The sequence below is a fragment of the Symphalangus syndactylus genome, chromosome 6, assembly GCF_028878055.3.
Source record: "Symphalangus syndactylus isolate Jambi chromosome 6, NHGRI_mSymSyn1-v2.1_pri, whole genome shotgun sequence".
Lineage (NCBI taxonomy): Eukaryota > Metazoa > Chordata > Mammalia > Primates > Hylobatidae > Symphalangus > Symphalangus syndactylus.
Genome location: NC_072428.2, coordinates 27889882 through 28466597, shown reverse-complemented (window position 1 = coordinate 28466597; position 576716 = coordinate 27889882). Strand labels below are relative to the sequence as shown.

Below are 576716 nucleotides of genomic sequence, written 5' to 3'. Positions count from 1 at the left end.
GGTGGCAGAAGAGGAAATGAGAGTGATTCAAAGCACCAGAAGTGTTTGACAAGCAGTTGCTGTCTTTGAAGATGAGGAGGGTGTGTGCAAGGGCCAGAGAGGGGTTTCTAGGAGTTGACAGCAATCTCAGTGAGCAACAAACAAGGAAAACGGTGTCCTTAGTCCTATACACACATGAGAAACAATTCAACCAGCAACCTGAATGCACCTAGAAGCTGTTGTTTCCCAGAGCCTCCAGATAGAGCCCAACCAGGCTGACACCTTGATCTTGACCTCAAGAGATTCTAAACAGAGAACTCAACTGAGCCCATCGAGACTACTGACCTACAGAACTGTGAGATAATAAATGTGTGTTGTTGTAAGCTGTGAAATTTGTGGAAATTTGTGGAAATTTGTTAGACAGCAATAGAAAACTAATAGGACTCAATTGATTATTGCTTTCTGAATAGACCATTTTGCTAAATAGACCAAATTGATTCCAGAAGTCCTTGTTCCGTATCTGTGCTTCTGCTCTTTGAATTCACCCTTTGCACTGGTTGTAGAACTTTATTAGTTCCTTTCTAAAGTGATGAGTTAATAAAATCTTTGGTACATGTTCATTTTATATTTATATTATAGTAGGCTTTATCTTTTCTTAAAGTTAGTCTTTAACACTGGAATGAACATTTTTTTTCCATTTGTGTTATCCTCTGTGTGCCTGTTATTCATTTAGCCTCAAATTTTTTTTTCTTTCTAAAACTCCATTCAATATGTATGTCATATCAAGTAGCTTATCAACCATATTTTCCCCACAAGACATCTCTCCCAGAGCCCTCAATTCTGCTACTGCAGTTGGGAACGAATATCCTCTAAGGCTGCTACAGAGATGTCATCCTGAAACTTCTCTTATCACTACTCTGAATTTCCTTCATTTCTTTTTTTCTTATCCCATTTTTTGGATTCTTTGATTATACTCTCATTCTGCAGGACAGCATCCTTCAGTAGCTTCCTGAAAAAGGACATATGGGAGGTCAACTTTTTGAAATCTTACATGTCTAAATAGATTTTTCTTCCAGTTTTACTTGAGTATAATTATATGTTGTAAATAATTTTCTCTTGGAATTTTGAAGACATCGCATATTTGTATTTTAGCTTTTACTCCCCTAGAGAAGTCTTATGCTATCCTAAACCCAACTCTTTGTATGTGGCTTGTTCCCATTGTCTCACTCTCACCACTTCTGAAGATTTTAGAATCTTATTTTTAGTCTGCAATGTAAAGGAATTTCATAAGGATGTGCCTTGGTGTGTGTCCTTTTAAATTCAGAGTATTGACCAACAGATGGATCCTTTCCATACATAAGCTCAGGCTTTATACTTGACCCTCAGTGGCAAGCAATGTAACTGGCCACTCTCTTCCTGAAACACTCCTGTATTTGGCTTGGCTAATGTCTCACTCTTCTAGTTTTCCTCCCAGCTCTCTGCCGACTCCAGTCTCCTTCAATACTAGTATTCTAAATGATGATTCTGAGCTCTCTGGTTTGTTTTGTATTAGAAGTATTTTCCTAAGCTTTAATTACCATCAATATGCCTTAAATGGCTTTAAATACCATCAATATGGCCTTTCCTCTCAAGGCTTTAAATACCATCTATATGCCAACTATGCTCAAACACATCTCTAGCAAACTTCTCAGCTCCAGATAATATATGCAATAACCTACTTGACACCTCACCTTTCAAACTTAACAGGTCTCAAACTAAACCTTGATCTTTCATTTTAGTTCAGTGACCCCCCTTTTTAGCACCCAGTTGTAGGATCCAAAGTTAAGAATCATCTTTAGCTCCTCTCTTCCCCTTATTGTCATATGTGAGCCCATCTAATCCTGCCACTTCTACCTGTAGTACATCTCTTGAATCCACCTTTTTCTCTCAATCTCCACGGTCACTTATCATCACTGCTTTCCTGGTATATACAATATCCTCCCAATTAATCTCTTCACATTTTTTTCTCCAACTCACCTCTTCTCAAAACAATAGTTTGAGTGATCAAGTTTTAAGATGCAAATCTAATCACTTTAGTTTTCTGGTGAAAACTCCTCAGTAGTTTCAGAATGCATCTAGAATAAAATCCGATATTCTTAAGGGACGTAGAGGCCCAAATGACCTGCCTGGTGCCTCCCTCTCCTTTCCCCTGCACTGCTCTCCCTGTTCTCCTTTCACTCAGTCACAGTGGTTTTGGTCAGTGTGTTAAATGTGCCAGGCTTTTTCCAGCTCAGGTCCTTTCCCTGGAATGTTTCCATCTCTTTTTTCATATGGCTCTTACCGCTTAGGATCCAGCATAAAGTCACCTTCCAGAAAGGATTTTTCTGATCACCACAGTATAAACAAGGGCCCGTGTTCAATCCTTCACTCTTTTTCTTTTGTAATACCTACCAGAATTTTGTAGCATTTGTGTAATGTATTTGTTTCCTATTTTACTCTTCCACTAGACTGTAGCTTCCACAAAGGCAAGAACTGTGTCTGTTTGGTTTACCACTATCCCCAGAACCTAGCATGGAGACTCATCTACTGAAGGAATGATTATTCACTTGGAATTTTAGTGACCTGATTCCAGGTCTGGCTCCTCCACTTTACTAATAGTACAAATTTGGGCGACTTACCTTTCACATCCTTAGTTTGCCTGACTGTAAAATGAGGATGACAGCATGTATTTTATATGGCTGTTGTGAGAAATTAAAGGAGAATTTCATGAGAGGAAGTTTGCACAGTGCCTGGCATGTATTAAGTGCTCAGTGATTTTAAATAGTAATAGTGATAGTGAAAGCCCATAATTTGAGATCCAAGAGTGAGAGAAGTGGGATAAAAAGTCAAATAAAGAATCTTGATAATTTCAACATCAAGTGACATAGACCTCTATTTATGTTTGTAATGACAATCTTATATACTTGGCTATCCCACCATCTGTGTTCTACAAGTGGATGAATATAGAAGATATTGTTGTCTACTCAAAAATTCATTTCTTCTCTTTTTCTCTTACTGATAGAACATCTCCTCCCTCTTTCCCCACCCAGAGATCCATTCCCTCCTCCACAAGTCATATGCCTCAATGGCAGTTGCCCCCACTCCCAGCTCAACTGGATTCAGACTAGTCAAACCAGTCATGGGGTGTCCCACTTCCCCCAGCAGCGATTGATTTTGTAGTGGACACAAAACTTAGTTCCTGTCAAAGAGATGAGCAAGGAGCTCTGCTGGGGGTTGGTATGGGGCTTGGGAAAATATTTTTCATTTTAAGAAGCATGAGAAGAAACCATTCCTCTCCTGCCTCTGGATCCTGGCCATGGCATCTGAAACTACACAAGTATCTTGTGACTAAACGGGGAATCAGCCCTAGAAAGAAGCTGTTGCAGAGCAGCAAACTGGGAGGAGGAAAGGTCTTTGACAACATAGTGGAACTGCTGTTGTACCATGCCTAAGACTCATCTCCTGCTCCTGGCTGTAGGAGGCAATTTCCTCTAATATTTAGGTCTAAGTCAGGGCATAATGTTACATGTAGCCCAAAGCATCACAATTAGGACCTGGGGAAGGGCATTAGCTCTTTATCGAACACTGTGTGGTCTGAGGGCCACAGGACCTCTGACTGCCCTTCTAACTTTGAGATAACATAATGACATTTAGTCATTTATTAGACAAAAGTTACTCAAAGGGATGAAGAGGAGGGAGTTTGAAAACACTTGCCAGTAAACAGAACTCCACATTTCAGTTTTTGTAAGTGGTTGGGGTGATGTAAACTCACCACTCCCAGCTGCAGGACTGTGCCACAATGGCTTCAGTGAATAGGCTCTTGTTTCCACAACATTATTCTTCCACAGCCTTGCCAGATGGAAAACATCATGTGTTTTTCCTCTGGAGATAGGGGATCAATTCATTTTCCAAGTGTATCAAAAGAACATTCATTGCTCTCTTTGACCCTGTTTTAGATAATTTCTTCTATTTACCCCAGAATTCAGAGACACTAAAAGGGAAGTAGTAGGTTTCTCAGGCCCCCCCGAAAAGGAAACAGGCAAAGGTCTGATTGACCCATCAGGCCAGAGGGCACTGGTATTAGGGGAGCTCTGAAGATTTTGTGGTCCAACAGGCATGGCACTCACGCAGTTTCTTGCTGTATACCTGGGCCTGTATTAGACCTGAGGAATATTGGAGAAAAGTTAGTGGCATTGCATTTTATGTCAAGCTAGTTTCCAAAGTTAACACCTAAGGCAAAATTGCATGTGGTCAAAAGTGTTCTCAAAAGAATCCTTAAATAATAGATGTAAAACAATGCACATAGTTTGCTGTGGACAATCCTGCGTATGTATGTATATGTCTTTATAAATGTATAATGTATTTGGTAATGTGCAGTAGCATGTAATAAAGACAGCCGTGAATGAAAAATATATATCTTGGTTAGAATAAAAATTACCAAGGCAAGGTGCCCACACTATGAAAGGCCAGAGGGAACTGAGACTACAAAGGGAACAGCAGTTTCATGTCTCCCATCTGGGGCTCAAAGGGCTATTCCTTTCTTAAATGAAGCCCATATAGTTAAGCTTATATGCAATTTCTTCATTGAAGGGTTATGGTTTAAAGTCTCTTTAGTTTCTTAAAGAGTAGAAACTAAGAGAGAGACCAGAGGGCTGGGATGGATTTACATATCCAACACCAGGAGGCTGTGTGTGTTTGTGCTAGAGATTCACACACCTGCCCAGGTGTTCCAGTGCAAGGAAGTTGGTGATTGTATCACAGAAAAATCAATAGGTGAATTGTAAAATTATTAATTGAATAATCTGCTGCCAAATCAGATCTGAAATGTACTGGGAAATACCGAAGGCTTAAGAAAAAGTCATTCCTTCAATGCCTTCTTTCTTTCCTCTTTCTCTGCCCGCTTCAGAGAGTTATTATAAAAATTTGATCTTTGCAAATATTTGTTGCGAATTTCACAGTATAGTAATTTTGTATTGTTTTAAGAGGCAGGGAGAACTGGTTCTTAGGTCATGGAATCATCTACATAGGTGGTGAAGAGTTGTGAATATAAGCTTTGCACATGGCCCCTGAAAGAGCCTGGAGATTGCCTGGGTTTGGGGTGAAGGTGGCTAAAAATCTGTTGCAGTCAGAAGCCCCAGATTTTCATGGATCAGGGTAATGAATGCTGGAACTCTTATAAAAGGCATTATAGGTGGAGGAGAGGAGCCTAAATTTGATGGAGAGCCCAGTATTGCTAAGGAATTTACCTTGGATGGACCCAATCAAAGTGAAGAAAGGGGCCCTACTTGCTCAATGCCTCTAATTTCTGAGCTCTAACTAATGATCAAGAAAATGTATTAAGAAGTTCTAGACTAGACTCCTTCCTCTCCTTACTCCACTGAAATTCTGATAGGATTAGGAGAGAGAAGAAACTTAGAGTCTATTGTCTTTCATGCATTTCTGACATTCAAACAGGGCAGTAGATCATATGTCATTTAGCACCATTTTTCAGTTTTTGGACTCGTGTTTCTTTTCTGTCTCCAATTTGTTCAAGAAGAATTAGAGGGCAAAGTTTATCAAATGGACTTCTCTGGGGCTTCCTCCAACCTTCTGCCTCACCTAGCACCATATGGGCGACTCAAGAGCCTCTAGCGCAGGTCCCCACACATCTTCTCTTGCTTCCTGCTGTCTATTCACCAGCTGCCAGAGCCCTCTTTACAAAACATGTACCACAGCGCTGCCCAGCAGAACCATAATGCGAGGCACGTGTGTAAGTTTAAGTGTTCTAACAGTTACATTAGTAAAAGTAAAAAGAAATGTGGGAAATTCATTTTAATAATATCTTTTCTACAACCCATTAATATATCCACAATATTATCACTGCAATATGTAATCAATACAAAAATTAATGAGATTTTTGCATTCTGTTTTTTTATACGGTCTTTGAAATCCAGTATGTATCTACACTTACAACACACCTCAATGAGGTCTAGGCACATTTCAAGTGTTTGATAGCCACATGTGTCCAGTGGCTACCATAATGGACAGTACAGATGCAACTGACGGTCCTTGCTCAAAACCCCTTGTTTCCCGTTGCGGGATCTTCCTAATCTAGTGTGTATTTTTTATGCATGTAAGTTCCATGAAGCCAGGGCTTTGGGGGTATATCTCCAGCATCTAAAATAGTAGTTCACATGTATTAGTGACACAACAAATATTTGCTGAAACAGCTAATTATTGAATGGCGGTGCATTTTATCTAGGAATGAAAGAACGTAGAACATGGTCTAGAAAGATATACACCAAAATTACAACCATGATTACTTGGAATGATGGGTTGGAGGGAGTGATCATAAGAAATTTCATTTGTATGTGTTATGTTTTCGCTTTTCACATACGTTTTCATCTTTATATGTGTTTCGATATTACTTGTATAATGAAAAATAAAAATATTTTAAATATAAAAAAGAAGATAGTGACTATTTATAAACAGAAAAACTGGTGGCAAAGATCAGGAAGAATTAAAAGAGAAAAGAACCAGGCTATGATGTTAGTTTCTGATTGCTGCTCTAACAAATTACTACAAACTTAGTGGCTTACAAAAACAAAATTTATCTTACAGTTCTGAAGATTGGAAATCTGAAATGGGTCTCAAAGGCCTAAAATCAAGATGGCAGCAGAGCTACGGTCTTTCTGGAGGCTCTAAGTGAAAATCCATTTTATCTTTTTTTTTTTTTTTTTTTTTTTTGCCTTTTCTGGCTTCTAGAGACTGCCCACATGCCTTGGCTCATAGTTTCCATCCACCTTCACAGCCAGCAATCACATCACACCGACGTATGCTTCTGTCATCATGTCTCCTTCTCTGACTCTTACCTCCCTCTTTCACATATAAGGACCCTCATGATTGCATCCAGCCTGCTTGGATAATCCAAGATCGCTGCCTCATCTTAAGAACCCTAGCTTGATTACATCTACAAAGTCTCTTTGCCCTGTAAGGTCACATATTCACAAGTTCTGGAGATCAGGATGTGGACATATTTGGGGGTTACTATTCTGCCTACGATGGTCACCTTATCATATTCAATTGACTGGCTGCCTGTGACATGGAGTTAAGTGTGTGCTTTGGAATCCCCTGTCTGTGAGTCACTAAATGAAGCCCTTGCAGCTACTCCTGGTCATGGAACCCTGGCCCACTCTCCAAATTGATTATTTTCGGAAATCAGAAGAGACTGATCTTGGAATTCCTGCAATTTTTACCTGTTATTTATCCTCTTTTTGTGAAAAGTGGTTGTTTCCTGAACTTGTGGTGTGACCCATCTTGAAGACAGCCCCCAGTGATTCCCATCTCCTGGAATTCATGTCCTACATAATCTTCTCCCCTTGACGGGAGGATAAATTTATCCACTTCCTTCTAATGAGTAGAATATGGCAGAAGCCATGGATGTTATCCCCAATATTTGCTTATAAAAGACTGTGGCTTCAGTTTTGGGTGTCTTCTCTTTCTCTCTCTCTCTCTTGCTCTGACAGAAGTCAGCTTCTAAGTTGTGAGCTGCCCTATGGAGAGTCTCTTGAACCAAGGAAATAATATTGCTGGTGAACAGCTGGGGAGCACCCTAGGCCTGCCAACAGTCAGGTGAGTGAGCTTAGAAGTAGATCACATCCCAAAGCAACTGTGAGATGACTGCAGCCCTGGTTGACCCACTGACTGTAGGCTTGTGAGACCCTGAACCAGGGACACCCAGCCAAGCTGTGCAAATAGCTGCAGGATAATAGAGGCTGCAAGATAAGGGAAGAAAAAAATGTGTTTTTTAAGCCCTTAGGTTTTGGGATAATTTGTTACACAGCAATAGATAACCAATACAGATTTCTTCCTTTCTTCCTACCTACCTTCTTTCCTTTTCCTTTCTTTCTGTCCTTCCTTTTTCTTTCTTCCCTTCCTTCCTTCCTTCCTTTTCCTTCTCCTTCCTTCCTTCCTTCCTTCCTTCCTTCCTTCTTTCCTTCCTTCCCTTCTTCCTTCCTTCCTTCCTTGCTTCCCTTTCTTTTCCTTCTCCTTCCTTCCTTCTTTCCTTCCTTCCTTCCCTTCTTCCTTCCTTCCTTCCTTCCTTCCTTCCGTCCTTCCTTCCTTCCTTGCTTTCCTTTCCTTCCTTCCCTCCCTCCCTCTTTCTTCCTTCCTTCCTTCTTTCTCCCTTCCTTCCTTCTTTCTCCCTCCCTCCCCCATCTTTCTTCCTTCCTTCCTTCTTCCTCCCTCCCTCCCTCCCTCCTTCCTCCCTTCCTTCTCTTCCCCTCCTCTCTCCTCCCCTTCCTTCCTTCCTTCCTTCCTTCCTTCCTTCCTTCCTTCCTTCCTTCCTTTCTTCCCTCCTTCTTCATCTAGCCTGATCAGATCAGACTAGATTATCTGGCCTGAAAAAGGCCAAATAATAAATATTTCAGGCTTTGCAGGACACATATAATCTCAGTCTCATACTGTTTTTTTCCCACTCCCCCTCTTCGGTCTCATATTCTTTAATATTGTTTGCCAACCCAAGGAACCCTGGTATTCTGTTTCGGAAGCAGTTTCATCAAGTCTGCCTCCTTCAGTAACTCTTCTGCTCAAACCCTTTCATGGCTTCCCAGATCTTTAGGAATAAAAGAAAAAGTGCTGATGATAGTCTGCAAAGTCCTGCACATTTACTGTGCACATCCTTCTACCACGTGGCTGCTCACCCTCCTCTAGCCTCACTGGCCTTCTTGATGGACCCCATATGGGTAGCCCACTCCAGCCTCAAGATATTTAAGTTTTTTAAAAGAAAAAAAACAGACAGGGTACTGTTCTGTTGACAAGGCTGGAGTGCAGTGCCATGATCATGGTTCACTGCAGCCTCAACCTCCCAGGTTCAAGAAATTCTCAAGCCTCAGCCTCCCAAAGTGCTGATATTACACAGGTGAGCCACCATACCCAGCCAAGATGTTTATGCCTGATGTTCCCTTTGCCTGCAATGCTTTTCCTCCAGAAATCCATATGGCTTATTTCTTCACCTCCTGTCTTTCCTGACCATCCTGTTTAAAACTGCATTCTTACTTGCCAAAAACCTCGTACTGCTTCTCCTCTTTCTTTTCTTATCTTATATATTAAATATATTTGTGTTGTTTATTATCTACCTTCCACTATTAGATTTTACACTTCATGAGGCCAGGATATTTTTGTTGATCTGTTTTTCTCACTGCTGTAGGCCCAGTACTTATAAAAGTACATAGAACTTAGTAGATAATAAGTGTTTGTTGAGTGAATGATATTTTGAAAAGAGCACTAGTCTGAGTTTGAGGAGTCCTAGCTTCTTATTTGACTATGTCAAGAAAAACCTATGTGGCTTTAAGCAAGTATAAACTATTAAGGAGAAATGATAATAAATAGATGTTATAATTGACTGAGCACTAATTTCATGTCAGGTATTGTGCTAAGTAATTCAGAAGCATACCTCATTTAATCCTCACAGCAGGTACTATTACTGGCTTTCTTTTATGGATGAGGTTTATTGAGGCTGAATTTCATCATCTGCAAAATGAAAAGGTTGTGGCCAAATAATTCCAAGCTCTCTTTCCCCCTCATAAGTTCTAAGATAATGATGTCTTTCTATTTGAAAAGACTCATTTGTTTACCTATAACTCAAAGAAAGCAAGTGAAGTCTCAAAGCTCCATCATACATTTGAACCTCAATCCTACTTTCAGATAAACTACCTTTTACTTCTTTTCATTCTCATCTCAGTGTGCCGGATCTGTGGGAGGAGTCTACGGAAATGAACGATCCTGTAGTATACACCTTCCACTTGAAAATAACTTCAAACACTAATACACAAGGTATGAGGTTAAATTCTTGCATTTTAAAGGAAAATCCATGATCAATTATTTTATGGTACCTGAAAATGTTAAATATTCATTATTGGTTTTCTATTAGTAACGGAATTCAGAGCTGTTGTCATTGAATGTTCTTTTCCCATAGCCTAATAGTCTTTCTATAACAACTTGTCTCAGGAAAATTGGATTATGGAAAAGCTTTATGAGACTCCATACTTAGATCTCAAATCACACACCTGAGGGCTGGAAAGGACCAGAGTGATAACCTGAGGCAACCCTGTGATTCTGCAGAACAGGGGAACGAAGGCTCAGAGAAGGTAAGCCATTTACGGAAGCACACACACCTAAGTGGCAGAGTTGGAAACTTGAACACTGATTTATTTAATGCCAAAACCAATGTCTTTTCCATTTTATCACGATTCTTCACTGTGACCTTGAAGGCAGGTTCCTTCTTAAGATTTTATTTGAAGCAGTTTTTTTTCTCTCTCTCCTACCATAACAAACATGGCAGAAGACACTCATATGCACAGTACATTCTCATGGTGCACTCAGAGTTTGATGAAAAACAATACTTTGCATGAAAGTAAACAAATAGTAGCATAGGGCATTTGCATTACCATAATTGGTAATTGGCATGATTATGCAAAAGAATATAAGAAACAGATTAAGTGAGTTGTAAGCACTTCTCTGAGTTTGAGACATAATAATGAAAATGAGCCTGAGAATAATAGCTTTGACTAAATACTTATTATGTGGCAGGCGTTATGGTAGGTGTTTTAAGCTAAGACCCAGATGCAGGAAAGTACATATAGTGGTTTCCTGGATTCAAATCCTGTCTGGCATTTGCTAGGTGTTAAACTTGGACAAATTATTTAAACCATTGTTCTCTATTTAGTCTCAACTACAAAATAAGGGTAACTATAGCACCTACTTCACAAGATTATTTTAAGGATTAAGCAAGTACAACACTTATTGAGGTTTTACCACTTGCTAGGCTCTGTTCTGAGCCCTCAGCAAGCATTAGCTCCCATTATCCCATTTAATCTTCACTGAAATCTATCGGGAGACAGCTCTATGAATCCAGAGATGTTTGTTTTGTTCACTGTAACAGGCACAATTATGCAAAAAGTTATAAGCAGCAGTGCCTGGCACATAGTAGAAGCTTAATAAATATTTATTCAATAAATTAATCTCATGAGTTGTATACTCTTTTTTTTTTTTTTTTTTTTTTGAGACAGAGTCTCACTCTGTCACCTAGGCTGGAATGCAGTGGCACGATCTTGGCTCACTGCAAGCTCCGCCTCCCGGGTTCACGCTATTCTCCTGCCTCAGCCTCCAGAGTAGCTGGGACCACAGGTGCCTGCCACCACGCCCGGCTAATTTTTTGTATTTTTAGTAGAGAACGGGGTTTCACTGTGTTAGCCAGGATGGTCTCAATCTCCTGACCTCGTGATCCACCTGCCTCAGCCTCCCAAAGTGCTGGGATTACAGGCGTGAGCCACCACACCCAGCCGAGTTGTGTACCCTTTTAATCTTCATTTGGTAAATGAGGAAATCGAGACTTAGTCCTTTTCCTAGGATCGCATGGCTAGGACATGTGATATGATGCCATATTAAAATGTGTGATGGATATGTTTATTACCTTGATTGTGGCAATGGTATTACAGGTGTATCAGTATCTCCAAACTCACCAAATTGTATACAGTAAGCACACACAGATTTTTGGTTAAAAACAGTGTGATAAGGAATGAAATCAAAATGCAATATGTAAGCATGAGGCACTAGGGATGACCCTAAATTTGTCCTAATTAATTTATTTAATTATTTCCAATGTGGCTACTCTTACTATTTTAAGCATAAATTACTAGAGACATATCTGATACCTGATTGGGATTGGAATACATCAGTGTGCTGGAATAAACCTGGAGGCAATGCAGAGCTACCAAGGCATTAGGTGTGGGGTGATGCATGCAAAGGCATTCAAGGAAGATGAGTGTGGCATGAAAGATTGGAGGGCCAGGGGCTGGTGCAGGGTGGGCTGTACAGCAATGGAATATGTTGGAAAAGCACAGAAACTACCTTAGAGTTGCCCCAAACCATTAGGTAATTCTGTGAGCCCCACCTCCCACCACCGGATCTCACTCACCAGGACACAATGAGTAGGAGGTAACCTAATCAGGGCTGGTAAGTTCCAAGTGGCCTTCAAGTACCCCCCAGCCCAGGTAAGAAAGGCTAGATGGAGGATCTGCCTGACCCTGGGGATACTGATAGGGTCCTTTACAGGGGAAGAGAAAAATTTGATCTGGGATTTACCTGTGACTGTCAGAAGGGATGGTGTGCACTCATGAATAATCCAGAGGGAATTCAGAACCTCAGAGTGTCTGCTCCCCTTCAGTAGGCTGGCTTAGCTGACAGTGGAGCCAGGCTGGTGGTATGACCTGTGGGGTCAATTGACCTCGAGGCACCTTTTCCTGCTTCTCTTTCTCTGTGGTTCAGCCCCACCACAGCAAACACACTGGGAAAGACTGGAGTTGGGGTGCAGGGTGGGTAAGAGGGAGTAGTTTGGAGAGAGAGAAAGAACGAAGGGGAAACCCACTGGACACAGGTATTGCTTGGCCTGAGGACAAGCTGCAGGCTGGTAAGCAAGTCAGGACCAATCATATATCAGCCTCAGTCTCCACTGGGGACAGCAAAATCAGTGTGGCCTCAATGCACGCCTAGAGCTTCCACCAGTGGGAACCAAGTGCAAGTCTGGAAGAAAGGGTGTGAAGAAAGACATGTTGTGAACGAGAAGGATAAGGCTGGCACAGAGGGTAGGTGTCCTTGACTATTACTGGCCTCAGTGTTTGCAATTGTACAGGAAAGGCTATGACTACATCTACAGATGTACTGAGGGAATAAATGAAAAAAAGGAAAAGATTCCTGAATTGGTGGTAGTGTTGGGTGTGCTCTAGCCTACAGAAGGCACTATTATGTAACAAAAAGAGCTGACCCAGAGAGACCTGGGTTCAAATCCCATCTCAGCCAGTTTCCAGTTATGTCACCTATTCGGGCCTTAATTGCATCATCTGTCAAATAAGGATGCTAATAAAATATGATAGCTGATGTTCTGGCACACTGACAGATGCCAGAAACGTAATATATTAGCTAGTATGATGGATAAAAGTTGTGTGCATAGATTGTCTTTGCAGATTTGAGTCCTAACTCTGTGACTAAATAGTTAAGCAAACCTGGAAAAACTAACTCTTCTGAGCTCTAGTTTTCTTGTTTGTCAAATGGAGATAGTAGCAGTACCTGACTTGGATAGTAAAGGCCCAATAAATATTCGTTGAATGAATGAGGGTGGTTGAAAGGATTCCAGATGATAATGTATATAAAAAGGTAAGCCTAATGCTTGGCACATAATAATCATTCAAAAATATTAGCTATTATTATCAGATAACAGGAGTGAGTGAATGGAATAACATGTAAATTAACAGTGCATTAGCTGTTGCTTACTCAGTGTTAGATTTCCTCCACCTTCCTTCCTTTTCCAGCCCTGGGAATTACTCTTCAAAACCGTCTTGTCTAGCCTTGACCTCCATCCAGAAATCTCCACAGCTTAAAATTAGTCAAAATTGTAAGTCAATGTAAAATCAATTTGTCCAATGAATATGAGAAAAAGGGAACTGAGACTGGCACAGTGCCCTAGATGGTAGTGGATTCTTTCCCGAATCTGCATGGCTTCCTTCCTGCAGTGCCACACTGCTCATTGCACCTGGCCATCTAATATACCAGCTATTACGGGAAATCCAGCCTCATGTCCAGGGATCCCAGCCTCCTATGAGAAGATTAAGAGCAGGTACCTGGGTAAACTGATGAACTAATTTTGTGAAGAGATGGCTCACCCTATTCAAAGCCAGTATTTTTTTCTAGATTTTTTTTTCTATTGATTCCTATGGTTACATCCATTTGGCCAACTTATCAGAAATCCTTCTTCCTCCTTTCTGGGTACTCAGCTCCTGTCCATTGAAAGCCTCAGTGAGATCTTACATACCAATTTACTCACTGTTCAGGTGCATCAAGTTACTCAGCAGAACCCTCTTAAGCCCAGGGCACAGCAGCTCAGGTTAAATCAGTAATTTGCAGTGCACAAAACACTCTCACATACTTGGAACTCCACCTCTATCTCTGGCTCCTGGAAGAGGGGCTGGCGTGTCATGGGCACTCCACACACAGTTGCTGAGTGAATGACTGTGTCACGTGATTCCCACTGCTGCTCTGAGACTTTGGTGGGGCAGGTGTTTTTCTGGTCATCCACATCTATAACAAAAAGTGAAGGAGGCTCAGAGGCATAAGTATCTCGAGTCAGGGAGCTGAAAGGCAGCAAAGCTAAGAAGCAGACCTTCATCTTAGTCTCTAAATCCATCATCTTTCTAAAAACCCCTGCTTAACTCCATGTTTATTTTCCCACTATGTTTGAAGCCCCTCAGTGGCAGTCTGTCTGAGAAGCCCCTGTGTGGAGACAGATGCTTTCTCCAAGTGGAACTCACACTCTGATGTTCTTCATAGTGGCTTCTTGACTCAAGGTGTGGGTTTTGCTTATTTCAGGCTCCATCCCTGCCTCAGCTTCAGATACCAACCTGATCTTTAATTTGGCAATATGGAAGCCTGCCGAGCTCTACTCCTGGCTTCCAGTTCCAGCACCTTCTCTTACCCATGTCTGACTGTGTTAGGAATACCAATCCTTCAGTCAACCCTAGACCCAGTGCTATAGTGTAATTTCTTCATAAAGTCTGCTATAGTCAGCCCTTTGGATTTTATATACATATATCATATGATATATATGCTATATATGATATATATGTATATATGATATATATATGCTATATATGATATATATGTATATATGATATATATATGCTATATATGATATATATGTATATATGATATATATATGCTATATATGATATATATGTATATATGATATATATATGCTATATATGATATATATGCACTATATATGATATATATGCTATATATGATATATATGATATATATGTGATACATATGTGATATATATGATATATATGTGATACATATGTGATATATATGATATATATGTGATATATATGTGATATATATCACACATATATATTATATATATGTGATATATATATCACGTATATATATTATATATACGTGATATATATATCACGTATATATGTGATATATATGTGGTATATATATATCATGTATATATATGATATATACGTGATATGTATATCACGTATATATATGTGATATATATGTGATATATATATATCATGTATATATATATATATAGCATAGGATTTGACAGTGGTTGTCCAAAGTTGGGGTAAGAGAGGATTTCAGTTTCTACTTTATGTGTTTGTGAAATAAAAAAATTTTTTGACAAAGGTTATTACTTTTATAATTAGCAAAAAAAAAGATAATTTCATAGAGATTTTTACAAAAAGATTTTTATCATCAGCTTAGTGACACATACTGAAAATGCCTCAGCAGACAACCAGAATTCACAAATTGTCCTGAATTGTTTCACCCCATTCATTTGTTCACTTCTTGCTTTGCTCACTGAGTGGTTCCTTCAAGTTAGCAAGCTCTAGTTTTGATCTCTCAGCTTGTTTATTTTCATTCTTCTCCCTTTGCTTATACCTTCTTGAGGCCCTAGAACTCCCTTTCTTATCAATGGGCCAATGATCTTTGAAGGTGAACTTCATCAAGTAGGGAAGATCCAGGCATTTAGGCCCCAAAGGAAAGACAGTTGGTATATAAAGCTCCCTGCTCTGACTCCATAGGAATTCATATTCTTGCTACACCCTTAGGCATTAGGTTAAATACCTAACAGTTCTCTCGTTGGTTTTTGGTATTTGCCTTATTTTTCCAACTGCATTTTAAATTCCTCAAAGGCAGACATCTTAAGTAATAGTTTTCTTTATCTTACCTAGAAGGAGCTAAATATGTTTTCTATGCCCTGGACCCAGATTCTCTCCCTGGTAAAGGGCGTTTCCCAACAGTATTTTGCAAAAGACATTTCCCAGAACTCTTACTTGCTGAGAATCTCTATCACAGGTTTATATGATAAGTGATTAGGCTCAAACTATTTATTATGGTTTACAAAGTCCTTCATAATTGAGTACAAAACTATGTCACCAAGTTCATCTTGCATCCTGTTTGCTTCTCCTACACATGCAGCCCAGTTTCCAGTCATAATTAATTTCTTCACCATTCCACAAATAAAGCATCACCATCATTAGTAATCATCATTATTCATTATGCTTTTATATGTTGATGACTTTGCCTGTTGTGTATAGAATGCCTTTCCTTCCCCTACCCAACCTGACAAGCTCTTCTGCTGCCTCCAAGACCCATTTCAGATGACTTCTCTTCCAGAAAAATCCTTCCCTAGTTCCTGAGACCAAGCTAGTCTGTCCCTCCTATGTGCTCCCACAAAGCTTTGTTTAACACTAGTCACCTCAACGATATGATACTCTCTCTCTGACTACCTCAAGGTAAGACTTGGGTCTTATTCCTTTTGGGGCATCCCTAGCAGCACCTTTTGTAATATCTGACAGAGTTGGCATTCAATAAATATGTGTTGAATGAATGCATGGGAGAAAGAAGTGTTCTCCAGGTAGTTACCATGATGGATTTGAATGCAGAGCGATGGTGAACAATGAAAGAAAGGAGGGGGGGTCATTTTACTGGAAGTCAAAGGGATTAGCTCTTGCATCATGCAGTGCAGCTGACCGCTCCCAGAAGGGAGACGTCCAAATGTAAGATGCAGTGCAGAACATTAAATATTGAAAGCAAAAGTTAAATATTAAATTTTAATATGCAACATTAATGCCAATAAACAAAACCAGCCAGAGAGGGACACAATTAGGACCAGGCCGTGGCCGAAAAGGAAAGAGTCATGGCTCAGGCTGAAAGCTGACCATGGCCTGGACTTTCCCAGCAGGGCTCATCGGTAATGGTCACACCCATCAAATTTCCCGGGAGGAGAAGTCGAAGGGGGGGAAAAAGAAACCTTTTATAACCCACAGCCGTAAAACTCAAGTCATTCCTACAAAACAAAACACAGTAAAGTGTTTTAGGACCGCCAAGGCCTCAGAACTCATGGTACAGTGGAACAAAAATAGAGGCAGCAGAGAGGAAAATATGAGGTTGCTGAACCCTTGGGGCAGGAATCCTATCTTTGCTTGCACTGTGTGGGACTGGGCTTGTGTGCAGCCAAGTTGGGCAGAAAGAAACAACAACAAGAGTCATAAAAGGAACAAAAATAATGGGCTGCTCCTGTTGATGCCAATGGGTGTTTTGCCTGAATGGAAAACAACCCTGGGAACAGAATATTGAAACTAGTGCTCAAGATCTACACTCATTAGGGCCTAAAGCTTACTCCACCTGGGGATTCAGCAGCACTGTGTCTACTGTGACCGTTCAGGGCCAGGGGCCTTGTACGATTCAAGCTAGGCCTGAAAGCTCATAAATTGTGTGTTTTCCATCAAAAAGCTAGTCACTTTGGTTGGTAAAACTGTTGATATGGTTTGGCTGTGTTCCCACCCAAATCTCATCTTATCATGGGAGGGACCCTGGAGGAGGTAACTGAATCATGGGGGTGGGTGTTTCCTGTGCTGTTCTCATGATAGTGAATAAGTCACGAGATCTGATGGTTTTATAAAGGGGAGTTTCCCTTGCACAAGTTCTGTCTTGTCTGTTGCCATGTAAGATGTGTCTTTTGACTTCCACCATGATTGTGAGGCCTCCCCAGCCATGTGGAACTGTGAGTACATTAAACCTCTTTTTCTTTACAAATTACTCAGTCTCAGGTATGTCTTTATCAGCAATGTGAAAACTGACCAATACAACTGTCATTAGGCAAGGCACTGGGTTAGACATCAGAAAGGTTTGGGTAACTTATTCCTGCACCTGTATTCAAATCTTGCTTGATCATCTTAGTTTATGACAAGTTCTTATTCTAAAAATGAAAGCTAGACCACAGGACCAGATCAGATTATTTCAGGAAAACTGCAGTGAGGTATTAGGAATCAAAATCCATGACCATGGAAAGGAAATAATTTCAGGGCATTGGCCTTCAGGGTCAGGATGACACAGAAGACTATTTGTCTTGCTTTAAGCTTCAGAGAAGAGGGGAGAAGTGAAGAATTCTGAGAGTAAGATCCCCATCATAGCAAAGGTCTCACATAACCAGTCCCTAGGTTACAGGAAATTTAAGAGGTCACTGGATGCAAAGCCCCTACCCCAGGCCATGCTGTCACCTAAGCTGGGAAAGACACAAAAGTGTGCAGGACATCAAGACAGAGGAAGTGCTTCAACAAACAAGTCTCCCATTCCCTGAGAACTCTTAAAATTTCCAGGGGAAATATGGATGTGATGATAAAGGAACGAGGGTAATTTAGCTGGAAGGATAATCTTCACAAGAAATTAGCAAGCATAAGGGGGAAAATGAGCATGGATTGGTGGTTTAATTTTAACCATATGGAAGGATTAACTGATCGGTACTATCAAGTAACCGTATCAAGTGAAAGTCAATCAGGAGACAGCTTGGGGGAAAATTAGGTTTTCTTGAAGGAAACAAGGTATGAAAGTGGATGCTGGAGCCAAGAATCACAGAGTCCATATTACGTGATGTTTTCTTTCTTCAAGTTCTCTTTGTTTTTTATGATATATTTTGGTTACTTTTCCTTCTTTCACATCTATTTGAGCATTTTTATCTGGACTGTTGCCTCTTTCTCCCCACTTTTGTCCAGCTCAACACAGTTACATGATGCTGACGAAGGTTAGCCTTAGAAGTTAGGGTAGCCTGCTGAGTTTCAGAAGAGAAAGATAAATTTTAATACGGGTAAACGTTGCTATTCTTGATGTATACAACCTCACCTGTGTCTACACCTGGGGTGAATATAATTGGCTCCTCTGGTAGAATATTGCCTCTCATACAAATAATATTGAGTGCATTTTACAGGAAAAAAATAGAAGTTATAGTTTGCTATTAGCAATACCAAATTATTCTTAATGCCTCACAAAATACAGAGAAAAGATTAATGAGCCAGACGGTCAGGAATAGAGCCCAGCTTTCGCACTGACTCACTGGATGACTCTGAGCTGAGTTACTCAACATTACTGAGCTTCAGTTTCCATGCCTGGAATATTCAGGATGAGACCAGATAAGTTGTTTTCAGACTATAACCCAAGGTTCCCTGATGGTTCAGGGAGAGGGGAGGCAGAGTCCACCACAAAAGCAAAGGCAAATTTGAACATTAGCTGCTTCAGCCACAGTAGCTTCATTTCAATAACATTATTTATATATTGGACTTTTGCACAATGGTTTATGTTTAAAAATGGATTCATGCTTTAAAAAAATTGGAAGCTCATTGGACTATAACAGATGATCACTGACACTTAACAATGCTGCCCCTTTCTGCCTCCTTTTACATAATTCGAGAATCTGCCTTTCTGAATATGAAGGAATTCTAGGGATCACTTAGGTAACTTCCTTTCTTTGACATGTAAGGAAACTGAGGACCAGAAGCAGAAGAGACCCGCCCAGGACCTCATGCCAAGTTGGTGACTGAGCAAGTTTAGTCTTTTGACTATTACAGGTCAATTTCTTCCTCTACCAAATCAGTGATGGTGAAACAGTATATTAGTTTGTTAGGGCTGCCATAACTGATACCATAGACTGGGTGGCTTAAACAACAAAAGTTTGTGTCCTTACAGTTTTAGAGGCTAGAAGTACAAGATCAAGGTGCTGGCAGGGTTGGTTTCATTCTGAGATTTCTCTCTTTGGCTTGTCATCTCCTCTTCACCACCCTTTTTTCCCCCCATGGTCTTTCCTCTGTGAGTGTCTGTACTCTAATTGCCTCTTCTTCTAAGGACACCAGTTATATTTGATTAGGGCCCATCCATAAAAGCCCATTTAATCTTAATTACCTCTTTAGAGGCCCTATCTCCAAATACAGCCTCATTCTGAAGAAACTGTGGGTTAGGACTTTAACACACAAATTTTGGGGGCGTGACGGGAACACACAATCACAATCCAGCCCTTAATACCTGGCGATTGTAGAGACCATCTAGAGAGTTCTTTTTTTTCTTTGTTTTAATACATTTGAAATAGCAACATATGCACTTGTTCAAAAGAAGTGCAAGCAGTTCAGAATGGTATACAGTGAATAATCACACTAGCTTTCCAGTTTCTTTTACCTGGAACAACTACTGTTACTATCTCTTGTGCATCTTTCCAGAAATAGTTTAAGTATATTTAAACCTATAGTATATGAATGTCTCCCTAGTAAATACTGAAGAGATCTAAAACAAAAACTTTCCTCTGGCTTAATTCCAGATTAATTAAATTAGAATCTTAGAGTGGGGGGGGCGGGCCAAGTGTCTGCAATGATAGGGTAGATTTGGAAAACTGCTCTAGACCGTGGCTACTCAGAGACTGGGATCTGAGACCCGGCAGCCTCTGCAGCACCTAGGAGGTTGTTAGAAATGCAGAATCTCAGCCCCCACCCCAGAACTACTGATTGGAATCTGCACTTTAATAAGATGTTCGCTTAGGTAATTTGAATGTAGACAAAGTTTGAGAAGCTAGGGAACTTACCTTTTTACTGGAATTTCCGCTGGGCCTTCTAATCAGTGGGGGATTACATGGAGCAGGCCGAGCCACAGGAGAGGAGAATGTGCTGATGCCTCCATGGGCAGAAGACAGGCTTGCATGGTAGCCTGTCTCTTGGGCCAGCAAATCATCTGATTTCATGTCCCCCACGAAGAAGGGAAAGGGACAACCTCAAGAACTGCCTTGCCATACCTTTCTTTTGCAAATTCTCAAGCCCCAGTTTGGGACGGCAGTGCCTGAAAAGCCTACTTCAGGTGATCCCAGTTCTGCAATTAGACAATCTTTTGATGGGGAACAAATGTGTCCACTGTGAGCTGGAGAATGGCTCCGGTAAACCAAAGCAAACACACTGCAGAATTGGCAGCCCGGCATTCCTCTGGCCTGGTGCAATAAATTGCTGAGGCCATCATCCATGGCAAATAACCCAGCTAGGCTGCCTGGCGGGCCCGGGAGGGAGGGAACAAGGAAGGGAGGTGTCATCCAGTCAATTAGCCACAGAAACAGCATTCCTTCCTGGAGGGTGGATTTTCCACTTTTCAGCACCACTAACTCAAATGTCAAACAAGTTGTAACTGCCATGAAGAATAGGCCCTAGCTACAGTACCTGCTTTCTGTAAGAGAGAAAACAACCTGCCCCTTTCAGCTTTACGTTTTGGAGTTCCAGGATTTGGAATGGGGTCAGGTGGACTGCTTGTTAGCAACTTTTCTACTCCCTCCCAGCTCCTACAATCAGTACTGCTAAAGGAAACCACTCCTTGGTCTCCTAGAGCTGGTTGCAAAGCCAAAGCTAGAGAAGGGGGAGGAAACAACCGTCTGGGGTGGCTGTGGCTAGATGTCAGCCTCGGTTAAATTAGAGGATGTTTCCAGCATCTGTAAATTCACCTAAAAAAGAGTTAATGAGGCCTTGGATTCCACCCAACCCTGGAATGAACCAATATGCCCTTCACAATCCTGTTACGCCAGGTGTTCGCCTCAAAGAGGCATTTATGGGAGACACCAGTTTTGGCAATTCCCTTTGGCAACAGCAGCCAAGCTATGAGAACTGACCACCTGGGGGAATGTTAGGTGCCAAGAGCTTCTGTGGCTTGTCCAAGACCACTTGGCATGAAGACTGCTAGGATCACAAATCCCTGAACCTGAGCCCCAGAAGGCAGGCACTGCAGTTTGTGGACTGTCTTCATGGTGTGTCTGGCTGGCTCTTTGGAGTGGAAGGCATGTAGGAAAGTCTCAATGCTAGGCAATGGGGATGATGTTTGGGAGTGGATTCCACCAAACCCTGGAGCTGCTAGGGCACATCTGGCCCAACCTAGAACTTTAAGGCAGGTGGACATCTCCATCAGGGAGGAGACAGCTTTCCAAAGTGGTTCTCATTTTTCTTCATTACTTGGTATGGGGGTGAGGGAGGTGGTAGTGAACATTTGATCTCCACTTATGGGGACTATGTAGACATAGACAAACTTTGATGCTCAGGGACTAAGAGGGCATGTTAATTAAGGCAGCAAGGGGTAGGAGGAAATGTTGAGTGAGCAAAAGCTGATTCCTTTGGGTGGCTCTGATGGTAGAGGCTGAATTCTAAGAGGAGTGAGCAGGGCTGGAAACAAGAGAAAGCAAACAGTCAAAAATCTGGTGGAAGATGGGCACATTGGCTCATGCCTGTAATTCCAGCACTTTGGGAAGCTGAGGCAGGCAGATCACTTGAGGTCAGGAGTTTGAGACCATCCTGGCCAACATGGCAAAACCCTGTCTCTACTAAAAATATAAAAATTAGCCTGGCGTGGTGGCATGTGCCTGTAATCCAAGCTACTTGGGAGACTGAGGCAGGAGAATCACTTGAGCCTAGGAGGTGGAGGTTGTAGTGATCATGCCTCTGCACTCCAGCATGGGCGACAGAGTGAGACTCTGTCTCAAAAAAAAAAAAAAAAAAAAAAAATCAAGTGGAATAGGAACAGAATGTGGAGTGAGACCAAGAGCAAAAACTGAGCCTGGGGGCTCCTAACTGGTTTTTCCTGGCTTCCTGATTAGAGCATGACACCGTTAACACATCATTAGCTTAATTCAAAGAAATGAAATAGGGGGTAAACATAGGCACAATATGCACAAAATGCAAATGCCTCATTCCCTAAACTGTGTACATAAAGCTGTGGTTATTCAGGTCCCTCTCTGGCCATGATGCACCAATAATAGTTTCATGCTCAGGTATGTGGACGACAGCTTGTCAAACCCTAGTCTAAAATATGTTCTTGATTTCTTGGAGAGCAACGGGGCATTCATAAACTGTGGCCTCCACTGATGGTTTGTCTCCTGTTTTTTGCCACCTGGGCAATCAATAAAATTAATAGCTAACACTAATATAATGCTTACTGTGTTATGGGTACTGTTCAAAGTACCATAGAGGCATTTACTCATTTAATCATTACAGCAATACTATGAGGTAGGTGCTAATATTATGCTGTTTTGCAGATGAGATAACTGAGGTACAGAGAGGTTAAGGAACTTTCTCAAGGTCATATGATTAGTGAGTGGCAGAGAATGGTAGAAATCCCATGATCTGTCTCCAGAACAGTGCGTTTAACCTCTACACCGAATTGTGTCTTGACCTCATTGTTCTACTGTTACAGCTTAATCCAGTTATTTTCCTCTAGATTGGCCTGAAGGATTGGCAAAAACACCTACACAGTAGATTCTTTATAAAAACCCTTCATATATTTGGAGGAAGCATTTGAGCTAAGCCTAGGCCATCTCTGCCAGGGTTTCTGTGGAGCTCACGGGCAGGCTTTCAGAAGTACTTTGTCCAAGAAACTTCAAAACAGAGCTCTCCAGTAGATCCATAACCAAATGAGGGAGACAAGGCAAATGCTTCAAGGAATTTTTGCTGCTTTCAAAAAACATTAAATGGGATGCATTTCATAAATCACACAGACTTTTAAAAATCCTTTTGTCTCTCTTCCTTAATTTATTCATACCCCCAAACCGTTCTAGTGCTTCTCTCTTCCCCTGTTCATACTCTCCTCAACACCCATGCCATCCTCCTCCCAGAAGTGGCATCTGAAAATAAACCTCCTATGGCTATTAAAGGATTAGGCAGCTTTGGGTCCTCTGTTCCTTGCACAAACCCCGTAGAAGACACAGTACCTTCCAGGAAGTTTGGTTCTTTTCTTGCTTTGACTATTTCTTTATGAGGAATACTCCTGGAAAATTTCTAGAAAACAAAATTCTTGCTTGTTACATGAATAAATATCATATGTCAGGATCTCCAACATGGCAGTCCCAGTGCTAAGTCCTTCAAGTTTGCTATAGTCATGTGCCATATAATAAGGTTTCAGTCAACAATGGGCTGCATACAAGGCAGTGGTTCCATAAATTCACAATACTGTATTCTTTTCTATGCTTAGATATGTTTAGATGCACAGATACAATTGTGTTACGGTTGCCTATAGTATTCAGTACAGGAAAAGCTGTACAGGTTTGTAGTCTATGAACAATAGGCTATACCATATAACCTGGGTGTGTAGTATGCTATACCATAAGGATTGTGTGAGTACACTCTATGATGTTCACACAGCAATAAAATTACCTAAAGATAAATGTCTCAGAACATATCCCCTTTGTTAAGTGATGCATGGCAGTATTTAATTGTATCTTTACAATAGCCCTCCTAGAAATGTATTACTGATATACTAATTTTACAGATGAGAAATTTTAGGCTCAGAGAGATTAAATCTCAGAAAGATTATGCCTAAGATCATATGGCTAATAAGTGTGAAAGTCAGACCCAGGTTTCAAATGCTCGTGTTTCTTCAGGAGTGATCTGCAGAGTTCAATGATTCGAACTAATCAGGGGTGCTTGATACAACGCAAATTCATGGTCCACCCTAGACCAAGTTATTATGAGGAGTGGTGCTGAGGAATCTTAGTAAACATTAAAATGCACAAACCTCTGTTTGTTTGTACAAATGAACTTTTTTCCTCTGTGCTTAGACTCAACACAGCACAATTATGTGACAAAATGTGTAGGGTTTTTTTACCCACATCAGCAATTCTCCAATTTCTGTGGACACCAACAGGGTGTCCTGCAACTGAATTCTGACACTATGTACCTGAAGATGCCATACGATTCCACAAGTTAAGGGGTCAGTCCCACAAGATTGCCCCTGCTTCAGATGCCAGTCGTAAGTCCACATTGTCACCTGTACTTCTGACTGATGGACTATAAATTAGAGGTTCACACGATCTCCTTCTCAGGTTTGATCCTTTGCTAGAATGGTTCTCAGAACTCAGAGAAACACTTTTCATACGTTACTTATTTATCATAAAAGAACATAAGTCAGGAACAACCAGATGGAAGAGAGGCACAGGGAAAGATATGGGAGAAGAGACGTGTAGCTTCCATGTGCCACTTCCCAGAACCTCCACCTTCTACTAACACAGAAGCTCTCTGAAACCTGTCCTTGTGGGTTTTAATCAAAGTTCCATTATGTAGGCATGATTGGTTAAATCATTGGCCACTGGTGATTAACTCAACTCCTCTCTTCTCCTTGGAGGATGAGAGGTGGGGCTGAGTTCCAAGCTTCTAATCATGGCTTGGCCTTTCTGGTGATCAGCCCTCATCCAGGAGCACTCCTAGTGTGGCCTCATTAGAGCAAAAGCTGTTCCTGTCACCCAGGAAATTCCAAGGGATTTAGGAGGTCTGGGTCAGAAGCTCCTATCACTCAGGAAATTCCAAGGGATTTAGGAGCTTTGGGTCAAGAACCAAGGTCTAAGACCAAATATTAGAATAAAAGACACTCCCAGCAACCCTATTTACAAGGGTTTTAGAAGCTTTGTGCCAGGATCTGCGGATGAAGACATATATATTTCTTATTACATCAAATATCACAACCTCTTGTCATACTTTCTTACCTTATTGCTACAGCTTTTCCCTCCCCAACACCTTCCCTCCCCAGTCAGGCTTCTCCAGCCACAGGACCTGCCGAGTCTCAAACTAGCCTCTTTCCTGCAGGTGCATTCCCAGGACTTTTACTCCCCTCTCCTTCCCCACAGAATAAGGACTAGCAGCAAGCATTTGCTTCCTTCTGGGCCTGGATTGGTATTTTCCATTTGCAAAACACTTTTTCTCCTCCCTAAACCCTCTGAGTTCTCTGAATAGGGTGTCTATTCTATTCAAAATCAGAAAACAAACAACGCTCCCATCTACAAGGATCCAGGGAGGGAGGGACTCCAGCCGTCTGTGGCTGCTAGAGGGAGGGATTCAGGCCTTGACCCAGTTCTCTGGAGAAAATGACACCTGGAAAAGAGCAGGTGTCCGCATCGGAGAAAGAGTTTTGGCTGGGAATGAGTGATCCAGGTTCTACTCCTTGCTCTGCTGCTGACTTCCAGCAAGTCCCTGGCCTCTATGTGGTCCATCTGCACCATAAGGGATTCACCAACAACAGTATGAAGCCTCCTGCCCCTCTTCAAGATCCTGTGATCCTAGAAATGTTGGATGTTAGACCATCTGGGAGGCATCCCAGACAAGCTATGGTTGGGGCAGGAGGGTACATTTTGTCTCACACTCTAGGTCAGCCTGGACAGTTTTGTTCTCTTCTCTGACTTTAAACTGCAGCACAATGGGCACTTCTACTTAAACAAGGTTGCGGCTGGATGTGGTCAATGGTAAAAAGGTCACTTAGACATTTGTTAAATGAAATTTCCTAAATGTCTCCTATTTTCCAGGTACTATGCTAGGTACCTAGCAAAGATGACACTTGTGAAGTATTTATCACATGCCTAGTGAGTGTTTCACATGCATCACCTCATTTAATCCTTAAAACAATCCTACAAAGTAGATATAATTATTACCCCCATATTATAGGTAAAGAAATGAATGTTCAGAAAAGGTGGACTAGGGTTGCATCCAGACTGCAGAACTCGTGCTCTTCAGCAGTACACTGCATCATCTGCTCTTGTCCAAGGCATGGGCTGCCAGCAGGGCCTTCTTTCCAAGGTCTGGCTGGGCTCCTGGTATCCCTGCCTCACTTGCCTGTATAGATTTCTGCATCCACCTGCTGCCCCATTGCTGCCTTCTCCACCCTACCTCTTGGCTGACTCCTTTTCCCAGCTGCCAGACCACAGTCCAGACCCTGGCCTTCTGTCTGGATGAGGACCACAGCCTGCTTGCTGGCTTGCTGGGACCCAGCCTGCTCTATCCAGTGCACACCCTCTGATTCATTTCCAAGAGGTCCAGGGAAACCAGGTCAACCCAGCTCAGGACCAGAGCCAGGGCCACCTCTTTGGCCCCCACAGCTCATGTTACACCAAGTGCAAGCTTGGCCTTCCAGACCCACCACAGCCTGGACCTTGAGTGCCCACCTCAGCTTGGCCCTCACCTCTTAGAACACTCCTGAAGGGAGAGCAAGTCTGTGGGGCCTGACACGCCTTACACAATCTGTGTTTCACAATAATACTTCTTTTGTCCTCATTTTATAGACTTGGAAATGGAGGTTAGACTTTCCCCAAATCAGGCAGCTGGTAAACATTTGGAATTTGAATGCAAATGATGCGGCTTCCATCCCATGCCCTGTACGGGCATTTTCCTAACTCTGGTTATCTCTTTGCTATTTTCATGATTTTTTTTTTGCAATAGTCTCATTATGTTAGCCTTATAATTTAGTATTTTTCTTTCAAACAACGCACTTTTAATACTTTTTACTTTAATATATCTTGCCTCATCCTGAATTACAAACTATAAGATAATCACAGGTTTGATATACCAGTTGATTTTTCTAATATACGTTCAAATCGATTTTTCATACATTTATGCAGGTGCTAGTGCTGCCCTCAGCTTTTCTCGTCGTTATTCACAGATATAATTCTAATGACGGGGATGATGATAGACAGCCTGGGGTATTGGAAAGACCTGAAACCAGAGGAAGGAAAAGCTGGCTTCTTAGCCTGTGTAGCTACAAAGCCATCTGACTTTGGGAGAGGAGGCTCCCAGCTACCACTGAAAAATGAGATCCCTGGATAAGCGTGGTCTCTGGAGGCTCTTTCAACTCTGCCACCCTGGGTCCTCCTTCCCTCCAGAGCATGTGGTCAGCAACCAGCAGCAGGAAAGTTCCCCAATTTTCCAGGGCTACTGTTGGGATTTGGCATATCATATATATAAAGTACCCAGCACAATGCCTGGCACAGCATAGGTGCTGGGGAGATACCAGCCTTCTTTTCCCACCAGAGCTGCTGCAGCTCAGACGTCCCTCCCTGAGGGAGCCCAGGCTGGAGTGGTTAGGGGGTAGTAGGAAAAAGATAGTAATTTCTTTCCCCGTTCCTACCCCTCTGTGCTAAACCCCCTCCCCACCTGCCAGGAACAAGGAGGGAAAAGAAACCAGAGAGGAGAGGCTGGTGCAGCTGGAGCCGGGGAGGGCTGTAAAATAATCAGAGGGCAGCCGGCAGGTATCACTTTGCAATGATTGCTCTGGGAGGTTGTGTGGAAGTGAGGGACTGAGTCGCAATCATGAAACATTAGCACGTTGACACGCGTGGCCCCAGCAGAGCAGGGCTCTCTGGTTACAAGAGAGCTTGACCTCTGCCCTGGCCCCTCAAAGCTGGGCAACTGAGGACATTCCAGCCGCCAGGTCTGAGGCCAGGCTATGTGGGGAGGTCCCGTTGCCTTAGAGGAACTCTAAACCCCTTGCTCACCTATGACCCATTATGCTGGAGAGACTTCTGGGTGGACCTCCCTGCTGCATAGACATCAGTACTCCTGTCGGATGCTGGGTAGGTGGTCTGCTGATGTTGAGGCAGCTGAAAGCCTGTTTCAGACACAGTCCCTTTTGCCTGTGGCTTGCAGCCAAGCTGCCTGGAGTTCTACCTCTGAAAGGCTGTGTGACTTTATAAAGTCACTTCCTTTCTCTGAGTCTCAGCTTCTTTGTTCATAAATGGGGATACAGATATCAAGCTGTCAAGGTTAATATAAGGGTTAAATCAAGTATTGTGCATAATGAATCCAGAGCAAAATCTGTAGATAAGATCAGGGGTGAGCAAAAGACTACCAAAATACTAGGAGAAATAGAGGTTGTATTTGGTTTCTGTCTCTGCTAAGGAGAGCTGGGGCAGTGTCTCAGATTCAGTGTTGATGCCTATGGGAGGGTATGGAATGAACTTCTCACTCACCCCAGCAATGTCTGTGTTTGCAAATGAAACGCCCTGCCCTCTTGGATGTGTATGTAAATCAGAGGGCTGATAAACACAGTATAGGGGCTTATCTGTGATCTCCTAAGCAGACCAGTGAAAGACAAGGATTTTCAGAGCTCAGAAAACAGCATGGGTAGCTTGCCCCAGTCTCATCTTTTTTTATTTTTTTTAATTTTTTTATTTATTTATTTTTTTATTATACTTTAGGGTTTTAGGGTACATGTGCACAATGTGCAGGTTTGTTACATATGTATCCATGTGCCATGTTGCTGTGCTGCACCCATTAACTCGTCATTTAGCATTAGGTGTATCTCCTAATGCTGTCCCTCCCCCCTCCCCCAACCCCACAACAGTCCCCGGAGTGTGATGTTCCCCTTCCTGTGTCCATGAGTTCTCATTGTTCAATTCCCACCTATGAGTGAGAACATGCGGTGTTTGATTTTTTGTCCTTGCGATAGTTTACTGAGAATGATGGTTTCCAGTTTCATCCATGTCCCTACAAAGGACACGAACTCATCATTTTTTATGTCTGCATAGTATTCCATGGTGTATATGTGCCACATTTTCTTAATCCAGTCTATCGTTGTTGGACATTTGGGTTGGTTCCAACTCTTTGCTATTGTGAATAGTGCCGCAATAAACATACGTGTGCATGTGTCTTTATAGCAGCATGATTTATTTTTTTGGTGCCTTTAGTGCACTGATATCTGCATGTCTTCTCTCCAAGGCTTGGCCTTCACAAAACTTCCCACAATGACCCCCAGTGATCCTAACCTCCTGGTATTCACACTTTTGTGTAGTCTTTTCCCACACTGAATCAGGGATGATATGTATGAGCAATAGATTATTACAAGGGAAGAGGGTCTGACTTTTAAGTCTAGGCTATAAAAGACATCATCACTTCCATCTTCATCTCTTGGATAATTTGTTGTGGGGGAAGTCACTGGCCACATTGTAAGAATAAAGCACACTGTTGAGAGGACTTTGTGGAGAGAAGCTAAGAATTTCTGCCAAGAGCCAGCACTAACTTGCCAGCTATGTGAGTAAGCCATGTTGAAAGTAAATTATCTAGCCCCAGTCAAGCCTTCAGATGACTGCAGCCCACATCTTGACTGCAACTTCATAACAGTCCTTGAGCCAGAATTGTCCACCCAAGCCACTCTCAAATTCCTAGCCCATAGAAACTATGAGAGATAATAAATGTTTACTGTAGTTTTAAACCACTAAGCCTTGGAATCATTTGTTATACAGCAATAGATAACTAATATAGAATATCTCTAGAAAATTCCACGTATATATTCCTATGTTAGTGGAAAGCACTTGGTGTTGAAGGGGTTACATTTAGAGAATCAGAAAAGCAGCCAAAAAGTGACTTTAGAAACATTTAATACTGTGTTCCCAACCCTGGATCACAGATATTTATTGGAATCTTTTTGGGAACTTGTGAAATACATATTGCTGGGTCCTACCCAGGGAAATTTGGATTCATGAGGTCTGGAACCTGATAATTTACATGTTTTAAGTTCTCTAGTAGCTACTGATGAATAGACAGTTTTGAATCTACAAAAACATTTTCATGTTACAGATCAGACAATGCTGAGAAGGGAAGTGGCCCTTTAAGGCACAAAGCAAGGTGGGGACAAAGGAAAGATGCACTCAAGAGTCCTGGCACTGAGTTTTTAAGGCTCTTGTCCCAAGGTCCCAGATTTATTAGTGGAGTTCAGATGTGAAAACAGGAGGGCAGCTGGGGACTGATTTGTCTCAGGTGTGGAGACACAGTGCTGCCCGTTTCCTCTAAGGATGTGTTGGGTGGGCGGCAACAGGCAGGCAGACAGGCTCCACTGCCTCTGTGGATGGGCTAATCACACCGTCTCTGTACAAATGCAGGTAATAGCATCATAATGAGCCCACTGTGCTTTTAAGGTTGCACTGAACACGGTATTTGAGTGAAGATGGCTGTTGGGTTTAGGATGGACTTCCATCTGCCATACCAGCCAAATGCCTCAACAGCAACTGGGATTGCTGTGACTGTGTTTACCGATGTGTGTGCATGTGAGGGTGTGCATCTGAAATAATGAATACATGAGTGCAAGTGTCTACCTGTGGCCCCAAATGCATGGTTGTGTGCCTATGAAATACGTGAACACACACATCTGTTATGTGATCATTGCTACCATCACATCCTGTACTATAGAAAACACGCAGATTTGCAGAGGCAGGAAGCATCTTTGATACTGTGCAAGCTTCTTGTCCATTCTTGGCGTTACGCATGGTGATTTACAAAGCCAACATCTCATATTTGATCTGAGCGAGACCTGACATGGAGCCATCAACCTGGTGACTTGGTAAATATTTTGTGTTCCAGTCACAATGGGCACTGAGAGCTCTGTGAAGATCAAAGGCTTGCCGTCTGCCATGGTATTTGTAAGAAGAAAGGATACAGCCAAGTAGGTGTGAGGGTATTTGTAGAAACAATATCAGAGCAGGGTGTGGGGGACAGAGAATCACCTGCCAAGACTAGCTGCCTTCCCATTGCTCTCATCCCTCCAGCTTTGGGCTTTGAGTCTCTCTCTGTTGGGACTATTTCCAGCTGAAGTAGGGAGGGGTGATTTTAAAAAGCTCTGCGCAGTGTTTGGCGACTTGGCTACTCATCAGTCTGACTTTAATGTCCTAGTCTAACAACTAATTGCTGGTGATTCCAGCAACTTATCATCTCTCTCGTTCTTCCCGAGGCTTTTGATATATATATGTTTCGATGAGAGTTGTTTGTCATATTCTCTTACAGAAATTTGTTAATGTGCCTGACTCTCCTGCCTCTTAGTCCTGGAGCTGTCTGAGGGCAATAACTCTATCTTGTTTACTGCTGCATTCTCAGTCCCTAGCCCCATACCTGGAATACAAGTGATGGCTAGTCAGCAGGTTAAATCGGTTCTGAATTAGGGCCTTACTCCTATAACCAAACCTTTCCTGGAAGCCTAGAGCTTTAATACCCAGATTCCTACCTTCTGGGGTCACCCTGCCCCCTTTGCTGGTGTCCCTGCTTAGTGACCTATCTGGGACAACAGGTTTTTCTGCTGGGTGCCAGACAGTGCCCTCCCTGACTCCTACCAGTTTCAGCAGAGGGTGAGGTCCTGCCTCTGCTTCCCAGCCTATGCCATAAAGCAAACACAGAGAGCACATGTTGAGTACCACCTAGGATCTGCACAGTGTGAGGGGCAAGGACACTGAACCTGCTGCCTGGTCTGAGGCCCCAGCCCTAGAGATGCCTACACTAAATCTCAATAGTCATATCGTATTGTTACCCACTAATGCTTCAGGTGTCTATGCAGCTGCACGCTCCTCTTCCATAAAGGATAATAATAACAGTTATTTGAATTGTAAAGCTATTGTGTATCTAGTGCCAAGGATTTTGCATATTTTGTTTCATTCTCACAGTGAAGGTTCCTCCATCTCCCATTTTGCAGATGAAGAAACTGAGGCTCAGAGGGGTTAAATAAAAACTTGTTCAAGGTCACATAGTTTCTGAAGTCAAGATCAATGAAGGTAGCACAGTGGGGTGAAAAGGACATAGACTATGGGCTCAGGAGCACCTAGATTACAGCCTGGTCACTAATTTGCTGATTATTTAAACTAGACAATGAATGTACTCTCGGAGCCTTGTCTGTAGAATAAGGAAAACAATAGCTACCTCTCTCATTGTGATCACAACCCAGTGAGCTGTGTCTTTAAAATGTCTAGCACAGAGTTTAACACTTAGTAGGCACTCAATAAATACTTGCTGCTGTGTCTCCTCTTTTGGGCCCCTTCTAGTTCTATCTTGAGTTCAGGAACCCTGGCAAAGAGGAAACACGTTGATGTAATTTCTTATCAAAACTGTCAGAGCTGCTTTCCTCTTGTCACCTCTTTATTTCATTGTCTCTAATGGAATAAAATGAGAAAGCCGGTATTCACCACTCTTCTAAAAATTTTTCTCATGACAGTAAATAATGTGTGCCCCTCCCCCACTTAATATTAGATCATTGTGAACGTGACAAGAGAGAGCCTTATAGAGAAGCAATTATCTCGAGCAAATGAATCCCACACAGATTCAAAGGGAAAGATTACAATGAGAACAGAGATGTGCATTATTAGAAAATTAAAGTGGAAATCAAATAAGGATTAGGAACCCCGAGTCTCAAATGTTTAATTGTCATAATTGCCTAATTAAAAATGGTTTTTAAAGCACTCCTCCCCCTCGACCACGAGTGCTAGAAAGGCTCCATTGCCAGGAAGACAATTGCAGCACTTACACTTATCATAACATGAAGGCTGACCCCTGGCAAACCTTTTCGCTGAAAGAAAAGTTATGTTGCGTCTTCATTCATGCCTTCATTTAGCAAATATAAAATGAGTGTCTGCTACTGTACACTATTTCCTAGGCAGCCTTGGGGGCTACACCCTGAAGGTAAATGAGTGAGTGAGGTCTCCAGAGCCAAGTTGAACTGACTTGCATTACCCCAAAGATGGTTTATGGTTTACAAACCAACAGGGAGCCAGAGCCAGGAGCCTGTGTGTGAAGCTGGGTTGTGGGCAGGAGGTAGGTTGGATTGCAAGGACTAGGAGGGGCACAAACTGAGATGAGTCATGTAGCAGAGAAAGCTGTAAGAATAAAACAGGTAATAGGGGAGGAGAGGGGAGGCAGTTAGATATGAAAGCATTGATGCAGATGTCCCTCAGGGCATATGATATTTGTTCAGAATAATCTATCTTTTCATGCTAGACTGAGAGCCTTTGGAGAGCAAGAATTGTGTCCATCTGATTTGCTGTTTCCTCGATGCCTAGCACATAGTAAGAGCTTTTTAAAAATGTGTTGTTTAACTGAATTAAAAGGATGACATTCCTTTGAGATAGATTTTGATGTACTTTAGAAGGACAGGGGTCTTGAAAGATTTGAGACAAGAGGAACACCTACTATGGCCTGCACAGAGTAGATGCTCATTAAAAATGCATTGAGTGAATGAATGCATGAATGAATGAATGTTGAGCACTGTTCTACACATTGGAATAGAAAGATGATTAATGCATGGCTCTTGCCCTTGAATAGCTCCTAGATAAATGAGGGACAAAGATTTGTGACCAGTTAATGAGAATCCAACCTAATCTGAGATGAGTCATGTCATTTATCAAGCATGGGAGCTGGCATCTCATTTTCATTAATCTAGGGACTGCTGCCAGGATCATTTTTATGGGTTTAGAGACTTATTTCCTCAATTTGGATGTAAGTTTTTTGAGAACAGAGACCTGTATAGTAGCAGGCTCTCACTTTGTGTTTGCTGGATGAAGGCATGAAGGAAAAGCAATGTAATGTTCCTGTGGAAAAGTATTCCTGGGGTTGCTTTCATAATATGGTAAGTACTGTAATTGTCTTCCCAAATAAATCCCATACTTTGCATTCAAGTTTGTCCCCTTGCTTAATAAGTACTTTTTTTCTGACATTCCAGACAACTCTAAAAATTCAGCTGGAATAAATCTACTGCAAATGCTATGCCAGATACGAAGGAGAGAAAGAAAGAAGCATATGACTTACTGTCTGCCCTCAACAACTTAAACTCTAGTTGAGGGAATAAGGCCTAGACCCACCAAAAAGATCTCATGCAGGAAGAGAAAATGAAATAACAGGTCTCATGTTTGATAGAATCGGAATCTGCCTCCCTGCAAGAGCTTTTGATTGCTTTGCCATTTCCATTCTTAAGTACTGTTGCCCTGCTAAATGAGCTGGTTGGGCTAAAAATACCAATTTATTGGGATGGACCTACATTCCCATCACTCTGGATTAAAAATAAAAAGTTCTGGGGTCTAGGGCTGTCTCAAAGAACCCCAGGCAGTAAAAGTGACAAGTCATATGAGATGTGTGTGTGACTGATGGTATATACAAGATATCAGAGGGGGGTCCAGGAATGATTCACTTGAAAGGCAGTATGTGAATTGTGTCTTGAAAAATGGATAGAATTCCATATGGAGAAAGTGTGAGCCATAGGGAAAATTGAGGAACTATGCTGATATTTGACATGAATATCTTATTTTTAGTTCATCCTCATAACAATCTAATAAGTACTGCTGCATACCCTTTTTGCATTTGAGAAAATTGAGGTTGAATGAGGTTGAATCATTTGCCCACAGACAGCCTGTTCCAAAGTGGTCAAGCCAGGCTAAGAAGCTCTTTGCATGACTTTGAGGTTCACTCTCTCCCCACCTGGTTCCATGCAGAGGAGCTGAGGGTGATAGAATTGGAAAGGAAGCTTGAATTCACTGAAATCAATGAGCTAGAGCATTCACAAAAATAGGATTGAAACTCTTTTCTAATTTACTAGCCCCTGCATTTGCTTTCATTTGACTGAGTTGTATAGTTATTTTTGCCTTCACTTTGAAAGTAAAATCTCTGCAGGTTTTGGAGGCAGTCAAATGACTGACAACTTCGGTTACAGTCAAACTCCAGATCAACTATTTCCAATTTCTGGTTTCTGAAAGAAAACAACAAACGAACACATTTCTTTGAGGCAAGATTAAGAAAAAGTGGTAGAAATCAGGTGAACTTGGAGAAGGGAGAAAGGGACCACAGAAAAATAAATATGATAAACATTACTTTGATTTTCAATATCCATATTAATCAGTCACAGATAATTTCTGTCTACCAGAGTTCTGTAAAAACTGGGAGCAGGTGGTCTCTGACATTTTCTTAAGAGGCACTCAAGTGATGCATATCACAAAGAATTACTCCAAGTGCCCCAAAAGAAAGACTCAGAGTGGAAATAGAAATAAAGCTCAAAAGAAGCAGCCATGATATTTTCCAGAGTAGATACAGAGATGCTTAATAATTTACTTCATTGCAGGATCCAACGTAACACTTGAAAGCTTCAATAAATAAGCATAATGGGCTCCCTTTAAAAATGTATTGGTTGGCAATTTATTTACCATGTATATGCACCTTATAGTATGTGACATGCTGCCCTTCCTCTCTTTGAGGAAAAGGGCTCCATAGGAGGCTTTAATTAGTGCTGGCAGCTAAAAACCATAAACTCTTTCCTCTCCATGCTTCATTTATCTGGTTCTGCATGGTCTTCTATATCTATATATTCTTCTCTCCTTTCTTTTTTCTCTCTGTCTCTATTTCTTTTTCTTCTTCTTTTCTTCTTTCCTTCTCCTTCCTTCTTTCTTTTCTCCTTTTTCATTCATCCTTCAACAAGTGTCAACAAATCTGGCCCCGCGAGCTCCCAATTTACAAGGGTTAATACATATGTGACACTTATGACATCGTGTTGCTGGTATTATAAATGATGTGTGTAGGAGGTACCTATATGAGGGTTAGGTAAAATTCAAGGCATACAACTGATATGTAAGTGAAAATTAGTATAAACTTTCTGGAAAGCAATTTGAAAATATAACTAAAGCTTTAACAGTGTGGACCCATTAACCCAGTGATTCTACTTTGGGAAATCTATCCTAAATGATGGGGGGAAAATAAATTCCTGAATGTGGAGAAAGCTTTATGCAAAAAGACTTTATCATGACATTATTTATTACAACCCCCCCTTCCAACTGGAAAACAACCTAAATTGCTTAAAAAATAATGGTGCCTCTACTCAATCAGGTCAATTCTACCTAAGGTAGGAGTTGGAAAAGGCTCCAGAAATACTTCCTGGAAAAGTTGCCAAGTAACCAAAGTCTTGGGCCAATAAACAAATGGTTATTCCAGAAATAGAGCTGACAAATAATTTTGATCAACTGCTAAGTGACATGCAGTATACTAGGTGTTTTGACATACTTGTATTTTTACTTTCCTTTAAGGAACACCTACTATGTGGCAGTCGACTAGATTTTTAATTTGTGCTTTCACATATATAATCTTACTTAAGCCTCCTCCAAATTTCAAAATGTTAGTAAGATTAGTACTGGTATCTTTATTTTAAATGTCAAGAAAATGAAGCTCAGACAAGAGAAGTGATTCATCTGAGGTCAAACAAATAAGTCATAGTCCTGGGATTTAAGCACAGGTCTCTGTGTTCAGTGTTTAGTGCTTTCTCCATGATACCTTGGCTGGCTTGTAGGGAATTTATATATTGATACATCAATAAAGTATGAAAAATTCATAGCCATTGATACATATAGAAATGAAGACAGTGCTTGTTCATAGGCCACTGTGCGTTTATTTCCCATTCTGGAAAAAGCTCCACATCATCAGTGAGCAGTGCTCTTCTTTGGGAAGCCCAAATTAAGATAGTAGTTACTTAAGTCATGAAATCATGACAATGATTTATTGCTTACTGTGGTTAGTCTAAAAAGCTGGTCAGGACCATAATGTACCTATAATCTTAATTGAATTAGATGTGTTGGCTGTTTACACCACAGGTAGGCTCAGTATGAAGGAGTCACATTTAGTACAACATCCCAGCCTCTGGATGCCACTTGGCCTAATCAGATGCTTTTATCCAAAAGAAATGACTACAATGCTATATCACATGGTCGTTTCCAAAGTATGTCTACATACATATTGATTCTTACAATAACTATAAAGATCAAGCTGGCTTTGTTAGCCCCAACCTGGCTTTATTAGCCTCACTTGACAGAGGAGGAAATTGACGTGGTGAATGGGAATGTGATGGAAGTACTGTAAATGGGTACATCCATGCTGGAAGGTGCTATGATTTGAATGTGTCCCACCAAAGTTCATGTGTTGAAAACTTAATCTCCAATGCAACAGTGTTGGGACTGAGACCTTTAGGAAGTGATTAGGTTATGAAGGCTCTGCCCTAATAAACGGGTTAGTGCTGTTATTGAGGGAGTAGAAGGAAGTGGGTCCCTTATTGGTAAAAGGATAAGCTCAGCCAACTCCCTCCCTCTTTCCTTCTTTCTCTCATGCACACATACACGTGCTATTCTTTATAAATTACCCAGAATGATGCATTCTGTTATAGCAGCACACAATGAACTAAGACAGAAAGTAATTTGAGCACACATATATAGCAACCTAAAAATATGCATACTCTTTCGCCCAGTAATTCCACTTTGGAGAAATTGTCCTAAGGAGAGAATAAAAAAATATACAAATAGCTATGTGCCCACAGATATTTATAGCAATATTATTTCAAATAACAATAACTGTAAACTACAACATGTCCAAGACAAGGGCAAAGATTAAATAAATTATGGTACGCTTACTCCATACCCTGTTACAGAGCAAATAAAATGGTCTTTTAGCAAAAGATTTTTAATAAGAGGGGTACATTATCACATAAAATGTCAAATAAAAAATAAATTATGTATACATCAGTAGTGTGGTCACACCACATAAAATTACTGAAATGAAAGGGTCCAAAGTGTTAATAGTGATTGCCTCAAGGCATGTGATATTGACTTATTATTAATAATAATGATGATAATTTTGAAAGTAGCATCTGAAATAATTACAAAATGTCAGATACTGTTCTAAGCAGTTTGAATGTATTCATTCATCTAACATAACACCTCCATAAGACAGGGACTGCTGCTGCAGAGGATGCTAAGACACAGAGAGGTTAAGTAATTGTCCACAGTCACACAGTTAGTAAATGCCAGCCAGAGCTGGGCTGCAAACCCAGGCTTTCTGGTCTCTGACTCTACATTCGCCCACAATACCCTGCTGCCTCTTTCTGTCACGGCTAACAAGCACAGAGTGCTTACCAGGTGTTATGAAGACATATTTGTGCCCACTACACTCCTAAGCACCCCCATCAAAATTCATATGCTGAAATCCTAACACCAAATGTGATGGGATTAGGAGGTAGGGCCCTTGAGAGGTCATTAGGTCATGAGGGTGGAGCCCTGATAATAGGATGAATACCCTACTAGAAGAGACAGGAGAGAGCTTGCTTCCTCTCTCTCCCTCTTTGCCATGTGAGATTACAACCAGAAGACGGATGTCTACAAACAGGAGGCGAGCCCTCATCAGACACCAGATCTACCTGACTCCAGAACTGTGAAAAATAAATATTTGTTGTTTAAGCTACCAATCTTGTATCTTGTTATAGCAGCCTCAATTGACTAAGAGACTAGGTTTCCAGTTCTTACCTGCATCATTTCATTTTATTCTTCCATTAACTATGAGGAATATACTGTAATTATTCCTATTGTACAGGAAAAGAAGCTGGCATTTACTTGCTCAAGGTCCCACAACCCTGATCCAGGCAGGCTGCCTCCAGAGTCCTTGTATTTGACGGCTACAGTAAACTGCCTATTTCTTCTTATTATTTATTTCTATTCTTTCCTGAACTTTCTGCAATGAAGATGTTTTTCACTATGATTTAAATTAGCTGTCATCTAACTATGGCCTGCCAGCTAAGTCCAACCTGCCACCTACTTCTGCAAATAAAGTTTGATTAGAACACACCAAATGCCTACTTGTTTACATGTTAATTAGCTGCTCTAGCTACAAGGGCAGAGTTGAATAGCTGAGACAAAAGTCATATGGCCCATTAACTCTAAAAGATTTACTATCTAGCCCTTTATAGAATAAGTTTGCTGACCCTTGATTTAATTGATCACTGAACTTGTTAGGGTAATGAGGGAACTAGAATCCTGGTCTTCCTACTGTCAATTGCTTGGAGGGAATAGGTGGGAAAGGAAATGAGGAAGGATGATTCTAAGTACATTTGTACGTATGATACAGTTACACTCCAAATCCGCAGCTAGCCTTCTCTCTGACCATGTCAGAGTAGCAAAATCGAGAACAAACTGTATGACTAGCACTTTTATTTCACCTCTAAACTTCCTATCAAAGCCTGGACAATCATAAAAGTGGCAACAAATGAATCTAGGATCCTTTGTAAATTGCCAACTTTAAAAACACTTTGAAAGATTTGGGTGTGGCCACGGGATAAAAAATTTGACCAAACAAGTGAGAATTAAGAATGTTTATAAGGAGCATTCCAGTCATTTCAGAAATTTCTCATCTAAACAGAAATGCAGTAAATGGACAGACGCACCCTTCAGAGCCAGAAAAGTCTTTCTGCCAAAGTTCAGCCTTGGGGCCATTGCAGTTTTGGAGAGGGGAGCGATAAAATTTAACATGCCCTGAAGTTGAAGCAAGGTGTCCTAAGGTCTAAAGAACAGACTAAACAGCCTCAGTACAGTACTGAAAAACTGGAACCAAGTCAGGTTCTGTGCTAGATCAGTATCTGCCTCCTCAGGCTGGAGATGTTCTCATAACCACAGAAAGAAGTTTAAGAAGATCTAGAGGAGAGAGAGAGAGAGAAACACATCTTTTGAATACTACTGTATATTTTGCATATTATGCTATATTGTTCTCATGCATTATGTCCTCACAACATACATTGGTGCTATTTCTAATTTATAGGTGAGAAAATTGAGGCTTACAGAGACCAAAGGACTTGCTCAAGGTTACACCCCTAATAATAACAATAAGAAAGACTTACTGAGTACTGCACAGTGTAGTGGTTTAGAATCAACTCGAACCAAGACCTCAGGGTTTATATCTCAACTCTGTCATTTACCTTGAGTAAATCACTTAACATCTCCATGGTTCATTTTATTTACCTGGAAAGTAGAGATGACAATTGCACCCACATCGTACAGTAGACATGAGAAGCAAATGAGTTAATTTGTACAGTGCTTACAACACTGTCTGGCACATAGTGAGTACAATATCAGTGTTTAAGTCAAAACTATATGCTAGCCGGGCCTGGTAGCCCATGCTTGCAATCTCAGCACTTTGGGAGGCCGAGGCAGGTGGATCACGAGGTCAAGAGTTCGAGACCAGCCTGGCCAACATGGTGAAACCCCATCTCTACTAAAAATACAAAAATTAGCTGGGCGTGGTGGCAGACGCCAGTAATCCCAGCTACTCGGGAGGCTGAGGCAGGAGAATTGCTTGAACCCAGGAGGTAGAGGTTGCAGTGAGCTGAGATCATACCACTGCACTCCAGCCTGGGTGACAGAGCAAGACTCCATCTGAGAAAAAAATGAGCAAACAAAAAACTATGTGCTAGGCAGGGTCCTATATGTGCATTATTCACTTCATCCTAGCAATAACCCTGTAAGATAAGTATTTCCTCCATTTTACAAATGAAAACCTTTCATTTTGTAAATGAAGGCCCCAAACAAACAGGCAATTATATTAAGTGGTAGTGCCAAGGGTCAGATGCAAATAGCTTAACTCCAAAGCTGACACTCTTAACCATGTCGCAGGTAATGCCTCTACACCTAGTGAGTAATCGAAGTCTGTCTGTTTCTAATGCTCATGATCTAGGTGTTTCATGAGATTGTATTAGTCCATTCTCACGCTGTTAATAAAGACATAACCAAGACTGGGTAATTCATAAAGGAAAGAGGTTTAATTGACTCCCAGTTCAGCATGGCTGGGGAGGCCTCAGGAAACTGACATTCATGGTGGAAGGGGAAGTAAACACATGGTGGCAGGAAGGAGAATGAGAACTGAGTAAAGAGGGAAGCCTCATATAAAACCATCAGATCTCATGAGAACTCACTATCATGAGAACAGTGTGAGAGAAACCACCCCCATGATTCAATTATCTCCACCTGGTCCTGCCCTTGACACATGGCGATTATTACAATTCAAGGTGAGATCTGAGTGGGGACACAGAGCCAAACAATACTCTGAACAATAGAGTTCAGAGTATTTTCCTTATGTGATGCTTAAATCCCTATCAATTACCCCTCAAAAACAGCTCCCTGGTGGCTCAGAGGCTAGAAGTTGGCCTGATTGGGGGTACAGGGGAGTAGAGGGCTGTGAAGGAAGGACTATGGGATAAGGGTGAAACCTGCCCAGGCCTGCAGCTGACTTTATTCTGGGCTTGCCTGTTTCATGTATTCAGTTTGGATCTGCACATGTGTCTCTGAGGGAGATGGGCTTGTTGTCTTTGGGAGACATGGAACTATGCCTTGAAATAAATGGTGCTTGCAGTGTGACTCCTTTCTACTCCTGTGCTATATCTAAATGATGAGACAGGGTTTGTTGCAAATAAATCATTTTTTGTTGTTGTTGTTGGAAAAAAAATCAGAGATGGTGCCCACTTTGGTGCTATAGCTCTGTCTGAGCACATGTTCCATCAGAAAACTCAAAATGGTCCACAAGTCTCAGATCCAGCTCACTCGCCTATGTCCTGTCTGGACTTGTCCTATGTCTGGATGCCTGGACCTGAATCAAAGGGCTTCATCTTTGTCATTACTCTGAGGCATTCATTTCTATAATAACAGTGAGAGAACTCAGTCATGATAGTTTGCAGCTGAGCCTTTTAATATCTTCAGCATGCCCTGAGATGAGGCTAGTCTAGGAAGAAAACCTGAGCAGAAGAGTCTGTAGTAAAGAGGAGAAGACATGGCAGTTGGAATCTAAAGATGAGGTTTAATACTTGTGTATTAGTCTTCTAGGGCTGCCATAACAGGGTTCCATAGACTGGATGGCTTAAACAGCAGGAATTGACCTCCTTATAGTTCTTGATGCTAGAAGCCCAAGATCAAGATCAAGATATTTGCAGGGTTCGTTTCTTCTGAGGACTCTTTCCTTGGCCTTTAGCTGAGTGGCTTCTCCCTCTGTCTTCATGTGGTCTTCTGCCTGTGCACGTCTATGTCTAAATTTCTTCTTGCTATAAGAACACCAGTCATATTGGATTAGGGTCCATGCTAATGACCTAATTTTACTTTAATTACTTATTTAAAGTCCCTGTATCCAAATACGCCACATTCTCTAAAGTTCTGAGGTTAGGACTTCAACATGAATTATGGCGGGGGGTGGGGGCACAATTCACCTCCTAACTTTTTTAGTTAGGCTCCATCACTTTTTAGTTGTATGACTTTAGACAATACATATAACTGCTCCAGTATTTATTTTCCCTCGATCTGTAAAATTGAACAAGAGTAAGACCTACTTCAAAGGATTATTGTCAAATGTAAAGGAGGCGAAACTACTACACTACATTTGAACTGCAAATTTATTTTGCCTCTCAAGACTACAACAGAAACAGGGATGATGACATCCCTTGGAATCCTTGTCTTATTTTGGGCATCATACTTTTATGTTAGAACATTGACAACTTGGAGTAACCAATTTGGGGGGAAATAGAATGATGAAGGGTCTGGAGTAGAGATGATTGAAAGAACAGTAAATACCTTGAGTAAGTCAAGATACTTACCTTGAAGAAGAAAAGATGGGGAGGGAAAATCGAGAAAACTGTCTTAAAAATTTGTTTACTATTGGCCGGGCGCGGTGGCTCACGCTTGTAATCCCAGCACTTTGGGAGGCCGAGGCGGGCGGATCAGGAGGTCAGGAGATAGAGACCACAGTGAAACCCCGTCTCTACTAAAAATACAAAAAATTAGCCGGGCGTGGTGGCAGGCGCCTGTAGTCCCAGCTACTCGGAGAGGCTGAGGCAGGAGAATGGCGTGAACCTGGGAGGCGGAGCTTGCAGTGAGCCGAGACTGCGCCACTGCACTCCAGCCTGGGCGACAGAGCGAGACTCCGTCTCAAAAAAAAAACAAAAAAAAACAAAAATTTGTTTACTATTATGATGAAAGGGGGATGGAGTTAGTCTGTTTGGTTTCAGAGAGAAGAGCCAATGATACAAATTTATAGGACAGGAGATTTAGACCCAATAACAAGGAGTTTCTAGCAGTCAAAGCATCCAAATTGGAGGTACCAAGTTTCCTATCTCAGAAGATGTAAGGCCCAGAGGCTTTTTTGAGCATCTGCTTTGCTAAACACAGTGATAAGCAATTTAACTTTGAGTCAGGTGGAGAGGACAGATCCTGCCTTAAGTGGGAGATTGGAATAGCTGGCCTCTGAAATCTCTTCTGTTTTGAAAAGGTTGCTCTCCTATAAATTATATTGTCTATGAGGATAGGTTGAAACTCACACAAGCATATTTAACTAATGGAGGCACCCTACAAGGAAACAAAGATTCTTGTAAAACTTATTACAGAAAGTATAAGTGTCACATGAAGGACAGGGACTGGAGACCAAAGAGTTTTCAAGGATAGAAGTAATTTCTCTCTCTTTCTTATTGTGTACAGCTTTCAAATGGCTCCCTTAGACTCAGAATACAATTCACCTTCTAGATCCAGCACACTCAACTAATCAATCAGAACTTCTGACTTTCAACTCCAAAGAGACTCAGCTTCAGTTTGGTACACACCCTTAGAACAATGAGCTATGGCAATGACAGGCTGGGATGGAGGGATTACATGGTTCAGAGAGCTGTAGCAACCCACGCTTATAGGACTGAGCCAAAGCTTTTAGAGCATAAATGTGGGCTGGGTAGCTGCACTAAACATATTTGGCATCAGGATTTCTCAGATACCTAGATAGAGATTTTTTTTTTTTTTTTTTTTTTTTTTGCCTCTTCAGAGATTCTGATTTAGTAGGTACTGAGTAGAGTTTGGGAATCTATATCTTTGAACAGTTCTCATGGATGATCCTAGTATGAACCATCATACTATATTATGATTCTGCACTTCATGTTGCTAACTTCCCCATATCTTAGTCAAAATGTACCTTCTATTTCATAGGAATGTATTTGTACCTCTCATATGACATGTGGAAAATTATTCTTACTAGAATTTTGTCTTATATTTCCAACTTAGTTATGTAGTCCTGGAGGGCATAGATTATTTTTTCCTCATATTGCCAAGTCCTCCAGCATTTAACACAGTGCCAGCACAGTGTTGACTTCTCATAGAATCAATATGGTTCTGAGAACCTACAGAAGGCTACATTAATAGGATGTTTTCCACCTTCTCAACCTAGGCAGGGAAACCCACTCAGAAAATGCCTAATTGCTCTGTGATTCGACATAGCTGGGTAGTCAGGCTGGGATGAGGGTGATTAATTACAAGCGGCATGCTGTGCTGCCCCAGAGGCTGGTAGCCTATGTTACACAGTCAATTAGCTACCAGACACAATCATCTAAGTTGTTATTTATTACTGGTATGTCTGAGCCATGAATCCTGTGAGGCAGAGAACAAGTGAGGGGATCTGTCACTGTGGGCCTCCAGGCAGAAAAAGCAGGACTATGGAGGAGGACCAACAGCTCCTGAGCCAGGCAGCTGGAGAGGTTCCAAGTCCTCCCACCTACAGTTCAATACCCAAGGTGAGGAGGAGCTAAGCAGATTTAGTTGACCAGAATGTGCAAGGCACCGGAGAAGCCCCAGGGATAGATAATACAGAAATGAAAAGTCTACAGGCTGATGGGTAAAAAAGAGGCATACACTTGAGAAACGGCATACACAGTAGAAGTTCAAGTAGATGTACCTGACTACAGTAGATGGGCTGTAGATGAGGAATCAAAAAACAGATCATGAGTGGTGTAGATCATCATTGTTGGAAGAGCAAAGGACATTACTCTGGACAAGTGTGAACTGGAAGGGGGTGGAATTTCAGCCAGACCGTGAGGATAAAGGGAAGGGAATTGCAGGAAAGAAGGAAAAAGAAAGCTTGAACAGCACAGGCGCCTCCTCTCAGACATTGTATCAGACACTGTGAAAGACAGTAATACGTAGGGGAAACTGTGTGGACATTGGGGCTAGATTAAACCTGACTTTGAAAATCCTGATTCTGCCACTTACCTTGGGCTAATTTCTTAGCCCATCTGGGGCTGTTTCCTAATCTGTGAAAGTGGGGAAAAGATATTCATCCCAATGTGTGGTTTCAAGAATGAATTGAGATAATCATGTATGTGGAATACTTGGCAGGTAGTCAGAAAGTGGTAGCTCCTGTCAGAATTTTTGCTGTCCAAAACAGACCCACAAAACTGTCTTATCCATTCTGCAGATGAGAAAAACTGAGGCTTAAATAAATGATATCATTTACCCAAAAGGACAAGCTGGAAGCGTATGAGTCCCATATCAAATTTTTGGAGCTTTGCCAAAATGGTAGGTGAAGAATGTTTCCTTCAGCGTAGCCATAATTTGTATTTTTTCTTATTGTGAGTGAAGTTGAACATTCTTTCACATGTTTAAAGCCATTTGTATATCCTTTTTCTGTGAACTGTTTATGAACTTTGTTCTTTTTCCATTGAGATGTTGGCTTTCTTTTTATTGATTTATAAGAACTTTTTATGTGTTAGAGAAATTAGCCCTTGGTTATATATGTTGAAAAATATTTTTCCCAATTTGTTCTTTGCCTTTTATCTTAATTATGGTATTTTTGCCATATAGAATTTTAAATGCAATCAAAATTAATTGTTTTAGGCTTTCAAATTTTAAAAATTATAGTTAGTAATCTTTTTCTGATCTGAAGTTATAAAATAATTCTCTCAACATTTTTTTAGTACTTTTGTTTACATTTTTTTTTTTTTGTTTTAGATGAAGTCTCACTCTTGTGCCCCAGGCTGCAGTGCAATGGCGCAATCTAGGCTCACTGCAACCTCCGCCTCCCACGCTCAAGCGATTCTCCTGCCTCAGCCTCCCATGTAGCTGGGATTACAGGTGCCTGCCACCATGCCCGGCTAGTTTTTGTATTTTTAGTAGAGACAGGGTTTCACCATATTGGCCAGGCTGGTCTCGAACTCCTGACCTCAGGTGATCTGCCCACCTTGGCCTCCCAAAGTGCTGCCTACATTTTTACATTTAAGTAGTTGATTATTTTGAAATTTATACTAGGGCAAGGTGTGGTTTATACATCCTTTTTTCCCCCCAGATAATCACTCTGTTGTACTAGTAACAATTATTGGGTAATTCATCTTGTTTCCAATGATTTGAGATACCACCAATTTAATTATTTATTAAGTTCCTATGCATATTTAGGTCTATTTTAAAACTTTTAATTATTATGTGGATCATTTTCCATTCATCAGTAGTATACTGCTTTAATTATTAAAGCTTTATAGTATGCTTTAGTATCTGATAGGTCTTATTCTCTTGTCATTCTTCTTTTTCTGACTTTTCCTGGATATACATTTTTGTTTATTTTTCCAAATGAATTTTAAAACTAGCTTATCTATTTCAAAAAATATATAGTTGATATATTTATGGGATTATTTTTTATCTTATGTATTACCTACTGAGAACTGACATCTTTTTGAGGTTTTAGCTTCCCTTCCCACAATAAAAGATACTTTTTCCATTTGTTTAAATTTTTTTTGAATCCCTCAAGAGTTTTAAACTTTTTATCTTGTAGATCTCATATATTTCTTGTTAAATTCATTTCTAGATATTTCATCTTTTGTTGCTATTATAAATGGGATATTTTCCGCTACAATATAAAATGTTTTTTGAAGGAAGTCTTTTGGGACTAATGATCTGTGGGACCACTTTGGGAAATTCTGCTTGACTTTGTGCATCCCCTGTACTACAAATAATGTGTGTCCTAGGAGGGGAAATGACATTTCCACAGAGCAGTCAGAGATCCTATAAGAAAGGGAAGAAGAAGGCTCCCCTTTTGCCTTTGGAAGAATTGGGTCATTTCGATCCCATTCTGCAATGTATAGAAGCACTCATAGAATATTCAAACTGGAAGATTGCTAAAAGATAAAGCTATTAAATCCTCTGGTGCAGAGGATGAGAAAATAGATGACCAGAGAGAGAAAGTGACCTACCAAGGTTGGGCAGAGTCTAGGTTCTGGCTTATATTGATGGATGTCCAGGGCTTCCCTCAGCAGAGCTTCCTAGGCAGCAGCAATAGGCAACACCCTCCTATTCTGTCCCAAATTTCCACTTTGTCACATGCCAGATACTATGTCAACTACAGCATATACACTGGTCCTTTCGACACTCCACATTCCCATCCTCTGACCCTCCATGATCTTGGCTAACCTGCCTTACTACACCAGCAGAACCTGTATTTCTTTTTTAGACCCTGACAAATGTTAGGTCAATTTGTCAGTGCATTTGTAGTCAAAATTTTGTTGTCTAGATGTGTATGAACCATGGCCTAGGTGCAATAGGAACCTGAAATGAGCTTATCTCCCCAGAGGGCTTCAGAAAATTAGGAGTTGCTGCTCTAATTGAATAGGAACAGGATCCAGATCTCCACCTTATTCTGCCTCATGTTTAATCCCCTAGCCCTTCCCATCTCACATAATAGAAGTTTAACAGTGGAATTGCTTTAAGCCTGACTTAGAACTACTGATAATTCTTCAATTCTTCTCAGATTTTCATGATGATCTCCATCCCCTCTCTACTCCCCATATCTTGGTTAATCAGTAGTTTACCACAGTTTACCATAAAGGTTATCTAGTGATAATAGTCACACCGACAAGCATTTTTTCCATATGACCTGGTGGAAGAGGCATTGATTTGGGGAGTCAAGTGTCCTGGTCTAAAGTTTTGCTCTGATGTTTACTAGTTGCATGACCTGAAGACAGTCACCTAAACTCTCAGGGCTGTTTCCTCTTCTATAAAATGAGGATATAATATTAGCTTAGAAAATATGAAAATCCCATTTTTGCAGGTCAAAGATAATCTAATATCAGCAACTTCTATGGTTCAACCTAATGGTGCCTGCCCTATTCACTATGTATAGAATTGTGAGGAGTAAAGGAAAGAGTGAGCATGAGGGATGTCTTTGAGATGCTTCAAATATTTTACATATGTAATGGATTATCATTTTTCTCTTTCCCAGGGTACTTGTCATTTAAAATTAGGCACTTAACAATTCAAAGAAAATGATCCATAATGGTAGAATTTCAAATCAACTTAAATATTCACATACATTACATGGTAAACCGAATAAGGGCCTCTGAAATGTGTCGATATCCTGATCCACAGAACCTGTGAATGTTACTTTATATGGCAAAAAGGACTTGTCCATATTAGGGATAATCTTGGACTATCTGGATGGGCTTGATGTAATCACAGCTGACCTTATAAGAGAGATGCAAGGGAGTCAGAGTAATAGGAGACTATGATGTGATGATGGAAGCAGGGACTGGACTGATGCACTTTGAAGATCAAGGAAGGGACCACAAGCTAAGGAACACAGGCAGCCTCTAGACACCTAAAAATGCAAAGAAATGGATACTCCTCTAGAATCTCCAGAAGGAACTAGCCCTGCCAACACACTGATTTTAGCCCTGTAAAATTCATTTCTGACTTCTGGCCTCCAGAATTATAAAGGAGTAAATTTTTGTTACATTAAGCCACTATGTTTGTGGTTAATCATTACAGCAGCCATAGGAAACTAATATGCCCTATGACCTAGCCATTTAACTCCTAGGTACATAACTAAGATAAACTGTTTCAGATCCATGCCAAGAGACATAGGGTAACATTCACAGACGCACTGGCCACAATAGCAATAATGAAGAAAACTCAAAATCCATCACTGAGAGAGTGAATGAATGAACTCTAATAAAATATTACTTGGCAGTCAAAATATATGAACTATAGTAATATGAAAAAAATTGGATGAATCTTAGCAATATATTTTTATGTTTATTTTTGTTTTGTTTATTTGAAACCATCTCCAACTTACAGAAAAGTTGCAAGTACAGTACAAATGCCTTTTTTTTCTGACTCATTTGAGAATAAGTTGCCAATCTGCTGCTCCATCACCCATGAATACTTTAGGATAGATTTTCTACCTACAAGGGCATTCTCTTACATAACCACAATACAACCATCAAAATCAGGAAATTGTGTTAATATTCAACCACTACGTAACTCTCAAACTTCATTTAAGTTTTGTCAGTTGTTCCAAAAATACCTTTCAGAGCATAAGAGTCTGGTTCAGAATTGTACTTTGCATTTGCTTGTCATGTCCTTTTAGTCTCCTTCATCTGGAGCAGTTCTTCAATTTTTCTTTGACTTTCATGACCTTTACAGTTTTTGGAGATTACACAAGAGTTATTTCATAGACTGTCCCTCAGTGTGGGACTTTGGTCTGATGAGTCTCATGATTAGATTGAAGCTATGTATTTTTGCCAAAGATATCCCAGAAGCAATGCTGTGTTCTTTTCACTGCATCCTATGAATCACATGATTTTGATTTGTCCCATTACTGATGAGGTTCACTTTGATCCCTCGATTAAAATGGTGTCTGCCAGTCTTCTCTACTGTGAAGTTCCCTTTTCCCCTTTAGCAATATGATTTTAAATAAAAATAGTAAGTCCAGACATTATAACCCTTTTATAAAGTTAAAAATAACTAATTTTTAAAAAATGCTTATGAGGAATATATATAGATGAGATAAAACCACATAGAAAAGCAAAGGAATGACAAACACAGAATTCAGGTTGGCAAATACATCACAGGGAAGGAAGTGCGAAGAAGGAAGAAGGAATACATGAGTATGTGCAAGTTATTCCAAAGTTCCCGGTGTCTGTGTTGGGTGGCGAATTCATATATTGTTTAAAAATCGACAAGGTGAAAAAGAAAAGAAGGCCATGCTTGGACCAATGCAAGAGTGACTTGAGAACCATGGATTATGATTAATTCTATGTACTTAGGGTCAAATTTCAAAAAACTGAACAGATTGTTTGATAGGTTGGTAGTGTAGAGATACCAGAGAGTGAAAGAGAAGAACTTCTAAAATCACTCCAATAACCACTGTCCCCAGCCCCAACCACAGTGATAGAGTTTATGCTTCTAAGAAGGTCACCAGTATTCCATACTTTTCTACTTTCTGGGTCATGGCTAACTGGTATGAGCCCAGAGAATGACTGTACAGAGTCAACAAAGCTACTAACGCTTAGAATATTTTCATAATAAAATATAGGAAAATTTATCTCCTTCCTGGAGCAATTTTGTATCCTCAGAACATTTGCATTTTTCCAACTTCATTTCCCTCTTGCAAGAACACATGTGAACTTCCCATCCCTCTACATCTTCCTGTCCCTGGCTCTTGCTTGTATGGATTTAGCGCAGTTGACAGAGACAGGTCTTTATTGGAAAAAGTCCTGGGTTCTAATCCCAGTTGCATCTATAGTTGCTGAATGACCCAAGGCAAATTATTTTCCTTCCATGGGAATCAATTTATTCAGCTGGTATTATACACCCTCTTCTTTGCCCCATACATTCTGACTTAGTAGATCTGGGTACAGCCTAGGCAGGTACATTTTTAAAAAGCTCCTCAAGCAGGAATCACTGTGCTTGTTGACCTCTATATCTCATTCACACGCCAAGGTTCTTACTGTAATGCTTTAATGCTTTTGTTTTTCCGGGAGTTTCACTCTGTGGCTAATACTCATTGGGCTGGGTCTTTCTCTGGGAAATGGCCATACCCCACAGAGATAGGAAGCCAAATTTCTGCCCTGCAAATCTCACCCTTAGTTGTAGCCAATTTGTCTTGGAGTTGTTACCTGACTCAAAATAGGTCAATTATAGCCACTTTCCTGGAAATTTGGAAGAGGGATAAAGAAATTCCAGTCTCACTCTAGTCATTCCCATGAGTCTCAAGGGAGATTTCTGCATTGTAACACTGAGTAACAGAGAAAAGTTTCAGAAAAAAGTTGATGTACTGAAAGGAGATGGGAGATGAGAAGTGCATGCTGAGTTCTCCATTGTTTTTGATTTATTGGTTCCATTCCCTATAGATACCTGACTTTCTTCCTACCTTTGGATACATGAGATAATGAGATAATAAAGTCTTCTTTATTTTGCTTAAGTTGCCTCCTTAGAGATAATTTGCATAGTGCATGGTCTCTCCTGCTCGGCTTTCATCCTGGACAGGAAGAATTTCATTTAGCCTAATGGACTATACAGACTTAATAGCTATAGTTAGAAAACAAACAGCTGACCTGGGGCATGAGGGCAGGGAAATCAGAGGGATGTAAAAGTAAGCTAAAATCCTTAGCTTGTGAGGGGGAGATCGAAATGTATTAATTCTACATATTAGAAACATATATTTGAGTAGGTATGGTAAAATATTCAAGATAACCACTACAAAGATGGACATAAAATGTATACTTTTCGGCCGGGCGCGGTGGCTCGCGCTTGTAATCCCAGCACTTTGGGAGGCCGAGGCGGGCGGATCACGAGGTCAGGAGATCGAGGCCATCCTGGCTAACACAGTGAAACCCCGTCTCTACTAAAAAAAATACAAAAAATTAGCTGGGCGTGGTGGCGGGCGCCTGTAGTCCCAGCTACTCAGAGAGGCTGAGGCAGGAGAATGGCGTGAACCCGGGAGGCGGAGCTTGCAGTGAGCCGAGATTGCGCCACTGCACTCCAGCCTGGGCGACAGAGCGAGACTCCGTCTCAAAAAAAAAAAAAAAAAAAAAAAGTATACTTTTCAAATAAGTATAGTAAAACAAAATGAAAAGAGAGAGTTTTAGACCTTTTGATAGTATATAGCTCCCCATTAGAGAAACACAAACCGAAATAGGAAGACTCCTTCAATGAAAAGAGCAATGATATTAAATCAATCACAAGATTGACATGTTTGCCCTACCGAATTTACAAGCAAAAAAACAAACAAATGAAAATGTTAATGTCTGATATTACCTAGAGTATGGAGAAATAAACGCCTGGTGTGAATATATATTGTTACAATATTTCTAGAAGGGAAATTTGACAACATTTGCCAAAAGCCATGATTTATATAATGTACTTTAACTTTTAACCTCAAAATTCCACTTTTAGGAATGTATCCTAAGGAAATAATTAAGAATATAATTCTAAGTATTTATTCTAGCATGAGTAATATTAAAATAATCAAAATGTTCCAAATTATAATATTGTTACAGTAAATCATGCTACTTTCATACTTCAGAATTGTATGTAGTCATTATCCATTATAATGTAAGTTAGCATTTTATTGGCATCAAAAGCAAAGACATTCACAATGGTGTAAGAAATAGCAAGATGCAAAGCAAGTGTACTGAGTTGTTATAAATTAACATATATCTCTATATACACAGAAAAAAAATGCTGGGAAGGGTTCAGACCATGGTATTAAGTGATACGTTTTTGTTTCAGTAATAAGCTTTGCATTAGTTCGTTCTCACACTGCTATGAAGAAATACCCAACACTGGGTAATTTATAAAGAAAAGAGATTTAATTGACTCACAGTTCCACATGGCTGGGGAGGCCTCAGGAAAATTATAATCATGGCAGAAGGCACCTTTTCACAGGATGACAGGAGAGAGAATGAGGGCCAAGCGAAGGGGGAAGCACCTTAGAAAACCATCAGATCTCATGAGAACTCACTCACTGTCATGAGAACAACACAGGGGAAACTGTCCCCATGATTCAGTTATCTCCACCTGGTCCTGCCCTTGACATGTGGGGATTATTATAATTCAAAGGTAAGATTTGGGTGGGAACATAGGGCCAAGCCATATCAAGCTTGATGTTCATTTTCTTCTTTTTGATTGTGTTTCACAGTGGCACCTTTTATGATAATAATACCTTTTTCAATAGTTTAGACTTAGAGTTGACCCAGAGCTTTCATACTCATGATGCCATTTGAGCTGTGTAACACTGCAGGGAGTTCAAGAGGGAAAATACTATCACCATCTACTCTTACTCACAAGAAAATGGACAGAGTTAGTAAGGAGCAAAATTGGCATTAATCACCAGGTCTTCTTCCTCTAGGGCCAATACTCTTCCCACTGCCCCATGAGAGAATAGCAAAATAGTATGCCTAAACACTCAACAGGTTAAGCAAATTGAAACATCAATACATATGACGCATTAAATACATATGAGTCCGTGGACACAATAGGAAAGAATGCTAATTAAGAACAAAAGAAAACCACAAGGCATATACATAGGATTTGTAGCTGTATAAAAAAAGTATGGATACACGCACACACACATTTATGTTGGGGAGGTCACAGTCATCCTGGAAATATGCTTATAGGAATACTAAGAGAGTTTGGCATTTTGTGTGTAAAATTTTGGAAATACATTACTTTCAAAGTGGGCAGTGTAGGTAGAACTAAGGTTTGCCAAACACACAGGCAAGTCAGAGGATAAGAAATCAGATAAAATTAAATACAAGGAAGGGCAAGGGATTGGAATGAAGCATGAGGGCAGGGTGGCCAATTGTTCTGGTTCTCCCTGGACAGAGCAGTTTTCTGGAACCAGGGATTTCAGTGCTAAAACTGGGAAAGTCCTGAGCAAAATGGGACAAGTTGGTCCCCCTACCATGCAGGAGAAGTGGGAAGAGGTTGAGGCAGGGTTCAAAAATTCAGAAAGCCAGCAAAAACAGAGTGAGCAGGACAGAAACCTGAAAAAAGAGCCTGTGTTCTTCTTTTAACCTTATTTGTGGAGGCAAAGATTTGCTGGCTGCTGCTAGAGAGAGAGAGCACTGTTTCATAACTGGATTCCAGACTTAATTTACAGTAGAGCTCAGCAGTTGAAAGCTGTTGAATTGGGCATCTGATGACCTGGGTTTACAATTTGGCTCGCCGCTGTCTGGCTAAGTGACCTGGGGCAAGTTCCCTGACCTCTTTACTTAAATGTCCTCATCTTTAAAGTGGAAATAATCATAATCCCACCATATAAAGTTATAATGAGTATTGAATGAGATAATGCTTGTATGTATAATGCCTGACACATATCAGCTCCCAAAATGTTAACTGTTGTTACTAATACAATCACTCCTAACCTGGAAGCAACAATAGGCTCAATGGGGTCTGTGGTCATTTGCATTTACTACCTAGGCACTAAAATCATTCCTTATTAATCAATGGTCTTCTAATTTATGCAACCAACAAACTATATGAAAAAAAGCTTAACATCACCGATCACTAGAGAAATGCAAATCAAAACCACAATAATGAGATAACATCTCACACCAGTCAGATGGTGATTATTAAAGAAAACAAGAAACAACAGATGCTGGTGAGGCTGCAGAGAAATAGAAAGACTTTTACACTGTTGGTGGGAATCTAAATTAGTTCAACCATTGTGGAAGACAGTATGGCGATTCCTTAAAGATCTAGAACTGGAAATACCACTGACCCAGCAATCCCATTACTGGGTATATACCCATAGGAATATAAATTATTCTATCATAAAGTTAAAATGCATGTGTATGTTCATTGCAGCACTATATGCAATGGCAAAGATATGGAATCAACCCAAATGCCCATCAATGATAGACTGGATAAAGAAAATGTGGTACATATACACCATGGAATACTATATAACCATCAAAAGGAACAAGATCATGACCTTTGCAGGGATGTGGATGGAGCTGGAAGCCATTATCCTCAGCAAACTAACATAAGAACAGAAAACCAAACACTGCATGTTCTCACTTATAAGTGGGAACTGAACAATGTGAACACATAAACACAGGGAGGGGAACAACACTGACACTGGGGCCTGTCGTAGGGTCTGGGGGGGCGTGGCATCAGGAAAAATAGCTAATGCATGCTGTGCTTAATACCTAGGTGATGGGTTGACAGGTGCAGCAAACCACCATGGCACACACTTACCTATGTAACAAACCTGCACATCCTGCACCCCGTGTACACATGTACACGTACACATAATGTATCCCAGAACTTAAGAGAATGAAAAAATAAAATGAAATCAAGTTGTAAAAAATATGTGAATCAAAAAAGAGAAAAGAAAATTGTCTTCTAATTTCCAGTTCTTATCCCAACTACTTCTGATCCTGCTCACAATTTACACCCACCTGTCTATCTTGCTACCTCCTCCATACCAGGGTCTTTCTCCACACTTCATCCCTTAAAACAGTTTGCAAGTTTCATTCCCTTTGAAGATACTATTCTATCCCTTTCCCTTGAAAGAATCCACCGTCTCCAGGGAATACATTTCTATATTGTTAGCAAGGACCTTCTAAAGACAGAATATTTCAAATGAGAGGCACCAGGGGGTTTGCAAATGATGCTTTCTAGGCCCTTCCACTCATACTCCATACCTTTCCACTTTTACCCTGCGATGACTAGGAAGAAGGCTGGTCATGCTTACGCTGCCTGAGACTTGGTCTTCAGGGGGCCTGAGAGATAGAACAGGTAACCAATTGGACAAGTGCTTGGCAAGTATAACTAGGAGTGGAGGGATGGGCCTAGAAGTAGGAAAAGGGAGCAAATTTCTGAGTTCATCTCTGGGAACCTCAATCCACAGCAGGTTTTTTATTTTTGGAATGTCCCAATCTCAGTTTTCAATGTTATATTACCTGTGGAAACAGATAAGCAAGCAATAAATAGCCCTGTGGATTTTGTTGTAGAAGTCAGATTGCCTTTGGGGTTACATGGGGGCATTTCCAGAGAATTTCCCATGAACATTGCTCAGGCAAATACTGACAACTGGGAAATGCTAAAGCTGGATAATGCAAGTAGAAAACAAGACAAAATCCTCCTGGTCTTACATGGTGTTGAAACAAATTCCATCAAGCATTATTATAAAGGGAACTTTCCCTGCTAAGTCTCAGTCCTCGCTCTTAGAGTCAAATAGCAATATCTAAATTTCCAAAGAGCTTTCATTCAATCATTTGTTCAGACATTCATTAAGGTGTTGGGTTGGCACTGGGGTACTTAGGGATCATTGAAACACTGTCCTTTCCCTGGAGGAGCTCACAGTCTAATGTGGGAGAGAGATAAGTAAACAGGTCATTATTATTAAAACTATGCACTAAAGGTCTGGTAACATTGAAGAAGGGGTGGCTGTGATAGGCCTAGGGAAATGGATTGAGGTTTTTAAGGAAAGTTTTTCAGGGAGGAGATTGTTGAACCAAACTTCAAATTGGAGCGTGTTAGTGAAGAGTAGGGGATGCTGTAAGAGGAGATGTCTTTAATAGAGACCCAGGGCATTGCCGACAAACCATGCATAAATTATACATGGGGAAGATAAGGGTAGAGAGATTGGGGTGGAACATGTAGAGTTATGTAAGGCAAGCAAAGGACTGTGTACTTTATTCTTTAGACCATAGATAGTCATTGAAGAGTTTCATACAGAAAAGATTTATCTTGGGAAGCTTGCTCTGGCAACACTGTGGAGGATGAATTTTATGGAGGTAAAACTGGAGTTAATATCAGTTAGGAGGCTCTTGCAGTAGTCAAAAATACCGAAAGCCTAAACTATGGCAATGTCAGTAGACATGAAAGAGCAGTGTCATTTGAAAATATATAATAATAATATTAATAATAATCATGACAGCAAACAATTTCATAGTACTCACTATAAGCTAGGCACTGTTCTAATGTTCACAACAAACCTTTGAGGGAGGTGCTATTATTTTCATTTTACAGGTAATGAAATTAAAACCAATGAGGTTAAGAAACTTGCCCAAGGTCATTTCCTTTTGAGGTGGATTATCCCAGGTGACCTAGGGCCAGGAGGTGGGAATATGATTGTACCTGCAGTTAAAGCTTCATTATCTTGGCATGAATTAACCATGTGAAAGCCCAATACAGTTCTTTGAATAAGATGATCAGTTAAGGTGTATAAGACAGAGTTCACTCAGGGAAACACAGTCTGGTGCAGACTGTTTCTAAGGACCTGGTGCAAGTGGCCATTTGGAGCTTGCAGGAAAATCCTACAAGCAGGTCTGGCTGCTTAAGTGGGACCACAAAGTGGGAGCTCACAGGGAAGTGTCTGTGGAAACTGCTGCTTCTGGGGTAGCTGTTGGCTCTGCATAGCTGCTGCCTCTGTGGGTCTGCTGGTGGACCTGAGGCAGTTGTTGGTCAGCAGGGCTAGCAGTCATGAAGATGAGCTAGACACAAAGCAGAGGCAAGCAAGAACAACTTAGCACTCCTGCATCTGTTCCTTTGTCACCATGTCTAACTGTGATGACCTTCTGAAAACAATGTCTTCTGTTTCATCTCCGCCCTCCAAATTTCACACCAGTTCCTCTACTGGCAAACAATGACCTAGCCATACAGGGAAGAGTGTCCTGAGAAACATGCCTTCCAGCCTTAGCCAAGTTGACAAAACACACCGCCCATCATGGACTGGGAGGGAAAGTAGAGCTTTGCTCTAGCAGAGGCCCCTTGAGGATGCTGCAATGTGCAACACTGTAGCATTGTGGTAATGACTAAAGGAGGCATAAAGGGGCGCTACATAAGACATGTGTGGAAGGATTAGCCCATGACAGGAGAATGGATTCTAAATTCTTAGAAGAAGGGGAGGTGGCAAGGATGCATGTGACCATTGACACCTTCGTAGGTGGAAGGGAGGGGGGAAGTTATACAGCCTTCTGGAGGGGAAGAGAACTAAATGAATGAGGAATGGAGCAACCAGTAAGTAAAATGAAGTCCTTGAAATTATCTGTGAGGCCAGAAAAGAGAATGGTGTGGCAGTAAGAGGGATCCTGTAACTCAAATCATGTGACTACAGACTGAGTAATTGAATAAAGACTGAGAGTTTGGTTGCTAAGAGCAACATGGACAAGGAAAAGCACAGTTTTTACTGATCTGGAAAAAAAGCTTTTGCAACACAAGGTGTGATTCAGTGCAGGGAAGGAATTGAATTTTTATCACTTCTGTGTCCACCACAGTGCTCTATTTGTATTTGATGAATGGAAGTGAAAAAGTGGCAACAAGGAACTCTGAGAAAGGGGACCAGCGTGGAGAGCTTCTGATGGACAGCTCACTTGAGTTTATAACAACAATTAGATCAATATTTAGAGCAGAGTGTCTCAACCTCAGCATGACTGACATTTTAGACTAGATAATTTTCAGTAGCAGGAAGCTCTTCTGAGCACTGCAGAATATTTAGCAGCATCTCTAGTCTTTACCCATTAGAAGCTAGTAGCAGTCCCCTAATTTTAACAACCAAAAATGTCTACAGACATTGCTAAATGTCCCCTGGAGAGCAAAATCACCCCTAGTCGAGAACTAGTGATTTGAGAGAGGTAGCCAACATATTACCATTTGTTAAACTAAACTTCCATGGTTCTAGAAGAGACTTGGGGTGAAGATTAAAGGGGTTTTTCTGAAAATAGGAAACAACCTAAATATTCAAGGGAATATTGATCAAATCAATCATGGCACATTTAAATAATAAAATATTATGTAGCCATTAAAAATTATTCTATAAAACTATATTAACATGAAAATATGCTCCAGAATAATTGAAAAAAAAGCATGTACACGTATCTATGTGTATATATTTGGACTTGGCAAAAAAGCATGAGAGGATGTACACCAAAATGTTCGCAGTAAAAATCTTGGAGGTGAGGGGAGTGTGGGAAGAATGACAGACTTTTCTTTTAGCCATCTTTCATTTCTGTATTTTCTACAAGCATACATGATTTTTTTAAAAGGTGGATATGCTGGGAGAGAGATTTGCTACTTCTAGGTCAAAAGGATGGGGTTGGTTTATTTATGCTTGTTTGTTTTTGGTCCTGAAGTTATATGCCAAAGAGGTGCCATAATTTGACCTTTGCTGCAGCTCCCTGAGAAACTTAGTGTGTGGGTTTTTCTGGCAAAATTGAATAAAGCTTGTTTAAAGGCTGGAGAATGGGTAAATTGGGCTGTGCTTGTAAACATCTTCTTCTATCAAGGAGGAGTTGGGATAAGGGACCCATCCAGAAGAAGAAGCTGGGAGAAAAGGTACTCGGGACACGGCTTGGAAGACCCCTTCCCACTGATGACCCAATAAAGAAAAATATAGCCTCAGGCTTCTCTTTTGGAACATTCACTCTTGGCGTAAATTTGCTGGAAGCCTCTTCTGAGTAACAGCCTCTTATTGGGTTGCATGCATATCTTAAATTACCCACTGGCTCCAGCAAACAGCTCTTTCCCTTCCCCACAGGCCATAACCCTGAAGTGGCAAAGCCTCAGGCTTCAGTGAGTCAGCCCCAGTAGGGCCAGAGAAGAACAAAATGACGGGAGGGCAGCTGCTCTGGGGGATACTGGGCACCCAAAGCCAGTCAGACTATGAGCAGATAGGGAGCATGTACCTCTTTTGCAGGACCTTTTGTTTGAGGGGCTCAGGATGGGGGCCAGAGGGAAGGTAAAGGAAATGAAGAACCCTCTCAAAAGCAACAGAAGTGATTTCTTCTTGTGTATTTATAAAGACAAGTTTTTTTAAAGTGAGATTTGTTTGACAGTGAGTCATCCCCAACATTTGATGGATATGATTCAGATGACCTTCCCTGACAGCATATTCTGAAAATACGGGCTAAAGTTTCCTGATTGTTCAGAAACCTTCAAAGAGTTCTAAAAGGCAGCATCATCAACTTGATTTTTTAATCATCCATATTTTTGGTCTTGTTAATAGGTTCAAAGCAAATAATAATAACCCCTGGCTCTTCTGGGAGCAATGGATGCTTATCTAGGACCAGCAATTAAGTTGCCATCAGGCACAGAGCCTAGAACCAAAGTGAAATTCAAGAACCCCAAGTTCTAAAACCCATCTTTCAATAATGAACAGGAGACCTGACCTTGAGGAAGGCACCTTACCAAACTGGATTTTTGTTTACTTAGATTTGGCATGAGGATAGAATTATTCTAGACAGTGTTAAGGTCCCAACCAGCCTTCCTTGACAGCCCAGTACTCAACAAGGCTAAGTATCTACCCTCTGTGCAACCTTAGCATTTTGTGTTTATCCCTTTAATGACACTTATCACCAAATCTCCTCATGGCCTCACTGGTCTATAAGCCCTTCAAATACTATAGGCAGAATCACTGCCTTATTCAGCACTGTATTCCTAGAACCTGGAACATTGTCTGCACATAGCAAGTAGTCAATAGACATTTGTTGAAAGCAAGCATGAGTTATCTTAGAGTATTCCCATTCCAGTTTTCAGTCTCATTTCTCCACTATTATTTCCTCTGCTTTCTCCTTTGGTCTAGAATAAAAATTCCTACCTGAGCTTTGAGTAACCTTCAAGCCATTTTGGGTAACCAACTACTTAGACACCTTTTTGTCTCTGAATGAGACCAAAATGAGTCTATTGTTGTGGCTATGGGAATGTGCCTCTCAAATATCCAACTATGAGAGTGTAATCAACTGAGGGCCTAAACTGCTGAGCTCTGAAGTTCATTGCCCTGTTTGCTCCAAGGCACTCCTCCCAGTGACTACTTCCAGTCAGTGACTGAGTCTACCAGGGATACTAGGGCAGACCTGTTCCTAGGAGACATGGATCATCTGATGAGCAACCTTGGCTTGAGGATTCTCTAATGGCCTTGCTGAATTCTCCTTGGAACTTAGAACTAGTCTAAGATGCATCCAACCTTCCTTCCTTCTTCCTTCCTTCCTTCCTTCCTTCCTTCCTTCCTTCCTTCCTTCCTTCCTTCCTTCTTCCCACCCTCCCTCTTTCCTTCACTCGGGGTCAGATTTACAGCCAATGTAATCCACTGGCTCCCTTTTAACATCTATTTCATAGGCATTTCCCTGAACATATTTTATCTACTTTTATCTTCTCTTCACATCCGCTTTTTGGAGGACGTGGGCTGACACAACCACTTTCTATGAGAATATCCTCTACACCCACTGAATGGGCCCTCAAGTGTCTTGTTTGTCTTTCACTCTACTCTTAACAATTTGGACTAGGGTAAATTCATCACATTTTATCTCCAAGGAATTTGAAACTAGGAGTCATAAGTAATAAGTTAGTCTATGGGCATGGCTCTAACTGAGGAAAACAAATGGTAGCCATAGGCAGCCATGTTCTGACCATGATGTATTTGGAGATGCAGAGAAAGCCAGTCTGGAAAGAAAGGAAGAAAGAAAGAAAGAAAGAAAGAAAGAAAGAAAGAAAGAAAGAAAGAAAGAAAGAAAGAAAGAAAGAGAAAGAAAGAAAGAGAGAGAGAGAGAAATAAAGAAAGAGAAAAGAAGAAAGAAAGAAAGAAAGAAAGAAAGAAAGAAAGAAAGAAAGAGACATAAACTGCAGAGACCTAAAGATAGTACTCCCTGAGCACCTGATAACATTACTGTCCTTTGTTCTAGGTACCCAGATGTCTGGCTGTCCTTAGCTTCTGCAAGATACTTTAGAACCTATCCAATACATTCTATTTTGGGCTTAAGCTATTTTGGATTGAATTCTGTTGCTTGCAATCAGAAGGATCTAGACTGAGAGTCAGCTCTCAGACCTAATGAAGCTTTAGCCACCAAATAAGCCAAATGTTAATATATAATGACAAAAGATAGCTAGTAACTCTCCTTAAGAAGAAGCCATGTGTCCTGTCATGATGGTGATCATATAAGTTACCATACATAAATTATATAAAATTATATATGATCTCACTTACAGATCATATATAAATTATCTAAATTGCAACATTTTTGAGAGTAAAGAGGGGTGCTATTCATAATTGCGCTAAAACTACCAGCTTGATCCAAGACTGTGCTGGATAACCCAGGGCCATTTATAGTCACACTACCTCCATAAGAAAAGTCAGTCGGCAGAGGAATTAAGGAGGCTGGACACAGTTGTAGTGAAACCCCTTATAGTATCTTATTGAAATTGCAGTTTTCTCTAAAAAAAAAAAAAAAGAAGTGTTTTTTGTATCTTCAATGTGCAGAAGAGAAATCTGAGATCTAGAAAGCAATGACAAGCCCAAGACCACTCCTCTGATAAGTAGAAGAGCTGGGCTCAAATCCAAGTCTCTGGTCTCCTACTCTAGTGCTCTTTCCTGCATGAAATATCCCTCAGAAGTATGGATTCTCTTTCAGTGTGATCTCAGGGCTCTTCTGCCTGTCTGAAACCCCAGGGCCACTCAGAGTAAATATTCTTAATGAGAGTACAGCAGTACCCTCTTATCCATGGGGGATTCTTCCAAGACTTCCAGTGGATGCCAGAAACCACTATACTACCAAACCGTATATACTATGTTTTCTTCCTATACATCCTACCTATTATACAGTTTAATTTGTAAATTAGGGACACTAAAAGCTTAACAGTAATTACTATTAACATACCATAATAAAAGTTACATGAATGTGGTCTCTCTTTTTTCAAATATTTCATTGCATGTAATATTTTTGGAACGTGGTCGACCACAAGTAACTGAAACCATGTAAAGCAAAACCACAGACAACGGGGACTACTGTATACTCCGAAAACATTTGTTGGGAGTGTCCTTGTGCCACATAGATTTTATTTTTCCAAAGTTGGTTGCAGTTGTATCTTCCATTCCACATACTGTTCTAAAATGCATTCTTTTCACTCTTCCATTAAGAGATAGAGTATACTTCCACTGAAAGAAACAAAGTAAAAATCCAAGGATACTTGGCACACCATCCTTAACTTGGTCCCCTACTTACCTGCCTCATCCCCTAAGCTTTCTGCTGTGATGTGGCAAAACCTCATAGCTTCTGTGCCTCACTGACAGGTGGCCTGTTTTACTGCCCCACGCTATGCTCATGTTGTGGTCTCCCCCTGAATCCCATTCTTACCTATTTAATCTTACTCATCCTTGGTGTTGTTTGAAACTCAATGTTCTCCTCTTGATGAGGTCTCCCTAAATGCTTTACATTTGTCTGTCTAAGCAGGTAACACATTTTATAGAAGTTTCCTGTTATTGTGTCTAACTTCCCAAGGAGGATTTACGCCTCTGGGTATTAGGACAGCTTTATCTATCTATCATCTGGTTATTCATTCATTTATTTATCATCTTATTTCTTTAGGAATTCTCAGCATTAGGCCAGACACTGATCAAGAAATGTTTGATAGAGTAAAACCAAGGAGAGTCAATGAAAATAAATGGAAGGCTTTCAATCAATTTCTTCCCTTTTAACCAGCCCCTCTTGCCAACAACTACTCATCTACCAACAGCAATCAAAATGACAACAACAACAAAACCAAACCTTCCTTCTAAATGTTACAAATGCATAATGCATACAATCTTCACGGCCTTATGAGGTGGATATTATCATCTTGATTTCACAGATGAGGAAACTGAGCCAAAGCAAGATGAAATAATTTATTCAAGCACCCATGGTTTGTAAGGGGCAGAGTTAGGATCGGAACCTACACATTCTGGTTCTGAAAGCTGGGCTCTGACCTCCCTTTCAGCACTGCCTCCCTGAAACTCATCATCATGCCTTGAAATCCCTGGGAGGGCTCGGGGTTAACCTCTCCTGGCTCTGCTCCACCGTGCTCTGTCTGGGGCAAGTTGCTAGTAACTGCTGCATTCCCATAGGGAGATGAGGTTAATGAAAGAGGAAGAAAGGCAGATAAATAATTTACCACCTGAGCACTGAGAGGAGATTTCTTGGATTAAGAGTCAGGAAACTCAAAAGACATGATTTAGACAATAAGGTAATAAATGATACAATTATTATCCAATTGGCTATAGGCTTATTCCGGCTCAGGAGTCTTTGGTTCACCTGATGTGGCTCCTGCTTCTGTCCTTCCAACATAATCTCTCTGCAAACAGAGGCAGATTTCCTCCCCTGCCCCCCACCTCTATCAAAATGAGTTTGCTTGTAAAGCCTGAACTCTATTTTTTTTTAAGTTATTAAAGGCATATGTTGATATGCCTTTGTGGGATTGGGAAGGGAGTGGGGAAAAGAGAGCAATGAAAAGAGATGTTAGGTGGGGCACTCACCTCAGTGAGATTCCTGGGGAAATGTAGTTAAGCCAGCAACAGGTTTGTTGAGGACATCAGATAACTGGTCACTCAAATTCCAAAACAAAACAGAAACCCCATTTTTCTTACTCTCTGGAATAGGACTTACGATTTTCTCTTCACATGGTCTGTTGGGGACATGGTATTGAGTGGGGAGTGGGACTGTGGGCTCTGGGTCCAGATGGTCTGGCTGTACTGCTGTACTGTACAGAATTCTGGCTGTACTGCTCCCTGGCTGTGGGAGCTAGGATAGGTTTCTTAATCTCCCTGTACTTCAGTTTCCTCATCTTTAAGGTAGGGGTAATAATAGCACCTCCTTCAGGTTGTTGTGACGAAAATGTTTGTAAAACACTTAGAACAGTGCCTGGCATATTGGGAGTACTTGGTAAATACTAACTGCAAAACATGAGTCTCAGCAAAATGTATGAGATCCAGAGCTCATCCCACCTCTGATGAGGACTGCAGTGCCAAGATTCTGCAGGTTATTTTTTCCTGCTATCAGAGGTTACATGGCAGAGAGAAGGGTCTCACATGATGGGTTAGAAGTCAGGGTGAAAGCACTGTTAAACCTAAAAAGTCCTCATTTTCATCATTTGGAAATGTATCTAGTCATTCCATCTGTATATGTAATAGTTCATTTACTGAACACAGGTAGTTATTTACATTCTTCCTCTCAGATCCTGTGCTAGCAGCTAAGGGTAGAGAAATGAGAAAGAAAGGTCCATGTTGAAATCATTACATTTTAGGAAAGAAAACAGACATGTAGAATTAACATGAATATAATGAGTTCCCAAGAATATCTGGGTTCAAATCCTGGCTCCAACTATTGAGGAGTTGAGTAACCTTAGGTTTGTAACTTCTCTACACCTCAGATTTTTTTTCTTTAAAATACAAATAATACCCAGATACAGGGGTTTACACCTATAATCCTAGCACTTTAGGAGGCTGAGGTGGGCAGATTGCTTAAGCCCAGGAGTTCAATACCAGCCTGGGCAATATGACAAAACCCTATCTCCACAAAAATTACAAAATAAAAAAATTACTCAGGCGTGGTGGCACATGCCTGTAGTCCCAGCTACTCAAGAGGCTGAGGTAGCAGGATTGTTTGAGCCTGGGAGGCAGAGGTTGCAGTGAGTCAAGATCGCATCATCTCATTCCAGCCTTGGCAACAGAGTGAGACCCTGTCTCAAAAAAAAAAAAAAAAAAAAAAATTGCAAATAATAACAACAACATCTACTTCATAAGGTTTTGATAAAGCATAAATGAGAAAATTCACATAAGATGCTTAATACAGAGCTTGATGCATAATATACACTCAATTATAGCTTAAAAGAAAAGTGCTATAATAGATAAATGAAAAGTGATGTAAAGTAAAGTGATAGAAAACATGACAGCTTTAAAAGAAACAGTGGTATGAACAAAGAGCTATGGGAGCAAAAGGGGTGGGAAGGCATCCCACTGTGAGGTGGGGGAAAAGAATCTGAGTAGCAAAGGCTGCAGAGAGGAAGGGATATTGGAACTGGTTTTAAAAATGGTTAGGAGTCAACCAGGAGAGAAAGGAGGGGCATTCCAAGGAGAGAAAACAGCAGAAGCGAAGGCACAGAGGAAAGAAAGGAGATGGCATGTTCAAATAAGGGAAATTCAGTGAGGCAGCAAGGGAGAGAGGGAAGGGTACATCAGGCCAGGGCATAAGGGAAGCATTTCTTGACAAAATACGAGTTTGGACTTTATCCTGCAGGACAACTTTTCCCAAGACCTGTTCTATAAAGCACTCACCGTGGAAGATGTGAGGCGCCACTTCATGAACAAAACCAGCACACCAGTAAATTTGGGAAGTGCTGGGTTGAGCTAAGGTGAGCTCTTTACTTGCAGACTCTTGCACACCTTTAACATACTAAGGGGTATCTCCCCATGAGAAGGAGAAGAGTATAGAACATTTCCTGGAAAAGTTTGTCCCACAACCTCGATGGTGAGTTCTGACAAATCCTGTCAAGCAAATGCTACTACAGGTAAGAGAGTAGAGGTTGCATGTTCAGAGCCCCATTTAAGAGATTCATTAAACAATGTGAAGAATGGGGGTTTGAAGGATGGATTGGAGGTGTCAAGACTGAAGGTAGGAGACCAGAATAGCAGAATAGAGGCCAGTGCAGTGGTGCTTTTGACAGACGCTGAGTGTCCAGGGCACTGCCAGTAGGAAGAGGGGAGGTGGCTTAGAGCAGCAGATAATAGCAGGGACTCTGCAGCCACACCTTCTGGGTTTGAACCCAAACCCTAGGTTTGCTCCCTACTAGTTAATGACCTTGGAGAAATGGCTTCACCTCTCCATGCCTCAGTCTCCTCCTCTGTACAATGAGAGTAATGTGCTCATGGGAGACATTATTTATAAAGCGCTTAGAATAGTGCCTGGAACATATTAACACCGCAAGAGCATTTGGTTAATTAAATGGAGATGATAGAGTAGAATTCCCAGAAGGATTTTGTTGGAGCAAGTAAGAAAGGAGACCATGTACTGTACAAAGCATGTCTCTGCTCTCTTGTGTCATGCTGGTTTCTTTGATCTTTCGTATGATTCCCTTTCCCCCTATTCCTTCCTTGTTTTGTTGACAGACCAGAGCAGTCATATTGCTTGACAAAGAAGCAAACTGGGGCTTTATATGAGCATTTAACTTGTAGGAATGCAAATAAAACAAAATAAGATAATTTAAAAATAATGAGTACGTGTTATATTAAAATTATATATTAATATAAAATATGAAACATAAAATGGCATACATATAAAAATGTAAGTAGTGTGAGCCATCAATTGTACCCACCATTGCACTCAGGGAGCTATAATGTTGATGTTGGGGGAGGGTAGGGATGGCGGTCTCCATTCCTGTATGCTGCTGAGAGAGACAGCAACTTGACAAGCTGCAAAGTTTAAAGGTAAATACTTTTCTTATGACACATTGGTCTGGTGCTCGATTGGAGAAATAGAGGTCTGGTTCTGGGAGATGCTCTGGCTGTGTTAGTGGAGGCAACTTTATAAAGATTTTCAAAGGTGATTCTGATTATGCGTTATTTTTGTGTAATGCACTTAAGAACATCACTGCCATATAAGCTGCAACTCTCTTAGAAGGTAGGACTGAGATTATGACCTGGGTCTTCCTGACTCTAAAGTCCTTGCTTTTTCTGCCACGTAGACCCTTGTAGACAAGTGCTTGTGATTCATCGGCCCATTACTTGAACACCTCTTTATTCGATGTCTGCAATATGCCAGGAACATTGCAAGATGCTGTGGATAAAGTGGAGAACAACTTAGGCACAGTTTCTGTTATCATGGAGCTTCCAGCCTCTGGAGAAGGTGTTGAACAGAGATGAACTGATGCAGGGCAGGATGGGGAGACAGACTCGCCCACTCATGTGGCACTTACAGCATTCTCTAATCCACTCAGTAAACCAGGACCTAAGTTAGGATCCTAGGTGTCATAGTCAAGTCAAATAAAAACCAGGGCTAAATTTTGGAATGTGGCAGCTCAGCACAGTTTAGCCGTTTTCCTCTACCCTGGTTGCCCATTAGTGTCACCTAGGAGTGTATATGCTCGTTCCTGATAAACGTAATTTAAAAATCTCTGTTTAAGCTAAAGACTAAGAGACTTAGAGTTGAACCAAAGACCGGGAAGATGCTCTACCTCCTCACACATCTGCCCATAAACTAGAACAACAACAACAAAAAGCCCTACATTTTAGAGCTGGAGCTGTGTATGGAATGGGACTTTGGCACACTAGCAATGGAAGTGGACTGTCAGGGGTGGAATTCTAGCTCTGCTACTTGCTAGCTATGTGGCCTTGGATGAGTCATTTAACCTCCTAAGGCCTCAGTTTTCAGTTAAGAGGATTAAATAAGTGAATAGATTTAAACCTCTTAAAAGAGAAAATAATATATAACAAGCACTTAACATGTGTTAACTCTTACTGTTTTTCTCATTATGAGAAAATTTCTCAGATCAACACAAAGCTTTGAGGAGTGGTCCTTAAACTCTCTTTCTCTGGGCTCATGGTGTGTCTATTCTTCTGGGTTTCTTTTGGGTCTCCTGTTGTTCTTGGTTTCTAAATTATCACATTCTGTATGCCAATGTCTCTTTTAATTCATGCCTTACTTGTTATTTGGCTTTGGGTATTAATGTAAATGCAAAATGGCTTCAAATTCTTTTCTACTCATCCTATTGAGAGGTAGAATCTGATTTCTGTTCTTTTGACTCTGGGCTAAGCTTAGCCTTTTGCTCGAGCAAAAGAATATAGTAGTGTCTTACTTAGTGTCTTTGCTTAGCATCTTGCTTGAGCAAAAATAGACAGTAGAAATAATGTCCTAAAATGGAGACGTGAGCTGATAAGAAGCCTTGGAGTTTCTGCCTGGGCATTGAGGATGCACTCTGGGGAAGCCAATTTCCTTGAAAGAAGTCTAACCACGCTGAGGCCATGATGCTAGAAAAAGCACATGGAGGGACCACATGGCGAGGTCTTGAGACTGCACGAGGAAAGATTGGCCTGGCAGCTCCCAAACACTCCCGCTCTCGGCCATTCTCTCAAACTGATAGTCCAGGCATCAAGTAGAGCAGGATGAGTCATCCCTGCCCAGCCTGGCCTCAACTGCAGATTCATGAGTAAGAGAAAGTAGTAAGATTGAGGGTAGTTCGTTTGGTAGCAATAGATAATGGAACAAGAATGCATAAACTCAGTCCAGGAAAGGCTTATTGGTAGAGTAGAGTCATATATCAAACAGCACATGTATGTCATCATGAAAAAATGGTATATATTCCATGAATCTGGGTAAAGCTGGCTTCAGCAATTCAGCTGTCTGCCTATATGTTGCTGATCTAACCAAAGCTGAACCTCAATATTTCTCCCATTGCTGTAAAGGTGCTTTTGTGTTTGCTAAAGCTAAAAACATATTCTGGAAGAGGGATGCTGAGTATAACTGGGAGGCAGAGCTGATTCACAAAGCTGAGGCTGAAAAAGGAAATGATTCATATGTGAAGGATGCAAAATTCCATTCAATAAAACTTTACTGAGCATCTATGATGTACAGCCTAGGTACTGGAGATGCACAGGTGAAATTCCCATGGGTGCATGGGTGGAGGGGTGGGACCAGTAATTCCCTTCCATTCTGTTAAGAGCTATCCCAGAGGTTAAGTCTAGAGTTCAGTGGAGTGCAAGAGAGCATATATTCACCTCTACCTCAAAAGCTCAGGAACGAATTCATGGGGGAGGTGGTGCTAACGTTAAGTATTGAAGAATGAATAGGAGTTTACCAGGAAGCCATAGGAGAGGCAGCTACAGCACAGTAATTAAATACATGCAATTTGGGAGTACCCAATTTCTGGCTCTATCACCATTGACTTTATAGACTAGGATAAGTTACTTAACCTCTTTGAGCCTCAGTTTCATTTTTTATAATAATATTAACAATTGTAACTTATAAGAGTTGTTCTGAGGGTCAAAAACATTAAAACATGTAAAGCAATAATAAAAATAGAGTCCAGTATATTGCAAACATGCAGTCAATGTTGGCTCTTACACAGAAAATAACATGTGCAAAGGTATAAGGGCAAGAAACAGCATGATGAATGACTAGCAGTTCACAGTGACTAGCACAAGGAGTTGATGGGGACACAGGGATGTAGTAAGCTGGCAAGGAGTTAGAGAGGTCAGCAGGGACCAGATTATGAAAAACCTTATATGCAATGTGTGGATTCTACTTTCCAGGGTAGTTATACTTCACCATGATGAATTCCTAGGAGGAAATAGCAGAGTCACTGCTTGGGCAATGTATTAGTCTGTTTTCACATGGCTATAAAGAAATTCCTGAGACTGGGTAATTTATGAAGAAAAGGGGTTTATTTGATTCCCAGTTCTGCAGGCTGTACAGGAAGCATGACTGGGATGCCTCAGGATACTTACAATCATGGCGGAAGGACTAAGGGGAACCAAGCACCTTCACAAAGCAGAGCGGGAGAGAGAGAGCCAAGTGGGAGGTGCTACACATTTTTTGTTTGTTTGTTTGAGAAGGAGTCTCACTCTGTCGCCCAGGCTGGAGTGCAATGGCACAATCACAGCTCACTAAAACCTCTAACTCCCGAGTTCAAGCAATTCTCCTACCTCAGCCTCCCTAGTAGCTGGGATTACAGGCACCTGCCACCACACCTGGCTAATTTGTTTGTATTTTTAGTAGAGATGGGGTTTCACCATGTTGGGCAGGCTGGTCTTGAAATCCTGACCCTAGGTGATCTGCCCACCTCAGCCTCCTAAACTGCTGGGATTACAGGCATGATCCACCATGCCCAGCCAGGTGCTACACACTTTCAAACAACCAGATCTCATGAGAATTCTATCATGAGACAGCACTAGGATGATGGTGCTGGTGCTAAACCATTAGAAACTGCCCCCATGATCTAATCACCTCTCACCAGCACCCCCTCCAACACTCAACATGAGATTTCTGTGGGGACACAGCGCCAAATCATATCAGGCGGTATATTTTTTTCAAAGCATTTTTGATATCATAAATTCCCATTGTTTTGATAATGCACACTGGCAAACATAAAGATAAGCAAATTCTTCTTGATGCGTGTTCTCTGTCTTCAGGGAACTGATGATCTGCCATTTCAGAAAGAGGAGAGAGGAGACCCCCCTATGGAGCATATTCAAACTGTGGCAGGCTTGAGATTTTAAAAAGCAGGTCATATGAGGAGCTGGGTATTACGATAAAAGACTAAGAACTCTGTTTTGGGAAATAGGAAGTCACTGAAGGGTTGCAATCAGATGAGAATAAGGATTAGCCTTGCATTTCAGAAGCATCACTTTTGTGGCAGTTTGAAGGGAGCATAGGAATGGCAGAGGACGCTGGTCAGTGCTGGAAGAAAATAGATGAATAGATGAATGCTACAATGACCCAGGCAAGGGATTATTTGGGCCTTATTTAAAGAAGTGGTAATGGAGATGCAAAGGAGGGGGCACAGCATTTATGGCAGAATAGGTGGATAAAGTAGGCAATAAGAGCTTCCAAGTAGCTAAATACTCTTGGATTCTTAAGTTCCTGGCAGGGCCCTTTGTTCCTCACTGCAAGTGTCTCCCTGTCTTGTCTCTCAGACCAGACTGAACAGATTGATTCTTTGAACTCAGATTTCTTGAGTGAGTACCTACAATGTGGCAGGCCCTGTGCAAGGCAATAAAAGTGAAGATTGTGATTATTCTCTCCTAGAATCATCTTATTGTATATAGTCAAAAGACTACACATAATCTTGACCCACTAACTTGTGGGTTTTTTCAGCTGAGAGCCAAAACCACAGGAAGGTCATTTCTTAAAACCCATAATCAGGTGGATTTCCCCTAGCTGGTTTTGCAACCAGGTGCACACCTCATTTCTGAATCCTGCCTGACTTGAGAACACTGCCTTTGCTGTAAAGCAGAGATGTGATTGGGGAGGAGGACGGCCAAAACCATTCTGTCTTCATACCCAAATCCTCAGGGATTAGACTCATCATCATATTATGACTTGGAGCCTTCTGACAGGAAAAGCCAAGACATAAATCCCCTCCATTGTAAAACCATGAGAGAAGAAAGCCAGCCTACATTTGGAACCTCATTCACAAAATCTCTCTGATGTCCAGGAGCTTCACTCAGCATCTTGATGCCTGTGGTTCCCCACCTATAAAACCATGGGTACAGCCTGCTCGCTGTGGCTTCTCTTCCCAGGGGAGGAGAAAGATGCCTCCACCATCTCTAGTGCTGAGCTCATTAGGAGAGGGTGCTTCTTGGATACATGTCTTCTGGTGAAATGCTTGTTTCAAAATTTTTACTTTTACAAAGATGAAGATGACGATATAATTAAACATTATGTCTTTTGTCTACACAGGCCAAGGGTAACAAGGAGGTTGGGCAGAAAGTGCAAAAGGAAAACACAGTAATAACACTGAGTGTCTCTTCATGAAAAAGGAGGCTCGGGGTCTGAGTTCCTGGCAGGGCCTGGGAATCTGAGCTAGGCAAGGATTTGGGATGGGAGAGGTGGATCCAGGGGAAACATCATTGGCTTGTTTCCTCTTCCACTTCATGGAACTGAATGGCTATCTAAGGAGAGACATCTTATGGACAAACCAAAATCAATATACTACCAGACTGTCCTTACCATGGGTCATTTGGGTAGGAATATAATGAGTGGGAGATTCTACATGCTGACCACAGGAGGCAGAGTAGGAGACTGGTTAGGAATAAGAGAATTTGAAGAGAGAATGGGAAGCTCAGATACACTTTCTGACCTAAAGAACATGGTGACAAAGGCTTTGATCATGTCTAGTAAAGCAGATATAGAAGTACTGACTTGATTTGCAAAGATGCCAGGACTTAATTCTAGTTGCCCCACCTGGCTGGGTAATCAAGGAACTGGAGATCAGGATTTATCTTCCCATTTCACAGATCACAAAACTGAGGCTCAGGAAGCTTAAATAAATCACCCAAGTTCACACATCTAGTGAATAACAGAGCCAGGATTAAATTCAGGACATGTGACTCTAGATATAATGTCCTTTCCATTACACCAAATGTTTTACAAATGTCTGAAGAGAAAGGAGAATGGTGAGCTCCCAGATTAAAAGACAAATGTGAACCAACTGAACAAACCAGAGTGACAGTAAATGGAAAGGGGCTAGAGCCAGGCAGGCAGTAAAGATGTAGAGGAGGATTACAGAAAGGCATACAGATGTAGGAGTTTGGGTAAGGGGTCTGGATTCAGAGGCAAAGATTCACCTCAGAGAGAAGTCCCAGGACCACCAGGTGAGCGAGCACTTGCTTGTCAGCCAGGGAATTCAGGTTGTTCTCTGAAAGGCACTTACCACCTTGGTTTCTTAAGGGAAATATGCAGGAAGGGCTATGTAATTTGAGGATCCCAGTGCAAAATGAAAGGGCCTCTTGTCCAAGAAGCAGGAAAAAAGGCATTGTTAAATATATTAAACTGGCTAGGTATGGTGGCTCACACTTGTAATCCCAGCACTTTGGGGGGCCAAGGCAAGCTGATTGCTTGAGCCCAGGAGTATGAGACCAGCCTGGGCAACAAGGCAAACCACATCTCTACAAAAAAAAAAAAAAAAAAAAAAAAAAAAAAATACAAAAATAGCTGGGTGTGGTGGCATGTTCCTGTAGTCCCATCTACTAGGGAGGCTGAGGCAGGAGGATCACTTGAGCCCGGGAGGCAGAGGTTGCAGTGAGCCGAGATCGAACCACTGCACTTCAGCCTGCGTGAAAGAGAGAGACCCTACCCAAAAAAAAAAAGCATCACACAATGTACTCAACTGTAACTCTTTTTTCTGTCTTATGTTCTCCCTCTCAGTCTGTCATGGTATTTTTTATTTGCTATTTAACGTTGTGCTCCTCCAAGCATGGAAATTCCCACCAAGTGGGTGCAGATACAGGCATCTCACTGTGCCTCCCTATGTTTTTTTCTCTGTCAGGAATCCTAGCAGGTCATTTATTTAAGTATGCTTCCTAGCAAGCTGCACTGGGACTCTAGGATTTGTGGTGGGAATGAGGGGGAAGGTGTCTTCTGTATCCTTGCTGTGTCTCAGAATGGACTGATTTTTCTCTGCTTTCCAACAGCTATTGGGAAGCATCGAACATCCCCACATACACATGCATGTTTGCTAATGCTGTTTCACAGTTACTAGAGGATTAATATCACTGGCTGAGAAATCTTAATTGGTCTTAAATAGCATATTTCAGAGTTCAGAGAGGATTTTGTTAATGATTTCATTCTAAACGTAGAGTTCACTATTGCTTAACCTTTGCTGTAAAGATAATTGCTCAGCCCAAACTATTCTTCTAAGAGGGTGAATTTATCTGTACCCATTTCTGAAGAGACTATCAATAAAAGAGAGATTTCCTTTATACTGCTATGCCCCATTTTTTTTTTCTCAGATGCATTCCCTCTTCCCTCCATGGGAATGTTGTCACAGGAAATCAACTCATTGGGTTTCTCATTTGACATCTGAAATGATTTTTATCTTTATATTATTTCTCTTGAAGAAGAAACACCTTTTTGAAAGGTTCTATTTATGCCATGAAATATAAGTGTAACCTTTTTAGTTCCTTTTCTGAAAAAAAAGGTTCAAGCAGGTGTAACTTCAGCAGTGTCAGCCTTAAACATTTGAGAAAGCTGCAGTTCAGAAAGGTGTATTCTCCAAATCTTCTTACAATAGGGTAATCATAGAAAGACTACTCTTAAACTCTCAAAATCTAAATAATACAGTACCCAAATTCTTGACACAAATAAACAAGTAAAGATTTTTTTATCACTTGATAATTTTTTTGAAAGTTTGCCGTTCGAGCAACTATCTTCTCACCCATCTCTCCCCCAAACCCAGCCTCCCCACTCTTATCTGTTCAATTTTTAAATTTAAGCTATGATCCACAGCATGGAGGCAAGGTTTTTTTTGCTTGTTTGTTTGAGACAGGGTCTCTTTCTGTCTCTCAGGCTGGACTGGAGTGGCATAATCATGGTCTCTCCAGCCTCAACTTCCTGGGATCAAGCCTGGCAGGCTCACTCCTGCCTCAGCCTCCCAAGTTACTATGACCATAGGTGCATGCCACCATACCTGGCTAATTTTTTAAATTTTTTGTAGAGAAGGAGTCTCACTATGTTTCCCAGGCTGGCCTCAAATTCCTGAGCTCAAGTGATCCTCCCACCTTGGCTTCCCAAATTGCTGGGATTACAGGTGTGAGCCACCATGACTGGTCTGAAACAGTTTTTTGACCAATAATTCTTTGAGACTCCTGTGACATCCCAGTCAGGCCTCACCAATATTATAGCCTCTATAAATTCATTACATACAAATAAATTTGGGGTTGTATACGTGTCATGAACTGAATTGTGTCCCCTCAAAATCCATGTTGAAGTCCTTACCCTAGTACCTCAAAATGTGACTGTATTTGGAGATAGGGCCTTTATAGGTATAATTAGGATAAAATGAGGTCATTAGGGTGGGCCCTAATTCAATATGCCTATTGTCCTTATAATAAGAGGCAATTAGGATGCAGATACACAGGGAAGAATATAAAACAATTCTTGCAACCCAAAAAGTTCTTTCATGTCCCTTTGCCATCAGTCTCTACTCCCTATTTACAAGCAAAAACTGACCTGCTTTCTGTTACAAGAGATTAATTTTGCTAGTTCTAAAGTTGCATATGAGTAGCATCGTACAATATGCTCTCCTTTGTGCTAAATTTCTGTTGTTCAACATAATTTTTTTATTTTCTATCTTTTGTAGAGATGGGGTTTCACCATGTTGCCCAGGCTGGTCTTGAATCCTGGGCTCAAGTGATCCACCTGCCTTGGCTTCTCAAAGTGCTGGGATTACAGGTGTGAGCCACTGTGCTTGGCCAGCAAAATGTTTTTGAGAGTAATCCATGTTATGCATATATGATTTGTTCCTTTTTATTACTAAATTGCATTCCATTATTTAAATAATCACAATTTGTTTATTCATTTGCCTGTTGATGGACATTTAGTTTATTTCCAGTTTTTGTCTATAAGTAAAGCTGTTATGATCATTAGTGTAAAAGTCTTTGTATGGATATCTGTTTTTATTTCTCTTGGGTAAATACCTAGGAGTAGAATTGCTGGGTTGTATGGTAAGTGTATTCTTAATTTGTTAAAAAAGAAGAAAGAAAAAACCTACCAAACTTTTTTCCAAGTATTTTACTTATGCACGAATTTTTATGTTCTTAAATCATGAACTTACCATTTTACTTTTCCACCAATAATGAATGAGAGTTCAAGTTGTTCTATATCCTTGCTAACCCTAATATTATGGGTTTTTAGATATTTTAGCCATTCAGATGGGTATATAGTAGTCTCTCACTGTGGTTTGAATTTCAGTGTTCCCTGATGACTAATGATGTTAAGCATCTTCTCATGTGCTTACTGAACATTTGTGTATATTCCTTGGAGAAATGTCTGGTCAAATATTTTGCTCATTTTTAATTGGGTTATTTATCATTGAGTTATCAGTATTCTTTATATATTAGGAATATAAGTCTCTTGTCTGATATATGTATTAACTTTTTTTTCTCATCATTGGCTTCTCTTTTCCTCTTGTTGATTTTGGATTTTTGGATAAGCAGAAGATTTTACCTTTAATGATGTGCATATTTATTAATTTTTCCATTCACAATTATTGATTTTTGCATTCTAAGAAATTTCAAAGTTGAAAACATTTCCTCCTATATTTTATTCTAAAAGTTTCATAGTTTTAGTTTTTACATTTAAGTCTGTGATTAATTTGAAGTTATTTTCTGTGTATGGTGTGAGGTAAGAGTCCTCACACCATTGGGTTTTCTTTGCATGTGCATGTGGCTATTCAATTGTTTCACCATCATTAGTCATAAAAACTTTTCCCACTGAAAAGTCCCTTGGCACTTTGTCAACAATTTATTGACCATATTTATGTTGTTCTATTTCTGAATTGCTGTTGTTCCATTGTTATATAAAAAAAAGTTTATTTCCATAGCATTCTTAAGTAAAAGCAATATGACATATTCTAGATGATTTCCATGATCACGGAGTACTTACAACAGAATACTACCATGTATTTTCAACCACGTATTTTAAATGTCCATGTTCACTTTATATCTATGTTACAGTGTATTCAAAAGAACAGTATATGTTAAGAATAAGAATACTGGATTCAGGTCATCTGGTTTGGAATTCCAAGTCGGCAATTTACTGTATGTGTGACTTTGGGCAAATTTCTTTGTCTTTCTATGCCTCCATTTCCTCATATGTAAAATGAAGAAATTAAAATATTTATAGGCATGTTAGGAGGATTAAATAAATTAATATATTGAAACAATGCTTAGCTCATAATAAGTAAACATATAAATGTTTGGTAGTGTCATTAAATAGTACTAATTTAATTATAGCCAGCTAGTAACAAAGGCTTGCAGACTTAATATGTACATTAATCATTATGTACCATATGAAGGCTAAACACCACCACAGCACATCATACAAAGGATTAGTAGTACTTGTAATAGCAAAAAGTGGTGACAGAATGAAGTAATTATATGGCAGATAGTACCGTAAGCATACACCACAACATAAAGAGTGGCCGTTTAGTTTCAGCAAAATAATTTGTCATATTAATGTTAGTGTTGACTTACATTTTACTACATTTATAGTTTGCTTATATTTAAACAAATTGTGTTTCTATTTATACATCATTGAGAAGTAGAAGCATATGGAGTTTATGTTTAGTTTCATATTGTACATATTTAAATAACATGCTACAAAAAGTAATTTGTCAACACTGGAAGTTCATGAGATAATTTTTCCCTTTAAAGTCGGTCCATACATTTTTCAAAATTTGAGCCATATGATATAGTGAGGCCACTTCTTTTCCTAATGAAGCACAATCTCTAGTGGTAATTCTAAATGGGCAAAACACAAAACAGGCCATTTATACCAAAGACCAGTGTTATTAGTCTGCTTTCGCACTGCTATAAAGAAATACCTGAGACTGGGTAATTTATAAAGAAAAAAGGTTTAATTGACTCACAGTTCCACAGGCTATCCAAGAAATGTGATGGTGGCATCTGCTTGGCTTCTGCGGACATCTCAGGAAACTTACAATCATGGTGGAAGGCAAAGGGAAGCCAGCACTTCACATGGCTGGAGCAGGAGGAAGAGAGAGGGGGAGGAGTTGCCACACACTTTTAAACAACCAGATTTCACTCATTATTGCAACGACAGCACCAAGGGGAAATGGTGTTAAACCATGGGAAACCACCCCACTGATCCAATCACCCCGCATCAGGGCCCATCTCCAGGTTGGGAATTACATTTCAACATGAGATGTGGGTCCACACACAGATCCAAACCATCAGGGAGGCTCAGTCACCATATTTAAAATCCAAAGTATGAAATTGGGAGAAGGTACATTTTGAAAAGTCTAAGTACCTACGATAAAAGAAAAGTGAGGGCTGGGCATGGTGGCTCATGCTTGTAATCCCAGCACTTTGGGAGGCCGAGGCAGGAGGATCATGAGGTCACGAGATCGAGACCATCCTGGCCAACATGGTGAAACCCTGTCTCTACTAAGAATACAAAAAATACAAAAAATAGTTGGGCGTGGTGGCATGTGACTGTAGTCCCAGCTACTCAGGAGGCTGAGGCAGGAGAATCGCTTGAACCCAGGAAGCAGAGGTTGCAGCGAGCCGAGATCGCACCACTGCATTCCAGACTTGGCGACAGAGTGAGACTCCATCCAAAAAAAAAAAAAGAAAAGTAAGGAGGGAGATGTAGATGAGGTAATGCAGAACTAACAAATGTTTGAATGCTTTCAAGTGCCAGGCACTACCTTCTGCATAAGATTTCTGCAACTTTCAGATGAGGAAAATGTGGTTCAAGGAAGTTAATAACTTGCTTAGGGTTGTACAGTTAGAAAGTAGCAGAGCCGGGGCCCCCACAAGGTTGCCTGGCTCCAGAGCTGATCATTTTGTAGTACAGCTTCATTTCTGAAAGCCACAGGTGATTTCTGAGATGAAGATCTATGATTGGAACTCCTGCCCAGACATTCCAGAATGGAAGTCTTTTTGGACTGAGAAGACCAGAAAGGCCCTTCTGAGCATTCCTCGGCTTCCAATGCAAAGAGGGAAGAAGCCCGCAAGCCGGATTACTATTATGGTTAATTTGATGTCAACTAGACTGGGCCATTTGTTCCCCAGATAGTTTGTCAAACATTATTTGTGGGTGCATCTGTGAAGGTGTTTCCAGAAGAGATTAATATTTGAAGAGATGAACTGTGTAGGTCAGATTGCCCTCCCCAGTGTGAATGGCCATCAGGCATCCAATCCACTGAGGGACTGAATAGGATAAAAAGATGGAGGAAGGTTGAATTAACTTTGACTGCTGGAGCTAGGACATCGATCTTCTCCTGCCCTCTATACTCCTGGTTCTTAGGCCTTCAGATTCAGTCTGGAATCCACACTATTGATTCTGTGGCTCTCAGGCGTATGAACTATATCACTGGCTGCCCTGGGTTTCCAGCTTGCACACAATGGATCATGAAACTTCTGTCTCCTTTATCACATGAGCCAATACCTTATAATAAATAAATACACAAATCTCTCTCTCTAGAGAGAGAGATATATATATCTTTATATATTACATGTATATATATGTGTGTGTGTGTCTGTGTGTATATATATATATGTGTATATATATATAATTGGTACTGTGTCTCTGGAGAACCCTGACTAATACAGTTACCTTCTGGCAAAAGCAGCTAGAGAGGGCTGGCTTTCAGTATCCTAACAGCTCCAGATGCAGTTTTAAGCTGGAAGAGCAATTCCACCAGAAGCTTCTTTCTTTTCTTAACCCAATTACATTAGGGAAGAACCACTGGCCATTTATTTTCATAAGTGGGTTCATGACCTCAAATAATTATAGATCCAAATATGCCTGGGAAATGTAGGCTTTCCCTTCCTCGGTTTACATATAATTTTCTGCTAAAGAAGTAGAGATGACCACGTCTTAGTGTTGAGAGAATCATTTTCTCCCAGAATACAGAGGATGTTAGAAAGAAAGCACAGTGCCTCCTTCTCCCTCCACCCAATGTTTCACATTTTTCTTGTTCTTCTCTACAAGAAAGCTACACGCTAAACTTCTCATCCTCAAATGTTCACATGGTAAGTAAGAGGGACACCCCCAGGCCCTCACTTTTCAAAAAGCCCAGTTCCCAAATACAGAGTCCACTTTTGCAAAAATGCTGTCTAGTCTCTTCTCTTTTGCTGCTGCAGCATTCCCTAGGGGCTCTCAGACACTTGAGAGCCTGGTTCCTCCAAGTCTAGGCTCTTCCAGCCTTCCCCTACTATGCAGGGTAAGGGGCACTAACGTCTCTACCAGTGGCTTCACCCCATTGTTAAGGTTGGATGTGGTTTTTGTGGAGCACAGTTAATATAAATATTTCAAAATATTGATAGTTTAGGCAAGTTTTCTTCAGTTTTGCAACTCATTTTAGCTTTTGTCATGTAAATTGTTATAATTGTCAAATTTAGAAAAAATTTTATCAAATTGTTAAATTTGGAAGGTTTTTCCACAGACCAGCTCCTGGCTCTATACATTCCAAACCTTTTTTCTCCACCACTCCCCACATATTGCTGATGCTGAGTGCCACAGGAAACATTTATGTCACGATATGGCCTCAGGCCTTATGTCTTCATTTTACCACACCAGATGAGTCAGCACAGAAGGCAATAGGGTTATTCCTGGAAGCTATCTCTAGACCAGGATAGCTAACTGTAACTCAGCCATATAGGGAAGTGACTGTAAACCACATGAAGATCCACCATCAATCTCAAGTTCATTGTGCCCCCAGTTCAACTTGCCCTTAAGGTCTCTGGAATGCCTGTGGCTGTACCATTTGGGAATTCAGTCCTGTAGGTCTTTGCCTTGCCTTACTCAGCTTCTATTCAAGATGGAGTTGCTCTGGTTTAAACACCTCTGACAGTCCTGTGTGATATTGGGTTGAGACTCCTCAAACCAGCTGTTCTATATAATTGTTTGTTGGGGGCTGGGGGATGTTTAGAAAATACTGATTCCTGAGACTTACAACTGGATAATCCAATTTAGTAGTCATTAGGTGGAACCCAGAATGGATCTCATTCATTGTCTAAATCCCAGAATATCACCTGGTACTTAGTATAACATGCATTAAGTATTTGTTGAAAAAATTAATAAATGAATACATAAAATGAATGCTTCCTTTCTCTAATAAGTTGGAAATTATTTAAAGACCTGTTCAGTGCCCTGTCCATTTTTATAATCACTAAAATACTTTCTATAGTACATTCATTTAAAAAAAATGTATTGAAGGTCTATTATGTGCCAGGCATCTAAGTTCTACAGTAGCAAACAAATCTAATATGGTAGTAAATAAAAAATTCTAATGAGGAAATAAGCAATAACTAGTTTTTACATATATGTATTTATATTAATACATGATGTTACACAGCAATAGCTCCTTAAATATAGTGGGCACATGTGTGGCTTTTGTATGAATTACAAGAAGAGCCCCATCTCCCAGAAGGATCTTCTCCCTGAAGGATCTTCTACCTAAACTTATAATTGTGGTGTAACAACATGGTCTGTGGAATGGCTTCACTGGAGGCCTTAGAACAGTCCCTGAATTTTGTGCCCCTCCATAGTGACTAAAATGCCTTTATAAAACTTTAAATCAGAAGACCATGCTGGCAAGCCTTAGAACCCAGAAGCTGTCTTGGAAAATACTCTCTATCTCAAATTAAGCAGTAAGAGCCTTTACCGAGGCCGTCTTTAGAAACAGGATCTCCTCAGGCCCATTTATAGCTCTGAGCCATTCTACTTCCTACTAAGGGAACTTCTAGGGAGAGGGCCACCCCTTTCAGCCAAATACTCGTGGTCAAAGCACGGTCATTCGGGTCATTCGCTCCCCAGGAATGTTTCCCTCTCCCCTTCTTTGGCTCTGCTTTAGCATACAAATACTGCTCCAGCATCTCTGCTTTCTGTGGCGCCAGGAAGACTGAGTCCCGTGAGGGCAGGTGTGGTAGGATGAGCACTGCAGGCTTCGCGAGGACGGCCAGGGCCCATTAACCTCCTATTCAAGCTCATTGTTTTACAAGTGATCATCGCCACCTCACTGCCCAGTCAGAAGCAAGTAGCAGCTTTACAGCCTACTTAAAGAAAATGGCTCAGCACTTAGGCATTTTCTGGTGCCACAGGGTTCAAAGTGAAATTAATTTCCATTACCGCCTATAATAAATCACCTCACCCAACACATGTATGAAATTCCATTCAGTAGACTCAAGTCATTCTGGGGCCACACAGAAGAGCATGCACACTTCAGCTTGCACGTAATTTCTCTGCTTGGATAGAGCTGATGGGGCCCTGCAAACAATTAGGTTCCAAGAGAGCTGATGGGATGTGAAGCAGTCCTAAAACACACAGATAGGAGCCCTGCCTGAGGATCCTGGGTTTAGTTAGAGGAGAAGGGGGAGTTCTTTCTTTCTTGGAACACTTTTTGGTGGCCCTTTCCCTCTCTCTTTGGGGACTTATCACAGTCATAGATACACAGACGCTTGTGGTAGGGACAGTAGAAGCCCCTCTGATGTCAGAATCTGGATCTGGTTGGAAACTCTTGGAGGTCTTTTGTGGAGAATGTGTGTGGCTAGTCATTCTGAGTCTCAATCATTTTATGAAAGAAGCTGCGGAATGATCGTAAGTGCCTCATACAGCCAGAGAATGAAGAAAGTAAATAGCAAGGTACGGTGTCACTGAGACAAATCCACAGAAGCCGGAAGGATGGTGAATGACTCACATTCAGCGAATCATGCCTGAGGAATTTAAACTACAGAGGCCCAGAATCTTTGAGCTGGAAGAGATCTTACAGCGTGTTAAGTCCAATCCCCATGGGCTAGAGATGGGAAATGAGGAAAACAGAGACATTAGATTATAATAGTAATCGCTACTGTTTATTAGGCCCCCATTCTCTGCCTTCAAGGTACTAATCTGTAACATTTGTATTGATTAAGCCCCATGGCAATTCTAGGAAATTGTCTTTTTTATGTTTTTAAACAGTTTTATATTTACAGAGAAATTGAGAAGATAGTGCAGAAAGTTTCCATATACTCCATAACCAGTTTCTCTTATTATTAATAGTTCACATTGGTGTGGTACATTTATTATAATATATGAACCACTATTGTTACCTTATTATTAACTAAAGTTCATGCTTCATTCCAATGATTTCCTTAGCTTTTACCTAACATCCTTTTTCTATCCCAGGATCTCATCCAGGTTGCCACATTACATTTAGTTGTCATGTTTACCTAAACTCTTCTGTGACGGTTTCTCAGACTTTCCTTGTTTTTGATAACCTTGACAGTTTTGAAGAGCTCCAATTAGGTATTTTTTTAGAATGCCACTTTATTGGAATTTGTCTGATCTTCTTCTCCATGATTGGACCGGGGTTATAGGTTTTTGGAAGGTGAGGTAGGTATTTTTATTCTCCTTTGCAAATAGAAAACAAACACTTAGTGAAATAAGGGGAATTAAGTCATGTCACTAATATAAGTAATGAAGTCAGGTTTGGAACCCAAGTATTTCTGAATCTAGAGATCAAGTTCTTAACCATCACATTGCTTTCCTGTAGCCCTATTAGTTGAAATCCCAATGAGGACTTAAATCTGAAACCCAACTTGGTGTTCTTTCACAGAGATGGATGTTTGCAGCAATAGGTAGGTAGGTAAGTAGGTAGATAGGTAAGTAGATGGATAGATTGATGATAGACTCTTTATAAATGTCTCACGATGACATGTGTAACACAGTCTTACCATAAACACTCAAGCACCATAGACATATATGAAATGATAGTGCCTTGTAAGCACTCTACAATAATTGCTACTGTTAGGTGTAGAGCCGTCCAATTTTTCTGTGCTTATGTCATGCATAATTTTTGTTGGCATGCATAATTATGCCAACATAATTTTTAATGGAAGTGTATTACACATAATGTTCTGCAAGGTTTTTTTCTTAATACTATATCACAAAATTTTATGAACTATACATTTGAGTTTGACTTCGAACTTTCTGTGTACTCTTAATTAACTGATTCCTTATAAATGGACATCAGTTCTCTCAATTTGCTGCTGGTGCTCTTTCCCTTAACATGGTGGACCTAAAAAATCAGCAATCGTGAGTATCATTTGGGAAGTGCATTAAACTACTGGCTAGGTGCAGTGGCTCATGCCTGTAATCCCAACACTTTGGGAGGCCGAGCCAGGGGGATCACCTGAGGTCAGGAGTTAGAAACAAGCCTGACCAACATGGCGAAACCCCGTCTCTATTAAACACACACATACAAAAAAAAATTAGCTGGGCATGGTGGCAGGGGCCTGTAATCCCAGCTATCTGGGAGGCTGAGGCACGAGAATCACTTGAACCCAGGAGGTGGAGGTTGCAGTGAGCCGAGATCACGCCACTGCAATCCAGCCTGGGTGACAGAGCAAGACTCTGTCTCAAAAGCAAACAAACAACAACAACAACAACAAAACCCAAAACATTCTTAGCTACCAAGCATTTTAGAATTTGACTGATCTATAGATTCTTATTGAAAAGGTTTGTCAGAATTTAGATTTTTTTTTTTATGAACACATTTTTTTTTTCTCTAGGGGAGTAGAGATGGAAGTGATTTTGAGACCATACTAATTTGGAAACAAAGTCTGGTCTTCCTCTTTGTATCTTGCCAGCATAAGTCCTTCCTTCATTTGGATAAAAGTAATCCATTCTGACATACAAACTTCAGAAACTCCAACTGGCTCCAGGGAAACACATTTGCATATGTGACTTTGACAAATAAATGCTCGGAATGGACTTGCTTTACTGACAAAACAGGTATTACAGTATATGCTGGGAGCAAATTAGGATGGGTCTCATTTGTACCCTCCAACAGTCTGAGGGATAAGCAGATCAGGTATCTTGTACCATTTTATGAATGAAGAAAGTGCTTGAGTCTTAGAGGGGCTTGTGAAGATCACACTAGCTTGAGGGATCAACTCACAGCAACCAGGCCAGTGCTGCCGAGACTTTCACTTATTGCAGAAGGCATTTTCCCCATGGTGGGAAGTCCATCCATTGGTAGCTTCAACCTTCCATCTTGAAGTATTGTGGCTTAGGTGGAGGGATTTTCTTCTACCCAATTTTAGTATAAAAAACATCCCAGGGAATGGATTCTGATTGGCCCACATTTGATACATACCAAAATCTAGACCTACCTCTATAGCCAAAGGGGTGGGAACTGCAACTGGTCAGACTAGGGTCATGTGCCTAACCATGAAGTCCCATCAGAATTACAGGTAGAAGAGAGGAAGATGCAGCTCCCTAAAGCAAAAAGATGGGGACTGGACACAGTTACTAGAAGAAAAGGAAGAGCACTGGCCAGACAAAAACAGCCCATGTTCACCACAGGCTCTCTTTACATAACAATTTGCATTTGTAGAACTGTATCATTATGAAAATACTGTTACACATAATTTCCTCAATATAAAGATCCATTGGTAATTAGCAATACCTGTTAACTTTAAAACAAAAATATGTTAAAGTCCTTTAGGAAGTTTGCTTTTTAAAGAATATGCCATAATTCCAAATATTCCTTGGTCAAATGAACATAGCATGCTGATTGTCCACTTGGAGATATATACTGCAGATCAGTGTATTCATATTAAAGGCTACGAGAAATTCCTGAAGCAAAGAACCCTGTTTAGCTTATTTTTCCAACCATTTCCCAAAGTAATTTTACGATGAAATTGTCTTATGTTCTCCTTGGCTATAACTATCCATTCACTTGGAACTAGAGTCCTACAAAACTCATCGGAGGAAATGCTATACCATTCAATTCATCAGCAGATTATTTTTTATTAGCAATTAGTAGTAAACTTCAGCCAAGTCAAATGACTTCAACTTTTAACAGGCACAGTCTCAATTAGTAGGGTTTTGTACAGAAAATAGGAGTCCACAACTAGCTCCACTATGTCAGAGCATTCCAAGCATATCAGACAGAGTGATTCCTTTCTATAAACAATATTTCATATATTTCCTTTATCATCCTAAAATGAAGGTCATAGATAATGTAGGCTATCTACCCATAAAATTTCAAAAAAGATTCGTATTATACCTTAACTGTAACAGAAATAAAAGTAAAATAATTTAAAATAACATCTATCTCAATATGTAAACGCTTAGCTACCACTACACCAGAACATCTACTGAAGTAATCAGACAGTTGCACTTATAACTTATACATTAAATCTCTAGGAATGTGACAGCAACAAATGCAGACCGATAAGAAGGTGGGGTATTGATAACTCAAATACCCTGAAGGGTGTTGCTATCAATGATGTGATTTTTCTTAAAGGGTGAACTACTCTTGGTAAAGTTCTACACAGGATAAAGAAGTCTTTTTTATTCACATGGTAGTTGCCTTGCTGGAAAATTCAGTGTACACCCTATGTTAATATGTAAAATTCAGCTCAATTTTAAACTCAATAACTCTAAGTAGATTGTTTGATTGATTTACCTATATGATGGCTTAGTGGGACATTCAAAAGTCCTACAAGACAGGGAACAATTCTTCATAAGTGGCTCACATATTAAAATTCACTTTGAATCCCTGTTCCCAGCCCACAGTAAATGCCAGCAGTGCCTCCTGCAGTAATTTGACAACCAAAACATCCCGACAAATTTCCAAAATGCCCTCATGGTACAGAATTGCCTCCTTTGAGAACCACTATGATATAAATTATGTTTTGTCTTGCAGTTAAATTTTGTATTGTAATGAAAGTCATTAGATATGAACAAGAAAACTGGAAATAGAAAATTCATTGTCCCAACAATAATGTTTCCAAATATTTCCTGAGAAGGAAAATAAATGGGGGAGTATTTAGGCCATTTTTTTTCTACTTGGAAAACAAGTTGGTATATGGTTGAATTTCGTGCCCCATGGAAAAGGTTAGCTCTTTGTTTTTCCATACAAAATCCTGGTCCCAACAGTGAGAGAAGCATGCAAAGAACAGGGCAGGAGTCACTGGATATTGCTTGGTTCCAGCTCACCAGGCCCTATGTGAAGCACATTGCACTTCTTATCTCTATAAAAGGACTTTGTTAGGAAGACATAATTTCCTCTTTTATAGTGAGGTTAAAGAGGTTACTAGATCTGATAAGTCTTCCTGATGCCAATCCCTGTGCTATTTTTCTTTCTCAAAGTATGGTCAGGGGAGATGGGAGGGCGATTGAAAGCAGTATAACACCAAGGTTATGCCCAGAGTTCAAATTGTGATTCTATCTTAGCACTGTGTGACATCAAACAAGTTACTTAATCTCTCTGTGCCTCAGTTTACTCACCTGTAAAATGAAGGTAATAGTATCCATTCTCAGAGTATTATTATGGGCATTAAATAGGTTAAGACACTTAAAAGTGTGCCTACTATATAGTAAGGCCTCGTGATTATTAGCTGTAATAATAATTAGCATTTCTTTTTCAGCTGCCTTAGGCAGATTTGAAATTTCTTCACCTGGATCCAAGTTCATCTGTCAAGGTCCACCTCTCCTGCTTTGTTTGGGATACTGCCCATTACCACACCTCATAACATAGCATGACCGGGGCATTTCACAGTTTTGATGCATGCTCCGTCTCACCCATCCCCCAACCCTACACCAGTTCTTCATTTTTAAAATGGGTGCTGGGTGCGGTGACTCATGCCTATAATCCCAGCACTTTGGGAGGCCAAGGTAGGAGGATCAGTTGAGGTCAGGAGTTTGAGACCAGCCTGGCCAACATGGTGAAACTCTGTCTCTACTAAAAATACAAAAAATTACCCAGGCATGGTGGCAGGTGCCTGTAATCCCAGCTACTTGGGAGGCCGGGGCAGCAGAATCGCTTGAACCTGGGAGGCGGAGGTTGCAGTAAGCCGAGATTGCACCACTGCACTCCTGCCTGGGAGACAGAGTGAAACTCTGTCTCAAAAAAATAAAAAAAAAAAAAGAAAAAATAATAAAATGGATGCTGGTTCTAGGGGAGGACACAGTGCAGACAAAAAATTCCTGGCTCTGCCTCTAAACTTACTTGTGGACTTGAACAAGTCACCTCAATTCTCCAGGCCTCTGCTAGTGCATTGGTAAAGCCCTGCGACTTCTAAGATCCCTTCAGGCATCATTCTTTTCTCTATCCCATCCCCACCTCCACCAGGGAAAATTCAGGAACTAAAGGAAGGAGACTTGCCTTGTTAGAAGCCTTTCTGGGTGCTCTTTCATGCAGCTTCCAGTATTACAGCCTCAGTTACTCTCAGAAGTCAGTGTTTGTCATCCTATTAACTTGTCCTCCAGCCAGGAAAATGAGTACTGCAAATACAGAGATGCACCTGCTCAAAGTAAAAACAGTCAAGCTGAACTGTTTGAAGCATTCAATGATTATCTTTTTTATTTGTGTAGTACTCTGCTTTTTAACATTCATATAGGTAACCTGTCAATCATTACAGCCATCTTATGAAGAACAAATATTGGAGATCATCATATTGATTTTGCAAATGAGAAAACTGAGGTACAGGGATATTATGTGGCATGCACGTAATCCCCAAGTCTCTGTTGAGACCCAGATCTGCTGACTCCTGGCCAGACGCTCTTTGTACCAGTGATAGTAAGCACATAGAAAGTACCACATGGAAATATATTTCATTCATACCATAGCATTCAATCTTCCCAATGGCCTTAGGAAGTGGGCATTATCACCCTATTTTATAAACAAACTCAGAGCCCTAGTAGACTTAAAATCACCTCAGGGTAGGGACCCATTACATTTGCCAGTGAACTCTCCCAAAGTTACCTAGGTTAAAAGTGGGAGAGTTGGGTCCAAAGCCAGATCATTTCTCTGTTCAACACGTACTTACAGAAACCCGTGAGCTGAGACTTGAAGGTTCTACCTATTTATGCAAAGCAACTACCCGCGCATTGGGCTCTGAGAAGAGGACAGCCTGCAGAAGAAGAGGAAGAACTGGTTTCACTGATCACCTCCCATGTTCCGGGGCATTAGTTCCATTATTGCATAAACTCTGTCAGAATTGATCCCCCTGAAGCTACTTCAGTAATGGATTCATTTAATTTTCATCCTTTAATTTATGCATTTAATGAGAGGACTAATACTCTTCCTTCTTGTCAAGATGTGGGGTTAGGAAAACAAATAAGGAACTTTTGGGAAAATCAACATTAACATCTCACAGCTGAATTTTAAGGTCCAGGCTGCACTGAAGAAAGTGCCTAAAGATGCACCTCAGTTCAGACTGAATGCCACTAAATTCAACAAACCTTTACACAATGCTATCTCTTGGTCAAGTACTGCATTAAACACTGACAGCACAAAAATGAGTTAAGAACATACCCGCCCTCAGTCTAATAGGGAAAATGGGCATGAAGAAATGCAAGTGCTAGAGGCTCTGGAGTCACACAGCCTGAATGGAATCTGCTCTGACCTTTGCTGTATGACCTTGGGCAAATGTCTTAACCTCTCTGTGCCTTAGTTGCTTAATCTATAAAGTGGAAGAGATGATATTAGTTTTGACCTTATGTGTTATTGTTGCAAGGATTCAATAATAAATGCAAAGTATCTAGAACAATCTCTAACACATGGTGAGAACAATCTTTAACACATGGTAAGAGCTACCATGAAACCATTACAAGGCAGGGTGAGAAGTACAGTAATAGACAAATCCAAGGCATGGAGGAGGGAATGGTGAATTCTTTCCAGGGCGATGAAGGTCAGGGAAGGCTTCCTGGGTTTAGCAGTATGACTAGGATTTTCCCCGGGATGTGGCAGAATGAGAGCAGATGTTACTATTGTTACAACTACAAAAAAACCCACTACCATCTATTGGGCACCTACTGTTTGCAGGCTCTGTGTTTGTGCTTAATGTGGACTATCTCACTCTTTATGTATTTATATTTTTATGGTAGAGATGGGGTCTTGCTATGTTTCCCAGGCTGGTCCCAAGCTCCTGGGCTCAAGTAATCCTCGGGCATCAGCCTCCCAAACTGCTGGGATTACAGGTATGAGCCACCTTGCCTGGCCTGTGGGCTGTCTCATTTAATTCTCTCAATAGTAATTCCATTAAGTTGGCACTGTTACTGTTAGTCCCATTGGACATATAAGAAGTAGAAACCCAGAGAAGTTAAATAACTCACGTAAAGCCACACAGCCGTAGAAGCCTACAGAAGTGGGGCTTGAATGCATGATGTTTGATGTCAGATAAATATTTTAAATCATCAAGCTATATGCGACTGGTTCTCTGACCCACCCACAATTATTGAAGGCATCTTTTATCACTTTAGAGTTTGGCCCTCTTGAACCTGACACCTAGTCATGTACAGAGCCTGTCCATCAGCCTGTCTCTACTTGTTCAGCTTGTCTCATTGGCTGACAACTACTGTGCTGGGCAGTAGCAGGGCTAGTGGGGACATCTATTGAAAGGGAGAGGTTTCAGAGGACAAGAAAGGAAAACTGAAAGAGGGCTGACTGGGGAGCCTGCCAACTTGTCTCCCATCCCTGCTACTGGCACCACCCTCCCTCCATCCTTTCTCTGAGCAACCCTGTGACGCCTGATGAAATTAAACCTGCCCCAACAGAAGCAAACTATGGATGTCTGGTTCCCTGGCACTTTTAGTCTAATTGCTGCCCAATGAATACAATAGCTCCCTGACTATCTTTTCAGCAACATGGGCTTCTGAAGCCATTCAGAAAGGGCTGAACTCCAATAACACTCACCCTACTGTCTGCGGGCTGAAATCTAATATCGGCCGGATGGTCCTAGTTTACAACTTAGTTTTCATCTCCACAGGGTCCCTTAGTCTCAGGTTTACTGACCAGTTGCTAGACAGGAGCAATCTGTGACATCTCCCTAACCCCTCTTCTGTTTCTCACATCCCACTCAGGATAGGATCACAGGATTACTTTTCAGGCTGAGAACAGAAGCTGCAAACTTCAGCTGAAACACATTTTGTTAAGCCACCACCTACTGAACGTGGAGAGGCAACTGGCTCAATTTGTTCTGTGTTTGAGTTTGCAGACCATGTGGAGGCTTTGGCTAATTAATCAGGCCTGCTAATACAGTTGGCCAGAGTGGATCCAACGTGGAAAGTGCCCCCATAAAACATGCCTTAGCCATAGGTCAGGCAAAGAGTCAAGAGAAAACCAGTTCCCGATAATTAAATATTAGGTACCTCAGCCTTTTGCTTATCTATTGCAGGGAACCAAAACAGACCACCCCAACACTTAATGATTTAAAACAACAACTATTTTATTATCTCTCACACTTGTATGTCTACTAGGTTCAGCAAGGCAGTTCATCTGCTGTCTTGTTTGGGGCTGCTCATGCTGTTGAAATCAAAAGGTGGCACAAACTGAAATCATCTGGAATATCCAAGATAACTGATTTCCATGCTGGCTACCTTGGCAGGGACAGCTGGAAGACTGAGCTTAGCTGGGACTCTAAATCAGGTAGGCCTATCCCTTCCCACATGGAGTATCTATATGATCTCTTCAATAGGGTAGCTGGACTTCTTATGTGGTGGTCCAGGGCTCCTGAAAGTAGAAGCTATCAGTTCTTAAGGTGTTGGTTCAGAATTGGCACAGTGTCATTTCTGCATTCTACTGATTAAAGTCATAGGGCTAACCCATATTCAGGGAGAGGACTACACAGAATGTGAATCCTACACAAGGGTGTGGATTGGGTTATGCGTCCCCACTATAAACAAGCAAATGACCACATTCCCTTATGTAAGTATACTTTCATCTTACATAGCTACCATTTGTTGAGTGCTTGCCACAGGCAAGGCACTATGCTAAGTGGGTTGTATCATTGTCTCTTTTCTCCCTACAAAAACTGAGAGAGCTGGGCATTCATACCCCTATGTTACAAATGAACAAACTAAGGCTCAGAGAGTATGAGTAAATTCTCCTAAGTTATTGAGCAAGTAAGTAGTAGAGCTAGGATTAAATCCAAGATTAGTGTTCCTGCAAAAATTTGTTTGCTTTTTATATACATAGACATAAATCACAGCATCATCCCTTCTTGCCATTCTAGTACAGTAAGAAGCCAGCCACAGTTGGCCCAGCTGAGGCTGTTGGTGTTTTGCCTAAGAATCCGAAGGTGTTGAGAGTAAATGTGGCTGCATACTCAGAAGTTCTTTGCTCCAGGCTTGTCAGGCATCACACTCCAGGGGTCCTGCCAGCTTCAGCTTGTGTGCTTTAGATGAACTCAGGCCCTACACAGAAGGCTTTTGGTTCTAGCCAGCTCATTTTTGCTACTGGGTGCCTGGACCTATGAATTCAGCTTTCTGGTGAGGTCTGGACCATTCATTGCTTAGCATTCTGTCTCAGTTTTTGATCTCTCTCATCTTTGCCTGGATCCCTAATCCCTACTATTGGCCCTCCCAGAATCTGATAACCTTTGCCATGCCTGGGCTACTGCTCGCCCTTCCCTGCTTTACCTGACCTTGATTAACTTGATCCATGTCCATCTAACCAGACTCCTGTTTCTGTTCTAGCTTGAGCTGATCATTCATTCATTTCTTCAGTCAGTCACAATACCTGTTTACTGAGGGCTTTTCAGCTCTCAAGGTCTATTCCAGGCACCAGGGCTGTGAGAGTGACCAAAATTGGCATGTTTCCTGCCCTCAGGACCTTAAACTCAAGACTGGGTAACAATTAATAAACAAGTGATAAAATTTAGACTGTTTGTGATAAATAAATAATTAGGGATGTGCAAGGAGAGAACACCAAGTGCAAAGGAAAAGAGTTTGACATGTGAACAGCCAGGTCATGGGGCTTTAGAGGTGTGAAGATCATGATGAAAATGTTTCACTACACAGAACACTCAGGGAAAGCCAAGACCCACTAGACAGAGTTGGGGACCCTTCCTATGTGGCTTCATTTTCTGTAGATTCCACTTAATTGCTCTTATCAAATCTGATGTGATGCTTCCTCTTTGTCTCCCTTATTAAACTGTGGATTATTTCCTTTCTATATACAAAGTGTCCATCACAGTATCTGTTTAGTACGTATTTGTCGACTTAATGAAGAAAGGAAGGAAAGAGAAGAAAGGAAAGGACACATTTCAGGTAATTAACCTGTCCCAATCCTTCCATTTATCATCTCTGGTTTTATAAACCAAGCTTTATCAAATGAGCCATCTCATTTGTGCATCTCCTCGAGGTTATTAATGATGCTGTCCCTCAGATGAGCTGGCAGCTAATTTCTCCACTTTGTTTTTGCTCCTTTTGCTTCTTGAGAAGATGCTGAGATTTTGCCAAATGATACAGGCTAGGACATAATCTTTATTCTTCCTAAATCTTCAAATGAGGAGGACTTTCCTGCAAAGTCCATGCTCTGCCTATTACTTCTGGAGCCTGTCTATGGTCATTCACCTCTTTCTAAACAGTAGTAGATATCAATCTTCCCCTCTAGGTCTTTCCTTCAGTACTGGGATTGCCGTTTTTATTTTCCTAAAGCTAGAGGTGGCTTGGAGAGGAGAGAAGAAGAATCCAATTCTGGTCGATTTGGTTTTGGTTAATAGGATGTGTGAAGAATGAGTTCAAGTAAAGGATCAAAGTGAAGTTTTGCATTATCTATGAATTTTAAAGAATTGCGACTCCTTTGTAAGCTCAAACCTCAGAGCTGTTTAGGGAAAACTATAAAAGTCAACTTGACAAATACTTATTAAGCATATTTTGTCCCAACTACTGAGAATATGATGGTGAATATGACAGACATAACACACACCTGGTCAGTAAATAGGTCGTAAATATAAAGAACTGGAAAAGTCCACAATGCTGTGGAGGGACATAGGATGAGCACATAGCCCTGTGACTCAGTCAGAGTAGGCCAGACTATGCTATGTTAAAAAATGATCCCCAAACATCAGTGGCTTAAAACAACGAAGGCTTGTTTCTCCCCATGCTAGAGGCCCACTGCAGGTTGTCAGGGAACCCACACTAATGGAGTAACCAGCAATTATAGAGGTAATATAGCTTAGGGGGGTCTAAAATTACCAGTGAAATGCCATAGCCTGGAAGTGACACATGTCACTTCTGGTCACAACTCATTGGTTAAATTGGTTGGAGCCCCACCTCACCAGGAGGGGATCAGGATGGTCAGTCCTCCTAAGGACCCAGGAAATGATGTCTAAGCTGAGACCTGATATAGGAGGCCTCAGCTCCTATGAGTAGAAATGAGATAGAAAAGAAATTATGAGTGTCAGGCAGGTTAAAGAGCAGAAACATACACTGGGAGGGTAAAAGAGAATATTCTTTTGAGGATGAATGGTTGAATGGGGAAGAAAACAAGGATCTTTTGTCATCACTGAGGGATTTAAAACATCATAGACATTCCTCATTTGAAACAGTCATTCAACAAACCAGTTGATAGTAAGTTGTGCTTTGATTCATTCACTCATTCATGTCATATATATGCCCTTTCTAGTTATATTTTAACCCGAGGACTTTTAGTTGCCTTTCCAACATTCCTTCAGTCATTTAATCGTTGTCACTGTATGGATAGATGGCTATGAATATGCTTTCTTAGCAATTTCTCCAATTCTCACTTGGTGACTTTATTAAGAGCTCCAGGAAGTAGTTTTTTAACAGAAGAATTTTAGTGCATCCAATCATTCTTTTTTTTCCTGAAATCTTTACTGAGCACTCACTGTATACAAGAGCTAGTGAACAAAACAAAGTTCTTGCCCACATGGAGCTGGCAATCTAACGAAGGAGACAGATTGAATCAAGTAGTGTTAAGTGCCAGGGATAAAAATAAAGTAGGATATGCAGCATATGGACTGTAAGAATGGCTAGAGAAGGCCTCTATCATAATAAGTCTTTTTAAAAATGAAGGAATATGTCTGGAATAAGAAAGGCCAAAGGAAAAAACAAGAGTAGAAAGTCTTGAGGCAGAGTCTTCCTTGGAATGTTCACAGAACCGTAGGGAGGAAAACATAGCAAGAGAGGTATAATTAATGAAGAAAGAAGGAGATGCCTAATAGCCCATTTATGCCTAGTGTCCCATTATTGGACCATGAAGCATGTAGGAGTTACTTATATACTACTGCTCAAGGTCATTGCCAAGGTCTCATTGCAAAAATTCAAAAAACTGCAACCTCAGGCATAAATGAACTAAGAGATGAGAGAAGGGGACAGATGATGCCTCCTTCCGCTCTAAGGATTTTCCTTTAAATCGAAGGGAAGTGGAAAGCTGGTAGAAGATTTTGAGCAAAGAGTGACATGATCTGATTTAGATTTTTGAAGGATGACTCTGGTCACTCTGTTGAGAATAGAGTCAGGAGTACTCAAGAACGAAAGCAAAGAGTTACCTTTGGAGGCCATCCTAGGTGAGAAGTAATCACATTTGGCCTAGTATAGTAGCAGTGGTAGTGATGAGTGGGCAGATTCTGGTTACATTCTGAAGCAAAAGCTGAGAGAATTTGCTATGGAATTTAATATGGGTGTGAGGGAAAGAATAGAGTCAAATATGACTCCGAGTTTTCCAACATGAACAAATGGAAGAGCAGAGTTGTCATTTATTGAAATGGGAAAAGTGAAGAGTCCAATTATTGACATGTTGAGTTCAAAATACCTGTTACATATTTAAGTCAAAATGTTAGGTCGGTTGTTGGATATACAAGTATAGATTTCAGGGGAGGGAACAGGTTGGAAATTTGTATGTAGTTAAAGGGAATTATCTAACCCACAAGGTGAACTAGCATCACACTTAGGTGTTTATAATGATGTTCACCAAAAACTACAAAAAGAGTTTATGGGAAGGAAATAGAATGCTGTATGGAAAGACTTTTCTTTAGTAGACCCTCATTAAATATGCTACCAATGCTGTTTATCTGGGAAGCAACTAGTTAGAAAATACATTTGCTATGGAATGCTAGCCCCCAGAAGAAATGAGATAGTGCCTATTTAAACATCCTTAGGGTATCAGATGCTAAGGTGTAGTAACTTGCAATCAATACCTGTAATTTGATGAGTAGGTAACCATATCCATCTAGCTGAATCCAATCACTGTTTTCATCATAGACTAGACTAAAAACAGCAGTAAGTTTTTAATTTATCAATAAATTCAGGTGAAACACAGAATTTAATCTTTGGTAACCCTTAAAACATAACAACATAAAAGACAGAGTTTGAGAGCCCAGAAAGAAGAGTGGCCCAACCATCAAGCTAGACACATCCCCAGGGCTAGAGCCAACAGAGACACTGGCATTTTTACACATTGCACAGTGCTCAGCTCTCCTCTCCTGGGGAGCCATGGCTCCCAGATCTAAGGCCTAAGTCTCTGCCTCCTGGATGGTACATCCACAAGCACCTCTTGTAGGGAGGAAGAGCCCCATTCCCCAGAAAACCATGGAGGGCCTTCTACCTAAGGCCTCACAATTGTGTTGTAACAATGAGGTCTGTGGAAGGCTTCACTGGAGGCGTTGGAATGATCCCTGAATTTTGTGCCCTTCAATAGCGATAAGAGTCCAAGATAAAACTTTGGAGACAATTTCAGAAAAACCCAATATCTTTGAACACTATTCTCTAGCTCCTTAAACTCCCCAAAAGAGGACAAAAAATTAACATGTATTTCTGGGAAATAGCAGTGGTTCGCAGAGATGTCTTGATTTCTCAATATATTTTTAATAGTTTTTTATTCATTGACTATAAAGCTATCCATACATAGTGTCAATTTTGAGCTAGAAGCTGGAGATAGGGTAGAACACAAGACAAAGTCCATGTGCTTGGAAGCTTACATCCTATTGGGAAAAATATAGATTCACTCTATTTTTCCCTCAGCTCTTGGCTAGAAAAAAAAATTGAGGTGAACATCCAAAGTAAATATTCTATTGGCTCTAAAGAATAATAGTAAAACAATATAGAATGAGCCTAAATGAATTTCCAGACTCTAGAACCTAGAAAGACTTTTTACCCTAGAAGTATCAGTCAATTACACCAACCCACTATGTCTGTGGGAGAAGTCATTCAAATACTAAAATCTTAGCCTCCTTCTGAAAAACTAATCTTGTCTGAACTCAAGGAAGTTTTGGATCTATTATTTTCTCCCTCTAGCATTTGATCCAGGCACTGTGCTGAATGCTTTCCAGCATACTATTTGGTTCAGTCCTTATAACAATCCTGTTGGGTAGATATTTGTATCCTATTATACAGAAGACAAGCAGAAGGGCTAATGACTTCTTCAAGATGGGAAAATCATAATTGGAGAATTAAAAACTCTAACACTAAGAGATGGGTTCTACCTAAAAATTTTGTACATGAGAAAACTTTCCATGGCTAATAGATAATGAATCTCAAAACTGAGAAATGCATGGTACATAATTCGAAACCCAAGATTATTACCACATCAACTACCTCCCCAGCACATCTGGTATCAACAACTTATGGACCCTCTACACTGGGTATTCCACATTTGTCCTTCCAGAGCCACTCTCTACCCTTCTCTACCCTGCTTGTGCTCAGAGATGCTGACGTTCATGAACTGTATCATCAGGCTGCCCTGTACACTGACTTCCAGTTGGATTTGGCCAATAGAAATACCCACAGGAGACTAGGCGAGGTAGGATGGAAGAGAGCAGAGTGAGGTCAGAGTAATCATTTCCCCAGTTCATATCCTATCAGATCATGGCTTAGCAGTGGCTGTGTTTCTTTACCAAAGCCATGGATGGCTCTTATCAGATGGCTGTCTCCTGGAGTTACTGCTTTTTCCGGGTTCCATTAACTACCCAATTCCTGGTTCTTTGGACCTACAGGTGGTAACGACTCTAAATCCTCAGGCTGTTAATAGAAGCAAGGTGCTTCCTCATCTCTTGTTGATTTTCCTTAATCTTGCCCACACCTTTGTAATAATCCTTTCACTAAGCCCTCCTGAAATATCCTCATTTGAGTGGCCATCTGTTTTGTATTGGGAAACTGATTGCTACAGCTTGGGAAATGGAACCTAAGAACTTGGTAGGCAAAGTTATTTCTTTCTTTTGTTAATTTAAAACAAAATTAACTTATGTGGCACAGACCAATCCTAAATGGATCCCTTCATATGCTCAGTGCAAAATATCTCTTTATCTGTGTTCTTTTTTATCTATGAAGATTCTCTTCCAGCATTGTCAGGAGGACAACGTTATTTTATTCATTCAAGGTACTTTCACTTAAGTTTGATATTTCTTTATCTAAACCTTCATCTAAAAGTTTGAAAAGTTCAATAAACTCTGAGACCAGACATTAACATCTTAATATTAAACTTTAATGTAATCACTTTTGATGTTACTAATGATGCCTGGTTGCTCTGTTTTAGAATACAATAAGCATCATTTTGACTTTATTTTAGAATGACAGAACACATTGAAGTCACGTATTATTATTTCAGAAAAGGCTACCAGAAAAAGAGACACAGATATAAGTTAGTAAGATGGAATCTTTTATCACTCATCTCCCTAGTCAACCCTCTAAAAATTGGTCTGCTCAGGAAGCCAATTAAAGCCTCCTACAGTCTCCTTCATTGGGCAGAATAATAATGGTTTAAAAAAGCAATTCAGCTGGCAAAAGGAAATGCATCCTCCAGAAGTAATACACCAACATTTCTCTGTATTACAAGGGTACAAGCCAAATCCAGCATCAGTCTCTAAGATGTCTATAGGGTCTTCCCTGACTACACTCTTCTCACTGCCCCTAGTTCAACTGCTTCTTAATGGGTTACTCTGCCTCTAATATTACTCTTCTCCCATCCAGTCTTCATGCTTCAGCTGGAAAGTTCTCCCTGTAAAATGAGTTCGATTATGTTTCCTCCCTATGTCAAACCTTTGGATGGCATCCTATGGTCTACAGAATAAAGCAAACTCCTGAGAAAAGCAAATCAAGCTTGCCTACCTTTATAGCTGTCCCTACTCTCTTCCATCACCCCAGGATGTATGCTTTTAACACCTTGAGTGCTCCATCCAACCCTTTCCTGGATGCAGCCTGCTCTATCTCTCTTGCAGCACCTTGCCCATGCTGTCCCACTCGGATAATGTATTAGTCTGTTCTTGCATTGCTATAAAGAAATATGGGACACTGGGTAATTTATAAAGAGGCTTAATTGGCTCACAGTTCTGCAGGCTATACAGGAAACATAGCAGTTTCTGCTTCTGGGGAAGCCTCAGGAAACTTACAATCATGGTGGAAGGGGAAAGGAAAGCAGGCACGTCTTACGTGGCTAGAACAGGAGCAAGAAAGAGAGAGTGGGGAGGTGCCATACACTTTTAAACAATAAGATCTCATGAGAACTCTATCATGAGAACAGCACCAAAGGGGGAAATCTGCCCCCATGATCCAATCACCTCCCATCACGCCCCACCTCCAACATTGAGGATTACAATTCAACATGACATTTGAATGGGGACTCAAATCCAAACCATATCAGCAGGTTCATTCCCATAGCCCATGGTAAGCCTGAGTACCTTCTCATGCTCAAGAGACCAAGTTAACTTGCTAAATCTCTTTTTCTCCTTTGTTCACTATCCTATCCTCTCAGAAACAGAAGGAAAATACTAATTACTAGTTCTCTTTTGTAATGTCATGCCCTTCTGAGTCAATGACTTCTAATTATATATTTAGAAAGAAAATGACATTTATTGAGCACCTACTATTGCACTATGTGCATTATTCACATGCATAGTTTCCTCTAATCCTCACAATAATATTATATAGAAAAGAAGTATTATCTCATTTTGTTGATAAGGAAATTGTGCCTGAAAACAAAGAACTGTTGCTGAAGGCTGTGCAGCTAGTTGGTGGGAAGTCCAAAACTTGAATTTATGTTCTCTGATTCAAAATCTATGCTTTTTTCATTATAATCACCATTTTCTCATATTAAAAATAGATTCATCAGATTTTTAAGACTCCTTATTTGTATAGCACATTACAGATTATAAAGTACTTTTACAGCATTATCTTACTTGATCACCAATAAACCTGTGAGGTAGTTAATGCAGGGAGAGGGTCCTCACTTTATAGACTGGAGGGTCAAACAGAGAAATGATTCTCCCAAGGTTACTGATATGGTTAGGCTTTGTGTCCCCACCAAAATCTCATCTTGAATTATAATCCCCATAATCCCCAAGGGTAAAGAGAGAGACCAGGTGGAGGTAATTGGATTATTACCTCCAATAATGTGGAGGTAAACAGCATGGTTTCCTCCATGCTGTTTTCATGATAATGAGTGAGTTCTCATGAGATCTGATGGTTTTATAAGTGGCTCTTCCCCCTTTGCTCAGCGCTTCTCCTTCCTGCTGCCTTGTGAAGAAGGTGCCTTGCTTCCTCTTCACCTTCTGCCATGATTATAAGTTTCCTGAGGTCTCCCCAACCATGTGGAACTGTGAGTCAATTAAACCTCTTTCCTTTATAAATTACCCAGTCTCAGGCAGTTCTTTATAGCAGTATGAAAATGGACTAATACGGTCACTGAACCAAAAACGAGGCACCAGGAATGGAACACCTGTCTCCCAAGCCAGTGCTCTTTCTTTACAACACCACTGACTATCACCTAGATATTGCATTTTCTTCCTGGTGGAAAAGAGGAATTGGATCTTCAAAACAATTTGACTCTCTACAGAGACTCCAAACGAACCTCACACATGCCTTGCTCTTTGGCCCTACCTTAGCTACTGAGGACTCAACCTCTGATCCGATTGGTCAGCTCAGCTAAGTTCCAAAACTGAGGTTACATGGAGGCAGGCCAGCAGTCAACTCTGACCTCAGATGTGGAATTTTGTTTGTGGGTTTTGCCCTACACTGCATTTTAAATATATAGATTTAATTTCTAATTTTTAAAAATTAGCTGTCTAGCATCTCTTAAAAAAAAATAGAGCCAATACTGCTACAGTCCCTGGATCTGATGATGAGATGAGACACTCTCCATTTCCTTCTTTTATGTTCCTGCTGGTTCTGTAGGCTTCTGAGTTTCCAGTCTGGGTGTCACCACTGAAGACTTCCCATTGACTGTGATATGGTTAAGAGAGCTTGCAGGAGCACCATCCACAAACTTGCCTCTTCCCTGCTTTTCTTTTTTAAAATTTAGCTCAAGGCTTTCCCTTCCTGGTATGAATCCTTTCCCTCAAGTATTGAAGAGCATCCTCTACAAAGACCAAGTCTTTCCTCCTTCTGATAATGGGCATCATTTACTCCTGCTCGTGTCCCTTTATGAAACCTCATTTTATCTCTGCCCTAAGTGCTCCAAGAAAAAGAGCATTTGTGAGTGGGAAAGAATTGCTCATTACAAGGGCCGAGAACTTGCTTTTGTCTACTAGTCTTCTGCTATTGCCTGGTTTCCAGATAACACTGATGAGACAGTAGTATAATGCAAGTGACACTAATATTGCATATTAATCCCTCTGGGCCTCAGTTTCTTATCTTCAATATGAGGGTGGTAGATCCTTTGCTCTCTAACGGCCCTTCCAGATCTAACATTCTCTGAAGCTGTGGGGGAACCATCTTTAAATGCAAGTGTTGGCATAACAATGTTTTACTTCTCAAGTTATATTTAAAAATGTGTCCTAATTTTCAGGTAGGAGAACAATCCACTGCACTTTCACAGTGTTTTTGCTGCCCATAGAGCCAGGGTAATTTTTGGGTATATGTGAGGCCCTGTAGATTGGTAGAAGTAGCCCTAGCCAGGAGACCTGGCTGTGCCACTTACCTGCTGTATAATCCTGGCCAGATCCCTTTTTCTTTCTGGGCCTTAGTTTCTTTATTATAAATTGAAGGCAATGGCTCAAAGTCAATAACTCTGTAATTATGGATGCAAGAAGAACACATTTGATAAGTTTTTGTAGCAGGAGTAATGGAAAAAATACTGGACAGAAAGTTGGAAACCTAGGTGCTATTAACAGTTCTGCTACTCATTAGCTTTGTGACTTTAGGGAGTCACAAACACACTCTCCATGCCATTGTCCCTATTAGCATTTGTCACTTCTGTGCTGTTTGTTTTCATGTTTGTTTTTAATCTGGCCAGCATCATTCATTTTCTTTTTTTTTTTTTTTTTTTTTTTTGAGACGGAGTCTCGCTCTGTCGCCCAGGCTGGAGTGCAGTGGCGCGATCTCGGCTCACTGCAAGCTCTGCCTCCTGGGTTCACGCCATTCTCCTGCCTCAGCCTCTCCGAGTAGCTGGGACTACAGGCGCCCGCCACCACGCCCGGCTAATTTTTTTTTTGTATTTTTAGTAGAGACGGGGTTTCACAGTGGTCTCGATCTCCTGACCTCGTGATCCGCCCGCCTCGGCCTCCCAAAGTACTGGGATTACAAGCGTGAGCCACCGCGCCCGGCCCATTCATTTTCATAAGCCCTAGGATTCTGTAGGCATGTGGGTTTGTTATCCGTCACCCAAGATTTTCATTCATTCAACTTATATCTTTTGAGCATCTGTGGGGGTACCAGGACTTTTCTAATAGTTGGTGGTATGGACAGAGAAGAGTGATGGTTCAGGAAAGCTAACTTTCTGCTGAAGTCTATGATTCTGTCTATAGCATGTACAACACTAAGTCTGGGTGCTGACACACCTGATTTTCTTCATCCCTCATTACCTTCCCCTTCAACACTTTATCGTCATCCTTTCCTCTGGCTTCCCCCCAGTGTCCCCAGCACCCTTATGTCCTTTTAGCTGTGCCCCATGCCCCAACTCACACCAGTCCTTATTTAGTTTCCACCCCACCCCTGCAGGCAGCTAATGAAAGACAACATGATAGCAAATATATATATATATATATATATTTTTTTTTTTTTTTTGGAGATAGTCTCACTCTGTCCCCCAGGCTGCAGTACAGTGGTGTGATCTCGGTTCACTGAAACCGCCACCTCCCGGGTTCAAGTGATTCTCATGCCTCAGCCTCCCTCAAGCAGCTGGGATTATAGGCGCCTGCCACCACCGCCGGATAATTTGTGTTTTCTCAGTAGAGACGGGGTTTTGCCATGTTGGCCAGGCTGGTCTCAAACTCCTGACCTCAGGTGATCTGCCCACCTCAGTCTCCCAAAGTGCTGGGATTACAGGCGTGAGCCACTGTGCCCAGCTGGTAGTAAATATTAAAGTAAATATGCACTGATGCACAATCCTTCATCCCAAAGGAATTATGTGAGGAAGGGCTCTGGGCTCAAGAGAAGTGGATTCAAATTGCTGTGGAGCCACTCATTGGCTTTAGGACTTTGGTCTACCTGCTTAACCTTTGGAAGCCTCAGCTTCCTCATCTATAAAATGGGGATAAATGTAGTACCCACTCAATAAGGGTGGTATAAGATAGAGGGTTCTGGCCAGGCACGGTGGCTCACATCTGTAATTCCAACACGTTGGGAGCCTGTGGCAGGAGGATCACTTGAGGCCAGGAGTTTGAGACCAGCCTGGACAACATAGCGAGACTCTTGTCTCTACAAAAAGTTTTAATATCACAAAGTAAATTTCAAAAAAGATAGAGGGTTCAATGAGATAATTTATGTCAACAGTCAGCACAGTGCCTGGCCTGGTAGATTTTAAATGCTCAACACGTGTTTGCTATTATGACCAGTATGAAGCCCAGAATATGCCATTTGTAGTCAGGCTGAGACCAGAGGTGTTCTGGGAGAGGAAGGACCATCCCACATCCAAATCCAAGCTAATGAGCTTATATAAATACCAGCATATTCAAGGCCTGGGTTCAAAGCCACCCTCAATGAGACTGCTCAGGGTGAGAGAATCTGCTGCAAGATTGGAATTCCACCCCCTTGTTGCTCAGCGTAAGAAATAAAACCTTTGCCAGTTCCAGCAACAACACAGCATTCCCTCTGCACATGGTTTTGACTTCCAGTGCCAAAACACAAGACTCTTTACAAAGCCCTTGTTTTTCTGCAAACGTGTTTGTCACGAGCCTTGTTTTGCAGATAATGGATTTACAAAGAGGTCTGTTCTTCTTTTCTGGCACCTTGAAAGGATAAAAATTCCTGAATGGGAAGAAGGATCAAGTGCCTGCTTTGCATGTATGGTGTCTCTTTGACTACATACTGTGCCACAGTGTTGGAGGCTAGGTTTCATAATTACACAGTGCAACACACAATTACCAACAATTAGGTTAATTATATAAATACACTATGATTATCCAAAAGATAACGTTAAGTAGCACACAAAGAGGATGGCACGGCCCTGAGGTAAACCTGAGGGAGTGGAGGAGGGGAATGGGAGGGAGATCAAGGCAGTTTTGTGGGATCACAGCACCACCCTAAGAGGAAAGGCACCAGCTTCCCCACCTGGCTCCCCTCCTTCCTGCACAGGAGCAAGTTCTCTTCACAGCCTCAGTAGGGCAGTCTTTCTTCAGGTGGCCCCCAAATATTCCCTTTACCAACTCTGCCTGTTAACACAACAAATTATAAAGGGCAGTTGGGTTGGATCCCATGTCAGGCCAACACTGCAGCCACACCACTGACATTTAAGGAAAGCTGCATTCTATATTTCCATATATTACTGATGGGCTTGTCATTCTAAGATGGTCAGGCCAGAGCAATTAAGCAAAGGTTTACACTGGCATACAAATTATGGCTGACTGACAGAGGGCCAACTCCAGAACCTCTGGCCTGCTCAGAATATTGGCTGCCAACCTCATGCTTTGATAAACGCATGTTGAGCTCTGGAGGAAAAGTGGCAACTTCACAAATATACACAAATAACATTTGGGGATAGTGTTCCTGCTATACGTTTCCTGGACTTTCCTGGACCAGGGTTCTCAATAAAAAAACAAACTATTAACAGTACTTTCCTTTAGAAAGTGGTTTGGGAAAAGGGGCAGGGGCTGTGGGAGAACAAAAAGGGACAAGTTGCTTTTTATTCTATATTCTTTGATCTTTAAATTTCAACCACATGCATTATTATCTTTGTAATTTGAAAAGAAATGCATGTTTAAAAAAGATGTTATTTTAAAAATCCAAAGATAAATTGGGGAGAAGAGATGACAAACATTCATTAAACCCATATTATATTCTAGGCACTGTGTTATTACTTTATAAACATTATCTCATTTAATTCTTACAAAACCCCTAAGTGGTAGGTCATACTGCCCTTGTCTTAAAGATGAGAAAACTGGGCTCAGAGCTGTGATAACCTGCCCAAAGCCAAACAGCTAGTACAGTTGGAAGGGAACATTTGAATTCAAGTCTGTCAATCTCAACATGAATATTCTTTCTTTATATTATATTGTTACCTGCTGCCACAGATAAACACTCAGGGTCTCACTTCCCTCATCTGCAAAAAGAGAGGTTTAGTCTGCATCATCTCTAATGTTCTTGATAACCTAGAATTCCATGAGTGAAAATTCACACCATGGAATAAAGATTCTTTACTTTCGGAGGAATACAATCAAATTTCCTTTAAGTATAGTGCTCCCCTAGCTCACATAAGTGCTTATTATTTCCAGATCATTAACTGTTTGACATAGAGATTTGGCTGAGAAACTTGAAGCTCAAGTGTTGGAGGCCTCTGCCAATTGAAAATCAGTCAAATGTGGATAATGGCTTCTGTTACTATAATGCAAGTCTACAGGAAAATGTGATTCAATTTATAAAAATTCTATCAAATGCAGCTTTTCAGGAATTCATCTGTTGAGTACAACAAGGTACGTCTGTGCTGTATTATCCAAATAAGTTCCACCTGGCAGGTAGATGACTGTAAGGCTTTAAAAGGAAAAAAAATGACAGGAGTTTTTACAAAGTCCTACCATCTCTGCTCACTCAATTTTAACTTTATTTAATCTGTTACACTCTCATTTGTGGATAAAGCAGAGTCATTAAATTTGCCCAAGCAACGGATATGCACTTTCGTTAACAGACAGAAGTAGTCACACGAGAAAAGCTTTTCAAATGTTATTCTACAGTACGGAAAATTGGCAAGGGGTGGGGATGGGGGTGAATAGGAAAAAAGCAAGCACCCAGCTGGCTTTCCTTATGAAGAAATGCATAAAATGGTGATGGAAGCTGTGTAATGTGAACCCCCAGAGGCTTGCTCTAGCGTCTGCAAAAATCGAGGGTTCTAAGAATACCAAAAGAAAACGAGCTGTTGAGAAAACTTGCAATTACTTTGGGGCATTAAGAAGATCAAGGCAGGTTATTTGGATGTCTGGGAAAGTTGGATTTAAATAATAAACTTTCTAAGTTGATATGATTTTAACACACAGGATTCTTATTATAGTCAGTATTCTGCCTGAGGTGACAACATTTTAACTTTCAACAGGAGATCTCCTTCCCCTCTCCACATACCCTGCTCATTGTTCCTCTTAGTCTCTGTGGCTTCACCCAAGACAATGTTATCCATTCTTATTTGGGCCTTTGTAAACCACAATAACTCCAGACTAAGAAGTTAGTTTCAAGAGCCAGACATCTATTTCATTATGAATATCTGTCTAGACATTAAAGGGGTCACTCAACACTGCCTTCCATGATCCTGTGAGTTCCACGACAATAGTAGACCAACACAAGAGAGACAGAATACATATACCCCATACAACTCCCCCTGCCCTGACTAATCGTAAAAGATTTTATTTCCCAAAGAAGCAAACTAGGAAATAGGGAAGCTTCTCAGTTGGTAGAAGAAATAGTGCTGCGCGTAAAGACTGGTTTTATTTACTGAGTTTGTGGCTGTCCCTTCTCAAAGCAAGGGTGCTTTCCTGCTTTTCAGGGAAGTCCAGCATGTTCAGCTTAATTAGCACTTGGATTCATTATCGAACCAAAAGGATCAAGAGAAAGGTGTCCATTGATTGTTTTTGTCCACCATTGGAAATCTTGTGCAGAATCGTTATCTATAATCAACAGGTGAAGTGTGAAAATACAACTTTCTAGGAATCATGTTAACTCATAATAGCTCCCCCTAGACATCCCTTCTGCAAAATGGTGATATTGAATGTAGACTTTTAGTGGTGATAAGCCCATAATGAGTTGGGGCAGGGGATCAGGTACTTCGCTGCAAGTCAGAGGCTTTTGCAAGAAAATTCTCCGTCAACATTGTCATCCGAAATCCCCAGAACAACCTCTTAATTTACACATTCTCAGAAACAATCTCCTTAAAGCACATTCTTCCCATTCCCCGCCCCACCTCCACGAAGACTGAGGTCCCAACACTAGCACTCAGACTAAATTTTGCATGTGATATTAATGAAATAAGAATTGGAAACATATATAAAATATTCAAATTAACATCGTTCCCTTCAAAGTTAGATTGGGAAGCCACGTGCTGTTTCTACTGAAGTTTCCTTTGTTCCTAGCCTTCTCCTACCTTTTTGGGAAAAGCTTTCATAGTCGCTGGAATCACACAGAAAAATCATTCCAAACACCTCAGAATTCTCTTTTTTTTAACCCAAAAAATGACAGTTCCTTAGGTTGTACTCTTTAGATGAGATTTGGTACCTGAACATTTTTTAAATTTACAAATGTCAAATCTATTACTGAAGGATTATTTGCAGCTATTAGGCCATTCCAAAGAATATAACATAGACATTGAGGTAATTCCAAAGTTTTGAACAAGATATTTTTGGATTAAGTATGCTGTCTACAGAGGTGGCTACTCCGCTCATTGGTATGCATACATTCAGGTCACATTGCACAACTACAAAGTCCTGGTCTCATTGTATTCTATGTAAATAGCTCCTCCTGGAATTTTGTAATGCTGAGCCTCTTTGTATAGCCTACTCTGTTTGGGACAAAGTAGTCCTATCACTGAAGAGTCATTCTCCAAGTCTTAAGCAAGCATCGTTTTCACCAGTCCAAGTCAGAATATCAGACCCTTTAGGCTTACAATTTTTTTTCTCTTTAAGTACATTTTCTTCCTATGGAATCACTGACTGATGGCCTTGTTTTATTGCTAATTATTCTTTGTCATACTTATGAGTCTTTCAAAGAAATAAGAACTACCTTTTGGAGATGGTTAGGTTTTGTATATTTTTATATCACATTGTAATTTTTATAGGAAAAAAAGGCAAGGTTAGAAACATTTTTATCTGGAAGTTAGTGAAATGGTCTAGGTTAATGTTAGTCAAAAGTCTTAGAATTTAATCCTCAGATGTAGCTGAGAATTTTACTGCTGGTATAATTTTCCTTTAATCTTTTCATAAACTAAAAAAGACACATGAATAGAGATACTGGAAAAAAATAATAGAAATTTCTTAAAAATCCAGGAATAGAAATTGTTCGTTGGCTTTTCTTAAGTGGTTAGGTTTATAGGTCACATTAATCAATATTTTGTTTCATAGCAGATGTGGAGGAAGTGAAAAGTTTGGATTCCAAAAGAACCCAAGAATATGAAAAAGTATCACATTTCACCTGCATGGAAAAGAATGGAGCAGGAAAAAGGTTTATGTATATTTCAAAGCAATAATGATGAAAAAACACAACTGAAGTCATCAAAATCACTGTTGAGAAACCAGATTTGAATAATGCTTCAAGTTTTCTTAATTAAGTTTCAGCATCACAAAGTTATGAGTAATGAATACACATCTTAGTATGTAAGTGTGATCTAGCATCCCACTTGGTGGGGGAGCACCTTTAAAATCACATATGTAAGTGCATATCTGTACATATCTGTGCACAAAGGCATGCCTTTCATCTCTCCCCTCCACCCCCTGCATCTCTTTCTTTTTCTCATACAAAGCACAAAGCTTAGCCTCTTATATATTTTGCAGAAAACCTTTTGTACCTTTTGTTCATTCAACAAATATTTACTGAACGCTCTCTGAGGGCTGACCTCTCCACTAGGTACAGTGAGAAATATAAAGAAGAGTTTGGCAATGGGAGCAAAGAAACCCAAAATGAGGAAAACTACTAAAAATGTAAGAATGGTCTTGAAAAAATAATTTAGGGAGGGAAAACACTTGCTCCTCTGGCATCCGTTCAACCCAGGTATACTTATTAATGCCTATTGTGGACAAGATGTGTGCCAGGCAAGACAGAGCCTTCTGTTTTTACCAAACTTGGATAAGTCTTTTTTTATGATAATGGGGACAAAAAGTCCCAGGTAGATCTGAGAGGCATTTGGAAGAAAGAAGTAAGTCACAACCCCTGATGATGGCTCAGTAGTGTCACGGGTATAAAAAAAAGGGGGGTGGGCGGTGGTCTTAGTCTTTGGAGTTAAACTGCCTGGGTAAGCACTAACATTGATCAATTTAACAGAATTAACCTCATTTGGTGCTGTGTGTTACCTGAGGGGAGGAGAGTGACAAGACAAAGAGAAGGAGAAGTCTCTTTTTCTGGCATCAGTTTCCAAAAGGCTAAATTCTTTAAAAAAAAAAAAAATTGAGATGTAATTCACATACCATAAAATTCATTTTTTAAAAAAGTGTATGATTCAGTAGTTTTTAGTGTATTTACAAGCCTGTGCAACCAACATCATTATTTATTTATTTATTCATTCTTTTTTTTGAGGAGAAGAAGAAAAGAGGAAAAAAGGTTTTGATTGAATATATCTTTTAAGGTTTTATGACAACCTTCTTTCCAAGCCCTCCTAAACTATTCTTCACTTGCATTCACAAAATCGCACAGCTGCATGCTTGGAGCCATGTCTGCCTATTTCCAGCGGGGTTGACTGTGTAACACAATTACAGATATCCTACTAATAATTTGAATCAGTTGTTTACCAGTGCAGTTATTTTAAGGCTGGCTTGTGACTGCTGCTGGCAGGTTGGTGAGCAGAGGAAAACAGGAAATGAACTAAATCATTTATTAACATTGAAAATAACATATTGAAAGGTGTTGGGTCCTGGGGTAAATAGCACTTGGCTCCTGCAAATGAGGGAATGGGGATTTTCCAAATAAAGGGCTTACCTGAAAGAATTTTCCAAATTTTGATGTCATGGAAAAACACTAATTTCGAACTAATTTTAACAATTGTCGAACGTGTCCTCTAGAAGACATGTACTTACTAAGAACTATAACATGAACACCTTCATTCAAAATTACTGCAGTACTCATGCCTTGAGTATATCCTGAAAATAAAAGAGAAAGAAAATAAAAAATATTTATTCTCTTTCATGCACTAACCATATGCCTCCATATTGTGCATCTACCATATGCCAACCCCAGTCATAGATATTTTTACAAACAGCATGTTATCTACATGTCACAACAAACCTCTGAGTTAGAATCACCACTACACAAATGGGGAAAAATAGAGGCTTGGAGAAGCCAAGTAACTTGACTGAGGTCTCACAGCTTACAGATAATGGAGCTTGTGCCTGATACCAGGGTCCATGTCTTTCCATCAAACTGCATGGTTGCCCTCACTCAGTGTACTCATTCCAATAAGGGGGTTTATGTTAGCAAGAAGAGCATTTTGGGATTAAAATTTTTTTTCTAATTAAATAACAAATCATTTTAATTCAGTCTGATAAGTTATGTATTAATCAATCATATTTTTCTTGGAATATATATTGGTATAGAGCATTGTTGAAGACAGAAAAATATATTGCTTGGGCATGACCTGCTGCCCTGACATTTCCTTTATCCTGGGACTGTACCCTGCTGTGGGAATAAGCACTGAGTGACTCAGGAAGTCAGTTGGTAGAAAGCAAGGTGAGTCTGGGAAGTTGTGATTAAAAGGGCTACAGGTTTTATTATACAGAAATAATCACACAATGATGAAAAAATTATGAGTAAGAATGTCCAGGGAAGTATAATTTTTAGTGACAAAAATTTGGCAATATTTAAATGTCCAATGCAGGTGACTGGATAAATAAAGCTTGTTTGTACAATGCCAACAGTTTCAGTGCTTAGAAATAGTGGTGAGTTGAAGGGCGAGTGATACCTGGGGGTTCATCATAGTATCCTGTTTTGCATTTGTATCCTGTATTTGGAATTTCCCTTTATTAAGGGAAATTAATAAGATGTTTTAATTTAATTTAATTTAAGGCTGTTTTAAATGATGATATATGTATATTGATGATCTTAGAAATATTTTTTGTGATATCTTATTATGTGGAAAAAGCAGATTATTAAATGTCGCAGGATTTTCTATTGTCTGCATCCTGTTTTCCACCCCTTTCAAGTACATGGGAGGATTATACTTCCCTGCCACCTTCAAGTTGGTCAGGGCCATATGACCTCTTCTGGTTGATGGATGTAGGCAGAAGTGACGTGTGTCATTTTCGGGCTGAAGCACTTAATTCCAGCATGAGACTCTCCAGCCCTCTCTGTCCTCTACCTCTGTAACCTATGACATTCCAAGCAATACAGCTTTTGTCCCTGAGTGAGGACAACATCAGACAGAGCTCCCTGATGAAGTAGAATGGACATATAATTTGAACAAGAAATAAACCTTTGATATTTAGAGCCATAAGATGTTTGCAGCACATCTTGACTGGTAAACAAAATATGTAATTTCCAAGAACTCTCAGCTTGCCTCCTCTTCATTGTCAGGTCATCATGCAAATCTTGCTTTATGAGTAAAGGCTCCTCTGATGGCTCCCATTTGAAATTGCAATCCCCTAGCACTCTCTGTCCTCCTTCCCTAGTTTATTCTCTATAGCACCTACCTCCATTTCTCATACCATACACATTTAAGAAATAAGTTCTACATAATATGAATAAATATAAAACATATAAATATATGATATAGATATTGATATAAATATGGGTATTCTGTTTATTGTTTGGCTCTTTCATTAGACTAGAAGCATCAAGAAGGAACTACCAATGCAAAGGCCCAGGAGCTAGTGTGCTGAATGTACAAGGAACAGCAAGGAGTTAGTTATTCAGCAGCTGGAGCACATAAGTGAGTGGAAATCAGAGGTAATGAGATGAAGTCAGAGGTAATGAGACCAGACCATGCAGGACTTTTTAGGCCTCTGCTAGAACTTCTTATCTCTGAGTGAGATGGGAAGCCTTGGGAGAATTTGAAAAGGGGTGGGAGAGGGTATGAATTTATTTGACTTAGGGTTTTAAAAAAAATCACTCTGGATTTTCTATTAAAAAAAAAACAGGCTGATAGGGATGCAGGGGTGAAAGCAGTGAGGTCATGAAAAGCTATTCCAGTAATCCAGGCAAAAGATAATAGTGGCTGGGACCAATAGAGGTGGTGAGAAGTGGGTAGGTTTTGGGTTGATTTCTGGGTAGAGTCAATGGGATTTGCTGGATCAGACACCTTTCTTCAAGAGAATAAAGAACCAAGGGTAACTCCTAAGGTTTTTAAGCCTAAGGAACTGGAAGGAAAAGACTGCTAAGACATCAAGATAGAAAAGACTGCAGGTGGAACGGATGGTTCCATCAAACCCTAGGAAGTTGCCCTCATCCTCATGGCCAAATATAATTCGCCACACCTTCTAATTCTGCATTCCTGCATGTAGGAAGAGCAGGGAGGGAAAGGAAGTGAAAGACATTCCTTTGTGTTTTAAGGGCACACTTCCAATGTTGCTCATGTCTTCCTTTCACTTTTTTTTGGCTAAAACTTCGATACCTGGCTTCAAGGGTGGTTAAGCAATGTAGTCTTCATCTGGATAGTCATGAACCCAGCTAAAAGTTGAGTGTTCTATTATCAAGAGAGAAAGGGAGAACACGTACTAAGAGACTACCTACACTCTCTGCCCCATCCACTGGGTATGTTGCTTCCCCAGCCAGCATCCAAATACGAGTCTTCTGAATCTTACTCCAGTGTTCTTTCTCTCACAAAGATCTTCTTCCAAATGGTCTCCAATTGTTTAATCAGTAAAGAATTTATCACAAATCCTATCTCACTAATGCCAGATGGAAAACTAGCTCAAGTAAGAGACGTAAGTCAGCTTCCCATTCCCTTATCCAACAAACATTACCTGAATATCTACCATGGTCAAGACCATATAATAGGAACTGTGGGAAAAACAAAAATTAGCAAGATGTAATCCATGTCATCAGAGCTCTCATAAAATAAAGTTGCAGAGGAAGAGAGAACAGACGTTTATACAATGAACTCTAATCAAAGGCAGAATTAAATTAGAGCAATAATAAGATATAAGCAAAATATTATAAGAGTTAGGGGTACTAGGTAGACTGTAGACATCAGGGGAGTTATTACAATGGGCTAAAGAATGAGAAAGATTTCAGTAGACCCACAAAGGCTAGGAAGGGCATTGCAGTCAAAAACACAGATGTAGAGGAGAAAATGCATGTTGAATTTAAGGAATAATGAGATGTTCAGTGGGCTGAGACATCACCCAGTATACACGGAGGGATGTAACATGATATGAGGTTGGAATGATGGGTTGGAGTCAGATGGTGACAGCCTGAAATCCCTCATGAAGGTGTTTATACTTCATTTTGCAGGTGTTGAGGGGCCATTTAGGGTTTTTGAATTAGGGAATGACTAGATCTGACTCTGGTTTTTTGCGCAGAAAAAAAAAACAAAAAACAAAACTACTCTTGCTGTGTGGTGGATTAGGTGAGGAGAAACTGCTTAGAGAAAAATTATTCCCCTACCTACCTTTGGGAATGTCTGCCCCGGAGCCTGTCAACTCCTCACTTTTCTAATAAATGGGTCCTCTCCTGAGCTTCCCAAAATGTCCTGGACTTCCTGGAATTTGATGACCTTCACTGTGCCAATATGAATCATTCTCCAGATTTATACTGAGCTGAGAACGTGGAGACAGAAAAGCATCCCATTCAATGCCTGGGGAATTATGGGATCTAAAGGTATGTGTCATAATGCTTGGGCGAAGTTGTGGTCCTGAGCAGCTTTTCTACTGAAACTCATTTAAAAAGTCAGAGCCTGTGGGATTTGACAGATCATCTAGTCCAGTTATAAATACTGGGTCCCACAGAGGTGAAATTATTGCCCAAGACACAAAAATTCAGGGCCAGTGCCTAATATCATGGACTGCATCATCCAGTGTTTATTCACTAACCCAAATCACAGAAGATCCTCCTCACTCAGTAGAGTCTCATATCCACACTAGTTTGGGCCCAGCTCTTGGACTAGAGTGGGCCATGAAAAAATGAACAAGTATTGTTTTTAATAGCTACCCCCAAATTCAATCAAAGCTTGCATTTTTCAAGCCTAATGACATTTGATAATCATTAGCACATTTCCTGTCAAATTACAGAATCATAGTCTCATAAAGACTTTAAATGTCATCTAGTCCAATTATACAGTGTTCAGAATTCTATAACTTGACTTTGTGAGAGGTATAAGCATTTGAGTTAATTGTTGTCTTAGGCCAAAGAATAATACAATGTATTAGTTACATAATTTATTCACTCATCAAAGGTGGAGGGGGAGGTATCAAAATAGACCCAACCCTCAAGATGCTTGCAGTCCAGTAAAATACCTGTATATTTCCTTAATTCTTTCCTCTATTGCCCTCAATATCCTTATTATTGATTTAGCCTGCTTGGCAATTTTAGCACTTTGTCCTGAATTCGTTCAACAGCCTGAATTTGACTGTAGGAGGAAGTAAAAAGAACGCTATATGCGGTATGGAAATATCTCTCAGCTGCGTTTTCTCCACCCCACGGCATGCAGCCCACCTAGTGCAGGCATCTGCTGAAGCCCAAATTGTCATTCTGCTGGCTGTGTTTGCTGGGAAGACTTCCCCCATCCAGGACCAGTAATCATTGACAGGCAATATGGAGACCCTTGACGGGGGCTGGAAATAAACTGCCTTGGTGAAAAACAAACCAAACCTTAGCCATAAATTACTCTGACAATAGCAAGTGGAGAAAACCTGGTTCACATAAAGATCTGTTTGCCCCATGTTAGAGTGTCCCATCTTCCTGGGGCTAAACCCCTGGAGTGAGTCAACCACTCTTACCACGGGCAGACTTTCTGCTCTTTGAGTGCCTTTTCACTCTTCAAGTACATATTGGCTGAGACAGTGTGTACACTCCAAAGATAGAGCAAGCACTTTAATAATAGTAATAAGCTTGAGCAAAACACTTTTCTGTTTACAAAGTTCTTTCTCATTTATATATGTTCTCACTGTGGGGAGTAGGAAATAACTTGCAGTTGAGGACAGGATGTGATCGAGGTGTCTCTACTTCTCATCCACCATGTGATACCAAATTCCACTTTCACGAAGTTTTAGATCATTTGTCACTTGCTGCACAAAACAGTTGTGCAAAGCTGGTCAACTTAGAGAAATCCAAGCATCTTAATATCTGTAGCTCCAGGGCCGTGCTATCCAGTGCAATAGCCACTAGCCATCTGTGCCTGCTGAGCACTTGAAATGGGGCCAGGGTGAATTGAGAGGTGCTTGGAGGTATAAAATACATACCAGATTTTGAAGATTTAGCATGAAAAAAATTTAAATAATATATCCTTAATAGTTTTATATTGATTATTTTTCATATTGAAAAAAATAGTTTAGACATATTGAATTGAATAAAATATATTATTAAAATTAACCAAGTGTGATGTTTCATGCCTGTAATCCCAATGCTTTGGGAGGCTGAGGTGGGAGGATTGCTTGAGGCTAGGTGGAAAAGACCAGCATAGACAACATAGTTAGACCCTGTCTCTACAAACAGCTAAAAAATTAGCTGAGTGTGATAATGCGCACCTATGATCCTAGCTACTTAGGAGGCTGAGGCAGGCAGATGGCTTGAGCCTAGGAGTTCAAGGCTGCAGTGAGCTATCATCATGCCAATGCATTCCAGCCTGGGTCACAGAGTGAGACCCTGTTTCAAAATAAATAAATAAGGCTAATTTTACTGTTTCTTTTTACATTTTGAAATGTGACTACTAGACAACTTAAAGTTACATATGTGGCTTGCATGTATAGTATTGCTATTGAGAGGCACTTCTCTAAAGACCTGTCTGGAAGTGAGCTAGTTCTAGCCTCCTTAATTCCTCTTTAATTGTTAAAAAGACATGATTCTCCGCAGGATGATGGTATTAGAATTGCTTTAAAAGGATCTAGGAAACAGATGGGCCTTGTCCAAATGAAGGCTTGACTGTTCTCGTTCCCTAGACTGGGAATGAACTCCAAGGCTCCAAGGGACAAAGGAGTAGACCCTTTTCCAGGGAAAGAGTCCCCTGTGAATGTCTCTGCCTTGAAAAAAAAAAAAAGCCATACATGAGATATTAAAGGCTCCTCATACCGTCAAAGAAAAAGAAAATATGGCAGCCACATATGACCACAAGACTAAAATCTGAGTGAGCGAGGAAGTCAGCCAGCTCTGTGATAACCAGGACATCCAGGAATTGATCTCTGGTCCAAGTTACCAGCCTAAGAAACATGCAACTGGGAAAACTAGGAAAAAGCCTTCCTCCGGACATCTTTATGTTACCACAAGTCTCTTGGGCCAGCTCAGATGAGATCATTCATAAGCAGTCCTTGGCACTAGACCTTGTTTAATTCCATGGCTCCGTAGGTCTTCTTTCATAAACTGCTCTTTCTGTGTCTACCCATTCCCCAGTCAGAAGCCTTTAACACCTAACCCGGATCAAGTCCTCTACTCAGACCCTTCCTGCGGCTACCTGTTAGCCTCAAAGTAAAGGCCAAAGCTCTACACTGGCCCACAGACCCCACGTCACCTCCCTGACCTTGTGTCCTACTCCTCTCCTATGGCTCTTAACTCCTGGCTGCACCTCAGCCCTGGCTTTTCCCTCTGATGAGAACCTTCTCTCATATATCTACATGGCTAACTGCTTCATTTCCTTTAAACTTTGTTTAAATTTCACTTTCTTAGCAAGGCTTCCCTGAACACCTATTTAAAATTGCAACCTGACTCCACTGCACTTCCAATCTCCTTTACCTTCCTGTGTTTTTTTTCTTTTTCCATAGCACTTGTCATCTATAAGTGATACACTATAAAACTTACTTATTCATCTAATTGTTTGCTATTTCCCTTCACTAGAATATAAGTATCACAAGCGCAGTCTGTCTTTATCCATTTTGTTTATTGACATATCCTAAGAATCCAGAGCAGTGGGAGGTTCTCAACAAATTTTTTTTCTTTTTTTTTGAGATGGAGTCTTGCTCTTGTTGTCCAGGCTGGAGTGCAATGGTGCAATCTCGGCTCACTGCAACCCCCACCTCCGGGATTCAAGTGATTCTCCTGCCTCAGCCTGCCGAGTAGGTGGGATTACAGGCGTGTGCCACCATGCGTGGCTAATTTTTGTATTTTTAGTAGAGACAAGGTTTCACCATGCTAGTCAGGCTGGTCTTGAACTCCTGACCTCAAGTGATCCTCCCATCTTGGCCTCCCAAAGGGATTACAGGTGTGAGCCATGATGCCTGGCCTATTTTTTTTAATAAATGAAGGAAGTTCTATAATGTCTATCATCATTTTTAGTCATGTTATTACTTTCCCAGGAAAACATATATCACCTGGTGCTAGGAACACCCCAGTAGCATCACACATTATCTCTACGGCATGCACACTTTTCTCAGTCTCATTCAGCCAAGGCTGTTTCTATGCCTTCTTTCACAAATCTTCTAGATACTTGCTGCTATGGTTTGAATGTTTTTGTCTCTCCAAAATTCATATTGAAACTGAGTTTCCAGTGCAATGGGAATAAGAGGTGGGGCCTTTAGGAGATGATTAAGTCATGAGAGTTCTGCCCTCATGAATGGGATTAGTGCCTTACAAAAGGCATGAAAGTGGCTTTTTGCCACTTCTGCCATGTGAGGACACAACATTCATCCTCTCTGCAGGACGCAAAAACAAGACGCTATCTTGGAAGAAGAGAGCAAGCCCTTACCAGACACCAAGTCTAGCAGTGCCTTGATCTTAGACTTCTCAGCCTCCAGAACTGAGAGATATAAATTTGTATTATACATAAATGACCCAGTCTAAGATATTTTGTTGTAGCAGCAGAAATGGATGAAGATGCTTGCCAACCAAAGTTAGTAATATGTAAACCTATGGCAAATGCTACAAATAGTTTATGAGGGGACGCTCTACAAGTCTCAGAAGTACAGCTCTTCTACTATGGAATATTTAGTTATAAACCTGCAGGTAATGGAGAATCATTGTAAGCTCTTTAGTAAGACAGCAGTGTGATAAAAGTGATGCTTTAACTATTCTTTTCAATTCTTCAAGGCAATTTTCTCAGAATCAATTTAGGTAGTCATAAAACAAACCAGTTGGTTTACATTATCTCAGATGTTGCAGGAATGACTTCAATGAACTACAGTTTGTAATTCATTGTAAACATGAAGCACTTTTGCAAAGACCTTTACAAGGATCATCTATCTGAATAGCCTCTTCATGTCTTTCACAACATTTAAAACTTCTTTGTCTGGTCATTAATGAACTATAAAATAGCCTACATGATTTTTCCTACCTTAAAAAAATAGTAATTCTTTTTCTTCTGCAAATGAAAGATTTAGCATTTTTTTTTTAATCAGGGGATGGCAACAATACAATCTATTTATTTTATGCTTTAAGTGTCAGAAAAACTTAATTCAGTGCCCTATCATGGTATTGAACATACTACCTATATCTTGTAACATTCATTCTGCTGCTTCATTTGTGGGTTCTGTCTCCTTTTCGTTACTAACTTAGTGGCCTCACAAAGTTTTAAAAGTGCATGGGGTTTAGATAATATTTTTTGGCAAAATTCTCAATCTTAATCGCAGGATGTTTTGTATTCTGCCCCCAGAGCATCTTTTGGGGTTTAGGTTGGCTAAATCCTTATTCGTACTTGGTTCCGGGGCTGCTTTTAAACCAGCTAAATGAACTCATTCTTGAAACTCATCTCACACTTTTCAGCTTCTGTGCCTTTATGCATGCTCTTCCCCCAACTGGAAACATTCTCTAACTCCTCTGCACTCATTCATATACCAAGCACCATTTTTTTTGAGAAAAAAAAGAAAAAAGAGCTAAGCTTCTTATTGTAAAATAATTTTAGATTTATAGAACATTTACAAAGATTATTCTTATATATCCTGTGCTCAGCTTCCCTCTAACATTAATATCTTACATAACATCTTACATTAATCAAAACTAAGAAAACAGAATAGAGAGCCCAAAATTAGATCCCTAGTTATAGGGAAATTTGTTATGCCCTATGTCAGTAATTCTAAGAAGCACCTTTGTTTTACCTTTGAAATATAAATCCATCTATAATTTTTTTAAAAAACTGAGAAAATAGCAACAGATCAATACCATCAACTAAACCACTTTATTAATATTTCTCCAGTTTTTCTACTAATGTCCTGTTCCAGAATATCAGAATGTATCAATAACCATGTGTCCCCAGTCTCCCAGTCTCCCAGTCTGGACAGTCTCTTGGTCTTTTCTTGTCTCTCACAACTTTGACCCTTTTGAAAAGTAGTGGTCAGGTATTTTGTACAATGTACTTCAATCTAGAAGTACCATGACTGATGTTCTCATGTTTAGAATGAAGTTGTGGATTGAGGGGGATGAATGCCACCCAGGCAAATGCCTTTCTCTTAGTGTCATTCAGCATGATATCAATATGACTCCTTGCTGGTGATGTTAACCTTGATCTCTTGGTTAAGACGGTGTCTGTCAGTTTGTTACTGTGTTTTTTCTTCCCCATACTGTGTTCAGAGAAGCATGACACTAAGCCTAGCTTATACTCAAGGGAAGGAACATTAATTTCTACCACCTGGAGGGAGGAGTATCAAAGGATTTGTGGACATATGTTAAAACAACACAGTAATTAATAAATATTGGGGAGAAGATCCTTTGAGGCTACCAAGCATTATTTTAACTGTAAATCAAGTCCTTCTTCCTCCAGGCAGATATTCTAACAATAAAGATTTCCATCCTCTGATTTTCTCACACACAGTTTGTGTAATATATCCGCAAATCTCTATCTTTGTTCATTCATCATGATCTACCTGGCAATCCATTCCCTTTTACATCATACTTGAATGACTACACCCAGAATTTTTAGGTAAATGCTTCCCCTCACTAATCAGGACACATCAAACCTGACTGTTAACCTCTCATTTCACAATTAATCATGTATATCCTGTGTGTGCATGCGTGCGTGCACGCGCTTGTGTGTGTGTATAGTTATTCAAATCTTGCATTCTATTTAGGTGTAAGAGTTGTCATGGATGTCGGAGTCAGCTAGACTTGCCTTTGAAACTCAGACCTGTTAATATAGCTATGAGATATATTAAACAAGTCATTTTTGTATTTTCAAACCTAGATTTATTATACCTACAGATCGAGACTATTGTGAGGATTAAGTTAATTGATAGAGGCAAAGCTCCAGGATGAGCACCCAGCACGCAGAGGGAGCGTATTAACTGTGGTTTCTTTACCGTGACCAACCACACTTATATTCACAAACCTTGATCTGTCAGTGTTTTCATTATCTCCTGGAGCTATTGGTTTCCACTCTACAGTTTGTGGGGGCCTTAAGTGGTACTTGAGGAAAACAGATGGATGGGTCCCCAGGCCCATCTATCTTTGCATCTTTCATAATAGTCTGCTTTGATCTATTCTATATATTATTTTTAGCATAAGATTTTAGTTTGAAAAATGAGGTCTAAAACTTAATTTTTAAGAAATCTACACTATACATTTCTTAAGGTGAGAGAAAATTTCTTATGCTTTTTTGTCATTCCCCAGTGCAGACCATAAAATTGTATATGAAATTGATGTCCAATAAATGTCCAACTAGTGATGGCACTAAAAGCTCCTTGTAGCTCTTAGTCTCGCAGCAGAATCTGAGGCATTTTTTCCACCTATTATGGTTATTCCAAATGACACCCGACTTGCCCCCTACACACGACTTGCCCCATCTACTCTTCTTATAAAGAAACCAATGCTATAAATTGCTTTCTCATAGACCCAATAAATATGGGGCTTTTTGGAATGGATTAAAATATGTTATTGACTTTCTGAGTATATTCTAATGGCAGAGAAGTTGCTCTTGAAATCTTTTGGAAGTTTAGTAAGGTTCATAACGATTCTTGTATTTCTCTGCAGAGTTGGAGATTATATTTACACACACACATGCAAGTGCAGTGAGAAACATTCAAAAGTTTAAATACCAAATTTTAGTAGTATTTTTCCGTGGTAGAATTATGCATGCTTCTTATTTTTTCCTTTTTGTATATCTGCATTTCGTAAGCTTTTTTGTTATAAAATTTAATCAAATGTATTTTACTGAGAAGCTACATGCAAAAAAAGGAGAGAGACAGAGAAAAACAAGGTGGGAGAGAGGAAAAGAGCAAGCGAGCAAGAGAGAGAGAGAGAGGAAGAGAGAATGAAAAGGAGTAAATATTGAAATCTGCATTCAAATTTCTTAATAGATTTTCTCTGCAGTCATTCTTGAATTGTTCTTACCTGAAGAGCTTTGTGCTTCCATTTTCTGGTGACAATGCCATCTGTGGCTTCTCTGTATCTGTGGTAGAAACGCATGGTAAGTCAATGTCCATAGTGTGCCTCAAGGATTACAAAAGCCATTATCCAAAAGCAGTTATGTTCTTAATGAACACTCCCCTGAAAAGGAGCAAACCTGAAGCCTGAGGCTATTGCATATTCTTATTTTTTTAGATATTGTCATTTTTAAGACAATAGAGTCATAGAACTCTTGCACAGAGATTCAGAAAAGATAATATCTGTTCTACTCTACACCCCTAAGACACCTGAAGTTCAGAGAGGGGATGTGATTTACCCAGAATGATCCACCTCTTCCTATGAGAGCTCCTTCTCCACCTTTTCTTGGCTTCCTTGCTCAATGGCAACAGCTCTGTATTCTCAGTTTTCTCGTTAGTCAGTTTTTAGAAGCTGTATTTGTACTACATTATCCAGATAAATAGGACCAAAAGCAAAAATACCTTGGAAACAAAGCTGCATCTCATTTCTACTGCCATAGCTACTTTGCTTAATGACCTAAATACACCATCACTAGGTCAGGGTATTGTTTATTCAGGGAAGAGAGTGTTATTGAAAAGAAGTGAGCACCATCCACGCAGGGAAACATCGCTCTTAACACACTACCAGCGGAGATGTCAGGGGATGGGGAGAAAGGGAGTAGTAGAGTGTCGGATAGCAAGTTAGGAGGAAACAAGAGACTTTTCGTATTTAAGACACAGAAAGAAAAATTTGCAGTCTCCAACCTGCTTGGTTCACCCAGGCTATCAAGAGCAGGCCAAAGCCAAGGGGTCACCCGTTAGGCTTTGCCCTTTTGAAATAAATCCCAACTGCATTGCTTTAACAGTCCAGGCCTGGGCTGCCAGACTTACACTGATTATTTTAACTGAAGCTTGTTGGTTTCCTACAGTTGCTATAACAAATTACCATGAACTGGATGGCTTAAGACAATGGAAATTTATTCTCTCACAGTTTTGATGGTTAGGAGTCCAAAATCCAGGTTTGGGGAGGGTTGATTTCTTCTGAGGGCACTGAGAAAGAACCTGTTCCATGCCCCTCTCCCAGCTTCTGGCTGTTGCCAGCAATCCTTGGTATTCTTTGGCTTGTAGATGGATCATGCCAACCTCTGTCTCTGTCATCACATGGGTCTCCTCACGTCTGTCTGTCTGTGTCTCTCCTCTTCTTCTTTGTTTTGTTTTGTTTTGAGACACTCTGTCGCCCAGGCTGGAGTGCAGTGGCGCGATCTCTGCCCACCGCAACCTCTGCCTCCTGGGTTCAAGCGATTCTCCTACCTCAGCCTCCCGAGTAGCTGGGATTACAGGCGCGCACCACTGCACCCGGCTAATTTTTTGTATTTTTAGTACAGACAGTGTTTCACCATGTTGGCCAGGCTTGTCTTGAACTTCTGACCTCAGGTAGTCTGCCCGCCTTGGCCTCCCAAAGTGCTAGGATTACAGGCATGAGACGCTGCACCCAGTCCTCTTCTTATAATAAGGACACCATTCATATTGGATTAAGGTCCCACCCTACCCCAGTATCACCTCATATTAATACTTATATTTGCAATTACCCTATTTTCCAACAAGGTTACCTCCTGAGGTCCTGAAGGTTAGGACTTCAACATATTTTCTTGGGGGACAAAATTCAGCCCATCACAGGGAGCAATGGGCTTAACTGAGCCATGGGCTTGCTTCCTTAATTGAGAAGAGGGTTGTGTCCAGTTGGAATGATCAAATGCGGCACTTTTGACATTGATTTGTGAGTCAGTGCTCCATGAGAAATAAGGAAAGGGCAGTAAAGGGAATGCTCAGGGCATTTAAGAGAAGGTAAGGATAAATCCATACTGGCTGAGCTGTGAGTCTGGGCAAAGCTAATGGTGGGAGCAGGTGAGCCACCTCCAGCAGTAGTTCCTGAGGCTCAGACACACCTCAAGAGGAGAGTTCATTGCTGGAAGACCAAGTAGGCCCATGGAATGGAGGAACTTACGTTCATCTGTGGAAGTATTTAAATGGTTGGGATCAGCTGCCCTCAAGATTGATAAATCTAGCCTATGCCTGCCTGTTTGCCATTATCTTTTGAGAATTCTTGCAAATATATATGAAAGCCACCATGCTACCCTTCTTCCATGACTCATTAGAGCAAGGGTTACAAGTGAAAAGACCTACAGGAACCAGGAAATAAGAGAAATGAGTGAAGTGGGCTGGGTATAGAATTCTGCAAGTCCATAGATTTTTAGTAATTTAATTGGTACTGGACCTCAGTGCTAGGGAGGATTAAAGGAGTGTTAGAGATTGTATCAAACTGAAGAGCATATGCCCCGTCTGCAGAAAGAGCTAGAACTGCCATGGGTAACTGTGCACAATTGCAATTACCGTATTTCCCAAGCAACTGTGCACGAGGGCTTTGGCTATGGAGTCAAAAAAGCAAGTGAAATTCAGCTTGCTATCTTCTCACCAAACTGTGACCCCACTGGCCTCCCTCAGCCCAGTGGGGCATCTTTTCTATAATTTGTGCAAAAGTGCAGTGTAGGCAGAGGGCAGCCCTGGCTCCAGTTCATTGTTCACAGTCTAGAATGTAGGCTCTGTATTTCTAGATGTTTGGATTTTTGAAAAGAAACTGGAAATATGCATCTTCATGTGTGATCTCCTAATTTTTAAGTGTTGGCACAAATGTTGAAACCCCCTGCACGGGCCAGTGAATCCATGCCATCAGGCTCTGTACTGCCACTATGTGAGTCTTTTGTGGTAGGAAAAGTGGGGGGGGGGGGGTGGTGGCATAACGCCAATATACAACCTTGTTGTTAGACGGCTACAGGTGAGGGTATTGATAACCCTTGCCTCCTAGAGAATTTCAGGATTAGTTACAGGAGCCCAGGGCCCAGTCAGCCCTAGCCTGACCTATCAAAGCAACCCCTTTTGAACATCTTCTGAGTGTGAATTTCTAGTGTGAATGTCTGTGAATTACTAGCTATATCACCTTGGGCAGCAAGTCATTTGACTTTTCTAAATATTTGTTTTGTTTCAGCATCAAAGAAAACTCTTTTGGAAACTTCTTACCATGATTAAATAAGATAAATCTATGAAGCGCCAGGCATGGCTGTATATCCAATACAGCATTCGCTATTATTTTCAAGACTTGGCTTTGAGTGCACACTGGTACCTTCTTCACAAGGATGGGCTGCAGCTGCACTCTTATTCTTTTCCCAGTCAGATTATCCCCTTGAGAAACAAAGCCTAACAGTCCTACCAATGATCATTGCAACATTCACCGGTGGGGAACAGTAACCTTCATCATCACCTACTATTTACAAGCATGACATAAATAGTTATATTAAATAACATGAAGGGAACGTGAAGATGATCTGCATCAATTTCCTCATTTGCCAGATGAGAAAACAAAGCCTCACAGAGAAAAAATACTCATCCATTGACACACAGCTAAATATTAACAGAACATGAAATGCAGTTTATATTTGTATTTTTGTTTTAACTTTGAGCTTGAAAGAAGTTTGTGCTTTTAACTGAAACTTTAAATATTGTAGATATTATTTCAAGCAACACTAATAAATGTGTTCTTAATTGATTTGACAGTGAAATACAAATTTTCCAATCTGAAATAAAATGTAAACATAAAAATATGTGGCCCAAACCCCATCCCTCATTCTCTACCCCATCTTTGAAGGAAATGGATTGTATTGGAAACATCTTGCATTGGGATGTAATAAAAGTTTATATTTAGCTTTTTTAAGTGGAGGGTTTGCTTTGATCTCTTTTGGGGGGAACCTGGGAACAATGTGCTTGTACCTTCCATATGGACATGTTGTGAGGATTAAATGATCGGTGCCTGGTACCTCATTAGTCCTCATTCCATGGTAGCTTTGATTCTCTTTCTTATTCCTGCACACTGTGCCTTATGCCCCATTCCTGGCCAGAAAAGGTATTATGGATGCTATACTTACACACTATGCTATGAGCATTTTGGGGCCAAATCAGTGTCTTTTATTTTGTTTAGATTTGGAAGCCAGTACAAGACATCACCATGAACACACTAAGTAAAAGTTTATTAAATTTAATTGATTTATTATGCTACATTCCACTGTAAGAATTCAGATTGTACTCAGAGCACAAATTCATTTACACATTTGTTTGTTCGTATGTTTATATCCCTACCACATGCTACAAAGGATTAAGACTACTCACACCAATAATATAAATATTAATCTCAAGAAACTCAAGTTCTTGTTGCTTAAATAAAAGGCCAGAATAAAACACTAGCATGTAATTTATGAAATAACTGCCTCCTTGCACTCTGAGGACTGGTATACTTACTGGGCTTCTCTCAGATGACAGCTCACACACTCTATGATGGTTTAAAAGAAGGACTCATGGCCTGGAATCAGGGGACCCAGATCAGGAACTTTGAGCAAGCCAAAGTTCATCAGGTCTACTTTGACACAACCAGGGTGATTCTTCACCAAATCTTCTCTAAGGTGCTTGGAAGAGCAGAGATTTCAGTGGTGGCTTGTTTTAAATGTTGCTCCGGTTCTCTTCTAGATAAAATAAATCTCATGACCAGCCCCTATTGGACCAGCCAGTGGGGAATGCTCCCATGCTGGCTCCATCATCCAGAGCAATGAGGATTCTTGTCAGCAGGTCTTTTCTCATAAAGAGATTTCAGACGGGAACCACTGCAGTGAAGCCAGGTGGAGGCATGAAGATGGGTGTGGCAAATGGCTCTGTGGGTGCCATAAGGGACAGGTACCACCTCTGATGCTAATAACCTATAAGCTCCTTCAGAAACACAGACACAACCACTGAACTGGCTGATTTACCCTAAATTGATCAAAATTAAGTTTCCTGTCACAAAGGGGAAGGAAGAGCCCTACATACACATTAACTTCAGCTATAGGGAAGGTGAGCTTTTGTGCTCCTGAGCCTGTGGACTGAAATTTATACAAAGTGCATACAATTAGGTAGGTTTAATTTTTTTTTCTGATTTGTATAGACATAAGTTCATTATAAAAATTTTGTCCATCTTCAAAAAACCAAATACTGCATGTTCTCACTCATAGGTGGGAATTGAACAATGAGAACACACAGACACAGGAAGGGGAACATCACACACCCAGGCCTGTTGTGGGGTGGGGGGAGGGGGAAGGGATAGCATTAGGAAATATACCTAATGTTAAATGACGAGTTACTGGGTGCCGCACACCAACATGGCACATGTATACGTATGTAACGAACCTGCACATTGTGCATATGTACCATAAAACTTAAAGTATAATAAAAAAAAATTTGTCCATCTTAATTGTAACACCTGTTTAGTGAAAAAACAATCTTTACCTTTATGTAGAACTGTATAATTTCAATTGTGTGTGTGTGTGTTTACTGTCTCATTTAGTCCTAATGATAACTTAGTACGATACGAATCTAGCCTTATATTATAGATGAGAAAACTAAGGCTTATACAGCATATGAAAATTATCTGGGATCACCAGCTACAAATGGGTGGAGCCAGAATTAGAACTCCTGTCTTCCAACTCTAGGGCTGCTGCCTTTTTCTTTTCTCCAGCTCAGTTATCTTCCTTATTATAGCTCTTTGTAAAATCACCTCTTGTCTCTTTTGCAGGGCAGATGATTTCTTTCTTAGTACAAATAAGAAAATAGATAGGAAAGGGCCTTGGGACCAGTGAAGGGAATCCCAAACATTACCATCTCTTTTGCACTGATACTCCCCAGATTTGAAGTTACGATTTTTTTCTTCTCTTAAGCAACTGATACCTGCCAGTTCTTTAGGATTTAGTCCCATAATATTATCCCACTCCACTTTTTACTTATTTACTCCAGGCTCTTTGCCCATTTCTCCCTCCTCAAGAGCCCATTGACTAAAGGATATCAGGTAACAAGATTGATGAGAAGTCCAGAGGCCACATCTGGGTCAATGAGCAGAGATCAGCAGATACCATTTCCCCTATAAAGGAATTTTAAACACATTCGTGACTCCAGTCTAAGTGGAAGAAACCTCATGTTTATCACTGGGACTCAGAATTCATTCATTTATTTATTTATCATGTGGTTATCATGTATTGAATGTCTACTTAGTGCTAGAAACCATTTTGGCACAGGGCATTTAAAAAGGAATAGGGCTTTAATCCCGTATTTACTGAGTTCTCTTTCAGTGGGAAAAAGTAAATCAAAAGATAATTACATCTATAGGTGCAATAATAGAACCTGACCATCTGTGCCAAGGCCTGCAATTTATGTCAACTATTGCCATTATTATTGTAATCATAAGCATCATCAGTTGCATGGGTAGAGAGTTAGTATTGTCCTGAACAGATGGAAAAGTCTTCAGCAGCAACACACGTTTGAACTGGGCCTTGAATTTTGTCAGGTAGTTGACAGCATATTGTATGATTTGCTTTTCTTGGTGGCAAATGACAAGTTAGGGGTCAAGTGTTGCTTTCTCCAGATTTTTTTTTAAGTATGGTTAGTTAGAACCCATTCTCCTGCTTTTGGAAGCAATGGCTATTAAATATGGAAGCAATTATCAAAACACCTGCAAAGAAATTTCCACTGATCATTTAAAGATTTATATAATAAAATGATAAACGCCAAACATATTTTAATGTCAGGACCTTAATTTTAATGGCATAGACTAAGTAAAGCTGCTCAAAAGTCCAGCGCAGAATAACTAATCCTATTTAAAAACAATCAATCTTATTTGAGTGATGTTAAATGAAAGATCAGATATTTTAAGTTAGGGAACAACAGGAAGCTATAGCCAGGCAAAATAAGTAAAATGAACTTCTATAGAGATCATCTTTACATTATCACAATTTCAGAGTGTACCATCTTCTGTCTTTTGAATACATACTAAGAGTCAAGTGCACACATAAACCATGATCTATCTGTTGTCATCACCTACAAGCTTATCTCACAGTCTTTATTACCTCCACACACCTGAAGACTGTTTATAGTCTCTCATAATCCTGTAATCCTGTAAGACTTAACTCCTGACATTTGGCAACTGTTTACACAGAACAGTGTTACTCCAACTCTCTGGCATGCCTACGGTATGGCAGTTGAATGGCCCAACACCTGAGGTCACTGGCTATGCATTTTAATTTTTATAAGAGACTCTGGCCTTTATCATTCTCACAGATAGAACTAAAAATGGATGAGCCTTCAAAGAGTCACCCAAAATTCCAGGTCCCAGGCACATACCAGAGTTTAACATTAAATTGACTGCAATCTAGTTCCCGCCAAAAACTTAGCTGAGAAAAATGGTATTCATGCAAGAAGTATAAGGGGCATAGTCTCCTTATCCCTCTAGGATCCATACATAAAATTACAAAAATAGCATTCATAAATGTGCCTATAAATGTCTTTGACAACTCAGCTCCATTTTCCCTCCTCGAGTCTATCCCATTTAATGAAGAGGCTGCAAGACTGAAAACTACATTTGTCAGAAACCTTGCTAGCAGAGGACTTGCTAGCAGATTGTACCAAAGCACTAGTTTGCAAAGTTAAAAGGAGGGGAAAATAGTGGAAGGTATATTATTGTTTATCTGGCACTGGCAGATAATAGAGTCAGTGGGTTTTAAGACTCATGAAATGTTGTGTGGCTTCCAGGCATTTTGCTGTTAAGTGTTCACCTTGGTGTTGAAAACACTGTCAGAAATTTCCTATAATCCTTGCATTATCCTGGGACCCTGAACGCTAGAGGCAACAGGGGTTAAAGGCGTGTGTTGTTCCTTCTTCTGGGAATGTTCTGCATTCACACACACACATGGTTCACAGATTCATTTCATTCATGCTTCTGCTCAAATATCACTTTCTGATCACTCTTTAATAAAGTGCACTCTTTCATGTCACTTGATCCCCCACACCCTTTCCTATTCTTCTTCCTTGTACATATTCACTTTTTATTTTTTCACATGTGGTTTATTTACTCATTGATCTTCTATTGGAATGTCAGCTCCAAAAAGCATGAACTTTGTTTTGTTCACTGTGTTATTCTTGGAAGAGTGCCTACAACATTAAAGGTACGCAGTAAATGCTGGTTGAATGAATGAATGTCGAATACATGCACATATAATGAAGTATAGTTACGTGTTACTTAACAATGGAGATACGTGCTGAAAAATGCTTCATTAGGCAATTTTGTCATGGTGCGAACACCATAGCGTGTACTTACACAAACCTAGTTGGTACAGCCTACTACACAGTCTAGGCTATATGATATAGCTTACTGCTCCTAGGCTACAAATCTCAACAGCATGTTACTGTACTGAATACTATGCACAGTTGTAACATATTGGTGAGTATTTGTGTATCTAAACATAGCAAACTTAGAAAAGGGACAGTAAAATTACAGTATTATAATCTTATGAGACTACTGTCATAATGCTGTCTGTTGTTGACCAAAAAGTTTTTATGCAGCACATAACTATAGTTAGTAATAGGTAACCTCTATGAGCCATCCTGTATGCTAGTACTATACTAAGTACTGACATACATCATCCCATCCAATTCTCCCAATAACTCTGTGGTAAAGGAGGCAATGAGGATTATCTCTCAGCATTTCATTCTCCTTGAGGCAGTGTTTCTATATTGGTTCAGGGGTAGAAGTGACAGAATCAAAGGGAAGCCCAGAATCTTTGTTTGATGGCTGGAGGAGAGACTTCTCTCTTCTGGATAAGAAGCAGAAAGCATGTGATACAGGATACTCCAGAAGCCATTTCACTACCACAAGCTGGATCAGTGTAAGGGTGAAATTAATAAGATTTCAAAGAAGGCAAAAGACAGAGAAATAACTTGGGCCTATGGTGACATCACTGAGCTGCTGCACCAAGCCTTGCCTGAAGCTCATCCTACTTCTTTCACTTATAAAAACCAATAAATTCCCTTTATTTAATCCAGCTTGAAGGATTTTGTTGTTGTTACTTGCAACTGAAAGCAACTTAACCAATCCAGGTAGATACTATTTAGTAACTGTGTGATCTAAAGCAAGTCATTGAACCTCTCTCTGCTTCTGTTCCCTCATTTGTAGAGTGAGGATAATAATACAACTTAGCTCTGGATTTGTTGTGGAGATTAAAAAATAATGTAGGTAAAAGCACCAAGCATAGTACCCAACACATAGCAAGACATTAGTACATGTGGGCTAACATTACATTAAGAAACTTCACAACAAAAGGAAGAATGGAGGACTGTAATTGCTTTAGGTGAGACATCTGACCATATTTACTCCCATGGCAACTTTTAGATGCCTCTGTTACCATGCATATGTATTTTGATATTTTGTTTAGCTGTCAACCTCCTGTGAGCTTCTAGAATCTAGAAGGCAAGACCATGTCTTAATGTTCTTTGCATTTGTCCCAGTGTCCAGCATTGTGTAAAGCATATGGCAGGTATTTCACTGAAGTTTCTTGAACTAAAGAATTAACTTGTAGAAAGCCTGAGAAGGAGAAGAATAAAGAGTTAAGTGTTGGAAAAAGCATAACTAATGGACTAAGTTTCAGGGGCAGGCAGAAGGAGAGGTGACCAGAGCCCAGGTGGAGAGATTAGCCTCAGAAAAGAGGAAGGTTAATAATAAGTGGGATCCAATCTCTGCCCCCAAATGACTGTCATCACATTTCTTTTAGAGCTATGCACACAGCCAGGCACTAAATATTTCCCAGCGACTATGACTACAGCAAGCCTTGCTAAAAACATTTGTAACAGAAAAAATATCACAGTGAAATTTCCTTCTCAGGGGCTGGGGCCAGTGAATTCATGTTTATGTTACAGATTAAATTGAAAATGACTTTTTAAAGAGATAATCGTGATATGTCTTTAATATTAATCTTCACTGCATCATCCAGTATTGTGAGAATGGAACAGCTTCAACAGAGAAGCGACAGAAGTTTCATAAGCTCCCAAGTTACATGAATAAAAATTGTAATAAATATCTTGACACTGCCTAGTACTATTTTTAGAAATATTTCATTTTTTTTATTTACCATTAGGTGTGTTGGGGGGAACAGAGCATGTATTGTTACTCTTCTGGATTAATCATGGATCAAACCATTTGTAGTAAACGAAGTTCAGCAATACCATTGTTTCTGAATTAAGTAGCAGCAATAATGTTCCTGACACAGGGTTGTCCCTGGGGATACAGAGATAATTGAGGCATGACTCTGCCCTCATAAAAATTACACTTTTTCTTAACTCACATCCAGCTATTGATATAGCTGTTTCAAGCTATATCAGGTTTAAGGAGGAAGGAGGCAAATAAAAGATGGTAAGGTAGACTTGAGGATTCTGCTTTTTTTTTTTTTTTTTTTTTCTACAGTAGCAAGGCTTCTACTGGGGCTAATCAAGATTGAGCCCAATCTTTCATATGCCTAGCTAACATTTTCCACTTTTGTGATTATCCAGTGCTCCCATGTAACCTTCCCAGGCTGCACTGGTGGACATATGCTCCCCTTCTTGGAGATTTAAAATGTTATATAAGTGAAAAGCACAACAGAAACACCTGTAAACCACTTCTGAGCAAGTCTAAGGGGGCCAGGTGTGCAGACTGGTCCACAAGTTGTCTCAGCACCTTTATTTTTGTGCATTGGAAGGTCTGTTTCTAATTTGGACTCTGCAGGAAGTGGTTTGTATTGCCACAGGTAATTTAGATGTTCTTTTCAACTTTTCCTGCAACTGCACCCTTCTTCCTTTCTACTCTCCTACCCCACAATTGCCAAAGCTCATGAAGAGAAGAATGCTTTCATTAAAGAGAGAAAGCAGCAGCATGATGCATGGCCAGCACTTTGCAGAGCGAGATAGAAGAAATCAAGGTTTTGTAGGCTACACATCAGTGGATAAAGCCCTAGAAATTAAGGATGTACCATATGTACAAAACTTTTGGGCAAATGCATCAGCAAAGCTTTAGACACAGTAGAAAGGTCCTAAAAGAAACAGCAGACACCCCAGCATCCGTGCCACACATGTGACTAGAGTAAGACATTCTTAAGGAAGACACAGGCTGTCTCAGATAAGGGGTTGGTTATCATCACTTCCCTAATGATAGTGGAGTACATTTATTCAATTTTGACTATATATCAGGTGCTATGTTAGTGCATTATGTACTCAATCCATACTTACTCCAACTTGATCCAAGACAACCCTTTAAAATCACTACAGTTACTATCTTAATTATATGAATAAAGATAATGAGACTCTCTATAGCGAAGATACAGAAACAACCTAAGTGTCCATCAGTGGATAACTGGATAAAGAAATTGTGAGATATGTGTATATACACACACATACACACACACACATATATATACACAATTCAGTCTTTAAAAAGAATAAAATCATGTCTTTTGCAGCCACATGGATGAAACTGGAGGTCACTATCTTAAATGAAATAAGCCAGATAAAGTCAAATATCACATGTTCTCACTCATAAGTGAGTGCTAAAAATGTGTACACATGGACATAGAGAATGGAATTATGAACAGCGGAGACTCAGAAGAGGGCAGGGAAAGGCAGTGGATAATGAGAAAATACAGGGTGGAGGAAGGTAGTGGATAATGAGAAATTGCTTGATGGGTACAATGTATGTTACTCAGATGATGGATACCCAAGAAACCCTGACTTGACCACTATGCAATCTGTACTTGTAACACAATTTCACTTGTACCCTGTAAATTTATTCAAATTAAAAACAAATAGACTAAAAAAAAGACAAATAGACTCAAAAAAGTAACTGCCTAAGATTATCTGGCCAGAACTCAAAGGTAACTCTCTAACTGAGTTTGCTTGTGACCTCTATATTCAACTACTGTTTTATCAGGGAGGAACTGGAAACTAATAGAAAAATTCATCATTGACCCTTTATGATCAGTGTTGTGTATACAGCTTGTAGTTGCAAGTTGCATATAATGTTTTTATTCCCTAGCATGCATTTATTCATTCATTTAAATTTCTTTCTTTCATAAAATATAACTGTAAAATAATACCTGAAATACTCCTGGAGATAAAAGACAAACAAAAATTTCAAGAAGTACCTGGAATACATACAAATTGGAACATTGCTTATTTGTGAAAGAATCAACTAGATATTCCAGAACTGAAAATGCAAGAATAAAAAGTAAGGACTTATAGGATGAATTTAGCAGCAGTAAAATGATAAAAAAATTTGGGGAGAAAGATACTTAAATATATAGAAGGTTTAGCATGCATTTAATTGGAGTCCCAGAAGGAGAAAAGGGAAAGGGCAGAGGTTATAAATTCTTTAATTGATGTTGAGTTGCATATTTATTTTTCATACTTTACCTTTTCTAAATAAAGATGTATCTTATAGTTGATAGCATATCACTTTTACTGAAGATGGGCATCAGTTATCAATGATCATTCTTGTGCATGTTTGAATATCAAAAGGATAACCATGAAAATTTCCAGAATGGGAGGTCAGTTATTTGGAATAAAATCTCAAGGACAATAATGGAGCACTCTCTTCACTTCCCTAGGAAACAAATGTTTGTGGGGAAGGAATGAAGGAGATCAATCAGAACTGTTTAACAATGTTCTCAAGGAGGTCAGTAGTAGGCTAGATTTACATAATTTCAAAGCCAGATTGAGAGCCTATCACTATGGCTTTTTGTTCCTTTATGGAATCTTTGAGAAAATGCCATACACAGCCAGTAGGCAAAATGTGATTAGATTCTTAGTGGGAAAAAGTGTTAGGAATATCTATGTTGGTAATTGTTTTGCATATATTTTCCTTGTTGGGTATTGTGATGATGAATTTTATGTATCAACTTGGCTGGGCCACAGTGCCCACATATCAGGTCAAGTATTATTCTGTATGTTTCCATGGATGTATTTTTGGATGAGTCTTACATTTATTTATATCAGTAGACTCTGAGTAAACAAGTGCCCTCCATAATGTGGGTGGGCCTCATCCAATCCATTGAAGGCCTGAATGTAACAAAAGGCTGACCTCACCTAAGCAGGTGGGAATTATCCAGCAGACTGACTTTAGACTTCATGTGCAATATTGGTTCTTCTTGATTTCCCAACAGACTGCCTTTGGACTCGAACTGAAACTCTTTCCAGGGTTTCCAGCCTGCTAGCCTCCCCCATCAGATTTTGGACCGACTAAGCTTTCACAATCAGATGAGTCAATTCCTCAAAATAAATATATTTATTTCTGTATACACATCCTATTGGTTCTGTTTCTCTGGAGAACCCCAATGTATATAGATCTAAACAATGACATATAACACAATTTTGTCTTAGAAAAAGAGTTTCTGCAACAAGAATAAGATCCAAATTCTTAAGTGACAATGGTGTATGTTAGAGTTTATTTAATCAGCCATGAGTCTCTTCTATTTTTTTCTTGGATACGTGAATTAATCATGCAAGTTATAATTGACAAGTGTTATGAACATGATGAAATAAGGTATTTAAAGAGATAATGATTGAAAAGTTCCCTGATAAAAGATCTCAATCTACAGATTTCAGATGTCCATTGAGTTTCAAGCATGATTTAAAAAGAAAGGGGAAAGAAAAGAAAGAAATCCACATCCAAATATAATGGAAGTGTAGAAATAGAAAGCCAAAAACAAAGGGAAAAAATATTAAAGACATTATCTTCAATGGAGTAACAGTAATACTGACCCTGACTCCTCCTAATTAAAATCAGTGGAATGGATGTCATTAAGGCGCTAAAAGAAAACACTTGCCAACCTAGAATTTTATAGCCAATCAATATTCATCAAACAAAGACAGTGCCAGCATGGTGGCTCAGGCATATAATCCCAACACTTTGGGAGGCCAAGGTGGGAGATTCACCTGAGCCTAGGAGTTTGAGACCAGCCTGGACAACATAGTAAGCCCTCATCTCTACAAAAAAAATTTTTTTAATTAGGTGGGTGTGGGTAGTCCCAGCTACTAGGGAGGCTGAAGGGGAAGGATTGCTTGAGCCCAAGAGGTCAAGGCTGCAGTGAGCCGTGATTGTGCCACTGCACCCCAGCCTGGGCTACAGCGTAAGACCCTGTCTCAAAAAAATAAAATAATAAAATAAATAAAATAAAATAAAGCTGGGATAAGATAGTCTCCAGTAAATAAGTACTCATAAAATCCACAAGACAAACTGCTCTAAAGGGGATTTTTCAGGCCAAAAGAAAAGAGTACTTAGTGGCATCCAGAAGACACAGGAGGAATGGAAAGCAACCAAAATGCGAAATGATGGGAATAAAGCTACATCAACATTGTATAAAGATAACAATTTGTTTAATGTTAAAATGTAGAGCAAACATATATACACAAAAACATGTAAGTCAAGAGAAGGTAAATGAAGTGAAAGTGTGTAAAGGCCTTTGTATTGTCTGGGAGGAGGTAAAATTGCCAAGTGCCATTAGATTTTGGTAAGTCAATTGTGCATATTATAATTTCTAGTGTAATTACTCACAGTAAAAGAAAGTATGCATTCAAACTAATAAAGAAAAATGTAACCAAAAAATTCAAAAGAATTTGACCAAGGGAGAAAAGGAAATATAATAACATAAATATAATAAAAACAAGACAAATAGAAAGCAAATATTAAACTACCTGAACTTGTTGCTTTGTAAGAAAAAAATGGTCATACATTGCCAGTTTTATCTAACTCAACCTGTAGTAAGTAGATGTATCCCTAAATCTATGAGGAATAATAATACAGGTATCAGACTTCACATTGGCAACATTGGATGAGCCAGTGAAGCAATATCTTCAGAGTTCTGGGTAGAAAGAATGCTAAATTTGGAATTATTTAATCAGCCAAGCTACTAAGAGCCAAGTTGAGATATTTTTGGACAAAGAAGAACTTAATTGTCCAAAATTGTCTTATTTTCAGACAAATAAGAACTTAAGAAGTCTATGTCTACACACCCTCTATTGAAAAATTACCCAAGGAGATATAGTACCAAATAAAAAGCAAATCCAGGTACAGACTTGCTTTGTTTTATGACACTTCGCTTTATTGAGCTTCACAGATTGTATGCTTTTTACAAATTGAAGACCTGTGGCAAGCCTACGTTGAACAAGTCCATTTTTCCAACAGCATATGCCCACTTCGTGTCTCTGTGTCACATGTTGGTAATTCTCGCTATATTTCAAAATTTTTCATCATTATTATATTTGTTATAATGATCTGTGATCAGTGATCTTTCATGTTACTACTGCAATTGTTTTGGGGCACAATGAATCTCACCCATATAAGATGGGGAACTTAATTCATAAATATTTGTGTCCTAACTGCTCTACTGACCAGCTGTTTCCTGATCTCTCTCCTTCTCCTCAGGCCTCTCAATTCCCTGAGACACAACATTATTGAAATTAGGTCAATTAATAACCCTACAATTGCCTAATTTTTAAAGTGTTCAAGTGAAAGGAAGAGTTGCACATCTCTCACTTTAAATCAAAAGCTAGAAATGATGAAGTTTACCAAGAAGACATGTTGAAAGCTGAGATAGGCTTCGTGTGCCAAATAGCCATGTTGTGAATGTAAGAACAGTTATTGAAGAAAATTAAAAATGCTACTGCAGTGAACACATGAATCATAAAAAAAGCAAAACAACCTTACTGCTGACATAGAGAAAGTTTTAGTGGTTTGGATAGAAGATCAAACCAGCCACAACATTCCCTTAAGCAAAAGCCTAATCCAGAGCAAGTCCCTAGATTTCTTCAATTCTGTGAAGGCTGGGAGATAAGTGAGCAAGCTGCAGAAGAAAAGTTTGAAGGTAGCAGAGATTGGTTCACAAGGTTTAACAGAAGACTTCTCCAGAACATGTAAGTGCCAGGTGAAGCAGCAAGTGCTGATGGAGAAGCTACAGCAAGTTATGCAGAAGATATAGTTAAGATCATTAATAAAAGTGGCTATACCAAACAACAGATTTTCAGTGGTGACAAAACAGCCTTCTACTGGAAGAAGATGCCAGCTTTCACAGCTAGAGAGAAATCAATGCCTGGTTCCAAAGTTTCAAAGGACAGGCTGACTCTCCCATTAGGGGCTAATGCAGCTGGTGAGTTTTAAGCTCATTCACCATTCCAAAAATCTGTGGGCTCTTAAGAATTATGCTAAGTCTACTCTGCCTGTGCTCTATAGACGAAATAACAAAGCCTAGATGAGAGTGTACCTGTTTATAGCATAGTTTACTGAGTATTTTAAGCCCACTGTTGTGACCTACTGCTCAGAAAGATTCCTTTCAAAATACTACTGCTCATTGACAATGCACCTCATCACCCAAGATTGCTAATGGAGATGTACAAAGGGATTAATGTCGTTTTCATGTCTGTTTACACAACATTCAGTCTGCAGGCCATGAATCACGGAGTAATTTCAACTATCAAGTCTTCTTATGTAAGAAATACATTTTGTAAGGCTATCGCTGCCATAAATGGTGATTCATCTGATGGATCTGGGCAAAGTAAATTGGAAAAACTTTGGAAAGGATTTAGCATTCTAGATGCCACTGAGAACATTGGTAATTTTGGAGAGGAGGTAAAAATATCAATCAACATTAATAGGAGTTTGAAGGAAGTTGCTTCCAACCTTCATGGGTGACCATGAAGGGTTCAAGACTTCAGTGAAGAAAGTAATTGCAGATATGGTGGACATGCAAGAGAATTAAAATTAGAAGTGGAGCCTGAAGACGTGATGAATTGTTGCAATCTCATGATTAAACTTGAACAAATTGAGTTGCTTCTTATGGATAAACAAAAAAAGTGGTTTCTTGAGAAAGTTCACCATCTATTCCTTGTAAAGATATTGTTAACATTGTTGAAATGATAACAAGGAATTTAGAATATGATATAAACATAGCTGATAGAGCAGCAGCAGAGTTTGAGAGGATTGCCTCAAATTTTGAAACATCTACAGTGGGTAAAATGGAATCAAATAGCATCACATGCTGCAGAGAAATCTTCCATGAAAGAAAGAGTCAATTGATGTGACAAATTTCATTGCTGTCTTATTTTAAGAAATTGCTACAGCCACTCCAGCCTTCAGCAACTACCATCCTAAACAGTCAGCAGCCATCAACATCGAGGCAAGACCCTTCACCAGCAAGAAGACTATAACTCGCTGAAGTTTCAGATAATTGTTAGCATTTTTAGCAATAGTGCATTTTAAAATTAAGGCATGCCCACTGATTTTTAGACATAATGCTACTGTACTCTTAATAGACTAATAGGATAGTATAAACACAACTTTTATATGCACTGGGAAACAAAAAAGTCCATATGATGGCTTTAATGCTATATTTGCTTTATTGCAGTGGTCTGGAACTGAACCCAAAATATCTTGGACATATGCCTGTAATAGAGTAATATAACATACAGTAAACAGTGGCAGCTGGTTATAAACTGAAGAGTAAAAAATGATATAAAAAGAAATTTAGAAACACGGCTTGGAAGATTCCTATCAAATGGCAAAGTTTTAATGTAGAGCATTGTTTCTCAATCAGGGACTATATTGTTTCCTGGAAAAATTTGATAATGTCTGATAACACCTTTGGTTTTTACAACTGGAGTGGAGATTGCTACTGACATCTAGTGAGTAGAGGCCTGGAATGCTGCTAAACATCCTACAGTGCATAGGACAGCCCTCCATAGCAAACAACAGTGGGGCCCAAAATGTTAATAGTGTCAAGATTGTGCAACTCTGATGTAAAGTACACATTTCCTTCATCTCAGACCAAACCATATTACTTAATTCTATATCAATGACTTGTACAAAATAATAATAATAATACTGACAGTCTTCAGTAGAATTATGTAAAAGAATAGAACACTTATTACATAATAATGTAATTAAGAGAAATGGATGGTGAAGGGAGGAAAAAAATGAAAGGATGCGCACATTCCAAGTCACCTGGGAATCTTGCTAACATACAGATTTGATTCAGGAGATCTGGAATTAAGTCTGAGATTTTTGGATATCTTGCAAGCTTTCAGGTTTTTTTCCTTCCTTAAAACTTTTATTATTTTACTATTAGTCTTGGTGTTTTGAGATTTTACCAGGGAAGCCTCCACAACACCAACTTATTGATCACTTATTTTATGTTTTCTATCATTATTTTATTTGAAAATAATAATCATTAAACATGTGCCATTGGAGCTCCCTTTGCCAATTTTAAATTACTAGCAAGGAAGAAATAACACTTAAATAAGTCTACTTTGCTTCCTTATAATTGTTTTCCTTTCCCTTTAAAGACAAGTGAGAGCATTTTGATTGCTTTGTATTTTAATTTTAATTTTATATTTATCTCTCCTCTAGTCAGAATACCTTTAAGGCCAGAGTTTTGCTCATATGGTTGTGTTGATATAAGACATTCATTCATTTATTAATTTTGTAACGGTTAGTGCTCACATAATAGGTGCCATATTCTATTAAGGGCTGGAAACCTAGTGGTAAATAAGTCATGCAGTCTGGTTGCAGGACTTTTGGGAAGGCATTTGCTTTCATGAGAAAATAAAAGATATAGCACTTCCTTTTTCTTGCTGCCTTAAACAAAGGAAATGACCATAAAGACTTAGAGAATTGCAGAGAAAATATCCCTGAGTATCACTGAACTGTTGAGCAAATGTTAGCAATTGCCTATCTCTAGATTTCTAGTAATGTGAGCATGTCTTCACTTCTTAAGTTATTATATTTGAGTATGCTTTTCCTTGCAGCTGAAGGCATTTCTGACCAATACAAGAAATGCAAACATTAGGGAACCGGGTCATTCCCAACGACATTATCAAGCCCTTGTAAGAAAGTGTCAAAAGGCAAAATTACAACAAATTTAATTTAAATACTTCTATTGGCTTTATTTGTGATTCTAGAATTGGATAACATTTCATTTCGTAAAATAGAGTAAGTGTTCCAATGGGCTGAGCAGAAGAGTTTAGCATTACAGACAGAGAGGGGCTGAAGTAAGCAGAAACAAAGAACAAAGAGTGTATTAGTTACTTTTAGACAGAAGAATAGAAAAATAACTCATTAAATAACATCATGTTACTTTACACTACCTTTTTTGTGAATAAGGATTAAAGCAGAAGAAACTTCATTATTATGCTGATTAAAGATTTTAAACTGGTCTGTTTGGGAAATTGTTATTTCTCTCTTCTAATTATTAAGTCACATATCAAGTTAGTTCAGGTTTGGTGAAGTGGTACTTCAGCATAGCTGAGTCCATTTTTATTTTTAATCTGGTTTGGTGGGGCCTAGTACAGGAGCCGAGTCCAAAACAATGACCTCCTGTAATTTTTATATAATAAATCATTGATAGTACTGCATGGCAGATTTTATGTTGGGTATAAGTGTTAAATTGGGGGCAAGATATGTAATTTTTATTGCTTTCAAGAACAAAACTATAACCAATGGACCAAAGTCTCCGTGAGCCAGATTTGGATTTAATAGAAATCATAACTCTGTAACAATTATAATATTTCAGTAATGGAGTGTTTTACCTTCCAAAGACATTAGTTTCCTATCCATTAAAATTTTCAGAAAGAGGCAGGAATACCATAGAAGAGATTCCAGCACTACATGGAAGGTTAAGTGAGATGGAAAGAAACTCATAGTGTTTCTTTAACTGTAAGGTTCTAATATCAATTTTCAACAATTAGGGTCTGTGATACTGTGATAAGATATATATATTTGGTGCCTGTACCTATTTTTGTTACAGAGCCCCTAAAGCCCTTGGAATTTCTAAGTGATAAGAGAAGGGTGAATGGAGCATCATTTGTTATTCATAACAAGCTATTTTGAACCACACCTGGGTTATGTTAATGAGGTGATTCTGGAAAGCCCCTAGATAATCATAGGATGAAGGCTGGTTGCCAAGGGACCCAACCATGTAATTGAAGGGAAGGTAGAGAGCCTAGAGATTGACTTAAGCACCAATGGCCAACGATTTAATTAATCATGCCTACATAATGAAGCTTCCATAAAAACTCAAGAGAATGAAGTTTGGAGAGCTTCCATGTTGGTGAACAGGGTGGTTGTGCTGGGAGGGTGGTATACCTGAAGAGTACCTCAGAGCTCCACTTGCCTTCCCCATACCTCCTCTTGTTTGGTTGTTTCTGAGTTGTATCCTTTAAGACAAACACATTGTGAAAGTTATCAGATTAAAAATGGATTCATGTGTATTAAAAAAAATCCGAAAATTAGAGCCAGGGAAGGCTATGAAAAGAGGGTTCGTATACATAAATGCCTGATGATAAAAACTATCACAAATGATTGCAAAAACCACAACCTTGCATAAAGGCCATCACAACCTTACACAAAAACTACTTCTGCAAGGACGTGTTTCTAGCAACTGGCTGTCTAACTTCAGACTGGTATCACTCTTTTTATTGATCTTTAGAGCCAAGGATAATTATCTTAATTACCTCAAAACCACTGTGTAATCTTGCTCATTTTTTCTTTAAAATCCTTTGCCTTTTTTACTTCCCTGAATATGCACATGGTTTACTATGGCACACGTATTCTCATCGCAATGCCGTATTCCCAAATAAATATCATTTTCTTTCAGAGAGCCTCTCTCTGGTTTTTTAGGTTGACATAAATGGTATCAGAAGTGGGATCTGAAGAAAGATTATTATCAAAAGGAATTGTTAATATTTGGAACTGATATGCAGTACTCATTTGAGCCCTTTCAGCTCCCTGCTTCCACAACTCACCTATTCTGCCATTGTGAGTCTTCTGTCAGGCCAAGCTTCCCTCTTTTTGTCAGAAGTGCCTTTGTTGTTGTTGTTGTTGTTGTTATTGTTGTTATAAGCCAACTGAAATGAAGAACCTTGCATTCTTTCTGGGATAATAAAATACTTTTTATCTTTCCTGGCAAGTCCTTTAGGGTATAAGGACAAGCGTTATTCTGGTTTGAGCACTCTGGATTCACATAATTTACATTCTATCTTTGAGGAGTGTCTTTCCTAGTGAATTTACTTTTAGTTCTTTCTGTGTGCCTAATTTAGTATTTTGCTTTTATTTTGGGTTGGTTATGTGTATCTGTAAATAATTTGTTTTTTTCCCTTACTTATTTCAAAATTTCTGAAAGCAAAAATAAATACTCTAAATGATGGGTGCAGGATGGCTAATTAAAAGTCACTGCCACGGCCACTACATTCTAAAACACTGGTCCAAAAGTATTTATAAAATTATCTTTGCTTTCAAGAGATTAACGAGAAATAGAATGGAATTCTCAAACATTAAGGCATGCCAAGGGTTTGTGGGACTTTAGCTGACTACATATTATGGCCTGTTCTCATGCACATTTTTAAACTGATGGGCAAATTACATCAAGAAAAACTCAAGGCTCGACTGGTCATTATTCAGACTCTCTAAAAATCTCCTGCAATTACAGAATTAATGTGTAGAGCCTTCCTAGCTCTCTCTATCCCTCTATTTTATTTTTCTGCCTACTTTGCTAACTTTTCTACTAGTGTTGAAATAAAACTCTCTGCTTATGGCTTCTCAGTCAAGACTTTTAAACAGTCTTAAAGGGCTTTCAAATTAATGTCTTACAAATTAAAACAGCTCTATTGTAAACAACAATCTAGACATCTTTCTAAAATGTAAATTTAAGTAAACCTGTTAGTCAGGTTTGCCTAACAATTGCTTAGGATGACAGAACAGCTAATTGAAGGATTGATACTATAAAAGAAAATAACTAGATAAGTGCTTATAGAAGTTAAGATCACAGATGATCAAACAGGCCAAAACCTTGAGCTCACAGCAATAATATAAGTTATCTCTATCTATCATAAAAATTGCTTTGTCTGCCACACAGGAGCCAAAAATAAAACCAACCAAACAAAAAAATGACCCTGTTAAAATACTTCTCCACCTGCATTGATTAGTCAAGCAAATCCAACTAGCCAACAAAAAATAGATTTGTTACTAAAAGTTACGGCTCTTTAGAGATTTTATTTTCCTTATACAATTCAGCCAGTCCTAGCTAAAATGTAAATATTGAAAACTGAAACCTCCACTCATTTGAAACTGAAAAAAAAGGTCTTTCAAAACCAAACCACAGTGGAAAGTGCTTTACCCAGTTTTGGTCCATATCCTTCATTAGATTACCTATTGGGGTAAATAAAGGTTAGCCATGTGATATGGTTTGGCTGTGTCCCCACCCAAATCTCATCTTGAATTGTAGTTCCCACAATTCCCACATGTGGGAGGGACCTGGTGGGAAATAATTGAATCTTGGGAGTGGGTCTTTACTGTGAGTGCTGTTCTCATGATAGTGAGGTTTTATAAGGGGGAATTTCCATACACGAGCTCTCCCTTCGCCTGCTGCCATCCATGTAAGACATGACTTGCTCCTCCTTGCCTTCTGCCATGATTGTGAGGTCTCCCCAGCCATATGGAACTGTAAGTCCATTAAACTTCTCTTTTTCTTCCCAGTCTTGGGTATGTCTTTATCAGCAATGTGAAAATAGATTAATGCAGTCAATTGGTACCTAGGGTAGGGTGCTGCTGTAGATACCCAAAAATGTGGAAGCAACTTTGGAGCTGGGTAACATGCAGGGGTTGGAACAGTTTGGAGGGCTCAGAAGAAGATAAGAAAATGTGGGAAAGTTTGGAACTTCCTAGAGACTTGTTGAATGGTTTTGACCAAAATGCTAATAATAAGGACAATGAAATCCCGGCTGAGGTGGCCTCAAATGGAGATGAGGAACTCATTGGGAACTGGAGTAGAGGTGACTCTTGCTATGTTTAGCAAAGAGACTGGTGGGATTTTGCCCCAGCCCTAGAGATTTGTGGAACTTTGAACTGGAGGGAGATGATTTAAGGTATCTGGTGGAAGAAATTTCTAAGAAGCAAGACATTCAAAATGTGACTTGGGTGCTGTTAAAAGCATGCAGTTTTAAAAGGGAAACAGCATAAAATTTCAGAAAACTTGCAACCTGACAATGAGCTAGAAAAGAAAAACCCATCTTCTGAGGAGAAATTCAAGCTGGCTGCAGAAATCTGCATAAATAACAAAGAGTCAAGTGTTAATCACCAAGACAATGGGGAAAATGTCTCCAGGGCATGTCAGAGACCTTTGCAACAGCCCCTCCCATCATAGTCCCAGAAGCCTAAAAGAAAAAAATGGGTTCGTGGGCCAGGCCCAGTACCCCTCTGCTCTGTGCAGCCTAGGGACTTGGTTCCCTGCATCCCAGCTGCTCCAGCCATGGCTAAAAGGGGCCAAGAAACAGCTTGGATTGTTGCTTCAGAGGGTGCATGTCCCAAGCCTGGGCAGCTTCCACGTGGTGTTGAGCCTGTGGGTGCATGGAAGTCAAGAATTCAGGTTTGGGAACCTCCACCTAGATTTCAGAGGATATACGGAAAAGCCTGGATGCCCAGACAGAAGTTTTCTGCAGGGGTGGGGCCCTCATGGAGAACCTCTGCTAGGGCAGTACAAAAGAGAATTGTGGAGTTGGAGCCCCCACACAGAGTCCTTACTGGGAGCTGTGAGAAGAGGGCCACCATCCCCAAGACCCCAGAATGGTAGATCCACCGACAGCTTGCACTGTTCACCTGGAAAAGCAACAGACATTCAATGCCAGCTCATGAAAGCAGCCAGGTGGGGAGGCTGTACCCTGAAAAGCCACAAGGGCAGAGCCACCCGAGACCATGGGAACCAACTGCTTGCATCAGTGTGACCTGGATGCAAGACATGGAGTCAAACGAGATTGCTTTGGAGCTTTAAGATTTGACTGCCCTGCTTCATTTTGGACTTGCATGGGGCCTGCAGCCCCTTTCTTGGGCCAATTTCTCCATTTGGAATGGCTGTATTTACCCAATGCCTATACCCCCTTGTATTTAGGAAGTAACTAACTTGCTTTTAATTTTATAGGCTCATAGGCAGAAGGGACTTGCCTTGTCTCAGATGAGACATTGTACTGTGGACTTTTGAGTTACTGCTGAAATGAGTTAAGACTTTGGGGGACTGTTGGGAAGGCGTGATTGGTTTTGAAATATAAGGATATGAGATTTGGGAGGTGCTAGGGGTAGAATGATATGGTTTGGCTGTGTCCCCACCCAAATCTCATCTTGAATTGTAGCTCTCATAATTCCCACATGTTGTGGGAAGGACCTGGTGTAAGGTAATTGAATCTTGGGGGTGGGTCCTTTCCATGCTGTTGTCATGATAGTGAATAAGTCTCATGAGATCTGATGGTTATATAGGGGGAGTTTTCCTGCACAAGCTCTCCTTTTGCCTGCCACCATCCATGTAAGACATGACTTGTTCCTCCTTGCCTTCCTTTTCAGCCATGTGGAACTGAGAGTCCATTAAACCTCTTTTTCTTCCCAGTCTTGTGCATGTCTTTATCAGCAGCTTGAAAATGGAATGTTAACAGAAATATAATTTGTATCTAAATGTCTTTTATAAACAGGTGAGTTAGTATGTTTTACTGTGTCAAGACTGATATCCTAAATAAAAGCAATACTATTTTTGGGTGTGTACATGTGTTTAGGTATATTTATGCACATGTACATGTATTAAGCTGTATGTTGTGACTACATGGTAAAAACTGTTACAGTCAACCAGAAATCCCTTAAGAAATTCTATTCAGATTGGCTTACATGCATTAGTGCTTATATAAACTATACAGTCATCAACCCAAATGGCTTTTTGTTCACATGACTTGAGTAAATCTTTAAAAAGCTGGTTTTTATATTGTTGGTAAAATAAAAATAAATGTCTTCAAAATAGCATACATTTTTGCCTGGGTTTACTCATCAGACAATTATATATTTGTCTCTTTTTAGGTGTCAAGGTTTGATACAAAGGTTATAAAACTATAAATTTAGTCTAACACTAAATGATCTTTGATTGTATAATTATTTGATGACTAAGGCTAATTTAATATTGTTGGTTTTTAACAAGAACAGGTATATCTTCTGAGTTACCAGAAAATATCCATATATTTTTTACTTAGGTAAACACCTGATATTCACAGGGTATAAAAATGGTTAAGAGGAAAATAACTTGAAATGTTGACTAACTTTGTCTAATATCTTAGGTTTCATAAGTAATCTAGTTACAATACTTAAAAATAAAGTAGGTAAATGTAAATGCAGTAACTATTTATAAATAAACTTTTCATGTAGTTTAAAACCTTAAATTATGTTATGTTTTATTGAGTGAAGGATTAAATATCTGGGTAATTTCCAAATAAGATAAAAACTAAAATATATTACTGATAATAATGTTTGTTCTTTACTCCTTAAAATTTTATAAAAAGACTAAATACATCACATTATTTGGTGTATTTATACATATAACAATTATGTTATGAGAAAACAGATTTCTAAAAGCTGTAAAATGGTTTTCATTTATCAGATACTGATATGTGACAGTTCAAAATTGCTTGCTAAAAATTAAGTTGCTGAGAGTTATAACTAATTATTATATATATAATTCTGTATATAAAGTGCACCAAACATAAGATGTTTTTACTGACAGAAAAATTATAAGAAAGGCATAAAAATGTATTCTTCATTGAGAAAAAATAATTTCATCTAATTCAGAGGTTATCTAAAGGTTGTTTAAAAATATAGATTTATGAAGGAAATAAATAAAGGTTGAAAGGAAAAAATAGGAGAAAAATATGTGAAGAAAGTTACAGGCATGAAAATGTATTTTTGGTAAGGAAGGTTAAAAAAAGAAATAATTTTGAATGAGAAAGAATCTTGTGTGATAAATTTTTGTCCTTAAGTAAATGATGATTTAAGAAAGAGGAAGACAGGACAAACAGAAAGTCTAAACATGTCAAAGGTTTGAGCAAGTCATAATAAGGTTCATGAAGAATACTTTGGATAAAATGGATTTTGTGTGGGACCAAGTTGACTATAATTAGCACTCGTAACCTTGGACACACTCTTCCTGTGTCTGATTAAATTCAAGTATCTTTTTCATCAGTTTTGACTTCTGGTTTATCCAAATAGGCTTCCCAAAAGAAGAAGCAATCATATAAAAGGAGTTTCTTTTTTTTTTTTTTTTTTAACTTTTCTTGGTAAATGGACTAAAAAATAACTTACGTTTTATCAGGATAATTTCCTGTGTTATATTTATTAGGTTTTTGATTACTTAGAAATAGTGAACTTTGAAAGGCTCAAGGTTTCTACATCCATGTACCTTTCTGTACTGCTTTTGAAGTCTTTCAATTATTATTCTGGTTAAATGAATGACTATTATTTCATAGTGATGTGTACTCTCACTTTAGTCAAATATTTTGAATGTTTTGATGTATTTGACAGCCTTCCCCAAGATAAACATTCTAAATTAAGTATTTTTGACCAAGGATTAACTTTGAGATTATCCACTTGGGCTCCTGTAGAGCATCAAAGAATGTATCTCTCATCTTGTAGACATATTAAATTATTAGGCTTATTTGGTAAATTGTATGGGAAGCATTGTCAAATGATAAGTGATGCTGAATCTTTTTTCAGTTACATTTATGGGTATGTCCTAAAAATTATATAAAACTTTCAGTAATCAACTATGTCATCAGTCTTATTCTGGATATGATGTTTTATGCCACAAAAAATAATTAATTTTTTTTGTCAATTACTGAGTATAATGAATTTACATCAGATTTTCAACCATGGCTATTCTAAATTTTTGTCATCTACAGTTATTGCTTTAAATTCTTCTCTAAAGGCATTTGCAATTAAATTCCTGGAAGAGACTCTGAAAAGTATTCTAAAATACAGTTTTCTACTAATTTTAAGATCAGTGGACTAAATTAAGTTTTTTCAAAACTCTAATGAAGAAACTGATGGGTTCATAAAACTTCTAATCATGCTCAAGCAGAATAAAAAATAATTACATGAGAGTGAATAACTGATAATGTTTTATGTCATTTAATTGAAACATTGCTGGTCCTTACTTAAACACTTTGTTTCTCATATTTATGAAAAGTATACTTTTTAAAATAAAGATAGAAACATTTGATTTATATGCCTACTTGATTACTCTAAAATTTGAAAACTATTCCTGTGTATTCCTAGGTCAACATGGTTATTTGTATGTCTAATAATAATCTGCTCTCTCTTTATGGCAGGATACAACTGGTTATATTACCAAGGCTTTGCATAAAATACTATATTTGAGCATGTGTATAGAACACCTGGCTTCAAAGGTTCCCAGCCTTACAGTGAGTAAATAAAAATTGTCACTTCTGTGTAGGCTCAGGAACTTTAAGACTGTAGCTAAAATTTAAAATCTGCCTTAGTTTGGATTCCTAACCTCAAGAAGTTTTAAAATCTGACATTCCTATGTGATCTATGTAGAGAGAAAAAGTTATGTTTTTAAAGAAAAGCTATAATACACCTTTTATTTGATTGCAACTCTATATATTGTTTTCAAGTGTTTTTATCTACCTATAAACGAGACTAGATCCTTAAGCCTTCTATATTCCTCCAATAATACTTTTTCCCTGAAGTTACTCAAAATGGAAACTGCTCTGTTCATAAAGCCCTGCAAGCTAATACTAGATGAATTTTAACAAACAAGTCTTGTGTCTGATGTATGGGCCACACAAAAAGTTCACCAAACTGTCTGATGTCATACCAGAGACATTTAAACTACAAGTCAGGATGAGAAATTCATGTTTTCATGCTGTAGACAACTTTTTCCAAGACACCAAAACAAGACTATATATTGTAATAAAACCGTTACCCTTCTCAATGTCTACCTTTTCTACTTGGCAGGGTAACAGTCGTTTGATTTGTTCAATTGGTTGCCTTTAAGCAGAGGTTTTTGGCTCAAAAACATTATGCAAACTGAGATTGAGATATTACTATTAATTTTACTTTGTATTTTCCCTTTTTAGACTTTATATTTGTTACTAGTTAAATTTTTGCAGAAGTACAACCCTTAACAAAATAATGCTGGGTCAGCACTTTGAAATTGATAGCAAAAGACAATGAAACAGGTAAAATTGAACTTATTAATGGACTCTAGGTAGACTTAGCCTCAGGACTACTCCCTTCAAAACTTTCATGTTGCTCAAATGTGGCTAAAAGGGTTTTGAAACTGAATCCAAGCTATCAATCACTCCCTCCGATGAGGGACTAGACTAACAAACTGCGATAGGTCCATCCTGGCCCCAAGGGACAATAAAAACCCAACTACAGATGATTGATCAGTGATGCTTTTGAAGAACGATATAGATCAAAAGGCGGAAATGTGAACATTGTCAGATCAAAATGGAATCACTTGTGTTAAAAAAAAAATCCTGACAAATAGAGCCAGGAAGGTTATAAAGTAAGGGTTTTTATGGATAAATGCTTGATAACCAAAACTATCACCAAGGACTGCCAAAACTGCAAACTTGCAGAAAGGCCATCAAAATCTATTTTTTTAATACTTCAGTGAGGATATCTGCCCAACAACTGCATATCTAATTTCTGACTAGCATCACCTTTCTTATTGCTCCTTGTAGTCAAGGATAATTATCTCAAAACAATTATACAATTCTCTTCAATTGTTTTTAAACTTTTGTCTTCATCTACCTCCTTGAATATGTACATAGTTTATTATAACACACATATTCCCATTGCAATGCTTTGTTTCTGAATGTGTATCATTTTCCTTTAGAGATCTTTTGTTTGTTATTTAGATTGAAGATGTAAACATAATTAAAGTGTTTCTCTGAGTCCTATAAGTCTTGATAGCAAATTACCAAAACCAAAGAGGGGTCTTGGGAACCTCAATTTGTAGCCAAGTTGGACAGATGTATGGATAACCTGGGGATCTTTACTTGCAATTGTTATATGAAGTGGGAAGTAGTCTTGTGGGACTAAGCCCGTAACCTGTGGGATGCGCACTAACCTCAGGTAGTCAATGTGATAATTGAATTGTAGGATACTCAGTTGGTGCCCAGCGAGTTGGAGAATTGGTTAGTAAGAGCAAAACATCCACACATATGGTGTCAGAGTAAAGTTTTGAGAGTGTAGTGAAGTGTTGAGTATTTAGAATAGAGATAAACAAGGAGTTCTCCTTGGAGAGGAGAAAATAGTTTCCTTTAAAGGGCCAAAATCAAAAAGGCTTTAAATAAAAAAACTTCTTTAAAACTGTTAAATCCCAATTAAAATGACCAGAACACCCAATTCCTCAATTCTAATTGAGATTATTCAGGCCAGTTAGAGCTAATAGTAATTCCATGCAATTCCCATTCATAAAAATATTAATAAAACCTTTAATTTACATATAAAGTACGATTATTATTTTCTTTCTTTTATGGGCTTACTACAAAACCTAGATTTTTAAATATATTGACAGGGTAAATTTACACAGGACTAATAAAAGCTGCCTACTGGATGTGTTACATGAGTTTTAATTTAGCAAAGGAAAGAAATTCTTTACTTTTAGCTAAAAATACTATCTAAACAATTACAGTTATAAGTCCAGGTAATTATTTCATAATGTTGACATTACATTAAAGTCCAATATGTTAAGATGTGATTTTTAAAAATTTTGACAAAAATTATAATTTAAAACAAAACAAAACAACTCAACGTTTAGGCCTACAATGAGAGGCTTGCCAAGAATGGCAGAACCACATATCCCTCCACCCGCACAAAGGGGAAATAGCATATACCTCTCAAATTATATGACTCTCTCACTACCTGAGAGATATGGAACATATATCACTCACTACCTGAGAGATATAGAACATATGATCTAGGCCACTCTGGAGGAGTTAGAACATATTTTAAACGATAATTATAAGAAATAAGTCACTTTTAAAATTACTGTGGAAACAATATAAATTCACCATGCTATTTGTACAGCATTCGAATTGTTTTCCCCTAGATTAAGCAATTTGCTTCTCTCTGAAAAATGCCATGTGAACCATATTAGGGTCTCCCATTGCATTTCTTGAACACAGGCAAATATAGGACCAGGTACTGTGTTAGGTGCTGGCATATAAGGGTAAACAAATGCAATGTGATCCCGGATTTCATAGACCCTATTAGTGTTGTTGCCATGAACATCACACAACAAAAATGCAATGGAATATGACATTGCTGGTTTATTCTTTATAAGGGAAATACTTTCTTTACGGTTTTTCACATCCTAAGTAGAGACAGGTTCACTCTCAAGAAATGCAAGCTTACCTATAAATAAGTCAATGGTTTCTGCCCAAAATTTATGGTTATATAAACCTATTGGACTATTGGTTCTGATTTTAGTTAAGTAAAATAAACATAGATGACATTTCCAAACTCTTTGTATGTAAGTTAATTTTATAATACAAAATATAAGTTTTCAAAGTCTGTGATTGTCTCTTGAATATTTACAATGGGTGTTTTTCTACTCAGCTTTTTGTTTTCTTCTAAGGTACATGTAGTTTCATCTTTGCATCAATGACTTCTTTTCATTTGAAATTTTTACCATTATGAATATTTCTTAATGTACAACTGTGGAGAGGCTAACTGACCCTTTCAAAAATAGACATGTTTTCGTATAAAAGGTCCATTTTGCTACAGGTGGGTAACTAAAGCAGCAACTGGCTTCAGCAATGTAACAGTCTGAAGACTTAATTTTTCAGGAACAGGTTTTCTCTCTTTCCCCAACCCTACCACTTTTCTTTCTAATGCCACTTCCAACCGAAAAATATTTTAAATCCAAGCCACTTACATTGCTGAGTCATGCTAAGTTGTGCAATATTATGTTACATTCCATCTGGCATTAGTTAATATGATAGGATGTAGAATATTTAATTTTCATTTAAATATGTGTTTTAGGTATAGATATGTTTCAAGATGCTTCCTATAATTCAGAATTTATCTTGCAAATGTCTTTTACAGATAGCCTTTATTATGGCCACTAAGACTAAACATAAATAACATTCATTGTATTAAATGTGCTTTTCCCATCCGAATGTTACAAATGATTGGCATTCAACAGAAGAACTTGTTAAGTATATAAAATTTTGTACCCGCTAGTATCTGGAATGTGCCATGAAGCAAGTTCTGTTTACAGACAAAGTCTGTAAGATATCCAAATACCACTGTGATATGTTTACAGTTTATAAGAGAATTAAATATCAAGTCCTTTTGGGTGTGCATTTCTAAATGAGCATTAAATGAATTGAAGGAAGAAACTAGAAAATTTTAATATCTGGCACATGTGAAATGAATGAATAATTGCATTCATCTCTTCTTCACAGCTTATTTTTGGTTGCTAAGGGACTCTCTAATGGTCATTAAGGTCATGACAGGGGATTAGTTTACTTTTATAAATGGATTTCATCTGGAAATGTCATTTCTTTGCAATCGACTATATCATCTCGGGTCTATGAGCAATGATGCTGAATTACAGACAGATGGAGAATTTTGAAAAGAGTTCCAACTAATTCTGACAGCCATCACTTCCCACCCCCCTCGGTTAAAAATTAACTTCCAATAGTGGGAAAAAGATGATGAAACCTACCCAATATCTACAAAAGATGTTAAATATCACGAATTTTTATCCATAATTTCTTTTTTTGGGAGGCAGAATGAGTCTATCTGAAGGGAGATATGAAGATTACTAAATAAAATCAAATTTCTGTACATAATACTGCCTGCCAAATTAAACTTATAAGCATGAGGAAGCAGCCTCCACAGAAAAATAATTGTTATAGGAGTCAAAACGTATTGTGTTAGTTACAAAGAAGTGCTAAAGTTCACCTGTACAGAGTTTATTTAGTTCCATTAGTTCTCAAGGCTTGTCCTTTAAATCTTCACATCATGAAAGGAAAGACAGCAATGGAACATTTCTTCAAGATCATCAAAGTACTTGAAGTATTTAAGGGAGTACCTTTGGCTGGCTGGGTACTACAAAGAGCCAGTCAGGGTTGTTCACTGCTTTAAAACAGACAAGATAACCAAAAGGGAAGACTCTCTCATTATAGGCATTGAAAGCAATATATAGGATCATGAACTTTTAGCCTTTAGCAGTGTAAGCACCAAATTGCTTGAATGATTTGTACTCTAGAGGGCAAGTATAAGAGGGCCTTTATCAAATTAATGGCCAACACGTGTATTTAGTGGAGTTAAACACTGATATTTAAAAAGTCCATGTGAAGGATGGCCAAGATACATAGGCTTGTGTTACTGTAATTACCAATAGATGGCCTATCTTTTCCTACCATGTATATCTCTTTTTGATACCTTCCATTTCCTCCTGGCTTTGCTGCTCATGTGCCAGTGATGGCCAGGCAGGGAAATGCAAGCCTTATTGATACCAACTTTTTGGCTGTTTATTCAATTAAAAAAAAAAAAGCTTAGTAGAAAAAGAGGGAAGATTGGTTATAAGGGAAAATTGGTAGATTTTTATAAGACATATGAGTAAACAACAGTAATGTAAAAAATGTATGTTATAGTAGTGTAAAAATGTAAAAATATGGTAGCATTAATTGTGATAATAAAGATAGTTTGGGCTAGGATGAAAACTTGAGGACAGGTATTTAGTTGGAGGAGTCAGTGGAATTGAATAATGTAGTTAAGGATCATCTGTGCATAGGAAATAATTTAATTGAGAAACTCAGAAAATAATGTTCTAATTTTGAGATATACCTGTCTATACCTGTATCTATCAAGGAGGAGGGGCAGGCGAGAGAGTGAATATGAACAGATTAGACCTCAAGCCATCATCACCCTAATATATAAATAATGTGATATATGTATATCACATTATTTATTTATTTATTCAATTTTATTCCTATATATTTGTAAGAAAGAATTTCAGTAACACAAAGGATAAACACTTGATGTGACAGATACATTTACCCTGATGTGATTATTATGCATTGTATGCCTGTATCTAAATATCTCAGGTATCCCATAAATATATATACCTACCATGTATCCACTAATATTAAAAATAAAAAATTTAAAACAGAATTTTCATGTAACTTTTTTTCCTTTTATTATTATTATTATACTTTTAGGTTTTAGGGTACATGTGCACAATGTGCAGGTTTGTTACATATGTATACATGTGCCATGTTGTTGTGCTGCACCCGTTAACTCGTAATTTAGCATTAGGTATATCTCCTAAAGCTGTCCCTCCCCCCTCCCCCCACCCCACAACATTCGCCGGAGTGTGATGTACCCCTTCCTGTGTCCATGTGTTCTCATTGTTCAATTCCCACCTATGAGTGAGAACATGCGGTGTTTGGTTTTTTGTCCTTGAGATAGTTTACTGAGAATGATGGTTTCCAGTTTCATCCATGTCCCTACAAAGGACATGAACTCATCATTTTTTATGGCTGCATAGTATTCCATGGTGTATATGTGCCACATCTTCTTAATCCAGTCTATCGTTGTTGGACATTTGGGTTGGTTCCAACTCTTTGCTATTGTGAATAGTGCCGCAATAAACATACGTGTGCATGTGTCTTTATAGCAGCATGATTTATAGTCCTTTGGGTATATACCCAGTAATGGGATGGCTGGGTCAAATGGTATTTCTAGTTCTAGATCCCTGAGGAATCCCCACACTGACTTCCACAAGAGTTGAACTAGTTTACAGTCCCACCAACAGTATAAAAGTGTTCCTATTTCTCCACATCCTCTCCAGCACCTGTTGTTTCCTGACTTTTTAATGATGGCCATTCTAACTGGTGTGAGATGGTATCTCATTGTGGTTTTGATTTGCATTTCTCTGATGGCCAGTGATGATGAGCATTATTTCATGTGTTTTTTGGCTGCACAAATGTCTTCTTTTGAGAAGTGTCTGTTCATGTCCTTCACCCACTTGTTGATGGGGTTGTTTTTTTCTTTTAAATTTGTTTGAGTTCATTGTAGATTCTGGATATTAGCCCTTTGTCAGATGAGTAGGTTGCAAAAATTTTCTCCCATTTTGTAGGTTGCCTGTTCAGTCTGATGGTAGTTTCTTTTGCTGTGCAGAAGCTCTTTAGTTTAATTAGATCCCATTTGTCAATTTTGGCTTTTGTTGCCATTGCTTTTGGTGTTTTAGACATGAAGTCCTTGCCCATGCCTATGTCCTGAATGGTATTGCCTAGGTTTTCTTCTAGGGTTTTATGGTTTTAGGTCTAACATGTAAGTCTTTAATACATCTTGAATTAATTTTTGTATAAGGCGTAAGGAAGGGATCCAGTTTCAGCTTTCTAAATATGGCTAGCCAGTTTTCCCAGCACCATTTATTAAATAGGGAATCCTTATCCCATTGCTTGTTTTTGTCAGGTTTGTCAAAGATCAGATAGTTGTAAATATGCGGCATTATTTCTGAGGGCTCTGTCCTGTTCCATTGATGTATGTCTCTGTTTTGATACCAGTACCATGCTGTTTTGGTTACTGTAGCCTTGTAGTATAGTTTGAAGTCAGGTAGTGTGATGGCTCCAGCTTTGTTCTTTTGGCTTAGGATTGACTTGGCAATGCGGGCTCTTTTTTGGTTCCATATGAGCTTTAAAGTAGTTTGTTCCAATTCTGTGAAGAAAGTCATTGGTAGCTTGATGGGGATGGCATTGAATCTATAAATTACCTTGGGCAGTATGGCCATTTTCACGATATTGATTCTTCCAACCCATGAGCATGGAATGTTCTTCCATTTGTTTGTATCCTCTTTTATTTCATTGAGCAGTGGTTTGTAGTTCTCCTTGAAGAGGTCCTTCACATCCCTTGTAAGTTGGATTCCTAGGTATTTTATTCTCTTTGAAGCAATTGTGAATGGGAGTTCACTCATGATTTGGCTCTCTGTTTGTCTGTTATTGGTATATAAGAATGCTTGTGATTTTTGCACATTGATTTTGTATCCTGAGACTTTGCTGAAGTTGCTTATCAGCTTAAGGAGGTTTTGGGCTGAGACAACGGGGTTTTCTAGATATACAATCATGTCATCTGCAAACAGGGACAATTTGACTTCCTCTTTTCCTAATTGAATACCCTTTATTTCCTTCCCTGCCTGATTGCCCTGGCCAGAACTTCCAACAGTATGTTGAATAGGAGTGGTGAGAGAGGGCATCCCTGTCTTGTGCCAGTTTTCAAAGGGAATGCTTCCAGTTTTTGCCCATTCAGTATGATATTGGCTGTGGGTTTGTCATAGATAGCTCTTATTATTTTGAGATATGTCCCATCAATACCTAATTTATTGAGAGTTTTCAGCACGAAGGGCTGTTGAATTTTGTCAAAAGCTGTTTCTGCATCTATTGAGATAATCATGTGGTTTTTGTCTTTGGTTCTGTTTATATGCTGGATTACATTTATTGATGTGTATGTTGAACCAGCCTTGCATCCCAGGGATGAAGCCCACTTGATCATGGTGGATAAGCTTTTTGATATGCTGCTGGATTTGGTTTGCCAGTATTTTATTGAGGATTTTTGCATCAATGTTCATCAAGGATATTGGTCTGAAATTCTCTTTTTTGGTTGTGTCTCTGCCAGGCTTTGGTATCAGGATGATGCTGGCCTCATTAAATGAGTTAGGGAGGATTCCCTCTTTTTCTATTGATTGGAATAGTTTCAGAAGGAATGGTACCAGTTCCTCCTTGTACCTCTGGTAGAATTCAGCTGTGAATCCATCTGGTCCTGGACTTTTTTTGGTTGGTAAGGTATTGATTATTGCCACAATTTCAGAGCCTGTTATTGGTCTATTCAGAGATTCAACTTCTTCCTGGTTTAGTCTTGGGAGGGTGTATGTGTCGAGGAATTTATCCATTTCTTCTAGATTTTCTAGTTTATTTGCATAGAGGTGTTTGTAGTATTCTCTGATGGTAGTTTGTATTTCTGTGGGATTGGTGGTGATATCCCCTTTATCATTTTTTATTGTGTCTATTTGATTCTTCTCTCTTTTCTTCTTTATTAGTCTTGTTATCAGTCTATCAATTTTGTAGATCTTTTCAAAAAACCAGCTCCTGGATGCATTAATTTTTTGAAGGGTTTTTTGTGTCTCTATTTCCTTCAGTTCTGCTCTGATTTTAGTTATTTCTTGCCTTCTGCTAGCTTTTGAATGTGTTTGCTCTTGCTTTTCTAGTTCTTTTAATTGTGATGTTAGGGTGTCAATGTTGGATCTTTGCTGCTTTCTCTTGTGGGCATTTAGTGCTATAAATTTCCCTCTACACACTGCTTTGAATGTGTCCCAGAGATTCTGGTATGTTGTGTCTTTGTTCTCATTGGTTTCAAAGAACATCTTTATTTCTGCCTTCAATTCGTTATGTACCCAGTAGTAATTCAGGAGCAGGCTGTTCAGTTTCCATGTAGTTGAGCGGTTTTGAGTGAGTTTCTTAATCCTGAGTTCTAGTTTGATTGCACTGTGGTCTGAGAGACAGTTTGTTATAATTTCTGTTCTTTTACATTTGCTGAGGAGAGCTTTACTTCCAACTATGTGGTCAATTTTGGAATAGGTGTGGTCTGGTGCTGAAAAAAATGTATATTCTGTTGATTTGGGGTGGAGAGTTCTGTAGACGTCTATTAGGTCTGCTTGTTGCAGAGCTGAGTTCAATTCCTGGGTATCGTTGTTAACTTTCTGTCTCGTTGATCTGTCTAATGTTGAGAGTGTGGTGTTAAAGTCTGCCATTATTATTGTGTGGGAGTCTAAGTCTCTTTGTAGGTCTCTGAGGAGTTGCTTTATGAATCTGGGTGCTCCTGTATTGGGTGCTCATATATTTAGGATAGTTAGCTCTTCTTGTTTGATTGATCCCTTTACCATTATGTAATGGCCTTCTTTGTCTCTTTTTATCTTTGTTGGTTTAAAGTCTATTTTATCAGAGACTAGGATTGGAACCCCTGCCTTTTTTTGTTTTCCGTTTGCTTGGTAGATCTTCCTCCATCCCTTTATTTTGAGTCTATGTGTGTCTCTGCATGTGAGATGGGTTTCCTGAATACAGCACACTGATGGGTCTTGACTCTTTATCCAATTTGCCAGTCTGTGTCTTTTAATTGGCACATTTAGCCCATTTGCATTTAAAGTTAATATTGTTATATGTGAATTTGATCCTGTCATTATGATGTTAGTTGGTTATTTTGCTCGTTATTTGATGCAGTTTCTTCCTAGCCTCGATGGCCTTTACAATTTGGCATGTTTTTGCAGTGGCTGGTACCAGTTGTTCCTTTCCATATTTAGTGCTTCCTTCAGGAGCTCTTTTAGGGCAGGCCTGGTGGTGACAAAGTCTCTCAGCATTTGCTTGTCTGTAAAGTATTTTATTTCTCCTTCACTTATGAAGCTTGGTTTGGCTGGATATGAAATTCTGGGTTGAAAATTCTTTTCTTTGAGAATGTTGAATATTGGCCCCCACTCTCTTCTGGCTTGTAGAGTTTCTGCCGAAAGGTCTGCTGTTAGTCTGATGGGCTTCCCTTTGTGGGTAACTTGACCTTTCTCTCTGGCCGCCCTGAACATTTTTTCCTTCATTTCAACTTTAGTGAATCTGACAATTATGTGTCTTGGGGTTGCTCTTCTCGAGGAGTATCTTTGTGGCATTCTCTGTATTTCCTGAATATGAATTTTGGCCTGCCTTGCTAGATTGGGGAAGTTCTCCTGGTTAATACATTGCAGAGTGTTTTCCAACTTGGTTCCATTCTCCCCGCCACTTTCAGGTACACCAATCAGATGTAGGTTTGGTCTTTTCACATAGTCCCATATTTCTTGGAGGCTTTGTTCATTTCTTTTTATTCTTGTTTCTCTAAACTTTCCTTCTCACTTCATTTCATTCATTTCATCTTCCATCACTGATACCCTTTCTTCCAGTTGATCGCATCGGCTACTGAGGCTTTTGTATTCTTCACATAGTTCTCGAAACTTGGCTTTCAGCTCCATCAGCTCCTTTAAGCACTTCTCTGCATTGGTCATTTTAGTTATACATTCGTCTAATTTTTTTTCAAAGTTTTTAACTTCTTTGCCATTGGTTTGAATTTCCTCCTGTAGCTCGGAGTAGTTTGATCGTCTGAAGCCTTCTTCTCTCAACTTGTCAAAGTCATTCTCTGTCCAGCTTTGTTCCGTTGCTGGTGAGGAACTGCGTTCCTTTGGAGGAGGAGAGGCGCTGTGCTTTTTAGAGTTTCCAGTTTTTCTGCTCTGTTTTCTCCCCATCTTCGTAGCTTTTTCTACTTTTGGTCTTTGATGATGATGATGTACAGATGGGTTTTTGGTGTGGGTGTCCTTTCTTTTTTTTTTTTTTTTTTTTTGAGATGGAGTCTTGCTCTGTCGCCCAGGCTGGAGTGCAGTGGCACAGTCTCGGCTCACTGCAAGCTCCGCCTCCCAGGTTCACGCCATTCTCCTGCCTCAGCCTCTCCGAGTAGCTGGGACTACAGGTGCCCGCCACCACGCCTGGCTAATTTTTTGTATTTTTAGTACAGATGGGGTTTCACTGTGGTCTCCATCTCCTGACCTCATGATCTGTCCGCCTCGGCCTCCCAAAGTGCTGGGATTACAAGCGTGAGCCACCACGCCCGGCCTGTCCTGTCTGTTTGTTAGTTTTCCTTCTAACAGACAGGACCCTCAGCTGCAGCTCTGTTGGAGTTTGCTAGAGGTCCACTCCAGACCCGGTTTGCCTGGGTGTCAGGGGCGGTGGCTGCAGAACAGCGGATTTTTGTGAACCACAATTTCAGCTGTCAGATCATTCCTCTGGAAGTTTTGTCTCAGAGGAGTACCCGGCTGAGTGAGGTGTCAGTCTGTCCCTACTGGGGGATGCTTCCCAGTTAGGCTGCTCGGGGGTCAGGGACCCACTTGAGGAGGCAGTCTACCCGTTCTCAGATCTCCAGCTGCATGCTGGGAGAACCACTACTCTCTTCAAAGCTGTCAGGCAGGGACATTTTAAGTCTGCAGAGGTTACTGCTGACTTTTTGTTTGTCTGTGCCCTGCCCCCAGAGGTGGAGCCTACAGAGGCAGGCAGGCCTCCTTGAGCTGTGGTGGGCTCCACCCAGTTCCAGCTTCCTGGCTGCTTTGTTTACCTAATCAAGCCTGGGCAACGGGGGGTGCCCCTTCCCCAGCCTCGCTGCCACCTTGCAGTTTGATCTCAGACTGCTGTGCTAGCAACCAGCGAGACTCCGTGGGCGTAGGACCCTCCGAGCCAGGTGCGGGACACAATCTCCTGGTGTGCCGTTTTCCAAGCCCGTTGGAAAAGCGCAGTATTAGGGTGGGAGTGACCCGATTTTCCAGGTGCCGTCTGTCACCCCTTTGACTAGGAAAGGGAACTCCCTGACCCCTTGCGCTTCCCGAGTGAGACAATGCCTCGCCCTGCTTCAACTTGGCTCGCCCACGGCGCGCTAAACGGACTGTCCTGCACCCACTGCTTAGCACTCCCTAGTGAGATGAACCCGGTACCTCAGATGGAAATGCAGAAATCACCCGTCTTCTGCGTCGCTCACACTGGGAGCTGTAGACCGGAGCTGTTCCTATTCGGCCATCTTGGCTCCACCCACCATCTATCACATTTATATATATATATATATCACATTTACTTTTTGTACTCTATTGTGTATACATATATATTGTAAGTCCTTGTCCTTTACACATTCCATAAACAATGAAATACAAAAATCCATAAAATAATAACATTCTTACAAAGCCATAAAAAATAATGAAATTATGTCTTTTGTAGCAACATGGATAAAACTGTAGGCCATTATCTTAAATGAAACGACTCAGAAACAGGAAGTCAAATACTGCAAGTTCTCCCTTATAAGTGGGAGCTAAATAATGTGTACACATGGGTATAGAGTGAGAAAGTATAAATAATGAAGACTCAGAGGGTGGAATGGGGGAGAGGAATGAGGGGCGAAAAATTACTTAATGGGCACAGTGTACATTATTTGGGTGATGGTAACGCTAAAAGCCCAGACATTACTATTGCACAGTATGTTTATGTAACAAAACTATAGTTGTGTCCCTTAAATTTATACAAATAAAAAAATTTAAATGTGGCATATCTTTGAAAGGTCATATAGAATAGGTAAGCGTTTTATGTTGGGAGGTTTGGAAAAAACGAATCTGTCACATCTCTTTTCTGGATTCAAAACCAACTGAGAAATAGACATAAATAAGATCTGGGATGGGCGTACTAACAAAATATAGGGCTTTCTACTACTTCTTCCCCAAGTTTAGATCTTGGTTCTTATCAAGCCAGACCCATGAAGAAACATGACCTACCCAATGTGCTTTGAACACAAATGAGCAAAAATGGAAATGCTAAGAGAAGGACAGTGGGGCTCTTGGTGTACCTACACTGGCTGTTTACTGTATGGAAGTAAAAATTGGGAGAACAAAGGCCATGAGAAGGCAAAAAGAGATTTGAGAAAATGGAGCAAGAGGGTTGGCTACACATGAAATAGAGTAGTAATGCTCTATACTTTAACTCAACCCAATAGAGCAATGTGGAACGATGGATGATGGTATTTTACAGTCCCAGATTATATAAGTCATTTCTTTTTTGGGAAGAGTGAATAACAAAGTAAAGAAAGAAGATTCTTTATTTCTTCTCAGAGAAAGGGAGGAAATGTTACTTTCTATTTCATGGGTAAATGAAAGAATATATAATGATGAAGAAAATTTTTATTCCTTACTCTGCTTTGTCATTTTTCTGATTGAATTATTTAAAACTTTTGGTTGCAATGGACAGAAAATAAAAGTGGCTCAAAACACAAAACTTGTACATGAATGTTTATAGCAATTTAATTTGTAATAGCCCCAAAATGGAAACAATCAAAATGTCCTAGAGTAGGTAAATGGTTAAACAAATTGTGGTATATTCGCACCATAGAATATTGTTAAGCAATAAAATGGAATGAACTATTAATATATGCATCAACTTGGATGAATCTAAAGGACATTAAGGTGATTGAAAAATAAAGCCAATTTCAAACGGTCATATACTATATTATTCCACTTATATAACATTCTCAAAATGACAACATTATAGAGATGGAGAACAGATTAGTGATTGCCAAAGGTAAGAATGGATAGGTTTGACTACAAAAGAGCAACAGGAAGGAGAACTTCGTGGTGATGGAATAATTCTGCATCTCAATTTTGGTGGTGGTTACATGAATATACACACGTGATGAAATGGCATAGAACGATTCACACATATTGCACTAATGTCAATTTCCTGGATTTGATATTATACTACAGTTACTTAAGAACAATTGGGAAAAACTAGGTAAAGTGTGTACAGGACGTCTCTGTACTATTTTTGCAACTTTGTTTGAATCTGTAATTAGCATAGAGTTAAAAATTTGGCTCAAGTGAAAAAGGGAATTACTTGGTTTATGGAATTTGGCAGTGCAGGGGTTGAATCTAGGTAGCTTCACACAAACCTGGATTCAGGAGCTCACACAATGTCATCTGGAGCTTTTTCTCTTTTTCCTTTTCTAGGTTCTGCTCACTTTTCTGTGTTGACTTAATTCTGTAGACAGCTTTCTCCATGAAGCTGTGGAAGACGCCAGAGATTAAGGCTTACGTGATTCTTATACCTTGTAACCTGGGACACAAAGTCTCTTACAATCTTAGGGAAGACTAAATTTTGGATCAGTCCTCTTGGAACCAATCACTGTTGTCAGGAAGACCTTTGATGATTATTACACTGATGGACCTTAATGTGCTGGGGAAAAACAGGTGTGTTTGCATGTGTGTGAGTGGAGTGTGTATCTACATGTGTGTGTGCACACAGAGATAGCTCCATTGGGACCTCACTGAGGAAAGGAGTGGCTTCCCAAAGAAGTGAGATGTTTTAATCAAATTCAGGTTAAGTGGACCTGGCAAAATAGCAGATGTCTACTATACTACTCAAATATCAAAGTGTAGATATGAAAAAATACTTGATACTCTAACTTGTAAAACATTTAAATATTACTATAATACAACAAAGAATGTTTACAGGTTTAAATGTTACTTACTTTTGGAAAGAAAAGGCTAGAAAGACTGAACAAAATTTAGTAATTAACCAAAAGCCTAAAAGAAACATAGTTCCAGGATGAGTGGCAAAATGAATCTCAACATTGCACTCTAAGTGAAGATGGTAACAAAAAATCAGAAATTCACCATACTCTTTAAATTATGTAGAAAATTAAGGTTTTATATGTAAAATAATTAGTAGTTGAAACAGGTTAAAGTTTTAGAAAAAAAGTACAGGCTCTCTAACATTGATCTAATAATTAAAAATACCCACATATGCATTCAAACTTAGAAAATACCTTTTATATAGGCCCAAAGCCCACTGTGATGATTATTAAGCTCAGTGGTAGATGGGGACGTTTTACTGAGTTGGGGTCATTTTAGGTAATACTCTGTAGCACAAGATGGTAAAGAGGTTGTTGGTTGCCAGGGATGTACATTGAGTGAGAAGATTCTCTTCAAAGCGTAGGAGCAGAGCTAACTGAAGACTAATAAAATAGTTTGATCTCTCAGACTTAATTTGAATAGATTAATATTTTTAACTTGATATGAAGAATTCAGGGGAACAGAGCACTTGGGAAAAAATAACATTTTGAAGTAGCATTTTGTATTGATTAAGAACTGTGTTGGAAGTTAAGAATCTACATTAACAATTGTTATTGGGAAGAACAGGAGGGGCTAAAAATTTTTAAAAAGACTTACAATGATTCTGAAATAACCACACTGAAGGAGATAATGGGAAAGGGATGTGTGCCAAGGATGGTGATATTAGAAAGGATTTCCAGCATTTCATATTTGAGAAGTGGCTTGCAGAGGGGGAGATTATTCTGCAGGGATGAGAAATAAGGCTGAAGACATAGTATTTGTGTCCAAGGTCCTGATCATAGAACCATTTTCCTCTCATGTCTCTACTCTTCTTAATTATACAGGTACTTTTCACCTTCCATCTAGTTAAAATATAAGAATGCATATATATATATATATATATATATTTAAATTATGACTTCTGAAAAAAATTGTCTTATCTCTCACTTGGGCACACACATATAGATACTCCCCTACTTTTAATGGGGTTATGTCCTGATAAACCCATTGTAAATTCAAAGTCTCATTAAGTCGAACTGTGTGGCTGACTGGGAGCTACGGCTTGCTGCTGCTGCCCAGCATTGTGAGAGAAACTGTACAACTATTCTGTTTTTCACTTTTAGTACAGTGTTAAATACATTACATGAGATATTCAGTGCTTTATTATAAAATAGCCTTTGTGTCAGATGATTTTGCTCAACTGTAGGCTAATATAAGTATTCTGAGCATGTTTAAGGTAGGCTGGGTTAAGCTATGTTTGGTAAGTTAGATACATTAAACGCATTTTTGACTCACAGTATTTTCAGCTTATTATGTGTTTATCAGGACATAACCCGAGGAACATCTGTATGTACATATAAATGACAGAAATACTTCAGAACTAAACTTCCCCAACAGGTCTTAACTTGAGGGACTAATCCCTATAGTGGCTGTTATGTAGAACTTGCCATTTGCAAGGATTGAGTGATTTGTTAAGATGAGGTTCACTCAGATAAGTATGGACTACCTATCAATTACTACCTTTTGGGGGAAGTCATAGGAGGTGATAAGCTTAGTGCTCTGCATATACATTTCAAAAACAATTGCCCTGTGCTAATTCCTGAAACATATGTTTATACTTTGTCTTAACGTCCCAGTTGTGCCTTTAGACTTTGAAAATGGAGTCTTAACACAAAAAAATTCAGGATGTAAACCAGTGATTTTGTAACATATCTTACCTTGAGTGGTTAACAACTTATGAGTAAGTTGTGAATATGCAAAAAGCAATATATGTGTGAAATTTTGATTGTAAAAGAAACAACATTTTTGAAAAATCAGTCCATAGGATTTGTGAATGCCTTCAGTGATACTAATGACTTTTCTAGATGTACTAATAACAATACTTTATTTTTGTTTAAATTTTTTTATTTTCTGAGATGGAATCTTGCTCTGTTGCCCAGGCTGGAGTACAGTGGCTCAATCTCTGCTCATTGCAACCTCTGCCTCCTGGGTACAAGCGATTCTCCTGCCTTAGCCGCCGGAGTAGCTGGGATTACATGTGCCTGCCACCACGCCTGGCTAATTTTTATATTTTTAGTAGAGACGAAGTTTCACCATGTTGGCCAGGCTGGTCTTGAACTCCTGACCTAAAGTGAACCACCTGCTTTGGCCTCCCAAAGTGCTGGGATTACAGGTGTGAGCCATTGCGCCCAGCCCATTTTTGTTTTTAATATAAACAAGGTGAGCTAGATATAATTTGTTTATAATTATAAAATGCATTGAATCAATCTCAAATCTGGATATAATTTACTGAACTTCACCCACAAATTAAAGCTAATTACCAGTCACAAGTGAACAGGTGACTCAAATTTGTTTTGTGTAGGAGAGATGCTTTTTGTATAGCCATCCATACGCAGTGTTGGCCACACTGTAGATAGAGGTATTTTATATCAACTTTAGTTCAAGAATCCCAATTCTGCTACTGTGCAGCTGTGGAATTTTTGGCAAATTACTGAATTTTCCAAGCATCTTCTCCTTTTTCAATTAGAAAACTAAATATGTTATCTAGACGTCATCATCTGAAATCCTCATGGCTAGGTGTTTTATAATTCAGTATTTTTTTTTGTTTTAGAAATGCAATACAGTGCCTATACTGTATTTATAAATAACACCCTCACCCCAGTGGGGTCTGGGCTAATACTCTATAACTGAACGTTAACATTTCTGCAGCAAAGCCTCTGAATGTTTGTACTAAGTAGGGTAAAGGCAATTAATAGGCTCATATTAGCAGAAGTCAGGTTCTGCAGACAAAAATTATACAAAACCTGATTTTCAAAATCTGTGGAGTTTTGGAATTGAATAAGAAGTTGTAGATCTGTAACGTTTACTTTTTTAAAAAATGTATTTAATTGATAAATAAAACATACATATTTAACATGTTCAACATGAAATGTAACATCTACTTTAAAAGTTTGAGGAACAAGTGAAAAATGCATTTAAAACATTTATCATAAGAGCTCAAAAAAGTATGACTATTATTATGTGTTCATTCACAAATGTGGACTGAGGGCCCCTTTACAAATAAGGGGACACTTTATAAGACTTGTGGTTGGAAGTTGTTCTCAGAGTAAGGTCAGACTATCCTATCTGATTCCAGAATTTGCAACTTCATTAACATCAAAGCTCTTGTTGAGCAGTTACTGTAGATATTTCCAAGTTATTTAAATATGAGTCAAAGCATAATATAAAACAAAATGCAGTTGTTATAAATATGAATCCCTCTTCAGCTTAACAATTATATATACATATACATGTGTATATATGTATAGTCAGTTCTGCTATATATATACAGCATGTATATGTATATAGCATGTTTTCTGTAGATGCTTATATATGTATACATGTATACATATAAATGTAGTTTTGTGTATGTATACATGTATACATATAAATGTACAGTTTTGCTGTATATATGTGTGTATAAATATATATCATATATAATATATATATACATTTTATATATATAATATATATTATATATTTTATATATATATATATATATATATATATATATATATATATAGTTAGTTAGTTCTGCTGTAACTATTTTGAAAGTACAAATTTGCTCCTATGGCACTGGTACATTATGGAACCATTTGAGCCTAATGTGAGTTTTGTACCTGGTTAAACAAGCTTTCATCTGGATGAAACATTAGGTGAACAGAAAGCTGCACTCAGTGGTATCAAGCTACATCAGAATATTCAAAATGAATATGCCTCATGACAGTGGGCCACAGCCATCCACATCTGGCATTATAAATTCCTGTCTGAATTCACATCACCCTCCTTCCATCATTTCCTAGTAACTCACAAGCTACAATCCTTTCACATCAACTTCCAAGCAAACTTTCCTTCTCAAGGCAAAGTGCCATATTTATCATAGTACTCATACATTTCTTAACCACTTAACATGTGTAAAATCAGGCCACTGTTTTTATTAGGCTCCTATCTTTCTTGTAATGTGTCAGTGACTAACCTTTTGAGTGTTGTGCTACTAACCCCATTTTTCCCCATAAACCTTGTGGTTTCATTGCACAACTTTGCACAGCACTTTGCGTTTTATGAACACATATGCCATGTTATAGCAGTGCTGTTGTTCATGATACTTGGTGTCTTGGCATGTAAGCAAAGTCAAGTATAACATCCAGGAACGCAAGAACATATTCTTCAACCAATTTTAAAAGGTTTGAAAGCATAATATAATCTTATTTTTAGAAATGTTACTCTGCAAAAAACAAAATTTGTTTTACTTAGGTTTTAATAAAAGTGAATGAGAAAGATTGGTAGAATTAGCATTAATATATTGAAAGTGATTATTTCAATATGGTAAATAAAATGACTCTCTTGAATATATTCCATTAAATCTCTACCATCATAACGTTCTAATTTCTGTCAATCTTATAGCCATTATTAATTTAGAACATTGTTATTCCAAGTATGTTCTTAGGGATAGCACTAGTTCTTTAATGAAAGGATTTTTTTTAATATAAAGAAATACCACTTTTTTTAGATTCATAAGCAAGTATGCAGTGACTAAATGATGCTTTAAAATACTCCACCAAAGGAAAAAAATAAGAAAAAGAATACTCTGGACAAAATTTGATAATTGGATTGTTATAATAATGAGGGTTCATTATAGTATTCTCACACAATTTTTAAAAACTTCAGCGTTTTAAAGTAATTTGAAAATTACTGGGTTAAGTAAAACAAGATTATTGGTTATGAAACCTCAGGGGCTTATATTGTCAATGTGCACAATCAATCTCCCAGTATGCTGCATTTTCCACTCTTCTTTGACCCGGGAATCCGGGTCCTTGGCAGGGAATCCCAGGTAAGCTATGTTCTGTGGAACATGCTTAACACACCATAATGTAGAAATAACAGTGACTATTCCAAAGTATTCTCAGAAATGCTGAACAGTGTAGCTCAAAAGAGACCGTTATCTACGTTTCTCTCAATATATTTACTATATAAAAATTGTTATCATAGCAGTATTATGAAATTCACACTAAAAATTTTACAGATATGTCCATGATGGTTTTAAATGTGAATAAAAATGAAAAGTGCAAAACAATTTAACAAGTATGATCCTATTTTCATAAAAAATCCAAGAATATAGGAATATATATAAAAATATATAAATACATTATTTGTTTTATATATATATATATAAAAAACAAAAGTAAATATCTAGTCATGGCACTTAAACTATTAGGTTGGCGCAAAAGTAATTGCGGTTTTTGCCATTACTTTCAATGGCAAAAACCGCAATTACTTTTGTGCCAACCTAATATTAACAGTGGTTACACCTGGGAAAGATATTAGTAGGAGGTGAGGAGGAAGCACATTTCCTTCGTACCGTTCTGTATCATTTTTTAGAACAACACTTTTTTAAAAGTAAAAATTAGTTATTTTAGTTAAAATAGATCTATGATGTTACCAATACAAAGATAAAGGTTTGAGGTGATGGATATGCTAAAATCCTGACTTGATCATTGCACATTGTATACATATATCAATATATCACATGTACCTCATATATGTACAATTATTATGTACCAGTTAAAAGAACATATATTAATTTATTAAGAATCAATTAAAAATTAAACTGTGGTATTAGAAGTTAGGATAGCTGTTACCATTGAGGGAGGTGATGACTGTGAGAAGTTGTAAGAGAGTCTTCCGAGGTTCGGATAATTTTCTATTTCATCATTTGAGTGCTGGTTACATGGGCATGTTCACTTTGAAAATTCAGTTATATATTCACTTATGATTGATCTATTTTTTACATAAGGCTCACTTAAAAATGTTTTCACAGTGACTTATCAAATAGCATTCTTGTTTTAGTTTAAATGCACATAGTTAATTGCTTTCTTTTTCCAGACTCATTATGGTTTATTCCCCCTAACTTCCCTTTAATATAGTTATATGACAAAAGCCCCTTTTATTTTTATAGAAGGCCAAATCTCTACCTGATAAAAATGGTATATAAGAAAATCGCGCTCATACCTTTTAGTATAAGGAGGACCATGAGGTCTAGTCACTTATTAATCAGGGTAGCCACTCATCACTATCTGGTAAAAAGGTTTCTTTTACCTAAAATTGAAAGGAATAGAGAGGTGAAAGTGATTGTTAAACAGGCAACACAACCAAAAACCAAATGTCGAAGGTACCAAAAAAAATGTGTTTATGATGGTTTTCTGTATGACAGATCCTGAATATGCTCTATAAATATGGAATCACCAGTGCCAGAGCTGAAAAGGACCTCAAAGATTATTCTCACACTCTCTCACAGATTTTAAGTGGAAAAACTTGATTAGCTGAAAGGCTTAAAATATTTCAGCTTGCTTGCTTTGGTGTGAAGGGTCCTGTGCTGCATAAAATTAAAAGTGCATTTGGCCAAATATGTTACATTCAGCAAACAAACAGGACAGGCAAGGCAAGTAAACAGTGTGTAATTAAGTTGCAGCTCCATGTACTTCCTATAGCAGCAAGAATGACTGAAACATCTTTTCCCATTATCATTATGAGGCCTGTGGATTATTTTCAGACTTGGCTCTGGCGCCACAAATCTTGCTCTTATCTGAAATAGAAATCTACAAAATTCACATTTTCTATAAAATAATAGTTTAGAACAGGGGTTCCCAACCGCGGTCTGTTAGGAACCAGGCCACAGAGCAGGAGGTGAGTGGTAGGTGGCCGCTCCCATTGCTGGCATTACCACCTGAGCTCTGCCACGTATCAGATCAGCAGTGGCATTAGATTCTCACAGAAGTGTAACCACTATTGTGAACTGTGCATGTGAGGGATCTAAGTTGTGCACTCCCTATGAGAATGTAATGCCTGATGATCTGAGACTGTCTCCTATTACCCCAAGATGGGACCGTCTAGTTGCAAGAAGACAAGCTCAGGGCTCCCAATGATTCTACATTATGGTGAGTTATATAATTATTTAATTATATATGTAATAGATAATGTAATAATTATAGAAATAAAATGCACAATAAATGCAATGTGCTTGAATCATCCTGAAACCACCTCCCACTCTCAGTCTGTGGTTTTGTCTTCCACAAAACTGGTCCCTGGTGCCAAAAAGGTTGGGGACCACTGGTTTAGAGTACGTAGGATGTAGTAAAGACAAGAAAACGAAACACTTTAAAATCTACATCTTTAATATATCCAGTAGCAAGGAACAATATTTTATTTGTGATGACTACTCAAATAATATTTACAATGATTTTATGGGCACATATATTTACACTTGTACATTAAAGTATTTTTGAAAAGGAAAGTCATACATATGATTAAAATAATGTATCGAAACATAATAGAGAACCAAATACATCTTGGGCCATAATTTTACCACTTCTAAATTCTTATTTTTAAAAAATAATAAAGATAATTTAACTCACTACCATTTACTAAAATGTCCTAGTCAACTTGTTGTGGCATAGTAAAACTAAGCTGCCACCATGGTAACTTACACTCAGGGATTTTAAAAGGCAACAAATATTTAAAAAACTTAAAAGACAACCTTTTCTTTTGAAATTTTATTTTTTTAGAATACAAAAGAAGAAAACAAAGAGTTTCATTTTTCTGCTTGCTGAAAGTACTTGGGTAAACTTAGCTTTAAGATGAGTCTTCTTTCAAAGATTTTAAATATATTTTTGAAAGGGTACTGATAAACTTTGAAAGCAGATTTGATCAACTTCATTTTGCTTGGTTTTGAAGTGATTTATCTTATATTTCCTTTTGAAATATTTCTTCCAAATTTTCTAACCATGCTTGGATTTATTTTACAGATGTTTCTTTTATGTTCTAGAGAAGAAATAAAAAGATGCATAAATATGGCATAAGTATCATTCAAAAAGTTTTCATCATTCAACTTATAAAAATTATAACCATAGAAAGAAAAATTTACTCTTGAAATTCGTAGTTGTTAGTTAACATAATTTAAAATATAACAAAAAAGAGACATTAATACCTTTGGTTTAAAAGTTGTTCAAATTCATACTGCAAAGTAAAGTTTCAGTGAGTGCGTGCACACACACATACAGACGTCGGGTGAAGTCGTTGAATTAATTGCTATGTTCACTTTGTTTCTTTCTGACTAATAAAAGACCATTTCTACAAGCATTTCTTCATTTTCTTTGTTGTATCACCATTTTTTTCTCATTCCTTGGATTATATTTCCCCAGGGATTTAAACTTCCATATTTTTCCAATTTTAAAATTATCTTTTGCATCTAGTACTTCCTAAAGGGCTGATCTTAATCCTATAGCTCTTTTTTCTTTTACTGCCACCTCGCAAGTATGTTCTATTTATGCCCATTCTTCTGGTTCTTCATTAGCTTTCACCGTCATTTTCTACTCAACAAAGTGTGGTCACAACAGGGTGCCATTGACTTTTTTCAGGATCAGTTTAATTGCTTATCCACTTTCTTGACCACATTAGGTTTTAGTTTTAGAGGGACATATTCGCTTAACACTATCTCTTATTTCTCTAACTGCTCAGTTAACAGGAGTTGCCTTTTTCCCTACTGATGGTCCTATGTTTCTTTATTTGTACATTGTTAGTTAGAAAACTGGTTTAATACATTCTAAGGAAGGCAGTCTCAATTCTCTTTTTTCTGATGTGCATTTGGGCATTTTTCACTTGAACATTATAATGTATATAAAATATCTTTCCTTACAAACTAATACCTCTTTGGCAAGCATTGTGGTTTAGTATCATCTCCCACTTTTTTCCCCATAGTAGATATTTTTACTCACATCTCTTTATACGTGAAATATTTGATGCTTTTGTATCTTCAGATAATAAGCATATTAGAAAAACCCAATTTCTATGATTTCAGAGTTTTTTTTTTTTCTTTTTTTTTTTTTTTTTTGAGACAGAGTTTTGCTCAGTCGCCCAGGCTGGAGTGCAGTGGCGCGATCTTGGCTCACTGCAAGCTCCGCCTCCCGGGTTCACACCATTCTCCTGCCTCAGCCTCCCGAGTAGCTGGGACTACAGGCACCTGCCACCACGCTCGGCTAATTTTTTGTAATTTTTTTAGTAGAGATGGGGTTTCACCATGTTAGCCAGGATGGTCTTGATCTCCTGACATCGTGATCCGCCCACCTCGGCCTCCCAAAGTGCTGGGATTACAGGCGTGAGCCATCATGCCTGGCCAATTTGAGAGTTTTTATAAATTTATTATTTGGCTATAGAATTATGATTCTTGAAGAACTTTTTCAGAAGATCAATGGGGCAGTACACATCTACACTAACTACAGATACACATTTTTAAGCATTATTAAATACAACATGTCAAACCAAATAATGAAGGTAAATTTTGTACTTTACTACCTTACTGTCTGATGTTTCAATTTGCTGTCTGATGCTTCAATTTCCATTGAACTTAAGGTAAACACTGGCTACTACAGGAAGCAAGCATTTGCCAATATAGGTTGACAATGAGGAATTTTATATTACTCTAATCAAAGGGCATTCACAGAAAAAAGCTAACAATAGCTTTCATGTTATCCTTAGAAACATTATATCACGAGACACCTTTAAATTGCATCTGCTATAATTATCAGTTCCTATAGAGAACAATCAAACTGTGTCTTACTGTTCTCTGTATTCATCACAGGACATGGTAAATGCCTAGTAAATAAATAGTTTCTGAATGAAGTCTTAGGAACTGTAGTATCAGAGAGACAGAGGTCTAGATGTTGGGGCCTGGAAACTGGCTGGCATGATATACCACTAGTTTAACTGAAGTGGTTTTGTTACCATGAACTCATGTCACTCCCATATGTGGTTGATGGAATGTAGTATCTTTCATACTGATGGGAAAGATCCATCAGTATCTTTTCCAACTTGCCAGTGGGAGTTACAATATGATTGTAACTAGATACAGACTGGAATCTGTGTAGTAGTTACACATTGAGTTAGAGGCCAAATTATTCAAAATATTACGCTAAGAGAAAAATTTAAAGTGGGTATAGTTTATCTGTAAAATATACTTAATTAGTAACATTAAGTAATATATTTAGCCAATTATTTCAATTATTATGAGACAGTAGGGATAACTACACATGATCTTAGCCAAAAGGCCGAGAAGCGATGACAGTAGGGATAACTAAAAGGGTGTAGAATGTAGAGTTTTAAGATCTGCTTCTTGAGTTTTGGCTCTACCAATATAATATCTGTGTGATCTTGGGTAAATGCTTTTGTGTTTTAAAGTTTCCTTATCTATAACATGTGGATAATCATACTTGTTCTACCACATAGTAAAGGTGATGAATAAAGGGAGATTCTTATGAAAACACAATAAAAAATGTAAAGTACTATATGTGTGTTACATAGTCACACAATTAAATATCAAATTAAAAGCTGAGACATACCCATTGTTGGTTTGTTTTCTTGTAAGTGCTTATCACTTGAATTATCTTGTCGAACACGTTTGGCAAATCCTGAATTTACGTCTGCAGTTAATGAACTGTTTGATGTAGAACTTGAGGGGAAAAGTTTTTAATTTAGTTAAGCATTTTTTTTATACCTCAAAGTTCTAATACATATTCTACATGCAACAGTGATTAAAGAAATAAAACACAAAAATATTAAGTTGTGAAATCTCACAGAAGTGGAGGTACTAAATACGTTTTTGGCCCACAGAGAAATTTAACTGTGTGTGATTTTAAATTGGATATTTTATATTTTCATTCAAATTGAATGTTATGATTGTAGGTGTATGTTACAATTCTGTAGCAGAAGATTCCAGGGTGCTTTGCTGGCAGATAAGCAAGCACTATTATTCAAAATGCAGAGATCAGTAGCACATAGGCACAAGAGGTTAAAAAAAACAAAAAACAAACTAAGCTCATGTTACAAATTTGGACCAAGAACCCTAATCTGAAAGGTATAAACAAGTGAGATTGTTTGAAAAACCTTGTTTTAAAATGAAAGCCGGGTAACAATAAAAATCTCCAATTATTACAATCACAGAAACTGAAATAAAAAGAATGACCTGTTTTCATTTGCTTTAGCTTCAAAAAATTTAATCAGTCTTACACTGCTGATGGTTCAAATTTCTTACTCAATTTGAGTTGACATATTAGTAAACACCTATTATGGCCTTGTGTTACAGGATATACAAATAAATAAGGCACAAAAATCCCTGTCCTAAAAACTTATAGACATACAGTGGAGATGAGAAAAAAATAAGATAAATACATAAAATAATATAACGTAAAGTAAAAATATAGTGCCAAGGTTTTCATAATACAAGGAGCTATAGATTCTTGAGTGTAGAGTAAGAAAGAATAATGGAAAATTTTGTGGATGCAATTAATTTGATCTGGGCCCTGAAAAACAGCAATCCTTCCTAGTCCTAAAGAGGATCAATTTTTAACAGGTAGGACTGGGGATTGGGTAGAAAAAGAACATCCTTCCATGCTGATTCAAACGACCTAAGTTTAGGGAAATTCTGGCTAATAAAGATACTATATAGTAATCCCCCTTATCGACGGTGGGGGGATATCTTCTAAGATCGCCAGTGGATGCCTGCAACCGACGATAGTATCAAACCGCATATATACTATGTATTCTCCTACACATACCTATGATAAAGTTTAAATTATAAATTAGGCACAGTAAGAGATTAACAATAATAATAAAATAGAGCAATTATAATTATAATTATTATAAGGTTATGTGAATGTGGTCTCTCTCTCTCTTAAAATATCTTATTGTACTGCAATCGCCTATTTTTGAACCGCAGTTGACCATGGGTAACTGAAACCACAGAAAGCAAAACTTGAATAAGGGGTGACTACTCAGTGGAAGTAATGAAAAAGACACAGTTTAAGAAGATAAAATCACAAACTTGTATGCACAAATAATATATCAACTACAGTAGTCCCCACTTCTTAAATGGTGATAAATTACTATGATTCTGTTTTGAATATTAAACACACTTTTGTATATATCAGCTGTCCAAGACAGAAATTCTTTTTTGATCATTTGGTGATTTTATTTTTTCAAATATAAAGATCAATGTTATTAGTTACTTTTGATAAAACATTGTTTTTTCTTAAATTTATCCCAAAGTTGTCTTTATTATTTCATAGTATAATTATTCACTATGGCTAGTTCCAGGAGCCTACTTTTTACTCATAGCATGTTCTTTCTTGAAAATTGGGCTTTTGAATAAAGCTACTTGATTAGAACTCATATTTCTAGAAATCAAATCCAATCCTAATAAATTACGTATTTATATAAAAGTAAAATATACCCAAACATTTTTACGATTTAGTTAAATAGTCCACTGATGAAATGTTTAACATTTATGTCGTAGGTCATAAACTACAAAGACTTAAAACTGATATGAGTGCAAGTTCAAATTATGTTAAAGGCTATACTGAGAAATCCAAAGACACTTCCAGTTGTGTGCAAAATATATTCCTATAACTATAAATAAAGTTAAGAATTAACATTTTGCTCCCTTATATAGGTAGAAGGTTTCTACCCTTATACTATTTTAACTGAAATAATTTCTAGTTGAAATAATTAGACATCTTTCAAAACAAAATAAAAATGTATGACAAGTATGAAACTGCTTTGGGGTGCTCAGAAGATTGTGGACAAACAAAAAACCAATCAACCAAATAAATACAAAACAAACGATCCAAAACTCTGATTAATATAATTGAGAAGTAAAAGATAACATTATGTATGTATTATATTTAAATGTTTGATAGGCTAATGAATTTCGTAAAATAGTCTGCTACAGAAATATTAAATAAATTGTTAAGATTAAAAATCTAATATTCTCAATTATTTAAACAAATCTGTTGGGTAGGTTTTGGAATATCCAGTGCTTTCGAACTCTAATGCTATTTTATGCAATATAAATGAAATACATATATAGAGAGCTTCCCCTTCTTTATTTTTAAAACTATATTAGAATATATACACAACTAAATATATATATAAAGCTGCTAAATGGAAAATACCACAGTTTATTACTCTGAAGCTCATGTAACTTTAATTGGGGAAAAGGAAGATTAAAAAAAGTAATCATGTACATTTCTAGCATTAATCTCTTTTAACCTTAGTTAATGGCAGGATCTAATTACTGGTACCAGAGGGAATGTAATAGAACAATTAATAGGCTATAAGAAATCAAGTTACTTTCTTTACACGTCCTTTAATATTATTTCACAATATTAGTTGTTCATGTGGAAGCCCTTTAACTTATCTAAAATCACTCCAAATACACAATTCACATACCTGGACATTTCCCGAAAAACCATTTGATTTTATAATAGCTGAGTGCACATTTAAAAATTATTCTTATCTATAAACATTTGCGACATCTTGGTAAACACAACATACTACCAGTGAAGGACAAGAAAACTCACTAAAATTAATTAATGGAACAAATGACAAAACTGACACTATGCAAATTAGTGATAAAAGTAGACGAAACATGATTGTGGTTAGCTAGGCTCACTCATAAAGTGACTGATTTCTGTATATAAACCAGAATAATTGTACAAATCAAATTTGTACCTTAGCAAATACAAAATTTTAAATGTCATAGATGAGACATTTAGGAAAAATCCATAAATTTTAAATTTACACATTCCAAGTCTCTGTTATACTTTGTTTAGGAGGGACAAAGACAGATATTAAATTCTCTTATGAGAAGATACTCTACGTAGCACAAATAAGTAGGCTACTTGTACATTCGTTTCCTTTACTTAAATGACAACAGGCTCCTGGTGGAAAATACATTTAAAAAGAGTCATTTTAAGGTCTTCTATAAACTTTTCTCTCCATAATCACAAAGCAAAGAAAAAGAGGTAGAGGAAGTCAGATCCATTTTATATTTATTCAGTATATTTGTCATTGCATTCAATTTATAGGATATAAAGAATGTATCATGAACTTCTAGTCATATAACTCAATATATTAAAGATTTTTCCCTGGCTCACACAGTGAAACCCCATCTCTACTAAAAACACAAAAAATTTGCCAGGCGAGGTGGCGGGGGCCTGTAGTCCCAGCTACTTGGGAGGCTGAGGCAGGAGAATGGTGTGAATGCCGTGGGGTGGAGCCCACAGTGAGCCGAGATCGCGCCACTGCACTCCAGCCTGGGCAACAGCCAGACTCCGTATCCAAAAAAAAAAAAAAAAAAAAAAAAGATTTTTCCTTATCTTTAGTTTTTAGTTGTTTTACTACTATATACCTAGGTATGTTTCTCTTTATATTAACCCTGCTTTTGGTTTGCAGTGCTTCTCAAATCCATGGTTTAATGTCTTTTGTTAGTTTTGAATAAATATTAGCCATCATCTCAAATATTATTTTTTCCTATTCTTTCTCTCATTCCCTTCTGAGACACAAAACACATGTATTCTAGACTTTTAAAAATTGTGTCTCATGTCTGTTTCACTTCTTCCCATATTTTTATCATACTGCACATCAGTTTGGATACTTTCCTACCAGTCTATCTTTCAGAAAAAATTCCAAAACCTGAACAGATGAATAATAAGTAACAAAATCAAAGTCGTAATAAAGTCTCCCAGCAAGGAAAGCTTGGAATTTGATGGCTTCACTGCTGATTTTTACCAAACATTTAAAAAAGAACCAACACCAATCTTACCAAAATATTCTGAAAAACAGAGTTGGAAGGAATACTTCCAAAATCATTGTATGAGGCCAGTATTACTCTGATACCAAAACCAGAAAAGGACACATCAAAATAAGAAAACTCCAGGCCAATATCCCTGATGAACACATGCACAAATCCTTAACAAAATACTAGCAAACTGAATCCAATAACAAACCTGAAAGATCATTCATCACGGCCAAGTGGGATTTATCCCAGGGATGCAAGATGGTTCAACATATGCAAATTAACCAATGTGATACATCATATCAACAGAATGAAGAACAAAAACCATATGATCATTTCAGTTGATGCTGAAAAAGCATTTGATGAAATTCAACATCCCTTTATGATAAAAACTCTCACCAAGCAGACTTAATAGACATCTACAGAACTCTCCACCCAAAATCAACAGAATATACATTCTTTTCAGCACCACACTGCACTTATTCCAAAACTGACCACAGAGTTGGAAGTAAAGCACTCCTCAGCAAATGTAAAAGAACAGAAATTAGAACAAACTGTCTCTCAGAACACAGTGCAATCAAACTAGAACTCAGGATTAAGAAACTCACTCAAAACCACTCAACTACGTGGAAACTGAACCTGCTCCTGAATGACTACTGGGTATAAAACGAAATGAAGGGAGAAATAAAGATGTTCTTTGAAACCAATGAGAACAAAGACACAACATACCAGAATCTCTGGGACACATTCAAAGCAGTGTGTAGAGGGAAATTTATAGCACTAAATGCCCACAAGAGAAAGCAGGAAAGATCTAAAATTGACACCCTAACATCCCAGTTAAAAGATCTAGAGAAGCAAGAGCAAACACATTCAAAAGCTAGCAGAAGGCAAGAAATAACTAAGATCAGAGCAGAACTGAAGGAGATAGAGACACAAAAAACCCTTCAAAAAAATCAATGAATCCAGGAGCTGGTTTTTTGAAAAGATCAACAAAATTGATAGACTGCTAGCAAGACTAATAAAGAGAAAAAGAGAGAAGAATCAAATAGATGCAATAAAAAAACATAAAGGGAATATCACCACCAATCCCACAGAAATACAAACTACCATCAGAGAATACTATAAACACCTCTACGCAAATAAACTAGAAAATCTAGAAGAAATGGATAAATTCCTGGACACATACACCCTCCCAAGACTAAACCAGGAAGAAGTTGAATCTCTGAATAGACCAATAACAGGCTCTGAAATTGAGGCAATAATTAATAGCCTACCAACCAAAAAAATTCCACGACCAGACGGATTCACAGCCAAATTCTACCAGAGGTACAAAGAGGAGCTGGTACCATTCCTTCTGAAACTATTCCAATCGATAGAAAAAGAGGGAATCCTCCCTAACTCATTTTATGAGGCCAGCATCTTCCTGATACCAAAGCCTGGCAGAGACACAACAAAAAAAGAGAATTTTAGACCAATATCCCTGAAGAACATTGATGCAAAAATCCTCAATAAAATACTGGCAAACCGAATCCAGCAGCATATCAAAAAGCTTATCCACCATGATCAAGTGGGCTTCATCCCTGGGATGCAAGGCTGGTTCAACATAATACAAACCAATAAACGTAATCCAGCATATAAACAGAACCAAAGACAAAAACCACATGATTATCTCAATAGACACAGACAAGGCCTTTCACAAAATTCAACAGCCCTTCATGCTAAAAACTCTCAATAAATTAGGTATTGATGGGACATATCTCAAAATAATAAGAGCTATTTATGACAAACCCACAACCAATATCATACTGAATGGGCAAAAACTGGAAGCATTCCCTTTGAAAACTGGCACAAGACAGGGATGCCCTCTCTCACCACTCCTATTCAACATAGTGTTGGAAGTTCTGGCCAGGGCAATCAGGCAGGAGAAAGAAATAAGGAGTATTCAATTAGGAAAAGAGGAAGTCAAATTGTTCCCGTTTGCAGATGACATGATTGTGTATTTAGAAAACCCCATCCTCTCGGCCCAAAATCTCCTGAAGCTGATAAGCAACTTCAGCAAAGTCTCAGGATACAAAATCAATGTGCAAAAATCACAAGCATTCTTATACACCAATAACAGACAAACAGAGAGCCAAATCATGAGTGAACTCCCATTCACAATTGCTTCAAAGAGAATAAAATACCTAGGAATCCAACTTACAAGGGATGTGAGGGACCTCTTCAAGGAGAACTACAAACCACTGCTCAACGAAATAAAAAAGGACACAAATGGAAGAACATTCCATGCTCATGGGTAGGAAGAGTCAATGTCGTGAAAATGGCCATACTGCCCAAGGTAATTTATAGATTCAATGCCATCCCCATCAAGCTACCAATGACTTTCTTCACAGAATTGGAAAAAACTACTTTAAAGTACATATGGAACCAAAAAAGAGCCCGCATTGCCAATACAATCCTAAGGCAAAAGAACAAAGCTGGAGGCATCACGCTACCTGACTTCAAACTATACTACAAGGCTACAGTAACCAAAACAGCATGGTACTGGTACCAAAACAGAGATATAGACCAATGGAACAGAACAGAGCCCTCAGAAATAATACCACACATCTACAACCATCTGATCTTTGACAAACCTGACAAAAACAAGCAATGGGGAAAGGATTCCCTATTTAATAAATGGTGTTGGGAAAACTGGCTAGCCATATGTGGAAAGCTGAAACTGGATCCCTTCCTTATACCTTATACAAAAATTAATTCAGGATCGATTAAAGACTTAAATGTTAGACCTAAAACCATAAAAACCCCAGAAGAAAACCTAGGCAATACCATTCAGTACATAGGCATGGGTAAGGACTTCATGTCTAAGACACCAAAAGCAATGGCAACAAAAGCCAAAATTGACAAATGGGATCTGATTAAACTAAAGAGCTTCTGCACAGCAAAAGTAACTACCATCAGAGTGGACAGGCAATCTACTGAATGGGAGAAAATTTTTGCAATCTACTCATCTGACAAAGGGCTAATATCCAGAATCCACAAAGAACTCAAACAAATTTAAAAGAAAAAAACAAACTATCCCATCAAAAAGTGGGTGAACGATATGAACAGACACTTCTCAAAAGAAGATATTTATGCAGCCAAAAGACACATGAAAAAATGCTCATCATCACTGGCCATCAGAGAAATGTAAATCAAAACCACAATGAGATACCATCTCACACCAGTTAGAATGGCGATCATTAAAAAATCAGGAAAGAACAGGTGCTGGAGAGGATGTGGAGAAATAGGAACACTTTTACACTGTTGGTGGGACTGTAAACTAGTTCAACCATTGTGGAAGACAGTGTGGCAATTCCTCAAGGATCTAGAACTAGAAATACCATTTGACCCAGCCATCTCATTACTGGGTATACACCCAAAGTATTATAAATCATGCTGCTATAAAGACACATGCACACGTATGTTTATTGCAGCACTATTCACAATAGCAAAGACTTGGAACCAACCCAAATGTCCATCAATGATAGACTGGATTAAGAAGATGTGGCACATATACACCATGGAATACTATGCAGCCATAAAAAAGGATGAGTTCATGTCCTTCGTAGGGACAGGATGAAGCTGGAAACCATCATTCTCAGCAAACTATCGCAAGGACAAAAAACCAAACACCGCATGTTCTCACTCATAGTGGGAGCTGAACAAGGAGAACACATGTATACAGGAAGGGGAACATCACACACCAGGGCCTGTCATGGGGTGGGGGGAGCAGGGAGGGAAAGCATTAGGAGATATACCCAATGTAAATGACGAGTTAATGGGTGCAGCATACCAACATGGCACATGTATACATATGTAACAAACCTGCACGTTGTGCACATGTACCTTAGAACTTAAAGCATAAAAAAAAAAAACTCTGAAAAAACTGGGTATAGAAGGAACATATCTCAACACAATAAAAGCCATACATGACAGACACACAGATACTATCCTGAATGCAGAAAATCTGAAATCCTTTTCTCTAAGTTGTGGAACATGACAAGGATGCCCACTTTCACCAGTATTTATTATTTAACATAGTACTGGAAGTCCTAAGTAGAGCAATCAGACAAGAGAAAGAAAAGAAAGAACACCAAATTGGAAAGGAAGAAGTCAAATTATCCTTGTTTGCACATGACATGATCTTATCATATATTGGGAAAAACCTAGACTCCACCAAAAAACTATGAGAACCCAGAAACAAATTCAGTAGAGTTCCAGAATACAAAATCAATATATAAAAATCAGTAGCATATCTATATACAGTGAAATAATTTGAAAAAAAAAGTAATCCCCTTTACAAAAGCTAAAAATAAAATAAGTAGGAGTTAACCAAAGAAGTAAAAGAGCTCCATGATGAAAACTATAAAACATTGATGTAAGAAATTAAAGAGGACACAAAAAAATAGAAAGATATTCCATGTTCATGGATTGGAAGAATCAATATTGTTAAAATGTCGATGCCACTCAGAGTGGTCCACAGAATCAATGCAATCCCTATCAAAATACCAATGACATTCTTCACAGAAATAGAAAAGACAATCCTAAAATTTATATGGAACCACAGAAGACCCAGAATAGCCAAAGCTATCCTGAGCAAAAAGATCAAAACTGGAGGAATCACATTACCTGACTTCAAATTACACTACAGAGCTACGGTAACCAAAACAGCACAGGACTGGCATAAAACCAGACACACAGACCAGTGGAACAGAATAGAGAGCCCCAAAATAAATCCATACATTTACAATAAACTCATTTTTGACAAAGTTGCCAAGAACATTCATTGGGGAAAAGATAGTCCCTTCAATAAACAGTGCTGGAAAAACTGTTTATCCATATACAGAAGAATGAAGCTAGATCCTTATCTCTTGCAATATACAGAAATCAAATCAAAATGGATAAAAATTTAAATCTAAGACCTCAAACTATGAAACTGCTAAAAGAAAACATTGGGGAAACTCTCCAGGACACTGGACTGGACAAAGATTCCTTGAGTAATACCCCACACAGGGAACCAAAGCAAAAATGGATAAATGGGATCACATCAAGTTAAAAAGCGTCTGTAAAGCAAAGGAAACAATAAAGTGAAGAGACAACCCACAGAATTAGAGAAAATATCTGCAAACTATCTATCTGACAAGGGATTAATAACCATAATACATAAGGAGCTCAAACAATTCTAGGAAAAAATCTAATGATCTGATTTTTAAAATGGACAAAATAATAGACAGTTCTCAAAAGAAGACATAAATGGCAAAGAAACATATGAAAAGGTACTCAACATCACTGATTATCAGAAAGATGTGAATCAAAACTACAATGAGATATCATCTCACCCCCGTTAATATGGCTTTTTTGCCAAAAGACAGGCAACAACAAACACTGGGAAGGATATGGAGAAAAGGGAACACTTGTATACTGTTCATGTGGATGTAAATTAATACAACCACTATAAAGAAAAGTTTGAAGAGTCCTCAAAAAACTAAAAATAGTTCTACCATACGATCCAGCAATGCCCCTGCTAGATACATGCCAAAATGAAAGGAAATCAGTATATTGAAGAGATATCTGCACTACCATGTTTATTGCAACACTACTCACAATAGCCAAGATTTGGAAGAAACCTAAGTGCCAATCAACAGATGAATAAAGAAAATATGGTACGTATATACAATGGAGTACCATTCAGCCATGAAATAAGAATGAGACCCTGTCATTTGCAACAGCATGGATGGAACTGATGGTAACTATGTTAAATGAAATAAGGCAGGTACAGAAAGATAAACTTGACATGTTCTCACTTATTTTGGGGAGCTAAAAAACAAACTGAACTCGTGGAGATAGAGAGTACAATGATGGTTACCAGAGGCTGGGAAGGGTTTTTCGGGAGATTGGGGAGGATGGTTAATGGGGGGATGCTTAATCTAAATCTAATGAATAAGATCTAGTATTTGATAGCACAACAGGGTAACTACAGTCAACAATAATGTATTGCACATTTAAAAAGTAACTAAGAGTATAATTAGATTGTTTATAACACAAAGGATAAATGGATGGATACTCCATTTACACTGATGTGATTATTACACATTGTATGCTTGTAACAAAATATCCCATGTGCCCCATAATATATACACCTACTACATACCCACAAAAATAAAAAATAAAAAACAAATCTATCTTTCAGTTCACTAATACTCTCTTCTGCAGTACCTAATCTGCTGAAGTGATTTATTGAGTTCTTCATCTCAGTAATTCTATATTTTCAGTTCTAGAATATCCATTTGATTAATTTTAATAGAATCCGGTTCTTTGGGGAAGTATCTATTTGTTGAAATTATTACAGTTAAAATTTCTAAATTCCTATTTGATAATCCCAATATCTGCCTCACATATGAATCACTGCTCCTATGATTTTTTTTTTCTCTTAATTTTTAGTCATTTGGTCCTGTCTCCTGGCATACTTTGTAATTTTTGTTTAAGTGCCAAACATTGAAGCAGAGCAAAGATAAATCACCTTGATCCAATCAAGAATTAAGTTGGTCTAAGGTCTGTTTCAGACTTTCAAGAACTGGCCTATTACTAGGTTGCCCTACTCCTAGTGAAACACCCTTCAGGGATCTCAAATAAAATCCTGATGTGTTTAACAGGGCCTTTTCTTCATGGTGGTCCCTGAACTCCAATTTTTCTGTGAAAGCCTCATAAGAACATCAAAACTCTGCTTAATACTTTAGCCTCTTAGCAGCTACTTTCAGCTTGGTGTCTTAGCCTCTCATTCCACAAAGCTGAGAACTTGGCGAATACCTTGAGGACAAAAACTGTACAGAATAATTGTGTTTCCCTAGCTCAGAGTAAGACAGCTAATAGCTCTAAGTTTCCATTTTCTGTTTGGCCTCTATGCCTTATGCCATAAATTGGCAAATGCTAAATAAAAAACAGAGGCAGAGAAAGTCTGGCTGTCTATAGCATGTTTCTCTTTTCTCTGGGATCTCAGGCTCTCAATCCTGGCTATCATGGTTGTTCTACATTGCCTTCATGCAGCTGTTGGTTCTATTTTATGCACTTTTTACAACTGTTCTTGATGGGTAGCTTGGTCTGATACAAGCTACACTGTCTTAGGCAGAAATAAAAGTCTCTTCACTCATTATAAATTAGTCATATATCATAATCCATTAAAATAACATAATTCTATGATGTAAAAAATTTGGTAATGTTTAAAAAGGATAATGAAATAAGTAGAAATAACGAAATAAGTAAAAATTGTCACCCCAGAAAAGTTAAAATTAAGTAGTTTTTGACAGAAAACTTTTCAATTTATTTTTAAAAGTCTGAAATATGAAATATTTTATATACATATCAAGTGAAATACTTGAGTTTTTCAAGATCTCCCTTTGATAATATAAATCCAGTACCCCATTCAGAGCAATTTATCCTAAGTATGCTTAAACATGAATTGAGAGTCTAATTACAAAAAAAAAAAGAAGCAAGAGAATATAACATAAAGATTATCTTATATAACTATAGAACCAAACCAGTTTATGTTTAATCATACCTTGTTAATTTCCGTTTCCTTTTGGCAGCAGTAGTCATTGCCATGTAGGATGGCACCATGCTTGGTACAGGCAGAGAATGCTTAGTTGAGAACGAAGAAGGGTCAAGCCTGTATATTAAATAGTGACAAATAAAAAATAATAATTTTGATTTAAACTATGAAGAGAAAAGGAAGCAAATGTGTCCATAATTAGAAAACCATTTGCTATTAATATATAAAGAAAAACATTCTGCTATACTGTAAAGATTCCGTTGCTTGCCCTGGGGTATTCTTTTCTCTTTATAAAATAGGTAAAGTTGCTATCGAGAAATTTCTGCATTCCCAATAGCATAGAACAGTGAAGGTATTTTTCTTTCCATATTTAGATTGGGTATGATTATGCAGATAAAGTGAGAAGGATATGTTTGCTTGGATGACACACATTCAACCATATTTTAGGGGTATGACCATTTCAGAGTAAGTTGAGGTTTGCTAAACATCAATAGAAAGTGTGAAATTTCCTTCAGTGAAAATATTAATGAATAATAAACATGATAAGCCCCCAACAATAGCTTGTATAATCCAACTTCAGAGTAAGAAGAACGAACTAAATATATCTCAAGGTCTCTCCTAGACTAAAGAGGGTCAACTGACTTAAGATATCAAATTTAAGACTTTAAAATATTTTGTTAGTGAATTAATATTCAGAGAGAAAGATAATTAAAATTTAATGAAAGTAAAACAGACTGTTTTATAATCAAAACAGCACATTTGGTTTATGAAATAAACCTCAACTAATAGTTGAAAGTCTATGTTTAAAAAAAAAGAATTGGCAAATATTATTTTTTTGTACCGTTGTAAAATGTCTTTGTTATCATTTGGTAGTGATTCTTGTTCGGCTAATTTACACTTCAAGCTCTTGATGTCTTCACATATAGTAAATGTAGAGTCCAAGTCCTCCTGTCCACATTCTTTCCCTCTGTTACGAGGGATAGCTACTTCACACAACATTTTCAGAGAATTATCACTGCTTATGTTTGAGCTGATAGTCTGAAAACTTGTAGTAAATGATGATGGTTTCATTAAGGTTACTGTAGACGGATTTTGAAAAGCTTTTCTACAGTCTTCTGGTGTATACACAATAGGCTGAAGTTCTTTGCTAAGAGAATCATTGAGCTGCACACTTTGAGATGGTGGAGACTTTAGAGTATGCTGTCCTTTCAAGGGAGTTGGCATTAGTTTTCTCCGAGTTCTTTTTTGTGTAGGAATCTTAACCAGATTAGATCCACTTGAAGATGAGCCTATTCAAAAAAATAAAAAAAGACACTCGATAATGTTTCCTAGGTTTTTAAATAACCCTCATTACTTTTAAAACTAACAAACCCTAATAATAAGGTATTGTTATGCCAATTGATAAAAATTTGAAAAATATAAGTTAGAAAGGAATATATCATGGTTTACTGCTGAAAACTTTAAATAAAGACAAACTCATTATAAAGAAATTCTATAACAGAAAATGAATACATTGCTAATATCAATATTAATTCGTAGGTATAGCTCTCTTGAGATATTGGGTAATTAGGAAACAAATTACCAATCAATGCCAACAAAATTCACAATTTCTAGCTTTCATGTTTGATTTGGGTTTAAGATGAAAACAGTATTAAACTTTTATAGGCACAGAGGTTAACACTTGTTCCACTGTAAAATATTACCAGTTTATTACTTTTGTTTTGTCTTGTTTTTTAGATTTGCGGGTACATGTACAGGTTTGTTATATGAGTATACTGGGTGATGCTAGGGTTTGAGTGTCAGTGACCAGTTTATTACTAATTGAGTGGAAGTCTAGTCTAAATGAACAAGAACGGCAATAACCAGTAAAATTCTGGGTGAATGAAAGCATTGTTTCTGTTACAGCGTCAGGTATACAGAGTTGACCCTTGGTAGCTGCAGATTCCGCATCTCTGGATTCAACCAACCAGAGACTGAAAATATTCACAAAACAAACAAACAAACCAAAACAATTAAAAAAATATACAGTATAACAACCATTTAATGGCATCTGTATTGTATTAGGTATTATAAGTAATCTAGAGATGATTTAAAGTACACAGAAGGATACATGTAGGCTGTATACTATGCCATTTTATGTAAGGGACTTGAGTATCCATGGATTTTGGTATCTGGGAGGGTTCCTGGAATCAACTTGCCTGTCCACAGGATATTGAGAGAAAACTGTAGTCAATTACGCATTCTAGTTAACTGATTTGTCTCCTGTATCATACATAACTCATAGGTTTGCAAAAATGAGATTTAATACTAAAGATAAATGAAATAATTCAAAGAGTTCAGAGTACTTTCACCCTCATCACTCTGGAGAAGTCAGTCTCCCAAATGTCAAGAGGTCACCAAGTCGGATGATCTTTCTCAGCCTTATCTGGTAACTCCTGTAGCTTTTCAAAATTATATCTGTACTATTCTAACATCTGTGTTATTCTCTTCTTCCATCCAGTAAATGTACACATTTCCCTAAGGAGCTGTACTTGACCCTCTAGTTGTCTTGTTCTATACAGTTTCTCATATTTCTAATTATCCTTTTACCATTACCTTCTCTGTCACCTGGGTTCCAAATTACTAGTTTTTTATTTTACCCTTTCCCTTGCATTTTCCAATCTCTACCAATTCTGTCTTTTTTATGCTTATAGTTAAAACATAATTCTGTTCATGTCATCCTTCTGATTAAAGACTTTTTAGTAATCTTTAAATAGAAACAAAATATGCTGATATTTTTAGTTGGGGAATTCTTGGTCCTTAGTCCAAAATTAAGAAACAAATTGTTTCATTAGAACTTATTACCACAATACTAAATTTAGTATTTAATGTTTAACATTTAAAAACACAAACATCTGGTAAACACCTTTTATTAATGCCCCAAATAATGACATATGTAACAATACACTTGACCAACTTCAGTGTGATTATCTTATATTTTTCAATTAACTTTTTTCTACTCTACGTACTTCATTCTGGTGAACTTCATGGTGTCTGACATGAAATACCTTTGCTTGGAGTGTACTGTCAATGGAAGAAACTATTATGCGTATTTCCATTCATGCTGTCTAATCATGAAGTAAAATTCCCAGTTGATATTTACTTTACTATATAATACTAACTTAAAGAACACTGAAAGCAGAATAAGTGTTACGCATTTCAATAAAGCAATTCAAACTTACAACCAAGTTAGAAAATACACTTAAACAATCAACAACAATACAAGCACTATTCTTATTATATTAGTTGACAATATGCTCTGCTATGGCTAGGTTGACAATTACCCTCTAGGAAATAAAATTCAAAAACAGAACAAAAATATGATCCCTGTTCTACTAAGGAATTTTACTTTTCTGAGAACTAGATAAATGAGATCCAGATCTTAAAATAATTTTCCACTCCCTTTAACATGACATTTGTCAAATTTTCCATTACCAGATATTTTTATACTAATGCTGCAGTGTAAAGACAGTTACTTTTCTCCACTGTGCTGCTACCACCAATTTGGTGGCTATTAATAGCTGGAAGATTAACTTCTTTTCCCATGAGAGGCAGCAGGGGTATAGAGGATAGAAAACTACATGGAGGGTAGAGGACTGAATTGGGAGTCAGGAGACTTGGATTCTGTTTCTGGCTCCACCAACAGCTCACCAAGTGACCTTGGGCAACTCACTTAAGCAGTGTGGGCATTAATATCCCCTAGAAAAAAGAAGGTATTACCTTTTTATATATGAATAAGATTATATGATAAGCGTTCAAAGAAAGGCTCTAGAAATACAAATATGTTTCAACTGTTAATAGGGAAAGTTGTAATTTACTTTCCAATCATCAAAAACTAACTGTTATCTCTAAAACAATATATTTCAAACAATGCTTCACTTTCAGTTTATCAGATATCCAGTTTATCAAGGCTGATGATTAATATAAACCACAGGTATTATTGAAACAGGTATATATGTTATTTGCAAATGCAGACCTTATAATAACATTTCAAACTTTAAAATACAATGGAACATGAAATCTCAAGGGACAAGAATTATAGAGTCATTATTTTTTTAAATATATACTTAGAAGGTATAATCTCTGGGAGTGGCAATTGGGCAAATTCCCATCATGGTGGACCACACTTTCCCTACTGCTAGTAAAGAGTGATAAAAATCACAGTCTTCTGGTAGAACACTGAAGAAATATCCACGTGTCCTCTAGGATAATCTAAGCATACACCCAACATCAAATTTAGTATGATCAGACTGACTAACAATTTGTCAGTAAAAGGTATAATGGTGTTACAATAATATATATTTAGCTATAATCCTGCTCTCCTGGCAGAGTATGATAAGCTGAAGGAATAGCATGGAGATGTGGTAGTTAATGTGGATTTACATACAATTGTTTTACTAGGCCTGGAAGAAGAGATGCTACAGACACACAACATGTATATGATGTAAATCTAAAGAGCTCTTTTCATTCTCTCAATTATTAAGTTCAGATAAAATAAAAGGGCAGAAGGCAGATGGTCAATTCAGAACTACTTAGGCTGATTAGTTGCTTAGAAAGCTTCAGGAGCTATCCAGAGCAAAAACAAAATTTAAAGGTTTAAATAAAAATTTAAGTCAATCTTCTGTAACTATAAACATAAAAGGATAACGACCCCACTTAATGAAAACTAAAAGAATTAACAACTAAATTTTACTCTGAATACAATTTTTAGAATATATAAATACAATTACATAATAAATAATTATTATCCTTTAGCTAAGTTAGGTAATAAAGAACTTTATGTGGGTATGGCAACTGGAGTGTTGAGTTGGGGGACCAGAAAGTTTAATAGGCTATAAGAACTGTTAGATATGTTAGGTCTATGTCTATAAAGGAGATCTGCTGTACTTTTCCATTAGAGGAAAAGGGTGTACAGTAAATTTCCAGAAGAGCAGGCATGGGACAGTTGTAGTTTCCCCTGATTCAGCTTGGGAAAACACTATCTAACAATATTCCGTAATTCTTGTGCTTATAAAGTAGAAGTGATAAGAAGGAACTTGGAGGCAGATAATAATTCCTTTAGAAAGGTCCCATAAAATGAGAAAATGAATCACAAAGTTGCAGGCTGTGCCTTGCAGAACAAGAGACCATATAGATGATGATAGTCAATAAAATACCCTAGCAATGTGGGTGCTACACAGAAGGGAACAGCAAATTAAAAATGCATTGTTATAAGGCACGCTCTTGCAAACTGGAATAGGGAAGACTGGCAGTCACTTGAGAAGACATCTCTCTAGGGTCTCTCTAAGGAACTAGTCCAGTGTATCATATACTTAAATATAAGAGGTAGTGGGTAGCAATGTATGTTTTGGTTTCTGAGTAATTTTGCTATTTCTGCAACATCTCTTGGGACTTTAACTCCTCAACATATGTAAGTGTACTCCATTTCTAATACCTTGAATAATTATGACCCATGGGATGTAAGTGAATAGGACTTTTTGAAATTTATGTCCAAATAATAACAAGAAGCATAATGTCAAAAAATTTAAAAGAAAAAAATCACTACTACTATTTTAAATCCAGGATCAACATATGCTTTATTTATGAAAAAAAAGTTGTAGTCAGCTATGGTACAAAAGCAACAATCTAAAATGAGTACATCTGCATAAAAAGAATTCACTGTTCATCCATCCAATATTTATTAAGTACCTACCATACCATGCTAGGTACAGTGGTAAACAAGACAGTTAAGAATTTACATTTTTGAGGGGAGAAGGCAGATGACAATAAGCAAATAAAATAAATTAGGATGATAAATTAATTGTAAAGACAATAAAACAGAGAAATGGAATAGACAGTGATGAGAAATAGAAAGGATGTTTTAACTATGATGGCTAGAATGACAATTCTAAGGATGGCATATGTGATCTGAGACTTGAATGGCTAAGGAGGCAGTTCTATGAAGATGTGGGGGAAAAGGCAGAAAAAATAGCATGTGCAGAGACCCAATGGCAACAGTGAATTTGTTGAGCTTGAGGAAAAAAGGCTAGTTTGATTGAAGTGCTGTGAGTTAGAGGGACAGGCAGAATGAGAAGAGGCTGGAGAGATCAAAAGGAGCAACTTATGTTAGGATTTATGGACAAGACAAGGGTTTTTATTTATTCCAAGTGCAAAGGGAGATCTGTGGAGGGTTTCAAATATGGATATAATGTGATCTGATTGATGTTTAGGAAAAAGATTGATTTGCTTGCTGTGTGAAGAATGGTCAAGAGAAAAAAACAGAAAAATCGGTAACAAGGCTATTGCTATAGCTTAAGCAAGAAATGACAGCTTGGGTAAGAGTGGTAGGAGCAGTGATGGAGAGATGTGAGAAGGCTATTATAATATCTATATATGCAATTAGCTGCCTTATAATAAAGAGTTCACAGAAAGTGGTATATATTAATTCTACATAAATTAAGAGAAATTGACAATGCTCCATAAAACCATGAACCATTTATGCATGTCATTCCCTCAACTTTGGCATTCTTTTTTTTTGACATCCCCTTCCCCCTACTCCCACTCATCAAGCTTGGGGTCCTGTCCTCTATTCAGGAGTTCTGATCCATATAACTGTAGGAGTCTTGGAATCTGCATTTTTCCCTTTCTAGTTTGGATGTTCATAGAGACTTGAGGCAGCAGAAACTCTTTGGGGTTTGAGGCTGTGACTTCTTATTCAGAGGTGATGAGTGTTATTATTATGCTGAGGTAGGGGAAAGGAAAAAAGGAGTGAGGATAAGTAGGAAATGGTCCTAGAACAAAAGTAGCAGATAGAGATGGTATTGAAAATGAAATTCAGCTCCTAGGAAGTTGTACCAAGGGCGATTAATGGGTAAGATTTAAGTTGGTAGAATGATGTTAAAAACAGCACCTCTTTTTAGGTTAGGCACTCTACTTTCTCTGCATATTCATCTCTAGACACTCCCAAACAATTAAAACAGGTTTATGGACAGTTCCAGGCATAGACATACTATGTTTTCAGATACAAGGCCTAACTGCTCCTCTTATAATATTTTGTTAATATAGCATTCAGTTCTTTAAAAAGGAGCCAATGCATTTTGATCCATGTTTAAGGAAGCTTGAAAATGCAAAATGCAAACTTGTAATGAATGAGTTTTGATAAAAGAATATACATATTAGAATCTTTTCGATAGGGAAGGAATTTAGAAAGACACTGGCTGCTTGAAGAATTTCTCACTAGAAACAGTACTTGGTTGGCACACTTGAGAAATATCCATAGTACAAGAAGGCATTTGAAGGTTAACTGCAAAAGACATTTTTAACCAAAGTGAAAACCTGAATAGAGGCATCTAGCTCCCATTCAGATTCCCTTTAAAATGAGCACATCATTAAAAAAAGGGTAAACTAGACCTAATGTTGGTAATGGGAAAACATTATCATCTGAGTGCCAGAACATTAGAGGACTTTCTGAAGAATATTGTATAGCTCAGACTCTTAAGGGAAGGCATGGAGAATGACTTACAGTAGTCCCTATCCTTTACCCTTCAGTGCTATCCCAAGGAGTTACTTAAAAGACACTGGCAGAAGATGGCCGAATAGGAACAGCTCTGGTCTCCAGCTCCCAGCCCCAGTGACACAGAAGACGAGTGATTTCTGCATTTCTGCTTGAGGTACCGGTTTCATCTCACTAGGGAGTGCCTAACAGTGGTGCAGGACAGTCGGTGAAGCGCACTGTGCGCTAGCCGAAGCAGGGCGAGGCATTGCCTCACTCGGGAAGCGCAAGGGGTCAGGGAGTTCCCTTTCCTAGTCAAAGAAAGGGGAAACAGACGGCACCTGGAATATCGGGTCAATCCCACTCTAATACTGCGCTTTTCCAACGGGCCTGGAAAACGGCACACTAAGAGATTGTGTCCCGCACCTGGCTCGGAGGGTCCTATGCCCACAGAGTCTCGCTGATTCTTAGCACAGCAGTCTGAGATAAAGCTGCAAGGTGGCAGCGAGGCTGGGGGAGGGGCGCCCGCCATTGCCCAGGCTTGCTTAGGTAAACAAAGCAGCTAGGAAGCTCAAACTGGGTGGAGCCCACCACAGCTCAAGGAGGCCTGCCTGCCTCTGTAGGCTCCACCTCTGGGGGCAGGGCACAGACAAACAAAAACTCAGCAAGAACCTCCACAGACTTAAATGTCCCTGTCTGACAGCTTTGAAGAGAGTAGTGGTTCTCCCAGCACGCAGCTGGAGATCTGAGAACGGACAGACTGCCTCCCAAAGTGGGTCCCTCACCCCTGAGCAGCCTAACTGGGAGGCACCCCTCCAGTAGGGACAGACTGACACCTCATTCAGCCGGGTAGTCCTCTGAGACAAAACTTTCAGAGGAACTATCAGACAGCTGAATTTGTGGTCTCACGAAAATCCGCTGTTCTGCAGCCACCGCTGCCGACACCCAGCCAAACAGGGTCTGGAGTGGACCTCTAGTAAACTCCAACAGACCTGCAGCTGAGGGTCCTGTCTGGTAGAAGGAAAACTAACACACAGAAAGGACATCCACACCAAAAACCCATCTGTACATCACCATCATCAAAGACAAAAAGTAGATAAAACCACAAAGATGGGGAAAAAACAGAGCAAAAAAACTGGAAACTCTAAAAAACAGAGCACCTCTCCTCCTCCAAAGGAACGCAGTTCCTCACCAGCAACGGAACAAAGCTGGATGGAGGATGACTTTGACGAGTTGAGAGAAGAAGGCTTCAGACGATCAAACTACTCTGAGCTACGAGAGGAAATTCAAAACAATAGCAAAGAAGTTAAAAACTTTGAAAAAAAATTAGAAGAATGGATAACTAGAATAACCAATGGAGAGAAGGGCTTAAAGGAGCTGATGGAGCTGAAAGCCAAGTTTCGAGAACTACGCGAAGATTGCAGAAGCCTCAGTAGCAGATGTGATCAACTGGAAGAAAGGGTATCGCTGATGGAAGATGAAATGAATGAAATGAAGAGAGAAGGCAAGTTTAGAGAAAAAAGAATAAAAAGAAATGAACAAAGCCTCCAAGAAATTTGGGACTATGTGAAAAGACCAAACCTACGTCTGATTGGTGTACCTGAAAATGACGGGGAGAATGGAACCAAGTTGGAAAACACTCTGCAAGATATTATCCAGGAGAACTTCCCCAATCTAGCAAGGCAGGCCAGCATTCAGATTCAGGAAATACAGAAAACGCCACAAAGATACTCCTCGAGAAGAGCAACTCCAAGACACATAATTGTCAGATTCACCAAAGTTGAAATGAAGGAAAAAATGTTAAGGGCAGCCAGAGAGAAAGGTCGGGTTACCCACAAAGGGAAGCCCATCAGACTAACAGCTGATCTCTCGGCAGAAACTCTACAAGCCAGAAGAGAGTGGGGGCCGATATTCAACATTCTTAAAGAAAAGAATTTTCAACCCAGAATTTCCTATCCCGCCAAACTAAGCTTCATAAGTCAAGGAGAAATAAAATACTTTACAGACAAGCAAACGCTGAGTGATTTTGTCACCACCAGGCCTGCCCTAAAAGAGCTCCTGAAGGAAGCACTAAACATGGAAAGGAACAACCGGTACCAGCCACTGCAAAAACACGCCAAATTGTAAAGACCATCGAGGCTAGGAAGAAACTATAGCAACTAACGAGCAAAATAACCAACTAACATCATAATGACAGGATCAGATTCACACATAACAATATTAACGTTAAATGTAAATGGGCTAAATGCTCCAATCAAAAGACACAGACTGGCAAACTGGATAAGGAGTCAGGAGCCATCAGTGTGCAGTATTCAGGAAACCCATCTCACGTGCAGAGACACACATAGACTCAAAATAAAGGGATGGAGAAAGATCTATCAAGCAACTGGAAAACAAAAAAAGGCAGGGGTTGCAATCCTAGTCTCTGATAAAATAGACTTTAAACCAACAAAGATCAAAAGAGACAAAGAAGGCCATTATATAATGGTAAAGGGATCAATTCAATAAGAATAGCTAACTATCCTAAATATATATGCACCCGACACAGGAGCACCCAGATTCATAAAGCAAGTCCTCAGTGACCTACAAAGGGACTTAAACTCCCACACAATAATAATAGGAGATTTTAACACCCCACTGTCAACATTAGACAGATCAACGAGACAGAAAGTTAACAAGGATATCCAGGAATTGAACTCAGCTCTACATAAAGTGGACCTAATAGACATCTACAGAACTCTCCACCCCAAGTCAACAGAATATACATTTTTTTCAGCACCACACCACACCTATTCCAAAATTGACCACATAGTTGGAAGTAAAGCTCTCCTCAGCAAATGTAAAAGAACAGAAATTATAACAAACTGTCTCTCAGACCACAGTGCAATCAAACTAGAACTCAGGATTAAGAAACTCACTCAAAACCGCTCAACTACATGGAAACTGAACAACCTGCTCCTGAATGACTATTGGGTACATAATGAAATGACGGCAGAAATAAAGATGTTCTTTGAAACCAATGAGAACAAAGACACAACGTACCAGAATCTCTGGGACACGTTCAAAGCAGTGTGTAGAGGGAAATTTATAGCACTAAATGCCCACAAGAGAAAGCAGGAAAGATCCAAAATTGACACCCTAACACCACAATTAAAAGAACTAGAAAAGCAAGAGCAAACACATTCAAAAGCTAGCAGAAGGCTAGAAATAACTAAAATCAGAGCAGAACTGAAGGAAATAGAGACACAAAAAAACCCTTCAAAAAATTAATGAATCCAGGAGCTGGTTTTTTGAAAAGATCAACAAAATTGATAGACCGCTAGCAAGACTAATAAAGAAGAAAAGAGAGAAGAATCAAATAGATGCAATAAAAAACGAAAAAGGAGATATCACCACCGATCCCACAGAAATACAATCTACCATCAGAGAATACTACAAACACCTCTATGCAAATAAACTAGAAAATCTAGAAGAAATGGATAAATTCCTCGACAAATACACCCTCCCAAGACTAAACCAGGAAGAAGTTGAATCTCTGAATAGACCAATAACAGGCTCTGAAATTGTGGCAATAATCAATAGCTTACAAACCAAAAAGACTCCAGGACCTGATGGATTCACAGCTGAATTCTACCAGAGGTACAAGGAGGAACTGGTACCATTCCTTCTGAAACTATTCCAATCGATAGAAAAAGAGGGAATCCTCCCTAACACATTTTACGAAGCCAGCATCGTCCTGATACCAAAGCCTGGCAGAGACATAACCAAAAAAGAGAATTTCAGACCAATATCCTTGATGAACATTGATGCAAAAATCCTCAATAAAATACTGGCAAACCGAATCCAGCAGCACATCAAAAAGCTTATCCACCATAATCAAGTGGGCTTCATCCCTGGGATGCAAGGCTGGTTCAACATACGCAAATCAATAAATGTAATCCAGCATATAAACAGAACCAAAGACAAAAACTACATGATTATCTCAATAGATGCAGAAAAGGCCTTTGACAAAATTCAACAACTTTCATGCTAAAAACACTCAATAAATTAGGTATTGATGGGATGTATCTCAAAATAATAAGAGCTATCTACGACAAACCCACAGCCAATATCATACTGAAGGGGCAAAAACTGGAAGCATTCCCTCTGAAAACTGGCACAAGACAGGGATGCCCTCTCTCACCGCTCCTATTCAACATAGTGCTGGAAGTTCTGGCCAGAGCAATCAGGCAGGAGAAGGAAATAAAGGGTATTCAATTAGGAAAAGAGGAAGTCAAATTGTCCTTGTTTGCAGATGACATGATTGTATATCTAGAAAACCCCACTGTCTCAGCCCAAAATCTCCTTAAGCTGATTAGCAACTTCAGCAAAGTCTCAGGATACAAAATTAATGTACAAAAATCACAAGCATTCTTGTACACCAATAACAGACAAACAGAGAGCCAAATCATGAGTGAACTCCTATTCACAATTGCTTCAAAGAGAATAAAATACCTAGGAATCCAACTTACAAGGGATGTGAAGGACCTCTTCAAGGAGAACTACAAACCACTGCTCAATGAAATAAAAGAGGATACAAACAAATGGAAGAACATTCTATGCTCATGGGTTGGAAGAATCAATATCGTGAAAATGGCCATACTGCCCAAGGTAATTTATAGATTCAATGCCATCCCTATCAAGCTACCAATGACTTTCTTCACAGAATTGGAAAAAACTACTTTAAAGTTCATATGGAACCAAAAAAGAGCCCGCATCGCCAAGTCAATCCTAAGCCAAAAGAACAAAGCTGGAGGCATCACGCTACTTGACTTTAAACTATACTACAAGGCTACAGTAACCAAAACAGCATGGTACTGGTACCACAACAGAGACATAGATCAATGGAACAGAATAGAGCCCTCAGAAATGATGCCGCATATCTACAACTATCTGATCTTTGACAAACCTGACAAAAACAAGAAATGGAGAAAGGATTCCCTATTTAATAAATGGTGCTGGGAAAATTGGCTAGCCATATGTAGAAAGCTGAAACTGGATCCCTTCCTTACACCTTATACAAAAATTAATTCAAGATGGATTAAAGACTTATATGTTAGACCTAAAACCATTAAAATCCTACAAGAAAACCTAGGCAATACCATTCAGGACATAGGCGTGGGCAAGGACTTCATGTCTAAAACACCAAAAGCAATGGCAACAAAAGCCAAAATTGACAAATGGGATCTCATTAAACTAAAGAGCTTCTGCACAGCAAAAGAAACTACCATCAGAGTGAACAGGCAACCTACAGAATGGGAGAAAATTTTTGCAACCTACTCATCTGACAAAGGGCTAATATCCAGAATCTACAATGAACTCAAACAAATTTACAAGAAAAAAACAAACAACTCCATCAAAAAGTGGGCAAAGGACATGAACAGACACTTCTCAAAAGAAGACATTTATGCAGCCAGAAAACACATGAAGAAATGCTCATCATCACTGGCCATCAGAGAAATGCAAATCAAAACCACAGTGAGATACCATCTCACACCAGTTAGAATGGCCATCATTAAAAAATCAGGAAACAACAGGTGCTGGAGAGGATGTGGAGAAATAGGAACACTTTTACACTGTTGGTGGGACTGTAAACTAGTTCAACCATTGTGGAAGTCAGTGTGGCGATTCCTCAGGGATCTCGAACTAGAAATACCATTTGACCCAGCCATCCCATTACTGGGTATATACTCAAAGGACTATAAATCATGGTGCTATAAAGACACATGCACACGTATGTTTATTACGACACTATTCACAATAGCAAAGAGTTGGAACCAACCCAAATGTCCAACAACAATAGACTGGATTAAGAAAATGTGGCACATATACACCATGGAATATTATGCAGCCATAAAAAATGATGAGTTCGTGTCCTTTGTAGGGACATGGATGAAACTGGAAAACATCATTCTCAGTAAACTATCGCAAGGACAAAAAACCAAACACCGCATGTTCTCACTCATAGGTGGGAATTGAACAATGAGAACTCATGGACACAGGAAGGGGAACATCACACTCTGGGGACTGTTGTGGGGTGGGGGGAGGGGGGAGGGACAGCATTAGGAGATACACCTAATGCTAAATGACGAGTTAATGGGTGCAGGAAATCAACATGGCATATGGATACATATGTAACAAACCTGCACATTGTGCACATGTACCCTAAAACCCTAAAGTATAATAAAAAATAAAAATAAAAAAATAAAAGGAAAGAAAGCATAGAAAAAGAACTTTATTAAATTATGTGTAGAAATGTTTCTTAAGATTTTCCAAAGTACAAAGTATTTTTTATCCATAAAATAAAATATTGACATTTAATTATATTAAAAAAAAAAAAAAGACACTGGCAGTTATCTGTAAAGGCCCTTAAATTAGAACCAGGGATGATGGGGTAGGTGGGAGTTGGGGAGAATGAGTGAGATACAGCTATGCAATATAGTAAAATGGCAACATCTGAACACTAAAAGTAGCGCTAAGAGGCTCTAAAATTCAGTCCTGGCTCAGTTGTTTCAGTGCAGAAAAAAAATACTAAAAAGTACCCAATGTTATCAGGCTTGTTCCCATCACTGGTGGCTATACCACACATGGATGAGATACTCTTGGGCAAAGGGGCAGATTTCTAGCTGAGACTACCTGTGGCTCTGGTTCCTTCCCTACATTCCCTGGGCTGTTGGATCAGTGGACAGGAATATATTTTTTCCCCTTAATTTTACAGGAAAAAGCATAATCATAATAAGCAAACAGAAAACTCACTGGACCTATAAAAAGAAAATGTAAAGAAATGACAGAACTGGCATACAAACTCAGACTTTTTGCTAATCCAGATGCCAAGTTCTTCACCATCACACAATACTGAACCCCTACCACAGAAGTTAATTAAATCACTTAGGCAATGACTAAATAACTAAATGAACATAAACAACCACAATTACACTGATATTTAAAACTATATTTTATAGATTATTTGATACGAAAATATGTTCATTAATGAGGTAGTATACAGTATGATCCCAATTTTGATAAAACAAAACAAAAACAAATAAAAACAAATCAAAGCACACAAACCTCCTGAGCAAAAAAGGGAGGAAAAGTATTAGAAAACAGAGAAGGAAATATAATCTGATTTGTCAAAATGTTAACACAGGTTTATAGCTCACTGGGAAAATAATGAATTATTTTATTTTCCTTTTTATACATTTGATTATCTTATATAATAAATATAATCCTGCTCTGTAAAATAATAAATGACAAAAAAAAAGGGGGAATAATGTTTGGGGTGGTGGGTAGGAAGCCAATAAAAAATCAGCTCTTTCAAACCTCTGAAGATCTCAGGAACTGAAGGCATGAGGTTGTCTCTGAAAGCACAGGGTGGAGTTAAAACAGGAGAATTCTTGAAAGTCTGTATAAGGAAGTTGGATTCCCAGATCTCCCTTACCCCATTACCATCATCTACATTGCCAGGTAACTGCTCCTTTGTTACCCTATTAAAAGACATGAAGTTTTACTCTCTGGATAGGCTATAGACTGGGGCCAACATGCACAGCTGACATTAGGTGCATTAAATAAGTTCTTAACAATAAATGTATGCTGATTTTTCTCCCACTTCCCTATAAGACTGGTAGCCAGGTCCATATACCCCCTAAATGGAAAATCAAAAAGTTCTTTGTAAATGAAACATAAAAATAAAAAAGACTGACATTTGTAGGTTCCCACAGATTGACTAGTTTTCTGGAGATAACTATAAAGCAGAGCTTTGTTTAATTAAGTCCAACCCTAGTTTTGTAATACTTATTAATAGTTTAGGAAACATTTTTAAAATATTTATATGATGCTTTAAGGCATCCTACAAAAAACTGAAAATGTGCGTTTCAGGATAAAGTGGTGAGTGTTCTATTCATCTGTTCCTGCATTATGGCTAGAGATTCCCGCTTCAAAAGTTTGTTTACTGTAAGTCCAAAGACAGATTTAAAATGGAAGTTAGACAAAACCATTTTGTTGAGACTGCCAAGTTTTAGAAGCCTCTCAAAAGACTTTTAAGTGTTAAAACAACTTTTAAAATTAACTGTAAATGCATGCACTGAAATCATGGATTAGATGGAGGAGAAATACAAATATTTTCATCATTAATAACCCAGATTCTAAAACAACGTAACATGGATTACAACAGAAGTATATTAATGTTAGTATTATAGTTTTAAATTTGCTATTAATAAAACCACAGCTAAAAATAAAAACAAAAACAGTGAAATCATAATGAAAACATAATTAATTTGCATGACAAACTAAATTACATTTGCTAAGTGGTTATGAAAATTATAAATAAATATTTGGTGAGTGGTTAAGTGGTTAAAAAGGTAAACAAAGTTTGGATATTCATCTGCCATTCACTATCTCTCAAATGTGTAGGATTTTAAGATATACAATTGATGAATGGTAGTGTAATAAAAGCAATAAATTGGGCATTTTGATTTTGACAATAAAACATAGAATAATCTGATGAAGTACATAAAAAAAACTTGAAAAAAGTTTGATAAATTGACTGCCTATACCTCAAGAGAAACATCTACAAATGTATTTATTGGTGGTATTGTTCTTTAAGCTACTTAAGTCTACCTACCTATAAGCACAATCAATCTACTTCAGTATTTGCATCTTTCAAATATTTCAGTTCTCCAGGAAGTCTATCTCACAGATTTGGCTAAGGACTGTGAAACGTTTCCAGTAAAAAGCAGAAAAAAAGGGAAAAAAAAAAAGAGAGATGCTTCATGTCTGTTTCCCTAAAATTAGTTTTAAGAAATGTCAGTATATTCTTACTTCTAATAGATATTTTTAATAATATTTTATTTATTTAATTATAAAATATTTTGTTAAGTAGGCTCTAAAATTAAATGTTACACATATTAACATATGCATAAATATAATGTGAAATTACATACTTTATATATATATTATATAACATACACATGTCACTTTTTACCTGATCCTGCTAAAATACATTAGCAAAACCAGAGAAGAAATAAGGTAGTGGTGTTGTAAGCGAGCTAATTCTTCATCTCTCATGATTAGAAGTTATAACATCTAAACACTAATGAATCAAGAAACAGCAGTATAGCATACTGTTTAGAAATACTGTAAATACCGTCTGGGTGTGGTGGCTCACGCCTGTAATCCCAGCACTTTGGGAGGCTGAGGCAGGTGGATCACCAGAGGTCAGGAGTTTAAGACCAGCCTGGTCAATGTGGTGAAACCCCTTCTCTACTAAAAATACAAAAAAATTAGCCGGGCATGGTGGCGGCAGCCTGTAATCCCAGCTACTTGGGAAGCTGAGGGAGGAGAATCGCTTGAACCTGGCATGCAGAGGTTGCAGTGAGCCGAGGTCATGCCATTGCAGTCCAGCCTGGGCAACAAGAGCAAAACTTTGTCTCAAAAAAAAAAAAACAGAAAAAATATTGTAAATATTGTAAGTTTGTTATATATAATCATCCAGCATATATTCCAATAGAAAACAGAAAAATCCCCAGTAATTTTATATCTTCCTAAGGATAGTTTTAAGAAATGTTGGAAATGTCCTTAAAACAGTTGTCAATGACAAGTCAAATCCAAATAATTTTAAACCAAATGCTTGGTTTTAGTCCATCACTACAAGAAAAAAGGAATAAACTTACACACAAATGTTTCCTAATAGCAAAAACTGAAAGGCTCAAGTAAGATAAGGCCTTACTTACTTTAACTATGACATTTCTATGTCATGGAATTATATAGTTTAGCAATCTATATTTATTTTCCACTGAATCTCTACTTTAAAAGAGTGGTCCTAACTACTGGCCACCAGGAAAGTTACAATGGGGATCATCTTATACACACAACCAGAATTTAGTACTAGATTGTTTTAGTGTTTATTTAAACTTCATTATTTTATAATTTGTTGCTCACAGCAAGAAAATGACATGCTCAAAGTCATGATAGCAATTATATTTGTTGTTGCCAGAGTTGGAGTCATGTTTCTTATTTACCAGGTAGAAGTCAGGTAAAAAGTAATGCAAATAATACAGAGTAATAACATATATAATAAACATAACGGAGACTTAAAAAAAAAACTTTCTTCACAGACTCAAAAATATGAATAGGAGGCAACATACTACTTCATTGCTCCCAAAATGAAATGCTATCTCCTATTATTACTGAAAAGAGAAAGTAGGCAAATAAAATATGAGTGTCTTCATAACTTAAAATTGGGTTACATAAAAATCAAAACCAACGATGAATAAGAGAGAAAAAAATACATGTAACACATTTGGCAAAGGATTTAGAGCCCGTGTATGTGTATGTATGTATGTCTATGTATATATGTGTATATAGGTTGGCTGGTCTGTCTCTGAGAGAAATAATTCTTACAAAATAAAATAGATAAGAGCAAAATAAGGCAAAGGAAGAGGCAGTTAATTCAGAACAAACTACAACTAGACAAAAAGCACATGAAAAAATGTTCACCTTCACCTTCATTACCCACTTACAATGGTAGACTACAGTTGTAATAGTTCTGGGGGTGGGGAATCTGACAATGCCTATCTAATGCCTTTAAAATATACATACTGTTTGATTAAGCTATTCTTCTTCTAGGGGCTTAGCCTAAGGAAATAATTAGGCAAGTTGCAAAATAAATACACATGCACAGACATTTAGTGGGGTGTTGCTTGTAACAATAAAGTGAAAACAAATTAAATGTTAATTAGCAGAAGATTAGGTAAATATCATATGCAGCTATTAAAAATGACTTAAATTCATATTTGTTGATAGCAAAATGTGTCTACAGCAAGTAGTTCAGTGAAAAAGAGACTGGTTATCAACTATATATATATATTAGATTTCATTGTTTTTGTTTTAAAAAAGCAAACCACAAATGTATGCTTAGAAAAAAAGTCCAGAAGGCTATTAAAACTAAATACTAATATAAGTTAATAAAGTATATCTTGTTTCTTTTGGCTTGACTTTTTTTCCAAATTAAAATAAACAAATATTTATTGCTAAGACAGTAACAAGGTTAAAACACTAGTGAAAGGACTAAAAAACTTAAAAGCCATGGGAATACAAACGAATATATGCAGGCAAAGGAAAGATGATCCATTAAAAGGAAGATTTAATAAAGAAGGAAGTATCTGAATTGGACTCTCATTGTGGAGAGAGATTTAGGCCAAGAAGTGGGATGGAGGTAGAGAAAACAAGCATTTGAAATTGATGGAAAAGCTTGGAAATTGCAGAGGCCAGAAACAGAAATCATGTTAACAGAAGGTTGGGGATACCAGGTGCTAGACAAAAGTATGCCTATAGCTTGACACTGGACTTGGAAAGCCTTTGAAGACTCTAAGGAGAGGTCTACACTTTATTAGGAAGATCACTTTGCTGGCAGTGTGAAGTGTAGACTGCAGTGGAAAGAGACAAGAGAAATTAAATCTAGTTTAGATGTCACTATATTATTCATTTCTTATGTCAAATTTTCTAAAAATATTTTAAAATAAATTAAGAAACATCTTTTTCTCTCTGTTTTAAATAAATCTCTAAAACACAATTACTAAATGGCAATTCATGTGGTTTCTTAAGTAGAGGGGGCTTTATATTTATTTTTCAGCTTTTGGAAATATTTCACAGATGGTTCCTTTACATAAAATAAAGAGACTAATTTATCACTAATGGGTTTAAAATCTCTCTCTTAAAAATGGGCAGGGCTTTTGGGGTCATCTTTTGATGGGCCATATCATGTGTTCTGAATGATTTTACCCAGAGGAACTAATTTATCAAAAGTTTAAGACTGTAAACGTTAAAAGATTTACAGAGCTGTATGTTATTGTAAAGGAAGAATGCAGTATTTAGCAAACATGAGTCATAGGCTGCAAAGTAGGGTTCATGACAGGGAGATGTTGATGAATGGGATTAGATCTAATTGAGGTTTGGTACAAAACGATGGCAAGGATTCTTCCTTTGCAAGCAAGCACTCCTGTTAATATGTACGTAAGGAGAAATTCTGGGAAACCATGCTACATCAAAATTAGTTGGCAAAGTTCTAAAGTGAAATCAAATATTAATGTATGCATTTCAATAAACACTTCTAGGCTACAAATGATTGATACAATTAGTGTACTCATCATAAATCTGGATTCTTTTGAAAAGCCTTATGACTCATGGAATTCATAGTTGCAAATGATACAGGTAAATGAATCTTAACTATTTATAAGATATGTAAACTTATAAGATAAAGTACCATTAAACTAACCAAACTAATATAAGATAAGGTACCACTGAATTAACCAAACTAATAAACATTTTATAATACACTTATGAGACACTCTCATGGTTAGGGATGTATAATAGTTCCCTAATACATAGAGAACTATTGTACTAATACATAGGGAACTATTATAGTCCTTTAAATTAATCCAGCACTTTGAATAATAAATCAACCCATAACCTTTTGATATTTCTCTGTGGGAAATAGCAGGTATCATGTTTCTCTCTCAGTCTCATTTTCTCAGTATTTATACTTACCAAACGGAAAAGAAGGGACAATACAAAGAACCTTTTAATTCACAGTAATATTTGCAGCTATAGATGAATAACTAAATACTGTCTTATGTACACAGGGACGATAAGTCAAACAAAATGTATTTAGGGCTACAAGCATGATTTCCATTGTTTCATGATTAAATTTTGTTGCCAAATGGAAAAAATATGGAAGATTTGGTTTATTAACATTTTGCTGCTTTATATTTGTTATATGAGAAATTAGTATAGAGATTTCCTATCTTTCAAATGAAATTTCCTTGTATTCAAGTAATTTTACGGGAAACTTAAGCTTATGTGTGAACTCTATATTCAATCAGAATATTGGTACTATATGAGACTGGTTCTCCTAGTATCTTTTATTGTACTTTAAGATAAAATCACTGACATTGGGTGCAAAATTTTAAAAAAGGAAAGGTTACAGACAGAAATATTACCAAATGTGAGTTTCCAGATGGATAATGAGGAAATCTTGACTTTTCATTTAATGTCAGAAATTTTATCAGTTCCATAAATAAATCTTGCTGTCAGCACCCCCGTCTTGCACTACACTCAGTGAGTGTGCTATCTGTTTTCCAGACCCCAAAATAGGTACATATTTTACTCTTAGTCAATACACTTGTAGTTTGGAGGTAAAGATTTCAAGTCAAATAAATATCTATTCAAAAATCAAGTCTAGTTATTAGAAAATAATTAAAATTCATAAAATTTACAAAATTAGTTTCTTCCTGCATAAGAACTTAGGCTTATTAATTTAAGAAAAGTAAAAAGTAGTCTATGTCACAAAAACACAAAATATTGTATCTAGGGATCTATTCAGTCAAATTTATAAAACACTTATGAAGAAAACTCTGAAACTTTGCTGAGGAACATACAAAAAGATATGAATACAGGGAGACAAACTATTCTAGAGTAAGAAGATTTGATATTGGAAATATGTGAAGTCAATTTATGAATTAAAAAAATTTCATTTCCTTGAAACTGGAAATTATTCTGATATTCATTTCCTAGACAAAGCAAAGGATATTTTTCAGACAAAGAATAATGAAGAGGGCTAGCATACTATACAAAAAAATACTATAAAGTATCACGTATTAAAATAATTACTGGCCCTAAGACAGACAAACAGGCGAAACAATACAGTAGAAATTAAGTAAACAGAATTATATATGACTACTTACTGTACAAAAAACACAGTTGCTGTAAGGATGCATTGCCAATATATCTATATAAGAATGCTAGTCTCCTTGGAAAAAATAAATTTAGATTCTTGCCTATCATTTAACACCAACATAAATTAGGAGAAAGTGGAAAGGAAAATTTAAAAACTTATGAATGGAAAGGCCTTTTGAGGAAAGATCCTGAAGGCACTGAGAGACAGAAAAAAGCTATTTTACTACATAAATCTTTTAACTTTCAGCATTAAAGAGGAAACCTCAAACAAAAGCAAGAATAAGTGGTAAATCTTGAAGGGTATAGTTATACTATGTATATTACAGGAAAAAGTTAACATCCCTGAGTGATTTCATCCTGTTCTGTGGCTTTAAATATCATCTAAATGTTAACAACTCTCAAATTTATATTTTAGCTTAGACTTCTCTCCTGAACTTCAGATTCTTAACTGCCTACATGATGTCTCCACTTGGATGTATCTTAGACAAATTTAACATGCCTAGAATTGAACTCCTAATTTTCTACAACCTCCACCCTGTATACTTGCTGAAGTCTTCCTTATCTCTCTGAAGGTGACTTAATTCTTTTAGATGCTAAGTTCCAAAATTTTAGATTCAATCTTAGGCATTTTTTCTCTCCTATTCCAAATCTAATTTTCTTGGAAATCTTGCTGGCTCTACCTTCAAAACATTTTAGAATCTGACCACTTCTCACCAGCTCCATTGCTATTATCCTGGTCTGAATAACCTCCATCTTTTGCTTGGGTTATTGTAGTAGCCTCCTCATGTTTCAGCCCTTGCCATAGTATAATCTATTCTCACCACAGCAGTCAGAGAGGTCTTTTAAGAGCACAATTCAGATATGTTACATTTCTGCTCAGACCATGTCATGGCTCCTTGTTTTATTCAGAATAAAAGACTAATTAAGTCCTGATAGTAACCTGCAAGGCCCTATGTGATCTGCCTTCCTTCCCTGTATCTCTCTGATCTCCTCACTACTTTCATTCTCTTTTTCTTTGTACCAGTTATATATCCTCACCAGCCTTTGAATATGTCAGGCAAATACCTATGTTAGAGATTTTGCACTGTGATTATGTCCCTCTACCTAAAAGTTTCTTCTCCCAGATATTCATATAGCTAGTCCTGTGAAGTCCTTCAAGTTTTATCAGTGAGATCCTCCCTGACCATGCTATTGAAAATAGCAATCTCTCTCCTCCCTGGCCACAGTCCTGAACTCCCTTTATTTCTTTCTTATAGCATGTAGTACCTCCTAGTATTCTGTTTAATTTATTTACTATATTATTATCTTTCTCTACTAGAAGTGAGCTCCTTGAAGGTGGTGAAGTTTGTTTCATACTTTGATCCCTATCATCAGACAAGTGCCTGAAATACTGCTGTAAGTTAAACACTGTTGAATGAATGAAAAAAAACCCTTCACTTAAGATCTTGTAAAAAAGTAATGATTGTTACAAAAGATGACTATATCAGAAAAATGTTCAAAGGATGGCTGGGCAATTCACAGAAAAAAGACTCTTCAATTAAAAAAACACACTCAACTATATTAGTAATGAATATGGAAAAAAGATAGTATTTATGACTATTGGGAAAGTATCAACAAGCATTGCCATTACTTTCAATTATGAAAACCACAGTTACTTCTGCACCAACCTAAAAATTAGCAAAGACAAAAGTGGGAGAGAGTGTCCAAGACTAAAAAAGACTGCATAGGCATGAACCTTGTTTGGATCTTAATTCAAACAAATCATAGAAACAAATAATTTATGAGACAATGAGGGAAATTTGGACACATTAGATATTTGATGACATTTTTCTTTTATACACACTTGATGTAAATGGAAGAAATGATGTGCTGTCTGAGATCCACTTTTTTTGTTGTTTTGTTTTTTGAAATAAAATTTTATTTATTAACACTGAAATCTGAATGTTCTATAATTATCAGGTGTCACAAAATATTTTTCTTTCTAATTTTTTCCAGTCATATACAAATGTGAAAAAAAAAATCTTGGCACATGGGACATAAAAAATAGGTAGTGAATCAGCTTTGGCCGGCAAGCTACAACTAAATGAATCCTAATCTTTTATTTTATTTATTTTTTAATTATACTTTAAGTTTTAGGATACATGTGCACAACGTGCAGGTTAGTTACATATGTATACATGTGCCATGTTGGTGTGCTGCACCCATTAACTCGTCATTTAACATTAGGTATACCTCCTAATGCTATCCCTCCCCCCTTCCCCCACCCCACAACAGGTCCCAGTGTGTGATGTTCCCCTTCCTGTGTCCAAGTGTTCTCCGAGATCTACTTTAAAATAATCTAGCATAAGAGCTGGGATGGAGGAAAGCAGATGGGTTTTCAAGACTAGACATGAGCTGATAAGTTTTAAAGTTAGGTGTTGGGCACATGGTACTTATAGTATTCTTTGTGCTTATATACATGTTTGTAATTGATTTACTAAAAGTAGAAATTAAAAATATTTTAACACCAAAAGCTGGTGAGGCTAAAAAAAAAAAAAAAGGCTCATTCATTTATACTGCTTGATGGGGGTTAAAATCACTTGAAGGAGGGTAGTTACTTGGCAATATATATTGCAAATTTTGCATAATGTGCATTTATCTTGAGCCAGAAATTTTACTTCTAAGAATTTATTGTAGGGATAATCAGATATGAGTGCAAAGATAAATATACATATTTGCTTACTAAAAAATTATTTGCAATAATAGTGAAAATTTATTAAACAACCCAAATGCCCAACAATAGAGTATAGGCTATATTCATTATAGTTAATCTCATCAGATTTTTTTTTTTTTTTTTTTGAGAGACAGAGTCTTGCTTTGTTGCCTAGGCTGAAGTGCAATGGTGCAATCTCGGCTCACTGTAGCCTCAACTTCCCAAGCTCAAGTGATCCTCCCAGTTCAGCCTCCCAAGTAGCTAGGATTACAGGCATGGGCCACTATGCATTGCCAAGTTTTGTATTTTTTGTAGAGACAGGGTTTCACCATGTTGCTCAGGCTGGTCTTGAACTCCTGACTCAAGTGATCGGCCTGCCTCAGTCTCCCAAAATACTGGGATTGCAGGCGTAAGCCACTGTCCCTGGCCCAGATTCTTAAAAGCACTGCATGTGTGTGTATTTAAGTCAAAAGAATATAGTTAATCTAGTAAATACTTTTAAAGGTCCTTAAGGCACTTGAACTCACTTATAAACACCGTTCCTATTATTCCTCCTTGACACTATTCATTATGTATACAACATACATAATTCATGAAATGGAAAATACATAATAAATAAATAGTTGATCTCCAGAATCATTTGAATGAAATAGTAAAGTAACAAACCAAGAGCAAAACATTATAAAAACAAAACCCACCTTCTAATATGTTTTCAAGAGAAAATACGTAATTATAAAATGTAACATGGCTTCAAGTCTTTCCTTCAAAAATATTATGAGAAGGAATTAAGAGTCACGTAAATTCTTTTGTTTTATTGTTGACAAGTATAGTCTATGCAATTATACTGTATGTGAAATATGGATTTTTAAATAAGGAATAATAAGCATCATATAGCAGGTGGTCAGTATTTCTCAATCTTGGTGTTAAAATCCTATTTCCTTTCTAACATCTTGAGTACATTATAAAAAAAGAATCATGCCCAAAAGGTATGAGAGAATCTGAAAAAAACTTAAGTTTTGCTTTCCAGAGATCACAACTAGGTCAGGTCCAATGCTTTATTAAAAGAAAAAGAATATATATGTGTATATACAATATATATGTTTTAAGATAATCTATCCAATGTCCCTATTTTCTTAATGTAAAGGTATAATATAGGGAACTTCTGCTAATAATAAAGATGGAGATAACTCAGACCAACTTTTCTTCTGAAGGCAACTAAAAGTCTGAACAAAACATAAAAAACATCTGTTTGAAGGCACTGGATTATTAATAAGATGGTGAAAAATTACAGGTGAGTATCAGGAGGAAGCTGGAGGCTCAGGAAAGTAATTTCTGCAATTTCAGCTAATTTCCCCTTGAGGTTGTTTGCTTATGCTGGATGAGCTGGCAGAAAAGCATAGCAACAGTGTTAAGAGCTTTGTGGGAATAGGGTGCTGGAACTGGAATTTAGGATCTTTGTAAATCTTCCTTGCTTTGAGTTGGGACTCTGAACAGCTAGCTATACTGTAGAGGGCAAATCAGAAATAGGCAGGCCCTCAGGAAACTACAGTTTAGTATCAAATTATCTCAGTCTCTGAAATAGGACTGAGGTGATTCTGAATTGCTAATGCTACCTGGAATCTGAAAGAAGGAACTGTAAATATTCTCTGAGATATTTAATATCATGATCAGATGCATCAAAATATTCTGCAAATAATTTTGCAAATACCTGACTGGCACACAAAAAATTTGCATGCATATGAGGAATTAAGACCACATGCAAGAAAATCAGTCTAAACAGACCCAGTGGTTACAGACTTTGGAATTCTCAGACACAGACTTCAAATTATAGTTGTCTCTCAGTATCTGTGAGGGATAGGTTGCATGACCATATGAAAATTCATGGATGCTCACATCCTTTATATACAAAATAACACAGCATTTGCACACATCCTATACAATCCTCCCATATGCTTTAATAATCTCTAGACTATTATTCTCTGTGAATAAGGTCTTACATATTAGCCCTTCACTCCCAACTATTTGTCTATTTGTCTTAGGTGAGCTAAATGTGTGCTGGGACACATTTGAGCCAAATGTCCCAGGACACATTTAGCTCACATAAGAAAAATGGACTCTAGTTGGGAGTGACGGGCTAACAAACACCAGATCCCAAGAAAATTCCCCATAATGGAAAATATAGGCAGATTTGACTATATAAAAGTCCAATAAATTGATCAATTATTGCTCAACATATATATATATATATAATCTTTATATATATATATAATCTTTATATATATATAAAATCTTTATATATATATATATATATATATATATATATATATATGTAAAGCAGCACCAAATGAACAAAGAGTTATTAGATACGAAGCGCCAAGCAAAAGACCAAGCAAACAAAAAGCCCCTCAAACCCATAACAAAAAAACAAAAATTTCCACTAGTGCGAATGAGCAAAGGATACCTCACAGGGGATGAATTGGCCTCATCAATAATCTGAGAGTTACACATTTTAAAAGACTATGCAGCCAGGCGTGGCGGCTCACGCCTGTAATCCCAGCACTTTGAGAGGACGAGGTGGATGGATCACGAGGTCAGGAGATTGAGACCATCTTGGCTAACATGGTGAAACGCTGTCTCTACTAAAAAGGCAAAAAATTAGCCAGGCATGATGGCGAGAACCTGTAGTCCCAGCTTCTTTGGAGGCTGAGGCAGGAGAATGGCGTGAACCCAGGAGACAGAGCTTGCAGTGAGCAGAGATCGCGCCACTGCATTCCAGCCTGGGTGATAGAGCGAGACTCGGTCTCAAAAAACAAAAACAAAAACAAAAACAAAACAAAACAAAAAAGACTATGCATTATTATTATTGCTGTTGTTACTATCTTTGGTTTAGGTAAAGATGAAACAGGTACTCTCATGCGTACTAAGTACAGAAAAAAATTATGAAAAGCAGTTTAACATGATGCATTAAAAAAAATGATATGTCCTTTAACCCGGCAAATCAGCTTCTAGGATTCTGCTATGCACGCACAAATGTGAATACACAGATGTGTTTTCTGATGTACTGTTCACTAATAGAAAAAAGATTAATTAAATTATGGTACATCTATTCTCTGGATTCTCAAAAACAATAAAAAAATGAGGTAGATTCTTCATGTATGCACCCTAAAAATGTTCATAATAAACAAATAAAACCAATAAACATATAAACTAAACAAAAAAGTTGCAGGCCACTATGTGTAATGTACTAGCATTCACGTGAAACCTAACAAAAAGCTTTATGTAATACAAATACATTTGTATTACACACATACTGCAAAGATAAATATTTAATAGCATTTAATCTCTGAGATAGGGCATAAAATTGCGGTTCTGAGAAGAGTTGAAGGTGGCAGTCTACTTATGTTCTTCTACATTGTCTGAATTTTTTTCTTAACTAAGATTATATGTTAGCTTTGCAATTAAAATGTCTCACACATAACTTTTATGAAAGAAATATCAAGTGATTTGTCAATAGAAAAATAGTAAACTCTACAGTGTTAGTTGATCTTAAGAACAGATTATTATTATAAAATATGATATGATTAATTATAATTTCCTGCCCTTAATAGAGGTTACATTTTAAAGAAGGATGGGAAGCAAAATTGTTCCATCAAAAATAGGTAAAAAGGGTTAGGCATAGCGGCTCATGCCTATAATGTCAGCAATTTGGGAGGCCAAGGGAGAGAACTGCTTGAGCCCAGGAGTTTGAGGTCAGCCTGGGTAACATAGTGATACTTTGTTTCTACAGGAAAAAAAAAAAAAAAAAGCCAGGAGTGGTGGTGCATGCCTGTAATTCCTAGCTACTTGTGGGGCTGAAGTGCGAGGATTGCTAGAGCCCAGGAGGTGGAGGCTGCAGCAAGCTTTGATTGCGCCACTGCACTCCAGCCTGGACAACAGGGTGAGACCCTTCACAAAAAAAAAAAAAAAAAAAAAAGGAAAAGAAAAGAGGGTAAAATGATTTTTACTGCTAGAGTTATATAGAACATCAATGCATACTTGTTCTAGATCTTTGGAAGATACTGGTTAATTGAAATGACTATAAAGCTAATTTTCCCATTAATTTTCACAAAATAGCCAAACTATTAAAAATTAACTATTCTATAGATTGATATACAAAGTTCTCTTTAGAAATAATGTTACTATTTACTTAAAACGAAAGTTATACTTACAACAAGGAATAGGCTGAACTGGTCCAAGTTGTGGAAAGGTCATAAGAACAGAAATCCCTGGTAGATCGTTTTGCTTTGGTTGTTCAGCAGTTTGGTCAGCCCAAACTACCACTTTTTTCCTCTCTACCAAATGTTCGATCTCTTTGAATTCAGACTCAAAAGCAGCATTTGACAGGCCAGCTTCTTTTAATGTGCAATATTGTTTTCTTAGGACTGGAAGTAAAGCATTCAATACTCTATATACAGAAGACGAGAAGAAAGGAGAGATAAATGATATTTTAAATACATTATTTTAGTTCTTTTATGTAACACCCAAAGTATTGGCATATCATTAAAATAATTTCCCATGTAGGAACTGAGTTCTAGTCTCAGATTGTCTTCACTTGCTTCCATATGACCTTGGACAAGGCAAAAACTGAAGTTTTTCCTCTGTAATGTGAGGGACAGATAAATAGCCCCTACTTATAATAGGAGATTGCTTGGAGGACTAAATGAGTTAAGAATATTTGTTTATTTATTTTTTAGAGACAGGGTCTCACTCTGTGGCCCAGGCTGGAGTGTAGTGGCATGATCATCTCATTGCAGCCTAGAATTCCTGGGCGCACTTGATCCTCCCGCCTTAGGCTCCCGAGTAGCTGGGACCACAGATGTGTGCCACTACACTGACTAATTTTTTTATTTTTTGGTAGAGATGGGGTCTTGCTATGTTGTCCAGGTTGGTCTCAAACACCTAGCCTCAAGAGATCTTCTTGCCTCCACCTCCCAAAGTGCTGGGATTACAGGGATGAGCCACTGTCCCTAGCTAAATGAATTAAATGTACATAAAAGCTTTTTGCAAAACATAATGTGATTTCCAAACCACAGATGTTGTTACTGCTACTAATTAGCATAAAATTGAAATGAAAAATTAATATACTACGTGAAATGATGAGACATATTTTAGGTATACAACATTAAAACACACACATACACAAACACATAACAAAATAACAAAACCTACCTCTCCTTTAAGTTAAATGACCTAAAGAAATGGCTTTTGGAATGGCACTTAAAGGGATTTTAAGGAGAAAAGTTGTGGATAAGGATAGGGAGTATAAATAATCCAGTTAGGGCACTAGATTCACGGCTTTAACTCAAAATCTCCCTTATTAGCAACAATTACAGCAGCACCGAATGTAATTTTTTGTGTATCAGACCTCTGTGTAACTGTTCACTGAAGAAATGTCACAGCTAAACAGTTATAAATTTATACACTCAATCAGTGGTTCCCAAATTTTCTATAAAGGAAGATGTCTAACAACATGAATGATCTTGAAATGATTCAGTCCTGGAATCCTGAGTCCATCAACAGATGATGTTCCAGTTGACTCATAACATAGAGGAGAAGAGAACCATTAGACGTATGGATAGGGTAGTGGGAAAAGACTAATCAGGCATTAATTTTCATACACAAAGAAATACCACCTTTTAACCTGTGAGTCTTAAATATTTCAATAGCAGCACAAAAAATTGTGACCTTTTTCCTTTTGGTGGGGCTTGCTGGAGGGTGCTGCGTTTAAGTCAAGTAGGTAACAAGTACAAGAAAAAGTTATTAATCAAAGTCAATTAAACAATTACTTATTTAGCGTCTACACTAATCAGGTACTGTGCAGGAAAGTTATCATAGTAGGTCTGACACTGCTAAGAAAGGCTTGGTTATAAGGTTGACACCTGGCTGGTATTTTAAAATATGGATTTTAGGAGGGTTCCCAGCATTTCCAGAACTCATATGACAATAGTGGCTCACTGTGTTTAAACTGTTTGCACAAACAATGTGGTTTATGCTAAAACACCTTCTCTCCTTTTGAAAAGTCTGGAATTTTGACACATCCTGGCAGAAAGTGCCTATGCAACCAGCTCCCAATAAAAACCTGGGGCATGGAACTCAAAAGAGCTTCCAAAGCAGACAACATTTCACATGTGCTGCCATAACTTTTTGCTGGAGGAACTGTGCACATTCTGTGTCATTCCACTGGAGGAAGACTCTTGAAACTTTGTGTCAGGGTTCCTGCTGACTTTGCCCCCCGTACCTTTTCCCTTTGCCGAATTTGCTTTGTAGCCTCTTGCTGAAATACAGCACAGCTAAGAATACAACTATATGATGAGTCTTGTGAGTCCTCCTAATGAATCACTGAACCTGAAAGTAGTCCTAGGGACCTATAACACAGGAATTATATCATGTTATTTATTTTTATGTTTAATCTTTTCAAAAACTTTATATGAAATGTATTATAATCTATTCATAACCTTTATATGAAATGTATTATAATCTATTTTTATATAAGAAAACTATGGCTTAGCAAAGCTAAATAATCAGCGTAAGGTTATATTGCTCATATAAGCTAGAATTCAAGATTGATTCCAAAACTCATCCTCTTTCTTCTATGCTACATTGCCTCTGTGATCCTCTGGTTCACCAGTTTTCTAAATTGTTGCGTTAGTCTTTTTTCCCCCATTTTAAGGTAAATGTTTATCTTAAGATAGTGTATTCATCTAGGGTCTGATATAGCAAATGTAATATGGTTAAAAGAAATTATTGTTTCTTGATGACTTCAGCTCTTGTAAGTGGTTTGAGTGTTAGTAAATGAATATTCAATATCTGCTCTAGGAATAGACACAGAAAGTATAAAGAGATTAGTCTGAACTTCTATCCAGATAAGAATAACTCCCTGAAGTTTTTCATTTTTCTTTTTTAAAAAAAGCTATACTAATATGATTTCCTCTAAATCAAGATAATTATCAGTTATTTGAGCATACTAGTAGAACATGAATAGATTCTTAGAGTAGCAGAAAGCACTTAAGAGAAGTAAATTTCCCATTTGCATGGAACATCAAAGTGATGCCTAAGGAGTTGACTGACATATCCAATGTGACAAAAAAGATTAAGCCATACTTTTTTTTTATTATGTTTTAAAAACTAAATGACTAATGCTACTACTCAGCTAGAAGAGAGAACATAAAAGGTCTGGTATAGCATCACATAAAAGTCAGGACACCTGATACTTAGCAACTTCACTGTAATGACAGCAAAAAATTCTGGAATTATGAATAATTAACAATTGCCTACTTAAAAATTCAAGTGATGTTAACAGCAATTGCTTCTAAGAGGAGAAATGGATGGCTACAAGATAGAGGTAGAAGGCAGATATCTTTTCATTGTGTAGGTATTTACGAAATTTTGTATTACATAGCATATATTAAGTAAAAGTTACATACTTTTAAAGAAAAACACTTTCAAATTTATAAAGCAATGTAAAAAGTTTGTTGGAAGGAAATAACTCTCTTAATGTTTTCTGGTTCAGACAAACACTTAAAAATAATGTATCCTGTAACACATAAAACTCAACTTTCTGGCAGTGGAAAATTGAACTTCTGTGCTTCAGGTATAGTGTTAAAATTGGAAAATAGGTAAGTGTATGTACTCACGCCTCAGTCTGCCTGTGTTGCTGTTCCTGAAGACAAGCTAGATCCATCATATGTCTAATTTGTGCTTTCAAATCTTTGTTCTGGAGGTGCAAATGGTGACAATGAAGATCTTTATTGAGTTCCTAGGGCAAACAATACAAAATGTACTTCAGATCACTCTAAGAATATTAAAATTAAATCTGTTTAGTAACACTTATTTTATAATGTTGCCAATAGTTTTAATTCTTTTTAGATATTAAATAATACGTTTAGAAACAATTTGAAAAATAAGAGTTCTGGAAAAGGTGGTCTATAATTTACAAGCAAGATAAGTCTTCATGTTTCCTCAGGAACTGAATGTTAGGAATTCAGAAGAAATTTTACTATGATGACAGCTTCTTGGTCTATCCAACTTGTTCACAATGTTGTAAAAATACATAAATATGACCTGTTTTTGCTTAAATGTCACTTCCTCAGAAAGGCTTTCCTTGAGCGTTGTATCTGGATGGACACTCTCCACCCCTCAATATTGTCATAGCATTGACTGTATTGATGAGTAACAATTTAATTGATGTATTCATTTATTTATAATTTCTCTGTTCATACCAGAACATACAGTTTACCACCAGGACAGGCACCGAGTCAGGTTAGTTCAGTGTTAAAGCCCCAGTGTACAAAGTCTTGAGTTGTGCGCAATAAAAATTTCTGTTTTTGCATGAAACAAAAGATCATATGGTTGATATCACCTTTGGTTGGATGATATGGTTAGAGCACTGGCCTATGAGTCATGTGATTTTAGAGATGGGCTTATAAGGTCTTGAAACAAATGCTACCTTAAGTTGAATATACAGCCTTTATGGAGATCAGTTTACCGGACTAAAATTTAAGAGCTGGATCAGATGATCTCTTCAGTCCTTTCCAGTTAGAAAATTAAATGATCATAATAGTGTGAACATGTTTGCCAAATATCCCATCTGTTCTCCTTTAAAAGAAAAATATCCTTTATATACATCCTCTCACAATCTCCTTTATCTTCTTGAATCTTTCTTCTTTTAAAGAGACAAGACTTGAGACCCACTCTTGATATGAGCTTCATCCTAGGCAAAAGTGTAAAAATGTTTTTTTGTAGGCTCCATTTTCCTAAGCCTCATCTGTCTAGGGCCAGGTGTCCTGTAATCTACCACCTAAAGTTACTTGCCTTTCCTTAAACCTACTAAACCTTATCTACAGAAAATATCAGCGAAGGGATTATACCAAAGTATAAATGGTGGTAATCTAGTAGCATTCTAGGAAATTTTATTGGAAAAATTTCAGACAATACAATGAAAAAAATTTAAATTCTTTGGACATTTTGAATGGCTAAAACAGGAACCCCATATGCAGGGGAGCTATGCCTGGAAACTGGAAACTTCCTCCTAGGGACAATTCCCATAATCCATCCTAGCTTTAGTGAGTGGAAACAATGCAAAGTATTCTTCAGATTCTTTTAAAGAATATTAAGATTAAATCAATTTTAATAATAAAATAATTTTAATAAATCGAATTTAATAAAACTCCTTTCCAATCTGCAGTTGACCACTAATTTTCTAAAATGTCAAAGTTATTTTTCTCCTTTTAAAAAGTACTTCCAATGCCAGTTATTGAGACTATGACAGAGAACAATGTCACTCATCCTATTTGTCTGGATATATTAAAGTTAGGAGTTATTTATATAATTCATTATACTTCAAGAAATATAGCAAATGTTTTAGAAAAAAGTTTATCTTTATGGAGGCAGGATGATATGGCTAGAGTCATGTGATTTTAGAGATGGGCTTAGCCTTGAAACAAATGTCACCTTAAGCCAAATATATGCCCTTTATGGAGATCAGTTTACTTGACTAAAATTTAAGAGCTGGATCAGATGATCTCTTCAGTTCTTTCTATTAATAGTTAGAAAATTGGATGATCATAATAGTGTGAACATGTTTGCCACATATTGCATCTTTTTTCCTTTAAAAAAATCTCTCCTTACAGCATTAGGAGAAATACCTAATGTAAATGATGAGTTGATGGGTGCAGCACACCAACATGGCACATGTATACCTATGTAACAAACCTGCACATTGTGCTCATGTATCCTAAAACTTAAAGTATAAAGAAAAAAAAATCCCTCCTTTATATACATCCTCTGATAATCTTATTCCTTTATCTTCTTGAGTCATTCTTTTAAAGAGACAAGACTTGATTGTATAATTATATTAGTCAGTAATGGGTCTTTGGCTAGCCTGTTAACTTTGGAAAATCAAGTTTACAATTTGAGTCTTTCTTGACATATTAATGACTAAATCTGATTGGAAGAACTTGGCTTATTTTGAGAACTATAAGTAGGCCAGTAATGGCTAAAGTATAGAGTATAATGAAAGGTGATATACAAGCCTTGAGAAGTATTCAGGTGCCAGACCATGCTAGGCTTGGTAAATCACAATGGAGAATTTATTCTAGGGAGAAGGCACTGAAGAACAACATGATCAGTTTTGCCTTTTAAAAACTCGCTTTGGTGGCAGTGGAGAGAATGAATTGCAGTAGAACATGAATGAAAGCAGAAAGACCAAACGTAGCAGTCCAATAATGGGGCATAGGAGTCTGAATTAGGAGAGCAGCAGAGGGACATAAAGAGAAGTGGACAGATTCAGAATATTGAAGAGTAAATAATGCAGGAGAGTATAGAGAAAACAGCACCAATTTGAAAGTCAGAAGTTCTGGGTATTTGTCCAGAGTTGTGTGACCTTGGATAAGTCCCTTTATCGTAAAGTTACGTCTCAATTTGCTTATGTGTCCAGAGTTGTGTGACCCTGGATAAGTCCCTTTATCGTAAAGTTATGTCTCAATTTGCTTATGTAAAAAATAATGGCTTATAACTAGATAATTTTCTCAGCTATTTTTTCAGCTATAAATATCTGCACAAAAAAGAATTGAGGGTTAGATTTGGGTGATGGCAATGAAAATGGTTTTAATTTTATTTGTTCAAGTTATTTGTGATAAAATGCATAAAAATCAAAGATATAAAAATCAATTCCAGGTTCACATTCAGGTGTACAAAAGTTCTTCATAAGAGAAATCTGGAAGACAGATTGCTAGAAAAATTAGATTTGACCATATTGAAAAAGTTTTAATTTATTAAAAATCCAGACAATATTAACTTCATAAACACTACTAAGTAGACAAAAAAGCAAACACAAAATAGCGATAATAATGATATCAGAAACAATATCATACCATTTTTAAAATTGGAAGCTTACGGTAATGTGGGATAGAAAAGGCAAACTAGTAAATTTCTACAATCGACTTTTTTGCCTGCTTAATACTTCATAAATTCTTAGTACTTCTGTAGTTGGAATGTTGATTACATGGACAAACATATAATACAAGCATAATGTAAATTAAGTTAGGATCTTGAGAGGTGAAAATACTCTAGCAATATCATTTAAAACTTATATACACACACATATTTAAAATTTTTAATGAATATACTTAATGCCACTGAACTGTATATGTACACATGGTTAAGATGGTAAATTTTATGTTATATTTTACTACACACAAAAAATTGTTTCAAGACTCCTCATGAGAAAATTTTTGCCAACTATAAGGGGTAAATAATCTATGAGAATATCAGAGCTATAAGTAAACAAACAAATTAAGGAAACTTCAGTAGTTATTTTTAAATGAGGTCAAAGTTTAATACTAACCAAAAGACTTAGAGTTTTATGTAGTTTAGAAAATGATAATCTTGAGAATATGACTGCTTTAGATATGCAGTCTCCAAATAAACAATTAAATAATAAATGAAATAAACTGAAAAATACTGTCAACATTCCACACCTGCTACCAATCCAAGAGAATCAACTCTTGTGTATTAAATGAGAAACACTCATTTGGATAGGGTTATCCAGCTGTTTTCTTTGAAACGATTTTATCAACAACATAACCATATTTCAGTATTCCTACAGGCACTGTGATAGAGCCTGTTGCATTCTATGATGAGCCTCTATGGCTTTATATGGAATTTCAGAAGTTATATCCTCTGATCCTAGCCAACTTATATTATAGTTTATTAATGAATCTTGTCTTTTTTTTGCTTACTCCTTTTGAGTCATTATATCATCTTAAGATGGACACAACGTTTAAAAATTGTGCTATGGTTTCCTTCTGAAGTAGATAATCGTGTGTCAATGGAAGGGCTTTAGGAAATGCAGTGACTTAGGAAATATGCAAAATTGTATGAATTTGACCTCCCCAATCTCCCATCTGGGAGAAAATCTACACAGCTTTGAACAGATTCTCAAAGGCATCTATGATCCCCAAAAAGGTCAGAATCATTGTTCTGGAAGAGAAATTATATTATATTATATTATATTATATTATATTATATTATATTATCATTATATTATATTATATGATGCAGTTAACTCTGTTGTTAACTATGTACACTTTTCTTTGTACAACTTGCTTGGATATTGATGTCTATGCTATTGTTGCTTAGAATAGTATTAAACTATTATTTATCATCCATTATTATTTGTTAAGTGTTGCCAGGCTTTGAATGTAGCACTCCACTTGAGCTCGTAATATCTTAAATACATTTATAGATGACAAATTAAGATATTAATGTTAAATGCACTGTCCAAAGTCATATAATTATTATCAGAGTTGGTATTCAAAACAACTACTATATGCCAGAATTACCAAACACTCCAACTCCAAAGTCTATCTTTTTTCCAATGTTTACATTATTTTTGTGGGGAATATTTTAAAGTGCCTTACAGACTGTTATATTATTGCAAAATATTACTAGAATGTGCTGTATACTATATTTAATGTCCTAATCTACTTAACTAACTGGTATGCTTTTATCAAGATATTTTGAGGTGTAGATTAAATTGTTGGCTCAATAAATATCCACACTACTGTCTTTGGTTTCCTTCTTAGGAATCAGGATATCTGCTGCTTGCTCCTTTCACTACTTTGAACTGTCATCATTAACTACTACTGCTAGTCTTTTCTCTCCAGTCATGTCTGAGCTTTCATGTTAAAAGAATAATCATTTACAGCCATTGCTAGCCCATCAGAGAATCCATTCCCCAGTCATAATGCATTGACTAATATCTTTGAATTTTAAAAAATTAGTACTTTTGAACATTTAAAGATCTCTGGCATTTGTTGGTAAATATTTTATATTTTCTTTCACCTGTATTTTCCGTCTGGTGCCTTTCTAGGAATTCAAAGATTTTAGAAGTTTCCATATCAATTAGCTGATACAGAGTTACAGAATTTCAGAAGAGCATCACCAAAGTAGAGACTGTACATATTTTTCCTTTTAGAAAATGACTGAAAAGAAGTTGTTCTTTTAAACTATTAAGTATTTGGGTGAAAATTAGTTATTTCATAGCAGTTGCTCCTAGTTGCTCAGCCCATATTTACTTTCTTCTTCTTTCTTATTAAGAGATCTCCAATCCCATTACTGGGTATATACTCAAAGGATTATAAATTATTCTACTATAAAGACACATGCACACATATGTTTATTGCAGTGCTATTTACAATAGTAAAGACTTGAAACCAACCCAAATGCCCATCAATGATAGACTGGATAAAGAAAAGGTATAATGCACATATACACCATGCAATACTATGCAGCCATAAAAAAGAATGAGTTCATGTCCTTTGCAGGGACATGGATGAAGCTGGAAGCTTCTCATTCTCATTCTCAGCAAACTAACACAGGAACAGAAAACTAAACACTGCACGTTCTCACTCATAAGTGGGAGTTGAACAATGAGAACACATGGACACAGGGAGGGGAACATCACATGCTGAAGGCTGTCGGGGGTAGGGGGCAAGGGGAGGGAGAGCATTAGGACAAATACCTAATGCATGCCGGGCTTAAAACATAGATGACGAGTTGACAGGTGCAGCAAACCACCACGGCACATCTATACCTATGTGACAAACCTGCACATTCTGCACATGTATCCCAGAACTTAAAGTTAAAAAAAAAAAAAGAAGGGAGCTGCAATACTGTTCAGAGTAAATTATGCAAAAAAAACCGGGAGGTCATCTTTTCAGAGTGTCTTCTATCTACAGATAGCCATGTGACATATTTCTAGCCAATACATTAGTCTGTTAGGAATTTTTGGAAACATCTTTGCTCTCCTGATATAGACATCCCTCCTCCTTTCTCTCCTCTTTTTCTGGCTTGGGTGTGTAAACTTGAGACCAGATATGAAACAGTAATATTACAATCATGAAATGACAAGCAGGATAATGACATTTTAAAGGTACTGTATTAGAAATGAACTGCATACTTCCAAGACTTATTGTGAAGGGAACAAAAGACAGCCCACACTAGTTAAGGCACTAAAGTTAGACTACTGCAACCTTGTAGCAGAACATAATTCTAATATGATACTGTCATTACCCATCACTACATTTTAAAAATAAAACCTTTTGCCATTCTAAGGTGGAATATCTTCAGATACACACACACACACACACACACACCCTTTCAAATCAACTTTCTTTAACCATAACACATTTAATGTTGACCTCATTTAAACTATTTTTGCATAAAATATCAAGATTTCAAACAAGTTACCTACATAATGAATCCTCAAGTGCAGTTTGAAATAGAATTATTTATTTTAACCCAAAAGCTACCTTACAGAAGGATGCAATCACTTAGAAATAACATTTAAAAGTAAATTAAATCTCAGTTATGAGGCAATAATAGTTGTCTTATGAAAATCATTTACTCAATAAGAAAAAGAATACATTTTAGGAGCTCAGTTCCTACAAATTAAATCTGAACATAGAGATATTTGTACCTTTGGAATATGACCGTTTTGACTTAAGTGTCCCATTTCTTTTTCGACACGATGGAGCCAATTAGTATTCTCATCAAATTGCTTCAATTCCTCCTCCCTCCTTTTCTCCAGGTAGCAGCGACGAGTTTTCAACATTGCAAGTCTATGATCTCGTTTTCCAGTGGCCTGAAACACAATTCATTTAACAGTGAATCTAATTTTTACGATATTTGATGTACGTGATATTAGCAAACTAGTATATTTTCTTATGTGTACTATTGGAGTAAATTAAGTTAGGCTATATTTTTGTATTAAAGCTATTTCCCCCTTGAAATCTCAGAATACTACTGCTTGCAGGAAAATAGGAAATTGAGCTGTGAGTCATTTTTACAAAATTACAGGTTGAGAGTTTATGGCTTTAAGAAATACAATGACCAAATCAAAGACTAAAACTTTTTTTTTTTTTTTTTGGCGTTAAAGTACAGTCCCTTCAGTATGTTTCATTTGAAAAGTTCATACAAGGTCAGATACATTCCACGATCTCCTTACTCAAAATCAAAGCAGATGCATATATTGCTCTTGTCTTTGATGTGAAGAAATAACGTGTTCTATTGCTCTGTGTTTGCCTATAAGGCCTCAAATTGGCTGATATAAATCACAGAAAAAAGAGCTTATATCAGAGTGCTTATCAGTATCTGATCTTGCCTGTAGCTTGGTTCAGGAGCCATAATGAATATTCAAAATGTTTTTGGTGTTTTACCTAGGCACAAATTGAAATTAAAATTAGTCTTTGATTTCTTACCCTAAGGGTCTTGCACATTATCATGAAAACAATGGGCCAGAACATCTTAACATCTCTGGGGTATTTGCCCATAGACACTAAAGTCAATAATTATCAGATAGGATAGGTAGACCTGAAACAATGGATCCCCAAAGGTTAGAATAAGCATTTGCAGCTGGTTCTGGGAGCAGGAAATGAAAAAAAGAAGAGCAGAAACTAGATTTGAATTTGGTCGAAGAACTCCCCCTCTTTGGGAGATAAATATCTCTTAACTTTGACAAAAGATGTGTACTATTGAGACTTGGGCATATAATGGAAAAATATGGTTATCTTCATCTCGATAGAAGATATGAGCTTATAAATGATTTAAGGTCAGGCAAAGGTGGCTATCATGAAGTCATAACCAAATCTTAGATATTCTTAAAATTTTACTCACCTTCCCTTCACGGGAAATACAAGAGTCAGAGAGAAGCAGATTCCGTTTCAGGCTAGAGTCATAGATAAGGCAAAAATAGTTGATAGCCACTGTCATTCTCACTAAGGTTCCTGACTCTTTTTTATGGCTTCTCTGGTTAATTATAATATCCTAGTCTCTCTCTGTCACAGTAAGACAGTAACAAAAACAAAACAAATGTCTCAAAGAAACAAAAACCTGGATAGTCAAGAGAAAACAAAACAAAACGTAACCCATCAAACTGACCACAGCACTAGGAAGAGAATTGTGACAGAATGCTACAATGCAGGCTAGGATGGTGGCTCATGCCAGCAATTCTAGCACTTTGGGAGGCTGAGGCAGGAGGACTGCTTGAGGCCAGAAGGGCAAGACCACCCTAGACAATAAAGAGAGACCATATCTCCACACAAAAATTAAAAAATAAATTTAGGCTGGTTTCGTGGCATGTGCCTGTAGTTCCAGCTACTTGGTGGGGTGGAGTGGCTGATGTGGGAGCATCACTTGAGTCCAGGAGGTTGAGGCTGCAGTGCAGCAAGCCATGAATGCATGATTGTGCCACTGCACTCTAGCCTGGGCAACAAAGTGAGACTCTGTCAGCAAAAACTAAAAAAAGAATGCTATCATGCAAAGGTTACCCAAGCATGGTACAGGGACCCCTAAGGATTCCTGAGATCCTTTCAGAGAGTTCACAAGGTTAAAACCATCAAAACCATTTTTATAATATCAGTAAAATGTTATTAGTCTTTTTAAATTCTTGTTTGCTCATACAGTTAGTTGTACAGTAGTTTTCTAGAGGCTAAATGATGTGTAACATCGCAACAGAATAACAATTCAGCAGTTATGAGAATACAGCTGATATGAAAAGCCAGGCATTAAAGAAATTTGCAAACATGTAAAACAATGCCACTCTTCTATTTTCACTATTTTTGAGAAAATAAAATTATTTATGTAACCACACATAATTTTTATTATTTTATTATTTAATATTTAATTATTTATAATTTATTGCTATTTATTATATTTATTAATATAATTGTTATTTATTATTTATAATTAAATTATTTATTATTTAATATATTTATTTTAAAATGAATACATAAATATATTTTTATAAATCTGAGTTTTAATTTCTAATATAGAAATATTGGTAGAGGGAATACATATAAACAAAAACTCTTTGAAGTCCTAAATAATTTTTAAAAGTGGAAAGGGGTACTGAAACTTGAAGTTTAGAGCCACTGTTATAACAGAAGGTAGGAGGTGTGACCTATTGACTTTTTCCTGCTATTCAGCAGGTGTAAAAATTTAGGCAAACAGATTTTAGTGGGTCTTCAGTTACTTTGTCTGAAAAATGAAGATGAAAATATTGTACCTAACTGAAGACAGGCAGCTAATTAAATCATCTTTATTTTGCTTTAGCATTTACAATCGTAGGGACTCTTAGAAACCAGGGCATGTGGGTCTGATGGCAGCAATATTTAATATCAGCAAATCCTAAATGAAAACCTCAAAAAGTCCATTTATGACTTTTTACTTCTAATGTCCATCAAATGTATCCTCTATGATGGTTCTCAGAGGACATTTTCCACCAGAATACTACTACCACCCATTGCTCTAAAATGGCAAGTAAGTGTTTGGGAATACATTCTAAAATATGCATGTTAAACACTGACATTAGAGTGAAATGTTTCCCATTAAGTTTTAAAAAAGCTTTACATATTTCATCAACAATATCTCCTGCATACCACAAAAGTCTTGTGAGAGAACAAACATAATTCTAAAATTTTAGTTGTTACTACTGCTTTGTGTAAAATAATTGCTAATATGGTAAATTCATATTTTTACATTAAAAATAATCTTACAGATTATTTTTATGCAGCCATAAAATTACCCAGGAGCTTCCCTGTAATAGTAATTTCAAAGTCCATACTCCAGAACTATTTATAGCTGAATCAATGTTATGAGATTCTTTCAGCACTTCTGATAACAAACCTCTTTTGGAGAGAATCCAAAACATATAAAATTCCTTGCCTTAGAAAAGCAGTTTACTCATACTACAGTTTGACACTTCTGTGTAAAAACAAAACAAATCAACCTCTAGATGTCTTCCTATGTTTTTCAGTGGGTTAACTACACCCAATAACTCAAGAGTTTTTATCTCCACTGCTTACCTAGTCTCTCTCATTAAGAATAGCTATAATAATTGGGAATCTGAGGATTGAAATGACCAAAAGTAAGAGATCAGAAAAGGCCATTGGGTTGAAAAAAGTCTAAGCTACTATGCAGAAAAATAAGGATGAAAACAGAAAAAAAAAAAAAAACCCATAAAAACAGTCAAACTCATTCTATTACTCTACGTCTTAATCTTTCTAGATAACCACATTCAAAATTCAATGGAGGAATTAAGATAGTAAAATAACAATTATCTAAATTACTTTGGGATTACACAGTCCAAGCTCATTAATTATACTAAATAATAATATTCAAATGTCTAAACAATGGAACTCGAAGTTCTGATAATGCTACTCCCTTGCTTCAAAGACTGCATTTTGGCTACAAAAATATATTTTACACTCCTAGCAACCAACAATTCCACAATCTATATCAATATCCTATCTTCCCAATCTATTGTTAATAATTCCTAATATGGCAAATATGTTTAACATCATGTGCCAACTCCAGTCCATTCATTGTGGTTCTGGCTACTTTCAAATTCTGAGAGAAGGTATGGCCACAGATCAGTGAAATTTGCTGTGGGTAAGGGAGTGGGAATTGGCACGAAGTTTTGAGTATAGTTATGCATTTCTACACATATTGTCCAACAAATGTGACCTGCTCTGGTCAAACTCGGCAGAGCAGGTCACATTTGTTGGACAATATGTATAGAAATGCAAGGCCCAGTACAATCTCATCTTTCCATCAGGAAGTCTTTCTTAATAAAAATAGGAAGTCACTGTTTTCTTTTCTGAATAGCTATAGCATTTATAGTACTTAGAGTATAGCAGAGTGATTAAGAGTGCAGGCTCTGAAGCCAGACAGCTGGGGTTTAATATTGGTTCAGCCACATTAATTAGGTAAGTAACTCCAGACAACCTACTTGAGTTCTCAGTGCCTATGTTCCTCACAAATGGTGATAATATTAGATCTATTTCATAGGCTTGTTATAAATACTAAATTAATCCATGCAAAAACTTTGAAAAATGTCTGGCAAATAGCATTCAATATCAGTGGTTTTTATTATTACTATTTATATGACAAACATATAGTGCCTTACCATTTTTATTATTTTTATTGCTCCAACTAGTATGTAAATAATTGAAGGACAAACACTTCTCTTTCTTTACCTCCATTGTGTCAAGCACAAAGGTTTTACATATAAATAAGTGTTCAATAAGAGTTTCGTTAAAGTCGAGATGTTAAGTCAGTATCAGCTTCCTATGGCTGCATTTCTTGCCTTTTGTCAAAAAGTAAATCTTAGATAACTGCACATTCAAATAATTGACACATATAATCTACACAAAACTGAGAAGAATTATTACCTACTGAAGATTACTATGTAATATAAGAAGTGCTAATAATTGAAATAAACCAGACATGGTGGTGGACACCTGTAGTCTCAGCTACTTGGGAGTCTGAGCTACTTGGGAGGTTTGTGTGAGCCATGGAGTGAGACCTTATCTCCAAAAATAAAATAAAATAAACATAAAAAACAAAGAGAAGAAGAAAAACATCTTAAAAATTTGAAATATATAATTCTTATATAATATGGTACTATTTCAGAATTCTGTTCAGCAACCATATGAAAGAAGTTCACAACAACAAATTGATAAATTAATCCAATGAGATATTGTTATTTGGAAGTCATTACATTTATTAAAGAATATTGGCAACAATTTGAAGTTCATGAAAGTGAAACTACAAATATAGCAGCAAGATATAAATTCGAAGAAATAAATTCAGTTTCCTTTCTGCCTTAAAAGAATGCGAGGAACATCTGAAATGCATCTCAAAACACAAAATTGAAAAGAAAATTTCATTAAGGCATAAAAAGCACACACTCAATAAACATATTACTAATTTTGATAATATAGTTTAATAGCTACTGACAAACTGGTATCAATGATACATTACTGAATGCTTTATGATTAATTTCCAGTACAGCATATCTTTCCCATTTCACAGGCTAACAAAAAACTAAAATGTTAGCTTTGAAAAGCACTCTTTAAAATTTGACAGCTTCAGGACATTAAGAAATGCAAAATTTTTCTATACAATTATTACTTCTGTGAAAGTAGGAAAAGAAGAAAACATGTTTGGGATGGTAGTTTGAGAGGAATGGGTTGTTATTTATAAGATAAAGCTTTTTAATAAGTAGTATTTGAATATCGTATGTCTATGTAATTAAATTACATAAAATACATAAAAATACAAATAAACTCATCACCAATGAATATCGAAACTGGGGAGAATTGTATTTCCAAAATATTTATTTTTCTGATCTTTGGTGCTCTGTAGTTTCACACGTTTAGGTATATATTTATCTTATACTGCTTAGAACTCATGCTTCTTGAATTTACATCTTATTAGTCCTAGATAATTCTCAACCATAAATTTTTGCATATTGCTCTTTTTCACTAAATATCTCCTTCTGAAACGCCTATTAGATGAATGTATGACTTTTCTTCTTGTTACATGAAGTCTATCCTTTATACAACAACATCTTGTCCACATATGTTATCTTTATTCTGCATTTGGTGTAATTTTCTCAAATCTGTCTCCCAGTTCATGTAAAAAAGCATAAACATAAGAGCACAGGCTCTAGAACTGGCATGCTACAGATCAAATCAGAACTCAGCACCTATGAGCTGTGTCATCTTGGACAAAATGATTTGTATTTTGGTTTCCTCCTTGATTATTAGGATAATATTACTAAATATTTCATGGGGTTTTCTGAGAATTAAAAGAGTCAATATATGTAAAGTGCTTTAACATTTTCTGATACTGTATCAATAAGGTGAGTTTTTAATTTTAATGAATAAATCTTTAATTTCTGGAAGTTTCACGTGTTTTTTACCTCATATTTGAATGTTCTTTTTTTGTGGTGTCTTTATCTTTGATTCCTTTATCTTTGTTCATTCTTATATTTTCTATTAGATTGCTCTAGTATCTAAAGATTTGGGAGTTCTGTCATATTTGCTAAGAGTACTGAATCTTGTCTAGAGTGAATTATTTCTCCACGTGTTTTGTAATTTTGAAAGTTGAGTTCATTAGTGGCTAGAGTTGAGAATCTGTTTCTCTTAAGAGGCTGATTTTTGCATTGCTTCTGCCAGGTTTTCTAGTGGTATCATTGGTTTGATAATGTGCATTTTAATTGACCAACTTTAGGGGTTTTCTATACAAAATACATGGGTTGTAATGATTTAAACCTCAATCATTGTGAAAAGCACGCCTATAATGGTAGTGTTCAAATGACTTTTTTTTCTTATCCCAGGCATGGTTACTTGGGGTAAGAAAAGCAACCATCCTTGCCAACAGTGACGGTTGGCAAGAATTTTTTTTTTTTCCTGGTGTACCCATAGTATAAAGGATATAGACCTCTGAAATTTCAGGCTTTAGATAGGAGCTCTCATTTCTAACACACCATCTCCTTTGGGTCTCTTATCTAAGTAGTGACATACATCAAAATTAGAAGAGTGGGAGCGGTTTGTGTGTGGAAGGGAGAGGGCAGTATATTATTGTATTAAAAGAAATAGTAAAACTGATTAAATGTTTGGTCTGCTTTTCATTAGGCCCCTGCACTGGCACATCTAACAATTTCAATGATAAAATTCTTCTCTGACAACAAAAATCTCCTGTTGGTCTAAGTTATAAGCTACTGCCCGCATCCAGGATAGACTGCTTCTATTGCTCTAACTTTAGTAACTGGCTGTCCCTGAGTGGGTAAACTTCGTGTTAAAAGTTCCATAAAATGCCCAGAAAAACAACAGTTGTAACTGAGATTCTGTTGTTTTTGTTTATTTCCTTTTTGTTACTGACATCCAGGAATTAAAATTTCTTTCTTGTACACTTAACTATGTATTTAAAAAAATGTTTGCTACATTTCCTCCAACATTTCCAGATGTTTGTAAAGAATGGGTGAGTAAGTAGCCTTGACTATCAAATTTCTAGAGTTAGAAGCACCGCCACCAGGCCGGGCACAGTGGCTCACCCCTGTAATGCCAGCACTTTGGGAGGCTGAGGCGGGCGGATCACCTGAAGTCAGGAGTTCAAGACTAGCATGGCCAACATGGTGAAACACCATCTCTACTAAAAACACCAAAATTAGCTGGGCATAGCGGCGCATGCCTGTAATATCAGCTAGTTGGGAGGCTGAGGCAGGAGAATTGCTTGAATCTGGGAGGCAGAGGTTGCAGTGAGCTGAGGTCACGCCACTGCACTCCAGCCTGGGCAACAGAAGAAGAGTCTCCTTATGAAAAAAAAAAAAAAAAAAAAAAAAAAAAAGAAGCCCCCATGCTTTTATACTTTCTAAAATTTAATTATAAAATTGTTAATTACCTTTTCTACTTTGTCTTCAGAACACATCATTTCTATTTGTTTATGGCACTGTTGTTGGTAGAATGATTTAAGTTCATTTTCTTTAAGTAACATTTCCAACTTCAGATATTCTTGTCTAATTTCTTCTCGATTCTGGAACAAGCAGTTCAGGATTTCTTGAAACCTACCAAAATTAAAACACATTACAGAATCTCACTCATTTTGTAACAAATCATACAAAGTTTACTTAAGAGAAATGCATAAACAAAGGAATATATGTAATTCACAGAACTACATTCAATGATAAACAGCAAATAGGTAAAAATGACTATTTCCTATTATAAAACATGTTTAGAAAAAGTTACTAACTTTACTTCTACTACATTAGGTTTCTTTCTCACCCAAGGAAGATCATGTTGCTGAAAGATATGGGCATCATAAGGTGTTTGGTATTGCTAACATACTGCATTTTGTCTATGCTTACATTTATATGTAATCCAACTGCTTAGCAAAAATAAAATAATTTTTGTTTGTCGGAAAAGGATGATAACCTGGGCATGCACTATCCAAATTCACAAGGCCCTATTAGCAACACAGCATTATGTGTTGTTTTGGTGTTGGCTCACTGTGAAGGAATAAGCAGTAGGAGGCATAATCATATGGTGCCTCCATACCCCCCTAGGGAAAGTGACAGAGCCAGTTTTTAGCTTCAGAATTTGTTATAGTGAAAACAGACCATACGGTTAGGTACCCCCTACAGCCTGGCTAAGAATCAAGTGACATTTCCAGGACTCAAAACATCCAAGTTTATAATGTGGTAAACCTAGAAAAGCTGCTGCAGTGTGCTTCTTCCTAAGGGCAATATAGGTCTAGAATATCAAAGGTGAGGAGTTTGATTCAGATTTCCAAATGACCATAGACTTCAAGCTGATTAAATTTTATGAAAACTCTGGATGGAACCTGCAATCCTGTATCCTTCTGGGTCAGTGGAACACTGGTCACAGCAATATTTTAATTTTTTAAAATATATTCATGGTTTTAAGTCATAGATCAGCTCTGAGCTACGGTAACAGTATAAACATTCATAACAGTGAAGACTTTAAAATAATGTAAAATCAAGTACATGCATTTAAAAATAAATGTTCTAAACTGGCCAGAATTTTAGATATACTCATAAGGATCAGCGGTAAAAACACTGCCAATTTACGTCAGTAGTTCTTAATGAAACTCTATTGGGAATGAATATAAGCCACAAAACACTGACTTTACTGCAGTTTTGTCAAACTGATAAATATTTCATAGGAAATATGTACAGACACTGTGATTTCATTGTATTATATTACACCAACGGTAATGCCAGTAAATGAATTGATAAGTTGTCTTTAGGTTATACTTAAAGATAATTTCTTAGTTTTTCTATAACTTTTTATTCAAGGACAAAGTTAATATTTGTCAATTTTGTGATCTAGACTTATTTTAGTTGGTGGTGTTCACTGATTAGGATGGAAGGAAGGGAATTAGTATCAAAGGTTTCTAGAGAGCTCCTTAAGAGCACCAAAAAAAGCTATCATTTGAAAACTGAAAGAGTTCTAAGCAAACATTCAAGTTAAAAGTATCTGCACCAATATTTTTAGGTAATACATGAGTATTAAACTCTACAATTTTCTTGGTATAGTCATAAGTGAAGTTTTGTAATTACTCTTTATAAAAGAACAATTGTGTTTTCTTTTTATGATTTCCTTTTGAGAATTACCTTTCCAAATAGCTTTGATAGACAGAAAATACTGTAGATTCTTCCTTTTATCTGTTTAAACTTCATAAAAATGTTATTTAAGTTTTATAACAAAAGACACTTTGAAAATTCATGGCATTAAAAAAGTCCCATGTAACAGTATGATAGATAAAATAAAAGATATTTCATACATTTATTTCAAAAGGCAGTATTTTTTAGGGGAAATAATAAAGGTTATTTGGTACATAATTTTATCATTACCTTCTTCCTAAATACAAGTAAGTTACTTAACATATTGCTGGAATTAAAATCAAAACTTTTATTGTTGGTCAAAAGCCAGGTTGAAATATGAAAAACATCCAAATAAATACTTATTTCATAGCTCAGGCCCTTCCCTCCTGAAAGGAGGGCCTTACCAGAAAGAAAGGTTCAATGATTTAAAGCCATCAACTCCAGAAAAGTTTACGAATCTGTAAGGTTTTAATTGGTACAGTAGACTTGGTTAAGCAGTGCTGAGCAATTTTATGGAATCAGTTACTCTAAATTTGAGAAGCTGGTGAATTCTAATAGATACCCAATTATATGAGGACCGCTCCCACATTTAACTAACAAAATGAAATAACAACAACAACTAATAATACTATATCAGAGTTAAAAGTTTTCTTTGATGAGATGAAAAACCAGAAATCATTTTTACTTATTTCTTAGGCAATACTGTAAAATATTTTATGTAAAACTTCCACACACAAATGCAATTTAAAAAAATTGTAGCTGAATCAGGTCTGAAAGCCACTTTTGACTATAATCTTGTTTTCCTTATAGATACTGAGACACTTTCTACCAATTCTAGAGCTCCAAAGCAGTATGAATAACCATTGGTTTAAGTTGTAGTTGGTTTCTCATACTAATAACAGATAACTGGCTCTGCAGAATGTCAAATAAGTTTACCTTTACTCAACTTTAATGAAAGTTGAACAGATTCCTTTACTACAGGTTTTCCCTTTAATAAGCTGATGTACTTTGGAAGTCTCCTAGATTCCTTATGGAGTAATTTCCAAACTTGTTTAATACAGGAATTCCTTATTGTCTTCCTAGAAGTACTCAAGATTAACATCTTGATCCAGTGTCTCAATGGGTCAATTTGGAAAACTGTCTTAGCTGCTTGAGGAAAAAGTACTTTTGCATACTGTATTACTAACTGCTTTCTTTTTAAAAATTTACCTGCTAAGAAGCTTAGTAGAAACCGCTCAAAATTCTGTATCAGTTTATATCACTGACAGATGTTCATTCAAATAATTACCAATTTAGGCTCAATAAGTAGATTAGTTAAGCTATAGAGAGTTAATAAAATGAAGAATAGATTTACATGAAATATACGAATAATGATTATGTCAGAAAAGAACAATATGAGAGCCACTAAAATTAAACCAAGTCTACAGGGTGACATAACTGGCTTTGTCTCCACTATCTTATACCTAAGTTCTGGTTCTCTTCAATATCTGTAAAATAAAAACTAAAATTACTTGATCTACAAAGTGTTAAATATAAAAAGAAATCACTGACTTCTTGAATTCAGTTGAGAATATATATACAGGCATATCTTGTTTTATTGTGTTTTGCAGACACTGTTTTTTTGTTTTTTTTTTAACAAATGAAGGTTTGTGGCAATCTTGCCGCGAGCAAGTCTATAAGCATCATTTTTCCTACAGCAGGAGCTTACAGTGTCACATTTTGGCAATTCTTGAAATATTTTAAACTTTTTCATTATTACATATCTGTTATGGTGATTTGTGAACAATGATCTTTGATGTTACTATTGTAATTGTTTAGAGTGTCACAAATTGTGCCCATATAAGACAGTAAACTTAATCAAGTGTTGTATGTGCTCTGACTGCTCCACTGACTGGCTATTTCTCTCCCTCTCCTCAGCCCTACCTATTCTTTGAAATACGTTGAAATCGGGCAAATTAATAACACTAAAAAGGCCTCTAAGTGTTCAAGTGAAAGGAAGAGTTAGTTGCATGTCTCTCATTTTAAATCAAAAGCTAGAAATTACTAAGCTTATAAGGAAGGCTTGTAGAAAGCCAAGATAGGCTAAAAGCTAGGTCTCTTGCACAAAACATTTAGCCAAGCTGTGAATGCAAAGGAAAAATTCTTGAAGGAAATTAAAAGTGCTACTCCAGTGAACACACACACTAAGAAAGTGCAACAGCCTTATTGCTGATACGGAAAAAGTTTCAATGGTCTGGATAGATTAAACTAGCCATAACATTTCTTTAAGTCAAAGCCTTATCCAGAGCAAGCCTTCTAAATCTGTTCAATTCTGCAAAGGCTGAGAGAGGTGAGGAAGTTGCAGAGGAAAACTCTGAAACTAGCAGGTGTTGGTTCATAAAGTTTAAGAAAAAAAGCCTTCTCTAGAACATAAAAGTCTAGGTGAAGCAGCAAGTGCTGATGTAGAAGTTGCAGCAAGTTATTGAGAAAATTTAGGTAAGATCACTGATGAAGGTGGCTACACTAAACCACAGATTTTCAAGATAGACAAAACAGCTTTTTATTGGAACAATATGCCATCTAGGACCTTCATATCTAGAGAGAAGTAAATACCTACTTTCAAAGCTTTAAAGAACAGGCTAAGTCTCTTGTCAGGGGCTTTTGCAGCTGGTGACTTTAAGTTGAAGTCAATGTTCATTTACCATTTACAAACATCCTAGGGTCCTTATGAAATATGCTAAATCTAACTCTGCTTGTGCTCTATAAATAGAACAACAAAGTCTAGAGGACAGCACATCTGTTTACTTAATAATTTTAAGCCCACTGTTGAGACCTATTGCTCAGAAAAAAGATTCCTTTCAAAATACTAATGCTCACTGACAATACACCTAGTCACTCAGGAGTTCTCATGGAGATGTACGAGAAGATTAATGTTGTTTTCATGTCTACTAACTCAACATCCACTCTGCAGCTGATGGATCATGCAATTTTGACTTTTGTGTCTTCTTATTTAGGAAATACATTTCGTAGGGCTATAGCTGCTATAGATACTTTCTTTCATGGATCATGCTTCTCTGACAGATCTAGGCAAAATAAATTGAAAAGCTTCTGAAAAGAATTCGCCATTGTAGATGCCATTAAGAACATTTGTGATATGTGTAAGGAGGTCAAAATACCAACATTAATAGGAATTTGGAGGAAGTTGATTCTAACCCTCATGGATAACTATGAGAGGTTCAAGATTTCAGTAAAGAAAGTAACTGCAGATGTGGTGGACATGAAAGAGAACTAGAATTAGAAGTGGAGCCTGAAGACGTGACTAAATTGCTGCAATCTCATGATTAAACTTGAAGAAATGAAGAGCTGCTTCTATGGATAACCAAAGAAAACGGTTTCTTGAGAAAGTTTACCACCTACTCCTTATAAAGATGCTATCTACATTGAAATAGCAAAGGATTTAGAATATGATATAAATATAGCTGATAGAGCAGTGGCAAGGTTTGAAAAGATTGTCTCAAATTTTTAAAGAAGTTCTACCGTGGGTAAAATGCTATCAAAGAGCATCACACACTACAGATAAATCTTTCATGAAAGGACAAGTCAATCTATGCAGTAAACTTCATTGTTGCCTTATTTTCAGAAATTGTCACAGCCACTCCAACTTGCAGCAACCATTACTCTCACTAGTCAGATGCCATAAACATTGAGGGAAGATCTCCACCAGCAAAAAGATTATGACTTGCTGAAGTTTCAGATTATCATTAGCATGTTTTAGCAATAAAGTATGTCTAAAATTAAAGCAAAGTCATTATCTTTTCAGACATAATGCTATTGCACACTTAATAGACTATAGTGTAGTGTAAACATGATTTTTATATGCACTAGAAAACCAAAACATTTGTGAGACTCATTTTATTATGATATTTCGTTTATTGCAGTGGTCTGGAGAACTAAATCTGCAATATCTCTGAGTCAAGCCTGTTATGTATGTATGTATGTATATGTGTATATATAAGATTATAAACATACATATGTATGTACATATAAAAGACATAACAAATGATAATTAACATAAAACACTTAGCAAAATTTTAAAACAATAAATTCCTCAAAATTAGATCTTAATGTAATGTTTACCTTTCGATTTCTTTTTCCTGAGGGTTTGAAATCATTAACTTTGCTTTGTCATTTTCATCAGCGAAGCCTTTCTGTTCTTCATAGGCTTTTAGTTTTTCTTTTAACAATAAAATCTAGTAGAGAGAAATCACTAGTTAAAATACAAAAGAAGTCATTTACATGGCCATAGCCAAATTTAGCTGTAAAAAATAACTGAATTAACCAGATTTTAATTTTAATAGGAAAATACGTTAAATTTTTGGACAATTAAGATTATAAAATTCTATAAATGAAGAACTGCGCAAGACTAGCATAAAAATGTAAACAGACATACCTCTGCCTTCTGCTCATTACAGATCTTTACATATTGAGTTATATGATTATTGACATTAAGAACATTGCTCTTCAACTGTTGAAAGATAGAAATTATGATTGTTTATAGAGAGATAATAATCACAGAGATAAACACATGAATAAAATGACATTGTATTTTCATTGAGTTCCATGAATTCAGAATTTGTGATAATTATGCTCATGTTTAAAATCTATGACAAGAGGATCTGCTGAGCACATTAATAATGTAAATGAAATTATAAAGAAATTACTTTATTGAGAAAAGGTATTTATAAGCATGTAATCACAATATAATAAAATTCCCTACTTTCTTATTCCTTTGACTTCTAAGAAATGCAGAGATAGTTTTTCATGCTACCCTTTCAGGAATTCAGTTGGTTTTCACTGAGTTCTTACTATATTTTAATATTTTTATCATAGTATGGGCCCCTTGACATTTATGGTATAGTAGAGAGGATATTAAACATATAAATCCAAATACTTGATATTGAGACCTTGCCTACTTCTCACTTAACCTGACTTAGAATTCGAACTGTTTGATGTTTGGGTTACTCATCTGTAAAATGGAGCTAAGAATTCATTCCTCAAGGGGCTAGTATAAGGGCTACATGAAAATCATGTGTTACAAACCTTTCTGTATACCCATATAGTATGACCTTTTACAATTAATTATATAATGAGCCTGTGAACATTTTTCTTAAGATGACAATAACATGCTCATCTTCAGACACTTAAGGAGAGTGGCAGAGGGGAAAGGGAGAAGAGGAGGAGTCATCACAACAGCTTAACTCTAGGTTTTTTCCAACCCTGATATATTATAATTTTAAACATACATGTTTTGATATACATGTTTTGAAGTACACCACATCTTTGGCAAAAATACTAATGTAACCAATTATTATTATTATATTTCTGGAGAAATACAGAGATTGGTACATCAACACCATGAATGTGGACTATAAATTATGTAGAAAAGACTTTTTAAAAAATAACCTTTGTACCTATTTTACAGATGAAATAATAGGCTTGGAAAGATTAACTAACATATCCAAGATTTTCAGGTAGAAAGTTTTGGTTCTCAGCTAAAGCAGAGCATCATCCTGGGCTGCAACAAATGTGTTCAAGCTTTGACTGATTACTCCAAGGTGCCATCCAAATACAATATGCCATGACATCAAAGAGGTTAGGGAGAAAGCCACTCAAGTACCATAGTACCCAAAAGATCAAATAATTGTATCTATTTTATATATATAATCAAGATGCTTTTTGGTTTAACTGTCTAAATTAATGTGCGACTATGCAGGTTAGCAAAGACCCTGCTAACCCTCAGCTGCCTAACTCATCATGTAGAAACATAACCCTAATTAATACTTTCATTAGAATTATAAAAATCATATGCAGCCAATACCTTCACAACAAAGGCAGAGTAAACAGACTTACAGAAGATTTAATGTCCTTTGCCCGGTTAGCATACTTAAGAGTGTTATATGTGTCATCGTAGAATACAGAGGAAGGACTAACAGCAGCTATCATTATAGTTTGACAGTTTCCTCCAAGAGAATCCTTTAACAAGCGAGTAAGCTTACTATTTCTGTAAGGGATATGCTGATTCTTTCTCTGAAAGCACAAAAAAAGAGATCTTATGTCATTTTCCATATTTAAATGCAAACCTGCTACCACTGTAGCACTTCACTGTGGGCGGAGGATTACCTAGGTGCCGAGGCAAGAGACTGAAGGCAGAAACTGATTCAGTATAATAAAAAAATAGCTAGAATAAGAATAGTCATAATACAACTTAGATATAGAGATGATCATGGACAATTATCAATCATTATTATAAACATTATTAATCATTAGCTTTTAATATTACTCTTTGTTGCATTATGAATATAACCTAGGAATAACTGGTGGGTATAGGGTCAGGTGCTGAAGGGACATTGTGAGAAGTGATCTAGAAGGCAAGAAGTGAGCCTTCTATCATGCCTTCACAAGGGCCGCTTGAGGGCTCCTTGGTCAAGCAGTAATGCCAGTGTCTGGGAAGACACCCATTACTTAGCAGACCTCGAAAGGGAGTCTCCTTTCCTTGGAGAAGTCAGGGAACACTCTGCTCCACCAGCTTCCTGTGGAAGGCTGGATATTATCCAGGCCTGCCCGCAGTCATCCGGAGGACTAAACCCCTCCCTGTGGTGCTGTGCTTCAATGGTCATGCTCCTTGTCCACTTTCATGTTCCTCCTGTACTCCTGGTTCCTCTTTGAAGTTCATAGTAGACAGCAATAGAAGAAATAGTGAAAGTCTTAAAGTCTTTGATCTTTCTTATAAGTGCACAGAAGAAAACACTGATGTATGCGCCATCTCTCTCTCTGTTATCGGCTACCTAAGAGGGAAGGGTCCCCTGTCCTATGATCACGTGACTTGCTTCACCTTGTCAATCACTTAGAAGATTCACCCTCCTTACCCTGCCTGCCCCCTTGTCTTGTATGCAATAAATATCAGTGCGCCCAGCCGTTCAGGGCCACTACCGGTCTCTGTGTCTTGATGGTAGTGGTCCCCTGGGGCCCAGCTGTTTTCTCCTTATCTCTTTGTCTTGTGTCTTTATTTATTACAATCTCTTGTCTCCGCACACGGGGAGAACACCTGCCAAGTCCCGTAGGGCTTGACCCTACACTTCACTATAAGAACTTAAGCACTACCCAATTTTGTCCAGACTTATAATTGGCGATTGAGGTGATGACAAAGAATCTTACAGGATTATTCAGTGAATATATGAAACAAACATCATATTTAAAAATATCTCCATCTGAGTAAGTATGAACTTTAGTTCAAAATAAAATAATACATTAATATTGGTTCGTTAGTTGTGATATATGTACCATATTAATATAAAAAATTAACAATAGGGAAAACCGGGTGTGGAGCATTTTTAACAAAATCTTTCTGTATCATCTTAGTAACTTTTCTGTAAATCTAAAACTATTTGAAAATGTCTATTTAAAAATATTTCCAATCATTGAAAAAAATTAAAACACAAAAGTAAACAGATGTCCTATACAAATATACTAGAGGAATAATAAGAACTCTGCATGGCTTAGAGCTACTTTTATCCTTAAATAACCACCTAATATCGATATGAAATAAAATATAATTACAATGTTACAGACATTTCTCCTGAAATCACTACAGAGTTCCAAAAGAACCTAATACTTCAAGATTTTCCTTTACCTAAAAAGAAAAAAGTAAAAGTAACAAATAAATTTTGTTAAGTTTTGTTTCTGATTTTGAACAAATAAATTTTCCAGAAAGTAGAACTTTCATATAAGAACAGATTCTTTACAGTATTAAGCTAAAAGCAACCTAATATTATCCAATGTAGATCTTTCATACTGCAGAAGAGGAAATTGAAGCTAAGCATAAAGTGAAATGATTTAACTAGGGTCACAAAGCTAGTAGTTCAAAGAGCTAGAAATAGGTCCTAGTTCCCCCAATTCTCAGTAGCAATGTGCTTCCACCATAGCAGTCTTTCCCAAACAGTGTGAAATGTGCACTGCTGGTGCTATTTTAAGTGATTTTACATGTACAAGACATACATTAAACACTGACTCACAAATGACTCAATAGGAGTCATTATTAAAAAAATAAAGATTAGTTCACATGGCAAAAATCTTACGAATGGCTTAAGTTTACAAAATCTGTCTCTATATCATGCTGTCTGCTTACAAGTTTGAGATTTTAACTTAGAATATAAAAGACATCTTGCTTTTGCAATCTTCATGTGATTTCAGTAATCTGCCTTTTTTTAAAAAAAAACCTGCTCCAATTATTTTAATATACTTTATTCTAAATCAAAGGTAAAATTTTGACAGTTTAACAAGCCAAAGCTTTTGTTTTAAAAAATTAAATTTAATTTTTAAATTATATTTTAAGTTCTGGGATACATGTGCAGAACGTGCAGGTTTCTTACATAGATATATACACGTGCCATGGTGGTTTGCTGCACTCATCAACCTGTAATCTACATTAGGTATTTCTCCTAATGCTATCCCTCCCCTAGCCTCCACACTCCCTGACAGGCCCCGCCTGGCGTGTGATGTTCCTCTCCCTGTGTCCATGTGTTCTCATTGTTCAACTCCCACTTATGAGTGAGAACCTGCTATGCAGTGTTTGGTTTTCTGTTCCTGTGTTAGTTTGCTGAGAATGATGGTTTCTAGCTTAATCCATGTGCCTGTAAAGGACATGAACTCATCCTTTTTCATGGCTGCATAGTATTGCGTGGTGTATATGTGCCACATTTTCTTTATCCAGTCTACCATTGATGGGCATTTGGGTTGGTTCTAGGTTTTTGCTACTGTGAATAGTGCTTCAATAAACATAGGTGTGCATGTGTCTTTCTAGTAATGATTTATAATTCTTTGGATGTATATACCCAGTAATGGGATGGCTGGGTCAAATGCTATTTCTGGTTCTAGATCCTTGAGGAATCGCCACACTGTCTTCCACAATGGTTCAATTAATTTACACTCCCACCAACAGTGTAAAAGTGTTCCTATTTCTCCACATCCTCTCCAGCATCTGTTGTTTCCTGACTTTTTAATGATTGCCATTCTAACTGGCATGAGATGTTATCTCATTGTGGTTTTGATTTGCATTTTTCTAATGACCAGTGATGAGCTTTTTGAATGGTTTAACAAGCTAAAGCTTTCAAGTATGGTTTAACTTAAATTGCCATATTATAACTTTTTAGAAAGGATGTCATTTTTACAAATATCCATGTTGTGAAATACACTGTGTTCTAGGTAAGCACTTCTGGCATATTGTATATGTAAACTATATTTAAATATGCCCCAAAGCGTCTAGTAAACATTATCTTATTAGGTGATTTCATGACATTTTATAACTTAAACACCTCTTAAAAAAAACCAACACTCTTTAATACTTAACCCTATTTTATAATATATAAAATACTAAACAACAGAATTTAGTTTTTTAAAAATATGGTTAGTTTGTCTTCATGCCAATTTAATTACCATGTTTGCTGTGTAGTGATCACTGTAAAAATCAAGTTCAAAATAAGTGATGAGAATGTACCATAAAATATTAACTATCAATCTGGTATTCATTACTTTCCATTTAACCAATTCTGATTATAAAACTGGAAATTAAAAAAGAAATAAAAATCAGTTTAATACACTAGGTTTTCTGAGGTCTTTTATCTATATATTAACATTACTGATATACCCTTGAAATGTGATATATACCAGACGTTTAAAACAAAATCACATTAAATAGTATCTTTCTTATTTCAATATTTCAAACTATTTAACAAATAAACATATAATGCCTACCTTTGAATCTGCTAAGGCATTGATGACATTCCCAAGAGCTAAAAGTGATCTATTAATATTTGTGCCTTCTACAAATCGCGTCCCCTTAGCACCAGTAGTACTTGCTCGCTCAGATCCTGCCAGGTCAATGAGTGACATCTTGGCAATACGGACATTTTGGTTGATACTTGCTGTTTTGTCTTGCTGTCGCAAGTAAATCTTTTTGAAATTATGAAATAGAAAAAAATGAGGATAAGATTTAACAAAATTAAAAGGGAAATATATATTTTAATAGAGCACAAAATCAAAATTATTTTCATTTTAAAAAACAACTGAACAAGGTATAATCTAATTGATATTTAAGAGCACTAGAAGTAATCACTATAGCTGAGAAAAATATAAAAATGAAAAGACTTTCTATATGTGTACCAGAGGAAAAATAACTCTTGACCTGACAGATCAAAATTTCCATTTGTATTCTAGTACCCCTTGAACCAGAACATGGAATTATCAGAGGTGATGGTTAGAAACACAGGTCCTATAGAAATAATGTTCCTAAGAAAAAAACCAAAGCTACTCGTTAGAATGCCTTGCATGTATCTAGAGATTGCCCCTCAAGAGAAGCTGAATTTGAATCTTGATCCAAACTGAAGAGTAAATTTATTCTAATCCCCCAAACTTGTATATGTCCTAATAATTAAAATATCATATATAAAAAAGGTAGTACAGTCTTGCATCACTTAACAACATAGCTACTTTCTGAGAATTGCACTGTTAGGTGATTTCCTCACTGTGAAAATATCATAAATCAAACAGGAGAGAAAATGATAAAATTCACAGACTTGGTAAACAGAATGTAGCAGACTGCTTTTGGGGTAATAAGTAGGAGCATACTCTAAAATAACAATAAAAAGTAAATACATAAACTGTAACACAGTCATTTATTACCAAGTCTCATGTAGTGTACATAATTGTATGTACTATATTTTCATATGTCTGGCAGTGCAGGTTCGTTTATACCAACATCACCACAAACATTTGAGTAATGTGTTACGCCACGACATTATGATGAGTATGACATTACTAGATGAAGAGGAACTTTTCAGCTCTGTTGTAATCTTATGGGACCACTGTTGTATATGTGGACTGTTGTTGACTGAAATGTCGTTATGCGGCACATGACTATACAGTAAAGTCTACTTGTCATTTTCAACTGCCTAGTAAAGCATAATTTATTCAAATATTTTCAGCTACTGTTAGAATTATCTGAACTACATTAGGTGGCAAACAAAAGATGAGGAAAGTAAGATATTACTTAATTATAAACCCATTTATTAAATTTTTTTATAAAGCAGGATCTAAGGTATTTCAGAGACATCTCAGTTTCACAGAGAAACATTTCTCTCAAGACTATTAATAGCCGAAGAGTTAGTTGTAAGAACAAAAAAGATTAATGAAATTTTTGTTGACTAGGGACTCTATGAATGGTTTGATTGCCTTCAATATCAATTCTTTCAACTATAACAATTTATTTCTTATAAGATGTATCTCAGATGGCATAATACTAAAAGAAGCTTTATATTATCATTTGGATATTAAAAGGACTTCTAGTCTTATAGAAACTATAAGAAATAATAGCTATTAACCTATGCTTTAGCTCTTTCTGGAATTGTATTCCTAAGATATACTGTGCCAACTGAATCATACTTCCTTAAGGAATGTGACTATTTATATGGTCCTTATGGTGAAATCTTTTAAAGATGAATCAGTATGTTCCCAAATTATTAGTTCTGTAAGTCTAGATTTATAGAAATAAGTTTTACTGTGAATATAACATTATCTACTGGGAAGATTAAATATTTTCAGCAAAAACAAAACAACTTTTATTACTACAACTTTATCCTCATATATGTTTACAAAGGTAGAAATTTTGTATTTTTGTTTTAAGCATCTCAATTATAAATACTCTTGGTGACAGAAACTTCTCAAAGCTACAAAGTAAGGAAAGTACTGACAAGTGAAGTCTACAGACAGATTTTTTTCACATGTATGAAAATGACCATTCATGAATTTAGCTTCATTTATTTTAAATTCAATTTTAAGAGTGATAGTCTAGTGGCCTCTTACTTGGAAAACAGCATGAGAACGAGAAGATGTGGCATTCATATCAGTGGGATGTTGTGTCCTGTTTTTGTTTCCATTATCCAATAAATGTAAAATTTCTTCTGAGGATTTGGGCTGGAGAAGTTTAAGTAGAAGAAAAATTTAAAAATCAGCAATATATCTTTAAATTTTTCAATAAATGTTCAAAAAACAGAAAGATTTAAAGGTAAAAGAAAATGTTTTCTATAAATTCAATCCTATTAAATACTGATTGTGTCTCATCTGCTTAGTATTGTGTGTGTTTATATGAAGAATAAAAGATAAAATCTAGTTTCTCAGGAGCAGAGTCTAGTCTCTATATTAAGTAGAATAATATGACATTAAATGTTCAAGCAGATTTTTGAAAGAAAATCTCACTCATTGGGAGGCCGAGGCAGGCAGATTGCTTGAGCCCCGGAGTTCGAGACCAGCCTGAACAACATGGTAAAATCCATTTTCTACCAAGAATACAAAAATTAGCCAGTCTCATAGCCTGGTCACAAAATATATACATACATACATACATACATACATACATGCGTACATACATAATGTAGATTAAAATTTAAAAATAAAATTTAAAAAATGTTTTTAAAAAGTTTACTATTTTAAAAGAAAACAAAATAAGACTAAAAATATACCCATATCATTTAAATTCTGTCCCTCATTAGTTTTTTTTTTCTCAAACAGGATGGAAAGTAAGTGCATAGCTGGTGAAAATAGCTTAATAGTCACATTTGCTATTCTAACAGGGAAAAAGATGTTTATATACATACCTGGTGTAAAGTAAGTCCATGAACGACCACCCCTTTTTGGGTATCTTCCCGGACAGCAAGTGGCCCTGAATTTACTAAGAGGTCACGAATCTGTTCATTATATACCTTAAAATAAAAAGAACTGCTTTAGCATTGATGTAAAAAAAAAAAATGGTGATTACATCACACATACACTGCTGATTTAAAGTTATTAGAATTTTATCCTAAAGACAAGCAGCACCTCACTTTTATTCACCTCATGCCTTCGATCTCATGTTGCCATTAATTTTCTATCATTCCAGGAAATTGAAGAGCTTGATTACCTAGGTTTGAAATTGAAACTTAAAGTTGGAGTCATTATACCCTCACTCATAATTCCTGCCTTGATGACTATGGTGAAACAGAGATAAGTAAGATACCTGAAGTGCATTTTCTTATTTTCAGGAAATATATGGAACACATGGTACTGGGAAACTCTGGGAAATGCAGGTTGTATGGAGATGGCATGGTTCTTACTATGGAAGATATTTATTATTTCACAATGTCCAAGTAGTCCAAACTTTTTAAATTTTAGAGCTTAAATGTTACAGAAAATCCATACTCAAGGACAGGTGGTATTTGCTTCAATTATCCTTCAATTACATTAATTTTGACATATAATTACTAATAATAAATTTCAAAAGGAGGCCCATTTGAATGATGAGGGAACTAAGACTCTGAGAGGTTAAATGATTTGTCCATGGTCATAAAGGTATTAGCAGAGTAGGAACTGGAGCCTAGACAGCTTCACTCTACTGCATCATACTGAATACATCTCTGTAGTTTATATCTACATTTTTTAAAAAGTAATTTTTATAAGTAACACACATTTCTATGTAGTACTGGTGACCTGATTTTATGAATTTATTAAAGGTATAAAGTTTATTACTTGCTAACCAAATGACAATTACAACTATTACTGACAAGATTTAAGAAAAAAAATAACAAAATTTAGTCTCTAAAAAATTATTTTGTGTTATTTCCTTCTGTGTTCTAATAAGTAGCTCATAGTGATAATTCATTGCTGGTACAATTCTCTACAATGAATGATAGGCATTAGAATGTAATAAACCCTTAAAAGTAGTAAAATGATAATATGAAGAAATATTTTTTAATCGTATCTTTTTGATGAGCAGCAGTCACTTTACTATTGCTTTCCCTTACCCACTTCAATGATAACAAATCAAAAATTAGAATAATTGCCCTCAAGCTGGTCTATGTATGACACTCACCAGGGAGCATTTAAAAAACACAGATGCCTCAGCCACACCCCAGACCTACTACATTAAAATATCCAAGTGTGAGGCCTAGGCCTATTTTTAAAAAGTTCTATAGGCAATTCTGGTGCACAGCTTGAGTAGAAAACCATATTATACACTGCCTTATCATTAATAATATGAAAGCAGATTAAAAGAAAAAATAAAAATAGTGAAAATAACCAAACTTCAAAATTCTCCCAGTTATAAAAAGGATCTAAGGAAAAAATAATGAATGCTGGCACCCTCTTTTCCTAATTGAGTTCAGAACAATTCTTTTCAGTTAACCAACCAAAGAAAATGAGTTTTACTTCTGTTTTATCTATAAGTTCTAATGAAGAAATTTTTAGCAACATATATGATTTTAATCAATCTTTGGAAGAAATCCTCAGTAGGGACCAAACTACAAGATGTTAATAAGAGATAAATTTTCTGGCACTAGAAATAAATAGGCAATGAAATCAGGGTTTTCATATTTCTGTACTGGTTTCTGAAACACTATTTGAAGCAAAGTTAGAGTGCCTGCCACTTAGTTACCATTTGTTGACTATTAAGAGGGTAGAAGGCCTCAAAGAATGATGGGGTATTTCAAAAGGACACAAGAGACAACTTGAAGAAGCCTCAACTAGCCAAATCTTACACAATTTGAATGTACAAAAAATGATTACAGAAAGGGATTATAATCTATTGAATAAAGTAAAAATGCATGAGGCTGATATAATAAGGGGAAAACTCTTCCTTATAGTAGAAAGTCAATAAAGAAATGTACAAGAAACGATGGAATTTAAAAATCACCATCATCTACCATCATAATAGTAATTGATTCAGTCACCAATCATCAGTGGATACTAATACCAATGGATAAAAGTTTGAGGAGTAAGGAATATTTACATTGTCTACATACATAGTACTTACTAATTATAAAAGGTAAAACAGTATCTTCAAAGTGGAGAAACTCTACAGACCACAGCATAATAAAACTGATCAAAGTTAACATTCCCAGTATGGGGAATAATCAACGGCTTAAGCCTTTTTTGATGCAGTAAGAAGTCAACATCACTTTGCTTGTGTTACTGTCAGTGCATAATCTGAATCTAATCATGGTAAATCCAAACTGAGGATTTTTATAGCAGTGTTATAAAAGACAAAAAATTACAGATTAAGGAGACTAAAGAGATACAACAATACAATTTTCTTTTACAATAAAGGGTATTAATGAAATAACTAGCAAAATCTCACTAAGATCTACAGATAATTATATTGTATCATTGCTAATTTCCTGCTTTTGGTATCTGTTTAGCAGTTATTTTAAAAAAAGTCCTGTTTTTAAAAGTCTGCAACCTAGCTCAGAAAGAAAGAAATGCATACACACACATAGAAAGCAAATGCAGTAAAATGTTAACATATGGGGGATCTGTATGAAGGGTATCTGGAAGTTCTTTGTACTATTGTTGCAACTTCTCTGTAAGTCTGAAATTTTGCCAAAGTAAAAAAAAAAAAAAAAAAAAAAAAAACAAAAACAGAAAAAGATGCATAACAAATATTCAAGACAAGGAATTTTAATGATTTTATATATTCACCAGAACTCTTATATAATAAAATCATTTGAATGAATCATGTCAATGATTTCCCAAAACTATTGATTAATCTAAATTGCCAACTTACCTCCAGATATGAAACTGCAGTACTACATATTTTTTCTTCTTTAATCTCATCCATGCATTTGTAAAGGTATAACATTGTTAGATACATCACTCCAGGTTCATCAGCTGATCCTAGCATAGTGTAGGTCTTCCCAGCACCAGTGGCACCATAGGCAAGTACTGAGTTTTTAAGAAAGGGATCAAAACTCTTTGTTATGACATATAACACTATTATATCTACTATCTAGTGTATAGTTCCATGTGGATATCCTGAACAGTATCTTTAAACCCTACAAATCCAAAATTATAGTCTTATCCTTAAAACCTGGGAATGTTACGACAAATCTACTCTTACTCCTATATTCTTTATTCTGATAAATGGTATCACTACCCCTGGCCCCCCACTCTAACAACTACTCTTTCAAAGCATCTTAAAATCTCCCTACAGATTAGTCTTCATCTTCCATCTTATTTATCCTTTGCAATTTGTAGTCATCTTTATGAAAAAGAAATTGGAATACGTTAAACATTCTTAATTGTTCCAGGTTTACATAAGTTCAAATTCCTCACTTTGGAATATTATAAAGCACTCAGAGGGTGCCTGCTTATTTTGCCAGCCTACTGCTTCCTTGCTGTGATCTAGGGATACTTAATTATTCAGTACTCTCAGCATTTGCTGCTCCTTTCTACTCTGCTGTCTTTGTTCTGAGGAGTCCCTCTACTTGATCCAGCTGGAAAACTTCCACCTGCTTCTAAATGCTCAGCACAAATATCATTTTTCTCTGCCTTCCCTCATTGTCCTAGGCAGACACATCCACTCTTTCACTTCAGCCCTTAGTATATGCTGCATATCCACATCCCTCTCTTCTGGCATGTATCACACTGTATTTCCAATTGAGTGCTCCACCAAGGCAGAGGCCATGTATCCTTAGCACCTAACAAATCGCTTGCTACAAAGCAGGTACTTGAATAAATACCAGATAGATGCCATTTATAAGATTCCTTTTTAAATTTTTGTTTTAGGTGAATTACTTTGTTTTCAAGATTCTATTCAGTACAAGAAAGTCATGTGTGTCTTCAAACATATAAAAAATCCACTCTGTGGGCCAGGCTCGGTGGCTCATCCCTACAATCCCAGTACTTTGGACAGCTAAGGTGGGAGGATTGCTTGAGCCCAGGAGTTTGAGACCAGCCTGGGCAACACAGTGAGACCCTGTATCCACAAAAATTTTCAAAAAATTAGCTGAGGGCAGTGGCTCATTCCCGTAGTCCAGCTATTCAGGAGGCTGAGATGGCAGGATTGCTTAAGCCCAGCAGGTTGAGGCTGCAGTGAGCTGTGATTGCACCAGCGCACTCCAGCCTGGGCAACACAGCAAGACTTAGTCAAAAAAAAAAAAAAGACAAAGGAAAAGAAAAAAATCCACTCTGTGAATTACATATGGTAAATACCCAATACAATAATCAGTTAAGGCAATAACTTCTCATATCATTACTGGTTGAAAATATTTTTATAAATTCAATCTGTCTGCTAAACCAAATGTTAACAAACCGCAAAAATACTTTTCAGTAGGATGAATTAACATGGTGTATATTTTACTTTGTTCTATTTTATGTAAGCTGGTATACAAGGAAGTTTTAAGATGGCTTATTCTTAAGCTTATTCTTACGCTGTCTTAAAGACAGCGTAAGAATATAAAGAAAGCCAAAAAGAAACCAAAAATTCAATAGTAGTTTGACAGAGTCTACTTTTTTTCTTAGAGTTAAGAAGATTTCAAAATCTCTAGAGACATATGAAGTTTCATGAATGAGGAAAAGAGTATCTTCTTAAAAATGGGAATCACAGCAGTCCCAATCAATAAAACACATTCCATCCTTACTTGACCAAGAGGGTATGTCTTCCATGATAAAACTGAAATCAATCAGGAAAAGATAGTGAAACATGTTATAGTTGTGAGCTATCTTGGGGAAAATGTCATAAATACTAATAATTACAAAAATAAGATACTAATAACGGTGTTTAGTGCCTGGTAAGCATTGAATAACTGGCCATTCTGCATCTTGGGTATCTCTCTCTCTCTCTTTTTTTTAAGGAAATCAACATGGCTTTCTTGAAAGGCCAAAAAAAGCACTAAAGATGCTTCTTGGGCTAACAATGGGCTAAAGGGCATGAGATAATTAACATGGGATCTTAACACTTTTACCCCCTTTCCAATTTTTATTTTAGGTTTGGGGGTACAATGCAGGTTTGTTACATGGGTAAATTACATGCTGCGGGGTTTAGTGTACAGATTTTTTCATCACTCAGGTAAGGAGTGTAGTACCCCATAGGTAGTTTTTTGATCCTCAGTCTCCTATCCTTCACCAACTTGAACATTTTTATTTCAGTGTGCCATGAAGAGAAACTGCTGCAAAGAAACTGTCAATGTTCAGAAATGTCTGACTACTCTCCAGGAATAGATAATTACATAGGTAAGCTGTAGGAAAAGTTATAAATACAGATTATGAGAAAACTGATGTTAATTGCAATAAGCATGTGGTTTAATAACATGGGCAACTGAAAGGACAGATGTCTAGGGGCCACAGTAAGGCCCTGGAAGAGAAAGACTTACAAATGATATATAAGTTATATATGATAACTAAAATTTCAAAGAAAGTCTATATTTACGGTTCAAGTCTATTGAATTTCTTAAGAATTTTTAGCATACAAGCTCCTTAAATTTGATTATATTTAGAAGGGTCAAGTAGATGTCCCTCCTAATGCAAAAGTGAAATCGGATAGAGAAATTAAATCCCAAATTGAAACAAATACCTGTGCAATTATATCCATTCAAAAAACTACGAAGAATTGGCTTAGTAGTGTGTTCAAAAACTTCTGACTGAGTTGACGTTTCATCAAAAACAGCATCAAATACAAATTTAAGATCCTTATTTTGTCTCTTTATAACATTTTGATTTGTAGTTTTCTTTCCATGGAAAAAACTGACTTCTTCTTGTTTGGGATCAAAAACTAGGATATGTTTATCCACAACATGAACCACTTTATGAAATCCAGCTGCTTTTTCTTTAGTGTTTTCTGGACGTACACGAACTACTACTTTCATATGGTGGCACAGGTCTTCCTCAGTGACAGACATTGTTGATTATCTTGATTCCTATCTGTACAAATGCTTGAATACTTCTCTGAAATTAAAAAAGAAAATAAAGTTTTAATATCAGTTTTACTTTCATGCAAAACAACTGGCATGTAGTATTAATTCAAAAAAGATGTTAATAATTCTGTTTCACTCACTAGGTAAACACTGGGGGAAAATACATATATACATACGCACACACAACACACACACAAATATATGCACACATACACACATATGCACTTAAGTACCCTAAACCAAACAATTAAATGGCACATACATACACAAAACTATGACAAAAATCTCTTTACCTGAAATATTAGTAAGATATTTGGCTTAAACTCAAATACTATAGCTGAACCATATATAATCACAGATATGCTATCCTAAAACCCAGATTTGATTTTCACAAGCCCTCCAGCACTATTTTAGCTTAGGTCATGGGAATGAATAGAAAAGGATCTCTCAGAACCATATCAAGGTATGACTGGAGAGCCTTAGCTTGTGAACTATTTTTAGTAAAAGTGATCTTGGCTGCAAGCCCCTTGGCAGTGGAAAGTGATACATCCAGGCTGGTCTCTACCTGTATCTCAGAGGCCCACAGGGTTAAAAATAGTTCCAAGGATGCATTCAACTAACTAGCTCAGGTCTGAAGGTGATAAAGATGGCATAGACTCCTTGGTGTATTCAGAGATAGATCCTAGTCTCTGCTTTCTAATTGTGTGCAAGTTTAAGGAATCAATGATAGCAGGTTTAAAAATTATGGCCTGATTTTATGACTGGTTCACATCCAAAGAGGAAAAGTAAACAAAGTAACAAAGATCAATAATTTGGAAGTCTCAACTACTCAGAAAATAATCTAGAATCTGAAGACCCAAAAACCGAAACAAACAAACAAACACCACAAAACAAAACACAACACCCCAAAACAACAAGATCTGAGTAAGGACCAAAAGGAGGTGAGAGACTTAGGACGATCCTGCAATCCCACTTCTGAGTATATATCCAAAGGAATTAAAATCAGTATGTTGAAGAGATATTTGCCCTGCTATGTTCGCTACAACATTATTCACAATAACTAAGATATATAAACAATCTAAGTGCCTATCAACAGATGAATAGATTGAAAAAATGTGGTGTATGCACTCAACGGAATACTATTCAGCCTTAAAAAAGAATAAAATTCTGTGATTTATGACGACATGAATGAATCTAGAGGGCATTATGTTAAGTAAAATAAGCCAGGCACAAAAAGACAAATATCACATGATCTCACTTATATGCAGAATCTAAAAATATGAACACAGAGGAGTAATGGTTACCAGAGACTGAGGAGGGTGGGGTGGGTGGTAAAAGGGGAAATGTTGGTCAAAGGGTACAAAGTTTCAGTTATACAAAAGGAATAGTTTTGGTGATCTATTGCACAGTAAGGTGACCATGGTTAATTGCTAAGAGTACATTTTAAATGTTCTCACAACAAAAAAATGGTATGTGAGGTGATGGATATGTTAATTAGCCTGATATGCTCATTCCACTATGTACACATGTATCAAAACATTACATTGTATCCTATAAACTTACACACTTTTTGTCATTTGTAAGTTAAAATAAAAGAGACAACAATAATAAATTCACCCAAAACAACATTTAAGTAAGGACTTGAAGGAGGTGAGGGAGTTAGTCATACAGGTATTGTAGGAAGTGTTTCCCCATAGAGAGAAAGACCCAGGGTGCTACTTCATATGTTGGCCAGAATGGAGTGAGCAAAGGGGACTGTAGTAAGACAGGAGATGAGAAATGGAGGCCATTAAAAGAACTTTGTCTTTTACTCTGAGTAAGACAAAGAACAACTGGAAGTCGTTTTGAGCACAGGAGTGACATAATCTATCACCCTCACTGCTATGTAGATAATATAACAGACTAGCCTATTGAAGTAATGTAGACAAGAGACAACTCTGTCAGCTCAGACGAGGGTAGTGGCAGCAGAGGTGGTAAGTGGTCAGATTATGGGTGTATTCTGAGGGTAAAGGTGACAGAATTTACTGACAGGTAGATGTAGAGTGAAAGAGAGAGACAGGATTGAAGAACAACTCCAAGGTTTTTGGCTTGAGAATTAGAAGGATAAAGTAGTCACCAACTGAGATGGAAATAAGAAGCAGGGCTTTTTTTGGCAGGGCAGGGAGCGGTGGGAGGCAGGGTCAGATCAGGAGTTCAGTTTTGGATAGCTTAAGTCTCAGAGTTTTGACAGACATCCAGGTGGAAATGTCAGGGCAGGTGGAAGTTAAGAAAATAAGAAAATAAAGGCTGTCCTCAGTCTTAATGCAGTATTAAGCTTTAAACACTTTTGGGAAATCCTAAATAAAGGAGGAAACAGCGATCTATTGTGTTAAATACTGCTAATAGTTTAAGTACTTACTGAGAATTAACTATGGGATTTAGCAACACAGAGGCCATCGAGAAAAGCAATTTTGGGGCGGTAGTGGGGGAAAAACCCGAAAGGAGAAGATCCAGAGACAAGGTATATGGAAAGGACTGTTCCAAAGGGAGGAGAAAAATGGTGTGAGTGAAGGGGGTGGGGGGGGGGTGTCAAAAGATGTTTTGTTTGTATTTTTTTTAAATGGGAGAAATAGCAATATTAAAGCTGAAATATGTCACAAAACCACTCAGCCATATACTTTTGGACAGAATTCAAGTAAGGACAGAATTCAAAGGAATCTAAAAGCAGTAGATGCTAGACATATCTTTGCCTTTTTAGGACTCTGTCTTTAGCCAAAAATAGAATACTGAAAAGGAAGGGATGGTCATTTGGATTCTAACAGTCAGGTCCCAGGTGAATTACTACTTTGTTTTCCATCCCTGAGCTTCTGTCTAGCCAAGTGTCACAAAGCACCTACACCTCACTTTTATGACCTTGGACAAATTACTTAACCCCATGAGTCTCAGGTTTCTATTTGTATAAAAGAGGTAATAATACCTCAATGCTTGTTGCAAAGGCTAAAAGAGGTAAGTATTAAGGTATTCAGTAAATATCAATTCTCTTCCTATCTGCCCCACTCCTGCTTCTTCTTGCCAAAGAGACTGAGTTCATCTTTGAGTTTTTCTTAATGAGCTTATGACTAGCACTTTGGGTAGGCCAATTCTTCCTTGCTTAGAACTGCCCTGTTATAGGGCATTTAGAACTGCCCTATTAGAGGATGTTTGGCATTTCTCTCCCCTGTCTATTAAAGGCCAGCAGTGTCCCATATTCATTGTGATAACAAAAACTATCTCCTACACACATTTCTAAAAGCTTTTAGAAATATTCAACAATATTTTAACAGATATACTATTTTTAAATGATAGATTAAATATATATAAATGAAAGTGTTAACAAAGTAAACATAAAATACTAAGTGATTATTTCAAAATAAACCTTAGACTCTCAAGGCTGGAGGATATCCCTCCCTAATTAATTAGCTAATTAATTCATGACAACTATTACATGTTGGAGCCAGGCGCCTAGGTTAAAATCTCAGCTCTATGACGTATTGACTGTGATAGTGGATAAGTTAGTTAACCTCCTTGTGGCTCAGCTTCCCCATCTGTAAAGTAAGACTAACAACAGTACCTACCTCATAAAGTTGTAAAGATTACACACTTAGAACAATACTTTGTACAGAGTATGAACTACAAGTGTTTGCTATTATTATTTACAATGTAGTGAAGGAAACAGATATTAATATTGAAACAAACATGTAAAGGTATAACTGTGACAAGTGCTATTATAGGGAAAAGGTTAACAGTGCTCTATGACTATAATGAGGGGATTATTTAAGTAACATTCCAGGGAGAAATTTGGACAATTACCTAAAGGAGTGAGGACTAAACTCTGATTTTTTATTTTGCCCAAATTCCTACCTAAGGGGTCTGGGGAGTCACGCCCTATAAATCATGGATTTTCATCAGATGCATTTTATTGGACCCCCATATATTGTGACTTGCTTTTCAATCTGACTAAGGCATAACATTATGAGACAAAGAAAAAATATTTAACCCCCAAAATATATTTACTTGCCATGTCTTGAAAATGCCCTGCAAAGTCTCTTGTCGGAAAAATCCACATTCTATAGAGAATTCCCTTCCCTCTTTGTTTTCCTCTTTTCTTTGCAGCTCCAGTAGATAATCAACTAAAAGCCAGGCACCCTTTTTGCTCTGAGGAGAAACATTTTACAACTTGCTCTCTCTCTCTGAAGTTTGCTGAGAGCTTCCTCCAAAAAATAAAACTTGGTCTCCACAATTATCTTTAACCTGAACATTCCTTTCTATCAATCCCAGGTCTTTAGACAAACTCAACCAATTGTCAACCAGAAAATGTTTAAATTAACCTATAGCCTGGAAGCCCCCACTTTGAGTTGTCCTGCCTTTCTGAACCAAACCAATGTATTTCTTAAATGTATTTGATTGATGTCTCATGCCTCTCTAAAATACATAAAACCATGCTATACCCTGACCACCCTGGGCACATGCTCTCAGGACCTCCTGAGGGCTGTGTCATGGGCCATGGTCACTCATATTTGGCTCAGAATAAATCTCTTCAAATATTTTACAGAGTTTGACTCTTTTAGTCAACAGAGTTTAAGTATAATGTCAAATATAACTTTGTTTCACAACTAGTTGCATATTTTAACAAAGACACTGATGTTAATTTTTAAAGTATCATGTATTTCCCTACCTTTTAAAAACAAATATGTGGATAGAATTTTCTTAATAAAAATGCCTAAGGTCAACAGAATCATCAAATGTAAAAATTAATCTATGTTCAAATATACTTACATCTTCAGGAATTAATGAGATCGTTCCTACATTATTATGTGGTGCCTTCTTTGTTTTCTAGGATGGCTGACTAAAAGAAATGAGCATTTAGTTGATTCTGAATAAGGCACACAGAGAGTAAATTCTTTAACCATGTTTAATATGAAGCAGCAAAAGAAAAGCCTAAATATTGTTATCTGCACAAGAATGTGTGGATTCACAAATTCTTTTCAGACAGCTGTTCAGAAGATAGTATTATAGCCTCTGATCAATTTTGTCACATCTACTCCTAAGTGGTATTTACTGAACAGAATCCAAAGAGCAAACTGGTAGGATTTCATTGGTGGAACTAAAACATGAAAGACAGATACTTCCAACATCATTGTTCATTATAATCAGGTTGAGCATTCCAAATTTGAAAATCCAAAATCTAAAACTTTGTGAGCACCAACATGACACTGAAAGGAAATGCTTATTAGAGTATTTTGGATTTTCAGATTAGAGATCCTGAACCAGTAAGCACAATGCAAAAATTAAAAAAAAAAAATTCCAAAATTCAAAAAAACTTCTGGTACCAAGCATTTTATATAATAGATAGTAAGCCTGAAGAAGAATATTTGTCTACTCCAGAGAGAGTAGGTTATCAAAAAAGAAGAATGAAGGGGCTAAGGAAAGGGCTTCACTTGCTAATGTATAAAACAAAAGGGTTAGATTATATGATATGGAAGGTCTTTTTCTAGCTCCAAAATTTTATGATTATTATGCATGATTAGAAAAGGGTACAAGAGAATAAGAAACGACAGTTAATATATCCCTATTCTCTCGTAGAGAGTCTAGTATATAGTAAATTTTCAAATATACCAATGAATGAATTAATAAACCATAAAAAATGCTCACAGACCCCAAAAAGCTATTTACTCATTTAGAGTAGAGGGAAACAGAAAATGTATATCTCCAAGAGAAACAACATATTAGAGTACAATAGTTGACAACAACAGGCAATCACAATGAGAACCCTGAGGCATCAAAAAGAAAAAAATAAGAAAGAAATAATGTTCCCAATTTCTAGTTTAGAAAATTAAAGAAATGGCAAGATCATGTTTTATTTTCATCATTGAGTGTGGTTAAAATACTTTATTACTTAGCAAAGCTAATATTTAATTTTCTGGAAGATTCATTTATGTAGAACAGCTCATGCCTCTGCAATGTTTAATGAGGTATTAAAATCTATTTATCCTGAATACGTGCATGGTAATAAGCCAAGTTGAACAGGTCAATTTTTAACTTATAACATATGTAGCTATTGCTCATCCCAGATTAAAGATTCACCCCTAATTATATGCAAGTACAATAAATTTTATTTAATTCATTGATTGTATGCACTGATACTCTCTTCAAAAGCATTCAGATCATGATATGTATTGCATGTCATTTACCTGCTCCAAACTATCCAATGACTTCTCATCATAATAATAAAATACAAACTCCTTACCATGGCCTATAAATTCCACATATGGCCCTGTCTACCTCTCTGACAATGACTTCTGTTGCTGTCTCCCCACTTCATTATTCTGCTTCAGCTGCAATGACTTTCTTAGCATTCCTAAAACACTTCAGTCTTGTTTTGGCCTCCTAGCTTTTGTATTTTTGCTTACTGGCAGGCATTACCTCCAGATATTTTTTTTTTTTTTTTTTTTTTGAGAAGGAGTCTCGCTCTTTCACCCAGGCTGGAGTGCAGTGGCGCGATCTTGGCTCACTGCAGGCTCCGTCCCCCGGGGTTCACGCCATTCTCCTGCCTCAGCCTCTCCGAGTAGCTGGGACTACAGGCGCCCGCCACCACGCCCGGCTAATTTTTTTTGTATTTTTAGTAGAGATGGGGTTTCACCGTGGTCTCGATCTCCTGACCTCGTGATCCGCCCGCCTCGGCCTCCCACAGTGCTGGGATTACAAGCGTGAGCCACCGCGCCCGGCCACCTCCAGATATTTGCAAATTGTAATCCCTCACTTCATTATTCAGGTCTCTGTTCAAATGCCGCTTTACAGAGGCTTTCCCTAAAGAATCTATCCAAAATAGTGTCACCCTGCCTTTGCTTCTCCAATCCCTTACTAGGTTTATTTTTCTTCCTCGAATTTAGCACTAATTGGAAAGTATATATTATCTGGTTACATATTTATTGCTTGTTTTCTCTCTAGAATGTAAGCACTGTGAGATCATGGAGTTCATCTGTACACCAGCACCTAGGACACTACTTGTCAAATATTTAGGACCCAATATATACTTGTTGAATAAATGAATGAATAAACTAGTAGAGTTTTAATAGACTTATAGCATGTTACCATTTGTATTTTTAAAAGATATATATGTACATGCATGGTCATTCCCAGAAGTGTACACAAGAAATTGATAATAGCACTTTCCACATAGAGGGGAAATATGAAGGTCTGAGTGAGAGACAGGTTTATTTTTCATTTCATACTCTTTTGTAATATTTAAATTTTAAACAAGGTCTAGGTATTTTTATTTCAAAACAGACAAACAACAATAAAACCACTATTAAAATTTACCTTAATTGCAACATTTATTTTAGTAACAATAAGTTACATTTTCTATTGAGCTCATATCCCACAAATAGAAATATACTAACAGTTGACATACTCTTATTAAATCCTCATAACAACCTATGACATAAACCCTGTACTGTCATTCCTATTTTATTAAGGGAGAAAGTGTAGTACAGAGAAATTAACTGGCTAAAGTCACACAACTGAGGAAGCACATGACATGGGATTTGAACTCAGACTGACTGAATCTAAAGGCCAAGTACTTCATCACTACTCTCCCTGATGTAAATATATAACCCTCAGAAATTTTCTTATAGAAGTTAAAAATATATATATTGCTTACTTTTTTAGAAATTTTAAAACATTTAATTGGCAAAGATTGTATATAATCAAGATGTACAATGTGATAGTCTCATATTCTTATACACTATGTAATGATTACCACAGTTAAATTAATATGCCTATCACCATTCATGCTGTACATTAAATGCCCTGAACTTACTTACCTTATAACTTAAAGTGTAACCTTTGACCAAAATCTCCCTATTTCCCCCAAAACTCAGCTTCTGGTACCACTCTCTTATATTTGCTTACTTTTGATAGAAACCTCAGGGCCTGGCACAGGGGCTCTTAAATGTTAACATAAAACTGATTATGAGTTCTCTGTACTTGTCGGATATCACACAGTGGCCATTCTCAATAAGTATGCTTTTATATAACAGTGCTTACATTAGGTTGATATGGTGATAATTATTAATGATGAACAACAATGCTTTTCATTTGAGTATGTACACTCTGTCTCATGCATTACAGTAAACGCTTGACATTCGTCATTGCATTCAATCCTTATAATAATCACGTAAGGTAGGTTGTAGTATTATTTCCATTTTACAAAAACAAAGACTTAGCCTTAGGATAAGTAACTTTTCCAAGATGATGTAACAAGTGGGGAACCAAATGTCAAATATAAGTCAATTAAGTCAAAGATTCACCCCTAATTTTATGAAAGTACTATAATAAATTTAATTCATTGATTGTATTCACTGATACTTTCACCAAAAGCATTCAGATCATGTGATGCATCACATGGCATTCACCTGCTCTAAAGTCTCCAATGACTTCTCACCAGAAGAATAAAACGCAAACTCCTTACTGGGTACAAATCCAAAGTCCATGTTCTTAACAGCTAGGTTCTACTGGAATCAGAAGAGAGTGCTTCCAAACAATGATACAGAAGTAGAGTGACAGTTATGATATATTAAATACAAACTCAAACCTGAATTAGATTCAGATTCAACAAACACTGTATAGGACTGAAAACGATACTCAACACCATCATCTACAGACTTTATCCATCTTAAAGCTCTCTTTGGAATATCAGTCTTGGGGGCACTACTCCCACTAACTTACAACCATCAGGGAAGAATAAAAAGTTCAGCTGGAGGGAAGGCCGGCACTGACAGCTGAGCTATTTTTTTTTCCTCAGTTTTCACAGTTGTCAGCAAAAAAAAAAAAAAAAAAAAAAAAAAAAATCATTTTTATCGTGTCCCTTAATTGATTTGGGGTATTTCTATGATGGGACAAGATGAACTTTTAATAAAAAAAATTATATATTTGTAAATACTTTTCAATAATAGAAGAGGAAGGGCTGGGTGCCCTGCCTCACACCTGTAATTCCTGCACTTTAGGAGGCCGAGGCCGGCAGATGGCTTGAGGTCAGGAGTTCGAGACCAGCCTGGCCAACATAGTGAATCCCCGTCTCTACCAAAGATACAAAAATTAGCCGAGTGTGATGGCAAATGCCTGTAATCCCAGCTACTCGGGAGGCTGAGGCACGAGAATTGCTTGAACCCGGGAGGTGGAGGTTGCAGTGAGCGGCGATCATGTCACTGCACTCCAGCTTGGACCACAGAGCGAGACTTTGTCTCAAATAAACGAATAAATAATAAAAGAGGAGATTAATTACTACTATTAAAGGCAGATAATCTTTTAAAATTTTTTTCTTTGTGATTGTGCTTTGTAGATAATCTTTGTTTATTGAAATAGTTCTCACAGAATATGAACTTAATAAGAAGCACTATCTAGTCATTGGATATCACATTCTCTAGCATCAAAGTTCATGAAAACCTTCCAAAAATGAAACATGAGGCTAGACGTGGTGGATTGACATTAACAATTAAAATCTGTAGAGTGCCTAAATTTCTACCTAATTATCCATAATCTAAACTATATATTATACCACAAAATCAGTCCATTCTGGTCAAATACTCTCTTCTCATATAATAAACAGCAGTCAGTCTTGGCTTCTCTGTAACTGAGCGACTAATGAGCTCCTAAAAAAAAAAAAAAAAAGTCCTGCGGAAACCAAGAACAGACTATAGGATGGATTCTCAATGTTTACAGTTTAATTTCATCTGCAGAGCATTTGCCAAACAGTATCTCTTCCGTACCTCATCTGATCCTCGGCAATCCGTTAGGCAGTCAGAGCGGGTTTTATCTTGATGCTACCTACAGTTGGGGCTCAGGAGGGGTTCCCGATTGACCAGTGCAAGACTAACACTTAAAGCTCGTCAGACAAAAATTTTATGCAGTGATGAACAAAAGCTCCTCGTTTGATAGGTAAGCCCCGGGGTACGCTTATATGTGCCTCTGAAACAAACACTCCGAATTTGGAGTCCGGAAAAAAGCTGACACTACAAGGTACTGGACAGTTAAAGTTCTCTGCCAAAGTCTGGGAAAGGGGCCAAGATGCCCTTTAAAACTTAAGACCTTCCTCTCAGAACTTAAGGAGATCCCTGCCCTTCCAGCTGAGCAGTGGAGGATTACGGTCAAGCAGAGCTGTGCTCTTCGCCGGTTCTCGAATCCCTTTTTCCTTTCACTTTCTCCCCAGGGACCCTGATCCCCCGCCCCTCAACGCTTCTGTGTTTGTCAAGAAGCCTACCTGGTCTTCTAGACCTGAAGCGGCAGGATCCTTCGTTCCCAATTATATAGGTCACCAAAAGGAGTGTCCCAGAGTCAAGTTTTACCTTCATGTGCCTCTCACTCACTTCAGGCCCAGGCCAGGTTACCGCAACCACTTCACTTTAATGTCCGCCTCCTGGCGCTTCAGACTCAACCACAATATTCAAACCCAAGCCACTTTCCTCAGCGCCTCGTTTCATTGGCTGCCGCGCGCGTGATGTCATCACGTCGGACGCTGTCACGGCTCGCGGCAGCTTGGCGCCAAGAAGCTCAGCCTGGCGGCGCAGGGGAAGCTCTTTGCTTGCTCGTCACCGTGGCAACGCGCGCGGCCGTTTCCGGAGGCGGTGCCCAAAGTGGGCGGGGCTAGGCCAGAGCTGCTGGTGGGAGGCAGCCACTTGAGATCATCAGGCCTCCTGTAGACCGGCGGGTGCCCGGTCCCAGAGTTAAGGGTGTGAGTGAGACTGGTGCGGGCAGGGGTTGGCCTATGCCCTCTGCTAGGGGGAGGGGTGAAGTTTGGGTGTGGATTAATGGGTTCTGGGTGTTTATTTTCTTTTCTTTGAGTAGTGAGGCCTCCAGGAAGTTGTAGGGACCTGTTTCTTCCAGACACGTTAATATGGGCCAAAATGTGGGGTCTCTTCACCTGAATTAATTGGAGATCTTTTGGGTTGAGGCCTCAGGACTTCCAGGCCTACTCCCATTAGTACTGACTGTGAAACTATTTTCTGTTTGGTTACTTTTTACATTCTCTGTCTAATGATGGCATAACAAAATAAAGATTTTGGCTTGGTTTGTTATTAGGTGAAGTGATTTTTTTAAGTCCCAGGTTATAGATATTATTTCAGAATATACACTTTAAAGAGAGAGAAAATACCTGGAACAAATGGGAAATATGTTTGCTAAAATAACTTTATTTGGCAGGGTGTTTTTAATAACAGTATCTGAATTTCATTGTTCTATATATTACTGTTATTGTATCCATTCATTTAGCAATTATTTAGATTTTAGACACACAATAGTATACAATAGAATCCAACTCTCTTCCCTCTTGGAGCTTATATTCTTTTGATTCAGTATCACTTTATAAATAGGATGACTCATACCCATGCAGAGTATTATAAATGCAACAATATATGGAAACCTCTGTATTATGGACATTTATTTCCTGTTGGGGAATATCGGGAGTATTGTGTACTGTATATGATGCATGTTATATTATTGTTTCTGATCGCTAGACAGAGGATCAATAAAGCTACTACTTATTTTTGGCTGTATTACGTGTATCTTAGCTAATGAAATGGTTATTTGTGTGCTGCTGGGCTTGGTAATAAAATCGAGATGTCTTTATTTCCAGTAAGAACTCATTGTATAGTACTTTACGTTTTGACTTCCCAGGTATTTTATTAGTCCCTTTACATGTGGTCTCTCATTTAATTCTCAAAACAGCCCATGAGACATAGGTAATATTATTTTCATTTTTCTGAGAGAGAACTGAAGTTTTCAGAAAATCCCTAACACAAAATTTTGTCTTGAACTATACAGGCAAGGCAATTCAGAATTGAGTCATTTGTCTCTGAAATACTTTCTGGATTAAGTGACATTAAGAGAATATCTTAATGCAGTCTGAAAATATGCATATTTTGCCAGTTGCTTGTAAAATTGCATAGATCATTGGTGAAGAATAGAAGTGTTTTAAAGTTTGTCTTTTGTGACACCCACATTGTATAAGGTTTAACAGTGTCACAGATGTTTTCACACCTAATCCAAGTACTTCAGATTTCAAATTCAGTGTTACACTTGCCATTTAACAGTGTTCAGATGATGAGGTCCATATTTTAAAGGAATTGTACATTTGGTTAAAGCAGAGAGATTTTGACATTACAATCAATCCCACTACTGTGCCATCTTGCTCATTGTAGTTTCTAAACATGCAGAGCTGAGAAAAAAATTCCCACTTTTAGTTAAAAATTGGAGTATAACTGCTGTGTTAACAGAACACAAGTATAATATACTTTCATTGTAAACCGAAGAGTAGAGATAAGGATAAATGAAAAGTTAGATTTAAAGTTGCTTCAGACCAAAAAATAAAAATGGAAAAAGTAAAAGTGAATTTAAACATGGCAGTAGTGAGGTCTTATTTATTTCCCCCAGGAAAGTCGTTTGGAAACCCCAGCGCCAACAGGACCCTTTGGCAGCTGAGGCTGGAAACAGCGGAACCAAAGGCAGACGGTCCTCAGTTGCTTGGGCGGACGTGGACCCAATCTGTCCGTCCTTGCAAGGTTCCCCCAGGGGCAGGACCTAGACGTGCGGCACGTTCAGGTTCTCCGGGACCGTAGTGGTAGTCGCTGGCCCAAGTTAGAGGCCAGCTGAGAAGTCTTCGTGCTTCAGGTGAGGAGAAGGGGACCGAGTCCCGGGAACTCTTTTTGGAAACCACCAAACCTTTGGGGGTACTCCACAGGGGTCACTGGATTCGTCCGGAGCAAAAGAAAAATACGCCCCTGATCCTCTCCCCCTCTTCAACACGCCTTCAACCTGGGTTTGGAAGTTTCCGACTCGTTTTTCCTCGTCAGAGCGTAATTCTTAGGCAAAACGGTGTATTTTTCTCTTTCCTTAGAACCACTTTCACTTTCTCAGCGTTCGTGTGCCAGCCGCCACGTCGCGTTTTTGTCCTTAAAAATTACGTTTTCAAACAGGATTTCCCTGCAAGAGAATATTGACTGCAATGGTTATAATTGTTAGAGCCCCTGAGGGAGTATCCTTCATGGGCATCACTCACCTGTGTGTTTTCACAATTAAAAGAGTAATCTGGCCAATTTTGTGCTCTCAACAGCCAAAAGTGAACTTTGCTTGTAGAGAAAAGTTAAATGACTTAACTAGGAGATCACAGAGGCAGTTTTCCTGACGCCCTGCTTCCTTCCTTATGACCAGAGGGAACTTAATCTTAAATCATTTAGGATGGCTGGCTCCTAGCAGACTGCAGGAGAGCTCTAAGTTGTCTGGTAGGAAACTGGGCTCCAAAAGAGAAGAATATAATTTTCTTTTTTAGCATGCCACACCCCCAGCTTCTATTTTTTAGGGGGGTATTGCAGGAAACAAGAGGCAAATGAACTATTTGTCACCCTTTCTCCAGGTTGACCCAAGTTGGCAGGCAATTAGTTCATAATAAAATATTCAGGCTTTGTGCCTTGACCATAGTTGAATAAACACATAGAAACTGAATGCAGTAGAAAAAAATTAAATGCAAGTGATAGCGTTTTTTGTTTGTTTGTTTTTCCCTCGCTACTCTGCGTTTTCCTGTATGGTTCTTATTCCTATATTAGCATTGATGATACTACTTTCCTTTTTAGTTATCAAAGTCTAGACATATAGGGTAGGTTGTTCCAGAGTTCACTTTTTAGGCCTATACATTGTACATTCATTATTGGGAACCCCGCAGCATACTGTTATTTTATTTTATTTTTTTTTGAGACAGTCTTGCTCTGTCGCCCAGGCTGGAGTGCAGTGGTGCAATCTCGGCTCACTGCAAGCTCCGCCTCCCGGGTTCACGCCATTCTCCTGCCTCAGCCTCTCCGAGTAGCTGGGACTACAGGCGCCCGCCACCACGCCCGGCTGATATTTTGTATTTTTTTTTAGTAGAGACGGGGTTTCACCGTGGTGTCGATCTCCTGACCTCGTGATCCGCCCGCCTCGGCCTCCCAAAGTGGTGGGATTACAAGCGTGAGCCACCGCGCCCGGCCTCATACTGTTATTTTTAAGTGGAGCAGAGCCAAGCCATAGGATGTCGGTTCCTTAATAAAATGAATCTAATTTATGAGATATTACAAATATATAGTCAATTTAATTGAAGTACTATTAAATTACATAAGTGGATTAAATAGTTCCAGTGGGCTATGTTTATAGCATGGAGATTGAGTTCAGGCTCTGGGGATAGACTGTGTTACAATTTTAGCTTTACGGCCCTCTAGCTATGTGGCCTTTGGCAAATTACTTCTCTGTTTTCCCTATCTATAAAATGGGAATAATAATATTTCAAGAGTTGTGGTAAGGATTGAATGAGGTAGTGCATGTAGTGTGGTTATAATAGTAAGTGGTGCTTAGTAAGTGCTAAATAAATGTTAGCTATTATTTTGTAAACTGTTAGAAACACTAAGTCAGAGGGTAGTTGAGCTTACTTTTGTATGCTTTCCAGAAACCTTAGGCATAGTTAATAATTTGGCTATTTTGTTGCTGCCAAGCAACCAAAAATCTACTTAGATCACTCATTTTTTTTCCCCCACATTTTTTCAGTGTCACATTTGCCGCACAATTCTGCAGATTATGGCTTTGGTGAAGTTAACATATTATCCTCAAGGTAACATCTTGTTGATGTTACATCATATTTGTATTTCTTTGTGTTTTATTACATGTGATCACCTTTTCAACGTTTTTAATTTTTTTTTATTGCAAAAGGAAAGACAGACATATTTAAGTGGGATTTATGCTTCTTGTAGTATTTTGAGAACATATGGTTTTTGGTGGGGTCAGTCACACAGGGGAAATTTCCCAAAGTGAGGATTGATAATGCTAATTCTGTGGAGTCTGGAATTAATCCATTCATTCACTTTCTTCAGAAAACAATTTATTAAGCACTGATATGCATTTTATTTTGCGTATATGAAGGTGTCGGTCATATTCTTAAATAACTAATAACCTGTGAGGAAAAAATAGTGTTAATTGGATAGTGTCAAATGGTGTTTACTGTGGTAGTATCAAAAACTTTGCTTGAAACCAGCTGGGTATAAAATGCATGATGTTTTCAAAAGGTCTCCTGTTAATATATTTACATAAATCTTTTTTTCATCTGCATTTTAAAGAGTTATGGATTGCTGAAGAAAATGGAGCACATATGGTAAATCCAAGGAATATATCAGTTATTTGTTTTTTGGGTGCCGAGGACAGATAATTAAAGGTAGACATGAAATACCGAAGTGTGCTCAGTTGAGTGTTTATACAGTCATAGTTTAAACTGATATACACTCCACTGATACAGGGTACAGGGAGATGAACTCATCAGACAATCAGACTGATAGACTGATTATCTTTTTTATTTTTTGGATGTGCATGCATAGTCTTTTCCCAGGGATAGTCTCCGAAGATGAGAATTTAGCATTGTGAGAAAAACAAATACAAGAGCTTGAAATAGAAGACCATCTGAATCTAAAATATGATACTTATAATCCGTTCAGTCATCCTGATTACTTTTCAAATAAACAGTTTTAATTCATTGAATCTACTTTTTAGCCTTAATTAAAATTCAAAAAAGTATAGTATATTTCCTAAAAATGTTGACCTAATAATCAATTTTCATATCCCTAATGGTTAAAATGTTAATGATATTAGAATGTATTAGGCTACATTAAAAATTGTATTTAAATTATGTTTAAATTATGTCTCTGGGTCCTCTTAGGTTCCTTGCTTTGTATATATAAGAAGGGTTTGTCACCTTTACTTGTTTAAGGTGTTAGGATCATGAGTCTTAACTTTTTTTTGATGTGCTAAATATTGCATATTAATTTGATTTTCCCCAAGTATTAGAACATTCTTTTAAAAAAGTCCAACTATCATATTTTAATTTTTTTTTCTAGATTTGTTTTAACTACAAAATGCTTCGGTATGCATATTTTTGTAGAATGTGTAAAGAATGCCTTTCATGTTGGTTGGAATCTGGCATACCTAATTTAGGTGTCTGGCCAAAAAGAATACATACTACAGCAGGAAAATATAGAGAATATGAAGCCCGGGAGCAAACATATCAAACTCAAGCCCAGGAGTTACACAGATCTCAAGACAGAGATTTTGAAACTATGGCTAAATTACATATTCCAGTAATGGTGGATGAAGTTGTTCATTGTTTGTCACCACGAAAAGGACAGGTGAGTTGAATTTTTATTTTTTAACAAGTTTTTTGTTGAGATAAAATTCGCTTATTGTAATATTCATTATTTTAAGGTATTCAATTCAGTGGCCTCTTAGTATACAGATGAACCCCAACTGTTGATGGTTGATGCGAAAGTGATGCACATTCAGTAGAAATTGTACTTTTCAGTAACATACAACTATGCTTTTTTTAACTTTCAGGACAATATTCATATAAATTACATGAGATAGTCAATAACTTTATTATAAAATAGGCTCTGTGTTAGCTGATTTTGCCTAACTGTAGGGTAACGTAAGTGTTCTGAGCATTTTTAAGGTAGGTTAGGCTAAGCTATGATGTTCGGTAGGTTAAGTACTTAAATGCATTTTTGATGCATGGTGTTTTCAACTAATGAAGGGTTTGTCAGGACATAACCCCCTTGTAAGTTGAGGAGAATTTGTATTCATAAGCTTATGACCACTGTTTAATTGAGGATTGTGTTTGTCACCCCAGTATGAAACCCCATTCCCATTAGTATTCACTCGCCATTGACATCCTTCCCCTAGCCCCTGACAACCACTAAGCTATTTTTTTGTCTCTATGAATTTGCTTATTCCAGACATTTCATTTAAATGGATTCATAGATATGTGGCATTTTTTATCTGCCTTCTTTTACTCAGCACGTTTTCAGGGTTCTTCCATGGCGTTGCATGTATCTGTACTTGGTTCCTTTTTGTTGCTGAATCATTGCATTGTATGGATGTGCCACATTTTGTTTATCCATTAACCAAACGATGAGCATTTATATTGTTTCTGCTCTGTGGCTATTGTGAATAATGCTGCAATGAACATTTGTGTACAAGTTTTCTTTTTTTTTTTTTTTTTGAAACAGAGTCTTGCTCTGTCACCCAAGCTGGAGTGCAGTGGTGCAGTGGTGCAGTGGTGTGATCTTGGCTCACTGCAACCTCCGCCTCCTGGGTTCAAGCGATTCTCTTTCCTGAGCCTCCCAAGTAGCTGAGACTATAGGTGAACACTACCGTGGCCGGCTAATTTTTGTATTTTTAGTAGAGATGGGGTTTCACCATGTTGGCCAGGCTGCATGAACTCCTGACCTCAGGTGATCCTCCTGCCTTGGCCTCCCAAAATGTTGGGATTACATGCGTGACCCACCATGCCCAGCCTTGTACAAGTTTTGGTATGGACATATGTTTTCAGTTCTCTTGGGTATATATATCTAGGGGTGGAATTCCTCTAGGCTTAACTTTTTGAGGCTGTGACAAACTGTTTCTCAGAGTTGATTGGTTTTGTCAAATGACAGTCTTAAAAGAAAAAGAACATTACACTGGCTGAGTGGTTAGGGTATGAAAACTGAATCCAGTAGAGCTTCTTGAGAATTTTATTTCATAATCCTTTCAGGAATGGCTGGAGACAAAGATATGAATCTGAATTCCTGTTCCCTGTTTTCTAAGCCTTGGTTTTCAACTACCCTGAAGTATTAGAGTTCCCCAGAGAAACAAAACCAACAGACAGTTGACCCTTGAACAATGTGGGAATTTGGGGTGTTGACCCCTACAGAGCTGAAAATCCATATATAACTTTTGACTCTCCAAAAAATTACTAATAACCTACTATTGACCAGAAACCTTGCTGAAAACATAAACACATATTTCTTTTCTTCTTTTTCTTTTTCTTTTTTTTTTTTGAGATGGAGTTTTGCTCTTGTTGCCCAGGCTGGAGTGCAGTGGCATGATCTTGGCTCACCGCAACCTCTGCTTCCCGGGTTCAATTGATTCTCCTGCCTCAGCCTCCTGAGTAGCTGGGATTACAGGCATGTACCACCACGCCCGGCTAATTTTGTATTTTTAGTAGAGATGGGGTTTCTCTGTGTTGGTCAGGCTGGTCTCAAACTCCTGACCTTAGGTGATCCACCTGCCTTGGCCTCCCAAAGTGCTGGGATTACAAGTGTGAGCCAACATACCCTGCCATAAACACATATTTCATATGTTATGTGTATTATATACTGTATTCTTACAATAAAGTAAGCTAGAGAAAACAAAATATTGTTAAGAGAATCATAAGGAAGATAAAATATATTTACTATTTATTAAGTGGAAGTAGGTCATCATAAAAGTCTTCATCCTTGTCTTCTTGTTAAGTAGACTGAGGAAGAGGAGGAAGGGTTGATCTTGCTGTTGCAAGGGTGGCAGAGGCTGAAGAAAATCCACAAATAAGTGGACTTTTGCAGTTCAAACGTGTGTTGTTCAAGGATAAATTGTGTGTGTGTGTGTGTATACTCATACACATATATGTGTGTATATATATATATACACATACACATATATATATGCATGTATACACACACACACACACACACACAACCCTACCGATTTTGGATTTACCAGTGCTCCACAATCTCCTAAGCCAATTCCTTAATATAAGTCTCTCTCTTTATAGAAAGAAAGGATTAAAGGATTACATAAGATCTTCTATTATGACCTTATATCATAATCTAGATATTTAATTTAGATTAAATTAAATAAGTTCTTAGATTATCATTTAAAGTCATAATCTAAGACCTTCTTTAATCCTGCCAGAAAGACTATAAGTAAGGTAGGTGTGATCTCTTTAAAGCAATGTAAAAAATGTTAGTTGATATAATATTCAAAACGAAAAAGCTAGAAACTTTCTGATATGTGTATTTATTCACAAGAGAAAAAAGTATTGTAGATTGTCTTCAGTTTTTAAAGATAATTTAATGCTTATATTTCTTAGTGTACTGACTTCAGAAATGTGATCCGTTATTCTAGAAGCTACTGTTTTTTATCTAAATCAGTTATTTTTATATCTTATCTTTCTTCTTTTTCCAACATATTGCTTAGTGGTTAAGAGCAAAGATTCTGGAACTGGACTGCCTAGGTTCTAAGCTCTTGTCTAGGAAACATGTGCATGTGTGCACACACCCAGCTTTTCTTTTTTCTAAAACTTTTTCATGTTGGATCAGGCAGTTTTCATGAACTAAATTTAAGCTATATGTATAAGGTGTACTACAGTGGCTGGATGTTGCTCATACAAAAGCCATCAGTGATATGATGTGGGTTGCTTCATAAAAATATTATTTACCTTCTCCTCAGGCAGTATACACAGGCAAATTTACACACAGCATAAATCCAGCATTCTTTAAAAAATTTTTTTTAAATTTTAATTGTTCAAGAGAGAGTCTGTCTCTGTTGTTGAGGTTGAAGTATGGTGGTGTGATCATAACTCACTGTAGTCTGCAACTCCTGGGCTCAGGTGCTCCTTCCTGTCTCAGCCTCCTGAGTAGCTGGTCCTGTAGGCGTGAGCTGCTGCACCCAGATAAACCCAGTATTCTTAAATGAATTTCTGTATATAAAGTATTTAGCTCAATGCTGTCATGTCGTGGGACTCCAAATATACATGAAAATGTAAATTAAAATATTGAATTGGATAAAACTTCTTGTTGAATGTGAGTGACTTCATCAAAATGAAATTCTCTTGGTGTTTTAAAAAAGATCCATAATGCAGGGGTAACAATTAAAATCCATACGTAAGTGTGAGTTTTAAAAAATGTATATTGAAATATATGTGATATATTTTAGTGTGTGTATATATACATACATATATACACCTATATTACACCTATATATATGTGTGCACACACGTGTGTGTGTGTGTGTGTGTGTATATATATATATATATAAAAGGGTTGGGGCAGTTAGTAAAAATTGGAACCAAATTCAGTGGCTTGAACTTGATTGCTGAAACTAAAAACCAAAGCACATTGTATTAATTTATTAAACCCTAGTAACAAAGCCAAATGCTTATTTTGCACTAAGCCATGGAGTAGAAAAACAAACAAAAACAAATTGCACTACATCTTCTAGCAAATCAGTATTGTATCCAACTTTTTTCTAAAACCAAGTGGAATAAAATTAGATAATTCTATAACTTGACCTACACTGCTGTTTCATTCTGTTCAGGTACCTACAAATGTAATGTTGGTTTATTTTGGCATTTTCCTTTTTCTGATTTGAGTTGGGTTTTCCAGTAACTTTTTATAGGAAGTTTAATTTTATCAATGTTATTTCTAAAAACTTTCTTGTGAGGTACACTTAGAGACAATGTTATTTCTTACCTTTTCTGCTGTCTGGCAGACAGCTTTATTCACTATTCCCTTAATCTTCAAGTAATAAAGAACTGGTGACAGTCCTTGGACAGGGAAGGTCTTCATTTCATCCATAATCCATTATTTGCTTCTCTTCTTCCTGAGCCTTTTCCCCAAAATCATTTTCCTTTTCAAACTATGAGTATGAGTCATACACTCATTTGCATCAGTCACTTACTTACTTACTATTACCTTTTTCTGGATCACCTTCAATGATGAATTTACAGATGAAACTTTTTTTTGGTTTTTTTTTTTTTTTTTTTTTGAGCTGGAGTCTCGCTCTGTCGCCCAGGCTGGAGTGCAGTGGTGCAATCTCGGCTCACTGCGACCTCCGCCTCGCAGGTTCACTCCATTCTCCAGATGAAACTTTTGATGTAACAGGAACTTTAAAAAATATCTGAATGTATTTAAAGTGAGGTGCAAGGCATTTTATAGTTCTTTTTTCTTTAATACTTGAAAGGCGCTCACCTAAAGAAAGTAGTGATTTTGGGAATTTCTTCAGCATCATAGCTAGTTTACTACCTATGTAGTTTACTACAAATTTATTTTTCAAATACACTTAAAATATTTACTAGTTTTAATTATGAGAAAAATATCCTCTTTCTCTTGGAAGGTATTTAAGATTTTAATTGTTAAGGAGAAATTAAAGAAATTATAATTATTTATTCCTGCTTAGTTTGCATCATTTCATATTCTAGGTGAATAACTTTTTGTGAAAATGTATTATCCTAAGAACATTTTTTTTTTCTCCTGGAGATATTTTACTCTGGCCTAATAGATTAACTTTTTATTCTTGATTTCTGAAAACTGGAGAAAAAAAGTTTGGTTATTTTCTAAATAACTAAATTCTGCTTAGTTTAAGATGGTAGCAGTTTGGAGAGTATAGGAAACCTGATATTCTTGCCCCAGTAGTAGTGCTAATTTAGCTTGGTTCCTTGGGGCTTCTTTGAGTGTTATTATAAGGGTACAAGTACCCCACTAGTACAAGTAGCTGTGCAGTTTGGTCAATTAACTTTCCATGGTTGTGCCTCAGATTCCTCATCTGTAAAATGAGGAAATAGAACCTATCTCACTCCTGGTTACTGTGAGGATTAGATGAGTTAATATACATAAATTGTTTAGAATTATATCTTCCAAGTAGTTGAGCCCAATAAACATTAGCTGTTATTATGGGAATGGAAAGAGTCAAAGTTGTTAGCTAGATTAAAAAAGAAATACAGGATAAAAATGCAAGGGGAGAGCAAAGGTGGAACCAACCTGTCTGGAACTGAAAAAGTAGTTTCCTCTTTCTGGAACTCTCCTCATCTTCATCCTTCAGGCCTGGAGTCAGGTTTTACCTTTTTATGGGAACTTTTCATGAGCCTCCACAGAAGACAGGTATCCCAATTATATATCATGTACTTTTTTTCATAGCAACTTAATAAGTCATAATTATAATTTTGATGAGATTATTTGTTCAGTATACACCTCTCTTAGTAGATTGCCCTCCAGGAAGCCATGGACATATTTGTCTTGCTTACTATTATATCTCTAGTGCTTAGCACAAGGCCTGTCACATGGTAGTTTTGTAATGATGTTTTAAGTGAATGAATAAAAGTCAAAGTAAACTAGAAGACAGATATGAGGCACCAATAAGAGGAATGTCCCATGGGTACTGAGGTAGCTTCTCTGGCTCAAGACTTCTATATAATTTCAGCATCAGTATGGCAGGCAAGGTCTGATCAAGTAACTGATCTGAAAAAACAGATACAAAGGCTGAGAAAATAAGCTGGCACCTAAACTGAAGCAAAATAGATTATGATGACAAATAGGTTAAATTTGCTAGGTTCGGTTTATAATTATTTCAAAGTAAGTATTTTACCTATTTTAAGTTATAATGTTTAGTATTACTTTTTATAATTATTTGATTTTCTATAGTTATGGTACTAGCTTTGATAATTTTCTTTATTAAATGCATTATGCTCTGTACAATGGAATTTTCTTAAGATCAGTAGCAGTATTTTACTTGTTTTATTTAAAAATCTTTGCAATCTTTAATGGAGAGTAGATATCAAAGAGAAAAATACTAAAACTGTATGTTTGCTTTCTTTAAATATTGGAGGCTGATGTCAGGAGTTTATTTTGTTTGACTCTAAATTGTTAAAGAGAAACTTTTCTAAGGGATAGGACCAATGGCATAGCACCTAGAGGGAGATACCTTTTTAAATTTTTTTTGAGATGGAGTCTCACTGTCGCCCAGGCTGGAGTGCAATGGGGCGATCTTGGCTCACTGCAAGCTCTGCCTCTTGAGTTCACACCATTCTCCTGCCTCAGCCTCCTGAGTAGCTGGAACTGCAGGCACCTGCCACCACACCTGGCTAATTTTTTTGTATTTTTATTAGAGACAGGATTTCACCTTGTTAGCCAGGATAGTCTCCATCTCCTGACCTCGTGATCTGCCCGCCTCAGCCTCCCAAAGTGCTGGGATTACAGGTGTGAGCCACCGTGCCCGGCCTTTTTTTTTTTTTTCTTCTTAAGAAAAAACTTAAAATTTCAGATGGGATGGACTGTTGATGTTGTGTTTTCCCTCTGTTATTTTTTAAAATACAGATTTCTTTGAAGCAAATTTTATTTTACGTTGCATTCTTCCTTTGTTTGGAGAATGTTTTAAAAAATCATGTAGCACATTAAGTGGCCTTTGTATTAAAATATCTTCTGAAATGTGACACTGCCAGTGCTGTTCTGGTAAAGGTTAACACCTGGCTCTCTGGGGGTAAAGGGTGGGATATGAATTAAAAAAAAAACAAAAAAAACTCTGATTTTAGTATTTGCAAATTTCCATGGGGTACGTATTCCTGATGTCATGGAATGTAGATTTAGTCTCTGCGTTATTTCTTCAACTTCTGTTTCCCTCTTCTTGAATTTTGGATCAATCACAATGCAGTTTTCCATACACTTTATAGTATTTGATGCTTCTGTGCCCTTATACTTGCTCTTTTCCCTGTGACTTGTTGGTCTGAGAACATCTTGTTCATATTTCAGTATCTGGGTTTGTCAACTTACCCTTCTTAAAGTTTCTCTGCAAAGTTATTCACGCTTTCTTCTCTTCACTGCTTCAGAACCTTGTCCTTTTTTTCTCCTTTTTTCTTTTTTTAAATTTTTATGAGTACATAGCAGTTGTATATATTTATAGGGCACATGAGCTATCTCAACACAGGCATTCAATGTGTGACAGTCACGTCAGGGTAAATGGGTCATCTATCATCTCAAGCATTTATCATTTCTTTGTGCTCTGAACATTCCAATTATATTCTTTTAGTTATTTTAAAATGTACAATAAATTATTGTTGACTGTTACCCTGTTGTGCTTTTGAATAATCTTATTCATTCTACCTAACTATATTGAACCTTGTCCTTTTTAAAATTATGGAGTGTATTACATTGTATTATAATTATTTCTTCATTGTTATAGGTTGGAAACTTATTAAGAATAAAGACAATGTCTTTTTCTTCTTTGTTTCCCCAGCACCAGTATAGTGCTTGGCTCTTAGTGGGAGGGCAATAAATATTTATTTTAACTGTAGTTGAACTGATGATTTATTAGTGTTATCAGTTGATTTAACTTAATTTGCTTTTTTATTTATGCACTGGGACCTGAGGATAGTGCTGTCTTAGGGCCCTGTGCTATACAAAAATTTGTTGCTTGATTTGTGTAATAGATTTAGAAAGAAGAAATTTTAACACTTCTAATACTTCTTAAAAGGGTTTCAAAATATTCTTAACCTGAACTCTCCAACATAGCTATTAATGGTTTATAACATAACTTGAGAATAACAACATATTATTAATATTATAATACAACATTTTAGAAGCAAATTACCTTTTTGAAGAAAACAGTTTATGTTTCATATTACTGTATGGTTTTTAGAAATAGACAATTGTTTTATGATGATATCTTAAGCAAAATGAATATTGTTACTTTATTTTACTGTTGAAGGTTCTATACTGAAGATTTTTTCTATGAAAACTTTTAAAGCATATCTTTGATATGTATTTAAAAATCTCATTAGTATTGGATTTATGATTAGCTTTATTATATGCGATATTTTAAGAGTGGCATGTTTATCTGTTATTTGGGATAAATGTAGCATTTATAGGTAACTTGCACTGCCTGGCAATGTGATGAACATTTTGCATACTGTTGTTAAGGTATTTAAAATCTTTAGGGAGTCAAAGTAAATGCAGAACTACTAGACAACAATTAAATGTTGAATTCTTATATTTGATCATTTAATAAATTTTTATATAATATTTTTAGTTATAAAAATTATAGTTTATTAAAACTCTAATGTGTATTAACTCCATCTTACTCACTCGAAGTATCAAGTTTAGAAATTCCTCTTAGTCTTGGTGTGAGGAGTATGGGAATATGAATCTCACAGGTAAATTTAGCATTTTTTTAATGAGAATGTTTATGGATTATATTTTTTATAAAATCCTTGTTCATATCATATGTTATAAAAATGTGATGCAGAAAACTGATGCAGAAATGAGTTTTCTTGGTTATCTCTTCAAATCCTACTATATATGTGTATATATATATGTGTATATATATGTGTATATATGTGTATATATATGTGTATATATGTGTATATGTGTGTGTGTATATATATACACACATATATATGTTATATATATATACATGTGTATATATAGATACATATATATGTGTGTATATATATGTGTGTGTGTGTGTATATATATATATATATATATATATATATATATACAGTCTTTTAGGTAAATGAGGTAGTTATGCCTAAAGTGTTACTTAATCTCTTTAACAGTTTTTTAGAGTTCTAGAAGTAAACATTATTTATAACTAAAATGAAAATAACATATTTTTTCATGCTTATTTTTTCCATAATGATGGGTTACCATTTAAAATATTGTTTATATATATATATGTATATAGGTGTGTATATATACATTTATGTATAAATACAAGTAACTGTATAATTAGGTTTTCATATTCACATATAATAATTACAGTGTATATTGAATGTATAACATCTTTTTTTTAAAATTTGGCATTCATGAAAATATGCTTGTTTTTCTACCACTGAATTAATGCATTTTTATCACCATATAATTCTGTTTATTTGAATTGTGAAGCAAATTATTACTAGGACATCAAATAATTAAGACCAACAACTTATGCAATTATTTTTCCTATCCAGTGGCTTTAAATTATCTTTTTTCTAGTTGGTCTTTCTCATGGTCCCAAACTAATTCTTTGGTACTAAAATATAAGAATTAAGATAAAAAAAAATCAAGCTTCCAAGGTAATTAGAAATTAGTTTTTAAAATTAATCAAAAAATTATGGTTTCATAGTTGATAAAAATGATACGCTCTCATGTTTAAAAATCAGACATATGTGCTGAATCCAAATTTTAAATTTGCTTAAGAGCCATTCTTCTGGTTCAGGAAATAGACATGAACCAGGCAGAAAACAAGTTCATTGTATACGAGAAGCTCATAGAAAGAAAAAGGAGAAACGAGTGAGGTTTTTCTGTTCCTAAAGCACATACACACGAGTCATCCTCGGTACTGGTTACTCTATAGGTCAGCATTAGTCCCTGATCAATAGTCTAATCATAGTTACTGCAAGAGTCTAGGCTCAGTGGCTCTGTCTTTTCCCATTGTTCCCCTAAGTCGCATGTTGTTTTATGAAGAGTGGTAGGAAGTGTACCTTGACCTTGTGAGTTCTCATAATATTTTATTTTACTCTTCTTCCACTACCTTCTCTTCATGTAACAAACTACTGAGCTGAGGTGTAAGTAGCATACATAAAATGTTATTTTATAATAAACCAAGTTGCAAGGCCTTTTGGTGACTCATCTTATAATGTTCTGTAAACTCTCTTTTTTCCTTTGTGGTCAGTTGCTAGTAGTTGTCCCCTTTGGGTGAAACAAATATTATTTACCAGGAGGTAATATGCATTTAAATATTTTATTTTTCTTGGTGAATATTGCTTTAGAAAGTATGTGCATTTTTTATAGCTACTTATTTTCTCTCTATTGGTCTGTATAAACTATTTGCTTTGTTCTTCAATGTTTGAGACGTCATTATATCAAATTACATTCTAATTTAGGCATATATTTTTTATCTTTGTCCCATTTGTTTGGCCTGTGTCATCTGTAGTAGGTTTCTATATAATTAAATTTCAAGATAAAACTGAAATCTTTCTTTTGTTATGTATATTTTTCTTTCTGGCAAGCAAAGGAAGTAAACTGTGGATATTTAATATATTCATAAAGATGGAGAATTTCCCACTTGAGGCGAGTATACACTGGGAAAAATATTAATAATAACAACATAGAGTTGTATAAGATTTTATTGTTTATGGAGTACTTTTATATATTATTGACTATGCTTTTCATTAATACTAATTTCAGTAGTGTTTTGTGCAAAGTATCGTGTCAGATATGGAAAGAAGGACAGGAAATGTCTCTAATGCATATGTTTTACTGGAACCATATAGTAATAAATGACATTTTTTGGACTTGAATGCTTCTAGCTAATAATCAGGTTATACAGTATGCTTTTTCCCCTCAAACCTAAGTGTTCTTACGTTCTAGTGGACACCCTAGAAGATCTTCAGAGCTTGTATCAGGCCCCTTAATCCCTTAGGACAGCTATTTGGCCTAACATTACTAGAGAGTAGATCACTAGCCCCCTGAGCACTTGTGACTGTGCCCAAGCTCAGTCATTTGGAGCACATTATGCTGTTCTTGTCTTCATAACCCTCTGCAGAGGAGTGCAGACACGTCTAATTGGCTAGCTCACTGAATTTTTCAGAGCTTGATCTCAGATTGATCTGTCACTCTTGCAAGGAAACCTTATATTTATAATTACAGTATCAGAAGATAAATTGCTCAAAGAAAGATACGGGATAAGCCGACTAGAGCCATTAAGTGACTGAGGCTTAGAAATGAGGATGGAGAGAAATGGTGGTGTCGAGGGAAATAAAAAAACTGTTAAGAGGATGACTTGAAGAAACAGAGCGTTAATACTAAAAAGGAAAACAAAAACTCCATGAATTTCTGTCCTCTCTGTATGTTTTCCCTGCTTTCTCTAGCACTGAGGTACCATTAGTAGTCTCTTCTCTATAGCTTTAATATTACTCTTAACTTTGTAGCAGTAATATGAAAGAATTAAAACTGACCTCAGTTTTATACCCCCTTATTTTAAATGACCTATATAATGGTTACATGAATACTTTAATTTTTCTACCAGTATAGAATATCATTGCCAATATAGTTTCTTCTTTGAGCAATACATATGAAACCAACATTTTTTAGTAGAAAAACTTGATTTTTCTCCAATTTAAAATTACCAAAATAGTGAAGTACTTTTATGAATGAACATATAAGTAACTTCTCTTGCTAGGGCCTGTTTTAGAATTTAAATACAGACAGATTTTTCAGAAAATTGAGATAACTGTGAGAGAGGAATGTTTTATAATGTTTTCTTGTTTTTGTACTTATTTTTGTAACATCATGTTAGTAATAGAAACCATCCAGATTTTTCTAAAGTTATTAAGCTTTCCCCTGAGGAGTTTAAAGGCATGATTGGTAGCATATAAAATAAATACTTTTATTTCAAGATTTCTTCAGAGTAGGTATTAAAACTTCTTTGAGCAATTTATATCAGGGATATGTCAGTTTTGTTTAAGGTAAGTGTGCCTTCTGAAAGCCAGGAGTGAGTTGTGTCGTGTCAAATTCTCTATTTCCTGTGAAATCTGTGTATAGATTGACACTATTCTGGTTTGATTGTGCTGATGATATTATATCTGAGTCATATGCAATTGGATAAATGAGTATCCATCCAAAACTCTGAAATTTTGTTTCATTTTTTTTATTTCAGTGTATTCTATTCTGAGTTTTGGAACCAAGCTAGCTGATTTTACATGTTTGATTTTATGATTACATATGGAAAAAAATCAAAACCAGAATGTTACAGGTCTCTCACACCTTTCACTGTACTTCTGTAATAAAGGGAATTAGAATAATTTATTGGTTAAATAAGGTAACTATAAACCAATTTTTAACAAATTTGATTTTGAGTTACGATGATTGCATATTCCAGGTACAACTTAAATTGCTGTAACTGTTTTGTTAAGTTCTTTTTTGGATAAAAAATCTTCTAAAATCTTATTTTTCTGAAATGTAAACTTACCTTATAGTAATGCATCTTAATTAAACTGTTCTTGATCGACTTAAGGTAGTAATTTTGAATATTTTTTGTTTCCGTATTCTACGCATCAGTGGAATTCTAAGTGACTTAATTTCTTATTTCTCCAAATCTGCACATGGCTATGTATTTTTGGGTGCCTTTATTTCTTTTCAGCTAGTGCTTATATCTTAGCATGCTCACTCATGCAATTGAGTCTTCTTGACGAAATTTTCCAGTACATTTAATCTAAGCAAATTGGTGGAGTTTTCTTGGTGAAAGTAGGTAGCACATTAAATCAGAAAACCTAGAGTACTCATCCCGCAGATATACACATGGCTGACTCTCTCACTCTGGTTGTTATTCAGCTGATACCTTTTCAGGGATGCCTTCCCTAGCCACCCTGTCTGAAATTTCAACTACCATCTTCAAATGTTTGGTATCCTCCTTCCTTGCTTGTTTGTTTTTTCCTTAGCACTTAACAGTGATATGCTATATATACCATTCTCTTTTTCCTCTTAACTGTCTGCCCCTTCCTCCCCCAACTCCCTTCTCTACCGCCTTCCTCCATGGCAAGCTTCCTCCAAGCTTGAAAGGTTGGATTTTTGTCTGACTTTTACCACTGTATCCTAGGTGCTAAGAGCATTTGGCATGTAGAAGATACCCCAAAATAGTTGTTGAAATAATTATTGAATGGAGGAATGAAAAGAAGGGTCCTAGAGAAAGAGACATTGAGGAGACAGATGTGGCAATGATTGAGTGAAGAGAGGCAAGGATAGGGAGAAATTAAAAAATGGCAGTGAGGTGTTATATCTGAGTTTTAGTGTGAAAATGAGACCATTCTCTCATTTATTCAGAAGATATCTATTAAGTTTCTGCTATATATCAGGTGCAATGCATTTAGTACTGGATATGCAATATAGAACGAAATTAGACATGGTCTTAGCCCTTAAGGAGCTTACAATTAGGTGGTTGAAATGGGCATTTATCAAGTAATTATGCAAGTGAATATGAAATTTCCACTGCTGTGAAAGAGTATGTAGTGCTCTTAGATCTCCGAACAGGAGGATTTAAAGTGGTAAGATTTTCTTGAGTGGGAAGTAATCATAAGGCCAAAGAATCTAGACAATTAAATAGGTTAAGAGGAGGGTGAAGAACATTCCAAAGAGGAAAGGGAACATGTACAAAAGTTCTGTGCTGGGAGGGAGCTTGGTAAGAATGAAAGATTGTAAGCAAGCCACTGAGTGAGTGTGCTGAAAATGCAAAGAGGGAGATGGTGCAAGATGAGGCTGGAGAGGCAGGTGGAGGTGAGAGATGATTAAGCCTGCTTTTTAAAAAGATAATTCTCTTTACACTGTGGAGGATGGATTGGTCCAGATTAATTATGAGGCTTTTGTCCAGACAAAAGATAATGGGTGGTAATAGTTGAGACATTGGAGAAGAATGGGCAGGTTTGAGGGAGATTTAAGAGGTAAAAAGCATAGGACAAAGCCGACATTTATTAAATACTGTGTGAGTTCAGGCTGCTAGAACGACTAGGTTGCTTAAAAAAAATGGACTTTTTATTTCTCACGATTCTGGAGAAGGGAAGTCTGAGATCAAGGTGCCCACAGATCCAGTATCTGTTGAGGACCTAGGACTTGAAGAAAAAGATTGTTTTCTGGCGCCATGAAGCTGGAGTGAAAGGTAAATTGTTTCTGATACTTTCAATACTTGGGCTATTTTCTTAATATTTATTCTTAACTTTTTCCTTGCTATTGTTAATAATACTTTATTTAAGTTCCAAAACACCCACTTGCTGATCCAATGTATACACATTATTTTATTTCATTTAGAAACTTGTATCTGTAAAGTGACTTTAATTTATTTGAAAGAAGCATTTTATTGCTATTTTATGTAGAATAAGCATTACCACATAGAACCAATTAGTACTATTATAACTATTAATCTATATAAAATTATATAAATTTTTCTGTGTAAAAATTTTATGTAAACTTTTATTTACATGAAAGTATACTAAAGAAATCACCCCGACAGTTAAAAGTTTGCCAGCTTGGTAACTATGACATTATTCATCTTTGGTACATTATTTGAAATTTGCTGTTTCTTTTCATGTGTTTATAGCTTCATTGCCTTGGGCTAATATTCAACCTATTAGTTGACTTGTCACCATTCAGAGACTGGTAAATTAAGTGTCAGGCAACACCCACTTGAGTCTGAATGTGATTTCTTACTTGTATATTTTCATAGCTATTTTATGAATTATAATGCCTAATAGAAAAGAAGGAAGGATTTTCTTGCATGTAAATTTCCATTGAATGCTCTGTGGGCATTTTCATATGGCAACCGTTTTAGCCAAGACAGAAATTTTGTTTCCCTATTTATGTATTAATGGTGTTTTATAGGTTGGGTAAAAAATAAATGAAGGATAGAAAAAAAATTAATCAGAAATAACAGTATAATCTCTAGATTAATGCATGTTGCTGTTAGGTACTATATACTACATTCATATTCTATAAGAATGTTTAAAATAATCATATAAATAATAATTTAGCTTAAATCAATATAATGCTAGAAATTGAAAGTAGAGTTTGTATGAGAAAGACATTCAGGGAGTACAGTTTTGTAAATGTGTTATTATTTGCTGAAAATCAACATAAACTATGTATGTATGTTATATACATTTATTTTCAAGCTTCTTAAAAATTGGACATGTTGTAGTTTATATAGTTTTTCCTCAAAATAATTTCAATGCTAGTGATGGAAACTTAAATTTTTTACAATGGACATTTTATATGAATCTTTCGCTGTGGTTTTATTTTGCAATGTTTTGCATAAAAGTTGAAAAGTGAGCAGAAACTATGCAATCACTATTTTTCCCTTTGTTGAATTCAGGGATATGGGATTTGCTGTAAAAGTGTGAGTAGGGAAACTAAATTCTATAAAATGAATTTTATGATCATTCACATTTAGTACTTAAGACTTTATTATTTAATTAGTCTTAGGTGATTTGGGATATTCTGACCATCAACTAAATTTTTTAGTCTAATCTAAAGTGGTACTAATGGCGTTTTAGGAGAGTACAAATACATTAAATTGACTATACTGTATAAATTAGCCTTCGATGGTTTTCCTCTTTGTTATGTTAATTTATTCTCATGACTCAGACTGGGGGATCCTTTTATTTTATTTTTTTAAAATTTCTAACATTTTTGTTTACATGGGCCTTTTATTGCTGGATTTCTCAACTTGTCCTCATAGGACATAATGGAGAAAGTCCTCATAGGACATGATGGAGAAAGAAGCATGTTCTAATAACATATTCTCAAGGTTAGCTTACAAAGGTATTCCTCTGTCAAACACTTGAGGGGTCTTTTAGATGCTATTCATTTACACAGCAACTCAGTAGACTAGGTCAACATGTCTATGAATAAGTGGTTATCTTGAATATTTGAAATTGTTTAGATTTCCCCCCAATTTTCTTAACATTTTATATATTAATTTTGTGACATTGCAGAAGAAAAGCACACTCATACTTTGACATTGGTTTTTGTACTTTTTCTTAAATATAAAACTTGGGGAAAAATCTTCAAATCATATAAAATTACTTGTTTTTTTTTTTGAGACGGAGTCTTGCTCTGTTGCTGGAGTGCAGTGGCACAATCTTGGCTCACTGCAACCTCCTCCTCCCAGGTTCAAGAGATTCTCCCTCCTTAGTCTCCCGAGTAGCTGGGACTACAGGTGTGCAGCTCCACGCCTGGCTGATTTTTGTATTTTTAGTAGAGATGGGATTTCACTGTGTTGGCCAGGCTAATCTTGAACTCCTGACCTCAAGTGGTCTGCCCGTCTCCGCCTCCCAAAGTGCTGGGATTACAGGTGTGAGTCACTGCACTCAGCCCCTTATAATTAGTTTTTAAATATGCTATGAAAGAACTTTAAAAAGCTGAATTCAATAAACATGTATTAAATGTTTTTTATGTATTTTGCATTGTGTTGGGGGATCTAGGGATTACCAAAATAGTGAGTGAATAAATGTGGAGGGGATAAACTATGCCCAGAAGATTTATTGTATAATTAAAGGCTTATTTTGTGGAATACCAGTATTAAGAAGACACTGAATACAATTTGATCACCTAAATCTATAATTGATGGAGAAAAAATTGTAGGGTACGCAATTCATGGGGAAAAGAGAAGAGGGCTTTCATTTAAAGAGCATACCAGGCTTGGCATGGTGGCTCACGCCTATAATCCCAGCCCTTTGGGAGGCTGTGATGGGAGGATCACTTGAGCTCAGGAGTTTGCGATTAGCCTGGGCAAGGTGGTGAAACCCCCATCTCTACAAAATAAAAAAAATAATGCTGTACGTGGTGGCGTACACTTGCAGTCCCAGTTATTCGAGAGGCTGAGGTTGGAGGATCACATGAGCCCTGGGGGTCAAGGCTGCAGTAAGCTGTGATCACACCACTACACTCCAGCCTGGGTGACAGAGTGAGACCTGGTCTCAAAAAACAAAAACCAACACACCTTCTTGGCAGCCTTGCGTAAGGTGATATGTGTGAGGATGGATTTAAATATCAGGGTTTATAATTCGATAGGTAGGATAGTTTGTATGCACATAACCATAATAGTCATACTATTTGAAAAAATAAGTTTTATAAGAAAGGCATGCTGTTCAAATTAGAGAAGGGAAAACACAAGCAGATGTGTACATATGAGGACTGGATCTTTTAAAGAACAGAATATTTAAAATTTCAGTTAGAATATGTTGAGCTGATGGAAAGGTCTAGCAACTGACTGAGAGAGGTGAAGGTCACTGGATTTGAGATGTACATATTGTCAAAGTATGAGACATTGTGTCAGTCTACATGTGCAGATGTTGCATTCATGGTTATTCTGTTTATAAGTACAAACACTTAAACTTGACCACTTAAATACGACGTATGGCATTGCTAAATATGACTTGATTTTCTGAAGTAGAGAGCTATTCTTGGTTAAGTTTCTTTTGATTTATGCAATAGTTACATTTCTAGAAAATTCAGTGTATATTAATTAAATCATTGTAAAAAGTACTGTGTGGTATGAAAAATGACATTTTGTTTTAGGCTGGGATAATTGTTCCTGCCCCCTCTCCTTCATGAATAGACACTGTAAGTCATGGAGAACTTGGATCAGTTTATTTTGTAGCATGTGCTGTGCATTTGTGCATTGCAGGATATCCACCATTCCTGTAGCTCACCCATTAAGTGCTAGTGGCATCCTCCAATTTTTTTTTTTAAATTACAGTCTAAACACATTTTCAGAATGCCCCCATTGAGCATTTCTGGGTTAGAGGAAAGAAGGCACAGAGCAATATGTGGATTAGACCCAAGGAGAAAGCTTCTGTTTTGCACAGTGACCAATATGATAGAGATCTGAAGCAGGGAATCACCTGGCAACAGAATTTGAAGTACGTTCCTGAAATAAAATTGTCGTGAGGCAAGGTGGTAAAGTTTTCTTACCATCTCAACCTCCTGTCCAAATTTAACTTCTTTCCTCACACCATCTCTAGCCCAGGTTTACCTGGTAGTCTGGTTATGTTAACACTGGTGGCCCCAGTGAGAATTCTTGACTGATTTTGGTGAAGTGTATAATTTCAGCATACTTTCTAACTAAATTAGCATTTTTCTTCCTTTCTAGTATACTTCCAAGCATTTTTTTTTTTTTTTTTGCCATTTGAAGGCAGTCACAAAAGATGCCTGATACTTCTCACGTAAATGTTTATTTCTCTATTTTTTTCTTGCTATTAGGTAAATGTGTTGCATAAAATGTAATCTTTGTATCTGTCTCATTGTGAACATATCCAAATGCACTAAAATGCATTGGAATCAGTGAAGATGATCATTGCAGTTTTATCTTTTGTTCAAATTGATAAACTTTTAATAGAGCCACCTTTGGCCAATTTTAACAGTTTTTGTTGTCTTGGAAGAATCATCTCATATGCAGCAGATTACTTCTAATGATCCTGATAAATCAGAAGTATTACTTTCAAAAGATTAATGTTATAAAGTCTAGCCTTGTTGAGCTATTTAGTTGTTGTGCTTGTTCTAAATTTGGTGACCTTTGTAATGTGGAACAGTATTCTTCATTTTAAATAAAATTTAGAGTGATTAAAAAAATGATTATTTACCTGGGGCATTAAACCATGTCTGATGAGGTTTTTAGCTTCATTTGTGATGTAGAACCCATAGTGAAGATTAGAAGTAGTTCCTGAAGTATGCATACCTTGTGAAATATATGTCTAGTTTCAATATCTTTCCTAGGGGAAATGCCCATGCTATGGAAATTACTATGATTAGCATTAATTGTTATGCTTCTTGGGTCTCCTTGCAAAGAAGCCAGACTTGTGAAAACGAACCTCTTTTTTTGCCCTGTAAAGGTCATAGCAACAGACATTGTCTTAAAATGGAATAGTATAGTGGTCTCTTGACTGATTTAAATGGTCATATGTAATAATATACAATCATATTGTATGGGTGATATGGGTGATATCTTTCATTAAGTTACATTTCTTTCATATTAAAATATATATAATTTGATGTGAGAAAAATTGAATATTTCATAAAATCCAATTTGTTCTTGTCCCTTAACCTTACCTTTAATATATTACTTATTCTGTGTTTTAAACTGGTTGAAAATAATTTCTTCTCTTTTTTTATCATAATATTGAAAATGAATCAGTTAAATCAATTAATTAATTTCAGCTGCTTTTAAGTTTGTCTTGTGGAGGGTTTCTTCCATGAGATTTTCATAAACTATAACTGAGTTTATATTTACCCTACAGTGAATTTTTAAATTACCCTTTGAAAATTCACATTGGGGTAGCTTATGGTATTAATACATTTGAGGAGAATTATTTCATCATCTTTGATATATGATATGGCTGCTTGTTGTTTTGTTTTCATTACCATAGATTCCTGAAAAGTTTGTGAATGCTGAATTTCAAAATCTTCTATTCCCACTGCATTATATTATAATCTTAGTATGTTTTATTTGAACTTAGAGTACTGAATTAATACTTTTTTATAAAGTTGGTGTTTGTATTATTAACAAGAAGATACATTTTTTGAGTTTTAATTTTTATCTCCTTAGAAGGCAGTCCAAAAACATATTAGAATTATGATGCATAAGGAATTTAATTACAGTTTCTAAGTCTTACAAAATAAAAAGTATTAATTAGTGTTATTTGTTAAAATATGTCATAAAAGAACAATATCCTAATTGGGGGTATTGCTTAAGAGCAATCTGATTTAAGAAAAAGACAAAAAGTAAGATCTTAGGGTATCGTAATTTTGTAAATTTTTGTTTCTTGGAATATTTAGAAAAATTGATTTTAAAATGTCTCTTGGAATAGCTGGGCTAGAAATGGTGGTTCAAGGGTGCAAGGAGATTGTAGAATCCTCTAAAGGGAATGTTTTTTACTACAATGACAGGGAATAGATGCCTTATAGATGGGAGCTGTGACTCGTATTAAAAACCTTCAAGACAATTTCAGGCTTACTGTGGTCACTTTAGTCTAGGTCTTGGCATTTGATCAATTGAGGAAGATTTTGAAAAAAATATATTTCTCTTAACACACTATGGTAGCCAATCTACAAGATGGGTTCCATTGATTATCACTGCCTAGTAATCATGCTCAAATGTAGTTCCTTGCTACACTGAATTAGGTTGACCAGTGCAATCCATAAGGTACTGCAAAAATGATAGTGTGTGACTTCAAAGGGTAAGTCATAAAATAAATTTTGGCTTCTTCCATGCTGTCTTTTGGGTTGCTTGCTCAAGGTGGGACAGCTACCATATCATTTGTATGCTTAAGCAGCCCATGGAGAGGCCTGTGTAGAGTGGAATTGAGGCTCATACCAACAATCAGCACCCAGTGGTTGAGCAGTCTTGGGAATATATCCTCTAGTCTTAACCAAGCCCGCAACCTTGTGAAAGAGACCCCAAGTTAGAATCACCTGATTAAGCTGCTACTGAATTCCTGATCCATAGAAACCATGAGATAATGAATATTTATTTGGTTTAAGCCACTAAATTTTAGGGTAATTTTTTATGCAGGATACAGAAGTAATATACACAGAAATAAAGGCAAAGTTTCAACTATGTTGACTGCTCTAAAGGAAAGGTACGCATTACTATACGAGTGACCAACAGACTTCTTTTTTAATACGGAGGTTTGGGAAAAGCTTGTGAGCTCAGATTCAAAGAACAGGAAAGACATTCCTAACGGAACAACATGTGAACTGGCCCTGTTGTTGATTCAAGATTTTTTTGCTGCTTAGCTCAGCAAGGTCCATGTTCTTGTCTCATGACCAGGAAGAAATAGCCACGTGGACATTGAAGAGCGAGTGAGTGGAGTAGAATTTATTAGGCGAAAAGGAAAGCTCTCAGCAAAAAGAGGGGTCCTGAAAGCAGGTTGCCGGTTGCCCACTTCACAGTTGAATAAAAGGGCTTTTTACATATATACTGATGGGCTGGGTTCCCTATTTGTATAAAGCGCAAATTCCTGGTAGCTCTACCCCGTTCCCCCTGTGCGTATGTGGGCTCTTAGTTGGCTGTGGACATATTTAGGCAAGGCCCCTGTGCAAGTTCCCTTATCTGCACAAAACATGGGTTGGAGGTTCTCCAGGGGTCCTTCCGGTACTGTCTGTCAAAAGCAAGCTGGCTAACTAACCCCTTTCATTCCCTCCTTCAGCAACTGCTGTTGCAAAAAAATGGACGATGACCTCTCTTAACTGCTTCCTGCTGACAGGGGGTGCTGTTTTGGAAAAGTGGCAGTTAGGGCTCCTCCTGAGGTCAGTTTAAGGGTCCTGGGAAGAATGGCATGTCCATGCAGGGTTTCATTTGCATCACCATTTGAAGTTTAATGGCCTCCAAGCAAAAAGGAACAATTCGGGTTATTAGAAGACATATATCAAAATGAAACAAGGGGGTAAGGACCGCTCAAAAATCCCAAGGCTGCCAATGTGCTCAGATAGCTGGTAGCTAGCTATAGTTATACCTGCTAAGATTTGGGTGCGTGGGGCTTGGCTTTGGATAGTTCTCTTGGTTTTATTTTTCCAAACAAAGAAACTTCGAGTTATGGGCACCATATTTACTCTTATCACATGGTAGGATTTGCAGGATAATTTTCCAGAACTAGAATATTGATCCAGATTTTTATCACCCATCCCTTTTGTTTCTTCTGAGCTACAGCCAGAGATCGCTGGTTGGTTCACAGGAATAAGCAGGGTTAGTTTAAAATGTAGGCCAAAACTTAAAAACAACTGATGCGATTAGAATTTAATGACAGTTGTATGATAAGTTTTGAAGCATAATTTTTCTTTCTCCAGTCCTCATTTTTGTCAAAAACAAATCATGATAGGACTGAGTTGTTGGCAAAATAAACTTTAGTCCTATACTTGACCAGATTATTGGTGCAGCAAGAATAATTATTTTTCACATAGGCTTTTAAGTTGGCTTTAATGGAACTCTGTTCCACAAGGAATCTCAGATAAGACCTTTAAAAGCTGAGCCCAGTCATGGGTTTGTACCCTGAAATACCTATGAGTTGGGTAAATTCCTCCCTTTTAGAGGTCACAAGAACCTGGGGCTCCTGGGCCTGTTAGAAAGTGATATTCTTTACTCACCACAGGTTAGTAACCCTTTATGGGGACTGTGTAGACAAGGTATGAGGCCAGATTTCCCAAGGGGCTTTTATTGGCTCTGCAAGCCATGCTTGATTCCTTAAAGGGAAGCAAACCCTTCCAGTCAAAACCTTGGTGAAACAACCGGTTTCTCCAGTCATGTCCTGTTGCAAAGGAAAATGAATTCTTATTGCATAGATGCAAATAACTATATTGCCGTAAGTTAAGAATACTCACAAATAGTTTCCAAATTCTGGAGATGCCAGGTGGAGAGAAACAAATATCCTCCAAATTTTGTTCACAGGAGTATACCTTACTCAATTATTAAAGGCTGTAATTAGCTCAAAATAAATTTCCTTGACTCTAAAAGCAAAACAAGGATCAGCAACATTTTAAGCACAAAAGGCTAAAAAGATTACTTCAGTTTTCTGTTAGTTCAGTCCATTCTGTTAACTCTTGTTCTACTTGATATTCATGAACCTTTCAGCTCTTCATGAGTCCTGTATGTTTCTCTCTTTTCCAATGTCCCAATCTCCAAAGATATCAGAAACCTGCCTTTAAGAGCACCTGTCAAAGTATTATATCTGATTATAAGCCATCTTTTGAAAAGGATCAAAGCTAGACGACAATTGTCTGTGAATAACAAAATGTCCAGGGTAGTTACCTCAAAAATACGATTGACAAAGAAATTTGTTTATTTCTGTAGTAATATGGTTTGGCTGTGTCCCCACCCAAATCTCACCTTGAATTGTAATAATCCCCCTTGTGTCAAGGGTGGGCCAGGTGGAGATAATTGAATCATCAGGGCAATTTTCCCTATACTGTTCTCACAGTAGTAAGTCTCACGAGATCTGATGGTTTTATAAATGGGAGTTCTGTTGCACAAGCTCTCTTGCCTGCTGCCATGTAAGATGTGCCTTTGCTTCTCCCTTGCCTTCTGCCATGATTGTGAGGGCTCCCCATCCATGTGGAACTGTGAGTCCATTAAACCTCTTTCCTTTATAAATTACCCAGTCTTGGGTATATCTTTATTAGCAGAATGAGAACAGACTAATACATGTGGTTTACAATAACATAATAACCTTAATTATGATTGATAGCATATACTTAGACATTAGAATGGTAGACATCCCATACGATTTTAAAACATATTAATATTATTCATTAAAATGTAACCTGTGGAAGATTAAACATCACTTTGGCAGTCCCCCATAGCTAAACATATCAAATAATCCTGTTTACCTCTCTCTTGGATGCTCTAGGGGTCCTCTAGCATCCAAAAGCTAGGGGTCAGGAAAGACAGTTTTTGAAGCTGAAGTTTGATTTTGGGAAACATGTTAAATATCTATGTTAGAGGTTCAAAAGCATGTGATATTATGAAATAGAATTCCAGATTAGCATAAGTTCTTTAGCCAAAATGATGACTCAAAAATGAAAAAAAGGCAAAACTTTTCATTATCTTTTACTGTTACATGAAAATCTTGTTTAAGAGAGAAAAAGCCAGATTTCACCCTTACATTAGTCTACTATTAATGTCAACCCCAACTTTTTGTTTTAGTGGTACCTTATAGATAATTTTTTCCAATCTTAGCCAGTTTGGCCATGACGTGAGATTTTTGTAAACCTTTTATAACACTTTACAAATTTTTAAGTAGCAGATCAGTGCCTTAAGAAAACCTCGTTGTACTTTTATTTCAATGCACAATTTATGGAAAGACCATATAATACCTTTTTGAAGTTAATATGATCTCATATAGAATTTCTTTTGGAAGATTAATTTTTACAAACCTTCCACTCTTTGTTTAAACCTTCAGCTTTATCTTATCTAATTCAAAACAATCCTTTAACCCTAGTCCAAAATTTACACTCCTATGCCTTCTGATAATCTTTTACTAAAAACACGTTTTACTTTCCTTACACACCTTGCAGGTGAATCTATTTTCAATAATCTCAATTATATGTTATAACAATAACTGTTAGCAATTTTTAATTGTAGTGTAAAGGCTGGTAAGTTGTTTTAATTATGTACTAGGTGCAGATAAAGTCTGACTCTTTCCAACATAGTTAAGGGCGTGGTTAATTCCATATGTCCTCAAGCCTTATCAAATTGTAAAGCAGGCAAGTCGAACAGTTCTTAAAAGCCAAAGAAGCAGTTTGTAACCTTCAAACATGTAGCAAACCTAGTATCTGACCCACATAATTCAGATCACGTATTTACATTTTGAAGACATTTGTATTTTACCAGTTGTCTTCAAAAATTTTTCTATTTCTCAAAGATTAAAGTCACTTGAACTAACAGGCATTACAGCTTTTATTTATTTATTTTAAAAAAATATTTGATCTAAGCACTTATTTTTCTTTAGGCCAATCAATTAGAGCTATTTTTTATATAACCATCACACACATAACACATGTATGATTATACAGACACAGACAGAAAAAGATCCAGTAATTGTAAGATTCTTCATTTTTGAATCTCCTAGTCAGATCATTGCCCTCAGGGTGGTGCCCTTCAAGAGCAGGGCTAGGAAAGCATGCAGTTTCTAGGGCCCAGTAAACAGGTATAGCTGGAAGACAAAAACAGATTTTGAGAGGAATCTATCCAATTTTAATTCCTGGAGTTCCATGTGGAAAACAGAAGGGATTTTTTTTTTCCAAAATGGGGTTTGTGGCACCTTCTCTGTTTTTCCCCAGGTGTCCTAGGCTATCAGAAGTTATCTTGGGGCCTCTCATGTGTGCATTAATAGTAGCAAATGAAATGGAGAAAAATAATTCATTTGACTGAGAGAAAGTCCTTTTTCCAGAAAAACAAGATCCATGAGGTGTAAAACATAAAGGCCTTTTAAATATACCTCTAGCTTGGATATCCACTTTAAATTAAGCTGAGTGCTTTTTCAGAAAATCCTTTTAAATCCCTTATTACCCTGCTTTAGCCATGCCAAGTGGCCAATGTTTCTAGCTTTTGAACATTACCAAAAGTAACCTCACAGGTGAAACCAACAAGCCTCAATTAAGGTTATGGCTTAACTGTGAGTGTACAACGTATTTTCAAAGAAGTGGTAAGCACTTCCTACAAAATCTAGAATCTTTAAAGGTGGTTCAGAGAAAGAAAGATTTAAGAAAGGAAGCTAGAATTTGTTCACAGAGGGGAAAGGAATCAGCAAGTTCTAAAAGTCACATAGATACTAACCTGAAAGTACTCATTCCCTATGCCAAAATTTACCCCGGGCCACCATTTTAAAATGGCAGAGGCCAAAAGAAAGTACTGCCACGTGGTTACAAGGTCAAGCTCCCAAGGACATAAAACAAAGTGGAAACCTGCAGCAATGTTTGTTACTGCCCAGTTTGCTTGTTGGCATGAACAACAGGCTTGTGGGGTCCTAGGCTTGCATTCTATCCTAAGGTATTCCTCCTTATCATGGAACCATACAGAAAGACACAAAAAGCACACCAGATTGGCTACAGCCTAAGACTGGCCTCACAAATCCTTTTTTCCATTAATCCAGACTTTACAGAGGATACAAACAGTAATTTTATCATTTATTCAACCATTCTGCACAGGGAGAGGGAGGCCCAAAGTCCAACTGTTAAGAACTTTTACCCTTTTACCAGCATGTCAGACTTCTGAGTTTCCTTCCCCTGAGCTCACTTTTAAGCCAAGCAGTTTAAGGTTTGGGGAAACTAACTTTTCCTACTTTGGGGGATATATCTGAGGGGAGTGTCTGGTGGTATGGGGACACAATTACCCATCTGTGAAGAGAGGACAGAGTAAGGATTTTTTTTTTTTCCCTCAAAGGAATCCCAGTGATTCAGGAGGCATTTGAGAGAAATACAGACTGAAGATGATTGGTTACTCAACTAGAAAGAGGGGAACAAGGCATCCCTAGTTCCTTTTTTCTCCCAGGGAATAACTGGATTATGTGAGGGAGAGAGAGAAGAGCCATCCTCACATCCCTGAGTCCCTGTAACCTTGGGAGGGTGTGGACCATGGGTGCCAATGTGGCTTTTCACCCTTGTTAACAGGGGGCCTAGGAGGTGGGAATTATCCACATTTACCCACATACTGCCTTTCCTCTGCTGTCAGTAACCTGTGAGTTTCCTAGACCTTGTCTGTGCCATGGATGCTAGCATAACCTCTATCCATGAAATGGGAGGGGTCCTAATTGGCAGGAATTAGTCATGCTAAGGTAAATCTGTGGTGCTGAGTCCTCCTCAAACAAGGGAGAGTAAAGAGTGTCTTGTGATTTGGGGTCCTGGCTTAATAAGATGTTTTCCAAAAGGGAAAAAAAAAAAAACCTCTCACATAGAAAAGCTCCCTGTTTTCGCAGGGCCATGTTAGAAAAGAAAAAAACAGCTTAAATGTAGGATGGAGAAAATGCCTGAGGGAAAATCCTCTAGCTCTATGCAAATGGGTTCCTCCAACAGGGAGAGAAATTTCAGGGAGAGAAACTCTTAATCATTGTTCCCTCCTTTTGGCTAGGCCAGAGGTGGAAAGACTGTGGGCCCATGGCAGGAGGTGGTGGCTGCAGCTCATTCCTGCCCCATGTGGCTGTTGGATGCAGCATGTGCATGTGCAGACATGGCCATACACGCTAGCTGGGAGGGAAGTGGGGAGGATGGATGCCTCTGCTTGCCTTTCTGTTCCGAGCGTGTGCCTGTGGCCTTTGGGGTGGGGGTGTGAGATGTGCCTCTAAGAACAGACGGAAATCGCATTGTTCTGAATGGCATTTCTGATGGCTGGGGTAAATGCTCACTCTACCTAGTAATATCTGCAGTTTGCAGCAACATCTTTAACATTATAAAAGAAGAGCTAAGTGCCATGATAATCCTGGAACACAAGAAGGAAAATACTGTAGAAAAGACTGGATTGGAATAAGGCCGACATTCCCAACCCTTGAGAGTGATAGGGGGTTTTTGGGGTACTCTCCAGCATCCTGTCCTCTGTAGCTGTGCCATTCATTCTTATTTGGCTCACCAGAGGTTTGGTGCTGCATCTGCCTTCAGAAAAAGTCTGAGGAGGAGAAGACTCAGAAATGAAAGCAAAAGGTTTCGGATCTGCAATTTACTCACCCGCCAGGTATTCTGGACAAGCCCCCAAAATGATGAAGGTTTTTTGCTCCTTAGCTCAGCTAGATCTGGGTTCTTGTCTCATGACTAGGAAGAAATAGCCGTGTGGACATCAAAGAGTGAATGGAGTAGAATTTATTAGGTGAAAAGGAAAGCTCTCAGCAAAAAGAGGGGTCCTGAAAGCAGGTTGCTGGTTGCCCCCTTCACAGTTGAATACAAGGGCATTTTACATACATGCTGATGGGGCTGTGTTCCCTACTTGTATGAGGTGTGAATTCCTTGTCGATTCACCCCATTTCCCCCATGGGCATGTGGGTGCTTAGTCTGCTGTGGGCATGTTTAGGCAAAGCTCCTGTTCGAGTTCCCTTATCTGGACCAAACAAAGGTGGGAGGTTCTCCAGGGACCCTTGCCTTACTGTATGCCTGAAGCTAGCTAACTCCTTTCATTATTATAGCCAAATAGGTTCTTCTTGCCTGATGCCCAGAAAGTTAATATGCTAAGAACAGCAGTAGTTGCAGCAGAGATAGTGTTTAGTCATAGCACTTTAATTGGGAGGAGGATGGGAGATATTTCTCCAATCTGCCTCTTTAAGAGTTTGGAGGCTAGGGTTTTTAGGGGTAATTTGGTGGGCAGAGCACTAGGGAATAGGTATTGCTGATAGATTGGGCATGAAATCATGGTATTGTCCAAACTGCCTTCATGTGCTGAGTCAGTATCTGGGTGCAGGTGTTATAGAACTAGTTGAGTCAGTTCCTTGGTATGAATCATGATCCTGTTGGTATCAGGTGGTATGGCCGAATGCATGAGTCTGAAAAATATATGAAAGATCAATCTTAGGTTTTGATAATAGTGCTGTTATCTAAAGGAGCACCTGGGGAAGACTTTGACTTTGGGAGACAGAGAGAGACAAAATCAGAGGCAGAAGGATTGCTTAAGTCCAGAAGTTGGAGACCAGCCTTGGCAACATAGTGAAACCCCGTCTCTACAAAAAAATTAAAAAAAAAAAATTATTCTGGCGTGGTGGCATACACCTGTAGTCTCAGCTACTTGGGAGGCTGAGTTGGGAGGATCGCTTGATCTGCGATGTCAAGGCTGCAGTGAACTGAGATCCCACCACTGCACTCCAGCCTGGTTAACACACTGAAACCCTGTATCGAAACAAAACAAGACAAGACAAGACAAGAAAAGAAGAGACAAGAGACAAGAGAATACAAGACAAGACAAATCTTGTGACTCCTGAGTAGTAAGCAAGCTAGGGAACAATGGCTGGTTATTGCTTAATGATGCTTATAGCTTAACAGAATTCAGGTCCTTACCATAATTCTAACCTTGTGGCCTTTCATTATTTTCACAAAGGCAGTTTCCATCCTGAACAAAGAGGAGGTTAGTTTTAAGCAGGGACTATTATCATCCTTACTTTAAACTGTAAACTAAATTCCTCCAATAGTTAGCTTGGCCTACACGGAGGAATGAACATACAGACAGCTTATGAGGTTAGAAGTGAGGTGAAGTCAGCTATGTTAGATTTCTCTCAGTCGTATTATTTGCAAAGGCAGTTTTACTGTTATGGGAAAAAGCAGGACACTTGAGAAACCAAACGTCAAAAGACAAAATGAAAACAAATATAGTTTAAAGATGTTAATTGGCTTTATTTACGATTCTAGAATTGGACAACACTTAATTCCATAAAATAGAATGATTGTTACAGTGAGTGGACCAGAGGAGACTGGTTTTATAGATAGAAAAGGGCCGAAGAAAAGAGAAACAAAGAACAAGAAGTGGATTGGTCACTTCAAAGTTACTTTTCTAGTAAGGCAAGAACAGGGAAACAGCACAATAAAAAAAAACTATTAATATCAGGTTACTTAAGTTTACTTATTTTTGGGTAAGTGTTAAAGGAAGAAGGAACTTCATTATCTTGCTGCTGGCCTATTTTGGAAATTTGGCTATTATTTTTCTCTCCTGATTTATTGGAAAGTCAGATAACAACTTAGTTTTGATTTGGTGACTGGGAACTTTAATGCTTTGATTTTGATTTTTAGTCTAGTGTATTGGGGCCTAGTGCAGGAGCTTAGCCCAAAACAGTAGATTTCTATAATTTTTATTTAACGTGAAAGCCGTGTGGCTAAGTGTAGACAGCAAGGATGTATGGAAAAAGGTGAAGTTAAGGAGAACAGAAAATGCTAGGCCTTAGACCATGTTAAGAATATTTGGTCTTTAAAAGCTGTGGGAATTCATTGAAAATTCATTAAATTCATTTTGAGCAGAGGATGTGGGCTAACTAGATTAGATAGATATTTTGTAAAGAACATTCAGATTGCCTTGTGGAAAATAGATTAGAAGTGGTAGGCTGGGAGTGGGTTGTGCAACAGTAGATGAAAGGAGACCAGTTAGAAAGCAATTGTATTAAAGAGATGGTGATAGTTTAGATAGAGTGGTAACAGTTTAAATGGAGAGAGGTGGGCAGATATGAGGGATTTTGAATATAAAATAAACAGAATCTGGTTAAGAGCTAGATATGGGAAGTGAAGAGAGGGAACTGTTAAGGTGGGTGTGTGGCCTTGTCGTAGGATGAACAAGGACCCTATTTTTTTTTTCCTTAATAGAAGATCACATATTTTTTTGGATGTTTTTAGATGCTTTTCAGACAGCCAGAATAGAGCTTCAAGAGTCAGTTAGATACACTGTTTTGGAGCTCAGATGTAATGCCTGAGCATGAGACAAAAATTTACCAGGTTTAATTCTTATTAAGTCATAACCCATGTGATACAGTCCTTGAGGAGTCTTATAGTCAAAAGAACACAGTCCATTAAAACAACAATTATTTAAAAACAATGCAAGTTCTTTATGCATTTCTCAAAACCATGAAGAGACTCTTAATTCCCAGCAGTACTCTCTAGTATTGCTATTGTTCCCTTTCTCATCTTTTGTTTTCATCAAATGCAGCTGGTGTTCCATTCTTTTTTCAAAAACTACTGAAGAAGCTACCCCTCTACTCTCATCTAGGCTAGTTTTATTCTAATTCATCCTTCTTCTTTTGTACTTTGCTCTGTATTATTTACGTTGATGTAATGGTTCCTATTTTGACAACATAGGACCTTCCTTGCAATGGATAATAGGGAAAGAAGCTGGTAGCATAAAGCCAGATGTTCCTTTGATGCCTTAGGAAGAGGAAAGTCAGGGAACACTTATGGAAACAAAGACGCATTAATGATTTTTGTCATGTAACTGAATGATCAGCATGTAAGTAAAAACTAAAACCATGAGCCTAGATGAATTTTGCCTTGAGAAAAGATATCTTGATCCTTGAGTAGTTCCATCATTTAATGACTCGGTTTAGGAAGATGAGCATAGAGGAGACTGATTAGGATCTCTGTTGACATCTGACTGGAACTTCTGAGCTAACTCTTGCTTTAGGCTGCAGCCTAGGCCTGCGTTTCTTTGAAAAGCCTTTTTTGACATTTCATTTCCAGGTTAGGTTCTGCTCCAGCAGGCACTGATTGCCTATTATGGTCCTTATCATTGCTATAATTATTTATTTAATTGCATGTGGTCCCCAATAGACTCTAACCTCTGGGAGGATGAGAGACAAGTTCATCATTTTAACCCCAGTAAGTGTAATCTTTTATGTAGTGGATTGCAATACGCATTTGTTTAATTAATTCAGGCAGGTATTCTCATTTGGCTCATTAGGTTTCATATGTGTATGTCAATATTTTCTACTTAGCTTACTGCCAAAATATATAGATCTGTTCTTTAGAAAACAACATAAAATAACTGTACTCCAGGTTCTTAAATCAGATTATGACTTTGACCTCTCTGTCACCTAATACCTATAAAAAGTTTGGGGGAAATAAAATTTATGAAAGACTGCAGTGTACTTGGACCATATAATTTTTGCACTCTTAGAATTACTCATACTCATGTTTCACTGTTATTCCATAGCTTATATAGAGAAATATTAAAAGTATTGCAACTTTGAAACTCATTATTGTGTTTACTCCAGAGATGGAGGAGGAAGTGGTGATTTACTGTCTTATCAGTTTATGAGGACTAATAGGAATTTTTTTCTTTTTTTTTCAACTTTTATATATCTTTATTCTTCAAACTTTATGTCAGATTACAAATAAATAGTCCATACCATGTAGCTCTTTATGATATACATGTCTTCAGGCAGAAAACAGCAACAACCAAGAATACATCGGAAATGAACTCACAGTAAATAACCAATTTTAAGTAGAGAAAGGACATATGACATTTCAGTGTGGTCCAATATGTACACTGTTTAAAAGTGGATCCCCCTGTAAAACATCACAGATGTACATAATTCTTATGGAAAAAAAGGACCCCACACATCAGAGATTTTTAAAAATTTTTTCAAAGTTGTATCACAGGGACTAGTTGTTTAAAAATGGCAAAATCTTGAGTATTTTAGCAGCAAACAAGTAAGTTATTCCAGGTTAATCTATTTTTAAACGTTGCTGAAAAAGTTGCAAGCTTTAGAGAACATTATAAATATCAAATCCACTACTGAAAAGCAAAGTAGTATTTAGAAAGTAGATACTACTTTCAGGTTTGTTCTCTGTCAGCAAAAACTTAATGAAGTTTCTGCCAAGAAGGATGTCAGTGGAGGAGCGGTGGGAAAAAAATGGAGGTGGCCACCAGTCTTTGCTATAAGTTGCTAAACTTACTGGAACATGTAATGTTTATGAATTCTTCATACAGCTTAGCTTATTCCCAGTAAACAATTGTTCTTAAGAACCATTCTTTTAGATCTATATCCTATTGTCAGATATTTGTATTAGATTTAGCAATTTGAAATTCCTTAAACTTTTCCTCGCCAAATATCTCCTGGTTAAACCAGTATTTCTTATATGAGTCATAATTGGGTGGTTTTTTCATTGAACAATTTTTCCCTCTTGAAAGGGTAATTTTAGACGATATTATTTTTAAGTCACTAACATAGTTTTGCTTACAGAGAAATTTGTTTAAAAGGGGACTCTACTTAATTTCATGTTCTACTGTGGCATTTGACACCTGGCATCTGACATTTTAGGACTGAAAGGAATTATAGACTTCATATGAGAAAACAAATGAAACTAGATAGAGTATAAGCCTGCCTCATTAGATGGTTCAATCAGTGATCAGCCAGATATTCATCTGACACTATTTCAAGTCACAATTATCAGTATCTCTCCTTTGAAGCATTAACAATTTTTTCCTAGATACAATCTCTTTTTTTTAATCATCTGAAAGCAAACAATTATTCTAAAGACAAGGCATCAGAAACAAATTCTCTCCACCCACCGAGATTTTTTTTTCAAAGTGCAGTAGCAGGAAGGCTTATTTTGAATGACCAGGGTTTAGATATATATATGTGCGTGTGTCTAATTTTTGGTGGATATAGTGAATGATGCAACCATTTATGTTTCTCTCTCGTAGTGGTTTTTAGGAAACTTATTGGTAAGTTTTGTGGCCTGCTTATATTAAAGGATGTAAATATTTTATGTCCTTTCTTTTGAGTAACAGTCATACCACTGATTATACTTTTTTTTTGGACACATTTTATTCAGATGGCAGTCTGATCACACATGATCCAAGAACACTGGAATAGTAAATCAAATATAATTAGATGTTGAAGACTTGTTGTCATACATTATAGGCAATGGTGCAATGCTTACTTATGATTGCTCCAATATAAAACCACATTTACACCTCAGTGGCCACTGAACCATTCAGCACAGCTTCCTTAACTGTCAGCTTTTAGAAGCTAGCAGTGTGAGCACTGTTGACTGTTTTCTTCAGGCTCTGAATAGCTGTCAGGATCTCAGTAGGAGTTGGAGGAGTTAGCTCAACTTTGGCTTAGTATCTAAATGTGGCCAATCTAGGCTTCAAATAAGTCACAGCAGTGTTCACCAGTGCTGGAGCCTCCTCCTCCAGGTTCCAGACAAATCAGACCATGGTTTTAGGATGAAAAATCCATGGCCCCAAATGGCTAGCTAATTATACTTTTAAAATTCCTCCTATCTTTATTGCTACCTTCATCTCTTTCATATTTCCATTTCTTAACTGTTTTACTTTCTGTACTAATTTACCTTTGTAAGTCATCTCAGAATTTTTTGAATTTAATTTTTTTTAAGTTTTTCATATGGCATGAAAAAATTACTTGTAGACATCTATAACATAATGGATCTCTTATTGGTAATTTGTTTGGGAACTGCTGACTTGGTACTAACTTTGATTTCTCTCACTGGATTCTTAGACTCTCCAGGATGTTAGGACTGGCTGTGGCCTGTGGAACACCTCGTCTTGTGCATTCTGTTTTCTGAATAAAGTGTCTTCTTTGTTTTCCCTGCAACGAGTGGTCTTTTGTTCCTCATTTCTGTGGTCCTTTACCCATTCTCCCAACCCAATGGCGTTTCAAAACTGTTTAAAATTAAAAAAAATTATTAATATAATTGCTTACATTATTACTCTGTGATTTAATAAACTGAGTTAGGTAAACTATATAATAAAAGTTGTCCTCTTTTTCATATTATGTTTTGTAATTTTTTTGAAGAATCATTTAAAGCTTTAGATTTATTCTAGAAAAGTCTGTAATTGAATTATACCATGATAAGCTAAATCTGAAAATTTAAGAAAGTTTCTGTGGGATAGATGTATGATGATTTTAGGCTTTTCTTCACATCTAAATTTTGTTTCCACTGCTATTTTAATGAGTTAGGAAATATGAGATATTTAAATATGGCTAGGTAAAGTTCATTGAACACTTTAATGTTGGTTATATTATTTATATCCTCTATATAGTTTAAAAAACAACTAGCATATTTTATAGATATATTTGCAAGATTGATTTTAAAATAATATATTTTCATTGTTTTGTTAACAAATCAAACTTTTCAAGCTATTTCTGACCTTTAAACCTTTCTGGAAAGTTGTTCCGTATCCTTCCGGTCATCTAAATTTATCACAAGGTTTTAACTAGGAAGGTTGGTGAACCCTCTTTCCTTTTGATCTTGCATCCTGGCCAGTGCTTGGATATTTCTTGTGTAAGAAAAGTTTTGGTAGATGAGTCAGTGCACTGAGTCATAGGCAGCATGAAGCCTTTAGTGTTCTATACTAACTAATTGGAAACAGTTTCAAAATTAATTAAGGCACAGTTGTCAGCTCAGTGTTACTGATTGACATCCCACCAAAGTATTTTGTCTTTTGGCAACTTGCTTAATTGTTCTTTGGTATTTAGATTTTTGTTTTGCTTTATAGATTTTTAAAAATCTGTTGAATAGACCTGTAGTTACCATGCTGATTTTTATTTTTTAGACTCCTGTAATGAACCCTGTGTCATTGTGATTAATTTCTTCCTTGTTCGATGCCTTTTTTTCTCTTAAAAAATATTCAATACAATATCTTTTCTTTTTATCTTGCTAATTTATCAGTCTATGAGAAAGTGTGTTATGCCTCACACAAACTAGTTCATAAGTAATAGCATATTGGTTTGTTCAATAATAGCCCACTATCCAATTAAACATTACGTTTTACTTAATAAAAAACAAATTAAGTGGCTTGCTTACATTCCTTTACATTGCATTAATTTGACTTTAATAAATTCATTAAAAATGACATTTTTAAAAGTCTTTTCCTTCATTAGGAAAGGTTCATTAGGTTCATATTTGTTTAAAATAAAGTATTTGAAAGAAAGTATTTCATTTATGTAAAGAATTTTGCAAAGAGGGATTGATTAGGTGTTCTTCATGTTTACAGAAGAATAAACAAAAGTAAATCAAGACCAGGAAGGTATTTTGGCTTAAGAGAGCAAGTATGTTCTGGCAAAATGATAAAATGCTAGAAAGGATTACTGAATACAAGAAGAAGAGAAGAGAACTCACATATTAAATACCTGATAGGTTTCAGGCACTTTATATATATTATTTTTCTAAATCCTTCCAGCATCTCTGAGATGGGAATTATTTACCTATAATCAAATGTGGATCTTGAAGCCTCAACAATATCTGTATAATAAACACCTAAGGCAATCTACAATAGCATTTTAGTGTGCTGTCTAGTGCCAGATTCAGGCGTTATGCTGAAGGAAAATTCAGGAGAAGCATTTGATCTAGTTACAGAGTAGACAATCTTTAGGGCAGTAAGTGGATTACACATCTTTCAGTCATTCCTCTGAAATATTTCTTTTGAAGTTATTGATTGAAATTGAGACACATTTTATAATTGATGACATGTTATAATTTAATTGGCAGTACCTTTTCTTCATAGTATGTAAAGTTAATGCTGCATCTCATAATCAGTATAATCTTAGATTTGATAGAGTACAGTAGATGGTCAGTCTTTGATGGAATACAGTATATGATCTTTATCACTCCTTAGGAAATTTTAAGAACAACAGTAACCTATTGGTTTTTTGTTCATTATCCCTAAGTTCTGATGAGATGATCTTTGAAAAATTCTGTGGTCAAATGTGTTTTAAAAACACAGCATAATCTATCCTTCTCTTGGAGATATAAGAATTCTAGCAAAAAAACCAACATTTTTACCTTTGTTTAACCCATTGTGCAAACTTAGTTGATCATATATTTCCTCCACCCTGACAAACTCTTTTTTACTTACCTAGTTTTCAAAGGACATTATGAATGTGCCTGAGGAGTTTAATGCTCTATCTAACTTTGGGAAATGCTGGGTTTCTTGTTTTTTTACCTAAAATTGAGTATTACCAGTTAGAGTCTAAATCTTTCTGAGGGTCCACACAGTGTTCTCTTCAGTCTTCTTATCCAACCTCATTTTATTCATGTATATTTTGCTCATAGATTGGCCAGAACTACATTACCAATTTCTTATTCTTTTGTTTCAACTTTTACTTCTTGAGCCATATCTTGGTATATGGTTTTTCATTTGCTAGCAAATTGTGATATTTGAAATTTATTAACTGGATGTTTAGAGTTTCATTAAAGATTCTAAACAGAGAATTAATGGTCATGTATAAATTGGAAAGGAAAAAAAATCAATTTTTCTGGCATTTTATGATACCTAAAAGTCAGGTTATGGTAGCCTTATTTCCATGTTACACTGATTGCTTCAAAGGTACAACATTTTTCATCTACAAAGACTCTCTGAAGAATAAATCCTATTCCCTGCTATTTTTCTTGTTTCTTTCTTCACTCCCTGGCCGTCACATCTTCTTCCTTCCCCACTTCCCTCTACCTTCTCTCAAAAATCTGGACTCAGCTTATTTACTGATTCTATGTTCTGTCAGCATTATTTAATTCTGTAATATTGGGTCATGCTTATTTCTAATTGTATTTTCCATCTTTATAATTTTGCTTCTCTAGCCCTACTTTTAGCACTTTACAAGAGAACTTGTCTAAGTCTTTGGCTTTTTATACCTAAGCTAGATGAGCTTCTATTTACCAATTTCCCTGATTGTCACAGTAGTTTATCACATTTAAGTCACCAAGGGATTGAGATAAACTGATTTTATTTCAACTTTTTCAAAATTCTTCCTTACCTATGGTATTTGTAGTCATGGTCTATGCTTGTGGTGGTCAGTCCTGTCAAGTAGTATTCTTGTTTGTTTTGTTCCTATCACTGTGCTAACCATCTTAGACTTTATGTATTCTGTGTTTTTAAACACTGATCTCAGTGAGGAAAAACCCATTAATTTATAACTTACTGCATTCATAACATAATAATACTGCATTAAAAGGATGGGAAATAGAATAGAAATGTGGATTGGTACCACATTGTGTAGCAGTTTGACTGCCAAACTAAGACACTGCTAGGCTAAGGCAGCTTTTGAGAAAGGGAATAATACACTTTATTTTTCCTATTCTGCCATGTAGTTAGCTTAAACACTTGAATTATTTCAAGTAGGAGCTTGGTACTTTATCATCACATCTTCTGGACCTCAATTCATTTTCTGATTTTTTTTTTTAGCCATTTCTACTTTGAAGAACCTATGTAATAGGATTTTTCTGATAATTAGAGCTTGTTCATAAAGTGTTTAACGAACAGTACTTGGCACAGACAGATGATAATATAATGACAAAAATACTGGATTATGGATGTAGCTGAAGTGTATGTGTGTTTGTGTGGCAGGGGTGAGTGGTGGGTGTTGAACTACCAAATGTGCTCTAATCTAGCCAAACTAGCCATGTATCAGATGTACCACACCAGGGCCATTCTTGCAGTTTACATTTTTTAGACTGGAAATCAAGAGACCTGGGTTCTTATCCCAACTCTGTGTTACTTTGCAGGTTACCTTTCCTTCTAGGCCATGGTACCTTCATAGATAAAATAATGAATTTGGATTAGGTAATTATTAGATTTAAAATATATGATTCTTTAGGGATAGGCAAGGAGTGGCTGAGGATCCATTAAGGAGAACATGTAAGTAGGATCATCTCTTTTATCTCATTGCACTGTTTCTGGTGGATTTTGTATATGACTTCGGAATTCGTGTGCTTCCCATAGAAATTTATTTTCGATACAAAAAGGCCTATATAAGAAAGCACTATAACAAAACAGTACTTAAATTTTATTTAAAATATATTTGCATTTCTCAAATTGAGAGTCAATAAAGAAAATTCTGAGGCAAGAAAACATCTCTGAGATGCTTTGCAATTGGAAACACTCACTGAGACAACTGAGGAATTTAGAAAAATAAATTGAATAATATTTGATAAATTTACACTCTCAGCAAACTCAGGGCCCAATGTCGCTTCTTTGAATTTCAAATATAGAAACTATAGGCCTGCCATTACTCAGGGTACATCTCTTGGGCAGGCAGTCCTAAACTCCTGGTCAGATTAGGTTTGAAAGGTTTAATCAGTTCTTATCCACTGCACCCCAGCCCGCCAATCTCCTACAGTGCTCTTTTGTGTCTTATTGTCAACAGAGTGGGGCTAGATTTCCAAGATAACTTTCAATTTATTAGTTATACTACATTAGTATAGTATTGATCTTTTTTCATTTGGCTTTTGTGTTTCATTGGTTCTTTTGTTTTCTCTTTTCTGTTGCCTATTTTCTATATTCTTTCTTCTTACTGCCTACTTAGCATGAAATTGAGGTGGATTTGTGTGAGAGATATTGAGGGAACAAAGGAATTGGACTGATAAAGCTTCACTAACACCTGTTCCTCAAACACACACACAAGCTAACATTTATTATTTTGAATATGGAGAGAGAGGAGACAATGAGAAGAAAATTAAAAGGAGAGTAGGTGAGGATATTGAATTGGAAAAGATATTTTAAAAATACCTGTACTAACTTTAAAATGGGAGTGATTTTAAAAAATGAAAAATCCCTTTCCTTTATACACATATCGCCCGTGTGATAGAAAAAAAAAAAACCTAAAATGTATATAATTTCATTCTAAAGGAAAGAACTTTGTTGCTCTCGCCTTCTAGTTATCAGTTTAGAAATCCTGCTCATTAGGGTTGGAATGTTAAAACCAAGAAAATCATTGCTGCCTATTCAAGAGTTGAGACTTTAGCTTTACTTTTCTATGAGTCTTTATTTATCAAAGGTATTCTCAGGAGGTAATGATGAACCTGAAACTGTTCCAGCCTGTGCTGAAATACTCCCACACCATGTTGTTGGAATAGATTTAAGCACTGTTTGTAAACCCATGCCAGAAAGTTCGTCCCATTTGAAGTTTTTGCCGTCAGTTAGATTAAGAGGAGGAAATTCCCATCTGTTCAGAGGCAACAGTGACCAAAAAAAAAAAGAAAAGAAAAAAAAGGTAATAAGAAGAGTTTTCCGTGCTTTTTGTGATGAAAGGTTTTCACTGGGACGAATTGTTTTCACATGGTAAATATTTGGATCTGATGTTCAAAAGATGTATTTGGACCTAAACTAAAAACAAAGTTATAACTCTAAATATTATACTATATATAATTTACTTGTTTTGGTTGGTATTTGGATTTAAAACTATTAGCATACTTGACTGCTTAATATTCACCCCTCTCCTTTCTTTAAAACATCATATGCCCACCTTCTCATCTCTTACCATGCTGACTGCAAGAACCTCTTAATTGGCCACTTACTTTCAATATATCTTTTAATTTGCTGTTATATGGGTCTAACTTTAGATCTGATCACATCATTTTCTAGGGTAATAGTTTGCAAATTACTGGCAAAATGTACAAAGTTCCTTTACCACCAGGCCCATTTTACCTCTTCAACCTCCCCTTCTGCCAACATGCCCTACTTCCTACTTGATAACCATATGAGGCACATAATTTTCTTTTCAGGTCTCTGACTTTGCACATGCTTCTGTCCATTCTTTCTTCCATGATGACATTTATTACACTGTTCACTACCCTGTTTGCTCTTTCTTCCAGGATAGAGTTATTACACTTTTTGTAATTGTCTCTTAACTTGCCTGTTTCCTCTTTAAAACTATGGAGGGTTCATACCTACTTTATATATTTCTAGAATTTAGCACAGTACCTCATTCAATAACAGTTTATTGCATTACTGTCCCTCCTTCTGTATCTTGTAAATTTCTGAGTGTCTCAGCCCAACAAGGTTTAGAATCTTAAGTAGGCTTGTAGCTGTTCTTTAAGACCTGTCAATTTCCTGAGTGTTCCCCTCAAAAATTCTGTAATTTTTATACCCACTGTTACTGGTTCCACCCTCTTCCTTCAGATTTCAATAATCAAATACAGTTATTTGCCTCTGAAATAAAGAAGGTCAATTCCCAGCATGAGTGCCTAGTTTATTTATACTATATAACACTAGTTAGTGGATCTTGTATTTCTACTTTTATTTCCCAAGACTTTTAGACTTTCCCTTCTATCTCCTGGACCACGCCTGCTACTTTATATACATTTTAGACAGGTGAACTGAGATTTGGAGGAGTGAAATGAGTTGCCCAAGATCATGGAGCTAGGAAGTGATATAATTAGTTTTATATGTCCTCAAACCTATGTGTACTTTTTTTTTAAATTAATTGCAGCACACTGCTAACCTCATAAGCACTAGGCCTAAGCTGCTGTCTTAAATTATGTACTAATGTCCCTTATGTTGAATTCATTTCTCATTTCCAAATGGATGGTGACGAGGAAGTAGCCTTTAGGATATAAATTTTTTCCTTTTAGTCAATTTTGATGAAAGGAATTTATGTATTTAGTGATAGCCATATGATGGTCACTAAATTTTGTTTTTTAAATATAGTTTGACAGAGAAAAAGGGAAAAAATGTTAGGAAACATTTTTTTAACTCAGTCTTTGAGGGCCTTTTTTTTTTGTACATTGGAAAATAATTTTGAAAAAGTAAAATACAGCCATCTCTTAGTGTCCATGAGGGATTGGTTCCAGGATCCCCTTGGATACCAAAATCCAAAGATACTCAAGTCCCTTATATAAAATGATGTCGTATTTGTATATACTGTTAACAGGAAAGGGGTCCATATCCAGACCTCAAGAGAGGGTTCTTAGATCTAGTGCAAGAAAGAATTAGAAAGGAATAAAAGAATGGCTACTCTATAGGCAGAGCAGCCCTGAGGGCTGCAGTTTGGCTATTTTTATTGTTATTTCTTGATTATATCCTAAACAAGGGTAGATTATTCATGAGTTTTCTGGGAAAGGGGTGGGCAGTTCCCAGAACCGAGGGTTCCTCCCCTTTTTAGACCATATAGGGTAACTTCATGATATTGCCATGGCATTTGCAAACTGTCATGGCGCTGGTGGGAGTGTCTTTTAGCATGCAAATATATTATAATTAGCATATAGTGTGCAGTGAGGAGGACCAGCGGTCACTTTCATGGCCATGTTGGTTTTGGTGGGTTTGGGCCAGCTTCTTTACAGCATGTTGTTTTATCAGCATGGTCTTTGTGACTATATCTTGTGCCGACCTCCTATTTCATCCTGTGACTTACAATGTCTAACCTCCTGTGTCTCTGCCTTATTTTACCCAGCTCCTATTCAAGATGGTTTCACTGTGGTTCGAATACCTCTGACATAACTACACACATCCTCCCTTTAAATCATCTCTAGATTACGTAGAATATCTAATACAATGCCTCTCCATCCCCTTTATTTCAGTGGGATTCAGCATAGTACTCTCCATGCTGGCAAATTCAAGTTTTGGTTTTTGGAACTTTCTGGAATGTTTCTTTCTGAATATTTTTGATCCTTGGTTAGTTGAATCCATGGATGGGGAACCCATTAATACGGAAGGCTGACTGTATTCTAATGTGTGATTTACACAGTTGGGATTGGATAAATGGAGAGAGAGTGAATAGATAAAAGAAAAATTTGAGATACATAGGTAGATGAGCCCTTGAAAATATTATTCTGTTGTTTGCTTGTGAGAAAATAAAGAATTAGAAAACTTCATTTTACTGTTATACTTAAGTTTTGTTTGAGTGACCCAGTCTATTGAGTGGGCAAAGAATGTGCTTAGAACATGATGGAATTGGCATTTAGAAAATCCAGCAGATAAAATATTATACTCACTGACTCATGAAACAGAAACAATTAAGGTCCCAATTTAGCATTCTAAATTGTCCAGATTCTGGACAGAGGATCTAATCATTAGGCTCATTTTACAAATATCCATGTGGTAGAGTTGGAAGGATGAGCTAAGTGCAGAAATGGGTAGTGCTGGGAAAAGTTCTGGTTTAAAGTTTGAGCCTCTGTTAATCTCTATAAATTGACTCATTTACATTTTAATGTAAATTTCTAAATATCAATTGAAATAATGGAGCTGTTTGAATTTTCAAAGTGGGTTCTTACCTGATTTTTCTGTTATTGATTCTTTCATGGGTAACTCATAAGTCCAAAGTGTATCTTAATTTCAGCGGAGGTGGAAAGGAAATTAGGAGGTACAACTCGTAATTGAAGGGGAGATTCTAGCATAGTGGTTAACAACACAGGCTGTGGAGCCAGACTGCTTGAGGACAAATCCATGTTCTTTCTCTTTCTTTTTACTTGCTTTATGATCTTGGACAAGCCACTTGATTTCCCATTGTTTTGTTTTCTCATTTGTACAATGTGGATAGTATAATACCTACCTTATAGGGTAGTAAGTTCTTGGTAAATCTTAACAATTTATAGTTTCTGCCTTGCCATTAACGTGTTCTGTTATCTTTGGCAAGTCACTTTATATATTTGGGCTTTGCTTATTAATTTTGTATGAGGGCATAAATAAGCTCTAGTTTACCTTCTAGTTCTAGAACTGATTTTAATAGAATAAAATGGCATATCACAGCTTATAGAATAAGTGTATGAAAAATATATACATTTTGTTATTAAGTGCTTGAATAAATAAAGTTGTAATGTCAGAGGTATGTGACTTAGTACTGTGTCACTTTGGACAAGTTTGTTAGCTTCTTTAAGCTTTATTAGTTTTACCTATAAAATAGGATAATAATAACTCTCTCATAAAAGGATTGTGCTGATTTTAAGAAATGACACCTGCAAAATGTCAATTATAATGCCTGATTATATAGTATGTAGTTAATAATGCTACTGCCCTTAAATCCCTCTTACACAGGGTCTCTATTTTTTCTCAGTTCTCTCTCACAGAGGAATGTCTCTCATTTATACATTTGAATTTGTGCCATTCTCAGTACGGGATGATTTTAGCGTATGACTTAAGTGAATTTGTGAGACAAAACTGGGCAAGTTTTATCCAGTTCTTTGTGGAAGGAAGAGCCGTTAAGAAACTACAAAAGATAGCAGTTTCTCCTAATGGGATTTATTTTGGCAGGATCAGGATTGAGAATACAAGGAAAAGAGAATTAAGAAAGCAGATTAAAGGTAAGGTGTTCTCTAGATGTCTGCAGCATTAAGGTAGCATTTTATGGGAAAACTGGTCCCAGCTTCTTTCTATCTCATTCCTTTATTTTGTTAAGGTTTTTCTCTGGTTTAGGATTGTATTAGATCCAATAAATCCCCATTCATAATGATTTTTAGAATGTAATGCTCTCCAATAGGAATATGGCATTGGTTCTTTAACTGGTTTTGTTAGGCATTGAAGAAACTTTTCTAAGTTTCAGCATCTTCTTTTACAAGAGGTGGAGGAGAGAATGAGATTAAACTAGAGGATTTAAATGTTTTCCAGCTCTAAAATGTTATGGTTCCTATTATTAATCTAAGTATGTTGCTCTACACGTGCAATCAACCTTAGAAAATGCTACCTTTATTCCAACTAAATTGCCTTTAGAGCCAATTCTTGATCTGTCCAGGAACATGGACCTTATTACTTTACAGCCTCAATAATGCATCCTTTCTCTCTTTACTTTTAACTTTGTTAGAATTCACTGTCTTTTCCTTCCCACCTCTGCCAGGTTTCTGGAGTGCTCTGTTTGAATTAATGGCCTGTGGACCCTCTTAACAGAGATGAGAGGGAGAGGGTAGGGAGACCATATTGCATATAGGATCTGTAGGTTTGTGTGAAGGCCAAGGAAGAAAGGGCAATGCAGGGAAGAGGACAAGAGGTTAGGTCTTGGATAAAGACTGTGTGAGTTCAAATTCTGGCTTTTTTGTGTGCCTCAATTTCTTTGAGTATAATGAGGATAATAACTCCCATAGGACTGTATTAATGCGATTATGTATTTGGTAATGATCTTAGGACAATGCTTCATTCTTAGTAAGCATTAAATAAATGGTAGCTAGTATTAACAATTATTTTTTTAAAGGGTTTTTACTAAGAACCTTATAAGGATTACATCAGAAAGCAGGCTGTCCCTGTAAGATCACTTATACGCCATTTGAGACTAAGTACAGTAATTAATAGCGCGATCTTCATTTTGTGTGGTAAAGGTGACTTAGCAGAAACTAATACGACTGAAGTTGAAGACTGAATAAATGTAAATTTCTTCTTTAAGATCAGTATTTTGCTTGGAAAGTTTTGTATATTCCCATGTGTGTCTAATGTGTTATTATTCTTTATACTTTAGAGCCTAAAATATACCCTAGGATGGGAAATAAGATTTGGAAGTCACCTCATAAAAAAATATCATTCATCCCTTGTCCTTTACAGAAGACATGATCCTGAAATGTACCCAGTTGAGGAAGAAGTAGGAGTTGAGGACCTGAAATCCCTGTTAAGTCATATACAATTTGAGACATTTTCTATTTTTAAAACAACTTAAATGGTTAGAAATTTATTTTTCTATTCATGTCATAAATGTATTTCATGTTTTTGAGACTTCAACATAAATAGATTTTAGTGTGTTAAGAAAGTGTATATTTAGTTCAAAATGCCATAATTGTTCCTGACGGTAGATATTCAGTACAATGGAATCTCTGAAGCCTTTAAAAATGACCTTATCAGATAGATAAATATCTTTACCCATAAACATTTATGTCATTACTTTGTAGATGTTTTAAGTCACTTTTGTTTTTCTTCTGAAGTGTTAAAAATTACCAGTGGCTTTATTCCCAGGGAGAAGGGAAAGGGAATGAGATAACCAAACATGTGTACAAGGTAAATTTTTTAGATGATACAAACTCTAAAAATTATTATTTTTATGAGCTTTCAAATTTGCCTATAGACAAATTTGTTTCATTTCTGTGTTATAAGATTATGTATATTTACTGAAAAACTTAAAAATGATAGTATAGACAATTATTTTATACTTTGGTAGCTTTACCAACAAATCCACTGGATCCACCCAGGAGATAATGGCCTTGAAACACAAATAAAGGCACAGAAAAATATCTTTGACAGCGAAAGATTGCAAAAAGAGACACTTTAAATTGTTTCTGAAAACATGCTTGTTTAATCTGTGATAGATATAAGATAAATGGCATTTAACTCTTATTCCTGAAATCATAAACTTTATTTTTTTATTTGCGAAAGGTCTTATGATTCTTACTTGCAGGCCGTGTGATGGCTAATACTGAGTGTCAACTTGATTGGATTGAAGGATACAAAGTATCGATCCTGGGAGAGATATTCCTTCTAAGGTGAAGGATAAGTTGCCGTACTTGGCCTCTCCTACATCCAAAAAAGAGGCACAGTGCTTTGTAGGCCTATTTGCATTTTGAAGGCAACGCATTCCTCATTTGGGTGTGTTACCCTGGCCCATTTATTGAGTGACCTGAAAGGCTGCCAGTTTTGAGTGGGGTCCAGAACAACAGAAGGCTCTGCAACAGGCCCAGGCTGCTGTGTGTGCTGCTCTGCCACTTGGGCAATATGACCCAGCAGATCCAATGGTGCTTAAGGTGTCAGTGGCAGATAGGGATGCTGTTTGGAGCCTTTGGCGGGCCCCCCATAGGTGAATCACAGAGGAGGCCACTAGGATTTTGGAGCAAGGCCCTGACATCTTCTGCAGATAACTACTCCCCTTTTGAGAGACAGCTCTTGGCCTGTTACTGGGCGTTGGTGGAAACTGAACATTTGACTATATGTCATCACCATGTGACCTGAACTTCCTATCACGAGCTGGGTACTTTCTGGCCTATCTAGCTATTAATTGGGTTGTGCACAGGAGCATTCCATCATCAAATGGAAGTGGTATCTGCGTGATCGGGCTGGAGCAGGTCCTGAAGGCACAAGTAATTTACATGAGGAAGTGGCGCAAATGCCCATGGTCCCCACTCCTGCCACCCAGCCTTCTCTCCCCAAGGCTGCACCGATGGCCTCCTGGGGAGTTACCTATGATCAGTTGACAGCAGAAGAGAAGACTAGAGCCTGGTTCACAGATAATTCTGCACGATACCGAGGCACCACCTGAAAGTGGACAGCTGCAGCACTACAGCCCTTTTCTAGGACATCCCTGAAGGATGGTGGTGAAGGGAAATCTTCCCAGTGGGCAGAACTTCAAGCAGTGCACCTGGTTGTGCACTTTGAAAGGAAGGAGAAATGACCAGATGTGCAATTATATACAGATTCACAGGCTGTAGCCAGTGGTTTGGCTGGATGGTCGGGGACTTGGAAGAAGCATGATTGGAAAATTGGTGATGAAGAAATTTGGGGAAGAGGTATGTGGATGGACCTCTTTAAGTGGTCAAAAACTGTGAAGATATTTGTATCTCATATGAGTGGTCACCAGCGGGTGATCCCAGCAGAGGAGGATTTTAATAATCGGGTGGATAGGATGACCCATTCTGTGGACACCTTCAGCCTCTTTCCCCAGCCATTCCTGTCATCATGCAATGGGCCCATGAACAAAATGGCCATAGTGGCAGGGATGGAGTTTATGCATGGGCTCAGCAACATGGACTTCCACTCACCAAGGCTGACCTGGCTACGGCCACTGCTGAGTGCCGAGTTTATCAGCAGCAGAGACCAACATCAAGCCCTCGATATGGCACCATTCCTTGGTGTGATCAGCCAGCTACCTGGTGGCAGGTTGATTATATTGGACCTCTTCCATCATGGAACGGGCAGAGGTTTGTCCTCACTGGAATAGACACCTACTCCAGGTATGGGTTTGACTATCCTGCACACAATGCTTCTGCCAAGACTACCATCCATGGACTTACAGAATGCCTTACCCAACGTCATGGTATTCCACACGGCGTTGCCTCTGACCAAGGCACTCACTGTATGGCTTAAGAAGTGCAGCAGTGGGCTCATGCTCATGGAATTTACTGGTCTTACCGTCTTACCTATCATCTTGAAGCAGCTGAATTGGTAGAATGGTGGAATGGCCTTTTGAAGTCACAATTACAATGCCAACTAGGTGACAATCCTTTGCAGGGCTGGGGCAGAGTTCTCCAGAAGGCTATGTATGCTTTGAGTCAGCATCCAATATATGGTACTGTTTCTCCCATAGCCGGGATTCACGGGTCCAAGAATCAAGGGATGGAAGTGGAAGTGGCACCACTTACCATCAACCCTAGTGATCCACTAGCAAAGTTTTTGCTTCCTGTTCCTGCGACATTACGTTCTGCTGGCACAGAGGTCTTAGTTCTAGAGGGAGGAATGCTGCCACCAGGAGACACAACAACAATTCCATTAAACTGGAACTTAAGATTGCTACCTGGACACTTTGGGTTCCTCCTACCTTTAAGTGAAGAGGCTAAGAAGGGAGATACTGTGTTGGCTGGAGTGATTGACCTGGACTATGAAGATGAAATCAGCCTACTACACTGCAACGGAGGTAAGGAAGAGTGTGCATGGAATACAGGAGATCCATTAGGGCATCTCTTAGTATTACCATGCCCTGTGATTAAGGTCAATGGGAAATTACAGCAGCCCAATCCAGGCAGGACTACAAGTGATCCAGACCCTTCATGAATGAAGGTTTGAATCACTCCACCAGGAAAAAAGAAACACAACCTGCTGAGGTGCTTGCTGAAGGGAAAGGGAATACAGAATGGGTAGTAGAAGAAGGTAGTCATCAATACCAGCTATGACCACGTGACCAGCTGCAGAAATGAAGACTGTAATTGTCATGAGTCTTTCCCCTTTCTTTTGTTTAAAAACATGTTTGTGCATGTATACACTTGTACTAAGAAAATATCATCATTTTATTTCCTTTCTCCTTTATCATGTGACATAAAATTTATTGACTTCACATCAGCATTTAAGTATTGTTAACTTTATGTAATAGTATTTGGGTTGGGGATTGGTGCATTTCCAGTTGTACGAAGAATAGTTGTATTATGTTAGGCATAATTATGACTTTATTATTGTCTTTATTTGAAGATTATGTATGATTTCAGGAGATGTGTATGGGTTCAAGTTGACAAGGCGTGGACTTGCTTTGGTTAATACTGAGTGTCAACTTGATTGGATTGAAGGACACAAAGTATTGATCCTAGGTATGTCTGTGAGAGTGTTGCCAAAGGAGATTAGCATTTGAGTCGGTAAGCTGGGGGAAGGGCATAATCTGGGTGGGCATAATCTCATCAGCTGCCAGCATGGCTAGAATAAAGGAGCAGGCAGAAAAATGTGAAAAGAGAGACTGGCCTAGTCTCCCAGCCTACATCTTTCTCCCATACTGGATGCTTCCTGACTTTGGACATCGGACTCCATGTTCTTCAGTTTTGGAACTCGAACTGAGTTCCATGCAATATAATGGAATAGATACATATTCCATTAGTTATTGGATATTATTCCATTCGTTATTGGAATATATATATTCCATTATATATATATTCCATTAGTTCTGTTTCTTTAGAGAACCCTGACTAATACAAGCCTATTGTTTGGAAGTGATCAAGGAGGAAATGATGACACAATCCTTCTCTTAAGGGTATTATACTACTTTCAGAATTATTTATGTAAGACAATAGGATTCTACAACTAAAGACCTGGCTTAAGTTTCAGGATTAGGATTTTGGTAGAGCTTAATTTCTTCAAGAATGATTTCCTTGATATTCTTTATAAATACAAGTTCATGTTTAAATATCGATCTGCTGAGTTTATTTTTTGTGTGACCCTGGCTTCTTAAAGGCAATCCTGATTACTTTTTAAAAACATTGTAATACATTGGAGTTGATATACTTAAATTTGCCAAAGAACTTGTGCCTATGATATCAATATGTGAGATTTTGCAATAATAACATATTATAGTTATTTGAAAATCTTAACGATAATGGTAACAATTACCATTGCTCTTTTTCTTTTATATAAACATACTATATAACCATAATAATAAAATAAACAAACCAATAGTAAAATTTTCCTCCCTTTAATAAGCCTAGCAAGACGATATAACTTATTTAGGTAGCTCTTCATTTAGTACATTGATTCTCAATCATATTAGACCCAACATCCTTTTTTTATAATAAATATTTTGTAGGCGCCCCCTTACCTGGAAAATACAGTCGGAAATGCACAGTAAAATATCAATATAATATACTAGCTATAATTGAAAGAAATAAAAACAAAGTAAATCACATTAAGTATTAAGTATTACAGTATACAAATGAAAGATGACAGTGATATAGTCAGATGTTTGCACCTTCCTTTTTTTGTTTGTTTTTTGTTTTTTGTTTTTTGAGACTGTGTCTTGCTCTCTTGCCCAGTCTGGAGTGCAGGGTTACAGTCTCAGCTCACTGCCACTGCTGCCTCCCGGGGTTCAGGTGATTCTCCTTACTCAGCCTCCCAAGTAGCTGGGATTACAGGTACAGGCCACCACCCCAGCTAATTTTTGTTTTTTAGTAGAGATTAGGTTTCACTATGTTGGCTAGGCTGGCTCGAACTCCTGGCCTCAAGTGATCCACCTACCTTGGCCTGCTTGCACCTATGAATGTTTGGAGTTAAGAAAAATAGGAAGATCATAAATCATTTCATACAAAAAGGGTACTAATTTGAAAGAACTGATGCACAAATGGACACTAGAATAAAAAGTGATGTTAGAATAAGTAATAACAGGTCACATTTATTAGTTTTTGATTTAAGCAAAAGGGAAATAATTTTAGCCAAAGAAGGAAAACCATGAGAAGACAAATTATATCCTGTCAAATTGAAGAAAATGACTTGGGCCTTATTTTAATTGTAATATACTAATTGTCTAGGTTGTCACAAAGGGTGATATAATGAAAATCGAATAGAAAATGTGACTTGTATTTTGAAACTTTACATCCTGAAAAAAAGGAACATAGGATGAGTGATAATTTTGGGATGGTGAATTCAGCCTGGGATCTTTTGAATTTGTGCTGTTGGCAAGGCACTGTTGATGGAGATACTAAGCAGGTGGTTGAAAATGAAAATTACAATTTCAGATAAGGTTATGTCATCAAGATTTAGTTTTGAGGGTCACTTGCAGAGCAGGAATTATTGAAGCCATTAGATTAGATGATACTGCAAATAAAGAGGATAATAGTAATCATAAAATTTAACATCATAACTGCTAACATTTGTTGATGTTTATTATATACCAGGCACTGTTCCTCTTTTTGACATATTTTTTCACATATTTCTCTCAAATCCTCTGTAAAATAAGTACCATTATTACCAACATATCCTTCTTGCAGATGAAACTGCTGACACACCAAGATGTTGCCATAGTTCAGACAACTAGCTAGTAGTAGAGTTTGGATAGAGGTTCAGGCAGTCTGGCTCTAGAGCCTTCTTCCAGAGGAAGGATTTTTGAGGAGCTCATTAATTTTGGAGGCAACTGTAACAAGAAACAAATACCTGTTAGGTAAAAGAGTAAATTAGAGTGTACATTGTCTTGGAAGGCTAAGAAACAGAGTATGGTAGGTAGTATCACAGGTTTCAGAGCAGTTTAGAAAAGGCCACTAGATTTGATGATTAGCAACTTTTTGGGAAACGGTTATTCAATAATGTTGCAAAGCCCAAGAAAATGATCTAAGCATGTGTTTTCATGAGACTTTCTAGAAATTTTCAATATGCTTTTTATTTGTCCATTAGCTATTCTGGACTTTAATATACAAATGCTCCTTGACTGATGATGGGGTTACATCCTCATAAAACCATCATAAGTTGAAGATGTCATAAGTCAAAAATGTATTGAATATACTTAACCTACTGAGCATCATTGCTTAACCTAGCCTACCTTATACGTGCTCTGGACTCTTATATTAGACTATAGTTGGGCAAAATCATCGAACAAAGCCTGTTTTGTAATAGATAAATAAGTAAAATAAATTATAATAAGTATTGATTATCATGTAATTTATTGAATGTGATATGGGAGTGAAAAACAGAACGTTCTTCTGGGTATTCAAGGTATGGTTTTGACTGAATGCGTATAACTTTCACACCATAGTAAAGTTAAAAAATTGTAAGTCAAACATCATAAATTGGGGACTATCTGTATTCTATAAGATAGGTAGTATTTTGAGCTTAAGCAAACTTGGTGTAGATTGTTTTAATAAATTCTGTGTTATTCTCAAGGGAAATCTATCAGAAATAAGCAATCTAATTTTGGATTTGTTTGGGGCAATAGAATTTGTTGAAAACACCAAATGCAATGATTAGTTCTAGATGAAAAGGCAGATATTGCTGAAAAGTTTAATGTGAAAAGTGAAAAAAGTTTGATTTGTAATATGTAGTCAAGAAGAAGCAACTCATTCTTGGGTGTGATAATGAGTGGAGAAATATTCATGTGGGTGTTTTGATGATTAATTAGTTGATTTGTGTAAAATGCTTGAAGAAAAAAAAAGTATGGCATAAATTCTAAATATTATTATTTTATTCCCAGAATTCTGTCAGGCTTCATGGTCTTTTTCCCATGTGCTCATCTTTCTGCACCTGTTGCCAGAACTTCATTCTACAGCAGCACTGCTTTTGCTGTCATTTGAAATCTGTTCCAAATTTTTCCTCTTGTAACTCTCTCCCCATGCTGTTACTTGGTTATCTAATTTTGCAAAGATCTTTCTAATAAGATGCTTCTTCTTAATGATCTCTCTCTCTCTCTCTCTCTCTGTGTTTGTCTGGATAATACAAAATCAAATGTATTTCCTCACCTTCAATGACTTAGGTAAAATAATGTTATCTATTTAATTTTCCCCCAGAATCAATTGCCCCAAAATGGCTTATACCCTGAGAACTTAATATACTTTTTTTATATCTTTAACTAAAATTTAGTGAGCTATTTTTATTGTTGTTAATTTTTTAAGTCCTTTTTTTCTGTAGCCTGGAAGCTTTTTCTTTGATCATTAAAGTAGGAACCTCAATTTGAAAACTTGCCACAACTGAACATATGTCCCCTGTTGTATTAGAAAGCGTTATAATTTTAATACAGTTTTCAAATTATGATTTATGTCTCTTTAGGAGAGATTCTGTTTGTTTTTTAAAGAACCAAGCCAAAATTTTTTCTTACTTTATAATTAATGGGATTACATTTATTTTTTAAGTTAAATATGAATTTTAGAGGTAATTGTAATTCAGAAGAAAATGCAAACATCAAAATATCACATGTATAGCTCTTTAAATATGAACATTAATTATCTTTGGAGATTGATTATTGCCAAAATAAAGTCGCTATATCTCTTTGGTACTTTATGTTAATATTTCACTTATTACATACACAAACACAACATATGCAGGAGCTCACACACATAACTGCTTATTTGTGAACAAAATGATTACTTAAAAACACACATTAGGAAGTGATGTTATCATAATGTGATCATTCTCCTGGGATGTCATAAAACAAGAAATACTGAACTATTGCCTTTAGTTCCAGGGTTTATTAAGTACCTTATGACCACTGTTTTAATTCACTATTGATACTGTAGAACGTATTTATTTAAAAGGAATATGTATGTTTCTGCTTGAAAGTGGGTGAAACTGACATTGTGCCATAATTTATAGGTTTTCCCTTATATTTAGCCATACATGATTTTCACTTTGGCAAATTAGTTGATAATTATCTCAATTTTTTAAAAAAGTGTTATTTCTAATTGACCAATTATAGTAATATATATTTATGGAGTACAGTGTAATGTTTTGCTGCATATGTACAATACGGAATGATTAAATCAAGCCAATTAACATGTCACTTATTTTTTATGGTAAGACATTTGAAATTAACTCTTTTAGCTATTCTGAAATATACATTATTATACTTTAAGTTCTAGGGTACATGTGTACAACGTGCAGGTTTGTTACATATAACTTAGTCATCCTGCTATGCAGTAGTTCTCAGAGACTTATTCCTCCTGTCTTACTGAAACTTTGTACCCTTGGAGCAACATCTCCCCATTTCTTCCCTCCTCCTCAAGCCTCTGATAACCACTGTTCTACTCTCTAACTCTATGAGTTACACTTTTTTAGATTCTACATATAAGTGGAATAATGCAGTATCTGGCTAATTTCACTTGGCATGATGTCCTCCCAGGTTCATCCCATGTGGTAACAAATGATAAAATTTTCTTCTTTTTAAAAGGCTGAATATTTTTCCATTATGTGTATGTACTACATTTTCTTTATGCATTTATCCATTGGTAGACGTTTAGGTTGATTCCATATCTTGGCTATTGCGGATAAAGCTGCAGTGAACATGGGAGTGCAGATATCTCTTTGATATATTGATTTCAGTTATCTTGTATCATCTAGAAGTGGATTGCTAGGCCACATAGTAGTTTATTTTTAGTTTTTTGAGGTATCCGTATGGTTTTTCATAATGGTTGTATTAATTTATCTTCCCACCAACAAAGGTCAAGATTATTTCCACATCCTCGAAAACACTTGTGATATTTTTTATCTTTTTGTTAATAGCCATTCTAACAGTTATAAGGTGATGTCTCACTGTAATTTGCATTTCCCTAATGATTAATGATATTGAGCTTTTTTTCATGAACCTGTTAGCCATTTATATGTTTTCTTTTGAGAAATATCTGTTCATGTTCTTTGACTATTTTTTAATTGGTTTACTTGTTTTCTTGCTATTGAGTTTTTTGAGTTTCTTACATATTTTGGATGTTAACTCCTTATTAGAGTATGGTTTGCAAATATTTTCTCTCATCCTGGGTTGTTTCTTTACAACTAATTATTTCCTTTGCTATGTAAAAACATTTTAGTTTGATACAATTCCATTTGTCTATTTTTGTTTTTGTTGCCTATGCTTCAGGGTTGTATCAAAAAAAATTGCTTGGATCAATGTCGTGCAGCTTTTCCCATATGTTTTCTTCTAATAGTTTTTATATTTTCTGATAATATATTTAAGTCTTCAGATTTTGACTTGATTTTTGCATATAGTCTCAGATAAAGATCCACTTTTATTCTTCTGTATGAAGATATCCAGTTTTTCCAACACCATTTGTTGAAGAGACTGTCTTTTCCCCATTGTGTGGTCTTGGCACCTTTGTCTAAAATGTGTGGGTTTATTTCTGGGCTTTCTATTCTGTTCCATTGGTTGATGTGTCTGTTTTTATTGCCAGTACCATACTGTTCTCATTACAATGGCTTTCTAATATGTTTTGAAATCTGGAATGTGATTCTTCCAGCTTTGTTATTTTTGCTCAAGATTGCTTTGGCTATTCACGGTCTTTTGTGGTTACATATGAATTTAAGGATTGCATTTTTCATTTCTGTGTAAAAATGACACTGGAATTTTGATAGAGATTGTATTGTAAACTCAACGTTTTCTGAGTCTGGTGGTATACTTAACTAATCTGCGTTTTCTCTTTTCCCTCCTTGTACAAACACTAATCTTTATGCTGATTATCTAATTCTCTGCTATTAGTGCCTGGATATGATGTAGGATTAGTTTCTGTGTTTTCAAAGATAATGTGAATTTATGGTTTCATTTGGTTAGTCTGGAAAGCAATGTAAGTACACAAGAAGTGTCATGGTAAAAGTAGAGTGAGGTACAGAATACAAATTTCCTAGCCTGTTTTATATCTTTGTAGCTTTCTTCTTGGTTATCATCCTCATTTTTGATATTATGAGCTATAATGTATAGTTTAAATTCTCAATTCTAGAGAACTTAGGTTCTGGTTCAGCATTCATTTGTGGTATTTTATTAAATTACTTTTAAGTGGTTCTGAAATCTTAGCCTGCGACTTCACAATGAAAAAATGCTGAAACTGGCCAGGCATAGTGGCTTATGCCTGTAACCTCAGCACTTTGGGAGGCTGAGGCGGGCAGATCACCTGAGGTCAGGAGTTCAAGACCAGCCTGGCCAACGTGGTGAAAACTGTCTCTACCAAAAAGGCAAAAATTAGCCAGGCATGGTAGTGGATGCCTGTAGTCCCAGCTACTCGGGAGCCTGCGGCAGGAGAATCACTTGAACCTGGGAGGCGGAAGCTGCATTGAGTCGAGATCACACCACTGTACTCCAGCCTGTGTGACAGAGTGAGACTCCATCTCAAAAAAATAAATAAAAATACTGAAAATGAAAATGCATATTTCATCTATTCTTTCTATATCCGGCACTTCTCACCTAACCTTTCGATTGTATTTGTTATTCTTTTGTTCTTTTTTTTGTCCTTCTGAATTAGGAAGTTTGGTATTGATAGACACAGTCATTAAATAATGGAGCTTTCAGGAACTTTGAGTGATCTTTGCTTATTTAAACAAATGAATGTGGCTAATCATTACAGCGGGAGTTAGGATGGGTATATTTTGTGTGACTATGAGTTGGAACTCTTGGCTGTAACCAAGAAACTGACTCTGACTGTCTTATGCAGAAAAGGAGTTTATTGAAGTAGTTTGGGCAGCTCTCAGAATCAGCAAGAACATGGGAGAACTAGATCTGAAAATGAGCAGAAATCAAAGAAAGCTCAGCAGTGGCAAACACAACCAGGGTTGTGCCACCAAATAGTCCACCTTGCGAATCTGTCACTGGTTCAGCTCTACTGGATTCTCAATCTTGTTGCTGCTGAATTCTCAACACTGTTACCACCGTAGTACTTTTTTCTCTATGCCGATAATTTTTTAACTGTCCCTGAGTCTTAGCAGCCCTCCAGGATTCAGTATTCCAGTTGGGAACATTTAATTATGTAAGTATAAGTTATTTGATGCTAAGGAATGAGAGCCTAATGGATCATCTAGTCCCTGGGGCTTAGATAAGATGAGATGGAGTAGCATTTCCTATCACAGAATCCCACAGTACGAGATTCACCTGTATATACTAGATTCATATCTAGTATATTGATACCAGCTTCATATCTAGTATATTGATACCAGCTTCATATCTAGTATATTGATACCAGCTTCATATCTAGTATATTGATACCAGCTTCATATCTAGTATATTGATACCAGCTTCATATCTAGTATATTGATACCAGCTTCATATCTAGTATATTGATACCAGCTTCATATCTAGTATATTGATACCAGCTTCATATCTAGTATATTGATACCAGCTTCATATCTAGTATATTGATACCAGCTTCATATCTAGTATATTGATACCAGCTTCATATCTAGTATATTGATACCAGATTCATATCTAGTATATTGATACTAGATATGAAAAAATATATAAATTTATATTGTAATGACAACATCCTATCATCTTTCTCAGATGTTATTTCAACACCTTATCAACTTTATCATCTTCTTAGATGATGTGTCAAACACATACCTTCATTTCCTTAATCAGATAATATAAAATAACTACAGTGTTAATATACTTGTAAAGAAACTTCTTAAAAATATAAAAGCAATGTTTTTCTTCATGAGCTTGATTAAACTGGAATAACCTTAAACAAATCTTTCCTGGAAACTTCTTTTTTTGTGTGTGTGTGTGTTTTTTTTTTAAATTACTGGTAATGTTTTATTTCTTAATATGGGTGGTTGTTACACAGCTGTTTGCATTACATTTTTTTTTATTATACTTTAGGTTTTAGGGTACATGTGCACAATGTGCAGGTTTGTTACATATGTATCCATGTGCCATGTTGGTTTGCTGCACCCATTAACTCGTCATTTAGCATTAGGTATATCTCCTTATGCTGTCCCTCCCCCCTCCCCCCACCCCACAACAGTCCTCGGAGTGTGATGTTCCCCTTCCTGTGTCCATGAGTTCTCATTGTTCAATTCCCACCTATGAGTGAGAACATGTGGTGTTTGGTTTTTTGTCCTTGCGATAGTTTACTGAGAATGATGTTTTCCAGTTTCACCCATGTCCCTACAAAGGACATGAACTCATCATTTTTTATGGCTGCATAGTATTCCATGGTGTATATGTGCCACATTTTCTTAATCCAGTCTATCGTTGTTGGACATTTGGGTTGGTTCCAACTCTTTGCTATTGTGAATAGTGCCGCAATAAACATACGTGTGCATGTGTCTTTATAGCAGCATGATTTATAGTCCTTTGGGTATATACCCAGTAATGGGATGGCTGGGTCAAATGGTATTTCTAGTTCGAGATCCCTGAGGAATCGCCACACTGACTTCCACAATGGTTGAACTAGTTTACAGTCCCACCAACAGTGTCAAAGTGTTCCTATTTCTCCACATCTTCTCCAGCACCTGTTGTTTCCTGACTTTTTAATGATCGCCATTCTAGCTGGTGTGAGATTGGTATCTCACTGTGGTTTTGATTTGCATTTCTCTGATGGCCAGTGATGATGAGCATTTTGTGTGTTTTTTGGCTGCATAAATGTCTTCTTTTGAGAAGTGTCTGTTCGTGTCCTTGGCCCACTTTTTGATGGGGTTGTTTGTTTTTTTCTTGTAAATTTGTTTGAGTTCATTGTAGATTCTGGATATTAGCCCTTTGTCAGATGAGTAGGTTGCAAAAATTTTCTCCCATTCTGTAGGTTGCCTGTTCACTCTGATGGTAGTTTCTTTTGCTGTGCAGCAACTCTTTAGTTTAATTAGATCCCATTTGTCAATTTTGGCTTTTGTTGCCATTGGTTTTGGTGTTTTAGACATGAAGTCCTTGCCCACGCCTATGTCCTGAATGATATTGCCTTGGTTTTCTTCTAGGATTTTTATGGTTTTAGGTCTAACATGTAAGTCTTTAATCCATCTTGAATTAATTTTTGTATAAGGTGTAAGGAAGGGATCCAGTTTCAGCTTTCTCCATATGGCTAGCCAGTTTTCCCAGCACCATTTATTAAATAGGGAATCCTTTCCCCATTTCTTGTTTTCGTCATGTTTGTCAAAGATCAGATAGTTGTAGATATGCGGCATTATTTCTGAGGGTTCTGTTCTGTTCCATTGATCTATGTCTCTGTTTTGGTACCAGTACCATGCTGTTTTGGTTACTGTAGCCATGTAGTATTAGAAGTAAATAATAGAAAGCTTCAAATTTCTGTGAGATATGATAGCTATTTAAAATTAAAAATTAGTAAATATAAAATTAACTAAATTTATCCAGTAATCCAGAGCTTGTTCTGAACAAAAGTAGGTGAGTTTGATAATTATCCCAGTGCTATGGCCTTCTGTGACTAAATAAATAAATCACAGCTGAGCTTTGAGTATCTTTGTTGTTAAGTTGCTAGAGAATTTTAGAATGTTTGAAAATTCGTCACTCATGAAGTGCTTAAATTCAACAGTAAGACTGTACATTGGCATACCATATAGCTTTTAAAATGGATGAGGTAGACCTGGTAGGGGAGGTATGTGATATTAATATTGTATAACTCAGGGTCACTAAGAAGGACTGAAAAAGGGAAAGCATATTGGACAGTACCTGGTACATAAGAACACAATAAATGTTTGCGCCTTTTTTTTTTTAACATGGACCGATGTCCATCTTGTATTAAAATAATAGAAACATAGTCACCACATACTTGCAACACTAGACATATAGTATAATTTTATTTTGTTATATTTATAGGGAAAAATATATGTATGCATAAATGAATATATCTATGTTTGCTCATGTATAGAACAAGGTATGAAAAAGGAGCACATCTAAGTTTATTTTGGGCAGGCTCGATGGAGGAGATGAAAATTACAGTGAACTTTCCATTGTTATTTATTATTTGAAATGTTGCAAATGGTAACAACAAAAAGCATTTTGTAATTTCAAAAGAAAATACATTTTATTTTTAAGTAAATAAAAATTTTCTAGTAAGTTTTCTAAAAAGTAAATTTTTAAAATGTATCTTCTGATATGATAAGGTCTTTAGAGATCATAGTACTTGAGAATATATTATTTAAATATGCAAGCATTGTTCTCTTGGACGTGTTTCACCACTAGCCATGTACTCTTAGAGGTTTCCCTCAACCCTGGCTCCTGGCCAGTAGATCAGGTTGAAATTCTATTCATTGCCTTTCTTTCCACTAGTTTTTGTGGCATTTAAAAATATAGTGAATATCACATTACAAAATTTTATCCAATTAGCTTTTTAAATGGAAAGACATTCTGGGACATATCATAGTTGAACCAGCCTATTTCTGACATTTGGTTCACCAAACTATACATGAATCACATATATTATTTGAAAAAAATTCAAACATATCAAAAAGTTATTTTAATACTCCAACAAAGTCTTAAACCAAGGCATATATAGTATTACATTTGTTATAATTCTTAACAATGAAAATTATGAAATAGCTTTGACTTTTTATTTAGATTTTTAAGAATGTAAAATGTCAAGTCAGATATTATTCATTTACTGAAATTTTATTGCTCTGAATGAAGAGTTAATGATGTAATTAATGATAATGAAGAAATGTTTTAAAAAATTTGACTCATGTCCAAATGTTTACTTACTAGCTTATAATATTTTAAAATTTTTAACAGTAATTGTTGAATCTAAGTACTGAAGAAACAGGAAGGTATGTACTATCATTCAAAAATTGATATATATCATATCAGTTTCAAAGCTAATGTTAGAACTCACCTGAAGTAGTAATCATCTGCCTAGTTTTAGAGTTCTGCTGCCCTGCGTACACTCATTTAGCTAAACCATACCTTTTGGAACGTCTTTGGTAGCATAGTTTTTATTATTATTTCCCCAAAGCCAATGTAAATGGTATAAATATAGGTGCCAGTTCTTCTGTTCTCTTCTTATACTGGAAAATGTCATTACGAACTCCTTTATGTGTAACATAATAATGTTTGTTTCCTAAAGGAAACTGATTATTCATTTAAATAGTGGCATAAAAATATGTAACCCTATTTTTTAGTAATCCATTCATTCTAGGTAACTTTTAATGTTTACATTTGTAAAATATCATTTACCATAATGTGTTCAATGTGTAATGTAGGTATGTAGCTTATTTTGTTGTTTTATTTTCTAGAACACATTTGAACTTGCAATAAAGCAAAAACATATTATAAACTGACTTAAATAGTTTGCCAATAAATATGTTGTTGAATTTTCATTTCCTTCAGAAGCCCACAAGAAATATTAAATAGTGTTAATTCACAATTCCATGATTCATTTCTTTCTTTAACATACTGTTTTGAAATTTGGGCATATAAAAATTGCTACAAAGTCACTACTAATTTGAACTACAAAATGAGGTTTTTGTGTGTTGAATGTAATGACATTCTGTCTTATGTATCTTCATTTTTTATTTCCCAAAGAATCGAACAAAGCCTACAGAATGTTATAATAGATAAATATAGAATTATGTCTAAATCAGTATCAAATATTATTTTTGAAGAAAGATACCATGAAGTACTGCCAACGATTTTAGCTAAAGCACTAATTGGAATAATGTAGTTTTGTTTATAAACTTCGTGTAGCATTTTTTCAAATACCTACTTTGACAAAATGTGAACAAATCTGAATTTATCAGAGTCTCAATTAACCATGGAGCAAATGGTAGTAAATAACACAGGCCAGTTTAAAACCCTCTTGACTCTGCGTATACTTTATCAGTTGAAATTTACAGCTGGTGAATAGTTACAAGAGTAAGCTTTCATGAGTGAATCATGTCCATCTGATGATTCCCTGTGGTGATTAGTTAGCCAATACAGTCAATCTCACATTTTGTAAAATTTCACTAGGAGCCATACAAGAGTATTTTATAATTTGTTCAAATAACATTGTAATCGAAATTTCAACAAAATGAAGGAAGCAAATTGATCACAATCAGCTGTGTTTTCATTGTGACAGTACTTAGTTATGAAGCCATTACTACAAAATTCATTGAAACAGTTTTCATATATATTTGCAGTGCTATTGATTTATAATTTCTTTTTTTCAGGGCTCCTGCTAGAGTTCCATAGAGTGCTCTGTATTTTGAGTTAATGCTATTGATCTGCTTTTAAGTAGTGATTATACTTTATTGACTACTTTAATTTTTTCTTGATCAATAGTTGCTCAAAAGTTGATTTAGTGCTGTTTATTAGTAATGGTTTTAAGATTACTTCTCATAAAGAGAAATCTTTGGCTTCTAATTTCTCTTAATAGTTCTTTTCTTGCCTGTGACTATGACCATTTATTTAGAGTGGGGAAATGTATGGTGTCTTTTTGCATTTAGAATATAGATAAAATTCCTTATAATAACAAAGAGAATTTATATTTTTATAAATAATGAATAAAGGTCAACTATTATTTTCAGAAGTTGTAGGCAGAATCATTTCAAACATTTGTTAAGTTTTTGTCTACTCTTTGGATGTAAATTTCCAATTTACTTGACATGGTGTTAAGTTAAATGAGTTATTTCAAGACTACGTAACTCTATTAAGAGTGCAAAGAAGATCGTTCTTAATTTATATTCAGACATGTTTTTATCTTATTTTAGAATTATTTTAGAATTACAAATTATTTGAGTGTGAAGAGCTTGTCATTTTGAAACTCCTGGCCTTATCATTGAGAAAATTAAGGTATAAATTTTACCTTCAGGCAAGATAAAGTGACTTGCCTGAAGTCATGTAGCCATATTATTAAATAAAAAGCTTAGTATGATGCTTATATATGAAGTGTTTAATAATTTTCTGCTGAATTAGAAATGTATTGAAACATAGGTAAATTATAATGATAGATGAGGGAGACAATGTTTAGTTAGAATTATAAATTAATACAAATTAAAATGTTAGCAAAATTAACTGATCTTTTAAAAACATTTGTAATCATGGAATAAGGCAATATTTTATGTACTTAGTTCATTTGCTTTAGTTATAACTTGTTCAACCAAAGTAACATGTGTAAACTGGCACTAATGAGCCTTATCCTAGGTTTCACTTACATTATACTGTATAATGAAGTTATAACACCAAGCCTACTGATAAGTTTGCTTGACAGCAGGGAGATACTGTGTATCTCGCAGAAGGCAAGTGATACTTCTTTCATATGATTATTATAAGGTTTGTATTTTAAAGTTATCCCTTTCTTATAAATTGTTTTTTAGAATGGAACTGGCATGAATGATTTTGCAATTTCCTGTAGGATTTCAATATTGATGACAATACTTTTACTTAAAATTTTTGTCTAAAATTTAAAACCAAATATTGACTATATGTAAATTGAAGTTTGTGAAAGTTTTTTTTTCTTATTATCTGATTTGCGTATCAAGGTAATCTAAATTGCCCTTTCTTTCTCCTTGTTTTTACAGCTTTTTGTACTTTAGGATGTTCCTGAGAATTTAATAGTCAACTAAAATTGGAAGATTTAGAAAAATCCTGAAATAGAAGTTGAAGGGATTAAAATAAAAGATCTGAGTTTTATTTATGCTTTATATAAATGTAAAGAAATCTACCTTTTAAGGTTGCATCTTACAAAAAGTTTTTTTTCAGTACAATGTGTAGTCAATGATAGTATCTTTTCAATTTAAAAAATCTTTATATAAAACTGTACATGGATATAAATCTGTTGTATATTTTCAGGTTCTATGGTTAGTAATCTAGTGTCTAATTATGAACTCCAAGTATTATAAGCAAGTGGTGATATATTATGGATGAGTTCTTTTGGCACAGAAGTATTTTAAGACGTAACCAAAACTTCAAGTCTGAAATTAGATAAACTCCTGAAAGGCCAAGTTGATTTATTTTTAAGCCTATTGTGAAAACTAATAGTCAGAAAAGAGCTTAGCATTGTGTTCTGACTGTAAAATACCTAAAATAACAGAAAGTGCTAGTTGTTTCTGCCTAATTTTCCCCCCTTAGCAAACGTAATAAGAATTTTCTTAAACTGAGGTTAATATTTTAATAATTATTATTTTTCATCAGCCTGTTCCTGACCTCTGTTTGGTATACTCAGTGTTTATATATTTAAAGCCTTTTTAAAATAATGATTAACCAGATAATCTCAAGTTATTTGAGTTACTATGTTTTACATCAAACATAGGCAACTAAAGTTTCCTTTATGTCTATCTGTGTGTCTTCTCCTGATGAGGTTTTCATTCTGAGATCATGTCTTTGGTATCTTGTGGTATCTCCTCCTAAGATTATGTTGTATAATACTTGGTAGTTTGCATTATGAATGCAGAATTAATATTGTCTGACAATACATGATAACACATTCTGAAATATAAAACTTGATATATCAAAAAGATTTCCAGGCTTTAAGTGAATATCTACCTATTTTGTAATCTCATTTATTGCAACAATTCCAAAATAATTAATAGTTGATTTTGAATGTTGATCCAGCCTTGCATTCCTGGGATTAGCCCCACTTGGCCACAATGTAGTATTCCTTTTATATATTAATGCATTTGATTTGCTTTTTTTTTTTTTTGCAGATTTTTACATCTATGTTCTGTGAAGGTTATTGATTTGTAATTTTCTTATAATGTGTTTGATTTGTGTATCAGAGTAATGCTGATCCCATACAATGAATTGGGAAATATTCACTTTACTATTTCTTGGAAGAGATTTTTGTAATAGTGGTTATACTTCTTCATTAAGTCTTAGAATTTATAGAATTCACTGTTGAAGCTATCTGGAACTGGACTTTTCTTTGTTAGGTGGTTTTTAACCATCAACTCAATTTTAAAAATAGATATAGAGCTTTTTAGGATATCTCAATAGTAGAGGCCACTGTTAATACCCTATAATCCACAGGACAGCCTTTGATAATAAAGAATTATCTGGCCCTAAGTGTCAATAGTGCCAAGATTGAGAAATCCCAGATTAGCTGTTTCTTCTCTGAGTAAATTTTGATAATTTGTATTTTACAAGGAATTTTTTCACTTCAGTTAAGTTGTTGACTTTGTGTGTGTAGATTTTTTCATAATATTCCATTATTCTTTTATTATCTGTACAATCTTAGTATTTTATCTTTTTCTTATATCTGCTTATAATTAAAATCTTAGGCTTTCAGCATTACTATAAGAAGGCTAAACTTTTAGACTAATTACTAAATTCCACTGGATTTTAAGCCATTCTATCTCAGGAGAATACAACACTATACTTCTCATTGAATTTAGAAGTTTTCCTTCCATGACTCCAAATTCTTTAAAGGATATATTTATATAGATGTTTACCCTCTGTATTAGTCAGTTCTCGCACTGCTATAAAGAAATATCTGAGACTGGGTAATTTATAAAGAAAAGAAGTTCCATTGACTCACAGTTCTGGATGCTATACAGGAAGCATGGCTGGGGAGAACTCAGGAAACTTACAGTCATAGCAATAGGCTAAGGGCAAGCAGGCACATCTTACATTGCCGGAGCAGGAGGAAGAGAGAGAAGGTGGAGGTGCCAGACAGTTTTAAACAATCAGATCTTGTAAGAACTCTTATCCTGAGAACATCGCTAGGGGGATGGTACTAAACCATTAGAAACCACTCCCATAATCCAATTGCCTCCCTCCAGGCTCCACCTCCAACACTGGGGATTACAATTCAACATGAGATTTGGGTGGGGACACAGATCCAAACCATATTACCTTCCACCCCCATTCCATAATTGATTATATACTGTTAGAACTGTGATCTCAACAAATTGGCATCTCCAAAGGTTTATCTCTATGTACTGAAAATCATATCATTAGCTATTTTCAGGATGACTCTGAGAAAAAAGAAATCCAGTATAAAAAATTGCTATAACTATATCCCATGTTCAAGTTTTTATGTTTCATTTCATTCAAATTGTATCACTCCCCTTGGCACAGGATCTCTAAAGAATATTGGCTGTAAATTAAATTCCAGACTCTTTAGTTTGACATTTAAATCCTACACATTAACTATCCCTAATGTATTCTTTCTATTTTTCTATTATAACATTGTTTCCTACTTGAATCTTTTTTCTTAGGGTTATCTATTTTGTTCAAGGTTGCCCACAATATCGGTTTGCAATCCCTTTATGTTTTATTTGATTCTTTCTCCCAGTCTCCAAAATAGCTCTGTCGTTTAACTTACTACATAGTGCCCTCTTTCAAGGACTTTATTTGCTTTGATGGTTGATTTCTTTTTTTTCTCTTTCTTTCTTTCTCTCTCTTTCTTTCTTTCTCTCTCTCTCTCTCCTCTCTCTCTCTCTTTCTTAATATATGGAGTTTTGCTCTTGTTGCCCATGCTGAAGTGCAATGGTGCGATCTCAGCTCACAGCAACCTCTACCTCCAGGGTTCAAGCAATTCTCCTGCCACAGCCTCCCGAGTAGCTGGGATTACAGGCATCTGCCATCATGTCTGGCTAATTTTTTGTATTTTTAGTAGAGATGGAGTTTCACCATGTTGGTCAGGCTGGTCTTGAACTCCTGACCTCAGGTGATCCACCTGCCTTGGCCTCCCAAAGTGCTGGGATTACAAGCATGAGCCACCATGCCTGGCCATTTTCTTTCATTCTGTGGTTGAAACTATCAAGGTAACAGAACTATCACCAAGCATGTTGACATATATAGATGAGTTTAACTTCATAGAAGACAAAAACATTTTTTAATAAGGAAAATATATCTTTGTTGAAAAAGAAAAAAATAAAAGATTATTTTATTTTTAAATTTTTTGACCACTGTTAGAAAGAAAGATTAAAGAAAAATTATTTCACTAGCTTTAGAGGTACAAGTGGTTTTTGTCTACGTGGATGAATTGTATAGTGGTGAAGTCTCAGAGTTTAGTGTACCTATCACCCAGTGATAGGTGTACCTTGTGCCCCAATAGGTTTTTTTTTCAACCCTCACACCCCTCCTAACCTCCGTCTTCTGAGTTTCCAGTGTTCATTACACCACTCTGTCTGCCTTTATGCACCCATAGCTTAGCTCCCTTTATAAGGGAGAACATGGAGTATTTGGTTTTCCATTCTGGAGTTACTTTACTTAGAATAATGGTCTCCAATTCCATCCAAGTTGCTGCAAAAGCCATTTTTTTCTTCATTTTTTTTTTTTGGTTGAGTTGTATTCCATGGTATATATACCACATTTTCTTTATCCACTCTTTGGTTGATGAGCATTTAGGTTGATTCCCTATCTTTGCAATTGCGAATTGTACTGCAATAAACATATGCATGTAGGTATCCTTTTTGCAGGTATTGTTTTGATACAATGATTTCTTTTCCTTTAGGTAGATACCCAGTAGTAGGATTGCTGAATTGAATGGTAGATCTACTTTTACTTCTTTGAGAAATCTCCATGCTGTTTTCCATAAGGGTTATACTAATTTACATTTCCACCAGCAGTGTATAAGTTTTCCCTTTTCCACACATTCATACTAGCATGTATTGTTTTTTGACTTTATAGTAATGCTGTTCTGGCTGAGGTAAGGTGGTATCTCATTGTGATTTTAATTTGCATTTCCCTGATGATTAGTGATGTTGAGCATTTTTTTCTGTTTGTTGGCCATTTGTATATCTTCTTTTGAGAAATAATCTATTCATGATATTTGCTTTCATTTTAATGGGATTGTTTTTTTCTTGCTGATTTGTTTGAGTTCTGTGTGGATTCTGGATGTTAGTCCTTTGTTGGATGCATAGTTTGCACATATTTTCTCTCATTCTGTAGGTTGTCTGTTTACTCTGATGATTTTTTCTTTTGCTGCGCAGAAGCATTTTAATTTAGTTAGGTCTCATTTATTTATTTTTGCTTTTGTTGCATTTGCTTTTGGATTCTTCGTTATAAATTCTTTGCCTATGCTGATGTCCAGAGGATTTTTTTCTTAGGTTTTCTTCTAGAATTTTTATGGTTTTAGGTCCTAGATTTAAGTCTTTAATCTGTCTTGAGTTGGTCTGAAATGAAATAGGGATCCAGTTTCATTTTTCTACATGTGGCTTTCCAATTTTCACACCACCATTTCTTGAATAGGGTGCCAATTTCCGCAGTTTATGTTTTTGTCTGCTTAGTTGAAGATCAGTTGGTTGTTAAGTACTTGGCTTGATATCTGGGTTCTCTATTCTGTTCTAGTGGTCTGTGTTTCTACTTTTACACCAATATCATGCTGTTTTGGTTACTATAGCCTTATAATATAATTGAAATTCAAGTAATGTGTTGCCTCTAGATATGTTCTTTTTGTTTAGGATTGCTTTGACTATTCGGGCTCTTTATTGGTTCCATATGAATTTTAGGATTGTTTTTTCTAATTCTATGATGAATAACATTAGTATTTTGATAGCAATTGCATTTAATATATAGATTGCTTTGGGCAGTATGGTCAGGTTCATGATATTGATTCTTCCAATCCATGAACGTAGGATGTATTTCCATTTGTTTGTGTCATCTATGATTTCTTTCAGCAGTGTTTTGTAGTTCACCTTGTAGAGATATTTCACCTCCTTGGTTAATATATAAAGTTTCTTTGTTTTTGTTTTTTTGTAGCTGTTGTAAAAGGGATTGAGTTCTTCATTTAATTCTCAGCTTATTGATGTACAGCAGTGCTGCTGATGTATATACATTGATTTTATAACCTGAGACTTTACTGAATTCATTTATCAAATCTAGGGGTTTTTTGAAGGATACTTTAGGTTTTTCTCTATATAAGATCATATCATTGGCAAACAAATATTTGATTCCCTCTTAAGAAAGACTTTTTTTTTTTTTTTTAAAGGAGAGGACTGACATAAGAACAAACAATTTTACTGTTAAAGTAATTAATTGATGTTAGTATGAATATTACTTCATTTAAGTCAACTGGCCACTTTGAAAGTTGCATAAAGTCTTTCTGGTCAGTAAAAAATTGAGATATTTCAAATGCCTGTTTCTAGCAATAAGTCAAAGTACTAATATAGTTAAATTGGCCTGTTGTTCAATTCATTGTCCCTCCATGGAGTTGTTTACAAATTCCAAACTATGATTAGTGGTGTGATAAAATTTTAAAGAGCAATACTAAAGTCTTTAAAGTATTAGTATCCGAGAAAGAAAAGTAATAATATTTACATTTTGAAAATCTGTTTTTAAAGAGCATTTAAAAAATCATCTGTTAAGCTGTTTTTTTCAATTTGGGCTTGAATGAAAGTTAATTCAAAGTTGTTTTCTTAGTTTTAAGAAACACAGCATAGCCATAGTTCAGATATACAATGATAATTTTTATTGAATTTTAAGTTCTTCGAAATTTCTCCTGCTGGAAATGTATTATCGAGAGTCTCCTTTTTAAAAGACCTTCTGTCAACCAAAGGTTCTACTACTGTTTATTCAAATTAAGAAGCCATAAAATATCTTTTGTATTGCTAAATTACTTTAGGATTTAGCATAAAATATTTTGGAATTTAGGCCTTTGCGAATAATTATTTTCTTGGTTAAAATCCATTTAATAATATTATTTATTTATATGACACTACTTTTTTCAGATTTCGTTCATGTATATTGTCTTATTTGCATATCCCAATTTCCTGGTGATGTGGACTAGGATGGTGTATTTATTTCCATTTACAAATGAGGAAACTGAGGCTCAGAGAAGTTAAGTAACTTGCCTAACAAGGATTTCCTGATGGTATAGTATAGCCTTTTCTATGTCTGAAACTTGTGCTATCTGAAGTCACATGTTTAAACATTTTCAGGAATATGTAAGTTTCTATTTCTCCCTGTAATATGCATGTATGTACGTATATGTAATTGTACATGCATGCTTGCACATGCACACGTAGACACTCTGGGTTGTACACCAACACTTGTATGTATTGATCTGCTTTGATTTGTGTAAAATTAATGTTAGTTGGAGGCCAAGTCATAGAAAATCGTACCATCATTTATTTTAATTTAATTATTGCTTATGAGAAGAATTTAGTATTAGAACCATGTTGAAACTGCCATCACTAAAATGACTTGTGCCAAAAAAAATTTTTTTGAAAAGAGCATTTGCTGAACACATTGATTAAAGAGCTCAGTATTTCTTTGTTTTCACATTGTTTTTCCAAATACTATAAACAATCTACATATTTAGTAATTCTTAAAAGAAAGTACCTCTCCAGCATTCTTAGTAGTTAGTATGTTCATTGGCTTTTGTCCAGTATGGGTTATGTGAATTTCTTGATAATGTAGATAAAAACTATTTGTCTTTTTAAAAAATATGCTGACAGATTGGCATTGTCTTGGACAGAGACCTCTGTGAAATTAGATTTTTGAGATTAGCTACTTGTGTTAATTTAGCCATTCTATCTGCAGATAGATTAAGTGACACATCTGTTGTGTGTGATTTGGACTATGATTAAATACATCCTATGTTACACATAAGAATGAAAGCTATTTATCACAAAGAATGATAAATACTCCAATTATTTAATGTAATTGAAGGACATACTTTAAAAGAAGAGAAAATAAATTTTACTTTTATGACAAGTAAAGATTTATTTTGTGAATAGGAAAGGATTTAAGCTACAATAGGAAATATTTGCAGAATTAGGCAGAATGAGTCATCATAGTAACACCAATACTTCTGATAAAATGGGAAGAAATATAAATTTATTGCAATGCATTAATTGTTTTATTTGTGGTAAAACTTTTATGTGCTTCTGAGAGTTTTTTCCCTTTTGTATAAGCCCATATAATAGTTACCAATAAAACAAAGTAAGTGTTAGCAGACAGATACTTGACAGAGCTTCACAAGACAATAATAAATCAAGGGGTTTGGTAGGAGAAATGTTTGTTAAAAAATGTTAGCTAACTATAAGGTTGGACTTCTGTGTTCACAGTTACATGTTCTAATTTATTTCAGGTCTAACAAATATATCAAATGTGACAGATTTCTAGTTGTTGACATGTTAGACAGAAAACATGCAAAGCCTTAGAGAAGTCAGTGATATAGTCTTGAGTAATTCAGCACACAATGGTAGAACAATAGCTTGCCTTAGCAATTACAAACATTTCAGGGGCATTATGAACTCTTTTTAGTGATTTTTTTTTTAGTATCCAAATAAACTTGTCATACTAGCTCATCCCTCTCTTAACATTGACCTTACTAATTACGTCAAAGGAGCATCCCTCTGTTGTCAAATATGTGCCAGGTTTACCTTGTTTGGAGGTGCAATATTCCCAAAGGCTGAATCCCATGAATTGTATATATAGTGAAGGTAATTTAATTTATTTTTTTGTTTTTTACATGAACCAGTGTTTTTGATTAGGATGATCTTTTAAAAGTATACTTAGAACTTAGTGTTTTTAAGCATCGTTAAAAACCAACCTTCTTGATCTTACTGTGGATTAATGCTGTTACAGTTAGCCCTCTTACATTAGTAGATATCAATTTTTCTTATATTTGTAGATTCTCTTCAAAATCTCTACCCAGCAATCCCTTCACTTCACTGTTCCACGTTTACTATAAATAATTATTCTATTCCCACATGAAATTCTTAAACCTCCTTAAGAGGTTTCTCTTAAAATGCCTGATTTTCTTTCTTAAAATGCCTATATTTTTTAACGCTCTCAATTTTCTCTCTTCTGGAGTAAGAATTTGCTTCTTGGCCAGTGTAACACTAATTGAGAGGTGGCAGCTGGGAAGGGGATATGGAAGGTAGGGAAAAAAATGCTTATTTCTGCACCTATCTCTAATCGTGCTATCAAGTCATGTTTTTTGAAGTAAATGGCTCCAATATACTCATCTGTAAAATGGGATTACATTATCCATCTTGCAGGCTGTTGTAAGAATTAAATTAAATTGACTTTTTTTTTTTTTTTGAGATGGAGTCTTGCTCTTGTCGCCTAGGCTGGAGTGCAATGGCATGATCTCAGCTCACTGAAACCTCCTCCTCCCAGGATCAAGCAATTCTGCTGCCCCAGCCTCCCGAGTAGCTGGGATTACAGGCGCCCGCCACCATGCCTGGGTAATTTTTTGTATTTTTAATAGAGACGGGGTTTCACCATGTTGATCAGGCTGGTCTTGAACTCCTGACCTCAGGTGATCCACCTGCCTTGGCCTCCCAAAGTTGACTTTTTAAGGGGTTTATCATAGTGAGTGCTGGTGCATGGTAATTGCATAGTAAATTGTATCTGTTATCTTCCAAGTTATCCAGACGGCATGCTTTGTGATTATTTTTTATTTCACTTCTCCACTCACCACATCTAATTTATTCTAGTTATATGAAAAAGCAAAGTAGGTAATTGTGCAGGTGGGCAGGAGACAGAATTGTTTTTGAAATCCGTCTCTGCTATTCATTAGCTGTACCTCAAACAATTTACCTAACTTCCTAAACCTCCCTTTCTTTGTAAAATAGTGATGATAATAATAGTGACTTACCTCAGAGTACAGCTTTGAGAATTACTTAATTAACTGAAATGTGTATGTGTGTGTTTTTATGCCTGTGTATAAAATGAATGAATGGTACAGATAAAATATTTAGCATTATGCTTGTCATAAAATAAGCTTCAATAAATGTAACATACATAGTCGTTATTATTACTCTTCATTCCTTTTGCCCATTCAGCCTGTTGTTTCTACTTAACTGGGTGCTTTACGCTAGTGGAAGCCTTCAGGTCATCACTATTTTCTCACACCCTACCAGCTGTCTAATATTGCGAGAAGTAAAATTTTTTTTTGTCCTTAAAAAATTATTTTTGTCTGTATTCCTAGGTATTTTATTCTCTTTGTAGTGACTGAGAATGGGAGTTCATTCATGATTTTGCTCTCTGCTTGTCTGTTGTTGGTGTAAAGGAATGCTTGTGATTTTTGCACATTGATTTTGTATCCTGATACTTTGCTGAAGTTGCTTATCAGCTTGAGTTTTGGTGCTGGGATGATGGGGTTTTCTAAATATAAAGTCATGTCATCTTCAAACAGAGAAAAATTGATTTCTTCTCTTCCTACTTGAATCCCCTTTATTTCTTTCTCTTGCCTGATTTCCCTGCAGAATGTCCAATACTATGTTGAATAGGAGTGGCGAGAGAGGGCATCCTTATCTTGTTGTCTTGTACTGATTTTCAAAAGGAACGCTTCCAGCTTTTGCCCATTCAATATGATGTTGGCTGTGGGTTTGTCATAAATAGCTGTTATTATTTTGAGATACATTCCATCAATACAGTTTATTGAGAGTTTTTAACATGAAAGAATGTTGAATTTTATCAAAGGCCTTTCCTGCGTCTATTGAGATAATCATGTGGTTTTTGTCACTGGTTCTGTTTATGTGATGGATTATGTTTAACCAGCCTTGCATCCCAGGGATGAAGCCAACTTGATCGTGGTGGACAAGTTTTTTGATGTGCTGCTGGATTCAGTTTGCCAGTATTTTATTGAGGATTTTAGCATCGATGTTCATCAGGGATATTGGCCTGAAGTTTTCTTTTCCCTGCCCTGTTTTGATATCAGGATGATGCTGGCTTCATAAAATGAGTTAGGGAGGAGTCCCAACTTTTCAATTGCTTATAATAGTTTCAGAAGGGATGGTACAAGCTCCTCTTTATACCTCTGGTAGAGTTTGACTATGAACCCATTTGGTCCTGGGCTTCTTTTGGTTGGTAGGCTGTTAATCACTGCCTCAATTTGGTTGGTCAACAGGCCAACAGGCAGTTGGTCTGTTCAGGGACTCGACTTCTTCCTGGTTTAGGCTTGGGAAGGTGTGTGTGTGTGTGTGTGTGTGTGTCCAGGAATTTATCCATTTCTTCTACACTTTCTAGTTTATTTGTGTAGAGGTGTTTATAGTATTCTCTGATGGTAGTGTGTATTTCTCGGGGATCACTATATGAGATCAGAGACCATATCTACTTTGGCCCACTATTGTATTTCTAGTTTTTAGAACAATGCTGTGGATATATTAGGACTGTCATCATTGTTTGAGAATAAAATTTGACAAAGGTGGAACAAGGCAAAAAAGGGAGAGAAGACATGAGACATCTTGGCATGTTTGACAATTTCACATATTCTGTATGGCTAGAAAATATGTTGTAAAATTCATTTTTGAGAGTAGTGGGAGATGATATTGAAAAGAAATGCAAAGGCCAGAATATGAAGAATATTACCCATTATGCCTAGAAGTTTAGACTCTATCCTGTAGCTTTGGAGAGCCATTAAGGGGGTTTAAATGCAGATATGACATGCTAAAATTTTATGTAAGATAGGATAGCCTGTTAACAGTGTAGTAAGAAAAATTAGAAGTGAGATTAGAGGAATCGGTATCAATTGTGGGCCTATTTCAATAGTAAAGCATGGGAATATGGGGGCCTAAATTAAAGTGGGGGTGGAAATATTCAAGACATGGTAAAATCAACAGGATTTGGTAACCAGTTGGGTTTGGAGTATATGGGAGAGTGGGAAGATAGGATGAACTCTGAGTTCTACTTAGCATTCAAAGATCAATTGAATTGTACCTTCCTCCAGTTTAGTCCATCTTGCCACTGACTGGAATACATTTCTGGTTTCTAACTCCTTATGGAATGCTATGTATATCTTTCTTACATTGCTGATTTTTTTTTTTTTTAACTGGGCTTATAGCTGTTTGTTTGCATGTCTAAAGTCCCTCACAAGACTGGAAGGCCTATAATGTAATATCTACCTGTTAATCGTCTCTTCTATACTGAATGCTTGGTAAATATACAGATGATTAATTAATGCCCAACATTTTAAATTACCTCCTGAAAAAAAATCCATATAGTTAAGCATGTGCTTGGCACATTTCAGTACTCCAAAATGAAACTTGTTGCAAATAGGTGAAGTTTAACTAAAATTTTTTCAAAAGCACTTTAATTCTAAAAATTCAAAATTAACAATTGCCAGAAAATATTCATAGGATGAAGTTTTAAAGTGAAGTCAGGCCATATTGTTTCCAAATTAAGATGGAAACTTACTATTAAAAATCTTCTGCAGATTGAAAATGATAAACAACATTAGGAAAATGAAATTTTAAGATCTGCCCTCATACAGTTTATGGCTAAAAATGTTTTCACATTCATTTTCGACAGTGTTGTTACAGTGTGAAAATTTCAATGATTAGGATGATTGGATTGAAAAAAATAAATAATTGTCTAGTCTCTGCAAGATGATCTTGGGCAAATGCCTTGATTTCTGTCAATCTCCAACTCCAGAGAGGAGTCTTAAAGGATATCAAATTTGAGAGGTATGAAAGTATAGAGCTGTGTATTCTTTAGAAAGGTGGAACAGTATGTACAATAAAGGAATTAAACGTGCATTATTTCCATGGGTCCTGATTGCTCTAACCACCTATGAGTCTATGATTTTAAAAATCATTTTTAAATTTCAAAATCAAATTGGAATCTATAACCTGTCAGTAAGTCAGTCTTCATCAGTAACTGGTACAGAGAATAGCTGGGCATTTATACTAAACCATATACAAATAATTGTCTTTTTTGGAGACTTAATTAGCAGGTTTGAATTAAAAGACTTAAAAAATTAGATTGGTAGAACACTGGTTGTTTTTAACTGTGTTGGAGGAATCATTGTATAGGAACAATGTTTCCATACGTATCTTCATATTAAGAAAGAGAAAACTTTTTGAAGAAACAATTGTTTTTATTTCAATGTTATTTTATAATTTCAGTGGGGAAGTTTACGAGATGATGTGGAAAGGACATAGGATCTACATTTTACTATTAGCTTTGCCCCAACTAGCTACCAGGTAACCTCTCCAGGCCTTGGTTTCCTCATAAGTAAAAGGAGAGATTGGAATAGTCTGTTATGTCCTTTTGACCTGTGAAATATGGTGTCTGTGTTTGTCCATATTTGAAGAACATTGGGGATAAAATGACATTTAGTTGTACTTGATTAAAAAGAACTAGCCTAAAATAAGAAAAGCTTGTTTTCTCATTTCAAATGTAAAGGAGAGTGATCAGCAAATAAAAACATGGTGCAAAAGAGTTAATAACAGATCATTATTTGTGTTCTAGGAGAGATCTATTCATTAGTGAATCAACTGGCAATATTAGGAATACATTGATGTTAAATGACTCTAAAAAGTTGGACATCTTGAACTGAATTATAACTACTTTATATGATCCTGTGGTAATGAGTCTTATGAAGAATGTTTCTAGACTCAAATGCACAAATGAAAATTGCTACCTTTAACATAGTTACCTCGGGAGGCTGAGCTCCTTTATTCATATCACATTACTTAGCACCTACTGTTTTGCACTGATGCTGCCATATTAAGTTGGAGGTAAAGTTGGGGGATTGTAGAAATCAGGAATCATTCTCCTCAAATGCTGGTTTGTATATTTTTTACTTTAATTCACTTTCATTTTGATTCTAAACCCCAATTATGTCTTACATTTTCTGTTCTTTCTATCAGTCTTGCCTTTTCTTCCTCTTTCTCTCTTCAGAAAGAGCAGAGAATTTAGTGTTGGCAAGACCTAGTTTAGAGTTCACTTCCCCTCACTTAGTAGTAATAGGATCTTAATCATGTCACATTTTCTCTCTGCACCTGAGTTTTCCTTTTTTTTTTTTTTTGGGTAAAAATGGATATAATGCCAGTTGTCTAATTCTCTCACGGAGCATTTGTTAGACCAAGTAGGAAAACATCGATGCTTGGTAAACCATAAAGCAATATGCAGATACAGACTTCATGACTTAATAAGACACAGAGAGGTACGTGAAAGATCCCAGGTTTTAAGCACAAATTCATCTCTATTCAATTCCTGCATTTGCCACTTACTAGTTTAGTGCAGTTTTAGTTTGTAAAATGTGTATATAACATCTAGTGACATCTCCTTCATGATTGTAATGATGATATAAGGTAATCTTTATAAATCTCTGTGAGATAAACAGGGGTACTTTTTATTCCCATTTATTCTTAGATGAAACAATTGAGGCTTAAAGAATTCAAGTGATTTGTTTAGGGTTATACAGGTTGTCAGTGAAATAACCAGAATAAACAGTATTAAAATGTGAGTTTTGTTTTATAGATAAATTATATCAGGTAATTTCAAAGAAGAAGTTCCATTTATGTTTGGATCACAAAATATACATTTGAAATATATGTATAGATGAGATCCATAGAAGGGTTACTTTCAAACATTCAGATTTATTTGGTCTTGTGCATTGCTTTGTTAACCACAAAAATTGACCAGTTGCTTTTTTTATTTGCAACTCATACAGATTTTAAACTGTGGTCTTATGTTAGTGACCTAGAAGAAGGGGTAAACTAATTGACTCCCTTTTCAATGGTAGTGCTGGTTGGCTCATGAGGCCTAGATGTCACTATTACATGTGATGAACAATGAATATTAGAATTGTAAAAATGAGAGTTGATGGCTCCAATCACATATTAACTCAGGACATATGATGGGTTTCCCTTCTAGTTTCATAAATTCCATTTGTCTGCCACTTTTTGCTTTCTGTGTTACACTTGACTGGTAATAATAAATTTTTTTTGCCCCTGTGGAAACTTTGTTGATTGTCAGTACATCTACAAGGGCGTAATCATCATATATTAAAAATAATCATGTAAATTATAATCACTCACATTTTTCAGAATATTGCTAATGATGATGATTTTTCTTTAAATATTGATTGGGACTTTCTTGTCTCAGAATAAGGGTAATCATATCTAAATTGTTTTATTTAATCTACTTTTAGTTTAAATCCAGAGTTATAGCAAGGCTAGGTATTGATCCCATGACAAGGAAGTAGTTTATGATTTTGCCTGGGAAAAACTTCTTTGGTTAAATTATGTTGAACTTCTTAAAATTTTCAAATTGATGTAATGTATAGTGGAAGATTTTTACCAATTCATAGATGTATAAAATAAGTGACTGACAAAGGAAATTATTTGATCTTGAGATTTAAGTGTTTCTAAAAATAAAAAGTTATTTTTTAAAATGGTGAAAAATACATTTAGCCATGCCTTTTATGGTGATAGTGATAGAAGTACAAAGTTAAGTCACACTACAACATTTGTGTTAAAAAGCAATGCTTGTACATTTTCACCACATTTACATCTTTTTATATTTTATGTCCATCCTCCACTTTTGATCAGAAGATTTCCTCCATGTTATTCTTTCAATAGCAGGCTAACTTTTATGAGGACTTGATCAGTGGATGGGACTCAGCATGGTAGATAGGAGCCAAAAAGCCAAAGCATAATTGTGTGCCCAGTTTCTGACCACTGTCCCCGAAATAAGTGGAAACATTCAGAGCAGGGAAATATATTCAAATCCGTGACAGGAATTTCCCTTCTTATGTACTATGCACATGAACTTTAAGAAAATTGTATGTTTAGATATTTTTAAATCTAGCCAATAGACTTATGTTATTTGTCATTGTAGTCAGTATTATTAGAGTAATTGTTTTTATTTTCATAACACCAATGAAGTTTACTGAAAGGTCCCATTAAACTAAGAGCATAACTTTGAGGGAATATGTGGAGAATGTCTTGACTTGCAAACCAGTCACAATCAACTAACTTGTACACACATATGTTTCTTATGATCCAGATCTGGTTTCTTGCTCAACTGTGACGTGACTATTCTCTTTAGAGTGTGGCCAAATAAAATAGCCAAGAAATCGATTCAGATTCAATTAACCATACTGTATATCTGGTATGAGCCAAGCGTTGAGTGATATGTACTCAAGTACATCCTATCCTGTTGTCCTGGTAAAATTATTACTGGCAAATGTTTCACTCTTAAAAGTGTTTTGATTTACATGAGAAATTATATGTTACCTTAACAATTAGGCAGGTGGTGATGGTATCTTCTTTTCTTCTTCATTTTTTTTTTAAATGCTAAAGACACTGGAATTTTGCGACTATAAGTAACTATCCCAAAGACATAGATACTTCGTGTCAAACCTAGAATTTACCCTAGGTGTTTTGACTTGAAAAGCATTTTTTTTTTCTTCTCAGTTCATATTTGTTATTTTATTATTACAGATATAATCTATAAGTTTGTCAGTTTTCCAGATTTTATCTGATTTGTCCTGTGCCTATTTATTATCAGGGATGTTTATTCTTTCTCTCTGTCTTTCTCTTCTTATCATTTTCATAGAAAGCATTAAGAGAAATTGAGATAAAATGAGCCACACTAATTGTAAGCCATCTCTAAATGAGAATTATTGAAAATGTTATTACCAGCTGGATGCTGGGAAGTGTTAAAGAGCTGGGGGCACAACAGTGTGACCAGTTTGACCTTATAGAGAGAAACATAAATTTGTCTTGAATTAGCCAGTCTGTGTCAGAGGTTATTTTACTGATAGTCTGATCAGTTCTTTTAGACTTTTCACTCATAATTGAGCCAAATCTCACATGTAACAAATTCAACTATAGGCAAAACCATTGTAGTTATTTTCCTATTTACTGTCAACTCTGAAAATCATTGTGTGCTTCTAGGAATTGAGATAGTTGTCAAGAATACGTTTTGTTTATGCTAAGTTGTAATTTTCTTTTTCTATGTTTGCTAGATTTTTCTAGATATGACATTTGGTTCGGGAGGGCACACAAAAGCCATTCTACGGAAGGAGTCAGATATTGTTCTGTATGCCTTGGACAGAGACCCGACAGCTTATGCATTAGCTGAGCATCTTTCAGAGTTGTATCCGTAAGTAATACCCTTGCATATTTATTTGATTTTGGTTCTTAGTTTTACAGAGCTTGGTTTACCACCTTGGAATTTGTTCTGCTTTGCATGGGCTGTATTTTACTCCAGTAAATATTTTCTCCTTTTTTCCCCAAAGAGAATTAATGTAAGTGATGTTTTTAGTACCACTTAAAGTAATGCTATTTTCCATTTATCCTTTCTAAATCCATAAAAAGAAATACAAAAATGTCTTCCACCTACAAGATTGAAAATGTTTTGGAATCCATCCACAAATAATATTTTGACAATAACTCATAGTCAAAAAATAATTTTTAAACATTTTTATGAGTTTATTTCTAAGAATTTAGCAGAGTAAATAAGTATGTGAGAATTCTGTAGAACTCATGATGACATATACATCAATATAATATACTTGTTTCCTTTGAATTTTCTGAAATTCACAAGTAAATCTAGAGTGATCCATCCTTCTATCAGAAAAAGTGATCTATAACTAAAGAACTTTATAAAAATATAAAATATTATATGAATGAGTGGTAAAACCATCTGCCTTTAAAGAAACATTTTGAATTAGGGAGTAGAGTTTACATGGTATGTTGTTTAAAGCCATCATTTTAAGAGAAAAATATCTTGGAGCTAAGATGGCTCTCTCCAAATACATAAAGGGCTGTTTTCAGGAATGGGAAATTGTTTTATTCTGTCATTCATCAGAGACTGGAGTCAAGAAAATAGATGGGAATTTGAGAGGTAATTTTGGCTTGATGTGAACTGTAGTTCACATCAAAATTTGAAGTTTTGACTTGATGTGGACTAGAGTTTTTACTAGTTGTAGCTATTCAACAATGAAATGATCTCTTTGGTGAAGTTCCAAAAGTATGACCATGGAAAAGTTTAATCAGACACTAAGAATAGAAAGTTTAATTCGTCATCTAGAATAGTATTTACAGCCTCTTTCTGGTCCCAAACTCTTTGCAAATCTAATGAATGTGATTAACTCTCCCCATAAAACTATAAATAAATACACATAAGCTTTTGTTTACAAGATCATAGGATTTATGGAGTCCCTGAAACCTACCATTTGACCCCAGATTATTTCATTTCTTCCAAGAATAATATGAAGATGTGGTTTAATGACATGGTACTAATTTTTAATATTTTAAATCTATCTGTTTTCTGCAGTGTAACTTAGGTGCACCTTCTTTAAGAAGATATTTTATTAGAGCATTCATGTTTGTGAAACGTTGTATGAGTTCACTTGGTTATGATGTGAACATTCATGAAGTATAGGCCTCTTTTATACAGCAGTCCCTTTGTACCTGAGGAGAAGTGGATACCAAAATCCATGGATGCTCAATTCCCTCATATAAAATGGTGCAGTATTTGCATATAACCTACACACATCCTCCAATATACTTTAAATCATCTCTAAGTTACTTACCTAATACAAAGTAAATGCTGTTTAAACAGTTGTTATACTTTATTGTTTAGGGAATAGTGACAAGGAAAAAAAGTTTTGTACATGTTCAGTACAGATGACCCTATCTTTTTTTATGATCTGCAGTTAGTTGAATCAACTGATGTGGAATCCAAAGATAAGGAGGGCCAGTCATACTTTACTGTCACAGAAAAACTGAATTCTCCTAAGTTATTGTTGTTTCTTAAGCAATGATTCCCGATCCAGTGATTTCAATGGCTCTTATTCCTTTAAACACCTCACTTTCTCAAATGTAGCTTAAAGTTTACAAATTTTACCATGTGTAATTTTTTTTTTAACCTAACAGGAACTATCAGGCTGTATATTCTTTTCAGTTTGTAGATGTGGAAACTATTAGCCAGATAGATGAAGTGATTTGCTAAAAGGCATAAGCGACTTTATGGGGACAGACCTGGGACATGTATTCTCATCCCTACCCTCATTTTATTAAATATTACTGCCTTGACTCAAATCTTGAGACTTTTTTTATTTCATTGACAAAATGATTTCTTTGTCAAACATAATAAATTAGATAAGAACAAGGAAACAAATCAGAGGAAGCCAAGAAGAAGGAATTAGTACAGATAAAAGCTAGAATCAAGGAAACTATAAACAAAAAAAGAAGAAAAAAATGGAAAGGATAAAGAAATCACAAGAGCTCAGTCTTTGAAAATAGCAAAATCACTTTTGAGCCTGATTTCTAGAGAGAAAAAGTGTGATTAAGATTGAGAGGGAAGACCAACCATAGACACAAGATAAGTTCATCATAAGATAATAAAGTGCAATTCTCTGGTAACTTGCAAAACCTAGATGAAATGAATGATATCCTAATAAAATATAAATTATTAAAACTTGATTAATAGTTAAAAAATTTGAATGTCATTACCATAACAGAAATTAGAAGGTAACTGAAGTATGTAGCAAAAAGCACCCTGACCAAATGGATTTGCAGTTATCTAATTCTTTTTTTTTTTTTTTTTGAGACAGAGTCTCGCTCTGTCGCCCGGGCTGGAGTGCAGTGGCGCAATCTCGGCTCACTGCAAGCTCCGCCTCCCGGGTTCACGCCATTCTCCTGCCTCAGCCTCCGAGTAGCTGGGACTACAGGCGCCCGCCACCGCGCCCGGCTAATTTTTTGTATTTTTTAGTAGAGACGGGGTTTCACCGTGGTCTCGATCTCCTGCCCTCGTGATCCGCCCGCCTCGGCCTCCCAAAGTGCTGGGATTACAAGCGTGAGCCACCGCGCCCGGCCTCTAATTCTTAAAAAAAAAAAAAAAATTGGAAAAAGCAATGCCTTTTTTTTTTTTTTTTGAGACGGAGTCTAGCTCTTTTGCCCAGGCCGGACTGCAGTGGCGCTGTCTTGGCTGACTGCAAGGTCTGCCTACCGGGTTCACACCATTCTCCTGCCTCAGCCTCCCGAGTAGCTGGGACTACAGGTACTTGTCACCGCGCCTGGCTAATTTTTTGTATTTTTAGTAGAGACAGGGTTTCATTGGTTAGCCAAGGTGGTCTCGATCTCCTGACCTCATGATCCACCAGCCTCGGCCTCCCAAAATGCTGGGATTACAGGTGTGAGCCACCACGCCCGGCCAAAGCAATGCCTTTTACACTAATCCTGACCATGGTAAATTTGGAAAGTTATTTCAGTTAACATTATGGATTTAGCATAATTTTAATACCCATCTTTTTTTTATTGGAGACAGGTTTTCACTCTGTTGCCCAGGCTGGAGTGCAGTGATGCCATCATAGCTTACTGCAGCCTCTGCTTCCTGGGCTCAAGTGACCCTTCTGCCTCAGCCTCTCAAGTAGCTGGGACTACAGGTATGCACCTGTCTAATTTTTTATTTTTAGTAGAGATGAGGTCTCCCTATGTTGCCCAGGTTGGTCTTGAACTCCTGAGCCCAAGTGATGATCCTACCTCAGTCTCCCAAAGGACTGGGATTATAGGTATGAGCCACCATGCCTGGCCTAATACCAAATCTTGATAGAGATAGTATAAAAAGGAAAAAAGTCTAAGTTTGCTGAAGTATAGAAATACAAAAATTGAAAAGGAAGTACTAGTATATCTAATTCACCTGTTATTTAATTAAAACAGTAATACCTGTGGCCTAATGAAGTTTATTTCATGAAGATGAGATGTTCCATGTCAGGTAGTTAATCAACGATAGGTTGATAAGCATGATAATAATCAGCTAGCTATTCTTATTTAAATTTCTGTTAAATATAAGGAAACTACTTCAATGTAAAATATTCTCAATCAAGGACAAGCAGTAATTATTTTCCTAAAATGTGAAGTACTATAACTATTTAAGACAAAATTAGGATGTAAATAGGATTTAACTTCTATAAATAGTATTTCTCAATATTTTTTGAAGGTCTGACAAAGGCTAAAGGAAGGTTAGAATATTCTTCTTATAATGATTTACTGAATAGTTAAAAACCCCAATACTTATAAAATTAGTAAGATGATAAGATGTTTAGCTAAAAATTTAAAACTCTATTCAGAATAGAAGAACTCTAGGGACAACAAGGAAGTAAGCCCTTTCCTTTCCAGCATAAGGGTCACAGCTGATACCCCTATAACAAAGAGAAGTTGACAAGAGAAAAGAATAACAAATTTATTTGACATAGTTTTACATGGCACAAGAGCCTTCAGAAAGAAGATGCAAAGATATAGACAGAACTATCCATTTTTTATGCTGAAATTCAATAAAGTATGGAGAGCATGTAGAACTATGATTGGACAAAAAGGATATATGGTCTAATGCTAACTGACTGAGTTGGGGGAACTCAATAAGGCTCTATGCAACATTCCTTTCTGCTGGGTATAAAGGTAGGACCCCTGTGGAATGAGGGTCTTAATTTCTTTATGGCCATTTATTCTATTACGCAAAAAGAAGTGGGGGAACTTAGAGTAATATTTTAGGCTTTGAAGCTGGCTTTTGAGAAAAAAGGTTCTGGTTTCTATGGGGATGGTTAGAGTAATATTTTAGGCTTTAAAGCTGGCTTTGGAGGAAATGGGTTCTGGTTTCTATGACCCACGTTGGAGAAGAGGGATTCTAGTGTGGCTCGCCTCTGAGGAGAATGAGAAACAGCAGGGAAAGAGATGGTCAGAAGGTAACTTTGCTCCTAAGTCTGCTTCTTAGGCCTTCACTTGGGGCTATTGTTTTCTGAGCCCCAACAGTATCTAGAAAGGGAAATGGGAAAAAATATTCTATTCACAAAAGCACCTAAAATTGTATAAAATATTTAGTAATAAATTTAACCAAGCACACACTTCCAAGTGAAAGAAAACTATAATTTTTTTGAAGGGCATACAAGAAGATTTGAACAAAAGGGAATACATATTTCTTTTGAAGTAGAGAGAATTAATATTATAAAAAGAGGATGGAGTGAAGAGGATCATACCTGCAACCCCACCACTTTGTGAGGCCAAAGCAGGATGATCTCTTGAGCCCAGGAGTTAAGAGACCAGTCCTGGCAACATAGTGAGATACCGTTTCTTACAGAAAAATGGTGGTGCTGCGCACCTGTAGTCCCAGGTACTCAGGAAGTTGTGGTGGTACTTAGGAGGCTGAGATTGCAGTGGGCCGTAGTCACGACATTGCACTCCAACCTTGGTGACAGAGCAAGATCCTGTCTCAAGATGGATGGATGGATGGATGCATGCATGGAAGGATAGACAGATCAGAAAGAATACAAATAAAAAGTTAATGCTTCCAAAATTAATATATACGTGTATTCTACATGTAAATTACTTTGTTTTTTAAATTTGGATGATGTGATCCTTAGTTTGTATGGGACAAAAAGTGATGAGATGTTTTTTGAATTAAAAAGTAAGAGGAAACCTGCCTTACTAGATATAAGATTACACTATAAAATCACTGCAATGAATAAATACAATATTGATACAAGAATAGGCAAGTGGATTAATGGAGGAAATAATCCAAAAATTGATTCTGCTAAATAAAGGCATTTAACTGAAGATTAAAATACTTTAATTCATTGAGAAAATGGTGGATTATTAAAAAATGGTGCTGTTACAATGCCTGTCAGACTTGAAGAAAATAAAATAGACCCATTTTAAAATTTGGATTCAAGAATAAATTCTAGATGGTGTGAAAAAATTGTGAAAATTTGAATATACAAGTTCTATGAGAAAATTGGAGAGACTATATACACAATCTAGGAGTGAGAAACTTCTTTTTTTTAATTATACTTTAAGTTTTAGGGTACATGTGCACAACGTGCAGGTTTGTTACATATGTATACATGTGCCATGTTGGTGTGCTGCACCCATTAGCTCATCATTTACATTAGGTATATCTCCTAATGCTATCCCTCCCCCCTCCCCCCACCCCACAACAGGCCCAGTGTATGATATTCCCCTTCCTGTGTCAAGTGTTCTCATTGTTCAATTTCCACCTGTGAGTGAGAACATGCGGTGTTTGGTTTTTCCTCCTTGCGATAGTTTGCTGAGAATGATGGTTTCCAGCTTCATCTATGTCCCCGCAAAGGACATGAACTCATCATTTTTTATGGCTGCATAGTATTCCATGGTGTGTATGTGCCACATTTTCTTAATCCAGTCTATCATTGATGGACATTTGGGTTGGTTCCAAGTCTTTGCTATTGTGAATAGTGCCACAATAAACATACGTGTGCATGGGTCTTTATAGCAGCATGATTTATAATCCTTTGGATGTATACGCAGTAATGGGATGGCTGGGTCAAATGGTATTTCTAGTTGTAGATCCCTGAGGAATCACCACACTGACTTCCACAATGGTTGAACTAGTTTACAGTCCCACCGACAGTGTAAAAGTGTTCCTATTTCTCCACATCCTCTCCAGCACCTGTTGTTTCCTGACTTTTTAATGATCGCCATTCTAACTGGTGTGGGATAGTATCTCATTGTGGTTTTGATTTGCATTCCTCTGATGGCCAGGGATGATGAGCATTTTTTCATGTGTCTTTGGGCTGCATAAATGTCTTCTTTTGAAAAGTGTCTGTTCATATCCTTCGTGCACTTGTTGAAGGGGTTGTTTGTTTTTTTCTTGTAAATTTGTTTGAGTTCATTGTAGATTCTGGATATTAGCCCTTTGTCAGATGAGTAGATAGCAAAAATTTTCTCCCATTCTGTAGGTTGCCTGTTAACTCTGATGGTAGTTTATTTTGCTGTGCAGAAACTCTTTAGTTTAATTAGATCCCATTTGTCAATTTTGGCTTTTGTTACCATTGCTTTTGGTGTTTTAGACATGAAGTCCTTACCCATGCGTATGTCCTGAATGGTATTGCCTAGGTTTTCTTCTAGGGTTTTTATGATTTTAGGTCTAACATGTAAGTCTTTAATCTATCTTGAATTAATTTTTGTATAAGGTGTAAGGAAGGGATCCAGTTTCAGCTTTCTACATATGGCTAGCCAGTTTTCCCAGCACCATTTATTAAATAGGGAATCCTTTCCCCATTGCTTGTTTTTGTCAAGTTTGTCAAAGATCAGATGGTTGTAGATACGTGGCATTATTTCTGAGGGCTCTGTTCTGTTCCGTTGGTCTATATCTCTGTTTTGGTACCAGTATCATGCTGTTTTGGTTACTGTAGCCTTGTAGTATAGTTTGAAGTCAGGTAGCGTGATGCCTTCAGCTTTGTTCTTTTGGCTTAGGGTTGACTTGGCAATGTGGGCTCTTTTTTGGTTCCATATGAACTTGAAAGTAGTTTTTTCCAATTCTGTGAAGAAAGTCATTGGTAGCTTGATGGGGATGGCATTGAGTCTATAAATTACCTTGGACAGTGTAGCCATTTTCACGATATTGATTCTTCCTACCCAGGAACATGGAATGTTTTTTCATATGTTTGTATCCTCTTTTATTTCGTTGAGCAGTGGTTTGTAGTTCTTCTTGAAGAGATCCTTCACATCCCTTGTAAGTTGGATTCCTATATATTTTATTCTCTTAGTAGCAGTTGTGAATGGGAGTTCACTCATGATTTGGCTGTTTGACTATTATTGGTGTATAAGAATGCTTGTGATTTTTGCACATTGATTTTGTATCCTGAGACTTTGCTGAAGTTACTCATCAGCTTCAGGAGATTCTGGGCTGAGACGATGGGGTTTTCTAAATACACAATCATGTCATCTGCAAACAGGGTCAATTTGACTTCCTGTTTTCCTAATTGAATACCATTTATTTCCTTCTCTTGCCTAATTGCCCTGGCCAGAACTTCCAACACTATGTTGAATAGGAGTGGTGAGAGAGGGCATCCCTGTCTTGTGCCAGTTTTCAAAGGGAATGCTTCCAGTTTTTGCCCATTCAGTATGATATTGGCTGTGGGTTTGTCATAAATAGCTCTTATTATTTTGAGATAACGTCCCATCAATACCTAATTTATTGAGAGTTTTTAGCAGGAAGGGCTGTCGAATTTTGTCAAAGACCTTTTGTTCCTCTATTGAGATAATCATGTGGTTTTTGTCATTGGTTCTGTTTATATGCTGGATTACGTTTATTGATTTGTGTATGTTGAACCAGCCTTGCATCCCAGGGATGAAGCACACTTGATCATGGTGGATAAGCTCTTTGATGTGTTGCTGGATTCAGATTGCCAGTATTTTACTGAGGATTTTTGCTTCGATGTTCATCAGGGATATTGGTCTAAAATTCTCTTTTTTTGTTGTGTCTCTGCCAGGCTTTGGTATCAGGATGATGCTGGCCTCACAAAATGAGTTAGGGAGGATTCCCTCTTTTTCTACTGATTGGAAAAGTTTTAGAAGGAATGGTACCAGCTGCTCCTTGTGCCTCTGGTAGAATTCGGCTGTGAATCTGTCTAGTCCTGGAGTTTTTTTGGTTGGTAAGCTATTAATTATTGCCTCAATTTCAGAGCCTGTTACTGGTCTATTCAGAGATTCAGCTTCTTCCTGGTTTAGTCTTGGGAGGATGTATGTGATAAGGAATTTATCCATTTCTTCTAGATTTTCTAGTTTATTTGCGTAGAGGTGTTTGTAGTATTCTCTGATGGTAGTTTGTATTTCTGTGGGATCCGTGGGATATCCCCTTTATCATTTTTTATTGCGTCTATTTGATTATTCTCTCTTTTCTTCTTTATTAGTCTTGCTAACGGTCTATCATTCTTGCTGACCTTTTCAAAAAACCAGCTCCTGGATTCATTGATTTTTTGAAGAGTTTTTTGTGTCTCTATCTCTTTCAGTTCTGCTCTGATCTTACTTATTTCTTGCCTTCTGCTAGCTTTTGAATGTGTTTGCTCTTGCTTCTCTAGTTCTTTTAAGTGTGATGTTAGGGTTTCCATTTTAGATCTTTCCTGCTTTCTCTTGTGGGCATTTAGTGCTATAAATTTCCCTCTACACACTGCTTTGAATGTGTCCCAGAGATTCTGGTATGTTGTGTCTTTGTTCTCGTTGGTTTCAAAGAACATCTTTATTTCTCCCTTCATTTCGTTATGTATCCAGTAGTCATTCAGGAGCAGGTTGTTCAGTTTCCATGTATTTGAGAGGTTTTGAGTGAGTTTCTTAATCCTGAGTTCTAGTTTGATTACACTGTGTTCTGAGAGACAGTTTGTTCTAATTTCTGTTCTTTTACATTTGCTGAGGAGAGCTTTATTTCCAACTATGTGGTCAATTTTGGAATAACTGTGATGTGGTGCTGAGAAGAATGTATATTCTGTTGATTTGGGGTGGAGAGTTCTGTAGATGTCTTTTAGGTCCGCTTGGTGCAGAGCTGCGTTATAGCACTAAATGCCCACAAGAGAAAGCAGGAAAGATCTGCCTGGATATCCTTGTTAACTTTCTGTCTCGTTGATCTGTCTAATGTTGACAGTGGGTTGTTGAAGTCTGCCATTATTATTGTGTGGGCATCTAAGTCTCTTTGTAGGTCTCTGAGGAGTTGCTTTATGAATCTGGGGCTCCTGTATTGGGTGCATATATATTTAGGATAGTTAGCTCTTCTTGTTGAATTGATCCCTTTGCCATTATGTAATGGCCTTCTTTGTCTCTTTTGATCTTTGTTGGTTTAAAGTCTGTTTTATCAGAGACTTGGATTGCAACCCTTGCCTTTTTTTGTTTTCCATTTGCTTGGTAGAACTTCGTCCATCTGTTTATTTTGAGCCTTTGTGTGTCTCTGCACATGAGATGTTTCCTGAATACAGCACACTGATGGGTCTCTACTCTTTATCCAATTTGCCAGTCTGTGTCTTTTTATTGGAGCATTTAGCCCATTTACATTTAAGGTTAATATTGTTATGTGTGAATTAGAGCCCATCATTATGATGTTAGTTGGTTATTTTGCTCATTAGTAGATGCAGTTTCTTCCTAGCCTCGATGGTCTTTACAATTTGGCATGTTTTTACAGTGGCTGGTACTGGTTGTTCCTTTCCATGTTTAGTGCTTCCTTCAGGAGCTCTTTTAGGGCAGGCCTGGTGGTGACAGCATCTCTCAGCATTTGCTTGTCTGTTACGTATTTTATTTCTCCTTCACTTATGAAGCTCAGTTTGGCTGGATATGAAATTGTGGGGTGAAAATTCTTTAAGAATATTGAATATTGGCCCCCACTCTCTTCTGGCTTGTAGAGTTTCTGCCGAGAAATCAGCTGTTAGTCTGATGGGCTTCCCTTTGTGGGTAACTAGACCTTTCTCTCTGGCTGCCGTGAACATTTTTTCCTTCATTTCAACTTTGGTGAATCTGACAGTTATGTGTCTTGGAGTTGCTGTTCTCGTGGAGTATCTTTATGGCATTCTCCGTGTTTCCTGAATTTGAATGTTGGCCTTCCTTGCTGGATTGGGGAAGTTCTCCTGGATAATATCTTGTAGAGTGTTTTCCATCTTGGTTCCATTCTCCCCATCACTTTCAGGTACACCAATCAGATGTAGATTTGGTCTTTTCTCATAGTCCCATATTTCTTGGAAGGTTTGTTCGTTTCTTTTTATTCTTTTTTCTCTAAATTTGTCTTCTCGCTTCATTTCATTCATTTGATCTTCCATCACTGATGCCCTCTCTTCCAGTTGATTGAATTGGCTACTGAAGCTTGTGCATTTGTCACGTAGTTCTCATGCCATGGTTTTCAGCTCCCTCAGTTTCTTTAAGGACTTCTCTGCATTGGTTATTCTAGTTAGCCATTTGTCTAATATTTTTTCAAAGTTTTTAACTTCTTTGCCATGGGTTTGTACTTCCTCCTTTAGCTCAGAGAAGTTTGATCGTCTGACGCCTTCTTCTCTTAACTCGTCAAAGTCATTCTCCGTATTCCATTGGTGGTGAGGAGCTGCGTTTCTTTGGAGGAGGATAGGTGCTCTGATTTTTAGAATTTTCCGTTTTTGTGGTCTGTTTTTTCCCCATCTTTGTGGTTTTATCTACCTTTGGTCTTTGATGATGGTGACGTACAGATGGGGTTTTGGTGTGGATGTCCTTTCTTTTTGTTAGTTTTCCTTCTAACAGTCAGGACCGTCAGCTGCAGGTCTTTTGGAGTTTGCTAGAGGTCCACTTCAGACCCTGTTTGCCTGGGCATCAGCAGCGGAGGCTGTAGAACAGCGAATATTGGTGAACAGCAAATGTTGCTGCCTGATCGTTCCTCTGGAAGTATTGTCTCAGAGGGGTACCCGGCCGTGTGAGGTGTTAGTCTGCCCCTACTGGTGGGTGCCTTCCAGTTGGGCTACTAGGGGTTCAGGGACTCACTTGAGGAGGCAGTCTGTCTGTTCTCAGATCTCAAGCTGCGTGCTGGGAGAACCACTACTGTCTTCTAAGCTGTCAGACAGGGATATTTAAGTCTGCAGAGGTTTCTGCTGCCTTTTGTTTGGCTATGCCCTGCCCCCAGAGGTGGAGTCTACAGAGGCAGGCAGGCCTCCTTTAGCTGTGGTTGGCTGCACCCAGTTCGAGCTTCCTGGACGCTTTGTTTACCTGCTGAAGCCTCAGCAATGGCGGGCGCCCCTCCCTGCCTCGCAGTTTGATCTCAGACTTCTGTGCTAGCAATGAGCGAGGCTCTGTGGGCGTAGGACCCTCTGAGCCAGGCCCAGAATATAATCTCCTGGTGTGCTGTTTGCTAAGACCGTCGGAAAAGTGCAGTATTAGGGTGGGAGTGACCTGATTTTCCATGTGCTGTCTGTCACCCCTTTCCTTGGCTAGGAAAGGGTGTTCCCTGACCCCTTGCACTTCCAGGGTGACGCGATGCCTCGCCCTGCTTCGGCTCATGCTCGGTGTGCTGCACCCACTGTCCTGCACCCACTGTCCGACAATCCCCAGTGAGATGAACCCAGTACCTCAGTTGGAAGTGCAGAAATCATCTGTCTTCTGCTTTGCTCACACTGGGTGCTGTAGACTGGAACTGTTCTTATTCAGCCATCTTGGAACCACCCTCTGAGAAACTTCTTAAGACTAGAAATCATAAATCTATAAAATAAATAAGATTATGTAATTTTAGTAAACCCATGACAAGAATAGTTTGGTAATTTCTAACAGCAAATTTGAAAAATAAATGTTAGTAATATAGAAGATAGGAAAAAGATTGATATCTACTATATAGGATAATTTCTTACAAAACTAGAGAGAAGACAACAAAACATACAGAAGGGTGATTCATAGAAGATTAAACTGTGAAAAGATGCTCCAATTCAGTAGTAATAATGAGGGCAATCAAAATAATAATGGTATAATACTGAAAAACATAATTTTGCTAGTGAGGATATGCAGAAAAGGGTACTTTCATCTATTTTGGGTGGACATCTTTTAATATAAAACACATAATCTGCCCAGAATCTATTGCATCTGAGTAAAAGAATATCTAAGAAAACATGTTTTTACATTTCCTACAAACTTTATATATACATCGCTTGTGTGTATATAATCATGGAAAACTTGAAAAAGACAGGATTAACAATGGAGGGAGGTTCAGGGAAAGATAAAATAATGATTAAGAAAAACCCAGAGATTTTATGACTACATCTCTGCATATTTATGCAAAATAGAAAATTCAGAGTTATACTATATGTATAATTTATTAATATCCACGTATGTAGTAATAAAATAAAGTATGCATGAGAAAGAAAAACACAAATTTGTTTTTGTGAGTATTTCTGGGAATAATGGATCGATGGATAGTTGATTGAAAGGATGGATAGATAGATTACATATATTCTTAAAAATATTTATGTAATTGCAACCTGTAGTAGGGCACAGAATGAAACATTTTGTCATTTTAAAGTAAACACGTTTTGAAGAAACAGTAATTTTTTTCTTTTATTTATTTTGCTGTTATTCTAAAAGAGGAGTTAAGTTTCTCTTAAAAAATCCCATGTCCTTTACTCTGTCAAAACTAAGTCAGAAATAGAAACTAACATTTTAACAGAAAACCGAGCAATTCATGGGAAGGCTGAGTTTTAGGCTAACCCATTTTAGCTCTTTCAGAAAAGATGACATGTCAGATCACCTGTTGTTTGAAGACTGAAACTTTTTGCTGTTGCCTCTGAAGACTGTATAAGAGGAAACACATTTAACTTGGAGCAGTGAGGTGTTGGTTGACTTTTTAACGTAGTGGAAGATGGATATTGGAAGACAATTTTAAAAATCAAAGTTTTTTATCTTCTGAATTTAGGAATAATACTATGTATACTAAGTTTAGAGAATATAGATATGTATAAAGAAAATAAAAATCATTCCATCATTTCACTATAATTTTAAGTTGTTTCCAAAAATATAATGAACTCTTATTTTCAACATTTTATAAAAGAAGATATGCATACTGGGGTAAATTTATAATATAGAAATATAAACTCACCCATAATTTTACCACTTTAGGTAATCAGGGTTAGTGATTTTGCGTTTTTCACTCCCATCTTTCTAATCGTCAGTATTTGATTATGTATACTCTTTCCTGTTAGAATTTTTTTTTGGACACTTTCACTTTTTGTACTCCTAAAATGTTAGAATATCATGGCAAAGTTTAAAATCCATTTTGGTTAATTGTATTAAATGCATAACTGCATTTGACATCTTTATTCTGTATCCCAATCCAGAAGCCTGACATATCTTTCCACTTATTCTGGTATTTTGTATTTCTTGGTGAATTTTTTTCTTAATTAAAATTTAAAAAATGCAGGAAAGTATTAAGAAAAAAATTAAAATAATTCATAGAACTAACAGCAACGTAAACAGGTTGGAATATTTCCTTCTAATTACTTTGGTTATCTATGCATATATGTTCATATATGACACATGGATATATATTTTGCTAAATGGATTCTACTTATATATTATCAGCACATTCCTCTTTCATTAGATTGTTTTAAAACACACAATTGTATTGGTTGTAGGGTATTTTTATCATATAATTATAACTTATTAGAACCCTAATTCTTATATACTGTTACCTATATTCATATTGTTGATGATTTAATAAATAGTGAATATCTGATGTGTTTTGCATAAACAAATCTGAGTGTGTTTTCTGTAAAAGGGTAATTATATCAGGATACACTGGTGTTATCTTGTTTTGTATTTTTAATTTTTGTGTTTTATTGAACTTTTATAATTTCTTATGTCCATCGTATGTATTTGATTTTACCTCTTCACTAGTGATTTAGTGACATGCCTTTTATTTTTTTAATTTATTCATCACTGACTTTAGTATTTTTTAAGATAAAAAGTATTTAAACACTTTTTTAAGTATGCTTTTAAAATAATATTTATTGATTTACCACCGTCATGTAAGGTGATAAAGTAATACTCCTTTATTTGTATTTTTTCTTCTGCTACTCCTTGGCTCTTTAAATACTATCTTGGGATTTAGATATTAATGTCTACTCTTACGATAACTGTTAGTTAGCATTTACAGTTTTGGCAGTATTATCCAAAATAATTCTTTATAGTTAGGCCATTTTAATTTATTTCAGTGAGCCTACTAGCCTTTTTATAATACTTTCAATTCCATTTTGCATTCTTTATGTGGGTTCATGTCTCAGTCAATTGATTACATCTTTAAGTAGTTTTTCTATAAATATGCGGAAAGGATACATCTGAGCTTTTGTTTACCTGAGAAAACAGTGTTTCTCATGACTTGATAGAGTATATAGATATCACTCATTTTCTTCTGGTTGTAGTATTGTGGAGAAGTCTGAGGTCAACCCAGTTTTTTTTTTTTTTTTTTTTTTTTTTTCTGTTTCTTGGAAATCTGTTTCTCACTTGTTCTTTTCACCCCCAGGCTGGATGCTTATTAGATATAATTCTTTGAAAATTTTTGATATTTGTAAATTGTACTAAGAAATATTACTGATTGGTCACTTTTAGTTAATTTTCTGTCTACTCCATGCACAATTTTTGTCCCGTGGATCAGGTCTTTCATCTACAAAGATGACTTTTTGTTTGAGTAACCTCTCTACTCTTATTTCTATTTTCTACCCTTATGAGCCCTCATTATTTGTTGGTTAGATGTATATTATCTGTCCTGCATGTCTTTGATTTAATCTCTTAGTGTTTTCAGCTATTTACTGCAGTATTCTGCAAAATCTCTTTGAGATTATTCTCTGGGTTAAGGATTTTGTTTTCTATAGTGTTGTTTATGGTTTTTACTGTCAATATTGTCCAAGTTTTAATTCAGCTAATTAGAAGTTATCTTTTCTTATATAATCTTTTCTTATTTAATTTGTTGACTTTCTCCTTTCTGCCAAATCCTTTTTATTTCTTCTTCTCTTGTCATTTTATTTATATGTTTTATTTGTGAACAGAGTATATACATCAAGGAATAGGTTCCTCCTGGTGCTCTCTTGTGTCTCTGAGGCAATGGGTGTGAGTGAAACATTCTTAACCTTTTTCCTAACTCACTGCATTGCCTTGAATCAGGGTTCAGATTTACATTTGGTAAGAAGAGGTAGGTTTTCTGTATTCTGCCATATCCTTGGGGACTATTTTTAGTGATTCATACAATTTGAACTTCCATTGTTTTGTTTGTTTTCAGAAAAGATTAAACAAACAAATTATATTATTGTGGAGCAAAAAGAGGGAAGCCAGCTAACATAGTAATATAATTAGAGAGTTACAAAAATATTTTTTCATATGATATAATATCTTCTGAACTACCTACATGATCTTAGTTGTGTAGTCTTATTTTCTAGCACTTGAAGTTGATCATTTTCCTTCTCTTTATTTTAAGCCACCATTTTTAATTTTTGGTCAAATTTACACAGGAAGCCAGAGCAATGGCAAGTCTCGAACTCATAGCATCAGGTTTGCTGCTTGTATTCTTTCTACACCACTACAATATTATTCAAGAAGCAATTTAGTCACATTGTTGAACAGAGTCAAGACTGAAACCCAGGCATTTTGACCCTAAGGCCAGTGTAAAATTATAAAAGAATACATGATCTTAAACAGCCCTATCTACCTAAAATTTAGACTTTTAGGATTAGATATGAGACACAGTTGTTATTAATCTTACTAACCTTGGGAGGTCAGTTCTGTCATACACTGTCAAAGTGAAAGAATTGTCACAAATATAAACAAGCATGAAAAAAGACAACTTGGAAAAATTAACTAGACCATTTTGAACTATTGATGATGATCTGTTATCTGTTCATTATTTTTGGTAACACAAACATTACTAAAACAGGATATTGTATTTTGCCCCATTTAATGTTATTAAATATAACTTTCGCTCAGGAGATGTTAGCCTTGTAAGCTGAAGCTGTTTGTTTGAGGAGGTAAAACTTGACTCTAGTCTACCAAACATAGTCCCGAGGCTTGAGGAATATATGTTTATTCTATAAACATGTATTATACTATCTACTTTTCAGGCAATCTGCTAGTTCTGACGGTTCCAGAGGGATTAAGACCTATAGTCTGTGCCTTCATAGAGTTTACAATGTAAGCAGAAATTAGACAGAAAACAGATAATTTTACAACTAATTATTTAATTAAAATTGTGATCATGGCTATGAATGAGTAGCGTATGATCTAAGGAATATGATATCAGGATCTAATCTAGTTTAGAACATCTAGGAAGACTTCCAGAGCATTTGAATTCAATTTAGAACCTGAAAGATCAATGATTGTTAGCTGGGTGAAGGAGGGAGGGCTGGTCTGGCAAGAGAGAGAATTGAAGTGTTGAAAGCAGAATATTCAAAGATCTTTGGCAGAAATGAGAATGGCGTATTGAAAGAACTGTAATGTGAATGGATGATAGAAAGGGAGAGGAATGGCCAGAGGGATAAGTTAGGGCTAGGCTATACAGGAACTTGTTAGGGATTTTGGACTTCATCTTAAGAACAAAGGGAAAGCACCAAAGTTTTTGAAACAGGGAACTGACATGATCATATTTGCACTTTTAAAAGAATAGTCTTCTTGTTTGTGTGAAGAATGGGTAGGAGGAGGGCAAAATTGGAAAGGATTCAGTGAGATCAATTAGAAGGCTAGGAATTGCTGCTGTATCTGAAAGCTGAGGATAGTTGGGCCTAGATTTTTGTTTCCTGATCATTCTATTAGAAATTCTACTTTGCTTTAATGATCTCTGGCTTCCCGTTTTAATGGTATTCTAAATAATTAAAACAATTTATTCCAAGATAAAAGTATGTTTTGTGTTTATAAGTGAAACTGAAGTTAATATTGTGACATTAAATTTTGTAAGACCCTCAAGAATTCCCATTCTTCTGACTTAGCCAGTATAAGGAAGGAGACAAGGAGTAAGTTCAGTCTTACCGTGTTCTCAAGTCCAGCAGTATATTTTTATTCTCACAGAAGACTTTCGGTAATTACCTTTTCCTCAGAATCTCCTCCCTTGTGTGTAATCAGTAAGGCTTTTTCATATCTACCTCAAGGCTTATCTGCTCTAGTATCTGACTGCTCTTTTCCTTCTTTTCCATATAACTCTGGAACCAGACTGCTGAGCTTTTTTTTAACTTCAGCTCTGCTATTTACTCACTGTAAGACTTTGAATAGGTTATTTAACCACTCTGCTACTCAGTTTTCTCATCTTTAAAAATGGAAATAATAATAGTACATACTTCCTAGAAATGATAGGATTAGGCTTAGAACACTGTCTAGCATATCTTTTTAATGAGTCATGAAATCATTTTGTTGGGTCCTGATCAGACTTTAATGGAATGGAATAAGAATATCATAGTACATCATATGAAGTTAAATTAAGTATTGTTTCTAATGAAAGTATTTTATGTATACATATATACATGTACATACGTATGTATTGTAAGTTTCTGTGTGTATGTGACTGCAGTTAAACCTTATTGTTGACTATGTGTCTTGATCAAAATTTTTTGAAAACCACCATGCTGTTTGACTACATTCCACATATATTGTTCATGTTGTATATTAAATGTTCATTGAAGACAAAAACTATGTCTAACACGTCATATCCCTGCTTGGATATGTTATTTTTTAATTTTTAATTTTTTGCCAAAAACTTTGCAGACTTACAAGGTATCTGAAACTTCTTTATTTCTAGCTGGTTTCTCCCTCTTTGAACTCATCTGGATCTGGCTTATTTCAAATGTCCATCCCCACAGGTGAGAAAGTAGTTTAGATTTTAGAGTCAAACAGTCTTGATTTAGAGTCTTAGTTCTGCCTCTTTCTAGCTATGAGATTTTTAGATCAATGACTTAATCTAAGTCTGTATTTTTATACCTTTAAAATGAGGTACTATTAATACCTACCTCATGGGATGTTATGAATATTAAATAAGTTTATGCAATTTGTTTATCATAAAATTGTTTAATAAATGTTATTTATAGTTGCTTTGTTAGAATTATGTAAGATAATGTATAGTTATATTAATTATTATTGTCATTATGCCAAGATTTTGGAAAGTTTCATTGGCATACACCAAGATGATGATTGGCAATTATTTCCTGTCTTTACCTGCTTGGTTCCTTAATATGCACAGATAGAACTGTTTTAAGATTTGAGGCCTGGGACACTGCATTCAACTTCCCTCACCTTGCAAAGTGCTCTGGCATCTGCCTTTTGCTATAGACTTTCTTCCCTTGTCAGTGTAAATACTGAAGGCTATACATGTGCAATGGTCTGAATATTGGTGTCTCCCCCAAATTCCTGTGTTGAAACCTAATAGTATTAAGAAGTGAGGCCTTTGGGGAAGTGATTAAGTTATGAGTGTTCTACCCTCACGAATGGAATTAATGCTCTTATAAAAGATTGCAGGGAGCTGCTTTGTCCTTCTGCCATGTGAGGACACAGCAAAAGGCTCGCTTTTAAGCAGAGAACATGCCTTCACCAGACACTGAATCTGCTGGCATTTTGATCTTGGACTTCCCAGCCTCTAGAACTATGAGAAATAAATTTCTGTTTCAATAAATTAACCAGTCTAAGATGTTTTGTTATAGCACCCTAAATGGACTGAGACAGCCTGTCACAATTACAGACACTGCTGCACTGAGCTGTATTATTGTCTTCTTTTAACCCCAGACTTACTTTTTATTGATTGTGATTTTTCCATCACTTCTTGACTTCAGATAAAAATAACTAATATCATACAAATGTCATCAACCAATCAGAAGTTCTTTCTTATCTGTCTTCTATTCTTTGACCCTCTCCTTCTATATTCATATGCTGCTGGCTTTCTGGAAGCTACTTTTTTCTCAGTAAAGAAGGTACAAGGTTTAATTTTTAGCCATTTCTTGTTCTGAAGCCAGAAAATTCTGCAAGGCTAAATCTTGAGTCCCCTTCATTACCTGTATATGTACATTCATTGTTGATTATTTAGCTTATTACTGACATGAGGAGACAGAATCTGTGTTTATTTTAAATAAACTCTTTTTTTCTCTTTTGACAAATACAAATTTAAGTATAGACCTATGTATTATAATTAACACCCCTGCATCCATTCCTAAGTACTATTGTATATTTATTCTTAGAATATTTGGCTTAAAAGTTTCAAAACCGATTCATGAAAGTCAACGTGTATATTTGAAATGCAAATGATATTTATATTATGATAACTATGAGAAAATGAATTACCTCTTCACAAACTTGAGATAATCCATTTTTATTGCCTACGTCATTTGAACATATCCATATGGTACAGGATAAGAATAGCAGCTTGTTCAGTACAAGAATGACTATACCTAGAAAGACTTCATTTTATCTTGGGTAAATAATACATATTTAGAGACATATTTTATTACATATGAGAAAATTTTAGTAGAACCCTTCATGTTTGGGCTTCTGAGTTATTAAAAGAGTGAAAACAATAGTTGTATTTTCTCTAAATCATCAACTAATTAAGTCAAATGAGTTTGGTATAATTACATGTATAATCCTCCTGTTCTCGACACCCCCCATTTTTGCCTGATATTTAAAGTAAAACTGAGACAAACAGCTGCTGGATTGGATTATCTACTTTAGTATTTTATTCCTTTTTTCCTGAGAGAATACAATCTAAATTTAATGCACAATTCAATGTACATTTTAGTGCCTGCTGTGTATGGGGAAATAGACTTGGCATGGGGAATGCTCAGAAGCTCAAGATAAGGCCTCTGTACCACAAGATAAAGCTCATTATCTAATAGATAGACAAGTAAACCTCTATGAGATCAGGTAAGTAGATCTCCTGGCAGGGAAAATACCAAGCATATTCTAAATTCAAACTTAAATTATTTGAGGAATATATATTCTTATTTTCTCTGTTAGCATTGTTACTCATTTAATTCAATTCCAGACACTGTTTTGGGGCAGATATTAAATCATATTCTGGTATTACAGCTGGATAAAAAGGTCAACATAATGCCTTCTTTATCAGGAAAGACAGATAATTAACAAGTATTTATTTAAGATAAGTGTCAGGACCCAAAAACATTAAATACCAAGGCAGTATGCTTTAAATAGCATGGAATAACTATGTTATTTAAATAAAATACCATTACAACCAATAATTACAAGAAGGAAGAGTACTCATTAGATAGGACACATTATGGACATTTCATAGGACAAATAAAATAATAAGATATCGCTGATTAGGATATCATTGATCAAGTTAAGTTAGCTATTTAAGGAATACTTCTGTAAAACAGGCTTTTTTTCCTATGGTAAAATTCTTACAGTTTTCAATGGTGCACCATTACTTTCATAATAAAGTTAAACTTTTCTGCTTACCACAGGAGGCCATTGAGGATATGGCCTTTCTTTTCTCTAGATTCATCTCTTATAACTTTACAACAGTCTTCTCATACCCTCCTTGAAATCTAAACTACTTTCACATTAACTCACAATGTTGTGTCATACCTCTCTTCATGTCTATGTGCTGTTTATTACTTATGTTTCAAGACTTAGCACTATTTTCTCTGCAAAATCATCCAGATACTTCCAATTTGATTTAAATTTTTCTCTTCTGTTCCTCAGCACACCTTGTGCTACCTTTATCCAAACTTTTCATCATTCTCTTGGTTTACTTCTATATGTTATATGCTCTTGAAGTATTGCTATATCTTAACAGACTTTGTACTTTTCAAAAATTTGTATAGTCCCTGGCACATAGTACATACTCAATATCATATGGATGGATGGCTAGATGAATAAATGGATGGATGATGATTTTTTCATTTTCTATATCAAATGTGTAAAATAGAAATTAGATATAATGGGCTGAGTTTATCTTAATTTGCATTTTACAATGTAAATAGAACCTTTCAAAATATCCAGACTACTCTTTAAAATATGTTATAAGTCTAGATCTAAGTTCTACAGAGAATTGTGGAGTAAACTGCAGATTCACTTCCTCAGTAAATATTTGTGTAGAAATGTTAAGTGATAAACCCTGGTTAGATATACCATATCCTATCTTCCAGTGGGCTCAAAATCCTTACTACTAGCTTTTACTGTGGAGAAACTAGTTTTCTCTACTATTTCCACTTGCAGTCCTGTGCCAAGGGAATCTCTATGGGAATTATATATATTATCACTAGAAAAAGATGTTTAGATACTCTATATTATAAATACATTTTATTTTTGAATAATACTAATCTATGTTCACTGAATCTAAAAAATTCATGTTTGGCATGCAAACTCCTATACATAAAAATTTTTTCTTTGAAAGAAAAAGTATAGTATATAATAGTTATTATACAATAAAGATATTAGGATTCATGGAATAATTTAAAAAGTACTTTTTATATGAACACTTTTATTTATTTTGTGTCTTCTAGCATTTTTCATATCAGCAAGTATATTAAAAGGAACATATTGTGTGCAATGTGTAGGCCCAGTGTAGGATTCTCTATACTAAAATTTTGCAATGATATTGGTTAATTGCTAGATTTCAGGCACCTTTCTAACCTCCTTTTTAGTGAGTGTGAAAGGGTTTATTTGTAAGAGATATTGCTACTGACAGAATTTTATCTTTTTCTCCTGGAGTCTCAACAGCTACTCCCATGTTATAGGCATCCCCAGAAAGCTCGTCAAAGGATTTCCACCTACACTCTGAATATCTAACAGGGCTTGACCCATTTTTTTTTCTTTTATTAATATAGCAGCATACACATCATGAAGAAAAATAGAATAAGAGCTAGTCTAAGCTTGGAATTTCAAAAAGTTATCTACCTGTATGCAAGGAATTGAAGTGGACAACAAAATTAGCCTTTATTTTTTTTTAATTATGCCCTTAACAATCTTATCGCATTAAGGAATCACATCTAATTTCATGAATATAGTTTTATTTTGAGTGGCTTAAAATGTACATTTGTATTCTTAAATGCAGTGAATATAAATGCCAAATACGGAGTGCACTATAAATCAAGAATTCTCCTTTGTACTCAATTTTTAGGACATAATATACTGCTTAATAACATAGATAATAATTAAAAGAAGACTAAAGCTTTGTATAGTAATGCTAGTAGAATCCTTTGGAATTAATCAGGATACTTATAAGACAGAATATGAAAATATATGTTTAAAGTAATTTTGCTTGTATAAATGATTACATTTCTTTGTTTATGTAAACCATTAGCTTTTTTTGTTTTCCTTGTGTGACATCCAAATACTCATATATGGACTGTGGCTAATTTTTTTTTTTAACTTAAAGGATAAAAGTCTCCCTGGAATACAACACTACATTCAGTTTTCCCTCTTAACTCTCTATTGTTGGGCAAGTTATTCCAAGCCTCAGTCACCTCATCTACCTTATGGTGAGTGAGATATAAGTGATAAAATAATAATTATTTAAATAAATGCTAATTATTATTACCATAACAGTTGTTTCTCCTGCTTTTATTAATTTGGAGTCAGTCACTCAGCTAACATCCAAGTATAAATACATGAGTGGTGAGGAATACTTCTCCTTTGTAGTTATGCCGTCAGTTGTCTATATTCACTGTTTTGAATTCCTCTCCCTCCATTCTTTCTTAGACTCCCCCAGATAAGGCTTTCAACTGCCCCACCCCACAACTCTACCAAAACCCCTCTTGTCAGAGACTCCAGTGTGATATCCACAATGCCAAACTCAGTGGTTAGTTCTCATTTCTCTACTTAGATAAACACATAAGCCATCAGCGTCATGTGCCATAGTTGACTACTTCCTTATTCCTTCAAATGATTTTATTTGGATTTTTTTTTTCCCTGTCTGTACTGTTTCTTCTCAAACTCTTCACGTGTGCCTTCTTTTGCCCTAATATTTCTTCTTCTTCAGGGCTTATTCTACAGGCCTCTTTTCTTTTTTATTTTCCTTAATTTTATTTTATTATTATTATACTTTAGGTTTTAGGGTACATGTGCACAATGTGCAGGCTTGTTACATATGTATACATGTGCCATGCTGGTGTGCTGCACCCACTAACTCATCATTTAGCATTAGGTGTATCTCCTAATGCTATCCCTCCCTCCTCCCCGCAACCCACAACAGTCCCCAGCGTGTGATGTTCCCCTTCCTGTGTCCATGTATTCTCTTTGTTCAGTTCCCACCTATGAGTGAACACATGCGGTATTTGCTTTTTTGTCCTTGCGATAGTTTACTGAGAATCATGATTTCCAGTTTCATCCATGTCCCTACAAAGGACATGAACTCATCATTTTTTATGGCTGAATAGTGTTCCATGGTGTATACGTGCCACATTTTCTTAATCCAGTCTATCATTGTTGGACATTTGGGTTGGTTCCAAGTCTTTGCTATTGTGAATAGTGCCGCAATAAACATACGTGTGCATGTGTCTTTATAGCAGCATGATTTATAGTCCTTTGGGTATATACCCAGTAATGGGATGGCTGAGTCAAATGGTATTTCTAGTTCTAGATCCCTGAGAAATCGCCACACTGACTTCCACAATGGTTGAACTAGTTTACAGTCCCACCAACAGTGTCAAAGTGTTCCTATTTCTCCACATCCTCTCCAGCACCTGTTGTTTCCTGACTTTTTAATGATGGCCATTCTAACTGGTGTGAGATGGTATCTCATTCTGGTTTTGATTTGCATTTCTCTGATGGCCAGTGATGATGAGCATTTTTTCATGTGTTTTTTGGCTGCATAAATGTCTTCTTTTGAGAAGTGTCTGTTCATATCCTTCACCCACTTTTTGATGGGGTTGTTTGTTTTTTTCTTGTAAATTTGTTTGAGTTCATTGTAGATTCTGGATATTAGCCCTTGTCAGATGAGTAGGTTGTGAAAATTTTCTCCCATTCTGTAGGTTGCCTGTTCACCCTGATGGTAGTTTCTTTTGCTGTGCAGAAGCTCTTTAGTTTAATGAGATCCCATTTGTCAATTTTGGCTTTTGTTGCCATTGCTTTTGGTGTTTTAGACATGAAATCCTTGCCCATGCCTATGTCCTGAATGGTATTGCCTAGGTTTTCTTCTAGGATTTTTATGGTTTTGGGTCTAACATGTAAGTCTTTAATCCATCTTGAATTAATTTTTGTATAAGGTGTAAGGAAGGGATCCAGTTGCAGCTTTCTACATTTGGCTAGCCAGTTTTCCCAGCACCATTTATTAAATAGGGAATCCTTTTCCCATTTATTTTTGTCAGGTTTGTCAAAGATCAGATAGTTGTAGATATGCGGCATTATTTCTGAGGGCTCTGTTCTGTTCCATTGATCTAGATCTCTATTTTGGTACCAATACCATGCTGTTTTGGTTACTGTAGCCTTGTAGTATAGTTTGAAGTCAGGTAGTATGATGCCTACAGCTTTGTTCTTTTGGCTTAGGATTGACTTGGCGATGCGGGCTCTTTTTTGGTTCCATATGAACTTTAAAGTGGTTTTTTCCAATTCTGTGAAGAAAGTCATTGGTAGCTTGATGGGGATGGCATTGAATCTATAAATTACCTTGAGCAGTATGGCCACTTTCACAATATTGATTCTTCCAACCCATGAGCGTGGAATGTTCTTCCATTTGTTTGTATCCTCTTTTATTTCATTGAGCAGTGGTTTGTAATTGTCCTTGAAGAGGTCCTTCACGTCCCTTGTAAGTTGGATTCCTAGGTATTTTATTCTCTTTGCAGCAATTGTGAATGGGAGTTCACTCATGATTTGGCTCTCTGTTTGTCTGTAATTGGTGTACAAGAATGCTTGTGATTTTTGTACATTGATTTTGTATCCTGAGACTTTGCTGAAGTTGCTTATCAGCTTAAGGAGATCTTGGGCTGAGACAATGGGGTTTTCTAGATATACAATCATGTCATCTGCAAACAGGGACAATTTGACTTCCTCTTTTCCTAATTGAATACCCTTTATTTCCTTCTCCTGCCTGATTGACCTGGCCAGAACTTCCAACACTATGTTGAATAGGAGTGGTGAGAGGGCATCCCTGTCTTGTGCCAGTTTTCAAAGGGAATGCTTCCAGTTTTTGCCCATTCAGTATGATATTGGCTGTGGGTTTGTCATAGATAGCTCTTATTATTTTGAGATACGTCCCATCAATACCTAATTTATTGAGAGTTTTTAGCATGAAGCTTTGTTGAATTTTGTCAAAAGCCGTTTCTGCATCTATTGAGATAATCATGTGGTTTTTGTCTTTGGTTCTGTTTATATGCTGGATTACATTTATTGATTTGCGTATGTTGAACCAGCCTTGCATCCCAGGGATGAAGCCCACTTGATCATGGTGTATAAGCTTTTTGATGTGCTGCTGGATTTGGTTTGCCAGTATTTTACTGAGGATTTTTGCAGCAATGTTCATCAAGGATATTGGTCTAAAATTCTGTTTTTTAGTTGTGTCTCTGCCAGCCTTTGGTATCAGGATGATGCTGGCCTCATAAAATGTGTTAGGGAGGATTCCCTCTTTTTCTATTGATTGGAATAGTTTCAGAAGGAATGGTACCAGTTCCTCCTTGTACCTCTGGTTGAATTCGGTTGTGAATCTGTCTGGTCCTGGACATTTTTAGGTTGGTAAGATATTGATTATTGCCACAGTTTCAGAACCTGTTATTGGTCTATTCAGAGATTCAACTTCTTCCTGGTTTAGTCTTGGGAGGGTGTATGTGTCAAGGAATTTATCCATTTCTTCTAGATTTTCTAGTTTATTTGCGTAGAGGTGTTTTAGTATTCTCTGATGGTAGTGTGCATTTCTGTGGGGTCGGTGGTGATATCCCCTTTATCATTTTCTATTGTGTCTATTTGATTCTTCTCTCTTTTCTTCTTTATTAGTCTTGCTAACGGTCTATCAATTTTGTTGATGTTTTCAAAAAACCAGCTCCTGGATTCATTAATTTTTTGAAGGGTTTTTTGTGTCTCTATTTCCTTCAGTTCTGCTCTGATTTTAGTTATTTCTTGCCTTCTGCTAGCTTTTGAATGTGTTTGCTCTTGCTTTTCTAGTTCTTTTAATTGTGATGTTAGGGTGTCAATTTTGGATCTTTCCTGCTTTCTCTTGTGGGCATTTAGTGCTATAAATTTCCCTCTACACACTGCTTTGAATGTGTCCCAGAGATTCTGGTATGTTGTGTCTTTGTTCTCGTTGGTTTCAAAGAACACCTTTATTTCTCCCTTCATTTCGTTATGTATCCAGTAGTCATTTAGGAGCAGGTTGTTCAGTTTCCATGTAGTTGAGCGGTTTTGAGTGAGTTTCTTAATCCTGAGTTCTAGTTTGATTGCACTGTGGTCTGAGAGACAGTTTGTTCTAATTTCTGTTCTTTTACATTTGCTGAGGAGAGCTTTACTTCCAACTCTGTGGTCAATTTTGGAATAGGTTTGGTGTGGTGCTGAAAAGAATGTATATTCTGTTGATTTTGGGGGGAGAGTTCTGTATATGTCTATTAGGTCTGCTTGTTGCAGAGCTGAGTTCAATTCCTGGGTATCCTTGTTAACTTTCTGTCTCACTGATCTGTCTAATGTTGAGAGTGGGGTGTTAAAGTCTGCCATTATTGTTGTGTGGGAATCTAAGTCTCTTTGTAGGTCTCTGAGGAGTTACTTTATGAATCTGGGTGCTCCTGTATTGGGTGCATATATGTTTAGGATAGTTAGCTCTTCTTGTTGAATTGATCCCTTTACCATTATGTAATGGCCTTCTTTGTCTCTTTTGATCTTTGTTGGTTTAAACTCTGTTTTATCGTAGACTAGGATTGCAACCCCTGCCTTTTTTTGTTTTCCATTTGCTTGGTAAATCTTCCTCCATCCCTTTATTTTGAGCCCATGTGTGTCTCTGCACGTGAGATGGGTTTCCTGAATACAGCACACTGATGGGTCTTGACTTTTTATCCAATTTGCCAGTTTGTGTCTTTTAATTGGAGCATTTAGCCCATTTACATTTTAAGTTAATATTGTTATGTTTGAATTTGATCCTGTCGTTATGATGTTAGCTGGTTATTTTGCTCGTTAGTAGATGCAGTTTCTTCCTAGCCTTGATGGTCTTTACAATTTGGCATGTTTTTACAGTGGCTGGTACTGGTTGTTCCTTTCCATGTTTAGTGCTTCCTTCAGGAGCTCTTTTAGGGCAGGCCTGGTGGTGACAAAATCTCTCAGCATTTGCTTGTCTGTAAAGTATTTTATTTCTCCTTCACTTATGAAGCTTAGTTTGGCTGGATATGAAATTCTGGGTTGAAAATTCTTTTCTTTAAGAATGTTGAATATTGGCCCCCACTCTCTTCTGGCTTGTAGAGTTTCTGCCGAGAGATCAGCTGTTAGTCTGATGGGCTTCCCTTTGTGGGTAACCCGGCCTTTCTCTCTGGCTGCCCTTAATATTTTTTCCTTCATTTCAAGTTTAGTGAATCTGACAATTATGTGTCTTGGAGTTGCTCTTTTTGAGGAGTATCTTTGTGTCGTTCTCTGTATTTCCTGAATCTGACTGTTGGCCTGCCTTGCTAGATTAGGGATGTTCTCCTGGATAATATCCTGCAGAGTGTTTTGCAACTTGGTTCCATTCTCCCCATGACTTTCATTTACACCAATGAGACATAGATTTTGTCTGTTCACATAGTCCCATATTTCTTGGAGGCTTTGTTTGTTTCTTTTTATTCTTTTTTCTCTAAACTTCCTTTGTCGCTTGATTTCGTTCATTTCATCTTCCATCACTGATACCCTTTCTTCCAGTTGATTGCATTGGCTCCTGAGGCTTCTGTATTCTTCACGTAGTTCTCGAGCCTTGGCTTTCAGCTCCATCATCTCCTTTAAGCCCTTCTCTGCATTAGTTATTCTAGTTATACATTAGTCTAATTTTTTTTCAAAGTGTTTAACTTCTTTGCCATTGGTTTGAATTTCCTCCTGTAGCTCAGAGTAGTTTGATCGTCTGAAGTCTTCTTCTCTCTACTCGTCAAAGTCATTCTCCATCCAGCTTTGTTCCGTTGCTGGTGAGGAACTGTGTTCCTTTGGAGGAGGAGAGGCGCTCCGTTTTTTTAGAGTTTCCAGTTTTTCTGCTCTGTTTTTTCCCCATCTTTGTGGTTTTTTATACTTTTGGTGTTTGATGATGGTGACGTACAGAAGGGTTTTTGGTGTGGATGTCCTTTCTGTTTGTTAATTTTCTTTCTAACAGACAGGACCCTCAGCTGCAGGTCTGTTGGAGTTTGCTAGAGGTGCACTCCAGACCCTGTTTGCCTGGGTATCAGCAGCAGTGGCTGCAGAACAGCGGATTTTCTTGAACTGCAAATGCTGCTGCCTGATTGTTCCTCTGGAATTTTTGTCTCAGAGGAGTACCCGGCAGTGTGAGGTGTCAGTCTGCCCCTTCTTGGGGGTACTTCCCAGTTAGGCTGCTCGGGAGTCAGGGTCCCTCCTGAGGAGGCAGTCTGCCCATTCTCAGATCTCCAGCTGCATGCTGGGAGAACCACTACTCTCTTCAAAGCTGTCAGACAGGGACATTTAAGTCTGCAGAGGTTACTGCTGACTTTTTGTTTGTCTGTGCCTTGCCCCCAGAGGTGGAGCCTACAGAGGCAGGCAGGCCTCCTTGAGCTGTGCTGGGCTCCACCCCGTTCGAGCTTCCCAGCTGCTTTGTTTACCTGCTGAAGCCTCAGCAATGGCGGGTGCACCTCCCCCAGCCTTGCTGCCACCTTGCAGTTTGATCTTAGACTGCTGTGCTAGCAATGAGCGAGACTCCGTGGGCATAGGACTCTCCGAGTCAGGTGCAGGATATAATCTCCTCTTGTGCCGTTTCTTAAGCCCATTGGAAAAGCACAGTATTAGGGTGGAAGTGACCCAATTTTCCAGGTGCCGTCTGTCACCCCTTTCTTTGACTAGGAAAGGGAACTCCCTGACCCCTTGTGCTTCCCGAGTGAGGCAATGCCTTGCCCTGCTTTGGCTCACACATGGTGTGCTGCACCCACTGTCCTCCTCCCAGTGTCTGGCGCTCCCTTGTTAGATGAGCCCGGTACCTCAGATGGAAATGCAGAAATCACCCGTCTTCTGCGTCGCCCACGCTGGGAGCTATAGACCAGAGTTGTTCCTATTTGGCCATCTTGGCTCCACCCCTCTACAGGCCTCTTTTCTATTTACACTCATTCCCTCAATAATCTTGCCTAGTTTCGGAACTTTGAAAACTATCTACACATTGATGACTCCAGATGTTTATCTTCAGCCTTATCCCATCCAACTGCTTAGCTGGCATTTCCACTTAGCTGGCTAATAGAAATCTCAGATCTAACATGTTTAAACAAAGCTTTTGATCTTCTCCTTAAAACATTCTTTGCCCTGATTCCAGCCCATCTGTTAAGGGCAATTCTATTTTTCTATTTGCTCAGGCAAAATAAAATTCTTTTAATCACAAAAAAGAATACTAATCCTTTTTATATGCCAGTACAATTCTGTTGGAAATCCCATTAACTCTACCATCAAGGTGTATATGAAATCTGACCCCTACCTATCACCTTCGCATTACCATCCTGATCCAGGCCACCATCATCTCCTAATTGGAGTTTTGTCTTTTACTTGTCTTCCAGCTTCTGCCATTAAAATACTTCTATAGTGTATTCTCAGCCCCAGGACAAGTTATCCTTTTTAAAAGCAAATTAGATCTTGTTTTTCCTCTGCTATGTTGACCCCTGTTTTTTTACTCTATTCTAGCCCCACCAGCTTCCCAGCTACCTTGCTGTTCTTTAAGTATAACTAGCATGTTTGCACCTACAAGCCATTTCCTCTTCCCAGATGTTCTGTGGCACATTCCTTCATTTCTTTCAAGTCTCTGCTCAAATGTCTTCTGTCAGACTTTTCTATATAAAGTATGAAATTTACAAGTCAACTGTAGTATTTTGTAATTCCTTACCCTTGCTTTATATTTTGTTCGACAACATTATCGTCCTTTGACATAGTACATATTTATTGTAAATAATAATTACTAGTTTATTGTCTATTTACCACAACTAGAATATAACTACCATGACAGTAGGAATATTTTTCCCTTACTGTTATAGATCTAATACCTATAACAGTTGCTGGCCATAATAGGGTATCAATAAATATTTGCTGAAGGAGTAAAGGGATCAATCAAGCAACAAACATAGCAAGTAAAATAGAAGAGATGCCCATGGTCTATTGCATTATAAATGATGCAGTTGCAAATATTCTTTAAATAAAGCTGCCCTGTAATACTTGACTTTTCATGAGCTACTTCAGTTTCATTAAAACTAAGTAAATACATATAACACATTCATTCGTTCATTCAACTGTTAAGTATCATGTAAAGATCAGCTATACTTTGTTTGTAAATATTTGTTAAATGAGAAGAATGTACTTTAAGTAACAAAGTTATATAATCTACAAAGATTTCTGAATAATCAAGGATTTTAATATAGGTGTCTTTTATATGGATTTAACTATGAAACTATAGTTGTAAAAATAACAATAGCTAACAAAATTTCATCAAAACTTAATCTGTAATGTGCATTCACATTCATTTATTTCATTTGATCACCACATTGACTATGTGGAATATTAGGATTAAATGTAGGACTAAGATTTCTATACCAGTTTTTGAGGTGAAGTAACAGAGATCCAGTCATACAGCAAATAGCTTGTTCTACTGGGATTATAATCTTAAATTTATGCCTAAGAGCTTAGTGCTTGTTCCTTTAAAACATGCCTAATCTTTTAAATGATTGATCTGCATTGATGTATTGGCAATCTTTTAATTTGTGCTAGTTTCCGAAAATTTAACTTGAATCGGTCTTAACCAATTTCTTATCAGATGTTAAGAAAATTTAAAAAGATGGGAAACATAGATGATAGAGGAAAGGCATAGGGGATAGCCAAGTTTTTTGAATAGAGAAATATGAATTAAAAAATTGAATAATGGATAACCCTTTTAATCTTTTGATTGTCTGATGTGTTTCAAACTTTTTTTAAAAAGCCAAGTGGACTTATTGAAGAAAATTTGATTGTCAGAAAATAAAAGCTGTACTTTTAAAGAGCTTATATATTTCTGAAAATAATGATATACTCAGTATTTTCTTGAAGTACTGTTTTATTCTTGGAAAAACGTCATTTGCTCATTTATTTAGCATATATTTATTGAACACCTACAATGTGCCAGGTACTTTTCTCAGTGCTTGGGATAAATCAGTGAATAAATCAAAGAACCCTGCCACCATGGGAGTTAACTTCTAGCAAGGCAGATCCTATAATAAGCAGAATAGGTAAGTTGTCTAGTATGTAACAAAGTGATACTTACGATGAAAAACAACCAGAGGGCCAGGTGCAGTGGCTCATGACTGTAATCCCAGCACTTTGGGAGGCCAAGGCAGGCAGATCGTGAGGTCAGGAGATCGAGACCATCCTGGCTAATAAGGTGAAACCCCATCTCTACTAAAAATACAAAAAAATTAGCCAGGCATGGTGGCGGGCACCTGTAGCCCCAGCTACTCGGGAGGCTGAGGCAGGAGAATGGCGTGAACCCGGGAGGTGGAGCTTGCAGTGAGCCGAGATTGCGCCACTCCAGCCTGGGCGACAGAGTGAGACTCCGTCTCAAAAAAAAAAAAAAAGAAAAAAGAAAAAAGAAAAAAAAGAAAAACAACCAGAGAAAAGCAAAGGGAATTGGGAACATGGGGATTGTAGATAAAGCTTGTTACAGTTTTCCAAAGGATAAATAGGGTCTCAAGAATAAGACATTGGCAAAGACTTGGAAGAGGTAAGGCGTTAGAATGAGATGAATCTGAGAAGATAGCATTCAGGCAAAGGAAAAGCCAGAGCAAGGTAAAAGCCTGAAAGTTATACCACATGTGCCTGCTGTTTTCAAGGAAAAGCAAAGATGCCCATATGGGTAGCGCATAATGAGCAAGAAGAGTAGTAAGAAAAGAGATGATGTCAGAAGGCTAATGGGGAGTAGGGGAGGGTGGTAGTGCTCAGATGACAGATCATGCAAGAGCTTTTTAGGCCATTGAAGAACATTGGCTTTTATTCTAAGTGAAATGGGAAAACTCATTGCAGAGTTTTGAGTGAGTGACATTGTCTGACTTGTTTTAAAAGCATTATTCTGACTGCTATGTTGAGTACACTCTCAAGGAGCCTAGGGCAAAAGCAGGGAAGCTAGAAACAGGGGTCCATTAAAATATAAATAAAGGTCTCTGTTTAAGATTATAATATTGACTAAAATTTTGAGAATGTCAGAATCAGGTATTTGGTATTCGTATAGAAATATACGTATTTTTGCATGTTGTTAGCATATACTTATTTGTCAATCATTATTAAGTATTCGTTCATGTTAAAATTCTTCTGTTACTATATTTAGGCTTATTGATTTCTTCTCATACTTCATCTCTACTCTGGAATATGAGCTCAAAGACAGAAATGATGTCTTATTTTCTGCTATATTCTCAGTGCTCAAAGTTTGTTTCTTGAATTAAATTTAAAAAGCCCAAATGCATGGTTAGTATGCAAAAATTATTGAGCGTGAACTAAAGGGCAAATTCTAAATAGTAAAATTCAGTCAATGATAATTTAGAGAACATCATTCCTAGAATGTAAAAATGCTCATTTTTCTAAAAGTAAGAAAATGATTGTATCCAATTATAAAGTCATATGGTAGTTTCCTTTATTCTGAGTTTATTATATATTGCTTTTCACTTTCATCAGTGTCTTTCCTTTGTTTTATGGACACAACTCTTGTTTTTCCTTACTTGGGTTTCTATATCTATTTTAATTTTAAATGATAACAACAGTTTGAAGAATTAGGAAAGATGACCTTAAAGCCGATCTGACTAGTGATTTTCAAAGCATTCTCCATGAACCCTGGAGGAATGTTTTTCTGGTTGCACTAAGAGGGAAGGGTGTGCTAAGTGGTCAGGTAACTAAATCTCTCAGATCTAGCCCAGCCTTCTTCAAGAGTTGGTTAGTGGCAGAGACCAAATTTTTTACATTGTCTTCTAGACATCATATCGCTTTAATAATTTTGATGACATAAGTGTCCGTCATTGAGCAGTGTTCTTTTGAAAGGTGCTAACAGAGATTAAACTTTCTAGCCAGAACTGGCCCTATGTATTTTTATAATCTCCTTAATAATGAGAGACCTTATTGAGGGAAAAATATAATTCTGCCTGATAATTGGAGTGTAAAAAAAAAAAAAAACAGTGTGGAAGTAAAAATAGTATGTTTAAAAACTGGCATTCTAGAGGGACTTTTAGATGATTTTAAAGATAAATGCCAAAGAGGAGCTTAAAATAATGTGGAAACTTGTTGCCATCGTTGATGTAAGTTTAACAGTCTCCCAGCAGCACTATTCAAAGCAGAGTATGAAGTCAGCTGTGGAAATATTGGTAAAATTAGAATTAGTCTCATGACTTCTTTTGGCCATATATATTTCCTTAGCAATAGAAGTTTATGCAGTGTAATATTTGGTGAAATTAAAGTAGTCAAATGGATAGAATACTAAAACAAACAAACAAAAACATGTTTTTACTTCCCTGGATTTCTTGTGGCTGAAGGCCCTTTTATTTTCCTATCTGATTTAATAAAATGGTATGTATCATAGCTATTGGCATTTCAGCTACTTTTTTGAGAGGAAAACTATTCTGTTTTATTTTTCTGTCTTTGCCAATGTTGTGGCATTCAAATACCTAAGCAAGATGTTAGTGTTAAAGTTTACTTCAAATTAAGAGTAGCATTCCAGGATCTCCAAGTACATTATGATAGCATTGTATAAAGTATATGACAAATCATCACTTTTACTGATCATTGAAAACTCATCTTAACTATGCAAATCCTAATGTAATTCAATACATATGTTTGAGGGAACATTGTTTCCTCGTGAGTCTTCCCCCGGAGAATGTCATATTCAAAGAAAAAATAAGAACTTTTCAATAAATCTTTGTTTTAGTTATCTTTGGCCACATAACTACTACAAAACACTGGTATAAAACAACCATTTTGTTGTATTAATGATTTTGTGGGTCAGAAATTTGGGCAGGACACAATGAGGGATATTTCATTTTTGCTCTATAATGACTGATGCCTTAGCTGATTGGGTCAATTGGCTAGAATTGCTGGGACAGCTAGCTCAAAACAGATGTTTTTTAAAGTTCAAAAACAGGCAACCTAATAATATTATTTGAAGATTTATTCATAGATTGTAAAACAAAAACAAAAACAAAAAACCAAGAACATACAACTAAAAAGCAAGGGAATTATTTGTGCAGAATTCTAGATCATGGTTTCATCCTGATGTTAGGCAAGGAAATCAGATTGCAGAATGTAAGGTCATTTTCTTTTTCTTTGCCTGGTAAGTGTATATAAGAGTATCCATTTAATTGTTATTCTTTAATCTCAAAAGAAACATTTATTGTAATTTTTTGTCCTGACTTTTAAAAATTCTGCTTGAATTTTAACATGATATTATGTAGATAAGAGTTAATTTAACATTCATTTTGTATATTCTGTGATATTTAAGTAGTTCCAATTTCAGCTACATAAGATTGGATTTTTTTGTTTGTTTGTTTGTTTGTTTTTTTAATTTGTGTTTGTTGCCCCCAGTCTCTCAGGTCAATATAAATTCCTAGGTGGTAACTCCTGATTTTCCAGTTCAGTTTGTTTTTGGTATGGCTCAGGAATCTGCATTTAAAAAAACTCCTACAGGCTATTTTGACATATATCCAGGTTTGAGAACTACTGTATCTATTATCCAAACCTTATACTTGTTAGGAAAAGTATTAGCAAGTGTCAGGAATATTCTGGGACAAAAGGATACTCTCTCAGTGAGAGGATTATATGCAGTGTTTTTTTTTTTTTTTTTTTTTTTTTTTTTTATTATACTTTAGGGTTTTAGGGTACATGTGCACAATGTGCAGGTTTGTTACATATGTATCCATGTGCCATGTTGATTTCCTGCACCCATTAACTCATCATTTAGCATTAGGTGTATCTCCTAATGCTGTCCCTCCCCCCTCCCCCCACCCCACAACAGTCCCCGGAGCGTGATGTTCCCCTTCCTGTGTCCATGAGTTCTCATTGTTCAATTCCCACCTATGAGTGAGAACATGCGGTGTTTGGTTTTTTGTCCTTGCGATAGTTTACTGAGAATGATGTTTTCCAGTTTCATCCATGTCCCTACAAAGGACATGAACTCATCATTTTTTATGGCTGCATAGTATTCCATGGTGTATATGTGCCACATTTTCTTAATCCAGTCTATCGTTGTTGGACATTTGGGTTGGTTCCAAGTCTTTGCTATTGTGAATAGTGCCGCAATAAACATACGTGTGCATGTGTCTTTATAGCAGCATGATTTATAGTCCTTTGGGTATATACCCAGTAATGGGATGGCTGGGTCAAATGGTATTTCTAGTTCTAGATCCCTGAGGAATCGCCACACTGACTTCCACAATGGTTGAACTAGTTTACAGTCCCACCAACAGTGTAAAAGTGTTCCTATTTCTCCACATCCTCTCCAGCACCTGTTGTTTCCTGATTTTTTAATGATGGCCATTCTAACTGGTGTGAGATGGTATCTCACTGTGGTTTTGATTTGCATTTCTCTGATGGCCAGTGATGAGCAGCATTTCTTCATGTGTTTTTTGGCTGCATAAATGTCTTCTTTTGAGAAGTGTCTGTTCATGTCCTCTGCCCACTTTTTGATGGGGTTGTTTGTTTTTTTCTTGTAAATTTGTTTGAGTTCATTGTAGATTCTGGATATTAGCCCTTTGTCAGATGAGTAGGTTGCAAAAATTTTCTCCCATTGTGTAGGTTGCCTGTTCACTCTCATGATAGTTTCTTTTGCTGTGCAGAAGCTCTTTAGTTTAATGAGATCCCATTTGTCGATTTTGGCTTTTGTTGCCATTGCTTTTGGTGTATTCAATTAGGAAAAGAGGAAGTCAAATTGTCCCTGTTTGCAGATGACATGATTGTATATCTAGAAAACCCCATTGTCTCAGCCCAAAATCTCCTTAAGCTGATTAGCAACTTCAGCAAAGTCTCAGGATACAAAATTAATGTACAAAAATCACAAGCATTCTTGTACATCAATAACAGACAAACAGAGAGCCAAATCATGAGTGAACTCCCATTCACAATTGCTTCAAAGAGAATAAAATACCTAGGAATCCAACTTACAAGGGATGTGAAGGACCTCTTCAAGGAGAACTACAAACCACTGCTCAATGAAATAAAAGAGGATACAAACAAATGGAAGAACATTCCATGCTCATGGGTTGGAAGAATCAATATCGTGAAAATGGCCATACTGCCCAAGGTAATTTATAGATTCAATGCCATCCCCATCAAGCTACCAATGGCTTTCTTCACAGAATTGGAAAAAACTACTTTAAAGTTCATATGGAACCAAAAAAGAGCCCGCATCGCCAAGTCAATCCTAAGCCAAAAGAACAAAGCTGGAGGCATCACGCTACCTGACTTTAAACTATACTACAAGGCTACAGTAACCAAAACAGCATGGTACTGGTACCACAACAGAGACATAGATCAATGGAACAGAACAGAGCCCTCAGAAATGATGCCGCATATCTACAACTATCTGATCTTTGACAAACCTGACAAAAACAAGAAATGGGGAAAGGATTCCCTATTTAATAAATGGTGCTGGGAAAACTGGCTAGCCATATGTAGAAAGCTGCAACTGGATCCCTTCCTTACACCTTATACAAAAATTAATTCAAGATGGATTAAAGACTTATATGTTAGACCTAAAACCATTAAAATCCTACAAGAAAACCTAGGCAATACCATTCAGGACATAGGCGTGGGCAAGGACTATATGCAGTGTTTGAATAGTTGAGAAGCCGTAAACAGGGAGGCACAGTCAGAAGCCGCTACATTTCTGGGCTGGAGGGACTAGAGCTCCAGGACCTGGGTCACCTGGCTGGGGCTGAAGCTATGGAAAAGAAACTGAGAGGAATTAGTAGAGATATCCTAACTTTTCTCTTTTTCCTTTCTTCTGATATTTTGGTAATATCTTCTATTGGCTGACCTTGATAAAAATCTTTGTGCAGCCTGCAAGGTTTAATCCCTTGAAATCCAAAGCAGAGCAGGAAAAGGGTAGAAGATAGATCTGAAGACAGGCAGGTCTAGGACCTGAACTGATGTTCAGCTAGACAGACAATGTCTTAATTCTTAATTGATTTGCTTCTCATACATTGGGCTGTATCTGTTGGAAATCAAAAATGCAAAATGTTAAAAATTACAGACAATGGAGCTATACAACTTGTATTCAAAATCCAGCTCTACCCTTACTCACTGTGTGACTCTGGGAAAATTACTTTGTGAAATGATGAGAATAATTATCTACCTCATCACTTAAAAACTGTGCACCAGGAAGACTACGCAAATTCCTGTGGCCATAAAAGGATATTTGAAATTTTCAAGAGAAACAGTGATACCCAAAACCTGCTGTACACAGCCAAACTACTATTTCAAGGTGGTTAGTGGTTTCAACATTACATCATGTGTTATTTCTTTCAGTGGTGTCATATCATTACAAAGCTTGATATTTGTAGTGATCATGAAAAAAAAAAGAGTATCACATGAAAATCAACGTAGAACAGTAAATAAGGTGATAGTATTCAACCTGATTTTCAAAATTGGAAAAGTTGTGCAGTGTCTAACAGGCATATATATACCTTTGGTAAGTATATTGGTCCATTCTCACATTGCTATTAATATAACAAATACCTGAGACTTGGTAATTTATGAAGAAAAGAGGTTTCATTGACTATCAATTCCATAGGCTGTATAGGTAGCATGGCTGGGGATACCTCAGGAAACTTACAGTCATGGCAAAATGTGAAGGGGAAGCAAGCTTGTCTTCACGTGGCTGGCAGGAAGAAGAGGGAGTGAAGAGGGAAGTGCTACACAGTTTCAGACAACCAAATCTCATGAGAACTCACTATCATGAGAACAGTAAGGGGGAAATCCATTCCCCTGATCCAGTCACCTCCCACTAGACCACTCCTCTTACACATGGGGATTACAATTTAACATGAGATTTGGGTGGGGACATAGAGCCAAAACAAATCAGTAAGTAATTATGATTATGTAAGAATAAAATAAAAATGTTATTTCTGGTGAGGCGGGGATGAAGAGAGGTTGATTAATGGATACAAATATACAACTATATAGAAGAAATAAAACAATGTTTGGAGCAATATTATGACTATAGTTAACAGTAATCTATTGTACACTTCAAAATAGCTAGAAGAAAATAATTTGAATGTTCCTAGCATAAAGAAAATATATTTAAGGAAATTGATAATTATCCTAATTTCATCTTACACATTATATGAATGTATTAAAATATCATATGTGTTTTGAAAATATGTGTATCTATTATGTGTCAATAAAAAATTATTTCTCCTTTTATTTGGTATGTGTTTCAAGTGACTGCTCCAAATTGTTAAGACATATGTACTTATTAGGCCCTAACTACATAATAAATGGAACTCTTAGATATTTATTTTGGCTTGGGGGTCATGTGAAAATATTACTGAGACATTAGGAGTGCACTGAGCGAGCAACTTTTGTACATCATAACATTGTCAGTAGAATTAACTGAGCTAATAAATGTTAAATAATTAGAAAAGTGCCTAGCAGGTAATAAGTGCTATGTAAGTGTTACCTATTATGGGCCAAAGTAAATGATCAATAGAATTGCAGTTCTAGCTACTATATTGCTATTACCATGACAACAAGGGAAAACTGTCCTGGGGCTTTTATGGGATTGGTATGGGATACCAAACAGTACTTCGTGCTCACATCTCCTACTAAGATATATTAGTGATACACATGGGTAATGTCTGTGAGCAAGGGTTACCATATTTGAGAACTGCACTGTCCAATATAGTAGCCACTAGCCACATGTGGCAGCTAGTTAAGTACTTGACATGTGACTCATATGACTGAGGAACTAAATTCTAAATTTTAATTTAAATATAAAACAATACTTGATTTAGTTATTGGAAAACTTTTAAGCATTTTTGAACAACTTTAGCATATAAATTGCCTCTTTCAACTGTATATTTTATGAAATATAAATGCTATGCTTAGTATTTCTAAACACTGTATTAGTATGTGTACTAGAATACTGTATTTCTATATGCTATATACTAACTTGAATATTATAATATTTCTAAATACTGTATCAAGTATTTCTGATGAAATGTTGGTGTTTGAATTGAGATGTGCTGTAAATACACATGGATTTCAAATACTTAGTATAAATAAAGAATGTAAACAAATTTGTATGTATGAATATGTCCATCGTGGTATATCTGAATATAAAAATTATTAATGAGACATAAATTTGTTCATTTCTATAATTTTTCAGGAGGCAAAATTATTGAAAATTGAATAAACGAATTAAAAAGTTCTACATATTTGAAATTGTAGATATTGCCAAACCAATTTATAATAACAGTTTTAATTTTGTTTTGTGACTGATTTTCATAATTCCTTAGGACACAGATTTTGTTTATGAAAAGGAATCTTTCTGAAAAATGGAGGCATTTATGCCTACCTTTCACTGGTTTATGAAATGAATTCATACTTTAATGTCATAAATGTCAATTTGCATCTTTTGTAATTTGACCCAAAAATGAAGCTTTATATAAGTTCAAAACCTAAGAACACTTAAGATTGATCGGTAATTTAAACTGAGCTTCTTGTGGGGAATGAAAGTACCATATACAAATATGGAACTAAAAACTCATTCTCTCGTTATTGGGTTGCTGATGTCTTTGTCCCATAATCAACTTTTAGAGGTACAGTAGGTGGCTTAAAGGCAAAATGAGTTAACAATTAATAAGGCGTTACAAGATTTTTTGCATTATGTTTTATTTTCAAATCATTTACTAACAAGTCAATCAAGAGTTTAGGATCAACCATACAAATAATCAAAGGAAATTTGTTGAGCAGCTTATTTTAACCGACAATTGCTGGTTAAAATAAATCAAAATATGGCAGCTATAATATTGATTTTAAAGTTTTTAACTTGTCAAAATATGTCTTTGGGCTTTCAAATTCTTGGTAATTTGTATTTAGTTGAAGATAGCAATAAGAGTATTTGGGGGAAAAAACACTATTGGTTTATTCTGTAAATCTTATCCACTGGTTTAAAAACCTTCAGTGACTTCTCATACTTTTCAGGATGAAATTCAAAATCCTTTGTAATAGGTTGAAAGCCATTCATGATATGGTCCCTGTCTTTCTTCTCTTTGCATAGTTGCCTCTCATCCAGTATTCCTGCCATGGACAATGAGACCTCCTTATATTTCCACTTAATACTCACCTCAGAGAGACAAGGAAGCTCCATCAGAATTTCCCCTACTTGCATTTCTGCCTGTATACTTCCCAGCAAGGAAAGTTGGGGTAATTTTTGGCTGACCTAATTGGTTTCCCATCTGTCTACGATCACCATTCTGCCTTGCTTGTCATCCAGTATATGAAATCCCTTGTTCATAGATTTTGTCTGGTTTTATAGTTGATTCAGGCCAGTGGATAACTCTGCCCTCTGTTTCTCCATTTTGCCTGAAGTGAAAGATCCACCTCCCTTTAATTTTATTCCATTGTATTAGCCTTGTAAGTAAAAATATAACATCCATGCACATTTTAAACCACTTATTCTAAGCTATAATTTTTTTTAGAGAATGTACATTTATCTTTATTTTGGCATTTTATGGGTAGATAACTAATATTAGAGAAAGTCCCTATTTACCTTGCTTCTTTTATATTCCACAAAATGAAAGTTACTTTTAATGGTGTTTTACAATTTATTTTAGTTAATCTTTACAATAAACTTTTGTGATAGGTATTTTTATTTCTCCTATTTTATTATTAGAAAAAAAAAGCATCACTAAGGTTAAGTAATTTATCTTCCAACATGCCACTCTCCCACAAAACTCAGTACCTCTAAGTTAATCTTGAACACAAATAATACTTTGATAATCTTTTTTTCAGACTGCTCTGTCTTCACCCTTTCTTTATTTCTCTCTTTTACTTTCTTCAGTTACACTGTATTAAACTCACCATTCTATGAAGCTATCTCCTACCAGAAAAGGGACCATTCTTTCCTAGAAATCTTATAATGCTTTATTATTTGACTAGATAAGTGAGACAATATGAGGTACTAGTTAAGAATTAAGCATGGACTCAGGATTTAGACTGACTGCCTCACAAGGTCACATGAGGAAACCTTAGGTTATTTATTTAATGTTTTCAAACTTGAGCTTTTGTATCTAAAAATGAGGATAACAGTGGTACCTATCTTCATAAGCATTTTCCGAGATTTGACAGAGATACTTATAAAGTACTTAGCTAAGAATTTTACATGTTACACATAGTACACATTCAACAAATTAAGATAATTAATATAAGATAATGAAGATGATTATTGCTACTTTTACCTTATTTCATTACGTACTTAGCTAAAAATTGTAATATCCTCCTGTTTACTCCAGTGACTCCACCTGATACTATATTATAATACGTAAATATATTGCTAAATTAGATTTTAGTTTCTGTGATGGGAAGGTTTATTCTTCTTAAATATTGTATTTTCTTGTTGCCTTGTATTTTAAAGGAAGGGTCAGTAAGTATTCATGAATGGATAAGTCATGTCTTTACATCACTAAAGAGTTAATACTTGTCAGTATGTGTATCGTGTTATATAATTTAGTTCTGTCACCCTATTACCCAGATAATGCTGTTTTGTGATCTTGTACTAATTTGCTACTACACTAAGGAGATTTTTTTTTTAATTTTAAGTTCAGAAGTACACGTGCAGGTTTGTTATATAGGTAAATTGCATGTGATGGAGGTTTGGCATATAGATTATTTCATCCCCCAGGCAATAAGCACAGTACCTGTTAGGTAGTTTTTCTATCCACACCCTCCTCCTACCCCCCACCCTCAAGTAGGCTGCAGTGTCTGTTGTTCCCTTATGTCCATGTGTACTCAGTGTTTAGCTCCCACTTAAAAGTAAGAACATGCGGTATTTGGTTTTCTATCCCTGCATTAGTTTGCTTAGGATAATGACCTCCAGCTCCATCCATGTTGCTGCAAAAGACACGATCTCATTCTTTTTTATGGCTGCATAGTATTCCATGGTCTATATGTACCACATTGTCTTTATTCAGTGTACTATTGATGGGCATTTAGGTTGATTCCATGTCTTTGCTATTGTGAATAGTGCTGTGATGAACATAGTGTACATGTATCTTTATGATAGAATGATTTATTTTCCTTTGGGTATATACCCAATAATGAGATTGCTGTGTTGAATGATAATTCTAAGTTCTTTGAGAAATCACCAAACTCCTTTCCACAATGGCGAAACTAATTTACATTACCACCAGCAGTGTATAAGCATTTCCTTTTCTCTCCAACCTTACTAGCATCTGCTATTTTTGGACTTTTAAAAAATACCCTGGTGTGAGATGGTACCACATTATGGTTTCCATTTGCATTTCTCTAATATTTAGTGATGGTGAGCATTTTTTCATATGCTTTTAGCCACATGTATCTCTTCTTTTGAAAAATGTCTGTTCATGTAGGAGATGTTTTAGAAGTTACTCTCCTTTTTTTTTTTTTTAAATGATATTTTTCCTACATTTGCTTCTTTCTCAGAGAACTAGGCACAGAGTAGCCTATGTAACAGTCTAGAGGCAGTGTGCATGGCTGATTCAGCAAAATTAATTATTGATTCAAAAGCCAAATCAACCTTAGTTGGTTCTCTTTGTCCAGAAAATCATCTTCAATTCTGTTTTTTACCTGCCAGAAAAAGCATCTTCTCTCTTGTTATCAGTGACCTTTGACTTGTCAGTAGCATTCAAAACTTTGCTATTTCTGCATCAGTAATAAAATATATCAGGTCAACCACCTTGTCAATTTCAGCCCTTTTTCTTTTTCTCTATTTTCCTTGCATTATTTGTGGCTGGGGGTGTAAGAGAAGAATTTCAGGGATTTCTGCAGATATTTTGGTGAAAGGATAATTCTTAAATCAACACTATCAGAGCTGGATTTTTCTTCATCCTTTTAAACACAGCTTTCTTTCAATCACCTTTGAAATATATCTTGTTTTTCTAAGGGTCTGTGACTTTCTAACCTCCCATTTGTTTCTCAGTAGCGCAGATCTCTGGTATTTCTATTAACTAGAGGAATATTTGAAGCAAATTTGAAGAGATGGCAAAATTACTCCCTTTTCATATTATTCTTCCACCCTACCAAATCTTATATTCTCAAGCAAAGGAATGAATGAGAATTATCCTTTTTTGGTCCTGCCTCCTTTTGCTAAACAAGAAACATGCTATTTTGACTAGTTTTGCTTCAAAGTTTACAAATAACCTTCTTAGCAGTAAATTTTATAAGTAAGAAAGCTGCTAACTTTAGGCTGAACATTCCTTTTTACTAACTCCAAATTCCTAAACATTTCCATCAAGAAATTGTTACAGGCTAATTTTATTTTTGGCTAGGTCATCAATTTTCTCATATAAATTAGTCGTTACTACAGGGCTCTGAGATTTCCATGCCATCCGGAATGAATAAGACTTTTTTCATAATAACTCACAAAGCCCCATTTGTCACATATACTAGGTAGTATGAAGTGCTCCAGAAATCAACATTAGCATTATGTTGCTAAGCAATTTATTCAACACAGTAGTCTCTTGGTTCCTTGGCTTCCATAACTCTCTGAATTTTTCTTCCCTTCTACCTTAGCCATCTACTCACATAATTATAACCTAGATCTCTAACATTTCACACTCTGGTCATCATTTGCTGTACCACTTGATCTCTTAAAAAAATAGGTCTACTATCCTTCAGCCCATGGGGACCTCCCACCTCTAGTCACTGCCCAATGACTATAATTGTTTTTCACTCCATCATGGTGAGACACTTTGTAAGTACCCTTAACTTCCTTCGTTTTTCTTCCTCTGCTGTATTACTGGGCAAAACTGTCACATTTTGCTAAACCCACCTAACTCCATAATGTATACGTTCAGCTGAACATTACTAGAGAAAACCCTGTAATTGTACTGGCTGGACTAACTTCAAATTTGTTTCTACAAATTCATTTGCTCAATTGGTATTTATTTGGCACCAACCATGTGCAAGGCATGCTCTCAATGTGAAGGTATATTAGTGAACAACAACAAAAATGTCTTTGCCCTCATAGGGGATATACTCAAGTGGGAGGCAGACAATGAATGAAATATAAAATGTATGTGAAGTTATCAAAAAGTGCTAAGGAAAATATAAAGGAGGGAAAGGGAATAGGAAGTGTTGGTGGGAGGAGCAGGGAGGAATTGCAGTTTTAGCTAATAGGGAAGGCATCACAGATTTCAAAGAACATTTAGTACTGCCAGTAAATTGCCATTCCCATTCTCCTAGACAACCATTTTGTACTTGACTTTCTTTAAATCTGTAACTCCCTTATCTTATTTTTATTTCTCAGCTACCTACCTAGTTCACAGATGAAAGAGATACAATAAAACATTAACTGTCTCACATTTCTGCCATTAGTGCCACCATCCTACCTGTATCTGTAGGAGTTTATTATGTCTTCCCTTTAGTTGTAATGAAGTATCTGTTTTTTAAAGAAAATTTCTTCACTTAAGCACTGAATCCTATAGTCTTTTTCCTTTCTAGTGAACTTTGCTTCTAGAATTTTTCCCTGCCTGTGTTATCAGTCTCTCCCTGTCTATGGGAGCATCCTCATCAATAAACTAACATTTTTAATATCACAACCTTAAAAATGCTGTCAGGATCCCACATTCCTTTTCAACTTGGCTTTATTTTTTCTTCTATTTTATAAAAAAAGCTCCTTAATAAAGTTGTCCACGTCCACTCCCTCCAGTTCTTCACTTTCTATCCACTCCTGAAATCACTCCAATTGAGTTTTCATCCTCACTACTTTACTGAAATAACCACATTTTCCTTCTAGCTACAATGTTTTCCCTGGTCTTCTGTAGCTTCAGAGTCACTGGTTTCCCTCATTAACTCTACCTCTTGGTCTCCTCCTCCTCTAACAGACTTCTAATTTTGGAGTGCCTCCAGCCTTCGTCCTTGGCCTTTTTCACTGTCTACACTTCTGCAGAATATGATCCCATGGCTTCTGAGGTCATCTCTTGACTGATACCTTTATAATTTATATCCCCAGCCCTAACCTTTCCCCTAAGCTCCACTCAAGTTTAGTCTAATTAGCTACTTGAAATTGCTACTCAGCAGGCTGAAACCAAAAGATGTTTTCCTTTTCACCTCCATCCTCCATTTCCTATCTCAGTAATTGGCACCCAGTTGCTTAGGCCAAGAAAACAACAAGTCATTCTTTTGTTTGTTTAATTTTTGTGGATACATAGTAGATGTATATATTTATGAAGGACATGAGATGTTTTAATACAGGTGTGCAATGTGAAGTAAGCACATCATGGAGAATGGGGTATGTGTCCCCTCAAGCATTTATTCTTTGAGTGAAAATCAATCTAATTGTACTCTTTAAGTTATTTTAAAATATACAATTAAGTTATTGACTATAGTCACCCTGTTTTACTGTCAAATTCTAGGTCTTATTAACTCTTTCTATTTTTTTTCTTTTGGATCTATTAACGATCCCCCTCATGGCCGCAACCCCCACCCCCACCTCCTACCCTCCCTCCCCCCACCAACTACCCTTCTCAGTCTCTGGTAACCATCCTTCTACTCTATATCTACATGAGTTCAATTGTTTTGATTTTTAGGTTCCACAATAAGTGAGAACATGTGATGTTCCTGGCTTATTTCAGTTAACGTAATGACCTCCAGTTCCATTCATGCTGTTGCAAATGACACAATCTCATTCATTCTTTTTTATGGCTAAATAGTACTCCATTGTGTATAAGTACCACATTTTCCTTATCCATTTATTTGTTGATGGACACTTGGTTGTTTCCAAATCTTGGCTTTTGTGAACAGTGCTACAACAAACATGGGAATGCAGATATCTCTTCAATATACTGATTTCCTTTCTTTTGGGTATATACCCAGCAGTGAGATTGCTGGATTATATGGTAGCTCTATTTTTAGTTTTTTGAGGAACCTCCAAACTGTTCTCTATAGGGTTGTGCTACTTTACATTCCCACCAACAGTGTATGAGAGTTCCCTTTTCTTTACATTCTCACCAGCATTTGTTATTACCTGTCTTTGGATATAAACCATTTCAACTGGAATGAGATGACATCTCATTGTAGTTTTGATTTGCACTTCTCTGATGATCACTGATGTTGAGCATCTTTTTATATGCCTGTTTGCTATTTGTATGTCTTCTTTTGTGAAATGACTATTCAGAACTTTTGCTCACTTTTTATATCGGATTGTTAGATTTTTTCCCCCATGAGTTATTTGAGCTCCTTATATATTCTGGTTGTTAATCCCTTGTCAGGTGGGTAGTTTGTAAAATATTTTCTCCTATTCTGTAGATGTCTCTTCACTTTATTGATTGTATGCTTTGCTGTGCAGAAGCTTTTTAACTTGATATGATCTCATTTGTCCATTTTTGCTTTGGTTGCCTTTGCTTGTGAGGTATTACTCAAGAAATCTTTGTCCAGTTCAGTGTTTTGGAGAGTCACTCAAATGTTTTCTTTTATTAGCTTCATAGTTTGAGGTCTTAGATTTAAGTCTTTAATTCATTTTGATTTGATTTTTGTGTATGGCAAGAGATAGGGGTCTTCATTATTCCACAAATGGATATACAGTTTTCTAGCACCATTTATTGAAGACTCTCCTTTCCCCAGTATACTTCTTGGAACCTTTGTGTAAAACGAATTCACTGTTGATGTATAGATTTGTTTCTGGATTCTCTATTCTCTTCCATTGGCTTGTGTGTCTGTTTAGGCTGTTTCGGTTACTATTGTCTCTGTAGTGTAATTTGAAGTGAGGTAAGGGTGATTGCTTTAGTTTTGTTCTTTTTGCTCAGGATAGCTGTGGCTCTTCTAGGACGTTTCTGGTTCCATATAAATCTTAGGATTGTTTTTTCTATTTCTGTGAAGAATGTCTTTGATATTTTGGCAAGGATTGCATCGAATCTGTAGATCGCTTTGGGTACTGTGGGCATTTTAACAATATTCATTCTTCCATTCCATGAACATGGAATATATTTCCATTTTTTGTGTGTCCTCTACAATTTCTTTCATCAGTGTTTTATAATTTTCTTTATAGAGATCTTTCACTACTTTGGTTAAATTAATTGCTAGGTATTTAATTTTATTTATAGCTGTTATAAATTGGATTACTTTCTTGATTTCTTTTTCAGATAGTTTTCTGTTGACATATAGAAATGCTACTGATTTTTGTATGTTGATTTTGTAGAAGGTGTTTATCAGTACTAATAGTTTTGTTGGGTGGAATCTTTAGGATTTTCTAAATATAAGATCGTATCATCTGCGAACAAGGATAATTTGATTTCTTTCTAATTTGGATGCTCCTTGTTTCTTTCTTTTGTCTCACTACTCTATCTAGGACTTCCAGTACTGTGTTTAATAACTGTGGTGAAAGTAGTCATCCTTGTTGTGTTCCAGATCTTAGAGAAAATGCTTTCAGTTTTTCCCCATTCAGTATGATACTAGCTGTGGATCTATCATGTATGGTTTTTATTATGTTGAGATATGTTCCTTCAGTACCCAGTTTTTTAAAGGGTTTTTATTATAAAGGTATATTGAATTGTATCAAATGCTTTTCAGCATTGATTGAAATCATCATATAGCTTTTTTTTGAGATGGAGTTTTGCTCTTGTTGCCCAGGCTGGAGTGTAATGGCACGATCTCAGCTCACCGCAACCTCTACCTCCTGGGTTCAAGCGATTCTCCTGCGTCAGCCTCCCAAGTGGCTGGGATTACAGGCATGTGCCACCACGCCCAGCTAATTTTGTATTTTTAGTAGAGATGGGTTTTCTCCATGTTGGTCAGGCTGGTCTCGAACTCCCAACCTCAGGTGATCCGCCTGCCTTGGCCTCCCAAAGTGCTGGGATTACAGGTATGAGCCACTGTGCCTGGCCAATTGATTTTCATATGTTTAATCATTCTTAAATCCCAGGGATAAATCCCACTTGGTCATGATGAATTATCTTTTTAATGTATTGTTGAATTCAGTTTGCTAGTGTTTTATTGAGACTTTTTGCATTAATATTTATCGGACATATTGGCCTGTAGTTGTTTTTGATGTGTCTTTCTCTTGTTTTGGTATCAGGGTAATACTAGCATCACACAGTGAGTTTGAAAGTGTTCCCTTATCCTCTTTCTTAGAATAGTTTGAGTAGAATTTGCATTAGTTCTTCCTTAAATTATGTTTGGTAGAATTCAGCAGTGGAGCCATTGATAGGGTCTTAGGCTTTTTCTTTATTGGTAGACTTCTTTATTATGGTTTCAATCTCATTAATTGTTATTTGTCTTTTTGGATTTTGGATTTATTCCTGGTTCAATCTTGGTAGGTTATATGCATCTAGGAATTTATCCATTTCTTCTAGATTTTTCAATTTATTGTCATATAGTCGTTCATAGTAGCCACTAATGGTGCTTTGGATTTCTGTTGTATCAGTTATAATGTCTCCTTTTTCATCTCTGATTTTATTTACTTGAATCTTCTCTCTTTTTTTAGTTAATCTGGCTGAAGATTTGTCTATTTATGTAACTTTTCAAAAATCCAACTTTTTATTTCATTGTTCTTTTATATTGTTTTCTTTATTTCAGTTTCATTTATTCCTAGTCTAATCTTTATTATTTATTTTCTTCCACTAATTTTGGGTTTGGTTTGTTCATGCTTTTCTAGTTCTCTAAGATACATCATTAGGTTATTTATTTGAAGTTTCTCCTCTTTTTTGATGTATGCATTTACAGCTATAAAATTCCCTCTTAGTACTGCTTTTGTTTTATCCCATAGGTTTTGTTATGTTGTGTTTCCGTTATAATTTGTTTCAAGAATTTTTCAGTTTCCTTGATTTCTTCATTGTCCCACTGGCCATTTAGGAGTATATTTTGTACTTTTCATGTATTTGTATAGTTTCCAAAATTAGACTAGTTTTATTCTTTTTCTTTCCGATTGAAGTACTCCCTTGGGCATTTCTTGTAGGATGGGTCTGGTGTTCATGGAATCCTTTGGCTTTTGTTTATCTGAGAAAGTCTTTCTTCATGTATGAAGGATATTTTTACTGGATATACTATTCTAGGATAAAAGATTTTTTTCTTTCAGCACTTGATATCTTCATGCCAGTCTTGCCTGGCTTGTAAGATTTTGACTGAAAAGTCTGCTGCTAGTTCTGTTGGAGCTCTATTGTATGTTTTTCAGTTCTTTTCCTTTGTGGCTTTTAGCATCCTTTTTAAAATCTTTGTCCTTTGGGAGTCTGATGATTAAATGCCTTGAGGTAGTCTTCTTTGGGTTAAATCTGTTTGGTGTTCTATAACTTTCTCGTACTTGAAAATTGATATCTTCCTCTAGATTTGGGAAGTTACCACTTATTATCCCTCTGAATAAACCTTCTATCCTTATCTGTCTCTCTAGACCTTCTCTTTAAGGCCAGTAACTCTTAGATTTGCCCTTTGGGGCTATTTTCTACATCCTGTAGGCATGCTTCATGTTTTTTAATTCTTTTTTATTTTGTCTCCTGTGTATTATCAAATAGCCTGTCTTCAAGCTCACTAATTCTTTCCTCTGCTTGATCCATTCTGCTATTAACAGATTCTGATGCATTCTTCAGTATGCCAATTGCATTTTTCAGCTCCAGCATTTCTGCTTCTTTTTAATTATTTCAATCTCTTTATTAAATTTATTTGATAGAATTCGGAATTCCTTCTGTGTATTATCTTGAATTTCTTTGAGTTTCCTCAACATAGCTATTTTGAATTCTCTGTCTGAAAGGTCACATATTTCTAATTCTTCAGGATTGTTCCCTGGTGCTTTACTTCATTTGGTGAGGTCATGTTTTCCTGGATCATCTTGATACTTGTAGATGTTCTTCTGTGTTTGGTCATGGAAGAGTTATGTATTTATTATAGTTTTCACAGTCTGGGCTTGTTTGTACCCATCTTTCTTGGAAAGGCTTTCCAGATATTTGAACAGACTTGGAAGTTGTGATCTAAGCTATATCTGCTTAATGGGACACCGCATGCCCAGTAAAACTGGTTTTTGCTGGCTTGAAGAGGTACTGCCTTGATGGTCATGGACAAGATTTAGAAGAATTCTCTGGATTATTAGGCAGAGACTTTCACTCCCTCCGCTTACTTTCTTCTAAACAATGGGGTATCTCTCTCTGTTCTGAGCTACCTGGAGCTGGGGTTGGTGTGATATAAGCATCACTGTTGCCACCACCACTATGACTATGCTGGGTCAGACCTGAAGCCAGCACAGCACTGGATGTTGCCCAAGGCCTCCTATACTACTCCCTGTCTACTGCCTATGTTCACTTCAGGCCCTAAGGCTCTACAGTCAGCAGGTAGCAAAGCCACCCAGGCCTGTGTCCTTCTCTGCAGGGAAATGAGTTTCCTCTGGGTTGATCCAGAGGTGCTATCTAGGAGCCAGGGACTGTAGTAAAAAATCTTTGAAGTCTGTCTGGTGTTTTAGTGTACTGTAGCTGAGCTGGCACTCAAACCACAAGACACAGTTCTTCCTGCTATTTTCTCCCCTTTCCAAAGGCAGAGGAGCCTCACTCCGTGGCCACCACAACCATGGGCCCGTGGGGAATACTGCCAGACTACCGCTGATATTCCCTTAAGGTGCAAGGGCTCTTTTGTCAGCTTGTGGTAAATGCTACCTGGCTTAGGACTCACCCTTTAGGGCAGTGGACTCCCCTTTGGCCCAGAGCAGATCCAGGAATGCTGTCCAAGAGCCAAATCCTAGCATGTGGGACCTTAAGAGCCTACTTGCTGCTCTGCCCTCCTGTGGCTAAGCTTGTACCTAGAGTGCAAGACAAAGTCCACTTTACTTTTATGTCTATTTTTCTCAAGCAGCAGTAGTCTAGCTCCATAGCCAACACAGCTGGGAATGTGCTGAATCTCAGCTGAAGCCAGCAAGTCTCACAGTTTTATCCAGGTCCCTCCGCGTAGTACCTGGGTATTACTGCTTGTTATTCAGGGACCAGTGACTCTCCAGTTAACAGGTGTGATGAGTCCTCCCATGACTGGGTCCTTGCCTAAGGCAGCAAGTTCCCTTCTGGCTTACACTGTGTCTAGAAATGTCATCCAAGAGCTAGAGCCTGGGAAGGTGGCCTTATGACTGACCAGTACCCTATCTTGCTGTGGCTAAGGTGGTTTCCAAGATGCAAGACAAAGCCTTTCCCATTTGTCCTGCCCTCTCCTCAAGCAGAAGGGACAGGTCTCCTTTAGAGTCATGAGGTATGTAGCCTAGGGTTAGGGGGGGATGATGCCAGCAGTCCCTTAGCTGCCCCGGCCTATGTCTGAGTACATCATGTACCCCCCAAGTCCAGTGATTCTGGGCCCAGTTCAACACTAGGACATGCCTGGGAGTTGCAGTCCTTGTGGCACAGACTGCCTTTCAAGTTCATGTAGGGGCCCAGAGCACTTTATCCCTTGGTTGTGAGACTTGTGCATAGGTACTTAAGTTCTGTCCTGGCTATAGCTGGTTTAAATGCTCTCTCCATTGCACACGTCAGCTGAATTTGGTCTGGTTTCACTTTCTGCTATAAAAGGGCAGCATTGACTTCAGTGCCTCATAAATGCTGCACTTTCTTTCTCCCCTGAGCATAGAAACACTCTCCATACCACGCCTCTACTGCAGGTGATTCAAGGCTGTTTTTCCTACCTCTTCAGTGCCTCTTTCAGTGATATGAAGATAAAACCAGGTACTGTGAGTGCTCACCTGACTTTTGGTTCTTATGCAGGTGCTTTTCTTGTGTAGATAGTTAAATTGGTGCCCTTGCAGTAGGGGAACATTGGTAGAGCCTTCTATTCTGCCATCTTGCTCCACTTCCCCAACAAGTCCATCTTGACTCCTCTTCCTCACCAACACTTCTGATTACTTTAAAATATACTCCTTATACAGCCACTTCTCACCATCCCTACTGCTGTAAATTTAGTAAAACTACCATCATCTGTAGCCTGGCTTACTGCAAAAGTCTTCTAATTTTTCTGTCTGCCTCAGTTGGGCTTTGGCTATCTATTCAACCTCATCTTTCTCTAAGCTTCTTCTTGTTCACAGTGTTCCAAACATACTGTCCTTTCTGTACTAAGAACATATCAGTTTCATTTCCATATCAGGCACTTAGCTCTTGCTATTCCTTTTGCATAGAACGTTCTTCCCTGTTTCATAGATGTCACTTTCTGGTCATTCAGGCTCAAACATTTCAGCCTTTAGCTAAGGGCTTTTTCTTCATACTGCTGCTGAAATGACCCCTTTTTTCACTTCCTCCACCCTCACTCTCCTCCATTTACCATATTTTATGTTCTCTATAATAGTTATCATTACCTGGAACTATCCTGTTTGTTTACGTCTTTCAATACTTATTACCTCTTTCCTCCCACTGGAATTACAGCTGTCAGGGGGAATAAGCCTGTTGTCTTATTTACTTCTTCCCTCTGTTTTCTGGGATATGGTAAGTGATCAACAACTATTTGTTGACTGATTGGTTCCCAGGGCAAACTAAAGACAGAAAAGATCTACTACCTCCAGTCTCTCTACAGTTGAGCGGATAAATGCATTTGAAGAGGAAACTAAAAGTATTGTAGACACAGAAAACCTTTTCTAAGCAAAATAGCAAGATTTTTGTTAAAATAGGGAAGAATATGGGGGCTTTAGGATTATGAGAACACATGTTGTGCAACTGGAGCCTTGAGGAATCATAGATGTTGTGCTGGCAGGCTCACTTCTTACCCAGGTATTAACAAAAGAATCTGAAATTTACTTTGATTGAGCCATAACCATAGGCTGTAGGGTAGGAATGGCAAGTAGACTATAGTTTGAGTTAAGGCCTGTTGATTGGTAGTTACTGTACCTGGGTTTTTTTTTTTTTTTGATGGTTTGTGGGCTTCGAAGGAAAACCTGCTGTAGATATGGGAAGCAGGGGTGGTAATATAAAAGTCATGTGTTTGTCTTTTATCATCTAGAATCCATAAACAAAATGGCATATTTCACACAGTTTCTTGATCAGAATATAGCATCTGAAGATTCCTTGAACTTTGAATCTCTGGCATTTTAATTTACTTTCTGGTAAAGCAGACTATAGTAAATCCCAATTAACCAAGACATGTGTTTTCTCTGGCTCAAAGAAATAAAGAAAAACACCAACCAAAACAAAACAAAATTACATTAGAAGCTACCTACTTTGAGAGCTTCTTTGGAGGTTTTAGCAGGGAAGCATAGCTACTCATATACCCTTGACTCTATAATGATCCTCCTCTTTCAGGGAAAATTGTCCTCTTTGACTAAGTACACAGATCTAGGTGGGACACACATGGAGCAGTGAGGGAGGAAGGGGACACCCACCTTGTCAGCCAGATCAGCTGAATCAACTCTGGTGATCAGTGGGTTGACATGTTGCAGCCAGATCATCCTCATGTTTCCTATTTTGTGTATTATAGCTCTTTAAAATAATTAAAATAGTATTTTAGTAGTAGTAGCAAAGTATTTTTCTTTAGTGTCACTCTCTGTGTTCATGATGTAAGAGATAAATATTTTATATTTTATACCACCCTTAACTGAAGATAACTTTTGAAAGGAGCACATCAACTACAGTTCTTAATACTTCTTTTACGTTTTCTAGAGTCAGGAGTAAAAATAGTTGGCTATTATAATTATATCCATTTCTCCTATACACTGAAGACATTGACATCTGATGTGTGAATAGTAATAATAGCTACTATTTACTGACTGCATACTATGTGCTAATCAATGTTCTTAACACTTTGCAAGTGTTATTTAATCTTCATAATAAACTAACCACATAGAACACTATTGCTATCTATGTTTTTGTAGATGAAGAAACTAAGACATAAAGAGGTTCAATAGCTTATTCAGGTTGTAGAGAACTAATCATTGGCAGAGCCAGAATCTAAACCAAGACAGTCTGGCTCTAAAGTCTACTCTTAAACCACTGTAATGTCTTGCCTATTAGAAGAACACATAAGAAAGGCAGGCCATAAGAGAGCAGATTTAATACAAATCACTAAACCAGTGGATTTGTACATTTTTGTAAAAAAGAAGTCTTGACTGTTTACTATATTGTAGGAATGACCTAGTACTAGAAAGTTTTCTGATTTTGAATGGCTCACAGTCTACCAAGGGAAGATTAACATGTGAACTGACTATGCAATAACTGTAATTATACACATAGATAGATATATATGTATATATACATATATATGACTACTGTGTTATAACTATACATACAGATATATATACTGTATAACTACACAGAGATTATATACGTGTATAGTATAACTGTGTAGTATATATATTATATATATGCTATATACACAGATATGTATTTTCATAGTCATAGTTACTACATAGTCTTATATATATGTGTATACATAAACATTTGCTTCACTGTGAAATAATGAAAGATGGCATAATTACTTCTGCTAGGGTGAAAAAATATTGTGTTTGAATTCACAGAGATGACATTTTCAGGACTGAGATGTAATAGAAATTCAAGACTAAAAGTTTGTCTTCTCACTTTCTAGGTTAATCAGAGTTATTGGATCCTACTTGCCATATTCTTTAGAGAGAAATAACTTTTCATTAGGCAAGTATTTTTATACGATATGCCATCTTTCCTGAGCCAGAACAGTGTATCTGTATAGTAGCCCACACCTTCTCATTCAGATTAAGCACCTTCATATTTCTGGATCCTTTTCTTGCTATTGTGGCTTTTCATTGGTTGTAGAGAAGAAAGGCAGAGTCATCCAAATGTCCAGGTCTTCTTGGTCTCACATATATGAGGCTTCAAAACTACATCCACAAAGAGGAAACTAATGTACAATGTTTTTATAGATCTTGAGATTTTAATATTTTTAATGTTTATGAGTAGAGTACTTCAATCCATGTCTCTCTTTTTTAATTAGGTTATTTCCACTTTCTTCCATTTTAATCTCTTAAAAAAATGATTTCCAAACGCTTTACTTCACTGACTTCTTGGTCAGTATATTTTTTTAAAATGTGGTGCTCTGAACTGAACATAGTATGTTCAGTAGAGTATATACAGTATGGTGACATTCTGTCTTCCTGTCCTCTGGAATTGAGCCTCCTATTAGTAAGAAATGGAGAAATGTCATTGATTCATTTTACATAGGATGTAACATCTTATTAGCTATAGCCACTTCTCTCAAGTTAGATGTAATAATATAAAATAAGACTCTCTTATCGTTCACATATTATTGGCATACCTTTTACCTTTTGGTCTTATAGGCATAGATAACATTGATGAAGTGTAATTTAGTTTTGTAGTCAAGGTGATAAAGACAAAAACTAAATCAGAGAGAAAATCAGTTAAATGTATATGTCTTTTTAAACTTCAGTTTTATTGAAACCTGAATATATGATTTGATTTATTTTTGTAGAGAATAGAATAAGAAGTTAGGTATCTGTGAATTTTGAAATATTATTATATAATTAATCATTCTCTATTGTAATTGCATTTCTTTCCATTAGAAAGATGTTTTTCGTCTTTCCATCCATAATGTCTTGCCCAGTTTCTGGAACTTCATAGATGTGCAACATTTTTCATGGACCTTTTTTGAATTAAGTAATTGTTCAAAAGCATATTTTTGAAGGTGTTCTGTCAGATTTAATGAAAACAATAATTTTTAATACAGTCTTTTTATATGTGTGAATATCTCTGATACTTGGCTTAGTTTTTATCTTTCTTTTTCCTTCATTCTGTTTTATTTACATATTAAATGTATGGTTGTATTCTGTCATATATTGCCCTTTACTATGAACGTAACTTATTATCCCCCCAAGATGATGGTAAGTGTTTTTAGGGCAAAGATCATGTAATATGTCTTCTATGTATCTTCCATAGGGCTCAGCCCAATGCTACACATGTAGCATTTAACTTTGTACACCTAAATTGTATTCTCAGCTGTTTAACCACATAGAACCTTACAATTTAGGCCTACACAGTTTTATGCCTGTCACACAGCTTGTTGACTCTCTGCCACCATAATCTCCGTTCAAATCTTGTGGTTCACATTGTGGAAAGAAAACTCTTTTAAAAACATGAAAGCATTTCATTTGTCTTAATTCTCCAGTATAATATTTTGTATAAAATCACCATAGACTATTTTGTATTTATGTTACTATTTATATTGCAAATCACTTTTACTCCTTACCTGAATTAGTACTTACATTTGATAATCCTTATTGATATTTTACTATTTCCCCTACTGATTATGAGAAATTTCTGTGCTTTGACAATTAAAGCAATATAATTAGTAGTTGTCTGTTTTTTAAATGTAATAATTAATCAAAAATCAAAGTAGAATGAGAACCCTACCTTAAAATATGTTTGTTTGTTTGTTTGTTTTGTAAAGAGCCTCACTTCACTGTCTTCCCAGATTCTATAGTTACGTGTCAGCTGATTTTCAATCAATTTAAGGATCAGTTGTGATACAGGAATCCTGTGATGCAGAAGCCAAGAAAAATCATAATGTATCAAGATTTTCCCCAGGGTATTAGAGGATAAACATGTAAAACCTTATAGTGCCCTAGAATGCAATTTCCTTACTATATTCCTTTTTGTACCCTCTTCACAGCCCTTTCTAATGCAGACCTAATTTCTGAATAGAGTTGGTTCTTCCACAAATTAACGATTTGAGCTTTGACAAATTACCATTCCTTTCTGAATTTCTCTCCTTATCTATACGATGAAGAGTTACTTCGGCCATATGATCAAAGAGATCTTTTGTAATATTTAAGTTGTAAATGCTGACTGTAGAAAGATATGATCATGCATAAGTGATCTATATGGGAGGAAATAATTTTTTTATTAATCTAAGAATTTATAGTATTGCTTCATATCAATAATAGCTATAATTTATTCATCACCTATATACAATTCTATATGATTGATGGTGGCCAAGGCAATTATAAAATATGGAATTAGCCCATCAGAGACTTTGTGAAATGATTCTGTGGTGTGATAAGAGTGTGTAAATGCAAATTACCAAAGATGGCTGATACCACAGAATACAAGGACAAAACACATAAAGTTTTAAATCTATAAATATAAGTTTAGAAACAAATCCTGCTTAGTGGATCATAGGGAGACTTGATCCTCATTCCCAACACACTTCTCCCGCCCTTTTTCCTTGTCTCTTTCCCTAAATTCACAAGGTCTCAGCTACTCAATTAAACTGGTAATCTATAGAATATGATGATGAAGCCTATGCCTTGCTAAAAGTAGATGCTCACTGACATCATCATAGACAGGATAGAAAGAACTTTGAGAAAAGCATGAAAGAGTTGATGAGAAAATGAAATTGTCAGTCCTTAGGCCTTCTCTTTATTACCTTTTACATGGAGTGTAGGTACACATGCATGAAAGCCCCAAATACATTAGTATCTGGATGAGCATCTTAATGAATATTATTATTTTTATAATTAATAAATATTAAAACATACTTACATCACATCAATCAATTTCATCAGCATTTCTTCCTCAGTATTAATATTGGAATTTCTTGGCTTTCTTTTCTTTCCTATCTAGATTCACACTCTTAGTGAAGTCATCAAGTTGAATGATTTCACGCACTGTCTTCATACAAATCTTTTCTCTTGACCTCCACACCTATATACCCAAATATCTTCTTGACATCTCCACATTTGATAAATATTGGATATCTAAAGAGATCTTAATTTGTTTTATTACACTTTAAATGTTAGGGTACATGTGCACAACGTGCAGGTTAGTTGCATATGTATACATGTGCCATGTTGGTGTGCTGCACCCATCAACTCATTATTTAACATTAGGTATATCTCCTAATGCTATCCCCCCCTCCCCCAACCCACAATAGGCCACAGTGTGTGATGTTCCCCTTTCTGTGTCCATGTGTTCTCATTGTTCAATTCCCACCTATGAGTGAGTCAGGAAACAACAGGTGCTGGAGAGGATGTGGAGAAATAGGAACACTTTGACACTGTTGGTGGGACTGTAAACTAGTTCAACCATTGTGGAAGTCAGTGTGGCGATTCCTTAGGGATCTTGAACTAGAAATACCATTTGACCCAGCAATCCCATTACTGGGTATATACCCAAAGGATTATAAATCATGCTGCTATAAAGACGCATGCACACGTATGTTTATTGCGGCACTATTCACAATAGCAAAGACTTGGAACCAACCCAAATGTCCAACAACGATAGACTGGATTAAGAAAATGTGGCACATATACACCATGGAATACTATGCAGCCATAAAAAATGATGAGTTCATGTCCTTTGTAGGGACATGGATGAAGCTGGAAACCATCATTCTCAGCAAACTATCGCAAGGACAAGAGATCTTAATTTTAATGTGACTAAAACTGAACACCTGATTTTCACCTGAAACCTGCTTTACTTACCTACTGCTTTTCTCACATTTTCAGTTGCTCTGCCCAAAATCCTTATAGTTATCCTTGATTTCTCTTTTTTTCTCTCACTCTACATCCAGTCCATCAGAAGTCTTGTTGCCTCTAACTTCAAAATATATTATTAGGACATAGACTGTACCACCTCTACTGGTACCACCCTTGTGCCATCTACTTTCTCTTACCTGGATGGGTGCAACAGTCTCTTTCACAGACAATTATGTCTCCTTAAACTATTCTCAACATGGCAGCCATTAATGATCCTTTCAAAACGTGTCAGATTATGCCACTCCTTTATTCAAAACTCTGTAGTGGTAACTGTTTTACAAAGAAGGAAGAATTGGCTGGGCACGGTGGCTCATGCCTGTTATCCCAGCACTTTGGGAGGCCGAGGTGGGTGGATCACTTGAGGTCAAGAGTTCGAGACCAGCCTGGCCAACATGGTGAAACCCCATTTCTACTAAAAATACAAAAATTACCCGAACGTGTTGGTGGACACTTGTAATCACAGCTACTCAGGAGGCTGACACAGGAAAATTGCTTGAACCCAGGAGGCAGAGGTTGCAGTGAGCCAAGATCGCACCATTGCACTCCAGCCTGGGCAACTAGAATGAAACTCCGTCTCAAAAAAAAAAAAAAAAAAAAAAAAAAGAGTGAAGAATGTACAGTGGCTTCTAGGGCCCTACGGTGTCTAGCCTCTTCCTACTTCTTTGCCCCTTGTTCACTTTGGTATCTCTGGCTTCCTTGTTCAACTCCTCAAAATTGCCAGGCATGCCTCTGAATTAAGGTCAGTGCATTAGCTGTTTTTCTCTATCTGGGATGTTCTTCTCTCACTTTTTCTCCCCTTCCAGTATTTGCTGAGACATTACCTTCTCAATAAGGCATACTTTACCACCTTATTAAAATCATAATTCTAGCACTACTGATCTCACTCTTCTCTACTTTATGTTACTTTGTATCTTTTGATATTACTTGTCACTTACTAAACTCTATGATTTACTTATTTATAGTGTTTACTATCTCCCACTCCCATTAGAATATCAGCTCCCTGAGGGTAGAACTCTGTTTTGTAGCCTGGTACAGTGCCTAGAATATTGCATGTTATAGGTTCTGTTCCATAGACTTCAAATATTATTTCATTTCATTGTCTTCTCTACATATACCAATGAAACAATATGACTCACAGAGGTTACCTAACTTGGCTGAAGTCAATATCTGGTAAAAGTGGAACTGAGATTTACACATATACATCTCCTGCTCCTTGCCTTCCTTATACAAAATATGTGAAAACAAGGGAAAAGAATAATGCATGATAATGCATGTATATGGATGAATTTTTATGATATTTTATAAACACCTTTATATAAATGTCTATATATAAGAATAAAATATTTTCTATTTTAGTATAGAAATAATAACTGTATAATACTAGAATTTAAATATTTTTACGCAGAAATTGCTGTATTCATCAGCAACTTAAATAGTGTTACCTTTTTTGATATTATTTAAGTAAGTATTGATAATGAAATGATTAGGAGTTTTTTCCTGCTTCACTTACACAAGTATAAGCTCTTTGTAGTTCATAGCAAGACACTGCTATAGAGAATCCATTATCATTCTGATTGTACATTGTGTTTGATGGAATTGTTCAAGCTGTGTAAGATCTAATTTGTACTCTCTTTAAGATAACACTGACTGTTTCAGTTAGCATTTTCATTATTATATATAGTATATAAATGGGGTACATCTTTCGGGGCTTTTTCAACTTAACAGTTTCATGTCTAGTTTTAGGATAAGGTAGTACAATTGCTGTGTTTTGATTGTAAATTTATATGTTTATTTGAGAAATATCCTTTCTGAAAAATGATGGATATTCTTATATGAAATAACATAAACCATTTTTTACATTCTGTAGACTTTCTTATTGTCTCATGTCCCTGATTAGGATATTATTATATCTATCAGGGAAGATTTAGCAGTGTAAGAATCACTTTGTCTTGGGATATGTAAATATTCCTAATTTCACATTTGTGCTAACAGTGGATAACTCAGTTGTATACTGCTTTAGAACAAGAGAGAGTAAAATAGCGTATTTTTCGTTTGAAATTTAGAAAGCTAGGCATCTTAAGCTACCAGGTACTATTTTGGTATAATCTATCACTTCCGTTAAATTTTATTGGATATAAATCATATTGTATCAGGTTGCATAGCGACAATATGTTTCACCAGGCATTCTATTTTTATAACTTTATTTAAAACTGACATGTAACTTGCTGTACCTGAAACCCCAAGTGAGCCAGTTATTGGAGTGTAACAAAATTTTGATGTCAGAGTAGCTATTTATTCTACTAGAAACCATTAGCGATGCATTACCCTTTGGCACTGCTGTTTTTTGCAGAAACATGGTTAAAATTTTATGACTGATTTTGACCAATTAGATCTCTCTCCCTCTTAGAACTAAGCAATTATATATATAAAACACATGAATATATATACATGTGCATATATGTAACTTGCACGTGCTTTATATCCTTAAAATGTGTAATACATTTAAATATAGGTTTATATATGCATATTTATTTTAACAGTATACATATCAAGCTTTTTTAAAAGTTTCTTCTCAAAAACTGAGTGTCATAGTTTTATTCTTCTTATTTTCACACCTGATTATTATTTTATGGAAATGAATTAACTGCATGTTGTTGTTGTTATTATTATGGATATGGATGTTGATTAGCTGCATAGTACTACCATGTTTGTTGGTATTAGTGCTTTTGTTATTATTTTAAAAGGGCCTCTTAACATTTATTTACTATCAGCACTAGATTCTTTGGGAATTCATAGGGGCAATACCATTTTGTACACATGTAATATAATCAGTTAAAGACAGGATTTTCTCCTGCTTAGCTTTGACTGTTTTTCCCCTGAAAATATTAAAATATGCACTGTGCATCCATGCATGGAGTTAAAGTCCCTTGACTCCTGAGCCGGCCTATTGCCAGCTTACATGTTCATCTCTGCCAGTGTATTTTAAATTGGATCTGATGGGACCACCATTTGGAATTAAGCAGAGGAAAATATTTTAGATTTGTATTTAGTAAGCTAGTTGTTCTTCAAACCCTGTATAAAAACATTGCCAAACTTGTGTTTATGGAATAACTAACGTCTGTCAGTTTAGGAGATGCCTGTGTATAAGGAATGTTAATTCTCTCAAATTCCTGAGTGACACCTTAAATTCAATAATTATTACTACTGTTATTGTTATGAATTATCTACTTAGTAATCCTCACATATTGTTGAATTATTTTTCTTTGGAAAATTCAAATTTTTATATAATTTTTAAAATATGGCATCTGATCATTATTTGCCATATCGGCATTTTTTGTATTTTGACATATTTATTTATTTATTTATTTATTTATTTATTTATTTATTTGTTTTTTATTATACTTTAGGTTTTAGCGTACATGTGCACAATGTGCAGGTTTGTTACATATGTATCCATGTGCCACGTTGATTTCCTGCACCCATTAACTCGTCATTTAGCATTAGGTATATCTCCTTATGCTGTCCCTCCCCCCTCCCCTAACCCCACAACAGTCCCCGGAGTGTGATGTTCCGCTTCCTGTGTCCATGAGTTCTCATTGTTCAATTCCCACCTATGAGTGAGAACATGCAGTGTTTGGTTTTTTGTCCTTGCGATAGTTTACTGAGAATGATGTTTTCCAGTTTCATCCATGTCCCTACAAAGGACATGAACTCATCATTTTTTATGGCTGCATAGTATTCCATGGTGTATATGTGCCACATTTTCTTAATCTAGTCTATCATTGTTGGACATTTGGGTTGGTTCCAAGTCTTTGCTATTGTGAATAGTGCCACAATAAACATACTTGTGCATGTGTCTTTATAGCAGCATGATTTATAGTCCTTTGGGTATATACCCAGTAATGGGATGGCTGAGTCAAATGGTATTTCTAGTTCTAGATCCCTGAGGAATCGCCACACTGACTTCCACAATGGTTGAACTAGTTTACAGTCCCACCAACAGTGTCAAAGTGTTCCTATTTCTCCACATCCTCTCCAGCACCTGTTGTTTCCTGATTTTTTTAATGATGGCCATTCTAACTGGTGTGAGATGGTATCTCACTGTGCTTTTGATTTGCATTTCTCTGATGCCCAGTGATGATGAGCATTTCTTCATGTGTTTTCTGGCTGCATAAATGTCTTCTTTTGAGAAGTGTCTGTTCATGTTCTTCGCCCACTTTTTGATGGGGTTGTTTGTTTTTTTCTTGTAAATTTGTTTGAGTTCATTGTAGATTCTGGATATTAGCCCTTTGTCAGATGAGTAGGTTGCAAAAATTTTCTCCCATTGTGTAGGTTGCCTGTTCACTCTGATGGTAGTTTCTTTTGCTGTGCAGAAGCTCTTTAGTTTAATGAGATCCCATTTGTCAATTTTGGCTTTTGTTGCCATTGCTTTTGGTGTTTACAAGAACACCTAGGCAATACCATTCAGGACATAGGCGTGGGCAAGGACTTAATGTCTAAGACATATTTATTTTTAATTGACAAAAACTGCATATAGTTACCATGGACAACATGTTGTTTTGAAATATGTATACATTGTGGAATAGCTAAATCAGCTAATTAACATTATACATGAATTAGATAGGAGAACTCCATATTGGTAACTCCTTCGGCATGTTATAACCTTTTCCAGCTCCATCTTTTTCTCCTGAAACCTATCAAGGGCCTTGTGAGGTACAAAATATGTAGGATGAGTTCCAACTCTAAAAGTAGTATATTGCTTCCAGAACATTATAATATTATGCAGTGATGAAGAAGAGAGGCATTGAAACAGAACAACTAGGGTTAGAATCTCAGCCTGCCACTACCCATAACAATAGACAGATTATTTCAACATTCTGAGTCAGTTATCTGATGTATAAAATAGGTGTAGTTGTAACTACCTGATTGATTTTTGTTTTTATAAGGATTCAATGAAATAAGCAGAAAGCCCTTAACTCAATGTCTGGCACATAGTAATAACTCAAATGGTAGCTATCAGTCATTTGTTGTATTAGACCTGGTAATTCTCCTTGTCTGCAGGGGTAGTATGGCATAGTACTTAATAGTACAGGCTTTAGAATCATAATACTTGGGTTAGAATCCCAGCTGTACTATTTACTAGCTGTGTAACCTTCAAGAAGTCTCTTAACTTCTCTGCCTCAGTTTCTTCATCTGTAGAATAGGGGAATATAATATCACATATTTAATACATGTATCTGAAGACTATATGCATCAATACAAGGAAAGTGCTTAAAACAATGCCTGTCACATAGTAAGGGTTCAATAAATGTTAGCTATTATATCAAAAATCACTGAATGTGAGCTTCCTGTTATTTTAGAAATCTGTTAAGTCTAGCCCTGGCATTTTGTCATTATTAAACAGGCCCAACTGCAGAAAAGATTTCTCTGGTCACACAGCATTTCTGGACATTTTGACACGCCACCTAGCAATCCTACAAATACCCTTACAATAAATATTTATTATAAGGCTCATTTTAACACAAATTAACGCAAATAATTGACCCTAAATCTGAATGAATTCATTTAAATACTTGTGTAAAATCATGTGGTTTCAGATTTTGTTGTTGCACTTTTTTAAGTTAAGATATGTGGTCCCTCCAGGAAACCTAGTTAAGTTGGTATGAGGCTAATCTGGTTAATTCTAATTTAATATTGACATTTGGTTGATACTAACATTCTCAAGCAAACAATAAAGTTTGTTATTAGGCAGATGATTGCTGTCTTATAATACCTGCTAGTGGCCTAACGATCCACACTGGTGACAAAAATACAAAATCTCTATAATTTCTTTTTATTTCCCACTGTCTTCTGCCCCCGCCCCCCCACCAAGGTTGGATGCTAAAACTAAATCAATCAGTAGACTTTTTCTCCTGGCATGCCGTTCTATCCTTTTAAAAGAATAAATATATAGGTCAAGAATTACTATACTAAAAGCCAAAATTGAAAATTGGGATCTAATTAAAGAACTTCTGCACAGCAAAAGAAACTGTCATCAGAGTGAACAGGCAACCTACAGAATGAAAGAAAATTTTTGCAATCTATCCATCTGACAAAGGGCTAATATCCATAATCTACAAAGAACTTAAACAAATTTACAGAAAAAAACAACACCATCAAAAAGTGGGCAAAGGATATGAACAGACACTTCTCAAAAGAAGACATTTACACGGTCAACAAACATGAAAAAAAGGTTATCATCACTGGTTGGTCATTAGAGAAATGCAAATCAAAACCACAGTGAGATACCGTCTCACACCAGTTAGAATGGCGATCATTAAAAAGTCAGGAAATAACATATGCTGGAGAGGATGTGGAAAAATAGGAACGCTTTTACACTGTTGGTGGGAATGTAAATTAGTTGAACCATTGTGGAAAACAATGTGGTGATTCCTCAAGGATCTAGAACTAGAAATACCATTTGACCCAGCAATTCCATTACTGGGTATATACCCAAAGGATTATAAATTATTCTACTATAAAGACACATGCACACATATGTTTACTGTAGCACTGTTCACAACAGCAAATACTTGGAACCAACTCAAAAGCCCATCAATGATAGACTGGATAAAGAAAATGTGGCACATATACACCATGGAATACTATGGAGCCATAAAAGAGGATGAGTTCATGTCCTTTGCAGGGACATGGATGAAGCTGGAAAGCATCTTTCTCAGCAAACTAACACAGGAACAGAAAACCAAACACGACATGCTCTCACTCATAAGTGGGATTTGAACAGTGAGAACACATGGACACAGGGCAGGGAACATCACCCACTGGTGCCTGCCAGGGGGTGTGCGTTCAGGACAGGGATAGCATTAGGAGAAATGCCTAATGTAGATGACTGGTTGTTGGGTGCAGCAAACCACCATGGCACGTGTATACCTATGTAACAAACCTGCACATTCTGCACATGTATCCCAGAATTTAAAGTTTATTAATAAAATAAAAAAGAATTACTCTATTAAGCAGTTGCTGAATCAGGTTCATCACAGAGGGGAGTGCAAACACATGCCCTGAATGAACCTCTTAAAGCTATCTATAGTAATACTTTGACTTCATGGTCTTAGAATTTACTTGATCTGAGTTTAATTCTTAGCTTTACCACTACTAGCTGTGTGACCTTGAGCAACTTTTTTACTCCATCATTATCAAATATTTATTGAGCACTATTCTATACCCTATTACTAAGTAACCTAATAGAAAATTCTCTAAGCCAACGTTTCTATAATGATAAAAATGTTTACATTATATAATTTATAGGATTGTGATACAGGTCAAAATATGATCATCTCTGTTAAAGTATTCTGTGAATCATAAAGTTGTATACTAGTATTATTTGCTGTGAGCTTTATGAGAATAGGGACTATGTCTTCCTTTGTTACCTCATTATCTAACATAGTACCTGACACATAGAAGTATTCAGAAAATGTCTGCAGCAGACCGATTTTCTTAAAGATCTCAAAAGCATCCATTTGTATTTAGGATATTATTTCCAAAGTTAAGCTTAAAATACAGATGATTTATTCTTTTGATTTTGTAATGGTATTCATATATAGTTTGAATTATGTGGAACATTCCTAAGGGACTTACTGCAAGAAAATGTGTTATTAGATAAAATCATTTTTATATGTGCCCTATTATCAGCAGGCCCTATTTTCTACAAGGTAATGTAGGGTTTGAATTAAAAGAAATTGTTACAAGTTTATTAAATCTACTATGGCCAACAACTGGTGCTATTTTTGTGCACCTAAAGCTGTAGTTAATCTTCAGATTTTTGAATAATTTATTTTAGGTGTCACATATATATATATTGAGTGGCTAAAAATATATTTGTACCTAAAATTAATAATAATTGAATTATAAAACCCACCTAATTGTCACAGTAGTCAACTACCTAAAATGTTTATAATTATTAGGACACTGTATATATTTATTAATGTTAGTAAATGGACTAAAGATATAAATTTCAGTACACTGGACCACATCTGAAAATATTTCATGATGTGTATTTTATTAATATAGGAAGTGAAATCTTACAGACCAAAAAGGAATGCTGTATTAGGTAACATTAACTCAATAAAAAATCAGATTCTAAGTCTTATTCTTGCATTGCACTTGCAGATTTCAGTCTAATCACCAATCTCCCTTTTGCAAAATAATGGCAATTAAGATCTACATAAACTAAGCTAATGCCTGGTTGGGGAGATTATTTCGTACTAATATACACTTGCATATTCTTTTAAAATGAGAAATAATACACAATATTCACAGGAATAAAACTCAGCAAATGGAAGGCACAGAAAAACCCTTTCAGAGAGAGGTCACTACAATAGAATGTGGCTAAAAGAAATTTTCTTCTGAAACACACCCAGCTAATTAATTTGCGTTTACAGAAGGAATTAATTTTTCTTACTCTTACTGAACTTAAAAAAAGAAATGAAAATCCACTAAAACTCATACTACCAATTTTAAGTTTTAATGAACTTTTTTCAGAGATATTAAAGGGTATATTTTTTTTTCCTTAGACTAAAACCATTAGCTATTTGCCATAATATTCTTCTTATGTAATAGCTACAGAGTTTTGAAGCTAATGAGAACCGCCAACAGGAAAAAAGGTTTGTCATAGTTTCTGTTCCTTCTCTGGATGCATCATTTCAGTCTTCTAGTACTTTTCAGCAGCATTGTCAGTGAGTATTCAAGGCTAAGGAAAGACATAGTATGTCTTCCTGGAGCATCAATTTGACTTGCCAACAAGTAAATTAAACTTATTTTATATTAAAATGAATACATATATACAGTAGAATAAAAAATGTTCATTAATTTTAAAATTCAAATCCCAGACTACATGAGTTGTAATTTGGAACTAATGTATGGTTTCCTTATTTGAACAGCACTGCTGACTTCCATTATACATCTTCCTTTCATTTTTAGATACTTGGTTGTATGTAGTTTTGCTTTTTCTTTATTTCAATTAAATTTAAAGTGCCATTTTAAAGTCCATCCATCAATGGATACTAGGATAAGAGGGATAGCGTTAGGAGATATACCTAATGTAAATGACGAGTTAATGGGTGCAGCACACCAACATGGCACATGTATATATATGTAACAAACCTGCACGTTGTGCACATGTACCCTAGAACTTAAAGTATAATAAAAAAAAATATATATATATATATAAAATTAAAGAATGCTAAAAGACTAAAAAAAAAATAAAGGGAAGTTTATAGTAATATATGGCTTACATCAAACAATTAGAAAGCTTACAAACTGACAATCTAATAATGCACCTCAAGGAACTAGAAAAACAAGAACATACAAAATCCCTAAATAGTGGAAGAAAATATATAAAAAGATCAAACTGAAGCTAAATAAGAGACTAAAGAAACAATATAAAGGATCAATGAAACAAAAAGTTGGTTCCTCAAAAATATAAACAAAATTGATAAGCCACTAGTTCGACTAACCAAGAAAAAAGACCCAAATAAACAAAACCAGAAATGAAAAAGGAGACATTACAACTTATAACACAAAATAAAAAAAAGATCATTAGAGACTTATGAACAACTTTATGCTTGCAAACTAGAAAACCTTGAAGAAATGGATAAATTCTGAGAAACATACAACCTGAGATTGAACAAAGAAGAAAAAGATATCCTGAACAGACCAGTTATGTGTAGCAAGGTTGAGACAATAATAAAAAGTTTCTCAACAAAGAAAAGCCCAGGACTATATGGATTCATGGCTGAATTCTGCCAATGGAAAGAAGTACTAGTACAAATTTCCCTGAAACTATTCCAAAAAATCAGAGGACATAATTCTCCCTAACTAATCCTACAAGATCAGAATCACCCTGACATCAAAACCAAAGATACCAAAAAAAAAATTAAAAAAAAAGTCTACAGACCAGTAGCCCTGATTAGCATAGATGCAAAAATCCTTAACAAAATACTAGCAAATAATGCAAAACACATCAAAAAGATTCACCATGATTAAGTGAGATTTATACTTGGGATGCAAGAATGATTCAATATACACTAATCAATAAACATAATACATCACATCAACAGAATGATGTACAAGAGCCATATATTAATCTCAATATACACAGAAACAACATTTAGTAAAATTCGACATCCCTTCATGATAAAAACTCTCAAAAATCTAGGCATAGAAGGAACATTCCTTAAAATACTAAGTTGCCATGTATTACACACCCATAGCTAACATCATACTGAATAAAGAGAAGTTGAAAGTCTTTTCTCTAAGAACTGTTACAAGACAAAGATGCTCACATTCACCACTGCCTTTCAACATAGTACTGGAAGTCCTACCCAGAGTAAGGAGGCAAGACAAAGAAATAAGTCATCCAAATGGGAAAAAAGGAAGTCAAATTATTCCTCTTTGTTGATCATATCATTTTATATCTGGAACAAGCTAAAGACTCTGCCAGAAACCTTTTAGATTTAATAAATGAATTTAGTAGAGTTTCAGGATACAAAATTAGCATACAAAAGTCAGTGACACTTTTATACACCAGTAATGATCTAACTGAAAAAGAAATCAAGAAGGCAATTCCACTTACAATAGCTACAAAAATATAAATACTTAGGAATAAATTTAACCAAGGAGCCGAAAGATCTCTATAAGAAAAACTACAAAACACTCATGAAATAAATTGAAGATGACACAAACAAATTGATAAACATCCCATGCTCATGAATCTGAAGAACTAATATCATTACAATGACCATATTGCCCAAAGCAATCTACAGAGTCACTACAATCTGTATCAAACACCAATGTCATTCTGCACAAATTAGAAAAAACAATTCTAAAACTCATATGCAACCAAAAAGAGCTTGAATAGCCAACGCAATCTTGAGCAAAAGGAACAAAGTTAGAGGCATCACATTACCTGACTTGAAAACATGTTACAAAACCAAAACAGCCTGGTATTGGTATAAAAATAGACACATAGATCAATGGAACAGAATAGAGAGCTCAGAAATAAAGCCATATATTTACAGCCAGCTGATCTTTGACAAAGCTGTAGGAGAAAGTATACCCTGTTCAGTAAATGGTGATGGGAAAATTGGATAGCCACATGCAGAAAAATGAAACTGGACCCCTGTCTCTCTTCATATATAAAAATCAACTCAATATGAATTAAGTTAAACGTGAGAGCAGAAACTATTAAAAAGGCTAGAAGAAAACTCACCTGTACCTTGGTTTAGGCAAATAATTTATAACAAAGACCTCAAAAGTACAGGCAACAAACACAAACATAAATAAATGGGAATTAAATTGAAAAGCTTCTGCACAGCAAAAGAAATAATCAATAGAGTGAAGAGAAAACCTATTGTATGGGAGAAAATATTTAACAACTATTCAGCCATTATGGAAAACAGTAAGGAGATTTCTTCAAAAACTACAAATAGAATTACCATTCAATCCAGCAATACCCCTGCTGGGTATCTACCTAATGAAAAGAAATTAGTATATCAAAGGGATACATGTACTAGCATATTTATCACAGTGCTATTCACAATAGCAAAGATATGGAATCAATCTAAGTGTTCATCAACAGATAAATGGATAAGGAAAATGTATGTGTATACATAATGAAATACTATTTGACCTTAAGAAAGAATGAAATTGGCCAGGCACAGTGGCTTACACCTGTAATCCCAGCACTTTGGGAGGCTGAAGCAGGCAGATTACCTGAAGTCAGGATTTCGAGACCAGCCTGGCCAACACTGTGAAACCCCATCTCTACTAAATATACAAAAATTAGCAGGGCATGGTGGCACACGCCTGTAATCCCAACTACTTGGGAGGCTGAGGCAGGAGAATTGCTTGAGCCCGGGAGATGGGAGGTTGCAGTGAGCCACCACTGCACTCCAGCCTGGCTGACAGAGCAAGACTTGGTCTCAAAAAACAACAACAACAACAAAAAAAACAGCAACAAAAAATGGAATCATGTCATTTGAAGTAACGTGGATGGAACTAGAGGTCCTTATCTTATTTGAAATAAGCTGGGCACATAAAGACAAATATTGTATGTTCTCACTTACATGTAGGAATTAAACATTTTGATCATATGGAGGTTGAGTGGAAAGATAACAGGGACTAGGAAAGGTGACTGCGCTGGGGAGGAGAGAGGATGAAGAGAAGTGGGTTAAATGGTACAAACATGTAGTTGGAAGGAATAAATTCAGTGTTTGATTGCAGAATAAAATGAGTATAGTTTTAAAAAATGCACTCTGGTGCTGGACAGCCTAAATGCCCTGACTTGAGGATACGCATTATATACTTGTAACAAAATTTCACATCTGCCCCATAAACTTGTACAAAAACAACAACCCAAAAAAGCCCTATGGGTATCTAGAAGGAGAAATTATCTCCAAGCATTGTATAGGCCTTATATGAGAGAGAGAATTCGTGTGGGTGTCAGAAGCAGGCACACACTGGGGCAGTGGAATTTAAGCACAGAGGAAGTAGACACTTTTATGTGACAATTATGTGGAATATAGAATTCAGCATTTGAACATCATGTAAAAAGAATAAAATTAAATGTTAAGAAAATCAAGGGATAAAGCAGTTCTCACCAAGGAAGTTTTCTTTTAAAAATTCTTTCTTATTCATTTTCTAATCTGTTTTATAATATTAAGTAAATAAACTTCCCTGTGAGGGCCCAAGATTAATGAAACCTCTAGGCCTTGTATTTGAGAAAATCACATTTTTATTTGATATTTCTTTTAGCATCAGATATCTATCTCCTGAGGGTCTTGGCCTAAATCTAAGACCAAAAGAATTCTTCCATTTTAAAAATTTGTTATATATTCATTTAATAAACCTTTACTACGTCTTACTATTCTAAGGCAATTACAAAAGCTCTCTTCAGTCCTCATCTCTCTCCTGTCTTCAGTACTGCATACTTGACTGCCTCATGGATCTTGCCATCTGGATGTCAACCTGATAATATCATCTTTTGTATAGGTAGTTGAATTTGGTTTGTACATATTTTGTTAATATCCATTACTTTGTTGTTTTATCCATGAGAGAGATTGGCCTTTAAGTTTGTTGTTGTTTGAGATAGAGTCTTGCTCTGTCACCCAGGCTTGAGTGCAGTGGTACAATCTTGGCTCACTGCAACCTCCACTCCCCAGACCCATGTGATCTTCCCACCTCAGCCTCTTTAGTAGCTGGGACCACAGGCGCACACCACCATGCCTGGCTATTTTTTGTATTTTTGAAAGAGACAGAGTCTTGCCATGTTGCCCAGGATGGTTTCAAACTCCTGGGCTCAAACAGTGCTTCTGCCTCCGCCTCCCAACGTGCTGGCATTGCAGGCATGAGCCACTGTGCCTAGCTGGCCTTAGTTTATCATGTAATGTCTTTCTTGAATTTTGTATCAGGGTTATGATGACCTGATGAATTGTATTTTGATAATAGTGTAACTCTACCATCTTTCCTTTGTTTAATATTTGCATGACATCTATTTCTGTCTTCTTACTTTCACCTTTTTTTGATACTAACATTTGAATTGTGTCATTTACAAGCAGCCTAAAATTTGATTGTTAAAATTCAATCTAACACTCCTTTATCTTTTAATTAGAGTATTTACTTCAGTAATACTTGGTGTAATTACTGATGTATTTGGGTTTAAATCTACCCACCATGTTTCTGTTTGTTCTCTATTTGTTCAACCTATTCTATGTTCCTTTTTCTCTCCTTTATTGCCTTTTAAAAATTAGTCCATTTCTTCGTCTGCTCTCTTATTTGTTATACATTATTTTATTAATCATCTTGACGTTACTTTGGTGATCACAACCTACATGATTGTCTTAGGAAAGACTAACATGGCCGGGCGCGGTGGTTCACGCCTGTAATCCCAGCACTTTGGGAGGCCGAGGCAGGCGGATCACAAGGTCAGGAGTTCAAGACCAGCCTGGCCAACATGGTGAAACCCTGTCTCTACTAAAGATACAAAAAATTAGCCGGGCATTGTGGCGTGTGCCTGTAATCCCAGCTACTCGGGAGGCTGAGGCAGGAGAATCGCTTGAACCCAGGAGGCAGAGGTTGCAGTGAGCCGACGTCACGCCATTGCACTCCAGCCTGGGCGACAGGGCGAGACTCTGTCTCAAAAACAAAACGAAAAAAAAAAAAGGAAGACCAACATAAATTAGTAATTTTACCTCTTCCAGGACATTGTAGTTGCAAGGACCTTGGATCATGTTAACTACATTAATTCTATTTTTTCCTTTTGTGCCACTAGCATATATTTTAATTCTACATATATATCGAACTCTCTCAAAATTATTATTTTGTACAGTCTGTATTAATCTGTAATTACCATATACTTACACTTTCCATTGCTTTTTTTCCCATTTTTCCCATTCATTGCTTTGGTTGTATTTGTGATTATTTTCTTCTACCTGAAGAAAACTCTTTTTAATAGTTCTTTTAATATAGGTCTCCTGCAGGTGAACTAAGTCAATTTCTTTATCTGAGAATATCTCTATCTGCCTTTAATTTTTGATGGAAATTTGATTGTTAGCTATTTTTGTCTTCTGGCTTCGCTTATTTTAGTTCTGCCTTGCTCTCTTGAGTGTAATGTATCTTTTTTCTTCTGGCTGTTCTTAGTAATTTTATTTCCTGTTGTCTTTTCAAATTTTACTATGATGGTCCTAGTTTTGCATTTTTGCTTTTGTATCTATGTTTATCTTCTTTGTAGTTTATGTGTTTCTTTAATCTGTGGTTTGAAATCTTGAATCATTTTGGAAGCTTGGCCATTGTTTTTAAATATTGCTTTTACTCCATTTTTTCTTTCCTCTTTTTTGGAATTCTGGTCATATGTATGTTAGGTTTTCTCACCATGTCTCTTATGCTCTTTTTTTTTTTTTGTATATTCCAAATTATTTCCAATCTCTTCCTCAGTCTGAATAGTTTCTAATGAACTGTGTTTCATGTCCCTAATTCTCTCTTTGGCTATCTGTGAGCTGCTCTTAAGCCCATTTAGAGAATTCTTAATTTTAATTATTATAATTTTCTGTTTTCCATTTGGTCTGATTTTTATTTTATTTAACTGTTTTCTATAGAGCCATTTCTGGGATAAAGTTATCTAGTTTGTCCTTTGTTTCCTTGAGTATATTAACCAGTCATTTTATAGTCCATTCTTCTAACTCTATTCTGTATTCTGCATATCTGTTTCTGTAACATATTCCTTCAACTTGGTATGTGTTCTTATCCTTGTGTCTGTCTAGGAATTTTTATTTTATTTCGCACATTGTTTTTTAAAAAATTGTGGAGATAATTTGAGAGTCTTGAAGGTGTCTTCCTCCAGATACCACTTAATGTTGCTTTTGGCAGGCAATTCATCTGAGACTATGTTACCCTAATGCAATAAGGCTTGAATCGATTGGAAACTGAATTTCAGTACTTGTGTAATAATCTATTTTTTGTTGACCCTTCTAGTTTAATCCCAGTTTTAGCCCTTTAGAGCCTTATCTGAAATTCTGGGGCTATTTCCTGGTCATATCCACCTGGATGGGTCCTGAACTCTAATATTTGTCTCCTGTATCCTATGAAGCTGCCGAAAGTCCTCCTCAGTTTCTTCAGCTCTCAGCATCCACTTGCAAATAAGTAGGCCATTAGTGGAATACCTGCTCCAATGTTGGACTCACCTGTTTTCACTTTTCTTTGTTCCCTCAAGTCTTAGCTGTTTTTATAACTCTGATTCCTTCAAATGGGTAATTATAATTGTCTTATCTAGCTTTTCTAGTTTTGTTCTGTGGAAGAGTTGGTCTGATCAAGTTAAACTGCTGTAAACAGAAATAGATGTTTCCAAATGTATTGATTTTTATTGTTTCTTGGAATATAAGCTCTACAATCATGGGTACTTTATTTTCTTTGTATCTCAGATGACTAGAAAAGTGCCTGACATTTAGTAGAAGCTCAGTAAATATTTATTTGTTGTTTGTTTTTATAGTTGAGCACTGGACAGTCTTAACTCCTGAGATGAATAAGTCTGCAACTCAGTGGCCACGGGACTGTCTATTACATATGAGTGAGTGGTAAAGGTTTGGGACCTGCTAGATTATTATTCCAGAGTGGGGAAAGATACTCCACTGAATAAATTTTAAAAGGGTTACTGAGAGAGAGAAATATAATTGTGTTTTATTATTTCTAAAATATATTTTGTTAAAGTCAATATGTGAGCTACAAATGAATGACTAAATCAGTTTTTAAAAAGTATTTCTTGAAAGGAAGGCAAGGAAGGACAATGGTTAGTAAAGATAATGCTTTCAAACTATTACTTGATGCTAACATGACTAGGTCTATATACAGATTATCTTCTTACAGAACCCTGCTTCTAACATGCTACTTTCTCCCAGATTATCATGTATTCACCTTTGACAGACCCCTGTGCCACAGACTCCTATTTGGTCTCTACCCAGATTTATATTTCTGGCACTGGAACCTTGCCCTTTAGTCTGCTTAGGAGTTGTACTGTCAATCACCAACCGACACTGCGTGTTTCTCTTAATGCTTTTAAAAAGAAACTACCTTGTAACAATAAAAAGTCTCAATCAGCAGAAGGGAATCTAGGTTAGAGGGAAAAAAGTACACTTTCTCCTTCCTAATTACAAATTCACTCCTAAATATAAAAAGAGTATGATATATTGTTTATAAAAATGCTTCCTAGAATTTGTCTCTTTTCTGTATGCATTCTTTGCATGATGTCCATCAACACTTTCCATCAAGGGGTGAAGTCTGTTACTATAGCCCTTGAATCTGAACTGAGCTATTTGACTTCCCTTGGCTAATAGGATATTAGAAAACAGGGCACAGTCAGAAACTTTAAAAGTTCTTGTGCATTGGGATTGCCCTACATTGCTACTTTTGAAACAAGACCACTCTTTCTTTGGAAAAACTTGGGCTAACCTGCTAAATGCTGGAGACATATGGTCCAGTCATCATCTTTACCCCAACCAACTTCCCAATGTGTAAGTGAGGCCATGTGGTACCAACTAGGCCTCAGTCAACCCAGTGTCAAAAGAATCACCAAGCTGAGCCCAGTTTAGATTGCTGACCCATAGAATCATAAGAAGCCACTACATTTTGTAGTAGTTTGTTACATAGCAAAAATTAAGTGATCCAGAGAGAATCATGACCATCATCATTAATCATTTTCATGGACCATTTTTATGTTTTTGCCAGTTGTGTATGTCTGCATTGTACATTTGTTGCATATTATGGTAGAATTCATTACTGTGCTTGAGATTAAAGATGTATAATTACTCAAAGCCTTTATTTAATACTATTGGTTAGGCTGGAAGAGTGTTATATCCTAGGAGGATAAACGTAATAGATGTTTTTCTTCCTGTGCTGTCTCAGAAAGTTAGTTCCAAATTCAAAGTTTTTCTTGAAAATTTGTGAGCAGATTTTATATTTTTAAATTGCTTTATCCAGCAGCCCTGATTTTACATAAATAAGTCTACTGTCTGTGAAACAAAATTATTTATTCCTGGACAGCAAAAGTACCCTTTTATATCAAGCACCTTAGAAACCATGGGAATTTTAGATTTCTGTAGCCAAGATGGATGAGCACTTATTAACTACAGGATGCCCAACCTTGTGAGTGGACTGATTTTTATAATTTGTGAAGCAATTTGTTCTTAACTCCTCTTATTAGATTGTATGCCGTTAGAAGAATGATGAAGTTCCATGTTCCATGTTCAATTCTAATAAGTACACAGTGAGTGGTAGCTATTCTTATATCACCAGTCTCAGATATATACTAGAGCACCTTAGTCATTTATAGTAAAATGGGTTTATAACTTGTACTACAAGTGCAAATGACTTGCCAGTGTCGGGATTAACAATACTTATTACAGTCAGAGAACCTCAGAAAAGGCTGCCTACAACCAAGGTATTGTTTGCATTCTACTGCTGCGTCCCTTGACTTTTACTGGGGTTGGATTGAGAAAGTGTTCTCATTTAGCAAGTGTTCTGGATCACAAGCAACATTCTACTTACATCCTGGAGAACATAGGATGATACTTTTCTATTACTTTTAACACTTGTAAAATGCACATGCAAAAATACTGAAAATTAAAGTTTGAAAGGAAAAAGGAAGAATGGAGGAAAAGAAGTAAAGGAAAGAGGAGAGCAATGGAAGGGGAGTGGGTGAGGGAAAAGTGGGCATGTAATCTGCCTATCTAGGAAAATTAACCTTAACGTAATTGCATATATGAGAGAATGAGCAGAGTCTAAAGTTGTGGCTGAGTTTTCAACAGTTGGTCAGCAAACTTAATGGATGTTTCCTTTACTCAGAGAACAATTCAATTCTAGAAACATAACTGATGTAGCATCAGAAAACTCTGTCTTAAAGAGTTTTAAGACACATTTATTTTGTGGTGGTGCATCATTTTTTTATATACTTTCATACTTGTACATTATAATGTTGAGCTTTATACCACAATGATTATTACATCTTTGTTATTTACTCATAGTGAGTTATGAAACTATATGAATATTTTCTGTTAAACAGCTAAGCTTGAGGACATCCAAGAATGCAAACATCCTCTATAAGATCTTATGTTTATTTTTACAAGTACTTAGCTGTAAGCAGGATAATAACTATACTATCTAAGGAATTAAGACTGGACAGTAGTGATTTGTTACAGGCTTTTGCTGCAGTATGAAGAAGATTTCTGTTGTTGAAGATAATCCCTGAATCCTGAAAGGACTGTAGAAAATGCATAAGACAAAAATTGTACTTACATTTAAAAAAATAGCAAAACTACCCAAGTACAGTATGGAGGAAATAGGCTTAGCAGCAGTGTACATGAAAAAGACTAAAGGGATTTAGGCAGTATAAGTCAACAGTGTGAAATAAATTCTAAAAGTAATTTCATCTTGAGCTTGAGCTCTATTAATATAACTGGAACAAGGGGAGCAAGGATTTACTTTTTTCTTGCTGATCATTATGGAATTCAGATCTAGGGACATAGGCAGACTGGAACACATTCAGAAAAGAGCAGCCAGCATGGAGAATATTTTTTTTTATGTGGGGTATGGTTAAAGAAACAAAATATACATGGTGATATGGTTTGGCTCTATGTCTCCATCCAAATCTTACCTAAAATTGTAATCTCCATAATCTCCATTTGGCAAGGGCAGGACCAGGTGAAGGAATCCAGTCTTGTAGGTGGTTTCCCTCATGCTGTTCTGGTGATATTGAGTGAGCTCTCACAAGATCTGATGGTTTTATATGCAGCTGGCATCTCCCAGGCTTGCACTTACTCTGTCCTCCCTCCTGCCCTGTGAAGAAGGTGCCTGCTTCCCCTTTGCCTTCCACCATGATTATAAGTTTCCTTACAATCATGAGAACTGTGAGTCAACTAAATCTCTTTCCCTTATAAATTACCCAGACTCAAGCAGTTCTTTATAGCAGTATGAGAATTAAGTAACATACATGGTTTAAAGCAAGTTTGTCCAACCCCCGGCCCAAAGACCACATGCAGCCCAGGATGGCTTTGAATGTGGCCTAACACAAATTTATAAACTTTATTAAAACATTATGAGATGTTTTTGTGATTTTTTTTTTAGCTCATTAGTTATCCTTAGTGTTAGTGTATTGTATATGTGACCCAAGGCTATTTTTCGTCTTTCAGTGGCCCAGGGAAGCCAAAAGATTGGACACCCCTGCTTTGGAGTAAAGAATACTTAAAGGGCATGATAGCTATAGTAGTTAGCATGTTTTCAATTACAAGTAAAATCATAACCCATCAAACTGTTTTAAGTAACAAAGATAATTTATGGGTTCTTATAACTTAAAACTTCAGGAGTACGTTCAGGTGAGGCTCAATTCAGTGGCCTGGTAAATCTTTCTCTCTGCTTTGCTTTCTATAGTGTTGGCCAAAATTGGCTGCCACTGTCTCCTTCCTTGGGACAATTTAACTGCTGGTTTGCTAGCAATAATCAGAGCTGTGTGCTGCTTCTTTCATATCAAGCAAGTGTTAGAAAAACCTTCTTGCCCCAGTAGCTCAGTGGAAAAAAGAAGAATCTTCTTTCCCCTGACACCAGAAAGTATCTCTTGTATCTCACTTGCCAGAGTTGTGACTTGTGCCAATTTCTGAACCAATTATAGTGGGCCATTGGGATAATGTACACAAAGTAGTGTAGCTAATCAAAAATCTACCTCTTATGCAGAGATATTATGTCTATCAGGCTACTAGGAGAAACAGAATCAATAGGAAGTAGATAAATATATACATATATGTATATGTATATATATATGATATCTTATTATATGAAGAAATTTGTTTCAAGGAGTTAACTCACCTGATTGTGGGGTCTGACATATGTGAAATCTGTAGGACAGGCCAGCAGGCTGGAAACTATCTGGTAGAAGCTGATATCGTGGTCTTGAGGCAGAATTTCTTCTTCCTCTGGGAAACTTCAGGACTTTCAACTGATTGGATGAGGCACATCTATATTATTAAGGATAATAGCTTTTAATTAAAGTCAGTTGATTGTAGATATTACACATATTTACAAAACACCTTCATAGCAACACATAAGTTAGGGTTTGATTAAATAACTGGGCACTGTAGCTTAGCCAAGTTGACATATAAACTATCATGGATATGATCAATCTTTCCCAAAATATGTAACCGAAATTATGAGTTCCTTTTAGAATTGACAGATTGGAAACTAAGGTAGCCAACAAATACCCTTTACAGTAGCTAACAGTACAAGTATGAAAGGCTGCTCTGGGGTATAGGTTTTCAACTTGCTTGACACAGGGGAGTACTAGGGACAAAAGTTATAGAAATAGTGATAAAATAGCTATCAAGTAAAAAAGAAGTGTTTAACAAAACAGTAGTGAGTTCCTATTACTGAGAATGTTCAAACGTGAGCTAAGGACTGTGGTGTGAGACCCCAGATTAAGGCCTAGTTATTATGTATTCCTTAACTTCTGGGGAAAGTAGTGTTTTGCTTAAGTGGAGTTCACTAGAAAACAGGTATAATTTTATTTTACTCATATTAATATCAAATAGTACCTGAGATATTATGTCTCAGGATTCTCCAGAGAAACAGAACCAGTAGTATGTACACATGCACACACACACACTATATCTATATGTGTGTGTACATATATATGTGTGTGTACATATATATGTACTTTCTACACTATATATATGTGTACTCTCCACACTATATATATATATGTACTCTGCACACTATATATATGTACTCTCACACACACACATTGTCTCTCTCTCTCTCTCTCTATATATATATATATATAAAACCCATATATATATACCATATATATAAAACCCATATATATACACCATATATATACCATATATATATATAGAGAGAGAGAGAGAGAGAGACAATGTGTGTGTGTGTGTGTGTGTGTGTGTCCATGAGGCATTTTATTTGTAAATATGTATTACATCTCTAGAAAAAGAATCACAGGATTTTCCCTCTGTATGTTTTCTTCTTGCTTCTTCATGGTCCATGAGGCCAGCTGAGGTTGTCATTTCAATGAAACCAAACTGGCAGGATGGAAGCAGATTATTCTGCCATTTTTCTAGATCTTTGAGTTGTACATCAAATCTGGGGGTTGATCACTCCACACTTGTTTAGCCTGCCTGTGAGGTTCACAACAATTTTCCCAGCAATGTGATCATCAGTGATTTCAGATTCGCCCACGTAATCATGCTGCATCATCACAGTGAGAAACCGGACAATAACTTTGGAGCTCGGCCTAATAACAACCTCGTTTGCCTCTCTTTCTGGTATTGTTGATGTTCTTGAGAGCATCAGCCAGGACATCCAGGTGCACCATTGTGGTGGCGTGGAAGGAGCTATAATTTATATTTTTAATATATATATAAACTAATTTTTTCTCAGCCTAGCCACAAGTTTCTCTCCCCACTATATTCTTGCAGATAAGTTTACCTAGCCAAAAAACCCTTTTTATCAAAGCGATCAGGCATAATTTTTGCTTATCCCTCATTAGCAGGTTCAATTTCTGCCAGCTCAAGGGATTATCCAAACAAGCCAATCACATTCTTCTGGGAACCAGGGGGCAACCCAACCTCTTAAAATCTCCTTCTCACAGCCCCTGATTTTCCAGTCTCTTCCTGAGTGCAACCCCTATGTGACCCTGCATGGCAAGTAATGTCTTCTTCCCTTCGGCAGGGAGGGGAATATACGTGATTAATAAACTTTTGACTCAGAAGACTTGCATGCAGCCAATAAACATATGAAAAAAAGCTCAACATCACTGATCATTAGAGAAATGCAAATCAAAACCACAATGAGATACCACCTCAAACCATTCAGAATGGCTATTATTAAAAAGTCAAAGAATAACAGATGCTGGCGAGGTTGCAGAGAAAAAGAAATGCTTATACACTGTTAGTGGAAGTGTAAATTAGTTCAACTATTGAGGAAGACAGTGTAATGACTCCTCAAAGACCTAAAGTCAGAAATACCATTCAACCCAGCAATGCCACCACTGGGTATATACCCAAAGGAGTATAAATTGTTGTATTATAAAGATACATGTGCACATATGTTCACTGCAGCACTGTTCACAATAGCAAAACCATGGAATCAACCTAAATGCTTATCAATGGTAGACTGGATAAAGAAATGTGGTACATATACACCATGCAATACTAAGCAGCCATAAAACAGAATGAGAACATGGCCTTTGCAGGAACATGGATGGAGCTGTAGGCCATTATCCTTAGCAAACTAATGCAGGAACAGAAAACCAAATACCACATGCTCGTGGTTATAAGTGAGAACTAAATGATGACCACACATGGACATATAGAGGGGAACAACACACACTGGGGCCTACCAAAGTGGGGAGGGTGGGAGGAAGGAGAGGATCAGGAAAAATAGCTAATGGATACTAGGCTTAATACCTGGGTGATGAAATAACCTGTACAACAAACCCCCATGATACAAGTTTGCCTATGTAACAAACCTGCACATGTACCCCTAAACTTAAAAGTTAAATAAAATAAATAAAATAAAACAAACTTTTGTTTCATCTGGCCAGTGTTGGGCCAAATGAAATCCTGTGTTTGGCTATATTCACAACCTTAGAATTGGAATCCCTCTCTCACCAATGGTATATACAGGAGGTAGTTAAAACAGTGACTCTCCTTTCTGTCTACTTACACAGCAGTGATGTTGGATTGGGGAAAAATTCAAATATCAGTTATGTGATAGTAACAATTGACTTGTGAGTTGCCTTTCAATAGCAGTATTCTCTTATTTCTGTGTTTCCAATGCTAGTCTTAGCATTTTTATTTTCCAAATAAGAACAGGGCAATTTGTTCATTATTCTGTTAGTGGCATGCATCAGATTATTTTGTAAATTGTTTATACATCTTTTCCTCTCAGCTCAAAGTACAGAAAGTCATGCTTGATTAATCTTTATGTACACTCCAAATAACATAATGCCTAACCCATAGCAAATATTCAGTTACTTTCTCCAATGGAATTTTATTTAAAAGTTACTAATGAGCTGTGAAGTTCACCTTAAACAACATACCATATAAGTAAATATCATAAATGTAAATTATCCAACACTGTTGAAATCCAAGCTCACTCTACCCACCTTTAGACAGAGGGAATGACGTCTTGAGAGTATTGCCCAATTTTCTCTTCTCATTTACCTTCCAAAATGCATGCTAGTTGCCTTAAGGCTTCTGAAGAACCCTAAAGGCAGCATCTCACTTGTAGGAAGAAGAATTAGTATAGCTGCAAGGTGATCCCAACTCCTGCCTGTCTGTTGGTTCTAAATGCTCCATTCACTTCAGAATCCCTGCTGAGAGATAATACATTGCTTCAGCAAGAAGGCATTTATTTTAGTCATAGTTTCATTCCTCAAGTTTATAGCTGCATAGCACCCTATTCTAATTTATAGGAAAAACATGGAGAAAGCTAAAATGATTGGTTTGAACATATTTGACATCTTTTTATGATTTATATTATAGTATTGTATTTAATTGGCTTACTCGTTATTCTTTTGATAGAATAACATATGCTTTTTTCTCTACCCATAGATTTAAGAATTTTTAAAGAAAATATGAAAGACCTGGTTTGACATAGGAATTTTTCTAACTTATGAATATATTGTATCCCTTCACAAAGATATACAATAAATTGTGTTTATCAGCAGTAATAAAATTACATTAAACCAGCTCTGGTGTTTGAAACCCAAGATGTATAGTTTCCATATCCATGTCTTTATACAACACTAAGCACTCAGTAAATATATATCGGTTAAATCATGTAATAATAGAATGTGCTCCCTTCCATTGATCATAGACTTTAGAAAGACTTCAATCTAACAGGAGTGTTTTCTCTATCTCCTGGGTTTACTCACAGTAAACAAATCCGAGCTATGCTGGGCCAGTTCAGCCAGGCAGAAGCCTTATTAATGAAGGCTGGAGTGCAGCCAGGAACTTTTGATGGAGTTCTTATGGATCTTGGGTGTTCCTCCATGCAACTTGATACACCTGAAAGAGGTTTTTCCCTTCGGAAAGATGGCCCTTTGGACATGAGAATGGATGGTGGCAGGTGAGTATTCGTAAAGCATTTCTTCTCACGACAAGAAATCAATTTGTCAAAAACACTCTGCATTTAATTTTTTTAAGACTACAGAATTTCCGTTACATGCCTGCACCTAATACTACCGATGCATAATAAATCAGTTTGTTTCATACTCATTATACATATCAGTATTTCTCTGGATTTGGGATTTTTAAGAAAAACAATTATTGCCTTTACACAAAATAGTGAAGAAGATAACTCATACTGAATATCTTTCTTACTTATACAATATGGGTTTTAGAGTGTTAACCAATATCAGGAAATATCACGTTACTGCAACAACGATTTCATTTTTATGCATGCCCAACTATGCCTCTTGTGAGAAGCAAAAAGAAGTACATATATTTAATGCATCCTGTTTTAGCATACAGAAAAAAAAAAAAAAAAAAAGGCAAGATCCTAGAAGTCAGTAAGTGTGTTTTGTCCTGTCTTATGTGGTCACTTTGTTTGAACCTTCTCCAGAGAAACTGTAATTTATGATACGATATCAAACACAGTACTATAATAAGATATCTTTTACACCTCCTCTTCCTGGAAATACTAGCCTTTATTCTCCATTATTCAAATAGATTAAATAACACAAAAACAATCATATTCTAGGAAAGTATAGAAATAATTCTTTTCTTTTTTTTTTTTTCTGAGACAGAGTCTCGTTCTGTCACCCAAGCTGGAGTGCAGTGGCATGATCTCACACTGCAACCTCCACCTCCCGAGTTTAAGCAATTCTCATGCCTCAGCCTCCTGAGTAGCTGGGATTACAGACGTGTACCACCATGCCCGTCTAATTATTTTTGTGTTAGTGGAGACGGAGTTTCACCATGTTGTCTGGGCTGGTCTCGAACTCCTGACCTCAAGTGATCCACTTGCCTCAGCCTCCCAAAATGCTGGGATTATAGGCATGAGCCACCATTACCGGCCAACAATTTCTTTATATTAATTGTCTAAATTAATGGTAAAAGCTTAGATTAGGACCTATGTCTATTCTCAATACTGACCTAGGGAATGGACAGCCTATACCTGTAAAACTTAACTGTGGTTTTTTCTCTCATATCATGCCCCACCACAGACTGCTTTGTTTTGTGGTAATTATTCACATATAGCCTTTTTCCCTATGTTGTGATATGACCTGTTAACTTGGCTCGTTACCTATAGTTGTTGGGACTCTGTTGTTCGTAAGTGTTATACCTTCTTTTGCACATGTTTTTGGCATTCATAGAATGAAGAATGTAATTATAAAAGAAAATAATAAAAGTCCTTTAAAAACAAGTAACTAATAGTAAAGATGAAATATAGTCTTATGTGTGGAGATGGAGGTGGTTGTATAGAGGTAATAAAACATCAAGCCAATTTCTGAAATACAATGAACAAAACTTCTAGTTACTAGTAGTAAATCCCATATTGTTAATTTAAAGACTTACCAGCAAATTGTAGTTTGTGAATCAGGGTCCTGTGGTTTTCCCAAGAGCTTGAAAATAACATTGACATTGAGATTTTAAAATTAATACCTAATGGATGAAATTAGAGTTGAGTAAATATCTCTTAAAATGTTGAATTGTGTTCAGGTAGATGGTATAGACTATAACTTAATCAAAGATTTTTTTTTTTAGGAGAATACATTTATTTATTTTTTATTATACTTGAAGTTTTAGGGTACATGTGGACAACATGCAGGTTAGTTACATACGTATACATGTGCCATGGTGGTGTGCTGCACCCAGTAACTGGTCATTTAACATTAGGTATATCTCCTAATGCTGTCCCTCCCCCCTCCCTCCACCCCACAACAGGCCCCAGTGTGTGATGTTCCCCTTCCTGTGCCCATGTGTTCTCATTGTTCAATTCCCACCTATGAGTGAGAACATGTGGTGTTTGGTTTTTTGTCCTTGCAATAGTTTGCTGAGAATGATGGTTTCCAGCTTCATCCATGTCCCTACAAAGGACATGAACTCATTCTTTTTTATGGCTGCATAGTATTCCATGGTGTATATGTGCCACATTTTCTTAATCCAGTCTATCATTGTTGGACATTTGGGTTGGTTCCAAGTCTTTGCTATTGTGAATAGTGCCGCAGTAAACATATGTGAGCGTGTGTCTTTATAGCATTATTTATAATCCTTTGGGTATATACCCAGTAATGGGATGGCTGGGTCAAATGGTATTTCTAGTTCTAGATCCCTGAGGAATCGCCACACTGACTTCCACAATGGTTGAACTAGTTTACAGTCCCACAAACAGTGTAAAAGTGTTCCTATTTCTCCACATCCTCTCCAGCACCTGTTGTTTCCTGACTTTTTAATGATGGCCATTCTAACTGGTGTGAGATGGTATCTCATTGTGGTTTTCATTTACATTTCTCTGATGGCCAGTGATAATGAGCATTTTTTCATGTGTCTTTTGGCTGCATAAATGTCTTCTTTTGAGAAGTGTCTGTTCATGTCCTTCGCCCACTTTTTGATGGGGTTGTTTTTTTCTTGTAAATTTGTTTGAGTTCATTGTAGATTCTGGATATTAGCCCTTTGTCAGATGAGTAGATTGCAAAAATTTTCTCCCATTCTGTAGGTTGCCTGTTCACTCTGATGGTAGTTTCTTTTGCTGTGCAGCAGCTCTTTAGTTTAATTAGATCCCATTTGTCAATTTTGGCTTTTGTTGCCATTGCTTTTGGTGTTTTAGACATGAAGTCCTTACCCATGCCTATGTCCTGAATGGTATTGCCTAGGTTTTCTTCTAGGGTTTTTATGGTTTTAGGTCTAACATTAAGTCTTTAATCCATCTTGAATTAATTTTTGTATAAGGTGTAAGGAAGGGATCCAGTTTCAGCTTTCTACATATGACTAGCCAGTTTTCCCAGCACCATTTATTAAATAGGGAATCCTTTCTCCATTTCTTGTTTTTGTCAGGTTTGTCAAAGATCAGATGGCTGTAGATATGTGGCATTATTTCTGAGGGCTCTGTTCTGTTCATTGGTCTATATCTCTGTTTTGGTACCAGTACCATGCTGTTTTGGTTACTGTAGCCTTGTAGTATAGTTTGAAGTCAGGTAGCGTGATGCCTCCAGCTTTGTTCTTTTGGCTTAGGATTGGCTTGGCAATGCAGGCTCTTTTTTGGTTCCATATGAACTTTAAAGTAGTTTTTTCCAGTTCTGTGAAGAAAGTCATTGGTAGCTTGATGGGGATGGCATTGAATCTGTAAATTACCTTGGGCAGTATGGCCATTTTCACGATACTGATTCTTCCTACCCATGAGCATGGAATGTTCTTCCATGTGTTTGTATCCTCTTTTATTTCGTTGAGCAGTGGTTTGTAGTTCTTCTTGAAGAGGTCCTTCACGTCCTTTGTAAGTTGGATTCCTAGGTATCTTATTCTCTTTGAAGTAATTGTGAATGGGGGTTCACTCATGATTTGGCTCTCTATTTGTCTGTTATTGGTGTATAAGAATGCTTGTGATTTTTGCACATTGATTTTGTATCCCGAGACTTTGCCGAAGTTGCTAATCAGCTTAAGGAGATTTTGGGCTGAGACAATGGGGTTTTCTAGATATACAATCATGTCATCTGCAAACAGGGACAATTTGACTTCCTCTTTTCCTAACTGAATACCCTTTATTTCCTTCTCCTGCCTGATTGCCCTGGCCAGAACTTCCAACACTATGTTGAATAGGAGCGGCGAGAGAGGGCATCCCTGTCTTGTGCCAGTTTTCTAAGGGAATGCCTCCAGTTTTTTCCCATTCAGTATGTTGGCTGTGGGTTTGTCATAAATAGCTCTTATAACAGCTCTGAAGAAAGTATGTGACATTTGAAAAGGGGGAGTTGATTCACATGAATTTATTGAAAAAGAAAAGTCATAGATTCAAACATGTGCAATGCTAATCCAAGTTGTATATGTTTGCCTTGGCTCATCCAGGCCAGAAAATGTGGCCTGTTAATTCCTGAAGGGAGATGTATCCCTGTCATGAAGATGGATGCAAGAGGCTTCCTTAACCAGTCGCCATTTAACACTAGAGTCTTAACACTTAGAGTCATAGTTTATTCTCTGCTGATTCCAATTTCAACAGCAGCTTTCGGATTATAGTAAGGTTTCCCATGTAGAAGCCATAGAAAGAAATTAATAGCTTCAAGAATTTGAGAGTCTAGTTCTGTTGGCAGTTATAGTCTTCACTAGAAGGTAATTAATTGTGTTTATATTTTCTTTCTAAGTTTAGTCACTGTAAGTCAGTGAACTCTGGAGGACTGACAAGATGAAATCTGTTAGTTGGGGGGAAGCTCTTGGATCTTGACTCCTTGACCACATGAATGCCTATTCTGAAGCTGGCTAGCAGCCTGCCAAACCTTCTAGTGTTTCACCTTTTGTACTGTAGCACTATGGAAACTTCTATCATTGTTAATATAAGAGTGAAATAAAATTATGTGTATTGTCCAATTATTTATTTAGAGTACAATTATGTGTGTTGAACAAAATGCTTTTTAATTTTCTTATTTAAACATAGAAAAGTATAATTAAAAACTGCTACGTACATCCATACTCATCATAATATTATCTTGGTAAAGCTGGGCTGTATCCCATGGATAAATTTCTAAATTTCACATCATTAACACAGTTCATTCAAATGCTCAGTGGTTTGAGCAGTTGAATTCACAAATAGGTCAGGTTTAGCAGGGATTTTTGTCATTTAAGCCACGAATTATGCCTTGCAAATTTATGAATGGGGAAGGTCTAAAGGACAGTGGCATGCATTGAGCATCTTTTATGTTCCAGGCATTGTATTTCTATTTTACAGTTGTGTGCACCAATAATTATCCAAACCATTCCGTGAGTTAAGAATTGTTACTTTCATTTCACAGGTTAAAAATCGAGGCTCTAATAGGTTAGAAGCCTTACTCAATATGAGTAGCAAGGCCAGGATTCTAATCCAGATCAATTGAACTCTAAAAACCAGATCTTCATCCTCAAAGCTGAATAGGCAAAGCCTACTGAGATAGAAATAGGGCTACCTTACAAGACATTCATTGTTCTGTGAGTTTAATGGCAGACCGACATAAAAACAATTATTGTAAGCTACTCGGGAGGCTGAGGCAGGAGAATCACTTGAATCCGGGAGGCGGAGGTTGCAATGAGCTAAGATCTGCCATTGCACTCCAGCCTGGGCAACAAGAGCGAAACTTTGTCTCAAAAAAAAAAAAAAAAAAAAAAAAATCTGAAAAGCGAGATTTGGACAAAAAAGAAAGACAAAGAGACATCAAGAGAGATGAAAGTCATGACAAATCGGGGGATAAGCCAAAGACAGCAAAAAGATTTTCTCCTGGAGGCACTAGCCTTAACAATGTATATTTTAGTACTTTTAAGGAGAGTTTCAGGTGTTTCTTGGCAACACCACTCTGGTTGGACTCTCAGTTCTTAAAGCTACCATACCCTTGTTACTTACAGATCCTCACAGTATGTTACCAACAATCAATCCAGCATATTAACTGTAAGAGCAGTAACTGTGCCATTAGCAAAGCTATTTTTCTAATATATAAAGTCATAATTAACTCATCACTTAGAATTCTTTGGCCCATTTCCCTAAGATAAACAGGAATGGTCTGACAGAGTAAACACTGTTTCTGACTATAATTTATTCTATTTGACCAGAGGTTGGTATTTTTTATTCCTCCTCCACCTAAAATTACTATCTAGACTTGTTCAATACTGCTTATTGATTACCAGGTTTTACCATATGGTGACCTTTGTTACAGAAGAATGACCAAATATTGTTAAACATTATTGCCATTAAGGTTGTATGAGTTTTTGTGAGGGAAACTGACCAGCAGTATCTTTTTTTATAGATTTTCTAAGTTCAATTTGTGTCTCCACAGGTAATCAGTTATTTCACAGCCTCAGATTTAGTCAAGTTCTTGAGTTAGACTTGTTTAAATATTATCAGCAAACCTTGTATCTTCTATACTGCAAAAAACATTTAAGCAGTAATTTAAATTTTGAACAACTTAAGTCTAACCATTTTTCATTGTTTTAGTTTGAGAAAAATATACAGGAACAATAAAAATTTCTTTGTGAATTAAAGTTTAAGGTTAGTATTTTTAACTTCCTGCTGCCTTGACCTTGATGAATGTTGCAAACCATCACCACTTGCCATGATGATGGGTCGTTGAAATAGGAAGTCTATTTCATTTGTTTAAGGTTTCAGTCTCTGACTTTAAAACCTCAGTTCTCCTAGAGTATGTGTGTATGTCTGACTTTATGTCTCAGTACTCAGAAGTTTCACCTCTTGTCAATGAAAACTGACGTCAGTGAACTAATTGGCTCTTCTTGTGCGTAGGTACCCTGACATGCCCACTGCTGCTGATGTTGTGAATGCTTTAGATCAACAGGCACTTGCATCTATCCTAAGAACATACGGGGAGGAGAAGCATGCCAAGAAAATCGCTTCAGCAATTGTTCAGGCACGCAGCATCTACCCCATCACCAGAACCCAGCAGCTTGCCAGCATTGTTGCAGGTAGCCTCATTAATTCTCAACGGTGTCTAAGAGAAAATTATATTTACGTGTGTGCATGTGTTTGTGTGTGTGCACGCATGCACATGTGTGTGTGCATTAATCCCCTAGACTCCCAGAGGGAGTCATTTGTACTTGAAATCCAGGATAGAATCTTGCCTATCCTTCTCTAATGTCAGCTTTCTTCTGCTTTTGCAAGCTTCTTCCCCAAAAAACCTCTCCCCCAAATACAATTTTTTTAAAAATATACTGTAGTTTGCTAATTTGTATAATAGTAGATTTTTATTTTACACAAGATAATTTATCATTTGTGCCTACCAAGGTGAAACATGGAATGATGAGTGAAAGGATTTCTTGATCCATCACAATGGTTGATAAGCACCCTGTATAAGATCTGACATTACTTCTCTTAGTTTCACATTTCTGCATTTTAATATTTTGGGCAAAAGGAGAATTGCATTGCCCAAATGCTAAAATAAAATCCAGTGACTCACATATCTATTCTAAACAACCAACTAACAAAGGGTATATGATGTATAGGTTATTCCACTTTGTGAATGCTAACTAAATCAGCCTGAGGGGCTTATTGAAACATTTCATCTTTTCTGCTATTTCGCTATTCACCACCATAAACCTCTTGAACCTAACTCTAGCTAGGAGGCGCTTTATTATAACCTTTCTGTTTGAAGCCAAAGTTGTTTCACAGCTGTGTTCCGTGATGAAAGTTTTCCAAGGCAAAAATATAACTCTTGCAGTTATTTAACAGAATTCCAATGGTAAATTTTTCATTTTGTTGAACCATCTGAAACCCTGTATCATTTTTATTTACCAAATGTATTAAGATTTTTTTCAGTGGTTCCTATTAAATTACTTAAGTAAATTTTAAGAAGTTTTTAAAAAAGGAATATTTGTGTAACTTATAAATAGAACCTGATATTGGCTGTCTCTTAATATTATCCATAGTTTAAGAAGTAAAACTTAATTATAAATTCATTTAGATCATTACTATTTAGAGATCACATAGCAATTGTTTTATGATATAATTAAATAAGATGATATTCTACTTAGTTATTGTAATGAAATATAAACAGCTGACTAGCCTTTAGTTTTTTAAGCCACATATCTCAGGGCCCTTCAGACTTACCATTGAGATTTCTTTAGGCAAGTTTAAGAGCAGAATTCTTGTGGTTATATGAACATGAAATATTTCATATTTTTCCCCCTAAAAAAGTGTTTATACCAGCATGCCGACATTAAAGTCATCCCCTGTCTGGTGTTCCTTTAACCACTCCGTACTCACTAACATGTCTCCACCATATCCTTTCTGTAATCATTTACCTATGTGTTATTTTCTGTCTCCCATATTGGAAAGAAAAGCAGTGAGAAGTGATATTTTTTATTTATAAGCAAATCTAAAATTGGTGCTGAAAATGAGAGGTTGGGGCTAGAGAGCATCCTAGAAATTGTCTAGTCAGAAAACCTCATCTGATTACTAAGGAAACTGAGGCTCAGGGAGGGTCAGTAGCTCGCAATAGTAATCTAGAATTCGGAAGCTCATGAATTTGAGGCATAATTGGGAATCTGCCTTTAAGCTACCTTTTCTGTCTGTGCATCCTACTTTGTAAACTTGCGGAAAGAACACTTTGGCATAAAGTAGAAATTGTGTGAAGGTGTGCAATAGGAACAATTTAAGTACTTTCAGAAAGATTATGATATGAAAAGCACATTAGAGCTATGAGAAATGATACAGTAAAAGTGAAAATATTCATATATGGTAAATAAAACCTCAATTTACTAAATGCCATTGAAACATTGAGTTATCTGGAATTAGTGCATTTTTATGTCTTAAATATCAGTCTATAATAATACAACTTTATTAATGATAATATGAATTTTTGGAAAAGGGAAAAACAAAAATGTGTTTTCATTTTGTGCTCATTTATTCAAAAAATATTTTGAGAGAGGCTGCTTTATACTAGGCACTATCCTAAACGCTAAAGGTAAAATAGGAGCTAATCAGGTACAACCTCTGTGTTTACAAAGTTTATAGACTAATAGATTATACAGTCAGGGAACTGAGTGGAAACATCATATAATAACCTCTACTTACAGTGAAATTTCTCTTTCCTATTTATTGTAATCAAGAGTTATGATAGTATGTTCAACAGAAAATTTGATAAAAGCAGAGAATTATAGAACCTATAAAAATATACATATATTTGTATGCTTGTGTTTTAATTGCAGTTCCACAAAGTTCGTTCTTAACAAACCACACCCATGACATATGTCCTATAAGTTCTGGTTATAGTTTTAGTAAAATGAAGTAAGACTTTAAAGGCATTTGCAAAGCTATCTGAATGAGAAGTTTTTCTAGATTTTCATGATTTCATTTTAGTCTTTTATAATTGCCTCATTCATACCTAATTTGATTGAATTTTTTTTAAGTGATTCACCCTTAACAAGAGTTTCCAAAGTTTCCAACTTAGTTTTCGTGGGAACTGCAGCTGTCTTTCCTTTTGCATTCATATTTCATCAGTTTATGTAACATGTAATTAAATTATGTAATAACAACAGTGAACATTCTGGGCTGTAAGTGCACACCTCTTTTGATGGGACTAGAACTGTATAGAAATACCAGAGAATCCAAAGAATAGAATCCTACCCTCACACAATTTGTTTAACAGAGAAAAGGGTTAAATCTGTCAAGTCCAATAAATCGAGGTACTACATAAAGAAAATATGAGACACAATTGGAAGGGCACAGGTTCCTGTATGGGTTTCCTAGGGCTGCTGTTACTAAGTACTACAAACTTTGTGCCTTAAAACAACAGTAATTTATTCTTTTACAGTTTTGGAGACTTGACGTCTGAAATCAAGATGTTAGAAGGGAACTAGGGGAGAATCCTTCCTTACTATTCCTAGCATCTGGCGGTTGCCAGCAATCCTTGGTGTTCCTTGGCTTGTCAATGTATCACTGTTTCTGCCTCCATAGTCACTTGGCATTCTCCCTGGGCATCTGTCTTTGTGTCCAGATTTCCCTCTTCTTATAAGGACACCAGTCATGTTGGATTTAGGGCCCACACTTAATCCAGTATATCCTAATCTTAATTTGATTATATCTGCAAAGACCTTATTTCTAGGTCAGATCACATTTATAGGTTCTGGGTAGACATGAATTGTACTGCATAGACATAAATTATGGGGGACTCTATAAACCCAGTACAATTCCTAAGCAATATCTTTGTTTAACAAACATGTATTTTGGCAAGCTATAATATGCAATGACTTATATTTAAATGTGTTTTCTGATTCTGATAAGTTCATACTAAATATGTTCAAAACTATCAAGCACTCTAGGAAATAGGCAGCACAGTTCCTGACACATATTAAAATCCATATTGATGGAAATATAAATCTCTTTCTTTGCTTTCCAAAAACTAATAATTCAGTAGGACAAGGAAGAACAACACACTTGGAATCACACACTCAGTGGGATCCTGTAAGTCACATGATTAAACTGTTAATTGTAAAATCTAAAGTTTGATGCCTTTTGCTAGTATAAATAACTACAGTTCCAGTACTCTTCCATATCATGGGAATTCCAAAAGACAGGTTCAAGGCTCCAAGTTGGAACAGAGCATTTACAGGCATTGTGAATTACTTTGCAAATTATCAAAGCAGTAATTTATAAGCAACTTACAAGAGAATTCCAAAAACAACCTGTAGGATTTCACTGTTCTTACTACCACACATGTTCATACATATACTGTTCAGAACTACCAGCCACGAATCTTAATATAAATATTTAACACATATGCAGTGTTATATACAGTGTTCCCTCCAAAAATGATTCATAAATAACAAGTCCACATTTTATTAAACATAATGTTTACTCTAATGTTCTAGCTAAAGAGTTGGAGTTGTAAAATCTAAGAGATGAAAATGGCCTAAGGGGCTCATCTAATCTAGAACTAGAGTCTTCATCACCTCTAATAGATGATCATCTAGCTTTAGCCTCTTCATCTTCATCTCTCTTACTCCCCATTGTATTCCGGTGAAGACGAGCACATTGCAGCTTGAAGTTGCCAGTTCCACAAATATAATGCAGGCGTAGAGACTTTAGAAAGGATAGATTTCTTAGAATAAAAGCAAAACTCCTTTACATGGTTTGCAACTTCCTCCATGAACTGGCTGCTACCTGTCTTTTCATCTTCCCCTTTCCACATAATAGTCTTTGTTCCAGCCATATTGAAGTTCTTATAGTCTTTCCAGCACACCATAGTCATTCACCTGCAGGCCTTGGATGTCCTTCTGCCTGGAATATTGACCTTCCTGTTCTCTCACCTCCCTGCTCTACCCCTACCCTTTTCTCTGGCTAATTTCAGCTCATCCTTTAGAGCTCAGTTGAAATGCCACTTCCTCAAATTGTTTTTTCCAACTTTACTCAGATTAGTTGAGATGGTCTCCTATGTGCTGCCATTGCACTGCATTCCCTTGTCTGGCACTTATTATGCTATATCTTATTGCTTGCTTACTATTTAAATATTCCCTTAGATTTATATTGTGCAACACCATTGCCAACAGCCACATGTTGCTATAAAGCACTTGAAATGTAGTTACTCCACATTAAGAGGTTCCCTGAAACTAAAACATGCACCAGATTTTGAAGACTTAGTTTGAAAAAAATTATAATATTACAAAAATAATTTTATCTTCATTACATGTTGAAATGGTAATATTTTAGATATATTAGGTCAAATATGGTATTAAAAGTAACATTTTGCTTTTTAAACGTGGCTATAGAAAAATTTTAAATAACATATTTCACATTACATCTTTATTGGACAGTATTGTTCTAGACTATAAACACCAAGATTATGAGCCCTGCTGTGACTTTTGTACTAATCATTGTGTCCTAGCATTTAGCCTAATGTTTGACACCGAAAGGTATTTAGTAAATACATTTTTTAGATTTTTTTATTAAAAAACTTTTTTTAAGTGACAGGATCTCCTTCTGTTGCCCAGGCTGGAGTGCACTGGTGCAATCATAGTTGAAGGCTGCAGTGAGCTGTGAGGCTCAAGCTGTCCCCCTGACTCGCTTCCTGAGTAGCTGGGACTACAGGTGCCCAACATCACAGCAGGCTAATTTTTTTAATTTTTATCTTTAGAAATAGGGTCTCATTATGTTGCCCGTGCTTGTCTCGAACTCTTGGCTTCAAGTGATCCCCAACCTCCTAGCTCAGCTTCCTGAGTACCTGGGATTACAGGTGTAAGCAACTGCTCCTGGCAATACTTTTTCAATTTTAATTTATGCAGTTAACAAAATGCACATTCAATCAGAAAAGCTCTGCTTTTAGAATGTTTGGATTCAGTAAAATAACTTCAACATTAATTTTAAAAATTGATGTTCAGTCTTGTAGGTCACAAAAAGCAAACGTCCTCTTGTATGGTTTGGCTCTGTGTCTTCATCCAAACCTCATCTTGTAGTTCGCATAATTCCCATGTGTTGTGGGAGGGACCCACTGGGAGATGATTGAATCATGGGAACAGGTCTTTCCCGTGCTGTTCTCATGATAATGAATGGGTCTCATGAGACCTGAGACCCTAACACAAGCTCTCTTTGCCTGCTGCCGTCCACATAAGAGATGACTTGCTCCTCCTTGCCTTCTGCCATGATTGTGAGGCCTCCCCAGCCATTTGGAACTGTAAAGTCCAATTAAACCTCTTTCTTTTGTAAATTGGTCAGTCTTGGGTGTGTCTTTATCAGCAGCATGAAAACGACTAATACGTCCCCCACAACATTAACACTGACATATGCAGGTAAGTTAGGAAAACTACATTGCCCTCTAGTACTTTATTCATCTTTGTAAGTTGAAATGATATTAATTCCCATCTTATTCTTTAAGAATGCTGTGAAGAATAATAATGCTTTGATAGAATATTTTTATTAATTAAAAATCCTTCATAATGATGAATGACACATATAAAAATTATCAAGCTCTTCAGAAGAAAGAAAACTTATGCACTTAATTTTGAAAAAATGGCCGTGGTCTGGATTTTGCAGAATTAATATATTTGATGTATTGATGTTTTGCATAGTCTTAAAAATGAAATAGATTCTAGACATCCTTTTGAATAAAGAAATCTGTGTATTTTCCTCAAGAGGCTGGCTGCCCATATTTTCTATTTGAGCTTTTTCGTATTCTAGCGCTCTTTTCATTCTCCAGTTACATCAAGGAAATTACCAGTTAAATGCTAACTAGTTTAATGAAAACATCTTTGTTCAAGTCCTGGTTCTTCAACTTGCTGTTTGTGTAAACTTGAATAATTCTAGACCTCATCTTTCTCATCTTAAAATGGAGGCAAATAATAGTTATGATAATAATCATTATTTTTCTTTAGTAAACATAACCATGCCAATTATGTTTTGCTTAAACCAATGTTGAAATTCACTTGTAGTCTCAGAGCTCATGTTAAAAATCAAAGAAGTATACCAGTCACTTTTCAGATCATTGAGATTTAGATTAAATAAAAATAAAATACTTGATAAAATAGATAATTGATCTCTAAACAATCAAAAGGTGACAGAAGGCTTATAATTATTTGAATGAGAGAAAGGAGGGGGAGAAACTTCTTAGATATTTGTGATTCATGTTGATTAAATGTATGGATTTATTCCTCTCCTGAAACTTTTGTGTAACCTTTTTTCTGACTCATGAACTGGGTACATAGCCAGAGCTTAATGAATGCTTGTTGAACAAATAAATCAATAAAAGGATACGTACATTCCCAGCCAAAGTAAAAATAAAAATTCAAGGGAAAAAATATATACGTTCTTAGGTGTTACTGAGGATAAACTGTATTTTTTCCTTCACATTGAAGAGGGAGACAACCTGAGCATCAGTCTTCAGTGTAAATTAAAGCAGCTTGAGGAATAGGTGAGACTCTCCAGGACATGGAATAAAAAATTCTCAAGTTTTGTTTCTGGTTGTGCCACTTATCTGTTCTGTGAACTTGAGTAAGTTCACTTATCTTCTCTGACCCTCATTTCCTCATCTGGAAAATAGGAATAACAAATCTTGCTATGACTCATAAATGACATTTATTATCTGTGAAATTTAAAGTGCAAATATTCTTGTAAGCATTTTTTTCTCCTCTGTATTCAGAGCTAAGGTAATTCAGACAGTAAAGGAATGCAGTAGTTGGAACTCTGAGTGTGGACTTCCATTTCCAATTCTATTTTCCTGTCCATAACCAAACAGTGTGATTTGTGATAGACTGATCACTTCATTCCAAGATGTTCTTCCCTTAAGAGTTATGTGACGTGTAGGAAGAAGAATAACTGTCTTTTTCTGCACTGGGACACGTTAAGGTATATCTTTCCACAGCGGCATCAATGGCTCATGCCTCAACCTATATCTGAAACCATCATCTTTTTTCAGCATCATTTTGTTAATCCAGAGAGAACCTTCAAAATAAAAGATAATGATAAGATAAAATTTATGCCGGGCGCAGTGGCTCACTCTATACTCCAAGCACTTTGGGAGGCCAAAGCAAGCTGATCTTGAGTCCAGGAGTTCGAAACTGGCCTGCTCAACATGGTGAAACCCTGACTCTACTAAAAGTACAAAAATTAGCCAGGTGTGGTGGTGCATGCCTGCAGTCCCAGCTACTCAGGAGGCTGAGGCATGAGAATCACTTGAACCCGGGAGCTGGAGATTACAATGAGCTGAGATTGTGCCACTGCACTCCAGACTGGGTGACAGAGTAAAACTCTGTCTCAAAAATAATAAAATAAAATAATAACATTTATTAAGAAATAATCATTATCTTTTAGTTGGAACATAAACTTATTCCTGATCAAGATAATTTGACATCCTTTTATATACCTAATGCTAAATGACGAGTTAATGGGTGCAGGAAATCAACATGGCACATGGATACATATGTAACAAATCTGCACATTGTGCACATGTACCCTAAAACCTAAAGTATAATAAAAAAAAAAAAAAAACTAAAAAAAAAAAAAAAAAAAAAAAGACAGGGAAGCAAAATAAACTTTTTTAAGAAAAAAAAAAAACTTACATGTTGCTTCCTTCATTTTTCTCAAAAAGTACTCTTTATACTAACATTGCTGTGATTAAGAAATGGAAGGAAAAGCGTTAGAGTGTTCAGTTTTCACTCCGATGGAAAATGGTATGGTCAAACCTACAGTTGAATTTGGATGGCTCGCCAATATATCATAGTTGTCATTGCCACTGCTATGAAAATTACAGTTATTCTTCTGTCATTTCAAATTTCTCGAATTCAATCTATTACACACTGTATGTATGGTGACATGCCAACTAAATTAGCAAATGACATTTTTTAAGTAAACTTATGTTTTATTTCTTATTTTAATAAGTAATCCTTTCAAAAGACATTCTGTACATGAACTCCAACTCAGAAGGGAATGGAATGTGGAAAAAAAGAAAGAAAACCTGAATAAATTTTCCTAAAAGAGTCTAGCTGTTCTCAGTTTGTAGCACCAAATGGGGAGCAGGGAATGTTCCAGTCCCAACTGACTGTAGCCCAACCCTAATTTAATGATACTAATAATGATAAATAATAATGCTAGCTAACACTTACTTAGCAAATACTTGGTATTATGTGAAATCATTTTCTTGTATTAACTCACTTAATCTTCACAGCAACCCATGAGGCTGGTACTGGTTTTATTCCCATGTTATGGATGAGGTAACTGAAGTATAAAAAGATTGGGTTACTTTCCTCTTGTCAACTAGAGCTAGGATTAGAAGCTAGTAATCTCATTTTACACTCTGCGCTCTTCATTATAACACTGTTCTAGATCCCTTTCTTATGATTAAGGTACAACAGTGTTGCTGGAGAATGCTGACAGCTCAGTCTTCAAGGATATCACATACTCCAAGCACTTTGTATCTTGTGATAAATACTGTAAATAATGGAGTCATGAACAAAAAGTTATGGGAACCCAGAAAAAAGAGAAATTTATTTTGGTATAGTGAGAGGTTAGACTTAATGAAGAGAGGGGTCAAGTAGAAGTTATAGACAAGGAGACCTTTGAGTTAGGCCTTTTAGGGGCAGAAGTGATGCCTATTTATGGAAGAGTTCCTGGTAACTAATAGAAACTCATGAATTGCAGACGTGAAAAGATGAATGAAAAAGAAATGAAGAAATAGGTGGGATTTCAGGGGACTGAGGAGAGTAGAAGACAGGCAATTCAGAGTCCGATTCTAGGACCTAATATAATTCCAAATTCCTGGAATTCCTCATTGTCTTAGAATCCCCTTTCCTAAATGTGACCTTGAGCTGGGTCAGATTTTTGGGACAGTAATTTAGTGTAACCACGTACTCTAGATCTTCCTGATCCTGGATGAATTTTAGACTGCTTCTAGGGAAAAAGAGAAAAGAAAATGCATCCTGTTACCTCATTGCTCCATTTCTTGTTATTTTATACTTTTAGTACTTCTGCAAGTGAAAATTAGAGTGACCTGCTGTCATTGTATGTTTGACACATTAGCAGTTTTCACATTGATATTAATTTTGTGAATATATATATGACTAGCCAGGCCATCTTTTCCTCCTTTTTATTTGCTAAAAATGAAGAAAGATTATTTGTTCCTATAACTAGTTATTCAGAAGCCTTAAGAATTTGGTGACAGACATTTATCTGAGCGATCCATTTCAGAATTTAGATCAGGCAGTCTTACATATTATTTGTACTATCTGGTTTTTGATATTTACATGGATTCAGATCTTGTCTAGGTGGCAGATACAATAACATGTTCTCTTTACTTCACCTAAAAATATTGAGAGAATCAACAGTATGCAGCTCTACTCCTTAAAGTAGTAGTGTCACACATCAGCTATTATATTTGTATGTTTCGGAATGTTCTTTGAAGATAAGCATATGCTTTCATTTTTTTTCTTTTTTTTAAATTTAATTTAATTTAATTTTATTATTATTATACTTTAAGTTTTAGGGTACATGTGCACAACGTGCAGGTTTGTTACATATGTATACATGTGCCATGTTGGTGTGCTGCACCCATTAACTCGTCATTTAGCATTAGGTATATCTCCTAATGCTATCCCTCCCCTCTCCCCCCACCCCACGACAGTCCCTGGTGTGTCATGTTCCCCTTCCTGTGTCCATGTGTTCTCATTGTTCAATTCCCACCTATGAGTGAGAACATGCAGTGTTTGGTTTGTTGTCCTTGTGATAGTTTGCTGAGAATGATGGTTTCCGGTTTCATCCATGTCCCTACAAAGGACATGAACTCATCAACCTAAATGTCCAACAACGATAGACTGGATTAAGAAAATGTGACACATATACACCATGGAATACTACGCAGCCATAAAAAATGCTTTCATTTTTAAAGTTTAAAATGTTCAAGTTATTTTAAAGAATGTCAAAGAGAGAGAATTCCCGATTTTAATGGATTGACAAAGATCAAAGATTACATTTTTGGGACTGGGGAATAATGGAAGAAAGAGTAGTTTTGATGTTTAAGCTTTGTTACTAAAAATGAAGAATAATACTTCCAAATTATTATATATTGTATCTTTTGCTTTGTGGCTGAATTTGAAAAATTATGGAATATCTAGGAAATGTGTTTCTTAAAATTTTTAAAATAGGAATTTGTTAACTTTTAATATATTTTATATTTCTTATAACTCTTCAGTTTTGTCAAAAATATTAACAGTTTCATCATTTCCCAAACATTTTAATTTATTGTATCACTGTAATCTTCAGATGACTGTATATTGCCTCAAATATTTCTAATCACTTAGAATCACTTCTACTGTATTATAAACTATAGAATATATCACCTCTCTTTACTTTTTTTTTGTGTGTGATAGCATATAACACATAGTAAACAACCAGAAATATTTGCTGACTTCTTACCTCTCCTAATACATAATTATTTATTTAATGACTTTCTTATCAATTGGACTACAAGACTATATGAGGGGAAGGATTAGATGTGTCTTCTTTATTGGTGCATCATCAAAACTTGATATATTATTTGTCTTAAAATAGATGCTCAATCAATATTTCTTTAATGAATAAATGAATGGCCATTTTGTTCATAGTTTTGATGTTTATACAATGAGCTCGACTAGGGACAACTAGTAAAGAAGGCCTTTTAATCAACTAGTTTCTTCAGCATACAGGCACTTACTATTAGGTAGACTCAGGCCTACAAAAATAAGAGAAAATCTAATAATTGTCTTTGCACTTGTAGTATCTTTCTAGTTCTCTTAAATGGTAAATCAGGCTAAATATTCCATAAAATACAGGGTCAGTCTTCTGTTATTTCAGTTTTCTCATTAGCAAAGTAGTGAATTTGACCTAGAACACCTATTTCATACACATATTATGTATCGACTTAACCATCAGGTATTTATTCTAAGTCTACTTTGTGCTGAGCACTGATGAAGATGAAGACAAAGGTTTTACTTTCTAAGAATTAACAAAAAATGATCTTTCCTAGTTACATAGCAGACGTCATAGTATTTATTTGGCTACATATATATGTTTACTGATTTCGTATAATATTTTCATGAATCCCATTAATTTCTGGGATTAATTTTCCTCCTACCCAAGTACATATTTTAAGATATTTTCAATGAAGATAAAGACACAGACAAGTTATTAGAGTATGTTGCTACATTTTGTATAACTATTTTTATTTTGTTCTCGCTTTCAAATGATGCTTAGTTGGGTATAGAATTGATAGGTTTATGATTATTTTCACTTAGTACTTTGCAGATATCATTTCAGTATCTTTTGACATCTATTATGGCTAATGAAAAGTCTGCTTGTCTTTATTTTATAGTTATTCTTTCTGTTTCTCTGGTTACCTTTAAGATTTTGCTGTCATTCATATTTAATTATGTTGTGACTTTGTTTTTATTTGTCCTTCATGAAACAGAATGAGCTTCTTTAATATTTCTGTATTCCTGAAAATGTCAGACTTTATTTCTAGCCATATTTTTTTCCTCCCATTCTCTCTACTCCTTTGCAACACTTAGTTTCTTGTATTTCCCACGTCTTTCTATCTCTGTGTTATAATCTAGGTAAGATACTTTACTGGTTCACTCTTAAGGCATATCTAATCTGCTGTGTAACCGATTTGTTAATTTTTTTAATTGACATACTTCCACTCATAGAATAGACTTCTCCCCAGGGTTGTAATTGTTTATGTAGTGCTTCAAAGAACAGATAGTTCTTGAAATTAGCTATAACTGATCATAAGTTTCTTATTCTTCTTTAAAATCATTCAGTTATCTTATATGAGCCGGATGCACCTTATAATTTGTTTGTTTTAGTCATCTTTTGTTGACAGGGCTTTTTTAATGACAGTTATTATGGTATATCACCAAAGCATGATAACATTTAGTTTCCCTAAATCTCCAGGGGCAAGAAACCACTCTCTTTCCCCACTGTTTACCATATGTGAGGCTGCATTGAAATTTCTTCATCACTAAAGTGTCTCCCTTAGCAGGTTCATCAAATAGAAAGAAAGATTAGATAGATAGATAGATAGATAGATAGATAGATAGATAGATAGATAGATAGATAGATAGGCATGGATGGCAAGATGGATAGCCATTCTATCAATCAGCCAATAGATAGATTAATCATAGGTAGATCGATAGATACATAGATAGATGGCTCTGGCTCAGACTTACATTTCCAAGCTGTACTCCCTCATTTGTAGTGGCCTGCTCTGTATGTCTGCCAAAATTTCATGTCAATACTTTAATGTCAAAATGTATAATGTTGAAATTTTCATTATCTTCTCCACCAAAATCGTCTTCTCTTCCTGGCTTTGTTGTCCTTACAGTAATATCTGGCTTCCATTTGGTTGCTGCCAACTACCTGGTTGATCACACAAATCTCACCTTTGACTCGTCACAAATCTCACTTTTGACACCCCACCACTGTTGACTGACAAACCTCCACTTTAAACTGTTCTTGGTTCCCAGCTAACTTGTTTTTTCTCTTGTTCTAAACCTGCACAACTGTGACTAACTCTAGTCCTGACCAACTTCTACTTCATCTCTGACTATTTAGTGCCTAATCCTATTACCTTTCATCTTTACTAACATGGGTACCTTTCACTTTGCATTTGTAATTATTACCATTGAGTAGTATTCTTTTCCATTGCTTTGGGGATGTTGAAGCACACCCCACAACTCATGATCCAGATTTTTATCACCATCCTCTAGCCAAGTCCAGTTTCCCTAAGTCTGTTTCCTCTTTTGCCAATAATTGACTATTAATCAAGACAAATAACTCTTTCTCTCTGGTTCTCATTTATTTTCTTTCTTGTAAGGGATAAGTGTATTATTAGAACATTCAATCTCCTGTGTTTTATGATGCTACAACAGCATTTTCCTAGTCTCTGGGATGGAAACCTCAGAGATATCCCTGAGTCATTTTTTTCTGTGCCCCCGACACAAAATTTTTCATTTGATCACTTAAATTCTGTCCTGATGGTGGCTCTTAATTCAGTCATCTCTTGTAAATATCCATTACCATTGTTTGTCTGTTATTTAGACTATTACAATAGACTACTTAGAGGCTTACCCACGTCCACTTTTTCCACTCAGATCCATCTGCATTACACATATTTTGGAGTTTCTACCCAACCCATATCTTCTTCCCATTGAATTTCATAGACCCCCCCTCCCCCATCAACTACTGATACCTGGTAAAGAAACCTAGGCACCTATGTTTATACCAGTTTACTCCAGAAGCAACTAATTGGGGAGTCACGTAAATTAGATACTTCTCTCAAAATGTGAGCCAGAAAACTTAGAAACTATAAGTAGATGGTAATGGAAATACAGATTTGGGGACAGAATTGCCTCATTGTCAATCCAAAGCAAGGGGAAAGTCAGAGTTAGGAAAACTGGGAACCAAGAGCAGAATGAAGGCAATTAGTTTGAGGAAAGAATGAATGTCTAGAAAATGGAGGAAATGTTCAGAGATACACACACACACACACACACACACAGGCATGCACCCATGAACATATAACCAAACACAGACATGCAAAGAATGCTTGTCTGATTGCTTCTCAGTTCCTTAAAGGCCTAGTAATATTTCCTGCAGTTGGCTTTCTGTGATTCCTATGCCTCCTTTTAATAATTTTTTAGAATCTTAATTTGAGTGGGCTTTATTCCATTCCTTAATATCCAACCAATTCCCTAAGATATCACAGCTTTACTAATCACATCATTTACTTGCTCAAAACTTCCAATGACTCCAGTTATGGATGCATTTGATCCCAGACTCCTGAGCTTGATTTTTGAAGGCTTATTTTCTAGTCTGAGCTATTCTTTTTTCATATTTTCTGATATTATTCTACATTCTGGCTTAACTGTTCTGTCCGTTTCCCCTAAACATGTTGTACATTGTATTTCATGTATCTTTGATTGTGGTATATCTTCCACCTGGAAAAAAAATCTCTTTCTGTCTCCACCAGTTGAAACATTTTCATCTTTAAGACCTAGCTTAAATGCTGCTGCTGGTGGTGGTGGTGGTAGTGGTGGTGGTGGTGGTAATGGTGGTGGTGGTGTGTGTGTGTGTGTGTGTGTGTGTGTGAGAGAGAGACAGAGAGAGAGGAAGAGAGATTCCATCCATTACTTCCCAAGTTGGGCATGGTCTTTGATTTAAACTAGCACAGCAGTTTGTTCATCTTTTATCTTCCTCTTGGCAATGTGGCATGGCAGGCTTTATACAATCAGAAAGAGCAGCAATTAAATATTTGTTTTGCTATTTAATGGTTATGTGACTTTGGAAAGTTATTTAATCCTTTCTCTTAGTGAGAGAAACAGGCAATAAATATTCAGATCATTCAAATAAATGTATAATTGTCAATTGTGGAAATGTCATGAACAAATAGTACAGGGTACATGAGAAATTCATACTCACTTTCAAGATTCAGTTCATATATTATTACTTTAGATCCTGCCCTGAACTTTTCCTTCTTGTCATCCTCCTGAAGTTGCTTACTTTTTCATTGTGTGTTCATATGCCTAACTAGCATTTGCTTCGTTATACTTTGTCTACCTTATGAACTGTGTGAGCTCTTCAAGGATAGAGCAACCATATGTAATTTACTTGAATACTTTACATCTCTTAGAACATGTGTTAAAGGAATCAATAGACTGCCCTAAAAAAGCAAGAATGGTTCACATAGATTTGCGCTGACTCTGTAATTTACTAGCTTTGTAAATTTATCTTCTCTGAATCTATTTCTTCATCTGCAAAATATGAGTAGTAATAGCTACCTCAAATGATTCTTGGATAACTAAATCAGATAACATATTTTAGATGTCTAGAGATATCTGTTTATTTTTAACCTTTGTTGAATGAACACATAAGAATGAGTGAGTTAGTGGGTAATTTGAGTGAGTTGGACAGTGCTATACAAATTTCATTAATGGATTCATCAGAAAAGACTTCCTATACCAGTAGCAGCTACATTGCCCTTTGAAGGGATGGTTAAGGTGTCAGCAGGTAGAGATATCAGTGGCAGTCAAGGGACTGGGAACCTAAAGCTTAAGAAGCAATGTAAGAAAGCTGAGACAGAGGAAAGCATTCCTTTTTCTGTTGAAGTTGTTATTCCCAGCTGCTACTTTATCTTCCCCACCCTTTTCTTCATCACATTGAAGAACTCTTAGGATGGGTGGCCGACTCATTTGAGGTACACCAGCAGCTCATTAGCCAGGTGACATGTTAGACCTCACACAATAAGCTGTAAGCTTGGAATTTGACAAGATAGTGTGGTTTATTATTAATTATAATTTAAGTTATGATTGTTGAATGGAGATTTCTGTTGCCCAATTATTGTTATTCATTAAACTGTTTTAGAGATCATTGTTATATATTGAATCTTATATATAGATTGTTATATATAGAATCTATATATATAGATGTTAGATATAGAATTCATTGTTATATATAGAAATCATTGTTATATATTGAAGCTACTACATTTGCTTCCTAAAAAGAAGAAAAAATGTTGACAGTTATGCATAGTCTCCTGGAAAACATTAGTCTAGTGCCCTTTGGGCTTCAGGTGCCTATCTCAGAAGTTGTAGCTGTGAATGATAATCTACCAGGTAGGACCTAAAAGTTGTTGACTTTGTCTCTATACTCCTTTGATGAAAAATGGACTTTTCCATCAAACTACCAAGCCAATATGCTGTATTGTTTTATTGCTTTGTTCTTTTTTTCTTGTTGCGTTAGTCAATTCTGTGCTGCTATAACAGTATACCTGACACTGGGTAATTTATAATCAACAGAAATGTATTTGGTTCATGGTTCTGGAGGCTGGGAAGTCCAAAATCAAAGAGCAGCATCTAGTGAGTGCCTTCTTGCTATGTCATCTCCTGGCAGAAAGGCAGAAGGTCAAAAGAGCATGCATGCAGGAGAGGAAAGGGGGCCAAACTCATCCTCTTCTAGGAGTTCACTTCCTCAAAAACTAACCCACTCCTGAGATAGTAGCATTCATGAGGACAGAGTCTCATGACCTGATCATCTCTTAAAGGTTTCATCTCTCAATACTGTTACATTGGGCATTAAGTTTCAACACATGAACTTTGGGGAACACATTCCAACCATAGAACTTGTCTTTTTTTTTTTTCTTTTTTTTTTAAGCCCCTTCACTCTCACTTTATTAGTCAGAGTTCATGTCTCTGTTTTCTATTGTATCACTGAGTAATAGAAAAATAAGTTACTTTTGGAGTCATACAAAAACCTAAGTTCAGATTCCATCTCTATCATTTACTAGCTTTGTGAACTTGAACAAATGACGTGACTATTCTAAGCCTCTCTAAAATAGGATAATGGTTTCTAATTTATAAGATTATTGTAATGATTAGAAATTACCTTTTAAAACTACCTATGCTACTTCTGGGCACATGATAGGTACTTGACAAAAGAAAAACAATATAAGAATTTACCTTGTCTAATTGTTGATAAAATCTACATCACAAACACATGCAAAAATAATTAAAACTCATGATCATTGAGATCATGAATTCATAATCATAAAGATCATGAATTCATAAATATGAATTCATTATTAATAACAATTAATGAATTTACGATTCAGTAATTAAAATTCAAGATTATAAAGTACAGGATTTTTATTTTTCTATTATAAAAGTATCTTTGTTTATATGTCATGGAAAATTGTTAGGAAATTTAAAAAAAAACCTTAAAAATCTGTCATACCATTGTACAACCATAACATAAATATGCTATCGCATGTTACTTTTATCTCTTTATTTATTCTCACATTTTTTGTGTTGGAGTATTGGATGTATATAGTTTTGGATTTTTTTACTTACTATTTTATTATGTTACTTAAATTTTATGCCAATATACTAGATATCAGTAGAGATAACATAATTTATTAACTTACGTGTCATTAGATAGTTGGCCTCCAAGTGGGAGCTATTATTGAAAGCCATATAGTAAATAATTCGGGCATATTTAAGGGATTTTTTTTGGAAGGAGGATATTTTCTAAGCTAAAGTCCCAAAGTGAGAGTAATAGCACATATATGCCTTTAGCCCTTGAAACATGCTTTTCAAAATGTATACATGTCCTTCTAGAAACCAAAAGCCTTTACTGGGCACTATTTCTAGAGCAATTTAGTGGTATAGAGCAGGTAGGAAAATAAAAGTTGGAGGAGGAAGTTCAGTATTGAATTTGGATGTGAGTGAAAAAAGATATCTATAATTTATTATTTAATTAAAATCCATATGCTATTGGATGTCAGAGAATTTTATATGTCATCTTTAATTCAGTCAGATAGTCTATTGGTCTTTCAACAAGCCTGTTACGAGAAAAATGATGAAAACACATGACCTCTACCTTCTGGAAGCTTATATGTCAGTAGGAGAGATGAATATTTTTTGAAGAACATTTGTAATATAATTGAGAAGTGTTCTATTGCAGGTAAGTATGCCACAGGAAGGCACGCAACTTTATCTTCAAGTGCTAGGATTGATTATGAGTATGTGCTGACCTCAAGAAAAAGGCAGCACTGTTAATCATCTGTGTGTTACCATCTTCCAACTCTGGGAAGTGCATATGGCCCAACTCTGGGATCAATAATGCATGCCCTGTAGAATATTCATAAAGGGTTCAAATAAAGTATTTTGTAATGAGTCTCAAATATACTAGAACCTCCTGCTTAGACTTCTGTGTCTGGCAAATAGGCCTCAATCACTCGTTAAATATCCAGTAATTAGGTATAATGGTGACCAGCTAAATAGGTAATGGGAATCATGATTCAATTTCAGGTATCCCATCTATGTTGAACAAATTAAGACATAGGTAGTTGATATGGTTTGGCTCTGTGTCCCCACTCAAATCTTATCTTGTAGCTCCCATAATTCCCATGTATTGTGGGAGGGAACCCAGTGGGAGATGACTGAATTATGGGGGCAGGTCTTTTCCATGCTGTTCTCCTGATAGTGAATGGGTCTCACAAGATCTGATGGTTTTAAAAAACGGGAGTTGCCCTGCACAAGTTCTCATTTTGCCTGCTGCAATCCATGTAAAATGTGACTTGCTCCTCATTGCCTTTTACCATGATTGTGAGGGTTCCGCAGCCGTGTGGAACTGTAAATCCAATTAAACCTCTTTCTTCTGTAATTGGCCCAGTCTCAGGTATGCCTTTATCAGCAGCATGAAAATGGACTAATACAATAAATTGGTACTGGGATTGGGGCATTGCTGAAAAGATACCCAAAAATGTGGAAGCAACTTTGGAACTAGGTAACAGGCAGAGGTTGGAACAGTTTGGAGAGCTCAGAAGAAGACAGGAAAATGTGGGAAAGTTTGGAACTTCCTAGAGCCTTGTTGAATGGCTTTGCCCAAAATGCTGATTGCGATATGGACAATAAAGTCCAGGCCAATGTGGTCTCTGTTGGAAATGAGGAACTTGTTGGGAACTGGAGCAAAGGTGACTCTGTTATGCTTTAGCAAAGAGACTGGCAGCATTTTGCCCCTGTCCTAGAGATTTGTGGAACTTCAAACCTGAAAGAGATGATTTAGGGTACCTGGGGGAAGAAATTTCTAAGGAGCAAAGCATTCAAGTGGTGGCTTGGGTGCTGTTAAGGGCATTCAGTTTTATAAGAGAAGCAGAGCATAAAAGTTTGGAAAATTTACAGCCTGACAATGCAATGGAAAAGAAAACCCCATTTTCTGAGGAGAAATCCAAGCTGACTGCAGGAATTTCCATAAGTAACGGGAAGCCAATCCCCAAGACAATGGGGAAAATGTCTCCAGGGCATGTCAGAGGTCTTCACAGCAGCCCCTTCCATCACTGGCCCAGAAGCCTATGAGGAAAAGGTGGATTCATGGGCCAGGCCCAAGACTCCCCTGCTCTGTGCAGCCTAGGGACTTGGTACCCTGCATTCCAGCCACTCCAGCCATGGCTGAAAGGGGCCAAGTTATAGCTCAGGCTGTTGCTTCAGAGGGTGGAAGTCCCAAGCTTTGGCAGCTTCTATGTGGTGTCGAGCCTGTGGGTGCACAGAAGTCAAGAATTGGGGTTTGGGAACCTCTGCCTAGATTTCAGAAGATGTATGGAAACACCTGGATGCCCAGGCAGGCGTTTGCTGCAGGGCTTGGGCCCTCATGGAGAACCTCTGCTAGAGCAGTGCGGCAGAGAAATGTGGGGCCCCCACACAGAGTTCCCACTGAGGCACCACTTAGTTGAGCTGTGAGAAGAGGGCCACCATCCTCCAGCCCGCAGAATGGTAGATCCACCCGACAGCTTGCATCATGCACCTGGAAAAGCCACAGATGCTCAGCTGTAGCCTGTGAAAGCAGCCAGGAGCAGGGCTATACCCTGCAAAGCCACAGGAGTGGAGCTGCCAAAGACCATGGGAACCCACCTCTTGCATCAGCATGACCTGGATGTGAGACATGGATTCAAAGGAGATCATTTTGGAGCTTTAACATTTGACCGCCCTACTGGATTTCGGATTTTCATGGGGCCTGTAGCCCGTTTGATTTGGCCAATTTCTTCCATTTGGAATTGCTGTATTTACCCGTTGCCTATACTCCCATTGCAACTAGGAAGTAACTAACTTGCTTTTGATTTTACAGTCTCATAAACAGAAGGGACTTACTTGCCTTGTCTCGGATGAGACATTGGACTGTGGACTTTTGAGTTACTGCTGAAATAAGTTAAGAGTTTGGGGGACTGTTGGGAAGGCATGATTGGTTTTGAAATGTGAAGTTATGATATTTGGGAGGGGCCAGGGTGGAATGACATGGTTTGGCTCTGTGTCCCCACCCAAGTCTCATTTAATAACTCACATAATTCGATGTGTTGTGGGAAGGACCTGGTGGGAGATGACTGAATTATGGGGGTGGGTCTTTCCCGTTTGTTCTCCTGATGGTGAATGGATCTCATGAGATCTGATGGTTTTATAAAACAAGAGTTGCCCTGCACAAGCTCTCATTTTGCCTGCTGCAATCCGTGTAAGACGTGACTTACTCCTTCTTGCCTTCCACCATGATTGCGAAGCTTCCTCAGCCAAGTGGAACTGTAAGTCCAATTAAACCTTTTGCTTTTGTAAATTGCCCAGATTCGGGTATGTGTTTATCAGCAGCATGAAGATGGACTAATATAGTAGTATAGAATTAGTTTTATTGAAAAATAATTACGAAAAATTTCAGTTCTTTCCTTTAATTCTGGGCCATGTTTCTTATTTCATTTCAGCAGTTAATGTTCTTCATTACCTTTTTGTTCAAACTTATAACTTTATTTTTTTCCCTATTGTATAAGGATTTGTAAATCTCAACCACCCATAGTGAGATCATGTTGTCATCAGACTTAACCTGGTAGGAGTTGGGTATTAGATGAGACTCTGAAGAAGTTTAAAAAGAACCTCACTGAGTAAAGCCAATTTTATCCAGAACCATTCAAGTTCACAGATTTTAATTAACAGTTTGAAATTTGTAATATTACTTGAATTTCAGATTGGTGAGAATTTAACACTATATTAAAGGAGCCCAGGCAAAAGGACATGAGTTGCGTCACCAAGACTTATTAAATGTGATGGAAATTCAACAGCCAAATGCTGGCAAACAGGTGCAAGAGCTGAATTAATATTTAAACCCTACCACTCAGGGGGAATTGCAGTGCATCACGTTGACAGCCACAGCACGTTGCTAATTTCATTCACAAGCTTAAAAATCTCGATACATTTAAACACGTGAATGTATTAAATTTTAAAAAGTGTAAGTAGCATAAGAGTATCCCAGAACTAAAAATTACAATTTCTCTCTGGGACTTCAAATCATTTATCTAGCCAGAAGCATGGTGCTTTTTATGAATGAAATATATCTTACTACTTTCACATACAAATTGTGTTCTATTATTATATGTAGTGCAGACTGTTACTAAGCAAGATTTTCTCTTACTGTATGTGAAATTCTTTGTGAGTCATAAGAAAACCAAGGATTCACTGATAGAGTTTCCAACTTCTGATATCATACATGAAACAGGGTTCTCAATCAGTGCTTCCAGTGATGCTAACTGGTAGAATATTTCTGGAGGCAAAGAAAAACAAAACTAAATACATACAGAAGTTTTTTGGGGTGATATCATTAGAAGTGGTAAGTTGTAAGCTAAAAACTCAGCCAACTCCCAATTTACATTTACCAGAAATTCACCTACTGTGGGTCGCTTGTTCATTTAAGAATTTGATGGAAGCAGTAGAGTATCTCCACATAAAATTGCATATACATGCAAAATCTTATGAAGATTTCAGGGAGTTCATGAATTTCCACATTCCGAATATTGTTTATGACAAATCTTGATCTTTGTCTGGGACTGGAAGGGTATCCCTTATTGAAAGGACTTTTTTCTTTGCCACCTACTGTGTACCAGGCCTTAAAACTGGGATTGGGGAAGTAAAGGAAAATAAGAAAAGATCTCTGGACCTTTTACAGCCTAGTGGAGGTTGGTAGACAAATAGTACAGAGGGGTAAATAATTTATATATATATATATATATATATATATATATATATATATATATATATATACACATATATATATATAATTGCAAAACTGCCTGGAGAAGACGGCACATTAGTGAGTATTAATTGATGTAAAGTACAAGAAGAGGGAGACATTCTAGGCTGAAGGAACAGTATGTGCAGAAGCACAGAAATGAGAACAAGAAGCACTGTTCTTTCATTGCTAAAATACTGTGTAAGAAATGTATAACAACAAATGTATTTTAAAAGTTAGTCTTCTCTATCAACATTTCTTGAGCTTTAAATGAAACAAAAATATAAGAAGCTGGGCCTAATTTCCTAAGGTTTTAGCCATCTCAGCCTTTTATTACACTTGTATACAAGCCTGCTCTCATCTTGCTTAACTGGAGAATATTAAGCACTCATTTTTCAAATACGAAACAACTGGAAAAGGCTCCCTTCCTAGTAAGTGAGTCAAGAAAAGCCCATATGTACTGCATTGGATGAGTCTAGATTCTTAATCAAACACATGTAATCTGTACCTGCCCAAAAATCTTGACAATGGCAGCAGTAGCAACTGATTCTTTTTTAAACCCACTATCAAGAAAGCAGATGAAAAAGAGACAAATGTACAGTCAATAACCTGAGCTAACAATAGGTTATTTTCAATAGAACAAAAAGGACAAAAGCCAAAGGTATTCATTACCATTCCCAGGATAAGAGACCAGGGCAGTTGCCACCTTCACCAGATGTGCTGTCTTTAGGCCTGACAATACACATCTCCCCAAGGGAAATGTAGGGAGAAAGCCAAACTCTTGCAACTTGATGCATAGTGATTTGGCTTCCATTAAAACATCTCTCAGTAGAAGCCTGTTCAGGTTTAAAGATTCCACACTCATTTTCTCCCAGAAAATGAGATCGTTGTATAAAACAGCAAACACGGAATTAGAGCTTCTGGAAATCACTCTAAGCCATGTGGTCTCATCTTAACTTCCTTAAATTCTGATCAGGAAAAAGATGAGATGGCTTGGTGAACATATCATCTTAAAATTGTTGCTTTGTTTTGAGTACCCATAAACAGCAAGAAGCTCAACAACATTCTTAGGACACTGAAAAAAATACACACATATATAAAATAAAATAAATAAAATAAGGCTTTTTTTTTTTTTTGAGAAAACTCGTACTGATCTAGACTTCCTAGAATGTATCTGAGATGAACTAGTCAAATAAGACTACTTACAATCCCTGTGAACTTGAGAAGAGACATTTAACCCCTCAGTTTGGTACCTTTGAATGAAAATTAGAACATCTATTTCATACTTCTCAGAATTTTTGTATGAACTAAATATGTGGAACATGATTAAAACAAAATCTACCTCCAGTATTTTCCCAAGTGTGTTATATAGAAAATAAATACTGTGGAATGGTTATTAAAATTAAAACAGTTTCTTATCAAAAAGTTAGGAAATTCTGGGTAAACAAAGTTATACAGTTATCTTAAGAGCTTTACCATGTTAATGTGCATTGTGAATCCTGGAAAAAGGAGTGTAACATGTTGCATTTCCCAAACTTACTTGACAACAGATACACTGGTGTTTGGTTGGGGATTGAAGTTTGGAAAATGCTGTGCGATACGGGGTCAATGTTCTTCTGTCTTTCTTCTTCATTCTCATAAGAGCATGTATAATTCTTCTTTATAGCACTTAATCACAATATTTACATATCATTCTCTTCATTAGGTTTGAATTTCATGAGAGCAAGGACTATGTATTCAGAAATGTTTTAATCCCCAGTGTTTAGTACGTTGTGGGTAATAAATTTTTTTAGTCTGTACAATTTCTGGTAACCTCAGATGCAATTCAGTTGATAGGCAGACTAAATAAATTTTTTTTTTTTTTTTTGAGCTGTGAAAACAAAGGGGGTGGTTTAAAATCACTCCAATATATTTTAGCCTTGTACAGCCGTGCTTAAAAAGTAAGGCTAGGCATGGTGGTTCATGGCTATAATCACAGCACTTTGGGCAGCCAAGGTAGGAGGAATAGCGCTTGAGCTCAGGAGTTCAAGACCAACCTAGGCAACATAGCGAGACCCTATCGACCCTATCTCTATACAAAAATTTAAAAATTAACTGGGTGTGGTGGTGCTCACCTATAGTCCCAGCTATTCAGGGGGCTAAGATGGGAGGATCACTTGATCCCAGGGTTCAAGGCTGCATTGTGAGCTATGTCATGCCATTGCACTTCAGCTTGGGTGATAGTGCCCCCAACCCCTCAGAAAAAATACCTGTGCAGAAAGGTGCTCCATGAAAACTAGGCACAGGAGTAAGAAAAGAATAGAGAAAAAACAAAAATGCATTCTTAAAATGCCCAAATACAAGTTGTGTATCTCAGGTGGCAAGAGAAATCTAGAAGTTTAATTATGGAAAATAAACTTCTAGCTAGATGGTTTAAATACAGCCTGGAAGGTTTAGGCTGATGAAATTTGGTCTCTTAAAATCCTTAGCATCAATTACTAAATAGGGTAAAACTAACATTTTTTTTAAAGACAATTTTTTTCTTACTTAAGTCATTGTAAGTCTCTATAACTTTTAAAACATAAGTACTACTTTGTAAATTTGAGAATGTTCCATTAATTTATACATTAGGAAAATTTTATACTTCATTTTGGATGCTGAAATCTTTTAGTCCAATACCTAACTTGAATAAGCATTACTCAGATGCTTCAGGGGTTTTCAATAGCCCTTTATCTTACCCATTCTCCATTAGTCCAGGCTGAAAGTAGAATAAGCTTGGCAGAACCTTTAAATTAACGTGTCAAATCCCCTTCCTACCTACTTCATTGTACAACTGAGAAGAATAAGTAACTGTGTTATGCCATTCATAAAATGACTACTTTATGCCCAGTATGCACTAAATGCGTCTGAACATTTTTTAACGTGATTTTCACAATAATCCTGTGAGAAGTGTTGTGATTTCATCCTAGAATGGAGAAACTCAGAAGTGTTTTACCCCACATCAAATAGACATAAAAAAAGTGAATGATCTAAAAATTGAACTTAGAGCCCTTTCTCTGAAGGTCAGTGACATTTCCATTACACAATGTTTTGTTAATAGAAGTATTGTCATTTTTTATGCTTTTTCATAGGAGTGATTAAAATGTATATGAATAAACATAGTGGTTGCATGTAACATAACCAAGACTTAAGTGAAGACAACTATTAAACTTTAATAACACACATATGAAATATTAATGGAAATACTATGTTTCCTGGATGAATTGCTTCAACATTATGATAATTAAATTTTACACAAATAAATTTACACATTTACTATAATTCCAATCAAAATTTTTATTTTTATATACTTTGATTCTAAATTTAATTGGAGCAATTAATACATTGGAATACCCAAGATAATGTTGAAAATATTGTTGAAAAGAAAGATGATTGTGGGCTGGTGGAGAAGATGATGGGGAGAAGGTTGCCCCACCTGATAGCAAAACTTACTGGAAAAGATATTTAATAATAATTAAAATAACCTGGTATTTGCAGAAAAATAGGAGAAATGCATTAATGGAACACAATTGAGAATCCAGAAGCAGATCCATCTGTATATAGAAATGTAGTATATGATCAAGAGGGTACTTCAAATGGGTACGAAAAGAATGTACTGTTTAATAAATAGGATAGATGACTATGTCATTTAAAAAAAAAAGTTAGATTTGAACCTCATATACTAAAAAACAAATTTTGTGTGGATTAAATATTCAAATGTAAGAAATAAAACCAGAAATATATCAAAAAATAGAGTTGATTATATCTATAATCTTAGAGTGGGGAAAGCCTTCCTAAATTTAATAAAACCGAAAACTACTTGAAAAAAAAAGTCTGTATAAAAATGTTTAATTTTTGAATGGCAGAAACTCTACAAAATTAAAAGATATTCACAAAGGTTCAGGAAAAAATATTTTCAACTATGTAAATAGTTGACAAAGGGTTAATATCCTTATTTTATAAATAGCTCTTCCAAATCAATAAAGCAGAGACCAATATCACATCAGGAAAATGGATAAAGGATTTGTTCAAGCAATTTCTAGCTGGAATCAACTGGCTATTAGATTTGAAAAGATGTCCAACCTTACTAATTGCCAAAGAAATGAAAATTAAAACAGCAGTAAGCTAAGATTTACCTACTGTCAGACTAGTCAGGGTTAAAGAGAGATAGCATCTAGTACTAGTAAGGATGTGAGGAGATGGACTCTCATATACTATTGATGGAAGTAAATTGGTATAATCTATATAGAGAGTATATTTAGAAATATTGATCCAATTTTAAGTGGACATAACTACCCTTTGACCTAATAACTCCAAGAGACATGCAAGATTCACATACAGTTGCAAATATTTTTCCCAGACTGTGACTGTCATTTTACTTTGTAGAGTTTTTCTGCTATGTAGAATTATAAAATGTGCAGTTCACATGTTTATTGCATCATTTTATTGTGATGGAAAAAATAAAAACCATCCTAAATGTTCCTGCTGTGGTGACAATGTGAGCTCCACTAGAGACCACTTCTATCTTATTTACTATTGTGTTTCCAGTTGGCTGGTACTTGACACTACAAACATTTGTTAAATGAACAAACAAAATGAATTATAATGCATTTGTACAACTGAAATTATTTTATTTATTTATTTTTTTTTCGAGATGGAGTCTTTCTCTGTCCCCCAGGCTGGAGTGCAGTGGCGCGATCTCGGCTCACCGCAACCTCCACCTCCTGGGTTCACGCCATTCTCCTGCCTCAGCCTCCCGAGTAGCTGGGACTACAGGCGCCCACCAACACGCCCGGCTAATTTTTTGTATTTTTAGTAGAGACGGGGTTTCACCGTGTTAGCCAGGATGGTCTCGATCTCCTGACTGCGTGATCCGCCCGCCTCGGCCTCCCAAAGTGCTGGGATTACAGGCTTGAGCCACCGCGCCCGGGCGAAATTATTTTTTAAAGATAAGTAAACTAAGTTGTAGATTATTTTACAGATGATTCTCTTCTTATAAGTATATGTATATATATGCGCATACACACCTATATATATTTTTGTCACACGTGTGTGAAGAAAAAAGGAAGTATACCTCTTGGTTGCCTCTTGAATTTAAAGAATTTAAAGAGTACTGACATTAACTATTGACTTCGTATACAAATGATAATATTTCCTTTGGCTTTTTTCTTCTTTTCTTTTTTTTTTTTTTTTAACAATGACTGTGTTTATAACTTGGAAGTACAAATGTAGTCATTCTTTCAATCCACCAACTGTTCTTGGTGCAAAGGGTTTATAGCAGTGAATACAGTCTCTGTTTTCCCTGAGTCTGTATTCTAGTGGAGGAGGACAGATGGTAAACAAATAAATATTTGTTTCTGATAAGGTGTCATGAAGAAAATTAAACCAGGTAAGGGGACTAGTGACATGGTGCTATTTTTCATAAGCATAGTTAGAGACTGCCTTTTGAATTATGTAATATTTGAAAAGAGACTTGAATGAAGTAGGGAGTAAGCCACTCAGGGCTATGAAGGTAGATCTTCTAAGTACAGGTCAAAGAACTTAGGCAGGACCATGCCAAGTTTCAGTTAAGAGCAAAGTCAGGGGATGTTGCAGGTGTTTGCATGATAAATTTTTGTATTTAAAAGGATCAGTCTGGCGGATGTGTGGAAAAGATGATGATGGCTTGGACTAGGGTCATAGTGGTAGAGCTGGTAAGAAGTGGTGGGGTTCTGGATATATCCCAGATACAGAGCCATCAGAATTTGCTGATGTGAGACGAAGAAAACAGAAAGGATATAAAATTGTCAAGAGTCTTAAAATACACCACCATCAACAAACCTGATCTGGAATGTGAGAATGGAGTGCCTCTAATAAGGCAGAACTTGTAACAATTTTCTTTCACAGCTAGGGTCAATCCCTTATGCCATGAATTTTCTCAGCATTACTGTGAGATAAGTAAGTGCCAAATAATGTCTCAAAATTGTACTGAAATTAGAACTTGTTCCCATACTGGGTTTAGTGCACACTTACTTTTTTTTTTTTTTTTTTTTATTATACTTTAGGTTTTAGGGTACATGTGCACAATGCGCAGGTTTGTTACATATGTATCCATGTGCCATGTTGATTTCCTGCACCCATTAACTCGTCATTTACATTAGGTATATCTCCTAATGCTGTCCCTCCCCCCTCCCCCCACCCCACAACAGTCCCCGGAGTGTGATATTCCCCTTCCTGTGTCCATGAGTTCTCACTGTTCAATTCCCACCTATGAGTGAGAACATGCAGTGTTTGGTTTTTTGTCCTTGCGATAGTTTACTGAGAATGATGGTTTCCAGTTTCATCCATGTCTCTACAAAGGACATGAACTCATCATTTTTTATGGCTGCATAGTATTCCATGGTGTATATGTGCCACATTTTCTTAATCCAGTCTATCGTTGTTGGACATTTGGGTTGGTTCCAAGTCTTTGCTATTGTGAATAGTGCCGCAATAAACATACATGTGCATGTGTCTTTATAGCAGCATGATTTATAGTCCTTTGGGTATATACCCAGTAATGGGATGGCTAGGTCAATGGTATTTCTAGTTCTAGATCCCTGAGGAATTGCCACACTGACTTCCACAATGGTTGAACTAGTTTACAGTCCCACCAACAGTGTAAAAGTGTTCCTATTTCTCCACATCCTCTCCAGCACCTGTTGTTTCCTGATTTTTTAATGATGGCCATTCTAACTGGTGTGAGATGGTATCTCACTGTGGTTTTGATTTACATTTCTCTGATGGCCAGTGATGAGGAGCATTCATGTGTTTTTTGGCTGCCTAAATGTCTTCTTTTGAGAAGTGTCTGTTCATGTCCTTTGCCCACTTTTTGATGGAGTTGTTTGTTTTTTTCTTGTAAATTTGTTTGAGTTCATTGTAGATTCTGGATATTAGCCGTTTGTCAGATGAGTGGGTTGCAAAAATTTTCTCCCATTCTGTAGGTTGCCTGTTCACTCTGATGGTAGTTTCTTTTGCTGTGCAGAAGCTCTTTCGTTTAATTAGATCCCATTTGTCAATTTTGGCTTTTGTTGCCATTGCTTTTGGTGTTTTAGACATGAAGTCCTTGCCCACGCCTATGTCCTGAATGGTATTGCCTAGGCTTTCTTCTAGGGTTTTTATGGTTTTAGGTCTAACATGTAAGTCTTTAATCCATCTTGAATTAATTTTTGTATAAGGTGTAAGGAAGGGATCCAGTTTCAGCTTTCTATATATGGCTAGCCAGTTTTCCCAGCACCATTTATTAAATAGGGAATCCTTTCCCCATTTCTTGTTTTTGTCAGGTTTGTCAAAGATCAGATAGTTGTAGATAGGTGGCATCATTTCTGAGGGCTCTGTTCTGTTCCATTGATCTATGTCTCTGTTGTGGTACCAGTACCATGCTGTTTTGGTTACTGTAGCCTTGTAGTATAGTTTGAAGTCAGGTAGCATGATGCCTCCAGCTTTATTCTTTTGGCTTAGGATTGACTTGGCGATGCGGGCTCTTTTTTGGTTCCATATGAACTTTAAAGTAGTTTTTTCCAATTCTGTGAAGAAAGTCATTGGTAGCTTGATGGGGATGGCATTGAATCTATAAATTACTTTGGGCAGTATGGCCATTTTCACGATATTGATTCTTCCAACCCATGAGCATGGAATGTTCTTCCATTTGTTTGTATCCTCTTTTATTTCATTGAGCAGTGGTTTGTAGTTCTCCTTGAAGAGGTCCTTCACATCCCTTGTAAGTTGGATTCCTAGGTATTTTATTCTCTTTGAAGCAATTGTGAATAGGAGTTCACTCATGATTTGGCTCTCTGTTTGCCTGTGATTGGTGTACAAGAATGCTTGTGATTTTTGTACATTGATTTTGTATCCTGAGACTTTGCTGAAGTTGCTAATCAGCTTAAGGAGATTTTGGGCTGAGACAGTGGGGTTTTCTAGATATACAATCATGTCATCTGCAAACAGGGACAATTTGACTTCCTCTTTTCCTAATTGAATACCCTTTATTTCCTTCTCCTGCCTGATTGCTCTGGCCAGAACTTCCAGCACTATGTTGAATAGGAGCGATGAGAGAGGGCATCCCTGTCTTGTGCCAGTTTTCAAAGGGAATGCTTCCAGTTTTTGCCCATTCAGTATGATATTGGCTGTGGGTTTGTTGTAGATAGCTCTTATTATTTTGAGATACGTCCCATCAATACCTAATTTATTGAGAGTTTTTAGCATGAAGGGTTGTTGAATTTTGTCAAAGGCCTTTTCTGCATCTATTGAGATAATCATGTGGTTTTTGTCTTTGGTTCTGTTTATATGCTGGATTACATTTATTGATTTGCGTATGTTGAACCAGCCTTGCATCCCAGGGATGAAGCCCACTTGATTATGGTGGATAAGGTTTTTGATGTGCTGCTGGATTTGGTTTGCCAGTATTTTATTGAGGATTTTTGCATCAATGTTCATCAAGGATATTGGTCTGAAATTCTCTTTTTTGGTTATGTCTCTGCCAGGCTTTGGTATCAGGACGATGCTGGCTTCATAAAATGTGTTAGCGAGGATTCCCTCTCTTTCTATTGATTGGAATAGTTTCAGAAGGAATGGTACCAGTTCCTCCTTGTACCTCTGGTAGAATTCGGCTGTGAATCCATCAGGTCCTGGACTCTTTTTGGTTGGTAAGCTATTGATTATTGCCACAATTTCAGAACCTGTTATTGGTCTATTCAGAGATTCAACTTCTTCCTGGTTTAGTCTTGGGAGGGTGTATTTGTCGAGGAATTTATCCATTTCTTCTAGATTTTCTAGTTTATTTGCATAGAGGTGTTTGTAGTATTCTCTGATTGTAGATTGTATTTCTGTGGGATCGGTGGTGATATCCCCTTTTTCATTTTTTTATTGCATCTATTTGATTCTTCTCTCTTTTCTTCTTTATTAGTCTTGCTAGCGGTCTATCAATTTTGTTGATCTTTTCAAAAAACCAGCTCCTGGATTCATTAATTTTTTGAAGGGTTTTTTGTGTCTCTATTTCCTTCAGTTCTGCTCTGATTTTAGTTGTGTCTTGCCTTCTGCTAGCTTTTGAATGTGTTTGCTCTTGCTTTTCTAGTTCTTTTAATTGTGATGTTAGGATGTCAATTTTGGATCTTTCCTGCTTTCTCTTGTGGGCATTTAGTGCTATAAATTTCCCTCTACACTGCTTTGAACGTGTCCCAGAGATTCTGGTATGTTGTATCTTTGTTCTCGTTGGTTTCAAAGACTTGCTTAGGTAAACAGAGCAGCCAGGAAGCTCGAACTGGGTGGAGCCCACCACAGCTCAAGGAGGCCTGCCTGCCTCTGTAGGCTCCACCTCTGGGAGCAGGGCACAGACAAACAAAAAGTCAGCAGGAACCTCCACAGACTTTAATGTCCCTGTCTGACTGACAGCTTTGAAGAGAGTAGTGGTTCTCCCAGTATGCAGCTGGAGATCTGAGAACGGACAGACTGCCCCCTAAAGTGGGTCCCTCACCCCTGAGCAGCTTAACTGGGAGGCACCCCCCCAGTAGGGAAAGACTGACACCTCACTCGGCCAGGTACTCCTGAGACAAAACTTCCAGAGAAACTATCAGACAGCTGAATTTGTGGTCTCACGAAAATCCGCTGTTCTGCAGCCAGCGCTGCTGACACCCAGCCAAACAGGGTCTGGAGTGGACCTCTAGTAAACTCCAACAGACCTGCAGCTGAGGGTCCTGTCTGGTAGAAGGAAAACTAACAAACAGAAAGGACATCCACACCAAAAACCCATCTGTACATCACCATCATCAAAGACCAAAAGTAGATAAAACCACAAAGATGGGGAAAAAACAGAGCAGAAAAACTGGAAACTCTAAAAAGCAGAGCACCTCTCCTCCTTCAAAGCAGTGCAGTTCCTCACCAGCAACGGAACAAAGCTGGATGGAGGATGACTTTGACGAGTTGAGAGAAGAAGGCTTCAGATGCTTACTTTTAAAAGTATATTTAACATGAAAACATCTTCTCATTAAATGTAAGTTAGCCTTTAATTTCCTTTTGTAGTGAGTTTTACTAACAAATTTTTCTATTTTAAAGTATAAGGAAGAAAACAGTTCTGCTATTTGGAAGAATTGAGAAAATTTGTGGTTTGGGATTTTATAGTTGTTAAGTGAAAAAAAGTTTACATAAAATTTTAACAATATTGTGCATTGATCTTTGGGGAAAAACTTGAACTTAAATAACTTAAGATATTGAGGATTTTTAAAACTTAAATTTCTAAGTTTTACCATTATATTATCATGTCTCATTTTTTTCTGCAAAAGAAATATGCAAAACGAAAGTTGACCTTGCACATTTCCCCTATGTCAGGTAACAAAGACTTCCAAGCTTGGATTTTCTGAGGTTGAAATTATTTGCAGGTGCTCCATTGCATGTACAAATAATTGACTAATTAAGGATATTATCAATCATTATCAGGTATAATTAAGTGCATGCAATCAGTTGTATTGAGACAAGGAAATTGCTGGCAAATTTGAGAGTTCACTTGCTCCAACAAAAATCATGCTTTGGTTCCCATGATCACATTTAGCCAAAAAGTAGCATAGAGGACTGGACCCATATTGTGACATTTAAAAAGTATTTTCATGATGCTTTTTGTGACTAAAATTGTGATGCTGCTCATTTAGTCACTTATTGATATGACTGAATATTATGCTCTTTATAGACCCACCCTGTCAGGTTCACGACTACACCAAATGTCATGTCGAGGTCTGAAGGGAGTGGGTGGATAAGTATAAAGAACGATCAGGGCCGTAGGCAGGTGAAAGATGATTTTATTTAGCAGCAGCTCTTATCAACAGCTTTCTTATACTAGCTCTCTACACTGTTTGCCTTTATTTCAGCTGTTTGCTCCTGCCCTGTGGCTCCTGCTGCCCCCGTGCCTGCAGCTGCATGGCTGACTCTCCCTTGGCTTCAGGGTCAGCAGCTTAACTCTTTCTCTGGGCATGAGCGAGCCGAGCTTTGTCCTGGCTCCCCTCTCTCTGTCTGCAAAGATACACAGCTCTGACTCTCTCTCCCTCTTTCTCTGGGTGGCTGCACCTGCACAGTGTCAGCAAGGCAATTATACCTTTTACAGACAATATTGGCATAGAGCCAAATGATGGCCTTCCCATGTTACAGCTACATGGCTGTGATAACAAGTGGAGTTATATGCCTTTGCTCTGAACTCACTGAGTCATGCAGGATGTAAGCATCCTACCTCGGCCTATCCTTGACCAAAGCACAGCCGTGTTCCTTAAACTCCACCCACTAGGCCGAGGAAGACATAGGTCTTGGATACACAGGTTATACACATAAGCTTTGGGTACATAGGCGCGATAGACACACACAGGCTTTATACATAAGTTTTGGGCACATAGGTTTGATATACAGGCTTGGCACCCAGGCCATACACACCCGATGATGTGAATGAAACTACTAATGATCCTGGATTTTTATCCATTCATTCATCCATTTTTTTCATTTATCTGTTCATTATCTTTTCAACAAACATTTATTGAGTGTTTTCTAAAGTAGTTTTTAATCTTGGCTGGATGTCAAAATCCTCTGTGAAGCTTTTTAAAAGTAGTGATTCCTGAGTAATAAACCCCTGAAACTAATTCAGTAGATCTGGAGTGGAGCCAGACATTTTTGTCAAAAGCACCACAAGTGGCTGTGATGTACAGTCAGAATTAAGAATCACAAGCTTCTCTGTCAAGTACTAGGGATATGAGTGAAGGCGAAATAGTTCTTATTCACAAGGAGATCAGAGTCAAATGAGTGAGATAAACAAGTAAACGAGTAATTACAGAAGCGTATGATAAGTGCTATACTAGGGGTAAGCACACCTCTTCTCATGTATATTGGTACTAGGTTAACAAAGTCCATTGATGGACTATAACACACAAAAAGGAGATTTTCTCTCATCAAACCTAATGACACAAATTGCGATTTTCCATCTTACCTACTCTATTCTTTAATCAAATGAATTAGCCATACTAGACTCTGTGGTGAAACTCAGGAGATGAAAAAGCAGAACAAGTTTCTATTTCTGATAACAGCATATGGGAGATGAGAAGGAGGTGAAGAAGAATTGCAAAACGGTGAGCTCCTCAAGGGCAGGGACCATTTTTCTGTCTTATTAATATTTTTCTCCCTGTGGCCTCATTCAGAGTCCAGCATAAGAGTAGGCATTGAATCTGTTAGTTTTTTTTTTATCTTGTGTTCTTGATTAAATCAGGAGCCAGCTGTTCTTACCTAGTTTGTGCATTCCTAAGATAACTCTGTTCCTTGTTCTCTAATCAGTGACTTTCACGAGAATACCATTTTTGCTTCCTCAGAGGCACAGGACTTTTGTCTTTAAGCTTAATAATTCATAGAACCTTGCTAATCCTTCATGGTTGGATTATTTTTTCTTCTCCATGTGTCCCATTGCCAGTTGATGTTTTGTTCTTACTACTTTAATTTCCATTATCACATGCCATTTTATTTTAATTTTTAAATATTTTGAGACAGAGTCTCACTCTGTCGTCCAGGCTGGAGTGCAGTGGTGCAATCATGGCTCACTGCAGTCTCAACCTCCCCAGACTCAGATGATCCTCCTGCCTCAGATTCTGGAGTAGCTGGGACTACAGGCATGCACCACCGTGCCTGGCTAAATTGTAGGGTTTTTTTTGTTTTTGTTTTTTGTTTTTTTTTAGAGACAGGGTTTCACCATGTTGCCCAGATTCGTCTTGAACTCCTGGGCTCAAGCCACTTGCCAGCCTTAGCCTCCCAAAGTGCTCCAAAATCCTTCCCTCCTAAAGGAATTACAAGCATGAGCCATCATGCCCGGCATGACATGCTATTTTATATTCTTTTGTTTCTTTTTCATTTCATTTTACATGATCTGCTTTGACAGCCTTTCTTCCTAAAAATTACAGACATGAGGTACGAGTATAAAGGAAGGATAGCCCTGGAAGTTTAACCTTTCTAAAATAAGGGAAGATATGTGCCTTTGATCCCCCAGAGAAGTACCAAAAAAGCTCCACAAAACACATTGCTCATTGCAGACCTCTTGTCATCTCTTGGTCCCTGAAGATGGGACTTAGCGAGGTTGACAGGACCACATCTAGAAATATCTTCCAGGAAATCCATCAGACATAATCCAGGTCAGAATTCTCCAAACAAGAGTAAGAAGGCCCCAGAAGGAAAGCTTCATAGATTAAGATTCCCCTATTATCTTAAGACCATCTATTCCCAAATACAGCTGAAAGCTCTTATGTCCATTCTGCATGACTTTATGACATTGGCAAGGCCAAAGTAGATCTTATAAAGAAAGGCTTGTCTGATTGCAGTGGTTTTAATTTGTCAGCTGCAGATTCATATATACTAGGCAATATACTTAATGTGAACATGATTTATATAAACTTGAAATTCTATAATATAAAATACTAATAAATTATCACTTTGGGTGAATGCTTTGAAAATCTATTTCGTCAAATGAAAGGAATTAGGAATCTCATAGTTTCACAGCTAGCTAACTAAATGAATTATAAATTATGTCCATCCTTCTGCCACAGGAAAGTGCTATTTTAGCTAGTAAGCCAAAATGTCTAACCAACTTTAATGTCAAATTAACCAATGCTATTGTTTATATTAGAACTACATGGTTATTTCAGACACTATTTTGTTATTTTTTTGGTTTTGTTATGAAACATTCCATTTTCATTAATTTTACAAAACATATTTACTGAAAATAGTATGCAAACATTTATTGAGCTTTCTGCCTTTCTATTATTTCATGAATTAAGAGATTCTGCATTAAAATGTCAATAAAGTTAAGCAGTTATGTTGAACCATCATTTTAATTTCTGCAAAATATTAGAGATAATGCTAAGAAATTTTTTTAAAAAATTATAGCAGAAATATCCTACAGTTCTTATTGATTTATGTGCTCCATGAATGTTTACTTCCTATTTTACATGAAAATATATGTACATTAAAATGTATTTTATATTACATTTCTTCTTTGAGAAAATGAGTTTCGAATTATGCAAAATTTTAATCATGCAAGGTCTTCAAGAATGCAACCTTTCTGACACTTCCTCTAAGTCCAGGCTCCAAAATATAAATAGTTGCATGTTTGTTCAGATTCTTAGAATACTCTGAAACACATTTCCCAGTGGCCCAAACTCTTTATCAGGAAAATGGACGAATTGAATAGCAAATGGTAAGAAGCTGACCTTCCTTTTCAGTTTTGATATGACATCATGTTCCTGAGAGACCTGGTTGTTGGAAGATAAATCCCCTAGTGTCTAACATTCTCCAGACTTTTGGCAAAGTAATTTTTGTAGAGGAAAGAACCATCACACTGATTTGGTTTGCTTTAAACCACCAGGTTCTCAGTTCTCTGATACCTGTAAGATATTATTTCTCTCCGTCTCTGATCTAGTTCCAAAAGAATATTAATCTGCTATGCCTGATCTTTACTACTAGGTGTTGAGATTACTGAAATGTGAACTAAGGTGCCAGCCTTGTATAATTAACTTTTTTTTAAGAAACATGCTAAGGAGATTAAAATGCCAAGATTGCAGTTATTTTCTGAGATCTTCATTAAGAACGAATCTGTACTAGAAACACTACTTCTCTATGGGATAATACTCTTCAGGAACATGGTTTAAAATCAAGGAAAAAATTTCATATAAATCTATTGAACATTATACCTTAATATCGTGTTTGTATGCCAGTGGTTATAAGCTTAAGGAAAATTATATTTATTGGTTTATTTAGAAATTAGTAATTTTTGCCTATCTCAATTATTGAAGTAGATGGGACATACCTGTTTTGATATGCATGTTTTAAAATATGATATAAATAATATACATGTATTCTGCAGTTTACTTCTTTTATATATTCTAGATACATGTCCCTTATTAGATGTATGATTTGCAAATCTTTTCCCATTCTTGGACTTGTCTTTCATTTCTCGATGGTGTCGTTTGAATGAGAAAGGTTTTTAATTTTGATGAAGTCCAGTTTATTTTTTTCTTTTGTTGTTCACAATTTTGGTGTCATATCTAAGAATCTTTTGCAACATTCAAAGTCATTAAGATTTAGCTTTATGTTTTATTCTGAGAGTTTTATAGTTTGTACTTTTACAGTTAGGTCTTGATCCATTTTGAGTTTGTTTTTGTATATGATGTAAGAGTCTAATTACATTCTTTTACATGCGGCTATCCAATTGTCTAAGCATCATTTGTTCAAAAGGCTTTTCCCAATTGAATGGTCTTGGCACTCTTGTCAAAAATTAGTTGACTGTATAGGTATGGGTTTATTTCTTGACTCTCAATTACATTCTATTTTTCTCTATGTTTGTTGCTACGCCAGTACCACACTGTCTTATCATTGCTTTGTAGTAAGCTTTGAAATTCATAAATGTAAGTCCTGCTAGTTTATTCTTTTTTTTCTTTCAAGATTATTTGGGCTGATCCAAATGATCACGTGGCCTCATTTTATTTCAGCTTTAAGTATTTCCTTTCAATTTCTTGATGCAGACCTATTCACAGTGGATTGTCTCACTTTTTATTTCTTTTAAAATGTCTTTGAACCTTTATTTTTGAATAAATATCTTAGTAGACTTAGCCTTCTTGGTAAACAGAGTTTTCTTCTCAACACTGTTTATGTTATTCCACTATCTTCTGGCCTCCAGTGTGCTCATAAAAAATTAGCTGTTAATAATATTTTTGTTCTTCTTTATGTAATGAATTTTCTTTTCTGTTGGCATTTTTTTTGTTGTTACCTTTGGCCATAGTAGTTTTATGATGTGCCTATGTGCAGCCATTTTGTTTATTATATTTGTGCTTCATTGAGCATCTTTGAGTTAATGTTTTTCACCAAATTTGAGAAGGATTTTGTTATCATTTCTTTAAATATATGTCCACCGTTTCTCTTTCTGTGCTCCTTGTTAAACTCCAATTATCCTTATGAGTTATGAAAGGTTTTTTTGCCACATAGTTTTAAACCTTGGAAGAATGTTCGGGAATAAGAGAGGGAAGTATGATGAAATGCCACCACAATTTTCTAAGAAAATTGAGTTCACTAAATATGCACACAACTACACAATTCATTAGATTTACAGTGAAAAGTATTAACGTTACCGGTCTTCTTTTCCTATCTTTACAAAATTTGTTCTAGGTGCATTTCCTCCCTCTGCTATTTATGCACGGAAAGACTTACTACAGCGATCTACCCATATTGCCACCAAGACTTTCCAGGCTCTTCGCATATTTGTGAACAATGAGCTCAATGAACTCTACACGGGACTGAAGACAGCTCAGAAGTTTCTGAGACCTGGTGGTCGTCTTGTTGCCCTCTCCTTCCATTCACTAGAGGATCGCATCGTCAAAAGATTTTTGCTTGGAATAAGCATGACAGAAAGATTTAACCTAAGTGTTAGACAACAAGTGATGAAAACATCGCAATTGGGTTCAGATTACGAAAACACGGAAGAAGTCTCTGTGAGAAGAGCTCCTTTAATGTGGGAATTGATACACAAGAAGGTACTTAGTCCACAAGATCAGGATGTACAAGATAACCCCAGAGGGCGCTCAGCCAAGCTTAGAGCAGCTATCAAATTATAAGTTACCATCATCTTATTCTTCAAATTTTTTCTCACAATTTCTCTAATCTTTACTCATTTTATGTTCCTGAATGTCTTGGTATATAGGTTTAAGTGTGGGACAGTCTGAAAATTGATAGCATTTAGCATTTTTTTTTTCTCAAAAAGAAACCGTAGGAAATACGTGACAGAGAAAGTTACACTCAGGGAGCAGCAGCACCTCCAGACTGGAAAAATGTGTTAATCTTTGCATCATATTGGACTCTTGAAAGGCAATCCTTCCTCTGGCCAGGAAATTTTAAAAAAAATAATACTATGTTGTGTTTATCTAAATACGTAAACTCAAGCTGCCAAAGAGAAAGATATTGTAATCATATCTGCATGTCCTAAATTTTGAATTTAGATATCCAATTTGCATCAGTCTTTCTGTGGCTCAAATAATGATGATTATGGAATGCATTTTAATGTCCTTACTTGTGAATAATTAGCTTTCTCAAATATAGGCTTTTTACAAATTTTAAATTTTAAAATATTAGTTTAAGTGTGTGTTATACTGATAAAATTTCATCTTTCAAATCATAGTCTATTATTTTAAAGGGATTTTTCAGTATGATATGGGCCGTTTTGTTCATATATCGCAAAGTAAAAATACAAAATCCTTACAGAGAATTGTTTCACAAAACTTGTATTTCATGTCAATTGTATTTATTTTAATAATAGCTCACAATGCCTTTAGTAAGTAATAAAGTCTCGTATTAGAATCTTGTATTTTTTAATTGAGCTAATCAAAATAACTCAGCCAAGTCTATTTGAAATAGAAAACTATCTATTTAATATAGTAAAATCAATGCTCCCTTAATGTTACAAAGATATGGTAACTGTAATATGGGTAAAAGCTTATTCAAGAAAAGAGTACTTGGTAGAAGATTCTTTAACAAATTGAGGAGATTGATTCATAATTCACATGTCAACTTTTTATAGTAATATGTACTTCTAATTTATTATTTATACTTGAATTGTGACCTGAAAGATGAGTTGGAGATAGTTAGTCAAAGGGCACATAGAGTATGGAAGGGGGCATGTTGATTAACCATACATAGAAATAAATATTCTCTTAAATAGTTATCCTTGAAATTCTATTTATACTATTAATTTGCTCAGTGCACTTTTTTTAAATACAGAAAAAAAGATTCTCCATTATAGTTACAAATTTTAAGTTGGTGAATCCAAGTGAATGAAATATCAGCATAACTATATGGGCAAAATAGATAGAATTAAATACATGAATTTTCCCCAGACTTGTTTTATCTACCTCTGTAATATTTAACTTTAGTACCCAGGCTTGTTCACTACTTCTGCTTTACAGGCTTTATTTGAAACTGAACAATCCTACAGGGAAATCAGAATTAGGAAAAAAATCTGGAGAACAATATGGTTGAAATAGAAACAAGAGAATGCACCTAGGTTAATTCCCCGAATCCTACTTGAACAATGTATAAATTTCTCTTTGCACATAATACATATTTGTGAATGAGACATATTCCCAAAAAATTCTTATCTCTGTATGTGATTGGAAAATAAAAGATCACATTTGTATATTCAACAATCTTTCACCTATTTCATAAGTCATTTTTTCATCCTGTATAGTATGGGAATTGTTTTTTATATTAAATAGAAACCATGTACTGGGTTGAACAGTGTCTTCTCCAAAATTCATGTACTTCCTGGAGCCTCAGAATGTGACCTTATTTGGAAATACTGTGATTGTGGTTGTAAGTAGCTAAGATGAGGTCACACTGGAGCAGGGCAGGCCCTTAATCCAACATGACTGGTGTTCCTTATAAGAGAAGATAGAGCGGGCATGGTGGCTCACGCCTGTCATCCCAGCACTGTGGGAGGCCAAGCCAGGCAAATTGCTTGAGGCTCAGGAGTTCAAGACCAGCCTGGCCAACATGGCGAAAACCCATCTCTACTAAAAATAAAATTAGCCAGGCGTGGTGCCTGTAATCTCAGCTACCCAGGAGTTTGAGGCACAAGAATCAGTTGAACCTGGGAGGTGGAGGTTGCGAGATCACACCACTGCACTCCAGTCTGAGCAACAGAACGAGACTCTGGCAAAAAAAAAAAAAAAAAAAAAAAAAGAAAGAGAAGATAGAGACACGGGAGAATGCCACATGAAGCTGGAGGCAGAGATTGGAGTGATACATTGTGGGAACCCCTCAGAAGATAGGAAAAAAGCGTGGAATAGATTCTCCCTCAGAGTTCCAGTAGTTGCCAACCCTGCTAACATGGTTTTGCAGTTCTAGCATCCGGAACAGTGAGAATGTATTTCTGCTGTTTTAAGGTACCCAGTTCGTGGTAATTTGTTATAGCAATCCTAGGAAGCTAATACTCTGACAGAAAAAAATCTTGGATAATATGCATGAGAAAAATTCTTCAATAAACACAAAATTGGTTTCAAAATATTTTCATGTAAAAATAAATTAACTTTTCTGTAATTAGACTGTATTTTATAGTAATTCTTGCCTGCTTCTTAGTCTTTGTTGTAGGATGCATAATAAAATATATGAATGAGTTTTAAATGGTTAGCTTTGGAGAATGGTTTTGGGAAGTTCATACAGTACACAGAAATAAAAGCTAATGTTACTATGAATGTGCATTACTTTTCTAATAAAATGTTTCTGAATCTCTGTCTTGACTGCCTTCTATGAATCATTTTAACATAGTATCAATGTCATTGTGTAGTACATCAGTTCTTAACAGTCTTTAGTTCATTACTTAATAAATAAAATTTAATAACTACAATTTTTAGATAATATCCCTATTTTTATTTTATTTTTAAAATTGTATATTACTATATTCTTTAAAGTTTGTAGGGGTGTTCTTGAAAGACACTAATTATATGTCTTTTCTATTTCATGTAGTATATGGTATATTATTTGTGCTTAAATTCATTGTAGTAAACTATTTGTTGTGCTACAAGCAGTAGTTTATAAGAGAATACGGTATGCCTAAATGAACTAATATTTCTTAAAATTCACTTGCAAATATTTGAAAATCATATTTTCTTAAGTCCTTGCAGAGTATTACATACCAGAGGTTTTTAAAATTTGTGTTTCTAATTTTTGTTTTTAAGAAGTAGAGATAATGAATCTGTACTGCAGACTTTTAAAAACTAATTTTACTTTCATTTGAAATCTGTCATTCAGAAAGTATGAGACAGTTCTTAATGGGACTTAATGGCTAAAAAAAGAGAAAAATATATGTATATATTTACTCAAGCATATATTAGAAGCTAACTATTTAGGAAGAAGTAAAAAAGTACCTTTTTCACCACTCTCCCTCTTTTTAGATACCATCCCTTCTCCTTCTCTGTTCACATTGGTATGTAAATTTGAGGTGACATTAATTGTGTTTCAGTTTATCTCTGGAAAGAGAAATATTAGGTAATTTTGGCACATACCATGACAAACTAAGCCTTACATATTAGAATCTTTTTAATAGATTAAAAACTAAATTAAAAATTGCTTCTGGTTAAAATTTTGTAAAATTTATTTTACTGCAATTATTTTTCTATTTAGTTTTCATAATTGCTTCAGTATTCTAATTGATATTTTTGTGTAGCAGCGTTCTATAATAAACAGGGATAAGCATTTAAACATAAAGAGAATTTTGTGAGGTGCTTGATAAATATAAATTTGAAACTCTGATCAAAGATATATTTTTCTCATAACCACAATGCCATATGTTTGATGTTGATTGAAGCATGGTTTGTAAAAATCAACCCTATATTCTAAAGAGGCTGGGTTGTATAACAAACACAGCTATTTTTATATTATTTTCTCAAATTTTATCTGTTTATAGCTACTATCTCCAACTAATGTTTGGTAACATAGGATGATCTGCAGGAATGCTAAGAGAAAGCTTACATATAAATTATTTTTTTAAAGTCTAGTTACAGCATAAAATTTTAAAAACATTTAAAATGAAGAATTGTACAACATACAATGGTCATAATTTATAATGCCTTTCACTGACTTTTTGACCACCTCACATCCTTCTCTTATAATCTGCCCAAATTATTAGGCAATAAAGTAAAGAAAATTTAATATTTCAATATGCACAGCAGGAGATTGTGTCTTTGGTAATGTTACTTTAAATACTGAACAAGTTTTCTACTATTATCTGTTGTCCTATTAAATATATCATTCCTCAAATGTTAGAATACAAAGCTGAAATCAAACAAGAGGACATGCTCCACTTCTGATTCTTGAATAATTATTTCTGTTCGTTAAACCCCATCTTTATGCTTTGACCAATAATACTTCTCTGCCTTGCACAGGTGAAGATTTGTATTATTAAGCCGTCAAATGATAGGATTCCTCATAATTTCACAAGGAAAGTATTATTATTCAAGTCTTATAGGTGCTAAGTTGAGGAGAAGACCGTATAGTATTGTGAATAATGCTATTGGTTGGGGACTCAGAAAACAAAGGGTTTGAATTCCGGGTCTGCATATAATAGCTGAATGTGTGAACTTGGACATCCTATTTAATCTCTTGAATTCTCATTTGTTTCATTTTAAGATGTGAATATTATTGGTACTTTCTCATGTTGCTGTGAATCAAATAGAAGATAAATGTTTATGAACTGAAAGTTATGAGAATGAAATGAGTTAATGCACTGCTGTATTTTGGAGATGGTTTATTTGACCCCTCCAAATCTCATGTTGAAATTTAACCTCCAGTGTTAGAGGTGGTACCTTATAAATGATGTCCGGGTCATGGGGGAGAGTCCTTCATGAATGGCTTAATGCTGTCCTCATAGTAACAATTGTTTTTGCTATGTCAATTCCCAGAGAGCTGGTTGTTAAAAAGAGCCTGGTTCCTCCCTCTTCTCTCTCGCTTCCGGTCTTGCCTTGTGATTACACACCAGCTCCCCTTTGCCTTTGACCATAAGAGGATCCAACCTGAAGCCCTCACCAGCAGCTGATGGTGCCATGCTTCTTGTATGGCCTAGAAAACCGTAAGCGAAATAAACCTCTTTTCTTTATAAATTACCCAGCCTTGGGTATTCTTTATAGAAATAAAAATGGACTGAGACATGCATGTAAAGCAGTTAGCACAATTCTGGACGTATAGTAAACACTCAGTGAGTACATAGTGCTATTATTTTGCTGGAAAAGATTTACCAAAATCTAACTTACATTTATGGTTAAAGATGTCTTTTTTTTTCCCCCTTTGTAGTTTTAAGTGCAGCATCTGCATCACTAGCAGCAGTTGATAGGGTTATAGTCTGTTTTATTATTTGGGAATTTCACTCCCATTTATTATTTATTAAACATTCCAAGTATTTGCTACACCTTGACAGGGTATAGAAAACACAGTCATTGCTCTTGTGGAGTTTCCATTTATAGGAAAAGATGGGATAAGAGGAACCAACTGCTGAAGTTATTTGGCATTCGTTTAGGTAAGATAAAGTATTTGTCCTCCTACACTTTCATATCTGTAAGTGGCCAACCTACAGAGTCTTTATAGTCAGATTCTCCAAAATACATATTGAGAGGGAAAAGGAAATGAGTAATTTGTGAGATATTAGATGGAAGACTGTTGCAGGACTATGAAAGAGTTTTCTAATTCTGCACTCTAAAGCCAGTGAGAAGAGGCCAATAAAAAGGACCAATAGAAGTGTGTTGCAGGTCTTAAAGGGAAAATAACTGGTGAAAGATAGGTGGACTACACTCATGCACCACTTAACATTTTAATCAACAATGGACTACATATACAATGGTGGCCCCATGAAATTATAATGGAGCTGAAAAATTCCTATCACCTTGTGACATCTTAACCATTGTAACATCACAGGGCAACGTAATAGTCACATGTTTGTGATGACGCTGCTGTTAACCTGCACTGCCAGTCAGTACAATATATAATACTTGGTGACAAATGGCTATGTTTCTTTTTTATGTATTTACTATATTTTATCATTATTTTAGAGTGTACTCCTTGTACTTATTTTTTTAAAAACATTACTGTTAAACAACCTCAGGCAGGTCCTTCAAGAGGTATTCCAGAAGAAGGCATTGTTACCATAGGAGATGACAGTTCTATGTACATAGAACCGAACACCTTCCAGGGGGACAAGATACAGAGGTAGAAGATAGTAATATTGATCTTCCTGACCCTATGTACGTCTAGGCTAATGTGTGCATTTGCGGCTTAGTTTTTAACTAAGAAGTTTTAAAAGTAAATTTAAAAATTAATACAAAAAAATATAGAAAAAGGATATAAAGAAAATGTTTTCGTACAGCATGTTTGTGTTTTAAGCTCTGTTATTATAAAAGAGTAAGAAAGTTAACAAGTTTATAAGGTAAAAAACTTACTTTAAGCTAAAGTAGTTTATTATTGAAGAAATAAAATTTTTTATGTTTTAATTTTAATTTTTTTTAAGAGACAGTCTTGCTGTGATGCCCAGGCTGGAGTGCAATGGTGGGATCATAGCTTGTTGCAGTCTTGAACTCCTGAGTTTTATAGAAATAAAATTTTTGTAGAAATAAAAATGGACTGAGACATGCATGTAAAGCAGTTACCAGGCCCAATACCCTAATCAACAATCAAGCAGTCCTCCCACCTCAGCCTCCCAAAGTGCTAGGACTATAGGTGCAAGTCACCACACCCAGCCAGAAAAATATTTTTTATATATTTAGTGTGACCTAAGTATACAGTGTTTATAAAGTCTACAGTAGTGTATAGTAATGTCCTAGGGCTTAACATTCACAACTCACTGTCTCAGAGCAACTTCCAGTCATACAAGCACTATTGATAGTAAGTGTACCTTTTTTTAACCTTTTATACAGTATTTTTAGTATTTTTACTATATCTTTAATATGTTTAGATACACAAATACGATTGTATTACAATTGCCTACATTATCAATGCAGTAACATGCCATACAGGTTTGTGTAGGCTATATACCATTTAGCCTAGGTGTGTAGAAGACTATACTGTCTAGGTTTATGTAAGTACACTGTTGACACAATGATATCGCCTAATGACACATGTCTCAATGCCTGTACTTACACTTAGAGCTGATCTTTCCTTTTACAGACCCAGAAATAGATGTTATCAGAACTGGATTCCTCTAATTCCCACCCCCTTAACTTTCATCTGGGCATTTATAAATCTCTTCCTTTATCCCTACTTTGTACACCTGTGTTTCAGCAGAAAGCTTATCTTTGCTTCTTTTTTTTTTTTTCCTGTCGTCACCAAGACTTGGTTCAGTCAATTTTACTTGCACCTGCAGCCTTTAAGCCTTTCTTTGCTGGTCTCTTTCCCTCAGTCTGCAAATATTTTTAAAAGGGCCCCATGCTAAAAGCAAGCCCTTGACTCTTTTTCTTACCAAAATACCACCTATTTTCTGTTTTCTTTCATAACTTGATTTCTTAAAGAATCTACACTGCCTCCAACTCCTCATCAATTTTTAAATTTATTCTAGGGTATTTTTTATAGAAATGTTCTCTTAATAGTTAATGTTGGTTTTTAGTTACCAGGCCCAACACCCTAATCACAATCTTTAGCTACTTGATCTCTACAAGATTTGATAGTGTTTATCCTTCCATAAAATATTTTTTTCCATTGCATCCTCCAAAATCAGTTTGTCTCTCTAACACTGATTCTTTCACAGAATCATCTTCTCTGTATTCCATAGCTATACGATGAATCATGTGAATTGTTTACAAGGTAGTTAGTCCTAGGAATGTGCATGTAATGAGGGTAATACTGTGAAATCCCTCCATGATCATCCACAGAGTGGATGAGAGATATCAAAACCATAATGAAAGAAACAGAGTTTGGAGTCTTCCTAGATTTAAATAAAAGAAACTTTTTATTATAGTGTACGTATTAAACCAGCAAGAATCAAGGTGTTAAAATTGACTTCAAATTAAAAACCAGGACTTCAGCTTTGGTAATGACAAGATAATTCGGGTTAACCATCCCACTTAAAACAGCTAGAAACCCTGGACAAAATATTTTTTATGAGAAGTCTAGGTGAAGCATCAGAGAGCTAATAAGGAATGAAAAAGATCTTGGAGCAGGAAAAAACGTAGAGGTTAGATCAGCATTTGTAGCTGCCAACTGTGTGTTTCAGAAAAGGCAGCTGAGAAACTAAGAGGAACTTTTGATAGTCTTTTGGGAAGTACATGAAAATTTGAAACCAAACTAGACCTTGAAGGAATTGGAGCTCAGTTTTCAATCATCTTAGCCCTTGAAGTTGGATTAAATTGATCCTAGACACTAGAGTCCCTAAGTGCCTTTCAAAAGCTATTTAAAATCTTCTTTTGGGGAAAAAGTTCTAGTTCTAAAATAATTTCTGTAATTATTCATATTTAATGTCTATCACTAAATCAAAAAATGAACAGTCATGAAGAAATGTGATGTGATTTTTAAAAGGTGAAGAATACGTATAATAAAAAAGATACCCATGAGGGATTCACACACAATGCTGTAAATATGTTCAGGGAAATTAAAAAGCTGAAAACTATAAAAGATAAAAATTCTAGAACTGAGAAGTATAGTACTCAACTTTAAGAACTGCATGGATTGGTTTAAGAGCAGATTAGACACAACTAAAAATCATCAGCTGAAAGATATTTCAGAAGGATATATCTAGAGTAAAGCATAATGAGACATAAAGAAAATGCAAAAAAAAAAAAAAACTGTACAAAAGACATAAGAGTTACAATGAGAAGTCTAACTCAGGTGTAACTGGCCTCCCAAAAAGAGAGATGACCAAAATCAACAGCAACAATGTAGCAGAAGCCATATTTGGAGAGAAAGTGACAGAATTTCCTAAAACTGATGAAAGACATCAAACTACAGATCCAAGAAGCTCCCAGACTTTCTAGGAACAGCATAGTAAAACCTGCTGGAAATCAAAGTCAAAGAAAAAAAAGTCCTGTGAGTTGGAAGGAAAGAGGCATTCTCAAGGAATATAAGTCACATGAGCCATGAGGAGGAGAAAGCAGGGGGGAAAGGGGAATTATTTGATGATAAAATCCAGCAAATCAAGATGCAAAAAACAAAAAATCAGTAAGGGAGAAGTTGTCTGGTAAAAGGAACTGTGATAAGCTCGGAATCCATGTAAATATAGAACTAAGAGTAAACAATCATGAGAATTACGGTTACAAAACAAAATACACAAGGCTTGAAAATATACAACTAACAGCTCACTTAAATTGTGAAGCTGAAGGGTCAGGAGATAGAGAAGTATATGTACACTAATTTGTTTTTAAGAAGCAAGGATTCAATTCTGTCAAAATGTTGGAATCATTTTTAAAAAATCATTTTAAAAATGATTCCAATATTTTTGTACATTTTATAATTTTGGTGACAAGGCATTTTTGTACTAAAAATCTAGATTCAGCAATCCATTACTCTCTAATTTCAGTTAAATTCAAATTAAATGTTATGCTTGTATTAATCAATAAGCTACATAGTCCAATGTGCCCCCTCTATAAAAATTTTTGCCATTCTAAAAGAAACTATCATCAGAGTGAACAGGCAACCTACAGAATGAGAGAAAAGTTTTGCAATCTATCCATCTGGCAAAGGGCTAATATCCAGAATCTTCAAGGAACTTAAACAAATTTAGAAGAAAGACCGCTAGCAAGACTAATAAAGAAGAAAAGAGAGAAGAATCAAATAGATGCAATAAAAAATGAAAAAGGGGATATCACCACCGATCCCACAGAAATACAATCTACCATCAGAGAATACTACAAACACCTTTACGCAAATAAACTAGAAAATCTAGAAGAAATGGATAAATTCCTCGACAAATACACCCTCCCAAGACTAAACCAGGAAGAAGTTGAATCTCTGAATAGACCAATAACAGGCTCTAAAATTGTGGCAATAATCAATATCTTACCAACCAAAAAGAGTGCAGGACCTGATGGATTCACAGCCGAATTCTACCAGAGGTACAAGGAGGAACTGGTACCATTCCTTCTGAAACTATTCCAATCAATAGAAAAAGAGGGAATCCTCCCTAACACATTTTATGAGGCCAGCATCATCCTGATACCAAAGGCTGGCAGAGACATAACCAAAAAAGAGAATTTCAGACCAATATCCTTGATGAACATTGATGCAAAAATCCTCAATAAAATACTGGCAAACCGAATCCAGCAGCACATCAAAAAGCTTATCCACCATGATCAAGTGGGCTTCATCCCTGGGATAAAAGGCTGGTTCAACATATGCAAATCAATAAATGTAATCCAGCATATAAACAGAACCAAAGACAAAAACCACATGATTATCTCAATAGATGCAGAAAAGGCCTTTGACAAAATTCAACAACCCTTCATGCTAAAAACTCTCAATAAATTAGGTATTGATGGGACGTATCTCAAAATAATAAAAGCTATCTACAACAAACCCACAGCCAATATCATACTGAATGGGCAAAAACTGGAAGCATTCCCTTTGAAAACTGGCACAAGACAGGGATGCCCTCTCTGACCACTCCTATTCAACATAGTGCTGGAAGTTCTGGCCAGGGCAATCAGGCAGGAGAAGGAAATAAAGGGTATTCAATTAGGAAAAGAGGAAGTCAAATTGTCCCTGTTTGCAGATGACATGATTATATATCTAGAAAACCCCATTGTCTCAGCCCAAAATCTCCTTAAGCTGATTAGCAACTTCAGCAAAGTCTCAGGATACAAAATCAATGTACAAAAATCACAAGCATTCTTGTACACCAATCACAGACAAATAGAGAGCTAAATCATGAGTGAACTCCCATTCACAATTGCTTCAAAGAGAATAAAATACCTAGGAATCCAACTTACAAGGGATGTGAAGGACCTCTTCAAGGAGAACTACAAACCACTGCTCAATGAAATAAAAGAGGATACAAACAAATGGAAGAACATTCCATGCTCATGGGTTGGAAGAATCAATATCGTGAAAATGGCCATATTGCCCAAGGTAATTTATAGATTCAATGCCATCCCCATCAAGCTACCAATGACTTTCTTCACAGAATTGGAAAAAACTACTTTAAAGTTCATATGGAACCAAAAAAGAGCCCGCATAGCCAAGCCAATCCTAAGCCAAAAGAACAAAGCTGGAGGCATCACGCTACCTGACTTCAAACTATACTACAAGGCTACAGTAACCAAAACAGCATGGTACTGGTACCACAACAGAGACATAGATCAATGGAACAGAACAGAGCCCTCAGAAATGATGCCGCCTATCTACAACTATCTGATCTTTGACAAACCTGACAAAAACAAGACATGGGGAAAGGATTCCCTATTTAATAAATGGTGCTGGGAAAACTGGCTAGCCATATATAGAAAGCTGAAACTGGATCCCTTCCTTACACCTTATACAAAAATTAATTCAAGATGGATTAAAGACTTACATGTTAGACCTAAAACCATAAAAACCCTAGAAGAAAGCCTAGGCAATACCATTCAGGACATAGGCGTGGGCAAGGACTTCATGTCTAAAACACCAAAAGCAATGGCAACAAAAGCCAAAATTGACAAATGGGATCTAATTAAACTAAAGAACTTCTGCACAGCAAAAGAAACTACCGTCAGAGTGAACAGGCAACCCACAGAATGGGAGAAAATTTTTGCAACCTACTCATCTGACAAAGGGCTAATATCCAGAATCTACAATGAACTCAATCAAATTTAGAAGAAAAACGAACAACCCCATCAAAAAGTGGGCAAAGGACATGAACAGACACTTCTCAAAAGAAGACATTTATGCAGCCAAAAAACACACGAAAAAATGCTCATCATCACTGGCCATCAGAGAAATGCAAATCAAACCACAATGAGATACCATCTCCCACCAGTTAGAATGGCGATCATTAAAAAGTCAGGAAACAACAGGTGCTGGAGAGAATATGGAGAAATAGGAACACTTTTGCACTGTTGGTGGGATTGTAAACTAGTTCGACCGTTTTGGAAGTTAGTGTGGCGATTCCTCAGGGATCTAGAACTAGAAATACCATTGACCCAGGCATCCCATTACTGGGTATATACCCAAAGGACTATAAATCATGCTGCTATAAAGACACATGCACACGTATGTTTATTGTGGCACTATTTACAATAGCAAAGACTTGGAACCAACCCAAATGTCCAACAACGATAGACTGGATTAAGAAAATTTGTCAGGTATACACCATGGAATACTATGCAGCCATAAAAAATGATGAGTTCATGTCCTTTGTAGGGACTTGGATGAAAGTGGAAACCATCATTCTCAGTCAACTATCGCAAGGACAAAAAACCAAACACTGCATGTTCTCACTCATAGGTGGGAATTGAACAATGAGAACTCATGGACAGAGGAAGGGGAACATCACACTCCAGGGACTGTTGTGGGTTGGGGGGAGGGGGGAGGGACAGCATTAGGAGATATACCTAATGCTAAATGAGGAGTTAATGGGTGCAGCAAACCAACACGGCACCTGGATACATATGTAACAAACCTGCACATTGTGCACATGTACCCTACAACCTAAAGTATAATAATAAAAAAAAAAACAGTAAAAAGAAACAACCCCATCAAAAAATGGGCAAAGATATGAACAGACACTTCTCAAAAGAAGATGTTTATGTGGCCAACAAACATACTAAAAAAAAACCTCATCATCACTGGTCATTAGAGAAATGCCAATCAAGACCACAATGAGATACCGTCTCACACCAGCTGGAATGGTGATCATTAAAAAATCAGGAAACAACAGATCTGGAGAGGATGTGGAGAAATAGGAACACTTTTACAGCATTGGGGGGAATGTAAATTAGTTCAACTATTGTGGAAGACAGTGTTGCGATTCCTCAAGGATCTAGAACCAGAAATACCATTTGACCCAGCAATCCTGTCACTAGTTGTATACCCAAAGGATTATAAGTCATTCTACTATAAAGGCACATGCACATGTATGTTTATTGCAGCACTATTCACAATAGCAAAGACTTAAAACCAACCCAAATGCCCATCTTTTTTTTTTTTTTTTTTTGAGACGGAGTCTCGCTCTGTTGCCCAGGCTGGAGTGCAGTGGCGCAGTCTCGGCTCACTGCAAGCTCCGCCTCCCAGGTTCACGCCATTCTCCTGCCTCAGCCTCTCCGAGTAGCTGGGACTACAGGCGCCCGCCACCACGCCCAGCTAATTTTTTGTATTTTTAGTAGAGACGGGGTTTCACTGTGGTCTCGATCTCCTGACCTCGTGATCCGCCCGCCTCGGCCTCCCAAAGTGCTGGGATTACAAGCGTGAGCCACCGTGCCCGGCCCCAAATGCCCATCATTAATAGATTGGATAAAGAAAATGTGGCACATATACACCATGGAATACTATGCAGTCATAAAAAGTATGAGTTCATGTCCTTTGCAGGAACATGGATGAAGCTAGAAACCATCATTCTCAGCAAACTAACACAGGAACAGAAAACCAAACACCACATGTTCTCACTCATAAGTAGGAGTTGAACAGTGAGAATACATGGACACAGGGAGGGGAACATCACACATCAGGGCCTGTTGGAGGTTGGGAGGCTAGGGGAGGGATAGCATTAGGAGAAATACCTATTGTAGATGACTCGGTAATGGATGCAACAAACCACCATGGCACGTGTATACCTCTGTGACCTGCACGTTCTACACGTGTATCTCAAAACTTAAAGTATAATTAAAAAAAATTTGCTGTTCTATTTACTCTTCTGTCCTTAGTGATACATGAAAGATATTCTTTATTAATGATGTTTAATTCTAGGTGGAGGGATTTGGTATTTTTAATCAGTCTTTGAAAATTTTTTCTGTTTTAAAATGTTTGTAATGAACATATATCCATTTTACAAAAGCAGTCTAGTTTCAATATTATTTTGAAAGAGCACAGATTTTGGAACCATCTTGCATATAAATTTATCTCTAAACCTCAGTTTACTCATCAGAAAAATGAGCATGTTAACACCTATATTTATATATACAAGAGTTAAATAGGGTATGCACAAAGTAGTATCTTTTTTGTTTTAGTTATAGTTGTACTAGTTTGTCAGATAGGCTAGAACAACATATCTCTACTTACCTGTAAAATGATGGAGTTTGTGTTGGACATGTCAGTGTACTCTCCACTTTTGGAGTGGACTCTTCTCTGTGTGGCCATTTTGCAGTCTTCCATGTCATTCCATGACCACCCTCTATCACCACACCATCACCTCAAATTTCTTGTTCCATTTCTATCACAGTTAATTGGCCCAGGGGTAGACTATGATGTAAACTAGGCTAATTCTGGCTACAGGTGACTGACCCAATCTAGATCTTTCCTATTTTTAAAAAACATTCATGAGAAAAGGGGATTTCTTGGGCCCACTTCAATGTCTGAAAGGTGTAAAACTTAAAACTCTCAGGGCCACATTTTCACCATGTGAAAAAGAGTGACAACTTGCAGAAGGAAAATAAAAAGACAGGAGTTGGAGAGCTCTTTCTGGGAGCATTCACATTCTTCATCCCAGTTGTTCCAGAAGCCCAGGTGTATCTATGCCCTTCCCATGATTTAGTTGTGCACCCATTCTTGGATTCTATTTTTTTATGTTTATTTTTATATTTTTTTTGTGATACAGGGTTTCGCTCTATCACCCACGCTGGAATGTACGGATGTGATCATGGTTCACTCAGCCTTAACCTCCCAGGTTCAAGTGGTCCTCCCATCTCAGCCTCCCGAGTAGCTGGGACCATAGGTGTGTGGCACCAGGCTGGGCTAATTGTTTTTTTTTTTTTTTTTTTTTTTTTTTTTTTTTTTTTTTTTTTTTTTTTTGTAGGGACAGGGTTTCTCTATGTTGCCCAGCCTGGTCTTAAATTCCTGGGCTCAAGTGATCCTCCCACCTTGGCCTCCCAAAGTCTTATAACTACAGGCATGAGCCACCACACCTGGCCCCATTCTTGGATTTTATAAGTCACGAAATTCCTCTGTCCTTTCCCCTGTTTTAAAAAATGGAATCAGTTCGGGTTGGATTTCTTTTATTTATAACCAAATCAATAACAGGTTTAGAATAGATGACTTTTAAGGCTTCTTTCATCTGAATATTAAGTTAAACTATGTTCTTCACCTTTACTTGATAACTGATTCACCTAAATGGGATTTTTCAGTATCTTAATAAAGCTTTGTGAAATTGTTTTGTATGCACAGTTGTACAATTCACATCCTAGTCTGTAATACAGTATGTTCTGTGACATATCTTTGTCATTAGCCTTACTAACCAACATTTGATAATGTGCTTTTGAAAGAGATTGTTTGACTCACACAACTTTCACTTAATCATTGCAAACATCTTACATTCCTACACAGTGCTGATTGCTAAGAAAAAGAGAATACGTCCTCTTCCTGAATTTATGTATATTCTTTATGATTCTGCTTTTCTCTTTTGGATGACATTGTACTTCTAACTGCAAAATTATTGTTTTCATACAAACCCCTTTGATGATGAAGAAAACCATGTTTAAATGCCGGCCAGATGTTTTTTCGTTTCCCATTGTATATATACATAGATAATATTTTTTCATGGGGTAGGGAAGGTCAGGGAGAAGAAAAAAAAAACAAAAACTTATAGTGAACATTGAACCTATCTAGTTATTCTAGAATCTATCTTTGTTCCTTAGAAGAAATTCAACATTTGCCTTACAACCAGAAAATAAACATCAACTTCTAGAGAAAGCTATTGAATTTCAAAATCCCTTTGAAATGTCACATTAACCTGTTTAACTTTCAGTCAGTTCTTTAAAGTAGCAAACATTTCCTGATGACTCCCAGATCTATGACTGCTTATATTTCTCTAACTTAAAAGTTTGTTTCCTTCACTCACAAACGAGTTGTGGTGAATGACTCAGCACTGTTTGGGCCTGGGAAAAGTGTATCCCAGCTGCAGTCCTGTGTGCAGTGTTTCTTCAGATCAGTTCAATTTTTGAGCATTGAACAGGATCAAATGCTAAATCTAGTCGGTTTGACTAAAACTCTATACAGCTCTAGCCTTTTATTTAGCCTTCCAAATAAATTCTAATATTTAAAGTTGTATTTGTTCATAGATTGTCTTTTATTTTTAAATGTATAGAAATCAGGCAACAACCATTTATTGTTTTACTCAACATCTATGGAGTGTCTATTTGCAAGGCACTGGGGGCAACAGTAAAAAAAAATGCTTCTTGTTCTTGAAGACCGCTGTTTAGTATAGGGTGAGACAGATATGTCAATTTTGTAAAGGTAGTAGATAAACAGGGAAAATTCTGTAATAGAAGGTAAGTACTATGACAGCCCAAAGAAATAAAGAAATGAATGAAGTTTTCTTCCAAAAAGAACTGGGTTTATAACATTCGTTTAAGGTGAGAACTACAAGAGTTTTTTTGCTGAATCATCAATAGCTTAATTTCCTGGGACATAATTCAACCAGGTGGCCTTTTCTTGTAATGTCATTGATAGTCTACTTGTCTCACCCTTACTTTTTGTTATTCTTGTTCACCAATCGCCATGCACTTTGACTTCCATGATGTAGTTTTCTCAAAATTCTCTCTGTAGGATGACCAAGCACCATTTAGGTCTCCATGACATATGAATGCACATATCCACATTATTAAGAATACTAATATTGAGAGACATGGATGACTACATAACAGTAATTATGAGATAATAACCTGTCTGAATGAGCCATATCTTCCTGGAATTAGTATTCTTAATATTTTTGAAGCCATGGTTCATGAACCTTTGAAAAATCTAATTAAAAGTACAGGCTCACTAATGACAACAGCACATGCACACTAATTTTGTTTATAATATCAAGAGGTTTATGAAAGCTCTTCAGTTCTATCATGGGCTCCAGTCCAATAATTCCTGTACTAGAGAAACTTCTCTCAATTCAAGTCACATTTCCCACATGTGACCCAGTGATATGTCAAAGGGTAGAGGCTGAGATTTCTGCCTTTGAACCTCATCTGGTTCTTTCATACCTGGGTGCTTCAAGCTCCACACACTGTCTTAGAGAATCTCAATTTTGTCATCAATTAACATGGCCAGTGTCCCTGCAAAGCTAAGCTGGACCCTCACAGAAATTTTGTGCTGGGCACAAAGAATGGAAGAGATGAAGTGATGTCTGAGGATTTGAATAGATTGAATATTCTAGACTAGTGCTGTCTAATACAAATATAATGCAAGCCACAAATTTTGGCCACATTGTAATTATACATGTTTGAGAAGCCACATTGAGAAAAGTAAAATGAAACAGGTGAAATCAATTTTAATAATATAGTCTGTTTGATATATTCAAGGTTTTTTTTACCATGTAATCAATATAAAAATGGAATGTTTTATATTCTTTTTTGTTCAAGAGTTCAATATCCAGTGTTTATTTTACACTTACAGCACATCTCAATTTGGACTACATTTTAAGAACTCAATCACTACAGATATCTCTGGCTTTCTTAAAGAAATAATCCACTTTTCACCTTTTAAAAATAATTCCACTCCCCCACCATAAGTATCTGGCAATAAATGAATAGTTTATCTTTTCTTTTTTTGTTGTTGTCGTTGTTATCGTTGAGACAGCGTTCCACTCTGGCACCCAGGCTGGAGTGCAATGACGCGATCTCGGCCTACTGCAACCTCCACCTCCCAGGTTCAAGCGTTTCTTGTGACAGCCTCCAAAGTAGCTGGGACTACAGGTATGCGCCACCACGCCCAGCTAATTTTTTGTATTTTTCGTAGAGACGGGGTTTCACCATGTTAGCCAAGCTGGTCTTGAACTTCTGACCTCAGCTGATCCACCCGCCTCTGTATCCCAAAGTGCTGGGATTACAGGTGTGATCCACCGCACCTTGCCTAGTTTATCTTTTCTAACTCAGGATAGTCATATGTATTATTTTGTGAAATACAATTCTAGCTTGAAGAAAAAGGAGTATAATACTTTGCTGCATCACGCATGGAATAAGATGGAATCTGTGTTCTCTGAACTGCAATGCAGCAACCCTTACCTATGAAGAAGCTGCATCTTTTCATTCCTTTTCTCTAAAGGACCAGTGGATTTGGTGCACCTACAAGACAGCCTTTAAAATAAAATGACCAAAACAGACCTTTGTACCTACATCCAAAATCAAGCAAACTCATAGCAACATCCTTTAAAAATTGCTTCAGGCTGACCACACCAGGATTGCTTTTCAGATCAGAATTAAAAGATGGTGTCTATTCTGAGTAAATGAATGCATTCCTGACCAGGAACAAGTAATCACAGCATATATGAGGCCAGGAATGACATTTATAATGAAAGCTATTAAATTATTATTTTCCAAAACATAGAAATTCTTCACCTTCATCACACAAAAAATATTGCTGCACTATTCAGGTATAGTAGAGCATTTAACAGAGTAGTCTTGAAGACCAAATGTTAAAGCTATCACTCATATGCAGCAACTATTTTAAAGACACATCTTTAGCATGATTCCTCAGTTAAGCTACCTCCTGTATGCATCTCATTTTTGGAATAACAATTTTCTTGCCACTGAATGAAAATATATTCTGAAGTTTAGGCACCAGTTTTTTACCCAATTAAATGCTCTGTTGTGTTTTTAAATGGCATCATTTGAAACAGGCACATTATCCTTTGAGGAAAGGGCACATTGTTAAGTTTTTTTGAATCTACACTGGGCATCTTGAATCTGTTTCTCAGAGTTTAAAAAAGTTCCCAATGCTAGCAGTTAATAAATGTAAATAAGATTTTTTAAAATGTGGCTACAATATTACAGTGTTAATTGCATTACTCACCAAAAATGCAATGAGTCATTTTTATAGGTGTTTCTTATGCAATTTGGAGGACTTATTAGGCACTTGATAAAGAAGGAAGATACTCCAAACCTGGTAAAATGAGTCTAGAAAGACCATTTCCTTTCTTTAATGGGGTTTAGAAAATTTGCAATTAAGAATAAGCTAAGGCAACTTGAAATTTTGTTATGGATTTATAGTCTTTCCAACTTCATCAGAATCGCAAGAAAATTTGTTGATTTCAATTGTTCCCAACCTTTTCAAACTCAAAAATACTTTTCTCTACAACAAAAACAATGTTTAAGAAGAAATGTGTCTTCCTACTAAATAGAAGTCAAATTTATTTTCCTATTTTTATTTAAGGCATATATAGTTACTAACCAGCATGTGTTTCATGTACAACCACTTGTGTTCCATAATACATCAAGTAACTCCAGGGAAAAGAGAATGGTGTATTATTGAGGTTAGCCTCCACAGGTGCACCAAAGACTAAAAACAGAAGACTAACCACATTAAGGTGAAGCAAAATGGTAGACTCTCCCAGATTAGATGTCCATGTTTACTAACCACAGATTGACAAATGTAGTCATGGCTCAGCTCAAAAATGTCTGTGACTCTTGTAACTAAGAGGAAATTGATACTTAAATAAGGACAAAGGTGAAATACCAAATACTTGCATTGAAACTCCTTCACATGTTTCCCTGGAATTTCCTTCACCTCTTCTTCTAAAAGATGTGGTGGTAATGAGAATGTGCTTTGTTTCCCTTCTGTTACAGGGAGCATAATGGACCAAGGGTACCTGCTGCGCACTTTGAAGTCCAGTCTTGTGTTGCCACTGAGGCCATGCCTACCAAGGGGTAGTTCCTACCAATGGTAAAGTGAGGTAGGAATAGTAAGGCAGCCCGATTCTTGGGAGAGAAGGGGACTACTGTCATTTACTTTGGCTGAAGGATTCATGAATGGTTTTGCTGAACATACGACCCAACCATCTTTACCTCTCATCTTCACTTGGAGTCAGACTTACATTACAATCTCATGGCTCTTCCAGCCCTCTCCAGCTCCTACCATATTTTCTTTCATCATGCATTTCTCCTAATAAACTCCTTCTGTATTCAATCCTGACTTGGCATCTGCTTCTCAGAGGACCTAGACTAACCCATCAACTCTAATGTCTTTTCCAATTCCTCCAGGATTAACCACTGAATTTCTGTGTACTCATTTTACTGTGCAAAACACAGAGGAAAGTGATCCTTCATAATTTGGCCCCAGCCTATCTCCCTGGCTGCAGCTACCATCTTTCTATGCTTTCTAGGCACCCAACTCACTATAGTACCCAGAATTCCACACCTTTGAAAATGCTGTCTCCTGTGCCTAGAATGACTTCCTCTCTAAGTTATGTGACAACTGCTTCATTTTGCAAGACCATATCTAAGTTATCTCCTTTAGTAAGCCTTTCCTAACATCTCTAAGCAGAATTTATACAGTGTCCTCTTCTTGCGCCAATACTTTAGCATTTTTGAAGATTGGCCAGTTGTGTTTCAACATATCCTTCAATTTGAGTTTGCCAGTGGTTCCTCATAACTAGACCCAGGTTATGAAGTTTGGTCTGACTGTCACACTTACTATTTTATTTTCATTACCATCCTATGAGATTGCACATGATATCTGTGTGTCCCATTACTGATGGTGTTTGTTAAAATCACTGAAGATTAAGAAACCAGGTTTCTCTACTTCTTGTTCCTTTTGTAATTAACAAATGTTTTGAATGGAGATACTTTGAGACTATGTAAAAATCTCTTTCTTTACCTCATTTTGACCTACTAGTTTTAGTATTTCTTGAAGTTTCTTGCTTGGGTTAATTATTATTATGATTATTGCCAAATGGCGAGTTTATAAAACAATATTCCTTCCACATTTATTGGAAGCTTTCTGCTGTAAGGAAGAGCTTACTCTTCTGCCAATTTATTGAATTTCTTATTATTATTTTAAGACAGGGTCTTACCCGATCACTCAGACTGGAGTACAGTGGTGCAATCATGGCTTATTGTCGCCTCAGCCTCCTGGACTCAAGCAATCTTCTCACCTCAGCCTTCCGAGTAGCAGGGACTACAGGTACATGCCACCGTGCTCGGCTAGTTATTTAATTTTTTGTAGAGAACGGAGTCTCACTATGTTGCCCAGGCTGGTCTCGAACTTCTGGACTCAAGCTACACTCCTTCCTCAGCCTCCCAAAGTGCCGGAATTACAGGCATGAACCACCACTGCACTTGGTCTATCCATTTATGTATGTATGTATGTATATATATCATTGGGGTACTAGATTATTCAGTGGGTTATAATTTGTGCTTTTAGCAATATTTTAATGTTTCAATTATACTTTGGCCACTGGGAGCCAGTTCCTTCAAGCTTACTTCTCTGTTCTTTTAATATGTCCGCATTCTTTGAGTATTTCCTTTCTTTCTATTATGAAAGGTGTTCCAGGCTCATCACATTCTCAGCCTCAGCCTTGGATTCAGTCATTTCTTCAAGGAGTCTTTGTTCATTTCAGTATTTCAAATGAAGATATGAGCATTAGGTGATAATTACTACTGGAGTACTATTACTCTTAGGCTGTTTCAGCAGATAGCTAGGAACCACATACATTTATATTTATGTCTATGTACCTCTATAACTAAAACTAATAGCTCACTCTAGTACCTTCAATTTTAATCCATTATTGGCTGGGTTTATTATTGTTTTATCTTTTCTTTAATTGTCACTCCCTTTCCAATAGTGAAAAACCTTGTTCTCATTATTCACAATATATTTATTATCTGCTCAATCTCCCTGGGTGTGGCTAATCTTCTGATAGTGCTGGGCCACCACACCCCTTGCAAGTGGACTTGCCTTGTGTTCAGATTAGCCTCCTCTGCACAGGTCTGCCTTCCTTATCTGGGCAGCCTACCTTTTCCGGCCTCACACAGGGCTGTTGACAATGGAAGGCAGGATACTAATATATTGTCTAAATAGAGGAAAGGGAAGAGGAAGATGTAGAGCTACTAATATGTCTTTATTCTTTTTTAATTGCTTACTATTTGTTTTAAAAAGAGAAAGCAAGTATCAGGTTTACAGCCTTCTATAAGGAGTAGTATCTAGAATTTAACAACACTATTTGCTTTAATTGTGAGTATGTTTAGTTACTTGATCTATTTATTTACCTTAAATATATTTTAATTGCAGAAAAAAATTAAATTATTTAATCTGCCGAATTCTTAGGCATGTAATTCAATGAGTTTTAACAAGTATATTTACCACATTGAGATTTAGAACATTTTCATCTCCCCAGAAAGTCCTGGTCAATCTCCATCTTTTGTGGGCAACTGCTGTTCTGATTTGTATCAGAATTCCTTTTGCTTCCTTTGTAAATATTTTTAGAGAAAAGAAGTTAATAAAAAACTAAGATTACAAATGTTAACAATGATATAAGGAGTATAGAATTGCACAGAAGGTGTTGCATAAATGATGAGAGTTGGGCACAATGACTTGTTTCATGGATGTCTTGCAGAGTTTTTCTCTTTCCCTTAAAAATCTTTCTGTTGCTACAGTGGAGATAGCCACCTATATTAGACACGCTATTAGATAAAAGCTCTGGCCTTTCCTCTCTACTCTTTCCATATATACTTTTCTTTCAAGCACTATTTATATACCTTCTCTATGCTATGTGCTCTAGGGCCTGTAGACAAATAAGAAACAGTTCCTGTATCCAAAATAGAGATGGCCACCATAATCTGATCCATGGGAATATTTACAAATCTGGGCCACAAATTCTTGTTGCTTCCTTATGGATGATGGCTAAAAGTCACAAATCCATTGATTTGCAAGAGGATAATTTTAGATGTATTTGAAGGAAATGAGAAAAAAGAAGAACAAAGAGGGTAGAATTCCTATTTCACAATTTGCATGTGGTTTTTAAATAAACAAAAATAGTTTTATTACAAAATTACATCTGGCATTAACAAAACAAAAAGGCCACCCATACTCTACAATTTAAGCATGTTAACTACTGAATCAATCCAAGTAAACTAAAACAGTTGTTCCTTTAATGGAAAAATCAAGTTATAAACAAAATTACTTTGGGTTGAGGACTTTTGGATAAGAGCCTGGTCTTTCTAAATTTTAATACACTCATTCTTTTTCTCTACTTGGTTTTGACTTCTTGTCTTTTTATAGTCAAGCACCTGACCCCAAATAGGGAATTCATTTTGTACTGCAGTTAGCACATTGTGAAAAGGGATAAATATAATTCAAAAATTGATGCTATCAATCAATCAATAGGCATTCACTGACTGGCTGAGCACTATAAGACAAAAATCTCTGTCCCTAAGAGCTTCTGCTATATTTGGGGAAATAAATTACATGTAAACGTTTGAATTTTATGAAGCAGAAATGACAAACTCCCACATAGACATTCTTTACCTTAACTATTAAAATATATTTATGCTCAGTCACTGGTTACCAAGCAACTTTTCAGAGCAAGGATCTGTCACTCTCCCATATTGTACCTGGATTTGAGAAGTTTATCCAGTGAGAAAATAGAATGAGCTCCATTAATTTCTCCCTAGAGAGTAGGGCAATAGCAGCAGGGTCTACTTTACTTGTAAACCGAATGGAATTTGAGATAGACTGCTTAAAGCTATGAATTTTAAAAAATTATTATTTTTTTAAGATGGAATCTTGCTCTGTTGCCAGGCTGGAGTGAAGTGGTGCAATCTCAGCTCACTGCAGCCTTCACTTCCTGGGTCCAAGCTATTCTCTTGTCTCAGCCTGCTGAGTAGCTGGGACTACAGGCACGTGCCACCATGCCTGGCTAATTTTTGTGTTTTTAGTAGAAACGGGTTTCACCATGTTGCCCAGGCTGGTCTCAAACTCCTGAGCTCAGGCAATCCAGTCCGCCCACCTAAGCCTCCCAAAGTGCTAGGATTATAGGCGTGAGCCACTGCACCTGGCCCAAAGCTACGAATTTAGAAACAATTATTTATCAACATAAACAAGTAGCATAAACATCTGGAATCTTCGTTTTAGCTCCCTGACCCACATCTCTATACCAATATCTACCTCATTGAGAAGTCAATGAGTTAATTCATGTGAGAAAGTGTTTTATAAACCTTGCTATACTATCCAAGTGAAAGGTTGTATACAACTCCATGAGTCTGAACAGTTTGCTGCCTATGCCCTAGTGTGATACATGTATCTTTGTATTTGAGTATAAATTAAGTGTAAACTTAAGGCAATTTAAGTATGACAAGAACAACATTCACCAGTCATATGTAATGATGAAATAAGGTGTGGCAGGAAATTTACAACTGAGCAAAATCATAGGCAGTATTGACAGGTCTTAAATAAAGAAAGCTCATAGCTAGGAAGGCATTAAAGCCAAAGCTTGCAAGAGACTGTTTAAGTTTTATAAACTTAGCTAGGCGGTTCACTTTGCCTGAAACCATGAGGCAGATCATTTACCCATTCTGCCTTAATTTCCCCCAATAGGGTGTCATAGTTACAAATGTGAAAACTGGCACTGTAGAAAAAAAATTGTGAGGCCAAGTGTATATAGTATAGGTATTGTGATTCTAGGTAATGTAACTTATTATTCTGTTTACCTTAAATCTACTTACTTTCTTTGCAGTTTGCACTGGAGAATCTAAACTCTTCTGGAGATGTCCCAAGGCCTAACCTGCACCTCTTCACAGCATAGGCAAGAAAATTCTATCTGACCTTTCTGCCGGGAGGAGGGAATGTTTAGGCAAAAATGAGTAACCTATGAAATCAGCCACCAGCATGGCTGTGTCACTGTGGTGCTCCCACAACAACTTGAAGCATTTTTCATATTAAACTTAATAGCTGACCTGTCTACCCCCTAGCCTGTGAGATCCTTCAGGGAAGGACTTTCCCTCATGTTTCACTCACCTCTATCACTCTAACAACTAGGGCAGGATAGTAGGGGAGACAATCAGTAAATATTTGTGGACCTGAATATGAGTAGAGGGCACTCAAGGAACAGCAAAGGCTTAGAAGTATCATAAACTTCATGTGTCCAGGAGGGAAAGAACAAAATTTAGTGCAGACATTTTTACATCTAAGTCAAATGTGAAACATTTTTCAAGCACAAAATGTTATATACATTCCTCTTCCTCTTCCCATCCCTAAGTTTCACCTTATTCCTGCTCCTTACCCTGTCTTTGGACTCTTCTATCTCAGAGTCTGATTTCTCCCAGTACCTCAGCCCTTCCTTTCCCTCTCCCCAATCTTCACCCCACCCTGAAGGGTCATGGATGTGTTGAGGTCAAGATGAGGTGAAGCTCACTGAGGGAGGAAAGATAATTGGGCATCCAGGCAACAGCAAAAACTGACAGCTCAATGGTTCAATGTTTACAGCAAAATGTCCCAGAATCAAAATGATCACCTCAAAATATATATTCATAGAACAATGGCCTAGTTTATAATATCACTTGCATGATATGGAAAAGCAGGAGAAAAGGTTGAAGTGTTAAGAGATGGTCAGATATTAGTGTAGAAATTTTGTCAGGCATCAGTAGGGAAACAGAGAGGCTTTTGAGCAGTAAAATTAGAACATCACTATGAAAGAAGGATTTAAGTGTCATACAGCATATTCAGCCTAGCTTAGAAAAGAAAAGCCCATATTCTGGGGCTCCAGTTAAAAGATTACTGCAGCTCTTCAGAGTAAGGTAATGTGAGGCCTAAAGGAGAAGAGCCCCAGAAGTATGAAAGGGGGTGATGACCAACTGGGCTTGGCAGATAGCAAAAGGCTCAAAAAGTTGACCCTAAGTTTTGGATCATAAATGCCTGGAAGAATATCTTACCTATTGACAAGGAGCCATTTTGAAGAGAAAAATGTTGTTTGAGAATATTAATTTTGAAATGATAAGAGATATCCAAGTGGAAATACACAGGAGGGCAGGAAGGCATCAAAATTTCGAAGGGTGTGCCACCAGACCTTGATTAATGTGTAAAATTTACTTAGCTCTAACAGAGGCCCATATGATTATGTCTGTTAGAGGAAGTGTCAAAACAAGAGTGCCTATCATGTGATAGACAGCAGGTAGCCAGTGAATGAGGGAAAGATGAGGTAAGAGGTATAATCTTTATGTAAAAATGGGGGGCTTAACTGGGATTCAAGAAATCTTTTCCTCATAAGTATGTAAGTGTAATAAGATGTCAAGCGATGTCTATCTTGTAATTGTGATTAAAGGCAATGGCTGAGAAGAACCTCATATTCTAAGAGAGAAGCTGGACATATCTCAGGACTTGCCAAAAGGCAGCAAAGAAATGAGACTACAGAACGTACCATTGGATCAGGAGCTGAGAGGGAAATAATGAGAGAGAGTAGGTTAACAGTGCATCTATGGGGCTAGGAAAGGTCCCAGCAGAACTCTAAAGGACCCACAAAAGCACTCCCATAGAGCACAAAATATCCTCAGAGCACACCAGAACTGGATAGCAATAGCACTCTTCATGGATGAACCCTTTTTCCCCTTTGCCTCTTCATTTCCCTGTCCCAACCTGGTGTTACCAAGAGTAACATATTGAGGGAGAGGAGAATAGTATGTTGCAGCAGTGAAGAAGTGGGCTTTATCAATTTCTTAACTGCTAATCTATAGAATTCTTGGGTCATGGCATACTAAGACAGAGAGGAACCTAACATTGTAGGAGAGATTGGATGTCGTTGTAGATTTATTTTTAATATTTGAAATGATTCTATTCTGTTATTAGTCAGATATGGCTAGAAAAGCTATTGAATTGGTCTGAGAGTACAGAGAATAGAGATCTGGCAGAATGGCTTGAGGGCAGCAGTGGATGAAAAAAAACCCTGACTTTATTGTATCCTACTTAGTTCAGCTCATTCAACAACAGAAGCAAGAAAGGTCAGGGCAGTGAATATTTCTACTCACATAGTGACATAAAGCTTAAGGGAAATCGGTGAGTGGTGTAATAATTGGGTAAATTTCTTTTTTCAATTTACAAAAATTTTTAAATCAGTATTGAACTTTTAATCCCTTCGTGTATGTTTTAAGTTATGTCAAAGTATGTTGCCAACAAAAATGTTTAGAGAATCACTGTGGAAGGGAGTAGGAGACATGGAACTAGAAATGGGTGGGATACTGAGGCTAAGCAGTTTTTTAAAATCATCAGTACAGAGGTGAGTGAGAGGACCTTTCCCTTAACAAAGAAATAATGAGAGAGCAGGTGAAGAGTGCATCTCTGGGACTAGGAAAGGTCCCTACAGGAGAACTCTGAAGGACCCACAAAAGCACTCCCACAGAGCACAAAGTGTCCACATATTCCTAGGTCACCCCCAAAGTACTTGCCTGCTACTACACAAAGACAAGGCTCAATGGCACCTTCTTCCTTTATCCCAACTTGAATTAACTGTTTTCAGCTACTACCTTTAGGTAGAAGTTAATCATATAACCTTATCCTTAGGTCACTGTTCTAAAGGTGGCTCTTTTGAAAGACTTTGCAAAAATTCATACATTTCAATAAATGTTGAGGTTTTTCTAGGCCCAATCAATCCAAGAGCCTGGGGGAAAAATTTTATTTAAAGTATGTCAATTTGGAAATTTTTGTAGGTTAATAGTAGTTCTGCAAAGGCCAGGTCTTCTTGGTCTTTGGAGAAAATTCACCATTACATTAAATTCCCTACACCTCTGTTTCTTCATTGAAAGAAAGATGTATTAATACAATTGGCCCTGTGTATCCATGAATTCCATATCCATGTATTTAACCAACCACAGATTGAAAATATTTGGGAAATAATAAAATACACAAATTAAAAACAATACAGCATAACAAGTATTTCCATAGCATTTGCATTGTACTAGGCATTATAAATAATCTAGAGATTTAAAGCATAGAGGAAGATTTGCATAAGTTATATGCAGTACTACATTATTTAATATAAGGGACTTTAGCATTGTTGGATTTTGGTATTTGCCAGGGTAGGGGGTGGTGTTACTAGAACCAGTCCCCCAGGGATACCAAGGGACAACTGTACTTAACAAGTTTGTGGAAGGATTGAATAAAATAATGTATATCATTGCTACACGGTTTCAGATGATTTGGAGTCCCCATACCTTTCCAACTTTATCTTATACCATCTTTTTCCTTTGCTCATTATCCTCCTGGAACTTTAGCTGTCTTGCTCTTGGTCAGACACACAAAGCTATTTTCCACCTCAGGGCTGTTCCATGTGTTGTCTCTCTACATGTAATTTTTTGTTCCTAACCACTAGGCTACTAGGGAACATATAATTTTATGACTTCAGCTCTTTGCTCCCTCTTGTCTCTCAGCTCAAATGTTACCCTCTCAAAGAGGTCTTCCCTGGCCTTCTACCTAAAGTTGCTTTTGCTGGATATTTGGTATCTCATAACCTTGCTTATATCTCTCCTAACATTGTTTTACGACCTAATTATTTTGTCCATTTATGTATTTGCTTCACTATTTCTGGTCTCCTCACACTGGATTTCAAGATCTTTGAGTTAAAAACTTTGTTGATCTTGTTTACCTACTGCTCAAGGTAGCTAGCACAGTGCCTGGCATTCAGTAGACACTCAATATTTGTCAAATGAGTGACATGAGCCTTCTCTGTATACAAGTATATGGGAAGGTTAGATTGAACATTTCAAAATAGTCAAGTTAAGAAATATGGGAGAAAAATTGTTCAAGCATATTTATATGGAGGCACAAAGCGGAGGCAAATGAAAACTCTCTGCAGGAAAGTTTCCAAAGGCCAGGGTTTGTTTAGAAAGAAAGCCAAGCCAGGCTCTCTAACTGGGGCAGACAATAGCCTGGCATTCTCTGACCCCAAAGGTGACTCCTATCAAGGCAGTGGCATAAATTCTCATTTGGCAAAACATTTTCAGACCAGATGAACCATGCCAAACCGGAGGCCTGGAAACAAAAACACCATCTGAATTATGTCATTTCATAGGACAAGCTGAAATTATTTCACAGGTTAATACCATCGTTTCTTGGTATTTGGAGCTAAAACATCTTCAAGCCACAATTTTTCATTTTCAAATTAATCGGAGACCCATATGGCATCCTGGCTGAACCAGGATGTGCTCCTGGGAAGAAGAGGCATTACCTGGCTTGGCCCTGGCTGACACAGGCCCAGGTGTGCTGGCCTCAGGACTCATTTCTCGAGGAGACCGGGCACAGTTAGCTGCACACTTGGGCCTGACTCCATAGGCATATCCAGAACCTCACAGTTGCTATTAACATCCTGGCGCAGTACACACAGAACAGTTCTTTGAGTTTTATTTCCTGGTCTTGGTAGGCAGAACATTTGCTTTTTACTTTGGAAGGGGTGTGTCACTTGTAAGGCTGATAGAGTAGACTGGAAGGACAGTATACTTTTGGTTTACATGCAGTTCTTTGGCTTTACCACGTACGAATTCCAGGATCTTGGCAAAATACCTAATCTTGCTGAGTATCAGTTTTCTCCTTAATAAATGGAGAAGATGTTACCAAATAGAATATTTCTGAAGATCCAATGAGATAGTACATGTGAATGTGCTTGACACATAAATATTTCCTTCTCCTCTCCCTTTCTTCTTTCTTTTCCACCTACTTTTCACATAAAAGAAAGTTCCTTTCTGATTACCAGGAGACAGCATTGGGTAGTGGTCAGAAACTTTGGCTCTCAAGCCAAGTAAACTTTGGTTTATATCCCAAAGTTTTCTCTCCTAGCTTACAGACTTGAACAAGCCATTTAAACTCTTTGTACCTTCATTGTTTTCTCAGTCAAATAACCACAGTGATAATCCTACTTTATAAGCATATTCTAAGAATCACATGATTTGAGGTGCCTGACTCATGGTAAGTGCTCAATAAATATCAACCATCTCAGTCCCCAACCTATTCCTTCACTGACTACCCAAAGACATGGAGGGAGACTTTAACAAAAGCAAACTACAAATTAGGAGTAAGTGGCTTTGATTTTCTGATCTAGTGCACAGAAATCTTCATTTCTTTAGGGATTGCCTTGGGTTTAGTGTATCCTCTCTCCAAGGCCCTGATCATTTTTTTGTAGTGATTCAAAAGAAATGAAAGAGCAACAAGAGAAGAACAATGTAATATGTTAAGTGTTATAGGCAGAATTTGGGTCTGTATGACCTTTTCTCTATCTGGTGTGACACTCAGGCAAATGTTAACATTATATGGGAAAAGAGACTTCACAGATTTAAATAAGGTTACTGCTAATCAGTGGGTGTTAAGATAGAGAGATTGAATGATTCCTTTCAAACAGAGGGGGAAATCTGTGATATTGAAAGCATGAGAAGGATTCTATCTACTGTTCTTAGCTTGAAGATGAAGGAGACCATGTTTCACAGACATAGAGACCTCAATTCTACAACCACAAGGAACTAAATTCTGTCAACAGCCAATGAGCCTCTAAGAGGATTCTGGCCCTGGCGAGACTGAGAACCACAGCCCTGGCTGGCACCTTGATTTTACCCCTGTGGTACCCTAAGTAAAGAATCCAGCCATGCTATGCTGGACTTCTGTCCTACTGAAACTGCAAAGTAATAAAGGGTCTTGTTTTTAAGCCATTAAGTTTGTGATAATCTGTTATTGGATCAATAGAAAACCAAATACACCACGTTTGTAACTTTCCCTGAAGCACAAAATATAACAATGAAAAATTAAACAGAACAGAGAAGTGTCCCATGATGAATGTAGTACTTTGGATCTGAGGTAGACAGTGGAACACTTCTACCCAGAATCCCAGAGATCAGGATTTTGAAACCTTCCCATTGCTCTTTGCTACCACCTCCTCTGAACTCCCTCAATACCATTATGTAGTTTCATTGTAGTACTTTTCAGTCTCTTATAATTATTTATGTGATTATCTTCACAATGTATGAATGTCTTAAGGGGAGAGACTATGTGATTTACTTTTGTCTCTCCAAAACCTAGCACGGAATCTCACACAGTAAAGACACTCAAGATGTGTTTGTTAAATGAAACAGTGAATGAATATGTGAAAGGATAAATAAACCAAGACCCCAAAAGCTAAAATAAAGTATTTGTTGTATTTGTTAGGGTTACAGAGAAAATTTTAGTTTTAAATTTACATGCATAAATATTCTTTGTTGTTGTTGTTTTTCTCAACTTCTATTTTAGATTCAGAGGGTACATATGTAGGTTTGTGACAGGTGTATTGCAGGATGCTGAGGTTTAGGTTATGAAATGATCCTGTCACCCAGGTAGTGAGCATAGTACCCAATAGGTAGTTTTTTGGCACTTTCCCTCTTTACCCTCTCCCTACTCCAGTAGTCCCCAGTGTTTCTTGTTCCCATCTTTATGTCCATGTGTACCCAATGTTTACCTCTCACTTAGAAGTGAGAACATGTGGTATTTTGTTTTTTGTTTCTGCATTAATTAGCTTAGGATAATGGTCTCCAGCCATACCCATGTTGCTGCAAATGGCATAATGTCATTATTTTTATGGCTACATAGTATTTCATGATGTATATGTACCATGTTTTCTTTATCCAATATACCATTGATGGGCACCTAGGTTGATGCCATGTCTAGGCAGTGCTGCAATGAACATATGAGTGCATGTATTTTTTTGGTAGAACATTTTATTTTCCTTTGGGTATATACCTAGTAATGGGATTGCTGAGTTGAATAGTAGTTGTAATTTTAATTTTTTTAGAAATCTCCAAACTGCTTTTCACAGTGACTGAACTTATTTTCATTCCCACCAACAGTATATAATTGTTCCCTTTTCTCTGCTGCCTTGCCAACATCTGTTATTGGTGAGATGGTATCTTATGGCGGTTTTTATTTGCATTTCTCTGAGGATTAGTGACAATGAGCTGTTTTTCATACACTTGTGTGTCTTTCTACAAGAAATTCTTATATGCTGTGTTCTGTTTTGCAACTCACCAGAAACATGCCAAAGTATGTTTTCTGTAAAATAATAACTCTGGTAAGGTTACCAGATCATTTACACTGTGATCTGAAATAACTTTAATTATATGAGTTGTTTATATGGATATTAACTTCTAAGCTGCATTAATATCATTTCACTTGAGTGGTTTTTGAGAGGTTCAAAACCGTTACTCTGATGCCTGTGTCCATTTACCTGCTGGGTACAAAACAAATTTGATTCTGGGTATGTGTTAAAGGACTTAGAAAAGAAGCCCAACCCCTCAGGAGAGAGAATGGATTTCAAGAATCCAGCTCTTGAAATCATAGAGCTGGAAGGGGCTTTAAGAGAGTGTTTTGCCTTTAAGCGAGTAACTAAACCACATGATACAGACACTATAACATTCCTTCCTAGCTGATCTCCAGTGGTCAATTCATTCTTTTACTTGCCATTTGCCTTCTCTTAAAAGTGCTTTCCCAATAGACAAGTGTAAGATGGGCCTACCAGCCAAATTTGCACTGCATAATTCCACCACCTCACCTCTCATCCCACTCCACTCCCCGGCCATAGCAGATTGGAACAGGTTTAAAAACAGGGCCTAAGATGTGCCAAGCAGATTCTTCTTCCGAATCCTTCTTATAAGAATTGATACTTGGAACTGAGAGGCAGCTCCTTAGTTTGTCTTATAACCATACAATGTAAACCAAGGATCTATGAGATAGTCACTTCCCCTTGGAAGACAAGTAGTGGAGAAAGCTAGTCTGCAGAGGAATAGAATTAGTCAGAGCTACAGAAAGAAACTCAGGCTTGATTTTGAGAAGGAACACTACCTGGGTTCCAGAGGCTTTCTAGAATCTAGAAAGCCTGACTTCATGGTGCTTTCAGGATGTGTAAAGTGTCTCTTTATCCTTAGAAAATATCGCCAAACTGTCATTTCAGTTATTTGAGAACACCCTGCCTAATTTTCTGATACATAACAGAAATTTTATTTAAAACAAAGTGAACTTTGATTTCTCAAAAAAAAAAAAAGAAAGAAAATATCTCCCTCTGCTTTTTACTCTTACTCTAGCTAGATTTGGTTTTTGTTATCTCTAAATGAGGAGTTCTCATAAATACACTACCTGAAATTTCTCCTTTTAATCACATAATTCTTTTCTGGGTAGGGGGAGGGGTATATAAGCCCTATAGTACTGCTATTTATTAAATAAATATTTAATACTTAATATCAGTAAAAACTACCAAACCATTCATGGCTCCCAAGAGTTTGGGGTCCCGGAGCCTAGACATTTCCCCTGAACACAGGACTCCTCTAATGAGTAGTCTTCTCTCTAGAGCTCCTCACTGGGTGAGACAAGCTTTTGTAAGACTGGCGTTAGTATCAGAGGCTCTCCCTGTGCAATTCTGCTTCTTTCTTATGTTTCTTATGTTTTACAGGTATTTTCCCCCAATAAACTACTTATTCTCCCAACTTCATCTCAGTGTCAGCTTCCTGGAAGACCCAAACAACATGGATGGCCTTCAAAGAAAAATGAAGGGAGCATTTTCATTTATTTACTAAAATACATACTGAACCTCAATAATGGTAGGGCACTATCCTAAACACCAGTTGTATCAGCAAACAAAATATAGTTTATTTCCTTATGAAGCTTACAGCCAAGTAGAAATATCATTAGACAAATAATTACACAATTGCAATTAAACAAACAGTCCTGACTGTGATATTAAGAAAAACACAAGGAAAAAGTAGAAGGAAAGGTATATCAGGAAGATCACATATCGTAGTGCATTGTGTATCAGTGAAACATTAAAACCTACTGCTTTCTTTTTTTTAATTTCAACTTTTACTATAGATTAAAGGGTACAACATAAAGATTTGTTACATGGGTAAATTTTGTGACACTGAGGCTTTGGGTCCTAGTGATCCCATCACCCAGGCCATAAGCATAGTACCTAACAAGTGGTTCTTCAGCTCATGCCCCAATCCCTTTCTCCCCAACCTAGTGGACCCCAGTGTCTATTGTTCCCATCTTTATCATCATGTGTATTCAATGTTTAGCTCCCACTTATAAGTGACAACATGTGGTATTTGGCTGTCTGTTTTTGCATTAGGTCACTTAGAATAATGAATGGTCTTCAGCTTTATCCATATTGCACAATGGTCTCTAGCTTTATCCATATTACACAAGGGGCATGATTTTGTTCTTTTTTATGGCTGCGTAGTATTCCATGGTGTATATATACCACATTTTCTTTATCCAGTCCACTGTTGATGGGCACTTAGGTTGATTCCATGTCCTTGCTATTATGAGTAGTGCTGCAACAAACATATGGGTGCATGTGTCTTCATGATAGAATGAATTATTTTCCTTGGAGCATATATACACACAAATGAACAGAGGTTCTATTTTAATTTCTTTGAGAGATTTTCAAACTGTTTTCCACAGTGGCTGAACTAGTTTCTATTCTCACCAATGTAGTATAAACTTTCCCTTTTCTTTGCAGCCTCACCAACATCTATTGCTGTTTGACTTTTTAATAATTGCCATTCTGACTGATGTGAGATAGTATCTAATCATGATTTTATTTCCAGCTCTCTGCTGAGTAGTGATGTTGTGCATTTTTTATATGTTTGTTGGCCACCTGTATGTCTTTGTATGTCTTCTTCTTTTTTTTTTTTTTTTTTTTTTTGTTGAGACAGAGCCTCACCCTGTCACACAGGCTGGAGTGCAATGGTGCGATCTTAGCTCACTGCAACCTCCGCCTCCTGGATTCAAGCAATTATCCTGCCTCAGCCTCCAGAGTAGCTGGGATTATCCTGCCTCAGCCTCCCGGTGGCTTGTGCCACCAGGCCCAGCTAATTTTTTTGTATCTTTAGTAGAGACAGGGTTTCACCATGTTTGCCAGGCTGGTCTCGAGCTCCTGATCCGTGATCCACCCACCTTGACCTCCCAAAGTGCAGGGATTACAGGCATGAGCCACTGCACCCAGCCTTCACTTGTATGTCTTCTTTTGAGAAGTGTCTGTTCATGTCCTTTGCCCCGTTTTTAATTTGATTGTTTGTTTTTACCTTGTTGCTTTAAGTTCTTTGTAGATTGTGGATATTAGATCTTTGCCAGATGCATAGTTTGCAAATATTTTCTTCCATTCTCTAGGTTGTCTGTTTTCTCTGTTGGTAATTTCTGTTGCTGTGCAGAAGCTCTTTAGTTTAGTTAGGTTCCATTTGTCAACTTTTGTTTTTGCTGCAATTGCTTTTGGGGACTTAGACATATCTTTGCCAAAGCCAATGTCAAGAAGTATATTCCCTAGGTTTTCTTTTATGATTTTTATAGTTTGAGGTTTTAGATTTAAAGCATTAATCCATTTTGAGTTAATTTTCATATAGTGAGAGGTAGGAGTCCAGTTTTATTCTTCTGCATATGTCTAGCCAGTTATCCCAGTACCATTTATTGAATGGTAAGTCATTTCTCTATTGCTTGTTTTTGTTGATTTTGTCAAAGATCCAATGGCTTTAGGTCTGTGAGTTTACTTCTGGGTTCTCTATTCTGTTCCATTGGTCTGTGTGCCTGTTTTTGTATTAATACCATGCTGTTTTGATTACTGTAGGCTTCTAATATAGCTTGCAGTCAGGCAATGTGATACCTCCAGCTTTGTTCTTTTTGCTTACGATTGCTTTGGCTATTTGGGCTCTATTTTGGTTATAAATAAACTTTACAATATATTTTTCTAATTCTGTGAAAAATGACATTGGTATTTTGATAGGAATAGTGTTGAATCTGTAAATTACTTCGGGCAGTGTGGCCATTTTAATTATATTGATTCTTCCAATCCATGAGCATGAAATATTTTTCTATTTGTTTCTGTCACTTCTGATTTCTTTCAGCAGTGTTTTGTAGTTTTTCTTGTAGAGGTCTTTTACTTCCTTGGTTAGATGGATTCCTAGATATTTCATTTTCCTCATAGCTATTGTAAATTGGATTGTTTTCTTGATTTGGCCCTCAGATAGAAATTATTGGTGTATAAAAATGCTACTGATTTTGGTACATTGATTTTGTATCCTGAACCTTTACTCAAATCATTTTTCAGATCCAGGAGCCTTTTAGCAGGGTCTTTAGGATTTTCTAGGTATAGAATCATATCATCAGCAAAGAGGGATATTTTGGCTTATTCTTTTTCTATTTGGATGCCTTTTATTTCTTTCTCTTGCCTGATTCCCCTGGCTAGGACTTCCAGTACTATGTTGAATAGGAGTGTTATGTAACAGTAGAGGCATCCTTGTCTTGTTCCAGTTCTCAAGGCAAATGATTCCAGATTTTGCCCAGTCAGTATGATGTTGGACTTTGTCATAGATGGCTCTTATTATTTTGAGGTATATTCCTTCAGTGCCTAATCTGTTGAGGGTTTTGATCATGAAGGAAAGTTGAATTTTAAAGAAGACTTTTTCTGTGTCTATTTAGGTGATCTTATGGTTTTTGTTTTTGATGAGCTTTTGTGGTGAATCACATTTATTGATTTGTGTTTATTGAACCAACTTTGCATCCCAGAAATAAAGGCTTCTTGATCATGGTGAATTAACTTTTTGATGTGCTGCTGGATTTGGCTTGCTAGTATTTTGTTGAGGATTTTTATACATCTATTTTCATCAGGGATATTGGCCTGAAGTTTTCTTTTTTCACTATGTCTCTGCCATGTTGTGGTATCAGGATGATGCTGGCTTCATAGAATGAGTTAGCGAGAAACTCTTTTTCCTTGATTTTTTTGGAATAGTTTCAGTAGCATTGGTATCAGTTCTTTGTACATCTGGCAGAATTCAGCTGTAAATCCATCTAGTCCAGGGCTCTTTCTGATTGGTAGGTTTTTTATTACTGATTCAATTTCTGAACTTGCTATTGGCCTGTTCAGGTTTTCAGTTTCTTCCTGATTCAATCTTAGGAGGTTGTGTTTCTAAGAATGTATGCATGTCCTCTAGATTTTCTAATTTGTGTGCATAAAAGTGTTTATAATAGTCTCTGAAGATCGTTTGTATTTCTGTGGGATTGTCTGAAATGTCATCTTTGTCATATCTGATTGCATTTATTTGAATCTTCTCTCTTTTTTTTCTTTAAACCTCCTGCTTTCTATGTTAATTACATTCCTCATTTAGGACTCTGGGGCTGGAAATTGTGGGAATCCATTCATAAGTATAGGATGAGGAATACTTGAACTGCCATGATTGTATGTGAAAAAATGTATGAGGGATTTTTGAAAAAGCGAAGTTTAACTTGAGCTAACTGCTTAGAAATACTAAAAAATGGGCCGGGCGCAGTGGCTCATTCCTGTAATCCCAGCACTTTGGGAGGCTGAGGCGGGCGGATCACGAGGCCAGGAGAGTGAGACCATCCTGGCTAACGTGGTGAAATTCCTTCTCTACTGAAAATACAAAAAATTAGTCGGGTGTGGTGGCAGGTGCCTGTAGTGCCAGCTACTCGGAAGGCTGAGGCAGGAGAAAGGCATGAACCGGGGAGGCGGAGCTTGCAGTGAGCTGAGATCATGCCACTGCACTCCAGCCTGGGTGACAAAGTGAGACTCTGTCTCAAAAAACAAACAAACAAATAAATAAATGAATAAATAAGTAGAGATCCCATTGTCAGGAGCACAATGAGTTAATTTCAGGCAGTAATTATTCCTTTCCACTTTGCACTGGTCATACATCATCTGGAATCTTGGGTTTAGTTCAGGGGTCCTTTTGTAAAAAAAAACAAATTTATTAAGAACAGGAGCAACTCAGTGACTCAGTGACTCAGTGGAGGGCAAAAGAATGGAGAGAAGGCCTTGAATCCATATGGCAGAAGAGCTTATGGATGTTAATACAGAAGCAGACCAGAATATAGTGAGGCATTATATCCATCTTTAAATAAAATACTGCCCTGTGTAATTAACAATAAAAATGAAACCTCAAATAAGCTTGATTCTCGTTTCTACTAAGGGTAGAACTGGGAGCAATGAGTAGAAACTATAAAGAAGCAGATTACAGCTCAATAAAGAAGAAAAAGTTCATTTTCTGAAGACTACAACTGCCATCAATTGAGTGAGCTCATTCAGGAAGCAGTGAGTCCTTTCACCCATAAGAAGAGAGGAACCCACCTAGTAGGGCTTCCTGCAAGTAGTATTTAATACTGCATTTTCAAAGACTAAAAAACATGGATATAAAATGTCTGTAGGAGCCTGTGAGAAAATTCTGTATCATTTGAGGCTATATATAAGAAGAGGAGGAATGAAGGTGGGGCTAAATTGGCGCAGCATGCTCTGCCAACCCATATTTAAATAGAGTTTATCTAAAAGCTCTATGTCAGAGCAAGATGGCAGAATAAAATGCCCCAGCCGTCATTCCTCCCCAGAGACCCTAACAACAATATATAGTCCAAAAGGTCTTTATGAGAACTCCACAAATCAGTTAAGAAGTCACAGTACCCCAAGCAAGCATAAAGCCAAGAACAGCTGTGTTTAAATGGATAATAAAAGCCATTGCATTTCACCCATGATAACCCTTCCTTCCAAGCTAGCACAGCTAAGTGCTTAGTGTAATCAGGAAAAAAAAACAATGTCCAAATTGTGGCTTCTGTCTCAGGAAAGAGAAGACTGAAATGTAGTCCAGTGTTTCAGCTTTTCAGGGGGCTGCCTGAGGGACTGGTTTCTGTCTCATCTGACTCAGAGTGTTGACAGGGACCTGGCATACTTTAGATGTCTAGGAGCCACTGAGAAAAAAAAAAGGAGAGCTAGGCAGCTTGTTGCTACATCTTACAAACCTGCAGTACACAGACAGATACCGCGGGAAAAAAGATACTATGGGCTTCTAAAAAAGAAACCAGAAAACCTCTCTAATTAGGAAAGTAAATGCACAAGCTCAGAGAAAACACATTCCTGAAAATGTTTGAGAGGACCCTAGAATCTCTAGCCAGGCTGATTGGTGAATATCTTCCTCTTACAAGGGATGTGAAGGACCTTTTCAAGGAGAACTACAAACCACTGCTCAAGGAAATAAGGATACAAACAAATGGAAAAACATTCCATGCTCATGGATAGTAATATAAAGATTCAATGTTATCCCCATTAAGCTATCACTGACTTTCTTCATGGAATTGGAAAAAACTACTTTAAACGTCATATGGAACCAAAAAAGAGCCTGCATAGCCAAAACAATCCTGGGCAAGAAGAACAAAGTTGGAGGCATCATGCTACCTGACTTCAAACTATACTACAAGGCTACAGTAACCAAAATAGCATGCTACTGGTACCAAAATAGATATATAGACCAATAGAACAGAGGCCTAAGAAATAACACCATGCATCTACAACTATCTGATCTTTGAAAAACCTGACACAAACAAGTAATGGGGAAAAGATTCACTATTTAATAAATGGTGGGAAAACTGGCTAGCCATGTGCAGAAAACTGAAACTGGACCCCTTTTACAACTTACACAAAAATCAACTCAAGATGGATCAAAGACTTAAACGTAAGACCTAGGACCATAAAAATCCTAGAAGAAAACCTGGGCAATACCATTCAGGACATAGGCATGGGCAAAGATTTCATGTCTAAAAACACCAAAAGCAATGGCAACAAAAGCCAAAACTGACAAATGGGATTTAATTAATCTAAAGAGCTTCTGCACAGCAAAAAAAAAAAAAAAAAAAAAAAACTAAACTAAAATCAGGGTGAACAGGCAACCTACAGAATGAGAGAAAAGTTTTGCAATCTATCTATCTGACAAAGGGCTAATATCCAGAACCTACAAAGAACTTAAACAAATTTTCAAGAAAAAAACAAACAACCCCATCAAAAACTGGGCAAAGGATATGAACAGACACTTCTCAAAAGAAGACATTTTTGCAGCCAACAGACATATGAAAAAAAGCTCATCATCACTGTTTATTAGAGAAATGCAAGTCAAAACCACAATGAGATACCATCTCATGCCAGTTAGAATGGTGATCATTAAAAAGTCAGGAAACAACAGATCCTGGAGAGGATGGGGAGAAATAGGAATGCTTTTACACTGTTGGTGGGAGTGTAAATTAGTTGAACCATTGTGGAAGACAGTGTGGCGATTCCTCAAGGATCTAGAACTAGAAATGCCATTTGACCCAGCAATCCCATTACTGGGTATAACCCAAAGAACTATAAATCATTCTACTATAAAGATGCATGCACATGTATGTTTTATTGTGGCACTATTCACAATAGCAAAGACTTGGAACCAACCCAAATGTCCATCAATAATAGACTGGATAAAGAAAATGTGGCACATATGCACCATGGAATACTATGCAGCCATAAAAAAGGATGAGTTCATGTCTTTTGCAGAGACATGGATGAAGCTGGAAACCATCATTCTCAGCAAACTACCACAAGAACAGAAAACCAAACACCGTATGTTCTCACTCATAAATGGGAGTTGAGCAATGAGAGCACATGGACATAAGGAGGGGAACATCACACACCAGGGCTTGTCAGAGGGTGGGGAGCTAGGGGAGGGATAACATTAAGAGAAATACCTAATGTAAGTGATGAGTTGATGGGTGCAGCAAGCCACCATGGCACCTGTATACCTATGTGACAAAACTGCATGTTCTGCACATGTACCCCAGAACTTAAAGCATAATTTAAAATAAATAAAAATTTATTAGAGAGGGCCAGGCACGGTGGCTCACGCCTGTAATCCCAGCACTTTGGGAGGCCGAGGCGGGCGAGGTCAGGAGATTGAGACCATCCTGGCTAACACGGTGAAACCCCGTCTCTACTAAAAATACAAAAAATTAGCCAGGTGAGGTGGCGGGTGCCTGCAGTCCCAGCTACGCGGGAGGCAGAGGCAGGAGAATGGCATGAACCCGGGGGTGCGGAGCGTGCAGTGAGCCGAGATCACGCCACTGCATTCCAGCCTGGGCAACAGTTAGACTCTGTCTCAAAAAGAAAAAAAAAATTTATTAGTGAGGTCCAGCAAAAACTTAAGCAGAAGAATGAATCAGCAAACTCAAACACAGGTACTTTGTCATTATTAAGTGAAAAGCACAAAAAGAAAAAAAGATAAAGAAGAAAAAGAAAAGGGACTTGTGGGACACTATCAAGTGGACCAGTATTGCATTATAGAACTTATACATTGAGAACAGAGAGAGAATAGTGAGCTTATGTGAGGAAATAATGGTTGTAAACTTTCCAGGTATGCAAATATATATATATATATAGACATCCAAATTCAAGGAGCTCAAAGGACCCAACTAGGATAAATCAAAAGAAGTCCACCACAAGATACATTATAATCAAACCGTCCAAAGGCAAAGACAATGAGAATTTTGAAAACAGAAAGAGAAAATTGACTTGTCATATACAAAGATGCTCCATAAATTATTAGATTTCTCAGCAGAAACATTGGTAGTGGGGTTATATAATCAAGGTGCTGAAAGAAAACAACCTGCCAAACAAGAATACTATAACTGGCAAAAGTGTCTTTCAAAGATGAAGGAGAAATAAAGACCTTCCAAGATAGACAAAAGCTGAGGGAGTTCATCAAAACTAGACCTGCCTTGCAAGAAGTGCTACAGTCCTTCAAGTTGAAAAAAAAAAGACATCAGACAGCAACACCAAGGCGTAAGAGAAAAGTAAAGATCTCTGGTAAAGGTAAATATATCAACAAATACAGAATCCTGTAATACCATAATAGTAGTGCACGAATCACTTTTGAAAATTTTATTCCCTTATTAATACTTAATGTGTATACATATGTTGGAGGTACATGTAACGATTTAATAGATTCACTTAATTTATAAAGATCAAATCAGTGAAATTGCAATATTCATCACCTTAAATATTTGTCTTTATGCTAGAAACACCTGAATTATTTTCTTCTAGCTATTTTAAAATACAGAATAAGTTATTGTAAACTGTAGTTACATAGTGATCTATCAAACACTAGGTCTTGTTTATCAAACTGTATGTTTCTACCCATTAATCAACCACACTTCATCCCTCCCATCTCCCCTACATTTCTTGGCCTTTTGTAACCACCAATCTATACTAAAGCTTTGGGAGATCCACTTTGCTCTCACATATGAGTGTGAACATGCAATATTTGTCCTTCTCTGCTTGGTTTATTTTATCTAGCATAATTATCTACAGTCCCATTCAAGTTGCTGCAAATGACAGGATTTTATTCTTTTTATGGCTGAATAATATTCCATGATGTCTCTATATCATATTTACTTTATTCTTCCATTAATGGACACTTACTTTGATTCTGCATTTTGGCTATTCTGAATAGTGCTGCAATAAATGTGTGAGTGCAGATATCTTTTTGATACATTGATTTCTTTTCTTTGAGATATATACCCAATAGTAGAATTGCTGTATCATACAGTAGTTCTATTTTTGTTTTTTTGAGAAACATTCATACATTTTCCATAGTGACTGTGTTAATTTACATACTCACCAATGGTGTACTAGGGTTCCCTTTTCTCCACATCTTCATCAGCATACATTATTCTGTCTTTTTTATAGAAGCTGTTTTAACTAGTGTGAAATGAGATGTAATTGTCATTTTTATTTGCATTTCTCTGATAGTAAGTGATGCTGAACATTTTTATATACCTGTTGGTCATTGATAGGTCTTCTTTTGAAAAATGTCTATTGAATATCTTTTGCCCATTTTAAAATTAGATTATTTGTTTTCATGCTGTTGAGTTGTCTGAGCTCCTTATGTATTCTGGTTATTAATCCCTTGTCAGTTGAATAATTTGCAGTGTTTTTCCTCCCACTCTGTGGGTTGTCTCTTCACTTTATTGATTGTTTTCTTTGTTCTACAGAAGCTTTTAACCTGATGTAATCCTATTTATTTTTGATTTAGCTGCCTGTGCTTTTTAGGTCTTACATGAAAAGTCTTTGCTCAGACCAATGTTTTGGAGTGTTTCCCCAATATTTTCTTCTAATGGTTTCATAGTTTTGAGTCTTTAATCCATTTTGATTTGATTTTTGAGAAATAGGGGTCTTGTTTTATTCTTCTGCATATGGTTATCCAGTTTTCATAGCATCATTTGTTAAAGAGATTATCCTTTAACTGCTATATGTCCTTGGCACCTTTGTGAAAAATAAGTTGGCTATAAATGTATGGATTTACATCTGGGTTACCTATTCTATTCCTTTGGTCTATGTGTCTGTATTTATTCCAGTATCATGCTTATTTGTTTACCATAGCTTTGTAGCATATTTGGAAGTCAAGTAACATGATGCCTCTAGCTTTGTTATTTTTGATCAGTATTGCTTTGGCTATTTGTGCTCTTTTGTGGTTCCGTATACTTTTTAGGAATGTTTTCTTCTATTTCTGTGAAATGACATTGATATTTTGAAAGATATTGCATTAAATCTGTATTAATTCTTCTAATTCATGAACATGGAATATTTTTCCATTTTATTGTGTCTTCTTCAATTTCCTTCATGAGTCATTTATAGTTTACTTTGTATAGACCTTTCACTTCTTTGCTTAAATTAATTTCTAGGTAATTTATATTATTTGAAGCCATTGTACATGGGTTTGCTTCTTAATTTATTTTTCAGATTGTTCACTGTTGAGATATACAAATGCTACTGATTTTTGTGTATTGATTTTGTTTACTGCAACTTTACTGAATTTATCAGTTCTAACAATTTTTTGTTAGAGACTTTAGGTTTTTCTAAGTATAAAACTATGTTATTTTCACATAAGGATAATTTAACTTCCTCTTTTTCTATTTGAATGCCTTTTTTTCTTTCTCTCACCTAACTTTTCTGGTGAGAACGTACAGTATTATGTTGAATAAAAATGGTGAAAGTAGGCATTCTTATCGTATTCTGGATCTCAATGGAAAAGCTTTCAAGAGTTCCCTGTTCAGTACAGTGTTAGTTGTGAATTGGCCATATATGGCCTTTATTATTTTGAGGTATGTTCCTTTTCTGAGATTTTTATCATAAAGAGATATTGAATTTTATCAATACTTTTCCAGCACCTATTGAAATTATCATATGGTTTTTGTTCCTGGTTATGTTAATATGATGTATTATGTTAACTGATTTGCATATGTTGAACCCTCGTTGCATCCCTGGGAAGAATCTCACTTGATCATGATGAATGATCTAAAAAATCTATTGTTCAATTCAATTTTCTTGGTTTTGTTGAGGATTTTTGCATCTATATTCATTAGTACATTGGCTAGTAGTTTTCTTTTTTTGTTGTGTTCTTATCTGGTGTTGGTATCAGGGTAATGCTGGTGTCTTAGAATGAGTTTGAAGTATTCCCTCCTCTTCAATTTTTTTTTTTAAGATTTTGAATAGAATTAGTATTAGTTCTTCTTTAAATATTTAGTAGAATTCAGGTGAAGCCATCAGGTCCTGGGCTTTTCTTTAATAAGAGACTTTTTATTACAACTTTTATCTCATTACTAGTTATTCATTTGGTGAGGTTTCCTATTTGTTCATAGGTCATTCCTAGTAAGTTGTATATGTCCAGGATTTTTCCATTTTTTCTAGGTTTTCTAATTTGTTAGCACATAATTGTTCATAATAGTCTCTAACGATACTTTGTATTTCTGTGGTTCCAGTGGTTATGTCTCCATTTTGTTTCTGATTTTATTTATTTTTGGTGTACTCTTTTTTTCCTCCCTAAATGTTTGTTGATTTTATCTTTTCAGAAAACCACCTTTAATTTTATTGATCTTCTGTATTGTTCATTTAGTCTAAATTATGTTTAATTCTGCTTTGATTTTTATTATTTATTTTCTTCCACCAATTTTGGGTTCAGTTCATTTTTGGTATTCTAGTTCCTTAAGGTGAATGATCTACTTATTTGAAGTCTTTCTGCTTTTTTGATATAGGTGTTTATTGCTATAAATGTCCCTCTTAGTACGTCATTTGCTTTATCCCATAGATTTTGGTCTATTGTATTTCAATTTTCATTTGTTTTAAGAAATATTTTAATTTTCTACTTAATTTCTTCATTGACCCATTGATCAGTCAGGAGCATGTTGTTTTATTTTCATGTGTTTGTGCAGTTTCCAAGATTCTTCTTATTATTAAATTCTAGTTTTATTCCATTGTTATCAGAAAAGATACTTTATATTATTACTACTTTTTATAACTTCTTTGAACTTGTTTTGAGGCCTACCATGTGGTCTATTCTGGAGAATGTTTCATGTACTGATGAAAATAATGTGATTCTATTGCGGTTGGGTGAAATATTCTGTAAATGTCAGTTAGGATTTCTTTGTTCTAGTGTGTAGTTTAACTCCAATATTTCTTTGTTGATGTTTTCTGTCTGGATGACCTGTCCCTTACTGAGAGTGGATTGTTGAACATTCTACTATTATTGTATTGCAGTCTGTCTCTTCCTTTAGATGTATTAATGTTTGCCTTATATATTTGGGTGCTCCAGTGATGGTTGTGTAGATACTTATAATTGTCATATTCTGTTGCAGAATTGGCTTTTTCATTATATAGTAACCTTTGTCACTTTTTACAGTCTTTATTGTTCTAGTACATTTTTTCTGATATAAATATAGCTATTCCTGCTCTTTTTTTGGCTTATTTGCATAGAATATTTGTTCCCACTCTTCATTTTTAGTCTATGTGTATCTTTATAGGTGAAATGGGTTTCTTCTAAGCAGCATATAGTTAGATCTTGTTCTTTATCCATTCAGCCACTTTGTGCTTTTTTTTTTTTTTTTTTTTTGAGATGGAGTCTCACTCTTGCCCAGGCTGGAGTACAGTGGCACAATCTCGGCTCACTGCAAGCTCTGCTTCCTGGGTTCACACCATTCTCCTGCCTCAGCCTCCTGAGTAGCTGGGACTACAGGCACCTGCCACCACACCTGGCTAAGTTTTTTGTATTTTTAGTAGAGACGAGGTTTCACCATGTTAGCAAAGATGGTCTCAATCTCCTGACCTCGTGATCTGCCCGCCTCACTCTCCCAACACTTTATGCCTTTTAATTGGAGAATTGAGTCAATTTAGATTCATTGTTATTACTGATAATTAATAACTTATTACTGCTATTTTGTTGCTTGCTTTCTGGTTGTTTTGTAACTCATACCTTCTTGTCTTTCTTACTGTCTTCATTTGTGGATAAGTATTTTCTCTAGCAGCATGTTTTAATTTGTTAATTTGTTGCTTTTTATGTTTAGTAAATCTATTATAGGTTTTTGCATTGTAATTGTGATGAGGCTTATTAAAAGCATCTTATTGATATAAAAATTTATATTTAAAATATAACATAGATTAAAAAGAATGGAAATATACAAAGAAGAAACAAAAATAAAACTCTACACTTTAACTGTATTTCTCCACATTTTGACTTTCTGTCAATGATTTACATATTTTTAATTTGCCTCTTTCTTAATGGGTTCCTGTAGATGTAATTGTTGACAGATTTGCCTTTTGTGCTTCATACTATACTAGGGTTATGAGTGATTGCATACCATTCCAATTACAGTATTATTCTGGTTTTGTCCATTGACTTAATTTTACCTGTAGGTTTTGTACCTTCAAATGTTTTCATTTTGTATGTTAGCATTTTTTTCTTTCACATATTGAATAATTCCATTTAGCCTTTCTTGTAAGACAGGTCTGTTGGTGAATTATCTCAGCTTTTGTTCGTCTTGGAGAAACGTTCTCTCACCTTCACGTTTGAAAGATAGCTTTGCTAGACATAGTATTATTAGATGATAGTTCTTTTTTTTTCATTTCAGCACTTTAAAAATGTCATTCCACTACCTTCTGACCTGTGAGGTTTCAGTTGAGAAGTCTGTTGTCATACAAATTGGAGTTTCATCATATCTCATTCACTTCTTTTCTCTTGTTACTCTTAGTATCCCTTTTGTCTTTGATCTTTTTTGTTTTGAGACAGGGTCTTGGTCTGTCATCTAGGTGGAAGTCCAGTGGCATGTTCATAGCTCACTGAAGCCTTGAACTCCTAGGCTAAAGAAGTTAGCCTAGAGATCCTCCTTCCTCAGCCTCTCAGGTAGCTGTGACTACAGGCATGTGCTTGGCTAATTTTTATTTTTTATTTTTGTAGGGATGGGGTCTTGTTATGCTGGCCAGGTTGGTCTTGAACTCCTGGCCTCAAGTGATCCTCCTATCTTAGCCTCCCAAGTTGCTGGGGTTACAAATATGAGCCACTGTGTTCAGTCCTTGTCTTTTACATATGAGAGTTTTATTATTATATGCTTTAGGATACTCTTATTTGGTTGATTCTCTTTGGTGTTCTCTGACTTTCTTGTACCTGGATATTTATCTCTTTTGCAAGTTTTGTAGTCTTTCTAATTATTTTTTTGAATAAGCTTTCTATTACTTGCTATTGCTCAACTCTTTCTTGTACACAAATAATTCTTAGCATTGGTCTTTCAAGGTGATTTTCTATATCTTATAGGCAATCTTTGTTCTTTTTCATTCTTTTTTCTTTTTTCTCCTCTGACTGTATTTTCAAATAGGCTGTCTTTGAGCTCACTGATTCCTTCCTCTGCTAGATTCATTCTTCTGTTGAGAGCCTCAAATGAATGTTTAAGTTCAGCAAATGTATTTTTCGGTTCTAAGATTTGTGTTGGATTTTTTAAATTGTTTTAATCTCTTTGTTAAAATTTCCTAGTAAATTTCTGAATTGCTTTTCTGTGTTATCTTAGAAATCACTGAGCTTCCTTAAAACTGGTATTTTGAATTCTTGGTCAGATAATTCACATATCACTATCTCATTAGGGCAAATCACTGTTTCTTTGCTTTGTCCGCTTGGGAGGGTCAAATTTTATGGTTTCCTGTTTCCTTTTGTTTTTTTGTGGATGTACATTTATGTCTTTGCATTGGAGGATTAGTTATTTATCCAAGTCTTCTCTGTCAGACTTGTTTTGATTTTTATTGGATATGTTTGCTTAGAGATTCTTTGCAGTTTATCTTTGGACCTTCTTTCTTTTGTTTACTTGGTGTTTTCCCCAATAGATCACCTCTTTAAGCCCAGGTTTACTTCAATTCTAGTAAAAAATCAGAGTGTTGCCCATTCCAAATGTGTTGCCCATTGCAAAAAGTTGGCTAGGGGTTCTTGCTGAGGGAACATGTCAAGCAAACCGCTTACAGTGTGGTGCCACTGAACAGCCACTCTGATTTGGCGTGTCTTTGGGCAAGTTACAGAGCAGAGTTTCCAAGTCTGGGATGATAGTTCTGTGTCCACACTTTGTCTCTGGCTGTTCTCAGGGATATTTCACCATTTCGGCACTTGTGATACTTCCTGTAGGTGAGGTGAGGCAGGTATCCCATGAGAAAACCCAAAATGGCTGGGAAGATGGTTGTCTTCTGTGTTCTCACTTTTTTCATGTAGACACTGTGAGTTAGGGGGAAATTTACCATGCGCTTGTTCCCAGCAGACTGAGGGAGGGGTATTGTGAATATGAAAGTTCACTTCTCGGGCTCAGTGGCTCACGCCTGAAATCCCAGCACTTTGGGAGGCTGAGCCAGGCAGATCACCTGAGGTTAGGAGTTCAAGACCAGCCTGACCAACATGGAGAAACCCCATCTCTACTAAAATTACAAAAACTTAACCAGGCATGGAGGCACATGCCTGTAATTCTAGCTACTTGGGAGACTGAGGCAGGAGAATTGCTTGAACCCAGAAGGCAGAGGTTGCAGTGAGCCGAGATAGCGCCATTGCACTGCAGCCTGGACAACAAGAGTGAAACTCTGTCTCAAAAAAAAAAAAAAAAGAAAGTTCAATTATCTTATGCCTTCTTGGAGTTTTTATACTTCTCTGTGGCCCTGGGTCTTGTCTCATCCTCACATTTGAATTCTGGGATATTGGTGATGGTGACAATCTTTTTTTTTTTTTAACTTTTATTTTAGTTTCAGGGGTACATGTGCAAGTTTGTTATATGGGTAAACTGCATGTCATGGGAGTTTGGTGTACAGATTATTTTATCACTCAGGTAATAAGCATAGTACTCAAAAGGCATTTTTTGATCCTCTCCCTCTTCCTACGTTTATCCCTCAGGTAGGCCCCAGTATCTGTTGTTGCCTTCTTTGTGTTCATGTGTCCTCATTGTTTAGCTCCCACTTACAAGTGAGAACATGTGATATTTTGTTTTCTATTACTGTGTTAGTTTTCTCAGAATAATAGCCTTAAGCTCCATCCATGTTGCTGCAAAGAAAATGATCTCATTATTTTTATGGCTGTGTAGTGTTCATATTGAATATGTACTTTATTTTCTTTATTCAGTTTATCATTGATGGGCATTTAGGTTGATTCTACATCTTTGGTATTGTGAATATTGCTGGAATAAACATATATGTTTATGTGTCTTTTGGGTAGAATAGTTTATATTCCTTTGGGTATATAACCAATAATAGTATTGCTGGGTTGAATGGTAATTCTATTTTAAGTTTTCTGAAGAATTGCCACACTGCTTTTTACAATGGCTGAACTAATTTACATTCCCACCAGCAGTGTGTAAGCATTCCTTTTTCTCCACAACCTCACCAGCATCTGTTATTTTTGACTTTTTAATAGTAGTCATTATGACTAGTGTGCGATAGTATCTCGTGGTTTTGATTTGCATTTCTCTAATGTTTAGTGATGTTGAGCATTTTTTCTTATGCTTTTTGGCCATGTGTATGTCTTCTTTTCAAAAGTGTCTGTTAGTGTCCTTTGACTACTGTTATTTTTATTATTTTTTTAACTTTTATTTTAAGTTCAAGGATGCAAATGGAGGTTTGTTAGATAGGTAAAGTCATGTCATGGGGATTGGTTGTACAGATTATTTTGTCATCCAGTTACTAAGCTTAGTACCCATTAGTATTTTTCCTGATTCTCTCTCTTCTCCCTCCACCCTAAAGTAGGCCCCAGTGTCTGTTATTCCCTTCTATGTGTCCATGTGTTCTCATTGTTTAGCTCCCACTTATAAGTGTGAACATGTGTTATTTGGTTTTCTATCACTGTGTTAGTTTGCTAAGGATAATGACCTCCAGCTCCATCTATGTCCCTGCAATGGATAAGATATTGTTCATTTTTATGGCTGCAAAGTATTCTGTGATGTATATATACCCCATTTTCTTTATTCAGTCCACCATTAATGGGCATTTTGGTTGATTCAATGTCTTTGCTGTTGTGTATAGTGTGTTAATAGTGCTGCATTAAACATATGCATGCAGATGTTTTTGTTTTTCTTTTTCTTTTTTTTTTTTGAGACAAAGTGTCACTCTGTCACCCAAGCTGGAGTGCAGTGGCATGATATTGGCTTACTGCAACCTCTGCCTCCCAGGTTCAAGTGATTCTCATGCTTCAGCCTCCCAAGTAGCTGGGATTACAGGCATGCATCATCACACCCGGCTAATTTTTTTATTTTTAGTAGAGATGGGGTTTCACCATGTTGGCCAGGCTAGTCTCAAACTCCTGACCTCAGGTGATGCATTTGCATTGGCCTCCAAAAGTGCTGTGGTTATAGGCATGAGCCACCACAACCAGCCACATGTGTGTTTATGATAGAATGATTTACATTCCTTTGGTATATACTCAGTAATGGGATTGCTGGATTGACTGGTAGTTCTGTTTTTAGGTCTTTGAGGAGTTGCCACACTGATTTCCACAATGGTTGAACTAATTTACACTCCCACCAACAGTGTATAAGCACTCCTTTTTCTTCCTAACCTTGCCAGCATCTGTTATTTTTTGATTTTTTAATAATTGCCATTTTGATGGGTGTGAGATGTTATGTCGTTGTGGTTTAGATTTGCATTTCTCTAATGATTAATAATGTTGAGCTTTTTTCATATGCTTGCTGGCCACATATATGTCTTCTTTTGAAAAGTATCTATTCATGTCCTTTGTTCACTTTTTAATGGGATTGTTTGATTGTTTCTTGTACATTTGTTTAAGTTCCTTAAAGAACCTGAATATTAGACTTTTGACAAGTTTATAGTTTGCAAATATTTTCTTCCATTATGTAGGTTGTCTGTTTACTCTGTTGATAGTTTCTTTTGCTGTGCAGAAGCTCTTTAGTTTAATTAGAGGCCATTTGTCAATTTTTGCCTTTGTTGCAATTGCGTTTGACATCTTTGTTATGAAATCTTTGCTCATTCCTATGTCCTGAATGGTATTACCTAGATTATCTTCCAGGGTTGTATTCTTTTGGGTTTTACATTTAAGTCCTTAATGCATCTTGAGTTGGTTTTTGTATACGGTGTAAGAAGAGATCCAGTTTCAACCTTCTGCATATAGCTAGCTAGTTATCCCAGCACAATTTGTTGAATAAGGAGTCTTTTTTCCATTGCTTGTTTTTTTTCAGCTTTGTCAAAGATTAGATGGTTGTAGATATGCAACCTTATTTCTGTGCTCTTTATTTTGTTCCATTGGTCTATGTGTTTGTTTTTGTACTAGTACCATGCCGTTTTGGTTACTATAGCCTTGTAGTATAGTTTCAAGTTGGGTAACATGAAGCTTCCAGCTTTGTTCTTTTTGCTTAGGATTGTCTTGGCTATTTGGACATTTTTAAAAAAGGTTCCATGTGAATTTTAAAATAGTTGTTTCTAATTCTGCGAAGAATGTTATTGGTAGTTTGATAGAAATAGCATCTGTAAATTTGTCCAGGCAGTATGGCCATTTTAACAATATTCATTCTTTCTAGGTGATGATAATCTTTGCATTGCATATTTGTTTTTAATTTTCTGTGTGTGTGTGAGGGGATAGGGAATGAGGCCAGTACTTCTATGCTGCCATTTTGGAACCAGAAGTCTCATAAATCACTTTTGATTTCTGTATAGAATATAAAAGATAAAAGCATAACAAATAGCTGTAATTGTAAAATTATGTTAATGGATACAAAATATATATAACAAACAAAGTATGGGGAAAATAAATGACAAGAGTTTTTGTATCTGATTGAAGTTGTTACCAGTTCTAAATAGATTATTATAACTATGAAATGTTTTATATAATCTCCATGGTGACCACAAAATAAATACCTATAGAAGATATACACAGAAAACGAGAAAGGAATCAAGCATGTCACTACAAAAAATCAGCAAAACACAAAGAAAGGCAGTAAGAGAGTAAAGAATGACAAAATAACAAGTTATACAAAAAGCAGTTTAAAATGGCAGTTTTAAATCTTTCCCTATTAGTAGTTACTTTAAATGTAAATAAATTAAATGCCCCAGGCTGAATGGATAAAAACAAAAACAAAATCCAACTATAAGCTGTGTACAAGAGATTCACTATAAACATTGGCAAAAGGATGAAAAATGATATTCCATGACAATGGTAATTAAAAGAGAACAGGGGTGATCATACTTACATCAGAAAAAAAATAGAATTTAAGTTAAAAATTGTTGCATGAGACAAAGAAAAACATTATATAATGATATAAAAGTCAATTCAGCAAGAAGATATAACAATGATAAATACATACATATCTGACATCGGAACACCCAAATATATGAGCAAATATTGACAGAATTGAAAGGAGAAATAAATGATAACACATTAATATTAGGATACTCTACTTTCAGTAGTAGATAGAACAACCAGACAGATGCTTAATAAGGAAATAGAGGACGTGGACAGCATTATAGACCAACTGCACCTAACAGACACATATATAACACTGTACCCAACAGCAACACATTGTACATTCTTCTGTAATACACACAGAACATTCTCCAAAATAGATTACGTGTTAGATAACAAGATCATTCTTAACAAATTTAACAAGATTGAAGTCATGCCAAATATCTTTTCCAACTATAAAGAAATAACACTAAAAATTAATAGCAAAAGAAAACCATGAAATTTACAAGTATGTGAAAATTAAGAACACTGTTGAAGAATCATTGGGTCAAAGAACATATAACAAGGGAATTCGAAAATATCTTGAGAAAAATGAAAATTAAAATATAGCATACTAAAACTTATAGGATCCAGCAAATGCAGTACTAAGAGCTCTGGAAGGCTATAGTCATAAACACTTACGTTAAAAAGGAGAAAGATCTTAAATCAACAACTTAACTTTATGCCTCAGAGAAATAGAAAAAGAACAAAATAAACCCAAAGTTAGCAGAAGAAATGAGCTAATAAATATTATAGTAGAAATAAATAAAATAGACAATATAAAAACAAGAGATAAAAATCCATGAAACTGGGTGCTGTTTTGTTGAAAAGAGCAACAAAATTGACAAACTCTTAGCTAGACAAAAGACAATCAAATAACAAACACCAGAAATGAAAGAGGAGTTATTACAACTAATGCCACAGAAATTAAAAGATCATGATATAATAGTATGAATAATTATACATCAAAAATTGGATAACCTAGAAGAAATGGATATATTTATGGAACCATACAAACTACCAAAACTGAATTATAAAAAAATAAAAAGCCCGAACAGACCTATAACTAGTAGGGAGATTAAATCAGTAATTAAAAACCTCCCAGCAAAGAAAAGCCCAGGACAAGATAACTTTACTGGAGAATTCTGGAAAACATTTAAAGAAAAATCAACACCAGTGTTTCTGAAACTCTTTCAAAAAACTGAAGAGGAAGGAATGCTTTCAAACTCATTTTTTTGATGCCAGCATTACTCTGATACCAGAATCAGACAAAGATGCTATAAGAAAAGAAAACTACATACCAATAACCCTGAGGAATATTGGGACAAATTTCCTCAACAAAATACTAGCAAATACTTTAAAAGGATTCTACACCATAACCAAGTGGCATTTAGTCCTGCAATGCAAATATGATTCAACAAATGAAAGTCAATTCAGGGTAACATACTGCATTAACAGAATGAAGGACAAAATTTACATGATCATCTCAATTAATGCAGAAAAAGTATTTGAGAAAATTCAACACACTTTTGTGATAAAAATACTAAACGAATTAGAAATAGGAATAAATTACCTCCACATAATAAATGCCATATGTAAACAACTCATAGCTAACATAATAGTGGTGAAAAACTAACATCTTTTCCTCTAGTGATCTTTTTCTCTAAGATCAGGAATAAGGCAAAGATGCTCACGCTCACTGCTTCTATTCAATACAGTGCTGGAAGTCTTAGCCAGAGCAGTTAACCAAGAAAAAGAAATAAAACTTATCCAAGTAGAAAAAAGAAGTGAAATTATCTCTATTTACAAATTTTGTAATCTTATATGTAGAAAACACTAAAGATTCCACATAAGAAAAACCTGTTAGAACTAATCAATGGATTCAAGAAAGTTGCATGATATAGAATCAACAGAAAAAAATCAATTGCATTTCTATACACGGAACAAGGCAAAAAGGAAATTAAGAAAATAATTGTACTTATAATATGATCAAAAGAATAAAACACGTAGGAATAAATTTAACCAAGGAAGCAAAATACTTTACACTGAAAACTACAAAACATTGCTGAAAGAAATAATAAAAGAAACAAATAAATGTGAAGACATTCTGTGTTCATGGACTACAAGACAATATTGTTAAAATGTCCATAAGTATTCTACAGATTCAATGTAATCTCTATCAAAATCACAATGACACTTTTCTTTTTTTTATTATTATACTTTAACTTTTAGGGTACATGTGGTACATGTGCACAACCTGCAGGTTTGTTACATATGTATACATGTGCCATGGTGGTGTGCTGCACCCATTAACTCGTCATTTAACATTAGGTATGTCTCCTAATGCTATCCCCCCCCCACCCCCACCCCACAACAGGCCCCGGGGTGTGATGTTCTCCTTCCTGTGTCCATGTGTTCTCATTGTTCAATTCCCACCTATGAGTGAGAAAATGCAGTGTTTGGTTTTTTGTCCTTGCGATAGTTTGCTGAGAATGATGGTTTCCAGTTTCATCCATGTTCCTACAAAGGACATGAACTCATCCTTTTTTATGGCTGCATAGTATTCCATGGTGTATATGTGCCACATTTTCTTAATCCAGTCCATCATTGTTGGACATTTGGGTTGGTTCCAAGTCTTTGCTATTGTGAATAGTGCCGCAAAAAACATATGTGTGCATGTGTCTTTATAGCAGCATGATTTATAATCCTTTGGGTATATACCCAATAATGGGATGGCTGGGTCAAATGGTATTTCTAGTTCTAGATCCCTGAGGAATCGCCACACTGACTTCCACAATGGTTGAAGTAGTTTACAGTCCCACCAACAGTGTAAAAGTGTTCTTATTTCTCCACATCCTCTCCAGCACCTGTTGTTTCCTGACTTTTTAATGATCGCCATTCTAACTGGTGTGAGATGATATCTCATTGTGGTTTTGATTTGCATTTCTCTGATGGCCAGTGATGATGAGCATTTTTTCATGTGTCAACAACCCTTCATGCTAAAAACTCTCAATAAATTAGGCATTGATGGGACGTATCTCAAAATAATAAGAGCTATCTATGACAAACCCACAGCCAATATCATACTGAATGGGCAAAAACTGGAAGCATTCCCTTTGAAAACGGGCACAAGACAGGGATGCCCTCTCTCACCACTCCTATTCAACATAGTGCTGGAAGTTCTGGCCAGGGCAATCAGGGAGGAGAAAGAAATAAAGGGTATTCAATTAGGAAAAGAAGAAGTCCAATTGGCCCTGTTTGCAGATGGCATGATTGTATATCTAGAAAACCCCATCATCTCAGCCCAAAATCTCCTTAAGCTGATAGACAACTTCAGCAAAGTCTCAAGATAGAAAATCAATGTACAAAAATCACAAGCATTCGTATACACCAATAACAGACAAAGAGAGAGCCAAATCATGAGTGAACTTCCATTCACAATTGCTTCAAAGAGAATAAAATACCTAGGAATCCAACTTACAAGGGATGTGAAGGACCTCTTCAAGGAGAACTACAAACCACTGCTCAATGAAATAAAAGAGGATACAAACAAATGGAAGAACATTCCATGCTCATGGATAGGAAGAATCAATATTGTGAAAATGGCCATACTGCCCAAGGTAATTTATAGATTCAATGCCATCCCCATCAAGCTACCAATGACTTTCTTCACAAAATTGGAAAAAACTACTTTAAAGTTCATATGGAACCAAAAAAGAGCCCACATTGCGAAGTCAATCCTAAGCCAAAAGAACAAAGCTGGAGGCATCACGCTATCTGACTTCAAACTATACTACAAGGCTACAGTAACCAAAACAGCATGGTACTGGTACCAAAACAGAGACACAGACCAATGGAACAGAACAGAGCCCTCAGAAATAATGCTACATATCTACAACTATTTGATCTTTGATAAACCTGACAAAAACAAGAAATGGGGAAAGGATTCCCTATTTAATAAGTGATGCTGGGAAAACTGGCTAGCCATATGTAGAAAGCTGAAACTGGATCCCTTCCTTACACCTTATACAAAAATTAATTCAAGATGGATTAAAGACTTAAATGTTAGACCTAAAACCATAAAAACCCTAGAAGAAAACCTAGGCAGTACTGTTCAGAACATAGGCATGGGTAAGGACTTCATGTCTAAAACACCAAAAGCATGGCAACAAAAGCCAAAATTGACAAATGGGATCTAATTAAACTAAAGAGCTTCTGCACAGCAAAAGAAACTACCATCAGAGTGAACAGGCAACCTACAGAATAGGAGAAAATTTTTGCAATCTACTCATCTGACAAATGGCTAATATCGAGAATCTACCTTGAACTCCAACAAATTTACAAGAAAAAAACAAACAGCCCCATCAACAAGTGGGCAAAGGATATGAACAGACACTTCTCAAAAGAAGACATTTATGCAGCCCAGAGGCACATGAAAAAATGCTCATCATCACTGGGCATCAGAGAAATGCAAATCAAAACCACAATGAGATACCATCTCACACCAGTTAGAATGGCCGTCATCAAAAAGTCAGGAAACAACAGGTGCTGGAGAGGATGTGGAGAAATAGGAACATTTTTACACTGTTGGTGGGACTGTAAACTAGTTCAACCATTGTGGAAGTCAGTGTGGCAATTCCTCAGGGATCTAGAACTAGAAATACCATTTGACCCAGCCATCCCATTACTGGGTATATACCCAAAGGATTCTAAATCATGCTGCTATAAATACACATGCACACGTATATTTATTGTGTCACTATTCACAATAGTAAAGACTTGGAACCAACCCAAATGTCCATCAATGATGGACTGGATTAAGAAAATGTGACACATATACACCATGGAATACTATGCAGCCATAAAAAATGATGAATTCATGTCCTTTGTAGGGACATGGATGAAACTGGAAACCATCATTCTCAGCAAACTATTGCAAGGACAAAAAACCAAAACACCGCATATTCTCACTCATAGGTGGGAACTGAACAATGAGAACACTTGGACCAGGAATGGGAACATCACACACTGGGGCCTGTTGTGGGGTGGGGAGAGGGAGGAGGGATAGCATTAGGAGATATACCTAATTGGGCAGCACAGCAACATGGCACATGTGTACATATGTAACAAACCTGCAAGTTGTGCACATGTACCCTAGAACTTAAAGTATATTACAAAAATAAAAAAATTTAAAAAAGGATAAATGAAACAAAAATTTGGTTTTTAAAATAATAAACAAAAATTGATAAACCATAAAATGTTCCTATTTCTCCACATCCTCTTCAGCGTCTGTTGTTTCCTGACTTTTTTAATGATCACCATTCTAGCTGGCATGAGATGGTATCTCATTGTGGTTTTGATTTACATTTCTCTAATGACCAGTGATGATGAGCTTTTTTTCATATGTCTGCTTGCCGCATAGATGTCTTCTTTTGAGAAGTTTCTGTTCATATCCTTTGCCCACTTTTTGATGAGGTTGTTTTTTCTTGAAAATTTGTTTAAGTTCTTTGTAGATTCTGGATATTAGCCCCTTGTCAGATGGATAGATTGTAAAAATTTTCTCCCATTCTGTAGGTTCCCTATTCACTCTGATGATAGTTTCTTTTGCTGTGCAGAAGCTGTTTAGTTTAATTAGATCCCATTGTCAATTTTGGCTTTTGTTGCCATTGCTTTTGGTGTTTTAGTCATGAAGTCTTTGCCCATGCCTATGTCCTGAATGGTATTGCCTAGGCTTTCTTCTAGGGTTTTTTTGGAGGACACAAACAAATGGAAAAACATTCCATGCTCATGTATAGAAAGAATCAATATTGTGAAAATGGACATACTGCCCAAAGCTATTTATAGATTCAATGCTATTCCGCTCAAGCTACCATTGACTTTCTTCACATAATTAGAAAAAAACTACTTTAAATTTCATATGGAACCCAAAAAGGGCCCATATAGCCAAGACCATCCTAAGCAAAAAGAACAAAGCTGAAGGCATCACACTACCTGACTTCAAACTATGCTACAAGCCTACAGTAACCAAAACAGCATGATACTGGTACCAAAACAGATATATAAACCAATGGAACAGAACAGAGGCCTCAGAAATAATGCACATCTACAACCATCTGATCTTTGACAAACCTGACAAAAACAAGCAATGGGGAAGCGATTCCCTATTTAATAAATGGTGTTGGGAAAACCGGCCAGCCATTTGCGGAAAACTGAAACTGGACCCCTTCCTTACACCTTATACAAAAACTAACTCAAGATGGATTAAAGACTTAAATGTAAGACCTAAAACCATAAAAGCCCTAGAATTATTTTTCACGCATCAAGACTAAGGGAATTTCATTCTCTTTTACCTGTAGTGGCTACTGTTAGGGAAAATGAAACTCTCCTTTCATCCTCTGCAAAAAACTTCTGTATAAGACACACTCATATTTGCATAAGGTGTGATCATAAAGCAATGTGTCTAATTTTCAAGAGGGTTTTTAAACAATCATTTATCTTCATAGCACATATATTAGAATATTAGCTAATTTTTATAACCTCTAATTCTACAGTATAGTAGTGACATATACACACCTTATGCACACATAAGTGGTTAATACACATTCATTCGTTACATGCCTTTCTCCCTTAATATACAATTCCATATATTAAGATATAAAATCTTTCTAATCTACTATCAAAATGCATTTCCTTATTGATAATGAAATGCCAAAAATAAAATTTTAAAAAATCTTTATGTATAATTTGCACAAATATTGGGATGTGTAAATTCAAGTTAGGTATTTAGTCATTCCCAAAGTCCTTTTCTAAACTTTTCTTGGGTTAACATAATCAGGAAGAATGACAGATTGTCATGCTTCTCAAAGTATTTAGCAAGGGAGTACCTGAAGCCATAAAATAAATGTTTATATACCACAACACAGTATGTAATATTTGTATGAACTTTTAAGATAATAAGACTTTAAAGAAATTCTTGCAATTAGCTGGATTTGCCTCATCTTAGATCACCCTTTCCTTCTCCTCCTCCTCACATTCTTCACCATACTTAAGCAGTAAAGAAAGAGAAATCTTGCCTTACAGATTTGATTTGGGATCATAGATTTGGCCTTTTGTTTAAATGGTTACAATTTATTTATTCAGCCATCATTTATTGATCATCTACTATGTGTAGCATTTTATAAAGCAAATTTTCTCTTTTTTTTTTCACTGTGGCAGTCATATACCATACAAGGCAGCTTCATTTGACTTCAGTCACACAAGCTTCACTTTAAGCTTACACATTTGTTAAGCCTTTAAGAAAGCATGACTGCACTCAAAGTTATTAACATGGAGAGGAGATATGACACCTTGGACTGACCTCCCACTCAGATGTGAACCATAGGGATTGCTCAGTCCAGCACCTCAGATAAACATCAAGCTGGCTTCCTCTAATTAGTCCTTCTTCCAGCTGCTTTCTGAGCAAACAAAGGAGATCTGATGTGGATAAGTTGAGAAACAGTTTAAAACCGACTTGAATTTGTCAATGGAGTCTGAGTTCCCTCCATCCCTCACCCCACCTTAGGTCCAAAGGTTACATATTTTCCTGACATTTCTGCATTCAGCTTTCTTGCTCAGTGGGCTATACAGAACCTGAGGGGTTTACATTACCCACATGAATGGATAAAATCAAAGTTCCATCCACTACTGTGGGTGGGCTTGGTCAAGGGATTGAAAATGTTTGCTAAATTTAGATGGGTTTTGTAATGCTTCCTAACCACAACAATGTGTTTTCATAACATCGAAATTGGAAAAACAAGCAATTTCCCCCTAACCAGCCTCAATCACCATTGAATTGAACAAAATTGAAAACACTGAGGAGCAGTGACTTATTTGTCTTGTTAATCGCAAGATTTCCACTGGACAAAGAACATTAAGTCTATGTGGTGTACAAAAATTCGTGCGTGTGAACAGCTGTCAAGAAGAAGTCATTACCAATCTCTGTTTTAAAAATAGCCAGCAAGTTTTCATTAGAGCAAAAGATAGATTTGTACTTGGCATAATTCTTCCTAAAATAAATGACATGCCAGTGGCAAATGTTGTCACTTTAATTTTGTCAAAAATCTACTGATTTCAGTGGATGTGAGAGTGCCATATTTGTGGTTTCAATGTAATAAAATGCCTAAGTTAGGGAATTGATTATCTTCATCATGAATATTATGACTTGCCTGGAGGAACAATCAGCTGCCTATGGCTACTGTCCACAAATACCTGCCTGGGGTAATCACTTGGAGGGGACTTTACCCATAGACTTCCATTAAGAAGTAAACTCTTAATCTGTTTTTTAGTAATTGTTACTCAGAATTTGTTTCATCATTTTAATTTTTTCAAATTTAGAGAAATTCTGGTCCTCTCTCATATGTGTGTGATTTATGTTTTTCTCCTTTTATTGACCATACTGTTTTTATCTCTGTGCTTTTAGTGAGTAATCATTTTAATGATTTCTGTCTCATGTATTTAACTTTTCTAATCCTTCTTCTTTTCAATGAGGACTGTAAGTAGCAATACTAGAGAAGCCCATACTAGCCCACACACAGGGATAAATAACTGAATGCCTTCAGAATGCACAGCAGACCTGCATTTGGCCCTTGCTGAACTCCAGAGGGAAGCACTTATTTGGCTTTGATGAAGATCTCAATCCTCATTTGGCTAGTTAAGAGTGACTAAAAAATCCCACTACTCCTTTGTAATTCATAAGTTCTTGAGGCCAAATTACTTCAATAGCAAGATACTTCAAAGATAGCTCAGAGAAGTCACTCCTGCAACAACTTTATTTTACTTTCATTGTAATTCAAGGTCTCTATGAAAAATATTATAATTTTAAGCTACGAAAGTGTACCTTAATAAATGTACTTAGTGACTTATTTTTTTCCTTGTCAGTGAATGTAAAATTAACATAAAAACTCTCACCTAAAGCAAGCATTCAGTTCATGTGCATGAAGCCTTCTAAAATCTATCCAAGAGTGTTTTGATAGTTTCTAGAACTCTTATGAAATATTCTAGATAGGTCAAAAACGTTGTGAACAGAGTTGTTTCTATTACTCAGGTCTCTATGTTAGGGAATGTCACCATTATACAATAGCCAACTAAGCCAGAACCTGGAATGTCATTCTGCCTCCTTCCTTTCCCTCACCAGTGGCAACAAGTCAGTCCAACCTGTGGATTCTGCCTCCTAAATATCTCTCCAGTGCCTTTCCTTTCCTTAGCCTAGATTGCTGAAACAGTCTCCTAGCTGATCCCCTTGCTATCATTCAGCCTTGGTTCTGTCTCATTCCTTCTCTGCTCTGTAGCCAAGCTAAGTCCAATCACTACTCCCTACCCAATTTATAGTCTCCAGTGCTTCTCTGACTTCAGGATAAAGAATCCTTAAATGTCACCCAAAATCCTTCTGGATCTACACCCTACTTACTACGTTTTCATTGTCTCTCACTACCACTCCCACCTTGAAATCTAGTGACACTCATCACTTGGCATTTCCCAAATATGGCTCTTGCTTCTGGACCCTTGCATCTGTCACTTTCAGAGGCAGAGCCAAATTTAAATACTTAACTTTTTTTAATTTCAATTTTTTTAATTTTAAAATTTCTAACTTTTTAAAATTTCAATTTTAGTCTAATTTTAGACTTAAGGGATACAGATGCAGTTTTGTTACATGAATATATTGCGTAGTGATGACATCTGGGCTTTTAGTGTAGCCATAGCCAAATAGTGTACATTGTACCCATTAAGTAATTTCTTATCCCTCACCCCCTCCCACCTTCTCAGCCTCCTGAGTCTCCAGTGTTTGTCATTCTACTCTCTGTGTCTTTATGTACATATTTTTTAGCTCCCACTTATAAGTGAAACATGATATTTGACTCTCTGTTTCTGAGTTATTTCACTCAGAAACAGAGTGGCCTCCAGTCCCATCCACCCAAAGGAAAAGAAATCATTGTTTCTGCCTGAAACATTCTTGCTCATAGCTCATCCATCTTCTGTTCATTGTTCAGGAGTCAATTTAAATGTTACTGCAAGATCTCTACTTTCAGTCATTTGACATTTCTGACAGCAGATGTATGGGGGGTTTTCCTGACATACCAAGCAATTCTCCAGTGGATTCTCCAGTGGACACTGGCTTGCGTGTTCTTTAATTCAGTTCAAGTCTGACACTACTGACCTGGGCCCAATAGCATGGTAAGTGCTGGAATATGACTGAGTGTAAGTCCTGCTTTGGCCTCTTGCTGGCTCTGTGCTCCAGGATAAGTTACCTAACTTTTCTACAGTTTAGTTTCCTCGTCTGTAAACTTGTTAATAATAGTAATGACCTCAAAAGCTTTCTGAGGCACATACTAAATACTAAATCAGTATTAGCCATCATTGTCATCCACATTTTATCATCATCAGTGTCACACAATGATGTTCAGAGGTGTATGTATATGTGGGATTTCAATCTAGAATAGGGGTTAATAACTTGGGTCTTGGAGCTCAGGAGCATACAGAAAACAATATATGACCAAAATTAATCAGGATTAGGTGGAATATTGCCCAATTATCCCATGCATAGGTTTTCCCAAAAATCTTATCCATAAAAAACCACACACAATGAAACATGTCATAGATACTTTCATGACACAAGACAATTTCATAGAAATGTTTCTCTTTAAGGACTTCAGGAACATGACTAAGAAATGGGTTAATGTTGTTAGCTCATTTTTTGCCAATAATGGCAAAGCTGTTTTTGTAACATATCATTAGGACATTTTTCTTGCAAATTTTCTTTTTCCTCATGCAGGGGCAGGGGCTTGGGGAAGCAAAGAGAAGTAAAAATGACTCTAAATAGCTTCTTACTTTTTTTTTTTAAACCATGCTGATTTCTGTATCCTATGATTTCTGCTCTTATACATTCTGATGATGGGTAAATTACTGTAGCAATAACTTAGACCACTGTGTTAAACATAAGCTTTAGTTTGTGGCTTTTTTGTTCTTCATGTATTCCCTCAAAAACCCTAGAAAACATGACCATAGAGAAGGTCTACAGGAAAAAAACTAAAAAAAAAAAACCCATAAGCAATATTTTTTAATATTTTGAGAGATTAAAGATACCTTTTGGAAGTTTATTAAAAGCTATGGAGTCTCTCTCTAGAAAAATAAATGTGCCCATATGAAAAGAAATTGTTACACACAGTTCCATGGGGTCCAAGGATCCTGACGTACTTCATTCTGTCTACTATAACAAAAAATTACCATAAATTGTTATTACTACTATAACAAAGTATACCCTAAATTGAATAGCTTATAAATAATAGATATGTATTACTCACAGTTCTAGAGGCTGGGAAATCCAAGATCTAGGATCCAGCAGATTTGTTGTCTGGTTAGGGCTTACTTCCTGGTTTATATGTGGCATCTTCTTGCTGTATCCTCACATGGTGGAAGGGGCAGGCAGCTCTCTGCGGCCGATTTTATAAGGGCATTCATTCCATTCATTAGGGTGGAGCTGTCATGGCCTAATCATCTCCCAGTGGCCCCCACCTCCTAGCACCATCACATTGGTGATAAGGTTTCAACATATACATTTTGAGGGGATGCAAACATTCAGATTATAACAGACCCTTTGAAGCTTAGTATCCCCAGGTTAAACATCTATATTGTGGAAGACAAATAAACCATAGGCCAACGTCGCACTGCAAAGACAATGCAGAAAATGTAGATGAGCAAGGCCCCTGATCCTTGGAGTGCAAATGTCTGTCCAGGCAAAAGACAGGACAGAGGCACATTTATTTTTGTATTGCTAATAAGAAGTTGAATAATGATCTGTCTTCCTCTTGGTAGCATCATTGTTAAAAATACTGTGAATCTTAAGTAGAGATTATGATTATGTAAGAGCTTAATATTTGTAAGACCAATCATAGAAAGGCTGATTAGATCTTCTTCAAGCCCATAAATGATACCAAATAAGAATGATTTAAAAGTTTCTGAACATCTAGTTTAAATCATTCATTGAACAAACATTCATTATACAGCTACAGTGTGTGGACAAAAGCTCATGGAGCTTGGGCTAATGTTCTAAGCTCACAAAACTAGCTAATGGCAAAGCTGGCCACTTTGTCCTAACTCCTAGTCTAGGACTTTTTCACTATATTATGTGCCCTCCTCAAAAGTATGTCATGATGAGATTAAGTTCACAGTCTGCCAAATATTACTTTTATTTAGAGCTATGCACTAACAGGAATATAGATCAATCAGTGTTTTTAAAGAGATAAATAAGGAATTCAAATTAAAAGCAAGATTTCAAGACATGCAGTGCTTGCTGTATGATCATTAAACTTGATCTAACTTATTTTGACATGGTTTTCCCATTTGGCCTTAACTACAATTTACTTTTTCTCAATTCCATTCAGAGTAATTTTACTCAATCCTCTGTTCCACAGAACATTTTTTTCTCGAGATACTTAGTGCACAGAAGTTTTTGTGGTCAAATAAATCTGGAAAAATTCCATATAGTATTCTCCTTTTGGTGTGTTCAAAAGCATGTAAGAACATTAAGGGCTCTGGGAAGACCTGCAGTAAAATGTAATAGCAACAAATCCTGTTTGACTCTAAAATCACTATACCTCAGAACACTTTTGAAATGTTAACATCTGTGAAAATCTCACATGATGAATATTCTGCAGCACATGCTATGTAGAACTCTGCTGTAGATTTACAAGAGTTTAGTCTAAGCTCCCATTTCAAATGATTGTTGGAAATACATAGCCACTATTTTGTGAAGGATTATTGCTTTGGCATACCCACCTCTCAAATTCAATTATGAAAACCATGCTAGCTTTTGTCAGGTTTGTTGAAGAAAGATCAGATGGTTGTAGGTGTGCAGTCTTATTTCTGAGATCTCTATTCTGTTCCATTGGTCTCTGTGTCTGTTTTTGTACTAGTACCATGCTGTTTTAATTAACGTAGACTTGTAGTATTGTTTGGAGTCAGGTAGCACAATGCCTCCAGTGTTGTCTTTTTGCTTAGGATTGTCTTGGCTATCTGGGCTCTTTTTTGATCCATATGAATTTTAAAATAGTTTTTTTCTAATTCTATGAAGAATGTCAATGGTAGTTTAATGGGAATAGCATTGAGTCTATAAATTACTTTGGGCAGTATGGCCATTTTCACAATATTTTCCATTTGTTTTTGTCCTCTCTTATTCCCTTGAGCAGTGGTTTGTAGTTCTTTTTGAAGAGGTTATTCATTTCCCTTGTTAGCTGTATTCCTAGGTATTTTATTCTCTTTGTAGCATTTGTGAATGGGAGTTCATTCCTGATTTGGCTCTCTGCTTGCCTGTTGTTGGCATAAAGGAATGCTTGTGATTTTTGCACATTGATTTTGTATCCTGAGACTTTGCTGAAGTTGCTTATCAGCTTAAGAAGCTTTTGGTGTATATGTGCCACATTTTCTTAATCCAGTATACATATATAACAAACCTGCATGTTATGCACATGTACAGAAGAAGAAGAAGAAGAAGAAGAAGAAGAAGAAGAAGAAGAAGAAGAAGAAGAAGAAGAAGAAGACGAAGAAGAAGAAGAAGAAGAAGAGAAGAGAAAAGAAGAAGAAGAAGAAGAGGAAGAAGAAGAAGAAGAAGGAGAAGAAGAAGAAGAAGAAGAAGAGGAAGAAGAAGAAGAGGAAGAAGAGGAAGAAGAGGAAGAAGAAGAAGAAGAAGAAAAGAAGAAGAGAAGAAGAAGAAATGAAGAAGAGAAGAAGAAGAGAAAAGAAGAAGAAGAAGAGGAGGAGGAGGAGGAAGAAGAAGAAGAAGAAGAAGAAGAAGAAGAAGAAGAAGAAGAAGAAGAAAAAGAAGAAGAAAAGGAGAAGAAGAAGAAGAAGAAGAAGAAGAAGAAGAAGAAGAAGAAGAAGAAGAAGAGAAGAAGAAGAAGAAGAAGGAAGAAGAAGAAGAAGAAGAAGAAGAAGAAGAAGAAGAAGAAGAAGAAGAAGAAGAAGAAAGAAGAAGAAAGAAGAAGAAGAAGAAGAAGAAGAAGAAGAAGAAGAAGAAGAAGAAGAAGAAGAAGAAGAAGAGGAAGAAGAAGAAGAAGAAGAAGAAGCTTCTTTACTGCCTATTTTCTTCAACAAACCTGACAAAAGTTAGCATGGTTTTCATGGGCTGAGACGATGGGATCTTCTAGATGTAGGATTATGTCATCTGCAAATAGAGACAGTTTGACTTCATTTCTTCCTACTTGAATATGCTTTATTTCTTTCTCTTGCCTGATTGCCCTGGCCAGAACTTCCAATACTATGCTGAATAGGAATGGTGAGAGAGGGCATCCTTGTCTTATGCCAGTTTCCAGGGGGAATGGTTCCAGCTTTTGCCCATTCAGTATGATATTGGCTGCGGGTTTGTCATAAATGGCTCTTATTATTTTGAGGTATGTCCCATCAATACATAACTTATTGAGAGTTTTTAGCATGAAGGAATGTTGAATTTTATCAAAGACCTTTTCTGTGTCTATTGAAATAATCAGATGGCTTTTGTCTGGTTCTGTTTATGTGATGAATTATGTTTATTGATTTGCATATGTTGAACCAGCCTTGCATCCTGGGGATGAAGCCACCTCGATCGTGGTCGATAAGCTTTTGATGTGCTTCTGGATTCGGTTTGCCAGTATTATATTGAGGATTTTTGCATTGATGTTCATAAGGGAAACTGGACTCCTTCCTTACACCTTATACAAAAAATAACTCAAGATGGATTAAAGACTTAAAAGTAAAACCCAAAACTATAAAAACCCTGGAAGAAAATCTAGGCAATACCATTCAGGACATAGGCATGGGCAGATATCATAATGAAAACATCAAAAGTATTTGCAACAAAAGCAAAAACTGACAAATGGGATCTAATTAAACCAAAGAGCTTCTGCACAGCAGAAGAAACTATCATCAGAGTGAACGGACAACCTGTGGAATGGGAGAAAATTTTTGCAATTTATCCTTCTGACAAAGGTCTAATATCTAGCATCTAGAAGGAGCTTAAACAAATTTGCAAGAAAAAAACCAAACAACCCCTTTAAAAAGTGGGCAAAGGACATGAACAGAAACTTATCAAAAGAAGACACTTATGTGGCCAAAAAGAATATGAATAAAAGCTCAACATCACTAATCATTCGAGAAATGCAAATCAAAACCACAATGAGATACCCATGCCAGTGAGAATGGCGATTATTAAAAAGTAAAGAAACAATGGATGTTGGTGAGGCTGTGCAGAAATAGGAATGCTTTTACACTGTTGGTGGGAATGTAAATTAGTTCTACCATTGTGGAAGACATTGTGTTGATTCCTGAAAGATCTAGAACCAGAAATATCATCTGACCCAGCAATCCCATTACTGGATATATATCCAAAACAATATAAATCATTCTATTATAAAGATAAATGCATGCATAAATTCACTGCAGCACTATTTACAATAGCAAAGAAATGAAATCACACAAATGCCCGTAAATGATAGACTAGATAAAGAAAATGGGGCACATATACACCATGGAATACTATGCAGCCATAAGAAGGAACAAAATTGTGTCCTTTGCAGGGACATGGATGGAGCTTGGAAGCCATTATCTTCAGCAGACTAATTCAGGAACAGAACACCAAACACCACATTTTCTCACTTATAAGTGGGAGCTGAACTATGAGAACACATGGAAACAGGTAGGGGAACAATACACACTGGGGCCTGTTGGTGCAGGGAGTGGGGTGGGGGAATATCATGATAAATAGCCAATGCATGCAGGGCTTAATACTTCGGTGATGAGTTGATAGGTACAGCACACCACCATGGCACACGTTTACCTAAATAACAAACCTGCACGTCCTACAGATGAATCCCAGAATGTAAAATATAATTACATTAAATTAAAAAAAAAAAAAAACAAGAAAACCGTGCTAGCTAAAACCACCTCTGTTTCTATTTCAAGCTTTTCTCTCTCAATTATACTGGCTTGATGTCCTGTCAGGTTAACTCTATTCACAACCTTCACTCCACCATTTCCACTTCAGAAATCATTATAAGGAAATAATCATGTATAAGAACAATTTTTAAATGTATTAATTATAAAAAATAATAATAATTGGAAAAGACATAACATTTAATAATAGGGGAATGGATAAATAAATGATCATATGGTAAAATGTCATATAGCTATCAAAATCACATTTTTCAAAGACTACTTAATGATGTGGAAAAGCCCATGTAATATTTTACTGACATATGTAATATACAACATTATATTGAAAGCATCATTTCAATTTTATAATATAAATATGGTTTTCAAACACATGCACAAACATACACACACATATACATATATATCACATCTTGAAGTAAATACCTTAAATTGATCAGGTATGTATCTCTGAGCAAACTAAATTTTTCCTTTATATTTTTAAGTATTTTTAAAGAAAACTTTACCACACCCTCTTTCAACAATAACACAAAATTAACATGGAAATACTGGACTTGAATTACACTTTAGGCCAAATGGGCCTAACAAACATGTAGAATTTTTCATCCAACAGCAGCAGAATATGCGTTCTTTTTTAGTACATATGGAACATTCTCCAGGATAGATCATGTTTTAGGCCACAAAACAATTTTTATTTTAAGAATATTTAAATTGGGCCGGGCGCAGTGGCTCACGCCTGTAATCCCAGCACTTTGGGAGGCTGAGGTGGGTGGATCACGAGGTCAGGAGATCGAGACCATCCTGGCTAACATGGTGAAACCCCGTCTCTACTAAAAATACAAAAAATTAGCCTGGTGTGGTGGCAGGTGCCTGTAGTCCCCGCTACTCGGGAGGCTGAGGGAGGAGAATGGCGTGAACCTGGGAGGTGGAGCTTGCAGTGAGCCAAGATTGCACCACTGCACTCCAGCCTGGGAGACAGAGCAAGACTCTGTCTCAAAAAAAAAAAAGAATATTTATATCATATCTAATATGGTTTCTGATTACAATATTATGAACTGGAAATTAATAACAGAAGAAATATTGGAAAATTCACAAATATGTGGAAATTAAGCAACATGCTCCTGAACAGCAAATGGATCAAAGCAGGAACCAAAAGGCAAATTTTAAAGTATCAAGACAGATGACAATGGAAACACAGCATATCAAAATTGTGTTTGGGAAGCAGCAAAAGCAGTCTAAGAGGGAAGTTTATAGCAATACACTCCTACATTAAAAAAGAAGAAAGACCTCAAATAAATAGCCTTATGTTACACCTCATTATAGAGGAGCTAGAAAAAGAAAAACTGACTTACCCCAAAGTTAGCAGAAGGAAGGAAATAAAAATCAGAACAGAAATAATAGAGAATAGAAAAATAATAGAAAACAAATTAATGAAACCAAGAGTTGGTTTTTCGAAAAAGTAAAATCAACAAAACCCTAGCTAGACTAAGGAAAAGAGAGAATACTCAATAAAATCAGAAATGAAAATGGAGACATTACAGATACATGAGAAATACAAAGAATCATAAAGGACTATTATGAAAAACTCTATGCCAATGAATAAGATAACCCAGAGACAATGGATAAATTCCTTAAAAATGTAACTTCTCAAGATTCAATCAGGAAGAAATAGAAAGCTTGAACATATCAATAACAAATAAAGAGATTGAAGAAGTAACTAAAAACCTTCCAACAAAGAAAAGCCCAGGACCAGATGGATTCACTACTGATCTCTGCCAAACATACAAAGAAGAATGATTACCAATAATTTTTAAACTCTTCCAAAAAATAGAGTTGGAAGTAATACCTCATACTTCTAAACACATTTTGACGAGGCCAGCATCACCTTGATACCTAAGCTAGACAGACATTGCAAGAAAAGAAAAACACGTGGCCAATATCTCTAATGAACATTGATGCAAAAATTCTGAATAAAATAGTAGCAAACTGAATTCAACAACACATTAAAGAGACTATACATCATGACCATGTGGGATTTATCCCTGGCCTGCAAGACTGATTTAACATATGCAAATCAATCAATGTGATACATCACACCAACAGAATTAAAAGTATAAACACTTGATCATCTCAATTGACTCAGAAAAAATATTAATATTTGACAACATTCAGCATTCTTTCTTGATAAAAACTCAACAGTTTAGGTATAGAAGGAATATTTCTAACATAATAAAGGCCATTAAGAAAAACTAAGAGCTAACATGATAATCAGCAGGGAAAAATGGAAAGCTTTTCCACTAAGATCAGATACAAGACAGGGATGCCTGCTTTCACCACTTCCATTCAACATAGTACTGGAAATACTAGCAAGAAAAATTATGCAGGAAAAAGAAATAAAAGGTATGCAAATTGGAAAAGCAGAAGTAAAATTGTCTTTATTTTCAGATAAGATGATTCTATAGTTAGAAAACCCCAAAGATTCCATAAAAACCTGTAAGAACTAATAAATGATTTTAGTAAAGTTACAGGGTACAAAATCAACATACAAATATCAACATACAAATAGCATTTCTATACATACAAACAACGTTGCTAAAGAAAAAATTTTAAATTCTGTTTACAATAGCTTTGAAAATAGCCAGGAATAAATTTAACCAAGGAGGTGAAAGATCTGTACACTGAACACCATAAAACACTAATGAAAGAAATTGAACACAAATAAATGGAAAGGTATATCAATGTTCATGAATAAGAAGAATTAATATTGTTAATATGTTCATACTACCCAAAGCAATGTACAGATTTGACATAATCCCCATCAAAATTCTAATGGTGTTCTTCACAGAAAAAGAAAAAATTCTAAAATTCATATGGGACTACAAAAAATCACCAATAGCCAAATAAACACAAAAAAAGGTTGGAGGCATCACATCTTGATTTAAAATTATGTTACAAAGCTATAGTAATCAAAATAGCATAGTACTGGCATAAAAACAGAAATATAGACCAAGGGAACACAAAATAGAAAGCCCAGAAATAAATTCAAACATATGTGGACAACTAATTTTCAACAAGGGCATCAAGAGGTCACGAAGGGGAAACAATTGTCTCTTTAATAAATAATGTTGGGAAAACTGTATTTCTACATGTGAAAGAATGAAATTCAACCCTTATATCATACACAGAAATCAACTCAAAATGGATGGATAAAAGACCTAAATAAATGTAAGACTTGAAGCTCTAAAATTCCTAGAAGGAAACATAGGAGAAAAGCTCCTTGACCTTGGCCTTGACAATGATTTTTTCTTTAATATCACACTAAAAGCTCAGGTACCAAATAAATAAGTAAATAAATAATGGGACTACATTAAACTAAAAATCTGCACAGCAGAGACCACAATCAACAAAATGAAAAAGAAACCTTCTGAACTGGAAAATAAAAATTGCAAGCCACCTATCTGATGAGGGGTTAATATCCAAAATTTGTAAAGAACTTTTACAATTTAATTGCAGGAAAACAAATAACCTGATTTTAAAATGGCCAAAGGACCTGAACAGACATTTCCCTAAAGAAGACATGAAGACGGCCAGCAGGTATGTGAAAAGGTACTCTGCAGCACTAATCACGAGGGAAATGCAGATTAAAACCACTATGAGATATCACCTCACACCTGTAAGGGTGGCTATTGTCAAAAAGATTAGGGATAAGAAATGTTAATGAGGGTATGGAGAAAGGGGAACTGTAGTATATTGCTGGTAGTAATGTAGATTGGTATAGCTATTATGGAAAACTGTAGGGAGTTTTCCAAAGAAATTAAAAATAAAACTACCTTATGACTCAGCAGTCTGTCTTCTGGGTATATACCCCAAGGAGATGAAATTACCACCTCATAAGGATGTCTACATGCCCATGATTATTGCAGCATTATTTACAATAGTCAAAATATGGAAATGAATGCCTAGAACAGATGAATGGATAAAGAAAATGTTTTCTATATATATATATGAAAATGTTATATATATATAGAAAATGTTATATATATGTGAAAATGTTATATATATGAAAATGTTTTATATATACATATATATATATATATATATGGGAGAGACAGAGAGAGAGAGAGAAAGAGACCAAACGAGAGAGAGCTCGCTCACATTTTCTGTTATGGTGATATATAATTAAGGTGATACATACATCGCTTTCCATAATATCAGAATATATGTGGAATAATGGAAGGTTATTCAGCCTTAAAAAAGGAGATTCTGACATTTGCCACAATGTGGCTGGAACTGGAAGACATTACACTAAGTGAAATAAACCAAGCCCAGAAAGAAAAATATTGCATGACTTCACTGATATGTGGAATATATTAAAAAGAGAGCTTAGAAGCACAGGGACAGAGAATGAAACATTGGTACCATGGGTGGAGGTCAGAGGGGAGGAGATGGGGAGATTTAGTTCAAAGAATATACAATAGCTGATGCATAGAATGAACAAGTCTGGAGAGCTAAAGTACGACATGAGGACTCAAGTTAAAAAATTGTATGGTATTAGAGATCTTGTTAAATGAGTAAATTTTAACTGCTCATGTCACATATACAATAGTAACTATGTGAAATGATATACATATTAATAGGCTTCACTATAGTAACCATTATACTATCTATATGTATCTATGTATCTATATGCATACAATATAATACATCCCATAATATCATTCGTAAACTTCAACTATACACAATAAAATTCATTAAAAGTTTTTTTTTAGAACAAATGTTTTCCTTTTAAGACAAAAAAATACTACTAAGTAAATGGTTTTCCATCTTTGTCTCAAACTGGAATACCCATTTATACTCATTTAATACCACTTATATATGGGCTCAGTTAGCCATCATATCTATTTCATCAAAACAGATATTTAGTAGTTTTTCTTCTTTGCCTCCTAATTACCATTCTTACTTCCTCATTTAATTTTAGCTTCCCTGAAAGTGATAGTATTCTTTCCCTAAATTTGTTTAAAATTCCTTTTTACAAACTAAACTTTGGACTAAGATGTTTCATAAACTGATTTTGGAAAGACACATTTCCACTTAAAAAAAGATTTATATTCATTTCCTGCGAGATATAATTTTACAGGTAAAACAAAATAATGTATAGGCAAATCTTCACAGTTGTTTCTCCACATAGAAAACACTCTTATTGAAATAAAAGGATGAAATGGGTCTCACGTTCTAATACTAATGACTTCTGAATTGGTGAACATTTGCACTGCCCCTTTTCTCCTGACTCTAGAAATGGTCATTTTCATGGAAGAGAAAGGGTTGGTCAGATGGATTTGAAGGAATAGGAGGCAATGTCTCTTAGCTATTCTAATGAACATCTTAATGTGGCTCATGCTAGACAATAAACCTACTGGCCTAATATCAGAATTTAAAATAGGCTAGTGACTATCAGTGCACTCAATACTCACTTAGATATTGTTTCAACTAGAGAGAAAAAATTTTAAAAAAGACAGTCGAATCTCTGGATTCTTATTCTTTTCCGTGGTCCCTCTAATCTAGTCTTGCTGTGGCAGATTTTCTAGAATTTATGTTCCATATCATGTAGTGCAGAGTTTCTTAACATTCCTATTTGTGCACTAATAGTTATATGCATTGTTTCAAAGTTCAAGGCGTTATATTATCCATCAGTCTAACCAAGAAAGTGGAAATCACTTTAAGACTTTTCAACAGAGTGAATTTTATTCAGAGAAATTACTATACCGGTGATGAAGTTGGTGAGGATCAAAGAGGGAATGTTAAGGCAAACCAAAGTTAAACAGCAGCAACCACAGTTATATGCTGGAAAGATAAAAAATGTAGGCAGTGTTACTGCTCAGGAGCAGGGGTCACCTGATGGAACCTGGAGCTAAGACAAACTTGCCAAGCAATGAAAGCAAGGAGCAGGAAACATACAGGGGAAGCAACTTCTGAGAAGGTACTTCTTAATGCAAACAGGCAGAAAGAGAAATACCCTAATTTCTCTTTCCCAACCTCTTCAATCTCCTGCCAGTGCCTCCCTTCGTTAAAACTCAATTAGAAGACAGCTTATCTGGGATGCTGGGAAATATAAACTGCAAGCCTCCGTTCTTCGCCCCACTCTATGATAGAGACCTGATCTGAAGAGGGGCAAGGAATAAAGCCAACACACCCAAGCTCCCAGCCACAGCATCTATGGCAATATTAATTGTTTCAAAGTTTAAAGCATTTTCTCAGAGGTTCTATGTAGTTTCAACTATTTGATGCCATGGTTCAATGGTTCTACAATTTCAATTTTTTGTTTATTCATTTATTTTTTGTTTTTGAGAACTTCATGGAACTATCTGGTGAGGAAAATAGGAAACTAGACAAATCTTTTGAAAATAGAAATTATCTAATGCAGTTCTTGCTGGTATCATCATAGATACTTAGGCATTTAATTGAAAGATGCCATCAAAATGACTTTTGAAGTGTTTACTTTTCCAAGATTATAAGCCACAGAAAGCTCATCTTCCTGCTAGCATAGATTACTATTGTAGTAGATTCTTAATCTGAAAAATATAATGAAAAGAAAATACATTATGTTGTGAAAGCTATTTGAAGCTTGCATTGCTGTAGGACTAACTATGGAAGATTCCTTAAGATTCAGAAAATCAAGAGAACCCAAGAGGAACTTAAATGCTTGAATCCTTATCTCTGCTATTGTGGATCATGTCATTGGGCACTCCAGAAAATGAATATGTTTTGAAGTGGATGAAGTATATGATTAAATCCCAGAGTAAGGTGAGTATGACATAATAATGTTTGACAAGTTCTTGAAGACTTTAAATAGCAAGCAAGGGAGAAATGGTTTTCTGTAGTATGTAGAGTTAGAACTTGCAGTGCCAAAATGGAATTGGCGAATGGAAACATCTGAATGACTTTCTAGAAATATTTTCTAATGGAGTCATAGTTAGGACAGTAGATTTGGTTATCCAGGAGGAAGTATCTAGAGCAGTTTTTGAAGGAAATAAAAGAAAAGGTATCTGAGAACACACTGCAGGGAATATAGCTATGAATCCAGCTATTATTAGCTATTTTCTTAGTTCCAGCATTAGAAATGGAAATGTTACATTTGCACAGTGCTTTTCAAGGAAGAATATGTATACACATTATCTTATTCAATCCTCAGGTGAGAAAATAGTTTCAGAGAGGTTAAAAATGACTTGTTCAAAGTGGCACAACTGGTGAGTGTTAGAGCTAGGTCTCCAACCTACACTCTCATTCAACCTTCAGTACTCTTTCTACTACAGTACAGAGCCTTGGGAATGGGAAGAGTCACTCACAACAAATAGAAGCTATAGTTGATACTGGAAGAGTTTATTTGATGAAGTCTACATCAATTCCTTGAGCTGATATAGACTTAGGTATAAGAAAAGGACAATAGCATCTCCTTCTAAACATCTAGGGAGCTGTAGTAGCCAGGATTCTTGATGTTAGAAAATAGAATCCATGTTAGGTAGCTTAGGCAGAACGGGGTTTATTATAGGGTACAAGATAGCTTACAGAATTTACAGGAGGGAAAAAGAACTAAGCAATCTTACTTGTAAAATTTGTGGGGCCTGAGATAAAAGTACAAGTAGAGACACACATAACGTATGTCTAAATACTTAAAAGTTAAATCTAATCTTCAAATCGTTAAATAAAATATTTACTATTCTCCTTTGAGAAATGTACCTCTGAAATTACCTGGAAAGTCCAGATTGACTTTACAATAGACTTCTCTGGGTTTCTCACCCAAGTGTAGTGCCTTGGGGAAAGCATAGCCTCAGCTCCCAACCCAGGTTCCCGGCCCTTCTCTGCCCGTCTCTGGCTTCATTCTGTGCTGCAAGCACCTCATGTGCCTGTGTGTAGAGAATACAGCTCACGTGTTCAAGCTCTATCTATACCCCTGGCAACAAGTTGCCCTGTGGTCACTGTCAGATCTAATGGTGCCCACACTGGTGGAGTGGGACACTCTGAGAAAAATGGTCCCAGGAAAGAGACCCACACAGACCCTGGAAGCAAGCTCAGGGCCATTTGGGTAAAGAATATGGGTCCATGTTTCCCGGGGCACCATCTGGGGCTAGAGCTCCAATTAAGTATGTCCCCTTAGTCTCACATACTCCTCACTCCATGTAAAGGTTCTGAAGTCAGTGAGGAACCTCTAACATGTTGGGTCCAGAACAGGAGCCTCTCTTGCCTGTATCTAAGAGTGAAACCAAGTATAGGTGAATTGCCCATTCAGAAATAATTCAGCCCAGTAAATTGCCCAAGCACCATAAGGGATTTGTTAAAAATAAATCTGGCTGCCACAGATATTTTGCTCTTTTGTAGCTCTGATACCAGGGACTGGACTGTCAAACTTTGCTCCCAGCTGCCTCAGGAAAAACAAACTCTTCTGACCCTGTGTTTGCCAGGAGTTCCAATCTCTTCCTGCAAGGCCACCATCTCTTGATGGAACCTAAAACAGGGTAGAAACTTAGCTGAAAATGCAGTTTGGTCTTTACAGCTTCTATTACTTAGGTAGACAAATCAGATGTAGATTGAAATGTGTGACCACAGGAAACCCAAACCTCTGTAACATCTTTGGAAAGAATCATTTATTGAGATAAAAATAGAAACAACTTGGATACTACTGCTTTACCTCCCCACCCATGCCATCTGTAATAAAACCACCACTGTGGATTTATTAATCACAGCTATTTGGAGAACCCTGTTATAAATGATTCTGAGGCTATGTCTGGCCTTAGTGAGGAAAAGCACTTTCTTGATTTTTTTATATCTTCCGTGGTTATGGGAGAGAACAGTGATGTTGTACATGCCGTCTCTGGAGGCAGGACTATGTCTTAGACTTATGTAAAAGACATAAAAAGCATTCTGTCCAGCAGAATTCTTATCTCAAGTTTGCTCTGATTTTGGTGACCCTAATTTTTCCATTGTTAGTATTTGCAAAAAGAATAATGCAAAATAAAATATCACTTATGGTAGTCTTTGCTCCATATTTTAAGTCCCAATCTATTGTCTTTGTCTTCCAGGTTCAATAGTTCAGTAATATTGGAAGGTAATTATTTAATTTCTTGAGAATCTGGCTCAAGGGACTCGAAGATAAATCGAAACACAAAAAGCTCAGATTGTTAGGTTAGAAGAATGTCTTCTTAAGTGGTCGGCTGAAATCTGATTTAAACTTTGTCAGTGCACATGCTAACATATGTTACATATGATTAGCCGTAGGCAGTAGCATAGATAAGTCTGGAGTCATATGTTTGAGGTTGGAGTGGCAGTGTGTAATTTTTCTTGGAGGGGGTGGCAGATTTATCTACCTAATTTTGTTAAACTTAGGATAGTATTAGCATAATGCCTTTGTGTTTCATGAGTGTGGCTCCCTGGCCACTGAGGGGCAGGTGGCTGAGGATTAAAATTGGAACATGACCAATGTACAGTCAAATGTCAACTATCTATCTGGAACATTAAGGAAATGAGTTGTTCTGGTTACAAAGTTCATATGTATAAAAATAGGTTCATCTAAACTATTTTTGGCGAACATCTTTGAAAATATATATATACTTCCCTGCTTTATTAAATAGAACATTCTAATTTGATCTTGTCTTGATGACTCAATCATAAATTATTCTAACAGGCTTTAATAGAGCCTATTGAGTGCAGGGCTCTGTGTTTGAACCTGTGGGGGATCTGGTTTGGAGTTCTGGTATCAACTTTTCAGAGTTTTTCTGTCCTCTTCATCAACTCTCAGGCTGCCAGCTGTCAGTCTTTGATACTGCCAGCTGTCACTCTTTGATACTGCCAGTGTATGTCTCTCTGATGACCTGCTGCCTCTGGGATTCCTTGAACTGGGAAACCAGACAATCATGCTCGTTAAACTTGTGCCTAAAATACAAGCAAATTGACTCCAACTGTTACCTCCAGGAGCGTTCCTGTGAGAAAGGTCCACGAGCTTTATTATAGCACCTTTGCCTGATCAGTGGCCCATTTTACTTTCTTTCTTTATGTCTCAGTAAAATGGGATTGCTGGATTACTGAGTTTCACGTAGGTGAAGTGCTTCTTTTCAGTGGGTCTATTTTGAAGAGGGATGATAGAATATTGACTAGAGGTTGGATGCCATAGTTAGATGGGGCTAATGAAAAACCTAGCCAGAGATAGAGCAAGATGGCTCAATAGAAGCCTCTGCCAATTGTCCTCTCTGCAGGAACACCAAATTTAACAACTGTCTATACAAAATAGCACCTTCATAAGCACTAAAAATCAGGTGAACAATCACAGTACCTGGTTTTAGCTTTATGTTGCTGAAAGAGGCATTGAAAAGGGTAGAAAAGACAGTTCTGAATTGTCAACACCACCCGTCCCCCATCCTCCTGCAGTAGCTACATGGTGCAGAGAGATAATCTATGGCAAATAGGGCAGGCAAAGTGCAGTGAATGTGGGACTTTGCATTGGAACTCAGTGCTGCCAACATCACGCAGAACTCAGCCAAGACATATGGAAAGAACATTTAGACCAGCCCTAGCCAGAGGGAAATCACCCATCCCAGTGGTCAGAACTTAAGTTTCAGCAAGCCTTGCCACTGTGGATTAAAGTGTTCTGGGGGATTCTAAATAAACTTGAAAGGCAGTTTAGGCCAAAAAGGACTGCAACTCCTAGGCAAGTCCTAGTGCTGTGCTTTGCCAATGGACTTGGGGGGAGCATGCGACCTGGTGAGACACCAGCCAAGGTAGCTAAAGAACTGCTTGTATCATCTGCTGATTGTAGAGCCCTAGAGCCTTGAGTGAACGTACGCAATAGCCAAGTAGTGATTACAGCAAGCGTTGGGCAATACCCAGTGCTATGACAGTTTCAGGTCTGACCCAGTGCAGTCCCAGTGGTGGTGACCACAGGAGCGGTCACCTGTGTGACCTCTCCCCCAGCTCCAGGCAGCTCAGCACAGAGAGAAAGAGAGAGAGACTGTTTGGGAAAAAGTAAGGGAAGAGAGCAAGAGTCTCTGCCTAGTAATCTATAAAATTCTTCCAGATTTTGTCCAAGACCACCAAGGAGGTACCTCTAGAAGTCTACAAGAACCACAGTGCTACTGAGCATACAGTGCCCCCTAATACAGATATGGCTGCAGTGACCAAAAACATAGATCACAACACTCAAGTACCTTTGAATACCTGGAAAGCCTTCCCAAGAAAGACAGATACAAACAAGTCCAGACCATGAAGACTACCATAAATACACAACTCTTCAATGCCCAGATACTGACAAACATCCCCAAGCATCAATATCATCCAGGAAAACATGACCTCACCAAATGAACTAAATAAGGTGTGAGAGGCCAATCCTGGAGAGACAGAGGTAGGTAAACTTTCAGACAGATAATTCAAAATAGTTATGTTGAGGAAACTCAAAGAAACCCCAGATAACACAGAGAAGGAATTCAGAATATTATCAGATAAATTTAACAAAGAAATTGAAATAATTAAAAGGAATCAAGCAGAAATTCTGGAATTTAAAATGCAATTGACATATTGAAGAATGTATCAACGTCTATTAATAGTAGAATTGATCAAACAGAAGAGAGAATTAGTGAGCATGAAGACAGGCTATTCAAAAATACACAGTCAGAAGAGACAAGGAAAAAAGAATAAAAGAGAATGAAGACCATCTACAAGATCTAGAAAATATAGCCCACAAGGGATAAATCTAAGTGTTATTGGCCTTAAAGAAAAGATAGAGAAAGAGACAAAGGTAGAAAGTTTATTTAAAGAGACACTAACAGATAACTTTCCAAACCTAGAGAAATATATCAATATTCAAGTACAAGAAAGTTAAAATATATATGCACCAACACTGGAACACCCAGATATATAAAACAAATACCATTAGAGCTAAAGAGAGAGCTATACCCCCAATACAATAATAACTACACAATTCATCACCCCACTTTCAGCATTGGACATATCTTCCAGACAGAAAATCAACAAAGAAACATTGGACTTAATCTGCACTGTAGATCAAATGTTCTAATACTTATTTACAGAACATTTTATCCAATGACTGTAGAATACACATTCTTTCCCTTAACGAATGGATCATTGTCTAGGATGGACCTTATGTTAGTCCGCAAAACAAGTCTTAAAACATTCAAAATATTGAAATAATATTAAGTATCTTCTCTGACCACAATGGAATAAAACTAGCAATCAATAATGAGGAATTTTGGAAACTGTACAAATACATGGACATTAAACGATATGCTCCTGAATAACCGGTAGGTCAATGAAGAGATTAATAAGAAAACTGAAAATTTTTTTTGAAACAAATCATAATGGAAACACAACATTCCAAAAACTATGGGATACAGCAAAAGCGGTACTAACAATGAAGTTTATAGCTATAAGTGCCTACATCAAAAAAGAAGAAAAACTTCAAATAAACAACCCAGCAATGCATCCTAAAGAACTAGGAAAGCAAGAGCAAACCAAATCCAAAGTTAGAAGAAATTACAAAGATCAGAGCAGAAATAAATGAAATTGAAATGAAGAAACAATATAAAAGATAAACTAAAACTTGTTTTTTTTGAAAAAGATAAACAAAATTGACAATCTTTTAGCCAGATTAGCTAAGAAACAAAGAGAGAAGACCCCAAAAAATCAGAGATGAAAAGGGAGACATTTAACCTATACTGCAGAAACTCAAATTGATAGTCAAATTAGAGACTACTTGAGCAACGATATGTGAATAAATTGGTAAACCTAGAAGAAATGAATAAATTTCTAGATACACACAGCCTACCAAGATTGAACCATGAAGAAATCCAACACCGGAACAAAGCAATAGCAAGTAATAAGATCAAGACCGTAATAAAAAACATCTCCCAGGAGAAAAAAGCCTAGGTCTTGGTGGATTCACTGCTGAATTTTACCAAACATTTAAAGAAGAACTAATATCAATCCTACTCAAACTATTATGAAAAATAGAGGTGGAAGTAATACTTCCAGACTCATTCTGTGAGGCCAGTATTACCCTGCTACCAAAACCAAAGACACACCAAAAAAAGAAAACTATAGGTCAATATCTCTGATGCATATTAATACAAAAATCGTCAATAGTATACAAGCAAACTGAATTCAACAACACATCAAAAAGATCATTCATCATGACCAAGTGGGATTTATCCCAGGGATGCAAAAATCAACATATGCAAAGGTATCAGTGTCATATGGCATATCAACAGAATGGAGGACAAAAACCATATGATCATTTCAATTGACGCTGAAAAAGCATTTGAAAAAATTTAACATCTGCATGATAAAAACCCTAAAAAATGACATAGACATAATAAAAACCATATATGACAGACTCACAACTAGTATCACAACAAATGGGAAAAAAACGGAAATGCTTTCCTCTAAGATCTTGAACATGACAAGGATGCCCACCTTCACTACTGTTATTCAACATAGTACTGTAAGTCCTAGCTAGACCAATCAGACAAGAGAAAGAAATAAAGGGCATCCAAATTGGAAAGGAATAAGTCCAGTTATCCTTTTATGCTAATGATATGATCTTATATTTGGAATACCCTATAGACCCAACCAAAAAACTACTATTACTAATAAACACATTCAGTAAAGTTGCAGGATAAAAAATCAGCATACAAAAATCAGTAGCATTTTTATATGCCACCAGCAATCTGAAAAAGAAATCAAGACAGTAATTCCATTTACAATAGCTATATATAAAATTAAATAACTAGGAATTCATTTAACAAAGGAAGTAAAATATTTCTGCAATGAAAACTATAAAACATTGATAAAAGAAATGGAAGGGGATACAAAAAAATGGAAGCTATTACATGTTTATGGATTGGAAGAATCAATATTGTTAAAATGTCCATACTACCCAATGCAATATATAGATTTAATGCAATCTCTATCAAAATACCAATGACATTCTTCACAGAAATAGAAAAAAAAATCCTAAAATTTATGTGGAACTACAAAAGACCCAGATATCCAAAACTATCCTGAGCAAAAAGAATAATACTGGAGGAGTTATGTTGCTTCACTTCAAATTACACTACAGAGCTATAGTAACAAAAACAGCATGGTACTGGATAAACACAGACACTTAGACCAAAGAAATGAACAGAATGGAGAACTCAGAAACAAATATGTACATATATCTACAGTGAACTCATTTTCCACAAAGGTGCCAAGAACATACATTGGGAAAAGGACAGTCTGTGTAATACATGATGCTGTGAAAACTGGATATTTATATGCAGAAGAATCAAATTAAACCTCTATCCCTTGCCATATACAAAAATAAAATCAAAATGGATTAAAAACTTAAATCTAAGACCACAAACTATGAAACTGCTGATAGAAAACATTGGAGAAACTCTTCAGAACATTGACTACGCAAGAATTTCTTGAGTAGTACCCCACAAGGACAGGCAACCAAAGCAAAAATGGACAAATGGGATCATATCAAGCTAAAATGTTTCTTCATAGCAAAGGAAACAATCAACAAAGTACTGAAAACAGCCCATAGAATGGGAGAAAATGTTTACAACTACCCATCTACCAAGGGGTTAATAAATGGAGTCTATAAGGAGCTCAAACAAACTCTATAGGGAAAAAAAAAAAAAAACAATAATCCAAGTTTTAAAATGGGCAGAAGATATGAATAGACATTTCTTAAAAGAAGACATACAAATGGCAAACAGGTATATAAAAATGTTCAACATCACTTATCAGAGAAACACAAATCAAAATGATAATGACATCTCAATTCATCTCAGTTAAAATAACTTTTATCCAAAACACAGTCAATAATAAATGCTTTCAAGGATGTAGAGAAAAGAGAACCCTTATACACTGTTGTTGAAATGTAAATTAGTACAACCACTATGGAGAACATTTTGGAAGTTCCTCAAAGAACTAAAAACAGAGCTATCATATGATCCATCAATCCCACTGCTAGGTAGATACCCCCCCAAAAAAGAAAATCAATGCATTGAATGAAGAGATACCTGCACCCCCATGTTTATTGCAGCACTACTCGCAATAGCCAAGATTTGGAAACAACCTAAGTATCCATCAATAGACAAATGAATAAAGAAAATATAGCATATTTACACAATGGAGTATTATTCAACCATAAAAAATAATGAGACCCTGTCATTTGCAACAACATGGATAGACTGGAGGTTATTATGTTAAGTGAAATAATCCAAGAACAGAAAGACAAACTTCACATTTTCTCACTTATTTGGGGAAGCTAAGAATTAAAACAATTGAACTCATGGAGATAGAGAGTAGAAGGATGGTTACCATAGGCTGGGAAGGGTAGCAGGGGAATGGAGAGTAGTGGGGATAGTTAAAGGGGCCAAAAAAATAGAAAGAATGAGTAAGACCTAGTATTTGATAGCACAACAGGATGACTGTAGTCAATAATTTAACTGTGCATTTTAATATAACTAAAAGTGTAATTGAATTGTTTGTAACACAAAAGATAAATGTGTGAGGTGATGGATACCTCATGCACTCTGATGTGATTATTACACATTGCATGCTTATATCAAAATATCCCATATACCCCATAAACATATACTCCTATTATGTACTCATAAAACTTTAAAAAAAAACAAAGAAACAAACAAAAAAAAACAAAGAAACAAACAAAAAAAAAACCCGTAAAACCTAGCCATATGCTTTGCATTTTTAGAGTCCTTTATACTGTTCAATATGTTCTCCCTACTGACATCTGCATTTGTCATTTTGGTATGATGTTAATGTTCCATCATTTTTATAGATGTAATGACTGAAAAATTTTCTTAAACTAGTCTTGCTAATAAGTAAAAATATCTTAATTTCATCCTACAGAAAATTAAAAATGTCTAGCATGTTGCTTGTTTTCTTTTTTCTGAACATTTGCCCTTTCTGTTTCTAGGCTGCACGTGTTCTTGCGAAAAAGATCTAAAAGCATCACCTTTTGCTTTGTCTGCTGGTGCTTAAAGTGAGTCACTATTATAGGCCCCTCTCTCCCACTTAGTTTTCTGCATGGAGGATAACCTGAGGTAAAAGGGTAGAGAAGGCAGATACATATGACAAAGACAGGTAGGAGGGAAGCAAAGAGGGGCATCGGTTCGATGCAACAATTAGAGTTGTCTACACGTAATCCCTTCAGAAAAGCATTAGGATGGGCTCTTCAAAGCTTGTTCTTGTCAGTTACAGAACTTTTATATTCTATGAGTACCTGGATTGTTAAAACATGTGTGATGGTGAAGAAGGTGACCCCTGCCAACCTGTGCCTTAAATGGGCTTGTTTAGTGTTGGGAGAGAGCTATTAGGCCACACACAGAAGAAATGTGCCCTCTTTCAATTCTTCCACCAACAGATGTGGAAGGTATGATTTATCACATAAGGCCAAGACTTTTTACATGGCTGGTATGACACCAGATATTCCAGACTTCCTCTGTGTCCCTTTTTCTCTGCATTGAGCTTCAACTTGTGGTACCACTACAGGGATGTGGGAAAAGCAGAAAACATATGTTTACAATTACCATAATAGCAGTGGTTGGTTGTAGAAGACTTGTTGAAACTATAGCAAGTTCCTTGCTGGGATGGGAGCATGAGTCCATACAGAGCATGGAAATAACCCACCGTTAAATGAAAACCATTCATTGTTTTTATAAGATCATTTTCCTGCTGGTAGACTTGGCCTCTGGTGGTATCTTCTGGGCTCTAGTTCCTATCAGAAGACTGAGAGGCAGATGGGCTGTAGGAACAGTAAAACCTACTTAAATCTTTTTCATGAAGTAGGAAGAGCAAGAATTGGTTTTCTGTCCATCAATCCATCCCTCCGTCTATTCACCCATCCATCTATTCATTCTTTCCACACAGAAGTCAAAGTAATGTTTCCAAAACACACATCTGGTCATATTACTGCCTTCTTTAAATCCTTTCCTAGTTTTGCCCTCAAGGTGAAGTCCAGACTCCTGAATGTCACCTCCTTGGCCCTGCATAATCATAATCAGGCCTCTGTCCAGTTCTCTAGTGACATCTCTTGTTTGATTTCTCACATCGTTTTATATACTCTAAACTTCTGTCATGCAGGGTATCCTTCAGTAACTTGAAAGAATTATGCTCCTTTTTGCCTTTGGAGCTTTGAACAAATTGTTCTTTCCCCTTCCTCTCCATCCTTTGCTTTTATGACCTTTAATCGTTCATCACTTCACCTAAGCGGCCTCACCTTCGGGGAGTATTCGGTTCCTGTGCTAAGTGCTCGCATAGCACCCTCTAGCCTCCTATCAGTGTTGTAAGTATTTCTACCTTTAATGTATCGTATATGCATTATACTTTAAGCTCCTTAAAGGCATAGATGGTAGCTGTATATATTTTTTGTTGTTGAGACACTAATAGCTAGCACAGAGTCTGCCACATAAGACTTCAGCAAATATTTTTTGTATAAAATTGTATGACCAAGATTGGCAATATAGCTTTAAGATTGGGTTTTGTTGACAAGCTATTTGAATCTGTATTCCAGCTTCACTATTTGCACAATGCATGACTTTGGGCAATTTATTTATTTTTTTAATTTTAAGTTCAGGAGTACATGTGCAGGATGTCCAGGTTTGTTACACAGGTAATGTGTACCATGGTGGTTTGCTGCACAGTTCATCCCATCACCTAGGTATTCAGCCCAGCATTAGCTATTCTTCCTAATGCTCTTCCTCCTTCCCACCCACACTCTGACAGGCCCCCAGTGTGTGTTGTTCTGCCTCATATTTCCATGTGTTCTCATAGTTCAACTCCCACTTATAAGTGAGAACATGCATTATTTGATTTTCTGTCCCTGTGTTAGTTTGTTGAGGATAATGCCTTCCAGCTCCATCCATGTCCCTGCAAAGGACATGATCTCGTTCCTTCTTATGGTTACATAGTATTGTATATGTACCACATTTTCTTTTTTTTTTTTTTTTTTTGCTTTGTTTTTTTCCTGAATAGAGCTAGCTGGTTCTTTTGCTATTTTATATTCTGTCTTTTCTTCTGGTTTCTATCCCCGAACTCAGCGCTTCTCAAATTTTAATGTGCACAAGAGTTATCTACGGATTTTGTTAAAGTGCAGGTTCTGATTCAGTAGGTCTGGGGTGGGGCCTGAAAGTCTGTATTTTTATTTTCCCTAATTTATTTATTTATTTATTTATTTATTTTTATTATTGTACTTTAAGTTTTAGGGTACATGTGCACAATGTGCAGGTTTGTTACACGTATATACATGTGCCATGTTGGTGTGCTGCACCCATTAACTTGTCATTTAGCATTAGGTGTATCTCCTAATGCTATCCCTCCCGCCTCCCCCTACCCCACAACAGTCCCCGGAGTGTGATGTTCCCCTTCCTGTGTCCATGTGTTCTCATTGTTCAATTCGACCTAAGAGTGAGAACATGCAGTGTTTGGTTTTTTGTCCTTGTGATAGTTTACTGAGAATGATGATTTCCAGTTTCATCCATGTCCCTACAAAGGACATGAACTCATCCTTTTTTATGGCTGCATAGTATTCCATGGTGTATATGTGCCACATTTTCTTAATCCAGTCTATCGTTGTTGGACATTTGGGTTGGTTCCAACTCTTTGCTATTGTGAATAGTGCCGCAATAAACATATGTGTGCATGTGTCTTTATAGCAGCATGATTTATAGTCCTTTGGGTATATACCCAGTAATGGGATGGCTGGGTCAAATGGTATTTCTAGTTCTAGATTCCTGAGGAATCGCCACACTGACTTCCACAGTGGTTGAACTAGTTTACAGTCCCACCAACAGTGAAAAGTGTTTCTGTTTCTCCACATCCTCTCCAGCATCTGTTGTTTTCTGACTTTTTAATGATGGCCATTCTAACTGGTGTGAGATGGTATCTCATTGTGGTTTTGATTTACATTTCTCTGATGGCCAGTGATGATGAGCATTTTTTCATGTGTTCTTTGGCTGCATAAATGTCTTCTTTTGAGAAGTGTCTGTTCATGTCCTTTGCCCACTTTTTGATGGGATTGTTTGTTTTTTTCTTGTAAATTTGTTTGAGTTCATTGTAGATTCTGGATATTAGCCCTTTGTCAGATGAGTAGTTTGTGAAAATTTTCTCCCATTTTTTAGGTTGCCTGTTCACTCTGATGGTAGTTTTTTTTACTGTGCAGAAGCTCTTTAGTTTAATTAGATCCCATTTGTCAATTTTGGCTTTTGTTGCCATTGCTTTTGGTGTTTTAGACATGAAGTCCTTGCCCATGCCTATGTCCTGAATGGTCATGCCTAGGTTTTCTTCTAGGGCTTTTATGGTTTTAGGTCTAACCTGTAAGTCTTTAATCCATCTTGAATTAATTTTTGTATAAGATATAAGGAAGGGATCCAGTTTCAGCTTTCTAAATATGGCTAGCGAGTTTTCCCAGCACAATTTATTAAATAGGGAATCCTTTCCCCATTGTTGTTTTTGTCAGGTTTTTCAAAGATCAGATAGTTGTAGATATGCAGCATTATTTCTGAGGGCTCTGTTCTGTTCCATTGATCTATATCTCTGTTTTGGTACCAGTACCGTGCTGTTTTGGTTACTGTAGCCTTGTAGTGTTGTTTGAAGTCAGGTAGCGTGATGCCTCCAACTTTGTTCTTTGGGGTTAGGATTGACTTGGTGACGTGAGCTCTTTTTTGATTCCACATGAACTTTAAAGTAGTTTTTTCCAATTCTGTGAAGAAAGTCATTGGTAGCTTGATGGGTATGGCATTGAATCTACAAATTAACTTGGGCAGTATGGCCATTTTCACAATATTGATTCTTCCAGCCCATGAGCATGGAATGTTCTTCCATTTGTTTGTATCCTCTTTTATTTCATTGAGTAGTGGTTTATAGTTCTCCTTGAAGAGGTCCTTCACGTCCCTTGTAAGTTGGATTCCTAGGTATTTTATTCTCTTTGAAGCAATTGTGAATGGTAGTTCACTCATCATGTGGCTCTCTGTTTGTCTGTTATGGGTGTATAAGAATGCTTGTGATTTTTATACATTGATTTTCTATCCTGAGACTTTGCTGAAGATGCTTATCAGCTTAAGGAGATTTTGGGCTGAGACAGTGGGGCTTTCTAGATATGCAATCATGTCATCTGCAAACAGGGACAATTTGACTTCCTCTTTTCCTAATTGAATACCCTTTATTTCCTTCTCCTGCCTAATTGCCCTGGCCAGAACTTCCAACACTATGTTGAATAGGAGTGGTGAGAGAGGGCATCCCTGTCTTGTGCCAGTTTTCAAAGGGAATGCTTCCAGTTTTTGCCCATTCAGTATGATATTGCCTGTGGGTTTGTCATAGATAGATCTTATTATTTTGAGATACATCCTATCAATACCTAATTTATTGAGAGTTTTTAGCATGAAGGGCTGTTGAATTTTGTCAAAGGCCTTTTCTGCATCTATTGAGATAATCATGTGGTTTTTGTCTTTGGTTCTGTTTATATGCTGGAATACATTTATTGATTTGTGTATGTTGAACCAGCCTTGCATCCCAGGGATAAAGCCCACTTGATCATGGTGGATAAGCTTTTTGATGTGCTGCTGGATTCGGTTTGCCAGTATTTTATTGAGGATTTTTGCATCAATGTTCATCAAGGATATTGGTCTAAAATTCACTTTTTTGGTTGTGTCTCTGCCCGGCTTTGGTATTAGGATGATGCTGGCCTCATAAAATGAGTTAGGGAGGATTCCCTCTTTTTCTATTGATTGGAATAGTTTCAGAAGGAATGGTACCAATTCCTCCTTGTACCTCTGGTAGAATTCAGCTGTGAATCCATCTGGTCCTGGACTCTTTTTGGTTAGTAAACTATTGATTATTGCCACAATTTCAGAGCCTGTTATTGGTGCATTCAGAGATTCAACTTTTTCCTGGTTTAATCTTGAGAGGGTGTATGTGTCGAGTAATTTATCCATTTCTTCTAGCTTTTCTAGTTTGTTTGCGTAGAGGTGTTTGTAGTATTCTCTGATGGTAGTTTGTATTTCTGTAGTATCGGTGGTGACATCCCCTTTATCATTTTTTATTGCATCTATTTGATTCTTCTCTCTTTTCTTCTTTATTAGTCTTGCTATCAGTCTATCAATTTTGTTGATCTTTTCAAAAAACCAGCTCCTGGATTCATTAATTTTTTGAAGGGTTTTTTGTGTGTCTATTTCCTTCAGTTCTGCTCTGATTTTAGTTATTTCTTGCCTTCTGCTAGCTGTTGAATGTGTTTGCTCTTGCTTCTCTAGTTCTTTTAATTGTGATGTTAGGGTGTGAATTTTGGATCTTTCCTGCTTTCTCTTGTGGGCATTTAGTGCTATAAATTTCCCTCTACACACTGCTTTGAATGTGTCCCAGAGATTCTGGTATGTTGTGTCTTTGTTCTCGTTGGTTTCAAAGAACATGTTTATTTCTCCCTTCATTTCGTTACATACCCAGTAGTCATTCAGGAGCAGGTTGTTCAGTTTCCATTTAGTTGAGCGGTTTTGAGTGAGTTTCTTAATCCTGAGTTCTAGTTTGATTGCACTGTGGTCTGAAAGACAGTTTGTTATAATTTCTGTTCTTTTACATTTGCTGAGGAGAGCTTTACTTCCAACTCTGTGGTCAATTTTGGAATAGGTGTGGTCTGGTGCTGAAAAAAATATATATTCTGTTGATTTGGGGTGGAGAGTTCTGTAGATGTCTATTAGGTCTGCTTGTTGCAGAGCTGAGTTCAATTCCTGGGTATCCTTGTTAACTTTCTGTCTTGATCTGTCTAATGTTGACAGTGGGGTGTTAAAGTCTCCCATTATTATTGTATGGGAGTCTAAGTCTCTTTGTAGGTCACTCAGGACTTGCTTTATAAATCTGGGTGCTCCTGTATTGGGTTATTGGGTGCATATATATTTAGGATAGTTAGCTCTTCTTGTTGAATTGATCCCTTTACCATTATGTAATGGCCTTCTTTGTCTCTTTTGATCTTTGTTGGTTTAAACTCTGTTTTATCGTAGACTAGGATTGCAACCCCTGCCTTTTTTTGTTTTCCATTTGCTGGTAGATCTTCCTCCATCCCTTTATTTTGAGCCTATATGTGTCTTTGCACGTGAGATGGGTTTCCTGAATACAGCACACTGATGGATCTTGACTCTTTATCCAATTTGCCAGTCTGTGTCTTTTAATTGGCGCATTTAGTCCATTTACATTTAAAGTTAATTTTGTTATGTGTGAATTTGATCCTGTCATTATGATGTTAGCTAGTTATTTTGCTCGTTAGTTGATGCAGTTTATTGCTAGCCTCGATGATCTTTACAATTTGGCATGATTTTGCAGGGGCTGGTACCGGTTGTTCCTTTCCATGTTTAGTGCTTCCTTCAGGAGCTCTTTTAGGGCAGGCCTGGTGGTGACAAAATCTCTCAGCATTTGCTTGTCTGTAAAGTATTTTATTTCTCCTTCACTTATGAAGCTTAGTTTGGCTGGATAGGAAATTCTGGGTTGAAAATTCTTTTCTTTAAGAATGTTGAATATCGGCCCCCACTCTCTTCTGGCTTGTAGAGTTTCTGCTGAGAGATCAGCTGTTAGTCTGATGGGCTTCTCTTTGTGGGTAACCTGACCTTTCTCTCTGGCCGCCCTTAACATTTTTTCCTTCATTTCAACTTTGATGAATCTGACAATTATGTGTCTTGGAGTTGCTCTTCTCGAGGAGTATCTTTGTGGCGTTCTCTGTATTTCCTGAATCTGACTGTTAGCCTGCCTTGCTAGATTGGGGAAGTTCTCCTGGATAATATCCTGCAGAGTCTTTTCCAACTTGGTTCCAGTCTCCCCGTCACTTTCAGTTACACCAATCAGACGTAGATTTTGTCTGTTCACATAGTCCCATATTTCTTGGAGGCTTTGTTCATTTCTTTTTATTCTTTTTTCTCTAGACTTCCCTTCTCACTTCATTTCATTCATTTCATCTTCCATCACTGATACCCTTTCTTCCAGTTGATTGCATCGGCTCCTGAGGCTTCTGCATTCTTCACATAGTTCTCGAGCCTTGGCTTTCAGCTCTATCAGCTCCTTTAAGCACTTCTCTGTATTGGTTATTCTAGTTATACATTCGTCTAATTCTTTTTCAAAGTTTTTAACTTCTTTGCCTTTGGCTTGAATTTCCTCCTGTAGCTCGGAGTAGTTTGATCATCTGAAGCCTTCTTCTCTCAACTCATCAAAGTCATTCTCTGTCCAGCTTTGTTCCATTGCTGGTGAGGAACTGCATTCCTTTGGAGGAGGAGAGGTGCTCTGCTTTTTAGAGTTTCCAGTTTTTCTGCTCTGTTTTTTCCCCATGTTTGTGGTTTTATCTACTTTTGGTCTTTGATGATGGTGATGTACAGATTTTTTTTGGTGTGGATGTCCTTTCTGTTTGTTAGTTTTCCTTCTAACAGAAAGGACCCACAGCTGCAGGTCTGTTGGAATTTGCTAGAGGTCCACTCCAGATGCTGTTTGCCTGGGTGTCAGGAGCGGTGGCTGCAGAACAGCGGATTTTCGTGAACTGTGAATGCTGCTGCCTGATCGTTCCTTTGGAAGTTTTGTCTCAGAGGAATACCCGGCCATGTGAGGTGTCAGTCTGCCCCTACCTGGGGGGTGCCTCCCAGTTAGGCTTCTCAGGGGTCAGGGACCCACTTGAGGAGGCAGTCTGTCTGTTCTCAGATCTCCAGCTGCATGCTGGGAGAACCACTACTCTCTTCAAAGCTGTCAGACAGGGACATTTAAGTCTGCAGAGGTTACTGCTGTCTTTTTGTTTGTCTGTGCCCTGCCCCCAGAGGTGGAGCCTACAGAGGCAGGCAGGCATCCTTGATCTGTGGTGGGCTCCACCCAGTTTGAGCTTCCTGGCTGCTTTGTTTACCTAATCAAGCCTGGGCAATGGGGGGCGCCCCTCCCCCAGCCTGGCTGTGGTCTTGCGGTTTAATCTCAGACTGCTGTGCTAGCAATCAGTGAGACTCCGTGGGCGTAGGACCCTCCGAGCCAGATGCAGGATATAATCTCCTGGTGTGCTGTTTTTTAAGTCTGCTGGAAAAGTGCTGTATTAGGGTGGGACTGACCCGATTTTCCAGGTGGTGTCTGTCACCCCTTTCTTTGACTAGGAAAGGGAACTCCCTGACCCCTTGTGCTTCCTGAGTGAGGCAATGCCTTGTCCTGCTTTGGCTCGTGCACGGTGCGCTGCACCCACTGTCCTGTGCCCACTGTCTGGCACTCGCTAGTGAGATGAACCCGGTACCTCAGATAGAAATGCAGAAATCACCCGTCTTCTGCATCGCACATGCTGGGAGCTGTAGACCGGAGCTGTTCCTATTCGGCCATCTTGGCTCCACCCACCACATTTTCTTTATCCAGTCTGTCATTGATGGGTGTTTAGTTTGATTCCATATCTTTGTTATTGTGAATAGTGCTGCATGTATCTTTATAATAGAATGATTTATATTCCTTTCAGTATATACCCAGTAATGGGATTGCTGGGTCGAATGGTATTTCTGCCTCTATGTCTTTGAGGAATCGCCACACTGTCTTCCACAAGGGTTGAACTAGTTTACATTCCCACCAAAAGTGTAAAAGCATTATGTTTTCTCTGTAACCTTGCAGCATCCTTTTTTTTTTTTTTTTTTTTTTTTGGCTTTTTAGTAGTAGTCATTCTGTCTGGTGTGAGATGGTATCTCATTGTGGTTTTGATTTGAATTTCTCTAATGATCAGTGCTGTTGAGCTTTTTTCATATGTTTATTGGCTGAATGTATGTCCTCTGTTGAGAAGTGTCTGTTCATGTCCTTTGCCCACTTTTTAATGGTGTTGTTTATTTTTTTTTCTTGTAAATGTGTTTCACTTCCTTGTAGATGCTGGATGTTAGACCTTTGTTAGATGGAGTGATTGAAAAAATTTTTTCCCATTCTGTAGGTTGACAGTTCAGTCTGATGGTAGGTTTTTTTTTCTGTGTAGAAGCTCTTTAATTACATCCCATTTGTCAATTTTTGCTTTTGTTGCAATTGCTTTTGATGTTTTCGTCATGAAGTCTTTGCCCATGCCTGTGTCCTGAATGATATTGCCTAGATTTTCTTCCAGGGCTTTTATAGTTTCCAGTTTTACGTTTAAGTCTTTAATCCATCTTGAGTTGATTTTTGTATGCTGTGTAAGGAAGTAGTTCAATTTCAGTTTTCTTCATATGGCCAGCCAGTTCTCCAAGCACCATTTATTAAATAGGGAATTATTTCCCCATTGTTTGTTTTTGTCAGGTTGTCAAAGATCAGATGGTTGTAGGTGTGTGGTCTTATTTCTGGGTTCTCTATTCTGTTCCCTTAGTCTATTCTTGAACCAGTACCATACTGTTTTGATTACTGTAGCCTTGTAGTATAGTTTGAAATCAGGTAGTGTGATGCCTCCAGCTTTGTTCTTTTTGCTTAGGATTGTCTTGGCTCTCTGGGCTTTTTTTGGTTCCATATGAATATTAAAATAGTTTTTTCCAATTCTGTGAAGAGTGTCAATGGTAGTTTAATGGGAATAGCATTGCATCTACAAATTACTTTGGGCAGTATGGCCATTGTCACCATATTGATTCTTCTTATCCATGAGCATGGAATGTTTTTCCATTTGTTTGTGTCCTCTCTGACTTCTTTGAGCAGTGGTTTGTAGTTCTTCTTGAAGAGGTCCTTCACTTCCCTTGTTAGCTGTATTCCTAGGTGTTTTATTCTTCTTGTGGCAATTCTGAATGGGAGTTTATTCATGATTTGGCTGTCAGCTTGCCTGTTGTTGTTGTATGGGAATGCTAGCTGATTTTGAATATACTGATTTTGTATCCTGAGACTTTGCTGAAGTTGCTTATTGGCTTAAGAAGCTTTTGGGCTGAGAGGATGGGATCATGTCATCTGCAAACAAAGATAGTTTGACTTCCTGTCTTTCTATTAGAATACCTTTATTTCTTTCTCTTGCCTGATTGCCCTGGCCAGAACGTCCAATACTACGTTGAACAGGAGTGATGAGAGCGGGCATCCTTGTCTTGTGCTGGTTTTCCAGCTTTTGGGCAATTTATTTCATGTGCTTGGGCCTTGACTTTCTTTCTATTAAGTAGGAATAATAGTACAATAATTAATTGCTTAATGACAGGGATACATTTCTAGAAATGTGTCACTAGGTAATTTTGTACAAACATTATAGAGTGTACTTACACAAACCTAAATGTATAGCCTACTACACACTCAGGCTATATAGTATAGCCTATTGCTCCTAAGCTATAAACATATATAGCAGGTTACTATACTGAATACTGTAAGCAATTATAACACAATCATAAGTATGTGTGTATCTACACATAGCTAGACATGGAAAAGGTACAGTAAAAATATGATATTATGGTCTTTTGGGACCACTGCCATATGTGGTCTATTGAAAACCAAAATGTTATTTGATGCATAATTGTATATACAATCCTAGGATGTGGTTAAATGAGATAACTCATGTCAAGCACTTAGACTAGTGTCTAGCACATATAATACACTTAGTTCTATGTGGTTATAATTGTCTTCTACATGCAGAGCTCTAGATGTAAACCCATGGTGGAATTTAAAAATATGTAATCTACAGTCATTTCAGGGACTGGCTTAATTTCTGTAAACCTCATAAATGGCTCCCTGAGACAAGCTGGGTACTAACACTAACATGGACTCTGGGAGGCACTGTGCTCTATATCTGGCATAGGGGCTCAAGAACATCATTCTGACTGCTCATATGGCACATTCTCCTTGACCTAGTCCAACTTCTCCAAATTCCTGAGCTTAAATAACTTCTAGAGTTTCTGTCTTGTTCTCTCCTGTCTTTATTTCTTTCCCAGGACTCTGGTACTTCTGGAGCCTGCATCTGTCACCGGCAGATCCCCTTCCTATAACCTGATACCTGGCATCCTATTCCTAAAGCTCAGGCCCTGCTGGAGCCATGCTAATTCTCTGGTGCTGACCACCTATTCATATTACCTTTATCTGGAAGACTCATCACCATGTTCTCCCTGCCTGACTTTTTAACCCCCTATTATACTGCCTGCCTGACTGGACTGCTGCTGCCTCTCTCCTGCATGGTAAGCAAGCTCTGCTGGCCCATCTAGAGTATAGCTGGGTCAGCCTCTTATTACTTATCCTACCCTATTTTGTGTAATAAGTTTCTCAGTCTGAGTCTCTCTTCTCAATTTTATTTTGCCATCACCCAAACTCCTGTTTAAGGCATCCCTGCTTACAAGAAACTGCAATGTCTTGGGGGAGATAATGCATGTCCTTAGATGACAATTAAAGAAGATCGAAAGTCAGGAGTAACTTGAAATATTGGTAAAAAGTGCCTTCTTATAAAACCTTAAAGAGTAAACAGGAATTAAACAGGGGAAAGATAATGCTTTTATTTGGTGAAATCTATACTCACACTCCAGGAAAGAGGCAGACTAACAGCTAATTGGACAACAAGCAAACTGTGTCTCCACAGGGTGCCCATCATAGGATTCTTAACTCTCTCCCAGATTCTATTAGGAATGGAGGAATCCTTCCATTAACACCAGAGTATGTAACTAAGGGTGAAGAAAAGAGTTCAACTTTCCACTGCAAAACCTTCTGTGACTTGAACTCCATCTCATGGAGAATATCTTTGTGTGCCATGCAAGGAGTTATACTGGGGTTGACCAAATTCTTAGTCAAACCTTATAGTCTGACATGGACAAAAATTGTATAGATAGTTATTGAGGATGGAAAAGAATAAAGACACTGAGCTGGAAAAGAAAAGGCAACTTGCTGCTATTTTAACTGTTTTATATTGTCTTCATGATATTATGGTAGTTTAATCAAAGTTAGGTATATCTCTTTCTTTTTAAGGAATTAAGTAAAATAATCAATAATTATGGCTGTAATCATTCAACTAAGTCTACTTACATACACATGATTGGAAATGGCCATTCATGTTTATTACTCTTTTCTCTCCTTAGAAAAATGTATTGGAGGAAAGTGAAGTTTCTTCTTCAATATTGTCCATTGAAGGCAAGAGGGGTGAATGCTGTCTTTCAGTCAGTGATCTGACAGTTCTGTTTGCCCGATAATAGAAAAATGAGAGTTTTAGTATTAGACAAATCTAAGTTTGTACCTCTCCACCATTTTTTTGCAGAAGGATCTTTCTCTCACTGAACTTCATCTGTAAAATGGAAATAATAATATTGAACTCATAGTGTTTCCATGAAGATTAAATTAGGAATTCCATTGTCATGGGTATGGCAGAGTGAGTAGTACACGTACGGACATAATCAATGAATTCTCAGCTGTTCTTGTTAATTAGGGGAGGTATTATGGAAGCAGGTGTGCCCTGGGAAGAATGCTTTATAGCATGGCCTTGTTTGACCATAACCTAGTGAAGCATTCTTTCTTAGCAACAAACTCCCAGAGCACTGGCTAATTTTGGTAGCCTCCTTTTTTTTCTGCATTTTTTTCTTTCTTTCTTTCTTTTTTTTTTTTTTTTGCCTTTTGCCTCTAGATATACAAAGGTCATTCTTATCTGTATAAATAACCTATTTTCCTTTATATCAAAGATGCCAAAAACCTATATTCACTTAATTTCTTTTTCAAATGTCATCTTGTTAATTTCTTCCTGAACACATGGAGGAACTGTCAGTCTATTACTGCCATAATAAAATCCAAAGTTTCCTTGCCTTCCCCTTGCAGGACTTCTCTCAGGTTTGTTTTTTTTTGTTTTTTTTTTTTTGTTTTTTTTTTTTTGTTGTTGTTGTTTTTTTTTTTTTTTTTTTTTTTTTTTGGCTCTGTCATTAGTACTATTTTTCTCATACTCATTTGTTGTCAATTTATCCTTTTATTCATTTACTTCTCATTTCTTCATTGATTAACTCAACAAATATGTATTGTATATACCATAACAAACCTGAGTTGACACTGGGGAGCTAGCAAGTAGCAAGTATCCCAATAAGAGAGGAAGAATAGGGTAGTGTTTAAGAATGAGTGCTTTCAAGTCAGAGGAAGACCTCTGTTTGAACTTTGACTCCATTGTGTTTTAGCTGGCTGACCATGGGCAAATCACTTCAAGTTCCCTAGACTTCAGTTTCTCATGTGTAAAATGGGAATAATACCAGTTCCTCTTTTCCAAGAATATTGTAAAAAGTAAACAGGACAATTAATGAAGGCAAATTTCCTAGTACACTGCCTGACATGTAATAAGAATATACAGTCAATAAGTTTTAGATTTGATGATGGTGATGATGATGACGATTATCTTTAATTATTTGGTTCGTCATGGAGCTTAGACTTTAGTAGAGACGTCACATAAGTTTCCATGGAGCTATTGAAGGTTTTTAAGTAGATTAATGACTAGGTTGTGATGACCTTTGATGCCTCCTTTTTCACATTTCCCCATCTACAACTAGACCCTACAACTAGTTGGGTTGTCCTTGATACATCTCATAGATCAATCCTTTCTTCTCCAATACCACTGAGAAAACCCCCCATTCATCTAAAGTGTAATTTTTAATTGAAGCATTATCTAATTATCAAATGTAATTAAACTAGACTCCTTCCTAAGTGAAGGATGGTCTCCTTGGGCATCGTTCTGCATTTAAGAGGCTGAACTGGTCTATGATGGTGATCTGCTTTGGCTGTTTCCCCACCCAAATCTCATCTTGAATTGTAGTTTCCATAATCCCCACATGTCATGGGGAGGAACTAGGTGGAGATAATTGAATCATGGGAGCAGTTTTTTCCATCCTGTTCTTGTGATAGTGAGTTAGTTCTCATGAGATCTGATGGTTTTATAAGGGGCTTCCCCCTTCACTTGGCTCTCATTCTTCTCCTTCCTGCCATCACATGAAGAAGGACGTGTTTACTTCCCCTTCCACCATCACTGTAAGTATCCTAAGGTCTGCCCATCCATGCTGAACTGTGAGTCAATTAAACCTCTTTCCTTTATAAATTACCTAGTCTCAGTTATGTCTTTATTAGCAGTGTGAGAATAAACTAAGGCAGATGGCATAATCACATCTCTGACCAAGGCTATTTTCAACGGTTCAGACACTGACTTGTTGAATTCTCATATTGGTAGTCACCTCTGTGCTATTCTTTCTATCTGTTTGTAAATTTAGAGATGTCCATCTAGCTGAGATTTTATGAATATCACTAAAAGATGAGTCTATTAATGAGGGAATATCCTTCAAATTTGCCTCCAGCTTCTTTAAAAGGAACTCTACTACTGAGATGGTAAATGGATTTCATCACACATGCTGTCTGTATCAGTTCACTCTTGCTGTGTGACATAAACTTAGTGGTCATTATTTCTTGTGGGTCTACTATCTGGCTGAAAGATTCTGCTGATCTAGGATAGGCTCAGCTCATTTTGCCATCTTGGGCATCTGCAGTCAGCTGGCAAGTTGACTAGGGATAGTTTAGTCTAGTATAGGTTCAGCTAGAACAACTTGGCTCTCTTCTATGTGTCTTTCGTTCCCTTCAGCAGGCTAGCCTGGTAGGTTCTCATGGTAGTGGCAGGAATCAAAGAGAGAAGGCAGAAATGCACGAGCAAATTTTCAAGGCTCTGCTGGTTTCAAGTTTTTCTCACTCATCCAAACAAGTCATCTGTTTAAGCCTAGAGTTAGACTGTGACAGTAATACCAAAGGGGAAAGATATAGCAGTTATGAAAACCTGTGTCCCCTTATTCGCTCAATCTGCCATAGTCTGCCTTCTGGGCACACTTACTAACATGCTTGCCCACATGAAATATATTCCTCCTTTCCCAGGACCCTCCAAAATCTCTTCAAGTTGGGGCATCCTACTTGAAGTCCAGGGCACTGTGATCTACATCAGGCTCATTACATGCTCCTCTTGATCCAAAAAGTTATGTACTGGCAAAAAAGTATTTGCTCTAAACATACTCAACATAGAATGGTGAAATGAGGACAGAATAACCTATGTAAGTATTCTCATTTAGAAAGGGGATGAATTGATACTACACAGCAGTCACTGGTCCATGGCAACTCTGAACTCTTTCTGGGCAGATACTTTCCATTTACCCTACTCTGGAGATGGGAAATGTTCTTTGATTCTTTCTGCTTTCTGGGAATGCTCCTCAGTCTATTGTTCTCCATGGCTCTTGGCATGTCTCTTCCACTTTTCTTGCCCACTTCAGAAGAGAATATTGGAAAATATTCTTGCTTCCTGCCTATAGAAAATTAGCGGCAGAGATGTCTTTCTACAAGTGTGAGACACCTCTATAGAGTCTCAATTCTTTTTTCCTCCAGGCTGGCAAAATGTTGCCAATCTAGCTGAATTAAAAACATTGTGAATTCTTATGAATATAGTTGGATTCTACTTCATGAGATAAAAGTCACACCTTTACTATTCTTCTAAGCCCTTTTGTGTCGTAGAGAAACTCTGATAGACTTTGCCTGAATTCCTTCACAGATCTTCAAAAAGGATCTTATAGCCATGCCTGTGATTTTGTCTTTGTCCCCAAGCTAAAATTTGTTTTGAGAGTTATATTGTTCCCATGAGGGGCTAGAGATAAAAAACAGTTTTATGTCCCTCCCAGAAAATCATGGACTCCATATTTTCTCTATGTTCTCCTTGTAGAATAGCTAGTCTTTGCTTTAGAATATCTCTTTCTTGTAGCAGTCTATCAAATACAATCAATAAGAGCCAGTTGGCACTTTCAACATCCTGCATGGAAATCTCATTGCTTAAATCCAAAAGTTCATTAGTACATTAAAAATTTTCTTAGTTATAACAGGTGACAGTCTTAACAGTGGTTTCACCATTATATGAAATGGATCACCATTTCTCCAGTCTCCTTTAACAGCTTCCTCACCATTCTTCTAGCTTCTGCCAACTTTTCTGACCCAAAGCCAATGTCACATCTTTTAAGTTTTAGTTATGACAGAACCGAAGTGCAACACCAAATTCTTTATCAGTTTGCTATTGTGCATTATAAACCACTCCAAAACTTAGTGGCTTAAAATAACAACTGTATATTATTTTTCACAAGTCTATGGATTTATAGAAGATTTTGCAGATCTGAGCTAAGCCAAATGCATCAGTGCTCATGCATCTGTGGTCAGCTGGCAGATCCACTAGCACCTGGCTAATCCAAGGTTGCCTTGATTGGGAAATTTCAGCCCTCCTGCATATATCTCTGACATTGAGTGGTTTTTTTTGGAAATGCTTTCATGGAATATTGTTTTTAAATGTTCAGAGGCTGTATATAGGCCCAGGAGAAAAGGCTACTCTGTTAATTAGTGATTTTGGTCATGGGCGAGGGAGATAGAAAAGGTAGCACATATGCCATGTGCTCACTATTTCTCTCTTGTTCCCTAGGTTTTCAAGGGTAGAAATCAGAGATCTCATTTTATACGCTCAGTGTGATAGTTAATATTGAGTGTCAACTTGACTGGATTGAAGGAGGCAAAGTATTGTTCCTGGGTGTGTCTGGGGATGTTGTGAAAGGAGAATAACGTTTGAGTCAGTGGACTGGGAGAGGCAGACCCACCCTCAGTCTGGGTGGGCACCATCTAATCAGTTGCCAGCATGGCTAGAATAAAGCAGGCAGAAGAAGGAGGGTGAAGCTGACTTGCGGAATCTTCCAGCCTTCATCTTTCTCCCATGCTAGATGCTTCCTGCCCTTGAACGTCGGACTCCAAGTTCTTCAGCTTTTGGACCCTTGGACTTAACACCAGTGGTTTGCCAGGGGCTTTCAGGCCTTCTGCCACAGACTGAGGGCTGCACTATCAGCTTCCCTACTTTTGAGGTTTGGGGACTCAGACTGAGCCAGTATTGGTTTCCTTGCTCTTCATCTTGCAGATGGCCTATTGTGGGACTTCACCTTGTGATCATGGGAGTCGATTCTCCTTAATAAACTCCCTTTCATATATACATATATCCTATTAGTTCTTTCCCTCTAGAGAACCCTAATACACTCACCTAGCATGATGCCTGACAAATATTAGGTGCTTAATAGATATTTTGCATAAATAATTGAATAAATAAATGGAAAAGGAAGATGCACATATAGGGATGCAACATGGACCAAATTTTTAGCCAGATATCCTTCAACTGGTTAGATGTTTTTCTCCTCAGTTTTTAAACACACCCTATACAGCACTTGTCTTGTTACACTTTCTCAAATACTATATGGGCATACTTGCTTTTGCCCTTGTGATTTCAGCAGATGAATATGCTCTTTTCATACCTGAATGTCAAAATTTGCCTCAATTTACGGTTTTGCCTAAATCCTTTTCAGTCAACCTGAGTCAGAAGCAATCTCATTTTGTACTTGATCATTTTATTTTGCCTAGTACTAGAATGAATCATTTCTAGCTGGGTCTCTGACACCCCAGCTAGATTGAAAACTGCTAGAGGACATGGTTTACACATCATTTGTCTAAACATTCTTCACAGTGCCCAGCCCAGTTTCTTCCAAATGATGTGTTTAGTTACATTTGTTGAATGAATAAATGAATGAATCCGTGAATAAATGAACCAAATTTCTACCAAACAAGGGCAGGGACTTTGTCTATCCTGTTTATCGTTAGCTGTTAGTTCAGTGCCTTGTACATGGTAGGTGCTCAGTAAATATTTAC

General features: G+C 36.7%; 2 protein-coding genes, 1 long non-coding RNA gene and 2 pseudogenes across 13 annotated transcripts; 2 read left to right on the top strand and 3 right to left on the bottom strand.

Moving 5' to 3' along the window:
- Positions 1-170079: 170079 nt before the first annotated feature.
- KIF18A (kinesin family member 18A) lies at positions 170080-262583 on the bottom strand. Of its 8 annotated transcripts, none has more exons than XM_055282072.2 (18): positions 262147-262332; positions 256665-256734; positions 251531-251901; positions 248744-248901; positions 245805-245909; positions 245014-245124; positions 242908-243105; positions 239008-239184; positions 237548-237622; positions 237235-237347; positions 231396-231558; positions 223627-223791; positions 216782-216903; positions 213317-213552; positions 185978-186425; positions 185146-185253; positions 173317-173426; positions 170080-170743 (listed from the first exon to the last, which is right to left on the bottom strand). In XM_055282072.2, exons 3-18 carry the CDS (start codon positions 251853-251855, stop codon positions 170661-170663), a joined length of 2697 nt encoding a protein of 898 aa, XP_055138047.1. In that variant the 5' UTR covers positions 251856-251901; positions 256665-256734; positions 262147-262332; the 3' UTR covers positions 170080-170660. The 8 variants fall into 8 exon arrangements, with proteins under 8 accessions (XP_055138047.1, XP_055138046.1, XP_055138044.1 ...); XM_055282071.2 differs by having other exon boundaries at positions 262232-262332; XM_055282069.2 differs by lacking the exon at positions 256665-256734 and having other exon boundaries at positions 262232-262583.
- METTL15 (methyltransferase 15, mitochondrial 12S rRNA N4-cytidine) lies at positions 262521-476576 on the top strand. Of its 4 annotated transcripts, XM_063641895.1 has the most exons (8): positions 262527-262615; positions 264315-264551; positions 267788-268075; positions 346073-346209; positions 429547-429738; positions 436081-436259; positions 474550-474914; positions 476340-476576. In XM_063641895.1, exons 3-8 carry the CDS (start codon positions 267806-267808, stop codon positions 476415-476417), a joined length of 1221 nt encoding a protein of 406 aa, XP_063497965.1. In that variant the 5' UTR covers positions 262527-262615; positions 264315-264551; positions 267788-267805; the 3' UTR covers positions 476418-476576. The 4 variants fall into 4 exon arrangements, with proteins under 4 accessions (XP_055138041.1, XP_063497965.1, XP_055138042.1 ...); XM_055282066.2 differs by having other exon boundaries at positions 262521-262615; positions 474550-476576; XM_055282067.2 differs by having other exon boundaries at positions 436125-436259; positions 474550-476576.
- Positions 300837-301148, bottom strand: LOC129484299 (ATP synthase subunit g, mitochondrial-like; annotated as a pseudogene).
- On the bottom strand, positions 424905-426979 carry LOC129484092 (small ribosomal subunit protein uS8-like; annotated as a pseudogene).
- A 2255-nt stretch (positions 476577-478831) lies between the features above and the next one.
- Positions 478832-503337, top strand: LOC134736995 (uncharacterized). The gene is made up of 5 exons (XR_010121508.1): positions 478832-479998; positions 492598-492713; positions 494583-494689; positions 495797-495918; positions 499469-503337. It is a non-coding gene; the product is annotated as an uncharacterized lncRNA (long non-coding RNA).
- The last annotated feature ends 73379 nt before the right edge of the window (positions 503338-576716 follow it).

Coding starts and splice junctions, on each gene's coding strand:
- KIF18A (XM_055282069.2), bottom strand. CDS start 251,855: ATGTCTGTCACTGAGGAAGACCTGTGCCACCATATGAAAGTAGTAGTT. Junction 248,902..251,530: donor GAATGGATATAATTGCACAG/GTATTTGTTTCA, acceptor TTAAAAACTCAG/TACTTGCCTATGGTGCCACT. Junction 231,559..237,234: donor CAGGAAAAAGAAATCGAAAG/GTAAACATTACA, acceptor TAATTTTGGTAG/GTTTCAAGAAATCCTGAACT.
- METTL15 (XM_055282066.2), top strand. CDS start 267,806: ATGCTTCGGTATGCATATTTTTGTAGAATGTGTAAAGAATGCCTTTCA. Junction 429,739..436,080: donor ATGAGAATGGATGGTGGCAG/GTGAGTATTCGT, acceptor TCTTGTGCGTAG/GTACCCTGACATGCCCACTG. Junction 436,260..474,549: donor GCTTGCCAGCATTGTTGCAG/GTAGCCTCATTA, acceptor AATTTGTTCTAG/GTGCATTTCCTCCCTCTGCT.